General features: G+C 44.9%; 2 protein-coding genes across 5 annotated transcripts; both read right to left on the bottom strand.

The window, feature by feature from the left end:
• Window positions 1–93,618: 93,618 nt before the first annotated feature.
• On the bottom strand, window positions 93,619–337,315 carry OSGEPL1 (O-sialoglycoprotein endopeptidase like 1). Of its 4 annotated transcripts, none has more exons than XM_085648811.1 (10): window positions 337,217–337,315; window positions 262,222–262,289; window positions 257,440–257,509; window positions 238,624–238,863; window positions 198,810–199,197; window positions 146,666–146,870; window positions 130,116–130,264; window positions 108,218–108,348; window positions 107,361–107,432; window positions 93,619–94,103 (listed from the first exon to the last, which is right to left on the bottom strand). In XM_085648811.1, the coding sequence occupies exons 3-10, from the start codon at window positions 257,493–257,495 to the stop codon at window positions 94,025–94,027; spliced, it is 1,320 nt and encodes a 439-aa protein (XP_085504937.1). In that variant the 5' UTR covers window positions 257,496–257,509; window positions 262,222–262,289; window positions 337,217–337,315; the 3' UTR covers window positions 93,619–94,024. The 4 variants fall into 4 exon arrangements, with proteins under 4 accessions (XP_085504937.1, XP_085504939.1, XP_085504938.1 ...); XM_085648813.1 differs by having other exon boundaries at window positions 238,624–238,827; XM_085648812.1 differs by lacking the exon at window positions 337,217–337,315 and adding an exon at window positions 337,003–337,053.
• Window positions 337,316–472,572: 135,257 nt separating this feature from the next.
• Window positions 472,573–553,364, bottom strand: ORMDL1 (ORMDL sphingolipid biosynthesis regulator 1). Its single transcript, XM_085648810.1, has 4 exons — window positions 553,222–553,364; window positions 548,699–548,881; window positions 485,386–485,537; window positions 472,573–474,361 (listed from the first exon to the last, which is right to left on the bottom strand). Exons 2-4 carry the CDS (start codon window positions 548,870–548,872, stop codon window positions 474,226–474,228), a joined length of 462 nt encoding a protein of 153 aa, XP_085504936.1. The 5' UTR covers window positions 548,873–548,881; window positions 553,222–553,364; the 3' UTR covers window positions 472,573–474,225.
• Between the last annotated feature and the right edge of the window lie 23,352 nt (window positions 553,365–576,716).

Raw genomic sequence — 576,716 nt, 5'->3', positions numbered from 1 at the left:
GTCAGATTTCAAAACTACATAAACAGAGTGTTTTTAGAAACGTGTTTCAACTTTGTAGCTTCTTGCAGGCCTCTTCATTCTGCATATTGAAACTTAGTTAAACTTACCTTCACAGCAATAGGAATAAAAAATGGTATTAATTTTTTGCTGTTTTTTATTCAAATATAAATTGTTAAAAATTGCTTATTTTAAAATTTGGATATGTGAAAGAAAAAAAAGAATTATAACATATAATAATAAATTTTTTACAACACAACATAATTTCCACAAAGTAATTTGTTTGCCTTTTTTGCTGTTCTCAGAATATATTGAATTTCACTAGAAATAGTGATTTCAATGGTACTCATCACTTAACATCGGGCAAAAAAAAAGATTGTTAAAAAAAAAAACAACATACTATTCTCAGTAAAATACCAGAAAATACAAATCATACATATATGAAATGCTTACAGATTACCAAATTTTATAACTTTAACTTATAAAAACTGTAAATGTTGCCGCATTAAAATAATCACCGAATAAATGACCACCAAAAAGTCCATAATTCAAAAATATACCTTTCCTTGAGGCCAAATGGTATTTTTGCACTTCTTCTTTATGTAAATTGTCCAATGGTAGTCCTATTAAATTATAATAATAAATTCCTCAGAGAGTGAATTATCTTCCTAAAACTTTGGCTTTAAAAATATTAGGTAGGAATTTTGTAATTCCCCAGGCAAACGTTGTTTGAAAACCAACTGGGCATCATTACAAAGTGTCCAGCCTTTGTCACATTTTAGATAGGCAGTGTAATGTCCAGATGTGGTGGAAGGACCATCAAGGAAAATTATTGCAATTGCTACAAAAGTCCTTCCTGATATTGATACTTGTGTTGCTAAAAACTGCTTTATTGAAGTATCCAATTTTCTTCCATCAGCTGTACAACGTTGCATCATTAAAATTATGTATTTTCCATATTTTGTTAAGAATAATGTGGATAACATTTCTGATTTACATTGGCTACACTCCATGTTTTGAATTGCACCTTTCACTAATTTATTGAAAGACACTGATTTACAGTCTGGTAATGTTAAATGCAGAAATCTCTCAGTGTCTACATTGGTGCTACATGTATACATGCAATTTTCACAATAATGTTCCCATTTGTAAGAAAGGCCAAAAATATTTTCTATTTCTACACCATCATTTTCAAAAATTGTAAGCATATACATTAAAAATTCCTGAGCATCTTGTTGGATATTTTGTGTAAATTGTGTAGAACCAGAACACACATCCAAAAGATTACGAACATCTGAAACAGATTGTATTTTACTTCTATCTGTTGTCAATTTTTCATAAACAGAATGCAACAGAGAACAAAATCTTTTTTCCTGATTCTGCATAATTTGTGCTTGCAAACCTTCCAGATATAAAACAACATTGACCACTACATTAGCATAGCAGTTGACACCAGAACTATTTTCAAACTGATAACCAACAATCTCTTCAACAGTGTCCAATTTCTTTTTACCTGCAATCGCAACATTATCTTGTTCTTTTCCCTTCTTGACATCTTCAGTACAGATATTCTCTAACCTTCTTTTTCGACCAACCACACGCTTTTCAAATACAGAATATTGACCTAAATTTGGAGCATACACCCTTCTTAACCTATTATACTCTTTTACACAGTTTGCATCTGCAGTAAACTTTGTCTCATCAAAATCAATCAAAAACAAACCAGATAATGTTCGGACTCGCGACAAAGCAACATATGCCATACCCTCTTTAAATACAGTAGATCCAATGTTCACCAATGCACTGTCACTTAATCCTTGAGATTTATGAATAGTCACTGCATATGCCAGAGAAAATGGAAATTGTTTCCTACGGACATATAAATCTTTAACAAGCAAAAAACGAACTGAACGACAACCAATTTCTTTCACTTCATCAATCTGATCAAATTTAATTTTTAAAAATTCAATTCCTTATTTTTTCTGATAATTCACAAAATCCACCACTTTACCCATTGCACCATTAACTAAACCTTTCTCTACATCCAAATTACGCCTTAAAATTACCCGAAAGTTTACACACACATACAGTGTCTTTTCCAAACCAGCAGTTTTAGATATTTTTTTTTCTAAACAATCTAGTTTTGATCTCAACTTACCCGTCAAAATAATAGTGATTCCTTTATGTAGTATTTTATCGATGGCTTCCATTTTAACAATTTCTTCATTTTCCAATTTTAATAATTCTTCGTTGAATATTGAACACTCACGCAGTGTCGGCATTAAGCAAATCACGGACTTATTTTTAGCAATTTCCACGTACACTTTTGCAGCAACTGCATTTTCATTTGAAAAGACATTGCAAAGTAATCGACTCTCCAAAGCTTCTTTCCCTTTTTTTGAAAGAATTCCAATTCTTATATCTTGAAGAATACTTCCATATTCAGCATCATTTGCCTGTCGCATATTTGTTGTCAGTTCTTTGTATTCAAAATTACTCCAAATGTTCACATTACCAACACTGCCAAGAGACTTTCTGGTATCTTCATGGGCAAGTGTTTTAAATACTGGTTGTCCTTTTACCGGTGTCAGTTGCAGTAGATCTCCAAAAACTATGACGCGTTTTCCTCCAAATAACACGTCATACTCTGTTTTAAGAATTTGCTGCATTCTTAAATGCACAAAGGCAAGCATCAAGTTTGAAACCATGCTCACCTCATCAATAATGAGAAGTTTCATTTTCTTCAGCACTCTTGAAACTTCACAACAAGCTTCTCCAGATAGCTTGTGGTATTCCAATTTGTTCTCATGCTCTACTGGCAGCATTAGTAAACGATGTAAAGTAATTCCTTTAATGTTATGTGCTGCCAACCCAGTTGGAGCTGTGACAACACAAGACAAATTCGACTCAGTTGTTTTTTGCAGATAACTTGTAATTACTTTAATTAAGAAACTCTTTCCTGTTCCAGCTTGACCACTCACATACATTCGGATAGGTTGAAATGATGTACACGAGCACACTCTCTTTTCATGAAGTAATCCATGGTCAATCTGCTGTTTCACTTGCTGATATATTTGTTTCTGTTCAACATTTATTTGCTCTTCCAAGTTTCCTAACTGTATTGCATCTTCTTGTGCTTGATACATTGCTGTTTCCACCTCATTCATTGCAATCGCTGCTTCATTTTCAACAATTGGTTGTCCTAGTGGATCTTGACTCAGTGCAGCAGAACTTTGACTGTTATGAGAACTGTCTCTGGCACTCTCAGCTGCAATTGTAGCTTCTTGATCAATTTCATCATTCAACATTTTCACATAATTTGCGAAACACTGCATTGTATGCTGTCTTTACAAGCATTAAATGAATCTTTATAGCTGGGAAAATCTCCAAGTAATTCCAGTTCAGAACGCCAAGGTTTGAACATTTGCAAAAGGGCTAAATAGTAAAATTCCCTTTTGTCAGCAGTGTCGGAACTCAGTTTTCTGTGATTAATTACATTTCCTTTCCTTTGTTTCACCAGACATCCTTCAGAACCAATCACTCCATATTTTCCATCGTTGATGTTCTCTGTAATATTCTGTTTAAAAGTGTAGTTTTGCAGCACTTCATAGAGACACACGTTCTCAAGATGATGACTTCTCTTTGGATAGTATGTGTCCAACATATTGGTTTTCAAAATATCTGTACTTTCAGGGTCATTTTCTGCTAAATATTCAATTTCTTGAACAGATTTCAGTACCCGATTTCGCATTCCTGCAAGACCTAGACTAACCCAAATGATTCTTCTACTTTTGGAATATAGACTTGCATATGATAACCGATCTGAACATTCATATGCTCCAATTTCACGATGCGATTACATCTTCAAACTGAAACTGTATAATTTCTTACTTAGAGTCTTCTCGTGAGAAATCTCTTCCCATATTTCTTTCAATTCAGTCTTTTCTGATTTAGTAATGTAAGACGTTACATATCGAGCAACAGCAATGGAATTGTCCGCAGCATACTGAATATCCATGTTAGCATTCCACATGGATAAAATACATCGATTGTAGTCATTTATGTATTTTGATTCTTCGCTTCTTCTTAAGTTGTAGGTGTTTTTCGGAGACTTTCTTGTGATGGTATGTTGTACAGCTGACATAAAACTGTTCACTCTTCCTTTGGCTAATACAGGACGTGGAAATCCAAAACGACATTTGGTATAGAACTTATCCTTTGACTTGTACTTTCGTCGACAGTATTTTCCACACCTATGGCTTTGAAATCGTAAGACTTGTTGTTTTAAGTTTTTCTCTTCTCTGCTATTTGGAAGAGCACATGTAGCATAATCTTCAATGAAAGACAAAACAGTTTCATCTGTTCCAAATTTGGGGGCGTCCTTGACCCATAACAACATATGTATGTGAGGAGCACCTCTTGCTTGATACTCCTTTCTCCAAAAGAAATCCACAACTTCTCCAAGAGGAGGATTCTTTTTATTGCAGATGAAAGACATCATAGCTTCAAATATATGATTGAAATATCTGCATACATTGACAGGATCCAAAGAGCACAATTCTCCAGGTGTCTTGTATTCAATATTTTTTATATTGGAATTTGCCTCTCGAAGAAATTCAAGTAAATCATCCCAAGCATACTCAGCACAGCTTAGTGTAACAAACCATGTAGGAGTTCCCAAGTTCCGTAGCATGCATTTCAGTTCTCCAAGTCGACGGTACCAATATTCATTAGTCCCAGGCTGACATGCCATCAGATTATTCAACTGAGATTCTAAATGATCATCTCTATGATGCACTTTATCCATAAAATCATTTTGAAGATGCAAACCAGTTTTTAAAATGTTATTTACTGCATATGAAAGTCCAGACAAGTCACTTTCAAACAGAAGATGAAACATATAAGGGATACATTGTCGAAATCTTGGATCTTCTGCATATAATCTTGTTGTCCGATATTCAGATGCAGGAATCTGCACAGGACGTTCATCATATCGTCCACCTTTTCCTGTTGGAAACAACTGCGGGAAACAACGAGCTTCCAAGCTCTCTTCCCATACACTCATGGGACTTCCTGTTGCTTTTTTCATTTGAAAACAACTCAATTGTATTCCCCATCACCTCTTTGGAATGAAGTGGATGTACACTGTAATGTTCATAGATCTCTTCACATCTGGACATGTCCACTTTTTCAATTTGTCCACTTAATGCTTCACTATCTTCTGCTAAATCTATTTCTTCTTCTCCAACAAACACATTTCTATAGTACTCATTATTTTTTAAAAGATACAATGATGCCTTTTGCACTTTCCTAACATCCACTAACTCTTGCCAGATTGTCTTATTCTTAGTAGGAACACCATTAACTAGAATGACTAGTGGCTCATTTTCTGCATGATCTACACCAATAGTTTCAACATTTTTCCTTAAATCTAATGGTAAATACATAACTCTTCCTTTCAATCCTCTTTGCAACTCTGATGGAGGTAATCTACTTGTTTTGGGCTCCATACGAACAATAGCCTGAAACGGGTGAACACATTGTATCAGAATAGACTCATACGGTATTTAAATCAATCAGCTCTGGAGGAATAGCAACCAACTCTAGATTATTATGAACAGCTCTAGCAGGCATTTTATTCTCATCTAATTTATTATAACAATATTTGCAAATACGCTGCTCACATCCCAAATCAAAACAATCCTCTACCAACAAATAAGTTGCAAATTCCATCCACTTATCATTATCTTCTATTTCACTTTTTAAATACAGATTGACACCCCTAGTCTGATTTTTATAGTGACTTCGCCGACAACAAATGCAAAAAACATTTGGTCTTTCACCTGAAATTACCTTAAACTTTGTGATTTCATCCTCAAATTTTTCAGTAATTTCAGGTTCTACATTGTCTTCAACATTTTGTTCTACTAATGTGTCAGTTTCTTCACTCTCTTGCTGAGGCCCAAAGTAACAAAACTCAATATCCTCACAGACCTGCTTCACATCTGAAACTGACCCACGTAAAAGAGCACTGTTCAACTCACTTAACTTTAGTGCTGCACTTTTTGCATAATACAACCTTCTCACTAACTTCCGCATTGAGTATGATGTACTGCCAGCATTCTGAAATGGTGAAAAACACTTTCACAAACTTTCCTAGAAAGACAAGCCAGAGAATGACCTTGCAAACCAGTATGTTTTCTCACTCTGCAAGGGTCTAGTCCTTGCAACAGCTTAATCTTTTGTTTTACAATTTTTTTAGTATAGACTCGTAAAAAACGACATAATTTTTCAATAGATTCCTGTCGTACACTACAAACACTACTGCAATCCCAAGTGTACACAGGGTTTTTAGCACGTCTCCCTAAAACTTCATCAGCTATCACTTCTTCTGAATTTCTTTCAACCATTTTTTCTTTCTCCATTGGACAACCATCACTAACCTCATAACCTCTAACACTGGTGTCAACTGCATACAATAATTTTTCACTTAGTGAATAACTCTCTTCCTTAAAAAAAGGCTCTGAACTAGAACTGTGTTTCCATTCTCCCAAAAAAAATCACAATTTTTTTTTTATTCATAACTCTTTTCCTCCTACTTTTGGCCTTCATTACATATATTGGTTTATCTAGTGATCGAATTCTGTTTAACAGTAAAATAAACAGTTTCCTTTTTACTTCAAAAGCCTTTTCCACAATGCTTTCAATATGCTTCTTCTTTTTATAAAATAAAGCTCTCTTTTTATATTTCTTCACATCTTTCAGCAAATTATGCACTACTCTCTTCTAAAATATTTTTTTGCGTAATTCCTTATACTGATTTTGTCTTCTTTTACCATACTTTATCTCCTTTGACTGAACATTTGCTTTTTTACTTTTCCTCTTATTTTTTTTCTTACTTGAAAATGTTTCTGAAGTTGCAGCATTCTCTACATTCTGTTTCCTCCTACAAACATTTTTCATAAATTGCTTCGTGATCTTACCAGAATTTTTTTTCCTTTTAGCCACATTATCTTGTTCATTCAATACTTGTGGTTGATGTTTCTTCAAATAATCCTCCTGTCTCTGTTCTTTTCTTTTTCTTTTTTTTTCTGGCATAATTTCTCGATTTTAACATTAAAAAACAGTATCTGCAAAAAAGAATCACAAATAAATGTATATTAATAACTTTCAAATTTACAGTATTCCATTACTGTACAAAGACATTTTATATAAAACAGACTAAGAAACTATAGCCCTGAACCACAAGTGTGATGATGATTAAAACACTACATACATAGTGCATACTACTTTGAAGCAGTTCATGCCCTAAAGCCTACCTCACTAAAAGACTACATGCTAAGTGACTGAATGATTACACTACTAAAAGGAGACACACTGGGTGAGTACCAGGGTGTTTGCTAGAACTATATGAATACTAACTGGGGAATTCTCTAATCAGCTACACAACTGTGTAGCTGATTAGAGAACTGAATGCATACTGGATAGGCATTTAAAGCATCCATGTGCTAAGGCCCGGCTCACTGCATGAGTACTTGGGTACTGACTGAATGATTAGACTACAGCAAGGAGACTGCCTGGATGAATTTATAAGTGGTAGGCTTTTCGCACAGGGAAAGGATTAGTACTTGGTACTGAATGGGTCACTAGAAGCAGGGGCGTAACAAAGGCCCCCGCAGCCCCCGCAGTGCGGGGGGAGCCCCGCGCTCCAGGGGCCCCCTCGCAGTCACCTGGCAAGCCTCTTCATGAATTAAATGGCCGGCTAGCGGCCTCTTAATAAAATGGTGCGCACGCAAGCCTCGGTGGGCCCCGCACTCCAGGGGCCCCCTCACACTACTCAGCAAGCCACAGAGGGCTTGCGCTCTTAATTAATTAAATGGTTGTGCAGTTGTGCACGCAAGCGGGGGCCCCTGCCGGGCCTCTCAGCCTTTAGTGCCATAGCGACTTGTCCAGTGACTAAGGGTGGCGACAAGACAACCTGCAGTATAACCATGCCTTTCTTTTAATAATATTATATTGAAAAAAAGGTGTTTGTGTTACGCGCCAACTCTACACGCGTCATCCTGCGCGATGAGCAAATAGTGAACGGGCCGGGTAACGAAGTGATTTGCTCAAGGTCACACACATACACTAAATGGTGCGCGGGCCCCGGCCGGGCCTCTGACTGAGGATATTTATTAATTCATTAAATTGTGGTGGGTGGGGGGTGCGCATGCTCGCGTTGTCTGCGAGGTCTTCAGGGTGGGCCAGGGGCTGATGAGCAATGCCATTTGAATTTGTTGTCAGACATGCGCATTGCGGAGCGCCCGCTATTAAAAGTGCGCGTGAGACTTGTGAGCCTGAGGTGAGCGAGGCATCCAGGACCCAGCCATGCTATGCCTGACACCAGAGACTGAAAAGGATCGTCACCGGCCCATTATTTAAATTATTACTAGCCCCTGCTGCCTGGCTAGGTTCTTTGCCCTGCCTTTTGTGCTGCCCGCTCGCGCCTGCCTCTGAGTCTGAAGCTGCAGGCCAGCCCTCAGGTCAGGTGAGTGAGTCTGTCCGAGGCAGAAGAGGGGGCCCCCGCGCTCCAGGGGCCCCCTCACTCAGCAAGCCTCTTCTGCTCTTCATTATGAATTAAATGGTTATGGTGCGCACGCCCACCACCCGGCCTCCTATAAAAAATTAAATGGTGCGCACGCACGCACGGGCCCCGGCTGGGCCTTAGAGGCACTTCATAAATTAAATGGTGCGCACGCACGCACGCATGGAAGAGGCTGTTCGAGGACGGCCCCGGTTGTAGGCGCCTCCCAGCACTGCAACTGTGCCCTTGTGTACGTCGTGTGATCTAACGCGTTGGTAAATATCTAGAAATACATATTCCTGAAAAGCAATCGCCATATGTTTGCATGTAGATCTGTTTAAAACGTCGTTTGTTGGAATTAATTGGGACATAAATGTGAAAACAAATGTAGTTGTTTCAATGACTTAAGAAAGGAGGCAGTTTATTTTAGACATTTCTCACTGCCTACAGCTCGTAAAGAAACTATTGCATTAAACCAGTCACTAGTGTGTACAGAGGGACTACTGTGCACGTTACTCTGCACCACAGGCACAACTAGTGTCAAATTTTTTGGGGGGGGGGTGGGTAGCAGGGGCTCTAAGAAGAGGTTAAATACACAACAAAGCCTCATTAACAACTAAATGGTCTTTTAAAGACCTGTGAAGTACTCGGGTGCGGCTGTGCGTGTGCCCGGGAAGCTGTCTTAGCCGGGTGACACAGGACAGGGGGGCTGAAGCCCTTTGAGCCCAATGGGCATTGCGCGCCTGCTCTGCACTATGATAACATACATACAGGCTTCCTTGCCTGCTGAAGCGTTGCCTGTTTGCATTTCTGCTATTTTTTCAAGTGACAGAGACCGACTCAGTGGAGTGAAATCACGTGTTGTGAAGACCCCTGTGTAACACTTCGGCCTTGTCCCTGTGAAAGACCATTACTATAAGACTGGGACAGAGTCAGCTGTTCAGCCTGGCAAGTAAAATTCTCTGCGCACAACACCCATATCTGGCTATAGAAATCAAGCTAAGACAGCTTGTCTGGAGTCACAGTGCAGAGAATAATTCTGACAAATGGGTGCTAACATTTGAATTTGCAAAATAGGGTTTGCTGAGCCACTACACTTTGTTACTAAGATAACAAACATGGTTCCTTGCCTGATGAAGCGTAGCCCGTTTGCATTTCTGCCATTTTGTTCATGGCTCGGGCACATTATATGTTCATTTACTCGCCAAATGTCAGGCCTGTGATCAGCAGCTGCCTGCAGCCAGTGGGGTGCCAGTCTGGTCATGACGTGTTAAACTCACTCAGAAGTTCTGCATTGGCATGGCTGCAGGCGTGGCTGCCGGTAGAGGCCCAGGCTGTGACAAGCGTGTGTGTTTACATTCTGGCCTTAAGTTTGCGATTTGTTTCTCAAAAGTACATGGGGGTAATTTTAATAGGTTTCTGACAATTTCGGCTATGTTCTATGGGAGATTATTGCACCGGCCTCAGCCTGTGAGGATAATGGAAAATGGTGCTCAGCCTGTCTGCCTGCAAGTCAGCTGACTGACACTGTGTGACAGGCAGCTGAGATACCTGGATCCCTGTGTAACTTGTCTTGTTCATGTTGAAGGTTCACACATCCTTCCTGTTAGGCCGGGGGTCCCACGTTACATGGCCCTAGGGTCCTGATGTTCTCCTCATTGATTGCTGGCAGGTAGGGGACCATAGGCTGGCAATGATTTCTGGTGCTTTGCTGCAGTTTTAAAATTTTCTTGGATTTTCTTGTTGCTCAAATGGGTATAATTTCAGATATTTATATATTTCCCCCGTCTTCATTGCTTCATTTTGCTCGCGCAAAAGTGTCACTCATAGTCATTGAAATGTCACTCATAATTACACTGAAGTTATGAAAATGTCACACATAGCAATTTTAAACCTTGGCAGCTATGCGTAAGACATCACGTTGCATGCATGTCGCAGTAGAGGTACGCAGTAGGCAGTTGTATGTCCGATGGGAGCTATCGTTCTTTGAGTTAAAAGGCACACGGTTCGCTATGGTGGCTCCGATAGATATGGAGCTGAAAAAGGTAACATGCAACTATATAACTCTATATTTTAATTACAGATTTGAATGGCTGAAAGTACATTCAATCCTAAGTACCAAGACTGTAGCTTTGTTCCAGGCACAAGATCGCTTGTATGTACCTTCATACCGGAACCGAGAAGCGATGCCTGCATATTACAACCGATACTCCAGTTTGCCATACGTAAAAACCAGTGACGAAGGACACAGGCCATATTTTTCGCTAAGCCCCCCCATCATTCAATCAAGAAGCATCTCTTTGTGCCCCACGTGTCTGTATGTATATCCACCCCATGCCCCTCTATTCCCTGTTGTTGTGCCTGAAAGAAGGCACATGACCTAACACTGATGGAGCCATTCATCAGTGACACTCTCAGCTACTCACACTCACGCATGTTGGACAGTGTGGAACTACGCAGTTTTCAGCAGCTATGCCCCTCTGCCTTATAGCTGCGCTGTAACGCTTAAAGGATAGACATGCCTATTTCCTTGCATCTCTGCAACCAACTCTCTGCTTCGGAACAATCGGGGCGTGCAGGTATCCCAGACACACTTTACTTTATCTTTGCCCGAAGAGTAGCACTCTGGGACAAACGTGTCTCTGTTCCCATTCTTGAACAGGAGACCTATTTGGTAGAGTAATTTAACTGAGAAGGAGACCACGTTCCTCGGCTTACAAACAGAACATAATGGGGACTTATACTCAGGGGTTTAAGTGGGCCAGGTCTTGCCGGTGCATAGCACTTGCAGTTCTTATATGCAGGTGCCAAGTCGGGTCCCTAACGGGGTCTCCCTTTTTGCACTCACCATGAACAACATACATCTTATCTCTGCAGCAGTACCACCCTTTACTGCCTTTAATGTAACTTCACAGAGACTCGTTATAGTTCTTTCACAGTCCTACCATTTCAGAACTGAAGCATTCTGAATATGCTATACTACCAAGGCATGGTTGTTACTGATTTATCTTATGCAACTAACGACCATTGACAAAGCCAATAGTAAGTGTAATGTTACTTGCTGTATTATATATCTGGATGTAATGACAGAAGTAGCAAAAAAACAGTGGGGCGGCACGCTAAGCATAGATTTTCAGTTTATGTGCTTTTAAGTCCAGCCCTTAATTACATCAGCCACGACCCTTTCAGAGACCCTCCAGTTTTTTAATCCTACTTAAAGCCCTGCTTATATGAGACCCTTTACAGATGGGCCACACGCTGAATCAACGTATGTGCGCAGCCACCCTTTACCTCGCAACTACTTGCTACATGACCCAGCACTTACCTACCCAGACACTCAATGCGCGCTTCACCCAACACACCGACAACGCTGGTGCTGGTGGGGTAATCGCTACTGGATGCATGCCCGCACAGTTCTCTATGTAGCCTGTGCAAGAGCACTTTGAAATACTTGCCATGATTAGGCACATGTTGTTCCTTGCAATGTGCCCATAACCCCCAGGCTTCGCATGTTTTGATTTTTGAGCATCCGGGGATAAGTTATCTTCACCTTGAAATCGACGCTGTTTAGGCTCTGGGGCTTCAGGAGCTAACTGTACTTGACATAGTTCTCATTGTCTAACACTGTTTGCCTGAAAGCAACAGTGTGCACTGATGCATGAGATGACGAGCACTGTACATGCCTCTTCCCGATATCTCCACGCCTAGATAAATCTCAGTCTGGAGTTCCCACCATGCCATCCCACTTTTCCTGTGGCATTTGATCGTCCAGACAGAGTCGTGGATAGCACCACAGCAGCTATCACAGGCTGTTCGAAGGATATTTCAAAAATCAATGTCAGACTCACCGAATCCAACAGAAAAACACATGTAAATGATCAAACAAAATCTTTGTAATTCCCATACCGAGTACAAATCCATCAATCTATCTAACCTACCCTCCCTTTCAGACACATGACTAGTAGGATGACATCTATGATTATAATACCAATTATTTTCAAGGAGAAAAATGGAAGTACATCGAAGGCCAGGCATACACCCTCCCCATCCGCCAAAAAAATGAACGTAATGGGGAGCCACAGCCAAGGGCCTATAAGTCAAGGGAGCCGCTTGTCTAAAAAGTTTGGAAAACACTGCTTAAGATGTTCCTGGTGCCATCTGCGAATATGATGGCCCTAATTACCCCGTGGGCTGGCACATCTAGGTCCATGGAAAAGACATTTTGTGTATAAAGCTTAGCAAAAAAAAATTGTAGCAAAGGTGGAGAATGTTTAAATTCTGCATAAGTGTTTCTGTGGTGGTGCACAAACAAAAGGGGAATTAGTTTGACTAAATAGGTTTGATTTATGTATGCTGCTTGCTGTACTTGTTATTGTTTTACCAGTCACTTTGAAATATTTGCACCTTCATGCACAAACCAAAAGGTTATTGGTTGACTAAAGTGGTTTGATTTTTGTAAGCTGCTGTCTGCTGCACTTGTTACTGTTTTGCTAGTCACTTTGAAATATTTGAGCCTTCAAAAAGGGAATTGTTAGTTTAAACTGGTTTGTTTCTTGTATGGTTCTGTAGCAGTTGCTTTGAAATATATGTGCCTTTATGCACACACCAAACAGGGAATTGTGTGACTAACCTGGCTTAATTTTTGCATACTGCTGGACTTGTTTTTATCATGCACTTTGAAAGTATTTTCACGTTGATGCAAGAAGTTTATTTTTTTGCTAAACGTGCTTGATTTTTGTTCGCCAGACTGGTGATTGCTTTATTGTGCACTTTGAAAGTATTTGCACTTTTCTTTTGCTTTACCAACTACTGTTTGTATAGATTATCATTAGGTACTTGCTGATGTAGTTTGTTTTTATTCTACATGCAGTGTTATTTATGGTGTTGCTTGCACTTGTCTGTAATACGTGTGCCTTAAATCTTGTATTGACTGATACCGCTTGTGTCCTCCGTGTGTACTGACTGGCGCGCTCATGTAAAGCCAGTCGCGCTAATACTTCCGGGTCGCGTTCCCGCTATATAAACATTAACACTTTTTGAAGTGCAGAGTGACTACTTCTCTAGATTTTGTCTACAGAAAGTGAACAATACGTTAATCATAACATTTCTTCTTGAATGCTGCTAGTTTGTGACCGGTTTGGTTGTTTGCAGTCTAAATAAAAAAATCTGTGAGGTTCTCAGCATTGTATCTTGAAGTCTGTTACGAAGCTCTGTGGTTATACTGAATAAGCAGCAACCATGTTGTTGTTATATGACATCCCTTTATTAAAGTAATAACTGCACTTTCACAATTGCTCTATTAGCCTTCTTCCTTCTCAAATGTGCTTGAAAATGCACCATTTACCCATTCTTTTTTCAAAATTTTCTCCGGTGGAGACCCCCCCGAGCCCCCTTTAATTGCTCGGGCTCGCTCGCTACGCTCGCTCGCCACAGTGCTCTCCCATAGAACATTTACGCCTCACCACTTTCAAATGTCACCAGCCACCACTGATTGTCAGTTGAGTCATAGTTATTCTTCAGCCATAGGCTGTTCCTGAACAATAAGACTGCTCTTTGGCATTATTCTGATTGCTGCCGTTCCTGAGACAACAGGATCGCTACTTGGCGTTGTTCTGATCGCTGCCTCAGTTTTGACGTTATTGTTACAAATGGTGTAGCCCATATGTTTAGAGGGTTTCCCACTTTCGCATTAGAACTTTGAGAAAGACCATAAAGAGGCATTTCATTTCAATGTTGGAGGTTTCAAATCAAAATATGCCAGATTTTTGGGTGGTGGGGCAAAGTGGTAGGTGGTGGGCCGAGCCGCCAGGGGGCCCCCTCCATGTGTTTTGCAGGGGGGCCCCCTCAAGTTTCGTTACGCCACTGAGAAGAGTGCAAAGGGAGTGACAGGATGTTTGCTGGACTATATGGATACTGACTAGGGAATTGAAAGTGTAAAAGACAAGTCTGTAGGTGGTTAGAAGACTGCATGCATAGTGCATAGGGGTTTGAAGCAGTCCATGTGCTAAGGCCTGGCTCAGTGCATGAATACTTAGACAGTGACTGAATCATTAGAATACTGTAAAGAGAGTGTCTTAGTGAATTTATAAGTGTTTGGGTTTTGGCACAGTGAATGGATTACTACAAGGTGCTGAATGGGTCACTAGAAGACTGCAAAGGAACTGACAGGGTGTTTCCTAGAAGTGTATGGATACTGACTAGGGAATTGAAGGTGTGAAAACAACTGTGTAGGTGGTTAGAGAACTACATGCATACCGCATAGACATTTGAAGCAGTCTATTTGGTAATAAATGGTTCACAACATAAGTACATAGAAACTGACTAAATCATCAGACTACTTCTAGGACAGTGCCTGGGTAAAAAATTTAAATTTTCAGCTCTGGTGCAGTGAAGACAATACTACATGGTACTGCACTTTAGTGTCAAATCATGACTCATTTTATCAATGCCTAAGCAAACACTGGCTTCTAATGCTACTAAAACTTGACAACATGACAGGTTTTACAACAGTTATCTGTCAGCAAATACACGATGTTACCAAACGCTTCTCTCACAGTGGTTCCCAAATGCACACAGACTCACAGTGTGATTCTAGACAAGCACCATTATCCCTAGGAGTTTACCAAAACTCATTCACTACACTGGAAGTGGTAAGGGAACTGCACACAATCTACATATTTCACGACTACACTTTACTGTCAATACCTAACTCATTTAATGGAAGCATAAGCCATAACTGTCTTCTAATGCTACTAAAACTTCACAACATGACATGTTTTAAAACAGTTATCTGTCAGCAAATACACGATGTTACCAAACGCTCCTCTCACAGTGGTTCCCAAATGTACACAGACTCACAGTGTGATTCTAGACAAGCACCACTATCCCTAGGAGTTTACCAAAACTCATTCACTACAGTGAAAGAGGTAAGGGAACTGCACACAATCTACATATTTCACGACTGCACTTTAGTGTCAATGCCTGACTCATTTAATCAACACATAAGCAAAGACTGGCTTCTAATGCTACTAAAAGTTGACAACATGACAGGTTTTAAAACAGTTATCTGTCAGCAAATACACGATGTTACCAAACGCTTCTCTCACAGTGGTTCCCAAATGCACACAGACTCACAGTGTGATTCTAGACAAGCACCATTATCCCTAGGAGTTTACCAAAACTCTTTCACTACACTGGAAGTGGTAAGGGAACTGCACACAATCTACATATTTCGCGACTACACTTTACTGTCAATACCTGACTCATTTAATGAAAGCATAAGCCATAACTGTCTTCTAATGCTACTAAAACCTAACATGACAGGATTTAGTATAGTTATCTGTCAGCAAATAAACAATGTTACCATATGCTTCTCTCACATTGGTTCCCAAATGCACACAGACTCACAGTGTGATTCTAGACAACAACCACTATCCCTACGAGTTTACCAAACCTTATTTACTACTATGGAAGGGTAAGAGAACTGCACACAATGTGCATATTTCAAAAGTGCACTTTTATATCATTGCCTGACTCATTTAATCAACGCATTAGCAAACACTGGCTTCTCATGCTACTAAAACTTGACAACATGACATGTTTTAAAAGAGTTATCTGTCAGCAAATACAAGATATTACTAAATGCTTCTCTCACAGTGGTTCCCAAATGCACACAGGCTCTCTGTGTAATTCTAGACAAACAACACTATCCCTTGCACTATACCAAAACACATTTCTTCATCTACAAGGAGTAATACATTTTACTGCAGAAACATAACTCATTTCACAAATTCATAAACAATGACTGGTTTCTAATTCTACCAAAATATAAAAACTGCATAGTTATCTGTCTACAAACACATGAAAAGAACAAATCCTTATCACAAAATGGTTTCTACATGCACACACACTGTCAATAAGATTGTAGAGAAAAAAAGTACTCCCTACACTTTAGCAGAAGAAATACATTAGTCTGATTAAAATAAAAATAGTCTACATACATTCCCTCACAATTAAATAACTCACCTTTCAAGATGTTTTGTAGATTAAGAAGTATATCAGTCACACACCAGATATCAGTCACACACCAGATTTTCTTAGACAGAATCTCTGCACTGTGCACCTGTCAGCAGAACCAAAGAATGGCAAAGTTTCCCTCTCATTTTCCACACATATACATGTAAACATCAAATCACATTCCTTCCCACATAAATTCAAAAGCAAACACACATTTCTATTGGTTAAATATTTCAACCCTTTCCAAATGACAAACTTCAACCCTTCCCCCAATCTGTCTTCTGCCCGTTACCATAGAAACAGATCATGGAACACTGTACTGAGCGCACAGGTCACAAGTTCAGCACACACAATGTTGCTAATCAAAACAGCAAGTGTGCTTGACATCTCAACATATCAGCTTATCATATATAATGTTCCTTTCACGCACTTTTTGTTAACCAATAAGAATCATGCGTATAAAAAACAGAAACGTGCACCCTACCTTTCAGTGTAGAAGGTTGTTAAACAACCAATGATTTCTTGTCTTTTTTCAAAATTGCATCTTAGCCACCATTTTTGAAACATCTTACTTTCCAAACTGCCATTTCATTTACAGGGACCATCTGAGTGCATCCAGACCTCCTTACAAGATGCTTACAGTGTGGATTGTGGGACACAGCTACATTTTCTGGAGACAACGGTATGCAGAAAACAAAGGCATTCACAAAGACCTAGGTTTGCCAAATGTAGACATTAAATGGATTGGACAGAGAGGGTTAAAGTGGCACCAATTGATGCCATTGGTGAAATCCTTCATGCAAATCCAACACCCTGACCTCATAATAGTGCACTGTGGTGGCAATGACCTAGGCACTTTGACTGGGGTAGGTCTGGAAATGCTTATGAAGGACACCTTTACAGAACTGATTTCTCTTTTCCCTAAAACTGCCTTTGTGTACTCTAACATATGCCAAAGGCAGAAATGGAACTGGTCCGATCATTTTTGTCCACAGATTGAGAAAGCTAGGAAACATATGAATAAATCTGTTTCTGCTTTTCTCCGAGACTACAGAATGGGGTCCATTTACAATAACAATCTGCGCTTTCATATGCAAGAGATGTATAGGAGAGATGGAGTACACTTTACTGATGAAGGAAACAGAGTCTTCCTCAACAACTTTAGACTCTGTATAGGTACTTACTGATAAGTACCAAAAACTCTCAATGAACACAACAGCTCTTTTTAGAGCCACTCAAGAACAAAACACTTAAGCTTAATCTTTATCTCCCAACAATTTCATTTTTTTTCCCTTGGATCCGCGAACCCACCGCGAGAGGATCCGTGCATCCAACGCGATAGGGTGCGCACATGTTTTTTTTTTTTTTTAAAAAGGGGGGCCCCAGGGGGTTCTTCTGGGACCCCCTAAGCACCTCTAGAGGGTCAGAGTATTTCCACTCTGCCCCCTTTATATGTTTTACACACTTATTCCCCTTGCATCTTCAGCCTCGCTTCTACCGAGGCAGAAAATGGCCGCCAACAGTTTTCTGGTTTCAAATGTAGAGAGACACTCGACAACCAATTTGCATTCAGCGCGCGATCGGGAGGGTGCGCGCTCGGTTCGGGGAGGGTGCGCTTACGGTGCGGGTAGGGTCCGCGGATCCTCCCCGGCCATAGATATCACTAACATTTTTACCCTAATTTTCTCAGGAACTACTGAACAGATTCACACCATATATGCAAAGGGCACGAGTCCGAACTGAGGACTACCTCTTTGCCAAATTTGGTGTCGTTTCGTTCAGCGGTTCGGGCTGTAGCTGCGACAACAGATCCTATGGGAAATTGCAGTGGAAAAACGCGTTTTGGGACCCCCCTTTTTTCTCGACCCCGCTTGACGGATCACCGCAAAACTTTCAGGGTCGGAGCAGAGCTGGCCAAAAGTTTGGAAAATTTCGCGAGGATTCATCAACCGGCGTCAACGTTATTCCAAATAGAATGTTGCGGATTTCCTATGGAAAATAGGTCTTAACTATAACTATCTACTGGCGCACGTCAGTAGATAATATATATATATATATATATATATCCCGCTCAACTGCACCTGAGAAGCGCGGCACGCTAAAGGCGGGTGCTTCAAATGCGGAGGTGCCCCGCAATCTCTATTCACGCTCCATGACTCCTTCAGATTTACAAGAAAGGATCGAGCACTCACGGGTAAGTAGTGTGGCAGCTTCGTTTAATTCGGAGAAGTAAACAACAGACGCGTTTCGGAGCTAGTCCTTCCTCAGTGTTGTTACTAAGTTCATTACAAGCTACTTCTTATATACATCATTCAAAATTAAACATAGAAGAGGTCGGAGGGAACAGCGGTCCGGGATTCTTGGGCGCCATCTTTGAAGGGTCAACTTATAAATTAATTGTTCGAATACAAAGGTATATAAATGTATGATTACGGATTGACTGTGAAATTTAACAATTAATGTTTTTTCGAGGCACATCGACATTTCATCAGTTTAAGTGCAAAACAAAATTATCACATTGGATATATTTCACAGTACAATCTCTTAGTTATGAGGCCGTGGATCGGCAGTCCGCCTATATTAGGCGATTTGTGACCCCGCAAAAGGTGCCAACCAAAATTGTCCAATTGACCATAGTCATACACCTGTTTATATTTGCCGTGTATCGGCTTTTGATGCTGACTAATAAGTCATATGGTAAAGGGAAATCAATTTAAAGAAAGGAGGAAAGGTGCAAGGAAAGAAAGAAAGTAAGGGAAAGGGAAAATTAGGAACAGAAGAAAGATGATGTGACACATATTTCGAGAGTCAATGCTAGACAGCATATTCAAATGATACACAATGGGTCACAATCATAATTACAATTGATGTTTGATAGGTCAGGTATTTCAGAGTGGCAATGATTTCTGGAGTATCTACTATCTAGGTCCCTAGATGTACTATCAGCTCTTCTCCTGAATTCAACCCATATGGGGTCTTAGTTTGGAGATCGATTATATATCTTGACTCCAGTCGTCTCAATCTTGCTACTCTGTCACCTCCTCTGGCATGTGCAAAGACACAGTCAATCGCAAAAAACTGCAACAGATCCCTGTCGCTGTTATGTTTTATAGCGAAGTGTCTAGCTACGGGATAGGTAAAGTCTTTTTTCGCTATTGCCCGCATATGTTCCAGGATTCTGAATTTGACACTGTTCACTGTACTCCCCACATACATGAGTCCGCATGGGCATTTTAGACAATATACCACATATGGTGTTTGGCAGGTCAGAAATTTTGAAATGACTCTCCCTTTTGGTAAGCCCTTAACATTGTAGTTAAAAACTCTTTTGCTAAAGGCGCAGGCTTTACACTTCCCACAGGGAAAAAAGCCCTTCATTTCTTTTAAAGTGCCCTGTTTGCGGGGAATGGGGTCTAAATGGCTATGTACCAGGTTATCTTTCAAAGATCGAGCTTTTCTGTATGTGATTAGGGGGGTCATTGAAACATCAGACCCGATAATGGGATCATTTTTTATTACATGCCAGTGTTTTCTGAGGATAGACCTCAACCTGAATGTGTCGCTGGAGTAAGTTGTAATCAGCCGAAATTGGCCCTCCAAAGCTCTTTCAGATTGTTTTGGTTGTAAGATTTGTTCCCTTGGTATTTTTCTGACTCGTGCAAGAGTGTTCTCTAGAAGATTCGTGTTATAGCCTCTCATCTCGAATCGTCTGAGACTGCTCTCTGCTGCTAATTCAAAATCGCACTGTCTTGAGAAATTTCGTTTCAATCTAAGGAGCTCGCCATATGGAATGCTATTTTTTAATTTTTCAGGATGAGCACTAGAAGCATGGAGGATACTGTTCCCTGCTGTGGGTTTGCGATAAAGGTCAGTTGTTAGTTTCCCTTCTTTAACTTCCACCTTCAAATCTAGATAGTTTACTGCCACTAAACTAATCTCCCCTGAAAAGTGTAGATTTACGGTATTCTCGTTAGGATGTTGGATGAAATCTTTTGCTTTACCCGTGGAACCTCTCCAGATTATAAAAAGGTCATCGATGTATCGATGCCAGGATACTATCTCCTTTGTCCATTCCGAATTTTCCGCGCTCCAGACCACCTGCTCCTCCCACCAGCCTACGAACAGATTCGCATAGCTGGGGGCGAAGCAGGTGCCCATCGCGGTTCCGGAGATCTGTCTAAAATATTCTCCTTGAAAGAGAAAAATATTATTATAAAGACAGAATTCAATGAGTTCCAATAACATTTTGTTATGGGTTGCAAATTTCAAAGCTCTTTTCCTGAGAAAATGTTCAATAGCCTTTAGCCCTTGGTTATGATTAATACATGTATAAAGACTGGTGATGTCTAATACAATCATACAAAATGACGAGTCCCACTCGATTTTTGCAAGTTGGTGAATGAAATCAGTCGTGTCTTTTATATAGGATGGCAGTCTCAATACAAATTCGAAAAGAAAGTGATCCCGGACCGCTGTTCCCTCCGACCTCTTCTATGTTTAATTTTGAATGATGTATATAAGAAGTAGCTTGTAATGAACTTAGTAACAACACTGAGGAAGGACTAGCTCCCAAACGCGTCTGTTGTTTACTTCTCCGAATTAAACAAAGCTGCCACACTACTTACCCGTGAGTGCTCGATCCTTTCTTGTAAATCTGAAGGAGTCATGGAGCGTGACTATATATATATATATATATTACCTACTGGCGGTCGCCAGTAGGTAGTTATAGTTAGGACCCCTTTTCCATAGGAAATCCGCAACATTCTATTTTGAATAACTTTGGCGCCGGTCGACGAATCCTCGCGAATTTCTCAAAATAGGTGGGGCGCTACGCTCCGCTCCTACCCTGAAAGTCTCGGGGGGATTCGTCAAGCGGGGGCTGAGATAAAAGGGGGGTCCCAAAACGCGTTTTTCCCATGCATTTTTCCATAGGACCTTTAGACAGGGCTACAGCCCGAACGGCTGAACAGAATTACTAGAAATTTGGCAGAGAGGTAGTCCCTAGGTCAAGGAAGTGCCTTTGGTAGGTTTGGTGTAAATCTGTTCAGTAGATTCTGAGAAAATAGCCTTTAAATCAATATATATATCTGAGCCAGCTTACGGTACGCTTACCGTAAGCTTACCGTACGCGTACGGTGGCGTGCGCGAGCGCGATTCTGATTGGCTCTTAGATCTTAGTAAACATTCGAATCGGCCGAAACCAGGAAGCGGCGGCCGCCATTTTCTCTCTCGCACTGAGAGTTAGGTTGTTTAATTAAAACCAATACACATGTAAAGGAGCTGTTTTGACAGCTCACACACACATAGCCATGATGAGGGAGTCCCCCAAGACCCCCCAAGGCCAAAAAAGCCATTTTTATTTTTTCGCTAATTTCGCCGATTACGCTTACCGTACGCGTACGGTAAAAAATATTTTAAAAAAAACACTATCCACACTCTCCCCACCCCCTGTGCTTTTGGTGGCCCTAGGCCACCAAATGTGCAGGGCTTATCAGAGCTGTAAAAAACCACAATATTTTCAACAAAAATAATCAAAGAAAAAATTATCCACACTCTCTCCACCCCGTGTGCAAATGGTGCCCGAAGCGCACCATTTGTGCATGGCTTATAAGCACCGTAAGCACAGTAAGCACCGCGTGCTTACTGTGCACGCACGGTGCGCTAAGCGCACCGTGCGCGCACGGAACGAACTGCGTTAAGTGGGCGCGCACGCCACGAATGGCGTAAAGTAACTTAGCATTTAAAAAACCGTACAAATTCACAGAAAAAACCATAGGTTTCACACACGTTATAGTTAGGAATTAGCATTTAAAAAACCTTGCAAATTCACTGAAAAAACCATAGGTTTCACACATGTTATAGTTAGCGGAAATTTTACTGATAAAAAACCAGTGAAATTCCCCCGTTATAGTTAGTGCAGGCAACTATAACTCACGCGACCGCAATCTTCTGCTGATGACATATGTGTCTTTATGAAAAAAAAATATTTGTAATATATGTATAGCTAAAAATGTATGGAAGAAGACATGGGCAAATAAGTGTCTAAATACAGTATTAGCATCAGCAGAAGATTGCGGTCGCGTGAGTTATAGTTGCCTGCACTAACTATAACGGGGGAATTTCACTGGTTTTTTATCAGTAAAATTTCCGCTAACTATAACATGTGTGAAACCTATGGTTTTTTCAGTGAATATATATATATATATATATATATATATATATATATATATATATATATATATACACATATTCACTGAAAAAACAAAGGTTAAAGGGACATTATTGCAGGTGAAAAAGTGATTTAAAACTAAACAAAAGCACTACAGGTGCAAGTTATAGTTAATTTACGGCTCAAAGTACAGTTACTACTGCGGACTTTCAGTGGTCTTGCTAGTTTAATATGGTATATTTTAACTGACATAGTCACCATAATGTCCCTTTAACCTTTGTTTATCTAAGTGAATTTCTAATGTTTCTTTAATGCAACGTAAGATATTATTACCATATCTAACTATAAACTCACTTTAACTTGTTTTTTTTCAGTGAAATGTTTTTTTTAAACGTAAACTAATATTTTATTACCATACGTAACATCATCCCACACCGTGCACAGTCCAAGGATGTGTGTGGCAAGGGGTTGGCAACAGGGCCTGGCCTGTGGCCAAGCCTTGTGTCCATCCCCTCCCAGGCAGCCAACCCCACAGCATGCATGGCATTTGGCCGTGCGCAGTGTGGAGGTGGCTGCAGGGCCTGTCCTGTGGCTAGGCCCTGTATCCAACCTTTCGTGTCAGGCAAACCCATGTCTTTTGGCCATGCCTGGCATAGGGTTGGATGCAGGGCCCACGGCCAGGCCATGCATCTAACACCATACTGTACACAACCTGGATCATGCGTGGCATCAGGTTGGCTGCAGGCCAGGCCCTGTGCCCATCCCGCCTCTGCACCCAATCCATGGGCAGCATTTAGGGGCTGCGCCATGGGCCTAGGTGTCATACCTACTGACTTTATCAAAGGATCAGAACACTAAAATATAATTGGAGGGATCAGAATATTAACATATATAAAGCTCATATATTGTCTTTGTAAATAATTATGAATAATTAAAATGAAATGTATATTTCAACTATTTACACAGTGGAATGTTTAATAAAATTGATTGTCATAAAAAAAATGTCTGCGTTTTTTCCAACATTTTACAAGCTGAAACGTGCATCCAGCTACAGCTCGAAGTGCTTTTAAAAAATGTGTTAAGCTCTGCTGGAGTCATACATTTAATGACCCAGGAGACGTACTATTGCTAGGAGGCTGCTACACTCCCTGCTTCACCCCACAACATTAGACCAAATGATTGGTGCTGCCCCATCCCCTTATAGGAACATCACCAAGCTAAAAATAAAAGTTTAAAGAGCCCATCTTCAGGGAGCAATGAATAATAAATGAACGGCTCGTACCGCAGATTTCTTCTTTTTTCTTTTTAGTGCCCCGGGAGAACCAAATCCTTATTTTTTACTAGCGGTTGCGTGGGAAACCTAGGCTTGTGTGTGTCTCAGTGTGGGTAACTTTGTAGGAGTACTGAGCTGCAAGCTGTATGTGCAGCTCACGCGGTAATGATTTTTCTACTTGTAAAATTTCATAGTCAATACCTTTTAAGCTGCCCAATCACCTACTGCAGTTCTCGCTTTGCCCGCTCTCCAGTCCACCGTGGGATTATTCCAGATTAAGTGGAGAGAGCGAGCAACCTAATTGACTTCCCCCCCCACTTTTCAGTTCACGGAACTCTTGGGTTGGCGGGCTAGTCGTTTACAGTCTTACTAATTAAGACCATGCTCTGTGGAGCCACAGCGGACATTGAGACGAGTGGCATATTTCCTTACCTTCACTCTATATTTTATTCTTTTTTATATCTTGTTATGCTGTAATTCCAGTGTGTTTGTCTCAGTGTGGGTAACTTTGTAGGAGTAGTAAGCTGCAAGCTGTACACACAGCTCCCGCTGTAACGATACTTATAACATTTTATAGTCAATACCTTTTAATCTGCCCAATCGCCTACCACAGTTCTCCCTCTGCTCACTATTCAGTCAACTGCAGGATTTTTCCTGAATGTGTGAAGAGAGCAAGCAAGCTAATTGACTCCCCCCACTCACTTCCGGTTCACGGAACTCTTGGGTTGGCGCCAAATGCAAGCCAGTCTGCGCCTGTCCACACCCAGCCGTTGCCAGGATCCCTTCCCCTTGCAGTACCGACTTCTTACCTAGATATACTTTTTCTGCGGCTGAACTCAAACACATTTACCAGATGGCGAACACGGTAGGCGACTTAATTAGTTGTCACACAATCTTTCTCCCTCGCAACTTGATAGGGCCGTTTTCTTGAAAACATTTCCATTTCCAGTGTCTTAAAGAAAGACCAAGGGGGTGTGCAACATACTCCCCGAGGTCCTTTAGACAACTCTGAGCCTGAATTTATCTCCCCAGTGAATCCTGCTAGCCAGGCTCCATGTAGCTCTTCTAATAGTAGGATGGCCTTTTTAATAAATGTAAGATATTAGCCTAAATATGCCACTGAAATTTGGGATCTATGGAATTCACACTCCCCAGATGTAGGCTTTCTAACCAAAACATGGCCTAAACCCTTCTCTAGTCTGGACATCACTCTAGCGCTCCCAGAAAAGTATTGAATTCTAAATCTAAATAGGGATGATAAAGTAGGTGGAGATATTGCTATTGTTTATAAAGCATCCCTGAAAATTAAGGATACTCTCTCGGATGATACAATAGAGATCTGTTTTTTCAACATGGAAATTGCACCCCAGGATTCCTGGAAAGGTACCCTAGTATATCGTCATCTGGGGACTCTTAAGGACTTTTCTTTATGGAAACGATTGCTCCGCATGTCATCTCTACCAAACAATTTCTTTTATTAAGGGACTTTAACATCCATAGTGAAAGTAGTGAGAATGTGGATGCTGCCCAGTTTCTGGCAGACATGGCCTCCCTAGGTTTGGAAAAGATTAATACTGGGCCTACCCACTCTGCAGGTCATTCTCTAGATCTTATTCTTACTCACATATCCAATATACACTCTGACCCCTCCGCAGTGGTTTGGTCTGACCACTTTTTAATTAACTTTCAGATTAATAGAACCCAACTGATGGGCACTCCTATCCCTCCCATAGGGAATTGTAAGAGAAAATGATATAAGATTACAGAAGAGGCGTTAAAGGAGTTTATACCTCCTACTTTTGATAAACCCGGGGATATTAAATCAAAGCTTAACAAACTCCATCGAGCTATAATAGCAGCTATGGATAGTTTGGCTCCACTTAAGAAACCACAGTCCATTTCTCAAAGGAAACATGCAGCCTGGTTCACTCCAGAACTTCATAGATGAGAAATCTAATTGTAAAAAAGTGGAAAGGAGTTGGAGAAACACTCAATTGTGGACAGAGAAAGAAACATATAAAAGGCTGTAACCTCCTACCATAAAAACATTTAGATAGCTCATAAAAAGCATATCTCCTTGCTATTAAGCCAAGTGGGCAATTCTGCTAAGGAACTTTATAATATTGTTAAATCTTTTCCGTCCCTGATTCCCTGCACCAATCTGACCCCTGCCTCTCAAGCTTTATGTGACAATATTTCCAATTTCTTTGAAGACAAAATCAACAAAATATACAACAAATTGTCTAGAGACCCCGGTTCGCATGGACTCCTTCACCCCACTCTTTTCAGCTTCCAAAATGAAAGAAGCAGTCTTAGCAGACTTTCCACCTTTGCAGGTTTCCAAAGTGGAAGAGATGCTAAAAACAGCCAAGTCAGGTTCTCCTATTGACATTATGCCAGCTAGAATATTTGCCTTATTAGCAAAGCATCTTGCTCCTTCAGTTTGTGCTTTACTAAATCTATCTCTGAGTGAGGGGAATTTACCTCATGTATGAAAAGCAGCTCAAGTGCTTCAGATTTATATAAAAGCCAATGCACCTTCAGCAGAGCTATCCAACTATAGTCCCATTTCACTTCTTACGCTTTTGAGCAAACTCTTGAAGGATATATTTTAACTCGAAGCTTATAGAACATTTAGAATCCCAAGCCTGTCGCAACCCATCGCAGTCTGGATTTAGACCAAAATATTCCACCGAATCCACCCTCATTGGTGTCATGGACTTCATCAAACATTCTTTAGAAAATAACAAGGCAGTATCACTAGTGCTGTTGGACTTGTCAGCAGCCTTCAAAACTGTAGCCCACCATAAGCTACTTCAAAGACTCACTGAAATTGCTATTGAGAGGCCTGCCCTTCAATTGCTTTCAAGCTTTCTAGAGCGACGCACACAGACTGTTAATATAAATTTCGTTCTTGTGCTAAATCTCTTACCAGGGGGGTGCCTCAGGGCTCGTGTCTCAGCCCCACACAATGTAACGTGTACGTGGGCTCCCTCGTAAAAATTATTAGAGATCATGGATTCGTTCCCTTTTCATATGCGGACGATACCCAACTCCTTCTTTCGTTTGATAATAGATCAGTCGCGACAAAACATCTTTTTGCTGAAGGTATGCAAGTAATTTCTGAGAGATCATTGAGCAACTACCTCAGGCAACTGCTTTTATATGCTGAAGCTTTTATGAAGAGTGTTTCATCTTCTACCTTTATCAGTACGTAAGACCCTGATTCAAGCCCTGGTAGTGAGCCACCTCAACTGCTGTAATGCCCTTTTGAAAGCAGCAAACAACACTGTGCTGAACAGGTTGCAAGTGGTTCAGAATACAGCAGCGCATCAGGTTCTCAATATGCCCCCCAGAACTGCATCTCTCCCATTGTTAAGACGCCTCCACTGGCTCCCCATTCGTAAAAAGAATTAAGTTTAAAATCTGCAGCTTGGTCCACAAAACAATCAATAATAAGGGTCCTATGTACTTCGCGGAAAAACGTGTTTATTACCTAACACGCAGATCTCTGTGCTCTGGTGAGAAGGTTCTGCTTGTTATCCCTCGGTTTAACAAACTTCACTTGGGGGGCAAAACCTTTTCATACCTTACCCCTCAATACTGGAACTCGCTCCCTGTTCACCTACGTAAGTGCCTGAATTTTCTGAAGAACTCTTTAACAACTGATCGCCTGTTCCAGCCCTTATACCTCCATCTACAGTGTGTAGATACCACTTCGGGGGTGAGTACAGCGCTTTATAAATTTATCATTCATTCAAAGAGGAGGACCGAGGAACCCCTCCCCTTTATTTCACAATTGGGCCTATGGAATGGGGAGAAGGAAGCTCATTGCCCCCTCCACTATAACCTATATGTGCCACCCCTTGGGCCCTGGCCCACCCCAGGGTATTTATTTCAAGTGCGGAATCCCGGCTTTTCTTTTTTTTACACATTTTACAGCGGATTCAGTAATCCACAGAGAATTCACTGTAACATTTGAAAAAAAGTGTTATGGCCCGGCGGGACAGGGAGGTATCTTTTGGACATCCCTCCACCCACCAGGCCTTTTACAATCTTTCTAGGACTCGGAACTGTGTCCTAAGGAGGTAGCCAATCAAATCTCATCTTGAGACCTGTCAGCTCCTCAGATCCTTGCGGCATGAAATATCACAAAGCACGCTTTCTGGATCAAAATCTATCTTTCTGCCATATTTAATGTAAATATGTTCAGCAGTTTGGACTGTAACTGTGTCTAAATTGTGTATGAAAAAATGGTTGGAGAAAATGCATCTGAGACCCCCCCATCCTTTTTCTTGGCCCTCACTTGACAGATCTCCCAGAAACTATCCTGGAGGGAGCTGAAGTAGAATAACATTTTTTGGGGGGAAAGTTTTGTGAAGATTCGTTAAACAGCACCAAAATTATTAGGAAAACAAAAAATGTTTTACCTATGGAAACACAATCCTAGCTATAACTACCAGGTGGAGCCTATCAGAAAAGTAAGTGCTGGCCCCCAAAAATATGTGCTGGTGGCCACCACCGGCAACCACCAGCTAAGATTAAGCACTGTAGAAGCTTTCTAATCTTCCTATAATTCAATGCAATACAATAGGATGAAGCAATACACCAAACGCATCTAACAACTCATGTCCAAAACTAAGTTTTGCTGTTCTAAGACTCTAAAGGCTCCTTTCATGCTTATCATTCATGTGATAATCCACAGAAAGACTAAGGGGTATATTAATAAATAATAATAATAAAAGGGATCTTGTCATGCGCGAACATAGCCCAATGGGCGTCAAGGCGCCTAATTCCAAATCCAGCTCGTAACAAAGCTCCTGCAGCTCAACCTGTGTAAGCTCTGGAAAAGCACCAAGTTTTTAGGGCCTTTTTAAACAGCGCTAAAGAGGGCAGGGTCTTCAACTCTATCGGCAAGTTGTTCCAAAGTTGTGGAGCAACAACTGAAAAGGCCCTGGCTCCCCATCTGGTGAGCTTAAAGCGAGGAACAACAAGTTGAAACAACCCTGAAGAGCGCAGAGGCCTTGAGGGGCGGTAACGAGTAAGCAGAGAGCTGATAGCGCCTTTAGATTCATCCTCCAGTGCTCTATATGTCAAACACAGAATTTTAAAATAAATTCTGTGCTGAATAGGCAACCAGTGAAGGTCTCTCCTCGCAGCAGTAGCAGAAGAAGCCCTGGAAAGATCCAGGACAAAACGTGCGGCAGCGTTCTGCACGATTTGCAGTCGATGTATAAGGCCCTTGTTGGCTTCCATGTAAAGAGAGTTGCAATAATCCAACCTGGAACCAACAAGGGCGACTGCAATCTGCTTACGAGCTTGAGGTGACAAATAGCTGCGAATTCTATTGAGCGTCCTGATCACGCCCCAGCAGGTCGAAACAGTCCGATTCACCTGTAGGGACATAGAGAGTGAGGTGTCGAACATTACACCCAGATTTCTGGCAGATTGAGATGGGGTCGGGCAGATGCCAAGAGAGGGAGGCCACCACTCACTCGACCAAATCTCTTGGTCCTTCCCGAAGATCAAAACCTCAGTCTTGTCGCCATTTAGCTTCAAGGAGTTGGCAACCATCCAGTCTGCAACATGTTGCATGCAGGACCTGAAGCTAAAGGCAGATGTTATGACAGAGGATTGAGTCAGCGAGACCATAATCTGGGTGTCATCGGCGTATGATACCACCTCCATCCCCTGCGATCTTACTAGTCTAGCAAGGGGGGCCACGTAGATATTAAACAGGGTGGGACTTAATGCCGACCCCTGTGGCACCCCACATTGCAGAGACTTTGCAGGGGAGAGGTGGTTGCCGAGCATCACTCTCTGTTCCCTATCAAGGAGAAAGGAATTAAGGAGACTCAGTGCCGGACCAGTGACACCTGCCTCCCTAAGCCGAGATGTTAAAATGGCAGGAGACAGAGTGTCAAATGCGGCTGTGAGGTCCAATAGCACAAGAACAGTAGTTTGTCCAGCATCCACCTTGCGTCGGATGTTATCGACTACAGAGGTGAGAGCAGATTCTGTGCTGTGGTGTTTTCGAAAACCATGCTGGGTAATGTCAAGATACTCCGAGGCTTCAAGAAAAGAGGATAGATGGCAATTCAGGTGAGCTTCTAAAATTTTTGCAGGTGCAGGGAGCAGAGAAATAGGTCTGAAATTTTTCAGGAGGCCGGGATCAAGTGAAGGCTTCTTAAGGAGCGGCTTCACAATGGCCTTCTTCCATATTGATGGAAAAGTGCCTTGAGCAATTACCTTATTCATCACCTCAAGTAAGGGAGGGAGAAGACTGTTCCTACACTCTTTTAACTTTTTGAGCGGCAGTGGATCAAGAGGAGAAGAGGATTTGATCTTATCCAAAAGAACATTCAGACCCTCCAGAGACATTAAAGGAAATACAGAAAGGAGGCTAGGAGGGACTGAAGGGGGGCTGAGAGGGACTGACGGAAGATTTTCCGACAAGGAGAGACGTTGTGCTTCCAAGGAAGTATGAATATCTAAGATCTTAGTATAGAAAAAGTCTGCAATATCGTCACAGAGACGCTGAGAGCTGACTACGGGGTCTGGAAGTTGGAGGGAGCACAACGAGTCAGCAATTTTAAAAAGCTCCCTAGAGGAAGTGAGTGAGCTGGTAAGGTTGGAGAAGTATTCCTGCTTCTCCATTATCACTTTCTGCTTATACTCCCGTAGAGCAGACTTGTGGGCTTCCCTGTCCATGGGATCCCAAGATTTCCTCCATCTTCTCTCACTGCTTCTACAACCCTGTCGTAGTACTCTAAGATGGTCCGAGAACCATGGCGCTGATGGTTTACGCCGGGCTACGTATCGCAGGGATGCAGGAGCAAATTTTTCCACTGCATTAGCGATAGAATCCTGCAGATCATGTGCTGCCTCAGCCGCATCTTTTCGGGAAAGAGCCTCTGGTGTGGGAACAAAAGGGGCAAAAGCCTCATTCGTGAGATTTCTAAAGTTTCTTCTGGAGACAAAAGGGGTAGTCCCTTTCTTAATCCCATGAGAAGGAGAAAAGGCTAACTGCAGAGGGACAGCAAAGTGGTCTGTCCACACCAGCGGTAAGGGTATGCCGCTGGAAAGTCTTGTGTCATTGGAGAACACCCCGTCAAGGATATGGCCAGCTATGTGAGTAGCGTTGGTAACAAGCTGGGTAAGATCACAGGATGCAAGAGATTCAACCAGTGATGTAGTATCCTTAGAGTGAACCTCATCAAGATGGAAATTGAGGTCACCTAAAATAGTGAAGGAGGGCTTTCCAAAATATGGTTCAAGGATTCTCAATAAATCCGAAGCAAAGTTAGCTCTATAACCAGGCGGCCTATAGATCAGTATACCCGTAAAAGAAACTGAAGGGGCACAAGTAATACAAAAGTATAAAGCTTCAAAACATTTCACAAGAACATGTGCTAAACATCACCAAAAAATGTTAACTCAACTTTACACATCGCAGCCTATCGTGGGAAAATAACCCTGTGTCAATGTGGAATTCATAACAAGGCGGTACCATGCGATAGTCTGCCGAAACCGCGGACAATGTCCGCGATACAACCACCTCGATGGAGATAAAAACACAAACCACAACACAAAAAAACCTGCGATGGGCCAAAGCGCGATAAGAAAACAGTGACACCCAGCGCAAGGGCAGCAATACTCACGCGTAATGCGGGAAAAAGCACAAGAACAGCATACGGAAAATGCCACAGAAAAAAATACATCAACTGCAGAGTACCACGGATGCACCCTGACCGACTGCAGAGGACAACATGTACCCGACAACATCCAAGCACCGTGGAAGAACAGAACCGACAGGCACACCGCATGAAAGAGACCAGTGACAGACAAATCAGAGCCGTAGGAGCAACTCGCCCACCATGCAGCATACCCACCTAAGCATAAGTGCACCTCGACACAACATCCCGGTACAAACAGCAACACCTCCACAACAGAACACAGGACACAACTGTTTCTGCAAATGTGCACAACATGGCAAATCACATCTGAAACCGCAGGAAAGTGTAACACGACAATGTACAAGTAAAACCTGTAACCTGCAAATATGTTTTAATCACACATGCTGTGCAATTAGACATCTTGTATTGTCCCATGATTGCCAATGTGAAGTGCTCATGAGAAGTAAGTGTCAATGATGGAGTTCCTACAGGCCATTCCTGCCACAGCTGCAGTGGGATGTGGGCCACCTGCTCATCGTCACCATCATCGTCCGGTACCTCTGGAACTGGGATCCATGGGGCATTGGTGCGAACACAGATGTTGTGCAACACACAACATAGAACGATCATCTTGCACACGATGTCCGGGCTGTACAGGAGCTTTCCACCTGTGCTGTCCAGGCACCTGAAACGTGACTTCAACACGCCAAATGTGTGTTCAACGATGCCCCTGGTGCGTAAGTGGTCCGCATTGTACTGCCTCTGGGCGGGTGTGTCTGGGTCTCGGAGGGGTGTCATCATCCAATGGCAGAGTGCATATCCTTGATCACCTGTGACAGTGCAGGGAGAAAAGAGTCAATACTTGGTTCGGCAGGATGTGATGGCAGGCCCACTAATCCAGTGACGCCTGTGCTGGCTGTGTGTGGGGTGAGTGTAAGCCAGCCCTCAGGGAGTAGCTGGCGCTGGCAACAACTCCAACAGTCATCAGGCACTCAGAAATGCAAAGTCAGAACAACAAGGGGGAATGACTCGAGTAGCACAGGGCTAGTGGCCCCGGATGCACAGCGGCCAACACGGACCCACTGCCATGGGACACTGACCTGCGGGAGACTGGGGTAGGGTCATGAGGACAGAGCAGGGCCTCGCATGTGTCATAGGTGCCTTCCGCGGAGTGTCACGGGGGAGAATTGGTGGTCTACCCCAGGGCATGATGCAGCGGGCACATGCCAGCTGCATTAGGCAACATGGCGGATATGAATGCCACAGACCCACGCCAGACACCAAGTCCGTACCTGCCCGTTGCTGATGACAACCCCCAGGCCACAGGCTCAGACACCAACGATGTTCCGCCAGAGGATGACGGTCACTCATGGCGCACAGGGTTAGTGGCACCACGTGTCGCAGACCTGCGATATGGAATTATGCCTCACTGATCGAAGGGAGTCTGGTGATGTGGCCGCTGCCACGGACTTGGGGTCACTGCCATTCAGGACTTAGGACACTGTTCCACATGTGGGACATACTGGGCGGAAGAGGACGCCGGTGAAGCATGTTAATAAGTAAGGATAGATGTGAGCCAGCACCGGGGGGGGGGCAGCGATGGACTGCGGAGGCTGCAGAGGTCGCGGGACTGGGGCTTGGAGCTTGCACCGGCATGTGGTGGGTCCTCTTTGACACACGACTGTGTCGGCAGGTGAGCCCTGGTGCGCTGGGGCGGGCAGGCCTGGTCTGTGCATTAGCGTCCTGGGATGCAGCAGGCGCACAGGGTCGCAGGCCCCGCTGCACACGGCGTCGGCCTCTTGGCAGGCCGCGCGGCCCACACTGTCAGTGACGTTGGCCTTCCTGGGAGTGAACCACACTCTGCAACTGGGTTTTTGACCACACCCCTGCGCAGCCCTGGCGAACTCAGGGCCAACCCACTTCGCTCACGCTCACAGGGGGGACGTGGCATGCAACACTTCTGCTATCTGTCCAACGGCCTGGGGTGACATTGTTGCGTCCACTGCTCACTACTCTCCAGTCACCAGCAGTTGTGGTCTGCATGGACATGTCTGTGGTTTGCATACCCATGTCTGTCCTGCACATCCACACCTCACTTCTTGTTGTGTACATTCCCATTCACGGGTCACTTGCATCCTCGCACATGGCTGCATTCCGCATCTCCACGCGTTCAGCTATTGTGTGGCTGTGGTGCCATGATATGTCTGTATTGGGTGCAGGGGTAGCCCAGGATGACCATGGAGTGGTGTTGTTGTGTCTGGTAGGTGGTTATGTAGTTTGACATGTTGTATGTTGTTTGGTCACGTGTGCATTCCCACAGTTGTGCATTGTGTGGTGGTGAGTTTGGAGTGTGTGATGTGTTGATTTGGCACTTACCAACGAGCAGTCCAGTTCCATATGTGCTATCCTGGAAGCGCTGGTTGATGATGGACTGTCAGAAGATGAAGGAATCATGCACATGTGCATTTTCGGTAGGACCGCTGTCTTACTCTGCGCTACCTCTGTGGTGATCCAGGGGTGCGGGTCCGGGTCTTGGTGGTGATGGCGGTCCTGGGGGTGGTGGCGGTGGGTGTTGTGGCCCTGTTGGGGCTCCGAGCTGCATGATGAGTAGCTCCATTGCGTTATTTGTTCTTCGGGTGTGGCTGTGTGCGGGGCTCCGTTGCCTACTGCAGGTAGTCGTCCGTCTTTACACCTGCTTGAGGCAGGGGTTAAATACCTGCGGCTACCGCAGCTTATCGCCTGTTTTCGGGTCGCTTCGCGGATCTGGCAGTTCGTTGTGAAAGTGGTGTTTTGTTTTTTTCGGGTGTTTTTGCAATGCCTACTCTGCATATCATTAGGGTTAGTTGGTGGTGTCCACCGTGGAGATAAATTTTGGGGCAGTTATCGCGGGAATACTGACGATGTCTGCAGTTTGCACCAGCTTGTGAATGGGGTGTTAGGTCTATCTCCACCTATGATGCGTTAAGGTGGTGATAAATCTGAGAAGTCCTTTTGAATATGCCCCCAAGTCAAAAAAACATCTCCCCCCAATTACAGTTGAGGTAAAAATAAGCAGGATCACCACAGAGATAATTAATTCCTCTGAGAATTAGTTTGTCACCAGTCAGAAGCTTGTCATTAACTATGACTCACATTACACTCACTCTTACCAACACATTCTCCCAACTCATCACTATGAGATTTTCCATACACATTACTCCTTTCTTTTCTTCCTCCACTCTTAGTCTAGGATGCATTCTTGAATGTCCGAATTTTTCTTCAGGATCTTCTTGCAATTCAATCTCTTGTTTCTTCCCCCTTTATGCTAATTCTCACCTTTCTCTATCATACTCATTATTATTATTATTATTATGACTATTGAAAAGTTCTTATAGGGCACAGCTACCCAAAATGGGATTCCCAGCGCTTAATAAATGCACAACTTTGTTTTAACTTTAGTCAGATTTCAGATAAATAATAAACATCAATTGTGCAGCGCCAGATCTTAAATCTTCAGTTTCAGGAAGAGCTTCCACATAAATGTTGTAGTATGTAAGATAAGGTGCTAGAGATTCTTGATACAGGAAAACATTAATAAAGACACTGCAAGATAACAAATACGTCAAAGGAAGTTGTAGGTATGTCACGTCCTTTGACACAGAAGTTAGAAAGAATATGCAAATATAACATTAACGAACTCTCCTAATACTTACATACTCAGATAATAAATATTTTCCTTAAAATTACCCAATAAAATTTCTATTTGTTAATTTTGTCTCTGTTATTCCATTATGTGTAGTGGTTAACTCTGGTACTTAGAAAAATATATACCATAAAAGTGCTCTGAGAACCGGGTGAAGAATGGGACCTACCTGCTTGACGATTTGCTGAGGTGCATCGTCAATCTGACTTACTCTGCGGTAGCTCCCGCTACGCTCTTCTCTGCAGCAGCAGATCCTGTTCTGCAGCTCCTCTTTCTTAGGGTATCTGGCCTTCTGGAGACTCGTCGGCCATAGCCTGCAGTTCCGCCCGCAGGAGATTTTCAACTTCCAGAAAAGAGACTAAGTCTGAATGTAAAAACCTTCACCTCGATTTCATCCAGCAGCTCCCCAAAGAAGATGCCTCTTCTTCGGACACCGCCAGCTGCCTTGACCCGCTAAACTTTACCCACTGAACTTTACCTTCTCAAACATTTTTCTTCAAAAACTCTTCTAAATCCAAAGGTAAGCCGAGTGCGGGCCCAATCCCCTTTGTGTATTCAAATGGTGCTCCGTCGCAGTCAGCCATAACATTTGACTCTGTAGCAGTCTTGCCCGACTAGATGCTGCAGTTTGCGCTTGAATCTTTCAAGCACTATTTTTCACTAAAAAGGTTCAACATTCATCACTCCGGTTCTACCGTTTGGATTTTTGTAATTTTGCCTCAAATTAGTTATTAAAATGTTCTCTATTTTTCTAAATTGGTGTAATATTTTTTTGGTGCTGTGTTTTGACTTTAACACTGGTTGTATCCTGCATAAATACTTAAAACATTGCCTCTAGATTAAGCCTGACTGCTTTTGTGCCAAGCTACCAGAGGGTTAAGCACAGGATAATTGAGTTTATTTTTATGGTCCACTCTGACAGGGATTGTGGTTTATGCTTGAGAAGGGTTCACAGCCCCCTCAACCAAAAAACTATTTCGTACAACTATCATAAAACATGAGTAGCATCTTTGGTTGTTAACTGCCAAAGTCTTTCTAGAAAAATACCAAACAAAACAAGAATAAAAAGGTTACAAATCTGTCACTATTTTCAAGGTTCAAAATCAAGAACGTCAGGAAACATTTTTTTTTATTTTTTGAAGTTCAGTTAATTGACTCAGTCCATTTACTGTAAGTTCAAAGGAAACCCTCTCATTTTCAAATGTATACCTAAAGTAAAAAACAAAACTCTAACTAAGCATACTGTGCAAGCCAAAATTCTAAATCTCAAAAAAAGTCTGTGTAAAAAATTCCTTTTAAAAAGTTATTTTAGTTCACACAAAAATGAATTGGCAACCTGTCAGAACATGAACTCCCGAATCATCATCTTCTGATTCTGTATTTACAAAATAAGACTATTCAGGAGAAGCACACTTTCTATTTGGTACTCTCCCTCTTGTTGATCTCTTAACTGCTGGTTGTTCACTTTCACTGCAATTTGAGTCTTGTTTTTTATCAGGTTTTTTTCCAATTCTTTTCTATCTCTGTTTTCTTGTACTCTCTTTTTCTCCCTCATACAGATTCAGGCACTTGTCTCTTTGATGCACATTTTCATATTCAGATTAACTTATGACTAGGACTGCATCTTCACAGTCACTTGCCACTTGGATCTTATTACTGTCTCGAACAGTTTGATTATCTCACTCCACAGCAAACTGTTTTCCTTTAGGGTTCAAGAAAGTTGATTTTTCAGCTTCATCTCTTGCCTTTGAGTTTCTTGGCTTTCTGCTTGAGCTGGTTGTTCTTTATTTTCACCCCTCTCTAGATCCACGCAGTGTACTCAAGCTTGAGCACTCTGAATCGGTAGTTTGCACCCCTTGTTCATCTACAGTCTTCACTTCCTTTGTGTGGTATGCATGGCTCCACAGTGGCAAGCCTCCACATTTCACAGTATTATTTCTCACAAGAATGACTTGGAAAGGGCCCTTCCACCATTGCTCCTATAACATGCTTCTCCACCACCACCCAGTTGCCAGGCTGGAGGTTGTAGCACAGTTCTTCTTTTGGTGAAGGTGTTGGCAAGTTCACCTGATATGAGAGAGAGCATAAGACATCAGCTAGACCCTTGCAGTAATTCAGTACAATATCTTAACTTTAACACAAGTGAAGCTGAAGAGATGCAAGGCATTCTCATGGCCCTGCCCGAAAGAACCTTGTAATTCTCATCAACACAAGTGGAAGTGCATCTGGCCATTTCAATGATGTTGGGGCACACACCTTTGCCAATTCGGATTTCAGTGTGTCATTGACCTGGTCTACAACTCCTGATACTTCTGGTCTGTAACTACAATGGAACTTAAGCTCAATTCATAAGACTGCACACACAGCACAACAGCTTCATTTGACCACTGGCATGCTGTCACATCTCCTAGTTGGGCAGGCGTTCACCCACTAGGAAAAAAGGCATAAAATCACTAGACTGTACCCAAGTCTATTGTGAACAGGCATCTTTAAAAGGTCTAATTGTAGCCTAGTAAATGGACCTTTGGACTTGCCTGTGTGACTCATAGTCACATGGGTCTTTTTACCTGCATTGTTCTCTTGACAAGTAACGTTGCATTGACACAAACGTTCAGCTAGTGATCTAAAGTGTGGATTGTACCAATACTTATTGAAGATCCAACCATGGCATCTTAATCAATATGGGTTGGATCATGCATCAGCCTAGTCATCGCAGATTACATAATTTGGGCAAAAAATATTGTTTCTCAGTTGTTACTCACACATTATTATGGTCCTTTGGTCAACATGCAATTTTTCAGTTCTTTTTGTTCTCTTCTGGTGCCTAATATTGGAACTCCATTAGGTCACATTATTTTCCTACCTCATGAGCCTAAAGATTTCCCAATGCTACCATATCGTTTTGTGGGTAGCATTTTACCACAGAAATCTCTTTATGTTGCTGTAATGCTTCTAACAAATTAAAAATGTATGTTCCTTTGCGTATTCGGGTGTCCGAAAATGTCATAAACCTGTGTTACCAAAATTGTCTAAAATCGCGGAACACACCAATTGGCTGTCAGTGTAAATCATGCCACTCAGTCCGTCAGGTAAGCTGCATGCTCTTGTTAATGCATTCAACTTTGCTACGTGTGCTTCCATAGTCACAGATATGGTGCAGACTGCATATGCGACTCTCTACGTACCATGATACTGCTCTAGATGTATCATGGTGGTCTCCCAGACAAGAACCATCCACAAATAATGTGAATTCTGCCAGTTCAAGTGGTACATCTTGTATGTCTGCTTTGGCTTGGTGTATAGTTCTGTCACATCAATGCAATCATGACCACAGTCCTCCTCATGACTATCCCAGTATATATCCGTGGATCCACATATTTATGTATCTGCCAGCACATAACGCACGCGTGAGGTACAGTGGCCTCTGCGTGAACACATAATAATGTCCTGACATTAGTCAGCAGATGCGTGAAGACAGTCATGAATGCTTACTGAGTCATAAGTGGTTGACTATGGCTTCAAAAAATAGCTGGTATCCCATTGTGCAGTGCAATACCGCTTTCCTCTCTCCCCAATCCGTCGAGATAGCAAGGAGCACTCTGACTGGCGTCATCAGATACACCGGGCGCAACACCCGCACGTGCATGATGTGCTGGCAGATACATAAATATGCGGATCGAAAGATATGTACTTAGGGGCACATTGAAAGAGACATTGATTCAGAGTGGCCTAATGGGAAGATTGCTGAATAAAAGCCATGATTTATGGTGGAAATCCTTGCTAAGTTGAACTGTGGGAAAAGGACTGCCTTGAGATGTTACATCTTGAATTATGAGGCACAAGCCATTACAACTCGATGTGTTTGACAAACATGCGTTTTTGTGTCAACATGGAACCGAACACTATTAGTCCACAGAGCATACTTGACCCCGGCCAAAATAAGTAAATACTTTAATCGTACCAACGTCAGCTGCTCTCGCTGTGGTGAGCCAGGAGGGGATTTGCTACATGTATTATGGTCCTGTACTTCCATACAGTCTTATTGGGGAGCGGTCACCAGAAGTTTAGCATAGTGCACACACTTACCTGGTCATGGTAGGTGTGTATCTTGGGATTAATTCAAGAGGTCTAGTAAGCATAAAGTGACATCCTGCTACATTGACTTCAGGCTAACAGTAGCCAAGCGCCTACTTACGAAGCGGTGGAAATCCCCGGAGCCCCCCCCCCAGCGAAATCCTGGTACCAATCGCTACTTTGCTGGGCACAGGTGGAGAGCATAGCGCTGTGTCGAGAGGACGCAATAGGCATTAGGTAGCGGCCGAGGGTGGCGGAATGGGACGAAGTCCTTACGGACTTTTGCACCATGTGGCAGAATCCCTGCGAGGACTCATATAACACGTCTGAGTAATGGGCTGGCTAGCACCTGGTGTCCCGGACGAAGAACGCATGGCGATCTAGCACATGAGGTATAGACTAATCAACGCCCGCCGTGTCACAGAGCTGTGTATCCCCCTGCTGACATTCACGCAGGTCCAACAACACGACATAGGACAACCACTTATCATGTAGTGGGAAGCTTGGCAGAGGCTTGCACCCATAAAAACAGTACAGCTATGAACTATGCACATGTGCGTAGATCAACAAGACAGTCAGAGAAGAGTAGTTCAGAATGAGGCCCCACCATCAATACCTTAAGTTCTTTTTATGAAAGGAGAGAAATGTGTTATCCACCCTATTACATCAATGTTATGTTGCAAGCTGTTTTCAAAAAAAAAGAATTCATGGAAACATACTGTTATGTACAACCGCTCAGACTACTTATTGGTGTAAAAAAAAAAAAAAGGGAAAAGAAACCCTTGCATTGTTATGTAACTACTGACCAGATGCGTACCACAAAATGGGAAAAAGTAATGAACAAATTTAAACAAAAAATGAGCAGTAACACCATAAAAAATTAAAGATTCTATCCCCATTCCTCCTTTCAATTGCACTAGTAAAATCTGGATTGGATGAACAAAAAGATGTTTCACCATTGGACCCATTAACTTTGGAAATTTTAGAAATACTCCACCTGGACTCATTATTTAGAAGAACAGATGTTTGCCAACTTTTTGAATAATGCGGGAATCCGAAAACTTAGATTAACCTTTTTTAACTTGCATTGGTAATTTGATTTTGACATTGTCACCCACTTTCAACAAAGGTTGTTTAGTAGATACAACATTCCTGGCATTGTCACAATTATGGTTGGCTATACCATGGATCTTTTTCATATCCAAACTAGTTTCAGTAGATTTAAACTAAGCCAGGGATAATTCTTGTCTAGATTTTCTACCTTTGAGTAGAATAAAAGGTACGAATTTAGTAGTGCAATGTGGAGTGCAAAGATATGACCAAATTTGTTCTTCTAGGTGAGTTATAACATCAATGCAAACTTTAAGAGCTAACAGAATACCCTCAACTAGCGGTTTTCTTAAACCTTTCTACTAGTCCATTCATATTTGGTGAGTAAAGAGCAGTCCTTATGTGACTATATTGGCATTTTTAACAAACGTACTAAACACTTGAGAACTGAATTGAGACCTGTTATCAGATACAATAGTTGTTGGTGAACCTTCTTTCCTGAAAATCTCTTGCAGAAATTCAATAACAGCCATTGCATCAGTTTGAGTGACCCATTTAACTTCAACCCACTTTGAAAAATAGTATATGGCAATTAAAACGTACAGTTTTTTCCATTGAGATACCTTCATAAGGACCTAGAATATCAATAGCAATGTTTCCCATGGTTTTCCCATAGTTTGTCAGGTACCTGAATTTGTACAGAACTTGAGTGTTTTCATTTTAAAACTTTATCAGAATCGGCATATAGAGAACATTTCTTTTACAAAAATAACAATATAATTGTCAATATAGGGCCACCAAAACAAATCCCTGACTTTTTTGATTGTACTAGATTGTCCTAAATGCCCTAAATGAGCAATAGACATAAGTTTCTTCTTAATGTCCACAGGGGGTACAAATACGTCACCTTTCAAAATAAGACCATCATTGATTGACAATGTATCTCTGACTTTCTAGAACACAGCAAACTCTTTGGGGAAACTCTTTTCTGATGGCCAGCCTTCAATAATATATTTTTGTAAGATTTCTAAGTCTTTATCTTCAGTCATGGCTTCTACCCATTCTTCTTCAGAAATAACTTGAGAAACTGAAAGTACCATATCCTCAAAGGATGTCACCACACATTCTTCTTGAGAAACACTTTGGTCCATAGGTTGAGGACCAGATAACAATCTGGACAAACAATCCGTTCTCATATTTTGAGAGCCTGGGATGTAAATCACTTCAACATTATATTCATACAACTTGGCTAAAATACGAGCCAATCTGGATGATGCTTTTCCCACACCATTGTTGGATAATAAGGAAATTAATAGTTTATGATCAGTTTTAAGTTTAAAAGATTTGCCACACAAATACGTTTTAAATTGTTCAACTGCCCAAGAGCAACCCAGAGCTTCTCTTTCAATGGTAGAATACTTTGTTTCAGTCACAGTAAGTGGTCTTGATGCAAATGCATCAGTGACCTCATTACCACATTTAACTTGCCAGAACACTGCACCAAGACCAGTAGCATTGGCATCAACAGTAACAATATTTGTAGCAGATGAGGAAAAAAGAGACAAAGGTCTGCATCCAATAATTGCAGACTTAATGGCATTATCTGCCCACTAACGATCTATGGTCCAAACAAATGTACTTCCTTTTTAAGCGACCGTCTTAAATGGAGCACCATATCAGCTAAATTTGGGACAAATCTAGAATAATATTCACATAATCCCCAAAAGGACTTGAGTTGTTCTTTATCCTGAGGTTCTTTCATATTCTTTATAGAATTAAGAAGATCTCTGTTTGGCAAAATGCCATTACAATTGATTTGATGACCTAGATACTCCACCTCAGATAAAAAAAAAACGTACATTTGTCTAAACGAATGGTCAAACCTTTATCTTCTAGGAATGATAGAAATTGCTCTACTGTTTCACAATGTTTCTCAGAGGTATCAGAATATATTAGAATATCGCCCTGGAAATCCACAACCTCATCAGTGTTTCCAAACACACAAATCATCAGTGTCTAAAACACACATGCGGCCGATGACAGACCAAAAGGCATTCTAACATTCTTGAACGTCTCTCGAATCTTCTGTTAATTCAATCTGATTATACACTGATTTTAAATCAATAGTAGTTAAAAACTTAGCTCCAGCCAACTTAGATAACAAGTCTTGTACTTTGGTAACAGATGATATTCCATCACAATTTGTTTGTTTACTGACCTCAAATCAATACACATTCTGAGTTATCCATTCTGTTTTTTAACTAAAACAATTGGAGATATCCGTTCTGAGGCATTAACAAGTTTGATAACGCCATAAACACACATTTTTTTGATCATCTCTGCCAATTCATTTCTCACAGAAAGGGGTACATTACTCAATTTATGTTTAAAAGGAATGACATTTTTTTTAAACAATTTTATGTGTAAATACTTTAACTCTCACCAACTCCTTCTTGGACACATTCTAATGTTTGTGTAAAATATCCTGTGCTTTCTTCTTATTGTCCTTTTGACTATTATGTATTAAAGACAACTCCTCCACCATACATACTTGCATCTTGGCATTTGGACGCAAGGTGATATCAAATTTTCCTCGATGTTTCCACCCAAGAACTTGCAATCCATCAACGGCAACTTACACTTTCCCCAAAATAGTTTTGTGTTAAATATTGGTCACAAAATATCCCAACATTTTAATTTCCTTACCTCCAAACTTATCAACATGAATATCGTTTGGTTCTAAAGTGCTGTCCTTCCAACACTTGAAAATGGAATCTGATATAATGGTGAATGGGGAGCCAGAGTTTGCCATAACATTCTTACCTTCAACTGTAATTGTGAACATAGGAGGTACATACAGTTCATTATAAATATCACTTGCTGTATTGCATATAACTTGACCCAATGTCTCACTATTGACATCACCTTCTCTCACACACAAAATGGTAATTTCAACCACAGGCTCACTATTCAATTCATCCACCACCTATTCATCTGCAAGACAAGCAACTCTTTTGTTGCTGTGACACATAGCTCTAAAATGTCCTGCTTTCTTGTGCTTAAATCACTCTTTACACCTGGCTGGACAATGTTTAAATTGAAAAGAATGTGACCTAGAACCACAAGGGGTATACCATAGCTTACTAGAAAAGGTATTATGAGAATATTGCTTATTTATTGGGGCGTTTGATACGAATGGTTTGCTAATTTTCCCTTTCAAACTACTTGCCTTAATATTAGTATCTTTCACACTAAGAGCAGCTACCCCTCCAGATACGTTATCTACATTAACGGTATTAAATGAGGTAATAGATCATCCAACACTTTTAGCAATCTCAATAGCCTCCTGTAAAAATGGCTTGCATTGTCTTAATAGTTGTTCCTGAATTTTCTTGTTCGAACAACAAATTATTAATATATTTGTCTCCTAGTACCCCAAAATCACATTCCGCAGCTAAAACTCGTAAACAAGATACAGAAGCATCAACTGACTTATTTACAAACTAGTAAAGGGTGTAGAACTGATATCTCTCCATCACAATATGAGGTTGTTCTGTAAATCTTTTTTTAAGTATATCTACTGCTTCTGTAAAGCAGTCATAATCCTTACTTTCCATTCCTATAGGGATTGGGGAAGGAGGTAAATGTTCAAAAACATCTTCAGCATGTGTCCTCATCAAATTAATTAATAATGCTTTCTTCCTTTTTGCATTGAAACAATCCCCATTAATAACTAAAAGATAATTGTTAAAGTGCCTGAACCATTTTTCCCATGGTGGTGGAGGATTTCCACAAATACTACTCATTTTACAACAACGTAACTTAATTAAAATACCAACAAAAATTAGCTGAATAAAGTTAAACGAAAACTGTGCACCTATGCTTGAGGTTCTTTTCTTACACAAGGTATAATGAATCTCTTGTAAAAACACATAAATAAACAGATGTGCCTATTACTGAGACACACAGTATAAAACAATGGTATTACTATGCAGCACTTTTTTGTTGTTCACCAATAAAAACTTTTACCTTAATAAATTGGGATTAAAATATAAATAAGCATAAATTAATTGGTGCGCATGTCACCGAGATACACAGCGTTGAAAAGCAAGTTTGTAATTACTTCGATGTGCGCAGCATTGAAAGATGAGTCGATTCCCAATCCAAGATGGCAGATACATGTGCCGTGCTGATGTCAAGGCATTGCACGTGAATTCTCTGTTTCAGCGCGCACCACTCACGCAACAGGATGACTTCCTTGACTCGCACTGGCGCGAGCTTCGGTGTGAGCTCCAGAATTGTAATAATCCCCAAAAAGGTTATCAAAAGGGGTGGGACAGAGGAGCTGACTCCAAGACAGCAGAGAGTCTGAAGTGCTGTTACAGGATCCTCTCGAAAGGCTCTTGGTTGCCGGCTCAACTCCCAACACGACTCAACTCCCTCGTTCCTGATTGCCAGTCAGACACACCCTTTCGTTGCCGGTCTGATTCTTGCTCTCCTCCGACAGCGTTTGGAATCCTTTACCCTTCACTGCCAATACGATCATTTTTGTGTGACGGACAGCGACGTCCTGAATTAGACATATGGCCGGAAGACAATGGTGGCTCGAAGACAGCAGAATGTAGGAAAAAGAAAAATTCTGCGGGTAAGGAAATGGTGTGGCTGCTCCAAGTAGCGATATCCTTTAAATCCTTGTAGTCCTTAATCCCATAAATTGTCGCCAATATGTAGTAATGAGGAGTCTTCAAACAAGTAATTTGAAACGCAGTTTAATAGAGCAGCCAACATCTGGAAAGCAACAGTACAACTATACTGTAACTTCTTCCAGAACGTGGAACCACAATTGCATACTTAAAAGAATACAAGCAATATTGGAATGAAAACAGTAAACATGCTAGGTACATTCTATAACCACAAGTTTCCTAAGGAGAGAGCCCCAATGCTTCTTGGCTACCTTTCTACTGATGCAAGCTCTCTCGAAAGTAGCAAACCATTTTGTGATATCATCCCCATCTTTATATTTAAGGCCAATCTCTTTAGGGATTTTAGGGTCAAAGATTTCCTCCCTCTCCCTAGTTATAAAGTTGGAGCCGCCAGAGATGGGTTCTAGGCCCAACTCTTTTCTCTGTTTCTGAATGTCCAGAAGTTAAGCTTCTAAAGCTGCCCTCCTGGCCCATCTTTGTAGAACAAGCTTCTCCTCAGTCGGAGCTTCTTCTGAGACAGGGGTCTCTACTACCTCCTCATCATCATTCTCTCCTGTTTCATCCTGATGGGAATCATTTTCATCTACTGGATGATCTCACTCAAACTCTGCCCACAGCCTTCTGAGCTTTGTTATGGTAGCATGAGCACCAATGTTAATACCATACCCTTTACAGAGAGCCCTTAACCTGGAGTATGACATTTCCATGTAAAGGGTCAGGTCGAGCTCTGTAGCCTGCAACTGTGGTTTATCCATGACTGCACTAAATTTGGGACCATTTTGAAAAGTTAAAAGAGCCTTAACACTTTTTTTTCCTAACTAAAGTAAGTTTTTAAATTCTAACAACTGGTTTTAGGGAATTAACCCAGGCCCGAACAATTAATTTGAGAAATTTTGAAAAATAGACCAATCAGAAATATAACTAGCCAAAGGCAATTTGGGGATTTATTTGTGTGGTCACTTATTGGCAAAGTGGTATCAGCAAAAGCAAAGTCTTAGACCCCATCCCTGACTCAACAATGGAGGAAGCTGGCTCTCTATATAGTGTACTAAAATGAAGTAACCTGTCCAGTGGGAACTAGACTGGTATAGAGTGGCAAAAGTAAATACAAACGCTCTATTTGTGGTAGTGTGGGCGAGCGATTAGGCTTATCAGAAGGTAGTGCTAAGCATTTGTTGTACTCAAAGAGGCAATAAATGAGACACCCACGCAAGCATAAATCCAAGACCAATTTGCAAAAATAATACTTGATGTTTCTATAATTTTTAAGATCAAGACCTTTGTTCACAGGTAAGTACTTAATTTCTTACGAATTATTACATTTTGGAAAATAGTTCAATATTGTGTGCAATTGCACACAATAATTTCCTATTGGAGAAAATTCAAAAATGCATATAAAATAGTACAGTCGGTTCTAGGGGTTCACCTTCGAGGTTTAGGGTAGCAGCAGACCAAGGGCCAATGTTCCACCGGTGGATCGTCGAGAACATCTCAGATTTGGCCAGGAGCAGGGTGCTAAAGGCGTTGGTAGTTGGCACGCTACTAAGAAGGGGGGGGGGGGACACCTAAAAACAGGCTGCACAAAGGGACCTGTAAGTTTGAGGGTCACCAAACAAGAGATCAAGTCGCAAGGGCCTCAGGAGCACGGGAGCACAGCTGGTTCATCAGTACCCGGGTCGGCTGGGTGCAGAGCAGGTTGCTCAGCCAGGTTGTGTGCTTCAATATGGTTTTTGCGGTCACGGGCAAGCAGGTTGCAGGGACGATTTCCGGACAGCTGGGCCACTCACAAAATGGGTCTCAGAGGTTCCAATGCACCTTGATGGGTGCTTGCTTCCAGAGCAGTTGGAGTCCGAACTGGACTCTTTGGGTCGGTGTTGGTTGCAGGAGGTTCAATACCCCATGAATTAGCCCGGCACTGCTCCGGTAGGTCCTGGTGTCTTCACACTCAGTAGGGAGAGAAAGTTGACCTCCCATAGCTTGAGTACCTTCTCCTTGGTGGCTGCAGCGTTAGTCAATCTGGCTGGACACTGCAGGTTCGGTGCATCTCTACTCCAAGGGAGTTCTTGGGTGATTTTCGAAGTGCTGTAGGGCCTCCGGGGTTCTTAGAGTCCTTACAGCGGCAGGATGAGACAGCACACCATGATGCTTGAGCCTTTGCACCAGGCAAGGTTTCACGCCCAAAGTCCATTGCAGGCACTCAGGTTCAGCAGCATTCTTTGTCCGTTTTCTTCTTAGGTCAGTGAATATAGAGTTCAGGGTCTAGGGGTGCCAACTAAATACTAAATTTAGGGGTGTTAAAGGGAGAGAACGGTAGTAGCCAATGAGCTACCTACTTCTAGGGTGACTACACCTTCATATGACCACTTCTGTTGGTGAGTGGCATAACCCTGACCCTGGTTAGCTAATTTTCTTCAAGACAAAATAGAGGAATTGGAAAAGTGGGGTCAACATCACCTGCCCCACCGAAGGGGTGGTGCTGGTTGGATGTGGCACACATCCTAATCTAACTAATTTTCCCGCCTGTCCTCCTACCAAAAGTGTACCAGGATTGGGGACTTGGCATCCTCCACTAGATGGAGACGCCTGGGTTGTATTTCAAAGGCGGCATCGCCTTTGAAGCTTCCCACCTTGTAATTCCATTCCTGCCTGGAGGTGTGAAGCACCTCTGCCCTGAGCAGGCATTGTTCCCGGCCTCAAAGAGCAAAGGCTCTCACCCCAAGAGGTTAGAAACATGTCTAGTGGTGGCAGGCTGGCTAAGACTAGTCCAAGACCACACCAGTGTTTGGTAGGTTTTCATGGGGCACCTCTAAGGTGCGCTTTGTGTGCATTTATTAATAAATCCAACACTGGCATTAGTGTGATTTATTATGACCAGATGTTTGGTACCAAACATTCCTAGGTACAGTAAAACCATCATGGTACTAGGGTACCAGTAATGATGGGTGTCCAGCCCATGTACTCTATATGGCTTCCTTGCACCTAAAATATCCAAGTATGGACTTAAATATTGTAGGGCCCTATCTGTTCAGGCAGATATGACCACACATGTGATATAGTGCACCCTGCCTTAGGGTAAGGCCTGCAGTAAGGGTGACTTACCTATACCTCATGCAGTGTCTGTGGGCATGGCACACAGGGATTTGTGATGAAAAATGTCAATGTGCAGTTCCTAATTGTGAAGGAGTGCCCTCACACACCCTGGAGGATGTCATGCTTCATTATTGGGCCTGCTCCTCATCAGGCCGGCGCTGCAATGCCCGACGGGCACCCGCGAAGGGGCTCTTTAGCGGAGATCTTTTTTTGATGAAGCTGTTTTGTTCTAATCTATATGTGTGATTTTGCATATGGCTCAAACTACGGTTGAGGTGGCTACCACTTGTTTCTGCACGTGGGTTGGCCACGCATATATGGTAATCACTCTACATGTTACCCATAATACGTGTTGTATTGTCTGTGTTTGTCTATCACCACGATTTGACAGTGATATTGATTATATAAATTGAGAATACCTATAGCTTCCCAAAGAATTTAAAGCCATTGAAACAAGTGTTTTCTCCCCGTGTTTCTAAACACCGTGATTTTTATTACTGAGCACGTCTATGCCTCATATGGGCTCAGACCATAAAAAGATGGACTATATTGATTCTGTCTATCAGATAACATAGGATATATATAGAGGTAGTAGTGTCCCCAAATGGGGATGGACCGCACCTCAAAAGAGACCAAAGAATGTCAATACAAACAATGTAAGAAGCGTATATTATAGTCAATAATGATATTGTGTATAGGGGTGCTTAATAGGCCAAGACACTTACTACCAAAAAGTGCCGTAAGCAAATTGAGGATACAAGATGCCGGAAAATATATAAGAAAAAATGGCTTAAGTAGCACGTCCCAAAACTGTAAAAGTATATTGTAAATACTGGATAGATATTGTGTTCCAATGGTAATACAGTAATTCTTTTCGATAATATTCCTGAAATGTTGTCAAGATGTTCTAGCCGTTTCCAGATGATGAAATGAGAATCCACAAAGGTCTTAAGTATAGTGTTGATTGTGATATTCTTTAATACATGTAGAAGACGAATTGCAGCCAACACGTGTTTCGTCTGTACAAAATTAGTACCATGACTTTTTCAAGGCTGTCATGTGATAAAAAGAAAAGGAAATTATATCTTTTTGTATTATGAAAGAATAATGACAAAATTGAGTATTATGGTACAAGCACATGAACAAACAATTAGTGTACAATCCAAAAAGAAAAAGCATTACAAAAGACATTAAATATCCCCTACATTTGTATCAGGTATAAGGGTATTTGCTGATTGTTAATTTATGACCAAATGAATAGAACAAAAAATATGTGCATATATGCAGAGCATATAAAGTGGCTAAGAGGAAAAGTAGAAGAAAGGATAAAGATAAAGTAGAGTATGAATCATGTAGACAAGAAAAGTAAGAGAACAGCCCAATAGTAAAAAGCGGTTTCGAAAGTACAAAGGAACATCTAAAGCAATTAAGATGGAAGAAGAAAATCAATCAGACAGGAAAACAGAAACCATAGTGTAAAGAATTAGGTAATACTATGTAATAAAGTACCTAGATACCATAATATGGTATGAAAGCGAGTACTGCCCAAAAGGTGTGCACTGTAGCAAGGAAGAAGGAATAGAGTCGTGTAGAAGAATAAAGCTAAAAAAGTAGTAATGGAAATAAGAAAACAAATTAACAACATACCAAATGTCAAAATATGCTGCTCAGATAGTCAATAGCGTGCCTCAGTCAGGATTTCCACGAAATTGTGTCCAATAAATAAAGGGTCCCGAATGCAAGTAATCCGCGTCTGGTATACGGGTACAAAATAAAAAGTAAAATAGTGCTAGCGAAAATTGTGCATAGCAGTTAGCCATTAATGGAGGCTCAACAGAAAATTCAAATGACTGTATAGAAAGTTAACAAATCTATGAATAGAAAGCACACTGAAAGTGGGGTGCCAAGAGTGAAAAATGCAAGATATCAAAATGAAACTTTCAAATCTGAAAAAAACCCATAAATGCGTAGCGTTGCTGATGAGACCTAAGTAATACATGATGTATTACTATATCACAAGAGCTAATTTGCGCCAATGTATATTAAAGTTAAGGCAAAAGCACAAACACTCACCCCTTAGAGCCGAGTCAGCAGAAGCTCATATAAGGGAAAGGAGGCATAGCCTGAGCAGACTGAATCTAAAGAGTCAAAAGAAAAAGAAAAAATCACAGCAAGACCCTTGGTTAGTTAGGTATCACCCCAACAACCACGTAAATGCTAAATGATAGTAAAGAAAATGAGTAAGTGAGGCTGAGAGAATAGTACACCCACCATATATCCGAATCAAGATCAGGATAGAGCGGTAACGCGCATGATAACGCCAAACGTGAAATGTTTCTAAATTCTCAAATTTAAGCAGTGGAACGTCAATGGATACCTGTCTACGTCATGGCGTCACATGATCGGAAATCAGAGAGGCAGCCTATGGTTATTGAAAGTAAAGACGCCATATTGTAGCGGTAATCTGTTATAACAGATGCGATGATAGTGGTTGGAATTGGTATGCTGTAAGAAGTATATTATCAGTATAAAAGAAAATGATTATTGTAGTATCGACCCAAAGAAAGTAGAATCCTTAAATGCCCCAAAAGTCCCGTTATCGAAGACAAATAGAGCGGTCTTCAAATGTGTAGTATCGCAGACGCCATATTGTAACATGTTCGTATACCGATACAAGTAGAGAGAAGGAAATTTAGTAATATCAAAGCAAAGATTAACAGTAATGTTAAGCATTAAAAATACAGCAGTATGAGATAAGAATCCGTAAATAAGGAATCTATATAGTAAATGTGTGTCACGGCAATTCAAAAATGCTAAAAACTACGGCTACCAAATAAGGTCGCAAAAATGTAAGCAATATAGGCGGTATGGAAATGTGTAATAACACAAACGCCATATTGTAACATATTCATATACCGATGCCAAAAAAGAGAGAAAAGTACAATGTTGCTAGGCAAAGGTGTATATTGCCTGTTAAACCTTAAAAAAATTATTTTGTAACGATACGAAGTTGTTTATTTGAAATATAACTAGATGAATATCAAGTTAGATATCCAACAATATCAGTATATAGACGTAACAACTTAGTGAAGGCGGACTTATATGTGTATGTCAACCTTAAGGGCAACCCTGTAGGGGAATAAAAATATGAAAGTGGAAAATTAATTCCAATGTATACCAGGGAGTTCGAGGAAGAACAGAGAAGTAAAAAGGCAACATAGGATGTTATCCACTGCATGCAGTCGTTTTCTGGCTGCTCCTCCACAAGTACTTCTCATGGCAAGCTGAGGCACTTAACGAGGGATTAGTCCAGTCATCACTTTTACCTCTCACTAGGTCGGTGAGACCCATGTGGGCTTACCCAACATCACAACCACATTTAATTGTTTTTAACACTTTGCATCCTTACCACTATCATTTCTGGTCTCAGAACTCTAGGCCAAGAAACCTGGTGAAAAACAGCACCGTGACCTCCAGAACCAGCAATGCGGTAGTGTAAGAGTCGAGATCACCTTCGCCTTTTTACCACGGTACTGATGAATTGCCACGAGACCCGCTAGGGGCATTTTTAGGCAAGAAACATGTTGACCACTTGCACCAGATAGACCCTGCAGGATCATTGTTTCCAGGCAGGGCTCACAATTTTTAGTTGGGTTAGTGCACCCCCAGAATAATGACATGGGCAGTACTAGACCTATTTTAAACTAGACTGCACACCCACCATACTACCTTGTTCACATACCCTCACACACCCAAAAGCTTCATCAAAAAAAGATCTCTGCTAAAGAGCCCCATCACGGGTGCCTGTCGGGCATTGCAGCGCCGGCCCGATGAGAAGCAGGCCCAATGATGAAGCATGACATCCTCTGGGGTGTGTGAGTGAAGTACTGGGTATTTTAGACCCAGCGGTGCAGGGACACACACCCTATGACTTCTGCGTTCACCCTGTTCCAGACCTACAGAAACACAGAGTCTTCTAGGTGAAGTCAAAGATTCATTTATTGGCTGCAGACCAATTACAGGTATCCTAGAAGTACAACAGCGTGTATGTTCTCAGGAGACTGCTGAAAATCATAGAAACGGACTTCATCTTAAATACACTTTTTCCTGCCTCAAGCATACATTCCTAGGTTTTATGATACGGCAATATACAAGTGTACATTTCAAAGAAAAGAGCAGAGTCATGATGACCATCCCACATTCCAGTTTGGCCAGCCCACAATGATTTACACAGCAAGGTTCAGATCCCACATTAGATAATCGATAGGCCCCAAAAAACATGAGCATCTCCTGTTTTGGGAAACAAGCCATAAAGCAGGAACAAGCAGGTGCGAAAGTGATTAGCCAGAGGCTTGTGTGTGATGAAAGGACTTTATGGTGCGCTGAGCCCTGATGCTAATCACAGGTGGCCGGAGGAAGGGGAGCTCGTGAGACCAGTTTGACCTGGGGCAGCAGAGCCAAGCTGCCCAGGTCACAGAAGTCAAGGAAAGGCACATGCATTGCAAGGCCCGTAGTTGCTTCATTATAGCCTATGTGAGGGCAATCACAAGATGGCCACTGCCTCCAAAATGGAATCCGCGTAGTGAAGTAGAATAACGTGTACACAGTGCATTCATAGCTAGAACGATATATAAAGCACTCGTACATACCGCATTAACCATTTGCGGTTTGCTAATACCAGGATAGACAGGGGTGGGGCCCTGTCCCCTACGCGGTCACAGAGATTAAAGTACGACATGAGGGCACTCTATAACAGACCTGACCACTCCTTCACAATTAGGAACTGCAAATTGACATTTTTCAGATCTTATCTAGGAATATATGTGCAGGACCTGGATAAAAAAGCTCCTGGTTCCTTCTATTTAAGAAACACAGGGTTGTGTCCCATATCTACTCTTCACTTTTCTCTGCACCAAGACACGCAGCCTGCAGTGGAAGTTTACATGACCTTGGGAAGGGAATCCTAATATGGCACAAGTCGTGCTGCAGCCCTAGAAGAACCTCTTCGGTCCCAATGCCCTAGGTACCAGGGGTACCATTTACTAGGAACTTATATGGGTTGCTGAAGTTGTGCCAATAGTTGTACAGTTGTGGGAAAGCGCTCTGGCACTGGGAATCTGGTTAGCAGGGACCCAGTGCACTTTCGTGCGAAATCACATCATGTTCCAGGCAAAAAGTGAGGGCTAACCATGTCAAAAGACGTACTTTCCTACATACACTATGGTCAACATCATTCCATAATGATCTCCTGGTTAAGAGAAAATGTTCATGTGGAATGTGGCACATTGCAGATAAAATTAACGGCAAACAAGCAACCCGTTAGCACTGCCTGGAGAGCTGCACTATCTTAAGAATCACTAAAATAAAAAGGGGAGAAGTAAAGAAATTAAAGGAGAACTATAAAAACTGAAAAACGAAAACCAAAGGATAGCCCTACTAGCCCGGACATTGAAGTCTACTCATTTTTAGATGGATGTACACATGGTCAGAAAATACCATAATTCATAGGACAAAGAAAGCAGTTACTGATGAGGATTTAACCATTTCTCCATACAGTATGCTGCCATGGACGGAAACAGAGTAAATGACATTCAAACAGACCAATGCCAAAACAGAGTGGAAGAACAGTGTGTGGATATATATTTATATTTACAGATGTATGCATTATTCAATGATTTTCTTTGTTACAAGATCCTGGGAGACAGCTAAGAAAAGATTCTAGCAGAAATAATAGTGCATATGTATCCCCATAGGGTTTGTCGGAGGCAGTAAATAACACTAAATTCCTTCAATGTAGTTATTTTATTTATTTGGTGTTTTATATAGTGCGAACATGACCCTGAGTAGGGGATCAGAGCGCTTTACATTTACATATCAAGAAACAGTTATGTTACCAAGTCATCCGTATTTGTACATTGTTTTTGAGAAAAACATTCAAGTTTAATATACACATATACAAACCACAGCTGGGTTAATTTTCGATGAGAGCTAGCATGTGTATGATCATGGAGGATCGATGATAAGGGAGAGTCTGCTGAGATTATGGGAGATATTTACTCATATAGAAAGATTTGGCTTCATTTTTTAAAGAGACAGGCTTTCAGAGTGGCTGTTGAGATCTTGGGGAGACCAGCTAGAGTTGTGCAACCGTGCTCGATTCTTGATATGACTAGTGCCTGGACTGCTGTTTTAAGGCCTGACTTGTTTAAGAAATGTTTCAGTTTTCTGAGGTAGCTTAAATGGAACCCGGTGTTTTTTGCCATCATGTTAATGTGTGATAGCATGTTCAGGTTTTTGTCTAGTACGATTCCCAAGGATTTGGTAGAATCGACATTCCTCGGAGGACAGTTTAGTGCCGTGATCAGATTGGTCCATTCTAGGATGTTCGTAGCGCTTTTCTTGGGGGAAATCAGCAGGAATTCGGTTTTATGTGGGTTGAGCTTCAGGTGATTAATGGTTAGGTGATTAATGGTTAGCCAATGAATGGTTCTCTTTAGTGCCTGGTTCATGATACCTTGTAGTGTAGTTCCTATATCCCTGATAGACTCTGCGCATTGGAATAATATACACTATAGTTTTGACATCGGACTGAGGTCAGTATGTCTCTATCGAGTACATTAAACTTAATTACTTGTGTGTGCCAGCTAACTCAGAGGTCACTAGAAACTTCTCGAATAAACAAGAAGGGATTTGTTTCTGACATTCGTATAAACAGGACAACTTTATTTCCCTTAGAGTCGGAGCAATCTCAGAACCGTGGAAACAATAGATAACAGTTTCACTCAGTCAATCGTGCATGCTTAGTTTCTACAGAGTTGCATAGAAATAGAGAGACAGGCGTTTCAATAAAAAGGGTTTACTGAACAGTCTTATTTCTCGTGCAAGAGACATGAACTGCTACAATCGTAAGACAGGCTGCGAAGTACAATATGTAGAGTTAGCAGTAAGAAAAAATAATACTGCAATATCATGGTTTGTAGCTATGACATATATTAATTTAAATACGTACATAAATAACACAGGCTAAAATGTGAATACTCATCTGATGCTTCTAAATTTTTCTACCCCAGTGTACCTAACCTAAGTGCAGTACGAGGTAAGAAGTAGGTGCTATTTTCTAAAGTATAGCAAGCTATAGTTTTAGCTTTGCCAAGAGTTGCCAAAGGTTTCTCGAAGTTCTAGTCTGCTCCATACCTTAGAATGTGCGAGGTTGGAATCTCTTTTCGGGACTCGATATCTAACACCCCACAAGGGGAGTCAGAAACTCTGGAGCTGGATTCTCTGCGGAGGATGACAGCATCTGGTCAGTGCATCAGGCTGGAATTCGATCTCCTTCCGAACTTGCCGTGGCGAACAGCAAGTAGGCAGTCGAACTGGACCGAACCGGAACCGTGGTTTACCCGGGCAAGTGCAGGTATATTTATACCTTGACGGTGTTTAGGAATGCCTGTATTGACGTAAAAGTCGGGCATCTGAACGTCATGAATGAACCCCCAAGGAATAGATGTTCATGCATAATAATGAGTTCTTGGAGAAATCAATATCCAAGCAAGGGAAATTCCTAAAGGCTTAAGAGTCTGGTTTTCCAAGAACTTGTTGTGACGTGGATTGACGGATGTAGGAGACCATGCCTGTATTTGGGTAGCATGGACAATGCCTAAATAAGGGCTGGATTTTCTATGCCTAAATAAGGGCAATATGAATTGTACCTATATAAGGGCATAAATCGGGAAACCTATATATGGAATCTAAATCTATACACAACAACCTATCTCTTCTGATGATGTGATCTTGATGCAAAGCTGTGTGTCATCTGCGTACATGTGGAACGAGATGTTTGCTTGTTGTAAGGTTTCTGTGAGTGGCTCTACTTACAAATTGAATAACGCTGGGGATAGTGTTGAGCCCTGAGGAACTCCGATCGCATTACTGGATGAAGCTGATAATGTTTTGTTGACAATTAATTTTTGCGATCTGTTCTGGCTAAACCATTTTAGGACTGGACCCTCTAATCCCATCCTATTTTTCATGCGATCTAGTATTTTAGCATGGATTACCGTTTCGAATGCCGAAGAAAGGTCGAGCAGGATCAAGAGGCAGGTTTCGTTGCGGTCGAGGGCAAGTAGAGCGTCATCCACGATGTGCAGCATTGCTGTTTCAGTACTATGGTTTGATCTAAATCCTAATTGGAAGTCACTCAACAGATTGAATACAGAGATACGTTGACTCAATTGTTGTTGTACACATTTTTCCAGGACTTTGGCTAGCATGGGAATGTTTGTTACTGGACTGAAATTGTTAGGGTCAGAGGGGTTCTCTGTTGGTTTTTTCAAGATTGGAGTGACTTGCCCTCTTTTTAGGCAGTCCGGTATCGATCCTTGTGCCAGCGAAGCATTAATGATCTTTGTCCATGAGGGAATGAGCAAATGGTTTATCGTAGACCAACACTTTGCCAGTAGAGGATTGTTGTAGTGATTGTTTGGTTTAATGGTCGAGCTGATCTTTGCAATGTCTAGATCACTGATAGGCTTGAATTCTGACCATCTAGCCTGATTTTAGGCGTTTCCAGATCTGGTTGAGCTTGATGCTCATCTGGGGTGCTCTTAGTGATCCAAAGGCATTCAGCTGCTTTTTTGAGCTCCACTTCTATCGATTTGGCTTTGGTTGTGAAGGAGGAGAAATCTTCACTGCTTATATTCAATTTTGTATTAGTTGGTGCCGATTTGGCTTGTTTTATTGGATTGATCTTTTAGCAGATCGAATAGTTTCCTCGGTCTGTTTTTTATATTATCCATTTCTTTCCTGAAGAAGTCTTTTTTTGAGTTTAGAATGCTTTTATTGTAGGCTTTTCTGGCCTGTCTTAGTTGGATTAGATGGGGTGGGGAAGGGTGTTGTCGCCATTTCCGCTCTGTGAATCTGAGTGAATGTCTTTCTTCATTGAGGGCACCGTTAAACCAAGGGTTTTTATCTGTGTCAGGGATCCTTTTGAATTTTAACATTGTATTGTTGTAATATTCCATGAGGTCACTGACGTCAGCCATATTATTAGGAGATTGCAATTTTATCCATATTGAGACCACTAGTGTTACAAACGCATTTTCTAGGTTTTATTGGTTGTGAAGAGGTTTTTGTTTTCATGAAGGGTATTTGGAAGGTAATGATGTGATGATCAGACCAATCGCAGGGGATGATTTCAATTTCATCGATAGCTTTTTCTTTAGCTATGATCCAGTCTAAGGTAGAGCCTTTGGAGTGGGTTGGTAGATGATATTCTTGGACCAACAACTGATCTTTGAGGAAGGCTTTGAGTAAATTGATCAACTTGTCAGTATGATCCTCCCAATGAAAACTGAAGTCTCCTAAGAAAATATCATTGGAGTGAGGAGTAGAGTTTGCTGTGATGATTTCTATCAGCTGATCTATGAACCTGGTATTTTTGCCTGGGGGGTGGTAGAAAGTGTGAAGTTTGCAATTTTGATTGTCAGAGGTTCTTAAGGACATACAGAGATATTCACAAGACCCTAGGGGGTCAGATTGTATTTTCATAATGTCAATGTCAGATCTATGTATACAAACGATGCCTCCTCCCTTTTTGAATGGCCTGTCTAGTCTCAATACAAAGGTAAATCAAGACATTTCAATTAACAAAATACCGATCTATAGTCCTTAATACAGGGAAATAACAATATACCCTTAAAAGCCTATTGGCACTGTTAGGACGTAAAAGTCCTCTGCCTAGTAAGAACGGGTTATCCCTGTCCTGAGTGCCCAACTGTATGGCTGTCTGGATCCCTAATGCAGATTTTTTGTGATAGGTGAACACAAATCTTGAGTGTGTGCCATGACAAAGGCTTGTCTCACAGACTGCAGTCTTGTCGGACCTGGGCACCTTCATAGTGGTGGAAGGCTACCACCTTCACCAGGAGTTAGGCAGCACACGTATGGTGGTGGCAGCATACCATGGAGTGATCAGTAGTAGTGCGCAGGACCAGTTCTACTCTGTATCATCTCAGTGAGGCCTACAGCCTTACTAACCTTCTTTAAAATTTCCGCTACTGTGTGCTTAACCCACCCATCGCCTACACCAGGTAAATGTGGGGTGCTGTATAGTGCAGGAGCAGTGCGATTGTCGGTTTGGTCGGCTGTCTTGGATGGCCAAATCAACATGTGCACTTAGCAGCCTCCAACCAAAGCTGTGTTGCACAGCTGAGAGGAGAACAGGAACAGGATCCCAGTCCCTTAGTGAGGGTAAAACCAGGCCGCTCACATCAATTCCTGCACTTCTCTCATGCCGGGTAATAGAGCTACCAGCATGAGAGCAGCGTCAGAATTGACCTAGGGTAGTCAGGGCGCCTGTGCACCCCCATGATCTACCAGGACAGGAGAAGAGCATGGAGGCGGTGGCAGGCAAGTCATCTTTAGGTTTATTCATCTTCGTACTCACTAACACAATTTAGGCTGCTCACAGGTGTTCTCAAGGAAGGCGCACTCAAGAAGCAAGACTTGGCTCCATTACTGATCCATCACCATTATGAGTAATTATCATGCCTTATTTATGTCAGTTCGATGCAGCGTAAATAATTGGCACAATTAACACTACATCAATGTCGGCTACTCAAGCTACCAGCCTCAAAAGGCTTATAGACAGAGTCAGCCTTAGCACGATGCAAACTCGTGAAGTTTGTTAAGCGTTTTTGTCAGCAGCAAACATTCAGTTCAAACAGCCATCCTTCCCTCGATCAGAATAATCCTACCTAGTTATTGTTATGTACGTCAATAGTTGTGAACACGAATCACACTCCTTATGCGCACGGGCCGGCTATGACAAGTGCTGCGTGAGTAAAGTGCAGCATATCACACATGATAAACAGTGATATTGTAAGGGTGATATAAAACGGTCTGGCATAGAATGACAGAGCTCAGTTGCACTCACTGCTGCTGTCTCAAAGACACGAGATTTGTCCCAGGGCAGTGGCAAGGCCTAGCCCTGGCGACTTAACTATACAACAAAAATGCTACCCACAGAGTGCAAAGGAAAGAGCATTGTTATGGTGCTCGCTGCATGGTTCCCCAGCACGACATGGACACTGGGGCTTAGAACAATGAAAGTCCAAATTTTGAAAGGTGTGTTATCTCACGCAAATCCCTGGAACAGCAGCCCGGACGGTACATACCTCGCTTGTCTACCCAGCCCTGCACTGTTATAGGCGCTAACATGAAGTAACAGCGAGGGTTGGGGAAATTCTTCCAGTGTTAATATATACTTTACACTGATGCAGTGCCTGATGCTGTGTAAACTCAGGTCTGATCCGCTGTCAGCCATGCAACATAGGGTGGAGTGAAAACTCAAAACTGACACCATACTTCATAGTCTGGGGTGCAACCAGAACCAGCAGCAAATACTGTACCAAGGCAGGAACTTTCATCTATGTTCACCACTCTGCATCCCATGAGACACTTCGCTTTAACCCAAAGCCAGCAATATAGCTCAGTGAGCTAAACAGTTGACCCTGTCACAATGCAATTTATCGCCAATCATGAGTTCGAACCCCGGTGAGGCAAAATCAGCCTTCCATATTTCTGTAGGTCGTTACACTGAGTCAAGTAAATTAAGAAGCAATAACATCTGCGGATTACAGTGCCAAGAATGTAAAGACGTTTGGTATTTAGCACTACTTTGAAAAGAAGGTGTTATTAACATGCTTTATGGAGCATGTGATTCCGTGCTCCCATCACCATCTTGCATTTTACTTCTTGGTGTCCCATTGTTGGCAACATGTTTTGCACAGTGATCTTTGAACCAAAGAGCACCCCGGTGCCAGATCCTTGGCTGTAGAGCGCAGAGTTGGCAATGGTCACCAACTTGAATCAATAAGTGGGTGTCAGCAATACCTTGGCATTAATAATGCCTGACTTCAACTGGGATGGAAAGTAGGGACACGACATACATACTATTGGAAATCGCAAGAGAAAACAGCACGAATATTAAAACTTACAATGGCCAAATATGACAAAGTGCTAGGATGGGTGAATACGATGTCAATGAATGTCATATATGCAGGCACTACAATGACAATATCAGTAAATGCAATGTGAACGTAATCTATAGCTTGTGCCTGCACAATGCCCGCCGATGTAATGTGAACGTATACCGTAACTTGTACCCCCACAGCAGCGCCATCAGGAACAGTGATACCAATGTATGTAACAATCAATGCTCGCACGATAATGTGGTTGTTGCTAAAAAGACCACTGTCAATGTACGTGTAGACCAGAGCAAACTTAACCTCTTTAAAACCAGTAAGAATTATATAAATTCACAAGATGACCACTATAAACGTAATGTCGATAAAAAAGATACCAATGGCTGCCATTTTATATTTAGGAGTTCTGTTGAACTCGCATCATAACTATCGGATTCACCCAAGGTGACCTGTCCCTCCACCCCGAGTCAGACATACGTTGTCAGGCAGATTTTGCAACCCATGCTTATTTAGTAACCAGTCACAGGTGAGGTCTCCCATAAATAACAAGCAAACACGCACCTAGGGAAAACCTTGATCAATTCCACAGATAGATAGCTGCACCACAAACAAGTCTGAGATAATTGGCCAAAGGCTTGTGTTCCCCAGTCTCTCCCTGCCAAAGCGTTTAATTAAACCAACTTGTTCCTGTTTTGCCAAACACCTATTGTATTTTCATTTATTTAGGGTAAATTCATATCCGAGTAACAAAAGCAATGACCAGTTTTATGGATATTAATTAATAGCTATTTCATTTTCCTGGTATTTAATATGGGTATTTCCTTTACAGCCTTTTTAGCCCAGTGCCACTATTTACTTGTTTTCTCATTTGCTTAATGTACTCAAGGTTTCACTTTGATGTCTGCAAGGTACAAACAGGTGACACGAGTCCATGCATTCTGCAGCGCTGGAGCGTCAATAATGGCGGCACAGCCCTTTCCCACCGGAGGATTCAACACCAAATCACATGCAGCCAGCCCAGAGCCAATAATCAGAGGCGATGTGATCCCCTACTGCATCCAAACGATGTTGGGGCGCAGAGCAGAAAATATCACGGCAATAAAAAGGAATGTGCATGTGATATTTATAGCCACTTATGGACATTAAATAAAACCCAGCTAATTAACTAGACAAGTTTGCAGCAGAAGTTATTCTAATATTTGAATGCCAGATTACGTTTAATGACTTCAGTTCTTTTAAAAGATCTGGTCACCTTTGCAATTCTACACCGAGCGACTTATAACATGTTACTTTCAAATAATCTTGTTCTCTATATGGATTTGGAATAAAACAAATACTTAATATTGATGCGCACTTAAAAACGTCAGTTTTACATAATATTTGTGTCAACATCCAACAGAGATAATGCTAGTTGTTGACAGCCAACCCTCAAAGAGTGACTGACTGAGTGGCAAGTGTGAGTGATAAAATGAGTTACTCCTTAGGCGGGAGATCTGTGGTAAATAAAAATTCCTTTACCGGGACTGAATTTGATACAGAAACATTATAAAATAGCTCAGTAAAATGAGAGGCAGAATCCGTGATATTAGAGTTTCGGAATGGGCTTTATTCCAATGATCGATTATAATCGGATGCTCCAAGTTCCATCACCACGGGGGTTCAGGAAGTGAAGTACATACTTTATTGACAAGAAGTAACTTTTATAGTACATACTTTACAATGAAGTGAATACAGTAGGCGTAACAATTGATAAAGAAATTGACGTTTTGTCTGCGTAACCGAAAATGGGTGTAATAATGAGTAAAAAGGAACATGATTGGTTATGATGTCATACATAGGTGGATCTATAAGATAATACTTGGCCTAAATGCGCGCGCAGCAGTATGACGTGTAATTGACGTGTAACTAGGGGGTGACGGGGACTTGACATTTAGCTCTATATGTGGAGACGAGAAGTCTGGGGGTCAAGTCAACCTAATCCCAAATCATATCTAACATCCTATGTTTAAAGAACTATGTTATCCACAAAAGAAGGACTCTCGGATAGAATCTATTCTATACTGACTGTGCGTGCGTGTACAAGCGTCTAAGTGTCTACACTGAATGCGAGGGGGTAGGAATATTCCATGGTAACAGGGCTATGAATTACTTGCATGAGGACAGAGAAGCCGGGCCTTTTGCTTGGTAACTGGAAGAATGTTTACTTAGACTACTAGGCAGGAATGCATCGGCTGAGGGGGAAGCAGATAATTCGAAGGTGAAATACAGTTCTTGGCAGAGAATAGGCTCATGTCAGGCTTCGTGAGCCGCGCAGAGAATGAGACAAAGTTCATGGTCACAGATGCAGGCTCAGACTGGAGCTTTCAGAGGCAGAAGGCAAGAGGAGTTTTGATGACAGAATCAGGGCCTACTTGCCTGGACTGTAAAATGGCATAAGTGAACCATACAAAGCCGGTGGCCTTTCATATTTAGGAATGGAATATCCGGCCTATTCATGGCGGATCTGACAGAGGACATGTTGACGGTGGACGCACATGTGTTTGCGTCTTCATAACTGGAACTGGAGGGAACATACATGTACTTGTGACATGCTCATGTAACCGTTGGGGTCCAAGATAGGGGACATAACTGACCAGAAAAATCCATATTTCCACATTCCCTCCTTGCCCTTCAAGAGATATCAATCTTCATTAATCCATTGATCTGTTCATATAGCATCATTTGTTCTTCTTTCTTCTTCCGTGACGAATGAAATCTTGGTGGTGGAATACACGATGTGGCACACAGACCACAAATCGCTGGTCCACATTGTAGACATAGACAGCAACTGAATAGTATGAGAAGGCCAATACCTAGGAAGGATAAAACTCTCCATCCCCAGGCTGATACCACATTCCAAAACCAACTGGACCAAGTCCAAGTGCCTGGGTTCTGGTGTATCTGGCTTACAATCTTATGAAGGCGAGTGATGGCTTTATATACAGATGGCGAATTTTCTGGTATGAATACGCAGCAGCTTGATCCGATGACCCTACAAGCTCCGCCCCTATCAGCCAGGATGACGTCAAGGACAAGACGCTATTGAAGCACAACAATCCGCATAGCAGACTGCTCTTCCGTTAAATTGCCTAAGGCGGAAATAGTTTCATTCACCACTGCTTCAAGGGTTCTAGTTAATCTACGTATCAGCTTGCTATTAGTAACAGTACCTATATAGGGAAAGATGCCTTTATTAAAATCTACATACTTGTCCCATGCCGTTTCAGTGTAATCGACAATGGGGAGATCTCTCCGCTCTCTGTTGTGCACTAAATGAATATTTCTGTAATAATCAGGAGGAGCTAGGAAGACAGGTGGCAAAAGGAATGCAATGTAGCAGGTACCATCCCAATCTAGAGGTAGACGCATATATGCAGTCTGACCACATATAAAGTAGGAGTGGCGAGAAGCTCCAAAATGAAGATTTTCCTTGATCACTGAATTCTACTATAGTAGTGCATTTACTATGGCCCATATGTATGGAACCAACCTTTCTTACACACAATTCACCTTTCGCTGGGAATACTGACATGGTAGGTAAGACTAGTTCAATTTCAGATACGACATTTAGAATCATGAGATTAGGTGTAAAATTACCTAATCCATATACTTCATTTTCTAGATCAGTTCCTGTTCTTTTGGGGCGACCCTCCTTGTTAGGGTAGCAAACCTTGAGTAAAACTAGGTTCAGGTTTCCCCATATCCAATGGTCTTGGTAAACTGCTGTGTCTGAGTCTATGGAATTGATTAAACTAAACCATGCTCCACAGGAGCCATTATGTGTAAATGGATGTGGAAAGAAAGGCAGGACTCCTTCATAATTCTGATAGGGAGGGAGTCGGCCACACACCCAACAATTAGTGGCATTACTAGTCTGATGGGAATGATGTAACATACTAATGAAAGTGTTATTGCGCAGCGCAAGTCTATAAGACAATTCATGCGGAGGTAAGTCACTAAAAGAATGTTCAGCAGCAACATTATAAACATGTCTAGAAATAGGGTAATATATGTGCAACAACATACTTGTAATAATTATTATGAGACTCAATAAAAACAAAATTAATAATGTCACTATGCAGTGGCTACGCAGTGATTTACAATACGCCTGTCGTTTCAACATTTTTCGGGTATTTTCTCTACTCAGGTCCAAGGGATATATGTCAGAGACAATTCAACCGCTTCACCTTGGAGAGGACTTAAACAATCAAATTGCTCGACTTGTTGGGCCTAAGCTTTAGTTTGTAATTTTCAGAGTTGTTCGGTTCAACAAAAGGAAGTTTTGTATCAGTCTGTGAGGGAGTGCAGGGCACAATGTCTATATCCGAGGATAGTCCATGAAATTTCTTGATATGGCTTGAATGAATCCAGCCCTTGCGGCCCTCGATCTTCACGGCTGTCCTCGTGGTCAGCAGGACCAACTTGGGTGTCTTCCACCTGGGCTCCAGCTGAGTCTTTCGGTCGAAATTCCTCACAAAGACAAGATCACCCGGAACAACGTCATGGGGTTTCACCTCAGTGTTGTCGGGAAAGGCTGCAGCTACCTGTGAACGAGAAGATTGTAGTGCAGACATCAAGGAAGCCAAGTAATCTGTCAGCATATTACAGTCAATATCAGTTATTTTGCGTGGTATAGGCGTCCCCCACATATTCGGTGGTCTGCCGAAGATCAACTCATACGGGGATAGCCCTGTTCGAGAGTGTGCTACCATTCTCATGTAAAAGAGTGCAACTGGTAACGCTACTACCCAGTCGACACCTTTTTCTCTGCATATTTTGGACATTCTGATTTTCAGTATCTGGTTATGTCTTTCTACGAGACCTGCTGCCTCGGGGTGTCGGACACAGTGGAATTTCCACTGATATCCTAACAGAAGTGAAACGTGTTTCATTAATTCGGATGAGAACGGCTGGCCGTTATCTGAGTGAACAGCACGTGGTAAACCGTATCGTGGGAAGAATTCTCGAACCAACTGTTTGGCAGTAGTCGGGGCAGTGTAATCTGAAACCGGGTATGCCTCCGTCCAACGGGACAGAGCGCAGACAACTACGAGAACATATTTGAATCCTCGACATCGTTCCATCTGGATATAGTCCATCTGGAGTACTTCAAAAGGATGATTAGGAGTATGAAATCCACCCTGTTCTACGGGAACGCTTTTTCCTGGGTTGAACTGACAACAGATCATACAGGTACGGACCTTTTGTTTAGCTGCTGCTCGTAAATGTTTATTGAACCAAATGTGTTGAATGCTGTCTAGCATAGCTTTTTCTCCTAGATGTGCTGGACTATGTATAGTGTTAATTATAACTTGGACCATCGAATCAGGAAGGAACCATACAGACTTTTCCTTCATCATCCATCCTTGGTCCGTTTGGATCCCTCCTAATTCAGTCCATTTCTTTATTTCGTCTGGTGTAGCATGTGTCTGTATGTCAATTACGTCAAGAGTAGGATCTTTAACTGTCATACAATGTGTCGGTGTCGGGACTATTGTCTTTGTCATGTCGGGGGTTTGAGTTTGAGCAGTCAGTTTAGCTGTTCTGTCGGCTAGATCATTGCCTTGGGAAATGATATCAGTAACCTTCGTATGGGCCTTACATTTCATAATTGATATTTCAGTGGGTAGATGTATTGCATCTAATAATGCATGAATGAGGGGTCCGTGCTGAATGTGGGCACCGTGGGAAGTTAAATAACCTCTCTCTCGCCACAGCACGCCGAAGTCATGTACAACTCCGAATGCATAACGTGAGTCAGTGTATATGTTGACTTTTTTATTCGTGGCTTGAATACAGGCTTGTGTCAGAGCGATAAGCTCTGCGGCTTGAGCTGACAAAGTATTTATACGATTAGTTTCAATGACTTCAGTATCTGTTGTGACTGCGTAGGCGGCTACTAACTCTCCTGTACTTGTTCTCATGCATGAACCATCTACATACAAGGTCAGGTCTGGATCTGACAATGGGACATCGGTTAAGTCTTGTCTGGGTTTTGTTGTTATTGTAATAACTTCAATACAGTCATGGGCTAGTGGGTCTGTTCCGACTACTGGTAAAAGTGTGGCAGGATTCAATGTGTTACAGCGTCTGATTTCTATATGTGGCTGAAACAATGTAAGCTCGTATCCTGTAAGTCGCGCTATAGTCAAGTGTTGTGTTTGCGTTCTATTTACAAGAACCTCTACTGCGTGTGGTACTTGAACTGTCAATGGATGTCCTAACACTATGGCATCGCTTTGTCTGATTGCTAAAGCTGTCGCTGCTACTGATTTCAGGCACGCAGGCAAAGCCTGAGCTACGGGATCTAATGTACTAGAAAAATAAGCACATGGTTTGTGTGCTCCTGCTTGTTCCTGTGTGAGTACTGACAAGGCAGTACCTTCGCGTTCTGTAACAAAGAGTGTAAACTGTTTTCTGTAACATGGCGTTGCTAAAACGGGTGCTTGACATAAAGCTTTCTTTAAGCTTTCAAAAGCTTGTGTGTGTTCCTGAGTCCAAGGGAGAACAGTCGGTGTGGCTGCCTCCTGTGTGGTTAACTGAATTAGTGGTTTTGCTAGAAATGCATACTGAGGGATCCACTGCCTACAATATGAAGTGAGGCCTATGAAAGCTCGTACCTCCTTTTGTGTCTTGGGTATTGACATGTTAGCTATTAACTGAATGCGGTCGGGTGTAAGCTGCCTTCCCTCCTTGGACAGCGAGTGTCCAAGATAAACAACTCGCTGGACACAGAATTGCAGCTTAGAAGGGGACACCTTGTGCCCCTTTTCGGCTAGAAATTGTAAAACTGTCAGTGATGCTTTTTCACATTCCAGTTCGCTTCTCGCGGTGATCAGCAGATCATCGACGTATTGAAGCAAGGCGGTGTTAACTGGCATGTGGATACTGTCAAGTTCTCGTTTCAGTGCTTGGCTATAGATGCTGGGGCTTTCTGTAAATCCTTGAGGTGCGCGGGAGAATTTAAAGCTACGCCCATTTAAACTAAATCCGAACAAATATTGGCTTTCCGGATCTATTGGGACGCTGAAAAAGGCATTCTTGAGATCAATTACAGTAAAGAATGTTGCTTCGGAATCAATAGCTGTCAATAATGACGAGATATCTGGGACCACAGGAAATTGTGGCACAATGCATTTGTTTAACTCGCGCAGATCAATAACCAATCGATATACTGGCGGCGCTGTAGGATCTGTTCGTTTAAGAATCGGAATTATCGGTGAATTACATACATTGGAGTCTGTTTCTACAACTACTCCTTGGGCAATAAGCTCGTCAATGATTTGTAGTAAAGCCGCTACAGCATCTGGTGGTAACTTGTATTGTCGCATTCGTGGTAGCACCACTCCTGCCTTTAGTGTGACTCGATATGGTGTAATATTCATGCAACCAACATCAGTAGGGCCTTGTGCCCATAGATGTGTAGGTAAAGTCTGCAGTCGGGGATCCATGTCTCTAGACACATAGTGACCTTTAAAATCACGTAAAAACAACCTTACTCCTTCCGGAGAACAACATATTATGGCTCCTAGAGCTTTCAACGTTATTATTCCTAACAAGTTTTCTGGACATGATTTAGTAAGCAATAAATCTGTAGTTCGGGTCAGAGGTCCTATCGTGAGTGGAAGAGGCTGTGATACTTCATTAACAATAGGTTTTCCTGAAAAACCAAGGGAAATATTCTGAGAGCCTGAGAGGGGTGCCCCTGGAACTTCACTACGTTTTATAGTTGTTCGACTTGCCCCTGTATCGAGTAAAAATTTTCTATCTTGACCTAATAATTCACTATGTACATAAGGTCCTTCTTGATCTACAGGAATCTCGATAAGGGGTAAGTCAACTTCCCTCTCTAGGCTAGTTCATGCGTAACGCTGATACTCAGGATATTCATACTGTGCGGTCTGATACATTTGTCGTGTTGTGGTTTGTGTGGCAGCAGCAGGCAACGGTGGTGCAGCTGGCACAAACTGTATTGGCTGTTGTGCGGCTGGCATGGCCTGGGCATGCTGCATAGCTCCTTGTTCATTCTGATCTTGTCTGAGTGGCCGTGATCTTTCTTGTGTTTTACCTATGGCGATATTATGTTTTAAAACTGGACAATCGTGTACGTAATGACCTGGCTTTTTACAATAATTGCATGTCCCTTTTACAGGTCCTGCTGAATCGGAATGTGTTATACCCTTTTTATGTCCTTCAGCTGGCACTGTCTGGGAAACTAGCATTTTCATTTTCGTGTCTTTCATGCGTCTGTGTTCATGTTCTTGTTCCTCTCTAATTCTATTGTGGTGGTACTGTAACATTTGTAACATTTGTGTTGGAGTGTTACCTTGCCAGGTACTCTCGAATTTTAATACTCTATTCTTTACTGGGGGCAGGGCATTTTCCACTAATTTTGTTACAAACAGATGCGGGTATGATTCGCTACTTGCTTTTATGCCACTATTTATACCAAAACATTTCTCGAATCTGGCATAGTAATCACTAGTGTCTTCATCTTGCTTCTGTTTACAGGCTGAAATTGTACCCCAATCTTCCTTTTTCGTAGTTAATAAACGTGGCAGTACCTGTACTAGTAGACCTGGTAGTGCTTTAGTTTTGTCCCCAAGCCCCGAACCTGGACCTCGGGCCCTTTCTTCTGCTTCTAATGCTGACCATTCTATCTTTTGGTCTCCTACCTCCCACTCTTTTTCCTTGAGTTTCTCATAAATGCCAGCAGGCATCAACACCTTTAATATTGTCATAATGTCGGGGTAGGTATACTCTCCCATGAGTAACATGTCTTTAATTTCTCGGTGAAAACCCGCTGGGTCTTTGTCATGACTGGGTACCACTTTCTTCATTTCTAACAATTCTATTTTCGATATGGGCGTATATACAAATACACGTTTAAACTGATTGTCCTCGCCTTTTATTGGGTGTACTTCTCGTAAGGGATTCTGTCTATCCATGTGATACGTGGTTCTTTCCTTGACAGGCAATGAGACATGCTCTGAGCATACAAAAAGAATATACTGCTTTCTTGATACTAGAATTTCTTTAATTAATTTAGTACCTGGACCTCTCCATTTATTCATAAGCAATTCAGTCAATATGTCAGGTAAGGGACCAGGGTCCGAATGCTGACTCTGATATAGTATAATGAGTTGTTGAATCATATAAATCCCAGCTAACCTCTGCTCATCTGGGGTGAGATTCAAAAATGTGCGTACTACTGTCTCATCACTATATTTTCCGGGACTGTCCATCCAATGGACAGCTGCCCTTGCTAAATCTTGTTCATCCATAGAATCGAGAAAATGATAACCCCTTCGTTCTCGGAGTAGCTTGTCGGCGGTTTGGAACGAATGCTCGTTAGACCTTATATTAATTATAGGTATTTGGAAATTCCTGTCATTATCTGGACATATTGGACGTATTGAGTCAGTATGACATCTAGTCTGATTCCTATTACAAGATCTTCCTCTACCTACATAGGCTATGGTGTCCGACTGTCCTGCGGGCAGTCCTGACCCTTCTTCCTCGCTTTGTTCGAACTCGTCTGTCTCTAATCTCTCTTCGTGTAGGCGTTCTATTTCTTTACGGATCTTTCGGCACATGGCTATTATACAATTTTGCTTATCGTGTCTCCCTTCTGATATATTCTGGCTCCATCTTGTAAGAATTTGCATTGCTTCCGGGTCTACCCCCGGTCGGTCTTGATTTCTGATCACACAGTTTATGAGGAAACGTAACAGTTCCCCCTGTATCTCTACTTTCTGGTATTCCATAGCTCTGTTAATACATTCTGGATCTCGCCCTGTTTGGACAAAATGATATATTTTATCTAGATGCGCAGTCATTCCTGGTAGCTTCGCTAAATACCCTGCGGCTCGTCTGATACGTAATGATGCCAGGATCATTTCGTCCTCTTTACCGAGCACCGGGTCATATCTACAATCAATAAGAAGTTCCTTAAGCGTACGATCACTTATGAATTTGGGTGTACGTGAATGCGCTGACTCTTGAAAAATAAGTTTATTTATTCTAGGTGGCGTAGAAAAAATATTGGTAGCACCTCCCGTGGCCCCCTCTGGGGCGTCGGGTGTGAAAGGATTCGTCGAACGTGACACAGCAACTATAGGTGTGGACACAGCTATAGAAGTAGCTGTAGGAACGGATGCAGAAACAGATGTGCTTGCCGGAACTTGTGACTCGATTTGTTGCTGTAGGGATACGGGTGCAGGGTCTTGACGTTGGACCTCCCGGGTATGCGGTCTATGTGGGGCGGAATTAGCATACTCGGGAGCTGCGTCATCTAAATATGAGGAAAGAAAAACATCTTCTGCTGTTCTAGGATGCCCCTTAGGATGTACCTTGATTGGGAATAATGGGGGTGGCAAGTCTTTCGGTATCTCTGGAGTAGCCTTAGGTAATCCTTCGGCCAGAAGGGGATACATACCATTCATAAGGGCATTTCTTTGTCTGTCTACTTGTTCTGATTTCACTCGGATACCTTCCTCAATTAATAGATTGTCTTGAACTTTGCTTGAACTTTCTTTACTCTTCTCTTCCTGTCTACGTGCTTTTTCCGTACGTCTATGAGATTCTTTACGCCATAACTCAACGGCGTCTTTCTGTGACTGTCTGACTTTCCTTTTCCATAACTCTTCCTCGACTTTCATGATGCACTCTGCATCCCAGGTTCCCGCTGCGGGCCATCTCTGACTTTCTGGTAATCCCTTGGTGTAGTCTACCCATAAATCAAGAAATAATATAGCGTCTAAGCCATGTTTGTGATACATGAAGTGCCCTGGAGTATCCCTAGGAGGAATAGGGACGGCTTCTTCGAGTACCCCTTTTCTAGTAGTGATCTGTCTTAATTTCGAAAAGAGCGGCATATTGACAATCTGATCTGATACTTAATCTTGAACACTCTAAATACAAAAGCACAATAATGGACAACCATTCATACCACAATATGCAGGACGTTTAACACATTAAACATTAAAACATTAAACATTTTTAACTGAAACAACAATGATGATCGTCTGCATGACTAATCACCATGCTTAATTCTTGACACTAACTAGATACTTCGGAATACTTGATATACTGCTAAACAGTACAGATACACTGCTAAAACAGTGCAGACCGGATTTGTGTACCCAAACCCGTCTTGACCGGCACAACCTATGTGCACGTCAGAAATGCCTCCCCAGTAATGGTACTTACCGGGTAGCTTCGGAAACAGAAGGCCTCGGTAACTTGAACTTGAACCGGACTGGACTCGACTCGCCTCGTCGGAAACTGGGCTTGACTTCGAACTGGTGGGTCTCTGTATACCTCGGATCTTGCTCTCTCAGCTAGGCTCTGGTCGGGATACTTCGCACTTCTCACCGCCTCGTCTGGGTGTTGATCGCAGTCTCAGTCGCCCCCGCTTGACCGGAGGGAGATACAGGAAATCCTGCTGGTACGCGTTATTGTCCGTCCAGCTGTGGCAGGAGACCGGGCCTGCTACTCACCGCCGGCGCGTGAGATGAGAAAGTGTCCCTGTTCGGGCGCCATCATGTGGTAAATAAAAATTCCTTTACCGGGACTGAATTTGATACAGAAACATTATAAAATAGCTCAGTAAAATGAGAGGCAGAATCCGTGATATTAGAGTTTCGGAATGGGCTTTATTCCAATGATCGATTATAATCGGATGCTCCAAGTTCCATCACCACGGGGGTTCAGGAAGTGAAGTACATACTTTATTGACAAGAAGTAACTTTTATAGTACATACTTTACAATGAAGTGAATACAGTAGGCGTAACAATTGATAAAGAAATTGACGTTTTGTCTGCGTAACCGAAAATGGGTGTAATAATGAGTAAAAAGGAACATGATTGGTTATGATGTCATACATAGGTGGATCTATAAGATAATACTTGGCCTAAAGGCGCGCGCAGCAGTATGACGTGTAATTGACGTGTAACTAGGGGGTGACGGGGACTTGACATTTAGCTCTATATGTGGAGACGAGAAGTCTGGGGGTCAAGTCAACCTAATCCCAAATCATATCTAACATCCTATGTTTAAAGAACTATGTTATCCACAAAAGAAGGACTCTCGGATAGAATCTATTCTATACTGACTGTGCGTGCGTGTACAAGCGTCTAAGTGTCTACACTGAATGCGAGGGGGTAGGAATATTCCATGGTAACAGGGCTATGAATTACTTGCATGAGGACAGAGAAGCCGGGCCTTTTGCTTGGTAACTGGAAGAATGTTTACTTAGACTACTAGGCAGGAATGCATCGGCTGAGGGGGAAGCAGATAATTCGAAGGTGAAATACAGTTCTTGGCAGAGAATAGGCTGATGTCAGGCTTCGTGAGCCGCGCAGAGAATGAGACAAAGTTCATGGTCACAGATGCAGGCTCAGACTGGAGCTTTCAGAGGCAGAAGGCAAGAGGAGTTTTGATGACAGAATCAGGGCCTACTTGCCTGGACTGTAAAATGGCATAAGTGAACCATACAAAGCCGGTGGCCTTTCATATTTAGGAATGGAATATCCGGCCTATTCATGGCGGATCTGACAGAGGACATGTTGACGGTGGACGCACATGTGTTTGCGTCTTCATAACTGGAACTGGAGGGAACATACATGTACTTGTGACATGCTCATGTAACCGTTGGGGTCCAAGATAGGGGACATAACTGACCAGAAAAATCCATATTTCCACAGATCGACTCTTGTTATGAGTGAGTGAATAAGAGAGTGAATGTGCAAGTTAATCTTTATTCGAGTAAAAGAGTAGCTGAATGGGCGAGTATGGTAGGTGAGTGAGTTATCAGTGCGTGGCTAGGTAGATGAGCAACTGGATCAATAAGTGATTGCGTGAGTGGGCCGAAGGATGGAATGATGCCTGAGAGAGTGAGTGACTGGGAATCTTTTATGAAAGAGAGAGAAAAAGTGTGAGAGAGAGTCTGTGTTGATTATTATCATAAATCCCTTTTTGTAGACCATACAAGCAGCAGTAGGTAATCAGTGCTGGTTGTAGAAGTATTGTATTGTACTTTACTGAAACATTTATATAGTGCTTACTACCCATGTGTGTGGCACGGATACTGCCTAAGCTGCACTTAAGGGATGTGGAGGTTGTAGGATGTAGGAAGCTGGCACACTATAGTGTACCAAAATGAAGTACATTGTACGGAGAGTCCAGTGGATCCCTTAATGGTATAAAGAGCAGCCGCGGCCAGTCCATTGGGGCTGTGGGGCCATTCACCCCCACATTTTGCCCCTCATGAACAGTGTCTGTTAGGCTGAACAAAGGCTAGCCTGACAGACACTTTATTTTCAGGCCAGGCAGCCAGGAGCAAGACATGTGCAGGCTCCTGACTGCCTGAGCTGAAATTTACTGGGCTGAGGAAGTCACAGCTCCTGTGGGCGTGACCTCCTCAGCTCAGCAAAGGTCCCCGATGCACTCCCCTCAGTGGCGAGGGGTAGCGTCACTGATTGCTTTGCACATGTGTGCTTCAGTTTTAAGTCCTGAAGCACCCAGGGTTGAATGTCAATCAGTGACTCTTCATCACAGAGTGGGGTGGGTGGAGTCAGCAGTCTCAATGATCCCATCCCACTCTGTGGGTCTCAGGTCAGCCAATGAGAAAAGGCAGCAGTCCCAAGCCTCCTGGGACCTCCGAGGCAGAGCTGCAGGTAAGTGTGTGTTTTGTTTTTTAATTAATGTTCGGTGTATGCGTGTATGTATGACTGTTTGATAATGAGTGTTGCAAATGGACGTGTGTGTGTATCTGTGCGCGCATGTGTGTGAATGCATGGATGTGAGTGTGTATGTGTGCGTGTGGGTGTATGTACTTCCTCCTAAACTTACCGACCGCCACTGACACAGAGGTTAAAGTAGATAATACTAATTCTCTTTTTGTGGAAGTGTGGGCGAGCAGTTAGGCTTATCAAAGAGTAGTGCTAAGAATTTGTTGTACACACAGAGGCAATATGTGAGACACACACTCAATAATAAATCTGAGACCAATTTATAAAAATAATATTGATTTCCATGTGTATTTTAAGTCCAAGAACTTTGATCTACAGTAAGTACTTTAGAAGTTACGATTTTTAAGAGCCTGGAAAATATATCACTTTTGTGCGCAATTACGCACCATTGAAGTCAATGGAGAAAAGAAGAACAAGCATTTGCACTGCAATTGGTCTTGCCTTTGGGACCTTATATGTATTTTGCAATGCAGCACATTATCTCACATTACTGCAACATAGTTTAATCACAGAATCTTCTCATTATGACACCTTTTTCTGGATGTCGCCCCCCCCTTTTACATCTGTTCTTAGAGTAAAGATGGTATCACCATACAGTCAGCAATATGCTTGGCTATAGAATTCATCATGGAACAGAATCCTAGCAGCACGTGGATTTGATAGATAGAAGATTAAATTATGATGCAAAACCAGCAGCCAAGAATCTAAAGATCAGGGATTGTGTACATTGTATGTCTAACTGGATTGAAGAAATGGCACATTACTGGGAGAATTAAGTGCCAACATCCTGGCTCTCCTCTATGACATGTCAGGGAGGCCACTATGACTGGCCAAAAACAAGTTCCCCACTGAACATACAGTAAACTTATTAGTATTTATAACTTTCTTTTGAACAGCACATCATGGCCAATCCTACGAGTTGCACTATAAGAAAAATAGTGAAGAGCCATAGTTGTTACCTTTCCTGTTACTTATTCCTTGTCTGCAGTTGAGCGGCCTGTGTGCATTTAACCAAAAAATGCAAAATCCGCAAAAACCTTGCTTTCACCGATGTTTCTAAACCCTTGTTAAAGCACATTGCTTAAAACCTTCGACTAAACTAATGCTCCCTAAAGTGCCATTGGAAGGTAAAGCCTCAGTCAATGCTGTTTGCTAAATATGGGGAAGCCAATAGTACCTACTGTACGAAGGTCACAAGAGCGCCCATTCCCACGCAAGAACCCCTCGTTGCATCAGCGCAACAATAGGAATTTGGTGATTGATAGTGAATAGGTTTCTTTGCAATAAGACTTGATTTGCAACTTCGAACGGGCAATAAGCATCATGGAGGATGCAAAGTATCTTTACCTAGAAATGCTCCTCCCAACATGCAACATACTACTACTTTTAAAGCACTGAAAACACTGAATGGAAACAAACCAGCTCTAAGTAGCCTGGGGTTAAGTGGAGCAATTGGACCCATAGAAAGATTTTTGTCAGCCAGGTTTAAAAATATTGTATCATCCAGAAAAGGGCAGATAGTGTAAACTTAATTGCACATCAACTTAGCAGGAAGATAGCTGGAGCTGCCTGTCTGCAACCTTAACAAAGAATAATACAAGCTGAAAAAGGGAAGGGAGTGTGGGGTTAGGGGAAAACATGGCGGCCGCTTAGTACGCGGTCGCAGAGGCTCCCGATAAAGGAGATTAGTATGTTAACGGTACGCTAAAATAGAACGCCCGTAATGCTTGTAAACAGAAATGGAGAATTAACTGCTAATACAATGCTGCAATACCTGTAAGGGGTGAAAAAAATGATTCAAGAGTGATTACCGGAGGATCTGTGCTACGGTGCCTGTGGCGATGTTTCGGCGGATCTTCGGCTCTTCGGCGTCCCGACTCACGGCAACAGAAATAGACGCGCTTGCTGGCGAATGTGAAGGTGGGAGCCCTGGGTGCCGTGGACGGTTTGCAGATATCAGTGGAGATTGCAGGGTCTGCGATTCAAGACCCCTACTGGGCCTGAGTTGCACAAGAGATCGGCAGGGGCCGGACGGCGTTAGCTCTGCGATCCAGTTACGGAGACCTGTGCAGAGCAAACACAAGTACGGCAGGCACCAAGGGGGAAGATGACCAAGTTGCTTGCAAACGGAGAGATAACGTGTTCTGGGCTAATATGGAGGCTAAAGGAGTCCCCTCGAAGGCGAGCTGTACAGGTCAGTGCAATAGTGGAAGGGAAGGGGAACACTGGTAAAAATCTAACAATCATTGGGGTTAAAAATACTGGCCATTCAAATATCTTGAAGAAGAAATTGTGCGCACTCCCAGAAAATAAAAGAGAAGAGTGTTTAAACATAGAGGGGACTCAGCTTGTAGAAAAGGTGGAAGGGGCAGTGGTTGAGAAGTCCCAGCAAAATAGATACCAACTAAGAAGTGGAAGTGGAAAGGGGAAAAGTTGCATGAAGGGGGCACAAAACAAGCTGCAAATAAATAGCAAAACTAAAGAATCTCCCCCTGCGAAGCAAGTGGATACGGCTATAGGAGAGTGGGTAACCCCTAAAAAGAGAAGATCCAAGGCGAAGAGAGGAGAGATACAAGCACAAAATCTTAAGATTACCCCCTCATTGAGGACTTTTTTTAAGGTAGTTCCTAAAACGTTGTTGTTAAAAAACCCTGCCGTAGTAACTCCCGGGACTGGCTCATTAAGGGGGCAGGATACAGTAAATGCCAACAAATTTCAGGTTCTGCCATAAATTTCTGAACCCTAGGAAGGTGTATTTATAGAGAGAGAGTGGGGCCAAGCTGGGACAGAGGCACGTTCCATCCCAGAAACAATGGAGTCATTCCCTATGCAGCCTCAGCCACAGATTCAGCCTCAGAGACAATCACAGTAAACCCCCCCCTGAAGACCTGATCGCAACTGCTAATGATGGGGGAGAGTCGTGCTTATTAGAAACAACTCGATCAGGAAATCAACCACAACCTCAGCCCCAATCCCAAGTACAGCCACAATGTCGCTGAGCTGATCCAACTATTAACAACTGAAGTAATGTGTAGGTTCGAAACATCTGAGTTGAACCAGAAAGAGATCAGATCTGCATGTGAGAGTCTGGAAAAAAAGTTGGACGACATAGCAGCTAGAACTTCACAGTTGGAAGTTGAAATGAAAGACCTAAAACTTCAAACAGAGGTTAATACAAAAGAGATCAGTGACCTCAGGGGTAACGAGAGGTTACTGAAAGAAAAAATAGAATCATTGGAAAACAATCAAAGAAGATGTAACCTTCGTATTTTAAAGATCCCAGAGGGAGCAGAGGGGGAAGACATTAAGGCGTTCATGGTACATCTGATCAAGGAAGGGCGGCAAGTAAAATGGACAGAAGGAGAATTAATTAAAGACATACAGAGGGTCCATAGAGATCCGTATAGAAGAAATGTAAACAAAACCAAACTGAGGAAAATTTTGGTAAATTTTCATACTTATAACTTAAAAGAAGAAATTCTTCTTAAAGCGTTGAAACAAAAATCACTGACAGTGGATGATATTAACTTTGAAATTAGATCAGATATCTCCCAACTCACGGCAAGTAAGCAATGGGAATTTGGAAATATGATCGAGCCCTTTAAGAATCTGGGTGCGACTGCACAGTTAAAATTTCCTGCCAGCTTACGTGTAATGCATAACAACAGGATGCAGACCTTCCGCAGGGTGGAGGAAGCGGAGGAATTTCTTAAATTAATATCAGGAGCTGGTACAGGATAGGTGGGACAAAACTTATTTCTGTTATTTTCCTTAGCATGCTATGTCGAGAAAACGATCTTCGCGGTATATCATAAATTGTATGGGTGGGATATGCATTTGGAATAGATTTCCGGAATCAGGGCCTCCCTAGGCCTTGGCCATTAAGAAAGTAGAGGAGGGTTTTCCAAGGGGAAGGGAACACGAGTATCTTTTAGTGCACGGGTGAGGGAGCATAGGGGAAAAAAACAAAAAAATGTAGTCCTCTATATATATATCAAAACTCAGGTTGTAACAGAGCCACAAAAATAAAAAGAATTTCTATCGTGGAATTTCTATCGTGGAATGTAAATGGCCTTAGGGTGAGTCATAGGCTTGAGAGGATCCTGCAGTATCTAAAAGATGCTCCAGCTCAAATTATATTACTTCAAGAGACCCATCTAACCAGTAAGGAAATGAGAGAGCTGTTTAAAAATAGAAAATGGGTACAGAATATGATATGCAATGAGCAGCAACTCACTATAAGAGGGGCGGCGATTCTGATAAAAGTAAACCCTCAGATCCTAGTTGTGGAAAGTAGGGTGGATAAGGCTGGTAGGTGGGTGATCGAGAAGATGAGATGTTATGAACAACTATGTACAGTAGTCGGATACTATGGACCTAACCTTGATGACCCTACCCCATTTGGCAATTTACTTTCTGAATTGTTGGATTTCCCCGACCCAATCATAATGGCAGGGGATTTTAATGTGGTTATGGATGGTAGTCTAGACCGTTCTACTAAAAGCAGAAGTATAATACATAACAAATCAAGATCACTGATAATAAATTCGACAAAGAATTTAGGATGGTGTGATATATGGAGAGAAAAGATGGGATCTATAAAGAGTTTCACCTTTAATAACAAAAAATATGAACATCAATCCAGAATAGATCTGTTTTTTTTAGTTAAACAAAATATAAAAAATCAGGTTAGAGACGTAAATCATGTGGAAGCACGTATGTCTGATCCTTCTGCTATAACGTTGCTCTTGGTTCCCCCGAGCTCCACAACACAACGGAGATGGACTATGGATCGTACCATATTGTCTGATGAAGACATGATAGACAAACTAGGGTTGGAGTCTCAGGAATCTTTTGATATTAATTTGGACAGTGCTCCTATTGGGATAGTCTGGGATACTTATAAGGCCTTTTTAAGGGGCAAAATCACATCACTTCAGGCATATAAAAATAAACAGAGAAAGGCAGTGATACCAAATATAGAAAACAAAATTCAAAGATTGGAACAAAGGCTACAATGTAATGAGATTGAATATGAGGTGGGACAATTATCCATTCAGACCCTTAAAATGAACCTTCTGGAGGTAGTGGAAAGACGGCTACAAGAAAGATGGCAAGCAAGTAAAATGGCTCACTTTAATTACGGGGAGGGGTGTGGCAAGTTACTTGCATGGAAGATAAAAAGTGATCAGGCAAAAAGTTTTATAAAAGAACTAAATTATGGAAATGCAGGGTGTCCTACTAGGGTGGGAGACAGTACAGAGGCTACTCTAATAAAATATTTTGGAGAAGTGTATACAGAGGACCTAAGTACGACAAGAAGGGAGGTACAAAACTGGTTAGACCAAGAACTCCCCCGTAAGGTATCCGAGCTTGAAAAAGATGCTATCAACGGCGCGATAGCTGAGGAAGAAATAAGAAATGCCATCAAAGCAGGGAAATCGAGTAGGGCAGCAGGTCCTGATGGTCTTCCAATGGCGGTATATAAAAAGTTAGGAAAATATCTAATGCCGGTTTTTGGTAGGCTGCTTTCAGCGGTGTTTAAAATGGTGAAGAGATTCCCCCCTCATGGAATGAAGCCACTGTTACCCTGATACTTAAACCAGATAAATCACCAGATTGCTGTGAATCTTACAGGCCTATCTCGCTGTTAAACTTCGATTACAAATTCGAAAATACTAGCAGATAGATTGAATGGGGTAGTGGGAGTACTCCTTCATGAAGATCAGAAAGGTTTTGTGCGAGGTAGCAGTATCAAAGATCTAACCTACAGTCTTATTGGTGCCATAGACTTAGCTTCCACAGATAAACAGCCATTAGCAGTCATTACAGTGGGCGCGACAAAGGCGTGTGATCGCGTAAACTGGATTTATTTGCAGGAGGTTTTGAGATTGTCCAACCTGGGGGAAAAATTTTGTAGGGCATTAAACCAGTTATATAAAGACCCCACAGCCAAAATATTAGTAAGCGGGAATCTATCTAAGACCTTTAACATCTTCAGGGGGACAAGACAGGGGTGCCCACTATTCCCACTACTTTTTAGTCTTTATATTGAACCCTTAGCGGAAAAAATCAGAAAACATGAGAGTATAATTCCCTTCCAATCTAGAGGCTGGCAAAAGAAAGTGGGATTATATGCGGATGATTTGATGGTATACACATCAATTCTCAATCTTGCACTACCAGTAGTTTATGATCTGGCTGCGTGTTTTGGGAGGATCTCAGGCTATGAGATAAATCAAGGCAAAACGGTCATAATGGTATGGAATATCACTACACAAGCGAGTTGTGTCAAACAGGAAATGAGATATCAGGGCATCAGAATTGTTCAGAAAGTAGAACAAATACCGGAAACCAACTTTCAGAAAGTTAATAAGGAATTTGGGAAACTTTTACTGGGGTTGGTCTCATCTGCCATTATCCATCTATGGAAGAGTTAATCTTGTTAAGATGACAATCCTCCCAAAGATTACTTTCCTATTTCAGAACATCCCAATGGCCTTCAAGGAAGAGTGGCTTAAAAAGTCCCAGTCAAAAATCACCAGTTTTATTTGGGCCTCTAAAGGAGTGCAAATCTCATGTAAAAAATTAAGACGACAATATGAGAAAGGGGGCTTGAGGTTGCCAGATTTATCTTACTATGCCTGGATCTTCCTATTAAAAGGAGGGAAAGGTCTATTTAAGGGACCAGATTGTTCGGAAGTCGGAAAGATGTTTACTGCAATGCTAAGAGAGGTAAAAGGGGGAGAATACGGTTTTATCCATAAATACGGCGACCTGCGCTATTTCAAAAAGATACGTCTGAAAACCCAACAGGGCTACGCAATAACTTGGTATAAAGTCAGGAGAGAACTAAAAATCAATTATTATGGTGGGATGGCTCCTATTGTTGACTCTCCGGGATCTCCAGAGTGGCCTAAGGTCTGTTTGGCCTGTCCACTAAAAGATGCAGGAAACCACCTGGAGCCAATTGATGAAGAATGGAGTTTTAATATCTTGGGAAGAGGGTCAAGAATTAGTTAATGGTCGATTATCAAGATTTAAGTATCTTCAAATAATGAGTTGGAGTCTCAAGGATGGGCTTGGAGTGGGACTGTCTAATAAATTGGAAACAAGCTTGGCAAGTGGTGTAACTCAGAAAAAAGAGGTTGCGAACTGGTATTGGTCTGTTAATGGAGATAGCAGATGGCGATTTCAACTTGCCAACGGTGCTGTGGGAGAAGAACTTGCCAGGAGAACTGATCGATGACAAGTATCTTGTGACATGTTATACTCCACAGTACGGCCCGCAAATTTAAGGCAGAACCACCTCTTTTGTCTCCACAGTGTCTATTGGACGCCGTATAAACTATCTAAACTAGGGAATGGAGCTGTGTCAAGATGCCCCAAATGTTGTAAAGAGAAAGGTGATGACATCCATATGTTTGTAGAATGCCCAGTGATTCAAGGTTTCTGGCTGGATGTGAGTAACACAATTCTTTTAATACTTGGAGAAAGGCTCCTGGTAAGTAAATCTTTGGTTTTCTTTGGGCTTCCTGATAATTATGAATCTTTGATAAAAAAAAAAATACCAAAAAACTGATATTTTATCAAATATTACTCGCTTGTAGGGAAATATGCAAAAATTGGGTCAAAGCAACTCCTCCTAATAAAACAGAATGGTGGGCGTCAATAAAATACATCAATAGGCTAGATAGAGTACGTAAATGTAAGCAGAATGATTTTTGGCTCCCTTATGAGAACTGGGAACAATCATTTATACAATAGTCCAATGATTAGGCCTCTATACCATATTGCTTAAATACTCTGGAGGTGGCTTACAGATGACAGGGGGAAGCAGTCACCTATGGTTGAGTATAGAAGGCAAGGTATAGAGTGATCCATCCCAGTAAATAAAAGATTACTGGTTGCTGCCATCTTGGAGATGATCAAGGAGTATAACTCTTGTATACCTGGGTAATGAGGAATAAACATTTTTTTTTAAAAAGCTGAAAAAGGGAGAAAAACACATTGCCCCATCAAACCTCAATGTTTGCTCATGAAACGTGAAGGGGTATGTCCTGGCAAACTGATGATGGAAATATCCACACTGGCACTGACCATGTCTGGGTGATTAAAGATGAATTCTACATTGTAGGCACAACTAGGCTTTATCGCTCTCAGAACGTGTTACGCAGGTGTGCCCCTGGTACTTCTTGAATACTGAAAACTGTATTGAATCCATGTGACACTTGGCACTACAGGAGGAAGATCCCTTCACCTCCAGTACAATTTGAATTCCTGGCTAGCCCGGGCGAGCTCATTGACAAAATAAGCTGTCCATTCAATTGAGCTTCCTGCGTCACTTCAGAAGGGCATACACAACTGTTTCTTTGTCGTGAAGAAGACCCCACAGTGATGTAATTGATACACACACGTAAGTTGGGGTCAAAACATCAACATTAATGATCTAGCATTGTTGCCCAACAAGACCCGTACAATAAAGGAGGTCCTACTAGGGTGTTTTGTTGCTAGGAATACAACGCTATTGTAAAGATTAATTGAGGTTTCATGTTTTCCGGGTAAATTTTGTAGTGTTGTAATGTGTCTAGTCACAATCAATCGCTTGTGTATGTCACTATTGTAGATAATCACCTATGTTTGTTGTGTATGTTGGATATGTGTCTTGTCAAGTTGTTTCCTTAAAAACATGATTTTTTCAATACATCTATATATTTTTCCAAATTGATTGTCTTCCTGTTTCAGTGTTATGCTCATATATCATTTGTTGAGAGTCCCACCCCTAGCGGGACCAAAAAAGACAAAAAATTGTTTAAGGTGACAGAACCACTGTTCATATACTGTTCTTATCACAAGGTTCTGTGCATTACTGGGTTACCCCATTGAGATTATCAACCAGTTCCAAAGTAGGCAGCTCTGCCCGTATCGCCACTTCCTTGGAAGTTGGAAGTCTGCAAACAATTGCGTACTGATCCAGCCAGCGTCCTCCTGCTGGACAACTAAAACAAACCATTAGTGAAATCGCCATGGGAGGAACAAGCCACACAAAGGAGGGACAATTGAAGTGTTTGACCAATGAAAAGGAAGCATTTCAAAATGCCATAGAAAACAACCCATGGCAATCGATGGGCGTATCAAAAACCCACAGAAGAGATATACCATGTCTTGCAGACAGCGCATGCAGGGGTCTTGATGTCCCTTGACGGCTTCAGGAAAACCCGGGACACCACGATAGTCTGAGTCCCAGAGGCAGCAGACAGGATTTGGCATAAATTTTCATCTGCAGCAGGTCTTCAGTTCTCTGGCACCAAGTCTTCATTGTCGTGGTCTTCTTGCCCGTCGAATCTAGGTTTCATGTCTAGGGATGCCACCCAAATACTGAATTTAGGGGCATTACAGGGAGAGACAGGTAGTAGCCAATGTGCTACCTACCTTTAGGGTGCCTACACCCTGTAAGTAACCACTTCCTGTGGGAAGCGGCACTACCCTAACCCTGATAGGGGATTTCTCCACCATCTCAAGGTGGTTGATTTTCAGGAGAGAAGTTCACACTGCTTGCCCCACCCTAGGGTGGGTACTGGCTGAATGTGGACACCCCTCCTCATCTAACTGGTTTTCCCATCTGTCCTCCCACCAAATGTGGAGCAGGATCAGGGTTGGCATCCTCCCTCCACTATCTGGGGAAGCCTGGGCTGAACATTAAAGGCAGCAGTGCCTTTGAAGCTTCCCGCTCTGGAAGGCTATTCAGGCATGGAGGAGGTGTGAAGCACCTCTGCCCATGTGGTCAGAAGCATGTCTGGTTGTGGCAGACGGCTATGACTAGTCAGAGACCACACCAGTGCTTGGTAAGTTTTCAGGGGACCCTCTAAAGGGTCTCCTGTGTGAATTTATTTATAACTCCCTAACTGGCACCAGTGACTCGGTTTTACCTGCACCAAGACACGTAGCCTGCAATGGCAGTTTGCATTGTCTTTGTGAGGGGTCTCTGGGGTGGCACAATTTGTGTTGCAGCCCTAGGCACCATGGATATCATTTACTAGGGACTTAATGGGTAGCTTAAGTTGTGCCAATCGTGGTACAGTTTTGGGAAAGAGATCTGGCCCTGGGAACCTGGTTAGCAGGGATTCAGTGCACTTACAGTTCATAATCACATCAGGCATCAAGTATAACATGGTGGCTAACCATGTCAAAAGAGGCATTTTCCTACAGCAGTCATTAGCTGAGCAACTTCTGCCAATCTTTTTTCATTTTTTTCTTGGGAGGAGGACCCAACCTGGACCCCACGTTTGTCAATGAAGCATGCTCGCTTCACTCGCTACATAAAAGAAATTCCCAACTTTTAAAGCCTCACCAATTTCAGATTTTACCAGCCACCACTGTGTGGTTTGTGTGAAGTACAATACATCAAGAGTGAAGAGCTGTGCAGCGCACACATAGTGAGTGTGTTTGCTGGCAGTGCGTGCATTTTGAAATAACACACCCTGGTTAAAGATTGATAAGTGTTAATGCTGAACTTTATGCACTGACTGTGTGTGCTGAATGCATGTAAGGGTACAATGCATAGCGGCATTAGTGTTGTACAGAAAGTGTACTATGAGTGAATGTGCCTGCAATTGTACATTTTATGGATGACCCTGGATTCCATTTTGGAATTTCAGGCATGCCTGGTAAAGACATGAGGAGGAAAGGAACCCCCCAGATAGATTTGTGTATTTCTCATCCCTGTGAGCTTGTTGGGACACACTGAAGGGAAGGAAAATTTTCCATTTCCATCTTAAAAGACTGCTCTTTGATTCAGTGATAGATCACAAGGAAGGGTCCTGAACACATTCAGAAGGGAGATGGGGCAGATACGAGAATTGTGAAAAGTAGGTATAGGAGTCTGGGTTTAATTCTTTGATGCACATATCACTGTGGCTGACATCCAAGTGTAAACTCGGCTCACTCCCATGAATTATGTGGATGACAATAAGCTTCGGAGTTGTGCCTGCTGTGTCAGACCTTTTTCATGAAGGAAGATGAAAAAAAAGAGTTGTATCCACTTCTAAAGAAGCATAGCCTCTACATAAAACTTCAAAGACCCTCACCCTGAATTAACTCATGTCTGGAAAAACACTATAAGAATGGAACGTTGAGTCCCCAAAAATGTGTCGTTTGCCAAGCAGACAGACAGCTGTGTGAGAAGGGGAAGCTCTGCAAGACTTCTGCCTGCGAACAGGACTAGGGACATCACCTGCCCTCGAGCATCATCGCCTGACTGCTTGCCAAGCCCAGTGTGCCCTCTGAAGGAGAGGAGAGAGTTGGAGGGAGCAAGGTCCAGTGAGAAGCCCTGCATAAGGATTCTCTGAGTGAGGTATGAGGCTGTGCACCGATCGGATCATTGCCTGTGCGCAGTATCGACTCCGAGTACCTCATATGCCAGGAGAGGGCAACATTGTCCTGAGATGCTGGGGGCGCTAGAGGGTGCATGGCAAGATGGCCGCTCTGTAGAGAAGCTCTGCCGGCAGAGCCAACAATCCGCTCACGATCATTGCCTTCCTGCCTATGTTGGATGCCCTGACTACAAGAAAAGAATAGCGGAGTGCTGTGGGCGGCTTTTATCGAGCTGAGCTGGTTGCTGCATGGTCAATCGGGCGATCAGGAGACTGGTGATTCTTCGGGCCCGCGATGACAACATGGCGGCCCGGGACGTGCTCTGAGCGCGAATCTGCGGCGGGCTCCGAGCTTGTGTTGGCTGCGGCTTTCGGACGGCAGAGGAGGATCGCACTGCCCAGCTGGTGGCCAGTGTGCTGTGTGGGTCAGACCGGGAGCGACGGGCACCCCAGTGCTAGATATATCAGCACCAGGGGAGCGGGCTGGCTTTTGACCGCGGCCTGGGCAGTTTACCGGTTACTGGCTACCGGAGGCGGGGTAGACAAACCTGCTGTTCTGGGCTGCCTGCCTGGCCTGCAGTGGGGGTGCTGTGGACCCAACGACCAGGTGAGTGCAGCGGTGTGCCTGAGCCTATTGCTGCCCTCCATTGGGCATCCCCTTGCTGCAACTAGGAGGCTTTCCCTGGTATTTGATCTGTGGCCTGAAGGGGGACCGCCTTGCAGAAGAATCGCCGTGTGCACTGAGGACTGGCGGCGCCTGTGATCCAGAGCGACTGATCTGCGGGTGTTGCCTACCCGACGGCTGTCCATCGTTGGGCCTGCTCCTGCAGCAACCGGGAGGCCGTTTGATCATGTTTCCTGCGTGGCCGGGTGGGGCGGCGCTCTCAGATAGGCATCTACGTGTCCCGGGGGTGTATGGGACTGCTACGGGATGGTGCCCCCCCCGGTGGACCCCCTTTGCTACTTACCTGAGCTACTGCTGGCCGCGACTGCCTATGCCGCAGTTCTTGCTCACTGTGCCCTGTAAAGCTGCATGGCGGAGTGCGGCCCCGTTTGAACAAAGATATATTTCGTCTTCACCTTTTCTCTGTGGGGGCGCTACTGTACTGGGGTGCTGAACACGCACGACCCAATGGCGCTCGGCGGAGCCTACTATCGCCCATCTCATTATTGGGCCTGGACTTTCCTGCGATCCGAGTGTTGGATCCGAGGCAGAGAAGCTGTTTCCGTGCGGGCCCGTGCACTTTCAGCGGCGCTGACAGCAGTTGCTGGACGTCACAGGCTCATGCTGCAGATTATGAGACGCTATAGGGCCCGCAGGCAACTCCACAGGTACTATCCATGTGCACACCTCTGCCATACCTTCACTACCTCACCCTCCCTCAATTGCTCGTCATCTCACCATACTGTGCCACAGAGCTATGATGGGATGTGCGCCATTGCTGTTCACATTGTGATTTTCTCCTGAACTCTTACCCCTACACGGGATTGTTGGACATTGTGCAGCAGGCGGACCTTTGCTTGTAACATCCTCACCATTCTTTTACACTCCAGTCCAGTGGTATCTCCATGGGGAAGACTGAGCGCAGCCAACCACGCCTCACTTTTGAGCCCCGTAAATCAGGCAAAGCGGCTCAGCATGCTACCTCTGACTCGGAGGCTGATGCACCCAGCGATCATTTAACTAATATTGATAAAACTCTTCTTGCAGTTCAAGCAAGCTTGCAATCCATCCATGGGAAAATCGATAATCTGAATCTGCGCATGGATCATATGTCCACGAAGCTGGATAAACATGCGCTGCTCTGGGGAGGCAGAAACGCGTATTTCAGGTGCTGAAGATGGCTTGCAACAAGTGACCACTAGAGCGACGTCTATGGAGAAAGTGCTGGCTGTCATACAAGCCCGTAATGAGGATTTGGAAGCCAGATCAAGACGTAACAATGTGCACATAACTGGCCTGCCAGAGTCTACAAACACTGGCCATCTTGAGACCTATGTGGAGAAACTCCTTCAAGAGATCTTCGGTGCGGAACAATTGTCTCAGGTCTTAATTGTAGAACAGGCCCATCCTTCCCTGGCCGCTCGTCCCCCCCGGGGGCGCTGCCGCATCCCATCATCGCCTGTTTGTTGAATTATAGAGATCGGGACGCTGTCCTTTGCATAGCTTGAGAGAAAGGTACCGTCACTCAAGAAGGGAACACTCTTGCCTTCTATCCCGATTTTACCGCAGCTGTGCAGGAGGCCCGGAGAGAATATCAGCCTGTTAAAAAACTTCTCATTTTGGCACGGATTCCCTATGCCATGCTCTATCCTGCGCGGCTGCGCATCAAAGTAAATGGCAAGCCCAAAATCTTCACCGACCCGAAATCGGCAATGGACTTTGCTAAAACTCAACGATGCAGCCGGACCCCCACCACCGCGGCTAATGACGACGGCGGGGGCTCCAGTGAGATGGCAGATGAAAAATGAAATAGCCAGGTCACGTGAGTTGTGGATTGTTATGCACCCCTGTTTTGCTTTGCTCTCGGGGTGACTCCTATCAGTTTATCTGCCATGGTGGGCTTTGGCACGTGGGTTACGGACTTTACACAAGGAACTGAATCTTATTTCCCCCACTGCTCGAACTCCTACTCTGGGTAGTCTTCGTATTGTTGTATGATGTTGCAATACAGGGGCCAGGAAATGTTAACACTTTCGCTCGGCCAACCCCCAGTGCATCGGGAGGGGCATTGTGCTCCAGCGCTCCCTCATGGGTGTTCCCCATAGTTGTCTATTCCCTTGGTGTTGCACTGGGGGATTGTTGTGGGAGTTCGGGATGGCTTTGGCACATTAGAGACGCTAAAGTGGGTGGGGGTGCTGGTGGGTGGGTGGGATTTGAAGGGCTAGTTTATGTAGCTGATTACATTCTTGACGCTGTGAGAATTGCATGTGTTCCTTCATGCACTACAGTTGTATCATGCTCGATGTATAACATGTTAAAGCTCTGCATCCAGATCACACATTAATTACCTGTTTAACATGGAATGTGCGGAGACTTAACTCACCTAAAAAGATCTGCCAGGTCTTAGCGTATCCGGATCATCATGAGGTTCAAGTCGCCCTTTTGTAGGAAACACACTTAACTCAGCGGTCTGAAGTACACGTTGGGGCACAGTGGTCTGGGTATCGTTTGTCCTCTTTCTACTCCTCCTGTTCCAGAGGAGTGATCACGCTTATTAAGAAAAATCTTCCATTCACCATGATTAAAACCTGAGTTGATGATGCAGGACGATATGCCATAGTACACGGGAAGCTGGCGGGCAGTTTAATTACTAATGAAAACACCTACGGCCCGAATATAAATGATCCTGCCCTATTTGAGCACATCATTTCCACCCTGCGGGAATGGCCCGAAACTGTGATATTGTGGCAGGGTCCTCAATACACATTTAGACCCTAGAAGAGACAAGTCGAACGGCAATGGTGGTCAGTGCCCCGGGGCGGCCCAGGTCATTAACGAGGGAATGGCTGAACTGGGATTGACAGATGTATGGCGTCAGCACAATGTAGAGAAGCGGAGGGCACAAACGTTTCAACTGCGCATGGTAGTTGGTCTCGGCTAGATTACTGGCTGTTGAGCGAGGCAGCGGGGGGCTGGGTGTCCAGGATAGAGGGGTTACCTCGTACATTGTCTGATCATAACTCAGTCCGCATCAACCTGCACATTCCATGCACTGTTCACCGATCATCCACCTGGTGCTTTCGCCCTGAGGCTCAGATGGACACCCTATATGTTACAACTGTTCGCAAGGCCATCGTGCAATACTTTGACCACAACAAGGGTTCGGTCGACAGAGCTATGACCCTTTGGGAAGCATTTAAGGCCACTGTTCGAGGCACCTGTATTGGCACGTCAGCTGGCATTTTGCAGGACTTACGTGGACAGCTCGCCAAATTAGAAACCACTTTACAGCATCTTGAGCGTGATTATGAGAGTTCACCCCCCGCTCAGACGCTGGCGACAATTAAAGAGTCCATACTGGTATATAATGAGTTGGTAGAGAGGGAGGCCAGGTACATATCTAGACACCATGTAGCTCGTGCTCATGGGGAGGGCAGACGACCAGGACGCCATCTAGCTGGCAAGATTAAAGCTCATATTGATCGACACACTATTACTAAGGTTACTGACATAGCTGGCCAGGATTACTACACTACTCAGGAGAGTCTGACACGGTTTAGAAAAACATAAGCCAACTTATGTACCACACAGGGAGCGACTGATGGTGATGAGTTAGATGCATACTTATTGGATATAGCCATTGCGTGGCTCTCGGATGGGCAGAGGGAGTTTCTTAGCCAACCAATTACGGAACAAGATATCCGAGCAGCGATTAAAACCCTTCCGAACAAGAAGGCCCCTGGGCCCTGATGGGTTTCCCAGCAAGTTTTATAAGGAATATGCAGAAGAATTAAACCCACCATCTCTTGGAAATGTACTCCGAGGCTTACAATACTGGCAAACTGCCGCCAACCATTTGGGAAGCTCTGATCATTACTTTACTCAAAAAAGATAAAACGCTGTCTCGTCCGACTCCTATCGGCCTCTGTCGCTTATCAACACTGATGCCAAAATACTGGCCAAAATCCTGGCCACCAGACTACAGCTGCTCATGCAGGGCCTGGTCCTTCGTGAACAGCCGGCTTCATTCCCACTAGGTCTACCTCTCATAATCTACGCACACTCTTTGCTATGTTCCATATTCTTGATCCAGGGCTCCAGGCAGCGGCTGTGATGTTGGACGACACCAAGGCCTTCGATTCCGTAGAATGAGGTTACCTTTTTTATTTTCTGCGTCGAATGGGATTTCCTCCTGTCAATTGGATACGTCTGCTGTACTCTGACCCTGTGGCGAGGATCCGTGTGGAAGGTAGTACGTCAGACCCTATATGCATCACCAGGGGGACACGACAGGTGTGCCCCCTCTTGCCCGTCTTTTTGCATTAACGGTAATACCCCTCGCCTGCGTTATTAGACAGCGGCATCGAATCTCGGCCCTCCAATTTGTCCACCGCCCATCAGTATTTCACTTTATGCGGATGACATGCTGCTTTTTATATGGGAACCGCGCACTTAGATGTCACCGGTTTTACGGGAGTACATTCGATTTGGATTATTCTCAGGCTTACGTATTAACTGGGCGAAATCGGTGGTGGTGCCACTAACTGAAAACACCCTGCCTCATGAGCTTGAGATTCCGCTTGTGTGGTCCACGGACCCTGTAAAGTATTTGGGGATGTGGGTTCATAGGGACCCAGACACGGTTATCCACGAGAATTACGGCACTGCGTATACGAAGATGGAACAACAGGTGGACAGATGGGTAATGCTCCCGCTATCACAGGCCGACCGTATAGCGCTTATTAAGATGGTCGTGCTGCCTCAATTTTTATACCTTTTTAGCAATATACCGATTCCACTCATCCAACAATTTTTCAAAACTGTGTGCTCTCTGCTCCTCAGGTTAATTTGGGGAGGTAAACAGGCTTGTGTGAACTGGGAGACATTCACTTTGGACTGTAGACATGGGGGCTTTAGTGTGCCTGACCTTTATTCGTATCATTTATGCGCTCACGCACAACATGCACACTACTTGTTTGGCTTTCATGACTTCATCCCACATGTAGCAGTAGTGGATGGAGACGCACATCCTATTCCTTTACGCTCCATTTTGACTCATTAGTCGACAGACACCCCGCTCTGAGATCAACACTGATGATACCACTATAGCAGCCTGGCAGGCACTAGGCCCTATGGCAGGTAAGTTGCCGTTGTATTCCCCCCTTGCGTTCCATTCGAACCCGTCAGTGACACATGAGGTAGGAGCTATGCATACTCTGAAATTGGCAGGAATAGATAGAATGCTGGATCTATATCCCAACTGTGCTTTTCTGACAGACGATGATCTTCGTTATGTGCAGAAAAAGACACTGTCATTTATACTCCTTACACAGGTTAAAAAAGGCAGTGCAGGCACATTATCTTACTTTCCCCGCGGAGCCCCCAATATTATAGACCTTACACACTATGCTTATCAGTCCAACACGACGTAAACTTCTTACCAAACTCTACCGATCCGCCAGAGCGGAGAAGCCCTTGCCACACAACAAAAGTTTGGAGAATGGAATACATATTTGATTCCGCCACTAACACTGCAAGAATGGGAGCATTGCTGTCAGCTTACTGGTGCCCTAACTTCCAATGGCAACCTCCGAATAATTAATTTAAAATACATTCACCAGGCTTTTCATACCCCACTCAAATTGTTCAAGTATGGTCTCAGAGATACCAATGCATGTAAGCGATGTGGAACCATGGATGCTGACTTCTGGCATCTAGCCTGGGTATGCAGTAGGGTGGCGGTGTTCTGGAATGATGTGGTCAGTATACTGTCTATTATGGTTAATGTTGAATTGCAGTGTTCTCCGCTTGTATGCTTGCTGGGCCTGGTGCTGTCCCTGAAGGGAGCAACGAGTAAACTTGTGAGAGTGGCTTTACTCATGGCCAAGAGACACGTGGCAATGACATGGGAGTGCACAGCTGGGCCTCCGACTACACAATGGCTCAAGGATCTGGTATATTGCCGGGACAATCTAGTGTTGTATGTGGAGGAACTCCCTACCTCCTTCAGGCCTAATGACATTTGTGAGTACCTGCGAACTGCTGAACATGTTGAGTACCCCGACAAAGCGGAATGCTGAGTGTATTATTCTTTCGCTTACATGTATGATACTTTACCATGCTACACAGATCACATCTCTGTTGCAGATGCTGGATATATGCACAACTGCCACGGGTTGGTATGTTTATTTCTTATTTACATGTACTTTTTGATGCTATCTCTGTACACTGCATATGGTTCAATAAAATAAAAAAACATTGTCCTGAGTTGTATGGGAAGCACTGGGCAGGAAGCATCAAGCTGTGCCGCCATGCCACTGCACCCCGGTGATGTGGTATACCAGAGGGCGTCACCGGTGAACTGAGTTTGGGCCATGAGTGCAGGACCTGTGACTGCCGAGATCAGCAAACCTGTATGCCAGTAGGTGCTGCCGTAGTGAGTACGATCGCATATGGAGAGTCTGCACCCAGATAGTGATTACCGCTGCACCCCCAAATGCCAGGAGGGACTGTCAGTACCACTTTGCCTCTTTGGCTAAAAGTTAGGGCTGATGCGTGGACCGAAGAAGAACTGCTGTGACCAGAGGGTCAAGCCCGCAAGTCATGATCTGCACCTGACAAAGTCCCTGAGGTTCATTGAGACACCACGCACCTTCGGAGTTCCGGTCGGGAGCCAGAGGGACTCACCAGAACTCCCCTACTCCTCTTGCTCTGCTAGGGAGAGAAGAGCCACTTAACTTTTGAGTCCACTGAGCAGCAGCAGCAGCTAACTGGTAACAGACTGGCAGCTCTGCTCAACAGGATCAGTCTGCACCCAACTTGGCCATACAGGATCCAGTCTGAAGATCACCAGAGGAGAGGGCACTCTGGAATCCTTACTGTAGAATTAAAGTTCATTAAAACACATATCTTGTTTTGTTAGAGCTCTGAAGTTCCATCCATTTTGTAAATTCCTCCCAATCCTTGAGATCTTGTATTCTGTTAGATTGGTATCTTATGTATTCCTGCAATTGGTAGAGTGCTCCAGGGGTCTAGTTTGCGCAACAAAGACATAATACATTGATAACGTCTACAGTACAGTGGTGTTAAAACTAAAAGAATGTAAAATCTGCATATTTAACGGATCTAGATTATGCTTTGAGAACACTTGATCCCACCAACAAACATTTCACAATTGGAGCTATACGAGGAAACTTATGAGATGCCTCTAGTGTTAGCATGTAAGCAGAGAAAACATATTTCCAGACCCCGGCTCCTTACTATACATAGGCTAAACAGCTGCCTTGTGGACCTCTTGATTGGGGATGTGACCAGCAAAAACAACATTTATCCCAGAGTTAGTGAGTGCTTTTTTGAGGAGGTGAAAAAAACACGTGATTGATGACCACTTACCTTTAGACAGTTTTATCCAGATCCTTTAAACGTGAAATGGGTAGGATGCCACAGAAAGACAGATGATGGCAAGTGTGAGAGAAATTATTGACAAAATAGAACCAAGAGACTAAGCATTTCCAAGTTAGGAGAACATATTTAATGAAACACAGAAGCTGCATTAATTGTGAGTTAATAATATATTGTGACAATAAACATAAATACCAGGAGATCGAAAAAGAGAATACCTTTAACAAGCTTATGAAAAATGGAGCAATGCACCAAGTTTGTCAGTACTGTGTGTGCTCAGACAAGACACTCCTCTAGTGGCTTGCTGCCGCTTTACAGTATTAGGCATGTTCTTGGTATGTGATCCAAAAGTGAGAGGCAGGCCTGGTGTGAGGAATTGTGTAGCCAATTTTCAGTTGAAGGAACAGGAAAGTGGAGATGTGTGGAGCTGCAGTTCTCATCTCCAATATCTGTACAAACCAACTGCAGTGGACTGCCTCCTTCCATGTTGCATTCACCCAGCCCTGCGGCATATCAGATCTTCAGTTTCAGACGTGGCACCTGGATAGCTGCTTTTCTAACTTCCTCTGATATGTCAGTTCCTAGAGGAGCTCTAGATCACACAAATACATTGAATTATAAATGTACAGTTGCCTTGGGAAGTCAATACTTGGCTCATAAAAAGCAGTAAACAATCTATATTCCATTATGTTTTTGTGGGCAGCACTTTCACACTCTTAATTAACAACTGTTCTCATGGCAAATTATGACAAAGCTAAAGTACTACCAAGACCACAGACCTGTTTGTGATACTGCTTGGATCCAAAACATATCAAACCCCATTTTTTCCTTGACTATTAGTTAACTAGAGGCCTGCTTATGCCACATTCCAGAATATCTTTTATTCTAACACAAACAGTATTAGCACATTGGAATGTTGAGAGCTTCTTTGAAAACAATGGGGCAACATTGGCCTATATAAAGTGGCATAGGCCCTCTGCTCTCAACATTACAAGGTCCTAATACACAGACTCTGCCTCTCACTTGCCTGCCTCTCCAAACTATATGGATTGGGAAGGGGAAAACGGAAGGGAGAGCTTGTGCAGCATAGCACACAGGAGCCTCCCCTCTCCCTCTTCTCGTAGCTCAGAGTGTCAAGAGTTTCAGAAGAAGGGAGGAGGAATGCTGCTCAGCTCCTGGGTCTCCCTGGCTCGGCTGAATAGCAGTTTAGCCAGAGTCTAGGGAGAACCATGGGCTAACTTCAGCCTCCTTTCATATGCTTTACAGTGACACTGTAGATAAATGAAGGTTCACAATACTGATACCAAATTGTATAATTTGTATCACGACCAAAAAGGAAACAAGTTAATGAGCCACTAGTAAGGGGTCTCTGGAATTAGCTCACAACAAAATATAAAAGAAGGTCTAGTGGGAGCTCATAACCCAACCTATAGTGTACCACTCCCTAACCAATATGAACCACAAAAATGTATGCCTGGTAAAAAAGAAGAAAGACAGAAAGATGTGTTTATGTATGTGAAAAAATGATTTATTTAAGCCGAGAACCCTCACTCACTTGATGGTGGCATGCTTCATCATAGGGCCCCCTCCTCAGACCAAGACCAAAGGTACCTGGTGTCGGCTACAACTCCTCAAAGGAGAGTAGCTCTTGAGGTGTTTTCAGCCTACATGAAAACTGGGTATGGGTGGGAGAAACAGAGTGCTAATTTAGTGTGTGTAAGGTGAATTAAAACTGTCTCCTGGTAGGCAACATTTCAATGTTATTCTGGTGTCTCCAAGGGATAGAAGTAAAAGCAGTGAAGGGAAGTCAGAGGTAGTATCTCCCTGGAAGGTCATCATATTTCTGCCCTATCTTTCTGCAATATCTTTGACCTAATTCACAGGTTACGGGGCCTACTTCAGTACCAATAATCAAAGTCACTCTGTGATATAGAAAATAAGAAAAAAAATACAAACTGGGGCCCTATTATGTATAGGGCGCACTTTCCTTGTTTGCACCTTGGTGCACCTTAAAACAGGTGTGCCGAGCGCAAACACTTTGCGCCCTGGAGGCAGCGCATTTATGTGAAAAACAGTGCAGATGCTTTACAGCTTCTCCGTGTTCTTACAGTTCAGGTTGCACCTGCCTGCACTTTTAAAGGGGATTAGAGATTCCCTTGCAAACAGGTGCAGTCAGTGACTGAACCCACCTACAAGGGGATGTCTGGGGGGGGTCCATGGGACCCCCTCCAGAGGGCTGCTCTCAAGGGGCGCACTGCCTCCTGATAGCTTTTTTACCTCTGCCCCCGCATCTGTAATATGGCGCTGGTGCAGAGGCAAAGGGATTCCCTCATTTGCATGGGGTGCGCCCCATGCAAATGAGGAAACGCCCCCTAAAGATAGAGCTGGCGCTTTATGTGCGCCAGCACTATCGGCATTAATGAAGGCGCATAACAAACATCTGTGGCCCCTTCTATAATATCAAAAGTGCCCTGGTGGCGCACAATGCGGGCAGAAACGCCTGTTGCGCCCCCGGGGTACTTTCGTAACATGGCCCCTGGTATTAAATAATGGCGGAAATCCACCTGATACAGAGGTGGGCCACAACATACTGTTTGTGGAAATTCATTGTTGTTCAAACGTAGGAGCAGACAAAAGTAGAAAATGAATATTTCACATACCTAGATCACGAGGTCCAAATCCATTCAATATGGACAAACAAGGGTTAATGGGCCCAAAATCAGATTGAATATTAGTCAAATTGGTGTGAAAATTACAGGAATGACCGTTACCTTATGTAAATGGGATGTTTACCTCCTTCTGAACCCTAAATAAAGACCGTCTAGACTGCAGAGCTATATATCACAACAGGGCAACAAAAAACAGATGAGAAGTTGTAAAAGTAGGTACAAATCTACAAAACCTTTAAATAAATAAATAAATAAATAAATGCTTCACCCAAAAGTAAATGTTTGCATGCCGTTATGTAACAAAAGGAGCACCAGTAATTGTCTTTAAAAGTAAATTCAAGGCAAATTCAACTTTGGTGGTATGAACACTCTAAAAGTTATAACCTACCTTATTGTTACATATTAGTCACCCCTAAGGTCTCCCCTAGATGTCTTGGGGTGGGGTGCTATGGTAACTATAAGCAGGGACCTTGTATAAGATGTTTTATAAGCCCTGGCGAGGGAAAAACTGCCAATCCTGTTTTTCCCCCATTGTAGAGTATTAGCTCCACAAGCTAACATGAGAATATGTTATTAAATTATTGCTAGGAAGGGGCTAAAATGTGATTCAAATATTTAAAAGATGGGTAATGTTAAATTCAACAACTTACAACTGTTGAATTTATCATAACTAGTACACAAAAGAAGTTTTAAAACTTTCTTTTTGGAAGCCAAAATCCAGACTTCTAGCAGTCTCCCCTGATTGTCAGCTCTAACAGACTTAGCCAGGCTACTTTGATTAGGTGATAAGTGAGTGGCAGGAGCAGGGTTTTCTCATGGTGGGAGATCTGCAACTGTAAAGACCAGGCCAGGCAGGGAAATGGGTAATAAAACCTGAGCTTCAAAGAGAGCAAAACATTAAGGAATGCCATCCAGGCCCACTCCCTCTTCCTGCCAGATGGCAGGGTCAAAAATTTAATTTGCAGTAGTCTGGAAGAGGGAGGGTTTAGGTAAATGAGCCACACCAGTAGGTTGGTTTAGTCAACTCTTACTCCACTGGAGAGAAATCATCCATGTTGGATTTTGGAAGTGCAGCGCTTTGTGTGACAAGAAGATGCACACTGTGGAGGAAGATGCACCTTGCACCTCACTGGGCAGGGGTGTCCCACTGCTTGTCACCCCAGAACACTGTATAAATATGTTAAAGCTGCATAGTCTCTCAGACCTCCTGCCTGCAACTAAAAGAAGAAGAAGGACTGCCCTGCAACCAAAGGCCTACACTCTGACTGACTGTGCCTGATGCTCAATCTGGTACTACAGCCCTGGGGACTGTACCTTGCTTCAAGAAGGATTAAGGAGTGAACTCCCTGCAAGCTACAGGTTAACAGAGCCCACATGTATCATCTCCACCAAGAGTCCCCATCCTGGAGTGCGTCCAGTGAACTTTAAAGGATTTGGCCAGATACATTGTGGAAATTCTAGTCCAGACATCCCAGAGACCATCTAGAAGATTCCTGGCCTTTGGAGTGGTGTTTTGAACACTTTGAACCTACAAGGAGTCCTTCAGGAAACACCTCCTGAGTTTGGAGAACTTATGTGAAATAGCTCCATAAGGTGACCGATCCAACGTCGAAAGTCAAGCAGACTACCTGCATCCGCGACCCGGCCAGGACTTCAGGTTCGTCCCGCTGAAAGCTATGGAGCCTCTGACTTCTAGGATTTCACCGGGGCATCACAGAAAGTCAAACTGGCAAACCGTCACCGAATCCGGTCTACTGTGGAGGTCAGATCGACGTCTAGTGAAAATCCTCCAGACAAGTTTCTAAGTGGGAAGGTAAACTTTTGACTGAGGCCTCCCGCTTAGTGTATCTGACCAGGGCTCCATCGCGGTCAGCCTCAAACTTTGACTTTGTCCCGGTCAGGCGCAACCAAAGTGTCCCAAAGTGACACTAGATGCTTTTAAGCACTAGAAAGAGTTAAATCTTTAAAAAGTCATATCTCTGGTTCCATACATTAGATTTTTGTTGTCTGATGTCTATTCATAAATATCTAATCTATTTTCATAAATTGTGTTGGATTTTTATTGTGTTTGGTGTCTTTCTTATTTGATGTATTGGTGTTTTTAAATGCTTTACACTTCTGTCTTCTACGTTAGGCCTGACTGCTCGCTGCCACCTACCAAGGGTTAAACAAGGGACTAATTCATTGAGACCTTTACTGGACCTTACAGTGTGTTAGTGGCCTTATTCCTAGTGATAGGTGCATACTTACGCCTACCAATACCCTACTTTCCAACTACACATAATATTCACTAACATGACATCTATAAAAAAAAAAAAAAAAAAATAAAGACAGAAGGCACCCCATCGTCACTAAGCCTCTGGACTTCAATTTACATGAGAAGGCTGTTAGGCAACTCTGATGGATACCACTAACTATTATCAGGGGTTGACGGCCAGGGTTACTCTCTAGAGACTATGGAGTGGGGAGGCCAACAGAGAACCTTCACTTTTTGAGCTCATCAAAACGGTGACCCTGAGGAGCACCAGTCTGCAGTTTGAGTGCAAGTACCGGGGGAATTTCAGGGAGAAATGACAGGGATTGCACAACTGTACAATGTGTTAGGAATTTTTGTCTTTACTGCCTTCTAAGTGTGTAGATTGCCTGTATGCACTTATGTATGTGATAGTTAAATAAAGCAAAACTAGCCAAAAGGTGTACAGGATCAAAGCCCATCATACAGTTAATATGTGATTAGAAAGATAGCTGGGTTATGGAAGAAGACGTGTGCAGCTGCTGCATCATGATGAAGTGCTCTTTATAGAGGTGCATCTTCAACTCTTTCCTAAATTGGGGAAATAATAGACGAAGGAGACTGGGATTATAGCTGCACCCAATTAAAATTACTTACATCAAACTGCAATCTGCGCATAATACACTTTAAGTGATTACACTAAACATACTACACCCAGGTCAAATTGCATAAATATGGCCTTAGAGCAGACGACAAATGTGTGCACTGCACTGCACCAATGGCCGACTTCTTGCACATGGCGTGAGCATGCCCCCAGCTTCAGAAGTACTGGCACGATATTACTGATGCGTTAGACTATGCTAGCTGAACAAATTCAAAATACGCCAATAGTCTGTCTGCTGGGAGTCCGTAAATTCAAATTAGCCAAAGACGGAATTTTTTGGCTGTAGCACTCTTACTTGCTAAACGACGTATAGCTATGAGGTGGGGTAGAAAAGACCCCCCAGATTCAAAGATTGTCTCACCGACATGACCTATTGCAGAGAGACACTAGAGGCATATGCAGAGGACATACCACAGGCTTCTAGACCTCGAGATTTCTGGCAACCACTAGTGGAATATCTGCAAGCAATGCAAGAAGAACCTTGAACTTACAGTAAGAGATTTCAGGATACGTAAAGGGTAGAGATATTCGATGGGAAGATAAAACGACTGGACAAAAATCGACACTCCACCAATTAAGTATATCAGGTCAAGGACATTTGCACAGTACTCTGAATGATGTTCATGAGATTATTGAATTATTCTTAGGCTTTTGTACTGTATAACCGATGTCTGTATTAACACAAACTATTGTGAAGTGAGACAATGTAAACAATTTGTGAGAAGACATTATATGTATGACATATACTGTTGCTGTTTGGTGGAAAAATAAAATAATTTTACAAAAGATTTAAAAAAACACTCTTTCCTAAATTGGAGCAGTGTTGGGCCGGTCCTGGTGGATAAGACAATGTTGTTCCAGATCCTGAGAGCATGGATGGAAAATGCCTGCTACCTTGCTTTTTCTTATTGGTTTTTTTTTTACACGTATTAGTCTACAGTCTGATGGTGTTCTAGCTGCAAGCATGTGGAAAAACCACAAGAGATGGCACGTTGGTGTGTAAGATAAGAGAAGATGCAGTTGTAATGGCTAGTTTTGAAGATGGGGTGGGCCAACAAAAGGGAGCCAGTAGAGTTTTATCAGGATAGGCAAATATGGCTTTATATATTAAATTTTCAGAAACCATGAGGTGGCCATGATAGGATTGACGAATTATGAATCTCTTCCTCAACTCCATAGGGTTAAAGATATGTTCATAACATGAATTATCCTGATGACAGGTTGAGGGAGAAGCATTGAACACATGGACCAAAACACCGTAACATACCCGGAGGACAGGAAAAAAGAGGCGATAAAAAGCAGGCGTTAAGAGGAGGGGGTGCACAGATAGTGCTAGGAGCAAAACAATTAGATCCAGACAGTAAATTGTGAGACTATATAGCAGACACCGAATGACTGGCCCGCTTCCGCGGTCGTACCCAGACACCACACATTATAGAAAAGCAACTAGGAGCATACAGGCGGAGACATGATAGTCACAAAGTTTAAGTTAAAAAGTTAGTTTTTAGTGTATAATAGGCTTTCATTCAAACTGGAAATACAGGAACACGACTGCGAAACTAATGTGAAAAACGGAGTTCCAAGATACTACCCAGAAAGAAGAAAACATCCCCAGAGAACATAGGACTGTAATGTAGAAAGATGTCAAATGAGTGAAGCTGAGTTACAATAATGTAGAACTCTATATCACTATTGTGAAATTCTGATTGAGATCTAACATGTATAAAAATGTCGTTGAAATGTTGAGAATGTATTTCATATATTCTGTTAAATGTCAGACAATCAGATTGGAAGTGCCAATAAACAAATGTTTTTAAAAAAACATCAAGTATCCTGATCTAAGAAAAAAATGATTTATAGACAAGTAAATACATTGTCCCTTTATAGTCCTTAGGCGCTCAGCTTCTTAAGAAGCAGCCCCTAATGCACTCTGACAACCTCGCAAACTATTAAAGTAACAAACATTTCAGCTTTTTGGAGTTAAAAACAAGTTTGTAGATATTTACACTAAAGACATCCAGTGAGGAGTTGATGGTGTGTTCATGTGTGAAGGCGCTAAAGAGACTGGCCAATTTCAGTAAACATTTAATAGTGATTCCCAGTCACTTGCACTTGTACATCAAGTATTGCTTGCCTAAAAGATGCCTTTTTTTGTGCTATCATTTGACAATATTAACATCTCAAGATATGTTTGCCTCTGCTGGATTGAAGCTAGCCTGGCTGATATGGGGTGATACCCTGAAACGGGTCCATGGATGCTTGTTTCTGGTCAAGGGAGGACCTGGCCTGGCAGTTCAGGTTGGACTGCTCCCATGAGGGGCAGGGTCAAGACGGATTTGTAAATGGCTGGGTCCAAACTGGGGTGGCATAGTGAGCAAAAGAACGATGGATTAAACCCAGAACTCTTGGCTGGGGGTGGGTGGTTGAAATGTTTCAGCACTCCGTCTATCATCTTGTTGTGTTAGCTACGTTCTCACTAAGTGGCCAATGGTATGCCAGACGTGGGTCCTTTGCTCACTGTGCTACTGGATGTAAGCTAGCCTGGATGACGAGGGGTGATACCACAAAACTAGTCTCAGGATGCTTGCTCCCGGTCCAGGGAAGACTTGGCCTGGTTGTTTGGGCTGGACTGTTCCCATGAGGGGCAGGGTCAAGACTGATTTGTATTTGGCTGGATTCAAACTGGGGGGGGCATAGTGAGCAAAAGAATGATAAATTAAACCCAGATCTCTTGACTGGTGGGGAGTGTTTGAAAACTTTGAGCACTCTGTCCCTCATCTATACAAAACAGCTGCATATGCACTCATTATTTCTATAATCAACACAGGTAATGCCATCCATGTTAGCCTTCCAGCCTAATTTCTGTCACCACTAACAGCATTTCTTCATTCCACTGGACAATTTGACAAGGAAAGATAACAGTCTACCCACATCACACTGATTTTAGTGGCTCCCATTAGAAGCTCGGATACAGTTCAAGCTTAGTTGCCTCACGTTTAAAGCCCTTTGGTCATGCAAACCAAGGCATTTATTTGACATTCTGACAATTCCTGAGGCCTCTAGAACATCCCAAGGCAAGGACTCTCTCTCTCGAATGCCTTTCATTCAGCCCTGTGCTAGCCTGATACACCTTCCCTGGTTTTGCACCCACCTTATGGAATGCTCTGCAGGCCAAGGTAAGCTTGGCTCCGAACAAACCTGTCATTCCAAAAAGGAATTAAGTTCAGAAGACATCAATGCAACAATCTGATACTGCTCCTCTTAGAGATGTCTGACTTTAATGTTTTTATCATATGATGTCTAACAATGTATTTAACTCCTTTTTTTCCTTGCCCCAATCTCCTCTGTAAATATTATGTTCTTCCTATTGTCTTTCCCCCTCCCTTTCTATTCTTCTTATTGATCAACCCCAAGATTGCAGTTACTTGAAGGTGTACACATAGACATTTTGCTATGTGCACTATAGCAGTTTAGTAATCTTTGTTTATTTTATCAGCTGTCTCCACTTATCATTAGCTACCCATTTCTTCACACCCTTCAGATTAGTACAAGCCTCCTTGTGTAGGTCTATCCTCCTTTACACTATAAAGATTCCTGAGTCAGTGAGCAGTTTTTCAAACAATCTGTTTAAATCTTAGTCACATGAGTTCCCTGCATCAAGCTTACATTAGTCTTAGTATCATTCAGGTAGGAGAATATTATGCCACACATTTTATTGTTAGCCAGCCCATTAACCTTTAGTGAAAAAATGCTTACATTTTAATCAGTCAATCTTGAACAACACTTCTGGTACTACTCGTATAATATACTGTCTATATGCCTATTTCAATGTTTCACCCTTGTTCCTTTCCTCCACACTCCAGCCCCTTCCCAGTCACCAATTCTCTGGCCGTAGCCCTCCAACTCCTCCACAATCCCGTCACCCAATGCAGTCTCCAAATAAGCATCAACCCAGGAGGCAATGGATCTACTGCTCTGTCCATGTTCCCAACAAAGGTCCTGGGGTGCATTAAATAGCAAAATTCACTCTAGCAATGTCAAACTGGGATGGCTAAAGTTGGATAAAAGACGTCTAAAGTCCTAGTTAATACTACAGAAAACCTCTCCGAACTACTTTTCTTAGCATCTTATCTTCTCATCAAGCTCTCCATATCTCAACAAACACCAGTTTCTAGTGTACGTTTTATAAAAAATTTAAAAAAGGTTTTATCCTTCTTAGGTTCATCTAGCACCAACACATTTCCTTTGCACTGTACAAATACCTAGGGCAGTTTAACTAGTTGGGTCTAAGCTCTGAGCTTTCTAAAGGAATCGACTGGTGCATTATCTTCAATTGGTTGATTTTGTGATTCAGGTCCGGAAGAATAAACAACTGATTTCTGTAATATTAATTATTTGCTATATTGAGCCTTCAATTTCGAATGAAACCTACAAGCATTCTGCCACTCGGCCATCAACCTGAAATTAGATGTCCATGAACAATTTGATAAATCCTCTGTTTTTTTAATGATCTTTCTTTAGTGGCTTAATGGAAACTGCTCTTTGTGACTTTCTTTTAGTTGCAGAACTTCACTTTGCCACTGTATAAATTATACAGTAAAATAGGTCATTATTTCATCACAGGCATCAATTTGTAGGCTTATCCTGCAGGATCTGGTGTTTATGTTGCATTTGCCTCTTGCAAAATGTTAAGGATGGCAATGAACATCTGAGTTATTGTTGTTACGTCTTCGCCTCAGGGATTATTTGCGTATTCAGCCCAACCATCATGAAAACTGGGCCTCAGACAATACATAGTCTGCTCAGCCACATTTACATCACTCAGTACTCCTAATGCTGATCCTTCACACTTAGATGATAGATTCCTCTGAGTTATATTTTAGCCCAAGCATCCTTTATAGTTGTGACATTCATTCAGTCATCTTTCCAGTCGCATTCTCTCATTAATATAAGGGGCACACAACTGTCCTAGACTGATTTCACATTTTCTGGCATATGTCTGACATGTTGTTCATTTATTTATGAATCACTTTAATGCCAGGTGTGTTGCCTTGCAGCCATATGAAGAGTACTTGTTACACATAAAAGCACATTGGATTAATAGATACAGGAGAGTGGCGGTAGATATAATGCTCAAATGTTTGGTCACAAGGCCAAAGGGTGGGCAGTGCATTGGAAAGAAACACCATAGGCACGCTTTGTACTCTGTCTTACTAAGGTGGTATGTCTGGGATTCTGATTGCCATCTGAATGCTTGTTAAAGCAACTGGACTTTCAGGACGTTCCTGAGAATTAGATGGTTAGATACTGTTCTCATGGATGGATGGAACAGATCTAAAGACTATAAGATCCAACGCCATTTTGAGAATGCCAAGATTTCATTTTTCTCAAATGTATGCAGAAATATCAACATCTCTGCTGTGGCACAGGTGTCATCTATCCTTATCCTTCCAAGAGCCCGTGAAAGTGTCAAGTCACTCAGGCAATGACATTGATAAGACACCTGATGCAACATCAGTCTGGAACAAGTGCATAGTTATATCTATTTAAAGATCAGAAAAGAATAAAAAAAACAGTGTAGTTTAAATTGTCATATTTTTACCTTATTTGTTTATAAGAATACATCTTAGACTAGCATCTTGATGCACATTGGCTGTGCCAGACATTAATAAGGTAATATCAGAATTTTCCATCTTAGATAAGATATGATATAAAAGGCTTGACACTTGACCACTTGTTAGGAGAGGTCATTGCCCTAGATTATCGCACAAGATACTGCAGGTGACTAACTTAACTGCCTAAGATACTGCTGCGCCACACCCTTTCTACATGAAGCAGATATCGAGCATAGGCCCAGGAACAAAGGAGCTGATGCTATGTGTGTTTGCCTTTCGCAAGGAACACGACCTCCCCGAATTTTGAAAACACCGCTTTGCTGTCAACAGGTAAGCAGTGCGTTGATTCGCCTTATGAAACTCTGCATGCAAGTTATACTACACTATGCTCTCCTAGAGTAGCGCATAGAAGTAGGTTTTAGGATGTTAGGTTTTTAGATTACATTTTAACTATAGTAGGAATTTTATTTTTATTCTCGTTATCCGCAACAATCACATGTGCTCTTTTTATGATATTGTGTGTGGTTATTTTAGATGTGCTAAGCAATAGGCTGAGACTGTTGGAAAAAAAAAACATTTTTTAGTTAAGGTGTTTTTTTTCTTAGTGCAGTTTGTGCGTGATATTAGAGAAATAAGGTTGTTTACAATCACCATGGCGTGCCTGGATCTATTTTAGGGACTGTAAGTAACCCAAAAGCATTGATACCACGTCAACTATGTATTGGGTGGGGTTCTGCAGGGCTACAATAACCTGTATTTCGCATTCCAGCATTGGTGCAGTGAACTAAGTTCACTTGTGGGTGTGAACACAAACCTTGTAAAGCTGAGCCAAAGCCTCAGTTTATGCAACAGAACTGGGGCCCAGTAACTCTCTAACGTGAGATTTAGTTGCCACATTCACAAGGAATTGTTCGAGTTGGGGAGGATTTTTTTTTGTACATTTAGGGTTGTAACATGTTGCTCTTGCCCACTGAACCAAGGTGTGGGCAGTAGGTTAGATCTAACTGAAAGATAACAGTCAAATGCATTACTTCTCGATAAGAGATTAAATGCCATAGGTACGATGTCTAATCAATTAAAAGCCTTTTTTGGCTCCCAGATTTGTTTTTTAGAGCAAGGTGCACTTGGTATCACTGGCTTACATCTGGAATTGCAGAATGTGCTGCTCAATTATCTGTGAGAAGGGATAATTCTAAATAATGAACAAGAGTAACCATGAAGATCTCCATGGCCTGCCACATGTTTCTCTTTCTTGGAAGATAATTTTATGAACATGAAATATGGAAAGTCAGTGTTTTTTTCTTCTGGTTTAGGGTACCCGTTGACTTTAATATTCATGGCCCCAATAAATGATCAGTTGGAAATTACATGTGTTGTTGCTATCGTAACATATCAACTTCTAACACCCTCATTACATGTGATAATTTTCACACTCAATAAAGCCTGACACGGGCATTTGCCCCAATAAATATTGGCAGGTCTGTCCTGCTGTAATTTATCTGGGGAATGGGATTTCTAACACAAACCTCATAATTCCAATATGCGTGATAATATGAGCTTACTGCACTAATTGGAAGTTATCAGCCCATTCATAATGGGGGCCTAAGTCTAAAAAAGAATAACCTGTGAAGGTACACTATGACCTTAGTGCATGAGAGAGTGGTTAGATTGAGCTATCCTTATAACCTTGTAGGCAATCTAAGCTTCTTAAAAGGTGCAACACTGTTGACATCTACCATCTGCTTTTCAGTATCAAAGGCCCACATTTGGAGCACCAAAGTGCTTGTAAAAGATTTAAAACACTTTTTTGCTTCCTGTCATATGTTCCACACTTAAAAATGTAGTGTGTTGTCCTAATGAAACTGCCATTGTAGCTCTACAATGTGCTTAGTTCATGATTCAGGAAGAACCTGAAAACTCTCCTTTTCTACTAATACTTGTCACTTTATTCAGGAATGAGACTGGACTATATGACAAGCTGGCAGTGCCCCAAAGGTCTAGTCTGACAGGCCAGTGTATCGGCTAATTTAATTTTTGGGCTGTTTGTGGTCCTGGTTTATCATCTGTTGGGTCAATTTGTACTGTTGATTTCTTTGTTATTACCACAAACATTGCCTGAAGCATGCACAAATGTATGGAGTCTCCCATATAATGCAAAACACCTACAGCGTGTCTTTACAAATTCAAAACTGACTAGATTTGCAAATGTGGGCCAATTTGTTTTATCTATCGGATTCGTTAATGGGGTACCACTTTGATATGGTGCCCACGGCTAATTCTGTTGCAGTTCTTCCTTGATTTTATTAGCTTTCCTATTCTCTGTTCTCCCTTTTTGTGTCCCATGATTCACCCTCACCCACACTCCCTTCCATACTAGTTTATTGCAAAGGAGCTCTTGTTTACCTAACTTTGTTTCATTTAAAGCACACCGACACCTGCAGCGATACAAGCCACACCACATGCTACTTGTAAATAAATACATTGTAAGATGATTTATAATTCACAATGTGTACTCCACAAAATCCACCGCTTCCTTCGATATTTCTTTTAGTTCCGTGTCCTTTGTGAAAGCATGTTCTCTGGCAGTAAACACTCTTTAAAGGAAGCAGAAAAAAACACAGGCATTCACAGTGATAAGATTTACTTTTCAAAGATAATGTGTACTTACTTTGACTCGTAGCGTATGCCCTCAGTGCTGTGCAACACACCAAGTTGTGCACGCAACCTTTCAATCCCATTCCTGAAAGAAGGAATCAATACCAACAGATAAAAATGACAGATATCAACCAGGAAAAGGAGGCAGTTTACAGAGATTCATATAGTCTTTTCCAAAGTTCCATGACTATGTTGGTGTTTTCTTTCCCCTTCCACTGTGAAAGAAGCCACAGCTTAACCCCGATTGCCTGTCTGTCCATTGGCAGTAACCCTTTTTTCTTCCAGATCAGAGCGACCGCGTCAAAGTTAGAGTGTAAAGAAATGTAGAAAGACATGAAATCAGATCACTGAATGTCTCACAAGAATGACCATGGGCCACAGCTGCTTCAGGTGGCTGAGTGTGATCTCTCGCTTACACAGCACACTAGTGATATTGGAACATTTTGATATTGTGTAACACCATTCCAAGTGCAGTTGGGGAGGACATAAGAAACAGGCAAAGAGCATACAAAGGGCACCACCCTGCTTTTCTAGTGCTTGGCTTAGGTTACGACACATCATTCAATAGTGAGGAATAACCTTGGTCTGGTCACCCACTAAAATAGGCACTACTATATGGATATGCTCACATTTCAACTCCTACACTGAGTGTTATTTTCTTCATGATATCATAGGAAATTACTTTCTGCTCAATCAATGCAAGAAAAGAAGCATACATTTACATTTTGAATGCCAGCAGGATTTGTAATGTTAAAGAAATGGCAAGTAAAGCATATTGGATACTTTCAATAAGGACAAACAAAGGCCCATCCTAAGGCATCCAATGTAGTACCACTCTCCACCATACCTTGAGTAAATCCAAAATCTTACCAGGCAATCATAATCCCATTGTCGGTGCAGAGTCGGGGAGGAGGGCAGCACAGAGTAAGGCCTGTTGCCTCGGATAAAATCTGCAAGACCTTTCGGATATATTGATTACTCGCAACTCCTCCTGACACAACCTGGAAGGCAGTCCAATGTAAAGCAATGAAAACGATGGTTTACTCCACTTGTTAAGAGGTCATTTGAATGTGTTAAAAATGATTGTGATAACATAGCATACTAAGTGCAGCAGACTTATTTATGTTACAACTTTCTCCAATGTTTTAGGTGCAAAAACAGAGGAAAAGCTGCAATGCTTGCAGCTTTCCCTTGAAGGTAAAGAAAAGTTCCTCCTCCACTATCCAGTGCTGTGTCTTAGTGCACTTACCATAGGGGTGGTGGCTGGCATTGTCTCAGCAAGAAAAACAGCATCATTGAGTGGATCCTCTAAAATATTAAGGAAACAGATGAACAACAATGGTGGTATTGTGAAACTGGTGCTGAGTGGAATCTGAATCAGAGAAAAATGGGTCAAGGGTTGTGGATGGACTAGTGGGCAATACGGAACACTTTAAAGGACACCCCTTTAACAACAGGTAACCACAACACAGCTTTTCAGGATTTGAACTTGTATGTGGTCTATTCTGGCGCTTAGTAAATCCCACTTTGAGTCCATTGTCACAGTCTAGAGCTGAAAACACTAGGGCTGGCTCTTTGAGGCAGCCTAGGTATGGGAAAATCAGTCAATTTTGTCCTGATGTTTAACGTGCTTTATCATGTTTTGATGTTAAGATCTCAGTTTTAAAGGTGGTTAGTGTTGGACTTGGCCCTTTTTGCAGGGTCATCCCAGAACTTTTTGCCTTCCTCCTGTATTTTTTTCTGACCTGTTGTTGGGGGTTTTATGACTCTGGGAGCTCATTCACTGCTGATCGATGCTAAAGTGCATGTGGTCTCTCTTGTAAACTTGCTAAGATTGTACTACACCTGTTTGGCATATTTAATTTACCTCTAAGTCCCTTGTACAGCAGTATCCCATATACCCAGGGCCTGCAAATTAAATGCTACTAGTGGGCTTGCAGCGCTGCTTGCGCCACCCACCAAAGTAGCCTTTAAAACCTGTCTTAGGTCTCTGCCACTGCAGGGCCTGCACGCACAGTTTACTGCCGCCATGATGTGGCATATAAAGTGGTTGCCACGTCTGCAACTCTCCTTTTACTACATATAACACCCCTAAGGTAGGCCCTAGCTGGCCTCATTGGTAGGATGCAGTGTAGAAATAAGGTTGGACATGTGCCTTAACTGAGTGGCATGTCCTGGTAGTGATAAACAGCCTATTTTGGTTTCTTACTGATGTGAGGTTGCCCTCTCATTTTTGGCATTGGGGATTCCCTGATATGTACTTCAGTGGTAATTTCTGATCTGAGAGGGGTAGCGTGACCATGATTGGTATGTTTTGAATAGTAGTGATAAATCCTGCTTATTGATGAAAGCAGATTTATTATTACTATTTTAGAAATGCCACTTTTAGAAGTGGGCATTTCTGTGTGCTTATGTGTCTTTGTGCCTCTGCTGGTTTGTGAATTGACTGTCCGATTTTGGAGTGACAGAGACAGGGGATGTGAATTCTCTTCAGACAACCACTGAGGGGAGGGGGTGTTGAGGTGTGACCGACCTTTCCTGGATGAGACAGGGCTGAGCTGAATAGACCTGGGCTGCATTTAGAGTAGTGGGAAGAGATTTATCTGCACCTGAATAGGCCTGGTTTGCCCTGAACAATGCTGTCTCCACTTCCTGCCAGGAAAATACACCAGTGAGGACAGAAATGGTTTAGACTAGGCTCAGAGCCCTCTGACACCAGAGAACAAAGACTTTGGGACTTTAAGTAACGGGGCAGTGAACCATGTCAAAAAGAAGACACTGCGTTGACTGGCAACCAGATGCTGCTTGTTCCATATACCGCCACAGAGGATTGCTGGGCTACCAGGGAACAGCCATATGGACTTTGTCTTTGTGGGCCGGCCTGAGCCTGCCTCCTGCATGGGGCCAGAGTTACCTCCCAGGGCTTTTTTGCGTGCCCTGGCTGCTGGCCTGTTGCTTCCTTTTGCTTTTGGGAAAACTGTGTGTGGGAGCGCTTTGTGGCCTGCGAGTTCTGGAGCTTTTCTGAGAATCGCCGAGGGCTTTATCCACTGGAAAGCCCTTGCATTCGCTTGTACCCTGCTGGAACTGGCGCACTGCCATGGGTCCCATGGCAATGCAGGAGCCGCAACCCGTATCCCCGGCCAGGGAACAAAACTGGAAGGAAGACTACATGCCGCAGCCACACCCCTCTGCAAAAGCCTGCTCCACTGAGCAAAGGCTGCGCCCGGTCTTAGAGGCCGTTTGAGATCTGGAGAGGATCGGGGAGTCCAGCCCCACTTCCCCGACCGAAGTAGGGGCATTGCAGGAAAGCTATAGAAGGGAGCGCTGCTTCTGTCCTTGAGCCTGCAGCAGTGGTGGGCAGAGTGTGGGAACCTGGCGAGGACTTCCCTGCAACCCAGAGGTGGTTGCCCTTCGTCCTCCAAACAGCGGCCCGCGGGACACGCAGAGAGGTCAGAGTCGCCGACTAGCTGGTTGCAACAGCACCAGGCGTTTATTGGCAGCTGCCCTTTTTGGCGTTGGGAGACTCAGTGAGGGTTTCCCACCTAGAAGTACCAGTGTGTGTGCCCCACCCCCTTGATGCCTGCATATCGGGGGGGGCATGAGATCGTGTTGAAGTGAATGGGGTGAGACCTCGACAGAGGCCCCCGCTTTTCAGACAAAAGAAGGAGTAGTATTAGAGGCTACTGAGGAGGGAACCATCCAGAATTGTCGCATTCCCCTGTTTGCGGGCACATGGCCTACAAGCCTACGGGGAGGACACCATGACACCAGGTACCCTCATAGGGCTTACGAGGGGGAACTGCGCTTACTCTGGTTCTCACATATGTTAGTGTGTACACGGGCAATGTGCATGTGCTGTGCCCTGCTGTAAGCTTGCATACTGCTGATTAGGTTCAGTGCTGGTCTTTATGCATTAGGTTTCTATGCTATTTTATAATGTGTGCACTGTAAGAGCGTGTTTCACTATAGTGCACTGCTGAGGTTGTTTATGCCAGTGTTATACTAGGTGCGATCCTACCGGTAGTTACTGGTTATCCTGACATATGTTATGAACATGGCCTGATTGGCACAGTGATTTATGTGATTCTGTGTGATGTCATGACAAGTGCCTAGTGCCACAGTGATATATGTGATTGTGATCTAATGTGTTTTTATGAATAATACAAAGAATATTTGTATATAACCTTGTGTGGAGTCTCTTTTGTGGTGTGCCTTGGGTGTCACTGTTGTGTGAGTGTGTTGCGCAAACGCTTTACACATTGAATCTGGGATAAACCTGACTGCTCTGCCAGGCTACCAAAGGGGTGAGCAGAGGTTATCTTCAGTGTGTAACTCCCTTGCCCCGACTAGAGTGGTGGGTTCTGCCTGGCTTAGGTGCATACCTTAGCCAACCAGAAACCCCATTTCTAACAGTTAGTTTTAGATGGCTTTGTAGCAACCATTTTATTAACTGCTTGTAGGTAAGTCCTGATATCCCAAGGTCAGAAGGGCTTTCCAGTTTATAAATAATGTGTGTGTCATCAACGTAGTTGTAACAGGTGAGTTTGAGGGCTATAAACTGAGGGAGTTGTGCGAAGTTTGAATAAAAGAACTGGAATTGAAATCTTGGGAACACCTCCCTTCTATTGGATTGGTGGCAATAGGTATAGAGACAGGGACACAATTTCAGCTCTGACTGTGAGGTATGAAAGAATCCTCACTAGAGGTGTACTGGGTATCCTTTCTACTTGTATCATTTACTCTTCTGAATAGGGGCTAGCTGTGCACAGTGTCAACAGCTGCTGAGAGGACCGGTAAGTTGAGGGTGGCCACTGCGATGGAGTCCATACAGTCTTGAGGTCATCTCAGATTTCGAGCCTCTACCAGATCATAAACCTGTTTGTTGGTAACCAAAGAAGGAGTCTGATATCTGAATGAATACTGCTTTTTCTAGTAGTTCACCCAGAAAAATAAAGTTGATTCTTTTAAGTCAGGAGAGGTTGAATCTATGCATCATTCTTTCGATACAGGCCTACAATGGGTTGGGTCATTGGGGGCTATTTCTTGCTTCTTCAGGATTGGCATACAATGTTTGAATACCACTGAGGAATTCTCTGAGTGATGGGGATGTGTTGATTACTGCTCTGTCAAAAATCAACAATGTGCTATGGCTCAGATGTGGCCTCTGGAATGTTCTTGAATATTTGAAGGGGACCAAGAACGAGAAGTGATCCAGCAATGTTAATTGTCATCATTAGCATCATTGCTTGTTTACAGATCAAATGTTTGTTAAGTATATTTGAGGATGTGACTCCCAGCTTCTAACAGCATTGAAAGATACACCACAGAACACAGTTTACTTTATCTGTCCATAAATAAGCTGAAGTGTTGAATTCAATACAACGTAGACCCCAGAGATACTGAGTGTATTGGTCTGTACAGTTCCGGTCACTGAGACAAGCTGATTCTTTTATATCAGGAGAGGTGGATTCTATGTCTCATTAATTCAGGTGTTTATTATGATAGGCCCTTCCATGGATGCCTGTGCAGCACAACAAGACCTCAAGGAGCAGATGATTAATGGAGGAGGAATTGCTGTCTTAAATCCCCCCAGGATACTGGAGGTGTAGGAAAGAACAGACAATGTTTGTCCACACACTGTGAGCGGAAACCCAACTGGCCACAGGCGTGGCCCGATGAAGAGTCACAGGAGCTCAGATTACCATGAGCAAACCTCATGGGATGACATTCTCTGCCACAAGTCACAAATCCTCCAGTGGAAGTCTGTGCAAGTGCCTATAAACTGAGAATGCATAGAAGAAACAAATCAGTGGCAATCGTTAAGTTTGAGATGGAGTCCTGTCATAGAAGGGATACAACACACAGTAAATAAAGATGCTGTGTCACAGACTGCAAACTGCTGTATGACACACAACAGCAATTTGTTCTTGTGTGCGACTTATTTGAGGAAAAAATGGAGAAGAAATATGCCATAGGCCAGCTGCACATGTATGCTGTAGGCCACATGTATTTTCTGCCTTTGCTTAGCCTCCGCCAAATCTTTGCAGCTCCATATGCCACCCCTATGCTCTCAGTAATGAGAAAAGGATAGACAAAGTGGATTCCAGATATCAATCTCAAATCTTCCACCAATGACTACACTTGTATAGTGGTGATGCACTATGTTGGCACCTCATATGGGTAAAAAATGGGAAAAAGGTAACAGTGTACAAGTTAGCTTTTGATTGGTGAGGATTCTTTATGCGGACAGTCCCTTTTGTTAGGTTCTCAAAATCAAGGTAATACTGAATGAGGAAACGTCATGGAAACACAAATCAAATATATAATAATTAACCACTCCAGCCACCAAGGTTTTATTTTGATACAACAAATAGAGATAGCGAGTACATAGGTATGGCATACAGTTCATAAAGTCTCTCTAGAAACAGCGTAACCCTACAGAAACACAGCAGTAACATAACAGTAAATGTAACTCAACGAGTGAGCGAGCACAGCAATCAGACAGTCCTACAATAGATCTAACATTGCCAGCGACCTGTGTCTCCTCCTCACTTGTACTCTTATATAGAAGGTCTAAAAGACTTCAAAGTCTTGCCACTCTCTTAGTGCCCAAGCTACTAAAGCCCTGAAAATCCCTAGCACAATCTTGCTCTAATTATGTCCCCTCCGCTAAGGGCCAGTAATCTTCTGATTGTACCCCAGCCACTAAGGTCTAGTAACACTACTGCGGCCCTATGCATTCCTTTACACGCCATTCCCCAAGCTACAATCTTCCATTGGCGCCATGTTAGTCGGGGAGTAGGAAGAATGCCAGCCAGGTATTTTCTGACTTGCCAGCAGATAAGTGAAATCAGTCTTACCTACCAAATTTAATCTTTGAAGGTTTGGCAAATAAACAATACCCAGCCAGCTTAAAGCCCTGGCTGCAGCTGCTGCACATATCTTAATTTTAGGGTGAAAATTAAAGAGTTACAAGAGGAAACTGTATCACTGACCATAGATCATTTTTTTAAATTTTTTTTATAATTCTTTTTATTGAAAAAGGCATGTAAACAATCGAAGCACCACAATGTTCAAAAGGTCTGTGAAGCACATTAATACAGCAGCAATATCTCATGGCACAGTACATTACAAATATCGTCAAAAGTCACAAATTATACCATTACAGCAGCACCCTCCTCCCCGCTCCCAGGTGGTTCACATATATCCCCCCGAAAAGTGTTCCATGACCCCCATATTTGTGACCATTTTGTCGGGCACCCCCTAGAGACATAGATAGGCATCTCCGACACCATACACCAGTCCATGAATTTGTCCCAGTCGCCAATTTTGGGTGGGTTCGGGGCCCTCCAAAGACATGCAATATTACGCTTGGCCACCATGAAGCCCAGAGCCACCCAAATTCTCTTTAGCACTGAGGTCCGTGGAGTCCTAGATGTTCAACAATATCAGTTTGATGTTACATGGTATCTGCTGTCCCAGGGGAGACGACTTTTGGGATAGCTGCGAGCAAAGCATGTCTGATTTGGAGATACCTAAACTGTTCGAAATCTGCCATTTCATATTCTTGCTGCAAGTGGGAGAATGGTATGACCTCGCCCGATTTCCATAGATCCCCAATTCTGGAGATGCCAATGGTTTCCCATTTGTCGAATCCCCGGGACTGCGATAATCGACCCAACCGGTCACAGTGCCAGAGCGGTGAGGCCCTGGTGAGTTTACCCTCCCAACCCAGACTCCTGGTGGCGTCTTTCCACACGTGCACGGCATGTTTAGTAGGGCCGGACAGGACGGATATTGGAGATTTACTATACGCCGCCCCCTCAAAGCCGCCACCTGGGAGGAGCCAACGGTCCATCCGGAAGGCCGGGTCATCGTGACGCCTGTACCGGCATTGATTGATGGCAACCAGCTGTGAAGCCCAGTAGTATCGTTTCATATCAGGAAGGCCAATACTGCCGTCGAACCACCCCAACGTGAGTTTCCGCGTGGCAATGCGGGGGGGGGGGTTTCCCCTCCCAAAGCAATTCCCACACCAAAGACTCTATTGCCTTGAAATACGATGCTGCTACCGGAATTGGCGTATTTTGTAGCGCATATAAAAGTCGGGGAAGGGACATCATCTTAAATAGTGCTGCACGCCCCAGGAGCGTTGGAGGGAGTGATTTCCAGTGCTGGACATCTGATTTAAGGCGCGTGAGAGGAGGCCGGAGGTTTGTCTCATGGAATCGAAACAGGTCTTTGGATACCCAGATATTTGAACCCCACCACGGCCTCGGTCAATTGACAGTCCCGGGGAAGTCGGGGCTTTTTATCCATGGAGGACGTAGAGCACAGATTTGGACCAGTTGATCCTGTATCCTGCGAATCTACCAAAGATAAGAAATATGTCCATCACCACAGCGATTTCGTCGGGGAGGCAAGATAAAGCAGGATGTCATCCGCATACAAGGATATACGGTCCTCCAAGCCGTGAGCCCATCGCAGGCTCCTGATAGTCGGGTCCCAACGGATCCACGCCGCCAGGGGCTCCAAGGCCAAAGCAAAGAGGAGCAGCGATAGGGAACATCCCTGCCTGGTGCCCCGTCCCAAAGGAAAAACAGGGGACTAACGATTATTGACGACCACCTGCGCCAACGGTTGGCAATATAGAAGGCGCACCCAATTAATACATTCCGAGTCAAAGCCTAGTTTACAGAGCACTGCGAACATGTAGGGCCATTCTATGGTATCGAAGGCTGATGCAGCATCAAGGGATACCACCACGTCGTCCTCTCTGAGAGTATCCGCTCTACAAAGTACTCCATATAGTCAGCGGAGATTAAGAGATGTGTTTCTTGCCGGCATAAACCCGGACTGATCCGGGTGGATCAGGGTGGGAAGGACCTGCAACAGACGAGTGACGAGGACTTTCACAAGGATTTTAGCCTAGCAATTTAGTAACGAGGCCTGTACGAAGAACACTGATCTGCAGGTTTGCCCGGTTTGTGAATGACGATGACGGTGGCCAGTCTATGGTCTTCAGGAAGGATTCCAATCTCTTTACTCTCCCGAAACATTTCAGTGAGATAAGGGGCATTGATATTCGCCGTCAGCTTAAATAGTTCTATGGGGATCCCGTTGGGACCCGATGCTTTCCCTCCCCGCAAGTCATGGATGGCCTGTTGCACTTTGGACACAGTTAGGTCACGCTCCAGATCGGAGCTGTCCTCCGCAGTAAGAGTCGGCATGTCAACGTCGCGGAGTAGAGATAAAGCATCCTCCTCCGATTAGATCGTGCTGGAAGTATATAAGGAGCGGTAGTGTTGCCCAAATGCGTCCACAATGTCTTGTGGTGCGGTAATTCGCGAATGTTGGTCGGTGTCAATCTTCACCACCACTCGCCTCACCCCCTCTCTACGATCCAACCAATGCCAGCAATTTGCCTGCTTTATCGCCTACATCATAGATCCTGCTGAGGGTCGCCCTGTATTGAGCCCTAGCCGCGTCATTGGCCAGGTCAGAAGATTCTTTCACCTTAGTTCGGAGCCTATGACATGATTCTTCCGAATCCTGCGTTTGAACTTCACATTCCAAAGCCAGGATCTCCCCCTCTAAGCGCACTATGTCCGCATCTTTTTCCTTGCGCTGCCCAGCGCTACCCCCGAATGACGGTTTTGTAGGCTTCCCAAAGGGAAACGGACGAGCTGACGGAACCCTGATTCGTCTGATAGTAGAGGTCAGTTTCGCCCAATATTTTGTCCCTAACTGAGGGAATAATGAGATACCAGGGGTTGAGCTGTGCCACTCGGCCAACCGTGGGCTCCCCCACTTCCACCCTGCACAGCACAGGTGAATGATCCGAAATTCCCCTAGCCTAGTGTTGAATCTCTTTGACATTATGGATCTGATTCGTAAGTGTGAGTACATTGTCGATTCATGACATGCTACCATGGGGCCCCGAGAGATGCTTGTACTGAAGCTCGCTAGGATGTAGGTACCGCCAAAGATCCACCAGGCCCATAGCCCCCAGAAAGCTATGTATGCGTTTGCGTGATGTCTGCAGGTCTTTCCGGGTCCAGCGATCCAGGGAATCAGAAACAATAGAGTTAAAGTCTCCCCCAACCAACAATCTCCAGTCCGGTAGGTTCAGGAGAAGATCACCCAGGTCAATAAATGCCCGTGTGTGTAGGCCCGGCGGGACATACACCGATACCAGATTGAGGGTAGCCCCCTCCCATACCCCGGACACTGCCACGAACCTGCCCAGGGGGTCCGTGTGGACCTTGTTAACAGTCAAGGGGAAGGACTTGCGAACTAAGATGCCCACCCCACGAGAACCAGAACCAAAGGCAGAATGAGCAGCCATCTGGAATCCCCACAGAGACAGGACCTTACAACCGTTACCCAGCAGATGGGTATCCTGTATAAGGAGGACATCAGGTAAATGCCGCTTCAGGAACTGGAGAACCACCCCTCTTTTGATTTTATCGCCCAGCCCTTTCACATTCCAGGATAACAGGGTGAGTTTCTGTCTATTCATGATGCCCGGTGTCGTAGATATAGGGTACCCCCCTGAAGAGCACATCAAGGGGGAGAAAGGGGAGGATGTCCTTGCAATCATGAATACTAATGCCAATGAGACCGCCAAAAGTGCCTTGGCAGCCGAGTCTTTCTCACTAGACCACTCAAAAGTGACATGCCAAAACAGAAGAAACACAAAAAACAACCCCCAACACCGGTCCCTTCCCACCCGCCCAACTACCCCAATATGCACCCCTTCATCCCCCCCACCCTGCCTCCCTGCTCGGCGGTAACAAAACCTCCCGCCTCCCAAACTAGCAGAGTGCCTATCGCCCACCCTTCCAAAAACTTACGGGTTCGTGTAGCCGAACCAAGCTCTCGTCACTGAACAATTTGCTTCACTGTGAGGCCTACCATGTCTACGCTAAGAGCCTCAGCGAGGGCCCAAGATAATCCCCATACTGCCCAATGAATGGGCAGGGGAACACGCAAGGTTAAGGAAAGAGAGTCGACAAAGTCATACCCGACATTCAAACCCCGGGCAACAAAAGTCTATCGTAGTTGATGGGAGCAGCAGCCTCCCCACAATCCCCCGTCCATCCGAACACATTTCACTTCTCCCAAGAAAAGGGATACTGGTCGTTCATTCAACACACATTCAGCCGGGCTGAGCCCACCATTTTAGGAAAGGGTTGCAATCTCAACAATCACAATAATTGCCTATCGCAATTACACCAAAAAACAGCAACCACGGCACAGGATACAGTCTACAACCCCCAATAGTCCAAGCGGGGAACAGCAAAATTTGGGGAGGTCAATCCGGTCTAACCATACATGGCAACAAAGGAACAAAGACTGGCCTTTATAACAGAGTAACATCTATCCCCACCACCCACCAGCCAAACGGACCGATCCTGCACCCCCAGGGAAAAACATACAGACCAGTCATACGGCACCGCCCGCTGCTTCACTCAAGTCCTGCGGCGGTGAGCCACCACCTGAAGCTTGGGCGTCGCTGTCCATCCTCACACCACGGCCCTGGTTGTTACGGCGGCCCACCGTGCGCCATCGCTCGAGCCAATACCAGGTCTCCTCCGGGGTGGTGAAAAACCATTTTTTTCTACCCTCCGATTCCACTCTCAACTTGGCCGGGAACATCATCGCATATTTCAAGTCTTTGTCACGGAGTGCCTTTTTAACTTCCAAGAAGCTCCGCAGCTGCCTTTGTACCTTGAGGGTGAAGTCCGCGAAGAAAGTGATGCGACTATTTTGGAATTCCACTGGTGGGGTGGATCGAGCACACTGCAGGATAACATCTCTGTCACGGAAATTGAAGATCCGGGCAAGGAGCGGACGCGGGGGGGCCCCAGGTCTCGGCCGCCCACCCGGCACTCAGTGTGCCTATTCCACCGAGAAGAATTTGGAGAGTCCCCGCGGCTTGAGATGAGTAGTGATCAGCTCTTCCATGAAGAGATGCGCCGAAGGCCCCTCCGCTCGTTCCGGAACCCCAATTATGCGGACATTATTAAGCCTAGAGCGCCCTTCGTTGTCATCCAACTGCGCTTTGAGCTTCGCAGCGTGCGTCTGCAGGGCGTCCACCTTCCTTTGCAACTCTGACGTGTCATCCACCAGGGAGGTCACCTTAATTTCTACATCTTTGAGGTGCAAATTCATTGATCGCATGTCTTCTCTGATGAGGGACACTTCAGTGGACACCGTGTCAATGCGCGATTACAAGGACGTGCGAACGGTAGTGATGGCTTCCAGAATGTCCTGCCGTGTTTGTTCCTTTTGTTTCCCCCCGGACTCAGACTTGTCAGACACAGCCGCTCCTCCCCTGGGACTCGCACCCAGTCTCCCGTCCCAGGCGTATTTTGTTAGCGTGGCCTGAAGCGCTACCTTTGAACTGCGACTTCTTGCCATAATAGCAGCGAAACCCTCCGATGGAACTCACTGGTGGACCAGACCGTCTACCATACGTGGCAGGTGCAATTAGTGCACCAACGGCTACCTCGTGGCAAGAAGCGCCACAGGCTACCTTTGCGTGGAATCCACCAACGATTAATTAGCGCCAAGTGCGTGTTAGGGCCAGTCGGAAGATACTCCTCAGCTGCGCATAATAGTCCACAGTAGGGGAAAGAGGATCTGCACCACAGGAGCCGGACAGCAAGGGTCAATACTCTTCCTGGCAACAACCCCGAGGCCAGCAACACAGGCCACGAGTTGATAGTACTGGGCAGCCACAGGGGGCTTGTGCAGCCTCAGAGCCAGAAGATATGTATGTTGTGGGTTCAAAGCACTAATGGGTATTTCAAACCCTTACCTCCTTTGTGTAGTGCACTCTGGAACAGACGCATTATTACAGGACTCCTTTGGAGGAGTCGTAGCATTATGGCAGCTGTTCGGTACCTCCCTGGTACTTGGAGCCTCAAGATGCTGCCCAGACTGCACAGCGATCAGCCCGACCGCAAACACTGACTTTGACCGTCACAGGGCCACTCCCGCACTACGCTCTCCCCTCCTGTGCGGCGGGCAGCAACGGGCGCTGGAGCCAGATTCAGAGGCCGCCGGGCTCACCACCGGCGCGGCACACAGCACGTCCTCGCGCCGGGGACCGATGACACGCCCCCAGCGACCTGCGGTCTGCAGACGGCGACAGAAGCCGCCTACGGACCACCGCCGAAACCAGCCAGGATAAAACCCGCACGTTTTCTACAGTTCTGGGGCAGGAGGCAGTCTCTGCTAAGGTCGCGCGCGGGTCAGAGCAGTGCCAGCCGCCGGACCGTGCGGCCGCTCCGCGGCTCCGATGGCGTTGGTCTCGCTGCATGCGTTCCACGCCACCCCTCCAGTCACGGAAGGTAGCAATCGGCACCTCTTCCCTTCCGGTTGCAGTTACATCAAGGTAATCCCCAATTTGAGCTGAAAGTATGCGGATAGTCGACGGATTAATGGCTCGGTCGGCAGAGCCGACAAATCAGGCGACCATCTTGATGCTCGGCTTGGCCACGCCCTCGATCATAGATCATTTCTATTGTACTGTGCATTATTGCAGGGTTGTGAAGATTTCTCACCGCAAACTTCGTGATTTGTATAGGTTGTGAAATTTTATTTGCAACAATGAAATTCAGCTAATGAATCAATTTTAGCAGGTGAATTCTGTCACAAAATTGCTGCTGTGTGAAACTGTATAGCAGGACTTTTCTCATGCAGACGAAGTACTGGGAAAACTTAAAACATTCAATCAATGCAAAGTGTAAACCATGTCACTTTAGCAAAACATCATAGAGAAATTTTAAATTCCCAAACCCCTAAAATGTTGTGACTTATTTTATTTTACTTTCCTTCACATTAATAAAGTTTGGTACTGATCATACCGCAGCTTTCAAGCAGCCAATGCCATAACACTGAAAAGTCTAAGCATGTAGAGAAGTGAGCATTCCTATTGAAAGTTCTGAAAGTCTAAAAGGCCATTGCACAAAAAGCCGGGGGCGTTACTGCCAATGGTGATTTGATTTGAGATTTACAAAGCGCAGCAGTCACCCAAAGGCATCAAGGCACTAGAGACCAGCCGTCCATACCCAGGAAAATAGAAAGAGACAGAAACTCCAGCTAGATGCCTGACCGTGAAAAGCCAGGTTTTCAGAGCTTTTCTGAAGGGGAGAAGAAGGGGGATAGATCCGAGAGCAAGGGGTAGGGAATTCCAGAGCTTGCTTGCTGCCACCGCGAATGCTTTATCCCCCCAATTCTTCTTCTTGGTTCGTGGTAAAACCAGTTGCATTTGGAGTGAAGAACGCAAGGGTCTGCTGGGAGAGTGCCAATTGAACATAGTCTTCAACCTTGACGGGTAGGAAGCATGCAGCGATTTATGAACCATACAAAGTGATTTGAAGCTAATGAATTGTTCAATTGGGAGTCAATGCAGGAACTGCAGTCCCTTCCTGACAGATTGTTTCCTGGGAATGTCCAGAATGAGTCTTGCCAATGCGTTCTGCAGTACCAGGAGTTTGGACTGCATACTCTTATTGGCGGCCAAGTATAATGCATTACAGTTATTAAGTCTGGACATTACCAAGGCCAGTGCTACCTGTATCCGAGCTGGTCGTTGGATAAAAGGGAAGATTTTCTTTAACATCCTTATGAGCCAGGAGCATGTCGAGATGGTATGGTTCATTTGGATATTAAAGTGATGTTCAATATCCATCAGGACTTCAAGGTTCTTAAGCCTTTTTGCTCGGGGTAGGACAGCATTCCAAGGATTTAGGACAGCAGCTACTATCCCACTTGGTGGAACTGGTGGCACTGTAGTGTGAGGCGCCCTCTGCATCTTAAGTATATCAGTTTACCTGCTCAACAGGGGCATAGCGGAACACTTATCATTGCTTACATTGAGGCACTTGCGACTGATATGTTCTCTAGATTTCGTTTAATATTCTAGACCCCTTGTCAGTCAATGTGCCAACTCAAGACAGAAATTCACTTGTACTACAACCACACCACAACCCATTGAGCAATATTTGAGTGGGATATGTTGGAACCCCAAAACATTCTTTCATTAAGGATTAACATACCCATGATAATGAGGGATATATTTTAAAGATTTATTTAAATTCAAAATCCTGTTCTAGTGCATATAACGTTGAGTGGTGTCCCCCTTATAGCACAGCCCGTGTGGGCAACAATGTTGCAAAATTTTGATCAACGTCGAAGTCGTCGTTTGATACTGAAATGTTTATTGATGATTATTCATCTGTGTTTAAATCTTCATTTTAATCATGAGATTCTTGATTTGCAAAAGTAAAAATAATTCAATAGAACCAAGAGTATATGATGTAATCCTCAATGCATTTCGGGTATAATTTTACCCTTCATCAGGAGGAATCCTGTAAAGACATGATAAATATGAGAGATGTAGCGACGTATTCAACTAAATAATAATCACAAAAACTTAGTGAAAATATAGGTGCCTAAAACACCTGAAACCAGAAACAACGAATGTGAAAAGCAGTGACCAGAAGAATCATGCGACGTAGCGACGTATTCAACTAAATGATAATCACAAAAAATTTGTGAAAATATCGGTGCCTAAAACACCTGAACCCAGAAAACAACGAATGTGAAAAGCAGTGATCAGAAGAATCATGCAAACCATGATAGCGCAAGGGTGTGAGGCGGTCAAATGAAAAGATTGTGTGTTAAGCGCCGATTGTATGAAACAACATCCCAAAGAAAATGTGTAAACTCGCCATAAGGAACGTGCCGGGATTACATAGTGCACGAGATAACAGGAAAGGTGTGCGAAGTTAAAGACTCAGTGACTAACAATAAATCCCCGTATATAATTATATGCCCTTGGGGCAATGTGAGTAGAAATATAGTCCTGACAACCCGTGATACGACGTACCTTGGTGAAAAGTTAACAAAAAAATCAGCGTTTCCCCGCGAGCAGGAACACTCAACGTGTCTTCGTGAAACGAACCTCAGAAGGCGTGATTAGTTGTGGTGATCGAAAGTTAAAAGGGAATTACTAATATAGACGACCGACATGGCGGCCATGTTGGACTGGGAAAGTAGTGTCAATAAAAAGCATTCAACAAATTATGAGCGATGGTGTAAAAAATCACGAATAATGGAGACAACCAGTGTATGTGTTTACATGCGTTAAGCAAAACATAAAATGAGACTCAGGTCAAAACATAGAGATAAGAATGAGATGTGGAAAAAGAAATAAGACTGAAGTTGAAATGAAATGTGGGAACTATGAATAAACTAAGACAGAAGTTAAGGTAGGAACTGAGAATAAAGCGTGATAAAGGTCAAAACTGTGTTAAAAAGATAAATGAGAAGGAAGGAGTAATGTAAGAAGAATGAGCAGGATTAGAAAATAGAATGTAAGTGAATGTAAGGGAAACAGGAGCAAGGCACAAAGAACATTGATTACAAAAATTACAAAAAGCAGCTGAGTTCAACGCGGTCATTGAGTCCATGTGGCACCAACGAGTTCATTTTATAAATCCATGCTGTCTCTCTCTGGAGTAGAAATTTTCGATTGTCTCTGCCATCTTTTATTGGTACGATTTCACATATCAAAAATCTCAATTGGCTGATGTTATGGTTCTTGTCTTGAAAATGTGCTGCTACTGTGGATTTCAAATTCTTATTACGAATATTGCTCTTATGTTCGTTTAAACTAACCTTGATTTTCCTCTCTGTTTTGCCAATGTAGGCAAGGCCACACGGGCACATGAGCATGTATACCAGATTTTTGGAATCGCAGGTAGCAGTGACATGTAGTTTGATTTTGAACCCATGTGTGGGATGTTGAGTGAAGTTTCCTTTAATGATATTGTTGCAATTGCCACAATTGTGGCAGGGTACAGTACCTTTGTATGGTGAAACAGAATCAAAAGTGCAGCTAGACCTCAAAAATTCCATTAAGTTCTTGCTTCTTTCATACGCAAAAAGTGGTCTGTCCACAAAAACATCTTTAAAATCAGGTTCAACCTGTAACATGGGCCAGTGTTTCAAGACGGCCTTCTTGATGCTAAAGCTTTCAGTGGAGAATTTGGTGACCATGACAGATCTGGATGATGATTTACTGCTGTTTATGGTGTTCAACAATTGTGATCTGGATTTGACAGAAGCTCGTTTAATGGAAGTTACCAGTGTATCTTTTGGACATCCACGGTCAATAAAATGGTTCTCCATAATGGAAATTTGTTGCTCCAATTGAGAGGGTTCTGAAATGATTCTCTTGATTCTTAGGAATTGTGAGTACGGTAGATGATTTTTGAGAGATGGTTGATGGAAGCTAGAGAAATGTAGTAAATTGTTTCTGTCTGTGTCTTTCCTGTATAAATTCGTTTCAATCCGATCATCCTTGATATACAACAATACATCCAAGTAGTTGATTTCAGTTTTGCAAATGTTGAAGGTGAACTTCAAACATTCATCAATTTTGTTGAGTAGGTCGATTGCATCAATTAGCAGTTGTTCAGAACCTTTCCAAATCAAAAAAATGTCATCAATGTAACGTAAAAATAACAGTGAGTGTGATTTCCATGGATCCGTATTAATGATGTGATCAAGTTCAAACTTGAGCATGAACAATTGTGCGTAGCTGGGAGCTGCACAATTGCCCATAGATGTACCGTTAAGTTGCAAGTAGAATTGGTTGTTATAGCAATAGTAACTGTGATACAAAGTAAAATAAAGTAATTCAAGTAACAGTATTTTGTGATCTTCAGGTGTTGGTGACTGTAAAAGAAAAAATTCAATGGCTTCCATGCCGAGATTGTGTGGAATGGAGGTATACAACGATGTCACATCGATGGTATAAAAATAAAAATCTGTATCCCATTCATGAATAATGTTCAAAAAGTGAGTGGTGTCCCTGATGTAGGTGGACATTTTCTGTACCAATGGTTGGAGATGTCTGTCAAGGTATTTACCTACGGGTTCATGGAGAGAACCCCGGGTGGAAACAATCGGTCTCATGGGTGGATCAGTGAGATTTTTGTGAATCTTCGGCAGCATTCTTAAAGTGGGACAGATCGGAAAATTTTGGGTAAAAAATCTTTGTTCTTTCCTCCCAATGGTGCCCAAACGGACAGCTTTGTCCACGATGTTGTGTAGTGTCAATTGTATTTGAGATGTGGGATCTGAATCGAGTAAGGAATAGGTTGTAAGATCTTGCACATGTTCACCCAATTTCAATTTGTAAAGAGACGAGTCCATTATAACCAGGGCGCCCCCTTTGTCAGCGTTAAGAAATACGATATCTGAATTGTCTGCCAGCTTTTTTAGTAGTGCTTTATCTTTGATTGTCAAGTTCCGTTGAGATATTTTGTGTTGTTTAAAGATCCTCTGTAAGTCGCGTTTGACCAGTGTTTCAAAGGTGTCAAGAACTTTGTGGCTAACGGAAGCCATGTAGGTACTTTTAGATTTCAAACCTGCCAAGCTGTTTTCAGGTTGCTGATAAGGTTCAGACAGTCCTGGTTTAGAGGACGTCTCCTCTTCAGCACGCCTCAATTTTTCAAATCATCCAAGTAACTTTTGGTGTGCGTGGTTTCACACATAGTTCTAGTGCATATAACTACATATAACTACAATAAAGACGAAAGACAACAAAATGGCAGCAATGTTTTCCAAAAGCGTAAATAAAAGGAAGAACTCCAACATAATTTGTGTTATATACTTATAGCAATTCTACCCACATTCTGCTACTACTAAGTGCTAAGTGGTTCGCACTATATATCTGTTTGAACTATGCAACGTGTGTTGAATAAAAAACCAAGGCCTGCTATTCTCGTCGTGCGAGGTCAGCTGCAATGATAAATTCTGAGAGTGGAGGCTATATGCCTCCCTTCCCGGTAGCCTTCAGTTAAAACTGGTGATATGATTCTGCATGCCCTGTCCTATTGTTGGCTGGTGTGAAGGTGCCCTCTAGCCCCTCGCTGTTTGTGCTCAGCTTTTGTAAAATTATTTCACTGTTAAGGAAACTCTTAAAATAAGCAATTAGCAAAGAGTGGCATGATGACCTTATACTTATTTTCATTCTGCAAGACTGTTCTTTTGAATAACAATAAATGAGGCACGTAGTTATCAACCTTCTAGAAACTTTCAATAACAATTTACGTAAAACAGAATAGCTAGCTGTTAGATAAAATACTGTGAATACATCAAAAAGTAGAGAAATAACAAACTATATGTTCTATATTAATAACATGTATTCACTTTTGATTGATTATTACATGTAACTCAAAAAGGGGAATATCTAAAAGAGAAAAATCGTAAGAATCATGTCAAAATCCTTGCTATGCCACTGCTATAAGACAAATCACCTTCTGTCAGATCTCAAATTTGAAACCAAGTTCCCATCCTGGTGCTTACAAAGTCCGTTACTGTCCCATTCTAAGATTTTAGTCTTCATATCGTCAATCAAGTAAGCCAACAGCAGAACCAAAGGATGAGAACTGGCTGCGTAAAGCTGAATACTTTAAAAGTAAAGCTCCAAAATACAATGAGCAAAAAAGGTTAATTTTACTACATCATTAATTATGAACCTGGAGCTAGCTGTATGCAGCCGCTAAATACCTGATTTAAAATGTAACTTGGTAGTTGGTACTGAATAACAACACGGGTTTAGGAAGGTATAAGGAATCACACTTTTGAAGGGAGGTGTTCAGGGCTTCTCTTCCAAATTACTGTTTGCAGTGGTCTGTATCACCGGTTTGAAACTGCAATTTTGGTCACAATCCATTGATAGGTTACCTCCGTATTTTGAGGAGTTGGTAACCTATTTGCACTGGGGAAGGGATCCACTTGGCACCCCTTTCCATTTGTGAATGTTATTAAAAAAGAGTTTGTTTAGGAGTGGGGCAGGGCCAATTCTAACTTTTTGTGACCCACTCTGAACTGTGAATGTGAAAACTGACGTAATAGTACATACCTCGGTTTGCAAAATCTCACTGGATTTGCAAAAAGTCAAGGTGCAATTTGTGAACGCCTTTTACAAATGCATTTTACGCACATCTGGCACCTAATTTTGAGAAGAATATTTCGTAGAACATACAACAGAAAGTTATGTTGGCTAATTGTCGAACTTAGCAAGATGGTACCAACAAAAGGACTTTATTCTACAACTTGCTGAGTAATATTATCAGATGATAGACAATGACCCTGTTGCTACTGTTGTTGATTAGTTCATCTCCAGGGAACTTATTGTAATGTCAAAACACCGGCTGTGAAACAACATTGCTCAAAATGTACATTGGAAAAGGACACACACTCTAATTTAGCATTTGTAAATTCAAGACTCAAAGGAGTTTTCTAAAACCATGCTGCTACCATAGAGCACGTTTCAATAGCAGAAATGAATGTTGGATTTAAGGCAATCACATATGGGATGAAGTACTCTCTGCTGTACATCTAGAATACTGCATTACGATTGTGTTCTGTGACCATACAGTGTAACTAGGGAGAAGTACCTTAATAACGTCATGGAACTCCGAGGTAACTTCAAATATTCTTTCAAAAGTACAACAGAATGTTTTGTGGGCCAGATGCATGAAGCATTTTGGCCCAAGTTTGCTATTGCCAAAATGCGTTTTGTGATATACAAACCTCAAATTGAGATTAGGTAAGTTACAAGTTACTTAATCACAATTTTGGTTTGAGACCCGTTACCAATATGGCATTTGGAAGAGACATGTTTAGGGCGTTCCTTCCAAATAGTAGTAGTATGTATTCATGTTTAGCAACCGAATTCCGGTTGCAAAACATTAATCTTTTATCAACTCCTCAAAGGAGGTGGTAAGCCATTTGCAGACCGGAAGGGGTCTCCAAGGGACCCTTTCGTATGTTGACCAAAATATTTTGTAAGAACCGACAAAGAAAGGTCTATAGGACCACTGCCTGCACATAAAAAATTAAACTTACACTTTATTTTTTTTTAAATGCATCCCATTTTCCGTAAATGGATTGCATTTAAAAAAAAAAAAGATTGCTTTATTTAAAAGCAATCACAGACATGGTGGTCTGCTGACCTCAATAGGCCACCATCCCTGTTACGGCTGTCATTTCTAATCTAATGGGTCTCACGTTGCAACCTACCTCATTATTAGTCATGAGGTAGGTCGATTTCCGATCCACTAGGAATCGCTAATTTAAAAATAAAAGTTGCATACATTAAGAATAGCGATTACCAAAGAGCAATTCGGAAAAACATCACTATTTGGAAATACCTATTTTACATGTTCGTACATCTAGCTATCTTTCCTTATAATACATCTTAATATTAGTAAATGTAGCATAACACTAAAAGTCTGCTTAAGTGGCAGTAATGCAGAACTAACAGGTCACTTTTTAAAATGTATGTATATTGTTAAAATGGAGTTGTCTTCTGTTTCTTCTTGAAAAGATTATTGGGCTTGACTTTTAGCTGCTTGAAAATGTTTACCTTTCTGGTTATTTTTTAATGAGTGTAGTGATTCCTAATGATTTTAATTGTAATTAATTGTGCAATAAATGTATCTATCAACAATACAGGGTATGTCATTCGTTATAATAATTAGTCGCACCATTATCCTTCCCCCAAAAATCCAAAATCCATGGCCTCTAGCTATTTCATAAAAACAAGAACAGAACAAGAAGGGAGAAATTAAACACACCAATATATAATTAGTAATGTATTCCAAAACCATTATATGCAATTTAATGTAAGTCACTTCCACAAACTAGCTATCATTCACAATGTGTGAGAACATGCAGACAGACTCCTTCTCTTGGATAATGACGTACTGCTGCGTGAAAAAGAAATATACTGCCACAAATAGCTCCTTACCGCTAATTACTGTTAATTCAAGGGAATACAGTTCAGAAGAGCTGAAAAGTTAATCCTTGTTTTGACACTCTAAATGGTAGCTGTAAATCTGTTCAGTGACTTGGCTTTCACGCTGATTGTTAGGCATGGTAGCAGGAACTGTGATGTTAATTTTCGCTTAAAATAACTTATTACAGCTGAGCCACGATTTCAGTTTCTTAATAAAGCCACTAGTGAGGTAACACCTAGACTGTAATAAGTAAATTAGAAACCGGTTTTAATACAAGAATTCCAAGCCGAAACCGGTTTTAATACAAGAATTCCAAGCCGACATTTATTATACTTTGTGGTAATAATTTTCAAGAATTTTCATTAAAGCTTTAATACAACATTTAATACAATGTTCAGGCTGTGCTTGCTTTAAAGCTTGTTTAGAAAAAGAAATTTTTCTTGGCAGTGACTGGTTGCGCTCAAGAACTCCGAGCCACGTGAAGCAACAATGCTAGGCCAGCCAATCAGAATAAGACTCGAACAGCTTTTGAAGGTACACATATGTGGAGTTAATAGTAAATCTAAAATTACCTTAATGTACTTACCTGCTCGATATTTTGGTTTTCAAAATGTTGGCCTCGATATTTTGCTAACATGATTATTCTGTAGTTGATATTTCGACATACAACCAAAAGAATTAAAGAAAGTTGTATGGGGTGTTTCGCCCTCATTTCATTATGTCGCCTAGCCTTGGGCTCAGTGACCAAAACTTGGATGTCGGGCATGGACCTCAGCAGGGTTTACTAATGTGACACCACAGCTGCAGCACTATAAATTGGCAGGACTCGTCTTTAAGGCTAGAGGTCAGAATACCATATAGTTGAGTAAGACTGATTTCCAAACATCGAATTTGTAATGTAATTATGTTGGGCAAAAATCACAAAACTAACTTACCAAGAAAGCGTCTCTTTGAGGTAGAAAGCCTTCCCGCTGGCAGAAGAGGATAGCCCGGTGGGTGCGTTTAAATATGTGCAGTGCTACTGTGTGCTGGACCGCAGCAGCAATGTCGGCTGCACAGGAGACAATCTGCCCCTCCTTCAGGCCTGCGGAGACAAGGATAACTTTCTTCGTTATCCACTGGAACACAGTTTAACAGCACGTATAATAACAAGCATTTGCAATGCAATAGGTCTCGCATTTGCGAGAGTTAGAGCTATTAGCGCTGTAAATGGCAATGTCGTTGACCCATGTGTATTTGTTTTGAGTGTTGTGGCTGGATTTGGTGAACTATAATTGTAATTGCATTTATATGTATCACTAACAAGATGAGCCTGCAGTGTGCTTAGAAAAGAAGGAAACAGGATGTGTTTGTTATTTTAAAGGGTGGAAGTGACACTGGCCAGACGGAGAAAAATCACTTGCCAAAAAGCTAAACATTCTGAAAACAAAAACAATTACAACAGCTTTTAAAATAAATCCACTTACTACCAGAGTGTTTTTAAAACAGCTGGTGGGGGGGGGCGATGCAGAGTTCTCCATCAATGTCAAGCTATGCTAATGATACTGGCAGGTATCCGATGCAGGGAACCGGTACAGCTGCAGTCAGCGGTGGCACATGGGGGAGCTGACGTAAACTCGCCGCGCCGGACAGGAGATGTGCACGCGTATGGTGCGAGCAGGAATTGTGCTAACGCCGCGAGCCGTACGCGTGCACATCTCCTGTCTTCCACACACGTGCACCCTCTCACAGCTGCCATCAAAGCAAGCACCCTCTAACGGCTGCCCATCCAAGCAAGCACCCTCTCACGGCTGCCAATCTGAGCATGCACCCTTTCACGGCTGCCCTTCCAAGCAAGCACCTTCTCACAGCTGCCCTTCCAAGTAAGCACCCTCTCACGGCTGTCCATCCAAGCAAGCACCCCCTCACGGCTGCCCTTTCAAGCAAGCACCCTCTCTCGGCTGGTCTTCCAAGCAAGCACCCTCTCACGGCTGTCCATCTGAGCATGCACCCTCTTGCAGCTGCCCATCCAAGCAAGCACCCTCTCACATCTGTCCATACAAGCATGCACCCTCTTATGGCTGTCCAGCCGAGCATGCTGTCCGGCACACACAAGAGGTACGAACCACTCGACAAATGCAATTACACTTATAATAAAGGCCAGAGCCATGGGAGACAAGCGTTGGCATAGCCAATAGGTCTCGCCTTTGGGACCTTATAAGTGTTTAGCCATGCAACAGTTGATGTTGTTGAACTAAGGATATTGTGTTGCATAACTAAATACTTATAAGGTCCCAAAAGTGAGACCTATTGGCTATGCCAATGCTTGTTTATAGGTACAGTCGAGGTACAGCTTTGAATATATCGTAAGACTCGTGAAATAACAAGCATTGGCAAAGACAATTGATCTAGCCATGGCAAATTGATGTAAAGGTTAATTTATTATATTTTTTATTGCAAGTATATGAAACTAAAAAAAAAATATGCCACCACTTAAATGTGGCTCCCATTCTTAGGCAATGCAAATTTAAAATGTAAAAACATTCACAGATCTGGCTATTTTACTATTGATTTGTTTTTAAATACCAGTCCTTTGGGTTGAGCCATGCATTGTATTATTATTATTTGTGAAGGAGGCAAGGATAAATCATCATCGCAGGCAGCCACAATGTTATAGTGTCACTTTATAACACCTACTTTAACAAGGACTGTCAATGCTACCCTGCTGAACATTCAGGTGTTCGTTGATTTTGCTTTCTATCGTTGTCTATGATGATTGAATGCCAGCAAATGTTGGAAAGGAATTTCTACAAAAGGAAACTCATTCCAAGATGGCCACTTTATAAGGATGAACTGGGCCGAACAACTGCCCTATGATGTAAGCTTTGGAGCACTAAATAAAATGTGAATGACATAACAACACACCAATGGATGAAGATGGCTGGCTGAATGCCCCAGAGGCAAGAATACTATATACATATAATTCAGTAAAAGCAGTTAAATCAAAAGGTCCTGGCTAACGCCAAACCTAAATAGGAAATGTCAAGCATGCATCTTCTGGGCAACGCATTGAGAGTCTTCTAGGTTCGTAGAAATGGTCACGTATCTCCAGAGGCAGTTCCATATGCCAGATTGTACAGGTAGTCTAGACATTCTACAGCAAATTATGCAGACAGAGGGAGAAAAAAATGGAGATCATATAAAACTCTTCTAGTGGACCAGGCCAAGCACCAGGGCAAATAGAAGAAATTGAACAGAGCACGGAAAGTCCACAAAGTCCATTGAGCGAGTAACGATACAGTAGCAATGGAGACGCAGCAAGACATCACAATGGGCCTCCTTGTATAGTGCATAAAGAGGGACATTATATAATTTTAAAAAGTGTTTCAGCCATCTTGGATTGGGAAGAGAATGTAACAAAATAGTTTACAGGTGCAGTTTTGAATTCATTTGTAGCTCCATGGAAATTATTTAATTGATTCAGGAAATTGGAGCTACTGCAGTCAGTTGAAATAATCTGGCAAATTTTTGGCACAAAGCTGCCCTGCATGTGCTGTTATTCTGAAGCCGACTTATCAAGGGAATCACCCAATATTCCCCCATTCGGTCGGGAAAACCATCATCACTGTGTTGTTAAAACGAATTAATAATTAGGGGAACAAATTGAACCAGGGCAAAGAAATAACCTCATAACCTCGGCTGGGAGATTGGTAAGTGTTAGAGCGGCGAAAGAAATGTTAGCTTGACCGCAGCTGTTAGAAAGGTCTTTGCTCTGGCCTGTCAGTTTAAAAAAGGCACAGAGCGAACGAGGAGCACAGGCAGAATAAGGAGAACGCCAGCCACCCGAAGAGGATACAGTGGCAACTGAAGTTGTATGGTGCTAAGGCGCTAAACTGCAGTCTCTTTCAAAGGCGTATCAGCTCACGGAGCAGCATACGTGGGATGGGCCAAGAAGCCGGTATTTATGGAATCGAAGTGGCGCGCAAAAACAGGCATTCAAAATGCACGAAGAAAGACTTAGTTGGCATCGGGCCAACTGAATGTGCAATCTATTGAAGCATTGGCTCACGGAGAACATCAAAAAAGTGATCGCGATCAAACATCAATGCGGCCGAAAGTGAAAGTAATTGCGGTAAAGCGCAGCGCGCGCGCGCCTGCGCACATGCACTGTAGCTCTAGGCTGGCCTGGTAGCACTTTTTGGAGCCCTCTCAAAAAGTCTCGCCAGACCAGCGCATGCGCTGGATCAGGCGAGACCTAAAAAAAACACCAGACAGCCCACAGCACTATAGGCCACGCCAGTCACTGGGAAATTAATGTTGTACGAGTATTGGTAAAAGGCAGGGCTTTAAGTGGGCTGGGTCCTGTTGGTGCTCAGCACCGACAGTTCTAGAAAGCAGATGCTGGGACAGGTCCCTATTGGGCTCTCCATTTTGGCCTGATCGTCAGGGAAAAGGAAAATCTTAACTGCTGTAGTACCACGCTTCACTGCCTTTGATGTAATTTCAAAGGGACTTGCTATAGTACTTTCAGTCTCATCATTTTTATTTCAGAATGGAAGCATTTTCAACATGCTATACAACAAAGCCATAGTTGTTGCTTATTTATCTTATGCAACTTACAAACATTGACAAAGCTAATAGTCCTGACTTGTTGTACGTGTAATGTTACTTTTTTGTAATATATATATCTGGATGCAATGACAGAAGTGGCAAAATATACCAGTTCGGGGGGAGTAGGGGTTGGGGGGGGGAGGCACACTAAGCTAAGCACAGATTTTCAGTTAGCGTGCTTTAAGCCACGCCAATTACATCGGCCACGACCCCCACTTAAAGCACTGGTAGGTATGCCAGCCCAGTCCTGAAGGTTTCAAGCCAGTGGACTAGTATTTGCTTCTCGAATACAGTACAGAGACTTCACCGCGGATATTGCAAAAAGGATAACACTCCCGCAGAGAACAAGTGGGATTATCAAAAAATGGGAAGAAACGAAGGAGGGAGAGGCGGAAATGATGACACGCATACCAGAGACTGCTGGGCGGTGATAACAGAGTGACAGACTTTACTGAAACAACATCCAGTATCCATGCCACCGATGGATATTTTTGGAAATTCTTTTAAATACATGAAGAGAAAGAGTGACTGTCAGTACCTTGCAGCATCGAGAGGGCTGCAGAGAGGAGAGGCGTGTCCCCTCCTCCCAGAGTTCTGCACTCCGTCCGTCAGTCTGTCCTGGCGAACAAGAGACCTTGAACGCTTTCACACCTCCATAAAGGAATGTCGCTTGCAGGTACAGACGAGATCCAACTATTCATAATGTGAGGGCTGAGCCAGGCACCGCCAGAACACAATGCTTCCCTTGACAAGGGGAGGCTCGGGGGAGGAGTGCATATTAAAAACCATACACCTGCAGGGCACCTGGACAGGCGACAGAAAGTCCTGCCCCGGAACACAACAGGTGCGACATCTTCGGGGCTATCACGGCACCGGGAGAGCTGCAGTCAGCGGTGGCACATGGGGGAGCTGACGTAAGCGCGCCGCACAGGGGTATGGTGCGAGCAGTAAATGTGCTAACGCCGCAAGCCGTACGCGTGCACATCTCCTGTCTTCCACACGTGTGCACATGTCCTGTTCCCCTTCGGCCACTAAACCGACAACAATAGGTCTCGCCAAGGCATGCAACGCATGCGCTGCGTCGCTAGGCGAGACCTAAAAATGTGACTGTTTTAAAATAATTGAAAACAAATTTGTCATGAATGAAAACAAAATCGACCTTTTCTACACATTGCTCACAACATGCATACAACTGTAAAGGATACACAACACTTGAATACTCGAAGCTGGCAAGATAGATTGCAAAAAGAGGAAAATAAAATGTTACTTTTCTTTACCATTATAGAAAATGTCTGGAGTACTCTTCATAAGAACTGGTGCCAAATTTAAGCTAATAACTTTCACACCTTCTAGGTACTGAATAAATTGCCACTGGAATAGGGGAATCCAGGAAACAATGCCTGGTGCCGGTGCCACCAGGTCCTTCCTACGGTGTGCATTCCGATGCAAACTGTCTCACCGAAGGTTACAATAATTTTGTACTCGCACACTAACTTCTTTTGAAAAGTTTATTTTCGCATTCCTTTATTCAAAATGTTTGAGGTTTGTTGAAATCCTGTTTACTATTCTCATTTTTACTTTTAGGAAACTCCAGCCAATACATGTTTTGGGCCAAAAAACGTTTTCATATAGTGATGACAAGAGTAGTGGTGAGTGAAACTTGCAGTTTTAGTCTGGGGAGTTCTAAGGATTTACCCAAAAACTCAGCGAGAGTCCGCAGAGTTCTGCGAGTGGCGGAGTTGTGGCACATTGTGCTACCTCGCGTTGAGTTTTAGCACTGGCAGCTTGTCCTGTGCTGTAAAATCCTAACTGATGACACCACGGGGTTCGCCTGAGGGCACTACTTCTTTCTGCCACTCGAGTAGATTTTCTACTCGAACAGCAGCTTTCTCAACGCAAGCAGCAACTTTCTTATTACGAGTGGTAGCGATCTGCTGCGACCTTCTGCATTGAGAAGTCTTGCCGGGAGGCAGTTTAGCACTTGATTTTCTCACTCGCCAACTTACCACTGGTGTGCCAAATGCGAAAAAAAACCTCTGCTAGTCGATGGTTGGTGGAGTTTTTCAGAAACTCCACGCTCCAAACGGAGCACGGAGTGGGCAAAACTCCATGAACTCCGCCGGAGGAGCGGAGTTTACCGCCCACCCCAAACAAGAGTTCAAATGCCAAATATATTTAAACCTTTGCCAACCAATCCTAATTCCCACACATAAATTGTTATCAGGAATCTATGAGTTTCCCCGTGCACGACCCTAGTAATCCACAACCAGGTGGGACTCTGGGTGCTGATTAATACTTCAGCAGCACTCAGAACAACCTGGTGTAGCCTTATGGAATTATTAGAATACAAGAACGTCAAACACACATTCTTTTTGACAGAGTTGGGAATCATCTGCATATGGTGCTTTCTAAGGCTCAGCAGGCCAATCAGCTCGCACCACCTGTTACCAAACAAGCATGACATAACATGGTCTTTAAGAGGATGAACTGCTGGCTAAACATTTTGGAGAAAAGTGTAACATAGATGGCTGCTTGGGTGTATGGCATCAAAACCCTTCATTGAAGGAAGTCTCAGGTAGAACGAGATAGCTTAGCCTAAGTGATAGGTTTGTTATCTGTTGATGGTGACTGAGGTTCCAAAAGACATAACACTTACTGATTGGAAGCATACTCTAGGTTGTGGCCTGCACACACATTCTACATCTAAGACACGACGAAAGAACCAGCACGTCATCCAGGACACTGAAAGAGTAGCAAACAGCTACAGAAATCCAGACCACCTTACACTGCAATAGCCTAACAACACATGATAACTTATTACCAGTGCAATACCCTATGGCCACTGAAAGGGTATCTCCCATGAGGTACAACGTTTAAGGGGCTTATTTAAAGCTTAGCAGGCTGTACTCTTTGCTCCAGGTCAGAAGAGGGAAGTACTCCACTGTCCTGGTTGAGTACAGTCACCTTATTTAGAGATCTGTGCCAGCCAGGCATGTCTTTGCTCTGCGCTTTCTGCAAAGCCGCTCACTACCAAGGCAGCTTTGCTGAAGGCATTGATACTTTGCTGTGTGGGTGCCATGTTCAATGGGCCAGCAGAGCAAAGTGATTTATTTTTCAAAACAAACTCCATGATAGGGAGTTTGTTCAAAAATATGAATGGTTCTGAAGCACTGAGAGTTTTTTCTTAGCACGTCGGGCCATTGATCCTATTTCTTGTTCAGGACCACTAGGCTTTGGTGGTTGTCCTGAAAAGGAAAAAAATTATACTAGAATGTCTGCCCTCAAAAAGGAGTATCGTCAGACGTTCATTAACTGACGCTCAATGTTTGTCGGTAAGCGGGTTTCCACTGGCAAACACACAGTCGGAAACATGGCAGTTCCCCCAACTCTAGAGAGAGCGGGGGATTCACAAGTTTGGAGGAGTATTCTCCTCCAAACTCTAAATAAGGCCTTAATAGTTTTTGTTTAAATTTCTTTCATTGAGTTTTTACATGTATTTCAACGGTTTCCAATAATAAACATATGCATATATACTTTTCAAGAATAAACCATACATCAATCAATATGTGTCAGTTTAACATATTGGGCAATACTTAGCGTGGTGCATGTGAGATGTCAAGAATATCAGCGTGTTAATTCTGGGAGAAGAACACTAAATAAGCTCTTAATTTGCTTTCTTATACCGCAACTCACAACAATCTAGAAAACCATTTGAGAGTTTGTTTTCTTCAGTGTAGATCTACAAGCCACACAGCATGGCACTTAGGGCAGGAATTTAAAAAATGCATCTGCGCAATAGCCCCCATCAGGCCATTTGTGATCTTGCAGATGCACTCTTGTATGTAGGGATTAACACAGACGATTTAGCTCTTTAGCTCTGTAAAATATTACTCAATATACATGTAATCAATGTGTCAGTCTCTGAAGAAAAGAAGACTGACCAGGCCTTGTCAGGATTTAATAACATGACATATAGATCACACAGATGTCAGTTTCAATCACAGATCTAAGTGACTGGCCTTGCTACCTGCCCCTTTATATGAGACAGAATGCACTCTCTTGTAGCTAGGGCGCTTTTACAAGAGGATGTTCCTTCATTTAAATGAGGTAGTCATCGTTGTGTGCGTGCCTCCTTAGTGTGTATTGCTTCCCAGCTGTCATAGAAAGAACATCCCATAATAAAGAAAAATCTTGGACAGGAACAATATGGAAGATGGGAGAAGGACCCTTTGATGACCCGACAGCATTAGCAAAATTAAGCTGTATCCTTATTGAAGAGTGTTATGAAACACAGTAACTTGTACGTGGTGAACATAAAAGGCAAAACAGAAAAATATTGCACAGTAGATACTTGTAACATTGGGCCCCTGTTATTTTGAATTTTTAAGAAAGCTTACATGTGTGTATGTCTGCTTTCCAGATATAAACAAAAACCTGTAGATCCAACATATTATCACATCAAAGTAAAATAAATAAATATGCTATGGCAATTACTGAATAGCGCTGTGTCTTTATGATGTACTAGGGCATTAAAATAGCAGACTTCCCCCAAAAAACAATCAAGTCGCAGTCAAAAAGTTGTTGAATGAGCAAAATAAATACTACAAATAACACACACATTGGGTTTTAATTACAAGCAACATGTCACATTACATCTACAATCAAACCGAAGCATTGGCAATGCCAATAGGTCTGGCTTTAAAGTAATGGTGTATGGCAATATGAAGAACTGCAAGTAGATTGCATGGGAACTGGTATGTATTTGTGCAGCAGCAAAAAACTGGGCATAATATTGGTGTAGGTTAAATGGTCAGGTGACTTTTGCACTGTCAAACTTGACCTACAAATCGATATAGGTTAATCATTGCCCTCCTCCCATCTGTGCTGCTGCCAGCGGCAAATATAATTGATTATCTAGTTATCTAAGACACTTTAATACCTTTACAATATCAGGTGTGTGCCTCTGAAAGTTCAAGCTCAGGCAGCTGGATAAATAAAATGATCACAGCTGTGTGGATGAAAAGCAATTTATTGAGGAAGTATACAACTTCTGCCCAATCAAAACTAAGAGTCTTATTAGGACTTTTGCGGTCTTGGAGCGACCCCCAAATTTTATTGTCTATCGAGACCATCAAATTTGAAGCCCAATTGCCAATATATATTAGGACTACAAATGTAATTATCCACAAAATGCCATGTCATTGATGGGCAGCCCATCCAGGCAATGGCAAACTATGACAAGCATTGGCAAAGCCAAATAGGTTTAGTCTTTGGGACCTTCTAAGTGTTTACCCATGCAACAGTTGATGTTGTTGCACCAATGATATTGTTCTGCATAACTAAATACTTAAAATGTCCCAAAGGCGAGACCTATTGGCTATATCTAATGCTTGTTTACACAAGACCTGGAGCTGGGCGGTGCTGCGACCCTTCTGGGACGAGGTCTTAGCACAGATAAACACAGCTGTGGGGCGCGTACTGGAGGCCACGATAGAAGTTTGACTGTTGAGACTGTTTCCCAGGCCCCCCAAGAGAAAGCTTGGCGACAGATTTATTGATCTGGCCTTAATATCGGCCAAAAAGTCGATAGCCATATCCTGGAAATAAGCCCAGAGGCCATTGGAAGGACTTTGGAGACGAGATATCACACACTGCGCAGTGGCAGAGAGCAGAGCTTTAATTAGAGAAGAGCCCAGAATTGCAAAACGTCATTCTCTGGCGGGCAGTGTAGAGGTATGATGACTAATTGGGAGCTCTCAGGGCAGGTGTCGGGTGATGATACAGATGGGGCTGTCCATGAGGACGAACCCCAAGAAAATGGGGCTGATAGGATGTAGTGAGCTTACCCCCCTCCCAGCCTCCATCACTCAAGCATCAAAACACCACATGGGGCTAGGGTGAATTAAGCTTAAGCATGTGGTTTTGTTTGGGAACGGCTAATGAAGCCTTGGGACGCCCTCATCCCCCCCCCCCCCCCCCGATACACAACTCATAGATATCTTTAGAATGTTAATTGGTATAGCAACACTGCCTGCCTTCGCGCACTAATCCCACAGTTGTTTTGTATTTGGTTTTGGTTAGTTAGAAGAAAACAACAAACAGATACTAGCATTGACGACTTCCCAACTTCTGGGTTAGATAAAAAATGCAAATATTAAGGCATATAGGCCACTGAAAGTTAAACGGGTGGCAGCCCTGAGAGATAAGAGAAATGTAATCAGGGTTGTAAGCGAGGCATGTTACAGGGGAGGCAGAAATAAAATTAATATGTGAACGGACACATTCATATGTCACTGCTTTTGATATATGGTATGCCATGATATGATATAAGCACATATTTGTAATTGTCAATGAAAATGTCAATATTTGTGAAATGCCAATAAAAATATGTTTGGGGGAAAAAAATACAATACAGCACTTTCTACTATGGGACAAAATAACTAGTCGCTCCAAATGTTTGCTATAGCCTTATGTCTTAGGTCAGGCACCCACACAGCAGCACCAACTTCCAAAACCATACTCTGAGAAATCATCCGCAAAATACTAGCCACTCATCAATTTAAACCCGCACTACAATTGATGATACTGTCTGATGAGCGATATGGCACAGACCAGACAACTAACTTTACTACTACAGATCATTTAAACAAGGTTGGTATTTGTCAAAATAACTTACTGTGGTTTGATTTACAACCCACAGCAAGTATTCACCAAATACACAATGACCACAAACTGAAACTAAAGATTGGAAAGCTCAGATTAAACCAAATTTCAAGAGAAGAGAGTATATGGAAACTGACAAGAGAGAAGCAGGGCCCACATAAATGATGATAGAAATCAGTTTAACGAGTAGGTTTCACAGTCCAAAGTTAGATGAAGTGTGACAGCGCCCAAAAAAACCGCCAACATTATTTATAATCATACACTGATTTAGAATTTATGAGCCACTACACTACACATCATTTATTACAATGTATGAAAAGCAGACAGAACGTGCAGGCATAGCATTATTGTTCACTTGTAATTTTGTCTGTCTATGCCTTGCACTATACACTTAATGAATGAAATGCTACATAGCAAACGATATAGTAGTTTACCATATATGAAAGAGGTGTTCAATATGGTACACACTACTAACTGAACAACCTACTGCCTCTATCTATTTTGGCAATAAGGTACCTCAACACAATATAGGGTAATGTACTCCAGGATCACACAATTTATTCTGGGAGGTAAACAGGGTTCTAGGCCTTCTGGGTCTCTAGTTCGTAAAATAGCCACAGCTCGCTGTAAATCCAGTACACCAGTGCACAATGCGTTGAGCATTTTTGTCTTTCAATAACTTTTTTAATAGAGCTGTTATTGTAATTTTTAGAAACTACATATGCAGATGCGTTTCAAGGGCATGGGCTTTTTAAAGAAAAAGAACATATTTAATTTGCAGATATGGATTATTGAGCGGTTTAGTTACAATTTACCTCCACAGCTAATACAGACAAAACTCATATATGCTGAAATTAGTTATGCGAGCCCCTAACTATACAAGTATTAGTTAATTTAAAGCTGAACAACACGCCATTAAATCTTTAACTTCTACACATCTATAAATGCAAACCTAACCTAAAGAACACTAAGCCAGAGATGGGGTAGATCTTCGATGTTCAGCTTTCCCATTTATAATTACTTTTGTTTTTCCAAAGCGAACTGTCTACAATATAATCTTGGTGATATAATATTATAACGTTATTTACTCTACCAGCTAGATGAACGTGAAGCTTTTAGACCTGTAGATCACAGCATCGGTACCTGGCAGGTACTCTTTCTATTCTATTCTATTGTTTTGGTAGAGCGCAACAGCTGCCCCAGCAATGAGGCGTCCCGGCGCTCTTGAGTAAATGAGACACACTTTACATTTGACATGTTCTTCTACACCTCCTCGTACGGAAAAGCACCAGGGCTTAGTATGTCTCTATATTATACATAGAAAACTAAATCTTTTAAAGAAAAAATAAGATTTAATCCTGTGCAAATACCAGAAAGAGTAAAGGGGGGCCAAATAGGTCTCTGCATACAGCCAAAAGAGACAAACACGAAGAAACCTTAAAAGACTAAAAGGCCACATGGAAGCGCTATATATAAACACTAATGATACTTGACAAATACCTTTATGGGATCTGGCTCCTTATACACGTATTTTACCTCTGAATCTGCTTCCCCATGTATCGTGAAAAGCTGACACGCGGGCGAAAGTAGCTATGTAGGTGCTATGCAAAGCACATAAGTTAAAAGGAAATGGCGCGCGTTGGGGCCGAACGGTATTCCGATAAGGTTCCTCAAATCCATGGCAGGGAAAATAGCCCCCTTTCTCAACCTTATGTACTTGGAAAGCCTCGAGAGGGGTAGACTGCCACCAGATCAAAGACTAGCGTCTATAGTAGTGATACGAAAGCCCGGGGAAGGCGGCAGATTGTTGTGGATTGTATAGACCGATCTCCTTAATACCTTAAAAAAAAAACTACTAGCCTCCCGCCTACACGCTGTTCTGCCCTCCCCTTTCCATGCAGATCAATCTGGTTTCGTGCCTGGACGAAACACAGCGTTAAATATTTGTCGGGTGAACAATGTACTAGCGAGGCAACCCTGGGTGGAGGAAGATGCAGTAATTATGTCCTTAGATGCCTCCATGGCATTTGACTCTATAGAATGGCCGTACCTTTAAGTACTTGCACGTTTTGGCTTTGGCCCCAAGTTTATAGCCTGGGTTTGCTTGCTTTATACTGACTTCAGCGGACAGGTGCAGGTGAATAATCATACTTCCAGGGAGATCAAGTTACGCAGGGGAACTAGACAGAGCTGCCCCCTATCCCCTCTGCTCTTTGCGCTTGTTCTTGAGCCGCTGGTGAGATGTAACTTTGAGAGGCCTACAATGGGACGAAGACACTGAGGATAGAATATCACTATGCGCGGATGATATCTTCTTAATATTTTTACCAACTTTGGGAAATACTCTGGGTATGCCATCAATTGGGCAAAGTCAATACTTTTTGTTCTTCATGGCCCCACGCCCAGACTAGCCAAAGGATGTAATGTGGAGGTGACCAGAGAAGTCTTTAGACACCTAGGGATCTTCATCACTCCAGACCCCAAAACCTTCTATGACAAAAACCTTATCGCCCCATTGCAAAGATTTAAAGAAGACGTCAGACATTGGAGATCGCTACCATTATCGTTATTAGGTCGAGCGGCCCTGTTTAAAATGCTGCCACTACCATGGTTCCTCTATTCACTCCAAAATTGCCCATCCCTATCCCCGATTCGTATTTTGTCAGTGTGGAAGCGGAGGTTCGGACACTATTGTGGGATGGAGGGATACCACGTATTGCCCTAGGGAAATTGACTAAGAGCTGGTACGATGGAGGCATTGCACTTCCAGACCTACACCTTTATTATTGGGCATCACAGTTAGTGGCAAATACCCACTGGTTGTACAGCCCCACGTCTACCCGTTGTACCGGCTGGAGAGATATCAGACTGGACGTGAGGGATACCTAGGAGCCTTATACACCAAACCCCGCAAGGGGAGATACCTGGGTCCAATGGCTCACACGACCTCCATCTGGCACTTGGTTAACAAACACTTGGGTTGGCAGGGGAAGTTGACAAAGGCTACACCTCTATGGTCATCTCAACAGCTGGGATTATTATGCTATCAAGCAGGATTTGACAGGTGGGACACGATAGGGATCTCCACTGTTAGGGACCTTCTACAGAACAGGAAATTACTCACATTTAAAGAATTACAAGTGAAACATGAACTGGCACCCAAAGAGACTTTCCGGTATTTACAAATCCGACACACGCTTAATACAGCCCTAACAGATCTGACGAATATCCCAGACACGTCCCCTCTGGAAGATCGACTTCTGTCTGAACCCCTCCTGACTAAGGCAATTTCCCTTACATATCGTAAGCTGTGTAATAACCTACCAGACCCCTTTCTTACACTCAGGGACAGATGGCAATTAGATCTAGGACAGCTCGATGACGAGGACTGGCAGATGGCCTTGATGTCCCCTAGAGTGGTTTCCATTAACCAACACTTTCGACTGATTCAACTGAAGATACTCCATAGGACATACCTCACTGGGGTGACGTTGGCAAAGATAGAGACTCGACAGGATGAGCTTTGCTTGCGTGAATGTAACCAAGTGGCAACCTTTTATCACATACTATGGGATTGTCCCCACATACGGCACATTTGGGAGCGAGATACAAACAAGATGCAAGAGGCTCTAGGGAAACCACTCGTCCGGACACCCCCACTGGGAATCCTGAACATTTGGGAGGCAAATGATCTTACAGAAATAGAACAACAATTCAGCACCCTGGGGTGCACCCTGGTTAAGAGAGCCATTGCTATGAAATGGGGGGCCGCTGATAAGCCGTTGTTAATTGGATGGGTGGCGGACATGGACAGATGTATGGTAGCCGAAAAAGACATCTACAAAACTCGAAGATGCCCTAAGAAGTGGGGTAAAAAGTGGGGGGCCTGGAGCGCCTAACTATGCATTTCACCAACCGTAGAACTTGAAATGTCACAAAGACGAATCACCAAAATATAATGCCGGATTGTGTTGTTGCATATGTTATAACATGCTTCTCTTTCATACTACAAAATGTGTATCACAATGATCTGTAAGTGACGATTGTTATAGTATCAATAAAACTGTTAATATAAAAAAAAAAAGGAAATGGGCCTCAAAGTTCAATGCATAAAAATCATACTGCTTCAGATTATTAAATTCAACACCTGATGAGTCCATCAAAGAGCGTGGAGATTCGTCTTTAGACCTAGGGAAGGCTATAAGGTCAGTGCGCGTGTAGGTAATGATGACATCCTGACTAGGTCAGGATGCAGCTAGCAATCCAAGTGCGGGGTTGCATAAGACTCCCAACGGGTGTGAAAGAGGAGAATGTGTGGGGCACGGCAATGGGTAGTACTTTGGAAAGGAACATCTCACCTTAGACATACTATCCATGAGGAGGGTCAGGTTCAGTTCCCCGGGTGGCTCCACAGGGGAATCCAGGGTGCTGCCACCCGCGGGGCTGAGCAGGGCGGCCGAAGTTAGCTCTGCGGGATCTTCCATGCCCTGGGGCTGCCAGCTGTCAACGCTCTCAGGAGTCTGAACTTCGCCTCCAGCTCAGCTTTCACTTCAATTACACGTCAACATTACACGACACTTCCATGACCCCGGCGCGTCACAGGCATGCCGGTGCCAAGGGGAGAGCAGCGAGTCACACACCGGTAAGAATATGAAGCACTAGGGAGCCACGTACCGGTCACAGAAATAGGACTGTCACTGTAAATAAACCAAACGAACAGGAGCAAAGTCAGTACAGCTCAATTGTCTTGGAACGCGGTCACCGTGTAACAGCACCTTGCCTGTCTAACGTCCAGGTTATTTGAGGTCCTCTAGTAATTACTCGCACCACATCTCAATGCAAGATGGCCGCCACGTTATTTGTTACCCCCTTGTCCATTCCAGGAACTGTCACCATAGAGCCATCCCATGATGGTGCGGTCACATTTGAAGGGATGGTGTCTCTCACAACGAACGATCGCAAAAGCTATTATCTTTTTTTTGCTTAAAAACATAAACCACCGCTATCTAGAATGATGTAAGTGCCCAAAAAGTAGCGATATTGCAAACACGCACACAATAGCGTTTAACCCACAAATGTAAACATAATGTTGCTGTACATAGGTTTTTGTGACCCCAGGGCACAAACCGTAGTACCTACATTTTTTTTTACAATAAACATTATATCAATCAGAGTTTCTTATAAAGAAGTGCTTAATAGGGTACCAAGCCTATCTAACTCGAAAAGCACCAGTACAACTTAAAAAAACAAACAAGCGCGCGCACCTCGCGCTGAAAGTAAAAACAAAAATAAAAGTTTGACAAGGAGAGTAGGAGGCAGCAGGGGGAGGGGAGAGAGGAGGGAGCCTGAGCCTGTTTCCCTTGCGGGAGCGAGCAGGAACCAACTGTTAATTACAAACAGATGGTTTCTAAGCTCGCTCCCGCAAGGGAATCGCCAAACGTGCACGCGTTGCCATTCAAAGCAATGCAACGCGAGTCGATTACAAGAGGTCCCCTCCTATGCAGCGCATGCGCGCTGCGTAGGAGGGGACCTAAAACCCCACACATGAAAGCCAAAAGCTAAAGGGGGCAAAAATGGGCAGACCCAAAGCCCACTGTTTCTTTTTTTGCCAAGAACTATTAACATGAGGCATTCAATAACATTAAAACTGTCAGCAGCCAGACCTAGAAATTATGCTATAATTGTGAAAAATATTTTTTATCTCACTCCGTTTTAGAAGGCTAAGTAGTTCATTGATATTTTTTTTAACAATCACAACACAAATACCTAGTATGCGAACAGTCATCAATGAAAATGAAGGAGAAATATACTGTCAGAAACTTTTACTTAAACATTTTCATGAATCCCTTCAACCTTGCCCAAAGCTCAGAAAATAGCTTCTCTTTTTGTTCTTGGAGTGAAAGTTTCTTATATACTCGACAGTTTACACAAATCTATAGAAAAAGGCAAGAGTCTCAGCTTCAATATGAAATTAAAATACCCTGTCCATTAACATTGCTAATCCGCATCACTAATTGCTAAACAGCTAAACACTGCAACAATTAAGACAATACACAGCTGCTTTCGATGGAACCTCAAGACATGGCTCTTCCAGATGAAACAGGCATGATCTCCTCCTCCCCCCTCAGTCCTACCCTACTCAGCGCTTGGATACCCTCACGGCAGATACGCCTTGCACTACAAATTCACATAACATAACTTTCATCCAACATTTATGTCCATCATGAATTACCTTCTTCCTCCTTCTTTTGGGCTATAATTCTATCTGCATGACTTCTTAGTCCAGCAAAGGAAAAGTTGCAGTCTGGGCTCCGAGCTAGGGGAAGAGTCAGTGTAAACTTCTGCCATTCTCCCTGCTGAGCCAGGTGCTCAAGCGCTTGTCCTCCACTCATGGCTGAGCATTCTGCATGGTTTCTTAAGGAAAGATGCCTTGCAACCTGTAAAACACAAAGTAAAAAAAATCATGAAACTATTCTGAATCGTACTTAGTAAACATTGTTTACACCAAGAACCTACCTTGGACTGTAATATCAGAACAAGAATCTCTTTCGTGAGTAACTCGTACATCGAGTGTCCCTTTCTCCAATCCTTCAAAATCCTTGGAAGAAGACCAATAAAGGCAGCCATTGTTGCCAGATACCTAAGCTGGAATGCCACGAACTCCTTCCAAGGATTTACTCAGGTAAAAGTGTAATCAACAGATGCCTGTTTCCAGCCTATCCGCTTGTAATTATTCATTGATGCCCCAAGCAGCCCACCACGGGTTCCTTTCACAGTGACTGATTCCGTAAAGGCATGCTCAATAGACAACATTCTAAACCCATTAATCTAATACGTCAAATCATTCCTCCATTAACCAGATCCTATGTGTAATGAAATAGTTAGGGGCAATTTATTTATTTGAGGAGTTTTATATAGTGCAAACATGACCTGTCCAGGTATCAGAGAGCTGTACATATACAAATCACAACATACATACCAGGCAAAGAAAAAAGCAAAGAACAGTGAAATCAGGGAGCAAAGCAAATACGGTATATCATTCATAGTGGCAGATCCCAGGTCCACCAGACAATAAACAGCTGAGAAGGTTCTGGACTCCTGATGAAGGAATTTGTGGAAGGAGGTAGACGAGGGGTTTGTCCTGGTTTCAGGAGGTAATGCGTCCCTACCCTATGCAATCCTGTCCTGAGGATGGTCTCATTTATTCAATATGACAGAGACGAAGCATCAACCGTTATTCAATTTTTTGTCATAATTAACGCAACATCGAAACAGCATCCATAAGCGACATGCTCTTTACAATAGACTATTAATACTTGTCAACAGGATCCATCCATATGTTTTCTCTTCATATATGACAAGTATATGATGTTTGTTAGCAAGTGTACCCCTTACTCATGTGTAGGTTTTTTGATGTAATTATGCAGTTTATGAATCACATTTCTTTTCATTTGTAAGCATATTGTTCTACTTTCTTATATCTCAATAGAGGTTGATTTATTAATTCTGCATATCTCATATAAAGTTATATGATAACCACATCTCTTAGTCTGATGCTTATATGAATTCATTTGTGTATAATTTATTAAATGATCCCCTTGTTTGATGTAACACAACAGACAGTTAGTATTTATAGCCCAATAATACACATTACATGTAGCACAAAGTGCAATCGGTAGCAGAGGTACAGTTTATGCAACTGCTTTTATCGAGGGTATTATACACGGTTATTACACAACAGGCCTCTTATACACCGGAAGTAAGCAGGTACGGATTTTCTGAATGCCTTTCATTAAACCTTAGCATCAGCATCACAAGTCTTTGGATTTTTACATCAACAATTTTCCCGGATCAGGCACAAACATTTTAATTATAAAGCTTTTCTTTAGAAAAGGATTCTGGGATTATAAAGAAGAATGTGTTTCAATGCTGACCCAATAATGTGCGTAGAGTGTGTATGAAGGGATGCTATGAATATAGTAAGTTGAAAGTGAATACCAGCAGAAGTCAGTCAGTGAACACAGACACTATTATGCACAGGAGCATTCCCACTGAGTGTTCCAAGTAAACATAACTTGGTGCTCAGTGATGCACAGAAGAGCAGCACCAAGCAGAATCACTGATCTCAAGCAATGGGTGACTTACAGTTCCAGCGCCCAGATACATTAAGAGAAAAGTCAAGTGCATACATTTTTGATTATATATATATTACCTACTGGCGGTCGCCAGTAGGTAGTAATACTTAGGACCTATTATTTATAGGAAAATCGTAACATTCTTTTCCCAATAAATTTGGCGTGGGTTGACGAATCTTCGCGAAATTTTCAAAACTCGTGGGGCGCTCCGGTCGGCTCCTATTTTAAATGTTTCGGGGTAGATCGGCAAGCGGGGGCCGAGAAAAAAGGGGGGTCCCAAAACGTGTTTTCTCCATATTAATTTCCCTAGGAAACTTTAGACACGGCTACAGCCCGAACTGCTGAACGGAATTACACCAAATTTGGTGAAAAGGAAGCCCTTGGTTCAGAAAGATCCCGTTCAGTAGTTCATGAGAAATTAGAAATAGAAAAAGTTTCAATATCTGGGCAGAGCCTAACGACACATCTCATTGTGAGATCTGATTGGCTGTCAGCACTTCATCCTGGAATTGCTGGCAGTCATCTTGAGACTAATATACATGATAGTACCCCATTGAAATGCATTGTAGTGAATTGAAGATTTTGAGGGTTACCAAAAGGAGAACTATAAAGGGTGATAACAGACTTTAGTTAAATTAGAATTAATTTGTTGATGGTACCATACTAATTTCAGGAATTGTGGTGTGTTCTAAGGTGATTTTACCCTGTGAAAAACCTTCTGCTGGGATATCATGAATCATGTTTGAGAGAAAACTGAAGCTAAAATGACAGCATATTTTCTGTAAATTCACATTATCTTTCTCAGTCATGTGTGAATGAAGTCTGTCATTCTCAGTAAATTATGTACATCCAACAAGGGCAGAGACTGGCAGTTGATTCCTTTGTGTTCTACTGCAGCTTCCGGGGTTCATTTTGTCATAAAAATTATGGTTAGTGCTGTAGAAAGAAAAATTAGGACATGTTTCAAGTGTGATCTCAAATATCTTCCTGTTAAATTTCAACAGGGGCAGCCTGTCACTTGATGCCTTTGTGTTCTACTGCAGCTTCCCAGAGTGTTCTAAGGAACAACTAGAGCACTAACAGTCTTACTTATGACAAAATTATGGCACACCTGAAGCCATCTTGATTGGAATAGACTGGTGACACTTAAAACATTTAATTTAAAAAGGAACAAAATGAGAGTTCATTTTGCCATAGAAATGATGGTTAGTGCTGCAGAAAGAAAATTTAGGGCATGTTTTAAGTGAGATCTCAAATCCTCTTCTATTTTATTAAAAATTCTGACATGCAGACTGAAACAATCACTTTCAATACCAGCAGTAGACTTCCAGTTAACTCCCTGGGGAGCAGTAGCTTTACTACAGTGATCTAATGAACAACTAGAGTGCTAACATTCTGAATTTATTGCAAATGTGTGACACATCTGAATGCCTTCTTGATGGAATCAAAGAAAAAAATTGAAAGCATTTCCTACTGAGGAGACTCCAGTAAATGAGGAAATTAGGAAACTTCATAACAAATAAGCCTCCCAAGATGGCCACCAAAGAAAAAAGAGCCCAAATGTAGCACACATATCACCCGGATGTAGCCCACATATAGCCCAATGACAGAAGTGTGCAAAACACTTTTTATTTTTAGTTTTTCTGCAGTTTTATATAGTGCAGACTGGTCAGGTATTGGAGCGTTACATCTTACTTGGACCCCTTATTGCGTATTTTGCACGAAGTACATGAGAATGATCTTGCGAAACATTGAACTTTACGATTCTGTTAACCTGAAGTTGCTCTGAACCGGGCTTTGTAACACCCATTTTTACCTACTGGTTTTAATTAATTCTCACTGTATTGTATTAGGAAAGAGGATTTACTGTTTTTATGTACACTTTTATGATCTATGTTTCTAAATCAGATTGAATAAAGTTTAATTAATTCTATGGCAGGACGGAGGTGAGGATTATGCATATCTTTCCTCACTTTATTTGCATAGCAGTTCAAAGAAAACATAACACAACAATCATTAAACAAAAGACTACACAACCCATGAACCATTAGGGGGGTAGTCTCCAAGGCAACTATAGTCCAATCATATCACAGTCCATCGTATATAATATTGTGACGTCCCTTCCGCTTCCTCTTTCTTCACTGCTTGTCAGTTAAGTGCATTCCTTACATTCTTGGCTTAATCTGACGTTGTTGCTCTTTGTAGAGCGGTTGCTTGTGCACGTTATTAGCATTATTGCCTTGGTATTGTTTCATATTCCCTGCGCAGCAGGCTCTTGCCCGAGAGCGTTCTCCCCCTCGCAGTTTCTCCCGCTGTGCGCTCTACGTGCGGTGAGATCCTGTCAGGCGCATCTGGTCCGAGCGAGGCAGCTCCGTCGAGCACTCCCGCTGGTCTTTATGTGCGTTTGGGGATCCGGTCACTCCTTTTGTGTCCGCTTGATTCCCGACCAACCCTCGCCCAATGTTTACACCGCTATGCGGTGATTTCCCCACACGGCCACGTTAGTGACCAGCGCCGCCTGGTGGTGGTAATTGGTATTGCGCGTCAGTCTATTCTTATAACAGCTTCGGGGAAAGCCCAGCTGTTGGAGCACCGGCGAGGGGGCTGCCTTAAGGATTTTAAGGGCATTTGTTCTGTGCTCACACCCTCTGCTATCATGTCTTCTCCAGAAGACCATTTTTACTCCTCTTACCAGGAAGTGGAGGAGGAATGCCCCCCCACAACTTCTCCCTCCAGCAGTGGACCAAGCCCTCTATCTGGCTATTTCTAGGGTGCTGGCTCCTCTTAGGGATCAGGTTGATAAGCTGGTGAAAAGCATCCCTGGTGTGTTCAGTGACCCAGATCTGATGGTGGCCCATCTCAAGAATGCGCAAACGCTAAAACATGCACCCTGCCGGGAGGAGGAGGAGTCCGGTGAAAATTGCGACGCTGTCACCACTATTGTAAACCCCGATGGCGGGTTTCCCTTAGAAGGAGAGGGTGTATCGGAGGAGGATTTCTCCTCCGATGAGGATAAGGACTCGGGGTGTCCCTGGCATCCAGAGTCCCACTCCGCTCAGTCCCGGGTTGGGGACGGGGTCCACTCGGACATGTTCGAGCCTACCCAAATTTACCATCTTGGTCGGCGGATTGGAACCCTAACACCAAAGTGGCAGAGTATGTGGTGGAGAAAATCCATCAACCCCTTGAAAGGAAGGTCAGAAATAGGATGAGGGGAGAATGCCCCAGGCCCTCACTGAAGGGGAAGGTGGCACACCCACCTGAAATTGATGAGAAACTATCTACCTTTATCTCCAAGTATATGAGGGATCCAAAGAAAGGAATTGATAGGTCTTGGACGTGGTAGGGCCCTTGAACCAAATTATTCAATTGGCGGAGCATTCAAAAGAGTCAGGATCCCCTTTGTCCACGGATATTGTGGCTGGTTCGGCGCACTACCCTAAACCCTAAAACACTACCCCCTCCACTACCCAAACACCACTGCACTACCTTAAACCCTAAAACACTACCCCCAGCACGACCCCCTTCACTACCTAAACACAACTGCACGACCCTAAACCCTAAAACACAACCCCCTACACTACACAAACACCACTGCACTACCCTAAACACTAGAACCCAGCATGACCCCCTACAGTACACAAACACCACTGCACTACCCTAAACCCTAAAACACTTCCCCTTACACTTCACAAACACCACTGCACTACCCTAAACCCTAAAACACTACCCCTGCACTACCCCCTACACTACACAAACACCATTGCACTACCCTAAACCCTAAAACACTACCCCAGCACTACCCCTACACTACCCAAACACCACTGCATTACCATAAACCCTAAAACACTACCCCCAGCACAAACCCCTACACTATCCAAACACCACTGCACTACCCTAAACCCTAAATCTACCCCAGCGCGACCCCCTACACTACCCAAACACCACTGCACTACCCTAAACCATAAAACACTACCCCCAGCACGACCCCCTACACTACACAAACACCACTGCACTACCCTAAACCCTAAAACACTACCACCAGCATGACCCCCTACACTACCCAAACATCACTGCATTACCCTAAACTCTGGAGGGAAAAAAACACCCCATGCCCAATCCCTCTTACCTCTCACTCCTCGTGGTTCCTCTCGCCTCGTGGTTCCTGCTTCACGTCGTCTATGAGGGGCGGTGCACGTCGTTGTGAGGAAACGGAACAGCCTCTGTTTCCTTACAACAACGTGGATCGTCTACATGTTTTTTAGAATGCATGGTCATTTACCATACATACCTTTACACCAAAATTTGTTGTAAAGGCATGAGTGGTAAATGACCATGCGTTCTAAAAAAATGTGTAGTAATGACTTCGCGATGTACAACGCATGCGTGGTAATGCATGCGTTGTAATGGTATCACGAAGTAAAAAAGTCGTTGTAACGGCAGTTTACCGATCGAAGCTTGCCCCTGTTCTTCAGTGAGATGTTTATTTGATTAATTAGGAGGAAGGAATTTGGTTTTTTTACCGAAAAGTGTATTCACAGTTGTTGTACTGTGAAAGTGTCCACGTGGCCTGGTTTCACTTCCGGTGAGAAAGTGAAGGAGTCTGTTTGGATCTAAAGGAGTTCTGTTGTTGGACAGGGCCGGTGCGACACGTCATAAGAAAACATAGCTAATGGAAAGCATCCTCCCTGAAGTGTGGAACAGTGCCATGAGAGGTCAACATGCGTCCCACCGAAGTATGACCGTACCGCGTGACCCATGTGCCGCCTCCAGGCTACGGGAGGCAGAAGCGGCATCGTAGGTCCTCTTGGAAGACCGTTGTAGCACTAATTCCACATTTTGGTACTAGGTCATTTTAACTTTGTTGTTCCTGCCAGATACAAAGAGAAGATCCTGTGTTATTCAGTGCCCTCGTTACCTTTTTTGTGGGTTGTGGTGCTTGTCACTTCGCTGCCCCGCCGGTGAACATGACTGGGCACCCCACCTCGTGTGCCATCTGCAGGGCCTCTGCTCTCGGATCACTGGTTTCGGTTTCTGGAGTGGCAACTTAACAGTTGCTCCCAAAGGACTAGCCTGAACACTTAGGTGAATATCCCCTGCACCAGCATTCCACAGAAATTCTTTCCTAGCTCTCCCATGTCGACGAGGACGTCATAATAGCACGGCTCCACTCGCGACACCGTATGACGTCATCGGAGCCATAAGAGGACCTCGCCGGCGTGCTGACGTCAGTTCCACCCATTTTTTCTGTGCCACCGAGGCAAACAGGCAGACCGAGACATTTTCACATGTATACATAGTATAATAAATATATATATATATATTCACTGAAAAAAACCATAGCTTTCAGGCACGTTATAGTTAGAAATTAGCATTTAAAAAACCTTAGAAATTCACTGTAAAAACCATAGGTTTCAGGGGTGTTATAGTTAGTTGGACATTTCACTTGTACAAAACCATACAAATCCCCCCGTTATAGTTAGTTCAGCTAACTATAACTTGTGCGCCCGCAATGCACTGCTGATGACGTCACATATTACATCACTCATGACATGGTCAGTGACATCACTCATCCAGTGAATGTGTGTTTTTCTGAAAATTAAATATGTTTTATATATGTATATCTCAAGATCGATGGAAGAATAAATGGGTATATAAGTGTCTAAATGGATGATTTTTATTTGTAAAATTGATTGTATAACTGACTGATTAAGAGTATCTTAGTAAATACATTTGTTAGTGAGTAATGTTTAAATATGTAAATATCTGTATCAGTCTCTCACTTTGTGTATAAGTGGCTGCATGGGTTGGTGAGTACCTACATGAGTGTCTATATGGGTTTTAGTTGGTTTTTTGAGTATCAGTAGGAGGGTCTGAGTGTCTGTATGGTTTGGTGGGGGTATTACTTAGTGCATGGATGCATGAATGAGTGACTCACTGTTTGTATGTGTTGAAGACAGAATTTGTGCAGGACTGTATAGGTGGATGAGTGTGTGTATGGGTGTGTTAGTGAGTGTGTGTATGGGTGTGTTAGTGAGTGAATGACTGTCTCAATAGTGTCTTTATGAGTAATTACATATGTTTTAAACTAGTATATGTGAGTATTGGTGTATATAAGTGAGTATATGTGAGAGTGAGATATTGGAAGAGTTCCTGTACACATAAGTAGGTGTTTCTATAAGTGATTGTTTAAGAGAGTAAGTAAGTGTAAGTGTCTGTAGAAGTAAGTGTGGTAGTGTGTGTATAAATGTATATGCAAGTAAATGGATGTTTGATACTTTGTTTGCATGTGTGACTATGTGTGTGAGTAACTCTATGGATGAGTGGCGGTGTGTAACAGGATGTATAGGTGTATGTATGTATAGGTGTATAAGTACATATGATGAGTAAGTACATGTATGAGTGACTGTATAGGGACTGTTGGTGAATGAGTGGATGTGTGTGTAGATCTTGGAATTACTGAATAGGTGTGTTGTAACTGGTATTGGTATGTCCATTGTTTTGAAAATGTTAGTTTGTATTTTTGAGTGTGTGTATCAAAGGTTATATTAGGGTGAGAGGAGGTCGGCTACTCTATCACAAGGATGATGTCATCAGTGATGTCATTTGAGATGTCATCAGTGATGTCATGAGTGATGTAATATATGACAGTGCATTGCGGGCGCGCGAGTTATAGTTAGCTGAACTAACTATAACGGGGGAATTTCTATGGTTTTGTACGAGTGAAATCTCCAACTAACTACAACGCCCCTGAAACCTATGGTTTTTTCAGTGAAAATATATAAATATATATTACCTACTGGCGGTCGCCAGTAGGTAGTTATAGTTAGGACCAAATCTCTATAGGAAGAGCATTTTTTGTTTTGCTTATAACTTTGGCGTAGTTTGAGGAATCTTCATGATATTTTCCAAACTAATTCTTTGTTCATATCAGCTCCTATGTGGGAAGCTTGGGGGTGATACGTCAAGGGGGGGCTGATAAAAAAGGGGGGGCCCAAAACGTGTTTTCTCCATGTTAATTTCCATAGGAAACTTTAGACAAGGCTACAGGTCGAACGGGTGAACGGAATTACCCCAAATTTGGCAGGGAGAAGGGTCTTGGTCTAGAAAGCACGCTTTTGTTTATTTGGTGTGAATCCGTTCAGTAGTTTTGGAGAAATATCGAAATTTACAGATATCGATATTTGGGAATTCTGCCATCTGATTGGCTGCGGCGTTACGAGCACGAGCTTGCTGCTTATTGGTTGAGAGCGCTGCGAGCGGTTGCAACTAGGTACTGTTGGCCGCCATTTTGTGATTCTGTCGAAGCAAGTAAAGGGAAAAAAGGGCAAAAAAAGTAGGAAATAGGACGGTAGGAGCACTGTAACCTTTGTGGGGATGTTTAGGATGTGCTATAGAGGGGGTGGTGCGAAGCGAACTACTCATAGCTACCGGTCTGAAACTGCTGGGTACGGAAATTAAGTGAGGTATTGCATAGAGTCTGATGCTGCTAAGGTGAGCTAGTGCAGGAGTCGGGGATGAAAGCGTGAGCCTAAACTGTGTCTTATGGTGTGATGTGCTCTGGCCGCTGTGCCACACCTGTCTAAGTAGTGTCAGTAATATTTTATAAGTAGTAGGAGGAAGTTTTGTTTGGAACACGGTAATTTGTATACGGTGCTTAAGTGGTGTTATACAGGGAGTGCGAAGGTAAATCAATACGGTATTTGTAAAGTGCAAACTACACAGAAAACGATAATTGATTGGAAGATAAGAAGCATTGGGTACTAAAAACTAGGGTGCATATTAGTTGTGTGAAAAAGCAGGTTTATCATTGGTTAATAAAGAGCAGTCTAAACGTGGAGTACATACGATAGGATGAAATGTGCAAAGCTCAACCAGACGTGCTACTTGCATTTGGAAGGTACATTTGTAACTTAAAACAATGGTGAACTTTTAACCCGCAGGTGGTGTTAAATGTTCGAGAATATGCTGAAAAAGAAAAGGTTACGTTTAAAAAAATCATGGACTTTTAACCTGCAGGTGTCGTAGAATGATCCAGAAAGTGTGGTGATAAAATAGGTTGAACTTTTTACCTGTGTGTGGCGTGGAATATTAAGTAGCTTTTCAGATGCAAAATTAAAAAATAACCAATGGAGAGAAGTTTTGGAATGTCGATGAAGGAATGAAGTATTCCGATTTGTTGTTTACATGTATTTATATGTGGAGCGACAGAGAAATTGTGCTATTACTGGTTTCATTCTTGATGAAAGCGGTGCATCACATGTACTGTGTGAGAAAGAAAGAATTGCATGCGTGTGTGACATTTGAAATCTGCATACCAACTACAAAGGTGAGATAGAAATGAACAAGGTGTGTTATGTGTTCTGTAGTAGTGATTAAGTATTTGAGGTGATATTTTTAAGTTTGAAAGTATTTTTTATTTCAAAATAATATCCTGTTAGTAAAGTGTGGTGTTTCATATTGGTTATAAAATATGCATAAAGTTTGACCTGTTGTTATATAAGTACTTTATATATGTTAAGGAATTTTTCACAAAGAAGAAATGTAGTTTGTCATCTTTAAAGGACTGTATGGTTTTGAAAATGAGGTACAGCATTAATTTGGGTTTGTTAATGTACTCAGGCGAGATAAACAAAATGCCCCACGTTTGCAAATTATACTTTTTGTGGAAGTAGTGGGGAAGGGGGGGTAGGAGATGTATGTGTTATTAAGTTAAAAGTGAGAAAACCAAACCCAGAAATGTTATGTGGACAGGTTGTGGTCTCATTTTTGACAGTGAGAGGTAGATTTGAATACAAGTCTGGGAAGGTTGTTGTACTGTGAGGCCGTCTACAGTGTTTGGAGATTACATGGAGAGGAGATGGAGATAGTAAAAGTGATACGTTCCTTTTATATGTGGCATAGTTTGAATCAATTGAATATAGGTTGAGATATAATATGAACATGGTTTCTGGTTTGCATTTGGGTATAGTTAATAGTTTTAGTAGTTTGTGACTAGTTCATAATAAAAAGGAAGATATATTAAAATATATGGTAGTAAACGTATTAATTATTGTCTGTTCTTATGAAATAGAAGTGGTTGGGGAGTGTTTCTTTAGAAGAGATGTTTCATAAATGTGTGAGAAATAAAAAAGAAATGAAAATGTTCTGTATATTTTCTGTATGACTTTCTTGACATTAGTAAAGTACATGTCATTACAAGTGATAGTAATTGTCAGGCTGTGTTCCTGTGCTGCATATAGTAGGTGTTTAAGTGGTCCGGGTTTTACCGGTGCTCAACTTCACTATCTCTTTTGACACACTCGTCAATTTTTTCATTCAATTTAATGTCCTTAATATACATACAGTAAAGGGACGTTATATCAAAAGTTTGGGAATTACAACTTTGTTTACTCTCCCCATCCTCTGCTATACACTCTACAGAGTGTTTAAACGACTTTATTAACATACAGATGTATAGCTAGCAAAGGTGGTGTAGTGCCACTGGGCCCATTTATAAACTGTGCTATGGGATGGTTTATGTTTTACCCGCCAATTTGCATGTTTGAATACTTTTGGATGATAAGCGTTACGGAAGACACCTTTAAAAATTAAGCCTGAGTATGGGTATAGTGGCGCTATTAGGAATGGTGGCGGTTTCTCTTTGATTTCGTACGGTTAAGCAATGGCGGGGGTGGGGGAGGTGGGTATGTTGGTGATTAAAACACAGACTTTAGTAACGTGCAGATGTCTAGCTACTAAAGGTGATGTAGTACCACTGGGACCATTTATAAAGCGCCCTATGGCATGGTATATGTTTTACCCGCAAATTTGCATGTTTTAGTACGTTTTGCTGATGAGTGTTTCGGGAGATATCTGTTGAAATTAAGCCTCTGTACGGCTATAGTGGCGCTTCCAGGTTTGCTGGGGCTCTTTGTTTTATTGTGTATAGTTAAGCAAGGGCGGGTGTGGAGGTGGTGTAGTGGTACTGGGACTATTTTTAAACCGCCTTATGGTATGGTGTATGTTTTACTTGGAAAATTGCAGGATTCAATACCTTTTTCTGATGAGCGTTCCGGCAGACACCTGTTGAAATTAAGGCTATGTATGGCTATAGTAGCGCTAACTGGATTGCTAGGGCTTGTTGTTTTGATTTCGTAAGGTTAAGCAAGGGAAGGGGTGGGGGTGGGAGAGGTGGGTATGTTGCTGATTATAACACGGACATTTGTAATGTGCATATGTGTAGCTAGTAAAGGTGATGTAGTGCCACTGGGTCAATGTATAAAGCGCTGTATGGCAGGGTATTTGCTTTATCCGGAAATGTGCATGTTTTAATACCTTTTGTTGCTGGGCGTTCCGGCAGAGACTTGTTCAAATTAAGTTCCTGTATTGCTATAGTGGCTCTACCAGGTTTGCTGGGGTCCTTCTTTGATTTTGTAAGGTTAAGCAAGAATGGGGATGAGGGTGGTGTAGTGGCACTGGGCCCATTTATGAAGCGGTTTATGGTATGGTATACGTCTTTCTCCCAAATTTGCATGTTTTAATACCTTTTGGTGATGAGTGTTCCAGCAGACAGCTACGCAAATCACACAACATTTCAGTGGATAAAAAATCTTCGTGCTGATAGACACTCTTGCACTGTGGTAGAAGGCTGCCAGCATTGATGGCAAATTATGAAACTTGGTGCCATTGTACATTTAAATGGAAGCTTGGACCATTTCTTTGTTACTATGGTGCAGTGAGGGCTTTAAGTGGGAATTAAACTGGGGGTGCTCTAAAAGGGGCAGGGCAAACCTGTTAAAGGGGTGTGGGCTATCCAAGTAGAGGAATGGTCTACATGAAGATAACTAGCAGTGTGTGCTTAAGAAAATCCCCTCGAATTATCCTACGTTTTGGGAAACACGCTCTTTAAAGGATTTCCCTTCCTCCTACAATGTGGCTCACGTAGCATGATGTCTCCACTTCTCAGTAGTAAGCAAAATGAGCATGCGCATATCGATGTGCATGCTCTGACTGCAATCCAATAAAAAAAAGAAAAAAAAGAAAACTTGGCTACCTTTGCAAGGGCCGAAAATAGAGCCCGATAGAGACCCGTTTCGAGTTTTTCTGAAAATAACTGCCGGTGCTCAGAGCCGGCCCACTTAAAGTCCTGCATCCATTCATCCTAAGCACTGCGCCATCCAACCATCTTTCAATTCATTCAGACATTCCTACCTACATACATATCTACATCTGTCCCTGTAGTTATTCTAAGTATCTATCAGCCCACTCGCCTATGGTAAGCACTGTGCCATCCATCCAGTTTTACGCCCATATATTCATACATACATCTGTCCCAGAACCAATCCTACGCATCTATCAGCCCACCCGTGTATCCTATGTACTGGTCCATGCATCCATTTATCCTTCCATTCATCCATATATCCATACATCAATCCATTTAGCTATCCATTCATCCATCTGGCCATCCATCCAGTCGCCCTTTATTCAACTATCCGTCCTTATTTTCGTGCACTCTCCGCCGCCCATCCTAAATACTGTGTATTATACTCATCCACCCAGCCTCTTAAGGGGCCGAAAAGGCTGGCGATAATCATTGAGAGGCAGATGAAGTTTCTGATAAAGAACAAGAAAGCTTTGAGTTGCTCTTTGTGGATCAGAGTTCACCACCCTTCTCTGGTGGTGTTTTAAACAAAGGTTGATGTAGGGAAAGAAATGTAAAGCAGCTTTTCAGTGTAAGACGTTAATTTAGAAAGATAACGGGGCATATTATCAAGAACGGCATTAAAATTATTACCGGTTTAGCGGCAGGAAACTGCCGCTAAAGCGGCGATAATGGGCTTGATAATATACCCTTGTCAATTCCCATAGCCGGCCAGGTTGTGGTGTGAGGCTGGGCTTCTATGGGAATTCACAAGGGCATATTATCAAGCTCATTATCGCCGCTTTAGCAGCAGTTTCCTGCCGCTAAAGCGGCAATAATTTTAACGCCATTCTTGATAATATGCCCCTAAGTGAGCCAGGCAAAGCGTGTGTTTTCATAGCACTACAACAACACCCTAAAACACTACCCCTGCACTACCCCCTACACTACACAAACACCATTGCACTACCCTAAACCCTAAAACACTACCCCAGCACTACCCCTACACTACCCAAACACCACTGCATTACCATAAACTCTAAAACACTACCCCCAGCACAAACCCCTACACTACCCAAACACCACTGCACTACCCTAAACCCTAAATCTACCCCAGCGCGACCCCCTACACTACCCAAACACCACTGCACTACCCTAAACCATAAAACACTACCCCCAGCACGACCCCCTACACTACACAAACACCACTGCACTACCCTAAACCCTAAAACACTACCACCAGCATGACCCCCTACACTACCCAAACATCACTGCATTACCCTAAACTCTGGAGGGAAAAAAACACCCCATGCCCAATCCCTCTTACCTCTCACTCCTCGTGGTTCCTCTCGCCTCGTGGTTCCTGCTTCACGTCGTCTATGAGGGGCGGTGCACGTCGTTGTGAGGAAACGGAACAGCCTCTGTTTCCTTACAACAACGTGGATCGTCTACATGTTTTTTAGAATGCATGGTCATTTACCATACATACCTTTACACCAAAATTTGTTGTAAAGGCATGAGTGGTAAATGACCATGCGTTCTAAAAAAATGTGTAGTAATGACTTCGCGATGTACAACGCATGCGTGGTAATGCATGCGTTGTAATGGTATCACGAAGTAAAAAAGTCGTTGTAACGGCAGTTTACCGATCGAAGCTGGCCCCTGTTCTTCAGTGAGATGTTTATTTGATTAATTAGGAGGAAGGAATTTGGTTTTTTTACCGAAAAGTGTATTCACAGTTGTTGTACTGTGAAAGTGTCCACGTGGCCTGGTTTCACTTCCGGTGAGAAAGTGAAGGAGTCTGTTTGGATCTAAAGGAGTTCTGTTGTTGGACAGGGCCGGTGCGACACGTCATAAGAAAACATAGCTAATGGAAAGCATCCTCCCTGAAGTGTGGAACAGTGCCATGAGAGGTCAACGTGCGTCCCACCGAAGTATGACCGTACCGCGTGACCCATGTGCCGCCTCCAGGCTACGGGAGGCAGAAGCGGCATCGTAGGTCCTCTTGGAAGACCGTTGTAGCACTAATTCCACATTTTGGTACTAGGTCATTTTAACTTTGTTGTTCCTGCCAGATACAAAGAGAAGATCCTGTGTTATTCAGTGCCCTCGTTACCTTTTTTGTGGGTTGTGGTGCTTGTCACTTCGCTGCCCCGCCGGTGAACATGACTGGGCACCCCACCTCGTGTGCCATCTGCAGGGCCTCTGCTCTCGGATCACTGGTTTCGGTTTCTGGAGTGGCAACTTAACAGTTGCTCCCAAAGGACTAGCCTGAACACTTAGGTGAATATCCCCTGCACCAGCATTCCACAGAAATTCTTTCCTAGCTCTCCCATGTCGACGAGGACGTCATAATAGCACGGCTCCACTCGCGACACCGTATGACGTCATCGGAGCCATAAGAGGACCTCGCCGGCGTGCTGACGTCAGTTCCACCCATTTTTTCTGTGCCACCGAGGCAAACAGGCAGACCGAGACATTTTCACATGTATACATAGTATAATAAATATATATATATATATATTCACTGAAAAAAACCATAGCTTTCAGGCACGTTATAGTTAGAAATTAGCATTTAAAAAACCTTAGAAATTCACTGTAAAAACCATAGGTTTCAGGGGTGTTATAGTTAGTTGGACATTTCACTTGTAAAAAACCATACAAATCCCCCGTTATAGTTAGTTCAGCTAACTATAACTCGTGCGCCCGCAATGCACTGCTGATGACGTCACATATTACATCACTCATGACATGGTCAGTGACATCACTCATCCAGTGAATGTGTGTTTTTCTGAAAATTAAATATGTTTTATATATGTATATCTCAAGATCGATGGAAGAATAAATGGGTATATAAGTGTCTAAATGGATGATTTTTATTTGTAAAATTGATTGTATAACTGACTGATTAAGAGTATCTTAGTAAATACATTTGTTAGTGAGTAATGTTTAAATATGTAAATATCTGTATCAGTCTCTCACTTTGTGTATAAGTGGCTGCATGGGTTGGTGAGTACCTACATGAGTGTCTATATGGGTTTTAGTTGGTTTTTTGAGTATCAGTAGGAGGGTCTGAGTGTCTGTATGGTTTGGTGGGGGTATTACTTAGTGCATGGATGCATGAATGAGTGACTCACTGTTTGTATGTGTTGAAGACAGAATTTGTGCAGGACTGTATAGGTGGATGAGTGTGTGTATGGGTGTGTTAGTGAGTGTGTGTATGGGTGTGTTAGTGAGTGAATGACTGTCTCAATAGTGTCTTTATGAGTAATTACATATGTTTTAAACTAGTATATGTGAGTATTGGTGTATATAAGTGAGTATATGTGAGAGTGAGATATTGGAAGAGTTCCTGTACACATAAGTAGGTGTTTCTATAAGTGATTGTTTAAGAGAGTAAGTAAGTGTAAGTGTCTGTAGAAGTAAGTGTGGTAGTGTGTGTATAAATGTATATGCAAGTAAATGGATGTTTGATACTTTGTTTGCATGTGTGACTATGTGTGTGAGTAACTCTATGGATGAGTGGCGGTGTGTAACAGGATGTATAGGTGTATGTATGTATAGGTGTATAAGTACATATGATGAGTAAGTACATGTATGAGTGACTGTATAGGGACTGTTGGTGAATGAGTGGATGTGTGTGTAGATCTTGGAATTACTGAATAGGTGTGTTGTAACTGGTATTGGTATGTCCATTGTTTTGAAAATGTTAGTTTGTATTTTTGAGTGTGTGTATCAAAGGTTATATTAGGGTGAGAGGAGGTCGGCTACTCTATCACAAGGATGATGTCATCAGTGATGTCATTTGAGATGTCATCAGTGATGTCATGAGTGATGTAATATATGACAGTGCATTGCGGGCGCGCGAGTTATAGTTAGCTGAACTAACTATAACGGGGGAATTTCTATGGTTTTGTACGAGTGAAATCTCCAACTAACTACAACGCCCCTGAAACCTATGGTTTTTTCAGTGAAAATATATAAATATATATTACCTACTGGCGGTCGCCAGTAGGTAGTTATAGTTAGGACCAAATCTCTATAGGAAGAGCATTTTTTGTTTTGCTTATAACTTTGGCGTAGTTTGAGGAATCTTCATGATATTTTCCAAACTAATTCTTTGTTCATATCAGCTCCTATGTGGGAAGCTTGGGGGTGATACGTCAAGGGGGGGCTGATAAAAAAGGGGGGGCCCAAAACGTGTTTTCTCCATGTTAATTTCCATAGGAAACTTTAGACAAGGCTACAGGTCGAACGGGTGAACGGAATTACCCCAAATTTGGCAGGGAGAAGGGTCTTGGTCTAGAAAGCACGCTTTTGTTTATTTGGTGTGAATCCGTTCAGTAGTTTTGGAGAAATATCGAAATTTACAGATATCGATATTTGGGAATTCTGCCATCTGATTGGCTGCGGCGTTACGAGCACGAGCTTGCTGCTTATTGGTTGAGAGCGCTGCGAGCGGTTGCAACTAGGTACTGTTGGCCGCCATTTTGTGATTCTGTCGAAGCAAGTAAAGGGAAAAAAGGGCAAAAAAAGTAGGAAATAGGACGGTAGGAGCACTGTAACCTTTGTGGGGATGTTTAGGATGTGCTATAGAGGGGGTGGTGCGAAGCGAACTACTCATAGCTACCGGTCTGAAACTGCTGGGTACGGAAATTAAGTGAGGTATTGCATAGAGTCTGATGCTGCTAAGGTGAGCTAGTGCAGGAGTCGGGGATGAAAGCGTGAGCCTAAACTGTGTCTTATGGTGTGATGTGCTCTGGCCGCTGTGCCACACCTGTCTAAGTAGTGTCAGTAATATTTTATAAGTAGTAGGAGGAAGTTTTGTTTGGAACACGGTAATTTGTATACGGTGCTTAAGTGGTGTTATACAGGGAGTGCGAAGGTAAATCAATACGGTATTTGTAAAGTGCAAACTACACAGAAAACGATAATTGATTGGAAGATAAGAAGCATTGGGTACTAAAAACTAGGGTGCATATTAGTTGTGTGAAAAAGCAGGTTTATCATTGGTTAATAAAGAGCAGTCTAAACGTGGAGTACATACGATAGGATGAAATGTGCAAAGCTCAACCAGACGTGCTACTTGCATTTGGAAGGTACATTTGTAACTTAAAACAATGGTGAACTTTTAACCCGCAGGTGGTGTTAAATGTTCGAGAATATGCTGAAAAAGAAAAGGTTACGTTTAAAAAAATCATGGACTTTTAACCTGCAGGTGTCGTAGAATGATCCAGAAAGTGTGGTGATAAAATAGGTTGAACTTTTTACCTGTGTGTGGCGTGGAATATTAAGTAGCTTTTCAGATGCAAAATTAAAAAATAACCAATGGAGAGAAGTTTTAGAATGTCGATGAAGGAATGAAGTATTCCGATTTGTTGTTTACATGTATTTATATGTGGAGCGACAGAGAAATTGTGCTATTACTGGTTTCATTCTTGATGAAAGCGGTGCATCACATGTACTGTGTGAGAAAGAAAGAATTGCATGCGTGTGTGACATTTGAAATCTGCATACCAACTACAAAGGTGAGATAGAAATGAACAAGGTGTGTTATGTGTTCTGTAGTCGTGATTAAGTATTTGAGGTGATATTTTTAAGTTTGAAAGTATTTTTTATTTCAAAATAATATCCTGTTAGTAAAGTGTGGTGTTTCATATTGGTTATAAAATATGCATAAAGTTTGACCTGTTGTTATATAAGTACTTTATATATGTTAAGGAATTTTTCACAAAGAAGAAATGTAGTTTGTCATCTTTAAAGGACTGTATGGTTTTGAAAATGAGGTACAGCATTAATTTGGGTTTGTTAATGTACTCAGGCGAGATAAACAAAATGCCCCACGTTTGCAAATTATACTTTTTGTGGAAGTAGTGGGGAAGGGGGGGTAGGAGATGTATGTGTTATTAAGTTAAAAGTGAGAAAACCAAACCCAGAAATGTTATGTGGACAGGTTGTGGTCTCATTTTTGACAGTGAGAGGTAGATTTGAATACAAGTCTAGGAAGGTTGTTGTACTGTGAGGCCGTCTACAGTGTTTGGAGATTACATGGAGAGGAGATGGAGATAGTAAAAGTGATACGTTCCTTTTTTATGTGGCATAGTTTGAATCAATTGAATATAGGTTGAGATATAATATGAACATGGTTTCTGGTTTGCATTTGGGTATAGTTAATAGTTTTAGTAGTTTGTGACTAGTTCATAATAAAAAGGAAGATATATTAAAATATATGGTAGTAAACGTATTAATTATTGTCTGTTCTTATGAAATAGAAGTGGTTGGGGAGTGTTTCTTTAGAAGAGATGTTTCATAAATGTGTGAGAAATAAAAAAGAAATGAAAATGTTCTGTATATTTTCTGTATGACTTTCTTGACATTAGTAAAGTACATGTCATTACAAGTGATAGTAATTGTCAGGCTGTGTTCCTGTGCTGCATATAGTAGGTGTTTAAGTGGTCCGGGTTTTACCGGTGCTCAACTTCACTATCTCTTTTGACACACTCGTCAATTTTTTCATTCAATTTAATGTCCTTAATATACATACAGTAAAGGGACGTTATATCAAAAGTTTGGGAATTACAACTTTGTTTACTCTCCCCATCCTCTGCTATACACTCTACAGAGTGTTTAAACGACTTTATTAACATACAGATGTATAGCTAGCAAAGGTGGTGTAGTGCCACTGGGCCCATTTATAAACTGTGCTATGGGATGGTTTATGTTTTACCCGCCAATTTGCATGTTTGAATACTTTTGGATGATAAGCGTTACGGAAGACACCTTTAAAAATTAAGCCTGAGTATGGGTATAGTGGCGCTATTAGGAATGGTGGCGGTTTCTCTTTGATTTCGTACGGTTAAGCAATGGCGGGGGTGGGGGAGGTGGGTATGTTGGTGATTAAAACACAGACTTTAGTAACGTGCAGATGTCTAGCTACTAAAGGTGATGTAGTACCACTGGGACCATTTATAAAGCGCCCTATGGCATGGTATATGTTTTACCCGCAAATTTGCATGTTTTAGTACGTTTTGCTGATGAGTGTTTCGGGAGATATCTGTTGAAATTAAGCCTCTGTACGGCTATAGTGGCGCTTCCAGGTTTGCTGGGGCTCTTTGTTTTATTGTGTATAGTTAAGCAAGGGCGGGTGTGGAGGTGGTGTAGTGGTACTGGGACTATTTTTAAACCGCCTTATGGTATGGTGTATGTTTTACTTGGAAAATTGCAGGATTCAATACCTTTTTCTGATGAGCGTTCCGGCAGACACCTGTTGAAATTAAGGCTATGTATGGCTATAGTAGCGCTAACTGGATTGCTAGGGCTTGTTGTTTTGATTTCGTAAGGTTAAGCAAGGGAAGGGGTGGGAGAGGTGGGTATGTTGCTGATTATAACACGGACATTTGTAATGTGCATATGTGTAGCTAGTAAAGGTGATGTAGTGCCACTGGGTCAATGTATAAAGCGCTGTATGGCAGGGTATTTGCTTTATCCGGAAATGTGCATGTTTTAATACCTTTTGTTGCTGGGCGTTCCGGCAGAGACTTGTTCAAATTAAGTTCCTGTATTGCTATAGTGGCTCTACCAGGTTTGCTGGGGTCCTTCTTTGATTTTGTAAGGTTAAGCAAGAATGGGGATGAGGGTGGTGTAGTGGCACTGGGCCCATTTATGAAGCGGTTTATGGTATGGTATACGTCTTTCTCCCAAATTTGCATGTTTTAATACCTTTTGGTGATGAGTGTTCCAGCAGACAGCTACGCAAATCACACAACATTTCAGTGGATAAAAAATCTTCGTGCTGATAGACACTCTTGCACTGTGGTAGAAGGCTGCCAGCATTGATGGCAAATTATGAAACTTGGTGCCATTGTACATTTAAATGGAAGCTTGGACCATTTCTTTGTTACTATGGTGCAGTGAGGGCTTTAAGTGGGAATTAAACTGGGGGTGCTCTAAAAGGGGCAGGGCAAACCTGTTAAAGGGGTGTGGGCTATCCAAGTAGAGGAATGGTCTACATGAAGATAACTAGCAGTGTGTGCTTAAGAAAATCCCCTCGAATTATCCTACGTTTTGGGAAACACGCTCTTTAAAGGATTTCCCTTCCTCCTACAATGTGGCTCACGTAGCATGATGTCTCCACTTCTCAGTAGTAAGCAAAATGAGCATGCGCATATCGATGTGCATGCTCTGACTGCAATCCAATAAAAAAAAGAAAAAAAAGAAAACTTGGCTACCTTTGCAAGGGCCGAAAATAGAGCCCGATAGAGACCCGTTTCGAGTTTTTCTGAAAATAACTGCCGGTGCTCAGAGCCGGCCCACTTAAAGTCCTGCATCCATTCATCCTAAGCACTGCGCCATCCAACCATCTTTCAATTCATTCAGACATTCCTACCTACATACATATCTACATCTGTCCCTGTAGTTATTCTAAGTATCTATCAGCCCACTCGCCTATGGTAAGCACTGTGCCATCCATCCAGTTTTACGCCCATATATTCATACATACATCTGTCCCAGAACCAATCCTACGCATCTATCAGCCCACCCGTGTATCCTATGTACTGGTCCATGCATCCATTTATCCTTCCATTCATCCATATATCCATACATCAATCCATTTAGCTATCCATTCATCCATCTGGCCATCCATCCAGTCGCCCTTTATTCAACTATCCGTCCTTATTTTCGTGCACTCTCCGCCGCCCATCCTAAATACTGTGTATTATACTCATCCACCCAGCCTCTTAAGGGGCCGAAAAGGCTGGCGATAATCATTGAGAGGCAGATGAAGTTTCTGATAAAGAACAAGAAAGCTTTGAGTTGCTCTTTGTGGATCAGAGTTCACCACCCTTCTCTGGTGGTGTTTTAAACAAAGGTTGATGTAGGGAAAGAAATGTAAAGCAGCTTTTCAGTGTAAGACGTTAATTTAGAAAGATAACGGGGCATATTATCAAGAACGGCATTAAAATTATTACCGGTTTAGCGGCAGGAAACTGCCGCTAAAGCGGCGATAATGGGCTTGATAATATACCCTTGTCAATTCCCATAGCCGGCCAGGTTGTGGTGTGAGGCTGGGCTTCTATGGGAATTCACAAGGGCATATTATCAAGCTCATTATCGCCGCTTTAGCAGCAGTTTCCTGCCGCTAAAGCGGCAATAATTTTAACGCCATTCTTGATAATATGCCCCTAAGTGAGCCAGGCAAAGCGTGTGTTTTCATAGCACTACAACAACACCCTAAAACACTACCCCTGCACTACCCCCTACACTACTCCAATTAAAGCTTTGGGTGCAGTGTTATGTTTGCGAAGTTGTAGATAAAATTGTTAGGCTAATAATGGTAATTTTTCTGGGTGCCGTTTGGTTGATAATATCATCCTAAGTATATAGATTACAATTTAAAAAAATATTATCTATAAAGTCGTGTGCGGTGGGTTGCAGAGGGAGTGTGTGGGGTGGCGGGGTGCAGTGGAGAGGTGAAAAGTACGAGGTAGTGCAGTTACATGTAAATTGTAAAGGTGTATGTAAATAATTAAATAAATACTTGCTGTATGTTCTATGGCACTACCCGTCATCCTACTGCTCCCCTGCCGTGCTCCATCACGTTGCAGCACTGCCTCTGGAAGCTGTCAGTAGAATTGATGTAATTGTATGTTATTATTGTAATATATTGAACTGATGTAAAAAATAATTGAATCTATTTTTTTTTTCAGAAAATTATTTCGTTGGATAAAAATTTGAAAATGCCTAGAAGAACTGAGAAAAAAAGACAAGAAAAGAAGCATTTATATTTGCAGAAAAGAAAAGATTTTCAATTACAAAAAAATGAGAGCACTACACAAACAGTTTCTTGTGGTAAAAACACTAGACAATTTCTGAAAAAAATATTACGAACATTTAATGAAAATAACATCACACAAAGGAAAAAGAAGAATTTTTCAAGTAAGCAGAAGGAGACTTCAATTTCAAATACAAGGAAAAGAACACATGATAAAGAAACAGTATCTGTTACCCGGAGACAAAAACAATTTCAAGAAATTCGTCAGAGACTTTTTCGAACTAGAGTGATTCAGAATTTAATGAGAACATGCTGCAAATATAAAAAGAAAGTGCTGCAATTCAAACAGAAGCAGCGTATCGAAAGTATAGTGGATACTGCTTTTACTTTAAAACAGAAGTTATTCATTGTGATTTTGAAGAGGATCAAAGTACTAGATAAAGTAATCAAAGTGTTGAAAGAGAAAAGTAGAAGAAAAAGACTTGTGAACAGAACCAACTTTTGCAAAATCTTTAGTGGACATTGGAAACATAGTAGTAGTGAGCCTTTTTTTAATGAGGAAAGTTACTTCCAGGAAAATAGTTTACCATTTGCAGTTGATACTGGAGGTCGTTGCTACGAAGTTCAGGATGGCTGTCCCCTTCCAAAAGAGGAATTGGTTGGTAAAAGTGCAGAAGAGTTAATAGTTGAAGAAGTGCAAGGGAAACGTACACAATCTCCTATGTATAAGTGGGGTTGTAGCAGTATTTGTAGAATTCAACAGAAATTTATTGATATAATGCGAAATTTGCTACGAGAATATACACAGAAAAGTATTAAACAGAAGAGTAAGTTGTTGCAAGGACTAGATCCATGTAATGTAAGAGAAACATGGGCATTCTCTGGCTTGTCTTTCAAGAAAAGTGTGTAAAAGTGTTTTTCATCACTTGAGGATGTTAGCGGTACACAATTCAGAAATGCGGAAGTTTGTAAGGAAACTGTACTATGTAAAACGTCCTGCATTATGTTTAAGTGAACTGAATACAGCTCTTTTATATGGTTCTTTATTAGATGTTCAAAAAAAGTGTGATGATATTGAAATGCAATATTTTGGTTCAGAAGAGCAGTCAATAGAAAGTGAAAGTTTGACAATTACAGATGTTGAAGGAGATGGGAAAGTGATTAGCACTGATCAGATTGAAGAAGAAATTGGAAGGTTTAATGTAGTGTGCTCTGAAATACCAAACTATGTTTGTGTTTGTTGTCGACATACTCATAAAAATCAAACTAGGAATGTTGATTTGTATTTCAAAAGTGAAAAGGAGAACAATAGTAAGTGGGAAGAATTTGCAACTTACTTGTTGGTGGAAGGTCGATTTGAGTTAGGTAGTGATCAACGTATATGTAAATATTGTTACAACAAATTAGAAGAGAACAAAATGCCTGCTAGAGCAGTACATAATAACTTAGAATTAGTAGCTATTCCGGAGGAACTGGCAGAATTGAATACATATGAGTCGGTTCTAATTCAATCTGTTCATCCTTTTCAAACTAAAATTCGGATGGAGCCTAAAACAGGTAAACTGCCACCAACAGACTTAAAAAGAGGGCTGAAAGGAAGAGTGGTGTACTTACCTTTGGAGTTTAAGAAAAATATTGAAACTATTGCTGGAGAGAAAAAGGAAAATGAGGCAGTAGTCATTCTAGTAAATGGTGTACCAACAAAGAGTCGGAAAATATGGCAAGAATTTGTGGATGTTAATAAAGTTGAAAAGGCTACCTTATATCTTATAGAGAACAATATTTATTACAAAACTGTAAATGTGGATGAACAGGTAATAAGTTTAGAAGATGAATGTAAAATATCAAGTGGTCAAATAGAGAAAGTGGACAAGTCAAGGACTAAAGAGATTTATGAACATTACACAATATGTCCTTTGCATTCAAAAGAAGTAATAGGAAGCAGCATTGAGTTATTTCAAATGAAAAAAGCACAGGGAACTCCAATGAGTGTATTGAGAGAAGAACTTGGAAGCTGGTTGTTTTCCACAGCTGTTTCCTACTGGAGAAGGTGGACGATATGATGACCGACCTGTATGTATTCCAGCTTCAGAATATCAGTCAACAAGATTATATTCTGAAGATCCTAGATTTCGACAGTGTATTCCATACATATTTCATCTTTTGTTTGAAATTGATTTATCTTCTCTGTCATATGCAGTGAACCACATACTTAAAACTGGAGTTCTCAATCACTTCTGTCTGCGAAAGAATTTGTGGAGAAAGTTGAAAAAACAGATGAAAATTTAGAAGCACAGTTAATCAATTGGATGGCATGTCAACGTAGAACAAATGAGTATTGGTATCGTCGTCATGGAGAACTCAAGTGTATGTTACGCAACTTAGGTACACCAACATGGTTTGTCACACTTAGCTGTGCAGAGTATGCATGGGAAGATTTGCTTGAATTTCTAAGAGAAGTGAATTCCAATATTAGAAATGTTGAAATAAAGACTCCCGGTGAACTGTGTTCATTGGATCCTGTAAATGTGAGCAGATATTTTAATCAGAGGTTTCAAGCTATGATGTCTTATCTGCAATAAAAAGAATCCACCTCTTGGGGAAGTTACCGATTTCTTTTGGAGAAAGGAGTACCAAGAAAGAAGTGCACCTAATATACATATGCTACTATGGGTCAAGGATGCACCTAAATTTGGAACGGATTCTGATGAAACAGTATTGTCTTTCATCGAACAGTATGTGACATGTGAGATTCTGAGAGAAGAAGGAGATAGAAGCTTGAGACAGCAACTTGTACGCTTCCAAAGTCACCATTGTAGAAAGTACTGCAGAAGAAAATACAAGTCTAAAGGAAAATTTTACACCAAATGTCGCTTTGGTTTTCCACGTTCAGTCATTTGTAAATGAAGAGTAAATTCTTTTTTTTCTTCTGTAAGAAACACAATAACTCAGAAATCTCCAAAGAATACCTACAACTTAAAAAGAACAGAAGTGTCAAAGTATATCAATGACTACAATTCAGTCATTTTAAAAATGTGGAATGCGAACATGGACATCCAGTATGTTGAAGATAACTCAATTGCTGTTGCCCGTTATGTTACATCGTACATAACAAAATCAGAAAAAACAGAGATGAAACAAATGTGGGAAGAAATTGCCCAAGAGAAAAGCGTTAGCTAAATATTGTACAGCTTTACTTTGAAAATGCTTTCCCACCAAGAAATTGGATCCTATGAATGTTCAGACCGCTTGAGCTCTTCAAGTTTATATTCAAAGTCTCGAGGAATCATTTGGGTAAATGAACCAGACAGTACAGACATTCTTAAAACTAATATGTTGGACACATACTATCCGAAAAGGAGTCGACATCTGGAACAGCTATGTCTGTATGAAGTGCTTCAACATTACAGCTTCAAAAGAAAAGTTAAACAGAATTTAAAAGAAGGAAAATATGCAGTAGTTCGATTTCATGGTTGTTTAGTAAAACATGCAAAGGGTAATCTTATAAACCACAAGAAACTCAGTTGTGAAACTCCAGATAAGCGAGAATTTTACTATTTAGCACTTCTCCAACTCTTTAAACCATGGCGTAGTGAAAGTGAATTACTTGGAGACTTTGACTGCTATGAAGATTCTTTTAATGCATGTAAAGATAGCATTGCATGTAAAATTTTCAATACATATTTAAAAATGTTGAATGATGAAGTTGAACAGGAAAAGACTATTACAGCTGAAATAGCTAATGAAATTTCTCAAGATAGTCAAAGTAGTGGTCAATTTAGTCAAGATCCTCTTGGACAACCAATACTGGAAAATGAAGCAGCGATTGCTATGCATGAAGTCGAAATTGCAATGCAACAAGCACACGAGGAGGATATTACACTGGAAATGTTAGAAGAACAACGAAATGTTGAATAGAAAGAAATATATGTAGAAGTGAGAGAACAGATAGAACATGGTTTGTTGGATGAAAAAAATAATGCGTGTGTTCATCTTTTAAACCTCTTCTGATGTACATCAGTGGTCAAGCTGGGACAGGTAAAAGTTTTCCAATTAAAGTTTTGACCAGTTATCTTAAAAAAACTACTGGTTCACATTTATCTTCTGTGGTAACAGCTCCACCTGGATTAGCAGCACACAATGTTAAAGGAGTTACTTTGCATAGATTACTGATGTTACCAGTTGAGTGTGATAGTAAATTACAATATCAGAAGTTGTCTGGAGAAGCTTCTCATGAAGTGTCAAGAGTGCTGAAGAAAATGAAACTATTAATTATTGATGAGGTGAGCATGGTCTCAAACTTAATGCTTGCGTGTGTACACTTAATATTGCAACAGGTATTAAAAACAGATTAGGACGTTCTCTTTGGAGGAAAACATTCAATTGTATTTGGTGATCCGTTACAACTAACACCTATAAAAGGAGAACCAGTGTTTAACACTCTTCTACATGAACACACAAAGAAATCTCTGGGAAGTATTGGAAATGTGAATCTGTGGTTACATTTTGAATATAAAGAACTCACTCAGAATATGCGACAAGCAAGAGATGAAGATTATGGAAACTTTCTAAAAGATGTAAGAATTGGTGTTCTAAGCAAACATGGTAAAGAAGCTTTTCAAAGTCGTCTACTAAAGAACTTGTTTACAAATGAAAACACACCAGCAAAAGTAATGTACAAGAAAATGAAAGAAAAAAAGTCTATAGTTTGCTTAATGCCTACAGTGGAAGAGTGTTATACATTTAATAGAGAGCTTATGAAATTGGAAAATCAAGAAATAGTTCACATTGAAGCTATTGATAAAATCGAGCATCAAGGAATAACAATTCTTCTTTCAGAATAACTACAGACTAAATTGGATTCTTTGGAAAAGTCTGTATCAAAAACTGCAGGCTTAGAAAAAAATGTAGATGTAATTTTGAGGCGTGATCTGAATGTAGAAAAATGTAGAAAGTTGTTGATTTTGTGAAATCTCAAAATAGAAATGGAATTGAATTCTTGAAAGTTAAATTTGATCAGATTACAGAGGTAAAACAGATTGCGCGTTATGCTGTACGTTTTCTGCTTGTAAAAGACTTGTATGTTCGTAGAAAACAGTTTCCCTTCTGTTTAGCATATCCAATAACTATTCATAAATCTCAAGGTTTAAGTGTAGATAATGCTTTGATAAATGTAGGAAGAACTGTATTTAAAGAGGGAATGGGATATGTTGCATTATCTCGAGTTAGAATGTTGTCTGGTTTGTATTTAATTGATTTTGATGAGAACAAGGTTAGTGCTGATGTTAATTGTGAAAGAGAATATAATCGTTTGAGAAGGCTTTATGCTCCAAGTTTAGGTGAACATCCTATTTATGAGAAACGTGTTGTGTGTTCGAAACGCAAACATGGTGAAGAATCAACTATGGTTGGAAAGCAGAAACAAAATCAAGAGAAAAGAAAAGATGTAAAGAAGCAGAAAATACAAACAAGTGAAGATGTTGTCGGATTCCAATTAGAAAATGCTTCTGGGGTCAACTGCTATGGTAATGTTATTCTAAATGTTATATTTTATCTTGAAGATGTTTATGGTGAAATTATGGAAAGGCAAGAAAAAAGATTATGTTTGGCACTTTATACTTTATTTCAAGAATTGAGAACTGATAGAAGTAAGATCCATTCTGCTTCTGGTATTCGCCAACTGTTGGATACATGTATTGGATCTTTAACGTTCAGTGCTAATATACAACAAGATGCACAAGAATTTTTGGTAGTTATGCTTGAAGTACTAGAAGATGAAGGAATTCAGATTGAGAGTTTATTTGGATTTAGTTATAAATGGGAACATAAATGTGAACAGTGTTTGTTAACTTCAAGCACTATAGTTGACAGAGAACGATTTCTATATTTGACAATACCTGACTGCAAATCTGTACCATTTTCCAAATTACTAAAAGAAGCAGATCACAAGATGATCTGTTCACGTTGTAAATCAACAATGCTATCTACATTATGCCTACAAAGATATGAAAAATATTTGATTATAATGCTACAACACTGTAGACCAAATGGAAGAAAAGTGGAAACCAAAATTAAAAATGTTGTTGCTAGTCAAGTATCTATTTCTGGAAGAACTTTTGCAACAGTTGCTTTTGTTTTCCATGCTGGAAGTACTATCACAAGTGGACATTATACAGCTTATTTAAAGTGTAATAATGGTTGGAGTCACTGCAACGATACACACTTGGAAATGAAACTGAGATTGCCTTATGAATTACCCAACTCATACTTGATATTTCTGAAACAAAGATTTTAGATGCACCATTCGGCTTTGTGGGAAGGTGTAAAGTTACTTTAAGGAATTCATACTGGAGGCTTTCAAAGCGAAATTTGTGATACATTATTTGGTGTATTGGGAAAATGTTCACAGAAACTACGAAGTAAAGGTAAGATTTGAAGATTGGAAATAGTATTGGATGTGTTATTTGTGTTGATTTTGTATTATATTTGTTACAATTAGGGGTCTGTTTTATTTTAACAATCTAGTTGATTGTTTTTTTCCCCTGCTGTTTATGATGAAACTACTCTGACATCACTGTGAATAGTGAAGTTAAGTAGTAGCTGATGACTGCAAAAAAAGGGAGAAAAATTGTTTTCTGAATGTTAAATTATTTTGTATTATTTAAAAACTCACTGTAATGTGTGAAATATATTACATTACATAGTAGTTTTGCAGTTTATTTTATGTAGTTGAAAAGTAAAACAGTAGTAATGACAAATAGCACAATAGTAGTTTGATATTTAAAAAACCTTTCAAATTCACAGAAAAAACCATCGGTTTTACAGACGTTATAGTTAGAAATTTGCATTTAAAAAACCTTAGAAATTCACTGAAAAAACCATAGGTTTCAGAGACGTTCTAGTTAGTTGGACATTTGACTCATATAAAACCAGAGAAATTCGCCTGTTCTAGTTAGTTGAGCTAACTATAACTCGCGCGCTTGCAATGCACTGCTGATGACGTCACATATTACATCACTCATGACATCACTGATGACATCTCAAATGACATCACTAATGACATCTTTCAGTGAATGTGTTTTTCTGTAAACTGTAAATATTTTTCTTATATATCTATGCCAAGGGCTATTGAAGAATGAGTTGATGTATAAGTGCCTGAAAAGATTATTTAGTAGATGCATGACTGACTTTATAAGTCACTGATTGAACATATGTTACTGAATGCATGGATTAGTGATAAACTGTGTGAATGTCTCTATTATAACGTCCCTGAAACCTATGTTTTTTTCAGTGAGTGTATATATATAGATCGGTGAAAATTAACTATACCACTGTCAAGCATACCTCTGCATATTACACAGGGGCAATGAATTGTCTTGTGACAATTAGTGCACAACACATGTGTGAGCTTTTTTGTATGCTCTGATAATGTGACACAGACCTTGATGTGTGGTAAAATAATCCATGTTGGTGGATTTAATGCATTTGAGTGTTTGATCAATTTAGTAACACTGTGCCGAGTCTGGATTTTTAGTTCTCTATTTACTCTGGTTTTTAGTTTCAATTAGATGCAAGGTAGCAGAGTTTTTATGTGCTAATTTGTCAGATGTCTTCTGTGGCTCACGTTAGCCAGAGAAGGATTTTCCTTTCAAAACTGCAATGTTGGTTAAAGGTCCGCTTGCAGGTATGACCTTGTGCGAGCACCATGCTGCCGAATTGAAAAGATAGAACCGTGCCTTCGACAGCTTCCTAATAAACTAAAAGAAGATTTGATTACAGTCCTGTGCTGAGTGCAGGATTTGAGCATTGTGAGCCCCCCTTGCTTCATAGATTTTTTTATGGCACAATGGTATGAAAACCCTAGTCATTAGGTCGGGGCAACCAGTTCAAGCCATTCCAGGGAGAGATTTATGACTTTGCATATTTGCAGGCGGTCTTAATTGCTCAGCAAACCTCTGTGAAATGTATCCTAACATAAAGCAGTTAAGGATTTTAGATTAATAGCTTAGCAATGCGTCATGAGCAACGTTTATACTGTATTTTAGTAATGTTTGCACACGTGGTATTTGAACAGCACAACTTCTTAAAACTCAGGCTGAAATATACACAATAAACACAGTTTCTTTCAGTCTGAGCAGTTGTGCTACAGGAACGACTGAGAAAGATAGCTGTCTATGAGGAATAGTGGCATGGTCTTTTTTTTCTCCGGAAGTACAATTTGGCCACAGGTTCCTTAAAACAAAACTCTCAATGAGACATGTTGTCTAAGACACCCTGCGGTTCCTTCCGCTTGCAGGGAATAAACACCTTATGGTTTAACTGGTTTATTTCGTTAGTCCTTTATGTAGCTGATTATCAGGTTGCCTGGGATCCTCTCCTACTGCCTCGTACAAGAACGGAGTAATCTATAATTTAAGGAAGAAAGGTAAGAGGGTTTAACCAAGAGTCTTGAGAGATATTCAGAGTTGATCTATGTGGGACCAAATTCACCACCTTGCTGGAGTTGGTACTTTGGGCTAGCCTCAATCCCCCTTCTCCAGCACATCGTTTGTCAGTGAGTTTCCTCTTCCCCGGTCTTAGAACGATAGAGTAAAATGGACCTACTCTTTTGTGTACTTGGATTGTGCATTGTACAGGTCTCCTCGGGGTGGATTCCTGAGCTGGTAGCCTTTTCTTTGATTACAGCCATCCCTTAAGAAGGAGGTGACTATCAGTGATATCTGTATTCTGATAGGAAACTAGAATAAAAACAGAATTTGATCCCGCCTCATGATGCCAGAATCTTCATAGGTTTGAGCAATTCTCGTTTCCTGTTTATGTTGCAAAGAGAGCACAGACAATGACATCCTCCAAAGGTTCCCTGATATGCAGGTTACCAGTACATTTATTATTCTTGGTAATATTCTACTTCTTTTTGTTCTCTGTTGTCTTTGATAAATTTTTCTTTGCATACATGGTCCTTTTGGGATTACATATAGGGCCAGCCAACATATTAAACCGTTTCTTCCCAGGGTTTTCCGTTTAAGTTTACCAATTAGTCAAATAAAAGTTATCAAATGTAGGAGTGTTGATTTTTGACACTAGGCTACCAGAGCATTTAACTTTTCTTTGCACTCATTAAATAATGAAAGAGTAACGAATACCACCCAAAACTCTACAGTTTATAAGCTGGAAAGGGCATCCAGTTGAGGTGGGGTACAGTTAACGTTTCTCTAAGGAGACAAAAGTAGCTCCACCATCAGTAGACCATGGTGCAAGTCAATTGAGGGTCCCGGGATGTGAAAAAGTATTCACTAACTGGTTGGGCTCTAGAGCCATCCTTGGGAGATCTGTCTGAACCTCTTAAAAGATAGGGCTCTGCCAACTGGTTCCAGTTATGTATGCGCTGTAACTGCATCCTGGACTTCCTTCAGATTGCAACTGGGATAAGCCTTGAGCTTCAAAGATTTCTGGCACCACCATAAACAATTGTGGCACAATAGAGGATCTAACTTATTAAACTGAAAATATGCTTCTTTGAGCTCTGTCGTACCCAGCAAATCCCCCACTTGGAATGGGACAGAGCCATTATCTTGACTGACTGACTGACTGACTGGGTAAGAATAGACAGGAGAAGCGGAGATCCAGGATGGTCCACAGACCAGCATTTGTCTTGTTCAGACAATCAATCAATCATCTGTAAAGCGCACTACATACCCGCGAGGGTCTCAAGGCGCGGGGGGGGGGGGGGCGCCACTGATCGAACAGCCAGGTCTTGAGTGTCCTCCTGTAGGTCAGCAGGTCTTGGCTCTCTCGTAGGCTCAGTGGGAGGGTGTTCCATGTCTTGGCGGCGAGGTGGGAGAAGGATCGCCCGCCGGTGGTTTTTCTTCAGATGCGCGGGATGGTGGCGAGTGAGAGGTCGGCGGAGCGTAGCTGGCAGTTGGAGATGTAGAAGGAGAGCCGGTTGTTGAGGTAGGCTGGGACGGTCTTGTGGAGTGCTTTGTGTGCGTGGATGAGGAGCTTGAAGGATATCCTCTTGTTGACGGTAAGCCAGTGCAGGTTTCTCAAGTGGGGGGTGATGTGGCCGTGTCGTGGTACGTCGAGGATCAGTCGTGCCGAGGCGTTTTGGATGCGTTGTAGTCGTTTGATGAGCTTGGTCGGGGCTCCCGCATAGAGGGTGTTTCCGTAGTCGAGTCTGCTGCTGACGAGGGCCTGGGTGACTGTCTTTCTTGTATCTGTCGGGATCCATCTGTAGATCTTGCGGAGCATGCGGAGGGTGTTGAAGCAGGAGGAGGAGACGGCGTTGCCTTGCTTGGTCATTGAGAGCGTGGAGACCAGGATGATTCCCAGGTTGCGTGCATGGTCGGTGGGTGTCGGGGCTGCCCCCAGTGAGGTATGCCACCAGGAGTCGTCCCAGGCTGAGGGGTTGGAGCTGAGGATGAGGATCTCCGTCTTGTCCGAGTTCAGCTTCAGGCGGCTGATCTTCATCCAGTCGGCGACAGCCTTCATTCCTTCGTGGAGGTTGGCTTTGGCAGTGATGGGGTCCTTGGTGAGGGAGAGGATCAGTTGAGTGTCTGCATAGGAGATTATGTTGAGGTTGTGCTGTCGGGCAACGTGTGCGAGCGGGGCCATGTAAATGTTGAACAGTGTCGGGCTGAGGGAGGATCCCTGGGGTACACCGCAGATGATCTCGGAGGCTTTGGAATGGAATGGGGGGAGGCAGACGCTCTGGGTTCTGCCGGAGAGGAAGGAGGTGGTCCATTCCAGAGCCTTGTCTCGGATCCCTGCGGCGTGGAGGCGTGCGCGTAGTGTGCAGTGGCAGTCGGTGTCAAAGGCGGCGGAGAGGTCTTGTAGTATGAGTGCTGCGGTCTCACCGTTGTCCAGCAGGGCCCTGATATCGTCGGTGGCAGCGATGGGGGCAGTCTCGGTGCTGTGGTTGCTGCGGAACCCTGACTGGGAAGGGTCCAGGATTCTGTTTTCTTCGAGGTATCGGGTTAGCTGTCTGTTGACGATTTTCTCGATGACCTTGGCCAGGAAGGGGAGCAGAGAGATGGGCCGGAAGTTCTTGAGGTCTCTTGGGTCTGCCTTAGGTTTTTTGAGTAGGGCATTTATCTCGGCGTGTTTCCAGCTCTCTGGGAAGGTCGCGGTCTCGAGGGAGAGGTTGATGACGTTGCGCAGGTGGGGTGCGATGGAGCTGCTTGCTTTGTTGAAGACGTGGTGCGGGAATGGGTCTGACGGAGAGCCGGAGTGGATTGTGCTCATGGTCTTGATGGTGTCATCGATGCTCACCCTGGACCAGACTAGCAGGGGTTCGTGGTCGATGGTGTGCGGAGGGTCTGTTGTGTTGCTGTCTGTTGGGGCAGCCTGGGTGTTGAAGCTGTCATGGATGTCTGCTATCTTGCGGTGGAAGAAGGTGGTGAGGGAGTCGCACAGGGCTTGCGACGGCAGGATGTCGTTGGTGTTGGAGCTGGGGTTGGAGATTTCCTTCAAGATGTTGAAGAGCTCCTTGCTATTGTGTGCGTTGTTGTCGTGGCGGTCTTTGAAGGAGGTCCTCTTGGCCGCCCTGATGAGGTGGTGGTGGTTGCGGATGGCGTCCTTGTGTGCTGCGTGGATGTCCGGAGTTTGTTCACTGTGCCATTCCATCTCTAGTTTCCGGCAGGCTTGCTTGTTGGAGGCAAGGAGTTCTGGGGTGAACCAGCTGGCCCTCTTGCTAGTGGTTCTGTGGGGGGGTTTCTTCAGCGGGGCGAGGGTGTTGGCGCAGTCCTCGATCCATCGTCTGAGGCTGTGGACAGCGTCGGCAGCGGTGGAGGGTTCGGAGGGTGGACTGAGAGCGATGTTTGCATGTAGTTGGTCTTCGGTGATTTTGCTCCAGCAGCGGTGGGGGATCTGTTGGGTGCGGTGGTGTGTGGTGGGTTTCTGGAAGGCGAAGTGGATGTAGCAGTGGTCGGTCCAGAGGAGTTCGGTGGTGTGGCTGACGGAGACGTGCGGGCTTGAGGAGAAGACTGGGTCGAGCGTGTGGCCGGCAGAGTGGGTGGGCTTTGTGATGAGTTGCTTCAGTCCGAGGTTGGCGAGGTTATCGATCAGGGTTGTGGAGTTGTTGTCCTTGTTGTTCTCAAGGTGAAAATTCAGGTCTCCGAGGAGGATGTAGTCGGTGGAGGTCAGGGCGTGCGTACTGATGAAGTCGGCGATGGAGTCGCTGAACTGGGGACAGGGTCCGGGGGGTCGGTAGACGAGGGTGTCTCTGAGGGTGGAGTTAGGGTCTGTGTGGATCTGGAAGTGCATGTGTTCGGCGGTGCGGAGCGTGTCGTCGGTGCTAGTCAAGACCCTGATGCTGTTCTTGTGGACGATGGCGATTCCTCCTCCGACTCCGTTGGTGCGGTCTCTGTGGGTGATCTTGTAGCCGTCTGGGATGGCTATAGCGATGTCGGGTGTGGAGGAATCGTACAGCCAGGTCTCTGTCAGGAAGGCGATGTCCGGGGATGTTGTGTTGAGCAGGTCCCAGAGCTCGATGGCGTGTTTGCGTGCAGAGCGGGTGTTCAGTAGTATTCATCGGAGGTGGTTGGCGTCTTTCTTGGCGGGTGGTTCTTCGGCTCCGAGGCTGGTGTAGCTGCAGTTCCGGCAGGTGAAGGGACCATGTGTGCGTTTCCGGGCGGCCTTGAAGCAGGTGTGGGTCCGTCCGGAGTTGAGAGCGTGCAGAGTGCTGGCGTCGTAGTGACGGCGGTCGTCATGGCGGGTGCGGGGGCCAGGGGTTCTGGCGCTGGGCGCTGTCCAGGTGCAGACGGGCTTGCCTTAGGTGCGCCTTCGGCGCGCCAGCGGCCGGCATATATGGGGAGGTGGGAGGCAGGAGCAGGTGGGAGGCAGGAGCAGGTGGGAGGCAGGAGCAGCTGGGAGGCAGGAGCAGCTGGGAGGCAGGAGGCAGCGGCGGAGTGGTGAGGGACGATGAAGGGAACAGAAGGCAAAAGGGCACAAAAAAAAGGGAAAACGAGTGTCACAGAGAGCAAGAGGGCACAGAAATACAGGGAAAAACGAGTGGCACAGAAGGCAAAAAGGGCACAGAAATACAGGAAAGACGAGTGTCACAAATACAGGCAATACAATAAAACAATAGAGCGGCCTACCACTGGCCACCAAGGATGAGGCGCAGGTGGTAGCCTGTGGGTGGTGGAAGACCTTGAACTTCCTCAGCAGCAGCAGCAGCTGGGGCAGGGACACACAGGCAGTGCTGTGCGGAGGGGGAGCGACCTACCTGGTGGGGTCATGGGTCGCTCTCCTCACCGCGCAGCGGCCGGCATATATTGGGAGGTGGGAGGGAGGAGCAGCTGTGAGGCAGGAGGCGGGGGCAGCGGGCAGTCAGGGGGGCGGGGCCGCAGGGGACACAGCGGCAGGGGCGGTGAGGGACGATGAAGGGAGCATAAGGCAAAAGGGCACAAAAAACGAGGGAAAACTAGTGTCACAGAGGGCAACAGGGCACAGAAATACAGGGAAAAACGAGTGGCACAGAAGGCAAAAAGGGCAGAGAAATACAGGAAAAACGAGTGTCACAGAAGGCAAACAGGGCACAAGAATACAGGGGCAGCTGAGAAACAGAAGGCAAAAACGGGCGGAGAGGCACGGGGGCAGCGAGAGGTACAGAAGGAAAAACCGGGAAGAGACACGGGGGCAGCAAGGGGTACATAAGGAAAAACCGGGCTGAGAGACACGGGGACAGCGAGGGGAACAGAGGGAGGAAAACGGGCACAGACCACGAACAGGCAGCGGGGGAAGACAGAACAACAGCAGTCACAGACACAACAATGAAATACAGGCAATACAATAAAACAATAGAGGGGAAGATGAACAAACCTACGGCCTACCACTGGCCACCAGGGATGAGGCGCAGGTGGTAGCCTGTGGGTGGTGGAGGGCCTTGAACTTCCTCAGCAGCAGCAGCAGCTGGGGCAGGGACACACAGGCGGTGCTGTGCGGAGGGGGAGCGACCTACCTGGTGGGGTCAAGGGTTGCTCTTCTCACCACGCAGCGGCTGGCATATATTGGGAGGTGGGAGGGAGGAGGAGCTGTGAGGCGGGAGCAGCGAGTGGGCAGTCAGGGGGCGGGGCCGCAGGGGACACAGCGGCGGGGGCGGTGCGGGACGATGAAGGGAACAGAAGGCAAAAGAGCACAAAAAACGAGGGAAAACGAGTGTCACAGAGGGCAAGAGGGCACAGAAATACAGGGAAAAAACGAGTGGCACAGAAGGCAAAAATGGCACAGAAATACAGGAAAAACGAGTGTCACAGAAGGCAAGAGGGCACAGAAATACAGGGAAAAAACGAGTGGCACAGATGCATAAAGGGCAGAGAAATACAGGAAAAACGAGTGTCACAGAAGACAAGAGGGCACAGAAATACAGGAAAAACAAGTGTCACAGAAGCCAAACAGGGCACAAGAATACAGGGGCAGCTGAGAAACAGAAGGCAAAAACAGGCGGAGAGGCACGGGGGCAGCAAGAGGTACAGAAGGAAAAACTGGGCAGAGACACAGGGGCAGCGAGGGGTACAGAAGGAAAAACCGGGCTGAGAGACACGGGGACAGCGAGGGGAACAGAGGGAGGAAAACAGGCACGGATCACGAACAGGCAGCGGGGGAAGACAGAACAACAGCAGTCACAGACACAACAATGAAATACAGGCAATACAAACAATAAAATAATAGAGCGGAAGATGAACAAACCTACGGCCTACCACTGGCCACCAGGGATGAGGCGCAGGTGGTAGCCTGCGGGTGGTGGAGGGCCTCGAACTTCCTCAGCAGCAGTGGCAGCTGGGGCAGGGACACACAGGCGGTGCTGTGCGGAGGGGGAGTGACCTACCTGGTGGGGTCAAGGGTCGCTCCCCCTCAGCAGTTAAATGTGAATGGAAAACTAGATTCTCTTCATATATAAGGAACTGGCTTCTATTACACCCAACAACATCACCTACTAGGTTTACAAGAAAGTCAGGACAAGTAGGGGATTGTCTTGATTCGTGGCAAAAAATTCCAATCACACGGTTGCTTGGAAAAGTTTTTATCTGACTCTTATTCACATCTTTGCCCCTTACATGGCCGTCCGGCCTGGCCTGGGGCTTCCTCGGGGCTGATGCTGATTGAAACGAAGGACTTGTGCAAGGCAATACTCCACTTCTTAGAGCACGGACTGATGAGTGTGCTGTATGGGACTACTTAAGGTCCTGACCTTTCCTACAACGCCCTGAGGAAGCCCCAGGCCGGACGGCCATGTAAGGGGCAAAACACGTGTTGGCTGTCACCTGTCTCGATTTTGACTCTGAAAATTCGAATAAGAGTCATACCAGATAAAAACTTTTCCAAGCAACCTTATTATTGGATTTTTTTGCCATGAATTAAGACAATCCCCTACTTGTCCTCACTTTCTTCTAAACCTTATGTCTCAAATGGGGAGGGGGGTCTCCCATTGTCCAACAGCCCCCTCTTACCTTGAACATCACCCACTAAACGTCCACCAAGCTAGAAGGTGATGGGGAGAGTGCTGATGTGACTGAGCACCAAAAGTGTCCCTGGCTCCTGTGAATGATGTTCAGGCCTAAGGAAGGAGCACAAATCTCTCCACCATCAATACTTTATGGCTCCAACATGGGTCACATGTAAGTGCCAGAAGAGAAGAAAAGTTCAAATGCCTTCTTCTGCATCGTCCTCTACCGACCGAGGAACCTGTACTTCAGCTTAAATTCATTAGGGATATTGCACGATACATGGTCGGCAGTGTCAATAGTAACAAATAATTCATTTACATCATAGTTCTTTGATGCTAGTATGAGACTCTCATCCTCTATCCTGGAGGAGACCATTAATACATTTAAAAAGGACAATCTACAATTTACTCTTGCACTCAGTCGCTATGGGTTCTCTACTGCCCTTGCAAAGGTGAAAAGATAACTTTTACTGACCAGTGATGTCAATGAATTTAGTATCCTTGTCCACACGATCAGAGGGCAAAGCGACTGGTTTCTAGTCATAATGTAAAGCAGCTGATTCCGAAATTTAGGCTTGTGGATGTGATGGGCTACCCATATATAGCACCACCTTATGTTTCACGTCTATATACTGCTTTTGAGCTGTTCCAATCGCTGGTAAAGAGTTCTGTGTCAGGCCAGTCACAGTAGAAAAGGCTGCTGTGCTTTGACCAACTGTCTCTGAAACAGGCTAATGCCGCTGGTACAGACAAAGACCTTGAACCAAACTAAGTCTCCTCTGACATTTTGGTACTGACTACCTGTGTTTCTTAATAATGAAGTGTAAACAATTGAGAGAAGATAATAAAATAAAGAAAATGGAAGGAAAATAACAAACGTATCAGAAACTCTAGGAAAGTGAGAGGGATAGATTTCAAAGAGTAAATGTATAGAAATTTAATACAATGAAAAGGGATGAGCTGAAATGGAAGGTTTTCATAAGGATGGTGATTCAGCGACACAGTTTCAGTGAGTGTTAAGTAGTCTTGCTTTATTTAGCTTGGGAGTATCTGACTAGGCACTAAAAAGTTTGTTCCACAAGTTCCACAGTGTAGCTTTTTCATTGATTAAATGAAGTACAAAGTGGTGCAGAGCAGCTTCAGACGCAGTATCAACTGCTAGGATTAGGCTCTGTGTAGGTCAGCCTCTCTTTGTTGCATAGACAAGCTTCCAAGTTGGGTTTGGAAGCCTTGGCAGCTCTTTAGGCATGGACAGTGGCACAAGAGACTGAGCTGACCAAGACTTGGAATTTCATGGCTTTCTTGACTTCGAAAAACCACTGAAATACCCGAGTGCCCCTAACTGAAGTCCTTGACAGAGTTATTGGAGTGCTACTGGCAGAACTACCCTGGACACTTTAGGATGGGATCTTCAAGGATTAGGCCTGAGAGGCACTTTGGACCAAGCCCCAAATCAGACAGGTGTGAGAGGCACCCTGATGGGACTTGTATATGGATTGAGGCCTTGAGGTACTTTTGGGCCCTCTCTGGATTTGGGCCTAGAAGACACCTCCAAGCAAATTCAGGGTCCATTATACTATGACAATACCTAAGAATAAGGATCTGCTATGAGGTGATTGGTCTAGCCAAGGCTGCTACAGGTGGTCTTAGAGCTGGTGTTAGCCCTGGCATCTTTTGGCGAGTTTCCCCTGTCTTTCTGACCTCCTGGTTTTGACTTTGTTTTTGCTGGTTTAGTGTCTCTGCACACTTTATTTCTACTGCTGTTTCGTGTTAAAGTGCAAGCGCTCCCATTGTAAATTGTATTATGGATTGATGTTTCCATGATTGGCATTTTTGATTAACTGACAAGTCCCTAGTAAAGCACACTGACAGTGCCAGGGCCTGTAAATCAAATGCTGCTAGGGGGCCTGCAGCATTGGTTGTGCCACCCACAGGAGCAGCCTTTCAAAGAGTTCTCAAACTTGCCACGGCAGTGTCTGCGTGGAGTTTTTACTGCCATGTTGACTTGGCAAATGCACCCACTTGCCAAGCCATAACCTTCCCTTTTATTACATGTGGGTCACCCCTAATGTATGCTCAAGGTACCCTTATGGGCCAGGTGCGGTGTATTTGAAAGATATGATATGTCCTGGTATGTGACGTACTGATTGTGAAACACAGGACTATTGAAAGGCTCTTTGTCCTATAGGATAGAATGGGAAGTACTGGGTAGCAGTTTACAAGTATATCTTCCCATTGGGACATTGGGATGCCCAAACTCACAATGTTGAAATGCATCTTTTGGTAAAGCTGATTTTTATGTTCTGTGTTTGAAAATATCACTTTTTAGAAAGTAGGTATTGTTTGCTTAGCCATCCTGGGTGCATCTGCTGGGTTGTGGATTGACTGTCTGGCTTAGGAGTGACAGTGGATAGGGATGTGCAGTCTCTTTAGACAGCCACTGTGGGGGTTGAGGTGTGTCCTGCCTTTCCTGGATGAGTCAGGGCTGAGCAGAATAGAGGCGGGATGCATTTAGAGTAGTGGGATGAGGGGGGCGTGGCTTGGCTGCAGAGCGGAATGACTGCCTGAAACCGCAGCTCCGCCGATCGAGCACATTAATCCGGCAATTATCGGCAAACCAGGTGTCTGGACTCGGACCACTCGACCCCAGTAGTGTGTACAGCAACTGCGCCCTGCCTGACAAAACTCCTGGACCTGTGGTTGGAGCCGCTGCGAAGATCGGGCAGACGAGCAGTGCGCAGCGAGGCGGCCTGGAGTACTCGTGGTGGCCGGGGACTTGCGTGAGGCTGAACCCGGGAGCGTGCTGTGCTGCCGGGCGACGATCTGCTGCTTTGCCTGGCCCTGTGACCACGGCCTGACCGGTGGACACCCCCGCCGGGGGAGACCTCGTAAAGTGGCAGCGGGATCGGTGCCGCGGACAGTTGCCGACCCATGTGGGGACGGAGTGCGAGGAAGACTCTATGCTACGCCGCGCACCGAGGCATTGGACGATCTCCAGGAGGTGAGCCGTGGCCGGTGAGTGCTGTTGATCCTGTGACCTGCGAGAGCGCAGCGCCCGAACTCCCTGGGGACACTACAGCTCCATCCCGGCGGGATATACACAGCCCCAATGTGACAACGCCGCTTGGGCCAGGCCTAGCGGAAACAGACGGAGGGCGGCCATATTGTCCGGAGCGGTGGGGATACTGCAGGCTGCACCCAGGAGCCCCGCGGCGGCAGGTTGGGCGGACGAGATAGCTGCTGCAGCGGATTGCCGCCCTGGGGTTGTGGCAGAGACGCCGCGCGGCCGTGCTCGGGCCCCTCGCGAGGAGAAGATTTTGCTTGCGGTAGCGAGTCTCGGCCGCTTAAGGCACCTGGGTCGCGGGGCGCGCACCACCATCTTGCCTTTCACCTGATCCGGTGCTAGAGTGCCCTGGGGCCGTGCGCACTGTCGTGGGCAAGCTGTGGAGCGACGGGGCAGACGTGGAGCTGCTGCGCGGAGGGTGGCCGTTGCCCAGGAGTCCACGCTGCAGCTGACTCGTGCTGTTGGGAATAGCCTGGTGTCACGCAGCCCTGCCCAGGTAAAGGTGTGCTAGGGCCACTGGCCGATTGGGACGACTGCCCTTATTGCTGCCTGCTGTGGGCCCCCGGAGTGGGGAGACTAGCGACCCGAGGGGTCCCTTGAGATACTGTTGCCCTTCTCGGACGTCTGTACAGGGAGACAGCAATGGGCAAACCGGACACGAGGCAGCCGAGGCTCACCTTTGACAAATCTAAACAGAAAACGGCGGAACCGGAACACCGGGATGCTGACACTGCGGGGGTGGAACAGGGAGGCTCTCAAGAAGCGGACATTAAATCGATGTTCCAAGAACTAAAAGCGAGCTTGAAGGGCATCGACACCAAAATGGACGCACTGGCAGCACGCATGGACAACATCACGACACGAATGGCTAAACAAGAGGGTAGAGTAGATGCGCTGGAAACGCGAGTGACCGACGCAGAAGACTGTCACACGGACCTCGACAAAAAAATGCGCGGCATGGACAAGGTTCTGGCGCTAATTCAACAAAAGAATGAGGACCTGGAAGCGCGCTCGAGGCGCAACAACGTCCGCGTCACGGGTGTGGCGGAAACAAGGACATTACAAACATGGAGCAATATGTTGAGCAGATGCTGAGGGACCTCTTTGGGTCAGGTCTGTCACAGATGTTCCTCGTTGAAAGGGCGCATAGGTCACTGGGGCCAAAGCCTAAGCCGGGAGCACCGCCTAGGCCCATTCTTGCGCGCGTCTTAAATTACAGAGACCGGGACACGATATTGCGCATGGCAAGAGACATGCAGGATGTGCAATATAAAGGCAACCATATCGCCATATACCCGGACTTTACCATGCAGGTACAGGCTGCTCGCAGAGAGTTCCTGCCAGCGAAAAAACTCTTCCAACAAACGGGTACGAAGTATTCCCTAATATACCCTGCGAAGCTCAGAGTGCAGGGACAGGGAAACCATCTTTCTTTCTAGATGCAAAGGCGGCTCTGCAGTATGCGAAACAACTGGCGAGAGATCAAAAGAACCAACCGCATTCAGAGGGACCGGAACTGCGGGACAGGCTAAGTGATGTAGAGTGATTGCAGGTGTTAAGTACTTGACATTGCACTATGGAATACCTGTCTTGACCGGGTCAGGGCCGACTGCCTGCTCGGAACATTGGGGGCTAACTGACTGTGGCGGGAGAGTTCAGTGACCATGCGGGATTCGGGGTGCGGGTGGTCCTTGAGCTGACACGCTGGGCCAGCGCTCGATCACCCTGTCAAGTGTACGGGAATAGTAGGTGGCTAACTTGCGTACTCCAGGGGATGATTCCCAATCGTTGGTTACCGTTCCTGACTTTCGCTAAAGTTCCTTTGGTGGGGAGGGTGACCTGGGGGGATATTGCACAACCTAATTGGGGGGTTGGAGCGGGTGGGGATTACACTTCACGTTTGGGGGGTTTTGTTGTTGACCGTTTGGCTGGTGGCGAGAGGCTGGATGAAGCGAGAACTTGCGTTGAACCAAATACTGCACATTATGTAACACCCCGTCGACAACGACATTGCTCACGATGCTATGGCCGCTTCTCTACACGGTGGCCCGCTGGGCTGGTTCGGAATGTAGTGCTGAGTGCACGGGGGTGGATGCGCGGTGTGTTGCGCGGCGCTGGCGTGCTGTTTGAACTAGGGCTTTTACTTCCGCAGCGGCCGTGAAGCAAATTAAATGTCTTACCTGGAATGTGCGGGGCATGAATGACAGACGAAAAGCCAGGCTGGTGCAGGCTTTCCTACACAGAAAAGAAATAGACATCTGTCTCCTGCAGGAGACCCATTTGACTGCAAATGCCGTACAACTGCTCCGACATAATAGATGGGGCGAGATAGTACATGCTTCTTACTCTAACTACTCCAGAGGGGTTGCGGTTCTGATTAGAAGGGGTCTCCAATGGAAAACGCATGAGGAAATTAGGGACACTGCAGGCAGATACATAATGCTAGTGGGGACGCCTGCGGCCCGGCTGCGATTATGTGGGGGGGAGATTACAATGTCGTACTTTCAAACACTATAGATAGGCAGGGCACAGCCAGAGAACATCACCCCAGGGCGTCGGAAGCGCTAGGCGTTATCATGCAAGAGGCGGAACTGGTGGATTCCTGGAGGAAGCTGCACCCCGAGCTTCGCGCGGGTACCTGCCTCACAATGCATAGGGCTACTTGGTCCAGACTGGACTACTGGTTGCTATCTAGAGACCTACACGCGTTGGTGTTGGAGGTGACACACTTGCCGAGGTCATTGTCTGATCACGCCCCGGTATGCTTGACACTGTCCACACCGTCACAGTACATTCAGCCGTTTAGTTGGAGGTTCCCCTCCCGGGCGCTACGCGACCAGGTATTTCAGCAGGAACTGCGCGACAAGCTGGAGGAGTACTTCGAGATTAATGAAGGCACGGTAGACTCGCCAGGCACGCTCTGGGAGGCTTGTAAGGTGGTAACTAGGGGCTACTGCATGTCGCTCAAAACAGGAGTGCTAAGATCCATAAGAGATTCATTGCGCAAACTAGAAACAGAACTTTCTAACATTGAGTCTGCATTGCTAAGCGCGCCAACAGACAAACTACGCGCGGACTTTAGGTCGAACCTTACTCAGTATCAGGAGGAGGCGGACAGAGAAGTGGCATATTTGTCTAAAGATAGTCAGGCCAGAAGATACGGAGAGGGAGACTGCGCTGGACGCACGCTGGCGGCCATGCTGCGAGCTCCACGAGGGACGGATTATATTCTGGAGTTGAGGGGTGTGGGGGGTGGAATGGTAAGGGAGCCAGGAGCCATACTTGCAACTATGACAGACTACTATAGCGAATTATATACATCCAGGGTGACACCGGAAGACCAGGTGCTAACCGAATACCTGGACACAATAGCTTTAGCGTGGTTCAATAATAGTGCCAGACAGTATATGGACTTACCGATTACGCAAGAAGACATAAGAGCCACAATAGCTAGTCTGCCACTTGGCAAAGCACCGGGCCCTGATGGCCTGACGGCGGCCTTCTACAAAGAATATGCAGATATTCTGGTCCCGAGACTACACAGGGTGTTCGAGGAGGCAGTAGAAAACGGCGTACTCCCACAATCGATGCGTGAAGCTATGATAATTACCCTGCTTAAACCTGGAAAAGACCCCACTAGCCCAGACTCCTATCGTCCACTTTCACTAATAAACCTCGATGCCAAAATATATGCAAAGTTGTTAGCGGACCGCTTAAAATACATGATGCCACAAATTGCGCTATCTGACCAGTCGGGTTTTGTGATGGGGAGGTCCACTTCGCATAACTTAAGAGTGCTGTTTGGGCTCCTGCACTACCTAGACCCCAAGGTACAGGCTGCAGCTGCATTGTTGGATGTGACCAAGGCATTCGATTCCCTGGAGTGGAAATTCCTACTGACACTCTTCACCCGAATGGGATTTAGCCAGCTCTTTGCGAGGAGCATTGGCATACTTTATAACAATCCGTCTGCCAGGGTACGGGTGAATGGACAGACGTCTGCTCCTATATCCATCACAAGAGGGACCAGGCAGGGATGCCCACTGTCACCGTTACTATTAGCTATCGCGACGGAACCACTAGCGGGTCGCATGAGGCAACACCATGCTCAGCGTAGCATTGGTTTCACGTCGCGCGGGCTGCTCATATCTATGTATGCCGACGACATCACCATATACATGATGAACCCATCGGAGAATTTTGACCCACTGATGAGAGAAATGGTGCGCTACAGCGGCCTCACTGGCATAGACATAAACTGGTCAAAGTCGGTCATGCTGCCACTGACGGATGGCACGACTCCATGCCGCACTGAATTCCCAATAGATTGGGTTACGGACGAGGTCAAGTATTTAGGTATAGCCATAAGCCGCACTACTCACGAGATAGGACTGGCTAATTTTGGTGTTGCCATGAAATGGTTAGAAAGCAAAGTGAAGAGATGGAAAACGCTGCCATTGTCGTTGACAGGCCGTATAGCTATTGTAAAAATGGTCGTGGTGCCTAAGTTTCTTTATCTGTTCGTGAACGTCCCCTTGCCGTTAACAATGGCGTTCTTTCGCCGACTTCGCTCTGCCGTGATTGAACTGGTGTGGGCGGGCAGGCAGCCCAGGGTGGCCTGGAGCCTCCTTACACTTCCCTTCCATCAAGGGGGCCTAGCAGCCCCGGACTTTGAGCTGTATGCATATAGTGCACAGGCCCAATACCTACACTACTGGCAACATCTGATCCCCTACCAGCCCCACGTGGCAATAGAGACAGACGTGGCGGCACCTTGCCCCCTCAAGACGGCGGTGTACCAGAAATATAAACGGTCCCAGGAAGACATTGACACCGTGGAGATGGTACGTTGGGCATGGTCGAATCTTGCGAGGCGAGCGGGCATGTCTGCCCTATACGCCCCGAGTATGCCGTTGGGGGGCAATCCGCTGCTGGGACCGCTGACAGATGCGGCGGTGGTGCAACGGGCGCGTGACTGCGGCCTGAAGGTAGCAGGTGACTTATATCCAGACGATACCTTTCTCACAGTGCAGAATATGGCCGCAGCGTCTGCACCGACGGCATCGGAACTCCTACTATACTATCAGCTGAGGGCGGCTTGTAAACACAGATATCCTATGTTCCCACAGGCTCCACCGACGTTGGCAGCTCTGGAAGACATACTCTCGAACAGCTCCTCGCGCAAACTGATAACGCGCATATATAGGGCTACACAAACCGCAACACCTGTTGCGCATGTGGATTCAAGGTCGCTGTGGGAGGTGGAGGCAGGCATTCATATCACAGAGAAACAGTGGAAGTTTTGCTGCACCCAACTAGAAAACTTGTCTCCTAATTACAGACTGAGGCTGATACACTTTAATTATTTACACAGGACATATCGTACACCCATACAACTCTTTAAAATGGGTTTACAGGCCGATGCGAATTGATGGAGATGTGGCGAGAGAGAGGCTATGTTCTACCACCTTGCATGGGTGTGTGGACCGGTATATGGCTTTTGGGAAATAGTCTTCACTACCATAGGGAAGATAGTGGGCACGGCTATCGACCCGGACCCGCTTGTGGCCCTCCTGGGATTTGTGATGAATGTACCTAGTGCATCGTGTACGCTAGTGGCCCTTCTATTATTGCTCGCTAAGCGACAAATAGCGATACACTGGAAGAAAAAAGCTCCGCCGAAAGCATCGGGCTGGGTGGGATCAGCAGTGTACTGTAAGGAGCAATTGACTGCCTACTGGGATCAGATGCCGCAGCGTTCGAGGCCTGCAGACATATGGCAGCCGCTGGTGGATTGGCTGGCAGAGGCAGCAGTGAATGATAGTGACTGAGGAGGACTGTTGGATGTGTGGTGTTGTAGCGCGGCTGGAGTGGGGCTGCGACGTGGGGCTGGTGCGAGGGGAGGGCACTATTGCCCCCCGTGCGACGTAGCCCGGGCAGGACGGCGGGGTGGGGGGGAAATGACGTGAGTGTCCCGACGGTTGGAATGTGATTTGTGAGTGCGGGAGATCTCGTGACCGCGCAGACATGGTAATATATTGTCGCTGGGTGACAACTGCAAGAGTCCGTGTTCAGAACATTGGTCGCTCTTCTCCGAATCTCGCTTACAGCTGTTATTGTTGATTGTTCAGTTTTTAAAGCATGCTGTTTGAACTTTGCTCATGTGTATACAATTGATCCGTACTAGCGGCGGAACGCTGCGACAACAAGCTGTCTGCCTCCGGGTTGTTGGCTGAATAGCAGTGTACACTTTGATGGTACAATAAAGGTTTTGGAAAACAAAAAAAAAACAAAAAAAAAAGAGTAGTGGGATGAGATTTCCTTGCACCTGAATGGGCCTGGTCTGCCTTGGACAATGCTGTCTCCACCTCCTGCCAGGAAGCTGGGCTAGAGAGGACCAAACTGGTTTGGACTGACCCCAGACACTCTACCCAAGAGAACAAAGAGAAACTGAGCATTAACATTGGGGCGCAGACCCCAGAACTTTATAACTCGTTTGGATCAAGGAACCTGCCAAGAAGAAGAGCTGGGAGAACTGCCATGAGGAGTACTGCCCCTTTGGTGTGTTGTCGCGTTGCTGGGTGTTAGACCTGGCACCTTGGCGGGAGTCTCCCTTCCACTTTTTGTCGCTGTGCCTCATGTGTTTTTATGGTGTTGGCCGCTCAGAGCACTGTGCCACTGCCAACCAGTGCCACAGTGCAAGTGCTCCCTAGGTAAAATGTATATGCTGGTTGGATTCCATGATTGGCCTATTTGGTTTACTATCAGACCCCACTAAAGTGCACCAGGAGTGCCAGGGCGTGTAAATACAAATGCCGCTGGTGGGCTTGCAGCACTGGTTGTGCCACCCACAGAAGCGGCCTGGTAAAATGTGTCTAGGTCTGCCATTGCAGAACCTGCGTGCAGTCTGGTACTGACTGGCAAGTGCACCCACTTGCCAGTCCCTAAACCTTCCCTTAACTTCATGTTAGTCACCTCTCTGGTAGGCCCAAGGGCAGGGTGCATTGTAAGCATAAGGTAGGACAAGCCCTGATGTGTGTGGCATGTCCTAATTGTGAATGACAGCCATTTTCGTTTTTCATTATTGTAAGGCTATCTTGTTCTCATAGGCCAGAATGGGCTGTTAGAATTGTTACATCCTATGATCCTAACAGGCCCAGGGAACATGGTAGAAAATAGAGTTTAGTATGCCTGAACTCAGAATAACAAGGTACATCTTTTAGTAAGGTTCATTTTAATATTCTGCGTTTGCAAATGCCACTTTTAGAAAGTTGGCATTTGCTTGCCTAACCATTTCAGCCCGCCTCTGCGTGATGTGTATCTGCTGTCTGGCTTGTGTGAGTGACAGGGCTGTGGAAACCCAGATGGGCAGGGCTAGGTAGCCTGGTGGTGAATAGAAAGATTGACCTATAGATGGGTGGGCGGAGTACACCTGGACTCTGAATAGGGCTGTGCTCTGCCACCACAATGCTGGCTCTGCCCCCTGTGGAGCGTCTGATGGCTCTGCCCTGCTCCGTGAAAGAAGAAGCCTGCATCCCATCAACAAAGTGCTCCAGAACTGGACTGAACTAGGCAAGGGCCCCCCTGGCCTGAGAGAACAAAAGATTTGTGGTATAAATGTAGGAGCCCTGCTCCTAAGAAATTAGATCCTGTCCTGCCAAGAAGAAACCTCTGTCCGACGAGGAGGAACCGGGAAAGCTGCATGGAGGAGTACTGTCCCTGACCTGGGGGATTGGCCTGCAGTGGTTGCCTTGCTACTGAAGAAGGGGAAAAGACCAAAGGAACTTTTATTTGACTTGTGCTAAAGATCTCCAAGGGCTTGTGAACGAGCTTGCCCCCTGAACGAAGTCCCAGGACCAGTGGACTTCACCGCCGTGAGAGAGCGCTGGAAAACGGACCGTTTTCCTTGTAAGCTTGAAGAGAACTGCTGTGTGCGCTTCCCGATCGAAGCGTACCCCCTGATGATTGTACCTGCTGTCCGGCCCGAACAAAGTGACTGAGGCCCCTCTATGAGCCGTAGCTTGCACCACAAAAGAAGGTTTCATCCGGCCTGAGCAACGCGACTATCTGGCCCCTACGAGCCGTAGCTCGCACCGTAACGGAAGGACTGTGATCCGTACTTGCTTCTACCCCCCTACGAACAGTACTGCCAGCGTACGCTCCTTTCCCCTGCTTTTGGGAAAGCTGCGGCGCGTGTGGTGGTCGTGTACGTCTCCCCTGTGCGGAGCGTACTGTTGTTGTATCCAACGTTTCGACCCAAGATTTCCGATCTCACGGTACGGCGCAAACGCCGCAACGAGCTGTAAAGTGCCGTGCCTACGCACCGTCGTCTGAGCCTGCACACCCAAGGTCCAACGTACCGTAGTATGCAACGCCAGGAAGACACCGCACCGGACACCGCGCCTGATGCCCGTGCAGCCTTCGCGACGAACTCCCCCAAGATAAAGGTACTGTGCCAGATCGCACCGTAGGGTGTACGCTCCTTGCCTGGAGCACCTACAGTGCGTGCAAGACCCGTTCCCTGAGCCTCTGTTTAACGCGTCTGAAGCGGACTGAAGGGAACGACGTGCATGGAACCGTAGCATTACGCTAAAGTGAAGAACTCTTTTGCTACTAAGTATTGTGGGCCATCTAACAGCTATCTGGTCTTGTGCTAAATCCTATATCTCTATATAAAATACTATTTTTGCATATATCCCAGTGTGGAGTCCATTTGTGGGGTTGTCACTGACTTACTGTGTGTGTGTTCACAAATGCTCAACCATTATGCCTGAGATAACACGTTGTCTGCTCACGCCAAGCTACCTAGAGGGGGAGCAGGGGTTATTGTTAGAGTGTATCCCCTTACCCTGACTAGAATAAAGGATCCCTGCTTGACACAAGTACCTACCTGTGCCAACCAGAGAACCCGGACTGCACTAAGCAGTGAAAGGACTGGACTGAACTTTCTTCCTTGTTGCTGAGTATCTTGAAGGGCTTGAAATGGAGCTTGCCTCCTGTTCACAAAGTCTCAGAGACAGCAAAGACTTCACTTACCTCTGGGTACCACCTCTGAAACCGTGGGTTTCAGTTGCCACAGTGAGGGAAAGCAGCTGACACTGTCATCGAACCGCTGCTGGCTCCATGTCCTGAAGGCACCGCAAAAGGCACCACCGCACTTCACACTACAACCCTGGTCTCACTGACGACAACGACTGCCACCGAGCTGCTGCTTGCACTGCGACCTGTTGGCACCGCACTCCGCAGCGCTTCGCTCCACTTCGCTGCTCTGGTCTCACCGACTACAACACTGCACGCTGACCTCGACACCCATGGTGTGGTGGCACTGCCCGTAAGTCCCACTTGCACCACCCCGTCCCACACCGGGCCTTGGTCGACGAACACCAGCACTTGTCAGCCCCGTAACAAGCACTGTTCCCCTTCGCACCGCAGCCCCGGTCTCACCGATGCCGCTGGACAACCGTCACCAAGCTGCTGCCTGCACCACGACTTGAGGGCCGCACACGCCACACCACTACGCTTCACATCACATCTGCAACGGTTGCCGCGACCGGCCCGCACCAATGCGGTTGGCTGAAACCAAAGGTACTGTTTACGAGTCTGCTCACACTAATGCCAGTCCACACAGACACAGTCGGCCGAAACTGTTGGATTCTGTTGTTTTCAGCACCTCTGTAGCCCCGGACAGAGCTACCAGCTTTAAGGAACTGCATTTTGAAGTCATTTTTGCAAAGTGCATATTTTTGATTACTGAATGCTAGACTTTTATCGTTTTGGTCTTGCTGGCACAGATAAATATGGTTTATTTTTCTAAGCCTGGTGTACTGTTCTTTTGTAGGGTGTTCACTGTATTACTGTGTGTTATGTGCAAATGCTTTACACATTGCCTCTGAGATAAGCCTGACTGCTCGTGCCAAGCAACCAAGGGGGTGAGCTGGGGTTAGTTCAGTAGTGTATCTCCCTTTATCCTGACTAGGAAGAAGGGTCCCAACTTGGACAGGGTAACAACTTGCCAACTAGAGACTCCCATTTCTAACAGCTGCAGCTGGCATTTCAAATATTCGATTTTAAGGGATTAGATCACCCAACAGAAGCATGAGGACTAGGATGAAAATTAGGTTACACTCACCAGTATCCTCGAGGGGCAACTCTGCTTTCATGCTACAAACTCTTCTAACATCCACAGGACAGAACACCTGAAGGTCAATGGTCTACAAGGAAGCCTACTTTCCAAACGAAGAGAAAGAGTTAGAGAGAATTTCTTCAGACAAGGGGTGCCTCAGTGGAGGCACTTTAATCACAAAGTGGGGCCATTTAGAAGAAATGGGACTGGCACAAGCATCATACTTGGAATATGAGTTTATCAGGTATTTGTGGTGCAAGGAACCAAGTTCAGACACATGTGATATACTGAGTTAAGATACCAAATGAAACAGGAGGGCAGAACAACTGTGTGCTGTACACAAACACCATCTGAATTCTAGAATAAGAAAAGAGCTAATATGTGGGGAACCTGTGGCTCCCCAAAAGGTGGGGTCAATGGGGCCGAGTGCTTCTTCTGAAATGTTTACCTTTTGCTACACAAGAGATGTTCTGATATCCCACGATTTACAGCCAAAACATCATATAAATTTGAATTGAGAACCAGATGTCACAATATCAATATTTTTATTGTACAGGACCAAAACATTGTACTAAGATTAAATATGTGTTTCTTGATACACAATGGTGAGTGAATGTTGTCTTTTCAATCTGCACTAGAATGTTTCTCCTGATATATGCATTACCTAAAAAAAAGAAAATTCAAAGCTTCTCATGCAAATATTGTTTTAAATTACCTTGTCAAATGTCTCTCCTGGAGCTTCATCTGAAGACTGCCCAAGAAGCAAAAAGTCCGACACTCCTCGAGCAATGGCCAGAAGACAGTGACCACCAGAGATTAAAAGCACCAAGAAGGGAAACTGCACAGGCTCCATCAGTCTGGCAGTAAGGGCATGGGCCTCCATATGATGAATAGGGATGAATGGTTTCTTATACTGGTCCACCAGCTTCAAACTGTATTCAAGGCCTATTCCCAGGCTTAGAGAAAGTCCAGGCTTGACAGTGGTTGCAATGGCAGAGAGTTCATGTGGAGTGACACCACTGGCACACATCGCCTTATTTACAACATGTTCAATATTTTCTCTGTGGAGGCGCTGCGCAATTGGAGGAATGATTCCACCTGTTCTAAAAGAAGAAAATAGAACCATGAACATAGTTTTTATTTACAATATTTAAATATTATGTAAAGGTTGAATGCACCAAACAAAGCAGATGTTTATCTATTTTTAAACAGTGGCAAATAAAATAACCACAAACACAATTCTCCAAATCACTCAATAAAAGTAACACATTTTAGAACAATTATAATACGTCAATGCAATGTCTCGACTGTAGTTTGCTACGCATCTATTTTGAAGCATATTCAAACATGTGAAGGAACATGTATATCAACATTAAAATTTAAAGATTAGAAAGTGGGGATTTCTGACAGATATCCCAACATAAGAATGTCCTTTCATTTTGCACTGGTTACTAAGCTCAGAAAGCCATGACACCTCTGGCAAAATGGGCACCAGAGCAGTGGCATCAGTTGGCGGTCTTTGGGGAGTGTAACCACCACCTCTAAGACCCTCCTTGCAACCTCCATGTGACCTCTTATTGCGAGAAGACACCACAAAGCACAGTGAACCATGCCCCACCCCTTAGGAATTAAAACAGACCCTCCCTAAGCCCCTCAGCAGCCAGTAATTGTGAGTAGAAGGCTTGAGAAGGACATGGGGCAGAAAATATCTTCCCTGCTGCTAGATCAAAGATGTGCATCAGCAACAAATGATGGACTGATGGCTAATGAATCAAACATTCACACCCAGTCAAGGGAGCTGGGCTAAATCCATCGTTCTTTTGCTCACTACGCCACCTCAGTTTGGGCCCAGCCATATACAAATCTGTCTTGTTTAGCACAATATGCACGAATATACTGTTTTAATGCGTGTATTTGTCAAAATAGATCAAGTGACTATTTCAAACGATGATAAGGTCCTACTGATAGAGCAGTGCAAGTGAAAAGTAGGTGAAAAGAGTGCAGCAATATATACAATGCGCCTAACATTATAAAAAGGTCTCAACCGGCAGGACCCTTCCAGTACAAGAAATCTAGGTATTCTCCTTCCATAAATGAATCAGTGGTCAAAGCATAACATTCGACATTTTGACCCCATAGCATAAATTTAACAGGGTCTTCTTCAAAACTGATGTAGCAACCTGACCAAGGGGGAAACAGAAAGTTCTCTTAGGTAGACATCAAATGTCCAAAATAGAATTCCCGGAAAAAAAAGGTAAAGGCTTCAAATAAATTGGAAACACGCTGGATATAATCTTAAACGTACATCCGCTCAAAAAGGTCACAGCCCCGAGTTCTGTAAAACCGCTTCAGCAGTGCTTCCGAAAGAAACTGCGGCGGTCCAAGTGAAAAAAAAGGCACAGCTCCTTGCTCTGTAAAACCAGCTTTATTTTTCCCACACTGTCCATTGTGCTTGTCGGAGGGCGGACCACCAGTTTCCCCGCCCGCCCAGTCACAATGACCCTTCCTGCCAACGTGACTGTGGTGGTAAAACCTCCACACCTGAGTTGGTGGAAAGGGTTGTCCATAAGGCAGAAACTCACCTGTACTCAGCTTCACATGTTCTGTGCCACCATGGAGCCAATTGTACACATCCTGCTGCTGCTGCTTAATGACGTCCAAAACCCACACCATCGTGGACGAAACCGACGGTAAGCCACAATCTTACCTGTTTCCTTTGACCCCTCAGTTAACAGATGCACAGGCAGGAACCTCTAACGGTGATTGGGGTCCCTGGGTCAAACCTATTTTTTGGGTTCTTGTTCAGAACAACTTTTAATGTATGATCTAAATTTAGCTATTTGATGCCCTCTTTGCCCAAGTCACTGACACTGTACAGGCACACTCTTCCAAATTCGAAATATATTCACATCTAAAGTATTCATGGATAGTGATGTGTGTTTTTAATATTGTTACACAACAGCAGCTCCTCACTTACATTACAGCAGATAGTCTATGTGGCATCCTCCCATTTTTCACATGCTAGGTCCTGTTTTGATATGAAAGAAACTTAAGTATGGAGGTTTCATGAAACAGAAGCACACCTTCTCTGCAAAATATCTGTAATAGACTCTCACACATCACCCACATTAAAAAGCAGTTTTGGAAAATGTCAATACAAACAATCTGTTCAAGAAGTATTTCAAGGTCATTATGGATAGGCTCACTGTAGAATAGGGTTGGCTCAATCAGCTGGCACCCTGAAAGTCTGGCTGCCTGGGCCAGAGCCTGCTTTCCCCATGCCTCTAAACGGCTCTGTGCACAGGCTCCCTGACTTTAAGTATTTCAAGGACAACCAATAGAATCATCAAGTGTCACACATATGTCGATAATTTTTAAGTGCAAGATATTGAAACATACACATCAGTAACAGCATTCTTCTCATATAACTGTAGTGGGTGTAAGATACCGACAACATAAAGGACACAAATCCAAAAACATACGACAAAAAGGTATGACCACTAACCAACCTCCAGGTGAGGCTAAACAAATAAAAGGTGTCACAGATTAAACACATACATCATAGAAAGAAGTACAAGAAAAATGATGTAGACATTACTCAAGACAAGCTGAAATGTTTGCCATTGAAATACTATATCGAATTCAATATTTGACCCAATTTGGATTCATCCCACATATCCAATAATGGAACATTTCCCCTTGTCAGCTGTAATATGTGAGAATGGGCAAAATCATAATTTCATCTTGTTTTGAGTTACAGAAATACGGCCTCGTGGTAGTTGTAGTCATTTCAATCTGTACTTGTCAGCACTTGCAAAATGGTTAGTGTAACATACCTGTTGACAAAATGCAGTTGGGATGGACCATGCATTTATACAGTAATACATATCATGTGTCCTGGAATGACATTTTATAGAAATACACTTACATACACTATTACAACAAGTGGCATGTAATGGAGATTGATACATGTGATCTTATATGCAACAATAAACAATAACACAGACAATCCCACATATCTGATACTTTGAGTATTGAATGTTGGGAAACTAGGTAAACAAAACAATGGCAAAAGCCTGTTGAGAGCAAACAGGACATTGAGGTATTGTGACAGTTAGTGTAACTTATCAGACTCCACTCTCCCAGGTATTTCTGTAAAGCCTTCAGGATATTGGATCTGCAAGACCACCTGCTCCCAGGGAAATATTTAGATTGGAGCACTGGGGGGGCCACCACCAGTCCTCTGGGACTCCTGGTGTTGCTTGGAGGCCAGGAAATGCACCTTCCCCCTCTCTCGTTGTTTCACCTTTTCCTAATTTCCACATGTCTGCACAGGGTGGTATCTACAGCATTCAGTCTGTCTACTATTCTGAAAAAGATGTCTCTTTTCTGACTGATAGTAGAATGTTGGACTTGGGCTCTAAACAAGGGTGACTCTACTCTTATGATTTCATCCACCATGCCGCTAAAAAATGTGGACTTTTTTTTTGCCTGGCCATATCCCCAAATTAAATTCACCAAGGGATGAAAAGAAAATGTGCCACAAAAGTGTGTGGAGAGTGCTAAAAGAGATGGGGGAAAAATGTCTGCCTTCTCTCACCAATATGTTGCTTCAGAATTCCTGTGCTGCAGTTGAGTGGCAAAGGATCATGGCCTGAAATGAGCTGTGTATTGTAGTGTGATTTGCAGGTGTATCCAATTGGCCAATAGCCATCAGGTGCTTGCATTAGTATCCACGCATTGGCCACGGTAATGGTGCTTTCCTGAGAGTGTACCACAATGGACTACCGCCGTCGGGTAACCCCTGCAAGGGGACCGCCAGTACAACTGTGTTTTTGTAATCTGCTCTGCGGAAGACCTGATGGCGATGGAGTACGAATCACCAGCATTGCTGTCTGCCGCATCACAGGCGGGACGCACTACGTTGACTTGGTCGGCGGTTCAGGCTGCACGCATCGAAAAAGGGCAGGCGGAAGACCACCAACTCCAGGGTGTACTTGAGACCACTGCAGCGGCAGTATGGTAGCAAGACCGCCAAACTTGTAATCGGACCCTTAGCATTATATTAACGTGCCACAAGAGAACTGGTATTTTCATCACAGAACTGCTTATCCAAATGACATTTTCTGATATACTCATGAGTGTTTTTTAATTTGCTTGATTTATTTTAGGTGGAGCAGGTGGTTCTATACAATGTTTAGATTGTTGCTAAATTGACTGTGGTACAGAGATTTTGGTTTACTTCATAATTAGAGTAATATTGTGTTTTCCAAAGATAATTTCTAATTAGCACATCATAAATGTCTTTATTATGAATTTTATGGTCTTCGCTGTAGCATGTTACTTTAATGGTTCCTGTCTGGTCTACAAACGCTAGATCATACAGTACTTTATTGTGTTGTTTAGTATTTTTATAGTACGTGTGCAGGTCTTTATTTCGATATCGTCTTCATCTGAACTATAAAAATATGTTTCTTGAGGGTACATGTTGATTGTCATTTGTGTGAATATTTTGTTTTGTTCTGTGGATATACGAGGAAGCATTGTCTGCTAATGTATATTGTTCTCATGTTTTTTGTTGTCTGCTGTATTTCTGCACTTAAAACATTATTTATTATCTGGTGGATCAGGCAAGGAATGGATGGTTTCCAAATCTCTCATGCAATTGCTCATTTTTCTGGTGGATTCATACAGATAAAAACAAATGTTCTGGAACATTTTTATAAACGTATTTGTAGAATGAGATAAACAGCTTCTTGTGCACTGATTTCAGAGATGTTTAGAATGTTGTTTTCCAATTTCTATTCTGTTAGTAATCTTAGACATGTAGTATATTGTTCTTCGGTTAGTTCTGTTGTATTCAAGAATTCCTGATAAGATAAAGTGTTAAAGTTTGGATTAGTAATAGCATCATTGATTTTGAGACCATGGTCTGGTAAATCGTGTTTTATTTCATTTTGGTAATGGTTTAACTATCATAGCATGGGGATTTTTGGAAGCAAGTATTTTTCCATTATTACAATGTTTACATAATGAAATATACATTTTGTATTTGATGTGTTTAATGTGCGCTTTTTTTAGCTTAAAGCAAATGTTAGTAAAAGAGTCTACAACTATATCACAGCTTCATAATTCCCATTAACATATTGTGCTGTGATATACAGGTGTATGCCCGTCTTTATTATTAGCTCTTCATTCTCCATAGAATATTGCTGTAAAAGGTAGAAATTCAGAATCTTTGTCTTCATATAAATCTCTGGGTGTTTTAGGTTTTACATGATCTAACTATACTATACTGTACTATCAGTGGTAATTGTTTGATTTGTTAACATTGAGTCAAGAATTTCAGCGGCTATATTTTTCTTAAGTATCAGAATTCCCTTTTAGTGATATTTCATTATTATCTGGTAATTGCTGTGGCATATAAATCCAATTTGGATAACAAATATTCCATATTCTTGAATAGTTTAATACTTGCCATTGTGCAACATGTTTCTCTTTATTTAGTCTAATATTGTGGAAGTGTGTAAAATAGGTATATGCCACTTCCTTCTTTAATTTAATAACAATTGTCACTTTATTTATTATTTGGGTAAAATTGTAAGAGCTGTCATGACATCTGCTAGTATCCTTACTACTGCAGAAGAAAATGAAAACTGAAAACCTTGTGGCAATGTTTTAATTTATATAAATGGTGTTCTTCGATTAATTAATATTCTAAATCTTTGAAAGTAGCTGTGGTGTAATGCGTGGAAATTTAATTTAATTTACCAAATAAAAGGGTGGTACTTTAATTTTAATTATGTATGCATGGCAAGTAATATATATATATATATTTTGTATTTGGTGTAAAATTACATTTTATAAGCATCACACTTGTTTTAATTGATGCTAGATGTCTAAAGGATTGTTTATGCTGCAGTTGATTTCAAACAGTACAAATGCACTGGGGTCCATGTAATATTTATGAAAATATGTATTTATATGATTTGTTTTAGTGTTTGCATTTGTGCTTGTTTTATAAATAGTGATGTTAATGTCAAAAACTGTATTAGTGATAGTGGCTTCATAGTGATTGTTTGTGTTAAGGTACTATTATTTTCTCTTTAAGAGTATTACTTGTATACAGTGTTTCTGAGTATGTGTGTTATTTGTATGACTTTATTTTGTTCTATAGGTTGTAAATGCTGTTTGTGATGTATTTGAAATCTTTTCTATATTGAGGGGTAAAGTTGAAAGGGAAATTTACAGTGTATTTTGAGTTGGTATTAAGGTGTAAATATCTTTACATCTTTATTAAGTGTATTGAGTGTTTCCTATACCAATAACGTGTTTATTGTAGTAGTAGTTAAGTGTCTTTTGTATGTTAGCATAGCGACTTGCCTCTTTTTTCTTATTTTTAATTGACTTCAATTCATAAGAAACACAATGTTCATTAGAAACTTTAATACTAATTGCTGAATATAGTTAATTAGTGACTCAAAAGAAGATATTACAAATAAAATACAGGTTGTATTTGATCTTGACTATGTGAATCAAAAATATAGAAAATCAAAAATATAGAAAGCATGATTATTTCTAAAAACTTAAAATTGTATATACTTTCATTAATAGTATTATCCCTCTATGAATATTTACTGTTATGTTTAAGGCAGTGTTAATGTCTGGCTATAGTGGGCCAACAGATTGTAAGATGTCGCCATAATAAGTTTTCATATGTATTAGAAAAATATATTTTATTGTGTTGTATAAAAACAGTACATCAGCTAGATGCAGATAAATATATTTAAGAGACTTTAAATATTAATGTAAGTGATCTCCTACATCTATAATAATATGCACATCTTCTTTCTCCAAAGTATTAGCTGGCTTATAGTAGCTATGCAAGACAGCAGAAGTACTATTTAGGAGGCTTTTATTCCCTGAAAAGTTTTCATGTGTTTGATGATAGCTTCTATACTGGTCATACTTCTTTGTATAAATGTCATTAACCAGTAACATGTTTTAAGATATCTATGTTACAGACTTACCTTAATTTTCTAGTGAGTTGCATAATTTTCTTTTCAAAGTAACAAATATGAAAATAATTTATATAATGTATACTCTTTTTACAGGAACTTGAGATAATTCTGTTTTGAAAATGGGAATGTGTCAACAAATTATACATACTTGTTCAACTTGTAGAATTTAGTGAGAAATGAAAAGGTGAGGTGGAGAATGTTTAGTTGCCTACTTAAGGTATTGTATTAACTGCTTATATAGATTAAAAGATAGGATGGTAGCGTTTCTGAAATTATAGTTTTCAAGTCAATAAAAGAGTACTATCATGAAGAAATAATATATATTCGATTTAAAGAAAAAACACACTTGGAAATGAGGTACTAAAAAGGGACAGAAATGGACACATGGCTTTCTGTTGCACTGCCATCATTGGTAAATTCATGTAAAATAAAAATGTATCCACAGACAGACATTAATATAGAGTGTGATAAACTGATGGAAGAGGAATAGGAGATTTCTGCTGAGCTTGAAAACAAGTGTTGCTTGAAAGGTCAAGTAGAGGATGATTTAAAACATTGACTGGTGAAGCAGTAGAAGCGCAGAGAGAGGCTTTAATTGAGAAGTAGTTCCTTATGCACTTTAACATAAGCACTCAAGCATGCATAACAATACATGCAACCAGGCTAGTATGCTACATTGGGCTGCACTAGGATATATTTGACAAAGTCTCAAGGTATTGCTCAAAGAAGGTTGCTAAAGAAAGGCAAAGGTTGATGGGCAACTCTATGAATATTGGTAACAATAGATATGTTTGATAGCTGAGCTGTCAAAAGCAGTCTATGTATATTGTCAGTAATAAAGCTGTGTGGCATGGCAGGGATCATTCAAAGTTAGGTAATATAAATACCCTTATAAAGGTGTATTGCTAAAAGGTAAGGCAGCAAAGAGAAAGATGAAGAAAGCACTGACAAAGGCAATAGATCTCTATCAAATGTACATGGGCATGCAGTGTCTACACACTGAAGTGTGACACCTTCCTAAATCGAAAGCCATATTTAAATATGATGGTTAGCAGATGTTTTTTTAAAGTTACACATGAAAGACAGATATTGATTAAAGAGTATAAAGTAGGCTTCTTTTGTACGTTATTGTACATATGTACATGTATGCTGATGGGATGACACCACTTACAAAATGGATGTTGCTTCTCAGTAATTTTAAAGATGTTCCCAAATAAACATTAAGCAGGACAGCATACAGAGTTTCAGATGAGGAACCTTGTGCATAGAAGTAAGATTTCAACATTATTCCAGCTAGCAAATGTGAGAATTATAGTTGTGAAAAGTTTATTTTTAATAATTAAATTGATTTGCAATTTAAATTGAAACAGATGCTGAAAGTGCTTTTAGGGTACAAATTAAGCATAAAATGGCAGAAAATTTAAATTTAAATTAAACAAGTGTGAAAAGTGTGAAAGGTGTTCACTTTAAAAGCACCTTGTAATTTACATTTTAGTACACAAAGTCAAATCAATCAAATTAAATATATCTTTTTTTGGCATATTTCTGTGGCACAAAATAATAAACACAATAAAATCAAACAAAATAAATCTAAAAACTGTAAAAATACAGTTACTTACAGAGTAAAAAAATTACAATATTGCACATTCCCTAATTTTTATAATATGCCAGATAAAAGAGGTCACTGAGCAGCAAATCAGAGAGGTATATAACTGCTGTAAAAATAACAAAGCTGGTCTACATTGATTAAATTTAAAATCTTTAAAAATGTGCTTCTTTCTAGACAATATATAAAAAGAGAAAAAGAACAGAATAACAAAGCTGTCTAATAAATGTAATTACACCTTGCCCCACACCTAACTCAGTCATAATGGAACATAATTTCAAGTGTGAAACACAGTTAATCGCTGCTGTAAGGTCAATAAAGGACAATTATGCAATTCCCTTCTTAGCTACTGCATACTTGACAATAACTGAAATCCGGTTTAGGTATTGATCTACAGTGCCCAGGCCTTTCCTGAAACCATATTGGGTGTTCGTTAGGATGTCGTTCTTGGACGCCCAGTCCTCGATCCTATGTAGTAAAATACAGTCCATCACTTTTACAGTAGAATCTAATAAAGATATGGGCCTATCATTTTTTGGCTGAGCTTTATCCCCTTTTTAAAGATGGGTATAATTACTGACCAATTCCATGTCTTAGGAGGGCCTACCTTAGCTATGGTGTTGGTCAGTAAAGAGGCCCATAAGTCCGGCCTATCAGAGAAAATATCTAGTGGAACCCCAACCGGGCCTGGGGGCTTCCCTTTCTTACTTTCATCCTACAGATCTCATTAAACTCAAAGACCAAACGAGGATTAATGCGTTCTAAAGATTCCCTTTGCGCATCTTCTACTTGATCCTCCAGGGAATCCTGGGTGGTATAGATGTTAGAAAAATAATCTACCCACTGATGTTGCGGAATATGCGCGTCAGTGAAGGGACCTGATGGGTCAGTAAAGTAGGAGGCATTAACCACCAACCAAAAAGGGTTACTTCTTTTGTGTATACTAGAATGCAGGGAATTCCAGCATCCTCCTTTATCTGCTTTTTTCCTGTTTGCCAAAGCTGACTGATGAAGTGTACGTGCATTCCTAATGGTCACCACATTTCGGGGTCTCCTTTGTGAAGCAGTATGAAGAGCCATGTGGGCTTTGGTGCAGAAACTGTCACACCACCCATAGGACTTGCAGAGAGCAGGTTTTCTTGAGGTTATTAAGGATTTATATTTTGACAAAATTTCAACAAATGCTGGCCTAACCTCTTTAGCCTCCGCATCTGTATTAAGGCAGGTAGCTTCCTCTACATGGTTCTGTTTGATAAAGGAGGTCCTTTTTAAGGTAAAACTGTTTTTACGCTGCAGGACGGGATTATAATAACTTTAGACTGTGTTCTGTGGAAAGCTCCAATACCCACCCTTAAGGTTAGAGCCACATGGTTGCTGTGACATGTAAACACATAATCAAAGTCACTGACACTGTTACTCCAAATTTCAGAGACCAAAATAAAATCAATAGTTGATGTACACTGGTTGCTTGATAACTAAATGTGGGAAAACTCTGTGCAGATCGTTGGTCACAATCAGGTTATACTTGGCTAAAAAGTTATTCAGTGTGTTCCCATAAGAGTCAAGAACAAAGTGCGTCAAGTCCTCCCCATTTGAATCTATGATGCCACACACTGACTGAGCTGGCAGTTTACAGTGGTGGACATTAACCCCTTCGATGCTCATGACGGAATGGCTCCGTCATGAGCATCAGTGCCCCTGTGCTCATGACGGAACCATTCCGTCATGAGGACAGGGGCTGGAAATCCCTCTGCTGCAAACAGTAGAGGGATTTCCTTCTCTCCCCCAAAGCCTCGGGAGCTAGGGAAGAGCTTCCCTAGCTCCCGAGGCCCCCTCCCTGGTTTCTGTGCAATGACGATCAGCGCGCACGTCGTCATTGCACAGAAATCGAAACTGAAATGAGCCTTTAGACTCATTACAGTTTCACTTTCTATGTGCTCAGGGGGCTATCTCAGCCCCCCGGGGCACGTAGGAGGACGGGAGAGGTATCATTGGAAAGGGGAGAATCCCCCTTTTTCAATGGTACCCCTCCCCAGGGATCCATCCACTAGGCACCAGGGAGGGGGGAGCGGCCCCTTGGGCAAGGGCCTTTGCTCCACCCATATTAAAAAGCATTTGCAATGCAATAGGTCTTGCATTAACGTGAGTTTAAGCTATTGGCATTGTCAATGACAATGCCTTTTATTTATGTTTTAAAAACAAAAAAACAAAATAAAAGGCATTGTTATTTGCAATACCAATAGCTCAAACTTGCATAAATGCGAGACCTATTGCAGGGTAAGCTAGTTAAGACTCTTTTTGGAGCCCTTAATCCATTGAGTACCCATTCAGAGCAGGCTATTTGGTGGCTATTCAGTCATTCTGCATAGTATCAACCCAATAAGGCAGGGGTTGCTAACGTAGTACCAGGAAGACTTCCCTGTAACAGGTTTTCTAGATTTAGACACGACAAAGGTATATACATTTAATCTAAATAAAACTAGTTTAAATATTCACTGGGTAACCAGAAAGTTTTGCAGGTGTGGCTTTCTGTCGTACACACGACACCCGTGAGATAAGGTATCCACGTACATTTTCCCTAACTACCTAACAGATGGCAATGAAGAACTAAGTAGCTTACACTGTAGAGTACCATACCTCGCCTCCCTCACTGCTATAGTGGAGATGAATGCATCGCACACGGTGTCCCTCACTGCACTGCACCTTGCCTCCCTTTCTGCTGCAGTGAGGCTACTGCACTGCGCACTGGTACCCACACTGTACTGCACCCATCCCTTGCCTCTCTCACTGCTGCAGTGAATGCTCATCACTGTACAGGGGGCTTCCTCATATGGCAGCAGAGGGGGTGTCACTGCACTCGCGGACTACAAAACTGACAGAGCAGTGGGACGCCCATGTGCGTTTTATTTGAAACTGCCTAGGCCCTCACAGTGCAGCAGTGACAAACGGTGACTGAACCATACCTTGCCCCCACAACACTACACCAGAGACAAGGTGCCACTGAACATGTACCTGCATTGCTCACACTACAACAGCAGCAATCAAAGTGAAGTGAGGGGAGAGGCAGGGTAGGAGAGACGGGGTAGAAGAGTCACTGCACACCTAACCGAGCAGCGCTCACCAAAAAGCAGTGATGTTGTGTCTATATTCCCATCGAGCCTCCCTCACGCTGCAGCAGGGGCCAGAAGTTACTGCATTCATACCTCGACTCTGATACTAGCAGTGGCAGGCTGTCCTCATACGTCGAGCTCTCGCACTGCAGCAGTGACCAGATGTTACTGCATTCACTGCTCAGCTCTGACTCTGCAGCACTGATTAGCTGCCCTCGCACACACGGATCCCTTGAGTCATAGGGCAGCAGTGGGCAGTTGTTACTGCATTCATATTTCGGCTCAGTAGCATAGATTGACCCACCCGGTACATTCTTCAGGCTCTTGGGCTGTACCAGTGACCGGTGGTACTGCACTCACTGCATCAGCTCCCCGTTACTGTAGCACCGAGGCTTTCCCCGTACGCTTTAAGTGATTTGCCCAGAATCACAGGATGTTGAGCCGACGCTTCGGTAGCTCTGGTTGTTACATCATATCTCCACTTTTTTTTACCTCAAACCAACATTTGCGTTAAGTAAACCTCAATATAATGCTTAATTAATATAAATACAGCAGAGAAAACACATCAACAACTTGGCAGTTGGGATCAACATTTGCGCTGCATGGAAAAGTGTTGAACAGAGGAGATTACTGGATCAATCCATTCACTCCTTCTCAACAATGCATGCGTGTGGGTTAATAAGAATCGTTCTAAGCTCCCTTTATGTCGGGCTGAAGCAAGCACAAGGCACTACAAAACTAAAGTGATAATGTTTTGGAAAGCGCACTGCAGAAGCGGAGGGGCTCTGGGCCAGGGCCGGTTCTAGAACGGTTCAGTGGCCCAGCGCCGATATTACCCGATGAATGTGCTGTATAGAAAATATACCTGCAGGTCTGCGGGCTGTGAGGGTCAGTGAGAAGTAGGGGGGAGCAGCGCACTGAGTACGGGAGTCACCAGTAGCGCCTGGCCTGTGACAGGGGGAAGGTATCATCGCAGCACACCCTGACTCCCGTTCAGCGCAGGCTTTCTTCTCAGGGCTTTATAGTTTAATTTGGCATCAGTATAGCGTTGTCCGCGGCCCACGACCCCAAAGCGCTTGTATATGCCGCAATCCTGAGAGAGAGCCCTTGTTGTGCTGCAGAGCCGAGCGACCTCGGCCGCGCTCACTGAAGCCTGCAACGCTGTCCACGCTCATTTCACAGAGGGGAGAGTCTTTCCTCTGCAGCCCGAGTCCCGCACCAGGACTCTGACCCCGCGTTTAGCTCGAGTTTAGCAAGGGTCTTCCTGAAACGGCTCGGAAGTGTGCTTTTAAGGGACGCTGGCACCTATGTGCCCGTCCTCGCCACTTCTGATTACGTGAACGATTCAGCGGCCCAGCGCCGATATTACCCGATGAGCGAATGGGCCAAACATGATTTTTATTCAGTAATCATTTTAATTGCCAAGAAAGGGCTCTCCTTAAATTATTTGTAAATGCTTCCACCGTCCCTCTAAAATCATCTTGTTAAGCATTCTTCTGTCGGAGCAGCTGCGACTTGCGGGAGGTGGTGGGGGATGCCCCGGGGAAATTGGGTGATTTATGGCAAACATAAAGCGCGGCCGCCCGGCACAATTCTATCATCCAATGCTGCTGCTGTAGTTACAGAGGCTGATTCCACAAAGGAGCGTCTCCAGTTACAGACGCAGGGGGCGATCTCCAAAATAAATAAACAACACTGCACGCAATTAAAACAAGTGCGAGCAGAGCGGATGAGAACTGTAGTTAGGCGCCGCTGCTTCGGGACTACAGGGAAGTCAGCATAGGATCAAGAGCAAACCGAAAGCTAGATAACAACAGCAATGATACAGGTAAACCAATCACAAGAGGAAAAACAAATGACATGGAGTTTGAGCCAACATACAAATTACTTTAGGTCTCGCTGAGACAGCGCATGCGCTGCCAAGGCGAGACCTAAAAAGGGCAAATATAGTCTTTCTGCCCCCCCCGGGAGGCAGATGGGGCAGTAGCCCCCAATCTGCCCCCCCGGGGGGGCAGAAAGCCCACTAGATACCAGGGATTTTTCTTTCATAATAATTAGGGGAGGTGGCTGCCCAATATGGGCATGCCAATGCCCCCACCCCCCTGGCCACAAATTAACGGCCTTTCTGCCCCCCAGGGGGCAAAAAGTCCACTAGACGCCAGGGATTTTTTTGGGGCAAATTTCAATTAGGGTGGGGGCTCCCAAAACGGGCATGCCCAAGCCCCCACCCCCTCCCCCACAAAAAGTACAGACTTTCTGCCCCCCGGGGTGCAGATGGGGCAGTAGCCCCCAATCTGCCCCCACTGTGGGGTAAAAAGTCCACTAGATGCCAGGTATTTTTTTGGGCAAATTTTAATCAGTGGTGGGGGCTGCCCAAAACGGGCATGTCAATGCCCCCACCCCCCACCCACAGCAATTACAGTCTTTCTGCCCCCCCGGGGGAAGATGGGGGCAGTAGCCCCCCAATCTGCCCCCCGGGGTGGCAAAAAAGCCCACTAGACGCCAACGATTACGCTGGCTTTTGTTATGCGTGGGGGTGGGGGCTGCCCAGAATGGGCACAACAATGCCCCCACCCCCTAAAAAATTTCGCCACAGTGTTTCTGCCCCCCTTGGGGGCATGTCGGGGCAAGCCCCCCTGATATTCTCGACCCAGGGCAGCAGAAAGCCGACTAGGCACGGAGTTGTTTTTAGCAACATGCCTACCTGTGGATTTTGGGCCCTAGCGCAGCCGGCACATATGGAAACCTAGCAAACCTGTACATTTTTTTAAACTAGACACCCAGGGGAATCTAGGATGGGGTGACTTGACTGGCTCTCACCAGGTTCTGTTACCCACAATCCCTTGCAAACCTAAGAATTTGTATAAAAAACAAACAAACATTTTCCTCACATTTCTGTGGTGGAAAGTTCTGGAATCTGCGAGGATCCATAAAATTCCACCCACCCCGCGTTCTCCAAAGTCTTCCGAGAAAAATGGTGCCTCACTTGCGTGGGTCGTGGGTAGGCCTACTGCCCGCGACAAGAAACTGCCCAAAACGCAACGTGGACACACCATATTTTCACAGTGAAAATTGACCATTTTTTTGCAAAGTGCCTAGCTGTAGATTTTGAACCCTAGCTGTGCCGGCACGTAGGGAAACCTAGCGATTCTATACATTTTTTAAAACTAGACACCCAGGGGAATCCAGGATGGGGTGATGACTGGCTCTCACCAGGTTCTGTTACCCAGAATCCTTTGCAAACCTAAAACTTTGTCAAATAAAACACATTTTCCTCACATTTCTGTGGTGGAAAGTTCTGGAATCTGCGTGGGTCCACAAAATTCTACCCACCCCGCATTCCCCAAAGTCTTCCGAGAAAAATGGTACCTCACTTGCGTGGGTAGGCCTAGTGCCCGCCACAGGCAAGGGCCCAAAACCTATTGAGGCGACATCAAAATTAACTATCACAAAACAACCTGGTTTTGCAAGGGGGGTCCCATGAGTTTTGGCCCCGGGCTTGGCGGCCATCTAGGGAAACCTACCAAACCCACTCATTTCGGAAAACTAGACACCCGGGGGAGTCCAGCGAGGTATGGCTTGCGTGGGTCCCCAACGTTTTCCTACCCAGAATCCCATGCAAACCTCAAATTTAGCTGAAAAAAATCAATTTTTTCTCAAATTTCTGTGTGGGAAAGTTTTGGAATCTACGTGAATCTACAAATTTCCTCACACCCAGCGTTCCCCCAGGTCTCCCGATAAAAATGATACCTCATCCGCGTGGGTGGGTCAAGTACCCGCGACAGGCAAGGGCCCAAAACCTATTGAGGCGACATCAAAATGACCTATCACAAGACAACCTGTGTTTGCAAGGGGGGGTCACCTGGCTTTTTGTCCACAGGCTCGGCGGCCATCTTGGAAAACTACCAAACCCAAACATTTCTGAAAACTAGACACTCGGGGGAGTCCAGCGAGGTATGGCTTGCGTGGGTCCCCCAACGTTTTCCTACCCAGAATCCCCTGAAACCTCAAATTTAGCTGAAAAAAACCACTTTTTCAATACATTTTTACGTGGGATCACCGTGCCGGCACAAATGTCCTACCACTCAGCGTTCCGCTTGTTCTCCTGAGTAAAATGATACCTCACTTGCGCTACATTTTTTTGCAAAATACGTTTTTAGCCAATTCTGCTTTGGACACCCACACAAGTGAGGTATCATTTTACTCGGGAGAACAAGGGCAACGCTGGGTGGTAGGACATTTGTGCCAGCATGGTGATTCCATGCAAAAATATGTGGAAAATGTGTTTTTGTCAGCCAAATTTGAGGTTTGCAGGGGATTCTGGGTAGGGAATCTTTGGGGATCCACGCAAGCCATACCTCATTGGACTCCCCAGGGTGTCTAGTTTTCAGAAATGTGTGGATTTGGTAAGTTTCCCTAGATGGCGGCGAGCCCGGGGCCCAAAAACCAGGTGCTCCCCCCCCCCCCCCCCCCACAAAACCAGGTAGTTTTGTTATAGGTAATTTTGAAGTCTCCACAATACGATTTGGGCCATATCCTGTTTCAGCCACTTTGTCTATCCACACAAGTGAGGTACCATTTTTAATCGGGAAACCAGGGGGGACGCTGGGTGGAAGAAAATTTGTGGATCCATGGAGATTCCAGAACTTTCCCACACAGAAATTTGAGACAAAAAAATGATTTTTTCAGCTAAATTTGAGGTTTGCATGGGATTGTTGGTAGGAAAACGTTAGGGACCCACGCAAGTCATACCTCGCTGGACTCCCCCGGGTGTCTAGTTTCCAGAAATGTGTGGGTGTGGTAGGTTTCCCTAAATGGTCGCCGAGCCCAGGGCCAAAAACTCATGGGACCCCCCTTGCAAAACCAGGTTGGTTTGTGATAGGTAATTTTGACATCGCCTCAATAGGTTTTGGGCCCTTGCCTGTCACGGGTCCTTGACCCACCCATACAAGTGACGTACCATTTTTCTCAGAAGACTATGGGGAACGCGGGTGAGGTGAAATTTGTGGATACACGCAGATTCCAGAACTTTCCATCACAGACGTGTTTTTCTTGACAATTTTTAGGTTTGCAAGGGATTCTGGGTAATAGAACCTGGTGAGAGGTATTCAAGTCACCCCATCCTGTATTCCCCTGGGTGTCTAGTTTTCATAAATCTATAGGTTTGCTAGGATTCCCTAGGTGCCGGCAGAGCTAGGGTTAAAAAACTACAGCTAGGCACTTTGTCAAAAAAGGGTAATTTTTCACTGTGAAATTGTGGTGTGTTCAGGTTGCGTTTTGCGCCGTTTCCTGTTGCTGACACTAGGCCTACCCACACAAGTGAGGTACCATTTTTCTCCGAAGACTTTGGGGAAAGCGAGGTGAGTGGAAATTTGTGGATACACGCAGATTCCAGAACTTTCCACCACAAAAATGTGAGGTAAATGTGGTTTTTTTTTACACTTTTTTAGGTTTGCAAGGGATTCTGGGTAACAGAACCTGGTGAGAGGCATTCAAGTCACCCAATCCTGTATTCCCCTGGGTGTCTAGTTTTTAAAAAAATGTATAGGTTTGCTAGGTTTCCCTAGGTGCCGGCAGAGCTAGGGTTAAAAAACTACAGCTAGGCACTTTGCCAAAAAAGGGTAATTTTTCACTGTGAAATTGTGATGTGTCCACGTTGCGTTTTGCGCCGTTTCCTGTCGCAGGCACTAGGCCTACCCACACAAGTGAGGTACCATTTTTCCCAGAAGACTTTGGGAAACGCAGGGTGGGTGGAAATTTGTGGATCCACGCAGATTCCAGAACTTTCCACCACAGAAATGTGAGGTAAATGTGTTTTTTTTTACACTTTTTTAGGTTTGCAAGGGATTCTGGGTAACAGAACCTGGTGAGAGGCAGTCAAGTCACCCCATCCTGTATTCCCCTGGGTGTCTAGTTTAAAAAAATGTATAGGTTTGTTAGGTTTCCCGAGGTGCCGGCAGAGCTAGGGTTAAAAAACTACAGCTGGGCACTTTGCCAAAAAAGGGTCATTTCTCACTGTGAAATTGTGGTGTGTCCACATTGCATTTTGCGCCGTGTCCTGTCGCGGGCACTAGGCCTACCCACACAAGCGAGGTGCCATTTTTCTCGGGAGACTTAGCGTAATTCAGATTTGTAAAGCAACTGTTATTACCTATTGACTTTGGATGCATTTCTGCCTTCCAAATGAAAGAATGTGTAAAAAAGAAGTAATTTTGAAAAATGATGGATAATTCTCGTGCTAGTATGAGTATTCCCAATTTCGGAAATGTGCAAATATCTACTGTTTCTAAATTCTATATGTTGTTCCCATTTCAGAAATACATAGGTGTCTTTCATACCGATTTTTCCCAGAATAATTGCTATATACCTGGTACATAATAAAAAACCATTGCAAGTCGCTGCTCAGTTTTTGGCTCTGGGTTCGTCGGATTCTTAGTGAACCTACAAGTCCTATATAGCTCCACAACCAGTAAAGTACAGCGGATGTAACGGTAGATTGCTTTCAAAGAGTTGTCATAATTAGAAGAAGTTACATGTGAAAACGTTGACACAAAAGGCTGTTTTTTTCAACTAATTTTCAATTTTTCCTATATTTAACAGTTAGTTTCTATAAAGAAACCTTGAAGGATCTACACAAATGACCCCTTGCTGAATTCAGAATTTTGTCTATGTTTTCAAAATGTATTTCTGTTCTGGATCTATTGATACTTTCATACCCATTTCAACAATTAACTGGAAGGAGGTTGAAAGCACAAAAATAGCAAAAATAGGCAATGTCCCCACAAAATGCCAAAACTGTGCAAAACATTTTGGTTTTCTGACAAAAGTCTGCTTGTCCCTGAAAGCTGGGAAAATGGTGATTTCAGCACCACAACCCCTTTTTTGATACCATTTGCAGGGAAAAAACCAGACGCTTTCATCTGTAGCCCTTTTTTCGCATTTTTCCCCAACAAAACAAAATGTTGCTGTATTTTGGCTAATTTCTGGATCCCCTCAAGGGGAATCACAAACCCTGGGTACCTTTAGAATCTCCATTATGTTGGATAAAAAGGAAGCAAATTTGGCGTTGATACCTTATTTGATCAAAAAGTTACACGAGGCCTAAGCGCGAACTACCCCAAATAGCCAAAAAAAAGTCTTAGCACAGGGGGGGAAAAGGCCTAGCAGCGAAGGGGTTAAAACAGCATACAAAGACTACTTGAAGATGCTTAGCGTGCTCATTGATAATCCCTTGAAGAGACTTGTCCAAATTGATAATTATCCGACTACTTATGGAGTCAAAACAGTTGTTATAGAAATTAACTATAATCATATCCCACTTTCTCTGCAACTCAAACACACAAGTGAATGAAAAAACTTGAAATCATTACAGAAGTTTATCATCTTCCCTGGGAAAGTGTTTGTGATGTATGTTACGAGACCTCCCTTACCTCTTTCAGAACGAGAGGGCTGGGCCGGTGTGGAATACACTTCACAACCATCAACGAACCCTCCCTGCCTCACTCATGTGTCTTGGAAACACAGGATATGAATTTGTGGATGTATTCCCTCCAGCCAGCAAGGTTCAACTTTTTCTTTAACCCTGCTATATTTCATGATAGGAGCCCCACCATAGAAAAATCATTCACAGCTCTATGATTTATATCAGTGTCGGATGCACTAGGTTACGATAGGAGCATGAGATGGTGGCAGGCTAGATAGGTCACGCTGTTCACAATACAGGATTAGAGCACGGGGATTCACATATGCGCTGTGACCTAAGTGAAGGGAGTCAATCTTGGCCATTAAGATCACTAAAACATCCAAACCTTTGTGGACCGAAAAGTCATTTAGATGTCTCTTCTGAACATGATTAATAAGCCCTCCACGGGCCAGGTCCTCGGCTTTGAAACAAGTTGAACCCAAACTTTGGGAGGTTTAGAGGGCTGCGCCTTATCTGAAAGACCCAAAGATCCTGCACTAGTCTCTAGTTTGACAGATTTAACCGAGGACAGTCTCGCAAATATGGAGGTCAAATGGGATGTAATGTGCTGCTCCACTGCTACAATCAGAGCCTTACAATGATTAACCACCGCATTTTGGAGAGTCTGTAGGTCAGGGTTAGGCAAAATCTGAGCTAGCACTTCCAACTGTGAAAGAGTGAACCCGTGGCTTCAATCTCTTTTTAGGAGGGCCTGGGACCTGCCTTGGGGGACAGCGAATAGTGGAGTCTGTGCATACCTCTGCTCGGCCAGTGGCAATATCCCCTCCATGAACATTCAGAGAGTTTGCAACATTAGCTCTCGAATCCGAGGTAATGGGGGGCTCATTCTAGTGTTCAACCAACAACAAAACTGATTTAATGGTTGCCTCAAGTTTGGCCTCGGCATTACAGATCTCTTTATTCCGGACTCCCTAGTACCTGATAAGAATGTTCCCAATGTCCCAGCACTACCAGTAGTGGTTGTATTGTGCTTCCTCTTAACCATATTATACAGGAGGGATCAGCCAACCAATAATCAGCAACAAACTAAGGCAAAGAACTTAAGCCACCCAGTCTTAGGCTCCTCTTGCAGGGTGCAGAAAAAAACATCTTACTCAAGGCTCTCAGCAGGAAACAGAAATCAGACTGCCCGAGGCTGATGGGAAAGAGGGGAAAACCTGGCGTAAAACCACCAGCAGTGGCCCAACACAGCCATTGGCAGGTGCAGACGGCCAGTTCTTGTCCCGGTCTTCACCTAAGAACATCCTGCACTCTGGGGGCCAGGCACAGTCTTATAAAGCACCCACCTGGCGCTAAAACTGCTGGGAATGTGATTTCCTGCTGCTTCAGACTGTTCCCCCAGGGCCTTCGCCCTGAAAAAGACTAACGCTGCAGGGGACTGGCGAAGACTTATAAAGCACCAATGTGGCGCTAAAACTTCTGGAATTAGGCTTTTGCCACTTCAGGCTGTTCCCCCGGGACCTCGGCTCCATAAAAGTCTCTCCCGCGCAAAGTCGTTTTTATGATAGATAGATAGATAGATAGATAGATAGATAGATAGATAGATAGATAGATAGATAGATAGATAGATAGATAGATAGATAGATAGATAGATAGATAGATAGATAGATAGATAGATAGATAGATAGATGTTAATGAAACATGGACTGAAAAAGTGTCATTAAAGCTGTAGCCATTAGATCGCAACACATATCCACAAAATTGCAAAGTGGGTGTATGATGAGGGGCTTTGTTGCGGTCTGGCATGTGCCAGTAAATAATTGCACAACAAAAAATAAAGCAAATGGAGATAGTGAGTATGAGAGAGAGAGTTTTTGTATGCATCACACACATCTCTCTCTCTTAAGGTACCTAGTTAAAGACAGAGAAATGTGTGTGTTTTGTGTGCAAAAGAGAGAGACAAGTAGAGTGTTATAAACATGAGATGTTCAGAGAGCAAAAGACAGGTAAGGGAGAAGATAAGTATATGCTTAAGTCTGCGTATGGTGCTCAAGTACAGAGTATGGTAACTTGATGGAATTTTGACCAAAGTAGATTTATAGTTCATTTAGGGCCAGATGTACAAACATTCACATTTGCGAGTCGCAAATTTGCCCAAATTGCGACTCGCAAAAGTGAATGTACAATAGTGTCTCAGACACTGTTTGCGATTCCCAATGGAGTCGCAAATTGCATGCCTCAATAATATTCATGAGGCAGTTTTTTCTAAAAAAGAAAAATGAAACTTTTCAGTTTCATTTTTTAAGTGGAGGCAGTGGTCCCTGGGACCACTGCCTGCTCCTAAAAAACACTTTCGCACTAATTCCCAAATGGGAAGGTGTCCCCTGAGGACCCCTTCTCGTTTGCGGGTGGCTTACTACCCTTTCGAAAAGGGTGCCAAACTGTGAGTGTTTTGCGACCGCAAATGCTGAGTGAGATACAACACAGATGTTTGCAAGCAGGATGTACGCTGGTATGGCGAGGTTTATGATTTGCAGTATGCGTGTGTGTTTTTCTTATCAAGACATCTTGCTTATGTGTCATTTATGATGATTTTTAATGGAAGCTTTGTCACTTATTTTTGGGGTGCAGGGGTTGGGGAGGGAGTGTCGGGAGTGGGGAATCTATGAGGATGCACAATTTACTGATGCAGTGTATACACGGGGGAGGGTTGTTTCAATTGCTCATTTTATGTTTGTTATAGGCAGCAATGGTGAAGGAACGCCGGATACACAGTGGGAGGGCAGTAACAGACTATGAGAAATGGGGCGGTTTAAATATATAACGTGGAATGTGATGGGGATTAACTCATTCGTACAAACATACTTACGACGGCAGGGCACCCAAGTGGCAATGCTGCAAGAGATACACCTCTTAGACCCCGAAATCCAGAAGCTTCACAAGATATGGAGAGGGCAATTGTTTGCATCCATCTACTCCACATATGTTAGGGGTGTGGCAATCTGGGTGGCCACACAGGTCTCATTCCAATTGGGTGGATATGAGGCAGATGTTGAAGGCAGATATCTGGTTATGCATGTCGTGTTGGACGGCATGGAGGTGTGCATGGTGAATATCTATGCCCCAAATATAGATGATGGGGAGTTTTTCCGGGACTTAGAGAAACTACTCTTCCCTTACATTGGGATGCTGTTAATATGGGCAGGGGATTTTAATTGCATATATGGCGGCGATTTAGACAGGCACACCCTGAAACTGCACACTAAACCTCACATGTCAGCAGCCCTAAGAGAGGTGATGAGCCGCCTACTCTGCGTCGACATTTAGCACGCAACACACGCTGGTGTTTCCCAGGAGGCTTGCAAAGCTGCGACACAGAACAAATTGCTGGGACACGTCCTATCAGACCATGGCCCGGTACTGTTGGAGTGGGGACCTGAACGAAGTAGACCGAGGGTTCCGCTTGCAAACGGAGTCATTACGCAACGGGGTATTCCGGTAAGAGCTCAGAGAAGCCATTGCAGGTTTCTTGGACACGAACTGGTCAACCACAAATAATAGAGGTGTGGAATGGGATACACTTAAGGTAGTCACCCACGGAGAATGCTTGTCCTGAATAGGGGGTACAAGGAAATGTTTAGAACGAGGCTTGACCACTGCTGAAGACAGGCTGACCAAATTGCCACACGAGAGGCAGGCATTAGAACCAGAATGCGATTCTATTTAACAGGCACATCGACGAATCAGGGAGATGTGGGACAGACTCCATTGCTTTGTTAGGCAAGCGTATTGCCAGTTCCTCCACAAAGAGGGCGACAGGTCCGGGAGGTTACTAGCGTGGTTACTGAAGCAGGAGTGTCCCTCTCCACTTATACTGACACTTAAACATCCAGATGGAACTAAGGCTACCACACGGGCAGAAGTCAATTCTGTGCTGTTTAGCCATTTAGCCGGGATATACTGAGACCCTGGTGCCCACACCACCTGAGCGTGGGGAGTTCCTGGCTGATGTGCCCCTCCCCCACGTCACTGACGAACAGATGGCAGACCTATATGCAGCGCTCCAATTGGAGGAACTGCGGGAGGCTTTACAAAGCATGGCTCATTGTAAATCTCCGGGCCGAGATGGAATCCCTGTGGAATTCTATCACACATATGCTGATTTACTACTCCCACAGAGTAAGAGGAACACACATGAATATAGGACGTTTGTCGCATGTCAACCACTCAGTAGCCGACAGTGAATTCTGAGCGGCAGTAGTCGCCCTAGATATCAAGAAAGCATTCGACATGCTGCAATTGGAGCATTTATGGGAAGTTCCGAGGAGAATGGGATTAGGCAAACAATACATGACCTAGGTTAGACTACTTTACCATCAGCCAAGAGCTTGAGTGCGGAATGGAGGCCTGATATCAGAGGCGATGAATATTGAAAGGGGCTCATGACAGGGGTGCCCCCAACTCCACTCCTTTTTGCCCTTGCGAGGGTACCACAAGCAATCCAGCTGAGGAGGGACATGGCTCAGTGGGGCAACGTCGTTGATGGCCTTACCCATGTACTTTCCTTGTATGCAGATGATGCACTCCTGTACATTTGCCAGCCGGAAGAGGCAATCACAGCACTTTTAGAGATACTGACCTCCCTCAGATCAGCGTCAGGCAAACACATTAACCATCAGAAATCAGTTATTTTTACATTGGCGGCCCTTGTGTGAGGAGATACACTGGACTTTTCTGAGGTGGGGTTCAACTGGGAAAGTGCCCATTTCCGATATTTGGGTATACAGGTAACCCATCAGCCAGAAGCTCAATATGCATTGGATATTAGGGTCATAACGGGTCTGAAAGAGTTGATTAAATTCTGGAATAAGCTCCCCCTCTCGGTAATTGGAAGGGTGGCCGTGGTGAGAATGGTGACGCTTCCTCGCTGTCTGTATAAACTACAGAACTCCTTCTGCAGCAACCCGAAGTTCACATTTGATACTCTGAACAGTCTCCTAATCTCATTGGTGTGGGAGGGGACGCAATAAAGTAAAACTCGAGATACTTAAATTAGACATGGACTCGGGGGATTGGAGCTCCCAGTTTTCAGACGTCTTAACTATATAGTTGGATTATTACAATATGCAGCACAGTGGTGCATGGACAATCGCACTGTGGAGAAAGAGTTACTGGGGAAATGGAGCAGCGGGATAAAACTGCAGAGATACCTCATGATGGGCTCACTGGGCAAGGACTGCCCACACATAATACGGCGGGTGGCAGAGGCGTGGGAGCAGACAGTTAACCTGGTCTTTCGCAGAGCTCCCTATGCCAGGGCGCTCCAACTCAAATGGCTACAAGGTTTTAATTGAATTCAGTCAGTCATGGACATCCCAAAGTGGTATTAAGGGGAATGCACGACGGCCGGGGACATGTATTTGAATGGGACCTTCTTAACATTTGACGAGGCAAGGGAATGTTTCCATGTCCCAGACAGTCATCTTTACATTATGCGAAAATCTCGTGCACGGTCCACGAAATATGGACCTCATTCCCGGACGAGTCACACACGTTAGAATTGCTACTGGGCCCAGGCTCCAGCAGTGGGCTCATTTCACACATATACAAAGCCCTGATCAACCTGTCCATAACTGGAGACAGATGGAAGGTGGACTTATCATCCTCACTCACTGAAGGGGAGTGGGCGAGGGCATTAGCACAGGTACGTGAGGTAGCTAGCAATGCTATGTTCAAACTCACTCAGTTCTACTATCTGCACCGCACATATCTGACTCCACAGCGTCTTGCACATTTCACTCCAGGGCAATCCTCAGCATGCCCAAGATGTGGTACAGACTACACAACATTTATCAATATGTCCTGGAGTTGCATGTGCCTACAAACATACTGGCATCAAGTGACCCAGACGCTCCGTATTACAATGACTGTGTGAGTGGAAGCCTCTATTAAACAGTGCCTACTGGGTGTCCTTGCGACACCAAAAAAGGGGGCCCAAATACGACACAAGTTTGCACTCTTGGGCCTGGTTCCAGCTAAGCTTCGAATCCCAATACACTGGACCCGCACTGCCCCCTCCCCACCCTAGCTAAATGGAGGACAGGCATGCGAGAGTGGGGCATGGGGAATGGTATTAACTAAGGGCAGTGTGAGTAGATGGGAATGCAGAGGGAGACCAAATAGAGTGGGGACACATGCTGGAGGGAATGTTGCCAGTGTTAGATCAGAATGAAAGTGAGGTGGAGTATACGCAAATGCAGAACCACACTGTGTCTAGCTCAGGGAATGAGAATAGCCGTCTCACCCAAGTGTAAAGCACAACATATCAGACTCCTCGAAGGCCATGCCCTTGACGATTTATATACCTCATTCATGGGTCGTGCTCCGCCACCAGTCGCTGCCAAGGTTTCTCTGTTTGGTTGCTGTTCTTTTTATCATTTGTCTTTTATATTTTTCTTGTTAATAACTCTAAAGAGTTTTGCTACACACATTGATCTGCTGGGTAAGAGGAGGGGTTGTCGAACACCGTAAATATTCATGATGTGCTTTACGACAGTACAATTGAATGGGACATGCGGATAGATTAATGGATTGGCAAGTAACAATTTGTTCACAATTGTCAATCAACGACACACTGTAACATGTATATGGTGGACACGCAAAAATTATTTTTACAACAGAAGGGACTGTTGGGGCATCAGAACGAATTGCCAGATTGTCCATGTGTATGCAAGATTTCAAACATAAAGTAGTATATTTACCTGGAAAGGCCAACGTTTTGACTGATTGTCTTTCCAGGTTACCCACAAAACTGGAGGAGTGTGAAGATGATGCATGGAACAATTTTTGATTTGCTTTTGTTGATAGTAATGGTGATCATGCTGTGAGCAAAGAGCAGTGTTTAGCTGAGTGTGTAAAAGATGAAGTGTTGAAACAACTTAAGGAGTGTATTCAATGTAATTGGACTAGCAATAAAAAAATGTAGCTTTGATCTCAGAACTTTTTGGGAGGTTAGGTTACAATTGACTGTGAATAATGACACTATCCTAAGAGGAGAAAGAATTGTTCTCCTTCTGGGTTTACGCAAGTCTATCATCCAAATATGTCATGAAGGCCATTTTGGAATTGTTAGACCAAAGGATGTGGTGAGAGATTTGTTTTGGTGACCAGGAGTGGATGCTGAGGTTGAGCGGTATGTAAGGAATTGAGAAAGTTGTGTTTAGGCGGATAAATCTTTACTAACCTTGCAGCCGCCTATGTCGGAGGTTTGCCCTCCTAAATATCCATGGGATGCTGTCGCCATTTACCTTTTTGGTCCAGTTGATGTGGATCAAAAGTATGTGGTAGTGCTTTTGGATTAGTTTTGAAGGCGGTCTGTGGTAAAGGTGGTTGAGAAGATTGACACAGCTACAGTGTTGGAATTTATGAATGAAGTTTTTGTCTCGGAGGGTTTACCAATCTCTCTGAAAGTGACAATGGTGTACAATTTATGTTGAATACAAGCTAAGGATTATTTGAAGAAGGTAGTAATGGTACATAAAACCACTTCTTTGTATAATCCTAGTGGAAATGGTGCAGTTCAGAAATTCAACCGTAATGTCAAAGGTGTCATTCAATCTGCCTTTGTAAATAGAGTGGATTGGAAGATACAATTGCATAAAGCAGTTATCTCATCCTCCTTGCCAAGTTTGTAGTGTACAAACTACAGGACATCAATAAAAGTACACAGGCTTATTGTTTGGAGCCGCGCAGCATATCACATCTCTCCTTACCCAGCTCTCATCTCCCAACCCGTGGCTACATTCCAGCACTGAAATGTAGCCTCACACTGTCCTAGCACTTCACAACAAGGAAAGAACATAACAAAGAGCACACTAAACTTCAAATAATGTGTGAAAAAAAAGGTCAGAATACTACTTACAAAAATATGTTTGTAAACACACACAACCACGTAGTAAATACTTAGTGTGCCAATGATATGAAGGCACAACAATAACAGTAAAATAATGCGTGTGCATAGGAAATGTTTACGAATGCTTTGTAAACAAAGAATGAGCATGGTATGCGTGGGGTAAATGGACAAAAGCAGTACGGAACACGGGTTGGAAATTGGCAAGTGGGAGCAAGGGAGCAACACACACTAGGTAAAGCTGATACACATGCACTCTTTGTGGAGTGCTTACCCAAAAGAAACAAGCATTGGCAAGGCCAATAGGTCTGGCATTGGTCTCAGTCTTCTGGCAATTATTTTGTTTTGTCATGGCATTTGCTAAACTTTATTGTTTGGAATATGCAATTACCCCTTACTGCATGCTGAAGTGGGTGAAGAAAAATGTGAATGGCACCAACGCACTAATGGATGAACTCTGGCTCATGAACTCTGACTGAAACCCCAATTAGTAACTATGGTAAACACATAATGTTAGTAAAATCAAAAGGCCTTGGCTAACACAGAGCTAAATAAGACAATCAGTCTGGCATTGGCTGCAAACCTCTTGCCTTTCAAAAGGAAAGAAAGAAGGAAGGAAATAAGGAAAGGAAAGAAAGGAGGAAAAGAAGGGATGAAACGAGGCAATAATGAAAAAGGTAAGCGAGAAAAAAGAAAAGAGTTGTAATGAAAAAGCAAGAGATGAAAAGAGAAGGGAAAAATAATTAAATAAGGCAAGAATGAAATAAAGACCCAAAGAAAGAAGAAAAGAGAAAGAAAGAATAAAAGAGATAAAGTGAGAAGGAAATAAATTAGGAAAAAAAGGGAAAAAGGAAAGAAAGAAACAAGGAGAGAAAGAAAAAAAAACATAAGTGAATATCTTAATATAGAACAGTTTCAAATGGACACAATCTGGTATGCTTTGAATTAGCAGCGGCCAGAAAAGTCAAACACTTCATAAGGAATTTACAACAGCATTGACAGGGGATGGGATTTGACAAAGATGGAGTGCCCATCAGAAGCATCCGGTTAACACATCAGACTCTAAACACAAAGGCAACACTAAAGTAATTATAAAGTAAAAAACAAAAACACCGACATTGAAGGGAACCAGCTTGTGTGAGGATGTGCTCCTTATGAGAGAGCAAAATACAGTCACTCAAACTGAAGCTAACCAGTGGCTTAAGTAGGCTAACCAACAACCTCATGCTATATGCTGTAGTGGGCAGAAGCAAAATGTGAATGCCACTACATTAAAGCAATTGATGAAAAGAGGTGGTTGAAAGCCCCTATATGCAAGTATATTATACATATTATATTAAAATCAAAAGGTCTTGTATAACACCAGACCTAAAAAGTAGCTCTCTAAAATTAAGTAAAGAAAGGACACAAATAAATAAACTATACTCCAGGGTAGGATCAAACACAGAGTAGGAAAGAAAGCCTACACAATCGAACAAATAAAAACAAGCCAATGAGAATGACAGTAAAACCAAGAAAGGGTAAGCAACTGGAGGGCTCGAAGCCCATCGTAAGGTGACATTAGGTCTCTATCAACCAGGTGAAACCTATAAAGCGGGTACAAATATACCAAAAAGAAAAATTGGGGCTTTTGATATTTAACGAATTCCAGATGAACCAACTCAACACCCTTTTTTACCATATAAAACAATACTTAATCCCATGTATACAACAAAGGAAAACATCATCATGTGCAGAAAAAACAAATCCTACCAGAGCCATTTTTAGGTCTAAACTGTTTGACACATACACGGCAAATGATTAGGTTTAACTTAAAGGTGCCTACACCTTTGTGGCAAATTACTACCACAAGGATTAGATGATTAGTATACAAAAGTGCTTTAAGATTGAAAGAGACAAAGAAGAATGTCAAACTTAATGGATCGTGAATGGAGTTCACTTTTCTTGCACGCTATTACAATTTATGCTGTTTCGATTGGTGACCCACTAGTGCTGGGACAAAGTAGCATCTGCGCAAACAGTGCTTTCAGGCAGATAAATGTTGTTATAACTCTGTGATCCATATAAAAGCATGGTAGGCTGATGGCAATGCATTCTTGTTTTGAAGCAGGGCTATCTGTCATAAACCACACTTCGCATTTAAGAGATTTGTATAAAGTAGTTGTCAGTAAGTGGAATAAAAAGATGTTTGTTGTCAAATTGCACTAACATTTAATTTATGTGGTTGCAGGAACACACAAATAAGACATCACAAATACCATACAAAGGAAAATACGTGTGTCTTTTCTTTTATTCATTTGGTGAAATACCAAAACAGATTTAAATACTCTGAAAGCAAGCGTAAGGAAATAAGTAAACATATAGCTAGCTTGCTCCATGTGCACCTAGCAACACGGTTTTCTGTGAATTATAGTCTTCATTTACTTCAATTAACCAATGGGTCCGATAACAGTGATTTATAAAAAGAAGGTACAGGACTGGACAGGCAATGTTTGGTGTATTTATTTGTTTTTTTTATTTGCAAACTTTTATATAGCGCTGGCTAGACTTGGAGGTATCAGAGCGCTTTACATGAGGGTCAGCAAGTTACAGGTTACATAATTACATAAATTACAGGAGCCAAGTATAGACATAACAGAAAAACACGAGATTACACAATAATATGAGTTGTTAGCTCGTAGCATAGCCAAGACACATGTTTTATGGGGAATGAAAGGTAGAGGGGGAAAGGTAAACAGGGGTAAGGAATGCAGATAGAGTCAGGCAGACCGTCAAGGAGGGAAAGTACTTCAGGGGGAACAAAGCAGTCAAAGTGCAAGAAAGACAGAACCGACCTGAGTATCAGTGAAAGTATATGAAGGGAGGGGTGAGGGAGACCATAGGGGGGCGGGGGTTGACTTGAAGAAAGGTCAATCAGATGAACAAGGAGCAGACCAATAGCAAAGAAGATAGGTCGAAGCCGCCATGAAGGTGGACCCAACAGAAGCCAATAGCATTATCCCAAAAAGGTGGGATATACAAGATCAAATAGAAAACAATAAAGGTAGCTGACTACACGGTTCCACACAGGACTGGGGAAGGGGAGCCAGCCAAAGAATCATGGAGGGAGGAGGCAGGGGAGGGAAGGAAACAACGGGGAGATGAGGAGAACAATGTCCAATGTCCGGCTGGGTAGGTGACGGCCAAGTGAGTGAACCAGAGCCAGACTCCTCTATAGCTGTATGAGACAGCGCCACTGGGCATCGGCTAAGGCTGCTTGGGCTCTTCGGTAAGTACAGACAGTTATGGTTTCCACCCAGAGGGCATCGACAAAGTTCCATCGAAAGCACCGGTCCCGGCGTTACTGGGAAGCGCTGTCCGCCTCGTCCTCCAGCTCGCCCCCAGGTCAAGAGTGGTAAGAGGAGAGGTGGAAGGGACAGTTTCAAAGTCTGCAGATGCATCATGGGAGGCCTCCATATTGTTAATAGCATTCACGTGCACCACATGTGCAGCACCCGCCCCAGACTCACCCCGGGAAGCACCCGTGTTGCTGGTGGCTGACGCCTCACCTCTGTTCCTCACGAGAGGGCCGGTGCTGAACGGGCTCCAGACGCAGGGGGGCTGCCCCACTCCAGGCCCCAAGACCGCACGTTTGGAAGGGGCACCCCCGGGCCACAGAGGAGGGGACGAGAATCACTCACTGCCTCCCAGCGTCTCTCTGCTGGTTCACTCATTGCGTGGGTCGCCGCCGGCTGTGCTGTGCAGACAGGCTGCCGGATTGCGGTCCTGTTGTAACTCAGCCTGGGCTCATTACACACCTAAAATGGCGGCCTTCCGGTGGTCTACAGCTGGTCATCCGAGAGCCAATTCAATCTCCACTCTCCCACCGATGGCGCCGTCGCGATGGAGCTCAGACATGGTGTTCCTCTTTTTCGGGCCGATTTTCGATCTTTTTTTCGAATCATGCGGGTGTACTCAGAATGATCTTGTAATCTTATGTAAACTTATGTATGTCATATGTTTGAATTAAATACATGAAGACAAAGAATTGCAGTGCCACATATGCATGATTACAGTAAACGTTCAAGAATGGAATAACCATGCTTAGATATTTGCAAAGGCGGTAATGATTCATTGTACACGTAGACTGAGGAATTCAATCACCAAATATAAGTGAATAGAAGGACTGATTATGCATGAACACCAATTTTCCTCCAGCTGAAATCTGATTTATTCAGTAAAAGTTTCTAGAGATAAAATGGGTGTGAGATGTGTAATTATACAGCCATAGCTCCATTTTACTGTTCTTTGGCTTCTTTTCCAATTCTTTCTTTGTGCTTTATTGCTACCTGACTGTATCTGTATGTCATACCAGGCTTTCTGACTAATTTTGTAGCTGTCCTGCAGGGAGCACAGGCTCTAGAGAGAACAAACTTGGGCTGTGCTAACGTTTGAAGAAGCATTATGCTTCCGGGTCACAATACTCCCGGATATTGCAGCACTATCTATATAAACAATGGGCACAGCAAGTTTAATGCGGGTCTTTGAGCCCCTTCAATGTGATTTGTGGCTTTCACATGTCACTTTCATGTCCAATTTTTTAGTTCCCTCAAGATACCAGTGGACCTTCATTCTATGACTCGAAACATTGTAGCTTATTGCTGCTGGTGTATACTGCACCCAGTAATTGGGTGGCTGTCAGTGCCTGAGAGTGCCTGAATATCCCTTGTTAAGTAGCTCATGGAAGCACGTTTATGTGTGATATATTTCTGCTTGTTTCTTGAATTCTAAATAAATTTGCATTGTGCATTTTATAGTGTGAGGGCACATTTGAGTAATTAATAACTTTCACATGAGAATGTAATGTGAATTTACTTAACCATTGGATGCATGCAAAAGTAGATAATTTTCAGAGTGCGTGTGCACATGTGAGTAACCCCTACACGTTTGCATTAAAGTGTTGGAGTGAACACTCTGAACCATTTGAGTCCCTCTGATACGAACAGAGGAGTGCAAAATTGTTTCTTGCTTCTTTGCCATTCTTTTGTTTTCTCACTGCTCTGCTGTGTAAGTCAACAGTTTTTCCCTTCAATTTTTGGTTAGATTGCAAGAGTTAGTCTCTCTTCTACCTTCTGTCTGAAGAAAAGTCAGTGATGGTCACTAAGTTCAATCCTAGAAAACTCTACCCAGTTATTCAAAATTAACGCAAGAGTATTCATGCCGGAGAATAGAGGATATACTAATCAAAGTATTCCATATGAAAGGATCTAACAGTATCATAAATGAATGTTCCCTACATTTATAGCCAAGAATGCTTATGACTATTCTTCCATGGTAAACTGTGACTGAAATAAGGGCAGGTTTGACATTGACAGAGGAGGGAAGACAACTAATTTCTAAGGAAGAGAAGGGAGGCAGAGAAGAACTTCTGAAATTTCTTGAATTATGAAAGTTAAGGGGATTCACGTTCTTGTCTTACAGCTTACTCACCCAAATATCATATTCTTAAGAGGAGAACTGAGTTAAGAAGAAGGAAAGTCTTATTGCGAGTAACCTAATTGTGTCTCTCTGAATTGTCCCGTTTCCCTTTCTCTCCGCTTGAGTGGAAGCAGGCACTCTGGGTTTAGTGGCTGTTTCTTAGAAGGGATGCAACGGTATTTTTATGGCATATTTCTCAGACCTCTTCAGAGAACATTCAGGTCAGTGTTCTCAGTTTCCGATATCGTTAATCACACTGTGTCGTGCAGGGCGGTATGTTTGTTGTCTGTGTGGTTATGGACAGAGTAACCAGGCCCTCCCAGGCCTGCTCTGGTAGCTCTCCAACAGTATACAATTTATAACTTTCCATTGGCCCACATTTTCGCATAATGTTTGCCTTCTGACTTACTGTAAACCTCCTGCCCTCTTTTGCACCCTCCTTCCCTCTACTGCAGCTTATTTTATTTTCCTTTCCTACTTCCTCTTGTAACAAGACACCCAAGGTTTGGTATCAACGGCCTTTGTGTGTAGGGACAACACAGCTATGTCACTATCAGCATATGTGCATTTTTAGTCATCAATTTCATTATGTATGTCGATGTTGTGTGTCTGTGTGCATGCACTATACGAAAGCCCACACCAAAGGCTTTGTCAATGCTTGTTTTATTTTGAGCATGTTTTTCATTTTGTAAAAAACATTATCCTTCCCATTGTGTTAGTGTGATTATTTCAAAGTTGAACCATGGAAGAGAGAAACTGCAGAAAGTCCAGAATGCAGCTATTAGAAGCATTTCTCATCTTAGGAAATGTGATCATGTCTCTCCAATAAGAAGACATCTTCACTGGCTTACAAGTGAACAAAGGATACAATTTAAACACTTTGTTTAATGAACAGAGCCTTCGACCACATCAAACATTATCTCTCTCAGATGTTTCATAAATATCTACTCTCTTATACCAGAATCACAGCTTCTGGTGCATACTTCCAGAATCATCCAAATTTCTGCAAGGGACTCATTCCTTCATGGTTCTTGGGGGTAAGCTCTGGAACCAACTTCCTCTACAGTTAAGATAAATTAAATGCTTTCCACTCTTTAGGAAGGGTATTAAAATGCATCTTTTCTGTAAGGCACTGGTAACATGCTGTTGAATTAGGCATCAAGAAGCCATGTTTGGTTTGCAGACAATTGGATGCTGATTTTGCACACATGGTGTGGCACTGCCCCAAACTGCGACCTTATTGAGAGGGAATACTTGCAGCACTGAAGACCACGCTCGGACGTCCTCCCTTATTCCCTAGAGGTGTATGTTCTAGGGATAATCCAGAGGCCGACCCTGTGAATAGTTGGCACACGGTTTATAGATTTGGCACTAGTGTTAGCTAAAAGGCGAATAGATATGACCTGGAACTCGGCAGTGGGTCCCAGGGTCCAGACTTGGAGGGAGGATGTCACCCAGTGGGCGAGGGCTGAGGAGAGGGCATTGGTCAGAGAAGAGGCCGGAGGGGTACGGGCTTGCCCTTTTGCCGACTTATGGACCGAGGTGCTAGTAACATGGGATCACCGGGATAGTGGCCCCAGAGAGGAAAAGAGGGAGAGCAATGACCCATTAGAGGACGAGGTGGTTGGATCACCATGGGACCAAAAAGACGAGACGGCTTCAAGATGACCTGGGAAACACCACTGGACTTACTGCCCAGAAGAGGTGACGAGAGAAGATTATACCCCCTTACCTTGCATGCAAAACAAAGGGTACGACGTAGGCTGCAAGGGGTGTCTGTAATAACACTAGGAGGGAATCTCCCAATCCTTATCCCACACACCTATACTCCTGATAATTGGATGCTGCTCCCCACCAATATTGAGGGGTGGCTACTTGAAGCTGAATGGCTCACGTCCACATGCAAGGTCAACCTGTTTATTTGTATTCCCTTTGGTTGTTTATTACAATCTTTTTAATTCCCTGTTATTTGATTGGCACTTCAATTTCTCTCGAACACTGATCCATTTTACTGCTGCAGTGTCCACATGCCCCCTACGTAAAAGCAAGAGGTTATTTTATGAGACCAATAATGGTATAAAATGATAGTAACATTCAGAGTTGATCAGACTAGAGTGATAGATGTCAATAATGAGAATCTGCAATGATTTCATACTATGCGATACACCACTGTAACATGTTAAAATGGAAAATGCCAATTAAAAAAATTTAAAGAAAAGAAATCGATTGATTGATTGATTGGCTTTATTTCGATACATAAAATATCTTGAAAGCAGTTCAACACTTAAGGAAAACAACAAATAAAACACATTCCCAGAAAAAAAGAAAATAAAAAACAATAACTTAGTAAATACAATTAATACAGTTAAAATCAGGATTAAATTGATACGGAAAGCCTTTTTGCACGAATCAACCAAGTCCACTTTAAAAATTTAGAGACACCACAAACCACCAAAGTGGATGTGTCGGACAATAAAATGCGTAGGGCCACAGTGTGATAGCGAGTTCCCAACTGTCTACAAAGTGGTTTGAGCCAGCGCCTCCTAGGAGAGCAATAGTCAGGGCATTCAAAAAGAATATGTGCCACCGTCTCGACCCGCGTGGAACAGAGGGCACAGAAGGGGGAGGGCTGGGGGGACAATTTCCACCGGGATATCAGGTCACCTACAGGTAGAATCCCTACTCTAAATTTAAAATATAGAGCCCTATCAAATGGAATGGAAATCATATCGAGATAGGGTTCGTAAGCTACCACGTCTTTAATCCTCAAAAAGGCTACAGTTGACTTACATAGGCGTGGATCGACAGTAAGTTTGGACGAAACCCAATCCCAATACAATTTCTTTAAAATGGCTTTAGGAGGGGCAGATCGAGTAACCCAAGCTTCACCTAAGCCCAACTCCCCTAGAAGATGTTTAACATCCCTCAACCATTTAATCCTATACCAGCCCCCCATTGCCATCACCTCGGACAGTCCCTCCACATAGGAGGCTAATTCGGGCACCCTCCACAAGCGGGCCCACAGTAGCAAGGGACAAAGTCGAGCTTGGTCCGCAATTGATCTGCAACCTAGATCCAGCAACACTGGAACTGTGGGTGTGCTCAAAGGGAGAGCCATCACCTCTTTCAAGAATTTGCTCTCCGATTTTGCAAGTACATCGAGATTACTTGTACCCCACAACTCCGCCCCATACAAGGCAGCACTAACCCCTCTAGCTTTATAAATCTCCACAGCTGGGGCAATAAATTGTTTTGTGGAAGAACGATGTTCCCTAAGCAACACACCACCCACCCTTTTGTGGTTAAGGAGCATCTTGTGAATGTGCGGAGTCCAACTCATAGAGTCGCTAAGGCGGATTCCCAGGTAGTCGAACTCTGATACCCTCTCCAGGTAAACCGAGTTCAAGACCGGAAGGCGCCCCAGTTTCCTAGGAGGATTCATGATCAAATATTTGGTCTTGTCAACATTGATCACCAATCCCCTAAGGGAACAGAACTCCTGGAAGCGGTTAAGAAGTTTTTGGAGGCCCTGGGGGGTCTTTGCAATGAGGAGGGTATCATCTGCAAAGAGCAGTGTGGGGATCCGAGTGCCCGCCAGGGAGGGTGCATCAGCAGGTTCTTGTAGCAGATACTCAACCACACCATTCACATAGAGAGAGAATAGGGTGGGAGCTAACACACATCCCTGGCGGACGCCCCTGCTCACTGGAATTCTATCAGTTTTCTCCCCATTCTTACCCCACCGCACCTGCGCATAATTGCCTGTGTGTAGTTTTATCAGGAGTGATAGGATATAAGAAGGCACCCCCAAACCCTGCAAGACCCTCCACAGTTCCTCCCTAGGTACCAGGTCAAAGGCAGTCTTGAGGTCGATAAAGGCCAGATAAAGACTGCCCTTGCCCAGCACCACCACCTTCCAATGCAGGAGCGCCAGTCTAAAGGCTTGCTCGATGGTCCCGGTTCCAGAGCGAAAGCCAGCCTGGAAATCCGACAGGATCTTGTTATCATCCACCCATTGAAGGATCCTCCCCAGAATCACCTTCCCTGCCACCTTTTGGGATGAATCAATAAGGCTTATGGGCCTATAGTTAGCGGGGTTATCCCGACATCCCTTCTTGAATATCGGGACAACCTCCGCCCCTTTCCAGGATTCAGGTACAGGTGCTCCCCCCATAATAGCATTCAGTAGAGTGGAAACCAACTTCCCCCATTGCTTAGGATTGGCACGTAACAAGTCACCGGGTATCCCGTCAGGCCCAGCAGCTTTTAGGGGGACCAGGGACTTGATTACGACCTCCACTTCTCTGTCAGTAAAGGCATTGGCCTCAGTGTCCCCTGCCTCAACCACCAGAGCAAAGGAGTCATTAAGGACCCCCTCGGCAGGGGTATAAAGGGACAAGAAGTGGCTAAACCAATTCTGAGCTGGGATATTACATGTAAGCAATGTGCCAACAGGTCTATCCCTGGTTCTTACCAAACTCCAAAATCCCCTAGCATTCCTGTCCAAGCTTGCAGCCAAGAGGTCCGCCCAGAACTTCTCCTCTCCCTCTCTTTTTGCTACCTTTAAGGTCTGGGAGTAATCTTTCCTTGCAAGCCTAATTGCAACCTGGGATTTAGATTTGACAGCCCCTACCAGCATTTTTTCTTGACTCTGCATTTTTTTGTAAACCAACCCTGCGTTTTGGGCAGCAACTTCCTGTTGTTAGCACGAGGAGCCATACTAGGGAAAATAAACAGGTTGCTCAGCGCCCTGGTTAAGTCGCAAAAGGTCAGCGTGACCTCCTCTGGCGATTGGGTCAGCGACTCCAATTTGCACTGTGCTGCAGCCAGGACTGGTAACATGCTGTTGAATTAGGCATCAAGAAGCCATGTTTGGTTTGCAGACAATTGGATACTGATTTTGCACACATGGTGTGGCACTGCCCCAAACTGCGACCTTATTGAGAGGGAATACTTGCGGCACTGAAGACCACGCTCGGACGTCCTCCCTTATTCCCTAGAGGTGTATGTTCTAGGGATAATCCAGAGGCCGACCCTGTGAATAGTTGGCACACGGTTTATAGATTTGGCACTAGTGTTAGCTAAAAGGCAAATAGATATGACCTGGAACTCGGCAGTGGGTCCCAGGGTCCAGACTTGGAGGGAGGATGTCACCCAGTGGGCGAGGGCAGAGGAGAGGGCATTGGTCAGAGAAGAGGCCGGAGGGGTACGGGCTTGCCCTTTTGCCGACTTATGGACCGAGGTGCTGGTAACATGGGATCACCGGGATAGTGGCCCCAGAGAGGAAAAGAGGGAGAGCAATGACCCATTAGAGGAAGAGGTGGTTGGATCACCATGGGACCAAAAAGACGAGACGGCTTCAAGATGACCTGGGAAACACCACTGGACTTACTGCCCAGAAGAGGTGACGAGAGAAGATTATACCCCCTTACCTTGCATGCAAAACAAAGGGTACGACGTAGGCTGCAAGGGGTGTCTGTAATAACACTAGGAGGGAATCTCCCAATCCTTATCCCACACACCTATACCCCTGATAATTGGATGCTGCTCCCCACCAATATTGAGTGGTGGCTACTTGAAGCTGAATGGCTCACGACCACATGCAAGGTCAACCTGTTTATTTGTATTCCCTTTGGTTGTTTATTACAATCTTTTTAATTCCCTGTTATTTGATTGGCACTTCAATTTCTCTCGAACATTGATCCATTTTACTGCTGCAGTGTCCACATGCCCCCTACGTAAAAGCAAGAGGTTATTTTATGAGACCAATAATGGTATAAAATGATAGTAACATTCAGAGTTGATCAGACTAGAGTGATAGATGTCAATAATGAGAATCTGCAATGATTTCATGCTATGCGATACACCACTGTAACATGTTAAAATGCCAATTAAAAAAACTTTAAAGACAAGAAATCATGATTGGTATTAATCTGCTTTTTATGTTTCAGAACCTAATCAAAGCACACATTTTGGCACCCTTCTTTACATGAGATAATTTAAGGGTTGATCTACTGATTAAAAACATGTGATATCAACCATGAGTGAATCTAAGCTTGGATCAGATCCCCAGACTTACACTTACTTATTTACATATTTTGGTATCTAAAATAGCACAGAGCTAGCTACAATAAAAAAACAGAAGAGTGAATTACAAAGAACATTTTTAGTGCAGCAGGAGTATCTATAGCATGAGGTGCTAAACGAAGAGCAGGATGGTATGGGCAGTTTCATTAGAGTTTAATTAAAGGTACTTTGGGCCCAATTACGATTCTGGCGTTCTGAAGACCGCCAGACTGTGGCAGTCTTGCACATAACTAACCTAGAGGTCGTGCCACCCAGGGACAGCTGACTCCGCCAGGAAACTGCGGTTCCCTGGCAGTAGCGAGGCGGTCCAGAGGTCTCTATATGCTTGGCGGAGGCGCGGCGGTCCCGCCAAGCATATAACGACTTTCATCACCGCCACTGATTTCATGGAGGTCTTTACTCCATGAATACAGGGGCAGTGAGGAAAGGAAGGGAACCCTGCAGGGCCCCATTGTGTCTCACGCCTTGTGGATGCACACAACATGTGCCCCCCTGTGTGCATGCACAGAAGTTTCAGCATGGCATGGACTTTTAAGTCCATGCCGTGCTGGAACTTCTTTTGAAGTTCCCCTTTGCGGTGCCTAGCAGCGCCGTGGGACCAGCAAAGGAAATGCCCGCCAATGACAAAAAAATTATAGGGCGGGCAGTCCTCACGCGGGTTTGGCAGACACCGTTAAACTCGTAATCGGGGCCTAAGTTCTGATGGGGAGAAGGTCAGGGGGCATATAACTAAGGCAGAACTAAAAAGCAAACAACAGGTATAGTTTTTACCTTTTTACATTACACATATTTATAATGTGAGGTTTTATTATCAAAACCAACATTTGCACCTCGCAAACTGACCGATACCAATAATCATAGCATTGTCTACACCTTCATCGTATTAGAAAGTAATAGAAGAATAGGACCAACTTACTTTAAATGAACTTCCATTTGCGAATGTAGAGCTTCTCCCAAGATTTTGCCAGTTTCATCCACGACCGCAGCCCCCGTGTCATCGCAACTAGTTTCAATACCCAGGACTAGTTTTGGAGACGACTGCTTAGAATGATATGACGGCTTTCCAAGGGCGGCCATGTGTGATTTCCAACTTATGTATTTCAAAAAGCACCGATCACCTCTGCCATAGGATGGAAACCACCAAACAAATTTTACCCTTCAAAGAAATGTATACAGATTAAGAAAGGCACCTCTAGCTAATCAAGTAATGCAGTTTACCAAAGATTCCCACATTAAGTAACATAATAGAACAATTGAACCCTATAAGAGATAAGAATAGCTAAATTGCTGTCCATAGTTTGGGACTTGGACTTTGAGAGAGGAGAAATAAACAAGCATTGGCATAGCCAATAGGTCTCGCCTTTGGGAAGTATTCAGTTATGCAGCACAATATTTTTGGTACAACAGCATCAACTGTTGCATGGCTAAACACTTATAAGGTCCCAAAGGCGAGACCTATTGGCTATGCCAATGTTTGTTTTGTTATAGGGGCATAAATAACAGGAGGGTGAAGGTCAGTTAGTCAGTTAGTCAGTTAGTGAGTGAGTGAGAGAGAGAGTCAGTCAGTGAGAGTGAGTTAGTCAGTGAGAGAGTCAGTCAGTCAGTGAGAGAGTGAGAGCCAGTCAGTGAGAGTCAGTGAGAGTCAGTGAGAGAGTGAGAGTCAGTGAGAGAGTCAGTCAGGGAGAGTGAGTCAGTGAGAGAGTCAGTCAGTGAGAGTGAGAGTCAGTTAGTGAGAGTGAATGAGTGAGAGAGTGAGTCAGATAGTCAGTGAGTGAAAGAGAGTGAGTCAGTGGGATAGTCAGTCAGTGAGAGTGAGTCAGTCTTTTAGCGAGAGTCGGTCAGTCTTTTAGCGAGTCAGTCAGTCTTTTAGCGAGTCAGTCAGTCTTTAAGGGAGAGAGAGTCAGTCAATGAGAGAGAGTCAGTCAGTGAGAGAGTCAGTGAGAGTCAGTGAGAGGGAGTCAGTCAGTGAGAGTCAGTCAGTGAGAGCGAGTCAGTGAGAGCGAGTCAGTGAGAGTGAGTCAGTCAGTCAAAGAGAGAGAGTCAGTCAGTGAGAATCTGTCAGTCAGAGTCTGTAAGTGAGAGTGAGTCAGTGAGAGAGTGTCAGTGAGAGAGTGTCAGTGAGAGAGTGTCAGTGAGAGAGTGTCAGTCAGAGTGAGTCAGTCAGAGTGAGTCAGTCAGAGTGAGTCAGTCAGAGTGAGTCAGTCAAAGTGAGTCAGTCAGAGTGAGTCAGTCAGAGTGAGTCAGTCAGAGTGAGTCAGTGAGAGTGAGTCAGTGAGAGAGTCTGTCAGTGAGAGTGAGTCAGTGAGATTGAGTCAGTCAGAGTGAGTCAGTCAGAGTGAGTCAGTCAGTCAGTGAGAGAGTCAGTCAGTGGGACAGAATGGGAGAGTCTATCAGTGAGAGTCTGTCAGTAAGAGTCTGTCAGTGAGAGTGAGTGAGTCAGTCAGTCAGTGAGAGAGAGTGGGAGAGTCAGTCAGTGAGAATGAGTCAGTCAGTCAGTGAGAGAGAGTGGGTGAGTCAGTCAGCGAGAAAGACTGGGAGACTCTGTCAGTGAGAGTGAGCCAGTCAGTGAGAGTGAGTGAGTCAGTGATTGAGAGTCTGTCAGTAAGAGTGAGTCAGTCAGTCAGTGGGAGAGTGGGAGAGTCAGTCAGTGAGAGAGTCTGTCAGTGAGAGTGAATCTGTCAGTGAGAGTGAGTCTGTCAGTGAGAGTGAGTCTGTCAGTCAGTGAGTCAGAGTGAGTCAATCAGTAAGAGTGAGTCTGTCAGTCAGTGAGAGTGAGTTTGTCAGTCAGTGAGAGTGAGTGTCAGTCAGTGAGAGTGAGTGTCAGTCAGTGAGAGTGAGTCTGTCAGTCAGTGAGAGTGAGTCTGTCAGTCAGTGAGAGTGAGTCTGTCAGTCAGTGAGAGTGAGTCTGTCAGTCAGTGAGAGTGAGTCTGTCAGTCAGTGAGAGTGAGTCTGTCAGTCAGTGAGAGTGAGTCTGTCAGTCAGTGAGAGTGAGTCTGTCAGTCGGTGAGAGTGAGTGTCAGTCGGTGAGAGTGAGTCTGTCAGTCAGTGAGAGTGAGTCTGTCAGTCAGTGAGAGTGAGTCTGTCAGTGAGTGAGAGAGAGTGGGTCAGTCAGTGGGAGAGAGTGAGTTTGTCAGTGAGAGTTTGTCAGTGAGAGTGAGTGAGACAGTGAGAGTGAGTCAGTGAGAGTGAGTCAGTCAGTGAGTGAGAGTGTCGATCAGTGAGAGTGAGTCTGTCAGTCAGTGAGAGTGAGTCTGTCAGTCAGTGAGAGTGAGTCTGTCAGTCAGTGAGAGTGAGTCTGTCAGTCAGTGAGAGTGCGTCTGTCAGTGAGAGTGAGTCTGTCAGTGAGTGAGACAGAGTGGGAGAGTGTCAGTGAGAGTCTGTCAGTGAGAGTGAGTCACTCAGTCAGTGAGAGAGAGTGGGTCAGTCAGTGAGAGAGAGTGAGAGTTTGTCAGTGAGAGTTTGTCAGTGAGAGTGAGTGAGTCACTCAGTCAGTGAGAGAGAGTGGGTCAGTCAGTGAGAGAGAGTGAGAGTTTGTCAGTGAGAGTTTGTCAGTGAGAGTTTGTCAGTGAGAGTGAGTGAGACAGTGAGAGTAAGTCAGTGAGAGTGAGTCAGTCAGTGAGTGAGAGAGAGTGTCGATCAGTGAGAGTGAGTCTGTCAGTTAGTGAGAGAGAGTGGGAGAGTCTGTCAGGGAGAGTGTGTCAGTCAGGGAGAGTCTGTCAGTGAGAGTGAGTCAGCCAGTGAGTCTGTCAGTGAAAGTGAGTGAGTCAATCAGTCAGTGAGAGAGTCAGTCAGTGATAGTAAGTCAGTCAGTGAGTCTGTCAGAAAGAGTGAGTGAGTCAGTGAGAGAGTGAGAGTGAGTCAGTGAGAGTGAGTCAGTCAGTCAGTGAGAGAGTGGGAGAGTGAGTCTGTCAGTTAGTGAGAGTGAGTCTCAGTCAGTGAGAGAGTCAGTCAGTGAGAGTGAGTCAGTCAGTGAGTCTGTCAGAAAGAGTGAGTGAGTCAGTGAGTGAGTCAGTGAGAGAGTGAGAGTGAGTCAGTGAGGGTGAGTCAGTCAGTCAGTGAGTGAGAGTGAGTCAATCAGTAAGAGTGAGTCTGTCAGTCAGTGAGTGAGTCTGTCAGTCAGTGAAAGTGAGTCTGTCAGTCAGTGAGAGTGAGTCTGTCAGTCAGTGAGAGTGTCTGTCAGTCAGTGAGAGTGTCTGTCAGTCAGTGAGAGTGTCTGTCAGTCAGTGAGAGTGTCTGTCAGTCAGTGAGAGTGTCTGTCAGTCAGTGAGAGTGAGTCAGTCAACAGTGAGAGTGAGTCTATCAGTCAGTGAGAGTGAGTGATTCTGTCAGTGAGAGTTTTTCAGTCAGTGAGTGAGTCAGTGAGAGGGAGTGAGTCAGTCAGTGAGAGAGATTCTGTCAGTCAGTGAGAGAGATTCTGTCAGTCAGTGAAAGAGAGTCTGTCAGTCAGTGAGAGTGAGTCGGTCAGTCAGTGAGAGTGAGTCGGTCAGTCAGTGAGAGTGAGTCGGTCAGTCAGTGAGAGAGTGGGAGAGTGAGTCTGTCAGTTAGTGAGAGTGAGTCTCAGTCAGTGAGAGAGTCAGTCAGTGAGAGTGAGTCAGTCAGTGAGTCTGTCAGAAAGAGTGAGTGAGTCAGTGAGTGAGTCAGTGAGAGAGTGAGAGTGAGTCAGTGAGGGTGAGTCAGTCAGTCAGTGAGTGAGAGTGAGTCAATCAGTAAGAGTGAGTCTGTCAGTCAGTGAGTGAGTCTGTCAGTCAGTGAAAGTGAGTCTGTCAGTCAGTGAGAGTGAGTCTGTCAGTCAGTGAGAGTGTCTGTCAGTCAGTGAGAGTGTCTGTCAGTCAGTGAGAGTGTCTGTCAGTCAGTGAGAGTGTCTGTCAGTCAGTGAGAGTGTCTGTCAGTCAGTGAGAGTGTCTGTCAGTCAGTGAGAGTGAGTCTGTCAGTCAGTGAGAGTGAGTCTGTCAGTCAGTGAGAGTGAGTGGGAGAGTCTGTCAGTGAGAGTTTTTCAGTCATTGAGTGAGTCAGTGAGAGGGAGTGAGTCAGTCAGTGAGAGAGATTCTGTCAGTCAGTGAGAGAGATTCTGTCAGTCAGTGAAAGAGAGTCTCAGTCAGTGAAAGAGAGTCTCAGTCAGTGAAAGAGAGTCTGTCAGTCAGTGAGAGTGAGTCGGTCAGTCAGTGAGAGTGAGTCGGTCAGTCAGTGAGAGAGTGGGAGAGTGAGTCTGTCAGTCAGTGAGAGTGAGTCTGTCAGTGAGAGTGAGTGAGTCAGTCAGTGAGATTGAGTGAGTCAGTCAGTGAGAGAGAGTGGGAGAGTCTGTCAGTCAATCAGATTCTGTCAGTGAGAGTGAGTGAGTGAGTCAGTGACAGAGAGGGTCAGTCAGTCAGTGAGATAGTCAGTGAGAGTTTGTCAGTGAGAGTGGGTCAGTCAGTGAGAGTGAGAGAGTTAGTGAGAGTTTGTCAGTGAGAGTGAGTCAGTGAGAATGAGTCAGTCAGTCAGTGAGAATGAGTCAGTCAGTCAGTGAGAGTGAGTCTTTCGGTCAGTGAGAGTGAGTCTGTCGGTTAGTAAGAGTGAGTGTCAGTCAGTGAGAGTGAATCAGTCAGTGAGAGAGAGTGGGAGAGTCAGTGAGAGAGAGTGGGAGAGTCTGTCAGTGAGAGTGTGTCAGTCAGTGAGAGTCTTTCAGTGAGAGTGAGTCAGCCAGTGAGAGTCTGTCAGTGAGAGTGGTGAGTCAGTCAGTGAGAGTGAGTGAGTCAGTCAGTCAGTGAGACAGTCAGTGAGAGAGGGGGAGAGTCAGTGAGAGAGTGAGAGAGTCTGTCAGTGAAAGTGAGTCAGTGAGAGTGAGTCAGTCAGTGAGTGAGAGCGAGTGGGAGAGTCAGTGAGTGAGAGTGAGTGGGAGAGTCAGTCAGTGAGAGTGAGTAGGAGTCTGTCAGTGAGTCTTTCAGTGAGAGTGAGTCGGTGAGAGAGAGTGGGTTAGTCAGTGAGAGAGTGACAGTCAGTGAGAGAGTGACAGTCAGTGAGAGTGTCAGTGAGAGTGAGTCAGTGAGCGTGAGTCAGTCAATGGGTGACAGTGAGTCTGTCAGTCAGTGAGAGTGAGTCTGTCAGTCAGTGAGAGTGAATCTGTCAGTCAGTGAGAGAGAGTGGGAGAGTCTGTCAGTGAGAGTTTTTCAGTCAGTGAGTGAGTCAGTGAGAGGGAGTGAGTCAGTCAGTGAGGGAGATTCTGTCAGTCAGTGAGAGAGATTCTGTCAGTCAGTGAAAGAGAGTCAGTCAGTGAGATTGAGTGAGTCAGTGAGTGAGAGAGAGTGGGAGAGTCTGTCAGTGAGAGTGAGTGAGTCAGTCAGTGAGAGAGAGTGGGTCAGTCGGAGGGTGAGAGTTAGTGAGAGTTTGTCAGTGAGAGTGAGTCAGTGAGAATGAGTCAGTCAGTCAGTGAGAATGAGTCAGTCAGTCAGTGAGAGTGAGTCTTTCGGTCAGTGAGAGTGAGTCTGTCGGTTAGTAAGAGTGAGTGTCAGTCAGTGAGAGTGAATCAGTCAGTGAGAGAGAGTGGGAGAGTCAGTGAGAGTGAGTAGAAGTGTCTGTCAGTGAGTCTTTCAGTGAGAGTGAGTCAGTCAGTGAGAGAGAGTGGGTTAGTCAGTGAGAGATTGACAGTCAGTGAGAGTGTCAGTGAGAGTGAGTCAGTGAGCGTGAGTCAGTCAATGGGTGACAGTGAGTCTGTCAGTCAGTGAGAGTGAGTCTGTCAGTCGGTGAGAGAGAGTGGGAGAGTCTGTCAGTGAGAGTTTTTCAGTCAGTGAGTGAGTCAGTGAGAGGGAGTGAGTCAGTCAGTGAGAGAGAGTCTGTCAGTCAGTGAGAGAGATTCTGTCAGTCAGTGAGAGAGAGTCGGTCAGTCAGTGGGAGAGTGAGTCTGTCAGTCAGTGAGAGTGAGTGAGTCAGTCAGTGAGATTGAGTGAGTCAGTGAGTGAGAGAGAGTGGGAGAGTCTGTCAGTCAGTCAGAGTCTGTCAGTGAGAGTGAGTGAGTCAGTCAGTGAGAGAGAGTGGGTCAGTCGGAGGGTGAGAGTTAGTGAGAGTTTGTCAGTGAGAGTGAGTGAGTCAGTGAGAGTGAGTCAGTCAGTGAGAATGAGTCAGTGAGTGAGAGTGAGTCTGTCGATCAGTGAGAGTGAGTCTGTCAGTCAGTGAGAGTGAGTGAGTCAGTCAGTGAGAGAGTGGGAGAGTCAGTCAGTGAGAGAATCTGTCAGTGAGAGTGAGTCAGTCAGTGAGTCTGTCAGTGAGAGTGAGTGAGTCAGTCAGTGAGAGAGTGGGAGAGTCAGTGAGAGAGTGAGAGTGGGAGAGTCAGTCGGTGAGAATCTGTCAGTCAGAGTCTGTCAGTGAGAGTGAGTCGGTGAGAAAGTGTCAGTCAGAGTGAATCGGTGAGAGTCAGAGAGAGTCTGTCAGTGAGAGTCTGTCAGTGAGAGTCTATCAGTGATATTGAGTCAGTGAGAGTGAGTCAGTGAGAGTGAGTCAGTCAGTGAGAGAGTCAGTCAGTGAGAGAGTCAGTCAGTGAGAGAGTCAGTCAGTGAGAGAGTCAGTCAGTGAGAGAGTCAGTCAGTGAGAGAGTCAGTCAGTGGGAGAGAATGGGAGAGAGAGTGAGTCAGAGAGAGTGAGTCAGAGAGAGGCTGTCAGTGAGAGTGAGTGAGTGAGTCAGTAAGAGAGAGTGGGAGAGTCAGTCAGTGAGAATGAGTCAGTCAGTCAGTGAGAGAGAGTGGGTGAGTCAGTTAGTGAGAAAGACTGGGAGAGTCTGTCAGTGAGAGTTTGTCAGTCAGTGAGAGTGGGTGAGTCAGTCAGTGAGAAAGACTGGGAGAGTCTGTCAGTGAGAGTTTGTCAGTCAGCGAGAGTGAGTGAGTCGGTGATTGAGAGTCTGTCAGTGAGAGTGAGTCAGTCAGTCAATGGGAGAGTCAGTCAGTGAGAGTGAGTCAGTCAGTCAGTGAGAGTGAGTGTCAGTCAGTGAGAGTGAGTCTGTCAGTCAGTGAGAGTGAGTCTGTCAGTCAGTGAGAGTGAGTCTGTCAGTCAGTGAGAGTGAGTCTGTCAGTCAGTGAGAGTGAGTCTGTCAGTCAGAGTGAGCGAGTCTATCAGTCAGAGTGAGTGAGTCTGTCAGTCAGAGTGAGTGAGTCTGTCAGTCAGAGTGAGTGAGTGAGTCAGAGTGAGTGAGTCAGTCAGTCAGTCAGTGAGTGAGCCTGTCAGTCAGTGAGAGTGAGCCTGTCAGTGAGAGTGAGTCAGTCAGTGAGAGTGAGTCAGTCAGTGAGTGAGAGAGAGTGGGAGAGTGTCAGTGAGAGTCTGTCAGTGAGAGTCTGTCAGTGAGAGTGAGTGACTCAGTCAAGTCAGTGAGAGAGAGTGGGTCAGTCAGTGAGAGAGAGTGAGAGAGTCAGTGAGAGTTTGTCAGTGAGAGTGAGTCAGTGAGTGAGAGAGAGTCTGTCGGTTAGTGAGAGTGAGTGAGTCAGTCAGTGAGAGAGAGTGGGAGAGTCTGTCAGTGAGAGTGTGTCAGTCAGTGAGAGTCAGCCAGTGAGAGTCTGTCAGTGAAAGTGAGTCAATCAGTCAGTGAGAGAGTGGGAGAGTCAGTCAGTGAGAGTGAGTCAGTCAGTGAGTCTCTCAGTAAGCGTGAGTGAGTCAGTGAGAGAGTCTGTCAATGAGAGTGAGTCAGTCAGTGAGAGTCAGTCAGTGAGAGTGAGTCAGTGAGTGAGAGTGAGTGGGAGAGTCAGTCAGTCAGTGGGAGTGAGTAGGAGAGTCTGTCAATGATAGTCTGTCAGTGAGAGTCTGTCAGTGAGAATGAGTGAGTCAGTCAGTGAGAGAGAGTCAGTCAGTGAGAGTGAGTCAGTCAGTGAGAGTGAGTCAGTCAGCGAGAGTGAGTCAGTCAGTGAGAGTCAGTCAGTGAGAGAGAGTGGGTCAGTCAGTGAGAGTGAGTCAGTCAGTGAGAGAGTCAGTCAGTGAGAGAGTCAGTCAGTGAGAGAGTCAGTCAGTGAGAGAGTCAGTCAGTGAGAGAGAGTGGGTCAGTCAGTGAGAGTGAGTCAGTCAGTGAGAGAGTCAGTCAGTGAGAGAGTCAGTCAGTGAGAGAGTCAGTCAGTGAGAGTGAGTCAGTCAGTGAGAGTGAGTCAGTCAGTGAGAGTGAGTCAGTCAGTGAGAGTGAGTCAGTCAGTGAGAGTCAGTCAGTGAGAGAGAGTGGGTCAGTCAGTGAGAGTGAGTCAGTCAGTGAGAGTTTGTCAGTGAGAGTGAGTGAGACAGTGAGAGTGAGTCAGTCAGTGAGAATGAGTCAGTCAGTGAGTGAGAGTGAGTGTCGGTCAGTGAGAGTGAGTCAGTCAGAGAGAGAGAGTGGGAGAGTCTGTCAGTGAGAGTGTGTCAGTCAGTGAGAGTGAGTCAGCCAGTGAGTCTGTCAGTGAGAGTGAGTCAGTCAGTGAGTCTCTCAGTAAGCGTGAGTGAGTCAGTGAGAGAGTCTGTCAATGAGAGTGAGTCAGTCAGTGAGAGTCAGTCAGTGAGAGTGAGTCAGTGAGTGAGAGTGAGTGGGAGAGTCAGTCAGTCAGTGGGAGTGAGTAGGAGAGTCTGTCAATGATAGTCTGTCAGTGAGAGTCTGTCACTGAGAATGAGTGAGTCAGTCAGTGAGAGAGAGTCAGTCAGTGAGAGTGAGTCAGTCAGTGAGAGTGAGTCAGTCAGCGAGAGTGAGTCAGTCAGCGAGAGTGAGTCAGTCAGTGAGAGTCAGTCAGTGAGAGAGAGTGGGTCAGTCAGTGAGAGTGAGTCAGTCAGTGAGAGAGTCAGTCAGTGAGAGAGTCAGTCAGTGAGAGAGTCAGTCAGTGAGAGTGAGTCAGTCAGTGAGAGTGAGTCAGTCAGTGAGAGTGAGTCAGTCAGTGAGAGTGAGTCAGTCAGTGAGAGTGAGTCAGTCAGCGAGAGTGAGTCAGTCAGCGAGAGTGAGTCAGTCAGTGAGAGTCAGTCAGTGAGAGAGAGTGGGTCAGTCAGTGAGAGTGAGTCAGTCAGTGAGAGAGTCAGTCAGTGAGAGAGTCAGTCAGTGAGAGAGTCAGTCAGTGAGAGTGAGTCAGTCAGTGAGAGTGAGTCAGTCAGTGAGAGTGAGTCAGTCAGTGAGAGTGAGTCAGTCAGTGAGAGTCAGTCAGTGAGAGAGAGTGGGTCAGTCAGTGAGAGTGAGTCAGTCAGTGAGAGTTTGTCAGTGAGAGTGAGTGAGACAGTGAGAGTGAGTCAGTCAGTGAGAATGAGTCAGTCAGTGAGTGAGAGTGAGTGTCGGTCAGTGAGAGTGAGTCAGTCAGAGAGAGAGAGTGGGAGAGTCTGTCAGTGAGAGTGTGTCAGTCAGTGAGAGTGAGTCAGCCAGTGAGTCTGTCAGTGAGAGTGAGTCAGTCAGTGAGAGTGAGTCAGTCAGTGAGAGAGTCAGTCAGTGAGAGAGTCAGTCAGTGAGAGAGTCAGTCAGTGAGAGTGAGTCAGTCAGTCAGTGAGAGTCAGTCAGTCAGTGAGAGTCAGTCAGTCAGTGAGAGAGTGGGAGAGTCAGTGAGAGGGAGTGAGTCAGTCAGTGAGAGAGATTCTGTCAGTCAGTGAGAGAGTCTGTCAGTCAGTGAGAGTGAGTCAGTCAGTCAGGGAGAGAGAGTGGGTGAGTCTGTCAGTGAGAGTGAGTCGGTCAGTCAGTGAGAGAGTCAGTCAGTGAGAAAGTCTGTCAGTGAGAGTGAGTGAGTCAGTGAGTGAGAGAGAGTGGGAGAGCCTGTCAGTGAGAGTCTGTCAGTCAGTGTGAGTCTGTCAGTCATTGAGAGTCTGTCAGTGAGAGTGAGTCAGGCAGTGAGAGTCTGTCAGTGAGAGTGGGTGAATCAGTCAGTCAGTGAGAGAGTGGGAGAGTCAGTCAGTGAGAGAGTGTCAGTGAGAGTGAGTGAGTGAGTGAGAGTGAGTCAGTCAGTGAGTGAGAGAGAGTGGGAGAGTCTGTCAGTCAGTGAGAGTGAGTCAGTCAGCCAGTGAGAGAGAGTGGGTCAATCTGTCAGTGAGATAGTGAGAGTGAGTGAGTCAGTGAGTGAGAGTGAGTCAGTCAGTCAGTGAGTCTGTCAGTGAGTGAGAGTGAGTGTCAGTCAGTGAGAGTGAGTCAGTCAGTGAGAGTGAGTCAGTCAGTGAGTGAGAGTGGGAGAGAGTGTCAGTGATAGTCTGTCAGAGTGAGTCAGCCAGTAATAGTCTGTCAGTGAGAGTGAGTCAGTCAGTCAGTGAGAGAGTGGGAGAGTCAGTGAGAGAGTGAGAGTGTTTGTCAGTGAGAGTGAGTCAGTGAGAGTGTCAGTGAGTGAGAGTGAGTGGGAGAGTCAGTCAGTGAGTGAGAGTGAGTGAGTCAGTCAGTGAGAGTGAGTGGGAGAGTCAGTCAGTGAGTGAGAGTGAGTGGGAGAGTCTATCAGTGAGAGCCTGTCAGTGAGAGTGAGTAAGTCAGTCAGTGAGAGAGAGTTTTGAGAGTCAGTTAGTGAGAGATTGGGAGAGTCAGTCAGTGCGAGTCTGTCAGTGAAAGTGAGTCAGTCAGTGAGTGTCAGTGAGAGTGAGTCAGTGAGAGACTGTCAGTGAGAGTGAGTGAGTCAGTCTGTCAGTGAGAGTCTGTCAGTGAGAGAGAGTGAGTGAGTGGTAAGGTAAGGTAATACTTTATTGTACAGTTAATAAAAACCATTACAAACCAACGTCAATAAAAACGGTTTTGTGTGTCTGTAGCAGCATAGAAGATTATATTAATACTGTGGTAAGATATAAAAGGCTAAAATTAAAAAACAATTACTAAGTCTAAAACTATAAAACCATAGCGGGAAGGGAGATTAGCCCACTGCTAGATCAGTTCTATCTTTACCATTGAGGAGCTTTACATAATTGAGCTGGCCTGCTTTCCTCTTCAAGATGCATTTAGTTGTTGCAGTTCGTAGTCCGGATGGGTAGCAAGACATTCTCATCCCCATATGCTTATTCTTTGTGGCATTAAGTTCCAGTGGGCTCCTAGATGCCAATTGTGCCCCCATTATTATCCGAGTATTTTAGCTCTAAGGATGCAAGTGATGCACTGGGTTCCATTAATTTAGCTGTTTCGGTTTATTCTTTCTTTTTATTAAGGCGGACTTCTGCAGCTTCAATATATTTTACTAATCGGCAGCTCAGTTGAACTTCGTCACCCGAAAAGCATGCCAGGACAGCTTGCCTGCATGACCTAATTCGTTTTTTGTTCCGGCGGTCTTGCAACAGCTCCTTACAGATGGTAATAAGGTGTATGATGATATCTTCGTCATTCCCACAAAGACGGCACTTTGCTAGCATTGAGGGACGTAGCCAAGGGGCCATATGGTCTGCAGAAGGCAATAGTCCTAGGCGATATTTCAGAAATTTCTCTTTTGTTTTTTTGGCAAAGCTAGTCTGAAGATATAATTGTGGCCTAAGCTTGGAGTAAGATTGTATGGTTAGCCACCCATGCGCTCGCTCCGTCAATAAAGCTTTGTCCTGCAGGAGAGATTCTTTTCTAACGCTGTTGTTTACTGCTTTTTTAAAACCCGCCAGAGGCCCTTGTAGATCCCACAGTTGACGCATCCCCCAGATGTTTTATTGCGTCCTCCAAGAAGAGCCTTGTGGGGCAATTTTCTTTGGTTTGCAGTTCCTTCCAAAGGAGAGCGTTGAGTGTGTTTGCTTCCCCCCTGCTTATTTTGTACCAGCTTTTTAAGTATACACCTTTACGTGCCAGCTCTTCCTTTACCAGCCCAAATTCAAGTCTAATCTGCGCAGGTGAAGTGTACCTTGGCAAGCCAAAGATCATGCGCATGGCTCTTGTTACTGTTCCGTCTGCCGTTTTAGCGTCCCTTCCTCTCATTGCTTTGCTTCCATAGGTGATTGATGGGATCAGTTTTGCCTGTATCACCTTTATTAAAGGAACGAGGTTTGGTCCCGTGATCTTATTTTTTAAGTTTCTTAGGGATACCGCTGTCATTAATCCTCTCTTTTTTATCTCCTCGCATTGTGGCTTGAAGCTGCCGCTGGGGTCTAAGATGACCCCCAGGTATCTATATTTTCTTGTAACGTCCAGCTTCCTTGAGTCCAGAAACCAACTAGTTGATAATTTCTTTTTGCTATAAGTTATGCACATGACTTTGGTTTTTTCTTGATTGATACTGAGTTTGTTTGTTTTAGAGTATTGCGAGGTGATATCTAACAGTCGCTCTAAGCCTATCGGGGTCCGGCTAATCAGTACCAAGTCATCCGCGTAGAATAAATTAGACAGCTGAGTGCCGCCTAACTTGGGTGCATGAGAGTTGCTTTCGTTCAGCAGGATTGCCAGTTCAGCCATAAAGAGATTGAATAGTGTTGGTGCGAGCACACATCCTTGTTTTACCCCTGTGCTTGTGGGGATCTTCTTGGATAAGAATTCCCCTGCACCTAGTTTGACCTGAACCCAGGTATTGCTGTGCAGGAGAATTAGTTGGTTCAACAGCAATGATGGAATGTTCATTTTCTTTAATTTTTGCCACAACATGTTTCTATTAACATGGTCAAAGGCGGAGCTGTAGTCAATATAGCACAGGTATAAAGGTTGTTTTGCCGCAAGAGCTGAATCAATCAAAAGCGATAGGGCTAGAATGTTAGTAGCCGTCCCCATATTTTTGCGGAATCCAGTTTGATTGTAAGGAATTGCTGTTGTATCTTCGTGAGAGTGGGAGAGTCTGTGAGTGAGAGTCAGTGTGAGTGAGTCAATGAGTCAATGAGAGTGAAAGAGTCAGTGTGAGTGAGTGTCAGTCAGTGAGAGTGTCAGTGAGAGTGTGAGAGTCTGTGAGTGTCAGTGAGAGTGTGAGAGAGAGAGAGTCTGAGAGTGTCAGAGTGTGATAGTCAGTGAGGGTGAGTCAGCCATTAGTGCAAGGCATTTTCAGTTAGGGTGAGTACTCTAAAGCTCAACTTTCATTGTGACAATGGTTCGAATATAAAACCTGTACATGTTTGCAGAGTTTAACGATTTGTGGCTATTCCGAATGCTCTGAGGATACTACATTATTATATGCAAATAAATACATGCAGAACAAATACAAGAAACAATTATAGTGAAGACTTGAATCCGCATGTTCGGAAAACCTGTAATTTCCCATCTTTCAAAAGAGCACAAGCAGCAGCTGTTTTAAAGCACTCGTGCTCGTCATTGCTAATTTATATTAATCGATTTCACTTTAAAGTAATTCAATTAAGATAGAGAGACAGCACATCTGGTAAGGATTACAACGCACCTGAGAAAACACATTAAACTCTTATCTTCTCAAGCTCGGGAGTGGTGCGTGCGTGCACGCGCATGCGCGCAGTCTTCACTTTTTCAAGCACTGTACTCTTGCTTGTGCCGCGCCGCTGCGTGCTCCCGCAAGGTGGATGCCACCACAAACACGAGTGCAGTGCTTGAAAAAGTGAAGAACGACAGCTAACCTCCTATGCAGCGCTTGCGCACTGCGTAGGCGAGACATGAAAAAGGAAACTAGCGGCATGCTAATTAAAAATGTACTAGGTCCACCATCTCCCACAAATTAGAGAATGCTGTACCTATGAGAGGGGTCGTTTTATGTGTTAAAAAAAAATTCGCTCTCCATTGCTACAAGTGCACAATCCAGCAATGCTACAAAGGAAGTGCAGTCCTAGGCTAGGCAGGCTTGTGTGGGTGCTTGGCTTAGACTCACTGTAAACTAGTGAGTGTCCACAGATCCAGCTAATGTAGATGACTCCTTACTAAAGACAAGAAAGGTCCGCTACGGGCTTGGAATCATAACAGGCATGAAAAGGGCAAGGTCTGACTCAGTAGGATGCCTAATAGAGGACCTGTGCACGACCTAACAAGTATTCACCATTCATTTAAGAAAATAGGATGCTTTGATGAACTTGTATGAAATGAAAAATGTGCTGAGGCGTGTCCTTGGAATGTGGCCTGCAGCTCTTTTGAAGCCTGTTTTGAAATTGTTACATAATGGCAGATAAGAGGACAAAGTCATAGGAAAAAAATTATTATCCCAACATCACACAATTTGGTCAAGTTAGAAACTTCAAAGCAGATCGCTTGTTTCAAGGCCTATAACTTTCCCACTATACCACATTTTATTGAGTTGATGGCAAGACTGGGCGAGACTCGGCTCTGTGTTCCCTAGTGTGATATTCAATGTATAATACGTTTCTGTTCACTTTTCTCATCGAACATTTACTGCTAGCTTTTAGCCTACCTAAAAATACTTTGAAAGAAGTAGAACTTGAATGTATTCAAAATATGATTGAACAAGAGTAACAATTTAGTGGCTTGCATTCGTTAGCACACTAAAGCCAAACCTACTAGCTTTGCCAAAGCTTGCCAGTTTTGTTCAGTTGAGTCTTTGATTCCAGTCACCTCCAGAAGAGTTTAAGCACCAATTGTTCAAGCTAGCAAATGAGGAGTTGGGGTACCACAAGGATATTTTGATTCACATCAATTTCCAATTTACTGCACAAGAGTTTTCGTAAGCTCTGGAAAATTGCCTTTACTACCAAGCCGTAAACAATCACACTCTTTCTGACCTTGCATGCTAGTTATCTAATAACAAGGGTAAGGAGAAGGTGGAGACAGAATAAATTAAATAGAAAGGGAGGCGTAAGAGGGTGCAGAGAGAAAGAGGGAGTGAGTGAGTCAAGGTATGTAAGATTGATAGGGAAAGGGGAAAAGCGGGTGGTAAAGCGAGGGAGAGAGTAAGGGACACAGAGGAAGAAAGGCCAGAGAGAAGAATAAATATATGGCCCCGGGGATGACCACCTCTCCAGGGTCAGCCCAAGCTATTTAAGGGAGGGGGACAGCGCAATCCTCACCTCCCAGGGACGGCTCCTGGTATGTCCCGGGGTGCCAACCCCGAGGACATACTTGTTTGCTTGTGCTAAGTGGATCTGTGACAGCTCCCGCCAAGCAAGAGCAAACATAATTCTGCTCCCAGCAAACAGGAGCTGTCAAAGTGCTCCCACTTGCTGGAAGCCTGTGTTTTCATCTGTTCCTGAAGCAGATGAAAGTTTGCTCTCGCGCAGAGGAAGCTGCATTTCTAGCATGATGCCGGCTCCCACAGAAGGCGGGGAGTCGGTTGGGCCGCGGTGGCCTTGAGGTTCTCCCCGCGATCTCCAACATACACACTAGGTGCCCTGGGTGGGCTCCAGGGCACCCAGTGAGACATGGGCCCAGGGTGATGGGGTCCCTGGGGCCGAAATTGCCTCATGGAGCGCCCCTCCACCTTTTCTATTGAATTATGGGCGGGCCTCGGGCATTGGGTTCCTGGGGCCAAAATCAGCCCAGGGAGGGGGGCCTCGAGGCCCCTCTCCCCATTAAGTTTTGGCAGGCCATTTTGGCCCTATGCTCATTTCACAGAAATTAAACCTCAAAGGGAGGCACTTGCAAATATAAACATAGCAGGTGCCCCTGTTGAAGGTTTACTTCTGTAAAGGACAAATGATGCAAACTCCATGGCTTGGCGAAGGCAAAGTGAGTGTGTTTTCTCAGCAATTCCATATTGAAAATCGATCTGAAATGCTTTGTGGAGGTAAATGCATCATTGATCTACTGCAGCGCAATCTGTATGTGACTGTGACGTGCGGGTTCTTTGTTATCATGGCAAAAGCAGACTCCATGGTTCTTGTTTTTAACTACTAAGAGTATAAACAATTTTAAATCACTTTGAAGCTTTGCCCGTTTAGCCCTTCCCACCTTAGTAGCATGCAAAGGTCTTCCTGCCTTTTGCCTCGATAATGGACAGCTTAACCAGCAGCCCCTTAGCGCGTTTCCCACCGATTTTGTTAAAGAGTACTTGATGCCAAGGAATATAAGGACATCTCCACCAAACAGAGAAGCACTTACTTCATATAGTTAAGAGGAAAGACCCTTGTTTGATGGAGATTTACCTCTTTGTAGTCTTGTTGTCTTCTCTATAGGAGGATTCATGTTATAGCCTATTTCTGGATAAAGACGTACCAGGAACAATCAGATTGTCAAAACGTGCACAAGGTCACTGATGACTTTTCCTTGTGCTTCATTATGCAGCTGTAGTGCATAATACGTACTGGACCTTTACCCAAGGAGGTAGCACTTAGTAATTAACCCGTAGAAAGTACTACACTTGGGTAGATATTTTGTGCAAAACTGAGGACTTGGATTAAAGGGCAGGTGCGGTTCCTTTGTGGCAGAGTTCCTCACATAGCTACTGACACACCCACACAGGCACTTAGACACCAACTCACACACTCAGGCATCATACACCCACTCAGACACTGATACACCCACTCAAAGACCCATTCAGACATTCACACACCTACTCACAGACACAGACATTCATGCACACAACCACTCACAGACCCATTCAGACACTCGTGCACCCACACATAGACCCATACAGCCACTCATACAGCCACTCACACACCCACTCAGAGACTAATGCACCCACTCACAGACCCACTCAGACACTAATGCACTCACTCACAGTCTGACTCAGACACTCATGGAGGCACTTGCAAATCCACTCAGACCCACTGAGACCTTCATTCAGACACGTATGCAACCACTCCCAGACCCCCACAGTCACTCACATACACACTCAACACTCAACACCCATTGAGAAACTCACTCACACATCCACTGAGACACTCATGCAATCATTCACACACTCACTCTCAAAGGGTACAGGTTACATTTAGGAGATAACATGTAAAAAAAAAAACATTTACTGCAAAAACTATAGGTTGCAGGGACGTTATAGTTAGGAAATAGAATAAACAAAATTTAAAAACTTAGAAATTCACTGAAAAAACAAAGGTTATACAAATGTTAGTTTGGATCTAATTTTACACGTACAAAACCAGTGAAATTTAGCTGTTTTAGTTAGCTGGCCAACTATAACTTACGCCGCGCAAATCACTGCTTTTGACCTCACAAATTACATCACTGATGACATGGTCAATGAAATCACTGACAAGATCACTGATGACACGTAGTTTTAAGTACCTGGGCATACGGGTAGTTTTGCACCCCAAACTCACCTGGGCCCTTAACCTTCAGCCCCTAGTTCGGAAAGCCATTTCAGATCTCATTAGATGGCGTACCCTCTCACTCAATGTCCTGGGGCGCATCACCCTTTACACAATGATGATTCGTCTTCAATTCCTCTGTCTTTCAAAAAGTACCACTTCATTTACCCCGGGCAAGGTTCTCTGCGCTTGACAGTTCAGCTAAAACATTCCTCTGAAGAGCCTTACGGCCACGCAATGCATTTACATACTGTCAATAAGGCCCCTTTGATGGAGACTTGGGCATGACCAACCTCTATCTCTATTATCTGTCTTCCCACCTCCTTGTCCCCAAGTGCGAAATTACCAAAACGAGGCAATTATGCCAGGTTGAGTAATTGAGAGTATTCAGGGGGGGAAATCCTATTGCAGGCGTACAGGACAACAAACTAGGAGAGAACACGCAATTGGTGGCTACTGCTGTCTGTGTCCTGTAGCATTTATTGCTACTTTGTTAGAACAAAATGCATCCTCTGTCCATTTTGGACACAAAGGTGCAGTTTGTACTAAGAAAATAGCGCTAAATCTTGGTTACACTTCTCACATAATTAAGTATACTTGCGAGTAATTTTGCAGTAATTACGCTACAGAGAATAATGCCAGTTACATTTATCCCTACACAGAAGCTCGTGAAGGAGAGAACAACATTGAACGCAGGATTAGAAGCACAGGAGAAAAAAGAGCAGCACAAGAGGAAGAGAGATATAGGGGAGCAGAGTATAGCCACAAAAGGGAGAGATTAACACAGAGCGCGGGAGTGGGGAAATTTGGGAGTAGAAGCACACAAGAAAAAGAACAAGACGGAGCATGGGCAGAGCGAGCACAGAAGAGAGAGAGCTGGAAAAGACCTGCACTCGCATGGACTGCTTGGCCAAAAAGAAAGAAGTAGTTCTCTAAAAGTGAGCAGTGGAGGAATAGAAGTCAACCTATCAAAAGGACAGCAAAGTGGCTATGGTCTACTGGAGAGACAAACGCAAGAAGAGGAAGGCCAGCCATTGCATTAGAAGCAAGTAAATGAGTGAAAATAAACCCAATCAACAGTAAGCAATCCGAGGACTGCAAGTTCATAATAAGACTTTTGAAATCAGATAGACTAAGTGGTCTGGTCGACAAAACCTACGAAACACGCTAAGAACTAGGTTTATCACCAAAGAAAAGGGAATGTTTTTAAATTGGATGGGAATAACTTGCATAGGCTTTGTACATTCACTCAAAGTGAAGCCAGCTAATGTGTTAATTGGACTGCCTCATTGCCCCAAGCTCCATTATGGAGTAAGAGAAAGCAAAATGTGAATGGAAGAAGCCCAGACCAAATGTCCCTCTATGTGCATAGTATGTATGAATGTTTTGAAAAACCAATAGTCTGGAGAGACAGCTAAAACGGTTCTTAAAAGTCCAGATCTAAAATGAAATATGAATAATCGGGGAAGAGCAAGGATAATATTTGTGACTACGTATAACTAGGGTGTCGTGGAGAAACAGGAAGAGACAGGAAATTGAAGACTGTGTTGTGTTTATTGACCTACAACATGCGAGTCCTGCCCTCTCTATGGGCAAATTGTAGAAGGAAGGCACAATACATGTACAAAGATAACAAATACTGTTAGAGAACATCGGTTATATAGTGTTCACCAAGACAAAGAGTGCATCATTTTTTTTTTCTTTTCCGGAGAAGAACAAATTAAACATTTCATTAATAAAACATTTTTGAGAATACCTGCTTTGGAAACATGTCTTGAACAATGAAAAGCCTGACATTCCTAGACTGGCCATTATATCTTCAGATCCTGTGGACAAGTCAAAATGTGTCATTTAAACAGTGCAATCGTTATAGGTAAATTGGAAACAGTCGCTTACATAATCTGCTGTGTTAAATATGCATTCCACAGGTAGGTAGAAAATACGTTTATTTTAGACAACTTTCTATAAAACATTCTAAAAAGCACAATAAACAATTAAAATCAATAACAAGGTCCAGTCTTACTACCCGACAACCTCCTCATATTATGATTCATCATCAAATTCTATTCAACTGACCATAAAAACTAAGCAATTCCAACTGCCACATCTAAATAGCGCATTTCTGATAACAACTCCATAGCTTTTCCCCTATGGAGAGTACCATACAAGCAGAGGTCTTAAAAACGTAATTCAATTTGCAAAGTAAAAAACACAGTCCATTAATATATGCGGCAAGGAAAAATTTACATTCAAGGGGCAGAGGCCACTATTGTCCTGGACCCAGGCCTGGTTTGGGCGGGATGAGTAAATTGGATTGCATCCCACCCTGACCCTTACTATTAAATTTCGCAGCCCTAGATCTCGAAACTGCAACAAATAGGGAAAGACAGTGTCCTTACCTAGAGTTGAGAGTGAAAAGCTAATAGATTGTTTCTTGCTCAGGTAAGATAAGTCGTGGGATTCGGACACCAAAGCAACAGACTCTTTTAATACCTGCTTGCCTGGGAAGGGGTACCAGGATGTAATTGTACCACTATCAGTATGAAGGTTCCTAAGGGCGATTTATCTAGTTCTTGCATCCTTTGCCTGCCTTCTTTCGCTACCTTAGATCTCTACCCATAACAATTTAGAAACATTGGACACTTCATCATCATCAGAGTGTGTGTTAAAATAACGTAGAGCATGAGTGAATACCATCAGGTTCCAGGAAGCCAACATACACTCTCTCCTTACAGCTTGTACCATGGTGCCCTGGGGGAGAGATAAAAGCCTTCTAAGCACTGCCCCTTCTATTCTATCCCATTTATATGCCGGATCAAGGGAAAAGACCTCTACCAATACAGACCCAACGGGGGAATCTACCCTTCATAAGCCTTTAATAGTGGAATATGAGAAAGCTCCCCCAAAAACTACTATTCAGTCTTGATAGGCAACTAGCTTGTAATAGGGCCTTCTCCTTAATATCATCCTGATGCGTGTCTCAGTTCAGGTTCCTTCTAAAAGTCAGACCAAAATATTTATATTGATCAACTTGCTCCACATCCCGTGTTATCTAAGTGCGAACTGAATTACTTTACTTTTTACCAAAAAAACTAAATTGTGGTCTTTTTCTGGTTGATGCGAAGCTAGTTCTGCTTACTATAAGTTGCTAAAGCATCTCATTTCCTCTGCAGACCCACTGGGGTACAGTCCAGTAATACCAAATCGTCTGTGTACAGCAGGAAATCAATCTGATGTTTCCCAACTTTGGGGGAAAAGGACTTTGATTGGGAGATAAAGGCAGGAAGGTCAGCTAAAAAAAACGAAAAAGCAGGGGTGCTATAACACACCCTTGCTGAAGGCCATTCTCGAAGGAGATTCTTTGGGATAATCGACCTGACTTGTCTAGCTCCACCTGAGTCCAATTACCAGAATGCAAGGATTGGAGTACTCAGGAGGTTTAACAGAAGCTCCCAGGTAATAAGTTTCCCCCAAAGGATATCCCTATCCACTGAGTCAGAAGTTGTCCTGAAGTCTACAAAACAACAGCACAGCCTTTGATTTACCTCCAGTGACTTTCAGATAATGACCCATAATGCAAAACAGTGATCTATAGTAGAGTGACCCTCCTGAAAACCGCCCTGTTCTATTGGTATTCTATTAGATTCAAGTGCCCAGTCTTCTAGTTTGGATAATAATCTTAGAGAAGATCTTTAGTGAGATATCCAGGAGGCTAATAAGCCTATAATGTTTGGGGTCTGTACCACTCCCATTTTTTAACAAACCTTGGCATAGCCAATAGGTCTCGCCTTTGGGACCTTATAAGTGTTTAGCCATGCAACAGTTGCATAACTAAATACTTATAAGGTCCCAAAAGCGAGACCTATTGGCTATGCCAAGTGGGCGGGCAGCCGCGAAACTGAAAGTGATCGCAATCGCGATCAAACATCAAAGCGGCCGTGCGGCCGCGAAAGTGAAAGTAATCGTGGTAAAGCGCGCGCCCGCGCACATGCACTGGAGCTCTAGGCTGGCCTGGTAGCACTTTTTGGAGCCCTCTCAATAAGTCTCGCCGGACCAGCGCATGCGCTGGGTCAGGCGAGACCTAAAAATAGGTTTTACTATAGACCTGTTTCAAGAAAAAGGGAATAAGCCGGAAGTAGCAACCCATCCACACAGGGAGGAATAAACCGTGGCCCACCAAACACTATTCATCTTAATTATTACTTCCAGGATATTATCAGGGCCAGCAGCACGAGAGAGCTTTACTCTCTCAATGACAACATTTACTTCCTTAACTGAAAACCAAGTGACGGGGAGGTTTTGCCTAGGAAATCTCTGGGATCTATCTGAAACAGAAGAACCCCTATACAGGTCTATTAAATAAATAGCCCACTGCTCTTCCAGGATCACACAAACAAGGTTACCCCTATTTGAAGTACTAAACTCGTTAACTTCAGTCTAAAATGTTTGCTGATCGTTGGAGAGGATAATTCCCTGAATATCCTCCCACTTATTGTGGTAGAAGGTGTTTTTTTTCGCTTGCACAAGAGATTTATTTTGGAGTTTAAACTTCACCATCTCCTGGGAGGCTAGAGAGCCTGGCTCTCTGTCTTACCAATGGCTTCAGTTCTTGGCAGGCAGAATCAAACCAACAACCTCTAATGTGACGAGGGTCTGCGTGCATACCCTTCTCACTTATGTTTACTGTGATACAACCCAAAACTTGGCATACAAATGTATTGTTCCACACAATGATATCATCAACTAAGTTGGGGAGGATATCAATCTTCTCCTTTAATTGGAGGGCAGGTAACTGTTGGAGATCGATTGAGTCCAAGCGTGTTAAAAGTAGGCCTGGGCTAAAATTTCGTTCCGTTCGCGGAAATTGCGATAATTTGACATTTTCGCGTTCCGCGGAGAGCGCGAAAATGTCAAAATTTCCGCTTTCCGCAGCTTGGCGATAATTTGTTTCTTGCTCAAGCTGTAAAATAATACATTCTCACGCGCGCGCGATCGCCTTACCTGAATCCCTGCGTTCGCCGACAAGTTTTCTTGATCCGGTCGCGTTCTCCATGAGATGTTGTATTGTTTTTAGCCATTTGCGCTGTCTCGCGACAGTTCGCGCCCACAGTGACGTCATGCGTCGCGCGATCACGTCTTTCTTCTCGCGATCATGCACCGCGAGACAACTCAAAACAAGATGGCCGCGCCCGCGAGCAACCAGATGGGTAAGTTGGCGACCCGCAACCATGCAGAAAATCTCGCGAACATGCGGGAAAAAAACTTCCGCATCTTCGCGATATTTCCGCTTGTTTGCGATAATTTTAAACATTTTCGCGATAATTTGCGAAAGTGGATTTCGCAAATTCCGCCCACCCCTAGTTAAAAGCCTACTTGGGTAGGACATTCCTTAAGGCAATACCCTGTCAGCGGACCCTGGCTAGCACAAGTCAAGAACTGCAGTAATTGCCCAATGATCACTACCATCATTCTTTGCCACCTCAAAAATCTGAAAAAGCTTGAATTGCCAAAAGGACGTAAATATATAGTCAATGGGACCTGAGTACTGGCCCTGCCGGAAAGTTGCTGCTGCTGGTGAATCATTTTTTAATCGTCCGTTTAAATAAATGAGACCATGATTCGCCAACCATGGACTCAGAACTTTGGCCTCCTTTTTGATGACACCAGGAGGAAACTGCTCTGGGGAAATGTTATAAGATTCCAAAACTTCCTCTAGCTGCAGGTCCAACTGTTCGGGGAAAAGACGAGCATTGACATCTCCGGCCATTATTATGACTGCTTCCGGGTATTTTGCTAAGAGGTGCCGGAAAGGAGATTCAAATAGTTCTAGCCACTCTTTCATTTGTCGATGATCTTCTTTATGGATATAGACATCTATAAGAAGGAAGTATCTAAGAATGTTATTGTTTAAGCTCAATTCAACCACTGAAAATTGCATACCACCTGACACATTTATAACCTCCACTGATCTCTTAATCACCTTAGTAGAAACCAGTGTCAGGACACCGGCAGATGCTCTTCCCTTACCCCGGCATTGACCTTTGCTATTCAGTACCCTAAAACCTTCTACTGTTTGGTCCTCTCTCAGCCAAGACTCCAGAAGGATCATCAGATCGTAGGGTTTCAGATTTTCTTCTAATTCACCACTGTTCCTCAAACGTTCAAACCCATGGATATTCCAGCTCAGGATTCTCAGATTTAGAGAGCACCCCTCATTCTACAAGGAATTGGGCCTAATGCTCCAGTCACAGTCCTCTGCGAGATGCTGTAGGGGGAGAACCTATTACTCTTACCCCATACTAATTGCTCATGCTGCTTGGGTGGTATATCATTTACTATAACCACCCTTAGATCATTTGGGGACTGGTTACTTTGCTAAGTAAAGGCAGGTCTTACGGACAGTTTACCAGAAATAGACTGCTCCAATTGGGTGGCTGTTAATCCGCCATGTATTGCTAAGATGGAAGGGGGAGGTTTGTTTTTTTCTACAGAGAAGAACAAATGAAACATTTCATTAATAAAACATTTTTGAGTATACCTGCTTTGGAAACGTCCTGAACAATGACAAATCTGACATTCCTAGACTGGCCATTATATCTTCAGATCCTGTGGACAAGTCAAAATGTGACATTTAAACAGTGCAATAGTTATAGGTAAATTGAAAACATTCGCTTACATAATCTGCTGTCTTAAATATGAATTCCACAGGGCACTTGATATTTTCATACAATTACAACATGTTGAAGTAGTTAAGATTAGCAATGGTAGTTTTAATGTAGCATGAAGATGCATGTGCATTTTTCAAAGATGCTCGTCACTGAGAACCATCAAGCTCTATTTTTCCACATACCAGAACATAGTTATGAACCAATACATACACCAAGGTAATTAAATGTAATGTCATGCAACATACAACCAGTTAACTTTGTAGGACAGATTAAGAAACAAGCACTATTTGCACACATGTAAAACTGAAAAGAGATACAAGTGTTAATTAAACCTAGGATCAACCGACAATGATTGCCTAGGGACCGTGACATGAGCCAGTTTTTGCACCCCAGTAACTTAGTATTTCAAAAGAGACTGCAAATATTTGTGTGGCTCCTTCTATGATGCCAATTGTACTAAGGCAGCATTAAAGCTCTCACATTAATATATCCAAAATGTAAAATCTACCCCACAAATGTGACAGAAGGTTTGGATTCTATTAAAGATTAGAACTTCACTATTTTACTGTCAAACTATAGCAGAAAAGAAAAACATTATTTAAAAAAATTTAAGATTTATTTTGTTTTTGTTTTTTAACATGGATACCTATACAAACCCTTCCTAACCAGTCAAAGTATGCAGGCCAGTCCTCCAGTGTCCATGTCGTCACAATGAATGTACATGATATCACAGCCAATCACATAAATCACCCAGAAGCTGAGGGCACAGCCTCTTTGATTGCATGAAGCAGAGGAAACAGTCTTAGAAAGAAACCCAAGGAGCTCGTTGAGCAAAACAAACAGTTCAATCAAGTCGAGGATCCTTCAATTGAGAAAAACGAGCATATCAGAGGAAAGTCCAACCACAGATTCATAAAATGCAGCAGACGACGGGGCCATCAGAGTAAACACAGAAAAATACATAAATTAAGGGGGTGCCACCTAAATACTCTACTTAGGGGCATTATGGGGAGTGAACGATGATAGCCAATAACCTACCAACCTTTAGGGTGTTTACACCCTCTATATGACCACTTCCTGCAGGAAGTGGGTATAACCCTGTCCCAGAGCACCTAATTCCACCTAAACTAAGAGGGAGGAATTCTTAAAGTCGTAACCACTTCAAGTAGCCCACCTTAGATATGGTGATAATAGCCTGCGAGGGCAACACAAACCTCCTGACTAGCTAATTTTCCCACCTGTCCCGGTGCCAAATGGGCCTGGGGGTGGCATTTCCCCTATCTGAGGAACCCTTGGGTCGAACATTAAAGGTGGCAGAGGATTCTGAAGCCTCTTGCCTTGATATGCTGATTATTTAGCCATCTTGCTTGGAAAAAGTGACAACACCTCTGGCCGGAGCAGGCATGGTTTCTGCCCTCCAAGAGCGTGGACTCTCACCTGCAGGGGGTCAGAAACCTGTCAGTGGTGGCAGGCTGGTCTGCATCATTCAGCCAGGACACAGTTAGTCGGTAGGTTTTTAGAAGGCACCTCTAAGGTGCCCTCTGGGTGCATGTATTAATACATCCATCAATTTAAACCAAGCATCTCTGGTTTCGGTGAAGCCATCATGTAGCCGGGGAACTCAAACACCAGTCCCAGCTCATGTACTCGTAGTCATTTAAAGGGAGAACCATGGACTCTGTTCTCACCAGGTAAGGACAAGAAAGAACCCACTCGTCACAGTCACTACACATTGTGCTTCAATAGATTAGCAATGCATTCACCTCCACAAAGTATTTCAGATGGTCTTTCTGAAACACACTTGCTTTGTCTTTGTCAAGCCCAGGAGGTCAGGATCATTTGTCCTTTACAGAAGTGGAGCTTCAATTGGGGCACCTGCTATGTCTATATATGTAACTATTTCCTGTTGAGGTTTAATTTCTGTAAAAATTAAGCAGGTCCTCGTGCCAGCTCCCCCTGCCACAGTTCTCCTGCCCAGCTTGCCCACAGTCTGCTACCCTCTGCTGCCTCTCTAACTTCTGCCCTCGGTTTGTGCCTCCTATGCTCATTCCTTACTCTGCTTTGCATTTCTGCTCTTTTTGCCTTTTCTGTACTCTGATTTGCCTTTTGATGCTTGTTTTTCTGTCCTCGATTTTGCCTCTTACTTTCTGTTTTGCCTTTACAGCTCGTTTTTCTGCCCTCCATTTTGCCTTTTCTGCTTTGCCCTCTTCTACTCTGCTTAGCCTATGCTACTTGCTTTTCTGCCTTCAGTTTTGCCTTTTTCTGCCCTCTGTTTTCCCTTTTCTGCTTGTTTTTCTGCTCTCCATTTGTTATTTTCTGCTACTTTGCTTTGCCCTCTGTTTTACCATTTACTGCTTGTTTTTCTGCCCTCCGTTTTGCCTTTCCTGTTCGTTTTTCTGCCCTGTTTTGCCCTCTTCTGGAATGGAGGAGGGGGGCTGAGCGCCCCCTCCCCAATTTCGGCCCCATGGATCCCATACCCCAGGGCCCAGCCTACCTGGGTGCTTTGGCCCCACACAGGGCAACCAATGTGTATCGTTGGGGGCTGCATCGTTTGGGGCTGCGGGGGAGCCTCAAGGCCCTTGTGGTTCCAGCTGGCTCCCCCCCACCTGCAGGAGCCGGCATTGCTCCTGCACACAGGGAGCTGCTAAATATGCAGCTTCCTGCATGCAGGAGCAATCTTTCATCTGTTTCCCTGCCCACATGACAGAGGGCAGAGAAACAGATGAAAACTCCGCTCCCAGTAAATGGTAGCAGCGCTTGCTCCCGCTTGGTGGGCACCCTGGGACATAGAAAGCCGGGCCTGGGAGGTGGGGGTCCCAAGGGCCATTAATGGCTCCGGGAGGGTGGCTGCACGCCCCCCTTCCTTCTGTTTCCACAGGCTGGCCCTGGGGAGGGGTGGTCCCAGGGGGCGTATATGGTCCGGGAGGGGGGCTGTGCGCCCCCTTTCAGTTTGGCCATGCCCAGAGAAGATGGTGGTACCCAGGGCCAAATATGGCCCGGGAAGGAGGAGGTTGCATGCCCCTCTCCCTTTTCTATGTTGTTTGGCGCCCTGGGAAGGTGGCGGTCCCCGAGAAATTCCAGTGTAAGAGGGGGGTCCGTACGGCTCCCCTCTTTTTAATTCAAAAGCCCCAAGGAGTTGGTGGTCCTCTGGCCTTTAAAGGCCTGAGGAGGGGGGGGGCACGAACCTCCTTCCTATTATAAATATTACCCCCAGGGAGGTGGCGGTCCCCGGGGTAAAAGCTCCTCATGCGGAAGGGGTCCTCCAATTTTGTCATGTGTCCCAGTAAGGCCTAGTTGGAAACTTTGCCATTTCTACATGTACACGGAACTCCTTCACTTTCTCACATCGACTTTTGACACACATTTGCATTTGCGACACTTGGTTTTGTTACACCAACCTTGCTTACATGAATAAACTTTGCAAGAACACGATCATACAGCCTTGGCATTATATACAAGGCCTATACATACGTTGTGCAAATGTGTTTTTTATTTACGTCCAAATGGCAACACAGCTATCTGCAGAATACAAAAAATGCCATCCTGCTTACAACTGTGCCCCAGGGTAAAGGATGCCTTTTTCTATATATAAACATCTGAATCTGGGAATAGTCAGAGGAGGCACTTCCGCTGACTTCGGGAGGTCCCTACATGATGAAACTTCGCCCAGCAGCTGACTGACAAATCCATGAGGAGTGTCCAGTTTGTGACCAAGGCGCGGTCCTACATTCGAACCTACCAGGTAATGGGGTTGGATCATCCAGTAAGGGGGATTCTTGGCAGAACATATACATACACCCTAGACACGTAGGTTAGGGTTTTGCATAATAGGAGTACACCAGATTGTTATTATATTATTTCATATGCTTGCATATATACATTGTTTCAGCAGGATGGTGGAACTCTTCATTCTGTTCACTGTCCTGAAGCGTATTATAACTTTCAACTGCTTATATCACTTGATCATTGCAGCACATATTTTCAATACAAGAATCACTTTGGTTCAATTAACATTGAAAACATCTCTGTGTATATTCTCTAAGCAAACAAGAGCACAAGTGTATGAGCGAAAGGTTCTAGGTCTGTAACCATGAGTTGTCATGTTCAGTGGCTGCCAGAACTGTTCAATCCCTGTCTTGGTTAGGGAGGCTTATGGTGGCACTGTGAACTAGCTGGTCCAAGGGACAACCTACTCTGCGGGGGTGCAAGGAATCAGTCTGGCACCATCCCAAAATGTATACTGTCCACAAATGCACAGTTCCTACTGATTAGTGGAAACTACATGACAATTTGAAATGTAATAACCAAGCCCCAGGGATTAGGCCCACCCAGGGCTCATACAAAACAAGCTCGGGAACCCGTGCTTGTGTTTTTTTCCCGGGATCCACATGTGATTCCTGCCCAAAAAAACAAAATGCTGTTTTGCCCTTGTCCAGGACCAGGGCTAGAGATTCAGGGTATTCCTCCACTGCCCCCTTTTCTTTTAACGTTTTGTTGGAGACTCGACTGAAGCGGAGTCCAAAGATGGCTGCAAGCATTTCTTGGTTGAAGTGTTGGCAGCCAATAGGATATTAGCATGGGGACTGTCAGATTCCCGAAGGATCCACGTCTCTGGATAACCAAATTTAGATTTCAGTTAATATCTCAAAAATTACTGAATGGATTTACACCAAATAACTAAAATGGTGCATCCTGAACGAAGACCTACCTTTCTGCCAAATTTAGTGCTATTCAGGTCTATGAGAATTAACTTTGCAAACATCTCCTCCCCCCCCCCCATTTTTCTCAGTCCCCGCTTGGCTGATCACGCCAAAACTGTCCATCATGCTCAACTAGAATCACGGCATATATATATTTATATATGGTAAAAAAAACATTACCAATTAAGAAAAGGGCACAGGGTAGAAACACCCTGACCCCCTAGGCCTGCTCAAGGGGGTCCCACAGGCCCAAAAAAGCTTTTTTGTTTTTAAATTTCAGCGCGATTCACAAATCCGGCTGAAAATGAAAAAAAGTAAAAGCGCGAGCACCCCCGCTTCATTTCCTTGAAACCCCCGGGTGGGCCAGGTCCTGGGGGCAATTTTAAAATCAGATGCGGCCCCCCAGCCCTGGGGATCGCCACCTCCCTAGGGCTTTATTTTTAAAATAAATGCGCAGGAGGGGTCCCCACCTCCCCGGGGCTAATTATGTTAAAGGCTATTGCATTGCAGGAGCACTGCTCCCGCCATGCCATAACAAACTCTGCTTCGCTTCAAGGAAGCGAGAGCATTGAAAATACTCTCGCTTCCATGAAGAGAAGCAGAATTGCTTTTGGGCAGAGGGAGCAGGAGGTTTGCAGCTCTCTCTGCCCAAAAGCAATGCAGGAGACGGGGAGACGGCAGGGACCCCGGGGGCCTTGAGTCTCCTCCCGTGATCCCCAAGGACGTGGCCATGCCCCAGGGGAAGGGGTCCCCAGGGCTGAAAATGGCCCCGGTAGGGGGTTCACGCGGGCCCAACTACCCATTATTTTAATTTTTAAAAGACAGGATGTGGCCATGGCCAAGGGGGATGGGGTCCCCGGGGCAATGTCGGCCTCAGGTGGGGGGCCGTATTGACCCACTCCAAAAATTTAAGAAATGTATAAATAGAGGTCAGGCCCCATGGGGCGGGCCCAGGGCAGGGGGCCATGCGGCCTCCCATCCTTAAAAAAAAAAAAAAGGAAAAACAATCGGGCCCCGGAGGATGGGGTCCCTGGGGCAGAAATCAGCCATGGGTGAGGGGCCGCGCGGCACCCTCTCCCGTTTTATTACAAAAAAACAAGCATTTGCAATTCAACAGGTCTCGCATTTGCCAGAGTTTGAGCTATTAGCATTCATTTCATTTCATTTCATAAGGCTTTATTCGAACATTGAGTAAGTTCATAAAAGCACACAATACAACAAAAATTTGTTATAAATACAGAGGCAGAAAAATTCATCAAGATAAAAAACATTTAAAAAAGCATACTTTCCCTAGCATTAATGGATTTAAGAAGAAAAGTAGCCGTATAAAAACATACTACCGGATGATGCAAGTTAAAAAGTAAACACATACAGTCCCGTATAGTTCTGACTTCAAATTTTAAAAACAGGGGTTTCAGATAAGCTATCCGGAAGTGTTTATACAATTGACAAAGCAGAAGAAAGTGCACAGTGCTTTGGGAAGTGGAGTTATCACATGGACATGGACCAACAGGATGTCAATTCATAATCGGGAAGGCAACAAGGTTGTGGACAACTCCCATTCTAAATCTGGTCAACACAAACCGATGTGCCTTCCAAGTTATTTGAGACAGATAGGGTTGAAAGCCCACAACTTCATTTAAATCATGATAAGAAGTGTAAGATGAAAGATTGGAGCTGTTCTGATCTCTCTTGATAGCAGCCTGTTGTAAAAAACACTGCTTGAGATCAGTTTTAGACAACATTTCTGCCCCGTGATGATCCGCTAGGATGTCGATGTTAAAGACCACCCGAAAGCTATCAATAGCGTACTTCAACCACGGAATCCTTGTAAAATGGTCCAAAGTAAGACAGTCAGAAATGATAGCTCTACACAAGGAAGTCTCTTCTTTAATCCAAATGGAGCGCCATAGGAGCAAAGGTCTAAGGGGGGTCAAATCGGAGAGATGGCAAATACCCAATTCGTTATGCACTAAGGTGTTCGAGACAGAGCTTGGCAGACACAAAAGTTTTTTCAAAAATACGTTCTCTTCAACCTGAAGGGAACCTGCCGGGGCATAGCCCCATATGCCTGCTCCGTACAAAGCAATTGAGACACACCGTGACTGATAAATTTTCAGCATGTCGCTTATCCGCCTCTCTCCTAATTTGGTAGCCATAGTAAAAATACCAAAGGCACTCCTGGCCATTTTAGACCGTACATTCTTGAGTTCAATTGCCCAGGTGTTTTTATTTGAAAAAGTAACCCCCAAATATGAAAAGTTATCAACAACCTGGACCTTTTGACCCTCTATGAAAAAAGAGGGTTGTTTCTTTCCAGTCCTATGGCCACATTCCATAACATAGGTTTTGGATTTGTTTAAAACTAGCTTTCTGCTTTTGATGAATTGCATGAAACCATCCAACAACAGTTGAAGACCGTATGGTGTACGTGAAATTAAAACCACGTCATCCGCGTAGAGTAACACGGGAACATATTCATTATTAATTTTGGGAGCATCCACTGCCAGAGATTTAAGGAAGGATTCAATTTCATTGATGAAAGAAGCAATGGGGCTAGCACACAACCCTGACGAATTCCACGCCAAATCTTAAACATGGGTGTACATTCGCCTTGTGACCCAAAACGGACACAGGCTCTTAATTTAGAATATAGGCGTGCAAGAAAGAAGATAATACCCTCTGGGGCCCCCATTTCTAACAGCTTTTCCCAGAGAATGCCGTGGTCCACCAGATCAAAGGCACTACTGAGATCCGCAAAGCAAAGGTAAATAGTGCCAGTCTTTGCCAAGGTATATTTACCAACGAGCAGTTCTAAATTTAAACATTGCTCTATCGTTCCGCGACCCTTCCTAAAGCCAAACCGGCTCTCGGCTAAGATGCCATTTTCTTCAGCCCATTCCTCCAATCTCACCATGAGCACTCGACTCATGACTTTAACAGAAGAGTCCAACAGGGAGATTGGTCGGTAATTCTTGGCTTCCCCACGATTGCCTTTCTTGAATATTGGAATTAAAATGGATTCTTCCCATGTCGGGGGCATCTTATTTCTGACAGCTGCGTTAAAAATATTAGTAAGCAGAGGCCCCCAAATTTCTGGGACCAATTTATACACATCAATTGGAACCCCGTCTGGGCCTTGTGCTTTCCCCCCCTTACTGTCCCGTATACTGTCTAAAACCTCTTGAACCGTAAAATTTCATGGGATATGCGGCCATTGTTTCCCAGAAACTTGCGCTCCACCATCAGGCTGGAAAATTTTAGAAAAATGCGTAATCCAATCTGCCTGCATGACATAGGAGGTTAGTTCTGGAATTTTATCATCTTTGAGAAATGGGGAGTTGACAGTTTTCCAGAATAGGGAACAATTATTCAATTCAGCTGCCATGGACAAATTTTCCCAGGCCTCTTGCCGAAGTTCCACTTTCCTATTTTTTAGGGTTTCGTTGTATCTGGCTCTTAGATCTATGACCAGTCCCTTATCTCTGGGTTTGACAGATAGAGCAGATTTCAGCTCCCTCAGGGCCGAGGTGCAAGCTGAATTAAACCAGCCCCGCGGTTGGTCCTCTTTATGTTTACGGGTACCTGTGAGTTTTAGGTTAATGGCCGCATTAATACTAATAAAATGTTCAATTGAGGAAGAAGTACATAAATTATCTTCGAGAATTGCGGTAATATGTACCAGGGAACTGGTTATGATGGAATCAGACGTAATGTCTGCCTTATCCCCCTTCCACCTGAGTCTTGTACCATTAGGGCGCTCGGCCTCTATACTATTAATAGTACGGCCGGGGATACTAACATCATCCTTTTCCCACAACTTAGCCTTTACTACCAGGCAGTTGTGGTCACTTAATTGAATATCTATTACTTTTGGGGCCGTAAGCAAAACCTCCAGGCCCGTGGAAATGCAGATAAAATCTATTACAGAGTTCATACCCCGGCCTGAAAAGGTGGGACAAGTATCCCCTTGTGCATTTTTCTCGTTATCCATAATGTACATATTATATGAAGCGAGGAAATTATTTAGGGCATCTCCATAATAATTGTGTTTAAAAAGGAGAATCCCATCCTCGTGAGCGTCCACTAATCCGCAAACATTAGCCTCAGAGAAAGGGCAGGTGGTAATATTAAAATCCCCTGCCAGGAGCAAATCAAAGACTTCATTAGAGTCCTTAAACAATTCTTCTAGTGCTTTGGAAAGATCTTTGACCGGCTGATCCCTGGAGTCATTAAAACAATTATTATAAAAATTGATTAAAAGAATGTTCCTACCTCCTTTTATATGCAGCCATAAAATCTGGGAATAAACCCCAACTTGTACATATTTGATAACTGATAAAGGGGCTTTAACTGAAATCAAAACAAGTAGACCTCCCTTGGCTCTACCTGAAACCGAGCCAATAGCAGGAAGCTGGTATGAGTTAAAACCACTATAGCCTTTAAAATCAGTACACCATGTTTCCTGAAAACAAATAATGTCAAAGAGATCCAAGAATTCCATGCACCCCAGACTATCTGTTTTTGATCGGATCCCAGCAATATTCCAACTTACAATGTAACAATCAAATGAGGTGTGGGTACCTGTCCCCAAATTTATACCAATGCTATCCTGTTGAGAAGGGGCAACATTTGAATTCTCGTCTTCTGACACAGGGTTACCCGGTATATTTCCCATTACGGCTGGGGGCAGACAGACTACAGGGATTTCCGCCACCAACCCTGATAAACAAATTTTCGGGCCACTTGTCAACAAGCCTAGATTCCCTGGAGGTTCCGTGCAAGCGACGGGAGAACCCGTCCTAACCATTAATATGGGATCTTCTGTAGGACCTGAGGCGGCACCCTTCTCCTGTCAATCATTTTGGTCCAATCCACTCAGGCATTGATAAAGGTTAGCAGTAGCTACCTCGGTGTTTATCAGACTAAGGCCCTCGTCTCCCCTCATTATCCCTCCCCTCCGCTGCAATGGGAGGTGCTCAATATGTTGCCTATAGAAAAAGCCAAGGGGACGGAGTACGATACCCTGGTCAGTGCTGGGACGGGACGTAGCGCGAATCAGAGCTGTCGTTGCTAGGTGAGGGTTACTAAAATTTATGATAACACAATCACCAGGAATGTTTTTGGGGGACATTCCAATCCAATTTGTTCTGGTGGTAACCAGAATCTGATCCGCCATAGCCACAGGAAAACCGCATTCACGGTTGAGCCAAGCCACAGTTTTATTCTTAAGGGAATCTTGGGATTCCACAGTACGATTAGGCCCGTCCTGTCTAATAGCTGGCACGTTGGTCAAAACTGCCACATAAGGTGCGCAGTCGGGTGGCAGATTAGGTTGGGGGAGGCGACTATCATTAAACCTCCCTCTTCTTAAAGTCCTATTCGTGTTCCCCGTATCATGAGTAATTATATTAGTCGGGGCACCTTTAGCTGGAGTAGCACTAGATGTATCCCCGGGGGCGCATTGTGTGGCGTTACCAGCAAACCCCCGCCGATCATTACTAGGAATAATCCCTTTAGTTGACTGTGTGGGAGAAATAGAGCCCATGCATGTTTGTCCGGTACTTATTAAGGTTTTAGATTGTTGCACATGTTGGCCCATTAAATCCCCGGTCTCCCCCACCACAACGATCGATGGGGAGCTATTATGGGATTTAAATCCCTGTTGCACCAGTTCACCCAATCTGTTCACTTCCCTGGATACAGCCTCGAGTTTATCTAAGAGCGGTATGATAATTTTGTCTAGCTTGCTATCAATCATACCGATTAACATGTCGAGCTGAGCTGGTGCTAGTATCATTTTGGTAGGGTTATCTCCATTGTCTAGACAGGTATGCTCAGGGGAGCCAGCATTAGCGGCCGTGTTCTTTTTGCTTTTGCGGCCCCCCTTTTTGGGTTGAACATATCTGTTAACGTGTAAACCTGATCTTAGCACTCTATGTGTTTTAGGGAGTACAGGGGTTGAAACTACAGTGACATTAGGAGACTTGCTAATATCAGAAACCATGGGCAAATCGATATCAGGCAAGGGAACCGGAGTAGACTCTGTTACACAAACACCCACCCTCGATGGGGAAACTGTAGGTGCCAATGCTTGGCTGTCATCAAATGAATGGATCTCGACCGAAACTAATTGGCTTGTAGTCTCAGGACCACAATTGCTGGTCAGACCTAGGGATAGTCTGCGTTCCTTGTTGATTTTGTCTACAACTTTGACTAAATAATTATCAAGTGTAGACACAGTTGTACGAGGGGTCCCAGTTGTTTTAGACATGCTGCTCATAGATAAAAATCAAAATAATAAAATAAACTTGATAAAACGATAACTACCGTTTAAAATAGCACTTACTATGAAATGACACCACCAATGTAGACATTGGATACAGATTAAAAATTGTTATATACCGTGGTAAAAAAGCGCCTTAGTATTAAATACTTGTAAGCTGATACTAAATTCCTAAGACCTTTATGTGCAGGGTACAAAGGCCAACTACACACCACAGGAACACGTATATAACAGACCTGATTAGCGTAACACAACACCTCAAGATCCACCGCCTATAGCAAGGTGTCGTTGAGCCACAGAAATTGAGGTGCCCTGATTACTTTAATGTTTGTTACGATGTCCAGATGTTGACAATTTAGGGGGGTAGCCCTGCCCGGCCTCCTCCGGCCCCTGACGGCCACAGACGGTCCCGCCCTTGTCCCGGGCTTCTCCCGGCGCCGCCCGCGCGCGTCCCGTGACGCGGAGGGAGCCTCTCGATTTTATGCGCCTCCGGGCGCGCTGGTAGGCGGAAGCAGGAAGTGCCTCCAAGGACTCTGGGGGCTGTAGTCCCCCCTCACAGCGGCCAGCGTGGTAATGGCGGCGGAGGAGACCACAGCGTCCGCAACCCTAGAGAAGAAGATGCCAGGAGGTGAAGAGAGCGTCAGGTAAGGATCACCGATTTCTGCCAAATGCCCCCGCTCCACCGAGGGAGCCTCTCGATTTTATGCGCCTCCGGGCGCGCTGGTAGGCGGAAGCAGGAAGTGCCTCCAAGGACTCTGGGGGCTGTAGTCCCCCCTCACAGCGGCCAGCGTGGTAATGGCGGCGGAGGAGACCACAGCGTCCGCAACCCAGAGAAGAAGATGCCAGGAGGTGAAGAGAGCGTCAGGGCGTCAGGTAAGGATCACCGATTTCTGCCAAATGCCCCCGCTCCACCGAGGGAGCCTCTCGATTTTATGCGCCTCCGGGAGCGCTGGTAGGCGGAAGCAGGAAGTGCCTCCAAGGACTCTGGGGGCTGTAGTCCCCCCTCACAGCGGCCAGCATGGTAATGGCGGCGGAGGAGACCACAGCGTCCGCAACCCAGAGAAGAAGATGCCAGGAGGTGAAGAGAGCGTCAGGGCGTCAGGTAAGGATCACCGATTTCTGCCAAATGCCCCCGCTCCACCGAGGGAGCCTCTCGATTTTATGCGCCTCCGGGCGTGCTGGTAGGCGGAAGCAGGAAGTGCCTCCAAGGACTCTGGGGGCTGTAGTCCCCCCTCACAGCGGCCAGCATGGTAATGGCGGCGGAGGAGACCACAGCGTCCGCAACCCAGAGAAGAAGATGCCAGGAGGTGAAGAGAGCGTCAGGGCGTCAGGTAAGGATCACCGATTTCTGCCAAATGCCCCCGCTCCACCGAGGGAGCCTCTCGATTTTATGCGCCTCCGGGCGCGCTGGTAGGCGGAAGCAGGAAGTGCCTCCAAGGACTCTGGGGGCTGTAGTCCCCCCTCACAGCGGCCAGCGTGGTAATGGCGGCGGAGGAGACCACCGCGTCCGTAACCCAGAGAAGAAGATGCCAGGAGGTGAAGAGAGCGTCAGGGCGTCAGGTAAGGATCACCGATCTTCTGCCAAATGCCCCCCAGGAAGGTGTCTCATCCCGGGCTGCCACACAAGACGGGGGGGGGGGCAGGGAGGGGGCTGAAGCCCTGTGAGTCCAATGGGTGTTGCGCGCCTGATTCCGAACCACAGTGGACAGTGAGTGCAGTGCAAAGGTTTTGCTGCCAAGTGCAGACCAAACGCGCAAGGCCGTGCCCTGAAAATTAATTTGTTCACTGTAGACCGCAGCGCACACTGCAATGTTCTGCATATACTACAGTTGGCCGTGTAGCAGTTAGCGCGAGAACATATGTTCCCACAGATTCCAGCGTGCAGTGCTGTGGCCACTGCCTGTCACGGGTGTGTATTCCGAACCACAGTGGACAGTGAGTGCAGTGCAAAGGTTTCGCTGCCAAATGCAGACCAAACGCACAAGGTCGTGCCCTGAAAATTAATTTGTTCACTGTAGATCGCAGCGCACACTGCAATGTTCTGCGTATACTGCAGTTGGCAGTGCAGCAGTTAGCGCGAGAACATATGTTCCCACAGATTCAGCGTGCAGTGCTGAGGACAGTAAGCAGAGGCCAGTCAGTGCAGCGCTCATCGTTCTGAGGATTGCAGTAGTTCGCGCAGAGCCCAGTGGCGATGGTAGAGCGCAGCGGGCCTTGAAGACCCCCAGAGGTTGAGTAGAGTACACCAGAGCACGCAGACAAAGCCGAGAGAACTGGAAAGTGCAGAGCCAGCGACGGATGCAGTGTTCATTGGCGTGATCCAGCCCAGAGAACTCCAGTCCAGGAGCATTCTAAATGACTATGCCTTTTATTTATGTGCACAACTTACAGGTTTTTACAACACATAAATAAAGGCATTGTTATTTACAATGCCAATAGCTCAAACTCTCGCAAATATGAGACCTATTGCATTGCCCTGATAAAGTAGATACCTTATATACATTAAAACTTATTGTAAAAATGAATGTTATAAGATACAAGAGACAGAGAGAATGTTCGAAAACAAATTTATTTTATTTATTTGATAACTTTATTTCGGTCAGAAGACCATAAAAGCGTACAAACATACATCCTCAAATACATATACACAATAAAACAATAAATAACATTTCAAAGTTAAAAATCCTGTTTTTTTTTTTTTTTTTTTTAAAAGAGATTAAACTTAAAGTCATCAATATGAAAGTAGTTAGGTTAAGAACGTTAGTCTCCTTCGCCACATGCTGTAGAGATAGCGGGATACAGCGAAAACATTTTTGGGTCGGTGTCATAAACTAGAATCCTGTAGGCCTGCTTAAAATGGCGAAAACCCAGGTTCCTACAAATGGGGATCAGCCAACTTTTCCTGATTAAGTAATACGCGGGGCAAAATAGCAGAGCGTGTAAAACAGACTCAGATTTATGGTTACAAGCAGGACAGCTTTCCAAGTTTTGTGCCTGCCACTTAGAGGTAAAAGACCTAACCGGTAGGGTACCATACCTTAGCTGGATGTACAATTTGCGTGCCAGTGGGGGTTCTATTTGGTCCATGAATTCCTCGAGTTTGGAGTCTTGTTTAACCAGGAGGAATTCCAAGGTCAGCCTACCCGTAGTTGAAGAACTCTGGTGTGAAGAAGAGTTTTCCAAGGACACCAAAGAAAGAATTTCGTTCTTTGATATCGCAGGGCAACTTTCCTCCGGATTCGCCCACATTTCCAGAAGTCCTAATGAATTACAAGCTTTATTAATATACAAAAGCCAAGGGATCTTTTTTGGTTTAAGTGCAGGCCAGATCTCAGCAAACTCTAATTTAAATGAGGTCAGTTTGGGCACAGACCAAAGCCTTTTCCAGTAGAGGATAGGTTTTGCACTGATGATCTCCTCTATGGGGACCAACCCAAGATCAAGCCTAAGAGGGATCAACGGTGTGCTGGAAGGAAGCCCCAAGAGAGATCTTAAAAAGGATTGCTCAGCCCTTGAAAGAGACACTGACTGCTTGTGTCCCCAAAGTTCGGCCCCGTATATTGCGGCCACTCTAGCCTGTCTACAATAAATTTCAAGGGCAGGAGAGACTGGCTTAAAACTCGATCTTTTAAAAACTTTATTCAAGCCCCCTGTCAGTTGAGCGAGCTTGAGTGTTGACTTAACAATCTGGGATTTCCAAGAAAATTTCTCAGTTAAAGTCACACCCAAATATACGAAAGTTTTAACTCTCTCGAGGGGAATACCAAATAAAACTGGGTTGGGACGCACCCGCACAGGGGGGTTAAAGATCATATATTTGGTTTTTTCCAAATTTATTTCGAGTCCTCTTATTTCACAGAATTTGGCGAAACCATTCAGCGTGTTTTGTATGCCCGTCGACGTTCTAGATAATAACAAAGTATCGTCCGCGAACATCAATGCGGGCACACGTCCTGAAGCTAGTCTGGGAGTGTCAGTATTTTTTATAGAATTTAAATGGTCAATGAGGCCATTGATATAAAGGCTGAACAGTGTAGGGGCCAGTACGCACCCTTGGCGAACTCCTTTTGAAACAGGAAAGCGATCGGTGAGTTCACCATATTTACCACATCTTACTTGGGCATAATTATTGGCATGAAGCCTAACTAAGACAGCCAATAAGTAAGATGGAAGGCCCAGGTCTGCCAAGACTTGCCATAATTTGGCACGAGGGACCAGATCAAAAGCAGCACGCAGGTCCACAAACACCAGGTAGAGGCTGCCACCCTCAACCAAGGCAGTTTTCCAGTACAGGACCTGCAGGCGAAAGATCTGGTCTAAGGTGGAAGTACCAGCCCTGAAGCCTCCCTGAAAGGTAGTCAGGATTTCATTCTCCTCAATCCAGCCAAGGACCCTGTCCAAAAGGACTCTCCCCATTAGTTTTTGTGAGGTGTCTATTAAACTAATAGGCCTATAGTTGGAGGGAGTCAATGGGCAACCCTTTTTAAAAACAGGTACAATTTCTGCCCCAAGCCAAGTATAGGGCACTTCACCCCCCTGTAGAATGCTATTAAATAAGACAACCAGGTAGGGTGCCCAGATCTTTGGTTGGAACTTAAATAGATCTCCGGGCAATTTGTCAAGACCTGGAGCTTTATTTGAGAGCATTTTCCCAATTGCAGATTCCACCTCGGCCAAAGTAAAAAATTCAATAGAGGCAAGATCCACTTGGACAAGAGAGAAATCAAAGGTATCTGCAGAAGTTCTATCAAGGTCATGTGTTCCATACAAATCACAAAAGTGTTTTTCCCAAATTGAGGCAGCTATATTTGGGGCAGGTGCAGAAGAATACCCATTTACTCCAGTTGCAACAATGGACCAAAATGAAACAAAGAAACAGCATTTTGTTTTTATGTGCAATTTCTTTTGTTCTGATAACCGGTAAGATTTTGAAGGGACCGCTGCAATAAAATCACCATGCAGAGGTATACCACTTTTCAATTATGGCTAGAAAGTCATAAGGCCTCCTTGCATGGCCTATTTAGTTTTCCCCTTTACATAAGTTACACAAGCTAACAAATCCATTTAAAACCAGCTCATGTTCCATCTTCAGGAGGGTATACTGACGGGGATTTTTTCTCTCTCCCTTTTGGTAAACATATATAGTGCTCTCTAGCACTCCATGATACTAGAACAGTGTGCCCCCTTTTTAGGTCTCGCGTGACCCAGCGCATGCGCTGGTCTGGCGAGACTTATTGAGAGGGCTCCAAAAAGTGCTACCAGGCCAGCCTAGAGCTACAGTGTATGTGCGCGGGCGCGCGCGCCGCGATTACTTTCACTTTCGCGGCCACACGGCCGCTTTGATGTTTGATCGCGATCACTTTCACGGCCGCTTGGCATAGTCAATAGGTCTCGCTTTTGGGACCTTATAAGTATTTAGTTATGCAACTGTTGCATGGCTAAACACTTATAAGGTCCCAAAGGCGAGACCTATTGGCTATGCCAGTGCTTGTTGCCTTGCAACTTGTCTCTATTTATGTAGTGTGGGAGTACCGCTAAAAGTTAGGTCTCGTGTGATCATACCGTGGAATGGTCATTGGGCATATTGTGTTTTGCTGTAAGAGGCCAGCGGTAGATACTGATGTTTAATGCAAACATAAGTCCAACACAGGGACAAACACTCAGGACGGCTCCCCGAACCCATGGGTTCCTCATCTGCTCTGGACGTTGTGCCTCGGGTGACTGCTCAGCTAATCGATGGCGGCGGCCACAAAGAACAGCTCTGCCCAAGCCTTCTGCTTCGGCTTTCGGGTGACTGCTGTGCCCGTTGATGGCATGGGCCGAGGAGAGCAGCTCCGCCCGAGCCTCCTGCTTCCGTTGCTGCTTTCAGGGCTAAAGCGTCATCGCCGAACGGAGCACATTAACAGCGAGCAGAAGCTAAGGGCTACAATGGGACCCTGATGTATGTCGCGCTGCAGCACCGGGGCCTCAGTAAAACAGGCGCCGTGGTTATATATAAATAAAATATATAGTACATGTATTGAAGAAAGCAGGGCGAGCCTTCTGCCTCTGTTGCTGGTTTCTGTGCTAAAGCACCATTGGCAGAATGGAGCAGATCAACAGAGGGAAGTAGCTACGGGCTACACTGGGCCCCTTATGTATGTCGTGCTGCGGCACCAGGGCCTCAGTAAAACGGGCGCCATGGTTATATAAATAGGAAATTGTACATATTGAAGAAAGTAGGGGCGAGTCTTCTGCCTCTGTTGCTGCTTTCGGATGACTGCTGTGCGCGTCGATGGATGGGGCCGAGGAGAGCAGCTCCGCCCGAACCTCCTTTGGTTGCTGCTTTCAGGGCCAAAGCACCATGGCAGAACGGCGCAGATCAATGGCGAGAAGAAGCTATGGCCTACACTGGGCCCCTGATGCATGTCGCGGGACCTACTGGGCGATAACGAGCGCCAAGGTTCTAATTTCAACCCCCAAAAATTATAAGAGCAGGGAGTGCACTAAAATATAAAGCACGGTGTCCGTGCATGTTTCGTCTATGTGCATGGCGGCCCATGAAGCAGGCACCATGGTGAAAAAAAAAGATGAAACCAGGCGCCATGCTAGGCATTGTGTTGATACAATATCATTATAAAATACACCTCTCAGCAATCCAGCGTTGTTACTAGAGGTAACAGTAGGGCTAAAGATTTAAGCAAACCTTAGGCACACACTATACACAAATGATCTATGGTAAATTATTCCCGTTCAGTAGTCATTCAGATTAACCATTGAAGAAAATACATGTTCCACATGAAAAATATAGTCATCCAAATCTTTGGTTTCAGAGATCTTTTTATTCGCAGATCATTTTCAATTTTCATGTAGCCAATACATGTTTCGTCGTTTTAGCGACTTCATCAGGGCTACGACAATTAAAACAAATAATAATCAGGGATTACAGGCTCCCAACGTCTGCCAAACACAATAGTCAAGTCCATCACCACCACCAACTAGCGTGAGGTAGTGGTTATCACATGCATATTTGTGATATGTACATATTTTGTGTATGTGAGCAAAGGTGAAACATAACCCTATTATCATGTGACATTTAGGAAAACAATCGAATTGCTTATATTTGTCATCCGCATAATGTCGTCAGACTGTGCTTCACAGGTGACAAAGGCTTTGTGCACTGGAACAGTGTGTAGTACTGGACTAAGACGTATATATATTTTTTTCATAAAATTGGTGCAGGTCAAAGTGAACTGGTTCATGGGGATTAAGAAGTAAGTAAGTGACAAAGTAAAAGTATTAAAGTAACAGAACAGCACACCAAGCAAGGTCACGGATATTACAAATGGCAGGATTAGCGGGTTTACTGTGAAAAAACCTTATAACCCCAATCGTGTGACAGCTAATCACATACCTGTTTATAATAAAACAGGATCAGAGGGTAAGCACAGCGGTACTCGAAGGTCAGTGTGCCACCCAATGTATTTTCTTGCCGTGCTGCTTGGATCAGTTAATGTTCAAAATCAATTGGCAAAGACTGTAGAGAGCCCAGATAAGTAATGTCAAAAATGTGCGTATAAGTTGGCATTCAAACATACAACCTATTGGTCTGCTACGCTGTGCTGCAATGGTAGCAAGAGGTTATTTACTTGATTTATCCAATATATGCTAATAGTCATGCTCGCAATACGTAGGGTAGTCCAAGAGTTTCCAAGGATAATAAGTAGTAAATATGGTAAAGAACGCAAAGAGAACCCAAATGAAACAATCAATGGTTGCGTATTATGCAGCAGCCATAAATAAAGCCTGTATATCCGTTATGCAAAGTATAGCCTGTCTATCTGTTACACTGTATTTCAATGGTAGAAAAGGGTAATTTACTTGACTCACCCAAAATATAGTATTATTAATGCTCCCTAGTATGTAAAGTAGTCCAGGAGTTGCCAAATGATCGAAGGTGGTGAAATAGTAAAAGTTTGTTGATAAAAACCAAAATGAAAAGCCAAAAGTCAGTGGTTGCATATTAGACAGCAACCGTATCTATAGCCTATATACATGTTACGCGATAATACAGACTAAATGAAAAGGTAATTAACTTGACTCACCTAAAATAATTATTAATAGGGATCCCAGTATATGGCGTATCCAGAAGTGTCCAAAGAGGACTTAAAGGTCTGAGTACAATCCCTGGAATTAAAGAGTAAAGTTTAACCATCTAGACGTGATCTTTAAAGCAAATAGAAAGAAAACTTCCCAGCATTGGTGTGCTTACCTCTATCAGTCTTCACGTGGCTTGACCATTGGCATGCTGCATACGCGCCATGTCGGGTCATGAATATAAAGGACAAAACAAAAGAAAAAAGAGAAAACAGACTACCGCTGTAGAAGCTCGGAGCTAGAGCTAGTTTTAGGAATTTGACGCCTTATTGTAGTGGGTAATAGTATCCAATCCTCCTGTAGTTGTAAGTCGCAAACAGTGAATTCTCGACAATTTGACAGAGTTAGGTTTACAAGGTAGGTGTATTGACCCATATATGTATATAGAATATATCAAATAATTGCGACACATAGAGTAAAAATTCCATGGGTGTAGGAGCTCAAAAGAGGACGGACTACCGCTGTGTTAGATAAAGCTTAGCAATAGCTATAAGCGCTGTTTTCATTGATGATAGTATTCGATTCTCAAATAGATCTAGGTCGTATTTAAAAAAATGACATAATTTCTCATCTACTTGACAAAAAGTAGTTCTCTGAGTAAAGTAATCAGAATGACCTTTATATACATATACGACGGATGCTATATACAAGCAACTCTGAAATTGCTATACAGTAAAATGACAGATGTACGTAACTCATAAGCAAGGGCAGGTCCAAAAAGGATTGGACTTGAGATAAAGTGACCAGTACAACAAAGTAACCGTAATCTCAAAGCCTCATAAAGGCTGGAAATATTAATGCACCAAACTATTGGTGAAGTATGCTCCTCCTGCCAGCAGCAATGCTTGCTAAGTCAGTGAATACGGTTGGATTCTCGAAACTTTAAAAGGAATTGTAATTGCTAATAGATCAAGATGATAGTTCACAGGAAGTTGCTCCCTCCTCCAGTATTAATCCCTATATCAAAAACCTTTCTGGCTATCCACCATGAGGGGAGATACCAGCAGAGTATATATGTTAGGTCAGAAGTAGATAGTGCATATAGTAGTATGGCTTTAGAGTAAAGGTAAAGTTGGACAAGGGAACAAAGAGATTCTATGGTAAGAGGTCTGGGTTAAAGGGCATAGTAGCTATGAATGGAGTGGTAATTGGGCATATTCACCGTACATGTATAACCTAACAACTAGTGACCTTGCATAGGTAACCCATTCCTACTACTTATAGATATATTATTGGTCTTTAAGGCATATAATGGAGGTAACAGTTATTATCACAGATAACTTATAGCAGTCCAGAACCCACATATCCACAAGTATAGATATATCAAATTTCAACAGACATTGTAGTTTTGTGTGGCAGAGAAGGTCACATACATTATACACCGACATATCAATCGCCTAGAAAATATTGGAGTTCATGGTCGATATTCAGCCCAATTTCTACGGACCTTAATCTTAATATCCACATTGCCTGTCTGCATCGCAAAAAGAGTTCCCTATTTCCCCTCGTGGACCCTTAGTCACGTGATCAATGCCACAGAATTTGAAGCTCCTATATGAAGCTCCTATATGCCTGTTGTGCCGGACATTCCACTGCATGGGTGGCAATAGGGTATCGTGCATCATTGGACTGGACTGCTCTCATATGTTCCCCCACCCTTTCTGTAAGGCATCTAATTGTGCTGCCCACAAATGTTTGTTCACATTTGCAAAAAATGAGGTACACCACGTATTTGGTGTTACATGTGATGTTATGTGTGATGTCAAAGTTCACCACATCCTTAACAGTAAAGTGCTTAGTTTTGTGCATTGCATGTCTGCACATTCCGCAACGTCCACATTTGTAGAAACCAGGCATGTGTATTGTAAGCCAGTTCTCTTTTACCTTTTGTTTGCGGTAGCTCGGGTTGAGGAGATCTCTAAGTGTCCTCCCCCTCCGAAACGTAATATTTGGTCTCTCAGAGATATGGGCTTAAAGGAGCCGGTCCGTCATGAGTAAGTGCCTATATTTTTGTAGATACTTCCTAAATTGAAAGGAGAGTCTACTGTAGTCCTTAATAAGTCTGACCTTATTACGTCCTGCATGTTCTCGCCGTTTAGTGGAAAGTGTCCCTGATCCGCTCGTCTTGGCGATACGCCTTCTTGAGGCACTCGCCACCTGATGATTATATCCTGTACGGAGGAACGTCATTTCAATATCATTAAGTGCTGTCTCACATTCCTTGTCATCACTGCAGTTGCGTCTAGCACTAATAATCTCCCCGAAGGGGATAGCATTTGGCATCTTGCATGTGCACTCGAGGCGTGTAGTATTGAGTTGCAAAATGTTGGTTTGCAATAGTCTATTCTTTATTTGGTTATTGTCAATGTACAATTCAACATCAAGGAAGATAATACTGTCCCTGTTGTACGGATGTCTAAAGCTGATATTGTACGTATTACTGTTGAGGTATGTGCAAAAGTCCTTCAATCGTTCCACACTACCAGTCCAGATTATTAAACAGTCATCTATATAGCGACCCCAATAGAAGACGTTATTATTCCAAGGTGCGCCCATAGGGCCCCAGATCAGCTCTCTCTCCAGCCACCCCACGAAGAGGCAGTCATACGAGGGAGCAAATCTTGAGCCCATCACAGTCCCCTTCAGTTGTCGGTACGACACATCTTTGAACAGAAACACTTTGTTTTTAAGAATGAGCTCTGTCATTTGTAATAACATGTCCGATTGTTCCCAAAGACTAGCTGATCTTTGATTAAGAGTCTGTCTCAAGTTTAAAGTTTCGAGAAACCAACCGTATGCACTGATTTTCTTTTGCAGAGGGTGAACCATGGAGATAACTGACATAGCAAGCAAAGGCAGGTCCCAAAAGGATTGGACTTGAGATAAAGTTACCAGTACGACAAAGTAACCGTAATCTCAAAGCCTCATGATGACCTTTGACTACCAATATTTTAATTGACTTTAGTGTTAGTTTATCCTAGCCTGAATGTACGATGTCCTGCATATGCCTTGCTTTTCTTAAAAGTTTCTTTCTTGTAACCTTGCAGTCTTTCTGTGGGAGCTATCACGGAGTAGGACAGCCTTGCCAAGAACAGAACGTGTGGGATGTGCATTTGAAAGAATGAGAGGGAGTGAGAGGTGTGGAATGTACTTTTTGGTCTCAAAGGGCAGTGTTGGGAGCAGTGTGTGCACAAATGTGCTCAGTGTTGTACATTGAGAGATAAAGTATGTGATGCTATAGGACATTGAGAGATGGAGTATGTGAATCTATGAGCAGTTGTGCACAATTGTGCATTGTGTTGTACATTGAAAAGTATTATGGAGTTCTTACTATTGGCTTCGACGTGGCCTCATGTCATCCTGAATTCTGACGTTGCCTTGCTCGAGATTTTCTGCGTGCACAGCAGCGCTTGCAAGTTGTTTGGGTTAATCACGTTCAGGGATTGTTTTTGTGAGAAATTGTTTAATGTACCCGGAAGGCTTTGAGAGCTTTGTCAAGATAAAGGCTGGAACATGCGAGATTGGAGAAGGGTACGTGGGAACTCCTTCCAGGCAGGGAATACTTGCTTGGAACCTGGATAGTTCTGGTAACATTCCTCTGGCGCGGGGGGAGGTCTCTCACGAACCTTCTAGTGTGTTTTCAGATTATAATGCTGAGGGTTGTTGACTTAGAAACCGGGAGTTTGGAATCCGAACGGGGACGGATGCGTCTACTTTGTAGCGTGGAACCCTGGTTGCTGAGGCTCTGAACCCAGGCTGTTTAATTCCCCCAGTCAGGATTGGGCTAAGATGCAGTGTTAGCACCAGGTGAAGTATTGAGTTTTGCCTTGTGCCATTGTGATGCGTTGTTCCAGTAGCTGTGGTCATTTGAGGTGCTTGAGCTTTCATTATTACCATTGAGATGTTTGGCTAGTGGCTTTGATCATTTGAGGTATTTTCTTTGTGATGTGTGAGTGAGTTGAGGTGCACATCCAAAGTAATCATTTGATGTATATATCTATCTTTCTGATCCCTTGCAGGATGTCCAGCATATTATATTTTCTTGAGTGTTATCCCATATTATTTGCTGCTTCTTCATGCTTATTCATGGTATTATTCATGCATTTAGCAGTTATATTTACCAAGTGTGTTATTAATGCTTGCATAGAAACATATATAAATATCTCTTTGTGTATTTGAATTTTGTGCATTTGGCATCTGAGAAAGCCTTTCTGTTGGAGAGCATTGTGTAAAATAAAACCCCAAGCCTTATTCTAAAAGAGAGTCCTTGCATTTAGTAAATTAAAACCCTGTTCTAAAGGTGTTGTTTGTATTGTGTTATGTCTCCTGCTTTGCCGAGTGTTGAGCCACCGTGTGGAAGACTCTGTATTATCTGATAGGCGAAAGCAAGACAGAGTGTAGGGTAAACATTCCTCCCTTGTGTGAACCACTCTAGGAATTTCTCAATTTTAAATACTGTGTCTTACTGTCAGGTGAGCGTCAACTCGAGATCTTTAATTCACCCACGCAATTGCTTTAACAGTAGGGCTAGTTGGCCACTAGAGACCCTTAGGCGGCAAGGGGACTTCATCCCCCATCCAAGAGCGCACCAGGAGGCATGTTAGCAGAGTGGTGAAAAAAGAGGGCGTGGCCTGCAACCACCTCTCAGCAATCGCACTGTGTGGGGCTTACTGGAAGTAACAGGTAGGCTAGTTGGCCCCTAAAGACTCCCAGCAGTGAAGGGGACTTCAGCTTCCAACCAAGAGCGTGCTAGGAGGTATGTTTGCAGACTGGTAGAGAAAGGGGGCATGGCCTGCTATCAGAATTCAGCAATCCTGCTGTGTGGGACTTACTGGCGGTAGCAGTAAGGGTAGTTTGCCCACAGGACGTCCTTGGGGTCAACTACCCCTCTTGCTACCTCCAGTAAGTCCGACACAGCAGGATTGTTAAGAGGTCTTCGGAGCCACGCCCCCCTTTCTCCATCACTCTGAAAACACGTCTCCTGGTGCACTAATGGTTGGGGAATGAAGTCCACTTAACCTCCGAAGGACCTTGGGGGCCAAGAAGCACTCCTGGTACCTCTTGTAAGTCCTACGCAATGGAATTCCTGAGAGCTAGTCGGAGGCCCAGCCCCCTTTCTCCACCACTCTGCAAATGCGACTACTACTTAAAATAACTAAGAAATTCACAGAAAAAAAAACAAAGGTTACAGGGACGTTATAGTTAGGAATTAGCATTCAAAAAACCTTAGAAATTCATTGAAAAAAAACACGTTTCAGGGACGTTATAGTTAGGCTGACATTTCACTCGAACAAAACCAGAGAAATTCAGCCGTTATAGTTATCTAAGCAAACTATAACTTGTGCCCCCGCAATGCACTGCTTATGACCTCACATATTACATCACTCATGACATGGGGGCCAAGCAGAGGCCAGAAGGCAGCATCTTGAATTGATACTACTTTCACCCCATGAAAACTTGAGGCACTATCTATGAGGAGGCTTAACCAGAACCGACAGAAATGCATCCTTTACATCCACCTTCAACAGTCAATCTTCTTGCTGAAGAGAATCTAGCAGACAATGAACACCCTCCATTTTGAAATGCCTGTGCATAACAAAACCGTTCAACAGTTTTTTATTTATCACAGGATAAGCTCTTGTGCCCTTTTTTTAATAAAACAAAAAAAGGTAGCAGAGAAAACCTTGGACCTGTTCCAGAAAATGTCACCTCCTCTTTTCCCAAACCTTTCTCTACTTTGGAAATATAAAACTGGCCAATGAGGAACTATCTGAACTGGGGGAAGTGTAAAACACTACTTTGAAACGATAAATAGTCTCTAGAACCAAGCAGTCTGAGGTTAGCGACTGCCACTGATTGAGCGAGTCTGCTACACAGCTTACTCTGAGGAAAAAAAGGTTAAACTGTTAGTCTGGTGTAAACGTCCTCTGCCTCTTTGGCCTCTTCCATGCCACAGATGCCATTACTAGGGGTTGATGGGTGCTAAAACTGGAGGTAGATGTGTGCCCACCTCTACAGGCATAAAAGGAAGGCTTAAACAAACTCTGTAGCTGTTGGCCAGAAAAGCTAGCTCTGCCTCGGCTGGCCTTTCTAAAATATGAGAGCTAACACTTTCTTTAAGATTTGCTGAGCCTTCTTAAGGGAAATGAAGGTCTGAACAAACCTCTCTCCAGATAGATGAACTCCTTTCTGTATCAGCTACGAGTTCTTTGACATTTATGCCAGCTTGGGATCCATTCGATCAAAAGCAACTGTTGGCGCTGTGCTGAAAGAGAACCATTACCATTCCCTAGTAAGAAGAAATCACTCTGAATCCAATCTCTTAGAATCATCAGATGTAGTGGTGTCCCAGAAGCAGCGCCATCCTCCACAATTTAAATTATTTGGAGTCAGGGCTCTAATATGTCAAACAACTTATCTAGACAACTCCGTAGAGCTTCAGAAATAAGTTTTTCAGGGTCTTTACCCTTTTTCAAAAGAAAGCATATCCTATCAGGATCAATGTTCGGAGGTAAGAAAAGTTTGCGTGGTAAGGTAGGTCTCGGACACTCAGACGGGAGCTGGTTCCAGTTCAATCAATCAATCAGGGGTTTATAAAGCGCACTACTCACCCGTGAGGGTCTCAAGGCGCAGGGGTGCAGCTCCGGATCAGTCGAAGAGTCAGGTGTTCAGAGTGTGGGAGTTTCGGATGTTGACTGGGAGCTCGTTCCAGGTCTTTGCTGCGATGTAAGAGAACGCTCTTCCGCCTGCTCTGGTTCTACAGATGCGTGGGGTCTCTGCCAGGGCGAGGTCAGTGGAGCGGAGGTTCCTTTTGGGTACGTGGAAGGAGACTCTTTCGTTGAGGTATTTGGGTCCGATGTTGTGAGGGATTTGTAGGAGTGGGTGAGTAGCTTGAAGGTTACTCTCTTCTCGATGGGGAGCCAGTGGAGGTCTTGTAGGTGCTGGGTCATGTGCTTGTGTCGTGGGCTTCCGAGGACGAGTCTGGCTGCGGTGTTCTGGATGGTTTGCAGCTTGTGTAGCAGGGTTTTGTTGATTTTGTTGTATTTATCCACAGGAGACCTACTCCAATAAGCACAATTCTGCCCAACGAAGTCCATTCCCCAAACCCAGGTTATTACACTAGGGTCAAAATATGGTGTGCCCAACTCATCCTAAATAAAACACTCAAAACCTGCATTGTTAGCTGAAGTGTAAACAGGATGCAGATGCGCATGAGGGTCATCACCTGTGCCATTTACTTGATCGAGAATAATGCCCTCCCTACCTCCCCCGCGACACCAGCCAAAGAGAGAACACCTCCTCCATACCTGCAAAGGAAAGGGTCACCAAAAAGATCTGTCATCCTAGCGTTTTCAGAAAGAATGCTCACTTTTAGAAACTCTCGTGCGGAGTCCAAGGCCACCCTAAGTGCTTTTCACATCTGAGATGGCTCAGACATATGACTCCTTTTCTAGGAGCATTTTTCCCATAGTTGCTCCACCTCCAAGGGCCAGCTTGAGTAATGGGCTGAATGTGCCTCCTCTCGAGGACATAAAGGTATTTAGACAATTCTCAAAGGAGGCAGTGATTACATTTCTAATTACCTCATGCATTGACGTCATGTTGGTAGTTAGTGCAGAGGCGGTACGGAGGTTCGCGTGTATTAAAACGAGAAGTACAAATTGTACATTAAACGTCAGCATTAAACATCACATTAAAGTGCAAAGAGCATTACATTCAACTCAGCCTCTGATGACTAAAATGAAACCACCGATTGGGTGCACTGTGCAAAGTCGGCTGCATCTTCTGCGAAGAAAGGAAATGCACTCACAAAAAGCCATGCATGCCACGCAGACGGATAGAAAAAAATACCGCCTACAGTGGAGAGAGAGGTGGAGGGGAGAAAAAAGAAGCATTACCAATAATGGCCTGTATAGAGAGACATCAGACAGCTGCTTGAGCTGACCACCATCAGTCGAATACTGAAACTAACAAAATGAATAACAAAGTAAAAAACAACATACATTTAGTTATTTTTAACAGTAAAAACAAAAAAATAAAAGCAATGCACGCCCGACTGGCTGAGAAGGGGTTTTTAGGCATCCATGTTAAAAAAAAATATTTATCTATTATAATGTTTATCTTTAATGCTAAAGTTTAACGGTAAAGTAGTGTAACCACAATGGAGCCTCTGTCTTACAAGGGAATCCTAAGTGGACAGCCCTCATTTTCCCAAGGGGTGGGCCCAATGGGCTTGGGGAAATTACTTCTCTCATTCCTCTGTACCAAATTACAGTTGCATTGGCAAAAAGTCCCGGAGGGTGAGCTTGTTGTGCACCACTCGTGAGATAGTACACTCCGACAGGGAATATTAAGTACCCCATGGACCTTTCAGAGGTTCCCCACAGCGGTAGCAATGGGCTGAGCCTACTGTGACTTTCCTAGACCTCAACCCAAAGGGAGACCAGGTGCGCACCTACACAAACTCTGCAAGTGCCTACAGATACATCCTGCACTCCATCCTCCCTCATGGAGGCCTTGAGTTCCCACTCAACAATCTGATGGCCGCCTGTGCTGAAACATGATTCAGCGAGCCGCCTGCTGATCTTGGTTTCAGCAGGCCACACAACTGGCTGTATGAACAATAGTGCAATCAGTGCTTAATTTGTAAAATATTAAGTGCCAGGGCTCTGACCAGGAGGCCACTGTAGCTTGCATCACCCATCACCCTTGTCATTGCTGCCAAAACAACTACTAACCATCTCTTTCACATGTAAATGCAACAATTCAGATTATTCCAGGTCGCCAAAGCTAAAGGAATGGCTGGGGAGGCAGGTATTAGCATTTTTTTAATGCATATTGTTTTCCTAAACAACTTATACTGCTCATCTTTAAAATACATGAGCAGCGCCACCTTGTGGCAGACTGCCCTAAGTGTGGTGTTGACAATTCGGTGCAGGTGCTGAGCACCGGAAACCAATTAAGTGCCGGTGCTCAGCACCGGAAAGCACCGGCTCAAATTAGGCAATGAGTGCAATTCAGGGCCATGTACCACATTTCATAATCCCTGTGTGAGATGCAAACTGTTCCTCTTTTTTGGAAAATAGCACCATTCAATTTTGTAATGTTTAGACTGAATTCTTCAATTTCGACTAGGCTTAAAAGATGGTGATATACTAATAATGACACAAATGGCGCTAACAGCACCCTTTGACAAGACTTCAAATAAGGCTGTCTGTTTTAGTTATGTTTGTCCTGCTAATATAGTCGAATGGACATATGCTTGATGTGAAAAATTGCACTTTCATCTGTTTGTATTGATGCCTTGAGAGACTGTCAGTAAAAATATATTATATAAAAATGTCTACCCTGCTAAATGGCAATAATCAGGATCTAAGAGAGGTTAGGTTTATTCCACTGTGGTTTGGAAACATGCTTAAAGGAGAGCGAGGAAGTGGGGATAAACCTTTGCTACTCGTTCTGAATCTCGTGGAGTCATTGATGTTACAAACAGAAAGAAGGAAAAGTGTGTTTAGCATCATGTACAAAAATCAATAAACCTGAACTAGAAGTAAATTCATTGTAACAGCTGGCTTTCGTTTTACCAGAATGAAATTGAGGTTGGTTGGTTTACATTGATCTGGATTACAAAAACAAGGAGAGGGGCAGCTATAGATAGTGTTATATGCTAATTCAAGGTACCTGGTATCACTATTTCAGAATATTTCATTAAGATTCAAACATCAGAACTTAAATGGTCACAAGATGGCCCCAGTGCAATGCTTGGATGACTCACCATAGATCTTTAGTACTCAGATTCTCCTTTCCCCATCCACAATTATTTGATGTGTCCACACCAGCAGAGACGTATGACCTTACATAGTTCCAATCATTTAAGATGATAAAAGAAGCACTCTTCCATTACCATCTCCTACCAGGGAAGGGGCCATAAAGAGAGCTACTACCCCAATTTCTACAGCCTACCAAACATAGGATATCTGAATCAAGTCTGAAGAACTTCCACGAAAGATGGAGGGTTGTGAGGTCTAGGACATGGAAAGAAAACTCAGAGTAATATAGGTTGTTGATAGGTTTTAAAGCATTGTGCCCTCCGGAACTTCCTTACATCCGTCGCTACTTCCTTGACCATATATCAAGGCAGCATGTCTTCATCTCGATCACCCTAATAAAATAAAAACTTGATAACATTCCAGGAGCATGTTTCAACCACTGAGTCTGCTCTCTCCTCTATCTAGAGTACGATGAAAAGCTGGAGAAATCGCCTGCAAGCCTTCAGCTTGTGGAAGAGGCTACTCAGCACAAGAAATGTCTTGTTGTTTACCAATAATCTTCATTACCCCGATTAGGGTCCTCCTCGTCCCAGTCCTTACAAAGTGAGGCAGTCCTACTTCCAACCAGCCAATCAAAATGCCAGAAACCAAAAGTCAAAGGTCATATAAACCCCTCCCACTCACCGCCATGCCTGTTATCAACAAGTCCTAGACCCAAACACAGCGGAACGGAGGGAGGGAAGAGGACTGGGATGAGGACCCTAATCGGGGTAATGAAGATTACCGGTAACTAACAAGACATTACCCCCTCTTGGGTCCTTCTCGTCCCAGTCCTTACAAAGTGAGGAACTCCCAAGCAGAGAACCAGGAAGAAGAAAAAAATGCAGGACACAAGGGATCCATGCAGAAAATCCAAAAGTGTAATCAAACAAATGATCAACGAACAGCAGCATTCAGAACGCCAACAAAAAAAATGGTCAATAGTTGCATGTGAAACATCAAGACTACAATGCTGAACAAACATGTGACAGGACCGCTAAGAGGCCGCACAAAAAAAACTCCAGGACAGAGACCCCCTCCACCTAAGCCCAGGAAGCGGACACAAAACGTGTTGACGACCCGGCACCAGAGACGGAGGAGGCAGACCCACAAGAGAGGCAGACCACCAAGCGCACAGAGCGAGTGAAGGTGGAAGGAGAAATCAAAGCAAAACCAAAGGGGATGATGGACGGAGTGTTGAACATTGCAAGCACTCACCCCCCCAGTCAACTGATCTGGGTTTAATCCATCATCATTCTTTAGCTCAATCCGCCACCCCAGTTCAGACATGGCCATATGCAAATCAGTCTGACCCTGTGCCTCATGGGAACTGTCCCTTGCTCACTTTGCCACTGGATTAAAGATAGCCTGGCTGATGAGGGTTATGAACCAGAAACCGGTCCCAGGATGCTTGTTTCATGTCCAGGGAAGACATGGCTTGGCAGTTCGGGCTGGACCTACTCTAGAGTGTGACGACAAGAGCACAGCCCCACTAAGGTCCCGGGTTCAGAAAAGTACTCGTGAACTCTTGTGAGTAAAGTTGAGCCACAAGAATATTGGCTCAGGTTTGAGATGTGCTTTCTCTAGGGATATGGTTACCGGGACCACTCTCTTGATAACATAATAATAACACAGTGTGGCAGACTTCTGTTGGAATAAGATTTAGATCATAATACATTGAATATATGAGCGGATTAGAGGCTCGTTTTTAAACTCACTTTAATCGGGGGTGTCTGTGTTCTTACGAGGTGTGGTGATTTCCAACAAGACGAAGTATGTATGTGTGTGTGTATAAAAAACTGGGCTGCTATGAGAAAATGCATGTGTTTTAGTGGTAAAATGGAGGAAGATAAAAACTTAAATGTACAAAGAGGAATATAAAAAAGTTGGTGAGCACGATAATTATAGGTTCTGCTTTTTTCCTTTTTGTTCATTCTATCAGAAATAGGATTCCTCTTGGAAATTTCCAGAGATAGTGACAATTGGACATTGTCTAACGCACTAAGTAAAAAGGTAAAAACACCCAAATAGGGGTGAAGACCAAAAACTAGGGACCAACACCCTGACGAATGCCAGAGCGACCCGGTTAGGCGCAAAAAAAGCTGGCAGAAACATGTTGGTATTTGCAGTGGAGATAGAAGGGTCGTTACCTTCCCTGAATACTCCAGATCTTAGATTTTAATCCTACCAGGGGTTAACAAAAATAAAAAATTGAGTGTTGACCACTAGGTCGTTTTAATTATATGTGTCTGCACTCTTTTGGTCCCGTCTCTAAGGGAAATATATGTTTTTCCTTTTAGTTGTCCTACGCCTTTGCGTTTTGTTTTGTGTCTCTTCACATTTACTCTACCCTCACCACTACTCTTCATATTTAAAAAAACTAGGGCTCCATCCAGTGTGTTGGTCTGCACCTGGATGTATGATGCGGCCCTATGATGAAGCATGACACTGTTAAGTGTGTGAGGGCAGTATTAAGAAATTTTTTGTCTTCCCTTGTCTTGTGTTTGGTAGGGTTGTACGTGAGACATACCATCCCACAGTGGGTAGGTGGAGAATGTTGTGTATCTCCCTGTCCCTCAATCTGGGGAACGGAACAATCAGTTTTTTAGCTCTTCTCTGTTGTGTGAGACTTCGATATTGTTAAGGGAGTCAGAGAAGGCTCAGTCCCTTGTCTCTTCCGTTTTGTGATACTTAATGGAATTGAGGTTGCCTGGTAGGTATTCTGCTTTGACAAGGATCTTGTTGAGGAGGCAGAACTCCCATAGACTTGGTGCCACCAAGATGGTTGATGTAGCGCACCGCAGAAACATTGTCCATGCGGTGAAGGATAGAGCAACAAACCTTGTTTTTTGGCGAGTTTTCTGATCTGAAAGGAGCCTGCAAGCATCTCTAAACAATTTATGTGCAATCTCGACTCCTCTAGAGACCATGTACCTCCAGTCGATATCGTGCCACACCGGGCGCCCCAACCTGTCAAGCTTGCATCGGACTCTAACACAAGATCTTGGACTGAGGCGGAAATGGTTCTGCCGTTCCAGGCATCTAAATGGTCTATCCACCATTGAAGTTCCGAACGGGATTCTTGATCTAAAGAAATGAGGTCGAAATACGCCAGGTCTCGACGCAGATGTCAAATTTTTAAGCGCTGAAGGGCCCGATAGTGGAGAGGAACAGGAAAGATAGCCTGGATAGAAGCGGAGAGCAGGCCCACGACTCTTGCAAGAGATCTGAGAGAAATGGAGTTGTTTCGGAGTACTTGGGAAATCTCTGACTTTATGGTGGAAACCTTTGTTTGGGGAAGATGAAGGGAAGCGGTGGAAGAGTTCACCAGAAAACCTAGGAAATCGATTTTTTGGGAAGGAACCAGCATAGACTTTTCGGGGTTTAGAAGGAAACCCAAACTGGAAAAAAGAGACTGAGTAATGCTTAAGTGTGATAGCAGAGTTAGTCTGTCCGGATGCATCAATAGGATGTCGTCGAGATAGATGATCAAACGGATCTCCAGGGACCTCAAGTAAGTCACTACCGTTTTCATGATCTTGGTGAAAGACAGCCCGAAGGGGAGAGAACAAAAATGGTAAGACACTCCTAACCATTGAAATTGAAGAAATTTCCTGTGAGAATGGTGAATAGGAACTGTGAGATAGGCGTCCTGTAGATCTATTCTGACCATCCAGACATTCAATCGAAGAGAATCTCTGAGATGAATGATGGTCTCCATTTTGAAGTGGAGATAGACCACAAACTGGTTGAACCATTTGAGGTTTATGACCGGACACATCTTTTTGTTTTTCTTTTGAACTAGAAAGATGGAGCTTAGGAAACCTGAAGGATCCTTGAGGTGCCACCTGAATGGCGTGCTTATGGAGTAAAGACTGAACCTCTAAAGAGATGAGAGTTGTCATTTCGTTTGAGAAGGCGAGAGGAGGAGGGAAAACTGTCTGGAAAGGAGGAGCGTAGAACTCTATAAGATAGCCTTGGATGGAATTGAGGACCCAAGGGTCTGCAGTCAGGGACGGCCATTTTGTAAGAAAAAAACCTTAGACGACCCCCCCACAGGAGGAAATGGAAGGCTTACCTTGTTGGTAATTGTTTCTGAAGTTCTTCTGGCCACAGCCACGGAAACGTCTGCCCCGTTGTGGGTAGAACTGTGTCTTGAATTCTTGGTAGTTGTTGTTGGAATTGAAGGAACCCCTGGAGCATTGATTGTGGGAGGAACAGCCGGCAAAGCGATTTCTGCCGGCGCTTCCAAAAACACGTGGAGAAAATACCTTCTTGATCGACTGCTGGGCCTTGTCGATGGATGCAAACATAGAAACAAATTTACTTAGATCCTTGACAAGAGAATCTCTGAACAGGAGACCATCGGCTTTGAGGTCCAATTTGATCAATAGTCCTTTACGACGTTCATGTGTGATGGTCAAATTGGCATTGCCCAAAAGACAAAAAGCCTGCTGTACCCATAGAGAAACGTCCTGCGGGTCAAGGTCTATGCCGTCCAAACGGGCAGACTCAGCCAGGTCAAAAATACGGGCCAGAGGACCGACCACTTCTAACAATTTGTCTTGGCAAGTGGACCAAGCATTATCCTTACCCTTTTGTTGATCTTTTCCGAACTTGCAAAAGAAAGTCAGTAGAGGCTGGTCAATAGTAGGAGTAGTGGAAACGTTAGAAGGAAGAGAAGGTTTGGGACACTCAGATTTTAGTTTAGATCGAACCGACTTATCTAAAGGCAGACGCATCCTGGCGGAAATATACTCGCCAACATGGGAAAGAGGAAACCATTCGGTGGAATTAGGATGGCGGATAGTTGCGGGATCAAACATAGGGGTACCATCTGAATCCAGAATAGGGTCAAAGGTAAAAGGATCAGTCTTTGATTTTTTAGGAGGAGGACTAGGGTCATTGGCATCAAGATCATCAAAATTGTCATCAGCGTCACCCAAATCGTCGTCAGTGTCCAAAATATGAGAAATTACCAATTTCTCAGGTACCTCAGCATGTTTTTATTTTTATTTTCGCTTGGAAAAAGAGATAGATAACCCCTCCTTGACAGGAGGCCTGGGAGGCACTAAGTCCTCAACCTTGCGAGAGGAAACCTCTTCCAAAACACGTGACTCAGTAACAGAAAAGTTTTTATTGCTGGAAGGTACTGGTTTTCTTTTTCTGCTATCCCCGCAGACTGGGCCAACGTTTTGGACATTAATGACAGTAAGGAGTTTTCCATATCTTTAGAAAAACGCTTCACAGAAGCCTCAACTGCATGCTCCACAGAATTATTAATGAAAGAATTCAAATCCTTCTTGAATGCCTCCCCTTCCTCATTGTTAAATTCGGGGCTCTGAGAGCTATCAAGCTCCATGTTCAGAACACTGAACAAACCAGACAACAAGGGGTTAAAATAAGAAAAAGAGAAGCCCTTCCCTGTGGACGTGTACAGACAACAGGAAAAACCTGACCGGGAGCCAAGAAAAACCCCTCCCAGGGGCTGGAACCAAGTTGCAGGCGCTGAGGAGATGAGAGCGGAGCGGCCAACGGGAACAGCGCACTACGAAAAGCGCTAGAAATGGCCGCAGCGCATCGCGAGGCACAGCGGACGTGCAATAAGGCAAACGGGAGCGGAGAGGGCGGGAGAAGAAAGACACTCGACAGAGCTACCAGGGTAACAAAAAGCGCAGCACGCTAACACATTTCAACAATAATACCGTAATAACGCTTGAACCAACAAACTTATCAGTATCAAATAAGCAATAATACAAGGAGCTAATGAAAGGGTACTTATCTTGACTGCGAGCAGCAAGAAAAGAGGACTGTTCGCAGTCTCACCCTTCATTATATCCTAGACTGCCAGTTCATTGGTTGACACTGTTGATTCTTTTGTTTCCCATTGGCTAGTTTCTCCCTTGGCCTGTTGGGAACTGTAGTTTGTATTCGTTATCTTGGCTGCTATTCATATAAAGCAAGATTGGAAAGGCATAATATGAGCCTCCGGTCTTGCCATAAAATTCACCATACTTAGCCACTTAAAATACAGAAATTCTTTTTTATTAGGTTCACCTTAGAATCTTATTCAGAGAATTCGGTGCATTCAGGACTTTGCTGCTCAGCTTACAATAGGAGCTTCCATTCTTTTATCCACCTCGACCTGTCTCAATTCTCTAAATTGGTTACCCATCTCTAAAAGGATTCTTTTTAAGCGTGTATGTATCATGTTTAAAGCGTGCCATCATTTAGGACCAGCCTACTTATTTAATGCTGCTACTGATCCATTATGTTTCTGGCCCTTCTATCAGATCACCTAATGCCCACTTGCTATTACATCCTTAGTTTAAACCATTCTCTGACAGGCGGTCGGCCGTTCCAGGGATTGGTTGCATAACATTGGAATCAGCTTCCTGCACAGTTGAGAGCCCATAACCAGATTCTTCATTTTGTTATATCCTTGAAGACTGGCTTTGCAATTCTTAATTTGATGTATTTGTCTCTTATAGAGGGAGAGGACTCCTTCTAGGCAATCACACACTCTAAAAATCTCAAAAATAATTAATGTTTTTAGGAATGCCATCCATAGTCAAGTTTCTACTTCTCTCTCATTTAATCAAGTTTTAAGGATCATGCCAATGGCAACTTTGTGAACTCCTCAGCTCCTAATTTGCAAATTTTTAAATGCAAACTCAAATTCTTCTAATTAAGGTTAATGTCCTTCATTTAAATGGAGTGTGGTGCCCTGCTGTGATTCCCTCTGCATTGCACTTTACCTATTGCAGATATCTGATATGTGTGTACTTGTGAGGTGTTGACCCTTCTGACCACTTAGTGCAACCTCACACTCATAATTGGGCATGTCTTGCACTTTAAACTCTGCCAAAATTACACCTTGCACAAGGCAAGAAGTTAAAGGTGGTGAGGAAGTGTAATGGGGTGGATCCCGAGGAGCCCTTTTAGATATTTTTGGGCTTTCACTATAAACCAACTCCAACGCCAGGTGGTTCAAATAATGCCTTGACTCTCCTGACCACTTTTTGCTACCTCATAGACAAATGCCTGCATGTTTTCAGTTTAGTTTAAACCCTGCCCAAAGCCTACTCCAACACATGTTGGGAAGCTAAGGTGGTAAAGACTTGTAAAGATGCAGGTAGCAAGGAATCCAGTGTATGAATTGATGGGCTTTCACTAAAAGACAAGCCCCACACTAAATTGGTGTGAATGCCGATTTGACTGTCCTGACCACTTTGGGCTATTGCACACACACACAACAAAAAGTTTTTGAGTTTAGTTTAAACCCTGCCCAAAGCCTACTCCAGCACACTGTGGAAAGCTGGGGTGGTGGGGATTCGTAAAAATGTATGAGCCAGGGAATCCTTTGAATACATTGATGGGCTTTCATTGTAAGACCAACCCAACACCAGAATGGCCCGAACGCTGCTTTGACTGCCCTGATCTCTTAGAACTACTTCAGATAAAGGCACCTGTATGACTTGCACCGTCATTTAAATTACGCAAAAGGAGAGCTCTCAGCACAAGGAAGAAAGCAAGGGCGTTGAAGAGTCATAAAAGGGAGATTGGACCAGGGTTCCGGTCTAGATATTGGTTGGGCTTCCCTGTAAAACCAGCCCCCATGGTGGAGCAGTGTGGAGGCTCTTGCACTCAAGAGATGAAGACTTGGAAAACGGAAGCGTCTGAAGAGTACTTTTACTATAAAACCAGACCCCATGCATGAACGGCGCCAACGCTACTGTGACTGCCTTGACTGTTTTGCGTTACCTCACACACATGAACATGCATGTTTTAAACTTTAGTTTAAACTCTCACAAAGGTTTACTCCAAGAACACAGCGGCAAGCCAGGGTGGTGAGGAGTCATAAAAGAGGTGGAGTCATATAAATCATTTGTAGACATTGGTGGGCTTTCACTATACTAACACCTATACCACAACAGTATAAAGGCTGCTTTGACTACCCTAACCACTTTGCACTAGCAGCAGTTCAAATGACTTGCAGTAGATAAATATTTATTATGCCAATCCTGCCGCATAATTTCAGGAATTGCATGCCGCAATACAGCCATTGCTATGGAATGGGAAGGCTGTGCAAACTCACCTGGGGGTCTATACGATGGGGGCAGTGCCCTTTCAGACAACAAAAAATACTATTGGGATGCTCAACTGACAGTTATCGCTGATTGGGTGTTCGCACCATAGGACGAACTGGCAATTATATTGGATAGACACACAATGGGGAAAAGGGAATACCCCGCAGCACTCTATAGGGGCAGGCCTCGCAGGACCCTATCAACTCACACTCATGCAGTGACAGCAGTGTGGTGGGAAGCCATTAGGTTTATGGAATGGGAGTGGATTCTAACAAAAGACACTCCTTTGTGGAACAGTGATTTATTACCAGAGTTAGGGGCCCTCAAGGGGTTGGACATAATAAGCATAAGTAAATTAGGGGATATATGATTGAGAGGCAAGATAGTTCCCTTCAAAACCCTTCAGAAGGATTTTCAGATGCCGGACAGTGAATACTATAAGTACTTGAAGGTTAGACACTCACTAGGATTCCATATCAATAGGGGTAATCGACTAGCTGAATCCTCCCCTTTGGAGGACAGGATACTGAGCAATCCCTTACATAAACAAGCATTTGCAATGCAATAGGTCTCGCATTTACTCAAGTTTAAGCTATTGGCATTGTAAATGGCAATTCCTATTTTTGTTTTTTAAAACATAAATAAAAGGCATTCTCATTTACAATGCCAATGGCTTAAACTCGTATAAATGCGAGACCTATTGCATTGCAAATGCTTGTTATGTTGGCAGTGAACATTTGCAGACCTCTTCGAGAGAAAACTGATCCTATAACTGTTAATTTTGAGTTTTGCTTGCACGTTTAGTGCATAAATGTGTGTCATACACAACATGCCGCCATCTCTGTGCGAATGTGCCACATACCCCTTAACATTCTTGAAAGAAAGATCCAAGCCGTGTATGTTGTTTGGCTGATGGCCGAGGGGTCAGTAGACATGCACCGGAAATGGGAGAGTCAAATACCAACAACTGGGACAACATGAAAGAAAATGTACCCTGCTCCTTCCGATCCTAATTTGAGGGTAAATTTCATAGCAGCTGCGAATGTGAGTGGGAGGAGGAAAAGCAGCTTCTATCTAACCAACGTGGTACAGAAGACTTCCATTCCAAGTTTTGCACCGCTTCAAGAGAAAACCTGAAAGTGTCAGACACATGTGGGTAATCCAGCCTAGCCCACCTGCATTTATCTCTGACATTGCAGCATCTGACTACAAACTCTACGTTGGCTTTGGTGGAGGGGGTCCAGGCATCAGATGGAGGTTAGGCTCCAAGATGGGTAGTATGCGGATGATATTTGTTACCTATCTCACAGTAGATGTCTCAGCAACTACTCGGCTGGCATCACTATCTCCAAAACTAACAAACAGGTTGTCACTAGAAAGCAGAGGTCTTGTTCGGTCAAGTAACAAGTATCTCACAACCAGCATCTTTAAATCTCCCTATACCTTGAAGACATAACGGTGAGGTTTTATGAATCAACATGTCTAGGAGAGAAATTGGGACACAGGAAGCTGTGTAATCCGATAGAGGAACCATATGCAGTAGACTCATCAGGGGCAGTATTATGAACTCTACACCACGGTGCACACTTAAGTCTGTGCTCCAGATGCAGCCTGAGACAGTGGGTCATATCACAATAAATGTGTTGTCCCACTGATGGCGCACACCTGTGTCTAAATTAGAAACACTACACTAGTGAAAGAAGGACCAACTGTTTGAAGCTGTCCATCCACCTTTCACGGGTCAAGCAGCAATACGGCCTTCATTCGAATGAGGGGCAGATATGCCCCTGTAGGTAGGTGCAATGAGTGACTGAACACGCTGGTGGGGAGCAGGATGGGGGGGGGGAGGGGGGGAAGTCTATGGGATATCCATTCTTCCCTTTAAAGTGGCACCCTTGGGAGTGGGTAGGGGACCACTGACCGTGCACCATCTCAATGTGGCACAAAGTCAGTGTGCCCACAGATGGCTCCTTGGCTTCTGCACCTGCGTCAGTAATACAGAGTGGGGAGAAGTGTTTCATTATTTGCATGGGGCCCACAAATGAGGGAATGCCCCCTTGACATTGCACAGGCACACATATAGTGCCAGCATGATTTGCATTCTAGTAGGTGCAGTGCAAGCATCTGCAGCCCCTTCTGTAATACACAAGTGGAACATAAAGCAGGTGCACTTTATATATTATGGCTTGTGACAACAATCTCCTTGGCCTTCAGGGAGGATTTCCTAGGTGTGTGCTAGTACAGTCCAAGAGCAGCAAGTTTAAGTCTCGCTGAAGTTCAATGCACGTCTGTCTCACCAGGTGATGGGAGACAAAAGTCATTCACATGCAGGGTACCTACTGTCCAGCGATCGAATATCACTTTCTTTTTTTTTTTTTTAAACAATTTTTATTAGCACAAAAAAAAAAAAAAAGTCCACCTTTCGTCATTACATAGCGTATACGTGCAGTACCTCTACTGGCATATTGGCAATTCCTGACATTTATTAAGACTGTCATTCATGCACACCCCAGCCTCTATATCCACCACCCGCCGCCCCCAGCACGCACACCCACCCTTCATCGAGTCGCACCCCAAGTGAAGAGGATGGCTCAGCTTCAGTCGCTCAGCTCAGACTCTGAGTCCGTTACCGGGGGTTCACAGATATTGCCTCTAAATGCGTTCCTCTTTCCCCAGATTCTTTGCCATCTCCTGGGGCAGCCTCTGTTCGCGCACACCACCCTCTCCGCCGTCATGGCACTATCCATTTCCCGGCCCCACCTCCCGTGGGAGGGGGCTGCCTGTGCCCCCCAGTATTGCGCAATGGACCTCTTTGCTAATGCTAGTCCGACGGTCACCCAAGTTTGATCAGCCTGGTTAAGATCAGTAGTATCCCACACATTCAGTAAACACATTCGGGGTTCGAGTGGGACAACATGACCGGTAACCCGTGAGATCGTTGCCATGACCTCCCCCCAATATGCGGCTATGTCAGGGCATTCTCATATAGTGTGGAAGAAGATGCCCCGTAGTCCACACCCCCGCAGACATAGCGGGTTAAGTTCCCTCCCCATTTTATGGAGTGTATCTCTAGTGTAGTATATCCGGTGCAGTATTTTAAGCTGCACCAGTTTTATTTTGGATGGGATGGCCAACTCTTGGGGAGACGCCAGCGCTTCAAACCATTCTAGTTCGTCCATGGGCCCCACTGCTGCCTCCCATTTTCTTTTGAGGATCTCCGTGGGGTCTTTTTGATGATTCACCAGTTTACGGTAGGTCAATGAGATAGCTTTCTTGGTGAGGTGGTCTGTGAGCAGACTGTCCTCCAGCGGGGAAGACTCTGGTAGGGTTGTCCCCCCTGGGTATAGCTTTCTGTAGTGCATGCTGTATTTGTAAGAATTTAAAGTGCTCGGTCCGGCTCATCTGATAGTCTGCTTGCAGCTTCTCAAACGGTATCACCCTACCCTTCCTCCAGAGGTCGCCGACCTTGGATATGCCTATGAGATCCCACCCCTCAAATTCTTTACACAGATGACCTATACCAATCTTAGGGGAGATCCAGAGCGGCGTCTGCTGCGTAATCACCCCCTCCCATCCCAACCTGCGCTGTGCCATGCGCCATATCTGTACTGTGCGCGCTGTGGGGCCTTGTAGCCTATTCGTCCCTGATTTAACATACAGGGCTTGGAGGACTCCGTGTAGTCCCAGCATCGCCCTGTCCATTCGCAAAGCGGGTTCATCTTGCGCTGCATGTATCCATTGATTGACTATTATAAGTTGGGATGCCCAATAATATAAACGTATGTTGGGCAGTGCGATACCCCCATCATACCAACTCCGCATAAGTTTGCAGAGAGCTATTCTATGAGGTTTACCCTCCCACAGCAGAGAACCCACCTCTGCGTTGATCGATTGAAAGTAGGAGTCTGGGACTGGAGCAGGCGCATTCTGCAGCGCGTAGAGGAAGCGAGGGAGAGCCATCATTTTGAATAGCGCCGCTCTCCCCAGCAAAGTCAGTTGCAGGGAGTGCCAATATTTGCCATCACTTTTTAGTCGTTTGAGGGGTGGAAGCAAGTTACGTTCCAGGAAAAGCGCTGGGTCCGGCGCGATGTGTATACCCAGATATTTGAAACCATCCTCTGCCCTTGGTATTAATACTCCTTCGGGGAGTTGTGGCGGAGGCCCCTGTAGGACGTAGAGCACTGACTTCGTCCAGTTAATCGAATAGCCAGAGAATCGACCATAGGAGTTACATATATCCAGTAATGCAGCTATGGACCGCTTTGGTTGTGTCAGATAGACCAAGATATCGTCTGCATAGAGGGAGATACGATCATCCCAACTCTCTTTGAGGGGTGGAAGCAAGTTGCGTTCCAGGAAAAGCGCTGGGTCTGGCGCGATGTGTATACCCAGATATTTGAAACCATCCTCCGCCCTTGGTATTAATACTCTTTCGGGGAGTTGTGGCGGAGGCCCCTGTAGGACGTAGAGCACTGACTTCGTCCAGTTAATCCAATAGCCAGAGATTCGACCATAGGAGTCACAGATATCCAGCAATGCAGCTATGGACCGCTTCGGTTGTGTCAGATAGACCAAGATATCGTCTGCATAGAGGGAGATACCATCATCCCAACTCTCTGTCCATCTGAGCCCGGATATAACTGGATCCTGCCGTATCCAGGCCGCTAAGGGCTCTAAAACCAGGGCAAATAGTAGAGGGGAGAGAGGACACCCTTGCCTAGTGCCTCGTCCCAGCGCGAAGTCTCTCGACAACCGGCCATTCACCGCCACCTGCGCCAGAGGTTCTGTATAGAGTAGCCGTACCCATGCGCAGAACTTGGGCCCAAAACCAAAATGCACCAGCACCGCAAACAGAAAGGGCCACTCCACGCGGTCGAAAGCCATAATCGCGTCCAGCGAGAGTATAACTGCATCCTCCTGGATGTGGGGCCCACTGGCCATTATGCCGTGTAGCCGTCTAATGTTCATTGCAGTGTTACGTGCAGGCATAAAGCCGGACTGGTCTGGATGGATAAGTGTCTGCAAATGAGGCTGGATACGGGTCGCTAATAGCTTTGCCAATATCTTGGCTTCCACATTCAGGAGTGAGATAGGCCTGTAGGAGGTGCACTCGGTGGGGGGCTTCCCAGGCTTCAATATTGCGGCCAATGTCGCAACTCTGACATCTTGTGGAAGCATACCCTCCTCCAGACTGGCCTCATACAATTGCAGCAAGTGCGGCACTATCGTATTCGCCTCACGTTTGAACAATTCCACTGGGATCCCATTTGGTCCCTGCGCCTTTCCCGACTGAAGGCCGCGAATAGCGAGGGCGACCTCCTCCGCTGAGAGACTCTTTTCTAACGCAAGCGCGTCATCCGGGGCCAGTTTCGGAAGTCGTATGTCTGCGAGGAATTTTAGATTATCCTCTATGGTGGTTGTCACCGCAGAGGTGTAGACCTGCTCATAGTGGTTAGCGAAGGCCATCGCTATGTCGTCCGGGTTTGTCACTTCCTCCCCTGATGTTAATCGCAGCCGCGCCACCCAACAGTTGGCCTTCTCTTTTTTGTCAAGCCACGCTAGCAGTCGACCCGCCTTATCCCCTAGCTCGTATATTGTATGCTGCGTTTTCGCTAGGCGCAACCGGGCCGCCTCCCACAGATGGTCTCTATACGCTTGTTTCGCAAGGTTAAGTGTGTGAGTGTTCGTATCAGTGGGGTCTTTGGTGTGCTCCTCTTCCGCCACTGTCACTGATACCTCCAGGGTAGCCACCTGTCGTGACGCTTCTCGATTATGACCTGTAATTACTACAATGGCCTGCCCACGCAGCACTGTTTTGTAGGCCTCCCAGAGGACAATAGGCGAGGAGACCGAGTGCAAGTTTTCTGGAAAGTAATGTTTTGTAGTTTTATGCAACGTCTTCCGCACGCCCGGGACCTTAATGTAACCAGGATGTATCGGGAAAGTGCGCCTTCTACCTGAGAGGCCTGATGAATATGTTAGCAGCACCGGCGAATGATCGGAGATGCCCCTGGGGAGGTGCTTAACCTCTTGTATGCGGGCTATACATGTAGGAGAGGTGAGGAGGTAGTCAATACGTGAGAGACTGTTGTGCGCGCTAGCGTGAGGCGTAAATTGACGGTCAGTGGGATGTCGCATGCGCCAACAGTCAAGCAGCCCCATGGCGTCCAGGAAGCCCCGTAGGGGTGTAGGGGTCGTGCTTGGCCCTCTCGGGGGGTGTTTATCCCAGTCCGCATCCACTATGGCGTTAAAGTCGCCCCCTACAATTAGTTCTCCCTGGGGTAGGCCCAGCAGGAACTTTCCAAGGGCCGGAAAAGCTAGTGAGTGAAGTGCAGGGGGGAGGTATACCGTGACAAAATTAAAGCTGCAGCCCTCCCATTGTCCCGATATCGCAGCAAATCGCCCCTGGTCATCTGCCCATGTCCCGGTCACCACCAAGGGACAGCTTTTTCGGAGGAGGATCCCCACTCCTCTGGATCCAGAGGGGAACTCGGAGTGTGCAACCATTTTGAACCCTCATCTATCTAGTGCCTTCACGGCCGTGCCGGCCAAATGGGTCTCCTGTAGGAGAGCCACCGATGGTGTGTGCCTCTTAATATGTTGCAGCACCAGCCCCCTCTTAATCTTATTGCCCAGGCCATTCACATTCCAGGACATCACTGTCAGCGGGGCGCCCGGGCCCTGACGATCACTCATTGGTACATTCGCCATTATCTCGATTCGGTGTGCGCCATGGGTGTGTGCAGACGTGCGGCATGAGCAAACCCTGCGATAGACTCTGGATCACCAATACACTGTTGGTACGCAAACGTGTTTCGTGTGGGTGTACCCTCATTTCAAACGTCAGGTGCATAAGAAAAAGTAACAAAGTAGGGAGCAATACAAAAGCCCCACAAACCACTAACAAAAAACAACCCCCAATCACCACCCCCCTCCCTGCTTCCCTGCCGGACGGGTCCCCAACTACCCACCTCCCCAACATAGCAGAGTGCTTTGATCCCATAAAAAGTACCTGCGTGCCGGGGGATAGGAGTCCGAGAATCAGTACTGTAGTCCCCCAACCTCCAAGACATCCGTTCAGCCAGTCTGCGCCATTGAGAAGCCCAGTTGAGCCTGTAAGGCAGACCCCTCGTCTACAGCACAGGTAAGGGCGGGCCAGGACGTTCACATTTTTGTCCCCTTTTTTCAGCCCACGGTCGCGAGAGGCTCTCCCCGTCACCACGCCGCCAGTCCATCTGCTACTCGTAGCCGTGTCATTCCTCAGTGTCTGCATTCGCGGAGGGCGATGCCTGCCGCCCCAGCGCGGAGACCGCGATGTCCTTTTGTGCTGCTTGATCTTGTCGGCGACGCCGTCTTGAGTTCTCATCACCCTCTGCCCGTTGCCATCAAAGAAGCGCGTCTTACCATCCGCCACCACCCGCAGCTTCGCCGGAAAGAGCATTGCGTATGGGAGCTCCCGTTTACGAAGTTCTTTTTTTACCTCCAGAAAGCTTCTTCGGCGCTGAGCAACCGCCGCCGTGTAGTCCGGAAAGAAGGAGATCTGGGAATTTTGGATTCGCACCGGCGGTGCCACTCTCGCCGCCTGGAGGATAACATCGCGATCCCGAAAGTTAAAGATGCGGGCCAGGATAGGTCTTGGGGGCGCCCCGGGTTTGGGCTTACCGCCCGGCACTCGGTGCGCTCTCTCCACTGCAAAGAGGGCGGATAGTCCCCGAGGTTGAAGCTTTGACTGTATGAGGTCTTCTATGTATAGATCCATGGCATGGGTCCCCTCGCCTTCCGGGACCCCCGTAATTCTAACATTGTTCCTCCGAGAGCACCCCTCCTGATCATCGAGCTTGGCCGCCATGATTTTGTTGTCAGTCTCCAGCTGACCAACTCTTTGAATCAGCGAAGCGGTGTCTTTTGTAAGGGATTTCGCCACCTGCTCCACCTCCGTCACTCTGGCGTTCATTTTTTGGAAATCCGCTCGGAGGAAGGAAACATCAGCAGAGATCGAACCCACCGTGGATTGTACGCTAGCAAGATCCGCCATAATATCTTCCAAAGTCACCTTGGCCACTCCCCCGGAGTCTGGGGCCCCCGCCGAGAGTTCTCTGCGCTCTGCTGGGCTTTTGGAGTCTTTAGCAAAAGCATATTTATCGAGTTTGGCCTGTGCGGACCCGCGTTGGCCCTTTCCCCCCATCTCCACCTTGGTCGGCCAGTTGTAACAGGTAATCCCCGCCGCCTGCCGCTAGTCTCGCCCACCAGCGCGGCCTGTCGGCTTTCCCTGGTCCAGGAGCGGTGGTTGAAATAGGGGTGTCTGGGTCCTCGCCCGTACCAGCACGGATGTCTTTGAGCGCGTGAGATGCTTTCACCACCGTGCCGGGGGGTTTCGATTGTCGCAGCGCATCCACTGGCTCTGTACGTCCCGCACTCCCGGATCTGCCCTCCACTTTCTGGGCCCGACTCCGGCCCGCCTCAGACCCGAGGTGACACCGAGCACTGGTGCGGCCCTACCACTTCTTGCTGCGAGTGTTGTGAGCAGGCTTTGTTTTCCCAACGTCAGTAAATCTGGCCATGAGCCGGCAGATGGTTCCAGTGGGGGCAGGGCCCCGCCTCCTCTCGGCGGCCTCGACCGATGGAGCGTCTTCTTTGCCCTGCTAGGCCGTATTGCCTGGCCCTCGTCCCGCGCCCGTAACGCCTTTCGCCTTGCTGTCGAGTATGCCCGCTCCCGATGCGATCTCCGCCGCCAGGAGGGACGCGCCGCACCCCGGCTCTCACTTCCGGCACTTCCCTTTGATCTCTTCTGGCCCCACTGGTTACCCGCTGGGCCCCGCTCTCGTTCTCAGGGTCCTTCGGAAATCCGGACCCCGGCTGCTAGCGTGGGACAAGGCCGCAGGGTCCCTCGCGCCCTCCACCACCAGTACCTCAGTTGTTAGTGCCGCTGGGCTGATTAGGTCACTGTGTGCTCTGACGGCTCTGGGGGCCTGCTGCTCGCACCCTTCCACCGCACTGCCGGATCCGTGGCAGCTCCCGACGGAGCTGGCTCCGCTTACGCTCACCGCGAGGGCACCACGTCTCTCCCCTCACACTCATGCCGCTGAGCCGCCGTAGATGTCACGCTGGCCGTGCCCCCTTCAGACGTTCCGTGCCGCCGCCACCTCTCTCCGCACGGTAGCGGGTGTGCGCACGCCTCCCTGCCGGCCCCTCCTGCATGCTCCAAGGTCGTCGGCTGGGACCGGAAAATTTAGTCCCCAGCTGCCGGCGTCGAGCAAGGCCTTCGCTCACCGTACGGCCTCTGCTGCCTCCCGGGCCCCCCCGCAGATCAGGGCCAGCTCGATCGGTGCCTCTCGCCTTCCTGTCTCGATTGCTGTCTTGGGGGCAGGATATGTGATCGGATAGAGTGCCGGATTGTCTGGGGAAACTACGTCGCTCTCAGAGCCTCGCTAGCGCGCGGCCATCGCTGTCGGCTGCAGGCCACGCCCCGAATATCACTTTCTTGCTTAAGGAGTTCATCGTGGTCACCAGGACATGCGGGCTCTCTGAGGAGAGGTAGATGTTCAATGGTTAGCTCCTCAAGAACCATGAGCTCAAGCTAAGAAATGGTAGCAATGCGTATACTGTTCTCCCTCCTAAATGAGCAGGACACAATACCTTGGAGAAAGCAGATGTGGTCGTCCTGAAGCAACTAGAGCAGCTATGAGTACAGAAGAGCCATCAGGATGACTGAGCACTCAGGGACTTATTTGACCTTCTAAAGAAATCTCTCATTAAAAAAAGTTGGTGAAAATGCAAATATGAAAGCCAAAGGAGCCAAACTGATTGCATTTGGTGTTCGGATGAGCGACAAAGGAGAGTATAAATAGATTAATCCAGGCCTCCACAATGGGATTGAATACTTCCGAGAGATATTACCACTAATGTGCAGAGCGCCAAAGCCTTTCTGGACTGTCCATTACACTTTGTATGTCCCAGCAATGCCAGAGACTATAAGGAACATGCCCTATTGTATGGCCCATTCAAACAGAGCCACCACCAGCCAGCAGAGCAGTAGTGAGAGGAGGACTACTTGAATCCTCACATAGAAAGGGACTGAGGGATTGCCCATGTAGACCATCTATACTGTGGATGTCACTACGGGGAGGAAGGTTTTCAACATAAGAAAGATGGCTTTATGAGTGTGATGTGTCTGATTTGACCCAGAAAAAAGGTACTCCACTTAGGTAACACTATTTCTGGTGGACACAAAATCTTCATGCAGATTCCTAACCTTATCAATATCCTCGAGGTGCCAAACCGGATCTGCATGCTCTTTTCCAGCAATACTTCTCCAGAATAATCAGGTGGCACCATGTGTTCTCAGTTGTGACTTGTGCTGGCAAAAATGTGATTACATCTGAGTATTTAAGGCTCACGTGAAGGGACCTGAAGACACTATGTCTAAATCATCTAGAGTCGATCAGACTATCCTCCAACATCATGAAACCATTGGTCCGGGCCAATCAATTGCTTCTGATTAAGGCGGGGATACAACCTTATTTATTATTTACCCATGGTAATTATGATAAGTTACTACTGACACGCTTACGCCTAGGCAATTTTCATAATCTAGTTACCTTTCCCCAGCCAAATGATTGGTCACGTTCTCTTTGCCCATGCCCTTGTGATGACACTGCAGCTCAGTCAACAAGCCACATCATATTTTTCTGTAAATTTTATACCTTACTCAGAAAAAGGTGGATTTTGCCTCATTTGAAACTGCAAAGCTTGAGACTCTGCCGACCTGCTTTCATTAAGTTGTTGTTTCTGACTGATGAAGTTGCTACTGACCACATTGCTAAATATCTGAAAGGGGTGGTCAGAACCAGGAAAACAATGCAAGGCCCAACTTAATTTTAACTGATTACTAGCTTACTCGTGCTAGGGTGGCACATTGATGTGAGGCTAAGGTATTGATTCTTACATTTTAATCTATGCTACTCCAATCGACCAGATCATAACGTTTAATCGGCTGTTATTGTATATTAAAGTTTTACACTGATGTATGTATGATGTCTTCTTTCTTTGATGTGTTTTGTGCTTTTATGATTATATATATTTTTATCGAATAAAGCGTATCTTGACTTGGCTTGAATATAAAAGGCAACAACCAGTGCTTTCGTGCCAACCTGTGGTATTTTTCCTGTGCTGCATTAGGGGGTGTCAAGAGGAACCAATAGTGTATTAATAACAATGGCATGTTGGGATCCTATCAAAGGTAGCACTAATTCACTGGAGAGGAGAGTGGGCAGTGAGGAATCTGCTGGAAGATATGTGTCCACCAAGAAAAAGTTCATTTTTTTCTTCTGATAGATACATCTTTCCACTGATACCATATGAGTCCCAGAGCAATACCCTCCTGGAGGTGAGACTTGGAAGTGCTGGTGAACCAAGAAAACCATGCAGCACAGTTCAGGCAATGTACCCGTCATTGCATGCTTGTGGGCTCTGAGACAGTAATGTTTAGCAAACGTATACAGGGCTGACATCAACTCCCATGTGCATAGGGGAGTAGGCATAAACACCACCAGCCAGATGGTCTTTCTAGGCCAAGGCTTTGCAGGTCTTCATACGGCGGTACCCTAAAACAAAATGGTGTATTTGAAAAAGATAACTATCCACTCTGTCCTGTCAAGTAGAGTCAATGAAAGCAGTTGCCGATATACACCACATTTGGCGGAAGACTAAATGTTTATGTGTAGAGATGGGGGGTGGGATACGTATGATGCACACATGCATGTACACCATCAACCTCTTAATGCCTATTTTCCCAACACTACGCACATATACTAGGTGCACTGCATGCACACTGTTAGGAAAGTTGTGGAACAGAACTATTTGTAACACTGCCTTTTTTAGTTTAATATGAAGTTTTTTTCAGAAAATGTCTCCCCCCTCCATACAGTGTGAAAACTGCAGAAATTGGTGCACTTTGCAGATGTTTTCCAACAGTAGTGCTTAGTTCAGATAGTGGATGTTAACAATGAAGGGTGAGAAGAGATGCAGGGAAATGCATAGGAACACCAAGGGTTGCGACTTGGAGGGTAGTCACAATCGTTAGGGAAATTAGCACATTTATCTATACATTTAGATCTGCGTGATATCTGCTTAAACTAAGTACACATAGCAGGGTACGAGCTTCCGTGACTTATGATATCGTTTATGCGAATTACTCATTACTGTGAACTGCTACATTACAACTCATTCCACATTAAGATCCACTTAGTGAGGTGAATCTACACCACTTTTTGTGCGCATTTCCATGTCACATTTCCCATTAGGGGCTGACGTTTACGAGAGTAGGGAGGAATTGAGGAAGATTTGTTAAAAAAAATATATATCAGAAAGATTTAACCAATCTCAGTCGTTACATCAAAAATGATGAAAACTTGCTACTTACGCAGGTTTGAAGAGTGGCTTGTCCGCTGCAACCCTCTGTTCTGTTTAACGGCACAGGTAGCTGCGGCAAGTCAATGCATGCTGTCCACAGTAATCTCTAGAAATCATCCAGAAATGAGGAAAGGCCCTGGAGTGTTCCGAGTCACCAGTGACAGCTCGGTGTACACAATGCCATGGTTCATTTTAATTTGAACCTCTTTCTAACTGCCACAGTTTGCTGTCCACTCCGTGCACGCTTTTTATCATCGTACAGGTAGCAAAAACGCGTATCTTAACAATATCGGTGGCTGCACCACTGGACAAACACGCCATTTAGACATGAATTAGCACTCATTTATACGTTAAAAGGTGCTGTTCTCTAAATGAAAACGGAGTTGTATTATACAAGAAAAGCAATGCTGCTTGAAGTGTAACCCGTTCAATGTTTTTGAATTCCAAATAAAACAAGCATTGGCCACGATTTCGTAAGACGCGCTTTGTGGAGGGTGAGGGGTGAGCAAGACAGGGAGGCAGAGCGAGGCGCGCGGGAGAGCGAGAGGAAAGCCATATGGTGCCTCTGCTCGAAAGCGCGCGCCCGCGCACATGCACGCAAGCTGTAGGCCGGCCATGGTACCATTTTTTGAAGCCCTTACTAAAAGTCTCACCAGACCAGCACATGCGCTGGGCCACGCGAGACCTAAAAAGCAGTATCTTTACCATATAAAAATAGGGGAATGGAAAGAGGCCGTAGGCCCTGCTAGAAAGGTGGCAATACCGTCTGTCTTCCAACAAATTCAGCTGTGCATATTGCCTAGGTTATATTATTCCAGAACTAAGTAGCTGAAAATGGGAAGAAATAGCAGTGAAAATTACCTTAGGGGAATGTGCACAACAGGGTACCTTCTTTCACACTCTGTGGTCTTACCTAAAGGTGCTTCCCTTTTAGAAAGGAATAAAGGATTGTATGGGTTGGGAATTGGGTTGTCCAGTCGACTCTTCTGCCAAAAGATGCATATAAAACATATGGGGAGACAATGGAACTCCCAAAGTAAAAGAGGGTCTGAACTTGGGATGGGTGGTGGCAAAGCAGAACATTACCAGAATTTGGGGAGCACAGAGGAAATCAGACCAAACAAGCTGGAAAGATGACATGGACTAGTGCATGTTGGCGTAAAAAGAAACATATGACAGCAAAGGATGTCCCAAGAAATTGATTAAGATTTGTGATGTGTGCCAAACTTATTCAGGACTGAATGTATTGTAACAAGCAGGTTTAGAAATGTGATTTAGTTTCTGGCAAAACACTTTATTTCTGCTGAGAAATAACCCTAATGTAATGCAGAGTAGTGCTTATGCTGCTTTGGGTCAAGATGGCATCCCATGGGTGGCAAAAGGACGTTACCATTGAGACCACTCACGGCTTTTGACACAATGCCCCATCTATTAACAATGGTAGTCAGAAACTTATGCCAAAATATAATCCCAGGTCAGACGTTAAAAAGGAGAAATATTTTTATTTCTCCAAACTTTTCCCACATTGCATGTGTCTTGCACTGTATAGCACACACATAATGAGAGAAAGGTTTTTAAGTACGCCTCAACAAAGCGTTTTGGACTAGGAGGGTAACCTATAGAGATTTGCTGTATGGTGCAATGATGTGTTCTTGGTGCTAGGTTGACAGTTTGTGAACTACTGCTCCGAAAAGAGCAAGAGTGTCATATCTCTGTAGATATGGTGCTGTCCTACTCTCTCTTCCTTTCATGCAGCGCAGTGCAGCAACTTTGGTTGTTGCGGTGCATGAAAAATCTGCCCCCAAATCTTTTTACTCACTTTGTAGCAGTCTATCTTATATTGTGTGCAATACAATTCTAAAACACTGTCTTGCATATTTACAGTGCTTTCTATCACAAGCTGGGACATCATAGCACTAAAAATGCACTGCACTATTCCGCAGTGGACAAACCAGGATTAAGTTCTGTGACACACACAGACCTTCTCAATGATCGCAATAACCAACATAGATGTCATAATATAAAATAATGCATTTCCTACCCATTACATTAAATGTGTTATATTTTATATGTATTTATCTGAACATGAAAGGCCAACAAAATAGGTTTTTTTTTTGCACTTTTGATATAATGCGATCTTGGCCAAGTGCATTAAAGCAAACATATAAGCAGCATGAGAACCAGATTGAGTTCTTCAGTTCCAAACTCCACGGTTCTGGCCTTAGGCGACATCTCCAAGTAGCAGAATGTGTTCTTCTTTTACAGCGATTTTATGGCCTCTGTCCCATTGTGCTCAGGATCCCAGTTGGAATATTACAAGAGGTGGTCAAGCCACTGAAAGCTGGAGCCAGGTACTCAGCTCAAGATGCTGTTGCAACTTCAAGCCATAGCAAGCTGAGCTTTCATGTGGCTTCTGTCTGCCTGCCTCCAGATACCCATGATGTGGCATTACAGCCAGAACTGCCGAGCAGGTTCGAGTCTTGGTTTTGGGTCAACATCTAGTGCTTCTGGGTAAATCATTTAATCTACCCCTGACTATAAACAATGAATGTGATCTTATGAATCAATCAATCAAAAAACATTTATAGAGTGCAGAGGTGCCAACAGGCGCCCCGGCTCTAAAGCACAAAACTAGACCCAAAAACAAATATGGAAATTAGTCCCCTCTCAAAAAGCCAGATCTTCAATTGTGACCGGAACAGCTTTTCATTCTCCGGGCACCGCAGTACCACAGGTAGCTCATTCCAGGTTTTAAAAGCTAAAACTGTAAAAGAACAGTTGCCTCTGATTTTCATTCGAAACCGAGGACATTTTAAAAGTAAAGTATGTTCTAATCTTAAAGTACGGGCCAGGAAGTATTTCATAGGTTTATTGCATAGATAATTTGGAGCCTATAGATAACAAGCATTGGTATAGCCAATAGGTCTCGTATGACCTTATAAGTGTTTAGCCATGCAGCAGTTAATGTTGCTGCACCAAGGATATTGTGCTGCATAACTAAATACTTATAAGGTCCCAAAGGCGAGACCTATTGGCTATGCCAATGCTTGTCTGTGTTGGCAACAGGCCCTATAAGAACACTTCGCAGGAGGTCCCGCTGTCTTAGGCAATTGACCCTATTTCCGATGACAACTACGGCGTCCAGCATTTGAGTCAGAGGATACTGGTGTAACTAATCTCCAGTATCCCAAAGGATAGACAGCCCAGATGGTTAGTTTATCCCTTTTGAGACGCCATTTAAAAAGAAAAACAGGAACACTTCATAGGCAGACAGTCCAGTGGAGATGGGTCCCTTAGTGACAGTGGTATATCAAGACAGAATAAGCCACAGGAGGCATTCGCCCATTAGCAGTCAGTGTGAGCTCATGGAACAGTGGCTGAGTATCTGCCCACATTGCCTCACAACTCATCCTCTGGCCTCGCTGTCCTTCCCGACCTCTGGTGTAGGTCTCTTTCGGTCCTTGTTCACGCTCCAGCACCTGTACCTACCCCTAGAGCTTCTTCTCGCACCCCCAGGATGAACAAATAAACCTGTCTCAACAATTCGTTTACAGAAAGCTTGATGCTTTTTAGGCACCTTCCAAACGCCGTGCAACTCCCAGTAAAGATCTCTCCATTTTATCTGGACAACGTAGTATTTCAACGATCTTGGTTACCTTTGAGTAATGTGTACACATTTAGTTTAGCTGTGATTTATTGAATTCAACATGCGATTTGCATTCTAACCAACAAACAGTTTACAAAAAAAAAAATCGATGTTTTCATTGAAGGCAAATGCAGGGTTGGCCGGCACGGCTCACAAGTGGAGGGCGGGCGCGGGCGACTTAAAAAAATTTAATAACAAGCATTTGCAATGCAATAGGTCTCGCATTTATAAGAGTTTCAGCTATTGGCATTGTAAAATTACAGTGCCTTTTATTTATGTTTTGGTTTTAAAACAAATAAAAGGCATTGTCATTTACAATGTCAGTAGCATAAACTCGCATAAAAGCAGTGTGTGGAGTGCAGCAGTGTGCGGCGTGCAGCAGATAAAATGAGATAGGGGGAATACAAGCATTGTGAATAGAGCGAGTTAAGAAGAAATCCACGCCAAGCAATCAACACCATGAAAAGAGACAATAGGAGAGCGACAGAAGCAGGGTGGGAGACAAATGGACGTGAAAGGGAGACAATAGACAGGAAGAGCAGAAGAGCGCATGGAGGGAGGCAGTGACAGGAAAGGAGACAGATGGATAGTGGCAGGCAGAGACAGGGGGACAAGTAAAGCAGCAGGCTGTGTGTGCCGTACAAAGAGACAACAGACAGCAGGAACAGTCAACAGCCAGGTAAAGACAAGATAGCGGCAAGGAGACAGACAGGGAAAAGGATCACCAGGGACAGGGAAAAGACAGACCAGAAGATGGACAGGAAAACATACGGAAAGGGCAGAAGTGGAGCATGACTGATACCGAAAAGGCATGCAATGCAGACGGGGAGAAAGCACAGAGGAAGGCAGGGCGTGGGGCAAGAGGAGAACCCAAAAGATAGGCATAGGAACCAAAAAGGGTAAGAGGCATAAGGAGTAGCCGACGGAGACCACCAAAGACAGGCGGGGACAAGCGGCAGTCAGGGACAAGGGCGAGTGCACGTAGAGAGGGTTTTAGGCCAGTGAGTGTTAGAGAGTCATATAAAGAGGCAGATACGGGAAAAGGTAGATCGATAACAAGCGGAAGGCACACAGGATGACAGCAGTCACACAGACCAGTAGAGGGAGTGGCAGGAAAAGCATCAGGCAGAGTGTCTAACAAAGAGACATAGGCCAGCAGGCACAAGTGGGGTGATACAAAGACGCGGGGAGCAGCCAGACACAGGGAAACGCGTATGCAGACCGGAAGAGAAGCAGGAAAATTAGGCGGCCAGATCAGGAGCACGACTGATATTCACCACGAGGCAGAATAAAGGGAGAGGGGAAAAACAGACAAGGGTAAGAGGAGGGCAAGGAGACTGGAAGAAAGGCAGAGTGACGCGATAACAAAAAGTCAGTCCAATCATGGAAAGGCAGATAGAGTAGAAGACCGAAGCTATACGTAACAAGGTGACTTCACAGACACAAGGAGCTTGGCAAGTGGAGCAACAGGGAGAAAAATGGCAGGCAGAGATTGATTGAATGTCAGAGTATGTGACAGAGAGGGGCAGACAAACAAAAGAGGCAGAAGAAAAGCATGGAAAGCTGCAGGCAGGTCCATCGGAGATGTGAGAAAAAGAAGATGGCGGATTGATTCCGCCTTTGAGGACGCCTCCTCCCCCTCTCCCCTGATGGCTCCCGCTGAGTCCCTGCTATTCCCTTCCCAATGACCAGCCGAGATTGAAATGTCGAAAGATAGGGAGTAGGGAGCTTAGCCGCTGGAACGGGTTAATTTAAGAAGCTGGTTGCTGCTTCGTATCCCTACCTGCTGTTGCTGCCGCCGATGTGCCGAGTAACGGAACTCAGCTGCGCGGTGTTTGGAGTCCGCGCGGCGAGCTGGCTTACGTTTGGAGCGCTTTCAGTAACGCCGCGGACACCTTTTCCTCGGCGTTTTTCCTGTGGGCTTGGAGGATGTGCAAGTAGCCGGGAAAAGCTGGGCTGTTCCTGTTGGAGTCTACGCGGCTGCCGTGAAGGGGTGTGCATGCACTCAAGAGCAGTGGCTCCTTCAAGGACAGTGGCTCCTTCGTGGACGGGCGGGTGCCCTAATGACGGCAGCAGCGAATGCTATCGGCTTCACAGGCGGTAAGGTCACGGACAGTGCAGGTGGGTTAGTGCTTCCACCAGCGACTGACTGTGGGGTTGTGCCTGAAGAGTTCTCTGAAAGTAATGGAGCGCCAAGAGATGTTTCACTTACCAACCCTCAGGTGGGCAAGCCTATGTTGAAACTTTGCGTTCCGGCAAAGTTACTGCGTTGCTTCGCTCTTGCAGCTCAGAGCCTGCGATTCCGACTGCTCAAATGGCTGATGTCTTAAATGCCGCAGTTAACGAGGGTTGGGGTGAACTGGTGGACTCTGCAATAACACCTACCGTCCTCTCTGAAGAGAACTCTAATAATAGTAATTCGAAATTGGGAATTTTTGCTGTGGCTGATGCAAGTATGGTTATTCCTACCCCAAAGGCAAATACGGAAATGGATATATCTACGTCTCCTTCCAACGTAGTTGCGGGAGACATGTCGATTACATCAGCACCTTTCAAATTTGATCTTACTCAGCAACTGTCGGAATCAAATAATGAGGGCTCTACGGCGCTACTGAATAGCCCTTTGCACAGTATTACTGCGAACAGCCTGGGTGGCATTGAAAGTGATGGGACCAATATCGATATAGTCAGTGGAAAGGAGGGGGCTACTGGTAATCTTGAGTTTGATCTGGAGTCTGCTTCTCATGGTACTGTCCACCTCCCAGTCTCTCCGAGTATTAGTCGTCATTCAGATAATTGGGGGGACTACGCACAGTTTTATAAACAACACCCCGGAGAGCTGGAAGACTCAGAAGGGAAAAGGCCCAAAACAAGGCAGGACTGGGAAAGGCGGTAGAGGCCGTTGGGGTGGGGGTGGGGCCAGTACCAAGGCTCATATATCCGAGGCAGTGGAACGAATGAAGGGGGCAGCGAGTACTTCGAAAGTGAGTTTGGAGTTGAGCCCCCTTTGGAAATGGGTCTCTTCAAAGGGGAGAGTGAGATCAATCGTTTCCAGATTATCCAATTCAGGAACATTTGGTTCTACCGCAAATACAACGACCGTGACTCAGAATAGTCAGCTAGTTCTTGCTGCTGTCACCTCGCCTGCTAATCCCTCTGAGTCCTCGCAGGTTGCTGAAACCGTTAATGCACACACACATTGGTGGAGTGCCGGCCCCAGACAATTCTCTGAATGGGTCTCAGAATCTACCTCAGGAAATGGGTTTGGAGTACACTCACAAGGAAGGGCCTGTTTCCAATATAATAAGTAGCCAACCTACGATTTCTGATCCTCCACTTCCAGCTATTGATTTATTGTGCAGAGAAGCTTTAGGGGGAGAGAGCAATCCTGATATGAGCTTTCAGGATGAAGTGCAGGATGATGAGCCATCTCTGTTCAGAATTATGCAGGCACTTAAGATCCAGAGAGCAGAGGCACAATTGCACTACACCCAAGCCAGGGCTGATAGTATTGAAATCAAAAAATCATTGTTTTAGGTTACCATTAAGGTGACCCACCTCATCTCTGAGGTCTCTGATCTCCAAAACAGGGTGACAGTAGTAGAGGAGGGTAATGCCTTAACTATGAAACAGGTTAGCTCACAAGAGTCACAATTAGCTATGGTTCAATCAAAGATTGAGGACCTTGAAAATCGACAGAGGCGTTTGAATTTGAACATTTTTGGAATCCCGGAAGGTAGGGAAGGATCAGATCCCCGGGCATTTATTGTCGGCCTGTTTCAAAAGGCATTTCCGGATTTGGATGACTGGGACATGGACACTCAAGTTCAGAGGGCGCATAGATTACCGCTGTATCTCTCACATGATATTCAGTCTAAAAGAAACTTCGCTAGGCCCATTTTGGTTTTTTTGGGCAATTTTCTGCTGCGTCAGGCTATTTTTTTTAAGGCACGCCCCACAGCTCCTGTCAAAGTGGATTCGTTTTAAATTTTTGTGCGGTCCGATCTTTCAAAACTACTATGGAAAAGCGGTGGCTTCTCCGTCAACTTATGGACCCTCTCAAAGCAGTGTGTTCACAGGTTTTGTTACAGGAGCCCGCTCGCTTGAAGGTTGTTAAAGATGGTCGTTCATATTTTTTCTTTAATGAGCAGGAAGCAAGAAAAGCTCTTAGTAAATGGCAATCCTCTGCAAAAGACTGATTTGTTTTTACAATATGCCATGAATATCGTTTTGATTTAGTCATTGTGGTAGTACATAGAATTTGTGGGTTCTATTAATATAATTGGGGGGGGGTTCTTTGCCTTGTACAAAATGGTCTCCCTTTGGTAAAACATTTTTTGCAGGTCGGTTCGGGTGGAAGGGGGGTGGCGAGTGCAGTGGGTCTCAGTGGGGGAGTGGGGTGGGGTGTTCTCCTAATGCTGTCATCTTAGGACAGCCTAGTAGGGGGTTGATTCCTTTTCCAAGGATACTGGGTGGGGGGTTGGTTATGGCAGGGGTGGGAAGAGTTGGGAGGTTCGGTAGTGTTAGGTGGGGGTTAAATGGCCATGTCACAGTTGGAATTGCACAGAATTGGTATTTGCAAGTTTGTTATTATAGTTTGTTTACAGATGGAATTGGAATTCGATAACATTATTTTATGCCGAATATTAAATTTATGAGTTGGAATGTATGTGGGCTGAACCAAGCCAATAAAAGACAGTTGGTTGCGGAAGAGCTGAAGGTTTTCAAGCCTGATATAGTGGGATTAGTGGAAACCCATGTGGCCTTTAAAGATAGAGATTATCTGAAACAGTTAGGTTACGAATTGATTGTCTGTACTTCTCAGTCAGTACCCATTCGGGGGTCGCATTGTTGAAGACTAAACAATCCGAGGTTAAGACTTTACGTACACTGGCTAACTCTAAGGGAAGATGGGTGATTGCTCAGCTTACTGTCTGTGGCCAAAAAATGATAATATGTACAATTTATGGCCCTAACAATGATTATCCCGATTTGTTTTCCTATCTTAGTTCTGAATTGTTAGAATGGACTGGGGATCTTATGTGATGGGCGATTTTAACTGTATATTAGATAAGAAAATCGATACCACAAATGTAAAAGCAAGAACTAGAATGGTTCAGGTGAGGGCAGCTATACAAGATTTGCTTCATCTTCATCAATTGGAGGATGCTTGGAGAATGCTATTCCCCTCAATGCCAGGTTTCACTTTATTTTCATATCCGCATAAACAATACTCTCGCATTGATCTGATTTTTACTAAATATGTTTTGTTGGAGAAATCCACTATGATGGTATGTCCTAAGATCACTTCGGACCATAACCCCATTATGCTTACTATATTTATGGGTTCTGATGTAGCTATACAAACCAGGGATTTCTCGTTTCCGAGGCATCTTCTTAAGAATCTGGACTATATTACACACATGCTAGAGGTCCTCAGGGAATATTTAGTAAATAATCTACATTCTACATCTCTTGCCCTGGTTTGGGATTGTTTAAAGGCATATGTGAGGAGGGTCACATTCTAGTATATTGTTAAACAAAATCGGTCTTATCTTAATCAGCTCGATAGCGAACATAGGATATACATGAACTTAGAGCAGCAACATGCACAATTAATTGCTCTGAAGGACACTGAGGAACAACAAATGTATTTGCAGATCATTGATATAAGAGCGAAGCTTGGTAGAAGGCTTAAAGATAAAGCAGCTAGTAATTATCTTAAGTTTAGAACTAGGCAGTACGAGTACGGAGAGCGGGTCGGACGAGTTTTGGCCTATCAACTAGCTGATCGAAGAGCTAAGGTTTACATTAAGAAAATAAATGGGTCAAATGGTGTTGTTTTTTCGAAACCGCAAGAAATTGTGGAGCAATTTAGGATATTTTATGCGGATCTGTATAATGAGGCAAGTAGTTTTAATTCTCAATCGGCTATAGCTTATTTACAAGAAAGTGGGCTACTTCTGCTAGATCCTTCTCAAACCTAGATTCTGGAGGGAAATGCTGATCTAGCAGAGCTTAATCTTGCAATGGGGGCTTTACCCACTGGTAAAGCAGTGGGTGAAGATACCATTCCACTTGAGTTTTATAAAAACATTTAGGGATGTTTTGACTCCAGTCTTTCTTGAACTGGTTAATGAGATACTTGATGGAGGTGACTCCCCTCCCTCGTGGAACAAAACTAATATCATTGTTTTTCCTAAAAAAGGTAAACCACCCGATAATTTGAGCTCATATAGACCAATATCCCTTATTAATTCAGATGCCAAAATTTTTTCAAAGCTTTTGGCATCCTGCTTAGCTCCTCTGATTCATTTGTTAGTTTCAGAGGAACAGCATGGCTTCATTCCTGGTAGGGATACTGCTGCACATATAAATACTGCTATAGCCGCGTTTGATATTGCCAACCATTTGGATCAGCGAATTGGTATGCTGATGTTAGACGCCGAGAAAGCCTTCGATCGGGTGGCCTGGGGTTCTTTGTGGTGTACAATGGTTTCTTTTGGTCTCGGTCGGAGGTTTGTCTCGGCGGTTCAGAAACTTTATTGCAAACCTACCTCCGTAATTAAGTATAGCGGTTTTGCTTCATCTTCTTTTAGTATTTCTCGGGGTACGCGGCAAGGTTGCCCGCTTTCTCCTTTATTATTTGCGTTGTATATTGAGCCCTTTATTAGACACCTTCTTCACAATAAGCTTATTTCACAGGTTTTTTTTTAATGGTATCTCTCTAAAAGTCCCTGCTTATGCACACGACATCGCTGTCTTTTCCACAAGGCCAGCAGAAGCTATTATAGTGATAACCCAAGAGGCGCAACAGTTTGGGTCTTTCTCTGGATACAAACTTAATTTAAATAAGACACAGTCAATTCTTAACTTTACACCGATAGAAGCCCCATCTTCGTTAGGTATTACAGCATCGGCTATGTATTTAGGTGTGTGTCTCAGTTCTCGTACTGATGACCTCTTCGAATTAAATTATATACCGCTGTTGAAAAAGGTTACTATCGACTTTCGTAGGTGGCATAGGCTACCACTGACCATTATCGGGAGGTGTAATATAGTTGCCACAACAAATCTAACAGAATTAAAGACAGCTACTGGGCCCTGTTACAGGCAGAACTTGATCTCTTCTGAAACCTTCAATAAGGCTGTTTCGTACTATGATTTGAACAGAAACCAGACGGCAGTGGATGGAGTACGTTATTTGCTGCAAAGTGTGAGTTTATTTGGCGGTTAACCAATTTCTCTATATGGTCTGGGACTACCGAACTTCCTCCTCCCACCCTGCGCATAACCACATTTCTAATGATGGACATGAGAAGGGAGTTTCTTTTGAGGCGGGGGTCGTAAAACCCCCGGCCGTATTTATTAAAATATGAAAACAAAATTAAAATGGAAATAAACATTATTTACACAATCATACGCAGAAACATAACACGACATTTGATTACAATTCATATACACAGATATCAGATGGCTAACCTTAACATATTTCTAATACATAGTTTTTCCTATCCGAATCTAACATCTGGATCATAATCATACATTAATTACTTTCTGCGTATCCTATTTGGGCCTACGGCAAGGTCGCTAACCGGTGTCAGATCCTTATCAATTAGCCACGCTCTCCCGTAGGAGTTGCGCATGCGCAGAGGGCCCGCTTACGGAGAGGGTACTTCCCCCCCCCGGTTACCCCCATACATTCCCTAAACTCCATTAAAATTTGGGGCTCTTGCACTCTGCGCCATTTAGTGACGTCCATGCCAGTGCTGGGTGGCCAACCATCCTAAAGAAAGCGTGACTCCCCCCTTTCCCCGCACCCATCCAGCCAACCGGATGTACCGCCCCTGGAGTTCTAGGAGAGACCCCTTGTCCCTCCCCCTGGGGGACCCCATCCGAGAATGGCGCCGCCCCCTAAGGACCTTAAATTTACTGCTCACCAGTCATGACCTTACCGCCTGACCAAGGAATAGCAATAAATACGACGATTGATGACCTGTAAACGGGAAAACGCCTAAGGAACAAAACCATACCGTCAACTTCATTGCCAATGACCATATTGCTACAGGGGATGCGTGCAGTATGCCTGAGAGCGCGGGACAAAGAGTCCGAGTCCCGCGCTCCCCGGCCTTTTATTATTCCAACTGGGGGCAGGCCAGTTCTAACTGGCCTGCCCCCTGCCCTCCCTCGATCCGGAAGCGCCTTAAATCGCTTCCGGGCCGAGGGATCACCCCCACCAGCCAATCCCCGCCGCGGCGCGCCCACCGCGTCATACCGACGCGGTGGAACGCGCCGGGCCGGGCGAGCAGGCAAGGGGGGAGGGGGGGAGGAGGGGGTCGGTGCCCCGCCATATCTGCGGCAGGGCCGATAGCGGCCCTGCCTTTCCCGCACCTTAGCCGCTGCCTGCTGTAGAAGGATGGCCTGAAGAAAATCCAACTTGGTCGGATCAGCAGTTGTTTTCAGTTACCAACTGAACCAGAGGCAAGCAAAGAATTTAAACAAGCATTGGTAAATGCATTAGGTTTCTCCTATCTGATTAGCAATATTTTTTTTAAGTTTTAGCTTGGTATGCAGTTGTGCAATATAATTTAATGGAACTTTGTAAAAGTGTTATGACTTGTTTGAGAAAGGCAAATAATCAAAAGGTAACATTGTGTGCATTGCTATGCAAGGAAGAACACTAGTTATCAATGGTGTAAGTAACAAAGAAGAGAACATGAGCAGAAGAATGTGAAACTATTAAGTGGCTGCAGGTTTTTTGTGACATAATTCATTTCAGGCAGGCTTCACTTTCCCTGATCGTTGCAAGTGCACCATGGCGCTGTGGGGACTGTACGGATCTGACTTGAATGCACTTTCTTTTCTTAAGTCACAAATGTATAAAGCAGTTAAAAGTCTGGAAACCACTATACAGCCCAGCAACCAGTTCACTCGCAATAATAATAACAATAATCTTTATTCGGCATAAAAAGAAATATGACCATAAAAAAGACAATTTAAAATACACATACATTAGATGTGAACATTATCTGGAAAGCCGCCAGATGTACAGGATGAGAAAACATGGAGTCCCTAATGTATTGTATTTCCCGCAGGTGTCTTAAATTCATAACTCTTCCAACAACCCATTCTTAAATTAAGTTTAAAAAGTAGTCAATAAAATTCGGATTTAACATTTAAATAACGTAAAAGAGCTGCACATAAAAAAAAACGCAAGGATATGTTATTTAATGAGTCTCAAGCAGAATCTAGCTTGGCAACGCCTCGGAGTGAAGCTTCGGCCGTCGTTAATGAGATAACCGGGGGCATAAGAGAGAGTAATAATTTAGTAACTCCACCTCGTGTCAGATTAGAGCGGAAAGACAGTACTCGGCTCATATCGTCTGAGGGGGAAAAAATGACTGAAACGATAATTCCAGCTGCTTCCTCTGAACTTGAGTCCGGGGATTTTTACTCGGTTTCAGAGAACTCAATTTCCTCCTCTGAGGAATTGGCCACGCAGTACTCAAAACAAATGACCTTTGAACGCGAATTTGAGTCTGATGAGGACGAAGTGAATGTCAGTGGCGAGTATGAGGAGGAGGATACCCCAATTACGGTTAGAGGCGCCACTGAAGTATCTATGACAGAGGGAGTTACTGATGCTCAAAATGCTCAAGATGTACAAGCCGGAGATATTACACTTGCTACAATCTATCAGACTATTCTGAGTCATATGGATAAAACGGCATTAGAAAGCCAAAAAATTCAAAACTCCTGTCGTAAATTACAAGGATCGATAAGAAGGCTGGTGAAAGCACAGTCAGATTTCGGAGAACGCTTCACGGAAGCTGAAACCAGGATTTCCAATATTGAGGATGAACTGATTAAACAAAAATCGGTCACTGAGACTTTGAACAGTAATAAAGAGAATGTATTGTGGAAACTGGCCGATATGGAAAATCGCTCTCGTCGGAATAATTTGAGATTAATGCAAATTCCTGAGGGTAATGAAGGGCAAGATCCACGGAAATTTGTAGTAGATCTTTTTCAGAAGGCGTTCCCAAAATTGAATAAATGGGATTGGGAGCGGGAAATTGAAAGGGCTCAGATTCCCGTTTAATATTCAATCCCGCCCTGGTCAGAACCCCCCTAGACCCAGACCACTTCTTGTTGCTTTTCTGCAAACTCGGCCAAATACTCAATCTATGGCTGATGGATTTACTTTTTTTTCTACACCGGATTACTCAAAGCATACAATGGACGTTCGGTGGCAGCTGCGACAGTTAGTGGACTTATTTAAAAAAAAGGGCACCCAGGCGTATGTTATGAATCCCGCTAAACTTAAAGTGATATATAAGGATAAATCAAGATTCTTTACCAATGTAATCTCAGCTAAGGAATATTTACAACTACTGAAGGATTCTTAATTCTTTATAGAATTATTGCGAATTATTTTGCAACTCCTGCTGAATCGAATGCCTAATATTAGGGTAATTGTACTAAATCATTATTATTTATTTATGTATGATCTGTCTAGGATCATAGATTATTGATTAGATTAGATAACTATAGGGTCCACAAGGCAGGAAGGGTTTCTGTATTGTTTTTCTGGTTTGCCGTGGGGATCAGCAGCGAAGGGATCACGCTCATCTCCATCTATAGGACTGTGTCCTAAAGCCCGAATCAAGGGAAGGGAGGGTGGGCTCTTGCAGAGGCCGGGGGGAGGTCAGGGGTTCGGGAGGGGCAAGAGCTATTGGGTAGGGTGTAGGGATTGGGATGGGTGGGGGAGTAACGCAAAAAAAAAATTCCATGATAGTTACACGGGAGAGGGATGGCGATGAAAAGGTTATTTTTGTTTCATTTGTTGATATTCAGTTTGTAAATCTGTTCAACTATTGGATAAGCAGTGTTAATGATTATTTTTGGACTTTGAGAAAAAGCGTGTATGATACGTAGTATTAAGATCTGTTCATTCAATGTTTCGGGACTTAATTGTAGTAATAAAAGGCGGAGAATAGCTGCAGAAATACGATATATTCGACCTGATATTTTATGTCTACAAGAGACTCACTTACCTTGGGATAAAAGGACACTTATAGCAGACCTGGGCTATATGCTGATTGTTGCCTCTCAACAAACTAACAATACTAGAGGTGTTATGATCCTTTCTAGAACTGGATACTGCACGGTGGGCCGTAAACTAGCTGATAAATGGGGTAGGTGGGCTATATCAGAAATTACAGTATCTGGAATGGCTCTCACCATTTGTACAATATATGGTTCCAATTTAGATGAGGCCGAAGTCTTGCAGCAATTAAATATTGAACTTGCCAACTGGAGAACTCCGCTAATTCTATGTGGAGATCTCAATATTAATTTGAATACCCGAGAGTTAATGGCTGGTTTAGAACATTATAATGGACGTAAACCACGAGTATTTAAGGCCTTATATAATTTAGTAATTGATCACGGTTTGATTGATATATGGAGTAAATGGTATTCTACTCTTCCGGGATATACTTTTTATTCTGCACCCCATAAGAAACTTGTCCGGCTAGATTATTTTTTTACGTCTTCAATTATACAACATCAGACTAAGATACAAACCTTCCCCAGAGTTACCTCGGATCACTCTCCTATATTACTTGAATGTTTTATTTTAAGGGACTCTAGAAACATAAGGAGCTTTTCATTTGATAGGAAGCTGTGCTTTGACGAACAATATAGAATTCACATGATGGAGTGGATGACAGAGTACTTTAAAATTAATTTAGGCACTGTTAACATCTCAATACTTTGGGATACTTTCAAGGCCTGTTTTAGAGGAGAAGCAATACATTTTGGTTTATATAATCAAAATAAATTACGGTCTCAAATGGGGGAGCTTTATGAATTACTAAAGGCCGCAGAAGTAGATCTTGCTAAACCAATAAAGATATTGGACAATCTATCACAGATCACTGTAATAGAAGCAAAAATCGCACAATGTAAGGCGACTATAACCGGGGTCTGGGCGGAAGAGATTGCTCGGAAATATTTAGTAAACAAAAGACATATTCATGAATATGGTGAATCCATAGGTCGCTCTTTAGCGTTAAGATTAAAAATGAAAGCGACTTCGCGACTGATCTCTAAATTACAGGATCAAACTGGGACAGTACGTGAATCACCAACGGCTATATTAGATATTTTTCATCAATTTTATTCTGAACTTTATACTCAGCAGTCAGAGCCTACTTTAGTTCAGATTCCGGATGCCTGTATATTAATCAACTAACTAAAATAGAGGCAGAAGTTCTGGATAGCCCCTTCACTATGGCAGAACTAGAGATTGCTGTTACGAGCATTCCGAATGGCAAAGCTGCCGGCCCCGATTTCATTCCGGGGGAAGTTTATAAATGCTTCTTTAAGTCATTGAGGTTTGTGATGCTAGAAACGTTTAGGATGGCACAAACTGGAATTGCCCCAAACACATGGAATGAAGCATCAATAGTCGTGTTCAGTAAAAAGGGGAATCACCAGAGCTACCTGGCTCTTACCGACCAATATCCTTGCTTAATTGTGACAGTAAGCTTTATTCTAAAATGATCTCGAATCGCTTATCCAAGGTCATCTCGTCATTAGTTACAACTACTCAGCACGGTTTTATACCTAAAAGAGGAACGGTCTGTCATATTAATAAGGTTATAACCCTATTTGATATTGCAGAAGTGGAAAAGAGGGACTTGGCATTGATACTGCTCGACGCGGAAAAAGCTTTTGACCGTGTAGAGTGGGGCTATTTATGGGAAGTGATGAGAAGGATCAGATTTCTTAACTGCAATTCAAGTTCTATATAAAACTCCTAATGTGAGAATCACTGCTATGGGCCTTAAATCTGATAAGATTAACATTACTAGAGGGACACGACAAGGGTGCCCTTGTTCACCTCTGCTTTTTGCGCTGTATATTCATCCTTTTATTATTAGTTTACAGAATTCGCTCTATATTAAACCTTTTGTGGCTTCAGGTGTCTCCCATTCTGTATTTGCATATGCAGATGACATCGCTATAACGACAACTGATCCTAGGGAGGAAATAGTAGAGATCGAATCATTAGCTAGAACTTTTGGAGCTATATCAGGGTATAAATTAAATTCTGCAAAAACCCAAATTCTATGTACAAAAAGCATACAGTTTAACGATTCTCGCGTAACAGAAGAGGTTACGTATCTAGGCATTAAAATTAGAACTCAAATGTCAGAGATAGTTGATAGTAATTGGAAAGAGATCATACTTCAAATCAGGCAATCGTTAGATAGATGGAGTAGACTTCAACTATCAATAATAGGTAGAGGAAATATCATCAAGATGAGTGTCCTCGCCAAGATTCTATATCTATTTCGTAGCATTCCACTTGAATTTTCTCACAAATAATTACAGCAATTACAAATTATTTGTGGAAAATTCTTCTGGGCTCCGGGTAAAGTTCGAAGAGGTATGAAATGGCTAACATTACCAGAAGAAAGAGGAGGACGAAGCTTGCCTGATTTTTTAAGTTATTATTATGTTTGTTTTTTGCAGAAAATGAGTTATATTTTGACAGGTGACCCGCCGAAAAATGATGCTGAAGCTCCATCTATTTTTTTTTTAATGCTGGGAGAGCATGCTAAAGGGTGTTTATTAAAGGAATTGGAGGGTCACTATTACAAGCACACTCGCTTTAAGGTACTGTCTTCAGCGTTTAGAGTATGGAGAAACATTAAGAAATTGATCAATTTTGGTAGAATCTCATATTACACACCCTTCGATGCGGATAAAGTACTCCCCTCTGTTTTTTGGGATAATAACGCAAAAATTTGGGTCAAAAAAGGGATTTCCAAAATTGGGGATTTATATGATATTAAAGCAATATTTTTAACATATGCTGAATAGGTAGAGAAATATCAGCTATCTCAATCCTCATTCTTTAAGTATCTTCAAGTTCGAGATTTTTGTTTTAAAAATCAGATTGCGGCATCTTCTAATAACTTATTAGAAGGGATTCGTCTTCAAAAAAGGATTGCTCCACTTTATCAGGTTTTGATGGAATATAGACATGATGATATTCAAAAATATAATCAGTATTGGATAAAACAGTTGGGAGACCCCCAAATTGATATATCTGAATCTTTAATATTGTCAAAAGAGATTTGTCTTGCCGCTAACTTAAAAGCTCAAGTCTACAAGACGCTTTTTAGGCTATATTATACTCCTAAACGTATGGTAAATTGGGGAAACAAATATGATGGGAAATGTTTTCGATGTGGGGATTCAGAAGCTGATATGGCGCATATTTTTTTTTATTGTATAAAACTTTCTCATTTTTGTAAGAGAATTGAATCATTTGTGTCGCTGGTACTGGCATGCCCTTTCAAAATTTCGCCTACACTTATGCTACTGGGAATAGGTCAAAAAACAGATAGACACTTAGTAGACCATAAGTATTTTTTATTTCTTGCAATGACTGTGGCACGATTATGTATTGCTTCAGAATGGCTATCACCTGATGCTCCTACTTTTGAAATTTGGAGATCCAAGCTGTATCGTATTTATGAAATTGAGTGGAATTTGTATGCATTGAGGGGGGCCCGGAAAAAACGTATTGGTCTATTAATTTGGGGAGCATTAACAAATTTCTTAGAGAATGGTTGAATTTGGAAAAAGGGGATATATTCAGTAATTAAGTTTTGTATGCTTTTAATCAATGTTACTTTTCACTGCCAAAATGTTTATGTGATGTATCAATTAAAGGAACTGTCATGGACAATAAAAAAAAAAAAAAAGAAGAGCTGCACATAATCCCAAAAAGTAACCCACAATTCAAGACATTTATAGCAGCCAACCACAATGCAAGATTTGTGAATGCTCTTGTGACCCTCAATCACCTCTAGTGGTTCTTATCCTCAAAGCCGATCTTAAAAAATTAGAAACACAGACGAGTGTAAAAGCATCAGCTGAGAGCTGCAAACACAGTAAGGCAACACGTGCCTGCCTAAATCTAAGCTTTTTTTAAAAACCCCTTGAGGAACACTCGGCTAGGATATAAATAATATATGTGCAGAGAAGGACAGTTCATTCACAGAGAAACTACACTGACCAGCATGCCCTATTGGTGCCTGTGCACTGAAGGGCCTGTGGATGCTTGCCACGTCTGCTGTCGAGTCTGGAAACCACTATACAGTCCAGCAACATGGTCACTCACAAAGTAACTACACTAACTGATGTTTCCTTGAGGTGCCTGTGCACTAAAGGGCCTGTGGATGCTTGCCACGTCTGCTGTCGAGTCTGGAAACCACTATACAGCCCAGCAACACGTTCACTCACAAAGACACTACACTAAACAATATTTCCTTGAGGTACCTGGGCACCGAAGGGCCTGAGGATGCTTTCCACATCTGCTGTAAAACAAGAAAAGCAAAGGGTTTAAACTCAAGAGTCCAAGTATCCAATAAATGCCAAGAGGTTCAGTCAGAAAACAGTATTCCCTGAATGAACTAGACCTCCCTTTTCTCGCAATGTTACGTGCCCTGAAGATTTTCTGAAGTGAGACGTTTTGCACCGGATGGCCGCAAATAGAGACTCTGCGGGAGATTCTAAATCTTTTGTAAAAATGCTGTTCTAATTTGAGCTCACACCATAGGGACTTGGAAACTGTGACTACAGTTTGCGGAATGTGCGGACCAGTATTTGCCCTGAAGAAGCCCGCATGGGTGATACGCGTTGGCTGTTGTATGTAAAGAATAAAAGGATTAACAAACTTCAAAAGCGAAAGACTCAATATTTCTGTCATCGTTTTGTGAATCATTTGTGGGATTTGTACCCTATGAATTTATTTTCTTGTTTTAATGCCTCTCCCACCTTTCTTTATTGCTATGTTGTGTTTGAAACCATAATTGGTGGCTGTTTTCAGGTGGTGGGCATTGTCTTCTGGATATAATATAGAATAACACGTGTACTTTGTGCAGCAAGATATACCCTGCCGCCGTATGAAGTAAAGTGGCGGTGTATGGTGCTTTAAAATAGCAAGTGCTCCCTGTTCTATTTTGGCACAAGTTCCTCTAAAAGCAGTGACAGAATCATTTGTCACATAGCCATACTTAAGTATTGAATTGCTGTACTGCGGAATCTGCCTGTTTGTTATCTTAGGTTACTACATTGCTATAGGAGCCGGTATCTGGCATGTTCAGGGCACTCCATCAACACACATTCCAAAACACGTAGCCATCCTGCCCACTCACTAATCCTGCTGGAGCAGGGGGTGTGTTGCAAATTAACAAACAAATGAAGGAAATAGAGTGCCTATTTTCAAAGGGGTAGATTATGATATAGTGGAACTTTACAGATTCTTAACTATAAACACCAGAAATTAATATATTAAATGTTACTTTAAACAAAATAATATGTGAATTGTTCGTACTACAGAAAGTAGGTTCTTTTTTTACAGTGATAAAAATAAAATAGCGTTTGTAAGCTTGAAACATAACACTGATGTAAGCCCTCATGCTTTGAGGAAATCATAGTTTTGCTTTTCGTCTAATTAAGCCTCCGAACAGAAACGCACCACAGATGCATGCAGCCAGGGAAAGTAAACGGTATGCAGCGTTAACCAAAAGAAAAAGTTTGAACCACCAACGCAGGTGGAATGAGCAGTTAGGCCACTGGAAACTGATAAGAACGACAGAGAAGGGAGAACAGGCTACAACCAATAGAAACTAAGGTAAGCAAACTGGCAAGCATATGGACCAATGAGAACTGAAGATTAAAAGTCCGTCTTAAGATATATTAAAAACAATAGATTTCACAAGCACTGTGCAGGCGAAACCTAAAAATGGTTGAGCAGAGCGTTCATCAGTTCAATAGCATGCGCAAGAACGTGAGGAAGGAAGAGATCAAACGGGAATCCGATTTCCACTGAAGAATTGCCATCCGAGATTCATCAAGTGAAATCAGGTCAAATCTAAGTAAGGTGCTTGTAGAGTTGCACCTTAGGTCCTTGCAAGGAAGATGCCACCTCGAAATTGGCAAAAGAGCCCCGATGTTCTCCATTTTCTCCATAAAAAAACGTGACTATATAATTCATTAGTAGCATAAATCTAAGTACGACAGACTTTGGGATGAAGAAAATGATTTATAATTTTAAAAGTTTCATGGTTTGAATTATAAGCCTGTCTGATTCTGTGTGCAAAACAATTATGCTTGAGTAGCTTAATGGGCGCCTGATGCCAACACAACTCCATTCTCACCCAAGATCAGGGCTTTAAATGGGCCGGTACTCACCGGTACTGAGTACCGGCACTTTTTCATTTTCTCCCCTTGAGTACCGGCTCTTTCCTAGAACGAAGAGAGTACCGGTACTCATGGGACCTGACTTCAACCCAGGCAGTGCTTCCTTAATCCCTCCACTGATACCTCTGCAGCACCTTTAACAAGCACTGCACGGAATTAATCACGGGAGCTCTTGTCACCAGGAACCAGCGTGAGCTGCTTTGGAAGTTTGGAAGTCATCATAGAGGGGGTGGGGGTCTGAAGAGTGGTTATCTTATCCATTGTGAGACATTTTAAGGGTAACCAGTTCCTCTCTTATAGTACATGTGGCATATACGTGCAAGATATCACTGCATGCCTGACACTCTATGTCCCTGGGAGATCTGAAATTAAGATCTCCCAGCGACATAGAGTGTCAGGCATGCAGTGATATCTTGCACGTATATGCCACATGTACTATAAGAGAGGAACTGGTTACCCTTAAAATGTCTCACATATACTTATTGAGGAGCATGGGTACAGGACCTCTATAAAAATTAGCTCTTCTTTTTCCCCCCTTGATTAAATATCTTATCCATTGTTCTTTTCACTGTGGGGCTGAGAGGGGGCTGTAAAATCAAATGGGTGGCGGTGGGACATACTGTTCAGGATTGAATATTCCAGCAGCGTTTCATTTAAAAGTGGGTTTATGGCTGTGGGAGTGATGTTCACTGAGTGTAATCAAACAGCGGCCCATTAAGTGCACCTGACAGGCGCCAGCTGGCATGTCCGTCTCGGCCTCGGACCCCTCCCGGGTACAGGCCTCGCTGGCCTGCCCTGGGTGTATGATCCACCGGAGGGCACCGTTCTTCAGCTCTTATTAAGCAAGTGCTTCACTGGCTACCATTACAACTTGATCTATATTTCCAGAGTCCCTCTTCATTCTAAAACTTTATCTTATTTTGAAATGTGTTCTTTCTGTAAAGTATAATAATGACTCATACGAGTAACAGTAACTCCTTCCAGAATGAGTACGCTAATGTAGAGGGAGGACGAGGCAAGACTTTCAAAACTATGAAACGTGTTTCTTTATATCAGATAAGTGCCAAGTGTTTGTGTATGTGGTTGAGAAAACAAGTAGGTGCTGGAGGAAGGCACAGAACTCTGGCTGCTGTTTCAGAATGAGTCACAGAAATAAACACAGCTCACTCGAAAGAACACACTCTTCGGATACTCTTCAATTTTACTAAAAATTTTTTGAAAACAAATGTTCATGAAATGCTCGATTTCACTGTTGCACAAATAAAACACACACTCCACAAATAGACACGCACCGTAGGCAAACACAGTAGTGATGCACACAACACAGTAACGGATACATGCACACAAACCATAATGCACAGACATGGATGAGTACATACTGAACAGATGTACATGCACCAAAGATTCATGCCCAAGCACGAACACGCAAACACTTGCGAAAACCACAAGCACGGACACAAAGCACACACATTCCATCGGTAGACACACACACACACAACATGCACATATACAATTAAACACATACCAAATGCACACTAACTCAAAAAAAACTATGGAGCTTCCACTGGTCACCTTACATTATCTTCCTGCGCCTTTCTTCACAGCATGACATTTGATGACGAGCAAAAGACACACAATTGATGGACAGAATGCAGAACAAATCAAAACATTACTGTTTTTGTTGCATAGAGCCTTGTGTTACCTACAGGTCAAAAGTTAAGATCCTTGTAATATAGCTTAGTGAGTTATGACCCTGCATCAAGGACCTGCCTGCAAACAAGAAGGCATATATTTAGAACCTCGCTGTTATTTCCTCAATCTTTTCTTATTTTAAGGATGCTAAAAAAGGCTACTTTGGGTAGTAATAAACACTTATCAGTAAGTGCCATATATATAGTTATTAGTGAGATAACTAATGGACAGATACATCCGACATTCTAACAATGCATGCAGATTTTGTGCATACAACCTTGGCAAAGTCCAAAAGCTAACCCCGCCCCTTGTCCCACCTTAGCACCTCCCTAAACTCCGCCCACTGCTCCTTTTGGGGAGTACCTGCACTTATTTTTTTCCATTTAAAGCACTGCCCAAGATGCTGCAGTTTTAGATTCATAGGCAAACGCGGCATATGACTAGGGCTTTAAGTGGGATGAAAAAACTGGGAGGGGTCTCTCAAAGGGGTGTGGCCTATGTACTTATGGGCGTGGCTTAAAACACCTAAGCTAAAAACCTGTGCTTGGTATAGTGAGCTGTCCGACTGGTATGTTGCTGTTTCTGTCATTGCATCCAGATATATAATACAGCAAGTACCATTTGTCCGTAAATTTGGGGATGGCAGCAAGCTGTGCTGTTCCCCTGGAGAAGCCCTAATTAGAGTTTAAATGTTATCGCTATCTGGGTCAGCTCCCACTTCTCTATTAAACAGTAGAGGCTGCGGCAGCCCCTCCCCGACTTCACACAGACTGAGTAATGGCACATTATCATTCTGATTTCGGCTGATGGTCACATACAGAATGCCAATGGTTCCTTGGGTAGTTACAGCAGAGATTGTGACTACTCCAGCATCTGCCTAGGGCATGGCATTCTGTTTTTGTCGAGGAGCTGTGCTGGAAGCAAAAACAAAAATCCGAATTAATGTAGGCCAATCTTTTCATGAACTCGTGAGAATTATAAGGTGAATATATTTGATTAATCTAGATGTTTACATTCCATTAGAGTTCTACATAGTACCGTGTAAAACACGTTTCATATTATTAGTTATACAAAAGTATAACCCGGCCACTACTCCGTTCAATAGAAAAAAATCCCTTCTAGATGTGCGCTATACAGCCGACTCTTCCTTCCGAGTGATCTGGGGGAAAGGGTTCAAAACCCAACTATAAGATGTAGTTGGATTCTGGCATTTGTAGGGTAATCTACGTCAAAATAAAAGTGTTTTCAGCAGTCATTGGCGGTATATTCAACATGTCATCTGTACAGTTCAGAACACAGAACACCACATGATGACAAACTCAGCTGAAGGTCACAGGGTTGACCCACAGCTGCATAGGTACAAACTCAGCTGAAGGTCACAGGGTTGACCCACAGCTGCATACGTACATTCACTGATATATTAGCTATGCAGGTTTTACCGGCATTCTCCACCATTTCCAATGTTAGGTGGATTGAAGCACTTGTATTTCACACACCTAGAAATCTTCCTGATCTTGGTATGTGTTCACTTAGACAAGTTTTGCAATGTACTCTGGGCGTGCATTTGCTGTCTAAAATATCTGAGTCGTGCAGTGAAAGGCATGGGAGGACAGCTATAGAAATTGGGAAAATCTGCTAGTAGCTGTGACTCAATGTTCTAGGTCCTGTGTAAGAAATTGGATTGTAAACTGATGGGCAAGCTGAGCTTAATCTTTGTACTGAATTTTGACCCTTTGTCCTGAATTTTTACTCTCTGTGTCCTGAATGTGCACCCATGCCAGTTGGTCACCCTAGTTGCATAAGATAAAAAAACAACGACTATGGCTTCGTTGTTTAAAATATTGAAAATGCTTCACTTCTAAAATGATGAGACTGTGAAACAACTATAACTCGCCTCTTTGAATTTACATCAGTCAGTGAAGGGTGGTACTGCTGCGGAGTTAAGTTTTTTAATTTCACCCGGAGGGTGGGGGCAGAAATGGAGAGCCGATAGAGACCCGTCTCAGCACCTGACTTCTTTAGAAATGCCAATGCTGAGCACCTGTAAGACCCGCCCCACGCTTAAAACCCTGCGTATGACAATATGAAAGAAGCATGTGAGCAAATACTATACCTCCGTAGAAAGTATGCATGTTTAACTGCTAATAAATACAAATCATAATTTTTTCCCGGGTGCTCACATCAAACAAAATTAATTCATGCCCTGAATCTCTGCTTTAAAACAGACTTCTCAATGAAACACTATGGCCGCAGATCATACTTTCTGTCACCAATCTGAGCTCACGTCCACAAATGCTGCAATCCTATCAGCAGCCCGCCACACGTTAAACCACTTTCTTAATAATCCTCCCTGCCAAGAAGCTACTTAGGGTTTCTCTTAAGCAGTGGACGCACAGGTTGTTGTTGGTTATTCGGGAGGTAAGCGCAGCTGACTTAGGGCTTGACACCATCTACGCTGGAGGGCCTTTTTCCTGTTGCCACAGTAAAACTATCATTTCACCCAACAAGCCAATTGCGCCCGAACCGCAGAGGAGGAAATCGGATAATCAACAGCACTTCCCAGTAGACGGCCTCGTGGTGCCCTTGGCTTACCGGACGACGTACGGTTCTCATTAGTGTGCAAACTCGCACATAAAAACCTGCAACGAGCAATTCTGTTGAGATAACACAAAAACCCATTCTAGAAATATTCTCACTCCTGACGAACTCATTACATTGGTAGTGGAACTATTTATAAGATTAATTTAAAAAAGAAGGCCGTGGAACACCACTTCCTTTAAGAGCGGGCTACGATGGGTATAAATACCTCTACAGCAATGCAGCGTTCCATGCTCTTACGGATAAGGAAAATGACTCTGCCGTCACTGACCCGGAAACGGAACTTCCCTTTCGCCTCTCACCAGCGGAAAAAAACAAAGGAATAACATTGGTAATATCGTGGCTTAATAAATGAAGAGAATTTTAACAGAGAAATGAGTCCCAAACAATTAAAGTACGTCTTTGGACAGATGCTGTAAATAAAAGATGAATTTTATAGATAGAGCTTTATTTTCGATATATATTGCAAATTGCATGGCATTTTTGAAGCATTCTTTCCAGATTCTTAAATCGCTTCATGCAGGATAAAAGCGACCACTACATTTGCTTCGACGCCTAAAATGTAGGTGGACCCGCTACAAATGGAGAAATTATGCAGCTCCGTCTAGAGGGGACGGCAGGTTGGACTTTATTTTGTAGTGCATTTAAGCGTTCGCATATTTATCGGTGTCAAACATACAGTATTGAATGATATACATTCACAGTCCTCTATTTGTACCTTATATGTTTTTATGAAGGTTAATTTAAATATAGAGGGCAGGGCCTCTGACCTCCTGGTCAGTGACCCAGCTCTCCGCCCGTGCCGCTGCCCTTTTCACCTCGCTCTAGGTAGGGATTTGAGCCTGTTGCTTGAGTTATTAGCCTTATTTGTATTTTGCCTTATTTTGCTCTAGGTCAGGGGTCTCCAACCTTTTCTGTAGCAAGAGCTCCTTGAGTTCAAAGGAAATCTCTTTGAGCTAATAATATTATTAGAGATACAGTGGTAATTACATTTGACATGATTATATTAGTGGCCACCATATGCAAGATTTTGTGCAGTGATCACCTCTGTGGTTTAGGGATGGTTGCCAGCAGTAATGTAAAAAAATGTTTTGTAGATGTGGGATGCCGCTACACCCATGGCAAAGTGTGGCTAGCAGCACATTAATAATATTAGTAACAGTCTCCCCAACATTGTTTGATATTTACCAGCTTTAATTATATCTTGGAAATTCAGCCGGCTTTTTACAAACATCAGTTTATGAATTATGAACATGCACTAATTTTTGTTTCAAATGCTCGCTTTTCAATTTTTGCAAACATATATTTCATTCAACCAAACAAAAGCTTCTAATTTATTTAATTGTGGTGAACACAGGAGAGCTACTTACAGGTAGCTGGAGAGCTACCGGTAACTCACAAGCTACTCGTTGGAGAAGCCTGCTCTAGGTTTTAGGTCTCGCCTACGCAGTGTGCATGCGCTCACGAGCTACTCGTTGGAGAAGCCTGCTCTAGGTTTTAGGTCTCGCCTACGCAGTGTGCATGCGCTGCATAGGAGACCTTTAGCCGTCGCTCTGCTCTTTTTTGAAGTACATACTCATGCTTGTGGCGGCATACACCTTGCAGGAGCGCGCCACAAGCACGAGTATGTGCTTCGAAACAGAGTAGACTGCGCGGCACGCACACGCACGCACCACTCCGAGGCCTGCAAACACATGATTGCAGTGCCGTGCACGGCTCTCTCTTGTTTGTCTTCCTTTTTCCTCTTTGTGAGGCGGACAATGTAGTCACCACAGCGTGTCAACGCCTCACTCACTCTCCACTGACAGCTCTCAGCATCTTTACATACTATTGACATAATATTACAGTAAGGGAGAATTGGCAGCACAAGATTCAAAGATGTCGGCCACTTTCCACCAAACGTGGTTTAATCGATTGTAGAACTGCCTGTCCATTTTCGTTTTCCATCATACTGCAGACATCATGTTTTCCCAAGGTAAAGTGGTGTTGAGAAGTGTCGTTATGGAACAGGACACTGAGGTTGGTAATTAAGAAGATTTATTGGAGAAAAGGCACCTGGCATCCGACACCCTCGACGGTCAAGCAGCAACTCGCCTCCGATCGAGTGTCATCCACCTTACATTCTAAGAATCCAGAACTACCATAGTTCCAATGCGAGGTAAGAGAGAATGTTAAAGACCTCACAGGTAAGTAAACACATTTTAACAAACTTTACATCATAACACATCCTCCTTCTTTAAATAACACCAAAACAACAGTGAAAAGAAAGCAACTGAAAAGACCAAAGAAAAACAAAGTAAATGGAAAGCAAAGTACCCGGATTATATTGGGTACATACAGTAACATCAAAGACTTAAATATCACACCGTAACATAATCCTTCAAATAAGAAGGAGGATTCCGGACTCTGGGGCCAAGACAATCAGAAGATCCCGCATTTCCAGCATCATCCCGAATACTATTGTATTCACCAGCAAGCCCCTGAGAGAGACTACGTTCCACAACAACCTGACTCATCTTCTCTGTTTCAGAATCAGGATGACGATCTGGCATGAACATCGCACCCGAACACTCATCGTTCTCACCGATTGCTTGACTACAGATCCCCTTCTTTGGTAAAGTGCAACTCTACGCAAAATCCATTTCTGCCCCCCTTCAACAACAACAAAATAGTTGGAAACACTGATGATCCGAAAGGGACTTGAGAATTTGCTAAGACCACTTTTTATTCGTCCACACTTCAACTTCACCCAATCACCGACCCTATATTTAGAAACAGAAAAATCTTCAGGAGACCCTCCATCAGTCGACACCCAATCCTTAAGCCATGCTGGAACTAATCTAGACCCTGGTAATCGCCCTCTCATACCTTCAAAGGGAGACACATGAGAGACACTATGTTCTGTTGAACGATAAGCCCAAAGCATTTCCTCAATTAAACGTCTTGGAGGCTGACCATTTGCTAACGCCAACTGCAAAGTGCCCTTCACAAGTCTATTGGCTCTTTCCACCATACCATTCCCCATTGGATTATAGAGAGATGTACGTATTATATACGTAGTACGCTGTGCGTTCCAGCCACAGAGTATGCGTTCCACAAGGTTGATGACGCATACACGGCTGTGACCGTTGTAAGCACGCGCGACTTACTTTGGCAAAACGAGAAACTCTGGCTGAAATCTCTGGCACGAACAGGAGAAAACGCGCCTTCCAAAATTCCAGCGATTAATCAAAGGCTATGAATCGACAGCAGACCGCTCAGCAGAAACCAGGCAAAAAAACGACCTTCAATGGATCACCAGGAACCCTTTCCGTGCGTCGAGGGCAGACATCAATCGTCGCCAAAATTGTTGAGAAGTGTCGTTATGGAACAGGACACTGAGGTTGGTAATTAAGAAGATTTATTGGAGAAAAGGCACCTGGCATCCGACACCCTCGACGGTCAAGCAGCAACTCGCCTCCGATCGAGTGTCATCCACCTTACATTCTAAGAATACAGAACTACCATAGTTCCAATGCGAGGTAAGAGAGAATGTTAAAGACCTCACAGGTAAGTAAAACACATTGTAACAAACTTTACATCATAACAAGTGGCTTGAGAGCTCCACCTGAGGTTTTATCAATCAGTGTGTTGTGTTTACTTTGGGCAATCGCCCCCAATCGCTTGTTCTTTCCAACATCTCTTCCGCTACCTCTCTCCCCCCCATCATCTTGCTCCCTCTTTATCTGCCAATGTTCTCTCCTTCTTTTCTTCCCTTCTGTCTCCAACCCGGCTAGGTAGGATTCATCAGCAGCCTAGCTCTACAAACTAACATGTTCGTAAATAGGTTCTTTGTTGTTTCAAAAACATGTAATCTTTATTGCTGTCAGTGCTATATAATTTTACTACAACTGCACACTAACTCTGTTATAGCATTCTTTATAGAGTTTGGATTACATTCATTATTTTGAGCAGTCTCTGGAGACACTTTAGTATATTATTCCTTTGGGCTGTGGCGTGTTCATAATGTCTAGGTTCTACATTCCAAACTATTTTTGAGTCGGTTTCTGGGGCTGGTGTTGGGACAGATGCAGATGGTCCCTTTATTTGTGCAATTTCATTACCAATTTTGTCCCCAAATCATGGTTTATTTTACTTCACTTTTCATTCTTTTAAAAGAAGGGCCCACTTCAATGGACCAGTAAGTATGACAATTATTTGTAAAGAAGCACCTTCGGAACAACTTTATGGTTATATTTTAAGTTAGGCAGGCTTCTGTGTTTAGTTTGCTCTCTGTCCTGCTGCTATCCATACCCTACCGGCCGGGAGGAATCTTAAACTCTATACGAAGTACAGGACCATCAGTGCACCCTCATACTCAATGTTTGTTTCTCTAGCTTGCTCTGTTTTTATCTCCCCTTCTGATTCAATACTGCCCACTCTTGTTTTCCTCGTGCTTCTCCCCCCATCATTCTCACTCCCTTTCCCTTCGTTTTCTACTTTTTAATTTCATTGCTCACCCCCTCTATTTCCATTTCTCACCTTCTCTTTTGCTTTACCACATTTTCCTCTCTCTTCCTAAATTTCATCCCTCCTGGTACATCTCCTTCCCCCTCTTTATCTCTTTCGTCCTCTTCTCCTTATTTCTTTGCTTATTATTTTGGTCTCTGCCTCCCTTCCCTTTCTCTAACTTGCTTTTTCACTTACTGTGCTAGCTCCCTCTGCTCCATCCCCGTAATCCTCTCAAGCTTTTTTTATTCCTACTTCACTAGCTAACTCTTTCAAAGCCGCCTTTCTCTCTGTCTCATTGAATCTCCCAACTGCTCGTGCCTACCTCCATTCCCTGTTTGCTTACTAAAACTCTTTTGTTTCATCATTATCACATATAAAATCACTTCTAGATATGTGAGTTCCGACTACCAGTTGTACAAAAAAAAACACTTTAAGTAAGAACTTCTCAATGCAGTGCAATAATATGCCTACCAGTGTCAAAGCTTCCCCATTAAAGAACAGCAGATGTTATAGCAATCAAGATAATATGCTGCATGGCTAACTACCTATAAGGTCCCAAAGGCAAGACCTATTGGCTATGCCAATGCTTGTTAATCTTATCTCTTGCTGCCCCCTGTTTTCACTTCTGCCTTGTTCCTGCCCTCCGTGCCCGTCTTTTTGCCGCTGCTGCCCCTACGGCCCCTCCCCCCTGCCGGTTTCCCGCTCCCGCTTCCCAGCTGAACTTCCCTCCCCCCCCCCCCTTCCCCTATTTAATGGTGGTCGCTGCATGGATGTCTGAGCAGGACCTCTGACCTCCTAATCAGTGATCCAGCTGTTGTGATTTGCTCTAGTGTCCACTCTCAGACACCGTACCACAGCTCTTCCTGTCACCAGCTGTCAACATTGGAATGTTGACAGCTTGTGACCTTCGGAGCGGAGGCGTCTGTTGCGCTCCACATACCACGGAGCCTCTGTTGGTGCATGTAATAAAGGATTTACTTGTTTAACTGCAACTACTTCTCGGAGGAATTCTTTACGAATTATGGCGACGAGCACCAACACGTGAACCTACGGAAGGAAAAAAAGAAAATATTTGGAGTGCAAACAATTCAGGTGATTTCAAGCACAATCTAGTACCTCATTCGTGTGTATGGGCGTACTATGAGAAAGGCACAAGAAAGCTAGGAAGATTCATTCCTAAGAAGAAAACAGCAGGAAAAGATACAAGACCAAAAGGTCAGTTCACGCGTAAGGTGTGCTTTACATCTAAAGGAGTCCGCCTCTATTTATAGTGAGCTGTGTGTGACTGTTAAAAAAAAAAAGTTGGCTGAGTGCTCGAGAATTTGCTTTGACCAACGCATTAATCCATGTGGCAAAAGCGTAAAAAGCATGAAGTTTTCCATGCGCAACCTGCTGGATAAACCTGCCAGGTTTAATTGCCTTGTATTAAAAAAGTCGGTCTCCTCTAAAGATTTCCTGCAACAAAAATTCCAGCCAGACTTCGTTTGCCTCTGCTCCACTTCAGTGTTTACCGTTAAAGCAGTTCAACAAACTTCCAACGCATTCGCCCAACTGTCAACCGCTTTGGGGATGAAGACGTCATTGTCCAGCTGATGTGAGCCAACTCAGCTGATTTCAACGCACGCACAAGAACGCGATCGTGATGCTGATGTCCAGGGCGGCCATCTTGAGTGTGATAAAAGTCAGTGTTATAGTTTTTATTCATCCTGTGACGCGTTTCGCTCCCTGCATGACGCCATCTTTGAAACTGAAGAATCTCCTGGAGCAATTTATACGGAGATCGCATTCGGCGTTTGTGGGCAACACGGACAAAAGGAGAATTACTCGCACATCAAGTTCTTCAAGACTAGTGCAGGTACTGTTACAGGCAAAATAGTACGTTTCCACAGTGCTAGTCTTTCACCTCACTGCTGTACTTCAACATTTAAGTTATGTACAAGCAGTAGCAGCAGTGATAGGCATTATGTGCTTTTCAACGCTGATGTGCACAGCTTGACATTTACAGATTCATGGTCGCCTACACACATATTACAGTGCAAAAGCAATTCTGACTGCATGTGTTTATATGTATGAAGTGCCTTTAAGATTACAAAGTATAGTACTTTCTTCAACCTCATAAGACAGCAGTTCTTTGCCCCTCCTACTTTTACACCCGGTAAGCGCGCTTTCCCTTACCAGTTATGGTGTCTGGGTACCTGTGGAATCTGTCCCCACCCCAATCATTCCTTCCAGGAAAAGGTGAGCCCGTTCTCAAGTGGAAGAATGGAGGGAATATTTCATGAATTACATATCCAGGTTCGACGATGATGAGGACTTTATGGCAGATAAAAAGTACAACATATTGTTACATTGTTTGGGTGCCGGAGGTATAAAGGTTTACAACAGCATAAATAAGAAAACAAGGGGAGAAGGTGACGAATATGTTTTTGAAAACGCAATTGATGACCTTAATACCTATTACAAGTCCACCATCTGTGTGGGAGTGGATGGATACAAATTCTTCCACAGAAAACAGGGTAAGGAGGAATCCATAGACGATTACGTGTCAGCGCTGAAAAGTTTAGCCCTAAATTGTCACTTTGGGGATTTACATGACGAATGTATAAGAGACCAGATTGTCATGCAAGGGTCTAACACTAACGTTCAAGACAGTCTATGGGCAAAAGGCGAATACCCACTCCAAAACTTCATAAACATCGCAAGGAAAGCAGAAATTACTGGTCGCTGTGCAAAAGCAGTTTTATCTGAAAAAAAGAAAAAAAGAGGAAGGTACTGTAAGTAGAGTGTTTGATTCTAAACACATAACAAAACAGAACAGGAACAACAGGAACTACAAACCCGCTTTCAGCAAAACACAATACAGTAACAAGCGGTGTTGCTACAGGTGCGGTAGCTCATCTCACATGGCTGATGATAAGAAGTGTCCTGCTCGAAATGTGAAATGCTCATTTTGTGGTGTAATTGGACATTTTCAAAAAGTGTGTCACAGGAAAAATGCAGGCTCAGTCAAATTAGTTGAAGGTGATGAGGTAACTAATCCTGACACGTCCGACGAGGATGACGTAAACAAGTTCGTCCTAAACATAGATGACAAGTGCGTCTCCAAAGTCAATGAGACGAACACCACTAGGACCAAGAAGCCTGTTTGTGAAATGACAATTGGGGGGGTCTAGATTAGTATTGTGGCAGACTCTGGTTCCCCATACACCATAGTAAATAATAAAGTCTGGGAGGAGAAATTTGTTTCGCAGCTAGGAAAACAGCTGGGTAAAGCAGACATCTCAATCAAAACATTTACGGGGGACCCTATTGAGGTATGCAGTTTTAGAAAACAAAATTTTGCCTTCAAGGGTAGAGAGTCAGTTGGCAAACTCTACGTATCTGCTTTAGGCCCCTCAGTGTTAGGATGGATGGATCAAGGAAACCTAGGAATCATACTTGACCCCAGTAAGTCTGACCCTGTCTTGGTTATACATAACAACGAGGATTACAGCAAGGCCTTGTTAAACAGATTTCCCAGAGTCTTCAGTGGTGAAATTGGTGCATTGAAGGAGTACAAGCACAGAATACAGGTCAAGACAAATGCCATTGCAGCGGTACATAAAGTAAGAAACCTACCCTTTTCAGTGAAAGATGAAGGGAAAGCTCAGCTAGATAAGCTTCTCCAAGACGGCATCATAGAACATGTAGAAGCCTCTGAGTGGGTTGCACCATTGGTCGTAGTCAAATGGCAAAACGGAAGCTTAAGACTATGCATTGACTTATGCGATCTTAACCACAACATTGTGGTTGAGCAATTCCCTCTCCCAAAAATCACTGAAATGTTGGCAAAAACCAAAGGCGTGAAATGGTTTTCAACAATAAACGTGAAATCCGCGTACCACCAGTTTCCACTACATCATGACAGCAAGAAGCTAACCACGTTCGTAATCCCATTTGGGTGTTATTGATTTAACAGAGTGCCTTTCGGGTTGGCCTCAGCTGCCGCGATGTTTCAGAGGTTGATGCAAAACATTTCCGTGCGTGTCTCTGACATATTAATGTTCCAGGATGACATCCTCATCATTGGAAGAACAAGGGAGGAGCACGACATGAAAGTAAACCAAGTACTAGGCATTCTTGATGTCAAAAGTTTGACAGCTGAACATAAGAAATGCAAATTTGCTTGCAATAAGGTAAACTACCTGGGACATGAAATCACGGGAGAAGGGATCAGTCTAAAGAAATAACTGTTAGAGGCCATCAATGATGCCCCTGTTCCAAGCAACAAAGACGAGTTACGATCCTTCTTAGGACTGGTAGAGTTTTATGCAAAATTCATAAAGAACCTTTCTTGCCAAACATATTCTCTAAGACAATTGCTAAAGTTAAAAAACAAGTTTGTGTGGGATGAGGATTGTCAAAACTCTTTCAATTCCTTAAAAAGTGAAAAGTTTTCCACAGTGCCATTGCAAGGATTTGACCCCCCTACATGAAAACATTATTACTACAGATGCCAGTTGCAAGGGTCTGGGGGCCATCCTTATCCAAAGGGACGCCACAGGTAATGAGTGTACCATAGCTTTTGCTTCTCGCTCCTTCACTCTGAGTGAAGAAAAATTCATAGTCATAGAGCGAGAAGCACGAATGTGTGTCTGGGGCCTTGAACATTTCAGACAGTTTGTCTGGGGTAACAAGGTTACTCTACGCAGTGACCATAAGCTGCTTACAAAAGATTTTACCACAAAGGGCGTATATGCCGCGTCGGCCAGGCTTGCACGGTTATCTGTATGATTAGTTGATTACAATTATGTTGTGGAGTATGTTCCAGGCGTAAAAAATGTGGTGGCGGACTTTCCTGAGCAGCATGCCTGCAAATGCTTCAGACCATGAGAAACATGTCTAGGGAGAAGACCTATGTATTGCAAGTATACACGAGGAATTACATGGAATCTCTTTAGATTAATGGATTTCGGAACAAGCTAATGATTCCACCTTAGGTGAAGTGATAGAAATGGTAACTAAGGGATGGAAATGTAAAAACACATTGCCCGACACATGACGAAATTTTTGGGAAGTAAAACATGAGCTGTCACATGAAAATGGATTGCTGTTAAGAGGGGGGAAGGTTGTCCCACGTAGCACACTTAGAAAGAAAATACTTGAGATTTGCCATGAAGGGCATCTGGGCATTGGAAAGACCAAGAACAGAGTGAAAAACAGTTACTGGTGGCCCAGAGTCAGCCTAGCAGTTGAAAGAGTAGTCAGGGATTGCACTTTATGCCTTAATTCCGACAAAACCCAAGTCACCTTCAGATCATCATTGCAGCCCATTCCTTGCCCATCCATGCCTTGGGAGAAAATAAGGGGGGACATTATGGGTCCCATTACTCGAACAAGGGGAGCAGGTGTATATAATTGTCCTAATCGACCATTTCTCTAAATGGCCAGAGATTAAGTTTGTCAACCAACCTGGTTCCTTAAGTGTTGTCAGATTTTTGGACAAGGTTTGTACACGTGAGGGACTTCCCAAACACATAAGTAGGGATAATGGGCCTCAATTCACGTCCGACACTTTCAGGACCTACATTCAAAGAAACCAAATTAGTCACAAAACCACCTCGTTTCCCATCCCGCAGGTAATGGTGCTGTTGAACATTTCAACAGGGTCATCAAGGGCATTGTCCAACGAGCCAACAGTAATAATCGGGGTTGGAACCAGGAAATTCTTAAAACCCTTTGGGCCTATCGCATCATACCATGCATCACTACAGGCTACAGCCCTTTTGAACTCATGCGAGGAAGAACTCCTTTGTCGAAGGACAATGTGGGTTGGGTTAAGTCTGCCAAAAGAGTCCATTGTTCGGCTGACCGTGTGAAGGGGCAGTTGATGGAGGCACAAACCAGTTGCAAGGACAGGTTTGATCAGAAAAACGGGTGCAAACCTGTTAAGCTTGAAATTGGGGACACTGTCAAGGTTAAGAGAAGTGGTCACATAAGCAAGGGCAAGGACACGTTCTCGCAGCCCCTATCTGCACGCAAAGTGTTCTGCAACTCTGCTCTCCTCAGTGATGGTAAGGTGTGGCATTTCTCTGCCCTCTGTGCAAACATACCCCTGTTGGCCATGACATCAATGCCCAACCTTACACTCCTGCCCATGGCAGTACATTTACTGGGTGAGATGAGGAAACGGACTACGAACCTCACCCCTCTATAACGGCTGCATACACCGCACCATTGCAAGCTAATGCCACTCCCATACACAGAAGACCTTACCCAACAAGCACTGGTAGAGCAGAAAGAATTTTACCTCCCACTCCCATGCTTGATGCTGCCCCCACCCTTGGCACAAGTAGGGCAGGGAGAAGGTTATTGCCACCTGTGAAACTCTCAGATTATGTTTGTGAGTAGTATTCCTGCAATGCCCAATTGTCATGCTCACTGTAGGAAATGGGTTATTGTTTAAATCATTTTCTCACTCTCTTTCTCTCTAGCTCTAGTGTCCACTCTCGGACACCGTACCGCAGCTCTTCCTTTCACCAGCTGTCAGCATTTCCCCGCCCGTGCAGCTCCGCTGACTGTGCCTCCTCTGCTGCCCCTTCCACCTCTCTCTAGTTAGGGGTTCGAGCTTGTTGCATGAGTTTTTTACCTTAGTTTTATTTTGCCTTATTTTTCTTTAGTTTTTAATTGTATCTCTTTCTGCCCCTTGTTTTCAATTCAGCCGCCTTCCTGTTCCCACACTACGTGCCTGTTTTTTTGCCGCTGCAATCCCCGCAGCCCCTCCCTCCTGCCGGTTCCCCACTCCCGCTTCCCAGCTGCACTTCCATCCCACTACCCCTATTTAATAGGGGCTGCGCAGCGGACGTGCGCAGCTGGCGCGCCAAAGGTACGCCAAAGACAAGCTGGTCTGCGCCCATCCGTGACCCGACCAGCGCCAGGGACCCTGGCTCTCCGGCCACCCGTCGCTACGACTCAGCTGTCCTCCTCGCACTCAACCTCAGAAGGATCAACAACTGCCATCTGTCAACACCGAACACCACTCATGGCCAGTTCTCCTGCTGTTACTGCCGTTGAAGCTTTACCACCCTCCGCACCACCACGGCCACCGCCGCCACGCCAGCCGCCAACACCACTGAAGCCGTGAAGTGCATCCTCATCAACGTGCGCTCCCTGCACAGACATGCCGTAGAGATCAGGGACCTCCTCAAAACCCTCTCGTCAGACATCGCCTCCACCTCCAGCAAGAGCGACCCCCTCTTCAACACCGAACACCTCAACTTCCAGATCCAGATCAGCCCCAGAACCACACTTCGTGGCACCCTTGCATACAGACCCCCCCGGGCCTCGCGCTTCTTTCACCACTACCATTGTGGACCTCATCGCACCCCACGCCATTGCCTCCACGGACTACATACTCATTGGAGACCTGAACTTCCACCTCCACACAAACTCCACCGCTCTCATAGAAGCAGCTTGTCACCACCCCCACACACAAGGCAGGAGACACCCTCGACCCCATCTTCACAGGGGGGAACAACATCCGGTTCAGCCATACCTCACATCCCCTCTGGACAGACCACCACTGCGTACACTTCTCTGTCAACACCACCACTGCTCCCAAGCCCATGCCGCGCCCACCACAAAGGAATTGGAGCAAGGTCACAGTGACGCCAACTCTGCAGCCAAGGAACTACACCTCTGGATCACCAGCTGTGCAGACCAGCTCGCACCCCTCTGCAACTCTGACAGACAGCGTCTCTTGAAGGCCACTTGGTTCACCACCAACCTCCAAGAAGCCAGACGCTCCTGCATATGCCTTGAAAAACAATGGAGAAACAGCAAAACCACCAAAGACCAGACCGCCTACAAGAACGCCATGACAGAATACCACCAACTCATAAGATCTACCAAGAGGACCTCCAGCAACTTGAAGGAACTTTTCAACATAATCCAGCAATTCACCAAACCCCCGCAAAGCCACGGATGTAACACCCTCCCAGGACCTCTGCAACAAGCTCGGCTTCTACTTCCACCTGAAAATCAACACCCTCTATGACAAATTCAGCTAACAGATTCCAGAAACCACCATCCCCTACAGCGATGACAGCCAGCCCACCATCACCACCTGGACCCCGGTCGCAACAGAAGATACCACCACGACCATGAAGAGCACCCACTCAGGAGCCCCCAAGGACCCCTGCTCGCCTCATATCTTCCACAGAGCTGCCGCCGCTATAGCACCCAAGCTACGCCGCACCATCAACACCACTATTGAATCCAGCATTTTCCCCGACGGAGCAGGCAGAGGTCGAGCCCCTCCTCAAGAAACCCTCTGATGACGCTACGGACCTGAAGAACTACCATCCCATCTCTCTCCTTCCCTTCGCAGCCAAGGTCACCGAGAAAATCGTCAATGCCCAGCTAACCACATTCATCGAAGAGAACGCCATCGAGAACGCAATCCTCTACTCTTCCCAGTCCGGATTCCGCAGCAACCACAGCCCCGAGACCGCCCTCCTTGTGCCACAGACGACATCCGCACGCTCCTCACTCAGGGCCACACCGCGGCCCTCATCCTGCTAGCCCTCTCTGCAGCCTTCAACACCGTCTCCCACCGCACTCTCATAGCCAGACTCCACTACGCAGGCATGCGGGTAAACGCCCTCGACTGGATCTGCTCCTTTCTCACCGTCAGAACCCAAAGGATGAGACTCCTACCCTTCCTCTCCGAACCCACAGAAATCAACTGTGGAGTACCCCAAGGATCATCGCTCAGCCCCACGCTCTTCAACATCTACATAGCCCCCTCGCCGCCATCGTCAGACAGCATGTACTCAGCATAGTATCCAACGCTGACGATTCCCAGCTCATCCTCTCCCTCATGAAGAACTCCGATGACACATAACTCAGCTTCCAGGAAGAAATTAAAGATGTCGCAGCCTTAATGAGTTGCAGCTGCCTAAAGCTCAACTCAGAAAAGAATGAGGTCCTTATCCTTGGACCCTCCCCCACCAGTTGAGACAACACCTGGTGGCCCCCGCGCTCGGAAAACCAGTTACCCCTTTTGACCACGCCCAGAACCTCGGCATCATCCTCCTCCCTCACCATGACTCACCAGATCTATGCCATTGCCTTCACCTGCTTTAACTCCCTCCACAAGACCTTCAAGTGGATCCCACCTGAAGCCAGAAAGACCGTCACCCCTGCACTCATAACCAGCAGACTCAGCTACGGAAACACCCTCCAGTCTGGAAGCAACAAATCCCTGCTACACATCTCCAGACCATCCAGAACAGCTCGGCCAGACTCGTCCTCTGCACCCCACGACATGAGCACCTGACCCAACACCTGCAAGACCTTCACTGACTCCCCGTCGAGAAGAGAGTAGCTTTCAAGCTACTCACCCATGCCTACAAATCACTCCACAACCTCGGACTCAAATACCTCAACGAAAGAGTCTTTTTCCACGTACCCAAAAGAAACCTCAGCTCTGCCGACCTCACCCTAGCAGAAACCCATTGCAGCTGCAGAACCAGAGCAGGTGGAACAGCTTTCTCCTACATCGCTGCCAAGGCCTGGAATGAGCTCCCAGTCAACATCAGACGCTCCCCTACTCTGCATACCTTCAGGAAGAGCCTCAAGAACTAGCAGGTGGAAGAGCTTTCTCCTACATCGCTGCCAAGGCCTGGAATGAGCTCCCAGTCAACATCAGACGCTCCCCTACTCTGCATACCTTCAGGAAGAGCCTCAAGACCTAGCTTTTCGGATAACTCAGAGCTGCACCGCATTCCCCCTCCAGCGCCTTGAGACCCTCACAGGTGAGTAGCGCGCTTTAAAATTCTCTGATTGATTGATTAATTCCCTGTGAGGCTACCGTAATTAGACATATTGCACAATGTACCTCATCAATCACAACTTATGATTACATGTAACCTGTTCCACTATTGCTCTTTTGATATCTTTGGGTCAACACTGAGTGACACCACCCTTATTGGGGAAGCTGCCTGATGAATCCTATACTGTTCTAGATTATGATCACTGTTCATTTGTTTATGTTTTTGTCATGCCTTTTCAAATTGTCTTAACACTGAGATGATACCACCCTCAGCTGAGGTGTTGCCTCAGACTGTACTGTTGACACCAATTTTACTACCTGCTTATTATGGTATTGTCTTGTTTAATCTATTTGTCATAACACTGAAAGATCACCACCCTCTTCTTGGGGTGTTGCTGTATCTTGTATTGCTCTAATGTTTCATTGCATAACTATATCTTCTCTAAAAATTATAAAGGGCTCTGATACCCGTGAGGTTCATGTTCGCGCTATATAAAACTCTTCAAATTAAACTATATTCTCCTTTCTTAGTATAACACCATAATATGTAATAGAAAGTTCTTAACAAACATTTTTGAATTCCTATTATTCAACATCATCTGTAAGAGGTCAAGAATGCTTCCTCTTTGATTGTACTGTAATGATTTCCTTGAGCTTAAGCATGTATTTGTGAGTATTAGTAGCTGCCAGTATCTGTTCACTTGACTTTACTATGAAATTGATGTAGGCCTCAGCCACTTTGGATGTTGTGCTATGATGCTGTGGTGGCACTTGTGAGAAGTAGTCAGCAGGGTTTTGATCTTTACTCGGTGTGTGCACAATAATGTAATCATATTCTTGCAGACTCAACCCCCACCTCTCAATGTGAGGGGGCATCTTGGGTTTCAGATTTCTGAAAATGGTGAGCAATGCTTGATGATCCGTGACAATGGTGAAATGCTTTCTGTACAGCAACACATGGAAGTGTTCACACACCCTGTAGGAAAGTGGGCTTCTATTACAGTAACCCCCTCCCTTTTTGCCAGGTTTCTGATGCCCTTTCACTTGATGTGCCCTGGGTCCCTGCCAATCAGGTTCCCAGGGCCTGTGTTCCCTCCCCAAAACTGTATCTTTATAACCAAAATTGTCAGATCTCTGGCCATAGGTAAGCCCCTTGTAAAAGGAACCATGGGTACCAAAGGCACTGTGTCACGGAAGGCCTCTGAGGGCTGCAGGACCTATTGTGCCACCCTTAGGGACCCTGCACCCTAACACACACACACTGCCATTGTAAGCTGCGTGTTTTGTTGCATAGAAAAGTAAAGAGTCGACATGGCACACATCCTTGTGTGCCATGCCTGCAACCCACTGCCTAGGGCCTAGGTAGGTCACCCCTCTAGCAGGGTACACTAGCTCCCTGGTGAGGGTACTGTTCCATGAGCAGTGCACCCCTACAGTGTCTAAGTTCATACTTAGACGTTGTAAGTGCAGTAAAGCCATATTGAGTATTTGTCTGGGGGTTGGTCTTTACAAACTCTACAGCTCCATAATGGATTTACTTAAAACTGGGACGTTTGGTAGCAAATTTCTCAGTACATTAAATCCACACTAATGCCAGTGTGGGATTTAATGTAAAATTCTCTCAAAGGGCATCTTAGAGATGCCTCATGAAATACAACCAGCCCTGATGTGGTTCCTGAATGGCTGCCCACAATTTGCCACCACCAAACAGGTTTCTGGATCTTTGGGGAAAGGGCCTCCACTTTCTGGGTCCAGGATCAAAAGCCCATCCTGTGCAGAGGTGTCATGCCTCCTCCCCCAGGATGAACTGGGTCCATAAAAGGGAAGCTTCAAAGGCCTACCACCTTTGTAAGCTATCCGTGCCTTTTGCTGCCCATAGCTGACCCCCACTTTGGGTGGGAGAATCGGCTGGAAAACCAAGTGAGGAGGAGAGGTGTGCCCACCTATGCCAACCCCACCCCTCAGGTGGGAGAGGTGAGGTGAAGCACACATGCCAGTCCCCTCCATCTTGAAGATGAGAGGACCCAGCCAATTAGAGAGAGGATCATGTCACTGGATGGTGGCATAATAGGGGGTGTACTCACCCCAAGGAAGGGCCCTGCAAACCCCTGTAACACCCCTGGTGGTATAGACTTGGTGCTGACCTGGGTCCCCCTTTGCCATGACCTTAACCATAGAAGCTTGGCTCCCGAGACCTATTGGCCTGCCTGTGAACAGCCCCCAACCGAGGTGCCCCTTAGGTCCATTGGCTAACATTGGCATCTTGCACTCTGCACCTGATCACCCTAGTACTGCTGGCGGTGCAATTTGATTGTCTACCTGAACCTTATGGAACCTTGGTTCTAAACCCCAATAGCGATTCTTGCAGGATATCTTCCTACCTGCAAACCGATAACCTTCTTTATCTAATATGAACCAATGTTAGTAGTTTTGTTCCTTAAAATGTTGTTGAACTGTTGTTTTGTATGAAAAAAAAGTAACTATGCTTTAACTTAAGAATTAATCACAGTTATGTTTTCTCAGTACACTCGAATTTCTTCAGATAATACCAAGTTTTCTTTTCTTCGTGGTGTGCTACTCCATCTGTTGCACTGTGTCTGGCAGTGCCTTGAAACATATAAAACTACATGGGACTGGTGAGCCAATCCCATAGATGTCTGCACTTTTCATAAAACAATGCGTTTCTTATCTTCGTTCCACTCTTTTCAAACAATTCAAATACTTAATGGTTTTGAATTACTCCATGAATTTATTCATTCATCTTCCAGGTATAATTTATTGTTGCATGAATTAATCATTTATGACAAGTCACCCAATGCATTTCGGGTCCCACACAGACCCTTCCTCAGGGGTCTACAAGAAAAAATACAATAAATCCAGATCAGACTCATGATTACTTTCATCAAAAACAACAGTATAGTACATCGACAGCCATTCAAATGTACCCAAAACGGTAAATATATATGCATCTAATACCTCTTTCTCAAATACGTGAAAACAAGTATATTGCTTGAGATGAACGCTGTTGTTATGTTTTAGTGAGCAACTTAAAACCCACGACATTCCCACTTCGTGATAAACGATAAGCGTTCTGATATCTTTCACAGTGCGCTAAAACTGACTGCTGAACATGTTATAACATAACGGTGACTGGCCCCCCTATTCTTCGTCCTCCCCCGTGTCTCCCCTGACTACCCTTGTCACTTATTTCAAAAGCGTAATTCTGAGCGCCGGTCAAGCCTGGCGTAGTGTCAATTAAGCCTTCCTTCCGTGAACGCTATTTCAAAGCCCAACATAAGCCAATCGTAACTCTCCCTCTCACATTCACTCAACACGTGATGTGAGAGAGCGGTTACAACATCCACCTTACTCACGTGATTGTCTCATCCAGTCATCGTGTGTGAAGCGTTTACTCCCTCTGCATGTGATGCAGAGTCATCTCGAACTGTATCCTAGCAACATCGTAATGCTCACAACACATAGCGCGTCACCCCGCGCTCTCTTCGTACAAGATTATACAATATAAATATATTGCTGTATCTGAACCATACTGAGTGAGATAAACTATCAATTTGTTCATCTGTTCGCATTATTAGATGAGGTCAACATTGTCAACAGTAATACTTGTACATTATGATGCATCAAAATACAAATGTTATGCAGTTTCCAATAAAGCAAGAAACATCAAAAACACACAAAAACCATATACATATGGTGACCTCCTTCATAAAAAACATGCCAATTCAACACGATCATTCATGCCATGCGGTTGCATGGAATGGAATTTTCTGATCCAAAAAAATTCGGCTCTCAATAGTTGTTTATGTGGGTCCATATCACAACGTTGCTTGATGGCTTCCAGAATCGTAAATCTTACTTGCGCAATTTGATGACCAGCTTCCTGCCAATGCATAGCTACTGTTGACTTCACGTTCCTCATTCTGATGTTACTTTTATGTTCCGTCATTCTAATTGTTACTTTTCGTTCTGTCTGCCCTATATAAAGTTTACCACAAGGGCATTTATTGGGGGTATACGACGTTCTCAGTGTCACATGTACTAGAATGCAATAACTGAATCTTGGTGCCTTTCGTGGGATGCGCGATTTCATTGCCTATCATTATGTTGTTGCAATGGATGCAGTTCTCACATTTCCGCATACCTTTAAACACGTTTCTCCCTCTTTTTATTGTTACATAAATATTCTTTATTGTTCTTTGATCTTTGGAAAGCAAACGTGATTTTCTCGTCGAACAAAGGTTTCAAATCTGGTTCCAATTGAATTAATGCCCACTGTTTCTTAATGATATTTTTGATTCTGTTGGCTTGTGTGGAATATTTCAAAACACAGACAGTTGGTGTCTTTTCACTTGTGAGTAAAGTTTCTCTATTCAAATTTCTCACTTTTGTAATGGATTCAACAATGAAGCTCCTCGGGTATCCCCTCTTTGAGTATCGCATGGCCTGATTATTGATCGTTGTTAATGAATCTGTGGGATTAGAAGTGATGCACTTCAATCTAATGAACTGTGACAACGGCAAATGCTTTTTTAGGGATTCTTGGTGAAAGCTTTTAAAATGCAAACAATTGTTACAATCCGTCGCTTTAGTGTTCACATTGGTTTTTATTGTGTTGTTGTCAACTGATACTAAAACGTCCAAGAATGCTATTTGACATTTATCCATTTGATAGGTAAACTTAATCTGTTCATGGCGTGTATTGAGACGTGTGATATTGTTTTGTTGTACATTCTGCTCTCCTTTCCAGATAATGAATATATCATCAATATATATTTCTTGAATAATAACAGTCCTTCACTCCATTCTGGATTCTGTAAAATATATTCAGATTCGAATTAAAACATAAAAATATTCACGTAGGATGGTGCCCCCGCGAATCCCATGGATGTCCCATTACATTGCCCAAAAACATGTTTTGCCATTTAAAATAGCTGTGATATAATGCAAAGTGCATAAGTTCTAGCAAAAAAACTGTATTCGCATCATCCATATCATTCCTTAGCAAGCACAATTCCAGAGCTTCTAAACCTTCATTATGAGGAATCAAGGTGTACAGAGCAGTGACATCTACTGTACACAGCCACCAATCTTCTGCGTTCTCTGTGTCCACCATTTTTAACATGTTTAAGAAGGCGGTAGTATCTTTGATATGTGTTTCCCATTTTTGTACCAATGGTTGCAAGAACCAATCTAGATATTTACCAATGGGTTCAGATATAGAGCCACATGCTGAAACTATAGGCCTGAATGGTGGTATCTTTGCATTTTTATGCACCTTGGGGAGCATAAAAAATTGTGGTCGTCGAGGATATTTGATGTCCAGATACTTGTATGTTTTTTCGGTGATCCACTTCATTTTTAAAGCATGATCTAAAATGTTCTTAAGTATCATTTGAAAGGCATTCGTGGGATCTTGTTCCAATTTCATGTATATCCCTTCATCTTGTAAGTGATTTATAACACTAGTCTCATAGAACTCCGTGTCCATCACGATAAGGGCTCCTCCCATGTCAGCTTTTTGAAAAGCCAGGTCTGGGTCATCCAACAATCATTGTAGAGTTCTCCATTCTTTTTTTGAGAAGTTGCAATGAGTCCCACTAGTGAAATTAATTTAGTTTATTTCAGTTTGAATCACTCTTTCAAACACATTTATAGTTTTATGGGACAATGGAGCACAAAATGTGCTTTTAGCTCTGAATTATTTGACTCCTCTTGGTCCTTCTTCATCTGTTACCGGTTGTATAACACTGAAAAAGTATTTCAATCTGAGAGATCGTAAAAATTTGAAAATGGCTACTTCTGTTTCCTGTGGATTTCTCTTGTACACTGGGACAAACAAGGTGCCTTTTTTCAACAATGTCATTTGTGCACTAGTGAGTTGTTTGCTGGAAATGTTCAGCACTAAACTGTCTTGGTTTTGCTCCTCGTCATGCGTGTTTCTCTTTTTTCTTCTATTTCCATGTCCCCTCCTTGTTTTTCTTGTTGTGGTGCATTGTTTGCCGCCGGGCTTATGGATAAAAAAGCCACTTTTTGTGTTTTGCTGACTGGAACACTTCTGGTTTGTTCATTTGAAGTGCTTGCCACAGGTGCTCTATTATGTGCTACATCCGAATCTGAGACCACGCTTTCCTTCGAAGAATTATTATTGGTTCTTGGTTGTTGCCATTTCCTCTGATTATATACTTCCACCCACGAATACACCACTTCCAACTTATAATCAATAGTGTCTCGACGATATTTTTTGATTTTACGTTCGTGAACCTCTTTTGCATACATTTCAAGTTTCAGATTGATGTCATCCAGTGTCTCTTTCAAATCTTCATGTTTTTTAAAAAAAATATTTTTATTGAGTATCACATTGAAATTACATGCACATAATGCAATTGGTAATCTTGCTGGAGACATTACTAGATGTTCAGTGTTACGATATCACGTTCCCTGATTATAGCCCCACATTCAGAGAATAACAGCAGTTCCCAGCGATTGCAATATTTTTACATCAGAGGTAACCAAACCGGTACCCCAGGCAGTTAATGACTATTTTGATAAATGCAGTTTAGTGCAACACCCATTTCAACCCCCTCCCACAACAACCCTCCCTCCACCATACCCTAACAAAACAAAGTACCTAAATGCCGCTGAGTGGCAGAAACACCCCGCCGATGTACCTGCGTCAGGTGCGCGCCAAGCGGAGGGGGTAAGCGGAAGGGAGGAGGGGGGAAACGGAGGGAGGGGGGGCTAAAAGGGGGTAGAGGGGGGGAAGAAAGGAAACAAACAAGGAGGGGGGAAACAAGCAAAATAAAGAATCATAGGAGGTAGAGAGGAAGGAAAAGAATATAAGTCCCAGCCAGGAAAAGGGGGAGTACAAGGAAGGCACACACACAGGGCACCGACTAACATACATCCACCCGCTGTTATATGTCTGCCCCACTCTCTCGCAGGCCATATTGCGATATCTCGGGGTCCAAGACTTCTATTGCCTTGAATTGTTCCACTATTTGAGCCCAATCCAGTGACATCGGTCGTTTCCTCAGACCCCTATACTCCTCCTGGTATAAGGCTTCCCTCACCGCCACCGCCCATCTGCCCACCTCCTCACGCCAGGCGTCAATTTGCGGTGCCCGGGTAGCCTTCCAGCGTTTCGTTATCATGCGCTTCGCCAATATCAGGGCCAGCCCAGCAAATCTGCGTTGCAGTTTTGCTTTTTTAGGGAGGGGGAGCAGCCCCAGCAGACAGGCCTCAATGGTGTCCCAAGGAGTACGCCCCGTCACCACCGCAAGCCCACGAGTTACCTCTGACCAAAACCCCTGCAGCTTTGGACAATTTCATATCATATGTATGAAATCAGCGTCTGGTGCCTGGCATCTCGGACACGCCGCAGATGCCGTGGGGTACATCCTCCGTATCGTTGCTGGGGCAAGATACGCTGCATGGAGGATAAACAACTGTATCGTTTTTAAACGGCAATTCCGGGAAACGCTTCGGGGATGCTCCAGCGCCTGTGTCCATTCCCTATCGTCTAAATTCCGTCCCAAGAGAACGTCCCACTTCTGTCTAAGATGCAGCAATGGAACAGACAAATGCTCTCTCAAGCCAAGATAGAGCCAGCGCACCAAGTATCGGCCATGACCCATAATGTGTAAGGACCTCAGTAATTGGAAAGTCGGGGGCTCCACGCGATCCGTGTACCAGTAAGTTCGAATGAAATGTACTATGGTCGCATGCGTGAGGAATAAGGTGCCAGGCACCAAATTGGCATGCGTGAACTCGTCATGCTGCATCAGCTGGCCCTCGAGAAAGAAATCCCCGACTGACTCCACTCCCTCCCGAGTCCATCCCCGCAGTTGATTCCGAGTCAAGACCCCTCTCCTAGTCGGTAGCCCACATAAGGGGACATTCGGGGCATACGGAGACGGTGACTTCGCCATCTTCTTTGCCTGTGTCCAATACTGTAATGCAACTCTCAACAGGTAAGGAGGATCGCGCAACTTCCGTGCACCTGGACACAATTGCGACTGAATTTTGAATAAGTTCTTACCTGCCAACCAATACGCCAGCCATTGTAACTGCCCCGCTACACAATATGACCTAATATCCGGCGCCCCCATGCCTCCCACAGAGGTGGGCAGTTGTAGCTTAGCCAGCGCCAATCGACGCCTGCCCGCCTCCCACACCAATGATATTAATAATGTATCAAGCAATTTAAAAATCCAGGCCGGCAGTACCACTGGTATATTCACAAAGTAATAAAGGAGGCGGGGTAGCATGACCATTTTTGACACTGCCACGCGGTCCGCTACCATCAATGGAAATGAAGTCCAGAAGACGATCTGGGAGCGCAACGAGTTAACGGTGCGAACTACATTACCATCTATTGTGTCAGCGTCCGATCTATATATATGAATCCCCAGGTATTTAAAAGTGATAGGCTCAATCCTAAACTGCAGGTCACCAAATTGTAGGGTAGGGGCCACCGGAGTATTATAAAAGGCGAAGGCCACTGATTTTGTAGCATTAAGACCCAGGCCCGATATGTCCCCAAACCTGAAGAAAGCAGCAGCTAGTAGGTGTTTATCGGCCCCCAGGTCGCGAAAATACAACAACATGTCATCCGCGTATAAAGATACAGAATGCACCTCCCCATGGAGCGGAATGCCATAAGGGGCCATAATCTGTCGCAGATGCTCTGCTAACTGCTCAAGGGCCAGCACAAATGACATGGGGGATAAGGGGCAACCCTGACGAGTGCCCAGGGATATCGAATACAAGGGGGAGATAGCCTTACCCGTCTTAGCACGCGCCGTGGGCCCAGTATACAACAGTTTAATCCATGCACAATAGGGCTGGGGCAGGCCAAATTTAGATAACACCGCCAACATGTATTCCCAGCTTAGGGTATCAAAAGCTTGGAGCACGTCTAAGGACAAGCAGCCAGCAAGCGGGAAGGAGGCCGATACCGCATGCATCAGAGCATGCAGCCGGCGAATATTCAAGGTGCCGCGGTGGGGTATGAATCCACATTGGTCAATGTGGATTAAGCGGGGCAGGCGGGGCAGACAGGGCAGTAGCCGCGATGCCAAGACCTTACGTACTGAGTATCTTATAGTCGGTGTTCAGAATAGAAAGGGGTCTGTAGGACAGAAGATCAGTCGGTACCTTGTCCGGTTTCAATAAGGTCGTAACAATTGCCTCCTTGGTAGTAGGTGGCAGAATCCCAGTTTCCAGAGAGGTATTATAGAGTTGTAACAATCGCGGGACCAATTTATCCACAAAAATGGAGTAAAACTCCACAGGAAGGCCATCTGAACCCGGAGTCTTGTTGCGGGCCAGTGCTTTTATTGCCATCCGGATTTCCGTTGCTGTGATTGGAGCAGCCATCTCTTCGGCCACTGTATCCGTGACCTTAGGAAGCTGAACCTCAGCCAGAAAGGCATGCGTGGGAGCTAGGCTATCCACAGTAGGGGCCGTATATAAGCAAGCATAATGTTCCTGAAATGCCATATTAATCTCCCCCTGGGATGTAACCAAAACATTGTTAACCGTGTTCACTGCCAGAACCGGAGTAGGACTCAACATCGGCTGAATCAACCGTGCTCATAGGGTGCATGCCCTGTCCGCCTTAGAGTGCGTACGCTGTGTATAAGAAGCAAAGTCCAACAGACGTAGGCACTCTAACAACTCTGCATGTTTAATCCTAGCAGACTGTAATGGCTCCGCACCAGCTATGCCTCCCTGGGCCACAACTTCTAGAGCCTGCAGTCTCTCCTCCAGGTCAGTAAGGTCCCGGAGCGCCTCCCTCCGTGACCCCGCCAGTGTCCCCATAGCAACCCCACGGATCGTCACCTTGAAGGCTTCCCATTCAAGAGCTCTAGAAGAGGCTGAGCCGTCATTTTCCACAAAAAATGTGTCCACAGCTGTAGACAATGCCGCCCGATATACCTGGTCCTCGAGTTGTAGCGGCTGCATCCTCCATGCTGGAATTGGAGTCAGGGAAGGGCCCCAGGACAATCGCATCTCAATAGGATTGTGGTCAGATATTGTCTTGCCCCGAAACTCGCAATGCGTTACCGCAGTGGAGAGCTACGGAGAGCAAAGAAAATGATCCAACCGCGTGTGTAGTTTATGGGGGTAAGAATAAAAGGAATATTCCCTCATATTCACATGTAGTGCCCTCCAGATATCTATGGGACCCCAACCCTGCGCCCAGCGGGTTAAGGCTACCGCCTGCGCCCTCGCTGCCGTGTTGAGTAAGGGAGGATGGGAGCAATCCAAGCCGGTGTCAAATACTGCATTTAAATCACCACCCAGAAGCCACGGGACATGGGACCAGCCCGCAAGCGCCCGGGATACCCGCGCTAAGAACAGTTCTTGGTCCGTGTTTGGGGCATAGAGGAACCCCAGCACTACCTGTCTCCCGTCCAATGTACCCAATATAAGGACAAACCGGCCCTGGTCGTCTATTCTACTTTCAGTAAGAGAAAAGGGGATACCCGCCCTAATCCAAATGGCTGCCTCTCGGGAAAAGGCGGAGTACGCCGTCGCGTACAATTGACCACGCCATCTCCATTGCAGCTTCGCGGTTTCAGTGGGAAGCAAATGTGTCTCTTGAAAGCAAATGATTTGGGCTTTACAGCTATGCAGTTGCGCAGCTATTCTATGACGCTTAGATATAGCACCCATGCCTCGCACATTCCACTAAACCATGGTATAAGAATTAACAGTAGCCATCATCAAATAAGGACAAAAGGGGGGGACCCCCCCGGATCCCAGCCCAACCCACCCATCCCCACCCGCATCCCCGGGAACTTCAGACTATGCGGCATAGATACAACAAATTTAACTAACTCCCAATACTGGGTCCAACGCACAAACATCGTTCGACCAAACCATGCAAACAAAATAAGCATTCCACTCATCCAACCAATGCTACCGCCTTTGGGCGAAGGTCGCTAACTCCATTAACAGTCGTGTATAAGCAATAAGGCACACACGTAAGAGCCCATTACAGAGCCTGGGCCAGGGACTTAATCATCTATTCCCTTCTGTCATAACGGCGGTCATGATCTATAATGCGTTATTTAACAGGTTAGGCGTGTGTAACGCGCCATGACTCTTTAGTCCAGACAGGATAATAACAGTAGGTGAAGCATATCCCATGAGCTCGAGGACTTGCAATTATGAGCCTGTTGAGGCTAGAGGATCATTGCTAAGCCGCAAGGCTGCCGAAGGAAACAATGCAATGCTACCCTCAGAGTCAGTGTCTGAATGCACACCCTCAGATTGACTAGTGCTGATGTCTGGACGGGAGGCGCGCAATGTAGAGGCAGCGCGGAGGGCCCCCCGCCTGCCCTCCATAACCTGCTGGCGGTCCCGAGTGTCAGAGGTCGAACTCTGTGTGAGAAGGCCTTTCTTACGCCTGTGAGGGGGACCCTGCGATTTGGGCAATGAGGAGTCCATACGTCTCATGGGGTGCACCTCGGGGAATACCTTGTCTAGCCACTCCCACGCACTGTCAGGGGTATCAAAAAACAGGGATCGATGTTCATAGAGGATTTTCAATTTTGCAGGAAACAATAAGGCAAATGATAGGCCCGCCGCTCGAGCCCATGCCTTCACTTCCATGAAGGAAAACCTTTTGCGTTGCACTGCTAAAGTGTAATCCGGAAATATTGATACCCTGGCATTAGCAATCAGCAGAGGGCCCTGGTTCCGCGCTGCCTGCAGTATATGGTCTCGATCCCTATAGTTTAAAATTCTGGCCAGGATAGGGCGAGGGTTTGCTCCTGGTACTGGGCGACGTGCAGGGACCCGATGCGCCCTTTCAACCGTGAAATTTGCCGATAGTCCGGTAGGGGCCACAGTCGACTTTAACCAGTCCTCTATGTATTCCGTGGGCGTAGATCCCTCCGTCCCCTCCGGCATCCCCACTATGCGGAGGTTGTTCCGACGCGCCCGCACTTCCGCATCATCAGCCCGTGCCTGAAGGGAGTCAATCTGCTGGCACATATGTTGGATCTGCTCGTCGTGGGCCTGCACCTGGGGCACCATGGTATCCACCTTTTGGTCAGTCGTACGGGGCCTCTCGGCCAGTTTCTTATGATCATCCTTCAACAAGTTGAGCTCCACCGAGACGATGCCCAGCTGAGCCTCCAACACAGAACGGGAATCACGAATCTCCCGCAGTATCATGTCCAGCTTGTCCCCTGGCGTGTCTGTTTCCGCTGCTCCCTCCGCCTGATGGGACAGGGCAGATGAGTGCCCCGACGCTGGGAAGAGGGACCCTGTCCCCTCGGATCGCGGCGGTATCCTAGGTCTTCCCTTCCCCATAGTCTGCAGTGTATTGGGGTCCAGTGCCAGATATCCTGTGGCAGCGGCAGAGCAGTGGCTACTGCACGGCCTGCGATGCGTTGCTCCAAACGTGTATGTGGTCCCTACGGAGCCACTATCCCAGGCAATGGCACTGAAGCCCCCAGAACGAGCCCAGGGGCCACCCCAGCGTCTCGACTATGGCAGCCGCGCTCCAGCAGAACAGTGAGCCACTATGAATACCCCAGTCCCGAAACAGCGTCAAAGGCCTCCATTGAAAGCTCGGGGCACTCCCACAGGACCCAGGGTGCCCAGCTCAATACAGTCCTCACACAGCCAGTGCTCGGCAATTTATGCCCCAGTCACCGGTGCACACCAGCCGCGATGTACCTCCAAGGGCCTCTCCTCTGCAGACTCCACCAGGACAGGCAGGGCATCCCCCCAGCAACGAGGACCAGCAGGGGGAGCCGACTGGCAGCGACTCGCCACCTGTCGAGTACTGTCGATCCCCGCCCTCCAGACGGGCACCACACCATGCAGGGGGGAAGGGGGGAGGGGAGGTAAGGGCACCCCAATGCAGCACTCACCGCACGCCCCCGATCCGACACCGCCAAGGAGCACCCCCGGGATCACCGCCGCTCCACCGTGCAGGCCAGTCTCTTGTGCAGGGGGGCCACCCGAAGAGCTTCTCCCCACATCAGCCACCACAACGCCAAGTCATACCTGCTGCGCCCCCCCTGGGCAAATCGCAGCCGGAGTCCTCCTCGTACCAAGTCCCCCGGGGAGAGCGCCACTCTGCGGCGGCGTCCAGGTCCGGGGTCCCGCGCGGGCTCCGTCCGGATGAAGCAGCCTCCACAGCTCCACTAGATCACCCGAAAGTCTGGCGATCCCAGCCCCCAGCAGATCACATCCGGAGCCTCCACGTCTCTGCCACACCCGGGAAGGGCACCACGCCGGGGGAGATCGCGATTATATCCCCGAACAGGCCCAGCGCCGGGGGCCTCACGTGGGCGCCGCCCAAGGGAATCAGCGTCTCTGACCCCGCCGGACCTCAGGAAAGCCCGCTGCTCATACCTCCGCTCAGGCTCCGAGGAGGCCAGGAATCAACTCCGGCACAGGGAACGTCCTCCGGAGGTCCAGATCGCTGGAACACTCCGACGGAGCTGCCCCACCGCTTGAGCTCGCCAGCCGCTCTCCGACCGCCGTCTGATCAGGTAGGGAGATTCAGATATCCTGCCGGATTGTGTGCCCCGGCCCGGAGCTCGTCGCTTAAGCGACCGCCATCGTGGGCTGCAGACCACGCCCCCCCCTCAAATCTTCATGTTTATCAAGTTCTTTCTTAATTCCTGACAATTCTTCCTCTAAGGTTTTAAAAATATTCAATAGTTCTTCCACAATCAATAAGATAAGATCCAGTGAGCATTTGTTTAAAATTTGATACCGTTTTTCAAAAAATGCTTTATTGTTTCTACATAACATAGGTTTCAATGCGATTGTAATGGGACATCCATGGGATTCGCGGGGGCACCATCCTACGCGAATATTTTTATGTCTAAATTCGAATCTGAATATATTTTACAGAATCCGGAATGGAGTAAAGGATTGATATTATTCAAGAGATATATTGATGATATATTCATTATCTGGAAAGGAGAGCAGAATGTACTACAAAACAATATCACATGTCTCAATACACGCCATGAACGGATTAAGTTTAGCTATCAAATGGATAAACGTCAAATAGCATTCTTGGATGTTTTAGTATCAGTTGACAACAACACAATAAAAACCAATATGTACACTAAAGCGACGGATTGTAACAATTGTTTGCATTTTAAAAGCTTTCACCAAGAATCCCTAAAAAAGCATTTGCCGTTGTCACAGTTCATCAGATTGAAGCGCATCACTTCTGATCCCACAGATGCATTAACAACGATCAATAATCAGGCCATGAGATACACAAAGAGGGGAATCCCGAGGAGTATCATTGATTAATCCATTACAAAAGTGAGAAATTTGAATAGAGAAACTTTACGCCCAGCTAAAGCACCTAGTGAAAAGACACCAACTGTCTGTGTTTTTTAATACTCCACACAAGCCAACAGAATCAAAAATATCATTAGGAAACAGTGGGCATTAATTTAATTGGAACCAGATATGAAACCTTTGTTCGATGAGAAAATCACGTTTGCTTTCCAAAGATCAAAGACCATTAAAGAATATTTATGTAACAATAAAAAGAGGGAGAAACGTGTTTAAAGGTATGCGGAAATGTGAGAACTGCATCCATTTCAACAACATAATGATAAGCAATGAAATCGCGCATCCCACGAAAGGCACCAAGATTCCGTTATTGCATTCTAGTACATGTGACACTAAGAACGTCGTATACGCCATCAAATGCCCTTGTGGTAAACTTTATGTAGGGCAGACAGAACGAAAAGTAACAATTAGAATGACGGAACATAAAAGTAACATCAGAATGAGGAACGTGAAGTCAACAGTAGCTATGCATTGGCAGGAAGCTGGTCATCAAATTGCGCAAGTAAGATTTACGATTCTGGAAGCCATCAAGCAACGTTGTGATATGGACCCACATAAACAACTATTGAGAGCCGAATTTTTTTGGATCAGAAAATTCCATTCCATGCAACCGCATGGCATGAATGATCATGTTGAATTGGCATGTTTTTTATGAAGGAGGTCACCATATGTATATTTTTTTGTGTGTTTTTGATGTTTCTTGCTTTTTTGGAAACTGCATAACATTTGTATTTTGATGCATCATAATGTACAAGTATTACCGTTGACAATGTGGACATCATCTAATAATGCGAACAGATGAACAGTTTGATAGTTTATCTCAGTATGCTTCAGGTACAGCAATATGTTTATATTGTTTAATCTTGTATGAAGAGAGCGCGGGGTGATGCGCGATGCGTAGTGAGCATAACGATGTTGCTAGGATACAGTTCGTGATGACTGCGTCACATGCAGAGGGAGTAAACGCTTCACGCATGATGACTGGATGAGACAATCATGTGAGTAAGGTAGATGTTGTAACCGCTGTCTCACATCACGTGTTGAGTGAATGTGAGAGGGAGAGTTACGATTGGCTTATGTTGGGCTTTGAAATAGCGTTCACGGAAGGAAGGCTTAATTGACAACGCCAGGCTCGACCAGCGCTCAGAATTACGCTTTTGACGTAAGTGACAAGGGTAGTCAGGGGAGACACCGGGGAGGACGAAGAATAGCAGGGCCACTCACCTTCAGCAGTCAGTTGAAAGATATCAGAACGCTTATCGTTTATCACGAAGTGGGAATGTCGTGAGTTTTAAGTTGCTCACTAAAACATAACAACAGCGTTCATCTCAAGCAATACACTTGTTTTCACGTATTCGAGAAAGAGGTTTTAGATGCATATGTATTTACCGTTTTGGGTACATTTGAATGGCTGTCGATGTACTATACTGTTGTTTTTGATGAAAGTAATCATGAGTCTGATCTGGTTTCATTGTATTTTTTCTTGTAGACCCCCGAGAAAGGGTCTGTGGGGGACCCTAAATGCATTGGGTGTTATAAAAAAGCATTTCTGACTTGTCATAAATAATTAATTCACACAACAATTAATTATACCTGGAAGATGAATGAATAAATTCATGGAGTAATCCAAAACCATTAAGTATTTGAATTGTTTTAAAAGAGTGGAATGAAGATAAGAAACACATTGTTTTATGAAAAGTGCACAGATCTAAGGGACTGGCTCACCAGTCCCATGTAGTTTTAACTTAAGAATTGTCATACTTACCTATAAGTGACAAGGTCTACTGTATGATATCTCGGCATATAACCTCACGTACTCATAGTAACTGAAAAGTAATCCAAGAGCAATAAAAAGTAATCTTTCTGTATTTTGAACTGTTTTAAAAGTAATACAAACCTGTAAATAATTCCAATATAATCCACAATTGCAGTACTGTGTACAGCCTTGCATTTGAAAGTATCTCTTACTTTCGCTGTGCCAAGTCCTGCTTGGTTCTACAAAATAAAACCTAAGTATACAACAGCCACGTAAATAAAATAATAACAAGAACATTCAAACAGGTGCTGGGTTTACCAAAATCCTCATCTCCCGCCCAAATACGTCTCGAGTTTAGTCTTCAAGACCATCAAGCAGTAGGGCGTGGAGCGTATATCAGGCTGTGCAATAAGTTGCGTACCTCCGGAGAAGGAACCCTGGAGGCTCTTTTGTGGGTGGAAATCTCAGCCGGCAAACTTGGCAGTTCATTCCGGCGCTAACTGCAAGATTCTTTAAAACTCTTCGACATATGGGGGAGGAGCCTAGCGCTTGACCAAGATGGCCGCGTGAGCTCTGAGCTCCTGAGACCCTCGCGCCCTCCGTCGACTATCCTGTCTTTAATCCTGTCGGTATGCATGGCATCGTGTGGATGACCTGTCAGGGAGGCGATTGATGCTATCCGCGGTCGGATCGCCCACCGGGAACCGGACTTATGCCTGGCGGAAGTTTGCGGCCTACCTCCGAGGGATGCCAGGAGCTAGAGTTGGCAGGATGCCCGACTTCTAGTTGAACAACAACGGCCAGGCGAGGTGTGAACTGTCGGACGGAGGTCCCCGTCCTTTCACTTTCGCTTTCTCTCCCTTTGTCAGCCCAGCCCCTGGAGAGCTCTTGGTGGCTTTACTACCCTATGTACGCTCTGCAGGCTACTCTGGTGGCCCACGGCAGAACTGACCACCCCTGATTCCTTCCATTGAGAGGGACCCGTCTTATCTGAACCGACCTGCCTGGTACCAACCATGTCGGGCAAAGCAGAGGTGGATCGGCTGAAGCCTAAGTCTACCAGGCGGGGCGCCTATACCCAAGTCAATAGTATGGACCGCTATGCTCTGCAGAAGGGATCACCGAGTGGGTCGAGCCAGTCGCCGGATACCCAGAAGGAGGCCTCGCCTTTGGCCCCGGAGCTCTCACTACAGGATGTCATGGGCGCGCTCGAAGGGATGCATACCTCGATTGGGAGACAGTTTGATGCCCTGGCGCATAAGGTGGATGCCATCTTGGTGGATGTTAACCTGATCCGTGCGGACTTGGGCAAAACGAATGAACGGGTTAGGACTCTGGACCTCAAGACCGTGGGCCTCACCGATGATGTCACGGAACTGCAGATCGAGGTTCGTAAGCTAAGGACCGAGAGTGATCTCGCCGCCCGCCGGCTGGAGGATTTTGAGAGCCGGGCCAGGCGCAACAACGTGCGCGTCATCGGGGTCCCGGAGTCCCCGGATGAGGCTTCGGTTGACCTGCTTGTCGAGGACTTGGTGCTTAATCATCTGAAGCCCAAGGGTCTTGGAAAGTTCTTTGCGGTTGAACGGGCCCATAGAGTGCCGGGTGGGAGGCCCAAGGTGGGTGCCCCACCGAGGCCGATCGTCGCTCGGCTCTTTCATTTTCGAGATCGGGACGCTATCCTGCAAGCATCGAGGGTGACGGGCCCGGTCCCCTTCCAGAACGCGTCGGTGAATTTCTACCCGGACTTCACCCAGCAGGTGCAGAGGCAGAGACAGGGCTTTCTGGGGGTGAAGAGGCGGCTTCGGGAGAGGGATCTGAAGTATGCCATGCTCTTCCCTGCCAGACTACGTGTGGTGCACGAAGATCGGACATTTTTCTTTGACTCTCCTGTTATGGCCGATGAATGGCTGGACGCTTTGCCCCGACGACGGACGGGGGAGGACATTGCCGAGGATGGGGACAGTGGCCGGGATGGGCAGGGCTGATTTTTCGGAGACGGTCTGATTCGATTTGGCTATATTTGAAGACTTGAATAGAGTGCAGTCAATGCGGAGGGCGGCGGGAGGACGAGGGGTGCTCTTTTCCTCCCTTAGGGTACTTTTTGTAGATTTTTGGGGTTTTTGTAGGGCGACAGGCACACTGCAAGTTGGGGGGGCTTTGTAAGCTGCCGCAGGGGTGCAGGGTGGGGGGGATTTCTGGGATTTTGGGTTTGTTGTTGGGGGGTTTATTTCTGCAAGGCATGATGATTCTTTCCAGGACTGTTCCACGGTGGCTCTTCGGGAGTGGGGTGGGCCTCTTTACGTTTGAGGATGGGGGGTAGGGGTTTAAGTGTTATAAGCTGGAATGTTAATGGTTTGGGGGATCGCATTAAGCGTGGGATTGTTTTGCAATTCTTGAAACGGTCAATGCCGGATGTTGCCTTGCTGCAGGAGACGCACCTTATTGGTAATACGTGCTATGCTCTGAACAGGAAGGGGTATAAATTCATAGCACATTCGGGATTCTCCTCTGGGTCCAGGGGTGTGGGCATCCTAGTCAGAGCCTCGCTACCATTTGAGGTGGAATCCACCATTGTTGATGATAGGGGGAGGTTTGTGGCGGTGGCGGGGCGGTGGGAAGGAAGAACTTTGGTTTTAGTTTCGGTTTATGTCCCGCCGGCCCTGCAGGCCTCCACGTTCACAGATCTGGGTAGGGCCCTGCTGGATCTCCCGGGGGGTATGCTTGTGGTGGGAGGTGATTTCAACGCTGTTGGCTCTGGCCTGCTGGATAGATACCCGCCCAGAGACACAGGGGGGGCTCAGAGGTGGCTCCCAGACTTCCTAAACACGCTTGGCCTGATAGACTGCTGGAGGCTCCGGCACCCAACACAGAGCCAATACACGTTCCATTCCGGGGCACATGGTAGTCTCTCCAGGATTGATTACCTACTCACTCTGGCTGCGCATGCCTCATTGGTCTCCGAGGCGAGGCACATGGCGCGTGGTATATCTGACCACTCGCCAGTTTGTATCCGGCTGGATCTGGGTCACGAGGGAGGCGGAAGGGTGGCCCCTATCAACCCGTGGTATTTCCGAGACCCCAAGATGCGCAGCGCGTTGGTAAAGAAAGTAGATAATTTTTTCAAGGATAATCAGGGATCCGTGGACTCGGCAGTGTCGCTGTGGGAAGCATTTAAGACCGTGCTCCGAGGGGAAGCCCTCTCCCTAGTAGTAGCTGCCAAGCGGCGGAGAGATGGCGAGGTTCTGCAGGTTGAGGAGGAGATCGCGGCTCTGGAGGGAGCGCTGGAGGAGGAGGTTACAGAGTCCTCACTGCATGAGCTTTGCTTGAAGCAAGCTGAGTATAAGGATCTGGTGACGAACACCGCTAAGACCCTCAGTAGGGAGCAGCAGGGCCGATTGTATGATGTGGGTGACAAGGCAGGGAAACTCCTGGCTTGGCTGGACAAAAGAGAACGGGTCAATAGAGTTGTGCCAGAGTTGACGGGAGAGAGGGGAGAGGCGATTGTGGAACCTGAGAGGATTGTACAGTGTTTCTCGGAATATTTCTGTAGGGTCTATGCCTCAGTGTCGGTGAGGCCGCCCGAGGACTCGTCTGACCTCCTCCGTGATATCGAGTTGCCCTGTCTCTCCGACATAGATAGGGAAGATCTAGATGGTGACATAACGGTTGACGAGGTGGCGGGGGCTATCCGCGCGTTAAACTCGGGTAAGGCCTCGGGACCGAACGGTTTGCCGGTCGATTTGTACAAGTTATTTCCGGATAGGGTCGCCCCTCACCTGCGCGCCATGTTTATGGAGGCGCGGGGGAGTGGGACCCTCCCGTTGGACCAGCGACTGGCGACGATCGTGGTTATACTCAAAGAGGGCAAACCCCGAGATAAGTGCGCCTCATATAGGCCTATCTCACTTCTTAACGCAGAGCCGAAAATTCTGGCTAAAATCCTGGCGACCCGATTAATTAGGGTGCTCGGTGACTTGGTCCACCCGGATCAATCAGGCTTCATCCCGCACCGAAACACAGCGTTAAATCTTCGGCGCCTTCATGGCGTAATCGCCAGGGCGGACACACTGCGTGAACCGGCTATTGTGGCGTCTCTTGACGCCACGATGGCATTCGACACGGTGGAATGGGCATATTTGTGGGCCGTACTGACCAAGTTCGGCTTTGGCCACGGTTTTGTGAGTTGGGTGAGGTTGCTGTATGAGGGGCCACTTGCGAGTGTGGTGGTGAATGGTCGTGCGTCGACTCCGTTTCAGCTTGGGAGGGGTACCAGGCAGGGTTGTCCCCTGTCGCCTTTGTTGTTCGCCCTCGCCCTTGAACCGCTGGCTGCGTGGATACGTTGGCATCCGGATATACGGGGCCTTAGATGGTCGCCTGAACACGAGGACCGTATTTCGCTCTATGCCGATGATATCCTGATGTATCTTGCCTCACCCAAGAAATCACTTATAGTGGTCTGTGACGTACTCACATCTTTTGGTAGGAACTCGGGTCTTGTTATCAACTGGAGTAAATCATATTTGTATGTTCTTAGCGGCGAGGTTCCCCCGATCCCTAGAACATGTTCGATACAGGTCGCTCAGCAGGGCTTCGTGTATTTGGGGATCTTTATCTCCATGGACTCTGCGGTGCGATATGAGAAGAACCTGCTCCCCCCCCTGGCACGCCTGAGGCGGGATGTTGCAGGCTGGCGGAGGCTGCCGCTCTCCCTCGTCGGGCGTGGGGCCCTGTTCAAAATGATGTCGCTTCCCCACTTCCTCTACGCACTGCAGAATACTTTGGACTGGGTTCCGGCCAAATACTTTCGGGAGGTCAAAGCCCTCCAACGAACGTTGCTTTGGGATGGGCGGCCGCGAATAGCTATTGCAAAGTTGACGCTTCCATGGTACGACGGGGGCATTGCGCTCCCAGACATCCGACGGTACTATTGGGCCACCCAGCTGAGTGCGATTAACCATGGGTTTTATGGCCCTGCCCTCAGCCCTGGGTATGCCATGGACAGGTGGTTGCTGCGTGGTGGTAACTATTACAGGGCGTTGTATTCGCGGTCCTTGGACTCGTCCCTCACGGGGCCCACTGCTGTGGCGGTGCGAGTGTGGAAGATGGCAACTGACTCGCTGGGCTGGAAGGATAGGCTCACCCTTGCTACCCCGCTATTTGAATCTGAGAGAATGGGTAGGCTTTGGCACACAAAAGGCTTTGACAAATGGGACTTGATCGGCATCTCCAGGGTCGGAGATGTCCTGATTAAGGGGAGGGTGAAGTCCTTTGAAGAGTTGCAGAAGGAGTATGAGCTGGGGCCATCTGAGTTTTTCCGCTATATTCAGGTGCGTCACGCCCTCCGATCAGTCCTCATAGAGGGTGAGAAGGTGCCTGAGTCCTCTCCTTTGGAGGACCGGGTCCTTGATGGCCATATGCCCGAGAGCACGATCTCGCTCATCTATAAGAAACTGATCAACGTCCGGGCGGATATGCTTCTGGGGTTGAGGGACCAGTGGGCTAGGGATGGCCTTGAGTTGGATGACGAGGATTGGCAGTCTGCTGTTTCATCTCCTAAGGAGGTAGCGATCCCGTCGCGTCTGAGGCTGGTGCAGCTTAAAATACTGCATCGAGTGTATGTGACGGGGCCAAGGCTGGTTCACATGGGATTCTCGGAGGACGGCCTATGCAGGAGGGGTTGTGGTATGGTGGGTACTTTCCTGCATATCATTTGGGAATGTGGTGTCATCACGGAATTTTGGAGGAGAGTCCATGCAGTGATGGAGGAGGTGACGGGCATTGCTATGCAGCCGGAAGCGCGGTGTTGTCTACTGAATGTCTGGGGGCCCACTGATCATAATGCGGCGCAGACCCAATGGGTGACTCTGGGCATCATGGTTGCTAAGAGAGATATCGCGCGAATGTGGGGCTCTGCGGGGCCCCCCACATTGACCGCGTGGAAAGAAAATATGGACTGGAGTATGTTAAGGGAAAAGACGGTCTATTGCGCTAGAGGCCGCCCCCGGAAGTGGCACGCCATATGGGGGCGGTGGAATCAATACAGGGGGGGAATATGTCTTGCCCCGGATCTGGATCCTCCCGAGGAACAGCTTTCCTCCTAACCTTCTTTCCAGCCCAGTATGGTTTATGGACTTTTTGGCCTCTACAGTCCCTCTTCTTCCTCTTTACTTTGTACTGTAACTGTTAGATGAGTGGGGTCCGACCTCCCCTGGGGGGCTCATCATGGGCTTTCAGTGTTCTTGCCTTGCTGGGGTTTGTTGTGCGTTTTTGTGTTTAATTAAAATTGAACCTTTGCACTTCTCCTTTCATGGTACTGGGGCCGCATCTCTGTTTCTATATATCGATGCTGCCGAACCTCCGGGTTGTCGGCTGAATAGCTGTGTCCTGACTTTTGAAAATAAAGGTTTTAAAAAAAAAAAAAAAAAACTCTTCGACATAGAAGAAATCTGGTCCTCTAATCCATTGCAGCAGGCTCTTAAAATTCACATCAAAAGAAACGTCTGCCTTTGGTCCTTTCATTCGGATAGAGCCCAACTGGTGCAACGTAAGCACGCCTGGTCAATTGTATCAGGATTCAAGCCAGGGATTATGGCACCCCACCTGTCATGTACCTACTCAGTGCTTTTGGCCCTCAGAATGGTTGAATGGCCATTCCTGTACCATCTGCCAGTATGGCGTTGTGCAAATCCCAACGCAACGTGCAGGGGGTGTGGGAGTAGCCCAGAAACAATCGAGCACGTGGTATGTCTATGTCCTGCAGTCCATGACGATCGAAATACCTTGTTAAAGAGCAAACGGAATAAACTTGGCATTCGTACGTGCCGGCAAGCCATCCTTGCATCAATGAATCCGGATAATCCACAGCTCAATATCCGGTTCACCAAGTTCATCACAGGAACAGCAAGAACATGTATACACAGTGAGCGCCAGCACGCCATTAACGGTTAATTATTAAAGGACAGATTAAGCCCTACACTGTTTCACTTGATTTGCACACTCGTCCGCACCACCCAAGAACAGTAGAACACGGCCTTCGGCGTACGGTCCATCTTGCTTTCCCGTGTAATCTTGGAACCTCCAAACATTGTACACAGGGACTTCACAATATAAACGGACTCGCACCACTAGGGCCTTTACCACAAACACGGACTAATATTACAGTGTTATTAATTATTGTCTTTTAATAACTAATGTCTGCCTGCGGCCCTAGTAGATGATAAAATTAGAATGGACGATTATGGCCCTTAACTGTTCTTTAATCACTCTTTTTAAAAAAGGGTCGTACCGTTTAGATGAGTTAATACTTTTGATCATTATACAAAAAAAAGGTTTCTAGGATCTTAAATTATTTTATGATGAATTCATACTTGTTGTGATGGTACAAATGTAAATATTTTAATAACTATTCTTGATACACGTTTATATTATGGTAGCATGTTCATCATTGTAATTATTTTTATTAATCAAACAATAAAGTATTCTTCTTCCTAAGTATATCTTTTATACTTACCTAATTGGTCGGGATTCTGTCTCTGTGTGTGTGCCATCAGCCTTGATTGAGTGAATACAATAAATGCTAAATCCACCCTCATGATAAGCCTAACTGCTCGCCCACACTACCACAAAGAGAGATGTTAGTACTTGTCTAATTTAGCCTCTGCCATACCTCCGGGGACTCCCTGGACTCTGTGCACATTATACCTTACTTTGGTACAGTATATATAGAGGCAGCTTCCTACACGCCCATACTACAGCCAAGCTTTCTTTCTCCGGTTGAGAATAAGCACATTCAGTGTGAAATAGACTCCGGCTAGCATAGGCCACAATGTTTGATTTGATTTGAAGAGTTTTATATATCGCGAACATAACTCTCGTGGGTATCAGAGCACTTTACAATTGTTAGAGAGGATATAGTTATGCAATGAAACATGTAACAAAAATGAATAATTGGAGCAATACAAGATGCAGCAACACCCCAAGAAGAGGGTGGTGATCTTTCAATGTTATGACAAATAGATTAAACAAGGCAATGCCATAATGAGGAAGTAGTAAAATTGGTGTCAACAGTACAGTGTCTCTGAGCATTGGGTTGTCCATTATGATGGGCATGCATCTCTCCCAACCCCACCAGGCTTGCATTCACCAAAATTTCTGTATGGAAGTTTGGATCAAACTAAGCCATTTTAGTTGCATTTTCAATTACGTGCTTTATTTTCTTGTAACTTCTGCAACATTCAGATGACCATTCAAAGTACTATTTTGCTTTGTTAGTTCTCTTAAAGGGGCATTTAGAGTGGCAAAGTCACAAATATACCTGGAGCATTAGCTGGCCGTGCCTAAGAAGGATCGTAGCATGGTCAGATCTTCTGGAGGGCAAGTAGCTGACAATGTTTGTACCTTTGCAGGGTCAGGAGTAATCCCCCTTTCAGTGATAATATGCCCAAAGACTATTTCTGTTTTTGAGAAATTCATACTTTTGAGCATTTAGTGCGAGATCTGCATCAGCAAGCAGATGGCATACATGTGTGAATGCTTTGTCATGTTCCTTTCATGTTGTACAAAACAGCAGTATATCATCATCTTGAAAGATTTCCGAAGCTGCCAACACACCAAAACTGAGTCTTTAGATCTGAACACACCAGTATTTGCTGAAAAAGTAGGAATGTACCTACAGTTTTCTATTAATTCAAGGTAACCTTTGTTCAGATCAAGGCAGGAGAAGACTTTTGCACCATTCAGCTGTGTGATCATGTCCACAATGTATGGACCTGGATGTCTGTCTCTTTTGATTGCTTTGTTGGCCTGTCGCATATAACCACAAATGCCACTGAACCTCCACTTTCCTTTTGGGCACTACCACAATTGGTGAAACCCACGGTGTGGGACCAGTAGAGCGCTCAATAATGTCATGGTTTAACAGTGTTTCTTGTTCTTTTTTCAACAGCTTCCTGTAGGTGAGAAGCAATTTGGCTGTGTCGCTGGGCAACAGAGCAAACATCTTCATTAATGTGAAGCTGCACCTTCATTGTCTGAAGTTTCCCAAGTCCATGAAACAATGTTGGGAATTGACTCAATATTTCAGAATGGTTCAAGCTGTAGTTTATAGAAATCAGTCCCATGTCAGACGTAGTGTTGAAACTTAATAAGCATGGACTCGTCAAAATACCTGGGAGTACATGAATCGGCACTTGCACTGTTGTAGAAGCTGCCCAGATGTACACCTTTGCTTTTGACGGTGTGAGATGCTTGTTTCCTGTCCAGTGAAGACCTGGCTTGGCAGTTCAGGCTGGACTGTTCCCATGAGGAACAGGGTCTAGACTGATTTGCATATGGATGGGTCTGAACTGGGGTGACCAAGTGAGCTAAAGAATGATGATGGATTCAACCCAGATCTATGACTAAGGGTGAGTGTCTGAAAAGTTCAGAATGATCCTCTCAACAGAGCTTCGGGAGCTTACTTGTCCCAAATATTTATGTCTACTCCGTCTGATGGACATTACCCCACCCCCTGCAATGCAGAGAGATTCCAGTTAACCACAATTATGTAGAAGGTCGTGGTATCAAGCCTATTATTATTCATTACATGAGTACCTGGGGAGGGTTGGGGGTGGAAAGGGTTCCTGTTGGATTGGGGATTTCAGTTTTTTCCTGTTGATGAAAACAATGCAATCTACTACATGTGCAGAGCACTGCGATGCTCAAAAAGTTGTTTTCTTCATATGGAAATGCCAATAAATAGATCTGATCCATATAATAAAAGTTGTAGGGCAGACATTCACATTGAACGTGATTTTAGGACAATGTCCAGAGGAACTCTATTGCTTCATGTAGGGTTTCTTTTTAGATTTGTGTTTTTCTTACAAGCGTCCAATCGTGTATGCGCACGTCGATTTGTGACTGACATCACTATCGCACATCCATTTTCCTCATTGTCACTCGATGATGACGTCAATGAGCCATTGGACAATGAATTTGATAACGATCAACTTTGTTTGGTCTCCACTTGCCTTAGTTGATGTTGCTGTTTGTCCTTGTGCAAGTGGCTAGAGTTCTTCTGGAACGTTCTAGTTCCATCTTCGCGTCTCTTCGTGAGACACTTAGTCTCTCTTTCGCTTTGTAAAGCGTTATGAAATGGTTTTCCTTCCCGCAGCCTTTAAATATTTGTCCAATAGCAGGACATTTACCTTCATGTGGAAAGGAGAATCAACAGTGGAAACACATTTTCTTTTTCTTCTGAGTCACCACTCAGTGGGCCTCTGCGTTGTACTTCTGCTTACTTTTCATGCTTAGTGCTGATTTGTTTTGGGTTGTTCCAGCTTCCGTATCAGCAGATTGTTGATTCCTTCGCTCTTGCATCCATGAGCACTTTCTCCAAACTGAACGTTTCTCTCAGCGTGCCTCGCTGGAATGAGTCGGAAAGGGAACCATCAATGACTCTAAGATGCTTGGCCTCTTAATTTTAGAATTAATTGAAGTTGCAGTGTTTTAGAATTGTATCAAGTCACCCAACAAACTCATCCTTCATCTCACCAGGCTGCTGTTTTGCTTGGTTGAAAGTGTACCTTTCAAATCGACATTCGACACTGCATTGAACTTGGCCTCTTGATTTGACAGTATGATATTTCACCAGTTTGTGATATCTTCTTTATCACCTCTTTTACTCCATCACCTGCAAGGTTCTTTAAATATTTGATGATCTTTTTATCATCTGCTTCTTCTATAGCATCAATGAAGTCATAACTTTTCAATCCAGGCAGTCCATCTGGCACCAATATGCTGCCTTTTAGCAGTATCGAATGGAGGTGGTGGTTTTAGGAATATAGCGGCATTGTATTCTGTGTGGTTTCCTACTGACGTTGAGGGTATGTGCTGTTCAAGCAGTGTTTGATCTTCAGTGTCTCTATGTCCGGTGGCACCTCTGCAAGCATCAGCCTGCTCACAGGTGCTCTGGTCGTCACGCCTGAGCTGAGGTCGGCGGGCACCATCTTTTTTCTTAATTGTTATTAATGATTTCGATTCTTGCATGTGTTCTTCACCGCTCTAGACTTTATACATTATACTTGGCTGTCGCTGCCTTTATCGCTTCTTTGTACCTGGTTGTCACTGTCTTTAGCGTGTCTGCTTTGTCTTGATGCTGACTCTGTGCTATGCTGTGGCGTAGTATCTCTTCTTTCAGCCTTACGAGTAGATTTTTTTTTGCAGGCTTACTGAAATGGGATAAATACGTAGTAAAAACCTAGTTTCCTGTTGCAACGGATCCTATTTTGCGAATCACAGCAATTGCACCCGCAAAATAGGTAAATACATCAGGCCCTAACTTTCATTAGGCAGGTCGAATTTTGTGACATTTTACCATTGACTGTAGTCATAAGGATCGTGGCTGCTGGGGTCAGCAAATCACTATGTGACCTTGTATGAATAATGAAAACCTTTTGTTTTTAAACAAGAAAATTTTCCTTAAAGTAAAAAGTTTTGGAAAAATGTTTTACTGATTGTTGTCAGTGGTTCTGTGAACCACTGCCTGCTCCTCTCTGAAACATGTTCAATATTTACAAAGGGGATAGAGTCTAAAGAGGACCTCTTCCCCTCTATCAATCACTTACCACCCCAACTTGAGAGACAGTAATTGATCTATGGTTTACGACTGAAATTACGATTGCAAACCATTGATACATCAGAGTACAAATTGCAATTTTGAAGAGATGCCCAGAACACACGCCTTTCCAAATAGCAATTTGTAATCCATTTCTAAACCCATTTATCGATTCATAAACAATTTTCTGAATCATTAAATGTGTTTAATAAATACAAAAATGCTTTTTAACAATGGCAAACCCTTTGATTTAGAGAATCATAAGCTTTGTGTTAAAAAATGTTGTACATCAAGCCCCAAAACCTAAAACAGGCTAGATATAAATAAATCACTTCAAAAGTGTTTGAAAGCTGCATAAATAATATCTAAATGATTATTTAGACAAACAGGGATAATTTTCTTGGTACAAAACAATAATGTGAATTTTTCAGAAATTATTTTAATTTATCAGCACTTTGGGCCATATGTAGGTAGCCTAATACCGGTCGGTAACGGCCGATTTTCGGTAAATATCCCGTTACCGACCGGTATTTAAGCTTGTGCTATGTAGGGGGAACATTTCAGGATTCGGTAATTTACCGAATCGGTAATTTTACCGATTCGGTAAATACCGAATCCTGAAATGAGATGTAGGTGACACTCAAATGAGTGATGTGTAGGGAAAATAATTCGGTATTTAGCACCAAATATATGTTGATGCTAAATACCGAATTCATTGCAAAAAGCAATATTTTGCTGAACTAACAGTGCCATGTGGCAGACATACATGCCCTTAGGGCATGTATGTGCGCCACATGTGCACACATGCAGGAATCAGGGGTGCAACAGGGTGTCAATGTGACACCCTGCCACCCTTGAATGTGCTCCCCCCATTACCGAATCGGTATTTACCGATTCGGTAATGAGGCATACCTTCCCATTGATTCCTATCATTACCGAATCGGTAAATACCGATTCGGTAATTACCGAATTTCTCCGATTCGGTAATATTTACCGAATGATTACCTACATACAAGTTACCACTTCTTAAATACCGAATCGGTAAAGTTCGGTATTTAAGAAGTGGTAACTTGTATGCTACCTACATATGGCCCTTTGTCACCATTACAGCAGAACGTAAAGAAATGTCCGGTATGGTTCTTTTTTCTGAGAGAGGTGGCGACCCTGTCCTGAATCTCATCCTGATGCAGATCTGTTAACCTGAAAATCATTTTCACCCTGTTGTGAGGGAGGGCGGGTCTTGGAAAGGAGCATGGCTTTTAACTCTCACTTCCTAAAAAACCCTGAAAGGTCAACTTAAAGGGAGGAACAATGGAGAGGATTAGAGCCTATTGCTTCCTAAAAAATCTCCCATGCTGCTTTCAAATTACAAAAACAAATGCTTCTGAGCCCACCTCCGGTATTTTCAGGAGAATGCAAAACATTGGATGGACTCCAACGGTTCATAGCGTATAACAACATGAGCTGGAAACCTACTCAGTAGCAGATTTTTCTGCTTACCCTATGCTCACCATGTGATGTCAGCTTATTTTCAGGTGACCATTTGAAGAAAATTGATATAGTGTAACTCATGGTACCACCATGTGAGCTGGCATGTTGGCTGACGTATAACACTTCATAAACTGTTGCTTTCACCCCAGTCGGCTTGGAATTTTGACTTAGAGAGAGAGAGAGAGTGAGAGAGAAGGAGAGAGAGAGGAATGTAATGATTAGTAATGAAATTACAGGTAAGTAATTTAATAATGACCTCTTTGTCCCCTTTCCTTTTCTTCTCAATCTATCATTAAGAAGTGCCCACACTAGAAGTCCAGACAGAGAAAATTAAAATACAGCACACAAATATAATTGAAGCACACCAAAAGTGTTTGAAAGTTTTTTCACAAACCAAAAGTTCATCCACCTCAGGTCCCTCCTGGGAAGTTTCGGGTGAACCATCAAGTAGAGGGTCCCAAAGCACAAGTTCCTGTGCCATTTTCCATAGGAGAATTGAATAGCGATTCAGCGAAAACAGCTGAACACAATTACCATAAATTCGGCAGAAAGGTAGAGATGTTGGTCCAGAAAGTGTGTGTTAGACCTGGGATCTTTTGGCGTGTTTCCCCAGTCTTTTTGCTTTCTGATCTCCTGGTTTTAACTCTGTTTTTGCTAGTTTAGTGTCTCCACGCACTTTCTCACTGCTGTTCAGTGTTAAAGTGCAAGTCCTTCTATTGTAAATTATATTATGGATTGGTGTTTCCATGATTGGCATATTTAATTGATTTACAGGTAAGTCCCTAGTAAGGTGCACTGAGTGTGCCAGGGCCTGTAAATCAAATGTTGCTAGTGGGCCTGCAGCACTAATTGTGTCACCCACACAAGTAGCCTTTCAAAGGGTTCTCAGACCTGACCTGCCACTGCAGTGTCTGCGTGCAGTTGTTACTGCCATGTCAAATTGGCAAGTGCACCCCCTTTCAAAGCCCTAACCTTACTTTGTATTGCATGCAAGTCACCCCTAAGGTAGGCCCAAAGTACCCCTATGAGCAGCGTGCAGTGTATGTGAAAAGTAGGACATGTCCTGGTGTGTGTGGAATGTCTTTATAGGGAAATACAGTGTATTTAGTTTTTCACTATTGAAATGCTATCTGCCCCATAGGATAGAGCGGGAGTTTAGCTATAACATTTTATAAGCTTAAATTCCCATTTGGACAAGATAGGAAGATGGAGTTTAGTATGCCTGACCTCAGACTCTAAAAATGCATCTTTTAGTAAAGATGATTTTTATATTGTGTGTTTGAAAATACCACTTTTAGAAAGTAGGTATTTTTGTGCCTAGCCATCCTGTGTGCCTCAGCTGGTTTGTGGATTGACTGTCTGGCTTTGGAGTGACAGGGGCTGGGGATGTGCATTCTCTTCAGACAGCCATTGGGGGTAGGTCGAGGTGTGTCGTGCCTCTCCTGGATGAGTCAGGGCTGGGCTGAATAGACTTTGGCTGCATTTAGAGTAGTGGGAGTAGATTCCCGTGCACCTGAATGGGCCTGGTCTGCAGTGGACAATGCTGACTCCACCTCATGCAGGGAAGCTGGGCCAGGGAGGACCAAACTGGTTTGGACTAAGCACAGACACTCTCTGCCTGAGAGAACAAAGAGAAATGCAGTATAAATATTGGTGCTAGGAGGAGTACTGCCCCGCTGCTGTATTGTTGCTTTGTTGGGTTGTCCTGCTGTTGCTGCTTCTGCCTTGGGCAGTGAAAGACTGGATTGAACTTTGTTTACTTCTGCTGAGTATCTCCAAGGGCTTGGAATAGAGCTTTTCTCCTGTTCACAAACTCTCAGGGACAGCAAAGACTTCACCTACCTCTGGGTACCGCCTCTGGAACCGCAGTTTCAGTTGTCACAGAAGGGGAAAACCGCCGACTCCGTCGACAGCTCCCAGCAACCAGCACTGCCGCCTGCACCATGACCTGTCAGCACTGCAACGAGCACCGCTTCAATCCGTACTGCAGCCCTGGTCTCACCAATGCCGCTGGACGACCATCACCATGTCTCTGCCTGCATCGCGCCTTGAGGGCACTGCACGCAGCACCGCTATGCTTCACATCGCATCTGCGTCGGTTGCCACGACTGGACAGCACCAACGTTATTGGCCGCAACAAAAAGGTACTGTTTACGAGTCCGCCGACACCACGACCGACGCAGTCGGATGGAACTGTTGGATTCTGTTCTTTTCAGCACTGCGGTAGCAGCGGACTGAGCTACCGACTTCAAGGAACTGCATTTTTAAGGTTAATCTTGCAAAGTGCATATTTTAAAATACTGTTTGTTGGATTTTGCATTGTTTTGATCTTGTTTTGAATATATAAAGTATTGGATATTTTTCTCAACTGGTGTGGTGTCCTTTTGTAGTGTTTTCACTGTGTTACTGTTGGTTATGTGCAAATGCTTTACACACTGCCTCTGAGATAAGACTGACTGCTTGTGCCAGGCTACCAAGGGGTTGAGCAGGGGTTATTTCAATGTGTATCCGCCTGATCCTGACTAGGAAGAAGGGTCCCCGCTTGGACGAAGGTGCAAACCATTGCCAACTAGAGACCCCCATTTCTAACATTGGTGTCAGCAGTGAGGATAAGATTTGCGTTTGCACTTGACCTACAGTGATTAGTGTGCACTACTACCATATCGCAGACCATTACATACCACATACTGTTTTGTTTGATCTATTTTTGTGATCCCATCGTTTTGGAACTTGAACTTGCTACTGCATCAATCCTGGTACAGCAGCATCATCAATTGCATCCCTAGGAGGAGGAGGAATGGTTGGAAACCTACATCAAGGAGTTGAAGGCAATTTGTAAAAACCTAAAGGTCCGAGTCAGAGGCCTTTCCAGGAAGGAGGAGCTACAAAAGGCGCTGAGGGCCTGGGTAGCAGCCAGACATGCTAGTGGGCAGTCTGGAGATCTTAGTATGGAGGCGGAGGTGTCTATTCCTAGGGTGGATGTGCTTTTGGGAGAGAGGGGTCCCTCCAGGCCAGGCAGCAGTGGTTTGTCCCCAGAGGAGCTGGAGGACATTAGGGAAACTAGGAGGCATCAGATAAAGCTTGAGAGGCTCAGGATGGAATCACAAAAGATGGTTTTAGACTATGAGCGTGGGCTCAAGGAGCTGGAGTTAAAGAGTAAATCCAGCACAGATGATGGCAGCAATTCCACAGTGCACTCATACAGGATTGTACACATTCCCAAGAATGTAGGCAAGGAATTTAAAAAGGGTGATGACATACAAAGGTGGTTTCTAGGCTATGAGGCAGCTATACACATGAATGGGGTCCCTGAAAAGCATTGGGGTCAGGATTGTGACATCATTTCTCAGAAGAGGAGAGGGACACTTTGTTGGCTTTGGGTAATGGGTACAACCTCACCTACACTGACATGAAGGAGGCCCTTCTCACTAGATATGGTCTCACACCTGATAGATATCGGAATAAGTTTAGGTCTAGTAAGAAAACTGATTCCCAGACATGGTTGGAATGTGTAGATTCCTTCTGCAGGGCACTGGATGGTTGGGTGAAGGGCAGCAATGTAACAGATTTTCAGGAGCTGTACAATTTGATTGTGTGGGAGCACTTGTCTAGTCTATGTTTTGCAGAGCTGCACCAGCACTTAACTGATAGTAAGCTGACTGACCCCGGGAAGCTTGCTATGGAGGTGGGCCGCTGGGTGAGTTCCAGGGTCCACAAGAAGGTGTGTGTGGGGGACTCAGCCAAAGGTGTGCAGGGTCCCCAGCAGAAGAGTGGAGGGGACAAGGGAAAAGCACAGGAGTTTTCTAAAGGGCCCCAAACCAGTACCCAGGGTAAAGGTTCCCATCCCCCAAGAGATAAGAAACAAGGAGTCTCTTCAGGAAAGCCTGCAGAGACCGGCCCCCGCAAGTGCTATGCCTGTGAGCTGGTGGGTCACTTGAAAGGGGACCCCAAGTGTCCCAAAAAGGCACAGCCACCCACCTGTGAGCAGACCAAGGTGTTGTCTTGTGTAGTTCTTGGTGGGCAGGCCAAGGTGTTGGTTAGTGTAGCGCTTGCGGAGGAGGGGTACCCACAGGAGGGTGGGGATCCCGCAGAAATGACCCTCGTTTTACTATGGGACAGTGAGATGTTCCTAGGAAACCAGATGCCTGCTAACACAAAAAACTACAGCGTCTTGGTGACCATCAATGGGAGAAGGGTAGAGGCTCTCAGAGATACTGGAGCCAGTGTGACCTCAGTCCGGTGTCACCTGGTCTCTGAGGAGCAAGTAGTCCCCGGGGCATTCCACCAAGTAGTTGCTGTGGACAACAGGTGCCTATTTAAAGCACCTGTGTAGTGTAGCGCAGGTTCCCTTTGAATAGGGGGTCTCAGGTCCCTTGAGGGTGGTTGTGAGTCCTACCATGCCTGTAGATTATCTGCTAGGTAACGACTTGGAGCAGTCCTTGTGGAAGGATGTTGAGCTCAGGTCTCACTTGGAGATGCGTGGGTTGCCAGAGTGGGCATGTGTGACTACTCAGTCGATGGCAGCTGTAAAGGGTGATCAGAAGGACCTGGAGCCTGAAACAGTGGCCCGAGTTTCTGCCAAGAGAAAGGGCAGGGGGCACAGGAAACCTGCTTCTGAGGTCCCCAAGGTCCGGGAGGATGCTGACCTTGAGTGGGACACCCCGGTATCTACAGGGGAGCTGGTAGCTGAACTGGGGGACTTATCTGAGCTGACTCATAGGCAGCAAAAAGGTGGCCCCACCAGGGAAGAATTTTGTAGGGAGCAGAAGGAATGCCCTTTTCTGGAGGGATTGCGGCAGCAGGCTGCAAAGCAGGTAGCTGGTGATCAGTCTGGATCACACTGGATTCACTGGGAGAATCGTCTCCTCTACAGTGAGCCTAAGGTCGCTGAGCCTGGGTCAGCCCGTGTGCTGGTGGTACCACAGCGTATCAGGACCTTCCTACTGGGTCTGACTCACGACATGCCTTTGGCAGGACATTTGAGGCAGGACAAGGCCTTTGACAGGATTGTCACCCACTTCTTTTGGCCCCAAGTGCGAAGGCAGTCAGATGCACATTGTAGGTCTTGTCAGACTTGCCAGGCAAGTGGTAAGATTGGAAGGAAGTGTAAGGGTCCTCTAACATTTTCCAGTTGTAGGAACCCCTTTTGAAAGGGTCGGGTGGATAATGTGGGACCACTGGATCCCAAGACAGCCATGGACAACAGGTACATCCTGGTCTTGGCGGACCATGCTACCCGGTACCCCGAGGCTATCCCTCTCAGGACAACGATGGCACCTCAACAGCTAGGGGGTTAAAGACAACACTGCCCTCATGGATCAAAATACATGTGAAAAGGACATATATATTATTGTAGCTTGACAGGAATCGTGAAAAAGTTTGCATCAATGTTAAAAGGGTTCTTCCTTGTAGAATGCTTCTTGAGAGGGTGGGGAAGGAGTCTAAGAAAGCTACAACAGGAACCAGGTAGTTAGAGAGACCTGTGTGGTGGTCAGCATTGAGAATCCAGACAGTGATTCCCTTGGCGCATACTAATAGATAGGCCAGTGGGGAGCCTACTTCTCTGATCGGCCCTCATGTGAGGACTGGCGAGAAAGCAGGCTGTTCCGAAGTGGAGGTGGTCCACGAGGTAAAGGTGATCACCAAGTACCACATCCAGTTTCAGAAGACTCATGTACCTCCTCTGGCCATCTTCCTCCTTTCCACGAACACTGTCATCCGCTCAAAAATGTCATTTACTCCTAGTAATTTTTGTCAATGTGGGCACTACTTTGTGTAGTGTGATTCGCAAAGGCATACCATGCAGCCGCTGAAAACCTTTTCGAATATCTTCTTCCTAAGGATAGGTCGTTTTTACAAAGATAGAAAGCACGCTGGCATTTGAAGAGCATATAAAAGTGCAACAAAATAAAAATAAGTTGGCATGTATGTTATTTTTGTTTTTAATGAAGGTGCTTCTTCAGTGACTGATGATTTTGGATGTGTGGACTGTGAATGGGTGAATGTGAGAATGAGTCAAAGTGTTGATAGATGGATGAGTGAGCAAATTCATGGCTATGTAAGTGTATGGATGGATTGGGAGATTTACTGTGCGGTGGACGATTCAGTGAATGGGTGGATGAAAACCTGATTGAGGGACTGCTTGGATGGATGTATGGGTAAAAAAAGAGAGTGTATGGATGGACCAGGGCAGGGCACTGGGAGTGACCACAGTCCTGTTAGTGGCAGGAGGCTGCTCTTTCCTGCTGCTGCTCACTCACAGAGCCATCCATATGCAAAGTAATGTATCCATCCAGTGACCCATTCTGGTATTTACCCACTCACTCATCTCCCCATATAAACTTGCTGATTAATGGAGGCACACTTTTAAACAATCCTAGTGGCTTTGTCAATATTGATGATAAAATCCGCCTCTTGTCAGCCTGAATAGTGGGTTACTTCTCAAGCCTCTTGCAAGTAACAACAGCTTGTTTTACATTTCATTTAACTCCTGACCCATCTTGTCAGTTCCGTGCGTAGTGAGCCTGCTGAGAAGGGTAAATTGAGTGGAGAATGTATGGATTTTAGTTATTTCATTTATATATACATACGTATGAACAGCCATGGGTTTTTATCCTGGATACAGAAGCTCTATCTGGCGAGATGTCTGTTTTAGGCCAATGATTGAGCATGCCCAGAGAAAAAACTATCATAATGATTAGTGGTACATCAGGCCATACCGACTTCTGAGTCAGTGACTGACCCTGTTAAGCTTCATAGGCAGAGATTGGACTGGTTTCTTGGTCCTCCAACCTTTACCCCCTCGCCCACCCCACACTTGAGGTTCAACAGCAAGCTATCTGGTGATAGAATGGGCTGATGCCAGGCAAACTGCAACTCCTTGAGGGCCCGGGGTTTTGCACAAGCACTGGACTGAGGGGTGAGCATGACCTGCACTCAGCAAATTGCACACACGATGGTGATGAGAGTATAACCCACGTGGCTCTTGGTTGCTACATTCACGCTGCATGTACAGGGATTTTGGCGTGTCTCCGGTTTCCTGGATCCCTGCTCAACGGCTTCACGAATTTATAGAGGGCTAGTGTGCAATGGGCCATGCAGCTGTCCAAGGATGGACTCCTTTGCATGTGTAGGGGCTGAGGGTTTGTCTTGGTGTCAGGCCCCTTGCCAGTGCTGGCCTCTCACAGCAATTCTACAGAGAGCCAGTGTGCAGAGGCCATCAAAGAGTATTTTGCCTCTCCGTGGGAGCTCCTCCTTATGCAGACTCCTACAGTAAAGTGGACAATCTCCACATGCAATGACCCACAGAACACAGCGCATCTTTAACCCGTCCAAAGCAGTGGATGAACGGTCACATCCGCTGTGTTAGTGCAGTGGGCGTAAATGGTTCGTTCGCAAGATGGGTGAGAAAATCCTTCTGGCGCAAGTATAAGAAGGATTTTTTCAACAATAAAGTTAGGACACGAGGGAAGAGCTTCACTTTTGTCCCGAGCTTTTTTTAAATTCATTTATGTATTTTAATTTCAGAGTTTAACATCTGTTAGGCACTGACCGGTTTAACCTTTAGACGGTGATGGGGGGACAAACTATGTTTGCGGAGCACCGATCAAGACAAGAGAGGTAGCGCTTGAAAGGGAATAAAGTCCCCTTCCCACCTTTATTTCTCTCAAGTGGATCTCTGCTTGGGAATCCCCTCAGGGCTGGGATACCCAAGTAGGTATCCACCCACTATACACAAGGGTACAGGTTTGTTTTTAGGGGGGTGGGGGAGAGGCTCATTGGCATGGACCAATACTCTGAAAATGGTCTATACATACTTCCAGGTTTGATCTGTTCCTGTTGCCGGCAGTAGGCTCAGCCACACAAGTTCCATGCCTTTTTTATTAGTTAGATTGTTGGAACCCTTCGTGGTAGGAATTCTGTGGCTCTCTCTGGATATTAGTAAAGAAACATAAGAGGGCCCCTGAAGCAGATTAATAGGGAGAGCAGGGGAAATACATACAATACTAACAACAAGAACAGTCTCCCTAGTTATGACTTTCAAAAGGGTAGTATATCCATAGATTCACATGTCCCATACACAAGTAGTTTTTTTATATAAAGTTTATTACATTTTCTAATACATGTAAAACATTAATATAACTAACACGTAAACATCACATAGAATGAAACTATCATAAAAGCCACAGTAGTGGACATCAATTATTATGGAGCCCCATAATCATGATCAGTAGACCAATGGACAGTGTGCAATTACAAACTTCAAAACAATACACAAACATGAAACAGCAAGTCAAGTACATACAAAAACAACAAAGCAAAAGTATGATAGACAAAATATACAATACAAGTGATTACAAATACACAGGAAATGCGCCGACATGCGTTTCGGAGGTGAGATTTATTTTTAGCCAATTCCTTCATCAGGGCGCTGAGAAATCAAGTAGGGTGGTGGCCAACAGCCATCCTTTATATAAGCACTACTCCTCAATGTTCAATAAGAGGGGCTCAATAAGAATACATATTACATACATTTAATGGCAGTGATGTAGTCCGGTAACCAAATAGATGAAGCTGTTACTAGCCAGTGACGATGGAACCTCTCCCCAAGTAATGGAGTACTCAAAGTAGCTATGCTGCCTTAAAAAAGAAGAAGCGGACCACTTGGATAAGGATCCACGGCTAGAGGAACCAATTAATGAAGCCAGAATAGAATGAAATTAGTAGGGCGCAGTGCGAACTACACCGCGGGGAGGGCTAGGCACCAATTGAAAATTAGACAACTCATCTGTCCTGGAATAAGAAGCTGCTCAACATACAATGGGGAGCTCAATGAAGTTTGCTCCTCCTCCCAACGGATAGAACTTGGCTGTGGACAATGCTGTCTTCACGGCAGACTCTCTGGATATTCCCCCTCAAAGAACTGTGAGGAAAATGTGTGATTTTAGCCAAACTTTGAGGCTTGTAGACCATTCTGGATAAGAAAACATAGTGAGATCCATGCAAGTAAAACCACCCTAGACTGTGTGTCTAGTTTACAGAAATGTCTACGTTTAATAGGTTTCCAAGGGTGTCAGCTGCATCCGTGCTCAAATACTGCTGCTACCCACATCACTAAAATGGGTCAGCTTTGATTGTGAAAATGTTATGTTTCTACATTGCCTTTTGGGGCTCTTCTGTCAAGGGCGCTAGGCACATCCACACAAGGAGAGTACCAGTTTAGTTAGGAGATGTTTGGGAATACAGAATAAAAGAGCATTTGTTATTGTGAATTGAAATTCTCTCCATGATTGTGTGACAAATGTAAGGCAGTGTCCAAGAAAGAACGCATTTTGCAAAATGCGTGATGAAACACATTATAGTTTGGGTAACCATAGAGTTGTACAAATTACCATCATTCCTAAATCAGTATTTTAAGCACAACTAAAAAAAAAATTAAAAAAAATCACACCCACTTTCTATTCATTACACTTTACCATATGAGTTGACGCACAGTCAGTTGTTGGCTCTGGGTATATTACTTATGTAAATGGGCCATTGGGCCAAAAAAATACAGATTAAAACTTCACCTAGTTCTATTTTTGTAACCATTTTTTTTCTTCAATGATCTGTTTCTTTGGGAAACCAGGAGCGATTTACACAAATGGTCTATTTTTTAATGTGGAATTGTGTCTATTTTTGAGAAATGAATAGCTTTTAAGGTTTGCTTTTGGGTTTCACAACTGTTTCTGCCTCAAAGTGCAAGGAGGTTGAAACCACAAAAAATAGGAAAAATTAACGACCACATAGAAAAATGCAAATACTGCTGTATTTCTTTTTAACAAACCTGCCTCTTTCTGGAATCTGGGAATATGGTGATGTTTGGACAGCAAACCATTTGTTGAAGCCATTTTTAGATAAAAATATGTTTTCTTTCAAAACACTTTTTTCTCAATTTAAAAAATGTTTTTATATTTTGGCTATTGTCTCTGTTAACTCCAGGGAAATCCACATCACCTTGTGCACCTTTAGAAACCCCAAGATTTAAGGAATAAAGGACACAAATGTGGCCTGGGTGTATTTTGAAGAAAAATAAATCTTTGAAGGCTTAAGCGTCAAGCGTTCCAAACAATAAAAAAATCACGGCTGAGCATTGGGTGTGGAAAACCTTCAGCAGGAATGGGGTTAATGTGGACTGATCTAAACCCCCTTATTGATTTATTGAGATGTGGCAGAAAGTTGTCTCTGCAAGACCAAAACAAAATAGAAAATAAGCATCAGCAAAGCCAACAGGCCTGCCACCCTACTGGATGGATGGATGGATATATATATATCCAGTAGGGTGGCAGGCCTGTTGGCTTTGCTGATGCGCTTATATATATATATATATATATATATATATATATATATATATATATATATAACCTACTGGCGGTCGCCAGTAGGTAGTTATAGTTAGGACCCTGTTTCCATAGGAAATCCACAACATTCTATTTTGAATAACTTTGGCGCCGGTCGACGAATCCTCGCGAATTTCTCAAAATAGGTGGGGCACTACGCTCCGCTCCTACCCTGAAAGTCTCGGGGGGATTCGTCAAGCGGGGGCTGAGATAAAAGGGGGGTCCCAAAACGCGTTTTTCCCATGCATTTTTCCATAGGACCTTTAGACAGGGCTACAGCCCGAACGGCTGAACAGAATTACTAGAAATTTGGCAGAGAGGTAGTCCTCAGGTCAAGGAAGTGCCTTTTGTAGGTTTGGTGTAAATCTGTTCAGTAGATTCTGAGAAAATAGCCTTTAAATCAATATATATATCTGAGCCAGCTTACGGTACGCTTACCGTAAGCTTACCGTACGCGTACGGTGGCGTGCGCGAGCGCGATTCTGATTGGCTGTTACATCTAAGTAAACATTCGAATCGGTCGAAACCAGGAAGCGGCGGCCGCCATTTTCTCTCTCGCACTCTGAGGGGGGGGGCTGTAAACAAAGGCAAAAAACATATAAAGGGGCTGTTTAGACAGCGCCCATGCACATAGCCATGTTAGTTGAGTCCTCAAAGACCCCCCAAGGCCAAAAACGGTAAATTTATTTTTTTGGGAAAATTTCGCCGATTACGCTTACCGTACGCGTACGGTGCGCTTACGCTAAAAATTTTAATAAAAAAAAAAAAACACTCTCTGTGCATGGCATATTATTGTCATCACTTACAAATTAAATTTAACAGATTACCTATCACAAGGAAGCGCATAATATGTCCTCCATGTGCGCACGGTGCGTAACGTGGGCACGCGGTGCGCGTAGCGCACTGCGTGCCCACCTTGCGTGTACGGCACTAACTGCGTAAAGTGGGCGCGCGGTGCGCGAAGCGCACCGCGTGCTCACTGTGCGCGCACGGTGCGCAAAGCGCACCGTGCGCGCACGGAACGAACTGCGTTAAGTGGGCGTGCACGCCACGAATGGCGTAAAGTAACTTAGCATTTAAAAAACCGTACAAATTCACTGAAAAAACCATAGGTTTCACACACGTTATAGTTAGGAATTAGCATTTAAAAAACCTTGCAAATTCACTGAAAAAACCATAGGTTTCAGACATGTTATAGTTAGCGGAAATTTTACTGATAAAAAACCAATGAAATTCCCCCGTTATAGTTAGTGCAGGTAACTATAACTCACGCGACCGCAATCTTCTGCTGATGACATATGTGTCTTTATGAAAAAAAAATATTTGTAATATATGTATAGCTAAAAATTTATGGAAGAAGACATGGGCAAATAAGTGTCTAAATACAGTATTAGCATCAGCAGAGGATTGCGGTCGCGTGAGTTATAGTTACCGGCACTAACTATAACGGGGGAATTTCATTGGTTTTTTATCAGTAAAATTTCCGCTAACTATAACATGTCTGAAACCTATGGTTTTTTCAGTGAATATATATATATATATATATATATATATATATATACACATTTCACTAATACAAAACCAGAGATATTTGCCTGTTATAGTTAGCTGAGCTAACTATAACTCGCGCCTCCGCAATGCACTGCTGGTACGTCACATATTACATCACTCATGACATGGTCAGTAACATCACTCATGATATCTCAAATGACATCATCCACTTAATATCTGATGCACCTCTTCACACCCTAATTAAACCTTTGATACACCCACTCTAAAATATAGACTACCATTCTCGAAACCATAGACCCACCAATACCAGTTAGTACATACCCACTCACTGATTCATAGGTGTACACACATCCACTCACTCACCCATACAGTCACTCATCTATACACTATCTACTCATCTATACAGCCACTGATATATGCAATCATATACCCATACACTTATAAACTGCTACTCACCTATAGAGTTACTCATACACCTAGCTGTCACGCAAAGAATCAATCACATTGCCATGTACTCACCTATACAGTTATACACACACCACCTCACTTATTCATACAGATACTAACACATCCTTACTCTCTTATACAATCACTGACACAAGCGCACACACACACACACACACACACACACACACATACACATACAGTCACTTATATTTTCCAACACTCACATATACTGCCTTTCACATATGCAGTTACTCACCCATATACCACTGAGACATCCGTACACCCACCAACAAAGCCATACCCACGCTCACTCAACCATACCGTCCCTCGCAGATGTACTAATGAACCCATACACCCAGTGATTCACCCACTCATACATCCATGCAGGGAGTCACACCGCCCCTCACCCACCCACACAGACACTAAGGCACACATACAGGTACTCAGACAACTAATAACTAACCCATATACACACTCATACCTACTCACCAACCCATGCAGCCACTTACACACCAACTCACAGACTGTAACACACATTTACAGACATCAGTCACTCACCCATACATTGATTGAGACACGTTTAATCACTCACTCATAGTCAGTCAGGCACCCAACAAATCATCCACACAGACACTTATACACCCAGTCATTCTTTGAATACACCTTGGCATATATATAACATTCTTTGACTTGTTAGAAACACTCACAGTCACTGGATAATGTCATGAGTGATGTCATTTGAGATGTCATCAGTGATGTCACTGACAATGTCATGAGTGATGTGATATGTGACGTCATCAGCACTGCATTGCAGGGTCGCGAGTTATAGTTAGCTCAGCTAATTATAACAGCCGAATTTCTCTAGTTGTGTATGAGTGAAATGTCAGCCTAACTATAACGCCCCTGAAACCTGTGGCTTTTTTCAGTTAATTTCTAAGGTTTTTTAAATGCTAATTCCTAACTATAATGTGTCTGAAACCTCTTTTTTTGCAGTGAATTTCTAAGGTTTTTTAAATGCTACTTCCTAACTATAACGTCCCTGAAACATCTGTTTTTTCAGTGAATTTCTAAGGTTTTTTAAAGGCTGATGTCTAACTATGCCTACATAGGTAGGACATGTGCAGACAGAGGACGAAAGGTGCAGAAAGAAGCAAGAGAAATGCAGAAGGAGGCAACAGAAGTCAAGAAAGAGGAAGAAATGTGCAGAAAGAAGCAAGAGATGTGCAGAAAGAACCAACAGAGGTGCAGAAAGAGGCCTACTTTGACTGTACCTTACAACAGACTCATACAAAGTAGCCTGATCACTAATCCTTCTCCCAAGATGTCTTACACCTCACTTTTCTCTTGAAGGTTCACTATTAATCGATTGCTCAGAATGTTGGGCCTACCAAATATAAAACAGCAATCCTAGGCATATCATTGTTGTAAGTCTGACCAGCTTTGTGAAGGTATGCATGTGTGTCTCTGCTTTTCCCTAGTGACATGTTACATAAAAATAAACATAATAATACTTGAATACCTGTGTTTCAAACAGCATACTCTGTAGTTTTGTGTAAAAAAGGGTGCATGCATTTCTTTCTGCTCATAATACAGGGCACATGGGTATTCAAAAGTAAATTTGAGGGGCTCTATAACAGATATATATGTGAGACATGTCTGCCTGTGCAACCGAATGACTGAGCAGAACTGAGTAGATTTGACCACCTATAGGAGAAGTTACCTGCTTTTTAAGCTACCATCTTCAGATGCATAACACATCTAAGAATACATGTACAAGTAGACATATACCTTGGTCACAAGAGCATGCAGATCTTTAAACTTGACATCTTGCACTTCCCATTTGAGTACAGAAAGAGGTGAGAGAAGTTTAGAAAGAAGCAAGAAAATTTCAGAAACCGCCAAAAGAGGTGCAAAAAGAAGCAAGAGCAGTGCAGAAAGAACCAACATAGGTGCAGAAGGAGGCAAGGGGGGTACAGAAAGAGGCAAGAGGGGTGCACAAATTATCAAGAGACGCACAGAAAGAAGCAAGAGCAGTAAAGAAAGATCCAACAAAGGTGCAGAAACAGACAAGAGGGATGCAGAAAGAGGCAAGAGAAGTGCAGAAAGAAGCAACAGAGGTGCAGAAAGAGGCAAGCGAACTGCAGAAAGAGGCAAGCGAACTGCAGAAAGAGGCAAGCGAACTGCAGAAAGAGGCAAAAGAGGTGCAGAAACAGGCAATAGAGGTGAAGAAAGGGGGAACGGGTGCAGAAAAGGCAAGTGAGGTGCAGAAAGAAGGAAAAGGGTGCAAAACAAGGCAAGAGGGGTGCAGAAAGAAGCAACAGAGGTGCAGAAAGAAGCAAGTGAAGCTCAGAAAGAGGCAAAAGATGCTCAGAAAAAAGCAAAAGACGTGCAGAAAAAGGCAAGTGAAGGGCAGAAAGAGGCAAGCGAAGTTCAGAAAGAGGCAAGAGAGGGAGGTGCAGAAAGAAGCAAGAGAAGTACAGAAAGGAGCAAGAGAAGTGCGGAAAGAGGCAAGAGAAATGCAGACCGAGGTAAAAGAGGTACAGAAAGAGGCAAGAGAGGTACAGAAAGAAGAGTGTGAGGTGCAGAAAGAGGCAAGAGAGGTGCAGAAAGAGGCAAGAGGGTTACAGATATAAGAGACTACGGTACAGAAAGGGGCAAGAGAAGTGCAGAAACAGGCAAGTGAGGTGCAGAAAGAGACAATTTATGTACAGAAAGAGCCAAGAGAAGTGCAGAAAGAGGCATGTGAGTTATAGAATGAGGCAAGAGAGGTACAGAAGCAGGCAAGAGAAGTGTAGAAAGAGGCATGAGAGGTGCAGAATGAAGAGAAAGAGGGGCAGAAAGATGCAAGAGAGGTACAGAAAGAGGCACGAGAAGTGCAGAAAGAGGAAAGAGATGTGCAAAAAGAGGCAAGAGAGGTGCAGAAAGAGGGAAGAGGGTGCTGAAAGAGGCAAGATAAGTGCAGAAAGAAGCAACAGAGGTGCAGAAAGAAGGGAGGTGCAGAAAGCAAAATAGATGTGCAGAAAGAGGCAAGAGAAGTGCCGAAAAATTAAGAAAGGTGCAGAAAGAAGCAAGAGAAATGCAGAAAGAGGCAAGAGAGAGAGTCACAGAAACAAGCAAGAGTGGTTTGCACACCATTAGTACCAATTTAACACCCAGATTTTGCAATAAGTAAGAGGTGACCATTCTAGGTTTGCAAAGGGCATTTCACCACACTAGAACACTTGTTGCTGTGTTTTTGGTAACGTTTGAGTAGTATGAGCTAGAAACAAGTTTTTTTTCGTTCAAATCTGCAGATTATGCAGCAGATGATGGATTATGTGGCAAATGCGTAAAATGTATAATTGTGCGAAAGTCTGTGCAGCCAAACAGTCGCATAATTCCAGTGACCCTGCTCATATCTGCGACTAGGTCCAGAAGTGCTCCTCAGTGGTTCCTTCTTTTTTCTTGTCTCATTGACTTTTAAAAGTTTAGCTTCTATGGAAACGAGGAAGACTAAACCTGAGGTTGCCACTCCATAACACAGACTACCATACCACATAATTAATCTCCATAACACATAATCCCACTCTATATAATTCCTATACACTAAATGCCACATACTTTTTATCCACATATTTTCACTGCACAACATACCACACAATTTCACTACACACAACTTACATCCACTCCAGTCCAAAAAACATTAGTAAAAATCTTTTACATTTACAACGGCAATAGCTCTAATTCTCGCAAATGCGTGACCTCTTACAATGCAAATGCTTCTTTTAAAAAACGAGTAGTCGCATTTGCAGAGTGGTGGAGAAAGGGGGCTGGGCCTCCGACCAGCGCTCAGGAATTCTGCTACGTAGGACTTACAGGAGGTACCAGGAGGGCTTCTTGGCCCCCAAAGTCCCTAAGGAGTAAAGTGGACTTCATACCCCAACCAGTAGTGTGCCAGGAAGCGTTTTTGCAGAGTGGTGGAGAAAGGGGGGCGTGGCCTCCAAAGACCTCTTAGCAATCCCACTGTGTGAGACTTCCTGGAGGTAACAGGAGGCCTTCTATTACCTCCAGTAAGTCCCAAACAGTAGGATTGCTAAATTCTTATAGCAGACCACACCCCCTTTGCCCACCACTCTGCAAACAAGCTCCCTGACGTGCTCTTGGATGGGGATTGAAGTCCCATTCGCTCCTGGGGTTCCTTAGGGGCCAACTAGCCTATCCGTTACCTCCAGTAAGTCCCAGATAGTGGGATTGCTGAGACGTGGACACAGCCCACGCCCCCTTTCTCCACCACTCTGCAAACGTGCCTCCTGGTGCACTCTTAGTTGGGGGATGAAGTCCCCTTGCCTCCTGAGGGTCCCTGGAGGTCAACAAGCCCTCCTGTTGTCTCTAGCAAGCCCCACACAGCTGGATTGCTGATAGTGGTCCGAGGCCACGCTCCCCTTTTACACCACTCTGCAAATGCACCTCCTGGCGCACTGCTGCTTGGGGGATGAAGTCCACTTTAGTCCTGAAGTTCTTAGGACACAAGGGGACCTCATCGCCCCACCAGCAGTGCACCAAGAGTGGTGTAAAAAGGGGCACGGCCTCGGACCACCTCTCAACAATCCCACTGTGTGAGGCTTACGGGAGGTACCTGGTGGGTTAGCTGACCCCTAAGGACTCTTAGGATTCAAGGGAACTTAATCCCCCAACCCAGAACGCGCTAGGAGGCGCATTTGCAGAGTGGTGCAGGGAGGGGGCGAAGACTCCGGCGAGATGCCAGCAACTCTTTTAAAAATATATTTTTAGAAGGGGGGCTGTGTGGCCTCTCTTTTAATATTTTTGGGGCCCTGGGGACCCCCATCCCCCAGGTCCTGAGACTTTTTTTTTTAAACGGCAAGGGGGCCACGCGGACCCCATCTTGAGGCCGATTTTGGCCCCGGGGACACCATCCCCTGGGGCATGTCCACTTAAAAAAAACTTAATTCCCATATATAGGAGGGGGGCCGTGCGCCCTCCATTTAAAAAAAAAAAAGTAAAAATATTTTATGGGGGGGGGGCCGCCTGGCCCCCCTTTCCTGGCTCACTTTTGGCCCCAGGGACCCCATCCCCCGGGGCATGGCCTTTGTGTTGGGGACCGCGGGGGAGCCCCAATGCCCCCATGGTCCCAGCTGGCTCCCTGCCTTCTTCTGTTTCCTGCTCTCACTTACATGAAGCAAAGCAGTATTTTCTATGGCAGGGCGGGAGCTGTGCTACCGCCCTGCCATAGCAAACTGCAATGTCCCAGGGGTGGCCACCCTGGGACACTGCTGGAGCCGGCCCCAGGGGGTGGCGGTCCCTAGGACCAAGTAGGGCTCCACGAGGAGGGCCGCAAAGCCCCCCTCCAACATATGTTTACAGCCCCGGGAAGGTGGTGGTCCCCACACCTTTTTAAATTTAAACAAAGCCTCAGGGAGGTGTACACATCATGGTGGGTGCGCGGATTCTAGCCGCCATTTTAGAAACGTCGTGAAGGATCTGCGTACGGTGTGCAGCGGCTGCGTGTTTTTCAGTTCCATCATATACATTTAATATTACGGTACGCGACGCTTGCGCGCTGGCGGGTCTTGCGTGATGTCATATACGTGCTGGGGCGCGCTGGGTGCGCGAATCCGACTAATTTTTTTTATGTTCTAAAATTATATGTATGTGTGTTTAATATACATATTAGGGCAAGAGACTAAGATATTCATAAAAATAATATATTTGTACTTATAATAAACATATTATTTTTAAATATATTTTTGCGAAGTCACGTCGGGTGCGTGCTTCGTGAGCACAGAGTGCGCGGATCCCATGTGACCTAAAAAAAAAAAAGATTTCATTGGTTCATAACATTTCCCATTGTAACTATTGAAGGACCCCACCCATTTTAATCATTCTTGTTGGAGCATCTTTAGAGAGACATCTCTTTTCCTACAATAACCCTTTTTGCTTGATTTTTTGGTGTTTTTCAAAAAATATCAAACAAAATGGCATCTGGACAGCAGCAGCAGCAGGAGGAAGTATCTTCTGAAGAAGAATTCTTGCAGGAGCCACCACGTCCACAGAGGTCAGAATTTGTCGGGTGGAAATTCTTCACTTTTCCACCTGGAGAGAAGAAAATAAATGCGAGAAAGGTGACGTGCAAAATTTGTGACTGAGTCCTGTCAAGAGGCAGTGAAAAAAAATACTCTTGTGGCACTGCTTCTATGTACAAGCATCTCCGGACCACACATCCTCTCAATCTTGCTCGGGAGGAAATGAGGCGAGCTGCTTTTAACCCCTCACCTGCTGTGGCAAGTACATCTGGAGCATCCTCAGGAACACCTGCAATGGACATTAGGCCAGAATTCGCCTTCCTCGAGCAACACTGCGTGAAGTGTAAGAAACTTATATGCTTCGGTGGATGCAGTTTGTGCTGCGCAATGCAACCATCGTTGTTAATTTTTTTGTTTTTTTGTTCTTAGAATGATAAGTAATTCCAAATGTTTCCTGTTTTATTCGTTCTTTTTTTTTGTTCATTTTTGGAAAAAACACAAAAAAAAATACAAAATTGTTCAGAAAAATACAAAAGAAAAAAGAAGAAAAAAAAAGTTCTTATCAGAACTACCTTATCTGGTTAAAGAAAGAACTATAATTGCAAGGTAATGTGTGAAAGTTTGGTTGAATATATGTATACAGCATGATTGACTGAAAGAATACATTAGTAGTGTATGGTGAATTTATAGGTGAAGATTTATGAGGAAGTACTGCAGCGTGACAATGCAAGCTCTTTAGCTGCACTGCACTGTGGCACTTCCGAAGCACAGGGATGTGACATATGTACATGAATATGTTGCAACTCTGTGCTTCCCTCTGCACTGCTGCACAAACTGCAGCCATGCGGTGACACAGGCACCCTAGCACCATGGTGCAAGGATGTCTGTGTTGTGTGGAGATTGTTTTTGTGCAGGAAGGGATACCTTCCTGCACAAAAACAATCAGTAAAGGCATTTTCCTCTTTCAATGTATGCTGTGGAATGCAGCATGCGTTGAAAGAGGAAATTAGGAATTAGGAGAAATGAAAACAATTCTCCGTATTGCGCCTTGCTACACCAACTCTAGGATGGCGTAGCATTCACACACATCTCCAGATTTACGATTTCTCATAAATCTGGAGATGTGTCTTGTTCTATGGGTGTTGCGTGGGAACACCCACAGCAACACCTATGGGACACCCCTTCAACGCAAAGTTCTGTGTATGAAGGGGTCATATTTATAAGGAGAAGAAATACCACGCAGGGTGGCTTTTCCCCTCCTTGTAAATATAAAGGAGTGCCTGGCGCCATCACTACGTTACAAAAAGTGACATACTGGTGGCGCAGGGTGCTTGTAAATCTTCCCCATAAGTGCTTAGGTATTGGCAGACTGATACAATAAGAAGATAGTGCTGGATGGATGATTGAAGAATTGCATGAGACTGACAGGAGGTATCCTACGCTGCATGGGTACTACTTCAGAATTTAATGGAGTGGACCAATAGTATGTAACTGCTTAGAGATTTGTAGGGATTATGCACAGAATATTTTATGTGTACTTGTGTTGGTGCCTCCTGTCCTCCATGGTCAATTTTACTGCCACACCCTTCTGCCCTCCTGGTCTGTTGTGCTGCAACTGCTCCTCCTGCCTGCTCCGCGTGGTCTGTTGTGAGGCCCCTTCCCCTGAACTCTCTTGTCTGTGCCCAGGTCCTGACCCTCCCTTCTATCCTCCATGGTCTTTTGTGCATGCCCCTGCACCCTCCTTCTTGCCCATCATAGCCATTGTGCTGCCACTAACCCTCCCGCTTGCCATGTATGGTCTTTTTTTTTTTTTTTAAACAAAAACAACCTTTATTGAGATATAGTAAATAGACATAGCAGACTGCCGTAGGCTCCTTATACAATGGGTTGCTCCAGTGAGCACGTCCGTTACGGTCCTGCATCTCTCACACAGCCATTTAGCCGACATCCCGGAGGACCGGCGGCATTGCGGTTCTACATAAAACAGTCCGGGTTGAATCACTTCCAACTCGTGCAATACGTATTCACCCCCAACCTGCACTGTGGTGTAATCGTCCCACTTGTCCAACCCGCCAACAGTCCGCTCAATCCCCTATAATTTCGTAAACCATATCTCAACACCCAACCCCCCACCCCGTTCGCCACCATGCCTCTGCCTCCTCCTGTTTTGTGTCTGCTTGTGCACGCTGTCTCAAACCAAGGCGCCGAACTCCGACCAGACACCTCACCCCAAGCCTCCAGATCAGACCTACCCTGCGGTTCTAGTTTCCGCCTCGCAAGCACACTGCTAAGAAGCACACGCAGTATACAGGGGACACCCCGATCCTCCCTCTTCAAACCGGCCACTCTCCCAAACGTTTCACTAACAACATAGCCCATCTCACCACTATTGGGTCCCAATCCGGTGTCACACCCTCCGCCGCCCCACTGCACACCCCAGGGGCTTCATGTTGTGTCTCCCCCTGACCAACCTCCTCAGAGTCTCCAGCTGACATGTAAGTTCTATAGAGCGCCCAGAAGTTCTTGGGGCGACTCCTAGGGGGTAACAGTTCGCTATACGTTTCCGCCTGCGTGCTACAGTACAGCATATCCCTGACCCACCGTTTCTTAGTGGGAAGAGGCCCTCTCATCCAGCAGGCCGCCACAACGCGTCTCGCGATCAGCAACGCCACGTCCGTCAGTCGCCTCAGCGCTCGCGGAAGAGGCCTGGAGTAGCCCAACAACGCCAGGGCCGGATCAGGGGGGATCTCTTTTTCCAAGATCTGGCTCAACTCACGGAACACCGCCGTCCAAAACCGGGCCACACCTGGGCAGAGCCAGGCCATGTGTAGAAAGTCAGCCACGAGGGTATGGCAACGCTCGCACTCCGCCGTAGGGCGCAACCCGTACCTATGTAGTCTTTCAGGGGTGTAGTAGACCCGCTGCAAGAACTTAAAGTGTATCAATCGGTGTCAACCATTCAAAGAGACCTTTTTAGTACTGGAGCAGCAGTACCTCCACATCTCATCTGAAATGTCCATTTCAAGATCCGTCTGCCAGGCTCGCCACGCTGCAGAGCACTGGTTCTCCCTGTGTTGATCCCCAAGCTTTTTGAGTATCGAGATCATTTTGGATGGCGCCGTAGTTTTAATGACATAGGAAAGCTCTGGGATCTCGGGAGGCTCCGCCCCAGACGACCCCAAAAGAGACATCAGCGCGCCTCGAACCCTGTGGAATTGAAAGCGCTGGAGCAACGTACTCCCCGGCTGCGTCGACACGACGCTCTCCAGCGTCTTGGCCACTCCGTCTTGGAACAGGTCCGCCATCCTAACTATTCCCAAAGCGCCTAATGCTCGTGTCACCCCCGCTTCCCGCAGAGGAGGGAGCCAAACCGCCCACTCCACCCGCATCAGCGGGGAGTATAAGAGGTCACGGTCTTGCCGTCTCATAATCGCGTGCCACGCATGGTTGGTAGTTCCGAGCGAGTCCAGCAGCCCCACCCTCCGATCCGCGGGCAGAAAGATCGTCGCCGGAAGTGGAACCGGATCCGCAAACAAGCGCTCCAGCAGCACATGCGGGACGTCTGGTTCGGCGTGTATCCACGCATGCAAATGGGACGCCTGCGCCACTCTGTAGTAGCTCTCCAGATCCGGAGCTCCAAGTCCCCCCATCTCGTATGGCAACGTCAGCACTTTCCACTGGACTCTAGGTTGTCTACCACCCCAGGCCAGTCGGATCAGGGTCTGAGTCAGCTGTGCAAAGAAAGACCTGGGTAGCACTATAGGGATGTTGGTGAAGAGGAACAGAAATCGCGGTAGGATGATCATTTTCATGATGGCTATCCTGCCCATCAGCGACAGAGGTAGCCTGTTCCACTCTTCTACCTCGTCCACGAGTTTGGAATAAGCCACCCCATAGTTTTCCCTCAGCAAGACCTCCGGGTCCCTGTGCAGCCGGATTCCCAGGTAGCGGATTGAGTCCGTTGTCCACTGCAAAGGATATTCCATAGGGAACGGCAGTGTAGCCGGGGTCAGCGGAAATGCCAGCGATTTGTTCCAGTTGACCCTGAGGCCCGACAGCGCCCCAAACCGGACCACCTCCCGCAAGATAGAAGCAAGATTCTCCTCCGGGTCTCTGATGTACAGCAGCGTGTCGTCCGCGTAGGTGGAAATACCAATCTTATAAGAGGGAAAGTGATTCCCTCGAATCTGTGGTATTCTCTTATTGCGCACGCTAGAGGTTCCGCCACCAGCGCGTAGAGAAGTGGGGAGAGAGGACAACCCTGTCTGGTCCCTCTAGTGATTGCAAACGGCTCCGTGACACGATCTCCGAGGCGCAGCTGGGCAGTGGGTCTAAAGTACAAAGCCCCAATCATCTGCAAAAAAGGCTCTCCCAGCCCAAGCTTCCTCAACACCCGCACCATAAACGGCCATTCCACTGAGTCAAACGCTTTCTCCATATCCAGGAAGAGCGCTATGGCCTTACTCTCTGGGCGCACATGTTGCATGACTCCAAGGACCGTGCGGATATTGTACGTGAGATTCCTGGATGGAACAAAGCCTGCCTGCTCTGGCGCCACGAGCTCCGGCACCAGAAGCGCCAAACGCGTGGCCAGCACTTTGGCATATATCTTGGCATCGACATTGATCAGCGAGAGTGGCCTATAGGAGCCGCACTGGTTGGGAGGCTTCCCAGGTTTTAAGATTGTAACAAGCAGGGCCTCTCGCATCGTGTCAGGCATACTGCCTTCAAGACATATGTCGTCGAAAAGGGCCATAAGGTGCGGGAGGAGCTGGTCCTGGAAGGCCTTATAAAAGGCCACCGTCAGCCCGTCCGCTCCCGGGGCAGTGCCCGCCCGCATACTTCCCAAAGCCTCCAAGATCTCGTCTTTTTGTATGGGCAGCGCCAAGAATTCCCGCCGCGAGTTGGACAAAAACGGCATTTTAAGATAACTGAGATAGTCGTCTATCTCCTCTTCCATGTGAGAGGACTGAGATTTATACAGTCCAGCATAATAGGCCCTGAATTCTTCTATGATCCCCGTCTCATCAGTAATCACATCGCCCGAAGCAGTGACGAGCTCGTCAATGACCAGGGGCCGCCTAGAGTTACGCAGTATCCCCGCTAGTAAGGATCCCGGGCGCTCACCCTCCCCGTAGGTGCGGGCTGTGGCGTACTTCCCCATATGTTGCACCTCTCGGTCCGCTTCACTGTTGAATTCAGTGACCAGGTGCTGCAGCCTCGTGACCACCTCAGGGTCCGCCGAAGCCCCCTGAGTCTCCTCCAGTTGAGCTATCTGCGTCTCCAGGACTCCAAGCCGCCGCCGGATGGATTTAAGCACTCCCGAATGCTTAGTCATTGCTACACCACGAATATAAGCCTTGAACGGAGCCCAGACCGTTTGGAAACTCTGGACCGAGCCTGCGTTTATCTCGAAGAACGAGTCTATTTCGTCTGCCAGTTCCCCCCGGAACACATCGTCCAACAGTGAATACGGCGGTAGCCGCCACGTGAACGGCGGTACTCGCCGGTGCGGGGTTGTCAGGGTTAGCAGGAGAGGGGAGTGGTCCGACAAGGTGCGCGGCAAAACCTCGCAGCCCTTAACGCACGCAAGCAGTGACCGGGACACCAACCAATAGTCTATTCTGGTATGCACGTCGTGGAATGCCGAGTAATGCGTGTAGCCCCCTTTACCCGGGTGGCAATGCCGCCAGACGTCTAGCATGTCGAGCCTGATCAACTCCGCCTGCATATGTAGGGCGGCGGTCGCCGGGCGGCGGGCTGGCCCCGAGGAGCGGTCTAACTCCGGGTTGAATGTGAAGTTAAAGTCACCACCCCATACCATGCCAGTGGGCACGTGCAGCCTACATTGTGCCGCCAGTGCATCAAAGAACTCAGGGGAGTCATAATTAGGGCCGTACACATTGACCACTATCAAGTCGTGGCCCTTACCCACGCACCTCGCTATTAAGTAGCGCCCATCCGGGTCGGAGGTCAGCGACGTCAGCCGCAGGTTCGATCGTGGGTTTACCCAAGTAACCACCCCTCTGGAGTGTGACGTAAAGCCTGCCGCCGCGCGGGTGCCCACTAGTCCCTTCGCCGCTAACAGTTTACTTGTAAGAGGGAGGTGAGTCTCCTGAAGCAGCGCCAGATCAATGTGATGCCGGTGGAGATAATTTAAGACTTTCCTGAGTTTGCGATAATCGTTCAGCCCCCGGACATTCCACGTCAGCGCTCTAAGAGCCTCCCCACCAGTGTCACCCATCCGTTCACCCTTTCCAGTCATCCCGGCAGGACATACAACAACCGCCTCTGCACATAGGCCAGATGGGAGTCCCCGCCCACCACTCAGGTCCAGACAGTCTGAAACAGCCATACACCTGTAAGTCAAATAGCTTGCCACTCAAGAGACAGTGCGGATCACAGATACCTTTGGCAAAACGTCCCCCTAACTTCCCAACCCACCACCCACAGCCGACCGCCCCCAACCTGGCCAGACAGATCCCCCGTCCCCCCCCCCCTCCCTACCCCACAACAAACATACAAAACCATCCCGGAACCAGCCCCCGGAGGGGCCATGAGAGCTATCAGCACTGGGGCAGAGGCCTCCGATGAGCAGCTACTCTAAACTCTCAAGAGTCCACCATATGGCCGTGCTCCCACCGCTAAACCCCCAGTCTCAGTGCAGCTCGAGCTGATATCGCCTCCCCTCCATTAGGTACAGGGGGTACCCCTACATTCCCATCAGTGGCGAGCCCCCCCGCTTATCTGTACTTGCACGGCACCCTCCAAACGCCCCCAGTAAGACATCCAGGCCATAGCCCATTTATCTCTCTAATCAGCCCGTGCGGTGAGCTCCAGGCGCCACACAAACCAGAGTCTAGTCCTGCTCCCCCAGGTCGGAGACCTCCGCTCGGGCAGCCGCGTCGTCCTGCGGCCCACGCCGCTGCTCCCTCGACCACTCTTTCAGGGATCGCTGCAGCTCCCTCGGGTCCGTGAAGAAGTGCGATTGCCCCTGCCTGTTGATTCGGAGCCGCGCCGGGTATAACATTGCATAGTCCAGGCCCAAGTCGCGGAGTTGTTTTTTGTAGGGTGCAAACTGCCTGCGCTCCTCCTGAACCTTCGCCGTGAAGTCGGGATAGATGGATATATTCATATTGCAGCTTCCCCTTTTCCATTGCCACGCGCAGGGCCGTGTCTCTGTCTCTATAATTCAGTAGTTTTGCTATTATAGGTCTTGCAGGCGCCCCAGGCTTGGGGCGAGGGCCCAGCGAACGATGGGCTCTCTCGACAACAAACATTGGGGAGAACACGTCCTCTCCATGCAGTGCCCGAAGCAGTTTTTCCACGAAGAGTTCCATTCGACCGGTGTGCGTCGATTCCGCCACACCAGTGATGCGGACATTCGATCACCCCGTGTCATAGCCCTGCTCTCCGGCTCCTCCCCGGGCACAGCCGCCGGCCCGGTCGCGGAGTGGAAGGGCAGCACGCGCCGCTTCCAGTGACCGGTCGCCGCTTTAGGGCCGAATGTAAGCGGGGCGCTCCCCGCCCGTGTCCGTTATTCCACGCTCCTCCACATATGTCGTTGCTATCCAGGACAGGGGGGATACCCCCGGGGCCGCAGCCGGAGCACGCCAGCAACAACGGCCGCACCTCAAAGAACCGCGGCAGCCGGCCGCCCCCACCCCCCCCCCCCCCCCCGCGCGCGACAGCCCCAGCGGCCCCTCCAGCACTCTCGGCCAAGTCACAGCGCCAGTTACGCAGTTCAGCACTCCAGGCCGCCGCCGTCTCTCACCGGACCATCCACTGCACAGGCGTCGGGTTTCCGCCAAACAGAGGGTATCAAGGGAGGGCGCCACCTCACCAGTACGCCGTCCAAATCAAAGATGCCTCGGGGGGGCCTCCGGGCCCGCACTCCAGGGGTGCCTGAGGTCCAACGCGGCGTGGGCAGCCGCTCCCGCCAGAGGGCCCACTCAGCAAGTCTGCCAGGGGAGAAGGGGGGAGGGGGGTGACACCACAACTGCCCCTCCGTGCCCCATGCAGGTCAGCGACCCTCCGCTCAAGTGTCCGGAGCGCCGGACTCCGCCTCTCCGCTGTTTCCCGGGGCCTCGGCAGTTGGACCAGGACGGTCGGGTCCGACCCCCGCTAGTCAGCCGCACGTCGACTGACGCACGGCGGGGAGGACCACAGGACAGCCCGGGGATCGCGGCCCAGACCGCCCTCTCGCTCCACACTCGCCAGTATCAGCACACCAGGTCTCGATCGCCGCCGCCGGGCCCCCGGGGTGACCCAGCCCATTTCCGGAGGGGACCCCCACGTCAGCTCACGGTTCAATGCCGCTGTTCAGGATCCTGTGTTCGGATATTTAGGGGCTTAGAGCGGGAGCTCCGCGTTTACTCGTCCGCCATAGCCGCCGGCTAGCCTGCCATGCATGGTCTTCTGTGCTGCCACGGCCCCTCCCACCTTCCCTGTGTGGTCAGCTAGCTGCCCCTGACCCCCTCCCACCTTCCCTCCATGGTCTGTGTGTATGCCATCATAGTCTCACATTTGCTCTCTATGGTGTGCCTTGCTTCTAGTTCCCATCCTGCCTGACCCCCATGGTCATCTTGCTGCGCCTGCCCTGACCCCTTGCCCCCAGCCCTCTGTTTCCATGTGCAGACCCCTATTCCCTCCCTCCTGGTTTGTCTGTTCCATTGTAATGCCCCTGATCCGTCCGTCTTGCCCTTTATGGTCTGTTATGCTGCAGCTTTCTCTCCTGTCTGTCCATTATGGTCAGCTAGCTACCATTGGCTCTTTCCCCTCTGTTCTCTGTTGTCCATGTGCATGGTCCTGTCCCCTCCCTATTGCTTTCTATGGATTGTTGTGCTGCACTCCTGTCCCGCATGCCCTGTGTGGTGTATTGTGCTGCTGCAAACCCTGATGCCTGCCCTGTAGGGTCAGTTTGGTGCACCTCTTCATGTCCCTCCTGTCCTCTGTTATCCGACTCAATGTCCCTACCCCAATTCGTCCTGCCTTCCATGATCCAATGTACCATACTTGTTAACATTTTGAACTTGGTAAGAGGGAGATTTTGAAAACAAAAATGGGGTATTGATTTTCCACTTTGACTTACATTGAAAAAGAGGAGATTGTAGACTGGAGACAGATCAAATGAAGCCCATTTGGGCTTAAAAACATTGGACGTTTCCTGGCTGAATGGGGTCTGTTGGCATGTATGGTTGTACTACCACTGCCTCTTCCTTCTGCCCACAATAGTCTATTATATTGCCACAGCCTCTCTTGCCAGTCCTGTATTGTTGGTTTGTTGCACCTGCCCCCCTTTCCACTGCCTTCCATAATCTGTTGTGCTGCCACTGCCCTTCCTGCCTGCCCAGTGTGGTCAAATTGTTGCCTCTTCACCCTCCTACCTGCCTTCAATTTTCAGAGTCCGTGCCCCTGGCCTCTGCCTCTCAACAGTATCCTAATAAACAACTAGATTGCTAACATTCTATATTTATTAAAAAAGTGTGGAACGCCTGACGTCATCTTGATGTAATGAAAACTGTAATACCTAGAGCATTTCCTTTAGAAATTACATATATGAGAGGGTCTTATTTGCATCAAAAATATGGTTAGTGCTCTAAAAAACAAAAATGAGGACATATTTTCTGAGTTTTCAAATAGCGACAAAGCACTTTTTAAATTATTTGTTATCTTTATGTTTTTTTATCCAGTTGACCACTTGATTAAATGTTGCACTTAGGGGAGAGGATGTGGTGTTACTTCCAGAGCTGCAGACTTTGCAACTGGGGAACCAGGTTAGAGTTTCTGCTTCAGCTCGACATTCTGTGATTCTGGTCAAATCACTTAGTCTCCCCATGTCTACAACCAAAATGAATGTGTTCTTGTGTGATGTAACCAATGCTCATGTAAAGCACTCCAATACCTGACAAGTCTGCACTATATAAAACTGCAAAAACACAAAAAATAAAAAGTGTTTTGCACACTTCTGTCATTGGGCTACATCTGGGTGATATTTGTGCTACATTTGGGCTCTTTTGTCTCTGGTGGCCATCTTGGGAGACTTATATGTTATGAAGTGTCCTAATTTCCTCATTTACTGCAGTATCCTCAGTAGGAAATACTTTCAGTTTTTTACTTTGGTTCCATCAAGAAGGCATTCAGATGTGTCACACATTTGCCATAAATTCTGAATGTTAGCACTCTAGTTGCTCATTAGATCACTGTAGTAAAGCTACTGCTCACCAGGGAAGTCTGCCGCTGGTATTCAAAGTGCATGTTTCAGTCTGCATGTTAGAATTCTTTAATCAGACCCCCCAGGATATAGCGGCATGGATTCGCAAATTTAGCGGCACAAATATGGAAATTTAGCGGCACAAATATGGAAATTTAGCGGCATTTTTGCGGCACTTTATTTTACTCATAATCATTCATTTTCAGCCTTAAATCAATGGAAACTCTTTTAGCAGAGTATTCCACTTTGAATAGGCAACCTGGAATATGGAACAGAGGAAGCAGCTCACAGGTGAAGGCTGTTATCCTTTGGAAATGCAATTCTCCATCCCTGGTCCCATCAGCCCCTCGGACAGACTCCCATCTAATCCCTGCGCTGCACTCATGTTATGAGAGCAGCGTGGAGATTAGCCTGAGCGTTCCCCAATGGCTTTACAAGACTTGGCCACCTTTCCGACTACCCCTTGCACTTAGCGCATGGCTGCTTGCATTCATCGGCTGTCTTGCCGAGTTTCTCACAGTGCGACAAGATACATTGAAGGGTTGTATCCAGAGTAGGAGGTATTGTATTATGGGCGTCTTGGGGAGTGATAGTCGAGATGCCAATCAACTGCTCTGTTGGTGAATAATCCCACTTCAGATCTTTTCCCCTGGCTGCATTTTGTCATCCTCGTTTACTAGTCACTTTGCGCGCTGTGATGGCTGAATCAACACCACTTATATCAGGCATACTGTTGTTTTGACTAGATTCCGTGAGTGAGCCTGACCCGTCTGCTAACCATGTCTCATCGGACAGCGAAAAGTAACAGTCATTAGTCTCAAGATTGTAGTCAATTGTCTCATGCTCCATCCTCGAGGCTTGCGCCAGTGACTGTCGAACTTTTCTAGACCTCCGTTGTGGTTTAGTAATATTTTGGGGGCATCTATACCTTTACTCCACCACCATACTTGGACCCATTACTTAATTATCCAACAAACCCCCTCCAGATCTGCAGTAGCCTCAGAAGTTTGGGGTCAGGCTGTATCATTTTAGCTGTCACATATATTAGTCAGGCAAAGGTGAACAAGTTATGGCATTTATCTTATGCATGACAGGCGGCACACTCAGCTGCTTTCCGGGCTTTATCTCCCTTCCCTCAGGCTTCGGTACATCTTCCGCTAAAGTGGGAATTTCTCTGACCTGGTGAAGAGCCTCACCAATGCCAGTATCCCCAGTAACCCCTCTCGGCGGCTGAAAACCTCCAGTCCAACGGCTGATCCCCGCAGAAGCTCCAGCACAGATGAACTGACAGGACGTTGCTGGGGCATAGCCCAACCTTTCCCCTTCCTTTCACCCGTAATCTCCGTCCAGGTAGCTGGTGGTTGTCTTGAGCGCTCTGCTGTACCGATGCTGTAGATGCGAGCGCCACTCCGGAGCTCGAGCTTTTGTAAAAATTGCGGCATTTTTACAAAAGTGCCGATTTCGCGGGCACTTTTGTAAAAATCGCGGCATTTTTACAAAAGTGCCGATTTCGCGGGAAGCCGCGAAATCGCGAAATCCTGGAGGGTCTGTTTAATGAAATAGAAGAGGATTTGAGAAGTCAAAATGTGCCCTAATTTTTCTTTCTGCAGCACTAATCATAATTTCTGTGGCAAAATGAACCCCCTCATTTTGTTCCTTTGCACATTAAGGGCCTCATGTAGGTAAATAAATTTTACCGTTTCTTAAATACCGAGCCGTACCGAATCGGTAAATTAGAATCGGTAAGTTATATGTAGTTAAAAATTCGGTAACAGTTACCGATTCGGTAACATTCGGTAATCACGAATCGGAATTCACCGAATCGGTAAATACCGAGGTGGTATTTACCGAATCGGAAAATACCGAGGTGGTAATTACCGAATCGGAAAATACCGAATCGGTATGTACGGAATCGGTAAATAAAATCACATGACTTGACGAAACAGCTAATCCCGTGCAACCACAGCCCACCCAACCAGGAAGTGGCCACACCCAGGCAGGTGTACATAATTAGCCGACCCTGGAGAGGCTTGGAGTGCAGAGGAGAGGCAGGGAGCCGGTGCCTGTGCGAGCGGGAAAACGAACATCATGTCCAGCCAGAGAACACAGAGAGACGGAGGGGAAAGGAGGAGGAAGCTGAAATTTAGCCCCAAGGAACTCCAGGTGCTGGTGGAGGAGGTGGTGAAGCAGCACCAGAAGCTGTTTGGAAGGCAATCCCTGCAAGTGCCTGAGGCTGAAAAGCGCAACATATGGCTGGCCATCCAGGCCCAGGTGAATGCTGTGGGAGTGACCCACAGGGACATAGAGGTCCTAAAGAAGCGCTGGTATGACCTGAGGATTGTAACCAAGAGGAAGATGGGCGACATCCAGAAGGAAGCCAGCCAGACTGGAGGTGGAACCAACAGGGCACCTGCCCTCACCGAACTGGAGGAGCTGGTGGGGGCCACAATCGAGCAAGAGAGCGTCGTGGGTCTTGGGGACGCCGACAGCTCTGCCAGAGCCGCCACACAACAAGGTAAGACGAAAGCACAGCAATGTAGCACCCCCTATCCCTATCCCACATCCCCCATTGTGAAACGAGAATCACACTGCAGTCCACACGTGTCAGTGCAGACAGGCAATGCATTCCGGGAGATGTAGTCAGGGAAACACCAACCATGACGTAGATGTTACAGGGCAACAAGGCATGTCACGCACTCGAGGCACAAGGAGACAGAGGACATTTTGGAATGTGAAATGATTTATTGTGACGCTTTCAATGCAGCCCTTCGGGGACACTGAGCCAATGTTGTATTTCTGTCCACAGATGTGACATCATGCAGGACAGGGCATGCTGCAGGAGAGACGGCACACCGGCCACAAATATCACCTCTAGCCAGCACAAGTTCAGACCAGGGAGCAGGCCCACTGGCAGCCGCACCACCAACACAGGCAGCCTCGCCGCAGCCAGAGCCAGCATCACCTCACCCAGAGCCAGCATCACCTCACCCAGAGCCAGCATCGCCACTCATGTTTGAATCACCGGCCACATCTCCGCTTGCAGGTGTGGGAATGAGGAGGCGTCCAGCAGCCAGGCTACGAGCCTTAGACACCTCGTCAGACGACAGCATGGGCCCTGAAGAACTCACCAGGCCCCAGGAAGGGAGCCATGCCACTGTGCCCCACACCTCACAGGCAGCACAGACGGGAGCAAGAGGGCGCCGCAGGTCGCGTGTCCAGAGTCCACCAGCACCCATTGACGGCCATGGTGTCTTCTTGGGTCTCGAGGGCCAAATGTTGAAACAACAGCGCCTGCAAACAAAGGCAGTCATGTCAGTCCAGAGGCACATGCGGGTGATGAAAACTACATTAGTCAACATGGACAATAACATCAGCGGCATGGCTGCGGGCATTCGGGACATGTCCCAGTCAATCCAGCAGTTGTGCAGCAAATTAGATGCTGACATCGAAGCACGGCGCCGGGAACGGCAGAGAAGGGACACTGCCAACAGGGCACTCAACCGTCTGGCAACTGCGACTTCTCTACTGTGCCGGCGCTCTGTGACGATGCAGGAGGGCCTAACACACTGCTGCAGCGACCTGTCTCGGGGGATGGTGCAGGTGACAAGTGCACTAGGGGTGCTATTAACTAGTCAGGCGTCGACAACTGCTGCAGGGGATGCTGCGGAGAGCATCGACACCAGCAGCAGGAGCAGCATCACACCCCCCGTCCCAGAAGGACGCAGGAGCAGCAGGCGGCTTGGGGTTGGCTCTAGTGAGGATGCACAGGCCGTGCCTTCCACCACTGCAGCGCGTATGCGCAAACATTGATGTGGCCCTGCTTAGCCATTTCCCAATGGGTGACGTAACCCTGGACATACTCCTTGTATAGATGGTATATTGCCAGATTGGCTTGTTCATGTGTTCATGGCGTGGTGCCACATTAAAACTACGTCATGACTAATCACAACTGGCTGTGTCCCCTTACTTACTCAGAAATAGTTGCATGTGATCTCTGTCCGTCTCTCTCTCCCATCGATTGCAGTTGGCACTCTAGCTGCGTTGCCCTGTGGCTGGCCTGACTCATCCTCGTTGTCCTCAAAATATGTTAGTTCCACATCTGTACCTTTTTTCGTGGCAAGGTTGTGCAGCATTGCACAAGTGGCAATAATCTTGCAGCAGGTGATGGGTGTGTACTGGCGTGCGCCTCCGCTCTTGTGGAGGCAGCGGAACCTGCTCTTCAGTAGTCCAAACGTGCGCTCCACCACATTGCGTGTTGTTTTGTGTGCCACGTTGTATCGTCTCTCACTCTGTGTTGCTGGGTGTAGGTAGGGAGTGAGGATGAATGACCGGCATGCATATGCACTGTCGCCTAGATGAGTAAAAGGGAAACATCAGTCACATGCCTCTTTACACTATGATTTGCAGGTTGCAAGGGGCGTCACTGTTACTCACCTAGCAGGTATCCCTCTCCAAATTCTCCGGCACTCAGTCGTGTGTAGATCCCACTATTCTGGAAGATGTACGAGTCGTGGGTGCTCCCAGGAAACTTTGCAACAATATCTGTGATGATGTTCCCTGCATCACAGATCACCTGCACATTGATGGAGTGGGTGGACTTCCTGTTCCTGTAGATGTGCTCTGTGTCAGCTGGTGGACAGATTGGGATGTGTGTACCATCAATACAGCCGATGACATGGGGGAACTGTGCCATGTGATAAAAGTCTGTTTTTGTTTTCTGCAGTGCAGCCTGTGTGTTGGGGAAGCTGATGTAGTGGTGCATTCTCTGCATCATGGCATCCAGGAACTTCCTGAGGAAACGTGACAGGCAACTCTGGGATACACCACCCACCGCAGCTATCACCACCTGATAACTGCCGGATGCCAGCAGATGTAGGCTGCAGGGCACCTGCACATGTGGGGGTATGGCGTGCGCCCTTCTTCTTGGCTGGTCCAGGAGTGGGTGAAGGTCCCTGATTAAGTCCATGATGGTTTCGGGGTGTAGCCTGTACCTCTCATGTATCTCTGCATCAGTCAGCTGGAATAGTGTGATGCGCTGTCTGTAGATGCGTTCCTCCCGTCGCCAAGCCCTCAGTCCTGCTGCCTGTAGACGTAGGCGCCTTGCAATGACATACATAGCGGCCATGTTGTCCACGCTGTTGCATTTTGGGATTGCTTATATGCACTGTTGATGGTTACCACCTGCTTTCAATCCGTGTTAATTACCGACTCTTATTTACCGATTTTCTTGGATTTCTTAATTACCGAGTGCTCCTACATGTCATTTTAATTTTTACCACTTCATATTTACCACTTCATATTTACCGATTCGTTAAGTATGTATTCGGTAAATCTGATTCGGTATTTTAGAATTCGGTAAATATGATTCGGTATTTACCGCCTCATATTTACCGAAAAGTCGTTTTTGGACTCCTACATCTCACTTGTCTGAATACCGGTCGGTAACGGCATATTTACCGAAAATCGGCCGTTACCGACCGGTATTTGGCTACCTACATGAGGCCCTAAATGTTTTAAGTGTTACCACTTTATTCCAATCAAGATGGCTTCAGGTGTGCCATACTTTTGTCATAAGTAAGACTGTTAGCGCTCTAGTTGTTCTTTAGAACACTCTGGGACATCCTGTCATTCGGCCTTACTTGGGCTACATCTGGGTGATATTTGTGCTACATTTGGGCTCTTTTGTCTCTGGTGGCCATCTTGGGAGACCTATTTGTTATGAAGTTTCCTAATTTCCTCATTTACTACAGTCTCCTCAGTAGGAAATACTTTCAGTTTTTTACTTTTGATTCCATCAAAAAGGCATTCAGATGTGTCACACATTTGCCATAAATTCAGAATGTTAGCACTCTAGTTGCACATTAGATCACTGTAGTTAAGCTACTGCTCACCAGGGAAGTCTGCTGCTGGTATTGAAAATGCATGTTTCAGTCTGCATGTCAGAATTTGTTAATGAAATAGAAGAGGATTTGAGAAGTCACTCAAAATGTGCCCTAATTTTTCTTTCTGCAGCACTAATCATACTTTCTATGACAAAATGAACCCCCTCATTTTGTTCCTTTTTAAATTAAATGTTTTAAGAGTTACCACTTTATTCCAATCAAGATGGCTTCAGGTGTGCAATACATTTGTCATAAGTAGGACTGTTAGCCCTCTAGTTGTTCTTTAGAACACTCTGGGAAGCTGCAGTAGAACACAAAGGAATCAACTGACAGTCTCTGCCCTTGTTGGATGTACATGTTTTACTGAGAATGTCAGACTTCATTCTCACATGACTGAGAAAGATAATGTGGATTTACAGAAAATATGCTCTCAGTTTAGCTTATAGATCACGTTCCAAACCTCTGTGGGAAAATCATGAGAAAATAGTTTTCTCTCAAACATGATTCATGATATCCCAGCAGAAGGCTTTTTCACATGGTAAAATCACCTTAGAACACACCACAATTCCTAAAGTAAGTATGGTACCATCAACAAATGATTTATAATGTAATTAAAGTCTTAAAACCTACTATTAACTGCAATGCTTTTTAATGAGGTGCTATCATGTATATTGATCCCAAGATGGCTGCCAACACTTCTTGGATGAAGTGCTGACAGCCAATCAGATCTTACGATGAGATGTGTGGTTAGGCTCCGCCTATATATATGTAATTCTTTTTCTATTAATATTTTAAAAACTACTGAACGGATTTACACCATTTAACTAAAAGGCACGACTCTGAACCAAGGGCTACCTTTTTGCCAAATTTGGTGTAATTCCGTTCAGCAGTTCGGGCTGTAGCTGCGACTAAAGGTTCCTATGGAAAATTGCATGGGGAAAACACGTTTTAGGATCCCCCTTTTTTCTCAGCCCCCGCTTGCCAAATCACCCCGAAACTTTCAAGATAGGAGCAGACCGGAGCGCCCCACGAGTTTTGAAAATTTTGCGAAGATTCGTCACTCGGCGCCAAAGTTATTGGGAATAGAATGGTCCTAACTACCGACTGCCAGTAGGTAATATATATATATATATTTCTGATCTCTTGCAGGACGTCCAGTGTGTCTTATCTTATATCTTGTTTATTATTAAGGCTCCCTGTTTTCTGTTTTTACTGATTTTACAGATAAATACAGAAAACCATTTATTTTCCTGTCTATATTTATTTTTACATGTGGATAAAATCGGAAATTAGGTGCTTTTGAGTGCTTTTAAATACACATTGCCATGACTGCCAGGCCAATAACTGTGTGGATTGATAGGTAAGGGGTTACTAAAAAAAAAGGAATTTTAGTAAAGAGGCTTAAATAGCAGTAGATATGCACAATGCTGATACTGAAATGTGCATCTTTTCCTATAAGTGCATTGATTTATCTTCTGCTGGTGTTCATATCACTGAAACCAGGCAGTCTTTTAAGCATGAGTGCTTATTTATTAGTTAAATAAATGTGGAAATATATCAGTTTCAGCTTTATTTTTCTCACAAAACCCATAATAAATTTGGATAAATACAGAAAAAGTTGACAAAAAATAAATATGGATAAATACAGACGGAAATGTAAAAAAAAAAAATACCATTAAAAAGGGAGCCCTATTTATTATTCAATATTATTCATACATTTGATGAGTATTAATCATTATTATTCATGCATTTTGATTATAGTTTGCTACATATATTTGAATCGTGGGCATTTGGCATCTGAGACAGCCTTTGTTTAGAGAGCATTGTGTAATAAACCCCAAGCCTTATTCTAAAAGAGAGAGTCCCTACATTTTATTTTACTTGTTCATTTAGAAGTGTTTGATACCTAATGAATCTGCATTTACTGATATATTTGGCCTACCGTTCATTAATAAACTTCTATGTGTTATTTCAAAGCACCTGAATTTGTCTTTTGTCTCCAAAGTGGGAGTGCTGTGCAAAGTGTGTGATTTGAAAGGTGCAGTGGTGAATTAGCCTCCCAGGTGGGAGTGCAGAGTTTGGGTGCGTCCTTTTTGTGAAAAGCAGAGACATTACATCTTGGCGTCATTCTCACAGGATTCGAACGTTGATTTAAAAAGGGGAAGAAACATGTTTTTTAGAAATTGAGGGCAGATTCACAGATACTAATTAAAATATGTGGGTGGGAGGTAGTCCCATATGGTGATCTAGCTCATGAGTGGGCTAATATTGCTTGATTAAGTGAGAATTGGAGTGTGTGTTTAGCTGACAATGAGCAAGCATAATTGGTTGCGTGTTTGCAAAAAGTGCCTGTAAATAAAGGAAAGGAACTTGCTACATTAGGCAGAAGGGGCTGGCTCCCCTTAAGTGTTTATTATAAAATGCACACAAAATATGTTCAGCTGCAGCGTGGATTTGAAACATAAGAGAAATAATTTGTTGAAGCCAAAAATACCTCTAAAATGTTAACTTGTCAGAATAAGGTATTGCAAGAAAAGTTGGAAACCTACCAGACTGTGGCAGAAAAGGCTGCAGTTCGTATTATGAGAAAAGTACGTTTAGCTATTGCAAAGGTAGGAATTGACTGGGACCCTGAAACGTGGGATGGAAATATTTGGGATTCCTCTGAGTTTTCAGACTCCGGAGAAAAGTGTGTTCAAGCTGGCAGACAGGGGGTTGCGATGGACAGTATGGAGGATTTTACTCAGCAGGAGATTAATTACATTTCAGACAGAGACAGCGGTGTCATTTTGAATGTTTTATTTAGCATGTATCAAAAGTTTGAACATAAAGAAAAAGAATGTAGTGAGCTGAAAAGAGAGTTGGCTGTTGTTCAATTTGAAAATACGTCTTTGAAAACAGAATTGAACATGTACCAGGCTCTGAAGCCGTTTGCTTAGACCAGCGATGAGTCATGTGTGGAGAATGTGAACTTAGAGAATGTGCCAGTTAATCTGCAGGCTTCACAGGTGGTCTTAATGAATTCTTTTGAGGATGTTGCTCAGCCAGAAAGGAATGTGCAGGGAGATAAACAGACCAGTTTTTTAGACTTAACGATCGTTGGTTGCAAGTATAATTCAGACATGACAATGAACGATAAATCTTGCTTTACATGGGAAAAAGCTATTTTTAAAGAAGAAATGCAGCAATGTATGTTTGAATTTGCACAGCCGACTGTGCAGAATATTTGAAACATGTGGTCAATTCAGAAATGTGGCAGTGTATCTTGTGTGCCAGTTCAGGAGCAGTGTGATATTTTCAGTTATTGTGAAGAACGGGAAAAAGAAGACAATTAGACAAAATGTGATTTGCCAATGGGACAAAGCAGACGTGATTAAGTGGTATATACAGACAGAGACTGCAGTGTTGCATAAACAGTTTGTGCAGGTCTCAATAGAAAGTCCAGGGTTGGAGTTTGAAACACAGAATTCCCCAGTGAAGTGGCAGATTGTACTGCAAAGCGCAGCTATAGCTACTGTTCATGATAGAACATTTAATTTCCTTACAGATGAAAAGGCTAAAATCTTGGAGACAGAGGTGGTGACACACGATTCAGATTTGGTGTGCATAACTAAATACGAGCATCTAGGAGATAAAGACCATACAAACAGGTGGGCAGACAATGAAGTGATGAATATCCCCCTAGATTTTCTCAGATTTGTGATTCTTATGTGTCAGAATGCACAAGTGCAGACTCAGTTAGATAGGATTGTGGAGCATTTGCAGAGCAAGGGATGGGAGGTAAATCCCGCCAAATTACAAGGACCCTCTCAAAGTGTAAAGTTTTTGGGTATTCAGTGGCAGAAGCAGGGAAGGAAAAAAGTACCTTTAGGGTTTTGGGCAAAGAAACTGCCAGATGCTGGAGAGCGGTACACCCTCTTAGAAAAACAGTTGCTTTTATGCTATTGGGCTCTAATGGATACTGAGCAATTGACCCTAGGGCACGATGTGATTTTGAGACCTGAGATTCCTATAATGCAGTGGGTGATGAGTGCCCCCAAAACTCACAGAATTGGACATGCGCAGGAAGCCAGCATAATCAAATGGAAGTGATATATACAGGATAGGGCCCGAGTAGGTCCCAAAGGCACCGTGGTGTTGCATGAGCAGGTGGCGCAGGTGCCAATGGAAGAGACAAAGGTGTTGCATGATGTACCTGAAATACAGGAGACTCCTGTAAAGTGTGGTGAGCCATTTAGCGAATTGTCTGTAGAGGACAAGAAGCATGTGTGGTTAACTGATGGTGCAGCCAGGTATGTAGGGGCTAAGAGGCACTGGAAGGTGGTGTCATACAATTCTGTGACCCAGAAATTGTTGAATACTACTGGAGAAGGAAAGAGTAGTCAGTTTGCAGAACTATATGCTGTGTATCAAGCTTTGAAACAAGAATTGCCAAGAACATGTCATATTTACACTGATTCATGGTCCACCACCAATGGGTTAGCAACTTGGCGTCCCAGATGGCATGCTCATAGTTGGACGATAAATGCATAGGAAGGGTGGGCAAGGAATTGTGGGAAGAGATTTGGACCATGTTGACACAAAGTACAGTTACTGTGTATCATGTACCTGCTCATTGCTCCACTGTCTCACTTGACCTCTGGTTTAATTCCCTCACAGATGAAAAAGATAAGATTTCAAAGGCTGAGGTGACAACGCAGGATTCTGACTTGGTTGGGATTGCAAAGTGGGCACATCAGAAGTGCGGACACTTTGGAGAACAGATTACTAGCAGGTGGGCAGAGAATCGAGAGATACACATTCCCCTAGACTTGATTAAAACCGTGATTTTGCAGTGTCTTGTTTGTCAGCAAGCCCAACATAGATCAGCCCCACAGAAGGTGTAGGGCGAGTTGAAGAAAGGAAAATTACCAGAGCAGACCGAGCAGATGGAGTGCCTTGGGCTTCTGCCAATTGATAAAGGGAGCACGTACCCAGCAGTGAGTGGAGAAATAGTCAGGAAGGAGACAGTCCCAGCCCTCTTGCTGTGCAGGTAAAGAGAGAGTTTCACTCCAATACCAAGAATTCAGAGGCTAAAGCGTAGGTAGAATTCTCAGACAATTACCCAGAGCCAGCAGTGAACCGTGCAGACAGGAATGCTAATGTTGTACTTTCAGAAATGCAAAACAGGGACAGGAAAAACGTGCGCTTTTTGAAAAATGTTGTTTGCAAGAAGAGTGATGCTTGTTTCTTTTTCAGGTCATCATACTGCAACGTGTTGATTTGCTTGATGCCCCTGTCCCCATATGGGTGGGACTCTCCCTCCCCTTCCCCGCCTCTTCCCCTCCTCTCCCGTTCCCTCCCCTCCCCTCCCCTTTTCCCCCTTCCCTCTCCTCAAGCCTGGATTGATCACCAGACAGTGCAAGTTGACGTCCTGTGGCTGAACGAACCAGATGGGGACCTACTTTGCCAAAACCGGACAGACCAATGAACTGTTTAGTGGAGATGAAGTTAAATGTGAGAAGGCTGTGTGCCTTTCACACAGAAGGACTGTTTGTTTAACTAGAAGAACAACGATAATGTGTTGCTATTGAAGAAGATGTTTTCTGAGTTAGAGACAAAAAAAAAAGAAACTGTTGACGTTTTTATTTTTTGCAACAAAATATATACGTTTGGCTGCTTCAATAGTAGAAGTTCCCGTATTAGCCATTGGAGACATTAGGAGCATTACTGAGCTCATATGATTGCATCATTTATCTTGTGTTATTCTCGCTGAGTATCCAGATATGCATATTTCACAGTTTAAGTTGTGTTTCTTCTGTTCAGAAATGCAGTGCTTCAATCATAGTTGCGTTTTTCAGCTATGAACTGCAGTCTTTCAATCATGGCTATGTTTTCAGTTAAGACTTGCTATCACATTCTTTTAATTATTCATTTTAATATTTGTGTCTTTCAGTTATGAAATGAGGTTTTTCATTTGTGGTTGTGTTTTCAATTAGGAAATGAAGTTTTTCACTAGTAGTGGTGTCTTTAGTTAAGAGGTTCAGTTTTTGATATATGTGAATGGTGATAGGCGAGGGTCAGGGGGTGGAATGTAGTAAAAGAGGCGATCTTGTGATTTGGCACCCTATGATGACCCTCAACTACCACCATTTTAACTGAATTTAGTGTGTTATTTTACCCTAGCCAGGATATATGAGACGGTCCTGCATATGCCTTCTTCTCTTCTTTCTTGTAATCTTGCTGTCTTTTAGTGAGAGCTGTCATGGAGTAGAATAGTCTTACCAGGAATGGAAGGTGTGGGATGTGCATTTGAAAGCGTGAGAGGGAGAGAGAGGTGTGGAATGTACTCTTTGGTCTTGAAGTGCAGTGATGCACACATGTGCTTTGTGTTGTACATTGGTGAGAATTATGAGCTCTTACTATTGGCTTTGACATGGCCTAATGTCATTCTTGTTTTTTTACTTTGCTTGTTAATTATGAGTTCTTACTATTGGCTTTGAGAAGGCCTCATATCTGACTTTGCCTTATTTCTGCATGCACAGCAGTGCTTGCAAGTTGTTTGGGTTATTCACATTCAGGGTCTTCGTTTTTCTGAGCGATTGTTTTTGTTTAATGTACTCTGGAAGGCCTTGTGGGAGCTTCGTCAAGATAGAGGCTGGAAGATGTCAGAATGGAGGAAGGTACGTGAGAGCTCCTTACTGCCATGGGGATGCTTGCTTGGAACTTGGCCAGTTCTGGTAAAATTCCTCTGGCGCTGGGAGGGGGTCTTTCGCGAATCTTCTAGTGTGTTTAAAGCTGAGGGTTGCAGACTGAGAAACTGGGAGTTTAGAATCCGAGCGAAGGCAGACGTTTCTATCTCGGAGTATGGACCCTGGTTACTGAGCTCTGAACCCCGGCTGTGAACTCCCCCGGTCAGAAGTGGGCTAAGATGCAGATGCAGTGTTTGCACCAAATGTGTGGAGTTTTGGTTATTGCCACTATGATGTTTAGCCAGTGGCTGTGATCATTTGAGGTGTTTTATTTGTGGTGTGGGAGATACACATCCAGAGTAATCCTCTGCTGTATGTATGTAGGTATATATATATATATATATATATTGACTTTAAAAAACCATAGGTTTCACACATGTTATAGTTAGCTGGACATTTCCCTCGTAAAAAACCAATGAAATTCCCCCGTTATGGTTAGTGCAGGCAACTATAACTCACGCGACCGCAATCCTCTGCTGATGACGTCAGATATTACATCACTGTATTTAGACACCTATTTACCCATGTCTTCTTCCATTAATCTTTAGCTATACATATATTACAAATATTTATTTTTCAGAAAGACACATATTTAATCAGTGATGTAATATCTGACGTCATCAGCAGAGGATTGCGGTCGCGTGAGTTATAGTTGCCTGCACTAACTATAACTGGGGAATTTCATTGTTTTTTTACAAGGGAAATGTCCAGCTAACTATAACATGTGTGAAACCTATGGTTTTTTAAGTGAATTTGTACGTTTTTTTAAATGCTAAGTTATGTATTTATTAATATTTATTTTTTCAGGTTCTTCACCGTGCGCGCACCATGCGCGCACCGTACGCGCAAGGTGCACTACGCGCACCGTGCGCGTGCAGTGGGTGCTCGGTGCGCACCGAGCACCCACGATGAGTTGTGCTTGCCGTGCGTGCACAGTGCACGCACCCCGCGCTTTTTCGAAAAAAAAAGATTATTTTTTTCATCCTTGGGGGTCCTTCAGTGACCCCCTGACAAAGGCTAGGGGGTCAGGAACTGTCCACCCTGCCCCCTTTTCACATTCTCCACCTTTGTTTTTAACTGCCTCACGCTGCGAGAGAAAAAATGGCGGCCGACACTTCCTGATTTCGACCGACTGGAATGTTTACTGTCATGTAACCACCAATCAGAATTACGCTCGCGCACGGCAGCGTGCGCGTACGGTATGCTTACCGTACGCGCACGGTGCGAGCTTATAGATATATATGTACTTTTTTTTTTTTTTTAAACGTTTTTATTGTTTTTGCAACAAAGACAATCAACAGAAATAGAATCAGGCCGTATATATAGTACATTAGGAAATCACCGTGCACAGTCAAAATTATTTCAAATAGGCCCAGGTTGGATATCCGACAATCACCCGTACCGCCCACCCTCCCCTCCACCCCCAAGGCCTCCCTAGCCATCCGAATCAGAGGAGTCCTCATCAGAAAGAGGTGGTGGATCACATATGTTACCTCTATACTTGTTCCATGCTCCCCACACTCTGGCCCACTTACGAGGACAACCCCGCCTGACAAAAACGGAGCGCTCAGCAAACATAGCCCTATCCATCTCGCCCTTCCACGTTGATAGCAACGGCGTCTCCACCGCTCCCCATTTTTGGGCTATGTTCCGTTTGGCCGTCATGTTCCCAAGCGTCACCCAGCCCTGCGCCTGACGATTGAGATCTGTGGGCTCCCACACATTCAAGAGGCAACGCCTGGGCTCTGGCAGCAATGACACCCCGCACACCTGTGACATCGTGCGCAGCACTCGCCTCCAGAATAACTGGAGAACGGGACAGTCCCAGATCAGGTGATAGAAGGTGCCCTCCTCCCCACAACCCCGCAGGCAGAAGGGGTGCGGCGCTCTACCCAGTTTATGTAGCAAGCTCCTGGTGTAATATGAGCGGTGCAAAATACGAAGTTGCACCAACCGCAGCCTCGAGGGTATACCCGCCTCACGCGGTGAGGCCAGCGCCTCCCGCCAGTCTGGGTCATCAAATTCGCCGACCTCGCCTGCCCACCTCTCCCTCAATAGTCCCATAGAGTCAGGCAAATTGTTGACCAATTTACGGTACGTAAAGGATGTGGCTCTCTTAGGCATGTATTCGGTCAATAACCTGTCCTCCAGTGGGGAGGCCTCCGGAATCGGCACACCTGGGGTTAACTGCGTCGTCAGGGCATGTTTCATCTGTAGATAGCGGAACCATTCCGAGGGAGCTAGCTCGTATTGCTGCTGTAGGCGATTGAATTGAACCACCTCCCCTTTCTGCACCACATCGCCTACCACCGAGATCCCGATGGCATCCCAAGCATCGAAGCCCTTGCTGTCCCTCAGCCGCCCCAGTCGTTTTGTATCCCAGAGAGGCGTTAGTTTCGTCAGAACTCCCCGCCAACCCAGCCTGGCCTGCGCCGCAAGCCAGAGAGACACAGTCTGTCGCAGGGGACCGATCAGCTTCGGGGCCAACCGGGCATCATATAGTGGAGTCAGCAGACCCCTTTCACCCAGTATGTCCCTATCTGCCTTAAACGCGGGATCCGACTGGGGCGCATGGAGCCACTGGTTGATCACCTTAAGCTGCGCCGCCCAGTAATTATATATGTACTTTTAACTGAGATATTCTAAGGAACTACTGAACAGATTGACCCCAGATATTCAAAAGGCACATCCCTGACCTGAAGACTACCTCTCTGCCAAATTTCAAGTAATTCTGTTCAGCCGTTCGGGCTGTACCTTGGACTAAAGGTCCCTATGGAAAAATGCATGGGGAAAATGCGTTTTGAGACCCCCCTTTTTTCTCGGCCCCCGCTTGACTAATCACCCCGAGACTTTCAGGGTAGGAGCGGCTCGGAGCGCCCCACCTATTTTGAAAAATTCGCGAGGATTCGTCAACCGGCGCCAAAGTTATTCAAAATAGAATTTTCAGATTTCCTATGGAAACAAGGTCCTAACTATAACTGCCTTACGCAGGTTCAACGCTGGATGAACAGTTCAGCCTTAAAACTGAACGGAGCAAAGACTGACGTTCTCCTCCTTGGCCAGAAAGGACCCACTCTCTCCCCGAACATCTGGCCAGGATGTCTGGGTCCCCCACCTGACCCTAAACAAGAAGTAAAAAGCTTAGGCGTGTGGCTCGATACAGACCTTTCGTTCACCACGCAAGCAAAAAAAGTAGCCGGGACGTGCTTCGGGCTCTTGAAATCACTGAGGAAGATCCTGCCCCTCTTGCCCCCCAACTCGCAAAAATTGCTAATTCAAGGCCTGATTCTCCCTAGGCTTGATTATAGCAATGTGATCTACTTGGGCGCCCCTGAAGCAACAATGAACAAGCTTCAGAGAATTCAGAATGTCGCCGCAAGGATTCTCACTAATACTCCTGCCAGAGCCTCGGCCAAACCAGCACTAAAACTCCTTCACTGGCTCCCAATTAGGGAGCGGGTCAAATTTAAGGCCCTGTGCCTAGCCCACAAACTGCTACAAAATCAAGGCCCGCCTATTCTCAGAAAATTTATCAAACCTTATAAATCCTCTAGATCCCTCCGTTCTGACAAGGAGAATCTCATCATCACTCCCAGATTTAAGAAGGCACGATCAGGCGGAAGACGTTTCTCAGTCCACACCGCCCGCCTCTGGAATGCACTCCCCCGCGACCTGAGAATTGAACCACACTACCTACGCTTCAGGAAGCGGTTGAAAACCCACCTTTTTCCCTAAAAGCAACTTGCTCTTCCGGAACCCCGATCTCCTACCCCCCCCCCCCTCCCCTCCCTTACCCCCCTCCTTTCCCGGCCCTCTGACCTGTAGAGGTAGGGTTCTTAGTGCTGGGATACCTCCGGGTGACTACGCGCTTTATAAAAATTTTTAATAATAATAATAATAATCTACTGGCGACCGCCAGTAGATAATATATATATATATATATATATATATATATATATATATATATATATATATAGATCACCAGTTCCGGTAAAAGATCGGTCTGTCAGCGGGCGGTCCGAGCAGGGAAACCGGAATTCCTAATTAACACGCTCCACACAATCTCGTCGTGACGGGAAAGAAGCTCGGACTCCAAAATTGTATGCAGTTACGTTTATTCGCACAAGTGCAAAACGACGCGTTTCGCCATTACGGCTTGGTCACGCTCGAATACACAGGAAATCATTATGGTACATATACAAATTCATTAAAAGACGGACTACCACAACAGAAGGAACTTGATTTAACAGTCGCGGCCATCTTGTAACGATGTAGTAAGTGAAATACATTAGTGTAGAACCAGTGCCGATATCTACAGTGCAGTAAGTCAATGATAATAACAGTGCAAAAAAATGACATCATGTTGGTGCACGTTAATAATCATGAACAAATAAAATTCATGTAATTAAATCAGTCAATAAATACAACTTAGAACTGGTGTCTCGCAGGTGAAATTATCGCTTGCCCAAGTGGGCCCTACCACAGAGTGGAAACCACCGTGTATTTTGTAAATTCAATAAAGTGAGAATTGTGAGATGCAACACTTTCAAGATGAAACAAAGGTACGCATGGTGGTAATAGATTCTGTGGATTTGGGGATAAGAGGGGGCAACAGAGAATTGTCATTAAGAAAACTAGAATCCCGTTACATTGTGGATTTTGAAAGCCTCGCCCCAAAAGGGCTTAACATGAGCGAGGAATTAGCTATTCATTTACAAGAATAATGTAAGAATATTGTCCAGTCAGTTAATTTCAAGGTTTTTATGAATTTTATATCTGTTTGTATTTCAGACGGTGTCACAACTTTATTCAACATGAACATTTTGTTTGAAGGATGATGCATTCATTACAGGGAATTCTATACTCAACAAAGTACTTAGCTGGATTTGTTTATCGAGGCTGTCATACGTGTTTTGAACCACTAATGGGTTGTTGACCCTCAGAAGTTTATCAGTAAGCTCGTAAGCCCACTTGGGCGGTATTGTGAGATGCAACTTTATTGAATTTACAAAATACACGGTGGTTTCCACTCTGTGGTAGGGCCCACTTGGGCAAGCGATAATTTCACCTGCGAGACACCAGTTCTAAGTTGTATTTATTGACTGATTTAATTACATGAATTTTATTTGTTCATGATTATTAACGTGCACCAACATGATGTCATTTTTTTGCACTGTTATTATCATTGACTTACTGCACTGTAGATATCGGCACTGGTTCTACACTAATGTATTTCACTTACTACATCGTTACAAGATGGCCGCGACTGTTAAATCAAGTTCCTTCTGTTGTGGTAGTCCGTCTTTTAATGAATTTGTATATGTACCATAATGATTTCCTGTGTATTCGAGCGTGACCAAGCCGTAATGGCGAAACGCGTCGTTTTGCACTTGTGCGAATAAACGTAACTGCATACAATTTTGGAGTCCGAGCTTCTTTCCCGTCACGACGAGATTGTGTGGAGCGTATATATATATATATATATATATATATATATATATATATATATATATATATATAGCTACGATTGCCCCTGCCCTGTTGACATTTGGATGATGAGGTAGGAGCGTAATGGGGACCCGAGGAAGCCGTTGGACCCTGGACTCACCTTCAACAACTTAAAAACCTCCCTTTTGCCAAATATTTCAGCGCTCATTGAGCACGGACTCCGCCAAAAGGAGGGTGTCAGTGATTTTCCAATGAGAAGGGCGTCTGATGAAGGCACACCCCACGCCGAAATGCATTATGCCCTGATGGTCCAATAAAGAGCTTCTCAAGGATTTCCCTGTGTGGCCTCTGCTTCTTCTGCTTGGAGGAGTTTCGTTTGGATATTTTGCACGTCAGCCAGAGACACTGGACCTGCTTTTGTAGCTGTTGTTTCTTTTCTGAGGTATCGGATTGGTTCAGGTCCGCCTCGAAAGCCAAACTACACAAGGGCGGCTGCCTTGCAGTTTGTGATTGCACGAAGGACTTTGGCACATTGCTACTATTGCCCCTGCCCTGTTGACATTTGGATGATGAGGTTGGAGCGTAATGGGGACCCGAGGAAGCCGTTGGACCCTGGACTCACCTTCAACAACTTAAAAACCTCCCTTTTGCCCGATATTTCAGCGCTCATTGAGCACGGACTCCGCCACTGGTACTCACCACCAAGATGCATTCTGGGGGCTGCAGTCTTCAGACATCGGACTGCAGCTGTGAGCAATCTGTAAGGAGGAGCCAGCTGACTTCCCCACCCAGGGGGAGGATCGCAGGAGTTCAAATGGAGGGTGCCCGTGAATTTCCAATGAGAAGGGCGTCTGATGAAGGCACACCCCACGCCTAACGAATATGCTACTTACCAGTATGCATCTGTTCTTGGCATGTAGGGCTGCTGACATTCATATCCGTGCATAGATCGCCGCCTAGTGTTGGGTCCGGATGATTGCACATTGTTGTCCTGGAAGAGTCTTCGAAGTATCACGAGATAGGTGGCTCCTCCCCTGGACTACAGTGCGCATGGGCATCCTCTCCATCCTCAGATTGTTTTTCGCCATTGTGGCAGTGATGGAGTAGATACAGTAAGTGATGACCATGCTATACAGAAATTCTGAGTGCTGCAGCCGCTACAGGCGCCGGGGAGGAGGGTGGGCGATATGAATGTCAGCAGCCCTACATGCATACAGGTAAGTAGCATATTCGGTTCGAGGCATGTGGGCTGCTGAATTCATATCCGTGCATAGATTATATAGCAGTCCCTCCATTAGCGGCGGCTGCCCGTGTCAGCTGCAGCAGTCTGAAAAAGGGTCTTGAGAACAGCCTGTCCTACAGCTGCCTGCTGTTTTGAATGTACATCTACACAGTAGCGTTTAGTAAATGTATGTATAGTGGACCATGTGGCTGCTCTACATATTTCCTCTAAAGGAATGTTACCTAGGAAAGCCATGGACGCCCCTAACTTTCGTGTTGAGTGGGCTCTTGGGGGAATCGTTAATGTGCGTTTAGCCTTCTCATAGCAAATTTGAATACATTTAACGATCCATCTGGCTATCCCTGCTTTGGAAATGGCGTTGCCCTTGTGTTGTGGAGAAAAGGCAACAAACAGTTGTTTTGTTTCCCTAAAATCCTTTGTCCTGTCTATATAGTACATGAGGGCCCTCTTTACATCTAGTGTATGGAGTATTCTCTCTGCGACATTTTCTGGATTTGGAAAGAAAACCGGCAGTTCAATAGTCTGATTCATGTGGAACTGCGATACCACTTTAGGCATGAATGTGGGGTTGGTACGTAGTACAACTCTATTTGCGTGAACCTGTATGAATGGCTCTTGAATGGTTAGTGCCTGGAGTTCACTAACTCTTCTCAACGAAGTGATCGCCACTAAGAAAGCTACTTTCCAGGTGAGGAATTGAATCTCACATGAATGTAGAGGTTCAAAAGGTGGACCCATCAATCTGGTGAGGACCACGTTCAGGTTCCACACCGGTGCTGGTGGGTGTGTCGGAGAAATCACTCTTTTGAGTCCCTCTAAGAAGGCTTTGATGGCAGGCACTCTGAATAAAGAGAGGTGCTGCCTGTTCTGAAGATAGGCTGCTATTGCGGTTAGGTGTATACGGAGGGAGCTGTATGCCAGATTGCATCGGTATAAGTGTAACAGGTAACAGATGATGTACTGAATGGATGCATCCAGTGGGTTAATGTCATTGTTTTTGCAGTAAATGACAAACCTTTTCCATTTAGCCGCATAGCAAGCTCTGGTCGTGGGTCTCCTGGCCTCCTTGATGATATTCATACATTCTGGAGGCAGGTTCAGGTAGCCAAACTCTAAGACTTCAGGAGCCAGATCGCCAGGTTCAGCTGTTGCGGATCTGGGTGCTGAATTTCGCCATGGTTCTGTGTTAAAAGTTTGGGCGTTAGCCGTAGTCTTTGATGCGGTACCACAGAAAGTTCTAGAAACGTGGTGTACCATGGCTGGCGTGCCCATGTTGGAGCAACCAGGATGAGTGTAATCGAGTGTTGCCTTAGTTTGCGTGCCACTAGCGGTATTAACGGCGCTGGGGGAAAAGCGTACGCAAATCTGCCTGACCAGTTCATCCATATCGCATTGCCCTGCGACTGTGGATGGGGGAACCTGGCGGCAAAGCTTTGGCATTTTGCGTTCTCCCTTGTGGCGAATAGGTCTATCTCTGGATGACCCCACTGCTGGAAGTACGGTTGGAGTACTGACGGATGTAGCTCCCACTCGTGCATTTGGTGGCTGTGTCTGCTGAGCAGATCCGCCATCTGGTTGTCCTTGCCCGGGAGGTGTTCCGCCATGACGAATATGTTCCTCTGAATGGCCCACTTCCACATGCTCTGAGCCAGATGAGACAACTGTGGAGAGTGTGTTCCTCCCTGCTTCTGTATGTAGTACATGGCAGTCATGTTGTCCGTGCGGATCAACACGACTTTGTTGCACAAGTGTAGTTTGAATGCCTTAATTGCCTGGAAGATTGCCATCAGTTCCAGAAGGTTGATGTGCATCTTCTTTTGCTGTGTTGTCCATAGTCCCTGCACTGTGTAATTGAATACATGAGCTCCCCATCCCTGTAGAGACGCGTCCACTGTCAGTATTATTTGTGGAACAGGCTCTTGGAACGGTCGGCCCTTGCAAAGGTTTTGTGGATTCCACCAATGCAGAGAGTTGTATGCCCGACCGCTCACCAACACTAGGTCTTTTAACTGTCCTTGAGTCTGATTCCATTGACGTGCCAAGCACTCCTGAAGCGGGCGCATATGTAGTCTCGCGTGCAGGACTATGAAAATGCAGGAGGCCATCATGCCTATCAACTGCATGAACACTCGCGCTGGAAGGGAGTGTTGAGGTTTGAACTTTTTTATCAGCAGTTGCAGGCTGTTGATCCTCACCAAGTTTGGCTGAGCTTTGGCTGCCAGAGTGTCTATGGTCGCGCCCAGGTACTACTGCCGTACGTGGGCGGGTTGAAGGTGTGACTTTGGATAATTTAGTGAGAATCCCAGACTGTGAAGAAGGTGAATGGTGTGGGAGACGTGGCTGGCACACTGCTGGGCTGACTTTGCCTGAACAAGCCAGTCGTCCAGGTAAGGAAAGACGTGAATGTGCTGTCTTCTTAAGTGTGCAGCCACTGTCGCTAGGCATTTGGTAAAGACTCTGGGCGCCGTCGTTACTCCGAAAGGGAGTACTTTGAACTGATAATGCTGATCCTGAAGAGTGAACCTGAGATATTTTTTTGTGTGATGGGTGTATAGGTATGTGGAAATACGCATCCTTCAAATCCAGTGTTGCTAGGAAGTCTCCCTGACTGAGTAACGGTAGAACCTCCTTTCTGCAGCATACTTAGTACTTCCTGCTGCAATAATGCCAAGTGCTCTGCGGACATAGGACGGTGTCGTGGCGGTATGTTGGGTGGATTGGATGTTAATTCTAGACAATAACCCCACTGGACAATTTCTCTGACCCACCTGTCTGTGGTGATGGATCTCCAGACTGGCAGGAACCGTTGGAGTCTGCCCCTGACCGGTGTTATGTGGTCGGGAGGCAGTGACAAGACGTCACTGTTTGTTATTGGCGGAGGACCTGGTGTTTTTGTGTCCTCGTCCTCTGCCTTTAGTGCTGGATCCTTGATATCCACCCCTATTGTTTTTATTATAGGTACTCTGGGTACCTCCTTTATTGTACTGCTGCTGGGACCCCTGACCTCTAGCTGCTCCTCTATTCCCGGGGCGACGAAAGGAGCCACTCCGAAACTGCTGCGACTGTAGAGCCCCCATAGATTTCGCAGTTTCAGTGTCCTTTTTAATCTTTTCTAGGGTAGTGTCAACCTCGGGGCCAAATAAGAAGTCTGGGTTAACTGGTTGATTTAAGATATTGCTTTGAATTTCAGGTTTGAAACCTGATATTCTCAACCATGCGTGCCTCCGCAACATCACACTAGTGTTGATTGCCCTTGCTGTAGTGTCCGCTGCATCTAGTGCGCATTTGATGGACGCATTTGTAATGAGTTGTCCCTCTCTGATGAGGAGCTCTGCTCCATCTTTGTATTCATCTGGTAGGTGTTCTAGCAGTGTTTCTTGGGTATCGTAGTTTGACCTGTCATATCTGGCCAGGAGTGCCTGAGTGTTGGCAATGCGCCAGATGTTTGCTGCTTGTGCCGCTATCCTTTTCCCCGATGTTTCTAACACTTTGGACTCCTTGTCCGGAGGAGGAGCATCCCCGGTAGTTTGTGAGTTAGCTCTCTTGCGAGCATTGGAAACTACCATGGAGTCCAACGGCAATTGACCCTTAATGTACATGGGGTCTCCTGGTGCAGGTTTGTATTTTTTCTCTATTCTCGGGTTCAATACCCGTGCTCTGATTGTCTCCTTAAAGATGTCCTTAGCATGTTTAATCACCCCTTTTAACATTGGTAGAGTCTTGACCGTTCTTTCTGATGTGGAGAACGTGTCCACCAAGAAATCCTCCTCCACAGAGTCACAATGAAGTTCCACTCTGTGATTGGCAGCCGCTCTTTCAATGAGCGCGTTAAAAGCAGCAGTATCTTCAGTGGGAGATGGTTTGACATTATAAAGATGAGTGTCAGGAGCCTGTTGCGGGTCTCCTGGGTCATTAGGGTCTCCCCATGCCTGATCCTGGTCTAGCTGTTGGTCATCAGGGTCAGTATCCACAGGATAAGTGGAATCTTCAGTATAACCCTCTCCTGCATCCGCCTCCGAGTGTGTGGGAGAAAAGGATGGTGGGTCCCGATCATATGTGTGGTAATGTTCTACCAGCACTGGTGTCGAACCTGAAGCCAGTTTCCGTTTGAGTGGAATTTTGTATGAGTCCAAAGGCTTTTCTGTTATAATTCTACGCTTGAGGAACGACAGTCTACCAGTGTCGACGTCGATAAACTGTTCCTGAGAGTCTTCGACATCAGTTCTGTCCATGGACACTGTTCGTGGTGTGTCGATACTTTTCCGAAGTTCGAACATCTTAGGTGCCCCCGGTGGTGGCAATCCAAACCTGATCGGTGCCGGCGCCGAGTGAGTCTTGGCGGCCTGGTTCGGTTCGGGACCCGTTTTCGGTTGGAGAGTGACCCGGTCCCTGATGCGCTTCAGGGACTCCGACACCTGTTGTACCGTGAATGCCGACGGTGCTTTTGATCCGACGGGCTCTTTGGACGCGGTCTCCGGTGTCTTGCCAGTCTTCGGTCCGAAGTTTTGGATCGACGCCCTGCCGATCCGGAATTTTGGCAGTCTCAGCACTCCTCGGTGTTGACTTAGTCGGACCGACCGCCTTGACCTTGGTTGGTGGTGCTCCAACCTTCGGTGCCATAGGCCTCTGCGTCTTCTCGGGACCGAGGGCCTTCTTCTGGTTCTCGGTGCCGAGGTCCTTTTTTGGTTTCTCGGTACCGAAGTCCTTCTTCGTTTGTTCGGTTCCGATGTCCTTCTTCTGTGTCGACGGATCGGAAGGTTTCGACGCCTTCGATCCGACCTGAACCAGTTGCACTTTCGGTTTTGATTTGACCAGTGCAGGTTTTGGTTTCGATTTCACGGAATCGAAACCAGTCTTTTTTGATAATTCTGGCTCTCTTGAAATGTTCGAAGCCGGGCCTTTAGGCGGGGCTGTAGAACGATCCGACCGATCTTGGGTAAGGCCCGCAGGCAATCCCTCGACCTGAGCCTTATTAAGACCATCTGTCACGGCCTCCGCCTCGACGGGTTGGCCTAGCTCCTCGCCTGAGCTATCTTCCTCGGCCCCAAGGGCCTTAACGTCGTCTCCTACCTCGTCGACGACGTCTTCGTATTCGAGGATCTCCTCACCATCGTCGTCGTATTGGGATTCCTGCTCTGAAGCAGGGCCCGAGTCTACCTCTTCGACGCTCTCGTCTTCTTCATCCTCGGTGCCGAATATGTTAACCGGGGTAGGTGCCGATTGTTTGGCCTCCAATCTAGCCGCTCGTCTAGTCCGAAGGGTCTTCTTCGACCGGAACCGGGCGCAGGCCATACACCTGGACTCATCATGATCCAGTGATAAACATTTGTTGCACACCGGATGGACATCGATGTGTGGATATTTAGCGTGACATAGAGGACATCTCTTGAAGGAGTCCTCGATTCCATCTTCGAACGTCGATCGCTGGTCGGACCGAAACTCGGTCCGAGAAGGGTGAATAAGTTTAAGTAACAAGTCTAAGAAGGTATCGATACCGAACGCAAACAATACCGTCGATACCTAAAGGCTGTCGGCCTTAAATAAAGTTTTCCTAACTTGAGCTAAGATAAGCACATCCGAACCCAATGGTGGAAAAAAACTATCTGAGGATGGAGAGGATGCCCATGCGCACTGTAGTCCAGGGGAGGAGCCACCTATCTCGTGATACTTCGAAGACTCTTCCAGGACAACAATGTGCAATCATCCGGACCCAACACTAGGCGGCGATCTATGCACAGATATGAATTCAGCAGCCCACATGCCTCGAACATGCATTATGCCCTGATGCTCCAGTAAAAAGCTTCTCAAGGACTCCCCTGTGTGGCCTCTGCTTCTTCTGCTTGGAGGAGTTTCGCTTGGATATATATATATATATATATATTTGAAGGCTGAAACGCGTCTCTCCTGATGCTCTGGATTGAGGGCGACTGCAATGAAATAAAGTGATGCCGAATCCTGAACCACTTGTGTCCTTGCTTCCTTCCATGGTTTCGCCGTGGGAGGGAGATTGTTTTGTTGATTCATATATATATGTATATAAATATTTCTAATCTCTTGCAGGACGTCCCATGTGTCTTTATCTTACATCTTGTTTATTAATCAGTATTATTCATACATTTGATGAGTATTTTTTTGATAATCAAGTTTATTGTATTAAAGGACAACAATAAATTCATTGGCAACAAATCAGACACAATAGACACGCACATTGCAGTTCTTAAGAGTGACAGATATCTATAAAAACAGTCTTGTGGTAGGGAGACCACCAGCCTATCTATGGCCACATACAAGAGAGACATGGCAACCTCAGGCCAGCAACAAATGAAACCATTTGCCCCAGATTCTGCCGATGAGTTCAGGGCAACCCCTAGCTTCGAAAAGGGGCTCCTCTTGGGTACCGCACCAGTCCACCCCCCTTCTCCATCTCCAAACTGTAGGGGGTTTAGCTTGGGACCAGAGTGCCACGATGTCTCGTTTTGCCACCGCCAATGCCGTTCCCAAAAAACGCTTATCAGCCCGGGAACCGTCAAGACCATCAAACGCCCCCAGGAGCAAGCACAGCGGGTTATGGGGTATCTCCCACCCAAGGGCCTGCGTGAGCTCGAGCTCCAAAAGGACGCAAGGGCCGGACATTGCCATACCATGTGATAGAAATCAGCCGGGGCCTGTTGGCAGCGCGCCCAGGATGGGGAGGGCCGCAAGCGAGCTCTATACAAGCGCGCGGTGGTGAGGTACGCCGCATGGAGATAAAAGAGCTGGACTAGCCGCAGCTTGGAAGAGGTCGTCAGCAGCTAAGGGGCCATAAGGGCGTCCCTCCAATCGACCCAGCCACCCCTCCCAGCGAGCGCGAAGGAGGTTGAGGGTCACGGGCCGTTGTTGACTAGGGAGCGATAAATCCGCGACACCCCCCCCCTCTACCCAGGTTTCCCATCATCACTTGGGCCTCTAGGGGGCTGAATTCAGGGAAGGATGTGGAGGAAGGGATATGGACCTGGAGGGCATGTCGGAGTTGTAAATACTTACAGAATTGGGAGGAGTGAAGGGAATGCCGGTGCTGTAGGTCTGCAAATGATCTGACATGGTCCCCCACCCAAACGTCTCCCAGGAGCGAAATCCCTATGAGGTCCCACCTGCAAAAGTCCTGGAGAGAGGAGACCTCCGCCAGCCATGTCCCATTCCACAGGGGCGTCTGTCTGGTCAGTTTCTGGTTCCTCCCTACATGTCTCAGCGCGGCACGCCAGGCCACAAACACCGCCCTGGTGACAGGGGGAAGATCCTGCGGCACTGGGCTCCCATACAGGTAGGCTTGGAGCTGTGGAAACTCCAATGCCTGGAGTTCCACTCTGTACGCCGGGTCGGACCAGCTGCCCGCGAACCAGTCGTGGATCACAATGAGCCGTGTGGCCAGGTAGTAGAGGTGAAGACTAGTCAACCCCATGCCCCCATCGTACGGTGGTATGCGGCAGTGCGCCAGAGATATTCGCGGCCTCTTCCCTCCCCATAAGAAGCGGGTAAGGACCCCATCCAGCTCCCGGAACCAGCTCCCTGGGAGATACAAGGTAACATTCTGCAATATGTATAAGAAGCTGGGGAGGACCATCATTTAAAAGGGCACTTCTGCCAAGAGGGTTGAGAGGAAGAGATTGCCACTTCCTGAGGTCCGCCTTTGCCCTAGTAACTAAAGGTGACATTTGATGAGTATTAATCAGTATTATTCATGCATTTAGATTATAGTTTGCTACATATATTTGAATCTTGTGCATTTGGCATCTGAGACAGCATTTGTTTAGAGAGCATTGTGTAATAAACCCCAAGCGTTATTCTAAAAGAGATTCCCTACATTTTATTTTACTTGTTCATTTAGAAGTGTTTGATACCTAATGAATCTGCATTTACTGATATATTTGGCCTACCGTTCATTAATAAACTTGTATGTGTTATTTCAAAGAACCTGAATTGGTCTTTTGCCTCCAAAGTGGGAGTGCTGTGCAAAGTGTGTGATTTGAAAGGTGCAGTGGTGAATTAGCCTCCCAGGTAGGAGCGCAGGGTTTGGATGCGTCCTTTTTGTGAAAAGCAGATTCATTACAGTTGATAAGCCAGATTTATGGAGGGTTAACTGGAAGGGTTGCTGAAGCGGCTCTAAGAAGCGGACATCTTCCTCCGTGGTTGGCCACGCCCCATTATGACAACTGTTGGCCTTGGTGCCACTGTACCTGCTGCACTATTGCAATCATGACCCTATTGCCTGCAAGATAACTGCACTTGTGACTCCCTGTGTAGTAGTAATATATAGCAATTTTAGGTGTTTAGTAGTGTGCCTACATGTTTTGGTCTTGGTGTAACTACAACTGCTGCACCATTATAATCATGACCCTAGTGCCTGCTAGATAACTGCACTTGTAACTGTCTGCTTAGTAGTAACATCTAGCAGTAATCTGTTTTTAGTGAGTTCCTTAGAGCTTTTGACTGCGGTGCCACTGCATCTGTTGCACCATTCAAATCATGCCCCTTTTAACTACAAGGTAACTGTACTTGTGACTGCCTCTTTAGTAGTTAAATATGAATATACCGCTTTTTTACGCAATCTTTTTCCCCGCGAGGAATTACAATGCATCCCATTACCCCGCAAGTCGTAACAATGACTTGCGGGGGGTCTAGGGGGCGCTGGATGTTGGAATAGTATAATTTACTATTCCAACTCCAGTCTGTGCAGACAGTAGGGAAGGTGTTGGATTTCAAATCCAACACCTTCTGCCCCTTCCACAAGTCGTTGTTCCAACTTGCGGAGTAATGGTATGCATGGTTACAACAATGCGGTCGTTGTAACGACTGCGTTGTAATTCCCTGCGGGGAAAACCTTTTGTGGTAAACTATGTTTACCGTTAAATACAGCAATATTTGGTGTTTAGAGGAGTTCTGACATCTTTTGGGCCCAGTGCCACTGCACCTGCTGCACCATTTAAATCAAGCCCCTCTTAACTCAAGGTATCTGCCTGTTTAGCAGCAAAATATATAGCAATGTTAGGTGTTTAGAGGGAAAGATAAAATGTAAACAGTAAACGGTGTGCAGCGTTAACCAAAAGAAAATTTTTTCGAACAACCAACGCGGAAGGGAATGAGTAATTAGGCCACGGGAAACTGATAAGAGAGGCACAGAAGGGAGAACAGGTTACAACCAACAGAAACAGAGGAAGGGAAACTGGCATCCATACAGATCAATAAAAAGTGAAGGCGGGACGCAAGTCCCTTTTAAATATATTAAATACAATAGATTTCACTGTGCTGTGCAGGCGAAACCTAAAAATAAAGGAGGGTGGGTGCACAGGGCTTCCCTTCTAGGGCTCTTTTTAGCCCCGGGGGACAACCATCTTTATGGGGCTTTTTAAGAATAGTGGAGGGTGGGGGTCGCACGGACCCCCATACAGAGGCTTTAATATGGAGTTTGCAGCAGTTTTAAGATATTCTTAGAGTTTCTCAGGCTCAAATGGGTGTCATTTCTGATATCTATATGCTTCCCTCATCTTCAATGCTTAATTTTGTTTGCGAGTAAGTGTCACTCATAGTAGCTGAATGTCACTAATAAATACACTGAAATTATGCTAGAAGTCACACATATGCAATCTGAAACCTTGGCAGCTATGTACACGCACACTTCCTGGTCCTTTCCGCAGCTGTAGTGTAGAATATGCACCAGACATGTACCCAACGAGGAAACACTTACTAATTAACCAAATGAAAGTACTCCAGTTGGGTAGAAGTTATCAGTAAAACTGGGGACTCTTCTTGGAAATGAAACCTCAACGGGAAGCATTTACAAATATAAACCAAGCAGGTGCCCCAGTTGACGCTCCACTTCAGTAAAGCACAAACGATTCTATGTTCTTACGCTTGGCAAAAGCAAAACAAGTGTGTTTCCTATAGTATTCCACATTGTAAACTGATATCAAATCCTTAATGGAGATGAATTCATCGTTGACATATTGGAGCACAATCTGATGTGCAGTGACTGTGATGAATGGTTTCTTTATTGCCATCTCCTGGTGAGAGCAGAGTCCATGATTCTCCCTTTTAAATACCCTAACGATGCAAATGCCCAAAATCTATAGCAACACTCACAGGAACACACACACCAACTTACAGGCACTGAAAGACCCACTCATGCAGACACTCATACAGTCACTTAGACACTCACAGACCCACACAGCCAGTCACACACCCACTCTCAAAGGTGACAAGTTACAGTTAGGGATTAGGAAGAAAAGGTTAACAAACTATAGAAAGTCACTGGGAAAAAAACAAAGGTTACATGGACATTATAGTTAGAAAATAGAATAAATAAAAAAACCTTAGAAATTCATTCAAAAAACTAAAAACCTTAGGTTACAGGAATGGTATATCTTAAAGTCTAAGAAACATTTATAAAACACCGTCACTCACTGAAAGATGTCATCAGTGATGTCATAAATACGCTGAAAAAACCAAAGGTTACAGGGACGTTCTAGTTTGGCTCAGATTTCACTCATACAAAACCAGTGCCTGAGCCAACTATATCTTTCACCCCCACAATGCATTGCTTATGACCTCACATATTACATCATTCATGACATTGTCAATGACAGCATTCATGACATCACTGACCACATCTCAAATGACATCACTGATGACATCATCCACAGAACCTCTCACACACCCATTCCCCTCAAACATCCACTCACATACCCATTTGATGACTTACACACACCCACTCACTCAGACACTAACACAGCCAAATCCCCCGCCTATACAGCCACTCACACACCCACTCACTCAGTGAGCCATACAGCCACTCACACTTGCATTCACTCACTCCAAGCCACTCACTAATACAGCCTCACTCACCCACAAAACCACTCACACTAGCACTCACTCACCCATACAGCTACTCACACATCCATTCACTAAGCCAGCTAACAACGTACTTGCTCACCTATTCAGCAAGTCACACAGACACTGTGCAAAACAGCCACTCGTACACACTAACTTACCCATACATCCATTTAAACTGCCACTAACACACCCACTCATCCACCCAGAGCCACTCACACAACCAGTGACCAAAACAGCCATGCACACACTCCCCCACCCAAATAGCTAATAGGGTAGCCACTCAATCACCAATACAGCCACTCGCACACCTATGCAGCTACTCACACACCCTTATTCACCTATACATCAACTCACACACAGCACTATGACACCCACTCCCACATTGGTACAGTCACACACCCACTCAGATGACATGTTAGAAACAGTATCACTCGTTACTAGTTTAGAAAGAATATTAATTTAATTTATGCATAGCTTATTATATAACTAAGTCTCAAAAACATTTAAGAAACGCTATTCCTCACTTTATGTCATCAGTGACATCAGTGATGTCATATATTCACTGAAAAAAATAAAGGGTACAGGGATGTTTTAGTTAGGCTCAGATTTCACTTGTACAAAATCAGTGAAGTTCAGCAGTCGTTATCTTGGCTAACTATAACTTACACTCCAGCAATCACTGATGACATCATCCAGGGGGAGGGTTTCATAAACATTTCCGAGTCAAAGATATATATTAAGCTACTGCATAAGTTCAATTGTATACTTTGTGTACTACTGAGTAATACTAATTGTAATATATATGAGTGTGTGTGCATGTATTTGTGTGTGAGTGACTGGTTGTGAATACGTGGGTGTGTGAGTAGCTGTATGGGTGATTGGCTATGTGGGTAGCTGTATTGGTGAGTGAATGGCATGGGAGAGGCTGTATGGGTGAATAACTCTCTGTATGGGTGAGTGACTGGGTGTCTGGTTGTATGGGTGAGTGAGTGGCTCTTAGTGTTTGAGTGGGTGTGGGATTAGCTGTATTGGAGAGTGACTGTATGAGTGGCTGTATGGGCGAGTGAGTAGACGTGTGAGAGCTTGTATGGATGTGTGAATGGGTAAGTGGTTGTGTTGGTGGCTCTGTTGAGAGGCTGTATGGGTAGCTTGGTGTGTGAGTTGCTATATTTGCGAGTGATTGTATGGGTGAGTGAATGGCTATGTGAATGTGTATGGGGAAGTGAGTGGCTGTGAGTGAGTGGGTGTCTGGATGAGTGAGTGGTTGCATGGGTGTCAGTAGGTGTATGAGAGGTTGTGTGGGGGAGTGAGTGGTTCTGTGGATGATGTCATCAGTGATGTCACTGACCATGTCATGAGTGAAGTAATATGTGAGGTCATGAGCAGCGTCTTCCGAGGGCATAAGTTATAGTTAGCTCAGGTAACTAGAACTGCTGAATTTAACTGGTTTTGTACGAGTGAAGTCTGAGCCCAACTACAACGTCCCTGTAACCTTTGTTTTTTCAGTGAATATATATATATGCACATATACTGTAAAAATTAAACTGTCTTCACTAAAGGTAGACATAAAAAAATGGAGGGCTACCAAAGGTGGGAGACATCGCTGAATAGGCAGAATCAATTTAAAACCAGCATTGGCAAAGCCCATAGTTCTTGCTTATGGTAGAGATATTGGATTTGTCAATTTCTTATAGCCAGGTTGTCGAGCAGCCAAACTGAAGGACATAAAACAACCAACGGTCACCTCATAACATTTGTGTCCTGCCTCAAGACAAAGCTCTTACCTAGCATCCTTTCCTACGCAGGACCTTTACCACGTAGTCTTTTCCACGCAGGTTAGAGTTCATTTTTTTACACAACATACATTTTATTTTAGGGCTTAAGGATATATCCAATTAAAGGGAGGTGAGAGGGATTTGAGAGTTCTGGGGCAGGCACAAGTAAAGAAGGTGAGGGTGACTTGAAGGTTCAGGAGTGGATAGAGGTAAAGGGAGGCGAGAGTGACTTGAGGGTTCAGGGGTGGGTAAAAGATAAGGAGAAGTAGGGGTGACTTGAAGACTATAGGGTAGGTAGAAGGAAAGTGAGGTGAGCATGACTTGAGGGCTCAGGAGTGGGTAAATATCAGGGATGTGAGAGTGACTTAAGCTTTGAGTGGGTAGAGGTAAAAGGAGAGGAAGGTGACAAGGGTTGAGGAGCAGGTAGAGATAAAGGGAGGTGAGCATAACTTGAGGGCTCAGGGGTGCGTTGAGGTAAAGGGAGGTGAGGTGATGGTGACTTGAGGGATGAGGGAGGAGGAAGAGGCAAAGGGAGGAGAGGGTGACTTGATAGTTGAATGGTGAGTAAAGGTAATGGGAGGTGAGGGTGATTTTATTGGATAGTATATGATACAGCCTGTCATTGTACGGTATGGTATGGGTTGTTATTGTATGGCCTGTTATTGAATAATATGGTATGATATGGTATGGATTGTCATTGTATTCTATGGTATGGTACTGTATAGTAAGGTATGACACGGTTTATTATTCTATAAATGGTATGTTATGGTCTGTTAATGTACGGTATATCATTGCCTGTTATTGTATAGTATACTATGGTATGAGCATAGTCTGGAGTGTTATTGAGGCGTACAACTTATGAACTGCTAACAGCACGCATACACATGCATTTAGGCAAGTGCTGATAGCAACAGTTGGTACAATTTACAAACATGTAACATATTGGCTTTCCCAAATTGGGAGGGAAGGCGGTATTACAAGAAATTCAAACAAAATGAGGACAAGTCATAAAAAAAGCACCCTTAGTGAATGCTGCAACATGTAACTTTATCAAAATTTAATAAGGAATATGCTACTTACCAGAATGCATCTGTTCTTGGCATGTAGAGCTGCAGAGCCACACACTTAGGATAGTAGATCGCCATCTGGTGTTGGGCTCGGATGCTTGCAGGTTGTTGTTGTCTTCGGAAGAAGTCTTTGGTCACGAGATAGGTGACTCCTCCCTTGGACTACAGTGCGCATGGGCATCCACTCCATCCTCAGATTGTTTTTCGCCATGATGGGAAATGATGGAGTTTGTAAAAAGAGAGAGAGATGTCCATGTGTAATGTCCAAGTAAGACTATGCTGGAACAGATACAGGTCCCGGGGAGGTGGGTGGGTGTGTGTGGCTCTGCAGCTCTACATGCCAAGAACAGATGCATACTGGTAAGTAGCATATTCCGTTCGAGGCATATGAGCTGCAGATCACACACTAGGATAGACTATAAAGCAGTGTCTCCCCTAGCGGTGGTCACCTGTATCAGTTGCAGCAGTTTGGAATAAAGTTTTAAGGACAGCCTGACCTACAGAAGCTTGTTGTTTTGCTTGCACGTCAACACAGTAATGTTTAGTGAAGGTGTGTGTTGTAGACCATGTGGCTGCCTTACAAAAATCTTCTAAGGGAATGTTTCCTAAGAATGCCACGGAAGCCCCTATTTTGCGTGTGGAATGCGCTCTAGGGGGGACTGTTAGTGTGCGTTTAGCCTTGTGGTAGCATATTTGGATACATTTAACTATCCACCTGGCTATCCCGGATTTGGAAATGGGGTTGCCTTTATGTGGTGGCGAGAAAGCAACAAACAATTGTTTGGTTTTGCGGAATGATTTGGTTCTGTCAATGTAGTAAAGCAGGGCTCTTTTAACGTCTAAGGTATGAAGAGCTCTTTCAGCTACCGAGTCCGGATTTGGGAAGAACACTGGTAGCTCAACTGATTGGTTAAGATGGAACGGAGATATGACTTTTGGCAGGAATTTTGGATTTGTCCTAAGAACCACTTTGCTGCGGTGTAATTGTAGGAATGGTTCTTGTATGGTTAAAGCCTGGATTTCACTTACCCTTCTAAGGGATGTGATAGCAATAAGGAAAGCCACTTCCCAGGTGAGGAACTGCAGTTCGCATTTATGCATAGGTTCAAATGGGGGTCCCATGAGCCTTGTAAGAACAATGTTTAGATTCCACACTGGGGAAGGTGGTAATCTGGGCGGAATAATTCTCTTAAGACCTTCCATGAAGGCTTTGATCGCAGGTACTCTAAATATTTTGTAAGTAGGCTGCTAATGTTGCTAGGTGGAGACGTATGGATGAGTACGCTAACTTACATCTTTGCAAGTGTAGTAAGTAGCAAATGATGTTCTGGATGGATGCATCCAGTGGGCGTATATCATTGTTAGTGCAGTAAATGGTAAATCGTTTCCATTTTGCAGCGTAGCAGGCTCTAGTGGTAGGTCTTCTGGCCTCTTTTATAATATTCATGCAGTCTGGTGGTAGGTTGAGGTAACCGAACTCTAGGACTTCAGGAGCCAGATCGCTAGATTCAGTTGACCTGGATCTGGGTGTCTGATTTCTCCATGGTTCTGGGTTAATAAGGACGGGGAGAGGCGCAGTTTTTGGTGTGGAACTAGAGAGAGTTCCAGTCGCGTGTCATGAACCAGGGTTGGCGTGCCCATGTGGGAGCTACTAGGATCAGTTTGAGAGACTGTTGCCGGAGCTTGCGTACCACGAATGGAATGAGTGGGAGAGGCAGAAAAGCGTACGCAAATCTGCCTGACCAGTTCATCCATATTGCATTGCCCTTCGACTGTGGGTGGGGAAACCTGGCGGCGAAGGTTGGGCATTTTGCGTTTTCGTGTGTGGCGAACAGATCTATGTCTGGTTGGCCCCATTGTTGGAAAAAGGGGAGTAGGACTTGTGGGTGTAATTCCCATTCGTGGATCTGTTGAGTCTGTCGACTTAACAGGTCAGCAATCTGATTGTGAACCCCCGGGAAGGTGTTCTGCAAGTAGGTATATGGTCTGGGGAACGGCCCATCTCCAAATGTTCTGTGCAAGCTGGGACAGCTGGAGAGAATGTGTGCCTCCTTGTTTTTGTATATAATACATGGCTGTCATGTTGTCTGTACGGATGAGGACAGTCTTGTTCTGGAGATGTATTTGGAATGATTTTAGTGCTAGGAATATTGCCAGTAGTTCCAGGTAATTGATATGGAGCAGTTTCTGTTGAGTGGTCCATTTGCCCTGAGTGGTGTGTCCTAGGAGATGGGCTTCCCATCCCGTGAGTGATGCGTCCGTTGTTAGCAGTATTTGTGGAAGAGGCTCGAGGAACGGCCGCCCTTTGGACAGGTTTATAGTGTTCCACCATTTTAGAGAGCGATGTGAGCGGCTGTCCACCAACACCAGATCTGTTAGTTGTCCGTGAGCCTGATTACACTGTTGTGCTAGACACTCTTGCAAGGGACGCATTTGTAGTCTTGCATAAGGCACAATGAAGATGCATGACGCCATCATGCCTAGGAGTTGCATGAACACTCTTTCTGGAAGAGAGTGTTGGGTTTGAAATTTCACGATTAGAGCTTGTATGTTGGCTATCCTGGTTGGGCTGGGATATGCGAAGGCTTTGGAGGTATTTATGGTGGCTCCCAGATATTGATGTATGTGGGAGGGTTGGAGATGAGATTTGTGATAGTTTATCGTGAATCCCAAGCTGTGTAAGAGTTGAATAGTTTGGTGAGTGTGTAGAACGCATTTGTTGAATGAGTTGGCGTTTATTAGCCAGTCATCTAGGTACGGGAAGACATGAATTTGTTATCTTCTGAGATGCGCTGCTACAACTGCTAGACATTTGGTGAATACTCTGGGCGCAGTTGTCACCCCGAATGGAAGGACTGTAAACTGATAGTGTTGTCCGTCCACCACAAACCTTAGGTACTTCCTGTGAGCAGGATGTATGGGAATGTGAAAATAAGCGTCCTTGAGATCTAGCGTGGCGAGGAAATCGCCTTGTTGTAGTAGTGGGAGCACTTGTTGAAGAGTGATCATATGGAAATGATCTGAGTTTATATACAGATTTAAGGGCCTGAGGTCGAGTATTGGTCTTAGAGTCCCGTCCTTTTTGGGGATTAGAAAGTATAGTGAGTATACCCCTGTACCCCGATGTTGTAAGGGTACTGGTTCTATTGCGTGTTTTTGAAGCAATGAGAGAACCTCTTGTTTGAGGAGCGTAAGATGGTCTGGTGACATGGAACGCTGCTTGGGTGGTATGTGTGTGGGGGGTGGGGGGGGTAGTGGTGAGTTCCAGGCAGTAACCATACTGGATAATTTGTCTTACCCACTTGTCTGTTGTGATGGAGTTCCAGACAGGTAGGAACTGTTTTAGTCTTCCCCCGACTGGAGTGGAATGGTCTGGGGGGAGTGGAGGAAAGTCACTGTTTTGTGGCGGGGGAGGTACGAGTGTTGGTATTACCTCGACCTCGTCCCTTGGTGTTGTTTCCTCTATATCCTCCTCTAAAATATCCTCTACTGGGGGATGTTTGTTGAGAGGTTTTGAAGGTAGAGGAGGTGTCTGCTCCCATATTCTTGGAGGCTCCTCTGTAGAAGGAGCGCCGAAAGGAGCCGCGTGGTTGTGGAGACTGCAATGCTCCCATGGACTTTGCAGTCTCGGTGTCTTTTTTCATTTTTTCGAGTGCAGTGTCTACTGCCGGCCCAAATAGTTGCTCTTGGTTAAATGGTTGGCCAAGTATGGTACTTTGTACTTCTGGCTTAAAGCCTGAAATGCGTAGGCATGGCGTCTGAGGAGTACACTTGTGTTTATTGCTCTAGAGGCAGTGTCTGCGGCGTCAAGTGCGCATTTGATGGACGCATTTGAGATAAGTTTTCCCTCTTGTATAAGATCATTTGCCTGGGTCTTGTATTGGTCTGGCAAGTGTTGTAGCAGATTTTCCAACTGATCGTAGTGAGCCCTATCATAGCGTGCTAGTAGGGCTTGGGTGTTGGCAATACGCCAATGATTAGCAGCTTGTGCTGCTACTCGTTTGCCCGAGGCTTCTAATAGTTTAGATTCTTTGTCAGGGGGTGGTGTATCTCCCGTGGTTTGGGAGTTGGTGAGTTTTCTTGCGTTGGAAACGACCAAAGAATCAAGAGGGAGCTGTCCTTTGATGTAACTAGGATCTTCTGGGGAAGGTCTATATTTTTTCTCAATTCTTGGGTTAAGTACCCTGGCACGGACGGGGTCTTTAAATACTTTTGTGGCGTGTTTTGTGACACCTTTAATCATAGGTAGAATTTGTACTGTTTTCTGAGACTGTTCAAATGTGTCTAAGAGGAAATCTTCCTCGGGTGCATCGGAGTGCATGATGACGCCATGGTAAAGTGCTGCCCTGTTTACTAGTTGTCCAAACCCCAGGTGATCATCTGGAGGTGATGGTTTGGAGGGATATGGTGCAGGGTCAGGCATATCTGGTAGAGGGTATGGCCAATCGTCTAATGGTGCGGTATCTGGATCCGTGAACGGATCATTAGGATCACCCGGATCACCCCCTCCCCCTAGGTCATCATCATCATCATCATCATCATCATCTTGTGGAGGTGGTGTATGTGATGGAGATGGTAAAGGTAAGGGTGGTGTAGGCAGAGGGGGTGGGGTAGAAGGTCGTATGGGAGAGTAAGGGGGAATAGGTGATGTTGCCGAGTCCTTTGTTATAGGAACTGGGGCAGGTGTTGTGTACAGTTTCCGTTTCTTACATGGCACTGCAGTGACATGTCCAGTCTTTGGGTTAATATAGATCCTTTTTTGTGTTGGATCTGGATGGAAACTATCTTGTTCTTCAGGAACAGATTTTGGTGCCGATTTTTTTCGGTTCCAATCGAGGTTTTGGTTGATCGGTCGAGTCTTTGGCTTTAGGAGGTGTATTATAGTCCTTAGCAGGTGGTTTTGGTGCCGATGAAGTTTTCGGTGCAGATGAGGGTTTTGGGCCAATGAGGGTTTCGGTGCCGAAGTTTTGGTTTGGGAAGCTTCGGTGCCGATTTATCTATGGACCTCGATGTTTTCGGTGCCGAGGGTGTCGGATCCGATTTCGGTGCCGAGGGGTCTTTTGTCTTCGGTGCCGAAGGTACAATTACATGCGGCTTACACGGGCCCGAGCCACCGGAAGGCTTATGTTTCTTCGGAGCCGAGCCCGGAGGTGGGGCTTCTGAAGGGTGTTGTCGGTCTCGACTGAGGCCAGCTGGCGAAGTCTTAACCAATGCCTTTGGTTTTGGAGGGGTTGGGGCAGGGGCAGGGGCAGTGGTACTCACGCATTGCCCAGGAGTAATGGGGTCGTCTGAGTCGTCTGCTTCTGAGATTATTTGAAGTTCCTCTGAATCTTCTTCCGGGACATCGGGACCCTCATCAAAGATGTTTTCTGGTTCCGGGGCTGTTTTGTGTGCCACGATATGGCGTCGAGCTCTTCGATCCCGAATGCTCTTTTTGGATCGAAATGCTGCGCAGGCTGGACAGCTGACTTCGTCGTGTTCCGGTGATAGGCACAGGTTGCAGACTTTGTGATGGTCACTGTGCGGAAATTTTGCTCCACACTGGGGGCATTTTTTAATCTGCGTCCTTCCCATGAGCCGTAGGCCTCAAGGCGTGGATAGGCCCAACCGCCTGCGTCGACGTCCGGAATCGATCCGATGAATTTAATGTCGAGTGAAGATGCTTCGATGTAGTTGTTAGAAGTTTTTTCGCTTCGAAAAGCTTGTATTTGAGATTTTCAACCGGAGTGGAAAAGTTACATCCGAACCCAATGGCGGAAAAAAAAATCTGAGGATGGAGTGGATGCCCATGCGCACTGTAGTCCAAGAGAGGAGTCACCCATCTCGTGACCAAAGACTTCTTCCGAAGACAACAACCTGCAAGCACCCGAGCCCAACACCAGATGGCGATCTACTATCCTAAGTGTGTGATCTGTAGCTCATATGCCTCGAACACAGTGTTTTGTTATTTGGCTTGGACAAGACTAGCTGGTGAAAAGTGGCTTACTGTAAAATAATGCCTCAAAAAATCTGAAAAGCAAACAAAGTGAGGGGAGCAGTGAGTCCTAGATGAAGATGCAAAAACGGCGTTCTTTTAAGGATAATACAAAAATTCCATTCATCTTGACATACATGTAAAAAAGTTATCTGGATGAGATGTATAAGTGTATTTCAGGATTCCACACTTGGAGCAGAGTTTTTCATTGCTTAGGACAATGAAGAAAAAAAAATTGGTCCCATAATTTTAAACTGCCTTTGTTTGATCTTTCTCCTTATATATTAAGTCCTTACATTTTTCGTCCAGTTACATGCCTGATCCAATACCAGAGCATTATTATATTATTACATCTAAATAAAATTTTTGGAGAAAAAAAATCCAGCACATTTTTTTCAAATTACATACATATTAGAAATATTTAATTTTAAAAATGACTGTTTTAAATAATGATTATGCCTGGCTATCGGCAGATATTTTAATGCCGCATTATAGGAATCTAAATATGCAGTGGTGGCATAGTTTGTAAAGATTTGTTGTGCCCATGGCTTGTGGGGTTGCTGCTACTGGGGGATGTTATGTCAATCTGTATAGCACACTAATCACCTGTGAGGGTTTCCAGGCAAATGAAAAGGGTGTGGAGGTGTGTAGTCCCCACCAAGGTATTCAAAGAGCCAGGTTGTTAGTTCTTGCAGAATGCAAAGTGGCATCTGATGTGTTGTTGGAGGTCGTTCCAATGCCTTGGGTGCGATATATGAGAACGAGCGACCTCGACCTCCTGCTCCGTTTATGTGAATGTGAGCAGGGTGAGTGCAATGCTGAGTGGAGGTGCCCGACGCCCTGGTGAAAGCGTAGGCTGCTGTTCAGGAAGACTGTTCCAGTGTTGTATGTGAAGGGGGAGCCAGTGGTGTTCTCTGAGGTGGGGTGAGATGTGGGTGCTGCGTGGGAGGTCGAGTACGAGTCTTGTGGTGATGTTGTGGATTTTCTGAAGTTTGTGTAGGAGCTCCACTCTACACTGTAGTTTCCAGCGTAGAGTGAGTTTCCATAATGGTGCCAGTTTGTGATGAGTGCTTGCCACACAGTTGAACTGGTGTGGTAAGGCAGCCATTTGAAGATATTTCGTAGCACACAAAGTACGTGGAAGCTGTTGACTTGTGGCATCATGTCCAACTTGTCGTCCAGGATGATCCACAGATTTCTGGTGTGGTCGGTGGATGTTGGTTCTACGACTATCGGCCACCAGGTGACGTCCCATGGGGTGGTCTTGTTTTCGAAGACCACTACTTCCATCTTGTCGTTTAGTTTCAAGCAATTGGTTCTCACCCACTCTCCTACCATGTTCATGCAGTTGGTGAAGTGATTCCGATGCTGGTTGTCTTGTCTGTCAGGGAGAGGATGAATTGAGTGTTGTTGATGGAGATTATGATGGTGTAGCACTGGGATCGGATGGTGTTGGCAAGTAGTGTCAGGAAGATGTTGAAGAGGGTCAGGCTTAAAAACAACCCCAGGGGGACTCTCTATCTCAGGCAACTGGTCACCGATGTGAAGAGTGGCAGTCTAACACTTTGGGATCTACATGTGAGGAATCCAGTTGAGTGTGGGTCCTTGGATTTCAATCTAATGGAGTCTTCTGATGAGGGTGTTGTGGGAGAGTGTTAAATGCCATAGGGAGGCCAAGGAGGATGAGGGCTGCTTTTCCCTCTCAGTCTAGGATGGTCCGTATGTCGTTGGTGGCTGCGATGAGTGCGGTTTCAGTGCTACGTTTTTTTCTGAATCCTGACAGTGTTGTCCAGTAGGTGGTGTAGTTTGAGGTGGATTGTGGGTTGATGGCCTTCTCAATCACTTTGGCTGGGTACTGGAGCAGAGAGATCAAACACAATTTACTCATTGGCCCGGGTCAGCTGACTGGTTCTTGAGGATGGCTTTGAATCCTGCATGCTTGCTGTCTTCTGGGAATATGGCGGATGTGATGGAGAGGTTATTGGCGAGGGCAGTGCTGATGGGTAATGTCCCGAGGTTGTAGACTTGATGGGGCATGGGTCTGTTGGCAACCCGGAGCGGATGGATTGCACGATCGTCGCCTTCTTTGGTTATAGTATTCCATTTGGTCAGGTGTCTTGGTTGGTGGTGTGCAGGTTGGGGATGAGATAACTAGGGTCTGGTTGGAATGTGAAGTTGTAGATGTTAGCGATTTTGCTGTGGAAAATGTTTGATAGGTTGTCGCAGAGTTCTTGGGATGGTGATGCTACTGACAGAGGCAGAGGGTGCAGTGAATGAATTGACAATTCAGAAGATCATCTTGAAGCTATTGGAGCTCCTTTCATTGCATTCACCAAGCAGTCTTTTCTTCCTTTCTCTCAGCTGCTGGTGGTAGCGTCTGAATGAAGCCTTGTATGCGGTTCTATTGGCGGTTTTGTGGCTAGCTCTTCGTTTTCTTTCTAGCTGTTTCCAGTGTCATTTGGAATCTCTAAGGTCTTCTGTGTACCAGCTGGCCTGCTTGATAGTTTTGGGTTTGAAGGGCGCAAGGTAGTTTGCACAGTTCTTGATGTCCTTGTAGAGGTTATTCGTGGGGTTAGATTGGTCCGTGCTGAGGGCAGAGTTAGCTTGCTTCTGAGATTTCGCCCCAGCCGGGGCAGGGTGGCTGATGGTGGACGCGTTGACTTGCGGTACTTTGATTTGGAAGTGGATGATGAAGTGGTTGGTCCAGGTGATTGGCGAATTGTATTTGATGCTGTCGCTGGTGTTGAAGATGGGTCCAGCAGTGTGAAGCCTGCAATGTGTGTTGTTTCTGTGATGAGTTGGGGTAGTCGGATGTTGTTTAGGCTTTGGAGGATTTCTGTGGAGCAAGGGTTGGTTCTGTCGTCTAGCTTGAAGTTGAGGCCGCTGAGGAGTATGAATGGCTCTGGAGTCGATGGTGAGAGGGGCGATGAAGTCAGTGATAGCGCTAGTGAAGGCAGCTCATGGTCCGAGCGGTCGGTAGATGAGGGTTTCTTTTAGGGGGAAGTTGTCTGAGATTTGCAGCCTTAAGTGCAGGTGTTTCATGAATGGGGTGTCGCTCTCGGAGGAGGTTGAGCATTTAATGGAGTCCTTGTAGATGACAGAGTCCTCTACTTGGCTGGTGAGGGCAGTCCTGTCTTGCTGTCTTGTAGGCCACTGGGATTGCCGCGATGAATTCGGGTGCCGATGCGTAGTTGAGACAGGTTTCCATGAGGAAGAGGAGGTCCGGTGTGTCGCTACTAAGCAGGTCCCAGATTTTGGTCTTGTGTTGGCAGAGAGATCGTGTGTTGAGTAGTATGCATGCAAGATGAGTGATAGGTGGGGTATTTTTTTTTTTTTAACATACTTTATTGGGTTTTAAAGACATTCAATAAGGCACATCAATTTTACAAATTACGTTCATTCAGGTGTATTCGTCCATGAACTTCAGTTACTTTTCAAGATGGTCTGGAGGGCCGTGCCAGTTGCCCAGGGCCTCTCCGCCCGCCTACCCACTTAATAAAGATAGTACAGTGTACAACCCAGGTAGTCCATCAAGGATGAGTGTTAGGTGGGGTGTTGATGGTTTTCCTGGAGCTTGAGTGCGGTGTGTGGGTAAGCTGCTGCAGGTGAACCAGCAGTGGGTGCAGGTGAATGCTCCTACCTGGTGTGTTTCCCAGCAAGACAGCAGCAGGAGGAATGGTGTCCCGGATCGGGTGATCAAAGGAGCACAGTTGTATGATCCAAGGGTGGATCAGACCATGGTTCAAGGTGCTGGGCGCAGTCCAGAAGCTGACGGACTGGCACCCGGCCTGTTAGTGCGCCAGCAGCACGGACGCACAGTGACCACAATTTAGTAGGTCCTCGGATGGGAAGTAATGCGGGGGAAGTCGTGCTGCTGAGACGCAGGAGCAAGAGCAGGTAAGGAGCAGGGGGAAGTGAGAAAAGACCTGGGAGTGGATTGGGGACCTGCATGGTAAAGCAGAGGCAACAAAACAGGTGAAGAGCAAAAGGCACTAAGGGGTGAAAGAAAAACTAGCACAAGTGTGGGTAAATGAGAGTGAAACAGACATAGAAAACTGGTGAAGAGCAAAAGGGTGAAAGATGCCAAGCACAAAAAATGGGTGGGGTGCCAAAAGGCAAGAAGGATGAGAGAGCTTGGCAGAAGCCAAGGAGCGGGTGAAAGAGAAAAAAGGCAGAAAAGAGCTGAGCAAAAGGGGAAAACAGAACAGACAGCAGAAGGAGAGAGGCAGAAGCCGGGTTCAAAAGGGGCTGACTGAGCAGAGGACCGATCACAGGAGAGTGGAGGTTGGGCCTAGACACCTGTTCAAAGGGGCCTCGCAGCAGCCGCCATTAGGTAGGACCTGGGTGGGATAAGGAGAGTGAGGGGGAGCACAAATGGGTATGGTGGGCAGGGCTGCAGAGATACAGGAAGAAAACGAGGGAAAGAGATGCAGCAGGAAGAGCCAATGTGCAGGAGAAGGAAAGAAAAGGTGCTGGAGGCCACGGGAAAAGGTGCGGGGTGCTGCCAGGAGCACAACAGATAGGGTGGTAGCCTCAAACAGATTGAAAAGGGCACAAAAGATGGGTGGACAGTAAAAGGCACTAAGGGGTGAAAGAGAAATACAGGCACAAAAATGGATGAAAATAGGCACAAGCACAAAAAAACAAGACAAAACAGGCCCAGAAAATGTGTGGAGTTAACGGCACTAAGGGGTGAAAGAGAAGACAGGCACAAAAAATTGGGTGAGGAGCAATAAGACAGAAGGGTGAGACAGCTTTACAGAAGCCTAGGATTGAGTGAAAAAAAGGAGATACAAAGGGGCTGGTCGAAAAGAGGACAACAGAAGAGAGAGCAGAAAGAGCAAGAAGATTGCCTCGAGGTAAGGGACCCGGGTTCGAAAGGGCTGGGCCTACACACCTGCTCCTTAGCAGCACAGACCATCCTGCTGTGGCTCTACTACCTGGCCTTGTGGAGTGCTGTAGCGCTCAGTTCATTATTGCAGTAAAGTCTTCTGGTGGGTGTATCCTTGGCTTCTCTGTTATGTGCAGTGCTGGCTTCTGCATTCTGGTGGAGCGGCATTCTCATGTAATGGAGCCTCAGTGAAACTTGGATTGGGCATCATTCTCCATCCTCAAGGGTTTTAACACCTTTGCTGTCTTGGTAGAAGTGCAGGGCATGTGTTGGCGCTATGTACAAGTGCTATACATACAACTCCATGGTTAAAAGTGTTTTCTTCCAAGTGCACTTCACCTCATTCCAGATAAAACACCCATTTCAAGATGGCCACCATTAAGTTAAAGTTGAAGACACCAGACCAAGTCAAATTGGCTACCTTGCTTCCTGTTGCACGTTTCCACTTTCCCTCACACACAATAAAAAGAGACAGTCAAATCATCAAGTCACTACATTTTAACACTGATTAAGTCCTATTTTTTGAGCGCTACATCGATCCTTTCAGTCTTTGACTCCTTTTACCCCTCTTTTATTATCTTCTCTTACCCCTCTGTTCCAGTGGGTGATTTTCAAGCTTGGCATGCTTTTATGCAGAGCTGGTCTGTGCCTGCCTCATCTTCATTCTTCAATTTTACGTGTTGTTCTGAACTCCTGAAGTTCTTGGTTTAATCACCATCTTGCAACTGAGAACATTAGTATTCCTTTTGGGCTTTTCCCTCCAGTTTCTGTGACTCTTCTCTGCAGACACCCACTCTGAATAGATTATATACGAAAAGGACTTGCTCCTACGTTGGGCAAGGTAATTCAAGGAGCAAACAGAACGTCAAGCTATTGACTATAACGGTCATTTCAAAATGAAAGTACAGGCTAACATAACACATCCCACCCCACTTCTCTCAGGCACAGCTTTTATAGCTTGAGCATGAGTTGCATCACTCATTCTTGAGCCATACGTGGCAAATTTTTGTAGCCGAGATAATTCCAATATAAAATAGTTCCAAGTCCTGAATTATTAACTGTTTTGACCAGGGCAATATAAGAACAATTTTTGTCGTCTGATCATTAGCTTCTATTCACAAACTTAAAGGTACAGGTTATCCAATACTGGAACACACAATTTAATTGTGTACCTTTGCACAGTGGTACACACTTCAAGGAGGCTTCACTGCAAGTGAGACATTGGCTGTGATTATAATTCGTATGTTTAACCATACATCACTAAAGTCCAATTGGTAAAGACTATTGTGCAAGTCCTGCTAGTTTACTTTACACATTTAGCTTTTTTGTAATCTACTCTTGCAACAAGACCACACATAATATCCAAGGAGAGGAATTTAATAATGATGGATACAATAATCTTCAAATGTATTTATTGTTGGCTCAAGTCCCAAAAGCAACTGGAATGCTTTGAGCAGGTTTCAGTTGTATTAGAGAACAGTAAAAAATGATTTCCATTTACGGTCTAAGTACACCACTTCAATATCTGTCCCTACTTAGAGAACATATAGAAAATATACATATTTACTTTGAAGGCCTGTAGCCTGTCCCAAGTAATCCAGTCTCTTGATCTCCTTACTGGAGATAAATGGTAACAAAGTGATTATTTAGCATAACCTCTATTTAAAATAAAATTTTACTTCACAGAGCATCGTTTTTAAGTGGTGAGGCAGCTGTCCAGTAGCATGACGAGTATTAAAGTGGTTAATAGCAGCACAGATTAGAAGCTTCCAATAGGCATTAATTAACAATTTATGTCGAGCTGTCATGAAATTACTGTTTATCGTTCTTTTAACAAAAACAAGAGTATGGGTATTCTGATAAATTCAAAAACTCGCCTTGTTTTTAAAAATACTTAACTGCTTTTTCATAGCATGAGAGTTATTAGACATAAAGCCTTTTAAATTTTACTATTTTAATACACGAGGTGTTATTTGAGAACCAGCCAATAATATTTAACAACAAGCATTTGCAATGCAATAGGTCTCGCATTTAGGCACGCTTAAGCTATTGGCTTTGTAAATGATAATGCCTTTTATTTACATTTTAAAAACCAAAACATAAATAAAAGTCATTGCCATTTACAATGCCAATAGCTAAAACTCACTTAAATGCGAGACCTATTGCATTTCTGTGTGCCGTAATCCAGGGGTCCTGGCTGCTTCTTTCTTCTACAACACTTGGCAGTCAGAGTGAAACAATTTTAGTAATTACTCTCTTTGAAAACACAATAGTTGAAGGGCATACTTAATAACTAAGTAGCTGTAACGCCCTGAACGTCTCAGGATCGTTTAACAGACACGATAATGAGGACGCAACCACTTGTGAAGGGTTAGTTATTTTAATGAAGGCAAAAACAATACAACGAATAAACAAAAGTTATAGTCACTGGAATCCTCCAGGCTAAGTACGTTACCAGCCCACAGCACGGATGGTCCTAACCGTCCTCTGCATATACGCCGATCCCGGCGTATGCCAACAGAGGGCAGAAATGAAATGGCCGACAATGCCAATCGGTAGGCTGTGAGGGGCACGACGAGTGTTGGGGAGAATCGAGGAGTCAGGGAAACACCCAGCCGGGGTCTCTACCTGAAGGGAGCAGCCGCTCAACCTCTTCCTCACACTACACCGGGACGCGGAGTCACCTCCTGGTGATGCGTCACCGATACCCCAATCAAAAGCAAGAAGACTGAACCGAGAGCAGCCGCTCGATCGATCGATCCTGTGGACTTCCGAGTCTGTAACGCGGCAAACACCTCCTGGTGTGCGTTACAGCTGGCAGTCCCTGTATCTCTGGTCGGGCTGGGAGTTACGACTCCAACCAGCAAAAGCGCCACTGCGCTTTGACTCAGCCGAGTCAAAAAGCGAAGCTCAATGGTTGACCGGTAGAGCTTCCGGGTCCTTCACAGGTGACGATGGGGCAAGACACGGCCCAGGGAGTAACGACTCGACCTACCTCCGTTCTTGCCTTACTGGAGCACCACTCCGGAACACTGCTCTTCACGAAGCAGGTACGTCGGTGTAAACACAATATCCGACAGCCTTGTACCTCCCGGTTCCTCCCTTTATAGGGCGTGTTTTCCTTGAGTTATGTAACAGCTCTCCTGTTTACATAAGGGCGTGTTTTCCCTTGAGTTATGTAACAGCTCTCCTGTTTACATAAGGGCGTGTTTTCCCTTGAGTTATGTAACAGCTCTCCTGTTTACATAAGGGCGTGTTTTCCTTGAGTTATGTAACAGCTCTCCTGTTTACATAACCTCTCAACCGCTAAGCATCCTGGGAGATGTAGTCCGTTTACGCTGGTTACCGTTTTCCTCCCCTCGCATGACAGGAATTCTTGACAGTACATCCTCCCTCTCAGCGGCTCCCCACGGGTCCAGCGCTGGTAGGAAAACGCCGATGGAACAAGGAAACCAAGCGCGGAGCATGAACCCCTTCAGCCGGTTCCCATGATTGCTCCTCCGGGCCATAGCCTTTCCACGCAACCAGGTACCACAGCTTCCCCCTGCGCCATTTGGACGCCCGTATGCCCGACACTTCATACTCCACCTCCGACTCCACGCATACCGGCCTAGGTGTCCCAGACGGCTTGGAGGGTGCTGGTTTGAGCAATGATAGATGAAAGACAGGGTGTATCCGCAATGACTGGGGCAAGCACACCTTCACGTTCACGGGACCCATACACTTGGTAATGCGATAGGGGCCCATGTACTTGGGATGGAACACACTGTTCTTTCGAAACCTCATGTTTCTTGTGGATATCCAGACGTAGTCTCCAGTGCGGTACAGTGGCCCGGGCCTTCTCTTCCTGTCGGTCGCAGCCTTGTATCGTCTCTTGGCCTCTATTAGGACAGCCCTTGAGCGCATCAACGTGTCTTTTATGTGTGCCACCCTGTCCGCTGTGGCGGGAATCCTGTCCTCTCTGAACGGATGTAGAAATGGCAAGAACCTGGGATGTTGGCCATAGTTGCTAGAGAACGGAGATGACTGTGTGGAGCTGTGAGTGGCGTTGTTATAGGCTATCTCTGCAACCCATAGCAAGTCGACCCATTCTTCCCTGCCCTGGTCCACAAAACATCGCAGATACTGTTTGAGCGTTTGGTTCAGGCGCTCGGTTTGGCCGTCCGTTTGAGGGTGGTAGCTGGTGGACAGGGCGGTCTTAACATGCAGCGCAGTGCACCAAGTCTTCCAGAATTGCGCAGTAAACTGCGACCCCCGGTCCGACACGATCACCCCAGGTAATCCATGCAGTCGTACCACATTCTTTAGGAGTAGTGACGCCAATTCCCCGGCCGTAGGGACTCTCTTGCAGGGGATGAAGTGCCCCATTTTCGTCAAGTAATCCACCACCACCAGTATTGCCGCCATCCCCTGGTCTACCGGTAGGCCCACCACGAAGTCCAGTGATATGCTATCCCATGGTCTATCCGGGGTCGGAAGTGGATGTAAGAGCCCTTGGGTTCGGCCATGGTCGGCCTTCATGGTAGCACACGTAGGACACTCCTGTCCCCACCTCCTGACATCCACTCTCATGGTTGGCCACCAGAAATGCCGTCCCATGCTAGCCACCGTTTTTTCAAAGCCCAAATGACCTGCGCATGGAGAGTCATGGCACCAGATGAATGCTTGTTTCCATAGCCTAGGCGTGGGTATCAACAGGCACCTGCCCTTCAGGGGTATCCCGTCCTTCAGCTGCCATTCTCTGTGACTGAGGAGCCACCTCCGCCATGCGAATGACCTGATCCCTCTCTTTATTCCCCTCAGGAAAGTATCCGGTTGGATAACCCCCAATACCATCCTCGGGGAAATGATGGAACGCTCGGTCGCAGGCAATGGTTCCTTAACTGCAGATTGACGGGACAGGGCGTCCGCCTTCCGGTTTTCCGTCCCCGGCCGATATGTGATGCGGAAGTTGAACCCCGCAAAGAAGATCATCCACCGCAGCTGCCTGGGAGAAAGGTGTCTTGTGGCCGTCATGAACTGTAGATTCCGATGGTCCGTGTACACCGATACCACATGTCTTGCCCCCATCAACCAATGCCTCCATTCGGTGAAGGCGTCCTTGATTGCGAGAAGCTCCTTCTCCGCAATATGGTAGTTGCGTTCGGCGTCGTTGAGTTTGCGGGACATGTACGCAACGGGATGAAGCACCCCTGTGTCGTGGTTGCGTTGGGACAAGATAGCCCCCAGCGCCACATCCGAAGCGTCCGCTTCCACCACGTAGGGGAGATCCGGATCGGGGTGAGCCAACACCGGCGCCTTACCAAAGGCGCTTTTCAGGGCCTCAAAGGCTGTGTTCGCTTCAGGGGACCAGACAAACTCCTTGGACTTCCTCAGTAGCTGTGTGATTGGGGCCACCAATCCTGAAAATCCATCTATAAACCGCCTGTAAAAGTTGGCGAAGCCAATGAAACTTTGGACGTCCTTCACGCTTTGGGGCACCGGCCATTCTTTCACCGCCTTGATCTTTCGTTCTGCCATCTCCTGTCCCTCTGGACTCAGCATCACTCCGAGGAATTCCACGGACGTGACGTGGAAGTCACACTTGCTGAGTTTACAAAACAGCTTGTTTTCCCTCAGCTTTTGGAACACAGCTTTGACGTGGTGTACGTGCTCCTCCACACTGGACGAGTAGATGAGGATGTCGTCGATATATACGACCACGTAGATATCCAACTCCTCTCTGAATACCTCATTCAAAAAGTACTGAAAGGCTGCCGGGGCGTTGCACAGACCGAACGGCATGACGAGGTACTCAAAAAGGCCGAACCTGGTCTTGAAGGCGGTCTTCCACTCGTCTCCGTCCCTCATGCGCACCAGATGGTATGCCCCTTTCAAATCCAACTTGGTGTAGATACGAGCTTTCTTGACCTGTTCCAGCAGTACACTGATGAGAGGCAAGGGGTACCGATTCTTTATGGTTATCGCATTCAATGCCCTAAAGTCCACACAGGCTCTCAGCTCCCCATTAGCTTTCGGGATGAAGAAGAGTGGCGAGGCGGCCGGAGACTTGGACGGGCGGATGAATCCTAGCTTGAGGAGTTTATCCAGGTACCCCCGGAGATGCACGTTTTCAGGCTCCGTCAGGGCATACAGCCTGCCGCTGGGAACGCTGGCCCCTGGCACCAGGTCGATCTGGCAGTCAAACTGTCTATGTGGTGGTAGCACTTCCGCCTTCACCTCATCAAATACATCCTCAAAACTGTGATAAGCCTGGGGGAGAGCCACATCTTTTTCTGCCGCTGTAGCCACCGTCTGACTCCCGCTCTCATCTGCGTCAAGGGATTCCGTTCTTTTTCCACAATGCAGGATGCAATACGGTGACGTCATTTCGACGCGATGTGTTGGCCAATCCACAGAGGGGTTGTGTTTCTGTAGCCACGGCAATCCCAATATGACGCCATATTGGGGCGCTCGGATGATGTTAAAATCGATTTGTTCCAAATGGTTCCTCCCATATCTCATCGGAAGGACCCCCGTGTGCTGCCCGATGGGCCCCGTCACCAATCGCCTTCCGTCTACAGCATAGACGTCTTCGGGTACAGCTTTGGGAAGAAGCACTAGCCCTAGCCTGCATGCCTCGTTGTGGTCCATAAACATGCCAGTGGCCCCTGAATCCACCATGGCCACAACGGGTATCCACTGGTCATGCACTCCCACGTGCACCGTGAGAAACAGGTGTCGGTGTCCCTTAGTGACCAAGTTGGAGAGTGAAGGGATGGATGAGTGACTCCGAGATGCCCCTTCTTTGGTCTGGGAGTCCTCTAGTTTTCCGCCGGTATGTCCACCACGGCTGTTACCGACCGGTTGGCCCGATAACGTGACGTCTTCGGTTTGGCAGGGCATTCACGTACGTAGTGGCCTTTTTTGCCACAATATAGGCACAATCCTTGTTTACGGCGTGACTCTTTCTCCGTGGCTGTGAGGCTCGCTCGTATTGCGCCGATGTCCATGGGTTCTCCCTTGGATGCGGTGGAAGTTTCAGGACTTCCCACCGTCACATAGGATGGAAGGGATTTTCCTTTTCTCCCATGATCCCCTTTTCTTTCACTCAGCCTATGTTCCAGCCGTAATACCAGGTTGATAAGGCCCTCACATGTCTTGGGTTGAGGGTCAATATGAGCCACGGCGTCTTTGAGCTCATCGCACAGCCCGTGATGGAAGAGCGCCGTCTGTTTAGCAACAGGCCACTTGGTTTCCGCAACTAGCCGTCGGAACGCGTTGAGATACTGCACCAGGTCGTTGGATCCCTGTCTCAACTCAAGCATTTCACGGTCCGCCGTGTACGAGTCAGCCCTTCTGTCGAATACCTTCAGGAATTCCTCGCGAAAAGCACCCCAATCACATAAGATGGGGTCGTCCCTGCTCACCAGAGGTACGGCCCATTGTGCCGCGTTTCCAGCCAAATAGGAAATAAGGAAAGCCACACGAGCCTGACTCGTGGGGAACGCCTTTGGTTTGCACGATAAATGTAGCGCCACTTGTGTGAGGAATACCTGCACTGTGTTAGGATCCCCACTGTACCTCTCTGGTGTTGCCAAGGGGATGGCTACCGGCATTTCCACTAATACCGCAGGGGTCTGGTTCGTGAGGGAGGTGCTGGGCGTGAGCGGGTCCAATTGGATAGCATCCAGTCTGGCTTTTACATCGGCTGTTTCTTGCCTAGAGGCAGCCACTTCAACTTGCACGGTCGCTAAAGCAGCCAGCACATCATCAAGTGTTGCCATGTCTGTTATCGACCGGGAGACAGTTAGTGTTATTACGGTCGGATATTTTGTAACGCCCTGAACGTCTCAGGATCGTTTAACAGACACGATAATGAGGACGCAACCACTTGTGAAGGGTTAGTTATTTTAATGAAGGCAAAAACAATACAACGAATAAACAAAAGTTATAGTCACTGGAATCCTCCAGGCTAAGTACGTTACCAGCCCACAGCACGGATGGTCCTAACCGTCCTCTGCATATACGCCGATCCCGGCGTATGCCAACAGAGGGCAGAAATGAAATGGCAGACAATGCCAATCGGTAGGCTGTGAGGGGCACGACGAGTGTTGGGGAGAATCGAGGAGTCAGGGAAACACCCAGCCGGGGTCTCTACCTGAAGGGAGCAGCCGCTCAACCTCTTCCTCACACTACACCGGGACGCGGAGTCACCTCCTGGTGATGCGTCACCGATACCCCAATCAAAAGCAAGAAGACTGAACCGAGAGCAGCCGCTCGATCGATCGATCCTGTGGACTTCCGAGTCTGTAACGCGGCAAACACCTCCTGGTGTGCGTTACAGCTGGCAGTCCCTGTATCTCTGGTCGGGCTGGGAGTTACGACTCCAACCAGCAAAAGCGCCACTGCGCTTTGACTCAGCCGAGTCAAAAAGCGAAGCTCAATGGTTGACCGGTAGAGCTTACGGGTCCTTCACAGGTGACGATGGGGCAAGACACGGCCCAGGGAGTAACGACTCGACCTACCTCCGTTCTTGCCTTACTGGAGCACCACTCCGGAACACTGCTCTTCACGAAGCAGGTACGTCGGTGTAAACACAATATCCGACAGCCTTGTACCTCCCGGTTCCTCCCTTTATAGGGCGTGTTTTCCTTGAGTTATGTAACAGCTCTCCTGTTTACATAAGGGCGTGTTTTCCCTTGAGTTATGTAACAGCTCTCCTGTTTACATAAGGGCGTGTTTTCCCTTGAGTTATCTAACAGCTCTCCAGTTTACATAAGGGCGTGTTTTCCTTGAGTTATGTAACAGCTCTCCTGTTTACATAACCTCTCAACCGCTAAGCATTCTGGGAGATGTAGTCCGTTTACGCTGGTTACCGTTTTCCTCCCCTCGCATGACAGGAATTCTTGACAGTAGCACAGCAAGACAATTTGCCTCAAATCCAAACTTTCCCACTTTGATGTCCACTTATCTACTGTTAGCTGATGTTTTCGGTTCGGTTCCATATCCTTGTAGGAATTGGTGTGCTTAATCCTGAAAGCATCATTACGAGGTGTGCATGGTGCTCTACTCTAACCTGCTGGTAGCAGGTATGGATTGTTCTGCCCCTGTCGCCTGATTCAAGGCTCTACTCTGTCCTAGCAGAAGCAAGTTGCCATAGTGCTTTGATCTAGTCTGTAAGCAACCAACACGTTCCATGTTGTACTTTATCCTGAAAGTAGAAAACATGCTAATGCTATGGAGAAACTCCATTCTATGGCAGTCCACGGAGGCGAGGATTATGCTTCTCTTTGCTTTACTGCAAAACACAGCAGCCAATAAAAAACAACTTTAAACTCCAGCATACCCCGGAAGTACAACCCCCTCCAGTAGTATGCCCCAATCACTGTCAGCACTTTAGTATATAAAGTCCGAATCACGACATCACTTCCTCTTTCTTTGCTGCAGCAGCAGCAGATAAGTGTTTTTTCCTGACCTTTTATCGTTCTGGTAGATTGTGGGGAAATATTTGTTTGAATGATATTCGTCGCTAATGGCTTATATTGCAGGCTTGTACTGACGGTGTGATAGCTTGTAGCGTGATCGGCGGATCGGTCCCGAAGCGTTTGTTCTCGGCTCCGGTCCCGCTGAGGACGTTGTGTCTCGCAGCGCGCGCGCGCGCGCGTCGCTGACTAGTTGCGAGCGTTAGGGGGCGGTGGAGAAGGAGGAGGCAGACACGACGCGCTCGTGCGCAGAGAGCGGTCGCGTCGTTACCCGGACGCTGTGCCTGTGCGCGAGAACTCGTTTTCATCTCTTTGAATTAACGGCTCCTCGCGCACAGAACACAAAGACTGCACCCATCTCTGGCCTCATATTTTGAACGCTTACCGGAGCGTGTGACCGGAATAGAGCCTTGCTCTAGGGGAGTGTACTGGGGTTTCTCCTTCCACCTTGACTTTGACTCAGAACCTTTAGTATAGGTTGCTTTTCGTTGGTGCTCTTGTTAGTGACCAGGTTCTGACAGACCCCTGGGCTGCTCCCCCCCGTGAATCTCCTCCACCCCTCTCTGCTTCAGGCAATGGCGTACTACGCCGAAGAGGAGGATCAGTGGGTAGAGTGTGATAATTATGAGGACTATGAGGAACCTGAAAACTTGGAGGAGAATTTGGTGGAAGCCCTGGATACCCACGTCCAGGGTTCGGTTAACAAGGCGTTGATAAAAGCCCTCAAACCTTTTACTAAACCCCTCCTTAAGTATGGCAAGAAGAAAATGAAGACTCAGCATAGTGACGCAGGCACTTCGCAGTCTTCGGCCAAAGTATTGGCGCGTATGGCAAAAAATGTTATGAAAGACCATGGATCCATGGCTGCTTATACCACGGATGAATCATTGCCATCTACTACTAACACCTCTGACTCGGAGGAGGAGTCGGTGAGGCCCAAAAAGAAAACAAAAAAGGTGAAACATACAGCTTATAAGGCGGATGACAGCCAGGCCCCTAAAAGTCTATTATTCGACCCTCAGAGTCTTATTCATCCGCGTTCCTCGGAGTGGGTTCCCTGTCCTGAAGTGGCCCACTATGTGGGGGTAAACTTACGGCAGGGGTTCGAGAAGGAGGTGCGCGCCACATTAAGATCGGAATGTCCCAGGCCATCGCTGACTGGCAAAGTGGCGGACACGCCAGAGTTAGACCCTAATATGGCTACGTTTATGCGAAAATTCGCAAAAGACCCGAAAAAGGGTTTGGATAGAGCCTGGCGGGGGTGCCAGGATAAATTGCTGGATGTTTCGGGGCCCCTTACTAAAATATTAGACGCGGCGGTTAACGCTAAAAACCAGAATGTTCCATTGGACACCTCTGATATTATGGAGTGGGCTCAGCGGGCCCTGTGCTTTTTAGGTAATGCCAATGTGGCGCTGTCAACAGAAAGGAGGCGTTCCTTCTTAATGAGAATAGACTCTTAATTAGCGGAGATGGCCACGACCGAACCGGGTTCCTTGGCCAATGGCATGCTGTTCGGCGACAAATTGGTCAAAGAGATGGGCAAATTCATGGCCACTTTCTCAGCCCTAGACAAGGCGCAGGCTAATATCAAGAAGGTGTTCCACACTGGTGTTTTTGATAGGGCCGGACGCGCGAGAGGTCGAGGGCCCGGCTGAGGTTATAACCAGACCTCCCGAGGTGCGGAACAAAGAGGCAGAGGTGGTCAGAAGTCGCAGTTTTACCCCTCCCGCAATAGGGGTGGACGAGGTCGAGGCCACAGAGGAGCCTACAGAGGACAACAAAATTCCGGAGATAGCTCCTATTCAGGTAACGATTTTGAATACCACAGAATGCATGGTGGCAGGTCGTATTGTGTTGTTCCTTCACAGGTGGCAAGAGATTATGGTCGATCACTGGGTGTTACAAACAGTGCAGGGCTTCCACATAGAGTTCTACGCCACTCCGACTTAGAGTCAGGTGCCCGGCTCCCTACATTTTTCCCTACAAGAACAGTTTCATCGACAGGGAAGTGGACGCACTACTCCAAAAGGGTGCGATAGTGAGGTCTATCCCCCATCCTCGGGGCTTTGTAAGCACGATTTTCTTGGTCCCCAAGAAGGACAAAGGGTTTCGCTCAGTGTTGAATCTCAGGGAGTTCAACGCTTGGGTGGTGTATCGCCACTTCAAGATGGAGGGCATCCATTAACTGAGGGACATCCTCCTAGAACAGGATTGGCTCGTTCGCTTAGATCTGAAGGACGCCTATCTGGCGGTTCCTATTTTCCCGCCACACAGAAGGTTTCTCCAGTTTCTCTGGCGCGACCAGTGGTTCGAGTTTTCCGTGATGCCCTTTGGTCTGTCTTCCGCCCCTTGGTGTTTCACCAAACTCATGAGACCGGTGGTCCAATGGTTGAGAGAACGAGGGGTACGTCTGATAATTTACCTCGACGACATTCTAATTATGGCACAGTCGAGAGAACTCTTGATGACTCACCTGTCTTGGACGCTCCGACTGTTGCAGGAACTGGGTTTCCTTTTGAATCTGGAGAAGTCGGTCCTGACTCCATCGCAATCGATGGATTTTTTGGGCTTTCAGAGCAATTCTCTCACGTGCCAGTTACTTCTTCCCTTGAGGAAGAGAGTGGCTATCAGAAAGGAATTGAGGAGAGCGCTTGCCTCTCCGACAATATCATTACGGACACTGGCTCGCCTCGTAGGCCTGTTGGCGGCGTCCATTCAGGCGATATTCCCGGGTCCCTTGCATTACAGGGCCCTTCAGAGATTGAAAATTTTGCATTAACGCAAGGGTCTCTCGTATGCGCAACAGATAGCCCTTTCAGCGGAGGCTCGTACGGAGATCAATTGGTGGTTAGACCATATGGATGCCTGGAACGGCAGAGCCATTTTCTCCTCCAGCCCGGATGTAGTGATAGGGTCAGATGCGAGTCGCTGGGGATGGGGTGCACGGTGCGGGACCATGGAGACAGGGGGTCGTTGGTCTCAGGAGTAGCTGAAATTGCATATCAACTGCTTGGAGCTTCTGGCGGGAGCGTTTGCGATTCGAACTCTGGCCCCGCAGAAGATGTCTTGTTGCATTCTACTACGCATGGACAATGTGTCCGCGGTGAGATACATAAATCGACTCGGAGGGACCCGATCTCGTCTCTTGGCGGAGATAGCCAAGGACTTCTGGCATTATTGCCTGGACCATCGTCTGGTGGTGACGGCGGAATATATTCCCGGGTCATCCAACGTGATTGCCGATTGGAATTCACGACATTTGCGGGACAGCAGCGATTGGAAGCTGCATCCCAGCAGTTTCGAAGCGTTGAATCTCAAGTGGGGACCCTGTGTGTTGGACCTGTTTGCGTCCAGACTCAACAGTCAGCTTCCATGGTTCTACAGTTGGCGGCCGGATCCTCTAGCGGTCGGCTCGGACGCCTTTCTTCACTCATGGACGACGGGCATTCTATATGCCTTTCCACCATTTGCCATGATCCCGAGAGTGTTGGGTCACACTCGCAGACAGAAAGCGGAACTAGTCCTGGTTACGCCTTGTTGGAAAGCGCAAGCATGGTTTCCAACCGCCTTGACCTTGGTCTGTGCGCCTCGGGTGCGTCTTCGGTCGTTTACGGACATTCTCACGGATCCTCAGGGGCTGCGCCACCCGTTAGTGTTGCAGAACCAGCTGGTTCTCATGGCCTGGAGACTTTCAGGCGTCGCTGGCAGGTGCCGGGAGTTTCGCAAGACACTCTTTTTCTTATCCCAGGCTTGGGCACCCTCCACACACAAGCGATATGACTCGGCTTGGAAGCGATGGGTTAGTTGGTGTGGTGAGCGACAGAGTGATCCCGTGGGATCCGATATTCATCTAATCGTGAATTTTTTGTCGGAATTAGCCAAATCCGGTTTGGCATACCGGACGGTGAATAACTTTAGATCGGCTATTTCAGCGGGCCATCCGCATGTGGAGGGCAGACCGGTGGGGGAACACCCTTTGGTTTGCAAGGTGGTGCGAGGGATTCGGTTAGTGAACCCTCCTCAAACTAGGTACACCGTACTTTGGGATGCATCGGTGGTTTTGCGTTTTTTGAGGAACTGGCCGAATAATGAAGCCCTGTCTAGGAAACAATTATCGGCAAAATTGACAGTCCTACTGTGTCTAATTTCATGTAGACGAGTGTCGGATGTGCGAGCATTGGATTTGGCAGGTAGAGTATTTACTCCCTCTGGAGTTTCCTTTACGATTTCCAGACGTACCAAGACGCATTCTCAGTGTATTACATACCCTGCATTTCCTCATCACAGCAAATTGTGTGTGGTCAAGTGTTTGAAGGTTTATGAAGATTGTACTAGGGAATTTAGATCTGATGAATTTAGATCTGATGTTTCAGGACATTGTTAATTGCTCTTCAGCGACCTTTTCGCCCGGTCACATCTGCAACCCTGGCCGAGTGGGTCACTTGGTTACTGGGTCTTGCGGGGGTGGATGTTTCCATTTTTGGAGCTCATTCCGTTAGGGGAGCTATGGCCTCTAAGTCTTTTGGGGCGGGTTCCCGGTTGCAAGACATCATGACTGTGGCGGACTGGTCGGCTGATTCCACATTCAAAACGTTTTATCATAAACCTATTGTGGATGTAGCTTCGGTGGTGGTGAATCAACTTTAAACTAGCATAATCGGAGCCTCCGTCGACTGCCATAGAATGAAAAATTGTCTAGCAAGCGCGACAAAGAATTTTTAATTCTATTAAGGACACGGAGGCGAGGATTATCCCACCCAAGCAGTGGGAATGATGGTACTATTGTGTATTTGCTATAATGTTGTACCCACCCGATAATCCTATACATTGCCTTCAACGTCTTTTTGTATGGACGTTACGATGTCAGTTTCCGTTTCAGGAGAACAGACCAAGCAACCTTGAGGTTCTGGAGTTTTGGCATCGGAGAGGTTGATACGGCTCATCAGGGAGACAACTCATCTTGGCAGAGGACAGATGACAGCGTTTCCGCAGAGGAAATTCGAAGTTCAAGTTTGGACGCACGTCGATGGGGAAATCGGTGGTCCAGTGTTCAACGGTCAAGTTGGTGGACTGTGTTAAAGAGTTTTTCATGCAAAGAAAGAGGAAGTGATGTCGTGATTCGGACTTTATATACTAAAGTGCTGACAGTGATTGGGGCATACTACTGGAGGGGGTTGTACTTCCGGGGTATGCTGGAGTTTAAAGTTGTTTTTTATTGGCTGCTGTGTTTTGCAGTAAAGCAAAGAGAAGCATAATCCTCGCCTCCGTGTCCTTAATAGAATTGAAAATTCTTTGTCGCGCTTGCTAGACAATTTTTCATTCTACATGTGTATGATTATCACTGGTCGGGGTGTTTCAATACACCACTTACTATGTGCTTTTACATTATACAGTTTGATCATGGAAAACTCCTGAAACACACATTCTTACAATTGTGGACTAAAGCCTATCACTGAAGAGAGACTTTCTCCCGTAACATAAACTAGCCCTGAAGGAGTTCCATTATAGAAAAGGAATGATATGTATTGGCGGCTTTCATTTCAAAATGGATTGAGCATACACCATGGGATTAGACAATGTCATGTGCTGTCCCATACTGTTACCCAAAGCGACCCTCACTCGTGTGCCATTTCAACAGGTTCACTAGCACTCCAGAGAAATGAGAGGGTGTGCAAATGGCAGATACACAAGCCCAAGTCTCCTTCCACTTTTGGGCTGTGAAGGTAAATAAATATATGGACTGGGGGAGGGAGCAGGAATGACCATGTCCGTTTATCAAGAGTACTAAGCACACTCCAAAACTGGAACAGAGAAAGCATGGACACAAAGAAAGAATACCCACGAATACACAGACGTGCACACTGTAACCAAATAATAAGACCAACAGTGGAGCCCTTTCCATGCGAAACCCAAAACAAACAGTATACTAGTTTAACACTCAGCTGCACCGATAGGCCATGTAAATAAAAAGAACACACTGTATAAAAAAGATGTAAACATAAACCCCAGGTTCATGGCTTGGGTATATGGCAGAAACTGAATGATGAGTTAAGTCCTAAAAGTGCCATAAATTACAAGTTTGGGGAATGTGAAACCTGAATGCCCATCAGCTGTACATTAGCAACATTTTTGTGCAACCACACATTGATCGCCCACTGCACATGCCAAATGTATTATGTTTGATAATATGTTGTATTCAACTCAACATGTAAAAAAAATTTTTTTTAAAAGAATGACAAAGTGGCCAATAAATAGGCTGTGTTACTTTAAAAGACTTGAAGGGGAAAGGCGGGGTGGGCAGTAGTCCGATGAGCATTAAAGAATTCCTACAGAAAAACACGTTTTAATGATCCAAATACTGTTATATCTCCGTAACGAAAACGGGGTTACTTACATAATGAGCTTTTGCATGTGGGTCACACTTCACCAAGGCTGAAATCAAACTAAAACATGTTTCAATCCTTGCGGATTTACAAAAATAAATAGTCAAAAGGGACTTATTCCAACAGGCCAAACACTTGAAAAGCACTCGCAAAGCTACCAGACCCTCGTCAAGGATAAAAACAAAACATTGGCTAAATGCAAAAATATTTTTGGGGGTCTAAAAAAGTACAAAATGTCATGGTATTCTCCGATACTTTGTTTTCGATTTGCTCCTTGCAAATGGGAAGAATACCATCTATTTATTACCCATATATTATCCACTGGCTGAGATGGGCTCGCGCATTGCCCCGTGTTGTATGCTGCAGTGGTCAAAAGAAACGTGGATGACACAATAACAAACCAACGGGGCTGGCTAAAAGTAAATATAAGTATACAATACATTCAATATTTGTACACTTAAAAGGTCTTGGCTAATGGAGGGCTAGGAAAAGGTTACATTGTAAGCCATAACCACAAAGGTGCTTAAGTAAGCTACTGTATCAGAGAGAGTGTGGTGATGCTAAAGTTAGTCACTTGCAAGTGTTGAATTGTTGAAACAAGTGGCCATCTCTGCTCCTGGGCAGATCGAGAATGGCGACTTCCTGAAGAGGTGAAGATTAGACTGTGGGAATAGAAAGGAGGATACTGCTAAACTTGACAAATCTGGATTTCACGAATTCACAAAACAAATACGCAACTCCACGCAAAGCACAAACACATTTTCTATTAGCGCAGAGGGTGGGCGGCAAAGAAGCCACACGTTTCCAACAGTGAAATTCGGTCTACATCTGCCATCAAGTAAGCAGACCAGGCAGCGGTATAAGACATGTGATGTATACAGTATATTGAAAGCACGCCGGACCCTAGGCACTTGTGTTACTTTGAAGCTCAGGTGTTGAGGGTCGTGAATTAAACTGACTGGACACTTCACATTTTCATTGAGAGGAGTACTACTGTGACATTCACGGGTTGCCCCTGACCCAAACCTGCTCTCCAGAATGAGGTGTCTAACACCGTCATCCTCCGCCTTGCAGTGTGACGTGCGGGAGTTAGCAGTCTAAAGCTGCCGTGCCAATGTGCCAATTGGGGTGGCAGGGTCTCATACAGTACCCTCCAGATTTATGGATCTGGTTCTCTCGGCCTGTATCCCCAAGTCTTGTATGCCCACCTGCAACCCAACAGTCTGCTACCAGGGTGTCTGACCCCACCTTTGATGTGTCCTCCACTGTAATGTCCAGGAACTCACACCCCCTGTCACTTGGTCTTCGATCTTTTGATCCCAGCCCGCAAGAAAGGATTCTAGAGTATGCTGCATCTAACACCCTTCCTTCGTGCCACTGACAGATGTACCGAACGCACATATCTCTACATTTAAAAACAGACTCCTCCATTCCTGTCTCCCACGATGATGTGCCGTATACCCCCCAGCCGCCTTCTCCTTATGGTTAACCACCCCAGCCCTACAGTCCTAGGTTGCAGTCCTCTGACTACGATAGCAGGGTAGTACTGCTTGCTACCTCCCCCTTTGTGGTGTTGATATGTACACTTGGGCCTCTTTCCCGGCGTGCCTGATACCCTCAAGGAAGGCGGGCCGTCTCACCCAGAGGGAGTGGGAGCTACTAACTCTCCCTCCCAGCCCCCCCCTCAGTGTACGGCGATCTACCGCACTCATCGTAGTGTGTCTGAGCCGCGGCTGTAGCACGGGGTCTCTCTGCACGGGCTACCAGGACCCCGGCGGCAGAGATAGGGCTGCCAGCGGCGGCGCCTGATTCAGAGATGCACAAAGGAGGGGGCACAGAGGGGGTCACGGAAGGGGGAGGGGGGGGTCAGATAAATCGAAGGGGAAGAGTATCGGATTGAAGGTTAGACACATAAAATGAAAGGGGAGAGGGGAACGGGGGTAACTAACAATGGGCTATTAACGGGATAGGGGTCCCAAAGGAGGTAGTGTGGGGAGGGGTATGGGAGGAACTTCTGACAAGAAAGGGTGTCGAAGCAACACTGGTGGTTCGGGCTTGAACACCTTGTTACAGACACAATCGATTTCATGGTAGGGGTGGGGGAGTTGAGGTTTAAGAGCAGAAAAAGACGGCGCAGATTCAAAACCAGGATGCATGTTGAACAAGCGCTCGGTATTCCCGCTGGTTATTTTTTGCATCGCGCTTTCACTTTAAAGTGAAAGCGCGATGCAAAAATAAACATGCGGCACCCTGTCTCCTTTTGGGACGGCCCATCCGGACTGGATCTCACAGCTTGTTTATACAACACACCTCTTGAGATAAGAAATTGCTTCACGACAGCCGTGAAGCAGGCGATCCAGTCCGGATGGGCCAGACCAAAAGGCGAAAGGGAGGCAACACAAACAGCTCATTTCCAATTGCAGGCCACCGTTTCGCATAAACGGTGACACCAGCCAATGGAAATGAAGGGCGGGGCTTCAAGCCCTCTTCAGAAAGTTCCTTGTTAGCAATAAATCTCGCCGAGCGAGCAGCGCAAGCGTGCGCTGCAACGCTAGGTGAGACCTAAAAATGACAACGTGTTTCTGGCAAAGAACCTATATCACATGTTTGTATAAACAGCATCAAGCAAGAGCCTAGTAAGACCAACGTGTATCCATGCCATGACAGAAGGTAGGTAACCCATGTACTTTTGTAGTATGGTACGACATAAAAGTGTCTTAGAACTGCTTCTCAGAAGTAAATGATCTTGGGAGAAAAGGCTTTCCTAAAGGTACTTGTGCTTTAAAAGAGGCATTCTGCAGGTGATCAAGGGTAAATCAATAAATACTACATTTCTTCCTATTGGATTAACTACTTCTCTAGCACAAAGGCCAACTACATTAAATACTACGGAGTAGTAGCATGCTGATAAGTACTCATTTGGGAACAATGAAAGTTTGGCTCATCTGTTGCTGAGAAAACGTCTGTCTCCAATGCTTACATTGCAGCACAAGCAAAAACCTCTCTTTTTTAGAGTCTTAATTCTACATAGCTTCTTTTGAATTTCCCATTGCTTTATTTGTTCAGTTACTAGTTTCAGATGCAGTGGAGAATGTGGTTGATAGTTAGAAATTTTGCGAAGTGGGCAAGAGTCATGAAATAACCATATTGAGTGTTCAAAAACTAACTTGAAACCATCTTCTTTCCAAGAAAAGTGGTTTGCAGACGTTTCTCAAAAAAATAAATGAATAAAAGAAGAGCTAAACTTACACTTGCCCCTGTACTGTTTTATGCTCAGTACTTTGTCCTCCTGATTTTCTTTTAACAAGAACCAAGGATACAGTGTGCAGCATACCACTTCTGAAAAGATCCATAAAGTAAGGACACTTCGTTGTTAAAATAATTACAATTACAGTGCTTTTATTATATTTTTATTTTGTTTTATACATATTTACAAAACAAAATCTACGAAGAGCACAACTCGGGTTAGAAAAATAGTAAGAAATATGCATAATTTTCACACTTTGAAAATTAGCGAAACTTTAAGGTAACAAAATAGCAAGAGTAATCTAAACTACTTTCAGAAGTTCGCACTATTTTAAAACGTTAAACTGTAAGCACTTACAGAACGTATTCTTAAAGTCATTACAAAAGGGAGTGTACGATGTTGTGTTTGGGTACATGCAGCATACTTTGTATTTTTTACATTTTATATAGGATGGATTTCACTCCCACGCACTCCACTCTTGGAATAAAATAAAGACACACTCTGTTTTGGGGCACATTAATTTATTTTGTAAATCGAACATTTCACTGGGAAAAATTTATTTAAGCTGAATTGGCAACAGAAAAATCTGACAAAATTCACACTGGTTAAATTGAACAATTATTGAAATTATGCAAAAAAACTTCCTGTCCCGGTTCTAAGCATGTGAAATTCACAATGTTTGAAACAATAATTTCTGTGCCAATGCCACCCTTGTCACGGAAAGAAAGCTACTTGATTTTAATGCTACTTACTGATCAAATAATCTGGTATGCCAAGTTCTACATTGTCACTGGAACGTTGCCCCATCACTAGCTTTTCCAAAGCTGCTGTGATTTTACATGTGTAATAATCTTTTTTCTTTCTAGAAAAACTCAAGCGGAGCCTGTCAAATCAGAAAGGTTTACTCAAAACGCAGCTAAAACTTCTAAAAGAACGTTTCACTAAGTCTTATGTCCATAACCCCCTAACGCCACTTCAACAACCGCTTATAAAAACCCAAATCTGGATGGAAAAAATGTTCACCCTAAAACTAGAGAACTGTTTATTACTTCGTCTCTGCATGTGGTATAACATGACTTCATGCCCTGTGTGCTGACAGACGTGGCAAAAGGATAGCCAACGCTCCTTCATGAGCTCATCATTAAGAAAACATTGGCTGCCAATTAACGTCTGTCCAATCCCTTTCCATTTAATCAGCCACAACTTTTTTCTGGTTGTTGAAGCTGCCTATTATATTTTCATGCCAGGAATTGAATTCTTCCTCCCCTCCACCCGCCAAATAACAGGCCAACTTTGTTCCCTTAAACAAAAGACGACTAATCAACAACTGGAAACAGCTCATAGTTTTTTTCATAATGCCAGCGTACAGGATGATGTTCCCATTACAACTTTTGAAGGATCTTAATGGATTCTCAAAATTACAGTTGCAATTTTACAACCAAAAAACAATAAAAACTACAAAAAATAGCACAATTAAATTAAGAGCCATCAGCACATGATATTCATGGAACATACTTACTTGCTCTAAAGACCACTTTTCCACATATGTATGGATTTAGAAGGTCTTTCGCATTTAATCACTGCTGATGGAGCATTCCATTTTAGTCCGTGCAAATGACTGGCTAACAGAGAGAATGACAGAGCCGACAATATTTTGCAGGTAGAAAGTCTTTGAACCAGCAAAAGAACATACTTCTAAAATAAAATATTATCTGGCTAGTGCACATAATCGGTGCATGCTGCACACTACCAGACTTCTACAGAAATCGAAAGGCTATTTATTCTAGTCACACAACGTGTATGCTTTTGTCACAGATTTATTTTTTCTAGCCGACACAGATTAACCAAGCTTTCCTTGTCTGGCTGCCTTGTCAAATCTGGCGTTCGTGCCGTTTGTCTGAAATCAGAGCTGGGCCTGCCCAGTTACTCAACACAACCACTCCTCACAAATCTGCCACTCTTTGTATTCGGAAGCCATCGTCTTTTAAAAGTCTGTGTGTTTTCCAACAGCATACAAAGACTAAGCACTCAGATCTTTACTGTAAAAAGGTCACTGTCATCAATAGGTAAACATCACAGTAGGCTACCTATTCTTCTGGTGCGGAAAAGCCCAGAGCCGAAGTACATACTTGGTCAAAACACTTCAGTTTTCCATGTTCAATATTTGTTAATGCCAAAAATTCGGACACCGTGTAGTTGTGGTAGCTTGGGGATCAGCACACTGAAGAGGGAAGCAGTGTTTATGAAGCAGTGAGTTGGGTCATACTTCGTGTAGAAGCTTGCCAAAAAATATCTGAGGAATAAAACAAATAGATTAATTTGTTTCTAAACATGAGTGAAACTGTCTATAGATAAAATATGTACAGGTCTGCTATACTAATACAAGATAAAAGATTATAGAACAGACTATTTTAACGAATTTAGTTCTAAATCACAGTGACTGTGTTCCTCATAGAGGTATACAATATCCCAGGTTGTTTGACGTATGCCAGATTTTCAGGATAACAATAGACTATGTAAATTAAATCTATGAATAACTCACTGGATTACTAGTTGGGGTAGATGGTAGTCCACCACAAATAAAAATGGAACTATTCTGGTTAGGTCCAATAAAGGTTTCAGTAATATAAACAGGAGCAGAACCCCTGGTAGCTATGACCCAGAGCAAACAGGCTTAACTTAACTAAGTGTGTAGGAGTACCAAAACAGTTAAAGTTGAATACACAACACAATAAAAATCGCACTCGGATTTGGAGAAATCGAGAATATTTTAATGAACAAAATGACACCAAAACAACAAAACTCTAATATGGGGGAACAGGAGATATGAATTTTTAAGGTTTTAAATAAAATAGGGCCAAAAAGAACAAAGCGCCAACTGTGGAAACTGGTCGCACTAGACAGGGACAATGGTTTGTTTTTAGGTAGCACGTAATAGATTGCGGGTCAGATAAAAGGGCCTGGGTGGTCTGGTCAAAGAGTTACTTTTGGACTTAGACATTTTCTTAAATGTAGGAGACGCTCTGAGAAGGAAAAGTCTAGAATTTATTCCCAGGAAGCGATTGATCGGATGTTGTTTGGCATCACACCCAGTTAAAATTTCTACCTTCCGACTTAGACTCTTTTCTGTAGGTCTGAGTTCCTCGGTGGGGTAAGGCTGCAGGCTGAAAGATCAACGGTTTTGAATGCCTCTCCCAGTCGGGCCTACTGAAAAGAATGGTGTGCTGCTACAGAGAAGAATGCAGCAGGAGCTACTACAGTCAGCCCACTTGCAGTGCACCCTCAGCAGATCAGGTTGGTCCAAGCCGGTTGGCCCTAGTCTTTCAGCTTTGCAGGAAAAAAGACTTCAAAAACTTTATAAGACTCAGCTTTTAAGTTTGGGCAGGAAGAGTATACTCAGACACCAGCCAAAGGTTCCAGGGCCTCAGAAACAGCACTTGGTGGATTAGAACTCCCTCCAACAGATGGTCCAGTGCAGGTTCAGTTGAAACTGGTCAGCTGGGCTCTTCAGTTAAGGTTGTTTCTTGCAGCTTTGGTGTTTCAATAGGTTAGCAGGTGGTCAGCCAATTGACACGGAGTCCACCTGTTTGTCCTAGGTACCAGTGGGAGATGGTCCAGCCTTTGGCTTTTCCTCACAGGTATTAACAGAAAGGGCAATTTTTATTTTGTCTTCCAAAGGTCCAGCAGTGTCATGAAAGAGGTACCCAGGGGTGCCATATTTATCCCTAAGGGAGTCTCCTGGCCCCCTCCTAACAAACAAGGAAAAAGTTTGCAAGGGTAACCCAACCCATCGTTGCAGCATTTCCTGTGTGCCCAACTGCAAACAATATAAAAGTGCCCTTCTCTACCTAAATCTAACATTGCAGAATCGTCCCTCCCTTTGTGCATAGATCCTATGCCCATCTGAGAGGTATGGCCAGGAAAATGAGCAACCTCTATTCTGTGGTCACTCAAAACAGGTTCTGGGGGCAGCTCATATGCCAGCACAAGATTGGCTGGCTTGGAAGACAAAAGGGAGGCAGGCTCAGGTGAACGCTGCATCTGCCAGTGACAGGATAGGTGTCCTTTGAATAAAGCTCCTGAGCACTCTGGGAGCCAGTTCACACTTCATTATCTGGAAGCTCATGCATATAGGCTTGTAGAGGCTTTAGGAAGGTAAAAGTTGACTTTTTAAAAGTATCTTTTGTAACATATTTAGCACAAATCTGACAACCAATGAATTGGACTTGTGATAAATATTTTGAAGAGTCCAAGAATGAACTTTTTATCTGGTAAAACCAGATTCGATTATTTAAACCTGCTATCACGCATTACTCACTCCCTGTTGAATTTGCAGTTTAAACCTGTACAGCCAGGCCTGAAGTCCTGTTTTTCATGGACACTTTAGTAGTAGCAAAATGTGTTCTTGGGTATACTTTGTACCATTCATTAAGGATTTATATATGCAAGTTAAATATGCCAACCAGGAGTATAGCCAATTTCAAAATGTTTTATGGGTCACAACACATGCACTGGGGCCTGGTCAGCAGAGACCCAGTGCACAGAATCAAAAAACAGAGCAGCATCAGTCCAATAAAATGGGGGTGATCATGCAAAAGAGGCTTTTACTACAAAACCCATCCAGATTTTATGCATTTGCATTTATCATATTTGGATATCATAATAATATGTAATGACTCATATCCACCTGAAGTATTAAGACAGACAACTGCAGAAAAATTACCTTCCAATGACTAAGAGAATGGGAGATATGACAATAAGGAACGGCCAGGTTCGAAATTACCACTCACCCTACTTACCTTAATTTGCAACAGAGTGAAAGGGCAGTCAGAGAAAAAAATAATACAGTGTTATTTTATCTAATGTGATGTAACATAAAACTACAGAGACAAACATTCAAGTGAGGAGTAAAACAAGACTGGCTGCTCTGAGGTCACAGTCCTTATTCTGCTCACCAACTCTGAAGAAACATATGAGGGGAGGGGGCTCTCCATTATAACATTGTTCTGGGTCTTTTAACCTAGGTCATGGTTGGTCAGTTCACACTCGCATAATCTGCTAATAAGATACATGGGTTTCTAAAACCAATGCATTAGCCCACTGAACTCTCACATTTCCCTGAAACAGTCAAGAAATCTGCTTAGGAACCATAAACGCAGCATGCACTTGTCTAGTGTCTAGCAAGAATGACCGCGGAACAATGAACATTGGCTTGAAACCTGTATCCCTTAGGGTAAGGAGTTCCAAAACACTTGAGGCCCTTCTAGAGAAACCTACTATACACTCTCTGTGAGAAACGGTGATTTCAACGGAAGAGGCAGATTACGCTTCAAACCAAACTTTAAATCTATGTAATGCTTCTAACTCTCGAAAGAAGGCCTTGGTTGTTCCATGATTGGAAAAGGCTACAGCTGATGCCTCTGCGCTAACTAATTTCTGCGTGCGCTCTCTAAATCCTCTCCCTTCTAAACTCTTAGAAAAAGATATGAATGGTTAACTAACCTATTTTGAATCCTACTTCTATCTTGATACTATAAGATCTAGTTCAGTCTGTACCATTGACCACTGTAGAAAAACTGAGGATGAAATGGGATCAAGGTGATCGTTCTGCCACTAGCGGCTTGTTTGTTAGAGCGTGTGAACTGCGCCCATCCCACCAGCAAGCCCTTTTTAACATTTTCTTTTCATCTTTTTTAACACATTCTGTAATACATTATTACCTTGCTGCTTGATCTTCCGTCCGATTGACGCAGCAGAAACTAACAACGCAAAGCGTTTGCAAAAGTGCTCCTGAAAGAACTAGAGGCCTGGACAAATAAAAATCATATAATACCTCAATACCAGACAGGATTCCGGCCCAAATCATCCACGATGTACAACACCATCGCCCTGTCATGCCTAGCAACACGAGCCACAGAGGTCGCCTCCCCACCAATCTACGCCTGCTTTGTTGATTACAGTGCAGCCTTTGATGGCATTGACCGCACCATTCTCTGGGCCAAACTTGCAAAGTGGGGCATTCCGAGGAAGCTTTTGGCAGACATTGTGACGCACCATGCTCTTGCAGACTCATGTGACGGCCAAGATCTATGCCAACACAGGGCTAAAACAGGGCTGTGTGATTGCTCCTCCCTTGTTCAACCTCTATACACTGCGGACATGGGTGAGGAGCTATTAACGGTCAACATCTTTCCACCCAAATTAGGCCATCTTAGACTCCCCATCACACAATACGCGGACGACCTGGTACTACTGGTTCACACCAGAATTGGCATGAAAAGGGCACTGGAGGCATTACATCTATGCAACATGTAAACTCTGCGCCAATGCCACAAAAACGAATTTCCTGGTCTTCGGTCACAAACCTAAGAAGAACCTGCTGGAATGGTACCTCGGACCGCTAAGGATTACCACTACCAACAAATATAATTACTTGGGAATACAATTCATCGACAACGGGAGACCGAATTTGCAGGCCAAGACACTCGAAGCAAAGGCGGCCACATACAGGTTATGCCATTAAATCACAAGCTCCAAAGTCATTCTGCAGAGGGTATACGACGGGTCATGCAAACAAAACTGATTCCCACACTGAGTTACGGCCACCTTGTCTTCTCAGGTCAACTCACTGAAAAACTGGAGCGACTGCACATAATGGCCTACAGAAAAGTATTTAATCTTGCCTACTCAACTAGGCGCACACGGATTCGGTTGGAGTATAACATTTCAACAATGGACATCGATTGTAAAAAAGAGATCATCAAACTATACTACAGGGTGACCAAGGTGGGTACTGACACCATCAGGTGAAGCATTAGAAGCAGTTTTTCAGGACAACAACTGTCTTTGGGTTAGGTTCCTCTTAAAGGCAAATGAGACTATAATCGACACCTTAAACAATAGTTAGCCTGAAAAGCCTGGTAAAGAAACAGGGCAAACCCACCTCAAGATTACAGGACCTCAAACGAATGAGGCATAACCCTGGCATAGAGGGACTTGCCTACTCACACTAAACTACAGTAAGCCAACCATATCTGGAGCAGGGTTGGTTGGGACAGCCCTACAGTACATACTGAGAACTAGGCTCCTTACACTGCCAATTTGGGACTACAGGACCCACTGGAAACACAGATTGCCCAGAAATCAGGGATGTCGCCTGTGTCAATATCACACAGAATCAGCCGAGCATATCATCTGGTGCTGCCCAGGTCTGCTGGGACAAAGGCGACTATAAGAACCCTGCTTTTGCAAATTGGCATGAGAACATGCAAAGAGGCCCAAACGCTTATTTTCACCATCATGGAACCAAATGGCCTCACAGGAATCGCCAAATTCCACTCTGAAGCAGCAAGGATTTTAAAACCAACCCAAGTAACGGAGACAAATGTCTGCAACATACAAGCCGCTTGTCACCAAGAGCCGCAGCAACAACGACTGGAGGAGCTTCTCATATGAACTGGCCACAATGATCTCACTCATGCACAGAGCACCTTTGCTTTTCAAGGCGCGCACTAGTACGCATGAAGGACGCACCATTCTAGGGGACCGCACACGGTTCCGACTCTCCATCCAGCACTCTATCTCTGGCATAATCCCTTGGCGGGTCCCTTCTGCATCTCCATCCGCCATATAGACCTACATCTCACACAGCATGCAATCGGCGACTCTAATATCAGACTTTAATTGGTCAGGTCAGAGTATCAACTTCTATCTGTAGCATCAATCTTGACACCCGGCATACATACGTTAACCCCATGCATGCTGGCACACCACAACATTGCATGTCCGCACACTTCATAGCCTTGGCCTTGTGTAGTGTTCCACCCCGTACTCGCAATATTAAACAATCTTGACCCCTCAGTCGGCGGGTCCTAACCTCGCTTGGCAAACGTTACAACACCTTAAACCTTTATATGGCATTATTTTACAGCACAATTTATATTATCTTTTATATTTTTATATTTAGTGTCTTTTATATGCTATCGATGTTGCAAAAGATTTTAAGTAATCATACAATAAAGATAATCATGGCACTAACAACGCAATGTTGCACACGTATGTACATAATAAATATCTTTGACAGGGTAACTTCATTATGCACGTCTTATTTCTTTTTAGCCCTTGCTTCGCATAAAGTGAGTGCATTAGTGGTGAATGGAGCCAAAAACGAGGTTTGGCTGGGAGTGGTACATAGAAGCCCTGTGTGCTCTACCATACTTCAGCACTGGGCAAGCACTTCAGCTTTTTCAAGCTTGACACAGTAAAAGATTGCCCCTTCATACTGTATGTCGATTTTCATTGTTTTACAGTAAACTGTTTCACTGTCTTTTGCCATGCTGCGCCTAATTGCTGATGAGTGCCTTTCAGTTCACCAAAGCCAACTAACTGTACAGAGGAGAAGAGTGACTTGCGATGCAACTACATACTGAAGACAAAATATGAGCGGCGTACTGGGAACCAGCTGTTCATTTGGTGCACAGAGAAATGAAGTCTGATTAGGGGATGTCTTTTTTTTTTTTTTCATATACAGAGTTTTATATAGCGCGAACTTGACCCGAATTGGGTATCAGAGTGCTTTACAGGGCACCAGTTGCATTACATGAGGACACATTCATTTTTGTTAGGCACGGGGATTTGCCCAGAATCACAGGATGTTCAGCGTCATTGCCGAGACTCGAACCCAGTTCCCCAGATTCGAGGCTGACCGCCCTAGCTGTGGCCTCTATGTGGTAAGCTACCCAGGCTTATTCACTTCTGCTGTTTATTTATCATAACACTCTTTAAAGGGTTTTGCTGCTGCAGCATGTTTATGTTCTGTAAGCCGCTGGAAGGGCTCCACACACACTCCTCGTATCCTCTTCACATGCATTCCACACTAACGGTCTATGTGACCTGAGGGCAAGGTAGAAACACGACATTTATTGACTGTCTGTGAAGCTTTTTTTTAACCACACTGTAGCTTTTATCTGCTTTTAAGCGTTTGAAGGCCTGTGCTGTTTGAGTTCCATTTGATCTAACCTCAAGATGTTGAGAAATGAAACATTGTTTAAATTAACGTAGGCTTGTCAGAAAAACAGTGTTTCAATCACCATGCCTTCACAACCATTATGTGTACTCTTCGCGAGGCAAGTTTAAAAAAATAAGTATAGATGTAGATCTCCTCATAGAGATATTGATCTATCTTCAGCTGTGAGATAGGAACCAGCACTGCAAGCTCCAAAAAAACACAGAATAATGGATTCAGAAATGGTTAACAGAACTCTTATTAACCTCTTCAACAGATACTTGAACGATATTGAAAAACAAATGCTATTCTTGGGTTTGTCCTTTTGCCCATCTACCCCCTTTGACTACGCAGAAACTAGAATAGATCCGTAAAAATTCATTAGGAAACTGAAGCTCAAAAAATGGCACACCCTCAAAACAACAGGACAGAGCAGTCCAAAAAAACCATACCTAACCTTACTGAAATTGATCTCAACATTGGGGATATCAATACCCTCATGACTACATTAATTACAACAAAGCCTAGACAATGAGAGGGCCACTAACACTGTGGAGTCAGTCCTCAATGAACTTGGCATCACATACAATGCCGCTGCCAGAAACAGTTTACAACTAAAGTCCACCTTCTATCCCATGCTTACACGTGACTATATAGACGCGTTCAATGACACTGTTACCAAGTCACTCATGGACTATCGACACAGAACCCGCTACATAACTGAGCACCCTCCAATGTCACCTTTACACAAAGACAGGCGTCATTTCCCTTGCAGATGACAAGGAGATTGTTATACGTCCAGCTGACAAGAGCAGTAACGTGGTTCTGCTCAATAGGGATATGTATAAAGCTGAGGCCCACAGACAACTCAAAGACACGAGATTTTATATTTCAATTCCTAGAGAGACATACACCAATGGTATTACCATGATTTGGAACAAAGTGAACGAGTGAAAGGACAGGGGCATTTTGGAATGGGAAGAGTTCTGCTTTTTAAAAAGGTATTTTCCCAAACTCCCAGTTCTTTACTTACTTCTCAAAGTGCACAAACATCCTCTCAACCCGCCAGGTCACCCCATAGTATCTTCCAGGGGCAGTCTCCTTGAGAACGTGTCCAAATACGTTGACCACTTTCTCAGAGACCCTGTGATATAACTTACCACGTACGGCAGGGACACAAAGGATTTTCTGGGGCACCACATTTGCCATCTACATCATTGAGTGTCTCTGCAAAATGTGGTACATAGGAGTACCACTTTGATGGTCGAGAAAAGGATACTGGAACACATGAGGGCCATTAACAACAAAGATCCTCGTTATCCAGTTACCCACCACTTTCAAGTCAAACATTTTTCAGACTCCTTATATCTCACCTATTTTGCCATTGAACAGATCACGAGCAAATTGAGGGGAGGGGACAGAGTTCTCAAACTCAGAAAAAAGGAATCGAAATACATTGATTTCCAAACCAAAACACCAAGAGGATTGAGCCAGGATGAGGAATTGGCAATCCACTTAAGGGAAGACCATGCACCTGGGCCCTCTTCCCTCCCTCCCCACCACTCCCTTTTCCTCCTCTGTCCAGAAACGTTTCCACCCAGAGTATAGGAAACATATACTTAGAACATGTATTACTACACGATCAACGTGCGTCATTTGTATGTATCACATTGTTTTTACAATCTTTTAGTTATTCTTTTCTTCATTTGTTTCCTTTGCAGGAGGAAAGGAAGGGACCCATCCTCACGTCTCTCACATGCCTACCCTTTTCTTCGGAGCCACTCCTGGGATCTCATCACAGATAAGACCTCTTCTGCATGGTTTTCTTTCCCTTCCCTAGTTTTGACATTTGGCACTGGCCCAGTACTGTTAGACACCTATGCAGTTTGCATTAGGTGGTATTCTGTGTCGGATGTGTCCTGCCGTACGGGCAGCGGACAGGCTACTGTGCTACACGCTTAGAGTAAACAGACTAGGTCAGGCACTAAGTCAGTACTCTTATATGTCTTGTTAACTCTTTTATGTACTAGGTGTTTACATAGTGACACTCTTAGTTACATTACTTTCCAACCTGTGACTAGCCGTCTGACATTGGCTTACATAATAACTATGTATACTCTGACCTTTCATGGATTCATATATTCTTTGTAGGAATTTCAAGTATCATGGTGCATTATTCAACTGTGACTACAACAGTGCATTTTAATATGCATGAATGTCGGCATATACCAATATGGCTGATTCTTTTGCCGTTTCCAATTGTCCTTTCTCACTGTTGCCATGCATTTTAAAGGCACTGAAATGGTTGTTACTTCACATGTGATCAAGGCTGTTTGTCAGCCAAAACGCGTAATGTAATTAAACAGATTCTTGCAACTAACTTGGATTCTTTGTACTTGACCCTGAGAGCACGTATATGTGCAATATATATATATATATATATATATATATATATATATATATATATATATCTCCCCCTCTTTGGCTGCGTAATTTTCTTGATCTTAAATTCAAATTCATCTGTTTTAACATATTCATTCTAGCCCAAGATGTGCTTCTCTGCTTTATGGATTGTGTGCTCTTTTTGTATTAGAGGTTAATGCATGCTGAGCAGTTTAATACATATTATACAACAGTGACAGTTTAGTATATGACACAAAGTGTGCAGATAAAGAACATGAAAGGAGGAAGCAATCGTGTAAATCTTTGGACTGGGTTACAATAAGATAGTTTTCTTCCACAAAAATACTGATCTATTAAACTATGTGCAGGCCACAGGTTCAAATGTCGAGATTGTAATCTTTGAGACTCTAGCCTACCATTCATAGGAGCAACAACAGGATCTGTCCTAGGTCCCAGATTATTTAATTTCCATATTTACCAAAACGATTTAAGTTATGCTTCTCATTCGCAAATGCGGGTGAAAATTGGCATGTGGATGTATTTGGTTTGACTGTAGATCCATTTGTATATGTGTGCTTATTCACTGGTGACTTGGATCACCCTCCGGTACATTAAATATTACTACTATTGTTGGGTGCATGCTAGTTGGTCTTCATGCAGTAATGCACCATTTATGACATTCTGGGAATGCTTTGGAACATTCTGGGAAGCTTGAGAAAATAACGGCAGATTACAGACATATTGTATGAAGTTCTCCTGACATAATTAGGGGGGCATTAGTGACACACTGTGTGCATCCCATGGGACATGCTGGCTACCCCTAACATAATAATCACTGTTAGTGTTGCCCGACAGTTTTTGCAGTGCAGCAGATGGCCAGCAGGTAGGAGGCAGCTGTGGGCCAGCAGTGAAAGAGAGCTTTACCTTTTGCCCAAACTTATAAGCTGGCCTGGGACCGCCCACAGCTGCCTCTGTCTAGCACAAACTCCCACCATCTGGTCACTACTAACGCCAGAAACAGCCAACAAAGGAATGCATGCCCTTCCTGCTAGTGGCAAGTATTGGTGTATGGCAGCAGCCGCCAGGCCCGCTCCAAATTTCACCATCCTTCCTCTATTCGGCTGCACCTTTGTACAGTCAGACTATTTAGTTCCTAATAGCGGCCCATTTCTGCCAATCTGCAGTAATTCCAAACAAAATACAGGCTGTTCCAAACTTAGACATGGCCCATTCTTGAATTACTGACTCCATTCTTGGCTCATATTTTGGTAATCTCATGCATAAGGATGGTGAAACAATTTGCATCGCAAAAAGGAAGAAGGGGGACTAGGAGCTGATAAAGGTCTAGTGCCCATGCTCCAAAAGACAATATGTTTCCAAAATGGGGGTTACTGTTCCTAATATGGCACTAGGAGTGTCGAGACAAAAGGGCATGGAAGGGCATGGAACTGCTAGATGCTGAACCAATTTATAAGGGATGGTGAACAAGAGTGGCTCTTGTTGCCCTCACACATCCCTGAGGATGTCATGCTTTATCATCAAGCAGATGCTCCTCGTTGGGCCGGTGCTGCAATGCCCTACGGGTCCCCGGAAGGGTCACTTTAGCAGAGATGGTGAAACAATTTACCATGATAGATCTGCTATTTGTTCATGAATGGGCAGTTAAAGCTTGCTATTCAGACTTTGACAAAGGAAGAAAGATTTTTCTCACACACTTTTGAAAAAGCCTTCGGTTTGGAAACAAACTGTAAAAGGGGAAAAGGGCGCATAAAAATAGGTAACTTCATGGTAGAATGGAGATTCCACCCACATGCAGCAAGACAAAAAATTTGCATCCATAAACCAATATGACAAACTGATTTAGCAGACCAAACTCCAAGCAAACACATGCCTGTTAGTTAATCACTTACAATATTATTGGGGAGATTGTAAAGAATTTTCTTGAAGATGTGAACTGCACTCCATAGTCTAGTTGCTCCCAGTGAGTCAGCAGCCTGGCTTTACCTTGATCTGGTGTTTCAAATGGTGTTCCTTTTACTGCGTGTAAAAAAACATACATTCCCTGCAACCAAAGGGGAAAGAAGATGTTTGATGAATTAGTAAACAGGTTTCTTGGCAAACCCAATTTACAATAAAGAAAGCACTGCATTTTATTGTAACACAAGCGTTTAACGTAAGAGTAGATTTTAAATAGGAACACAAAAAAATCTCCTGCCATTTAAACACTTACAATAGTCAACTAAACTCTCTTGACATCCACTCCTGATAAAGTAGAACATTTATACTAGTTCTCATCATCATCAAAATTACTTTATTCGGTCATTACGACCATAAAAAGCGCAAGTTCAACGATACCGAAATTCCTTGATGCCAATGGATCAACAGTACAATGTATAAACAAAGTTGGCAATCATTATAAAAACATGATCTTACTTAGCAATTAAAACAGTATCACACTTGATAAAGGAGAGGCACAGAGAAAAGAGGGACTAGGTACTGTTGGAATGAAGCTCTTATCTGATTACATGAGACTTCAAAAGCCAGTAGTGGAAGAATGCAATAAAACAATTTTATCAGTAGTTTGTTAAGAACTTTACAATATATTGGCCATTCAAATGATCCATCTTCCTAAAAAGCTATAAATACTTAAAACAAAAGATAAAAAGTATAAAATATGATTAAAAACAAGTTAAGAGGACCATTGTAATTCCAGGGAGAACCCTTATGGCTTCTATAGTACATGGCGCCTGATGATCCATATTTGCCCAAGGAATTTTGCCACTGCGCAAACCATCAAGGGCCTGGTGTCTGTTTTTAAGATACAAAATGCTTTGTGGTGGCACCGAGTACCCATCAGCCTACATGCAGGGGATAGCCATTTAGATCTCAGGAATAAGTACAGTGGACATGAAGAACCGGGACCTTATGGGCCTGGCGGCGCAGGGTACGCCTTAATCTCCTGAGTTCACCTGCTTTGTCGAACAGAGACACGGGACACTCCGTTAGGCGTAGAAGGTTTGGTTTATTAGCTGCAGCTAAGTACAGTTGTCCCAGAGGACACTCGGTATGTTCTTAGGAGACTGCCACTTTACTTCGTGGCGCACAATCTTTTATAACACACATATTCACAAAGAACACTCCCAATGCATACAGGGGTAACCAATGAGAAGAATGTGAAAACAAGATTAAGTAACTCAAATAAGCCTCTCTTCCAACTGTGTTTGTCACCCTTCCCCACAAGTTAATCAATGGTAGTGTTTATAATTCGACTTGCAGGTGGCAGGACACATTTGTATGCCCCGGAGGACAGTTGTGAAATGAGAGAATACGAGTAAAGAATAGCGAAGGCCAGAGGATAAGATAAAGTCAGGTAAGAATGGTGCAAACCAACAGATAGTCGAGACAGGGATCAGTCAAACCAGACGAGGATTAGTGGAGTCGGTCAGACCCTGACACCAGCTTTAAACAGAGGCAGGAGGTTATTTGACACTTTGCAGTAGGAAGAGGGAAAACAACACCTAGTTCACCGTGCTGCCTGAGTGAGGGCAACACAAAATGGCGGCGGGACACAAAATGGTGGCTAAATACGAACGGGATCGGAAAACTGAATTACCTCAGACATGCGAAGAGGATGTGTTTGATCGTTTCCATTGTCCCATGGCAGCCTGGGCAATACTGCGCTACTAGAAAGCAGGTAGTAGAACACGCACTACTAGGTGAACCAAGTAGCTAGGTTGTTGCGTGCCTCTGAGGTATCACTCTGGTCGGTGAGTGTGACATATCATAAAAATGTACCGTCTCCTGAGTTAGGAGACGTTCCCCTGAGCACTGCTGAAAGACCGTGTAACTGGATATGTCAAATCTGTTATAATTTACACAGGAATGTAAACTGGAGTACATGTGAAACACAATGACCTGTGCATTGTTGACTTTCAAAAGCGAAGAGTATGCTATCGTGATCAATAATCAATAGATCAAAGTGCATTCATGCTACTATCGTACAGTGTGCTCCAAAGCTGGAGGATACATCGCAAAGGAACAGACATTAAAAAAACGTAAAAAGGAAAGCAAGAGTGTGCAGAAGTGATGTACACATGCACGATGTAAAGCGGGAGCGTCTTGGACGGGTCATTATTCATATGTATGGTGTCTGAAATATAGCGAAAATTGTTGGTGACTGTGTGACGATTACGGAGAACAATCCATGCAATGTAATGGTCGCGTGTGCAGCGATTTAAAACGTAGAAAGAGGTAACATAAGAATTCCATACGGCCATTAAGACCATGAGATTCTAAAGAGTCCAGAAATGTAATCCAATAGTTCTCTCTTTGAAGGAGACGGTTGTTGTTGTCTCTGCCTTCATGTTTTTCCACAACTTCCAAGATTAAGAACTTCAGTTGGCTTATGTTGTGGTGGTTTTCAACGAAAGGGGCGGCCACAACTGATTTCAAGTTTTTTGTACAAATGCTGCTCTTGTGTTCATGTATGCGGGTCTTTATTTTTCTTTCTGTCTTGCCCACATATACTAGGCCGCATGGGCACTTTAGCAGGTAAATGACGTTGGTGGTGTCACAGTTTGCAGTCACTTGTAGATAAATTCTTGTGCCTTTCATGGGATGGGTTATTACAGAACCTTTGATCATGTTATTGCAGTTATTACAATTGTAACACGGTGATGATCCTTTGTGTGTTTGAAGGAAAGCTCTAGGTGGTTAAGTGATCAATTCTGTGATATTCTTGCCTGGGTTATATGCAAAAATGCCCTTGAAATCTGGTTCTAAAGCCACAATGGACCAGTGTTAGTTGATAGATTTCTTAAATCGGTGGCTGATGGTGGAAAATTTCGATACTACTATCATACGTGTTTGTTCTTTCTTCTGGACTTGGGTCATGAGGTCTGGTCTGGAAATGGTCGTGCTTCTTGATCTAGCTTGTTCCAAGATATTGTGTGGATAGCCTCGCTGGCTAAATCTTTTTAACATGTCAGTTTGTTCCTTCAGATTGATGGGGTCAGATACTATTCTTTTCGCCCGGAGAAGTTGCGAGCATGGTAGGTGATTTTTGAGAGTTTTGATGAAAGCTGTTATAATGCAGCATGTTGTTCCTGTCGGTTGTCTTTCTGAAAACATTGGTCTCCAATCTGTAGTTGGCTCTGCTGATTTGTACATCTAGGATTGCTATACTGTTTTGTTTCACTTCGTGGGTGAATTGAAATCGGTCGTTGATTTCATTGAGCGCATCGAATGCTGTCAATAGGGTGCTATGTGACACCTTCCATAAAATGAAAATGCCGTCAATGTATCTCTGGAAAACTGAGGCGTTTTCTTTCCAAGCATCCAATCCCAACACGTTTCTTTCTTCAAATTTATTCATGAAGATGTTAGCATAGGCTGGAGCTGGGCAGTTGCCCATGGGAGTACCAGTGAGTTGTGAAAGCCACTGGTCTTCCCATTTGAAAGAACTCTGGTAAAGAGTAAAATGTAGTATTTCCATGAGGAACATTTGAAAACTTTGGTCCAGGTTAGAGTTCAATAAAGTTTCTTCGATGGCTTCAAGGCCTAGATTATGGGAAATTGAGGTTTAGAGGGATTTAACGTCCAAAGTACACAGCCACATTTCATCATCTGGCGTGAATGTTAATTGATTGATTTTGTTGAGAAAATCAGTGGTGTCTCTGATGAAGGTGCGCATACTTATAACAAATGGTTGCAAGTGTTTGTCTAGAAATGTGCCCACTGGTTCATGTAAGCTCCCTTTTGTAGAGACAATGGGTCAGGATGGAGGGTGGTGTCAGTCCTTATGTATTTTTGGAAGCATGTATATTGTCGGTGTTTTGGGATTGGTTTGCATGAGGTATCGACTCACTTTATCATTGATGGTACCATCCTCAATGGCTCTCTTCAACAAGTTTTTTAGGATGTTGGATAATTGGTCAGTGGGATTGTAATCCAGTGAGCAATAAGTTTTGGTTTAATTACATGACTCTGGACTTGTGTTCTGTAGAAGCTTGTGTCCATTATTACCAATGCCCCTCCTTTGTCAGCATTTTGGCATGTGGTAGGTTTGCTGGCTAGACAGGTGTGTGAGGGCAACAAGATCTGAAATGTAATTTCCCTCCCTGATCAGATTTAACAGCTGGCTAATAGCGATCCCTACTAACCTGGCCATTAAGAGGAACTGTTCTCACCTGTTTTTTCCTACGTATACCCCAGGGAGCATCAGAACAGGACCTCTTTAAATAACCAGCTCTCCTGTCACCCCTCCTGATTATACGTAGACGTTTAAATGCATCCTGTTCTTTCATGGTGAGGTTGTGAAGTTTTGATCTCCGTTAAATTAAATTTGCGTATATCATTTTTAACTAGATTTTCAAAAATGTCTAGACTTTTGTGGCTGACAGGAGCCATGAATGTGCTTTTGGTTCTGAGACCCTGAAAAAGGTCTTCATCCTTACTGTCTCGTTGAACAGCTATGTTTTCAAAGAAGTTTCTTAGACGTAAATTACGCATAAGTTTGAATAGGCTGATCTCTAGCTCTAGACTGTGGGTGTAGCAGGTGGGTACAAATGAAGCCCCTTTTTGAAGAGTTTTTGTTTCCACAGAATTTAGTCGGTAATAGGAAATGTTAATGACTAGGTTGTTGTATTCTGAGCCTTCTTCCCTTTGAGTCTCTTGCTCGTCACTGGTAGGATCTTTGCATCCGAATTGTCTTTTTCTGGTTCTCTTTCTTTTGCCCTACCTGAGTCGTCCTTGTCTTTTGGGTCTTCCTCCAAAAAAAGGAACACCAGTAGTTTGTTGTTGTTCTGTGCTGGTTGAGGTAGAGGGTTGTTCGATAACTATTCTGTGAGGTTTTGGTCTGGTGTCACTGTCAGATGACGATGTTTCTGTTTCTGTGTTTTGACTGTAAGGCTTATTTTGTCGATGTCTTGCGCAGACTTCTGCCCAGGAGTATACTTCTCCCAGTTTGGAGTAGATAGTATCTAGTTTATATTTGCAGATTTTCCTTTAATTGATTTCTTATGTGTATTTACACGTGAATATCTTCTAATGTTTTTGTCGAATCTTCAGTTTCCAATATGTTCTCCAACTCTGATTTGGTGTGAGCAATTTCTTTTGACAAATCTTCTTGAATTTTACATAGCTCTTCGATAATCAAAAGGATTAGGTCAAGGGAACACTTGTTGAGTATAGCATACCACAAATCTGGGACAGTTCTTACTTAATAGAGATTTGAGCTGGATCCGTAGACTTCTCGGAATGCGTTGTGCGCTATGATATTTAATGAGTGGTAGCGTGTAGTCGCTGGTTCATTTATCTTTTTGTAAGGTACAACAGTTGTCTGATATTGCTCTCTTTGTTTCGAACGTTAGCTATGGGCGTGATTTCCTCATGTATCAGTGCGTGTATCTTGGTAGCATCTTCCTCAGCAAAAGCAAATGTGTCTGCCCGTAGCTTGGAGATATTAGAAATGTCCTCACATATCATGGTGGACGGTTTGGTCTGGTGTGCCGTGTTGTATGATCAGAAGAAGTGATTAGAAAGCAGGTAGCAGAACACGCACTACTAGCTGAACGAAGAAGCTAGATTGTTGCGTGCCTCAGAGGTATCGCTCTCTGATCGGGAAGTGTGACAAATATCATAAAAAGGAAGGGTCTCCCGAGTTAGAAGACGTCCCCCTGAGCACTGCTAAAAGATCGCGTAGCGGGATATGTAAAATCTGTTATAATTTACACAGGGTTGTAAACTGGAGTACTCATATGAGTTTGTGAAGCTTTTATTCGCGAGACGATATTCAACTTTTCATATGTAAACTCGATGACATATCCCGCTACACAGTCTTTCAGCAGTGCTCAGGGGTACGTCTCCTAACTCAGGAGATGCTACCTTTTTACAATACTGCGCTACCTCAGGAGATTCCTGCCATGTAGCTGTGAAAGAATTCACAGGAAGGCAGCTGAATCTGAATTGGATGTAGAGTTTCCTATCTTGCAGGGATGAAATTACATCCAAGTACTGTTCGTATGCACCTAGCCACTTAGACTGTATAAACTCTAAAGTTAAGCGTCCAGCTGATGAGTGGGAAACTGTAGTCTGCGCCACCCAATTCCAATAGTGAGTCTTAATAACTTCTCTGCTATGCAATAGGCTAGGATCGGAGACATCCCACAAGGATCCCAAGCCTATGGCAGAGAGAAGTCACTGGGTTTTGGTGAACCACCCTATTTTATATACAGTATAGTGATTGAGCTCAGGTGTTAGTTTGAGGCACAACCAGAAAAGAAGGGGGCGAAGCCTTGCTTTATCTAATATAGTTGTTCTACCCATGTCTAATCTTAGAGGGATGAGCGGGGTACTCTGGGACGAGAGCAGAGAGTTCTTAAGAACTGGTTTTCTGTATGTAAAAGACCCTCTAAATTGTCGAATGCCCAGATTTCCGCCCCATATAGGGCAGAACCTACCACCTTCTGATCGTAAATCTGAAGTGGGGTGGCTATCGGTCTGGTTTGGGAGGCCCTATGCTCCTTAATTAGTGTTCCAGAGGTTTTCTTCTGCTGTAGGTTCCTCTTAGTAATGTGGTGCTTCCATGTCATTGACTCTGAGAGGGTCACACCCAGATAGTCGAAGGTGGACACTCTCTCCAGAGGAATCCCATCCAGCGTCAGTTTACCTTTGAAGGATTTGTGGGGGTTCATCATCAGAAGCTTGGTTTTGGAGGTATTAACCTCCAGACCTCTCTGTTTACAGAAGACCACAAAGCGATCAAGAAGGAGTTGATGACCACTAGGGGTCTTGGAGACTACTAATGTGTCATCCGCAAATAGTAGGGTTGTTACTTTAGCAACCCCCAATGAGGGGGCATGTGCAGGGACTTCCTCCACATATTTCACCACCCCATTAATGAAAAGTGTCTGATCTGATCTGATCCCATCTACTTTGATAGGATCAGTCAACTGCCCTTAGTCCCCCCAGCGAATCCTTGCATAGGTATCCTCGTGCAGCCAAACAACCAGCTCGAGAAGCTCTAGTGGAAACCCCAGATCCAGCAATACCGGCCATACGTTAGACCAAGGAATGAGGTCAAAAGCCGACCTTAGATCGATAAAAGCAATATAGAGACAAGCGTGTTCGATAGTCACTGTTTTCCAGGCCAGCAGGGTAAATCTAAAGACTTGATCGATGGCGCTAACTTTCCTCCTAAAGCCGGCTTGGAATGGGGACAGGATGTTATTCCATCCATTCTGAGATCTTAGTCAGAAGAGCACGGGTTAAGACCATCTGTACACCATTGATTAAACAAATCGGCCTGTAGTTGGAAGGCAGTGAGCGGTCGCCCTTTTTAAAAACCGGGATTACTTCTGCTCCCTTCCATGACGGGGGAACTCAGAGCCCCAGCAGCGATTCCATTTGCAATTTCCCAGATGTACTTGGTCCAATTATTAATGTCATTAAGAAAGACGTCTCCAGGTATGCCATCCGGACCTGGGGCTTTGTTCTTAGCTGTGGTGTTTATACTTAGATTGTTATCAGCAATAGAAAATAGCTCTCTTGATCGGGTACCAGTGTGTTCATATGTACGCCCTTCTTTCTCTGGTTCTTTAGAACCAGTGTACACAGCAGAGAAGTGGTTAACCCAGTCGGCTATAGAGATGTTGGTCAGTGCCCTAGGTCTGTCGGCATCTCCCCTCGTGACCAGCAATCAGAATTGTCACGATGCTTTCTTTTGGCAGGCATCACGGATCTGCATCCATCGATTTTCTGACCATTCTGTTTTGCTTTTCTCTGGGCTGTCTTGTAGGTCTTCCTAGCCCCTCTTATATCTTCCACATTGTTAGACCTAATCGCGGCCACCAAGGCTGCCCGGAAATTCTTACAGTCTTGGTTAAACCAAAAGCATAGTACGCTGGCAGGCGTCTGTTTATGATAGGGCTAGCTTGGCATTATGTAAAAGGAGGCTAGCTGTTCAAAAAGAGCTGTATGGATGGCTGTGATCATAGGAAGCTCCTACTGTCGCTCACACAGGTTGTGAAGTTTCCCAAGATTTTCTAAGAGTAATCGCTTCATACCGTCACACTTAATAGTATACTTAGCTACATGTGCCCATTTCAGGCGCCTATTATCATTTGTTGGACACATCACCTTAGTTGTGAGTTTACTGCCAGTATGGCTATTATATTTGATCCAGGGTGATGACATGATGACCTCAAGCGGGTTGTGGTCACTATCTGTGGTCGTCCCGACTACCATATCCAACACTCCAGGCCATAAATTTAGATCTATCAGTATGTAATCGATGCGTCTCATATTTGCGGTTCTGTTGAAGGTGTTTGCTCCTGATTTGTCAGATTTGGTGCGTCTATTAGCTGCCCTTAGCCCATACTCAAGGGTTATGGCTTGGAGTTGCAAAGCTGGTCGCATTCTAATAAACTGTTAGATCCAGAAAAACAAAGATAGCAATGCACCTCTCCGTTACTCAAATTGTGTAAAGTGCATACCAGTTTGCATAGTTTCTACATTTTATTGTTTTGTTGGCACAGACAGAAGACATCAAAAGCAAAATACAGTAGTGTATGATGAGGAAGGCAGAGGCTGACTAGAGTGGCAAGATGATTTACTATACCACTTCCTAGTCACCTCCACCTCTTCTGCACAAAAGGACTGCTACTATATGTAACTTTTTATTTTGCACATTATATATTATCATCTTGAAATTAGATACTGTTAGAAATGGGGGTCTCTAGTTGGCAGAGGTAGGTACCTTTTGTCCAAATAGGGACCCTTGCTTCTAGTCAGGGTAAGGGGGATACACTCCTAAAATAACCCCTGCTCACCCCCTTGGTAGCTTGGCTCGAGCTGACAGACGTATCTCAGAGCCAGTGTGTAACCATTTGTAAACACATACAGTAATACAGTGAAAACACTACAAATGGACACCACACCAGTTTAGAAAAATAAGTAATCTTTATCTAAACCAAAACAAGACTAAACGCCAAAAATCCATAATACAGCAATACAAATATGACTTTCAGATGGTAGAAATAGTTTAGTTTAAAGCAAATAGCAGATGCAACACTTTTCACACAAAGTACCTGGGATGTGTCGCGCAAATAAACAAAACGGGCCGCAGGGAAGGTGATGGGTCGATTCATTGCACTCAGGGAAGGTGATGCATCGGTTCCTTGCTCCGGGGGAGGAGACGAGTCAGTTCCTTACTGCTGTGAAGGGAAGGTGATGCGTCAGTTCCTTGCCAGAGAAGAGGTGATGCGTTGGTTTCTTACTGCGTGGGGAGGGGATGCGTTGGGTTTTTACTGCGTCCACCAACGATGCGACAAACTTGGCGCCTCGATGCGACGATCTGGGACAATGCGTGAATTCTTGCAGCTCCCAGCAGAAAACAGTCTCTAGAGGTCCAAAACAACAGCAGGCACCTCTTTGCAGGTCAGAACTACCAGCAAGGGAGTTCAGGGGAGCTGGTGGTTAGGTCTTTTTGTCCCTGAGACTTCAGAACAGAAGGCAAACTCAGTTTCAAGCCCTTGTAGATCTTCTTCAAGCAGGAGGCAAAATCCAGACAGCAAACAGCACAGGGGCAGTATTCCTTCTCAGTTTCTCTGGTTCTTCTCCGTGGCAAAGGTTCCTCTTGATTTAGCAGAATTGATCTAAATGTCTGGGATATGGGCCAGTCTTTTTATACAAAAAAATCCTTTGTTCGCTGAAGGCAGAGAGTGTCTGTACCCAGCCAAAACCAGTTCGGTGGGGCACATTGCAAGTGCACAACCTCCTTCATTGTCAGTGTGAGCCCTGGCTCCAGACACCATAGGGGGCGGAACCATCATTGTGGAAGGCAGACAGCCCTATTCAGGTGCAGGTGCTACTCTTACTCCTCCCACCACTCCAAATGCAGAGAAGGCCTATTCAGCCCAGCCCTGATTCATCAGGTTCTCTGGAGCCACTGCTCCTCCCCAGCCCCTGACACTTCAAAGCCAGACATCCAATACACAAACCTAGCAGAGGCATACTGGATGGCTAAGCAAGAAAATTCCTACTTTGTAAAAGTGGTATTTTAAAACACAGAATGTAAAAAATCGCCCTCACCAAAAGATGCATTTTAACATTGAGTTCAGGCATATCAAACTTTATTTTCCAACCTTGTTCCAAGGGGTAGTTATGTTTATAAGATGTTAAAAGCAAACTCCCCATTCTGTCCTATGGGAACAAGTAGCAATGCAATAGTGAAAAACGAAATTGGCAGTAATTCACTATCACGACATGCCACACACACCAGGGCATGTCCTAGCTTTCACATACACTGCACCCTGCCCACAGGGGTACCGTGGGCTTACCTTGGGGGTGACTGATATGTAAGGGAAGGTTATGACCTGGCAAGTGGGTGCACTTGCCAAGTCGACATTGCAGTACTAGACTGCACACAGGCTCTGCAATGGCAGGCCAGAGTTACATTTTATAGGCTGCTTCTGTGGGTGGCAGAATAAGTGCTGCAAGTCCAGTAGCAGCATTTGATTTGCAGGCCCTGGGCGCACACAGTCTGACTGGTAAATCAAATAGCCAAACATGGAAACACAAATCCATAACAACAATTTACAGGGAAAGCATATGCACTATAGCACTGATCAGCAGTGATAAAGTGCGCAGTCAAACTCACCACCAACAGGTTAGAAAAAATACAGGAGGAAGGCAAAATTTCCTGGGATGACCCTGCAAAAAGGGCCAAGTCCAACAGATACATTGCACTTGTGGGAATTATTTTCCGATGATTACATGTGCATATAAATATGAATTCAATGCAACTGGAATGGAACCGACATTTAGAAATTCATTTTCATACCATGCGCTCAACTAGGCCTCGACTCCATCTTGGAAAAGATGGCAGCTGCGGGCTTATAATAATCGTCATAGGTTTATATTCTCATTTGACAACACACGTAGCATAATATGCACTGTTTGTCTTGTAAAGCAAGGAATATGCTACTTACCAGTATGCATCTGTTCTTGGCATGTAGAGCTGCAGAGCCACACACTTAGGATAAGATCGCCATCTGGTGTTGGGCTCGGATGATTGCAGGTTGTTGTTGTCTTCGGAAGAAGCCTTTGGTCACAAGATAGGTGACTCCTCCTCTGGACAACAGTGCGCATCCTCAGATTGTTTTTCGCCATGATGAGAAATGATGGGAGTGTATAAGAAATAAAGAGAAAGGATGTCCATGTGTAGTGTCTAATTAAGACAATTCTGGAACAGATACAGGTCCCGGGGAGGCGGGTGGGCGTGTGTGGCTCTGCAGCTCTACATGCCAAGAACAGATGCATACTGGTAAGTAGCATATTCCGTTCGAGGCATATGAGCTGCAGACCACACACTTAGGATAGACTATATAGCAGTGTCTCCCCTAGCGGTGGTCACCTGTATCCGTTGCAGCAGTTTGGAATAGAGTTTTTAGGACAGCTTGGCCTACTGAAGCTTGTTGTTTGGATTGCACATCAACAGTAATGTTTAGTGAAGGTGTGTGTGGTAGACCATGTGGCTGCTTTGCAAATATCTTCTAAGGGAATGTTCCCTAAGAATGCCATGGAAGCCCCTATTTTACGCGTGGAGTGCGCTCTAGGGGGAACTGTAAGAGTGCGTTTAGCTTTTTGGTAACATATTTGGATACATTTATCTATCCACCTGGCTATACCTGATTTGGAAATGGGGTTGCCTTTATGTGGTGGAGCGAAAGCAACAAACAGCTGTTTGGTTTTGCGAAAAGGTTTGGTTCTGTCGATGTAATAAAGCAAGGCTCTTTTAACATCTAAGGTATGAAGGGCTCTCTCGGCTACTGAGTCTGGATTAGGGAAGAAGACTGGTAGCTCGACTGATTGGTTAAGATGGAAAGGGGAAATGACTTTAGGGAGGAATTTCGGGTTTGTCCTAAGAACCACTTTGTTACGATGTAGTTGTAAGAATGGTTCTTCAAGAGTTAAGGTTTGTATCTCACTTACTCTCCGTAGGGATGTGATTGCGATAAGGAAAGCCACTTTCCATGTTAGGAACTGCAGTTCGCATTTATGCATAGGTTCAAATAGAGGACCCATGAGCCTTGTGAGAACAATATTTAGATTCCACACTGGGGAAGGTGGCAATCTTGGAGGAATAATCCTTTTAAGACCTTCCATAAATGCTTTGATGGCTGGTACCTTAAAGAGGGACAGGTGTTGTCTATTTTGCAAGTAGGCTGCTAAGGCCGCTAGGTGTAGACGTATGGAGGAATACGCTAAATTGCATCTTTGCAAGTGTAGTAAATAGCAAATAATGTTTTGGATGGAAGCATCTAGTGGACGTATGTCATTGTTAGCGCAGTAAATGGCAAATCTTTTCCATTTTGCTGCATAACACGCCGTAGTAGGTCTTCTAGCCTCTTTTATGATATTCATACAGTCCGGTGGGAGGTTGAGGTAACCGAACTCTAAGACTTCAGGAGCCAGATTGCCAAGTTCAGTGTCTGAGGATCTGGGTGTCTGATTTCTCCATGGCTCTGGGTTAATAAAGCCGGGGAGAGGCGCAATTTTTGATGTGGAACTAGCGATGGTTCTAGAAGTGTGGTGAACCAGGGTTGACGTGCCCAAGTGGGAGCTACTAGGATCAGTTTTAGCGACTGTTTCAGCTTGCGTACCACAAATGGAATGAGTGGGAGAGGCGGAAAAGCGTATGCAAATCTGCCTGACCAGTTCATCCATATTGCATTGCCCTTGGACTGTGGGTGTGGAAACCTGGCGGCGAAGGTTGGGCATTTTGTGTTTTCGTGAGTGGCGAACAGATCTATGTCTGGTTGGCCCCATTTTTGGAAGAATGGGAATAGGACTTTGGGGTGTAATTCCCATTCGTGGATTTGCTGTGTCTGGCGACTTAGGAGGTCGGCGACCTGGTTGTGAACGCCTGGAAGGTGTTGCGCTAGCAGGTAGATGTTTTGGGGATTTGCCCATCTCCAGATTTGCTGTGCAAGTCGGGACAGTTGGAGAGAATGTGTCCCCCCCTGTTTCTGTATGTAATATATTGTCGTCATATTGTCTGAGCGGATGAGGACAGTTTTGTTCTTTAGATGTACTTGAAAGGATTTCAGTGCTAGGAACACCGCTAGAAGTTCGAGGTGATTGATATGGAGCAGTTTGTGTTGAGTGGTCCATCTGCCCTGAGTGGTGTATTGAAGGAGGTGGGCTCCCCACCCCGTGAGAGATGCGTCGGTGGTCAGCACTACCTGTGGAAGAGGCTCTAAGAACGGCCGCCCTTTGGACAGGTTGATGGTGTTCCACCATTTTAGTGAACGAAGTGAGCGACTGTCCACCAACACCAGATCGGTAAGTTGTCCGTGAGCCTGGTTCCACTGTTGTGCTAGACACTCTTGCAAGGGCCGCATTTGAAGTCGTGCGTGGGGTACGATGGAGATGCATGACGCCATCATACCTAACAGTTGCATAAACACTCTTGCTGGAAGAGAGTGTTGCGTTTGAAATTTTGAGATGAGATTTTGTATGTTGGCTATCCTGGCTGTGCTGGGATAAGCTGTGGCCTTGGATGTATTTATGGTGGCTCCCAGATATTGATGTATGTGGGAGGGTTGCAGTTGAGATTTGGGATAGTTGATGGTAAATCCCAAGACGTGTAGGGTTTGAATAGTGCGGTGAGTGTGGAGAACGCATTTGTCGAGAGTATTGGCTTTTATGAGCCAATCGTCGAGATACGGGAAGACATGGATTTGTTGTCTCCTGAGATGCGCTGCCACAACTGCTAAGCATTTGGTGAATACCCTGGGTGCGGTTGTTACTCCCGAGTGGGAGAACTGTGAACTGCTAGTGTTGCCCGTCTACCACAAATCGTAGATATTTCCTGTGAGCGGGATGCATAGGGATGTGAAAGTATGCGTCCTTGAGGTCCAATGTGGCAAGGAAGTCGCCCTGTTGAAGTAGTGGGAGGACTTGTTGGAGAGTGATCATATGGAAGTGATCTGATTGTATGTATTGGTTTAGTAGCTTGAGGTCCAGTATGGGTCTTAAGGTCCCGTCCTTTTTGGGAATGAGGAAATATAGAGAATACACTCCTGTACCCGGATGTTGGAGTGGAACTGGTTCTATTGCGTGTTTTTGAAGTAAAGACCGAATTTCCTGTTTGAGGAGCGTGAGATGGTGTGGTGACATTGGACGATGTTTGGGTGGTATGTTTGGGGGGGTGTTTGTGAGTTCGAGGCAGTAGACAAACTGGATAATTTGTCTTACCCACTTGTCTGTTGTGATGGAATCCCAGACAGGTAAGAACTGTTGGAGTCTTCCCCCGACCGGAGTGGAATGGTCTGGGGGGAGTGGAGACAAGTCACTGTTTAGTGGCTGGAGAGGTGCGGGTGTTGGTGTTGCCCCGTCCTCGGCCCTTGGTATTGTTTCCCCTATATCCTCCTCTAAAATATCCTCTGTTAGGGGATGTTTGTCCGGTGGTTTTGAAAGTGGAAGAGGTGTCTGTTCCCACATTTTTGGAGGCTCCCCTGTAAAAGGAGCGTCGAAAGGAGCCTCGGGGTTGTGTAGACTGTAATGCTCCCATGGATTTGGCAGTCTCATTATCTTTCTTCATCTTTTCTAGTGCAGTGTCAACTGCGGGTCCAAATAATTGCTCCTGATAAAAGGATTGAGCAAGAATGGTTGATTGTACTTCCGGCTTAAAGCCGGAAATACGTAGCCATGCGTGGCGTCTAAGTAACACGCTCGTGTTGACTGCCCTAGAGGCGGTGTCAGCTGCGTCTAGTGCACATTTGATTGAGGCATTTGATATTAGCTTTCCCTCTTGAATGAGGTCATTGGTCTGGGATTTGTACTGATCAGGCAGGTGTTGCAAAAGATCCTCTAGCTGGTCATAATGAGCCCTATCATATCGAGCCAATAAGGCTTGTGTGTTGGCAATACGCCAGTGGTTAGCAGCTTGTGCGGCAACCCTTTTTCCCGAGGCCTCTAAGAGCTTAGACTCTTTGTCTGGGGGCGGTGTGTCTCCTGTTATTTGGGAGTTAGCCCGCTTCCTTGCATTTGACACGACTAAAGAGTCTAGAGGGAGCTGCGCTTTGATGTAAGCGGGATCCTGTGGGGCCGGTCTATATTTTCTTTCTATTTGGGGGGTTAAGAACCCTAGCTCTAACAGGGTCCTTAAAAACCTCAGTGGCGTGCTTTATCACTCCCTTAATCATGGGCAAGATTTGAACAGATTTTTGCGACTGCTCAAATGTGTCGAGGAGAAAGTCCTCTTCAGGTGTATCTGTGTGCATGGTAACGCCATGGAACAGTGCCGCCCTGTTTATGAGTTGTCCAAACCCTAAATGGTCATCAGGAGGGGAGGGTTTGGAAGGGTATGTAGTGGGATCAGGAAGGTCAGGTAAAGGGAAAGCCCAGTCGTCTAAGGGTGCCGTGTCCGGGAGTGTAAATGGATCATGAGGATCAGTAGGATCATCTGGGTCTCCCCCTCCCCCTAAATCATCATCATCATCATCCTGTGGAGGTGGTGTATGTGAAGGAGATGGTAGAGGGGAAGGAGGTGGGGGCAGGGGGGTGGGATGAGAGGTAAAATAGGAGAGGAAGGACGAATGGGTGAGGTGGCAAAGTCCTTCTTCTTTACGGGAGCTGGAGGAGGTGTTGTGCCCAGCTTCCGATTCTTGTATGGCACAGCTGTGACATGTCCGGTTTTTGGATTGATATAAATCCTTTTTTATGTGGGATCCGGGCGAAAAAGTTCCTCATTGTCCGAAAGTGGCTTTGGCGACGACTTTTTCGGCTCCGATCTGTGAGATCGGTAGAGTCTTTGTGGACTTTTTTCGGTACCGAGGATGATTTTGGTGCCGAAGAACTTTTCGGTGCCAGCGGAGATTTAGGCGCCGAGGAACCTTTCGGTGCCGGTGGTGACTTCGGTGCCGAAGAACGTTTTGGTGCCTTTGGAGATTTCGGCCTCGGAGCCTGCTTCGGTGCTGACAGGGGAGTCTTCGGTGCCGAAGGTATTGTGGGCACAGTAATATGAGGTGTACTCGAGCCCGAGCCACCTGCAGGCTTATATTTCTTCGGAGCCAGGCCCGAGGGCGGGGCCTCTGAAGATGATTTTCGTTCGTGACTGGGGCCAGCTGGCAGAGTCTTGACCAATGTCTTTTTTGGTGTGGTTGCGGTAGGGGCACTGGTACTCACACGCTGCCCCGGAGTGATGAGGTCATCAGAATCGTCAGCCTCGGATATGATTTGGAGGTCTTCGGAGTCGTCGTCAGGGACATCCTGGGCAAAGATGTCGTCTGGTTCTGGAGCTGGCCTGGCCATGATATGGCGTTGAGCTCTTCGGTCCCGGATGGTTTTCTTCGAACGGAATGCGGCGCAGGCTGGACAGCTGGATTCGTTGTGGTCCGGCGAGAGGCACAGGTTACAGACCTCGTGGTGGTCACTGTGGGGGAACTTTGCTCCACATTGGGGGCATTTTTTAAATGGTGTCCTTTCCATGAGCCGCGTCCGGAACCGGTCCGAGTGTATTTCGACGTCGAGTTGTAAAATTTTCAAAGGTTGTTTGATTGTTAGAAGTGGAGTGGATGCCCATGCGCACTGTTGTCCAGAGGAGGAGTCACCTATCTCGTGACCAGTGGCTTCTTCCGAAGACAACAACAACCTGCAATCATCCGAGCCCAACACCAGATGGCGATCTTATCCTAAGTGTGTGGTCTGCAGCTCATATGCCTCTAACATTCTGGTCTCAAAGAAATCTAGAGTAGTAGTAGTAAATATCTTTATTCGATTTTGCATTAAAACCATAAAAGCACATCTCATATACAATTCATAAAAGAGAAGAGAAAAACATTTTGAGAAGAACAATTGTTTGAGGAAACCAAGACTATCTGTCTTAAAGATCTGGGTTAAGTTGCTGAAATACAGGTGGTGACTAGCAGCTTAGTCCTGGATGTAAATCACGGGGGGGGGGGGGGGGGGTGGAGGGAGGGCATCGCCAAGCATCTGTTTTTTAATATAAACCAGGACTATTTAATTTCACTCGGATGACAAATATATATATATATAACCTACTGGCGGTCGCCAGTAGGTAGTTATAGTTAGGACCACGTTTCCATAGGAAATCCGCAACATTCTATTTTGAATAACTTTGGCGCCGGTCGACGAATCCTCGCGAATTTTTCAAAATAGGTGGGGCGCTACGCTCCGCTCCTACCCTGAAAGTCTCGGGGGGATTCGTCAAGCGGGGGCTGAGATAAAAGGGGGGTCCCAAAACGCGTTTTTCCCATGCATTTTTCCATAGGACCTTTAGACAGGGCTACAGCCCGAACGGCTGAACAGAATTTAATGAAATTTGGCAGAGAGGTAGTCCCCAGGTCAAGGAAGTGCCTTTTGTAGGTTTGGTGTAAATCTGTTCAGTAGATTCTGAGAAAATAGCCTTTAAATCAATATATATATCTGAGCCAGCTTACGGTGCGCGATTCTGATTGGCCCTTGGATCTTAGTAAACATTCGAATCGGTCGAAACCAGGAAGCGGCGGCCGCCATTTTCTCTCTCGCACTCTGACAGGGGGTTTGATCAACCAAGTCCAAAAACACGTAAGGGGGCTGTTTACACAGCTCCCAAGCACCTTGCCATGTCGAGGGAGTCCCCAACGACCCCCCCAAGTGAAAAAAGGCAATTTTTATTTTTTCGAAAATTTCGCCGATTACGCTTACCGTACGGTAAGAAATTATAAAAAAAAAAAAAATATCCACATTCTCCCCACCCCGTGTGCCAAAGGTGCGCGAAGGGCACCTTTTGTGCATGGCTGAATAAAGCTAAACAAAACATATATTTTACCTCTCACAACGATGCTCATCATATGTCCTCCATGTGCGCACGGTGCGCGAAGCGCATCGTGCGTTCATGGCCCATCTAGCGTAATGTGGGCACGCGGTGCGCGAAGCATGGAACGAACTGCGTTAAGTGGGCGCGCACGCCACAAATGGCGTAAAGTAACTTAGCATTTAAAAAAACCGTACAAATTCACTGAAAAAACCATAGGTTTCACACATGTTATAGTTAGCTGGACATTTTACTGATAAAAAACCAATGAAATTCCCCCGTTATAGTTACTGTAGGCAACTATAACTCACGCGACCGTAATCCTCTGCTGATGACATATGTGTCTTTATGAAAAAAAAATATTTGTAATATATGTATAGCTAAAATTTAATGGAAGAAGACGTGGGCAAATAAGTGTCTAAATACAGTATTAGCATCAGCAGAGGATTGCGGTCGCGTGAGTTATAGTTGCCTACAGTAACTATAACGGGGGAATTTCATTGGTTTTTTTATCAGTAAAATGTCCAGCTAACTATAACATGTGTGAAACCTATGGTTTTTTCAGTGAATATATATATATATATATATATATATATATATATATATATATATATATATATATATATTCACTGAAAAAACCATAGGTTTCACACATGTTATAGTTAGCGGAAATTTTACTGATAAAAAACCAATGAAATTGCCCCGTTATAGTTAGTGCTGGCAACTATAACTCACGCGACCGCAATCCTCTGCTGATGCTAATACTGTATTTAGACACTTATTTGCCCATGTCTTCTTCCATACATTTTTAGCTATACATATATTACAAATATTTTTTTTTCATAAAGACACATATGTCATCAGCAGAAGATTGCGGTCGCGTGAGTTATAGTTGCCAGCACTAACTATAACGGGGCAATTTCATTGGTTTTTTATCAGTAAAATTTCCGCTAACTATAACATGTGTGAAACCTATGGTTTTTTCAGTGAATTTGCAAGGTTTTTTAAATGCTAATTCCTAACTATAACGTGTGTGAAACCTATGGTTTTTTCAGTGAATTTGTACGGTTTTTTAAATGCTAAGTGACTTTACGCCATTCGTGGCGTGCGCGCCCACTTAACGCAGTTCGTTCCGTGCGCGCACGGTGCGCTTCGCGCACCGTGCGCGCACAGTGAGCACGCGGTGCGCTTCGCGCACCGCGCACCCACTTTACGCAGTTAGTGCCGTGCCCACGTTACGCTAGATGGGCCATGTACGCACGATGCGCTTCGCGCACCGTGCGCACATGGAGGACATATTATGCGCTTCCTTGTGATAGGTAATCTGTTGAAATTTTTTGGGAAAATTTTCTGTGCTCTGATAAGCCATGCACAAATGGTGGCCTTCGGGCACCATTTGCACAAGGGGTGGAGAAAGTGTGGATAGTGTTTTTTTTATTTTTATTTTTTTACCGTACGCTTACGGTAAGCGTACGGTAAGCGTACCCCGCGAAATTGCCGAAAAAAAAATAATGCCGTTTTTGCTCTTGGGGGATGTTTGGGGACTCCCTCAACATGACTATGTGAGAGGGAGTTGTCAAAACATCCCCGTAACATGTTTTTGGCCATCATGTTTGATACATAACACTCAGTGCGGTAGACAAAATGGCGGACGCCGCTTCCTGGTTTCTGCCGATTCGAATGTTTACTAAGATCTAAGAGCCAATCAGAATCGCGCTCGCGCACGCCACCGTACGCTTACCGTAAGCGTACGGTAAGCGTACCGTAAGCGGGCTCAGATATATATATTGATTTAAAGGCTATTTTCTCAGAATCTACTGAACAGATTTACACCAAACCTACAAAAGGCACTTCCTTGACCTAGGGACTACCTCTCTGCCAAATTTCTAGTAATTCTGTTCAGCCGTTCGGGCTGTAGCTCGTTCTAAAGGTCCTATGGAAAAATGCATGGGAAAAACGCGTTTTGGGACCCCCCTTTTATCTCAGCCCCCGCTTGACGAATCCCCCCGAGACTTTCAGGGTAGGAGCGGAGCGTAGCGCCCCACCTATTTTGAGAAATTCGCGAGGATTCGTCGACCGGCGCCAAAGTTATTCAAAATAGAATGTTGAGGTTTTCCTATGGAAACGTGGTCCTAACTATAACTACCTACTGGCGACCGCCAGTAGGTAATATATATATATATATATATATATATATATATATATATATATATATATATATATTCTGCTCCACTGCACCTTGGGCCAGCGCACTCTCGGACGGGTGCTGTAACGCGGAGATGCAACCGCGTACAATATACGCTCCTTCCTTCTTCCCTTTATCGATCAAGAAAAGCACTCGCAGGGGTCTTTCTGGTTTTAGCAAAGTTTTTAATTCATGCAATCCATAAATAACATGACGCGTTTCGGCTACTGCCTTTTTCCAATGTTACAAAATTACGCGCCAAGTAACGGCGTTTTAAAAGAAATCATCAGTATCCGGTCACATGATGCGAGTCAAAGCACAATCAAAATTGACATAGGACCACACTCATTCCATTCTAATACAGGCGCCATCTTGGAACGTCTAACAAGTGGTTGAATCTAAATGTCATACGCTAAATAAGCCTACTAAAGTAAGTACTATATAATACTTACAGTGATTATCATTAGACACATGGTTCAATGAAATCAAGACATTCTCGTGATTCAAAACAAGTTGCGGTTAATAATTTAGCCGTGTATCGGCATCCTTACGCAAACCACCTATGACCTCAAGATCAGGGCATAACCATGGTACAATCATGCCGTGCATCGGCAAAGTCCTTCCTGTGCTTGATAAATTGCATGCATCACAAAGACCGTCACATCAATAAATCACAAGGCATGTATATAGGTCTAAACTGCACAAATTGATTCACAGATTAAAATTCAAATTACAATTAAAGACAACTTTCTTGCAAATCCTGCCCAGAAAACCTTACAATTGCTGATAACATACAGGTCTCAATTTCAGTCACCCAAATGTACAGCTAATTCTTCCCCTATATTCATTCCTTTGGGGGTCTTGGTTCCTAGGTCAATAATATATCTGGATTCAAGTCTACGCAACTTTCTGATCCTGTCCCCACCTCTAATACTAGCGGCAATCATGTCCAAACCATAATAACACAACAGATCCCTGTCGCTGTTATGTTTTTCTGCATAGTGCCTTGCGACTGGATAGGTTTCATCTTTTTTGGCTATCGCCCTCATATGTTCTAATACCCGTATCTTTATAGGGTGTATGGTGCTGCCAATGTATTTCAATCCACAAGGACATTCCAAGCAGTATACTACATAAGTAGTGTTACATGTGATGAATTTATTTATGGTTCTAGTTGTTTTTAAATCAGTTACTTCATATGTGAGCGTTCTTCTACTTCCTGTACAGGCCTTACATCTGCCACAAGGGAAAAAACCCCTAAGCTCCCTTAGGGTCCCACCAGTACTAGGTCTAGTATAGAAGTGGCTTTGGACTAGACTATCCCTCAGTGATCTAGCCTTTCTAAATGTTATTAGAGGGGCAACTGGAATGTCTGAGCCTATCACACTATCCGTTTTGAGTATATGCCACTTTTTTCTCATGATTTGTCTTAAGTCATTGGCTTCATTAGAAAAAGTGGTTATCATCCTGAACTTGTTGTCTCCTGTCATAGTTTTATTATCCTTTTTTTCATTTGACAGGAGTGTTTCTCTCGATATACTGTTAACCCTATTGAGAGTTACTTCTAGAAAATCTCTATTGTAACCTCTAATGACAAATCTATTCAGGATGGCCTTGGCTGCTAATTCAAAATCCGAATTTCTTGTGCTATTGCGCTTTAGCCTTAAGAATTCACCATACGGGATGCTCCTAACCAACCTTGATGGATGATTGCTAGCAGCGTGTAATAAGGAATTCCCAGCTGTGGGTTTTCGGTATAGTGACACATTCGGTTTGTTATCTATGATGGTTATCTTTAGATCTAAGAAGTTTACCGTATTGGGACTAACCTCTCCACTGAACTCCAAATTTACTACATTGTGATTCAAATTGGCAATGAGTTCATTTGCTGACTCCATTGAACCATTCCACACAATGCACAGATCATCGATATAACGGTACCAGGAAACCACCCTACTCATATCGATGGTTCCCTGTGTTCTGGACACCTGCTCCTCCCACCAGCCTACGAACAAGTTCGCACAGCTGGGGGCAAAGCAGGTGCCCATCGCAGTACCGGAGATCTGTTGATAATACTCATCACCAAATACGAAGATATTGTTTATCAAACAAAATTCCGTAAATTGTAAAATCATTTTGTTATGTTCTGTGAACTTCAAAGATTTTTTATTTAAGAAATAGGCCACCGCTTCCAGACCATGCTCATGATTTATACGGGTATAGAGACTTGTGATGTCCAGGACAATTAATTTGAACTCAGGTGGCCTATTTCTTAAATAAAAAATCTTTGAAGTTCACAGAACATAACAAAATGATTTTACAATTTACGGAATTTTGTTTGACAAACAATATCTTCGTATTTGGTGATGAGTATTACCAACAGATCTCCGGTTCTGTTATTAGGCCCTAAGGACACCAAGAAGTTGGCAACAATGGTGTAAATGTTCGACAGGGACTCAGCATTGTTCTTTATTTGTGGCCATTTAATCGTTTTTTTGTTGTTGCTAGTAACAATATAATTTGGGGGATTTGGCTCCCCAGATGGACAACGGGAGCCAAATACCTCTTAATCCTAGAGAGAGGGCATTGTGGTCACCATCATCCCTCTCTAGAACCTGCATATCAAAAGGGCATGGCCATAATTGTATGTCCATCAGGAAGTAATCTATTTTTGTTTTGGAATTCGCCCGCCTGTAAGTATGGTGTAGACCGAGATCTGAGATTGAGCAGCCATTCACAGCTCGTAACCCATGTTTGTAGAAAAGGTAAGCGACTTGGAGACCCACTTCAACGTTCTTAGCTAGCTTCTCGTGGCCCAAGGATGGAATAACCAGTTCCAGGTCTTCTTCATCAGTGCTGTTTTTGGTAACTTCTAAGGGCTCGAATGTTACCTTAAAGTCCCCTGCTATTACTATATGATGGATTGCCCTTTCTTTCTCAATTATTTTATCTAGGTGAGCAATAGTTGGAGAATCTTGATGTTGTGAGGAGAACCTATTGTAGATATTCATCAGTAGAAAGGACCTCTTCGAGCAGGTATCTTTCAGGACCAGGGTCATTAAGTTAGAATGATCAAAATCAAGCTTGCTGATATGAATCCCCAAATCAATTTTAATCCAAATTATTAGACCACCCACTGGACGGCCCTTTTTTGATAGAATGGCTTCTACACTAATTGGTGAATCCTACTCTGAAATTTGTCGACTGCCCATGTCTCCTGGAAGAGGCAGATATCATAGCTGTCTATCAGCCTCCCCCAGTCGTCACAGGCAATCTTCGACCTTAATCCTGCTAGGTTCCATGACAACAACCTAAGTTCCCCACCATTCTCTTTGATTGATTGCTGAAGCCTTATCTCTTTAAATGCCAGTTGGTTTGTTAAATGGGGTTGTATAGTTAATTAATTCAGGGACTGTCTCCCCTCAACGCTAGCCGTATTGACCCCTGATGGTTTGTTCGGGATAGAGTGGAAATTATGATGCGTAGTTGAGATAGCGCTGTGTAGAAACAATCCCTTAACCTGTCAGATGGGCCTGTTCACACGGGCTATGTTGGTAATGGCTTGGGCATTGCTGTTGGTGATGTTAGTTAATGAGTGCATCTGACTTTAGCCAATGCCAGGAACCTTTCTTGGGGATGAGAACCTGATCTGGATTTGTGATTTGGTTAAAGGCAGGGAGCGTTACTCCAGATTAACCAATCCCATGACCAGGTCGTTAGAGACCAGCTCCAATTCAATGTGGTCAAAATCTTGGTTTGTGGGATAGCGCTTGACATTCTGAATATCGGATCTTATGATAGAGCGACAATGCCTCACCTGCCTAAACCCAAGACGGCCCTTGACTCTCTCTGGTCATTGGTCAATGTTGGTACATTCGTCAGGTACACTCTACTACAAGCCTCCTTAGGGGCACTTTTAAGAGATCCACCTCCCGTGTCCCATCCCTCACCTTCTCTGCGTGAATAGTTTGGGACACGATCCCTTGGCCCGATGTTACCAAATAAAGAAACTCTTGAGTTGGTCAATTCTTCAGAAGTGCCTACCATGGGGCCCACTTTGCCTCTAGTCCCTCCCAGTCCATAGTAGCAACCCGCGATGGTTAAGTTGTAATACATTTTTGAATAATCTAAGATATTTCCTTGGGTGGGCAACAAGGACATGGGTGCTTGTTGGTGTGTTTGGAGGTTGGAATTTATAGTCATGTGATGCTGACAATTCGGGGCTCTAGAATGCGAAATGTGTCCCCTGCTCTTGCTTCTACTTCATGCACGACGGGTCTCCCCGTTATTGCTATGATGAGGCATACATCTGTACTCAACACCCTCACCTACCCCTTGAGTTGTGCTGGGGGGGTGGGGGGGGGGTCGTACTTGAATGGATTGTGCTGGGGTGCGCGCTGTTAAGATGATCTATCAGGCCCCTTATGATTCCCCTAAGTACAGACACTTCAGATGTTAAGTTCTTGACATTTATCTTGAGCTCATGTATTTCGGAACGTAGGACTTCAATGCCTCCATTCAGCTGGACTTCCACTCCTCCTCCAACAGACCTAACCGCAGTACAATCCAAGCGGGGACTGGTGACCTTTTTATTGTTGATGTCAATAGAATCTATGTCTTTAGTGTTCAGGGGGTCAAAGCGGTTAGAGCACGCAATATTTAAAGTCACTATTTCCTCCGCCATATTCTTGGGAGGAGCGGCAGATGGAGACTGGGTCACTCGACTTTCTTCCTGGTGCTCTTGGTTGTTTGTGTCGCTGGTCGGTGCTTGGCATAATACAATATCCTTTGGTAATGGACCAGAATGTGTGACTTTCCTCAAAGAATTCTTATGTGAAAAGATAGATGCAATTTTAGGGCCCGCTTGCAGATTCTTGTTTTGGCCACTTAACAGTCTCTCTACTTCCTCAATTAACGAGTCTCTATCGTCTACTACACAGTTAGCAGCAGCGCTTACTGGTGGTCACTTAGCCTGCTTTATTGCTCCATTTGGACTTCCTTTGTGCCTTACTTTTCCCACATCCTGCCGTGCTCTCCCCACTTATCGGTTCATACACTTCCAGTTCATTAACAGAAAGAATAATAAGACCGGGTATCAGGATGGTGTTACACTGCTCGTTTTCCTTGGTCCAACTTGTGAACGACACCTGCCCTGCCTCTTCCTGCCTTTGATGGGCGTGGACTAGCCCGCCCTTGGCCCGGGCGGTGCGGGACTCCTGGCGAATATTTATGCGCCTCCTGTTGCGCTGTGTTGGTGGACGGCGGGACTGCCGCGATGGACCCTGGGGGTTGTGGTCCCCCCTGCAGCAGACTCGGTAAGGTTCTTCCGCACTGCGGGACTCCTGGCAAATATGTATGCGCCTACTGGCGCGCTGTATTGGTGGGCAGCGGCAGGACTGCCGCGATGGACCCTGGGGGTTGTGGTCACCCCTGCAGCAGACTCTGTAAGGTTCTCTCGCGCTGCGGGACTCCAGGCGAATATTTATGCACCTCCTGGCGCGGTGTTGGTGGGCGGCGGCGCGGCTGCCGCGATGGATCCTGGGGGTTGTGGTCCCCCCTGCAGCAGACTTGGTAAGGTTCTCTATAGGTTCTCTACAGTAAGCCTTTGCTACATTCAAGGCTCTTCCTGCTTCCATGATGTAGGCAGAACATCTACGAGTCTTTCCACTGTTCACTGTAACACATTTGGCTTACCACCTCAGATGACATTAGGTCAAAAGGGGTGAATCAATATTCATGTGGTGGGCCAGCGTTAACATAGTGGCTTTATACGAGATTTTATATTTCTGAGTTGTGATTTGCTAACGAAAGGATACATTTGCTAATCCGATGCTTGACTGTAGTTCTTCATTACATTCTATGGTAAAATTCATTATAGACCCCCGGATTTGGGGGGAGAGATATCTTTTTGGTCTCTAGGTATGCTGCCCAAATATGTCATTTGGCTGCATATTTTGGACTTCATATGTTTCTTGATTTTGCTCATTATTGAATTAATTTGAATTACTGACAGCCTTTATGGCAATTGATTTCATATGTTCTACGATTGATTTATTGAACTGAGCTATATTTTGCATTCTGTATCAATGATTTTAATAAATCTTCATGATTTTCTCTAAATTACTTATCTTAAACTCCCTTTTAGAGCCAACCTTTTCTTTCTCTCTTTTGACTGTATTTTTGCAAAGTGTTTGGGAATCTTATCCTTAGGGACACCTTACCTCATCTATTATGGTGGTCAATGCGTCCCTAACCCTGCACTTTGGGTGCCTACGTATGTAGGTGTGCTGGTCAGCGCACCCACAGACCCCTCCTGTTCCCTCCGAGGACCCCACCACCAGGCTGCAAATGTGTGCACTGTGAGGGGTTGATGCTTTAGAGACCCTCCATTGGCTAAACGATGTAGAGAGCTAACCTCCCTCACATCGAGTGCATGTCTGAGCACCACATCTATGCAGGCGGCTGGCTTTGGTCCCAGTGTAGAGACTAGTCCACAGGATAATATGCAACCATCTCTGTAAGTCCATAACATTGCAGATGCACGCTATGTGAATTCACATAATTGGGAAGACAATGAATTCATAACCTTGTGGAAATCTCTCTTCGATTAGTGCAGGATATTTGCTAAATCCAAGCATGGGAATGTTGCCCATGAATATACTGCAGACATGGAAATGTCGTGCATCAACTTATTTGGGACACTGGAATATCACATATCGGTATTCTGCACTAGAACAGATCATGACTAAAAAGGTAAAAGTATATTCACCTTCGGTGCGCACTGCAAGCAAATCCTCCTCTCTCATCCTTGTCTTTAAATTTATGCTGCAGCAAGTCTGTCATAATCGCTTAAGCTATGTTGTTGTTGTACCTTACTGCCAGTGTAATTGAATCTGGTAGCAGTAGAGAGAGATTGAGCACTGGCTCTCCTCTTTAATTTTGCTTGGCCTAGCACAATATATTGCTGCTTTACTGTGCAACAAGACATACCTATTGAACGAGAAGCTTGCAAGTCTTCATTGGCTGCTGCACCTCAAACAGCTTTAGGGCAGTTTGGGGGTGAGTGGGAAGAAAGGTGGGGCTCATGTGACAATTACAGAGATGCTTAGGTTTTACTGACTGACTGCCTGCCACTGCTATTATAGAAAGTCAGCACTCAGTCCTGCAGCGGAAGGAAGGTCTCGGTAACCCATGTGATGGGATCAGTGCTGGTAAGAAAATTCTTTCCCAAGAATGACTCATCCTGACAGGACTCCATCCTTCACCTTCCCACCTCATTTCCCCTTTACTGCTGGAGGGCTCCGTTTGGCCTCTGCAGCTCTCACCAGGACCTTTTCCTTCTCAGGTTAAACTGCTGCGAGTACAACTCTCAACTGCAGAGGGGCTTACCATCACAGGAAATCTTCTGACTTAGCTATAACTATCCGCACAAGGGTGAAGCTTGCACATCTACTGTCTGCACTATACTGTTTGGGAGGAGGAGGATAGTTGTTCATGTGTTAAAACTTATAATGATCATGCTGTACCTGTTCTGCGTGTGTTAAGGTCGCTTGCACTCCTGATGCACATGTGGGCACACACTGTGCATTACTGAAACTTGTTTTTTATACACAAGAGCAAAAACGAATTTTACGAAATTCTGGCTGTATTTTTTAGTACTAAAACTCAACACAATGTGATAGTTTAACTGACAACTGATTTGTTGTACAAAATATAGACAGTAAAACTAGTTTCCACTTAACAATACACCAATACTTACCAGGGAAAATACAATGGAACAATGACAAAACACTCACCAGCTATTTAGCCGTGCTTCAAAAGCCTTGCCCAGCACCAGAGACACAACCTCTATTAAAGCCTGGTCGTATTCTTCCTTGTACAGTGGACAACCCAACATTACAAAGCATACAGCTGGCAAGGAGTTGATCCACCACAGACAGAACATTCACTTGTCTGTAAACCCCACCACAACTGCTGATAATAATTAAATTTTGTCCATCCTGTACGTCCTAAATTTTGAAGCAGGTTCTCATTATTAAGATACACAGTCCCGAGTACGCCAATAAATAGTTAAATGTGGCCCACGTATCTAGATGATTCCTCTAATCACACCATGCAGGATACTGGCCAAAATCACCTCGCTCACATCGGATATCGTCCTGCTTAAAAGAACTATACTGAAAGCTCCCACAGAACCTAATGGAACAGATATTCAGTTTAAGAGACATGTCTTTAAACTTATACACGCAGGAGAAAGTCTCGGCTTTTCAAGCTCCTGAGAAAAGTCTGTAAAGACTAGAGGTACCAAGCGGTAGGTAACATTCCAACGTTTATTTCGAGGCACAGTACAATTTCACCATGCAAGGCAAAAGGTAGTAACTGAAAACTAAGGCTCTGGAACATGGAACTAAAGTTGTGCAGCGCAGGCACCAGGTTCTAAGCACAGGGAAAAGGCACGAGGGGAAAGGAAAAGAAAAGAGAGAATGCAACACATCTCACCCCTAATACAAAGGAAGGAAAGCAGGAAAGAAGTGAAAGAAAAACAAAGTCAAGCTAAGTATCTGGCAGGTAAAAGTCTGGGTCTGACATTCCCCTCGACTCTGGATGCCACAGATTCGTTGGGATGAGAAGAGTTACCATTGGAATCAAAGGAGTCATGTGAAACCTCATCACCTTCCACAGCAAGTCCTAAAGACTTGCATTTCGCAACCCTCCTTACATTCCATACCCTACCATCCTGAGTAACAACTCTGTTCTTGCAAACTTTTACGATCTTAATGGGATGACTAAACTTGGAAACCCCTTTCACCAAGAAGCCAGTTTTTTTTTATTCTAACCCAGTCTTACAGCAAAGGGAACTTTAACATTCATTTGAGAATCAAACAAAATTTTCATCTCGTCTTGCTTGCCTTCCACACGCTTAGCAACAAGATTCACATCAACACTGTCCTCAACTTTATTAGCTCTTTTGATCCACCATGGACAAATTTCTGAAGTGGGTTTTCTGCCCTTCAAAAGCCTGAAAGGACTTACTCCGGTCACAGAGTGGGGGGTGATGCGGTACATCCACAATCTCTTTCTTACCACATCCTTCCAAGGCTCATTGGACATGCCAGCTTATTGAATGCCGTCCTTAAGAACCCGGTTAAACAGTTCCACTTGGCCATTCTCCCTCGGTTCATACAGGGATGAGGTCACATGCTTGATATTACACATAAGGAGAAAACTTTCCATCTCCTGTGACGTTTGTTGCACCCCATTGTCTGTCAAAGGAACCTCAGGGGACCCCTCATGCGCAAAAATCTCTTTGAAGAAAGTAATGATGACCTGAGTAGAGGCACTGGCCACAAACTTAACCTCCGGCCACTTAGAGTGGTAACGCACCATGACAAGAGCAAAACGAGCATTAGAGGGTAAGTGTTTAAAGGGACCTGAAATATCCAAGGCCACCTTTTGCCAAGGACACACAGGCCAAGAAACAGGTTGAAGGGGGGCAGAGGAGACTTGGGAGCATTTTGTCACTGTTGATGCATTCGGAACACTCTCTAACAGCTCTATCGACCATTTTGTCAAGCCCAGGCCACCAAAAATTGGCCCTGATGAGGCGTTTCATAAAGGACATACCCAAATGTCCTTGGTGGGCAAGTAATAAAATCTTGTTCTGCATAGAAGCAGGAGGGATGATCTTTCCCCCTTTGAAAAGCAAACCACCCACCTCTTCAATACCGAGACATGACAAAAAGGGGCAACCTCTGCAGTGGCGGACCTTTCCTTGACCCAGCCTTTCTTTAAATTTTCGAAAACCTGCTGACACATCATTATTCATTTCTGTCGTCCACTCAATCTCAGACAAACACAAAAACTCAGACAAAATCCTCGATTGTGGCAAGCACATCCACTTTTTGTTCATCAAGAAAGTCAGCAGTGATATTACTCCTGCCGGGGACATAAACAACCTCAAAATCGTATTCCTGTAATCTAGATGAGAGGCGGGCAATGCGAGCAGTAGAGTTTCACCCTCCCCCTGGAGATAAGATGCCAATGAGGGGCTTATGATCAGTCCTAAGGGTAAATCTGTTTCCCCACACAGTTACGAAAATCACACCATTCCTTCTTTCCTGAGCACTGGCTAAGTACTCCCCCCCCAGACCATAAAGGCTGGCATCCACAGTGATAATGCATCTCTTATTGAGGCAGAAAGACTAAAGGGTGGGAGCATTCACAATTTTGTTTTTGATTTGTCTGAAGGCTGTCTCTTGTTTTTCCGACCAGCAAAACTCAGCAGACTTCCTGGTCAACCCTCTGAGAGGCTCCATCTTTGGTGGCAAAGTTCTATATAAATTTACTATAGTATTCACACAGGCCCGCAAAAGAGAGGAGTTTCTCTCTATTGTCATGAGCAGGTGCATTGATGATGGCATCCACGAAAGACTTTTTGGGGACCACACCATCACCTGAGAGAGTATGACCAAGATATTCCACCAATCTGCAGAAAAATTTACATTTACCAGCTTTAAGCGTCAAACCACACTTTCCTAACCTCTGGCAAACCTCCTTAACATGACGGGAGTGGTCCTCCTCGTTCTTAGAAAAGATAAGAATATCACCCTGAAATCATTTAACAAAATTGCTGACATCCTTAAAAATGTGGTACATGGCTCTCTGGAATACAGATGCGGTCGAGGCCAGGCGGAAAGGCGTCCTTTTGATTTGAAAAAGGCTGTGGGGTGTGATAAAAGCAGTAAAGTGTTTGGAATCTCCAGTGAGTTCAATTTGGTGGTAAGCAGACTGAAGGTCAAAGGTGGAACAAATACAGGCACCATCCAACATGCACACCATCTCGTTAATATTCGGAAGAGGGTGGCAATCAGCGCCCAAACTGGCACTTAATGCCCTCCTATCGACACACAGCATAATATTTTTATCAGTTTTTTGGGGTAAAAAAATGGGGAAACCCACTCGGACGATTCAAGTTCTTCAATAATGCCACCCTCAACCAGGTCATCTAACATCTTCTTCAACCCAGCCCTAATGCGGATGGGAACCCCTCTTAATATTTGCTTAACAGGAATAGCTTCCTCTCTAACTTTGATCCTATGACTGAAACCAATAAGTTTGCCAAGTTTTTCAGAGAATACATCAGGGTACTCTTTTGTGAAATCGGTACTGGTAGAAGTTAACGCAAGTACAGAAACAGGTTCTTTGTTCCTGGGGTTCAACACAATCCCCAGCTTGGCCTGGTCACGCCACCCCAAAACATTAACACCTTTAAAAGCTACATACAACTTGATTGCGGCAGAATTTCCATTGAATTCAATAAACACTTCCTTGAAACCCATAAAATCAATGTTGAAGCCATCAAAATTCTGCGCCACAATATCAGGTTTGTGTAAAGAATTTAAATCAACTAATTCTCCCAAGGATTCAGAGCAGTAATCCTTTGTGATTATAGTCCAAGGCGACCCAGAGTCTGCCATTAACTTCAATTCTCTTCCAAGAAAGTACACTCTACATTTAGGGGAACAAATTATATCTAATTGGGCGATGTCAAAGGAATCTTGGATAGAAACCACAATGCCAGAGTCTAAATTACTCAGGGCATAATCACAAGATGGAAGGTCGCAAGATACACAAGAGATTTTCCCTTTGGAGAAATTAGAAGAGGATGACATGGGCTTCTTTGAGTCCGGGACACTCTTTAAGGTATTCTTACACATTTTGGAGAAATGTCCCAAACATCCACATTTACTACATTCCTTACCAATAGCAGGACAACGTGCGAAAGACGCTACATGGTCAGGATTTCCACACCTGTAACAGTAAAACTGTTTGGAACCAGAATTATTTTTGTAGATTGAGCACGTTTTTGAAGAGCCAGGGTTGATAGTGTTAACTTCACTGGAAGTGGGAGACTTAGTCTCCTTGTTGAGTGACTTCATCCACTTCTCAGATTGTTCTAAGGCTTTAGCAGTGCTTATGGCAGCTTCTAAATTAGGATCACCCATTAGCCACAGCTGCTCTTGCATCTTTTTACTTTTTACATGAACAATGATTTGGTCCCTGATCATTTCATCAGTTATCAAACCAAAATTGCAATGTAAAGACAAAGCACGGAGGGCAGTGAGGAAATCATCAAAACTCTCTCCCTCTTATTGGGCTCTAGTGTAAAACTTAAATCTAATAAGAGCAACACTTGTTGTAGGCTTAAATCGATTTTCTATGCGTAAAATGGCTTCATCATACACATTGTGATCACCTCCAGACCTGACGGGAGGAAGAGTCCTATTAACTACCTGTCCTTCAGAACCCTATTTTCTTTTTCCTCTCGGCCGACATGCGTTCTCCATCAATGGCCTTAAGGTAGTTGATGAATTCCTCTTTCCATCTTGTCCACGGTATGGGTGGTTCTCCCTTGGTTTGTAAGAATTTGGAGGGTGGATCAAACTGCGTAGTAATGACACAGCAATAACACAGTAGCAATAATGGTATGCAAAATTCTGAGAAAATAACAGCGAATACACAGGAAGTAAGTATTATAGTAATAATAATGGTCACCAATATAGGAAGTATAAGAAACTGCAGTTACAGTGGACAGGCTGGAAGAACCGAATATGGTTAGTAAAAGTGTGCCTGTCACTGCTGTGAAATAGTCAATAAGTAAGGATGTGCCTGTCACCGCAAGTAAACAGGCTGTGGAATGTAATGTATAAAAGAGAAAGGTGTGCCGGTCACCGAAAGGAACAGGCTTTCCTACCTGTATGAGCAGCAATGGTGTGCTCGTCACCGTGATCAGGAATACAGGAGAGCATTAAACAGGATGTGCTCATCACCGTGTGGGAGTTGCAGTTAACAGGATCCTCCGACAAGAGAATAAGAGGAGCGATCTCCAAAAGCTCAGTTAGTTCTGTAGGCAAAGGTATTTGAAGCTCCGTGTAGTGAGTTGCACTTGGATATTCCTGATCCAAAATGGCCGGGGGCGTGACGACGCACAACATGGCCGTAGTGAGGAGCAGAACGTGGGGTCACGTAGAGTAGAGGAGACGTCAGCAAGAATAACTAGGCAACAGTGAGAGGAAGAGTCGCCTACATCACAATGGGTATCCAAGCAACGGTTGTCACAAAAGGACAACGAAGAATGAAGATGGCCGTTTGTAACTGTAAACTTGCCAAAATGGAGAAAAAGCAGCAAAGGGACACCAAAGGAACGAGGAATCTGTGGTTTCCAGATAAAAGCATGGAAGGAACGGAGAAGCTTTAGAAGACGGAAATAGCAGTCCGGAAAAGGAAATGGATCTGAAAGACGACGCAGCACCTGTGCCTCCGAGAAGAGTGTAGCCAGCGATGTCTTCGTAGGATCGTCGCTACTTGTAAAGACGAGAGGTACCAAGCGGTAAGTAAAAATCCAAAGTTTATTTGATGGAGGCACAGTACAAATTCACCATGCAAGGCAAAGGCAGTAACTGAAAACTAAGGCTCTGGAACATGGAACTAAAGTTGTGCAGCGCAGGCACCAGGTTCCAAGTTCCAAGCACGGGAAAAAGACACGAGGGGAAAAGAAAAGAGAGAATGCAACAAAGTCACATAGTATAGCCAAGGAAGGACTATATTTTAAAATTTTATAAAAGTTTTATCATGACCTGTGAGGGTATCAGCGCTTTACAAATGATTGGAAAATAAGTAAACACGAAGGCAAACAACAACATAATCATGAGAGATACAAACTGTGAATGCAAATAGGAAGGTAATTTCTCTAAGACAAGTTAATAGGACAATAGGCATGGTCTGACAGTCAAGTAATGATCCTTGGAGTAGATCATGAATCAAATGATTGGAAATAAGAAAACAATCAAGTAAACAACAACGTAATCAAGAGTAGTAAAAGAAATAGAAAACTGTGCAAGTTCACAACTTGAAGAAGGTAATATTTCTGGGACATGTCTACAGGGCAACAGGCAAGTACCGACAGTCTAGTAATAATCATGGATGTAGATCAGGAGTCAAAATGAAGGACTTAGGGCAGAAATGTGTTCATAAGTAGCAATTTAAACTTATTTTTTGAAAGATGAAGTTGAGCGAATCAGTCTGATTTCGTGTGGCAGGAAATTTCAAATTCTCAGGGGAAAACCAGAGAAGGCTCTGTTGCAAGTTTTCTTTTTATGGAATTTCTGTGGTTTTAGTACCAAGGTGTTGGTGCTTCTAGAGATCTGATACCACAAGATAATTCCAGCTTTTGTGTCAAGTACCTATGGGTGCTGTAATGTAGTGATTTATAGGTTAAGCAAGCAACTGTATCCTTGCTTCATATAGGAGCTATTTTAAGGCTTTTAGATCAGGGTGATGCATTTGTTTTATTTTGTTCCTGTGCTAAGTCTGGCAGCAGCATTGAGAGATCCCGTAGAGGTGCCAACTTGATGAGTTGCACTTCCATAGTTGAACCAGGGGATGACTAATGCTCGGAACGCTGATTTGAAGTAGTCATGAGGGAGGAAGGTTTTTAATTTCATTAAAATGTTCATTAGGTAATTTTCTCCTTTGATGGTGGTACTGATGTGCTCCTGCATGTTCGGGTACTTCTTAAGGGTTATTCCCAGAGATCTTATGGAGTCAATAATGCATGGAGAGCAGTTAACAGTGGTTAGATGATTCATCCGAAGAGCTATCTTGGGCAAGTAGTTGGATAGGAGGATTAGGAGGAATTCTGTTTTGATGGCATAGAGTTTGAGGTGGGTGAGGGCTGGCCAATTTTTTTTTTTTTTAGCAGAGTTCTGTTGAGAGACCTAATATATTCTGGAGAAGAGATTGGGCGTCATCAGAATACATATGGTAATGAGTAGTTGAGGGTTTCAAAATTACAGCTAGAGGCTCCATGAAAAGATTGAAGAGGGTGTGTGATAGAGGGACCCCTAGCGTGATCGTTGTTGGATTGGAAAGGGACTGACTAACCTTTATTCTTTGGAGTCGGTTGTGGAGAAACGAGATGAACCAATTTAGTACAGACCCTGAAAGCCCCATCCTCTGTTCAAGTAAGTCTAGGAGACTGTCATGTTTAACTGTATTGAAGGCGGATGATAAGTCTAGGAGGATTAGAAGCCAGGATTCAACATTTCTAGCAAGTCGTCCACTATGTGCGTGAGAGCTGATTCAGTGCTGTGGCCTTGACGGAAGCCGTATTGGATTTGGTCAAGAAGTTGGAAATGTTATATATGGTTGCAAAGTTGGACCTGAATGCATTTTCCAATGAGTTTATTTAAGGATGCAATGTTGGAAATAGGGCAGAAGTTGTAGGGTCCGCGAGATCTGCAGTAGTTTTTTTTTTTTAAATAGGGGTTACCTGTCTTACTTTTAGGCAGTCTGGAATAGTGTCTTGATGAAGTGAAGCGTTTACTATCTTGGTCCTAAGTGGGAGTAAAGAGGATTTGATCTCCGTGAAGATATTTGATTGTAACAGGTCGTTGAAGTGGTTTGAGAGTTTAAGCGCTGTAAGAATGTTGTGAATGTCGTTGTCAACGAAGGTTTTGAAAGTATTCCAGGCGGAGTTGTTTTGGGGAATTTGCCCAGAGATACAAGGCGGATCAGCTATTCGTGAGAAGGGAGGCTGACAGTCTGAAGGAGTTCTCTTACTGTAATGGTCCTTTTCAATTGTTTCTGTCTTTCCCAGGAAGGTGGAAGCAAATTCTTCACAGTTTGGCAGCATATTTGACCCATTTATTGCTGTCTTAGGTTGATTATTCGACTGTTATTTGACTGGTTCAAAGAGTTTTTTTAGATCGGTTTTTGGCAAAGCCTAGTTGGGTTCTAAAGAAATTCACTTTCAAACTTCTTATGTGTTTATTATACGTGTCCCTCACCGATCTTAACCGTTTAAGAGTATTTCCATGCTCGTTCAGCTAGTTTTAGATTGCATCTCACTGCGTTCAGGCTGTCATTGTATCATGGTTTTGAATCTTTTGTGCCTATTCTTTTTAGTTGTAAGAAAGCAATCGAGTCAAGAACGTTCAGTATGGAAGTACTGTAGTGATCTGTAAGGACTTGAACATCTATCATGTCTACATAGGGTAGCAGGGAATTGTTGAGGGAAGTCAGATCATTTAGATTTAAATTCCGTAAGCTTTTTTTTTTCCTCCATATTTGAGTTTCTTTAGTTGAGTCTTTTTTGTGCTAACATCATTTGTGATGAGGAAGGTGATCTGATGGTGATCTGTCCAGTCACAAGGGACAATAGTTGGATGTTATCCACCATCGTGAGAAGGTCCAAGGTTGCAGAATTGGGTCAGGTCGAGGTCAGCAAGAAAGGTTTTAAAGCTGTTCACTGCTGAGTCATTCAGGTCATTCCAGTGTAGGGTAAAGTCTCCAAGGAAGATCTGGGGAGCTTGATGTCCAGAGTGGGTTGTGATGGTGTCCATGATTTGCTCAATTAATGGTATGGTGTCTCCTGGTGGGTGGTAGATCGCATGAAGTTTGCATGAGTGTCTGTTGTTACTTGCAACGTCAATGCATAAGTATTTACAAGAGGATACAGTTTTTGACTGTTTTATTAAAAGATTGTTTTGGTAGATTCAGACAATTGCTCCCATCACCAGGTCTGTTGGCTCTATTAAGTATAATGATATTGTAAGTAGGAGGAACTGATGAACCCATACCTAGCGCGAAAGTGGTCCTGGGTTTCTTGTGTGTTCCGGTTCATGGAGAACCTGGCAAGGCAGTTCAGGCTGGGCTGTTCCTATTGGAGTAGGGTCAAGAATGATTTGCATATAGCTGGGTCCAAACTGAGGTGCCATGGTCTGCTAAATAACGAGGGAATATGATGCGGCCCGAGTGATTAACAGTGCCTGAGATTAATTCAAGCATTCCACCCATCACTATTTTGTATACTTGTAGTAATTTATAGAGCAATATGTGGGAAATGGAAGCTTGGATTACGTCAACAGTGATGTAATTTGAAATGTTATCAGTGATGACCTAAATGATGTCATAGAACATGTCATGAGTGATGTCATGTGAGGTCATTAGCAGTGAGTGGCGAGGGCGCAAGTTCTAGTTAGTGCTGCTAACTAGAACTGCCGTATTTCCAGTCTTTTTTTTTTGTTCAAAACGTTAATGTGGTAAATTAACCCAACTATAACGTTACTTAAACCTTTTTTTTTTAGCTTCATGACAGGTGACTAAGTCCCTAAGTCCCCAAGTCCTGTAATGGCTGCCAGCAACATTTTTCTCATGTTGCTAGCAGTCAAAGTGCTCGCTGGAGTAGGACTCCGCAAGAGCGAGATGGCCCTAGGGAAATAAAACTTCCTGGGCCAATCATAACACTTTATGTTTAAATTGGTGCTACCGTGAGTCGCTAGAGACTATCGCGGACCCAACTGCCAAAATATACAATTATTCACACCTTAAATTTCTCAAAAACTACTGAACAGATTTACACCATACATGAATCCCTTCCCTCCGCAGGTACGCTGCCACTGCTGCCAGGCATTTTGTGAAGACCCTTGGTGCAGACTTTAGCACGAATGCCAAGGTTGTGAATTGGTAGTGTTCCTTGCCAATGGCGAACCTTAACAGACCTTTGTGCTGCCTGTTCATTGGGATGTGCAGGTAGGCATCTTTGAGATCCACGGTGGACATGAAGTCTCCGTCTCTCATTTGCGGGAGTACCTCTTGTAGGGACGTCATTTTGAACTTTTGCGTCCTTACGTACTTGTTTAGGAACCATAGATCCAGGATGAGCCTTAGTGTTCCGTCCACCTTTGGTACGAGGAAGTAGTTTGAGTACACTCCCTTGTTCCTTTCTTTGAAAGGTACTGGCTCTATGGCATCCTTTAGGAGTAGTTCTTGGGCTTCTTCTACGAGTTGCACTAGCTCCTGTCCTGAGTGCTCCCTCCTCTTTGCTTTTCTGTTCGGTGGTTTCCTTTCCAACTCTATACAGTATCCGAACTGTATGATGTTCAGTATCCATTTGTCTGTTGTTATCTTTTTCCATTCTTGAAGGAAACGTCTCAGTCTGCCGCCTACTGGTGTTGCATGTTCGTTGGCGTTTGGTCTCTGTAACCCTCTCGTCTTTGATCTTTTGTGCTCCACCCTCGGAGGGTTTTTGTGGGTGAGCACTCTTTCCCGTGTGAAGTCACTTTGAGGTGGGTTGGTCTCCCCCTCTGAGTCTCTGGCCTCGTCTGTTCCCACTGCTCTGAAAGGACTGGCCCCGAGGCTGGTATTGCCAGTGTTGTTTCTGCTGGGCCTGCTGCCCGTGATTGTCGCCCTGATGGGCCTGCTGGAATGTTTGGTGTGACGTTCCCGGCTGGTTTCCTCCGCTTCCGTAAGGTCTCCGTGTCGGGGTACCTCTTCTCATTCCTCTGAATTGCAGGGCCCCCATGGACCTTGCTGTTTCGTTCTCCTTTTTGAGCTGGGTGAGTTTTTCATCCACCGGTGCCCCGAACAGCGTCTCTCCGTTGAAAGGGGTGTTCAGGATGTAGTTCTGAACTTCTCGCTTGAAGCCTGAAATCCTGAGCCAGGCTTGCCTTCTTTCTGTTATTCCAATTGCCATCAGCCTGCTTGATGTTTCTGCTCCATCCAACGCTGTTTTAAGGCAAGAGTTTGCTATATTCTTCCCTTCCTCCACTAGGTGCGCAGCTCTTTGTTGGTATTGCTCGGGGAGGTGCTTCATCAGTTCCCCCATTTCTTCCCATTGTTGGTACTGGTGCCTGTTCAGTAGGGCATTGGAGTTCGCCATGCGCCAGTGCATTGCCGCGTTTCTCTCTACTTTTCTCCCGGTCAGGTCCATCCTCCTGCTTTCCTTGCCTGGAGGTGGTCCAGAGGTTGCTGGGACATATGCCCTCTTCCTGGCAGTAGATGCAATGATTGAATCTGCTGTGACGGATCCTTTTATGTATGGAGGGTCCTGGGAGGAGTGTTTATATTTTTTCTCCGTCCTAGGTGTGATGGACCTACATGTTGCTGGGTCCTTGAATACCTCGTTCATGACACTCTGGAGCATGGGGAGGAACTGGCTCCTAGTTTGGATAGGGAACAGGGTCTCCAGTAAAAAGTCTGCTTTAGGCTTTTCTTCCTCCAATTTAACACCAAAAGCTGCAGCCGCGCTTTTGACTACCATGTTGTAGGCCCCTATGTCATCTGGCAGCAAAGGCCTCGAAGGGTTAGTCTCCACAGGCTCTTCTGAATTTTCGGCGTCAAGGTCCTGCCACTACAGGTCCTGCGTCGTCGACGGCGCCGAGCCGTAGTTCGATTGTTGTTCCTCATAATCTTCACCCTCATAGTAAAGGTCTTCTTCTTCCTCTCCGTGAGTATTCGACAGTTCTTCTGCATCGAACTCCTCCTGTTCCTCGACCTCGACTATGGTTTCGCTGGGATAGTGAATTTTTTCATCTTCTCGTCGAACTCCCTTTTCCTTTGAAGGATGCTCTCCATCTCTGCTTCGAGCCTCCTTTTTCTTCTCCATTTCGGAGGCGTGTTCGACGTCGAGCGCCGGTCTTTTCGACGGAGCTTGTGTCGACGCGACTTTATCTTTCGAAGTCGAACGCCCACTTTCTTGGCCTTGCTTCGACGACCTTTGCCTTTCGGCGGTCTTCGGCACCTGGGAGTCCTTCTCAAAGGATCTGCCTGTCCTTTCGTCCTTGGATCCACTCGCGGTCGTCAAACTTTTCGGCGCCGGTGTTCCTTTCGAGGACTTTGACTCGGTTTTTCGAGAGTCTGACTCTGTTTTTTGGGGCCCTGTCGAGGGTTTAGTACTCAACGACTCTCCTACCTTGTCAGATGTTTTCTTATCGGTCTCTGCGACCGTGAAGTCATCAGGTCCTTCGGTGACGTTGTCTTCGTCGTCGGTGGAGAGGCCCAGTTCGTACAGTGTTGGGGCCTTCCCCTTGCCCTCCATGTTGTAGTTGGCTCTCCTCTGTCTCTCTCTCACCCGGAGCGTCTTCGGTGTGAAGGCCGAACAGGCGTTGCAGTCCTTGCTCTCGTGGTCAACTGGCAGGCAAAGGTTGCAGACCGGATGTTGGTCCTTCTGCGCGTATTTGTGGTGGCAGTTACGGCAGAATTTAAAAGGTGTTTTGTTCATTCCTGCGCTCAGTGTCCCCGAGTGCGCATTCTCCGTTGGACGTCGAAGATCTCGAGGTTCTCCTCCTTCGTCATCCCGGCTTGTTGCTCTTCCTTTCTGTAGTCTTCCTCAACTTCCTCTTCGATGAAACTCGTGCTTTTTTTTTTCTTTCTTCGCCAAAAAACTCTGGAGCTTCACGGTGACGATCCAGACCCAACGGCGGAAAAAAGAATCTGAAGATGGCGCCCCGAGGTGGGACTTCCGCGAGAAGCAGGACGACGTCACGAGAGGTGCACCAAATGGTGGGACGTCGACGCCCACCTGGGCTACAAAAAACAAAAAAAAAAAAGAAAGACTACGAATCCGGACCCGACCACCAGACCGCGGAATAATGCACAGCATAGTGAATCCAGAAAGATTCACGCTGCAAAATATACAATTATTCACACCTTAAATTTCTCAAAAACTACTGAACAGATTTACACCAAGATCTAGCTTCCTGCCAAATTTAGTGTAATTCCGTGAAGCAGTTTTTGCTTTAGCCTTGTCTAAATAAGTCTGTGAAAAATGTATGGGGATTTTAAGTTTTGGGGCCCCCTTTTTTCTCGGCCCCTGCTTGACGGGTCATTCCAAAACTTTTAAGGAAGGAACGGAGGTGAATGAACTTTTTTGGGAAGGTTATGTGAAGATTCATCAAACGAGGCCAAAGTTATTAGCACATGAAAACATGCTCCTATAGAAAAGCATGCCTAACTATAGTTACATAGTGGTGACTGCCACTAGGTAATAAACAAACACACACACACTTACACAGAATGAATAATAAGTTTAACTTTGGCAATTTAAGCTTCAATTCCACCTCTAAAACAGCCTTTTGTCTACCCAAAACATGACTGTCATTCACGTCACATATATTAATCACACTGATGCTCAGTAAACAATATCTCCATTTAATGAATAACAATCAGATCAACTACTCAACATAACACTTGAGGGTCATTGAGTAACAAACTTCTTTGCTTCAAAACCAATTATACTGCTTCAGTGGTTCAAGTATTGTATTTTTCTGGTTCCATCTTGTTTGTTGCAAGAATACGTGATGTGTCAGATTATAGTGGTATGAATCAGTTAAGCTGTTGAAGAATAGAGAAGTGGTTATATGAATGTTTGAAATGGAAAGTAAAAGCTGTGCGAATGGAGAGCACATAGTATAAATCAAATGGTACTCCATAGTTTGTTTGGACAGTTTGCAAGGGGTTGATATATGCAACTGATTGGAGTTGCCATGCACCAAGTCGAAAAATATGTAAGGTTCTAAAAAAGCTATTTTCACCAGCATGTGCCTGCATTATCCTTACAGTGTTTTATACAATATTTTAGATGAATACTTGTTTTAAACTCAATGATGGGCTTGGTCATGGTTTTAGAGGCTGTGGAAACATATGTAATCCATTTTGTGTTACAAGGAAAGCGAGGTTCAAAATGCTGAATGAGAAAAAATGTGCGGCAAATCTTTATCATGGGAAATATGGACAGAACAGGGCTTAATTGCAAACAAGTTACACAATGGAAATACCTTTCCAAAATTTAAGCAAAGAGAAAATTGTGAAATCTTTAATGTTTTGCTAAAATGTTTAACCCCTTCAGTGCCCCCCCTTTCCCCCTCCTGTGCCGGGCGTTACATTAGCGGGCGGGGTTCATGACGAGATAGTCTCGTCATGGGCACAGAAGAGGTTAAATTTAAGATTGGTGGAGCTATAAGACAGCAAAATACTGAAAGGCCTTTGTTTATTCTCTTGTCTATTCAGGGGAATAAAAGGAATCTAGATCCCTTCCTTAACACGCTATGCACAGGATCTCTGGGCTTTTTATGGTGCACTGAAGTTTTGTAATTCAATATTAACTGATTTCTGAAATCACTGTCCCTTTTTATTCTTCTCCACATGTTGCAATAGTGAATGTGATGACAAGCTCAACATACATAATCTCGACAGCGTGCCTCAAGAGGTTAAACGTGTTAATGTTTCATTCTTTGATGACATGTGCTGGTCTCAACAATGAATTCAAAGTCTTTCTTGAGATAAAATGTGTCATTTTTACCATGACTAAAAGCACACTAGTATCACAATCGGAACTTTTTCAACCTTTTCCCGATATCTCCTCGTGAAAGTCTAGGCGAGAGTGACTGCACTGAGTGAAGGCAGTAGTTCCCTTACGTTTTATTTAAACTGAGATACACCAGCACAAAACTCTGAAAAGTGTTGTGCATTTCCTTTTCACACACATTCCCTCCCAATTCTTTAATATCCTATGCATGTTCAATAAATGGGTACACCGCCACAGTACAACTAGCAGGAAGTTTGAAGATGCATACTGCATGAGGTTCTTTCCCAGATTTCTTCTTGATGCAACACGTGCAGCACCAATGAAGGATTGGTGGTTGTAAAAAATAAATCTCAAATACAGCAAGCATCCGTACAAAAAATACTAAGAGCCAAGACACTAAAAGATTTGGAATGGTGTCCTAGACACAATAGGACTGGATCCTAAATGTATATAGCATGAAAATGAAACCTTAGTAAACTTGTAGGTTTGTGCTGTAGCAAGGCCAATCTGGAGCCTTATCGCACAATGCAGTTTTTCTTCCAGGATATCCGCCTACCTTTTCATTTCTTTCCATTAAAAAGCAACATTAGCGAGATTTAGAGGATCTCTACGCAGCCATCTTTTAAATATATAGATAGTTATAGTTAGGACCGTGTTTCCATAGGAAATCTGAAAATTCTATTTTGAATAACTTTGGCGCCGGTTGACGAATCCTCGCGAATTTTTCAAAATAGGTGGGGCGCTCCGCTCCTACCCTGAAAGTCTCGGGGTGATTAGTCAAGCGGGGGGCGAGAAAAAAGGGGGGTCCCAAAACGCGTTTTCCCCATGCATTTTTACATAGGACCTTTAGTCGAAGGTACAGCCCGAACGGCTGAACAGAATTACATGAAATTTGGCAGAGAGGTAGCCATAAGGTCAAGGAAGTGCCTTTTGAAGGTCTCGTGTAAATCTGTTCAGTATTTCCTGAGAAAATAGCATTTAAAACCATGTCAATATCTATATGCGCGCACCGGGCACGCACTGTGCGCGCACCCTGCCGTGCGCGAGCGCAATTCTGATTGGTTGTTAGATGTCAGTAAACATTCGAATCGGTCTAAATCAGGAAGTGGCGGCCGCCATTTTGTCTCTCGCAGTCTGAGGCAGTGAAAAACAAAGGTGTAGAACGTGAAAAGGGGGCAGGGTGGACAGTTCCTGACCCCCTAGCCTTTGTCAGGGGGTCACTGAAAGACCCCCAAGGGTGAAAAAAACATTTATTTTTTGTCGATAATGCGCGGGGTGCGCGCACGGAGCGCGCACGGCACGCACAACGCATCGTGGGCGCTTGGTGCTCGAAGCGCACCGAGTGCCCACAGCGCGCGCACGGTGAAAAACCTGAATTTTTTTTTTTATATTAATAGATACATAACTTAGCATTTAAAAAAACGTACAAATTCACTTAAAAAACCATAGGTTTCACACATGTTATAGTTAGCTGGACATTTCCCTCGTAAAAAACCAATGAAATTCCCCCGTTATAGTTAGTGCAGTCAACTATAACTCACGCGACCGCAATCCTCTGCTGATGACGTCAGATATTACATCACTGATTACATATGTGTCTTTCTGAAAAATAAATATTTGTAATATATGTATAGCTGAAGATTAATGGAAGACGACATGGGTAAATAGGTGTCTAAATACAGTGATGTAATATCTGACATCAGCAGAGGATTGCGGTCGCGTGAGTTATAATTGCCTGCACTAACTATAACGGGGGAATTTCATTGTTTTTTTTACGAGGGAAATGTCCAGCTAACTATAACGTGTGAAACCTATTGTATTTTAAGTGAATATACATATATATATATACACACACACACACACAAGTGTACATATATATTCTCGTTTCATTTGCTCCTTTGTGGAAAAACGGGCACGGACCACAACGCTGTGCAAACAAGTTGTGATTTATTGCTCCAGGACCTCTACAGCCATGACGCGTTTCAGCCCTCCTTTGGGCCTTGGTCACGACACACACACATATTATTATATATATATATATATATATATATATATATATATATACATACATACATACATATGTATGTATATATATATATATACACACACACACACACACATATATACACACACACACATACATATATACACACACACACACACACACACATATACACACACACACATATATATATATATATACACACACATATATACACACACACACACACACACATATATACACACACACACACACACATATATATATATATACACACACACACACACATATATATATATATACACACACACACACACACACACACACACACACACACACACACACACACTTACTGTAGGTAGATATAGTTAGGACCTATTTTCCATAGGAAATCCGCAACATTCGATTTGGAATAACGTTGGCGCCGATTGACGAATCTTCACGAAATTTTCCAAACTTTTGGCCAGCTCCGGTCCGCTCCTATCCTGAAACTTTCACGGCGATTCGTCAAGCGGGGGCCGAGAAAAGGGGGGTCCCAAAACGTGTTTTCCCCATGCATTTTCTCATAGGACCTGCTGACGCAGCTACAGCCCGAACAGCTGAACGGAATTACACCAAATTTGGCAAAGAGGTAGTCCTCAGTTCAGACTCGTGTCTTTTGCTTAAATGGTGTACATCCGTTCAGTAGTTCCTGAGAAAATTAGAGTTAAAAAGATAGATATATCTATGGCCTCGGAGGATCCGCGTACCCTCCCCGCACCCAGCCGTGCACGAGCTGTATTCTAATTGGCTGTCAACACTCCAGATCAGGAAGTGTTGGCAGCCATCTTGTGCCTCGGTAGAACCGAGGCACAAGAAACCTAAAAAACAAATGCGAAAAACGCGACAAGGGGGCAGGGTAGAAACACCTCGACCCCCTAGGCCGGCTCAGGGGGTCCCACAAGGACCCCCAGGGCCAAAACAAGTATTACAAAAAATAATAATAATAAATAAAAATAAATCCGCGAGATTCGCGCACCCAGCACGAATTTCGTCCGAAAAAAAAAAAAAAAAAAAAAAATCAGCGCGGGCTCCCGAGCTGAATATTCTATTTTGCCCCCGGGGGCCAAATCCCGGGGGCATAATTAAAGAAGTGTGGGGGGTCTCAATCCCCCCCCACACTGCCCCGGGGACCGCCACCCCCGGGGCTCCAAGATTGTATATGCGGGGGGGCTCACGGCTCCCCCGGAGTCCGCCACCCACCGGGGCTTCGTTACCATAGGTGGGGGGGCTCACAGCGCCCCAGCCCCGGGGACCGCCACCCCCCCCCGGGCTTAAAACGATTTGATGTGGGGGGGCTCTCAGGCCCCCCCAGCCCCGGGGACCGCCACCCCCCGGGGCAACTTGTACACGTGCGGCCCCCCTTCTGGAGCCTTGTATTGGCCCTGGGGACCGCCACCCCCCAGGGCCGGCTCCTGCAGTGTCCCGGGTGCCCACCCTGCTGTTTGCAATGGCAGGGCGGGAGCCTCGTGGCTCCCACCCTGCCATTACAAACTGCTTTGCTTCATTGAAACAAACTGCTTTGCTTCATTGAAGCGAGAGCAGGGAAACCTGCTCTCGCTTCAATGAAGCAAAGCAGATTGCTTTTCCACATGGGGAGCAGCATGTTAGCTGCTCCCCGTGTGGAAAAGTAATGCCGGCTCCCGCAGGAGGCGGGGAGCCGGCTGGGACTGTGGGGGGGGATTGGGGACCCCCCCACGGTCTCCAACGAGAGGCCAGGCCCCGGGGATGGGGTCCCCGGGGCTTGAAGTGGCCCGGGAGGGGGGCCACGCGGCCCCCCTCCCCCATTAAATAAAAAAAATAATTAAAAAACAATGGCCGGCCCCGGGGGATGGGGTACCCGGGGCCTTAAAGTGGCCAGAGGAGGGGGGCTACGCAGCCCCCCTTCATAATTGTTTTTTTTTTTTTTTTTTTAAAAAGGCCCATGCCCCGGGGATGGGGTCCCCGGGGCAAATTATGGCCTCGGGAGGGGAGCCACGCGGCCCCCTTCCTGATTTTTCTTTCTTTCAAATATGAAAAATTGGGGTCAGGCCCTGGGGGATGGGGTCCCCAGGGACAAAAATAAATAGAAAAAGGGGGGCTACACAGCCCCCCTTCTAAAAAAAAGTAACCAAAAAAAAAACGGGATCGGGCCGGAGGTCACGCCCCCTCCTTACACCACTCTACAAACGCACCCCCTGGCGCCTTTGCAGAGGGGGAACTAATTCCCCTTCAAATACCGGGGGTCACTGGGGGCCAACTAGCCCACCAGAAACCTCCAGTATGCGCCAGGGGGCTGTGTTGCAGAGAGGTGTAATGAGGTCACGCCCCTTTTTACACCTCTCTGCAATGCAGCTCCGTGGCGCTTACTGGAGGTACCTGGTGGGCAAGTTGGCCGCCAAGGGACCTCAGGATTCAAGGGGACTTAATCCCCCAACTTAAAACCCGCCACGGGCGCGTTTGCACAGTGGTGAAGGTAGGGGGCGGGGCCTGAGGTGATGTGTGCTAACACGCCCTGTGGCGCGTTTTAAGTTGGGGAATTAATTACTCTTCAATCCAGAGGCCGCCTAGGGGCCAACTAGCCCACCAGGTACCTCCAGGAAGCACCACGGAGCTGCGTTGCAGAGTGTTCTAAAAAGGGGCGTGGCCTCTGAACACCTCTCTGCAACGCAGCTCCCTGACGCATACTGGAGGTACCTGGTGGGCTAGTTGGCCCCCAGGGGACCACAGGATTGAAGAGGAATTAATTACCCAACTTAAAACGCACCACAGGGCGTGTTTGCACACGTCACCTCAGGCCCCGCCCCCTTCCTTTACCATTGTACAAATATTCCTCTAAAATCAGCTGAACTATGAATTCCGATTTACTCGCCTGTTATCAGGAGAGTACCCAGGGCTGCATCTTTTAGACCAGCACTGACCGTGAAAAGTAATTCTAAGCGTACTTATCAGTAACTTGTATTTCTTTCCATAGGAATCCATTGTGTGGTTTTCAGCAGAAAAGTTTGTGTCCATTTTTGAAACGTACAAATATTCCTCTAAAATCAGCCGAACTACGAATTCCAATGTACTCACCTGTTATCAGGAGAGAACCCAGGGCTGCATCTTTTAGACCAGCACTGACCCTGAAAAGTAATTCTAAGCGTACTTACCAGTAACTTGTATTTCCTTCCATAGGAATCCATTGTGTGGTTTTAAGTAGAAAAGTTTCTAAGTGTCTATTTTCACAAACTAAAAATATTCATAAAAAATCGTCTGTATGACAAACACATTCTTTCAACTGTTTACAGGAGATTCACCTGTGCTGGATCCAGGATCCACCACTGAGTAAGAAAAAGTAATGATAACAGTACTTACCTGCTAAGTGAATTTTCTGCCAAAGGATAACATTGGTGATTCTATGTGAAAAATGTTCTAAGTGTCAACTTTTAAAATACAATAATAATCCTTAAAAATCACTACGGTAACCAAAACGCTTTTACTCAACTGTTTACAGGAGATGTCCAAGGACTGAATCTAGCATCCAGTCCTGTGGTTAGAAAAGTAATCCATAAAGTAACTAATTGCATTTGACTAGAAATTCACATTGAGCTCAATGTTGCTTTGTGTTTGAAATTATGTTGCCCATTGCAACAACTGTAACTACTGTACTTAAAAGTCTATTGCCTATTTGCAAAGTATTTAAACTAAAGTAATTCATTCTGAGAAAGTATATTTTGTATTGTAATGAATAATGTAATAAAAAAAAATATCTAAAAATAAACAGTTTAAACAATGTAGTAAATCAGTATCAAAAAAACAGTATAGCAATTAATACATTAAAAATTGTCATTTACAAAACCTTTGAAATTCACTGAAAAAACCATAGGTTTCAGGCCTGATATAGTTAGGAATTAGCATTTAAAAAACCTTTCAAATTCACTAAAAGAAAAACATAGGTTTCAGGCCTGATATAGTTAGGAATTAGCATTTAAAAACCTTAGAAATTCACTGAAAAAACAATAGGTTTTAGGGGTGTTATAGTTAGCTGGACATTTCACTCGAACAAAACCATTGAAATTCCTCCGATATAGTTAGTTGTACTAACTACATCTCGCGCGCCCGCAATCCACTGCTGATGATGTTGCATATTACATCATTCATGACATGGTCAGTGACATCACTGATGACATCTCAAATGACATCACTGATGACATCATCCACGTGACAATCAGATACACCTCATCATACACTAGTATAACCTTTCATCACTCACAGTAAAATAGCGTGCCAGATTTAAAACCATTGACACACCAATACAAGTTTCTAAACACCCACTCAGTGATTCCTAGATCTATACACACATCTAATCACTTACCTACAGATTCACTCATACATGCTGTCAATGATCAATATAACACTATCAAATATACATATACACCTATATCGACATTACACACCAGCACACATCCTAATCACTTATGAAGTCATCCTACTCACTTATGCAAACAATGGTTCATACTTACTTTTACTTCGCTATACACTTATAAAAACACCACTTCATCTATTCATATAGATATTAGCTCATACTTAGTGTGTTTTAAAATCTCTATTACAACTATACAGTTATCCATACAGTCACTCATACAATCACTGTGTCTTATGTATACTTATTTATATACAACAACTGACACATACACTGGCTTTTATTTTTCTAGTTTGTTGGACATGTACCATTGAGACATATATTTGCTCATCGCCACACCCATAAAGATATTCACTCACCCAAACAACTGTTATAACATGTAGTTTGAACTTCATATACCTACTGAATCAACTATTCACACATCTTTGGGCAGTCACACTCCCCCACCGAACCACACACACATTCACTCTCCCATACAAATCGTCAGTTAACTAATCAATAAATAATATAGACTTTCACGTAGCTAGTAACCAACTAGTGCAGCAGTTTACACAAGAACTGACAAAGTGATACAGATATTCACACAGTTTAGTCACTATCCAATATATTTAGTGAGACACTATAAATTATTCAAGTAAACAGTCCATCACACTGCTACTAGATCCTCCATCCAGATATTTATATATCCACTCATTCTTCAATGCAAATTGCTATATATATAATACATATTTAAATAACGAACCAAACCACATTCTCTGGATGATGTCATCAGTGATGTCACTGACCAGGTCATGAATGATGTAATATGTGACATCATCAGCAGTGGATTGCGGGCGCGCGAGATGTAGTTAGTACAACTAACTATATCGGAGGAATTTCAATGGTTTTGTTCGAGTGAAATGTCCAGCTAACTATAACACCCCTAAAACCTATTGTTTTTTCAGTGAATTTCTAAGGTTTTTTAAATGCTACTTACTAACTATATCAGGCCTGAAACCTATGTTTTTTTTCAGTGAATATATATATATATATATATATATACACACACACATTATATATATATATATATATATATATAACACACACACACACACACACATACATACACACAAAGTGTCTCCACGCAGCAGGAGAGTTCACGGCACAACAACAGAAAGTAATTTTTAAAAGAGGGTTTATTTAGCACACCATAGTGCAATTCAAACGGTTAAGGGCGGTCTGTGCGTTTCGGCTCCCAGCCTTCTACTGGACCATAGAGTCCTCTCGTCTAGAACGTCTCTTAAAGTGCTCAAGTGCTTGATCCCCCATTACTTTTTACTGCTATTCAGTGACTAGACAGTTAATCCTCATATACAAACAGTGGTAAATTTAATCAGCCATTTTACCATATCACTTGTAAAGTACATTCAGTTGCTATATATGACAGAAAGTGCAGGTGTGAACATTTTTTTCTTAACAGGAAATACTTTCTAATTAATGCAATGGGGTGATTTTCTTGGAGTCTCTTTTTACACAATTGTGGACATTACCTCAATCTGGGTTATTTTCCAACAAGGAGGGATTTAATCCAGTTTGTATATACACGTGTCAATTCATGGAGAGACTACCAAACAATAAGGAGACTTGTGCGTTTGTACATGATGGGTAAAAGTTCTCATTCTGTTCAAAGTAAAGTACATTTTGAATTAAAACCCAATGAGTGTAAACATCTGTCATTTCATAAAAGTTTTCCATAAAACACAAGTAGAATGTGTATACATACAATTAGGTATAGGTGATATTTACTATTTGTATCTATGTGCAAAGAAGAGAGGTGCATCAATCTGTATAAATTCCTATTAATTTAGGAACTATTGGGCTCGGTTCCATCTGTTAATTCATGGGAGAATTTATATAAGGTGACATGTGGGTTTATATGCTATACTAAAAGATAGAGAAACTATTCTCATTTCGTTTTAATTACAATTCAATTACAGTTTGATTGGGGCTCAATTGATATCTGTGTGTCAGCCCATAAGGGGGTTTCCCATCCTAAAGCGTCATATGCATTTTAGTTTTTAAAGGTAAAAAACGAGTTAGAGTGTTCCCATGTCCTTTCAATTACAGTTAAGTACTCGTCCAATAAACTTCAAGTCATCGGTCTAATTTTAAAATTTCTCATGATAAAAGTGATGTAACAGTATATTTATTCCTGATAAAACTAGGTGGACGCTCTCCTCTTGTAGTTATATATATATATATATATATATACACACACACACACACACACACACACACACATACTGTAAGCATCTGTTCGTAGCAAGTAGTGATGTAGATTAACATGCTGTACAAACTCATGCTATCAAGTGCTGGGCTTGGATGTGTGCAACTTGTTTTTCTTCAAAGAAGTCCTTGAGTCAGGAGGCATAGTGACTCCACCCATTGCTGGTAATGCGCATGGGCATCGGCTTCATTGTTATATTGTTTATCTGCACGGCAAGTGAGGATGGAAATGGAGTGTAGAGATGCAGAAGATAATGACCATGCAAAGAATGAAGAAACTAAAAAGCATCTACAACAACCAAAGGCTTACAGAGAGGCGAGTGGGCGCATGTGAATCTACATCACACTGCATGCCATAGACAGATGTTTACAGGGTAAAAAACATTTCCCATTCATGGCATGTGTAGCTGTAGATACACATGCTGTGCATAGACTCTAAAGCAGTTCTCCCTTAAGCGGTGGCTAGCTGGAGGATATTGCACAGGACTGTAAAATTGTACTGAGTACAGCCTGGCCAACGTTAGTTTGTTGGTGTGCTAAGACATCCACACAGTGATAGTGTGTGGAGTAGACCAGGTAGCTGCCTTACAGTTAACAACTACAGGGGTGTTACCTAAGTAGGCCATAGAGGCCCCTTTTTGTGGGTAGAGTGGGATCTGTTAGAGACAGGCAAATGTCTCTTGGCTTTGGCATAACCGGTCTCAATACATCTGACCAACCATCATGCTATGCCCACTTTAGAAAGAGCATGGCCACTGCAGAAAGTTATAAGTGTGGCCCTAGATCAACACTGGTTGCTTCTAATGACCCTGCACGTCTGACCACTGTGGAGATAGGCCCTTCTGCAATGGGCGCATGTGTAACCTGGCATGGGGAACTATGGCAATATAGGAGGCCATCATGCTGAGGAGGCGTATAACTGTCCTGGTCTTTACTTGCGATCTGGCTGAAAAAGAGAGAGAGCAACGATTGGAAATCCTAAACCCGTGCCAGGTTGGGATAGGCTTTCCTGGGGACAGAGTTTAGTACCGCCCGCAAGAAGGGTTGAACCTGAAGATGTTTATGGTGGAACTTTGTTGTACTGATGGTAAACCCTAGACCATATAGCAGGTCTATGGTGGCCTGTGTGTGTGTCAAGCACTGCTGTTCAGTTGCATTCTTGATCAGCCAGTCCTCCAAGTAAAGAAAGACCTGGATGCCATTCCTTCTAAGGTGAGCGCCTACCCCATAGTGACTCTCTGTGAGCACCCTTGGGGCGGTGGTGACCCTAAAGGGCAGAACTTTGAACTATAATGCTAGCCATTTACCACAAACCGTAGGTACCAACGATGTGCAGGGTAGATCGTGATGTTAAAGCAAGTGTCCTTTAGGTCAAATGTGGTCATGAAGTTGTCTTGCTCTAGTAGAGGGATGACCTCCTGGAGTGCCAAACTCATAAAAGTTTATAGGAGGAATGCTTGCTATTTGTCTAACCCATGGGTACTCAAACATATTCCTGAGGGCAACAGAGTGTGGTCTGTGATGTGATTGAGGGCAGCATTGATGCCAGCAGGGTGGTGATCGGGGGGGGGAGGGGGGGTAAGGTGGGTATAGGAGAAGAGAAGTATATACATCTAGTAGCTGAATTGCTCAATGTGAAACCAGAAAACCGGACATTAATCCCAACATCCCCACTTTACCAAATTGTGTGATCCTAGGCAATTATTTTATTACACTTTCACTCCTTTTTCTTCCATTATCGCATATGAAGGCCTTGAGATGCATGACTTCAGAATGTGCGCAGTACAAAACCTTCTCCTAAGTTTAATTTATTAAACTATAATGTTATTCATGTATTATAGGAACCTAGCCTATCCTTAGAATGCACATAACTGACTTGCCTCTTAGCTCACTATTGGCATTGTTGTCAGTGTGTGAGAAAGAATGAATGGTTTTAGGCTCATATTTGAAAACAATCACTTAAAAAAATACTTCTCAATGCACTGATATAATCTGACATACTAAGGTGAAATGGTTCTGCATGTTAATTATATTTTTACACTTTTGCTGCAAGATGGCTTTTAAAGTGATGGGGTTCCTTAAGTTAATTAGTGCATGGCAACCTAGTTACTTCTTTAACTTCCATTAACCTTTAAATATTGGCTTGCCTGTATATTTAACATCTTTTCAATGCTAGTGCTGAGTCGAGTCAATTGCAGCCAGTGGTGCTGCGGATCAGGGGGCTGCATGTAAAGGTTAGGAGGGTCGCATGCGGCCCCAGGTCCGTTCTTTGAGTATCACTGGCCTAACCACTGGCAATCGCTCAGAGAAGCATCCCAAACCATTGTTCTTTAACTCACCAGGTCACCTCAGTCTGGATGCAGCCATATGCAAATCAGTCTTGACCCTACTCCTGATGGGAGCAGTCCAGCTCGAACTGCCAGGCCAGGTCCTCTCCGAACTGGAACACTAGCATCCAAGGATCGATTTCGCCCAAATAAGAGCTCATCGGCCAGGTATAGCTTGGTTCCAATGACCAGGGGATCCACGTCTGGGTACACCCTTGCCACTTAGGGCACTACAACAAACAAACCGGGAATGTGTCACTATGTGGTAGTGTTCTGACAGGAATTTATTTACAGAGGGGCCTAAAGTTGAGGATGGACTTGAAGACCCATCCTTTTTGGGAATGAGAAAGTACAAGGACTACACTTCGCCATGGTGGTAGAAGAGCACAAGCTTTATGGCCCCCTGAAGGAGGCACTGATGTTCTGGGGAAAGGGTGTGTTTATAGGGAGAGATGTTTGGTTGTGTGTTTGCGAACTCCGAACAGTAACCCTTGCCTATAATGTCTAGGACCCAAAGGTCTCAAGCGATTTCTGCCTACCTTGGCAAAAACCCTGCAGTCTTCCCTAGACAGGTGTAATGTGATCGGGGGAAAGTGTGAGCACGGCATTGCTTGGTGGGGACAGCCCCTTGGTGGCACTGCTTTTGCCTATGTCCCTGGAGTTATTCCCCTAGTAGCACTCTCTGAAGTAGCCCCATGGAAGGGTCTGCTGGTTTGTTGCCTCTGAAAGGAAGTTGAGGCCTCAGGAGAGGTTGTTTTATATCCACCACAGTTCTGGGACTAGCAAAAGGAACAGCGGGTAGGTGATTAGAGTGCCCTCATGGCCTGAGCGGTCCAAAGAGGTGCTCCCCATTAAAGGGCAGATTGAGCAGATACTGCTGTACCTCTTGCTTGAAGTCGGAAACATGCAGACAGGCGTGGGGGTGAATAAGGACACATTGAAACTACATGACGCATGTCACCAGCAACGAGGACACACCTAATAGTAGAGTTTGATTCTAGCTTCCCCTTTGCAATGAGGTCTTGGACTCGTTTTTTGTCCTGGTTGGCAAGATGTTGGAGGAGCTCCTCTATCTCGTCCCAATGCTCCCAGTCGTACCTGGAGATCAGACCACCAGAGTTACCAATGTGCAAGTGTGTCGCAGGTTAAGCAGAGACTCACTTATCTACCGCCTTTTGCTCTCCTTGTCCGGTGGCTTGTATTCCAGGTGCGTTGGGCATTAGCACACTTATAGGCATTATGGACAACTTGGAAGTCAGGAGGGAGTTGGCCACTGATGTATGCAGGGTCCGTAGGTGATGCCTTATATATTTTATCCACTCTGGGGGGAATAATCCTACTGTTAACTGCCTCTTTGAAATTGTCAGTAGCAAGATTTAACATCCATCTTAACATTGCGATGTTTGGCATGGATTGATAAGTGGAGGAGAGCGCCTCCAATAAGAATACTTCTCCCTCCTGTTCCATATGCATTTCTACTTTCTGGCAAGTGGCTGCCCTTTGGAGCATCTCGCGGTAGAAGGTGCTGTCGTCTGATGGGGATGGTTTTGCGGAACCAAGATCCAGGTCAGTTTCCCCAGGAGGGTCTATAGCATAAGCGTCCCACAGGTCTTCAAGGTGTTACGGGTGAAAGGGTGCATAAGGATCGTGAGAGGATCCTGGACTGTCCTGCCCAAGGCCAGAGTGTGGAGATTCAAGTGGGAGGGCTGAAGTGGGGCAGAAAGGAGGATTGGAGGAAGGCAGAGGAGAAGGAGGTAAGAGAAGAGGCGGTGGTGAACAAGGCAGAGGTGGCAGGGGACTGGTGCCTCCGTCTTGGCACCTCTAACTGGCATGTCAACGACTTGCTCGAAATTCAGTTTCCTCTTCGGAGGAAGGGAGTTCTTTGGCTTCAGTGTCAGCTGCATGGAGAAGCTGACCAGTTTTGGGGTGGATCAAGATGAGCTTTTGCAACGCATCAAGTTCATCATGGAGCCGTTAGAGAAGCAGTTGTTCCAGTTCCTCAGAGTCAACAAAGGATGGAGCAATGGGTGCTTAGGCGATGTAGGTTGTTTCTGTGTCACTCGTGCCAAGGTAGTTTTCGGGGCTGAAGGTGGTCATTGTGCGTGGTTGCCGAAATGTATTTCGGCACCAAAGATGGCCTTGACGGCATCCTCTATGCCAGCGCCAAAGATACTGTCAGCGCCGAGAGGTGTGGCTTTAGGATCTGCTATGGTGCCTGGAGTTCGCTGGGTACCAGGTCTGAAGTGTGTTTTCAGTGCCGACAATTACCTTCATGCAGTGGCTGACCGGAAGCATTATGTCTGGCTCCTGGGCGACACCCCTTGAAGGTGGTGCTCGGCCTCTGTTTGTAGCTGGGAAGATGGAGGTCGTACTCACAGCAGCCATCTTCCGCATCTGTTCCTGGACTGGTAGGGGGTAGTCAGAAGCTGTCCTAAGGGAAGACTCACTTATCGGTCACATTTTGCTCTCTTCAGACCCACCTCCCTGCTCCCCTTCCCAGCCAAGGTCACAGAGAAGGCCATCAACGTCCAACTCTCCACGTTCATCGAAGCCAACCATGTCCTGGACACCTCTCAATCCGGCTTCCGAAGCAACCACAGTACCGAGACCGCCCTCCTCACCACCTCAGACAACATCCGCTCCCTCCTAGACTGGGGCCGAACAGCAGCCCTTGTCCTTCTGGACCTCACGGCCGCCTTTGACACCGTCTCCCACCGCATCCTAATCACCAGACTCCACGTAGCTGGCGTCCACGACAAGGCCCTGGACTCACTTCTTCCACACTGGTCGAACAGAGCGAGTCAGACTACCACTGTTCCTCTCAGAACAACAGAGATCTGCTGCGGGGTGGCCATGGGCTCCCTAAGCCCCACCCTCTTCAACTTCTACATGGCCCCACTCGCAGCCATCGCCAGGAACCACAGACTCAAAATAGTCTCCTACGCTGAGAATACCCAGCTGATCTCCTCACCAACGAATCCACAGCCGCCAGAAACAACTTGCACAACAGGATGAAGGACGTCACCATATGAAACAAAGACAGTTGCCTCAAACCCGACTCGGATAAGAACAAAGTCCTCATCCTGGGACCCACCTCCTCAGTTTGCCATGACTCCCGATGGCCCGTGCACTAGGAGCCCCCCACTCACGGATCACGCATAAAACCTCAGCATCATACTGGACTCCTCGCTCACAATGAACCGCCAGATCAATGTAGTATCCTCAACAAGCTTCCACACGCTTCGCCTGCTTCGAAAGACATTCAGATGGATCCCCACCGAATCCAGAAAGACGATCACCCACACGCTCATCAGCAGCAGACTAGACTACGGCAATGCACTCTACGCCGGCATCACCCAGAAGCTCCTCAGGAGACTACAGAACATTCAATACGCCGCGGCCAGACTGGTCCTCAACATTCCTTGTCGCAGCCACATCACCGAACACATTTGAGAACTTCACTGGCTCCCAGTCAACAAAAGAATCACTTTCAAGCACCTCACACATTCTACATAGCTCTCCATGGTGCAGGACCAGCATACCTGAACCACCATCTCCGATTCCACGTACCCACCAGACACCTCTGCTCTGTCCATCTGGACCTTGCCACAGTACCACAGATCCTCAAGACCAAAACTGGAGGAAGATCCTTCTCCTACCTTGCTGCCAAAACCTGGAACACACTTCCCCTCCACCTCAGGCAATCCCGGCTCTTCGACTGAACCCCAGTGCCCAGACGGATCAGTAGCCTCCTCTTACTCCATCCCCTCAGCGCCTTGAGACCCGCACGGATGAGTAGCCACGCTTTACAAACCCTGATTGATTGATTGACTGACTGATTGAGGGGAGGGGGCCTGAGCTTCAGCAGCTGAAGTGCGCGGATGGGCTCGATCTCAACATCCCAGTTGTTGCAAATGTTGGGGGTGTTGTCACCCTTCTGCTGCATCATGGGAGTGGGAAGCGAGGTGGTAAGTGTTTTTTGTATGATTTATTTATTTATTTATTTAGAGCAGAAGGCGAGTCAGGCAGACCAAGAGGCCTTGGAATGCTCTAGGGACAGACCGAGGTTACACACCTGACGGAGGTCTGCCCAGGGACATTTGACGCGACACTGAAGACTGAGGATGGGGTGATTTGCATAACGGATGGGACATTCTCGGTCGCTGAAACTTGGAGTAGACCCCAAAGGGGCAAGTCCCAGAGCAGGGAGTCCAAAAAGTCTCAGTCTTCAAAACGGACAAGGACGCGCGATGAGTCAAAATGATAGGAGATGAGGCAATTGTTATACTGACTGGTAGAGGGGATCCAAACGGGCCCGAAGACAACACAATGAGGCGTCGACCTGAAGCTCGGGAAGAACACATCTGAGCCGGTCTGTGAAAAATAAAGCAATCTAACAATGGAGCTGATGTCCATGCATATTACTAGTAATAGGTGGAGTCACTATACCTCGTGCCTTCTTTGGACAAAAACAAGTTGCACATGTCCGGGTCCAACACTACATGGCAGGAGTATGCACAGCAGTTGTATCTACAGCTACACATGCTACAAACATATATATGAGTTACATGCACATATCCAATAAACACTTAAGACAGATTTGAATCCTTTCTAAAGAGTTTCCATCCCAGAATCCAGGCATGTTCAATAGAGGTGGTATTCAGAAGCACCCACCGTTTCGCAACATTAGTTGAAGATAAAAAGAGAGCATTCTTTCATAAACTATAACTGCTGCGTGAAAAAGGCTGGATTACGAAGTGGCATTTGGTTTCTGCCAAGATTTTAAAATTATAGACCATTTTTTTAAACAGATTTTATTTGTCAAATTATACATATATTGCAGGGCTCTGCACCCCAGAGACATCTGCACAATCAGAGCATATTATATTGACTTTGACATTTGCAATTTAAAATACAGGAAATAGAAAAGCAATACAAATAAAATCTAACTCCTCCCCCGATCACACCATACACCCACAGTCAACCCGAATCATTTGGATAGAACAAAAGGTCTGCCCATCAGAATATCCCACTGCACGGTACCCCCCGTTCCCATCATTAAAATAAGGATCGCATCAGAGGGGTGTCCCCTGCCACCGGGACCGGCTCTAACAGCAGTCCTCGATAGTCCGCTCACTGTTTCCAAATTTTGAAGTGTTTGTACGGGCACCCCCTGGCAATGAAGATGGATTTCTCGAGACCCATACAGAAGTCTAGGCCATTCTTCCACGCAGTTACTGAAGGGGCCCTCGGTGCCTTCCACGCCCTAGCTGTGTCCCTTTTCGCCAGGGTAAACCCCAATTGCATTAGGTGTTGTCTATAGATGTTACCTCCTATCCCCTCCATGATGTGTAGCAGAGCAAGCCTCGGCGAGCGGGGGAGATCCCAACCCAAGACCTCCAATAGACAGGTGAAAACCGCCCTCCAGAAACGATCTAAGGAGAGACAGAGCTAGACAGTGTGCACGAGTGTACCCTCCTCCCGAATGCATCGAAGGCACACAGGCGAAGCAATCAGCTCCGCCCTCCACAAACGCACCCGTGTAAAGTAGGCTCTATGTAGATACTTAAACTGGACGAGACGAAGTCGTACTGCTATGGCCGTCCCCCACAGAGCAGCTAAGGCCTCAGTCCAGTCTTCTTCATCCAACAGACCCACATCGCCCTCCCAATCCCCCCTGAGTTTCTGTAGAGTGGGGGAGCAATGGGTAACTAGGGATTGATAGATCTTGGAGATTTTGCGTTCCTGGAGATCTCCCATAAAAACCTTCGCCTCCAGCGTGCTGAACTCCGGCAAAGACTCTAATCCCTCTAGGCTAGGGGACAGAGCGTGCCGAAATTGAAGGTACTGATAGAATTGGGACTGCGCATCTGAAATTCTTTCTGAAGGTCCTGAAAGGATTTGAGTGCCAGTCCCCTCATAACATTACCCAAGACCGTAATGCCTATGTCATCCCACCCCCGGAAACCCTGCAGGACCGCCAGATGCGGCAAATGCCTGTTATTCCAGAGGGGAGTTTCCAGAGTCAGTGTATTCCACCACCCCATCCTTCGCAGCGCCTGCCTCCAGACCTGAAACACAATCCTTGTTGCCGACAGCAGCGAGCCCTGCAGCGGCGCTGAATACAGGATCGAGTGTAGCGAGTAGTCTCCCATAAGTCGCCGCTCGACCGCGTATGCAGGATCTTCCCTATTGCCATAAGGCCCTTCCTAAAGGTCAGCAAATTAGAAGTGCTACGTAGAGCCAATGGCAAAGCATTCCAAAGCTGCGATGCCTTCAGCTTGAAGGAGCGGCCACCTACGCGGGCCCTCTTTACTCGAGGGACCACCGCAAGGAAGAGAGATTCGGATCGCAGAGATCGGGCCGGGCGATAAAAGGTAAGCCTCCGTTGCAGATATTTCGCGCCCGAGGCATAAAGAGCCTTATGAGCCAGCGTCAACGCCTTGAAGACTATCCGCTTCCGGATAGGCAGCCATTGAAGCGACTGCAAAAGGCCAGACACTCTGGCTCGCCTATGAAGGCCGAAGATAGCCCGAGCGGCCGAATTCTGCACCACCTGAAGGCGCTGTAGTAGATACTCCAGTAGGCCCAGATATAGGACGTTAGAATAGTCCAATCTGGAGCCAATTAAGGCCTGCACAGTGATCCTCCTGTGCTCTTCTGAAAGCAAAGGAAGAAACTTCCGGAGCATCTTCAGGAGGCCGAAACATGTTCCCATAAGACCGAGGATCTGAGATCTCAACGTCAGAACATTGTCGATCTTAATTCCCAGATGTTTTGCCTGCTGGGAGGAAACATATTAATCGGCCACCATTCCTGCCAATCAGGATCAGAGGTACAACCGAAGAAGAGTACCTCAGACTTATCTGAGTTGCATTTGAGGCTGTTCAGCTGGAACCATTTGAAAACAGCCCCAAGGCACTCACGAATACTCTCTCCATCATACTCCTCTCCTTTCCCACACGTAAAGAGGAGCTGGGTATCATCGGCATAGGATACGATCTGGGCCCCCAAGGACTCCGCCAGTGCGGCCAATGGAGTCATAAAGATGTTAAAAAGAGTCGGACTCAGCACCGAGCCTTGCGGGACTCCGACTACCAAAGGCGGCATCACGGCAGAGCTTGAGGAGGCCCAGACCGTTTGTCGGCGGCCCGCTAAGAATGATCTAAACCAGCTGAGCACCGTCCCCCTCAGACCGATCTCGAAGTCTGACGAGGAGACCCTCGTGGGGGACAGGGGATGATGCGTGTTGATCCGGGGGCCTGCCCGGCTTGTGTAAGACAAGCACTTCCGCATGTCCCCAATCTGAAGGAAGAGAGCGCTCTCTCGCGCCTCCTCCACCACCGAGCTGTATTGAGGGCCCAACTGCAAGAACTAGCGTTTAAAAATTTTTTGCTGGGGAACCCATTGCGCCCCGGCACCTTCCCGGAGTTAAGCTCTCCCAGTGCGGTGCCTAACTCTTCGTTCGTCAGGGGCAGCTCCAATTGTGTCCATCCCTCATCCGACAGAGCCTTAGGTGGAAGATCATCTAGGAACCTATCTATTGTGGCGGCTGGCAAACATTCTCTAGGGGCGTTCAGATCTGCATTATATGTGGCAAAGCTCTCAGCTAGGGCCAGTGGGTCTGTGAGCGGTTCGCCTGTCGAGCCCAAGATGCCCGGGAGGGCCGGAATATGAAACATTCCGTGACAGAGTCGATGCAGCATCTTGCTGGATTTATCCCCCCACTGATACACCATACTACGCATCGCCAAACAGGCTTGGCAGGCCTCATCCTTCAGGAGTGCGGCATAATTCTGTTGAGCCATCAGCAATTGCCTTCTGATCTGGCCGCCTCCCGCCTCCTACGTTCAAGATCCTCTATGCCCACCTCCACCTGCAGCAGCTCTTTCCAATGCGCCCTACGCGCCGCTGCACACCAGGAAATGTCCGCCCCTCTCAGTGTAGGTTTCATCGCCTCTCATAGTAACTCGGCCCTGGGAACAGACCCCACATTAACTGTCCAGTATTGATCGATAGCGCAACTTATGTGTTCTCTATAATCATCATTTTGCAGATGCCATACCGAGAGACGTCACCGAAATGGTGGCTTCATTCGCCCTATTTGTAGAGTGAGGGCCACCGGGGAGTGGTCTGACAGGCCCGAGGAAGAATCTCCACCACCCTACCCACCGCCACTCGGGGAACAAAGAGGTAATCAATTCTGGAATAGGAGTCGTGAACCGCAGAGAGATACGTGAATTCCCGACCATCTCTGTGGAGGCGACGCCATACGTCTACCCAAATCAAGCCATGTCACAAGAAATGCAACTTCGTGGTGCGACTACCCTCAGGACAGCCCCCAGCCCTCCAGCGATCCCGGCCATATCCATCACATCGTTCCAGTCCCCGCCGACTACGGATAAACCATCTGGTACCTCCGCCCAAAGGGTCATAAGACGCTCCACTAGATTCCACTGCAGCGGGGGGGGGAGGGGGGGGGGGAGAGCATATACACTACCCAGCACCAAAGGATCCTCCCCGACCTTGCCCTGGAGGAATAAGTATCGCCCCCGAGTGTTCGTCCACTGCATGGTGTGTGTATATACGACTCTGCTGTGTATCAAAATTGCCACCCCCTGTGATCCCCTCACAAAACCGGAAAGGAACACATGCTGATACCCGGATCGTTGAAAACAGAGGGCCTTCGTTCCCATGAGATGCACTTCTTGCAGCATAAGGACACCTGCACCTGCCCGTTTAGCCTGCTGGCGTATGGCCCCTCGTTTAAACTTATCTAGGGCACCTCGCACGTTCCAGCTAATGATACGAAGAGTACCTGGAGACAACTGCTCCCTAGTGGATATACCGTCCATCTGAGGCTATGTCAGCAAATGCAGGAAGAGGGAGCACTATGTGGTGTACGTGCGAATAACTACAGTCCGTGAGCGAAAGCGCGATCAGAGAACAGAAACAACCCCCACCCAACAAACCCCCCACCCTATACCTCAAAAACACAGGACTGGGAGCGGTGCCTGGACCGCAATCTAATGGTCTGGGGCCCCCTTCGGGCTGCCTCGCTGTATGAGGAATCGGACTCCCTTCCAGGCGGCGTATGAGCTCGCACACGCACAGTTTCATCAGTCCATTTAAAGACCTCCTCTGGTGAGTCAAAGAAATGGGTGCGGGAGCGGTATACCACTCACAGGCGGGTAGGCAGGATATAGTAGAGAATATGGAAGCTTAAGGTCTCTCAGACAGGCCTTTGCCGCTAGGAACGACTACCGCTGTTGCTGGACCAGCCGTGTGTAATCAGGGAAGATGAGGATGCGAGCATTGTCATAGACCCCCCCCGCTGGGTGCCGAAGATCGATCACGACCGCAGCCAAAGAGCACCGTGACGGCCCAGGAGCAGATGATTCCCCCTCCCAAGCTCCGATACAGAGCCCTACACACCGCGCCAACCACAGGGCTGATGCTCGCCAGGGTGTTTGGGGGGCCGGGGGGGGATAGGGATGTCCGCTTACCGGGAATCCCGGGCCCCGAAGACCGCAGCCGCAACCAGGCCCCTCTGCAGCAAAGGGCTCATGCAGGCACTCTGCCGCTGGCGTTACACAGTCCCGGAGGCCTCGCGACCGGTGCTCGCTGCCCTGCCGGCAGGGTCCCGCCTCCGCTCCACACGCTCGTCAGGCCGCCGTCTCCACCGCTTGCAAACTGCCTCCAGGCATAGAATAAGGCCTCAAGGATGGCCCCACTCGCGCTCCTTTCCAGATGCAATTGGGGTGTCGAATAGGACCGGAGAGGCAGGATAAATCAAGAATAAATGCTTAGGCTGAGCAGAGTTCGCCTAGCACACGTCCGCCATCATGGCTAGCCAGGCCATGCCCCTTTATAGACCATTTTTTAAACTTTAATTGGAGTAAAAAATCCGCTCAAGTATAAAATGGGTTCACAATAGGTATGTTTATATGTGGGAGACAGTAAAATAGTGACATGTAAAGACTATCAAAATGTAAGAAAGTAAGTGGCCTAGAACCATTCGACATCTACTGCACTACAGGCCAGGTACTCACCAGATTGTGAATCACATTCGTTAAAGTCCATGCAACAGGAACGCTGAAGAATGGAATGCTGAGCAGGACAATGTGAAGCATTCCCACTCCAAGAGCATAGGTCAACCACATTCCTCTACTGTTCATTACCCGTGTGTTGGGATTAACCTCGCTGTGTGCGACCCCCACGTTCATTTTTTCAGCCTACAGGAAAGAAAGCCTATTGTAAATACACTATATTCAGAACTACGCATGTGATGAAGATATTTCAAATAAGATAAAAGCTGCTAAAAGGCCTGCAGTTTTAAACTTTTCAAAACTTACCAAGAGCTACATTTTTTTTACGTCATCTATAACAAGGAGTCTGGCAAACCAATGTTTCGGCTGGTGGGAGTCTAACACGAACCATCAAATACTTCCGATAGTAAAGTAACCTGGCACTATTGTAGACAAACATAAGCAGGTCCATTTGACGGCTGCCAAGGGCTGAAAACGCAGAGACCAGCGCTAGAGGGAGAAGTGTTCAACACTTTGGACATCGATCCAAAATTGGACTTAACCTAATAAACTGCCCCTCCTGCCTCGAAGCTCTGCTCTGACGAGATCCAAGAAGATCTTGATAGGGTTTTTAAAAACAAACTATCACAACAGTAGCAGTTGAGACAACATGCCTGCCCAATCCCCCCCCCCCCCCCCTTCCCGGAAATGAGGTCAGTATTTAATGCGGCAGTTAGGAATGTTACTGCAACAGACTACACTTACGCCATCACAGAACGTCAATATGGAAACTGCTTACAGCAATCTCAATATGAGAAAACTGATTTGTCTGGAGCATCCAAAATACAACGCATTCCAAGAAGATTCTGACAGTAGTAAATTGTATTCAAGTACAGAATAAAAGCGACCAGAAAACATATACATATATGACATATTATTTAAAATACAAGAATTATAACACAAGAATTCCAATCAGTACAAAGATCTTCCTAAGTCTTTCAGTACGTATTTTACTTGATCAGAAATTAGATATTGGCATCAAGAAAATCATCCATATATGAGAGACAGTACTGAATATATTTGGGTTGTACACAGAAAAACTGAACACTGACTTGTGTCAGTTGAAATACTTGTGTTCTAATTCTGGTTGTATTCTTAAATAATAGGCCGTGTATGCATAGGTTTTTCTAGTCCACTCTATTCGATAAATTAATAAATGTTACTCCCGTGAGAACTTTCTTAGAAAAGGTTGTATTTTTGGTACTCCTGACAAATCAGTTTTCTCTTGATTTTTTTTAAATGTGCAGGACAAAATAATGTTTGTGTTCGGATACGTCTTGAAAGAATCCTAGATATCTGAGGCAGCAACAACTTTAGCACCCATCAATATGCCACCAATAAAATGCAAATTCAATTGTTCACTTGCTTCCGAAGTACGTCAAATTACACCTATGTGCAGACCTGGGAAATGTTCTTGCAAAAAAGTGCCCCAACACAGTGGAACAGGCAACTATGTCCATGTGCCAGGATTCAAAATGACAGATCGAAGCTAAAGCTGCTCTCCTTAAAATGCCACACTCAGATGGAAGTAAGAAGTGGTGGGGAGCGACGGAGAAATCTGCATCTGGAGTCCAGCTGTACTTCCGTTTCTTACGGAATTAGCAGGGAGGATCATAGGCGAAAAACCTGCACTCAGACAGCCCGCCCCTCAACACAACCTCTTCTCGGATGTATCAGCACAGTTATGTTGGTAAAAAGGAGAGAAAGTCACAGCAAGCTCTGCGAATCTGTCTGGCTTCTCCAAAGGATAAGATGACTCTAAAGAAAAGGTCTTCAAACTTTTTGATGCCGAGATCCCCTGTCAAAAACCTTTAGGCGTAAGGCCCCCCTCCTGACAAAAATTTCTAGAACATGGACCTTCTCATCTTTGCTAACTATCGACAGCCATAAATGCCCCCAATTACCACAGAAAATCATTTATACATTGGGAAATAAATTAAAGTGTTTAGCAAACCAAAGGTCAGTGGTTGGGGGCGTGGTCAAAGGTGTGGCTAAAAACAAAGGGCCTCATGTATGAGGCATTGATGTAGGGCAGCGCAGCGAGTCATCTTGCTGCGCTGCCCTACGTCAATGTTGAAAGGGGAAAAATGCACCTTATTTATGAAATATGGTGCATTCTCATTCTTTTCCCCCTATGTTGCCATACAAATTGCTGCCTAGCGCTAACATAGGCAGGATGGTTTTTGTGCAGGAAGGGGCACCTGAGAATGTAGCACACATGGAAAGAGGAAAAAATTAGGAGAAATTAAAACATTTCTCCTTGTTACGCCTGCTGTGGAGAGGCATATGGTTCTGGCACTGCCCCAGGTTTACATGGTTTTGTAAATCTGGGGCAGCGTCAAAATCCATAGGCGTTGTGTGGGAACATCCACCGCAAGGCCTATGGAACGCCATCTTGACATATAGTAAGGCAACGCAGCAACTTGCGCTGCTTTGTCTGATTCCATATCTATGAGGCCATGCAAAGCCACGCAGGGTGACTTTGTCTCGCCTCATAGATATGATTGAGATGCTTGTGCCGCCGAAGCTTCAAAAAAACTAATGGGAAGCAAGGAATTAAAAATATATATCTGCAGAACTGTTCCATTGAATTCTGTGTTAGGGTACCAAATACCCACCAACAATTACTTAGCACTACCGAGCCCCTACTAAACCTGTGTTTCACAAACAACTCCATCTTCACAGCTGTGACTTTGAAACCAGCTTCCCACCATTACCCACCCAGGACAGCAAGTCGGTTTGACATGCTCACTGCTGTTTCTGTCACAGCAGACATCTGTCTTTCGAATGGCCCACTGGCCTTGCCATACTGTTTGCTAGCAAACATTATCTATGCTGCAGCTTAGTTCAAATATCATTATGATCAGTGACAATTCTGCTACCTAATACTGTAGTATTTCCTCCTTACCAGTCCTCCCCCCCCCCCATCCCCAACAGTTCGTTTTCTCACTACCACGCCAGGACACAAGTGTGTTTACAAGTTTCTGTAGCAATACGTGTAGAAAAAAAAAATTGTATCTTAAGAGTACCCTTCATTTATTGGCAACTGATATTGTTGTGCTAGTCTGCATTGCTCATTTACATTGTTTTGTGCTGTGATGAGTGGGGTGCTCATTTACAGTGTTTTGTGCTGTGATGAGTGGAGGGCTCAGTTACAGTGTTTTGAGCTGTGATGAGTGGAGGGTCAAATATATTTTGTAATCATGCGTTATCCATTGTCAGAGTCCTATATGTGTTGTCCGCCATACTCCAATTATATGAGAAAGTCACAGGTCACAGTTTAGGCTGGGGGACCATCTCCAAGAAGGTCCTTTAAACATTAGCCCACCTCACACTGTCAGATCACCTAAATTGGTCCAGACCCCCTAAGAAAGGATAAAGTGGTGTCATATTTCAGGGTCTTGAATATCCTAACACGGGCAAGTCTTGTTTTTCTTATAAAACGTACAAATGCAACATTCGTTGAAATTTCATACCAATGCCTTGCTTATTAGCCAATTCTAGGTTGTGTGAAGTCTGCAAGAGTACAGGGCAACGAAAGACCTGTGACAACTGAAGAACTAAGCTCCAAGAAACCTTGACATTTGGACTTGGATTCCACCTTTTAGGAGCTCGTTCGGCAAGCGGAGTTATGACCTCCATAAACATGGGAAAAGGCGGTTTAATAAAGGTTATTTTCTAAAGGTATCAGATTGGACACAGATTTGCATTTTCAAACTACTATTCTTGCTCTTAATGGCAGCACAGCGTGTCATTTGACCAATACAATACACGTGGTCATTGTTTTCCTAACCACAACGAACGTACATTGGCTGCTCATGTCAGTATCTCACATTCGAGTCTTCATTAATCTTAGGTCTTGTCTGTTCAAATCTAATTATGGTGGCTACGGGCATCCTATACGCTTACGTTACAAATCAGAATGCAGTCGGGATATTCAGATGCCTTGTTGGAAGCGATTGTTTGGCATAATAGGAGCGGAAAGACACGTGCAAAGCCTTGTGAAAAATGAAGAACGCGTATTCTGGGAATTATAATGCTGAGAAAATTAAAATTAAGTCAAGAGTAAAATATTTGGTTCCTTCCCCGTCTTTGGAAAATTAAAATTTTCTGTCAGAGAATCTCAGAAAATCTGCTTTTCACATAACCACATATTCAGATAAGATTCAATGACTATGTTGTATTAGATTTAGGGCAGCAGCAAGAGGGTCGCTAACAGCAAAAATACAAGATAAGTCAAAGATGAAAAAAAATCTACGATAGGACATTTTATTGTTTAACAGTGCGACAAGTACAGGGTTTCCTATAAACATCGAAAAAGGGACGTTGTTCAACAAAGGACAAGATAACACCACTACATCGATAAAAACTAGTGCTATGATGCACATTCATTGGAAATCTCGTGTTGCCACCTCACTCAAATGGTGAACAGGACATGAACGCAAACGATACCGCTAACCTACGGTGACAACCTGTCCGCTACTTACACGGACCGTCGGTAAATTTCCGCTTTATGTCCGTCATCCGTAGTTGAGCTTCCAACGGAAATCATTTACCCATAATTTTAGCACTTCCGGGTTACACCACAACCAACCAAAGGGGTGCGCATATTCTGGAAGTCGTTTTGTAGTGGGCGTTACCGCTAATTTCTAAGGTGAGCTAGGATTGGAGCATTGAGACACATCTGCCAATCACATGCATCATAAGAATTGCGAAGTGTTGATTGGGTGTGGAGTTTGCACCCGGGTTTGTTTGCTCGCAGAGGTATCCTTGTTGTTAAGTGTCGCAGGTGTCTACTGGACTGGTGCTGCCCATGGAAGCGAGATTGGGGTTTAGTGGGACTGGGGCTGTGGTAGGTTAGTCTGGTGTTGCAGTTTGTCGTTTTGAATAGGGAGTTGTAGCATGACGCAGGATCATGGCCCCAGGTGATGCGAGCGAACTGTAGCTGTACCCTATCACGGGCTTTTCAAAACGTTTTCTAGGGTTCAGCCAGACGTGGCGCAATTTGATACGGGGCCAGAGGCGATCCTCAACATTTTATACAATTGATGCCCCGAGGATTGCACATGATCTTCAACATTTTATACAATTGATGCCCCGAGGATTGCACAGTGTCTGATGCAAGCGCATTCCAAACCTTTTCGAAGAGCTTGGCCCTTAACATAACAGAAGTATTTGTAAAGCTCACCCGGAGGCATCTTGGCGCTGAATAACAGATGTTTATTGTTATCCAACTGACTGGTACTCATTTTGTCGACCTCAGGTGGATGAAAGGCAGAGTGGACCCACCAGGATTTGAACCTGTGACCATGAGGTTAAACACAGGCCCCTGCAATGCACACATTAGTTCGCTAGACACTTGTTCCTGATTAAAGGAAAAGGTACGCAGCAAACCTACCAAGGTTGAAAAACATAATATGTGGAGGGGCCTAGTGCTTATAACAACGTAGAGGTGGCTGAGAGTGAGACAACAAATTAACGGAGAGCTGACCCAAGGATCGGATCAGGGCTGTAAGAGCCCTTGCATTAGCCGAGCGTCAAAAATATTTTCCATGTAAATCATGCAACAAAGAGCGTGTTGGGATATGATAAGTTGCCAAACATTGTATACAATAACACAGGGAAGCTTTTCGCCTTAGCAAATCAGATTATATAATTTAATTGTGAAGTTTTTATTAAAAGTGGACGTTTTTAAACATTAATTGAGAAACATTCATGCCCCCGCCCTAATGATAATGCGGTTAGGGAACTTAGCGGCAAGTTAGGGTTCATGTGTAACACGCATGGGCTAGATTCTTATTTTACATGAAGCAAAAGTAGTCTAACAAAGGAAATGTTTTTGTAAAGCACCCATCCTGAACTCTTGCATTTGATGGTGCTCTCGTGGTAATGAAACAAGCATTGGCATAGCCAATACGTCTCGCCTTTGGGACCTTATAAGTATTTAGTTATGCAGCACAATATCCTTGGTGCAACAACATCAACTGTTGCATGGCTAAACACTTATAAGGTCCCAAATGCGAGACCTATTGGCTATGCCAATGATTTTTTTTCTTCAATGCAGACGCCTTTTAAACAATATTTTAGTCTTGACGCAAAATGCTTTGCCAGTGTTTGGTGCTGAACTCACCCTATTGCACCTAGAGCACCAACCGCATACAAAGTGACTACTGCCTACACCCATAACAAAAACAGATAAAGGATGCTTTACTTTGTTATCTTTCTTCGCTGGAGGTTTTGTCGTTTGACATGTCGCTGGGGCTAATGGAGCAGTAGACGGTCGGCCCGGGGCAGAGTCAGTGGAATGCCAGGCTTCGGTGGAGGCGGGTGTTGTGCCATGTTATGGTTTCCTTTATAGGCATGTCAGCACTGCTCACAAGACGTATTGTTGGGCGGCCTGAGCTCTCACTGGTGGTCCATCGATCAAGCAGTGGTCTCAGACAGCGCCGGGGTGCCCCCCTCCCCAGAGCACGGGTTATCCATCTATGGCGCCCCGCTTTTCATGGACGGCGGACAAAGGCGGTGGGTTCATATTGAGACGGCAGCAGCTGCCTGGGCTGCCTCAGTCACGAGCACAATGAGCCCGGCAAGGCAGAGGGGCTGAGGGGTCACAGCACCGCAAGGGAAGACCCTTCCCTGCAGGAGAGGGGGTCCAGCGAGAACACTGCATTGTGAGGGCGACACTACAGGTGGCAGGGGTCCCTCTCAACATTCACAGGCACACTGCAAATTCAAGAGGCGACGTGACGTCATGGCGTATCCCGCGATATCCCCGTCAGGGGGAGATCTACACTGCATCCCAGTATCCAAGTAACAACGTCATAGTGTAAAGATACTGCACAATGGTTTTGACAGTGTCACCATATAACCGCACAGCAACCGCATAAATATACTGCACGTCACAATAGTATCACTATAGAACTATACAGTAACTGTATACATACACTGGATCAAATGTCTGTGTTAGTTTATAAATATACCGTAAATGCCTGTCACAGAAACAGCATCATTATATACATAAACTGCACTATGGTATGAAATGGAAATCATCACCTATAAGTATTATTCACCGTAGCATTTAAGCAACAACAGAACTGTATAAATACACTGCTCCACAGTATTGACGCAACAGCATCCCATTATAAATATAACGGGCCTGCTTGTCAAATCAACAGCATCATCAAATAAATGAACTGCACTATGGTATGAAGTAGGCCGCATCACCGTGCAAATATACTGCCATAGTATCAAATTGACAGCATTACCGTATAAATATACTCGGCCATAGCATTAAATCACCAACAGAACAGTATAGAGATACTGCACTATACTGCCTAATCCACAGTGACACCTTATAAATACTGCACACTCGTGCCAAAGCAACAGCCTCAGCATATAAATAAACTGCACCATAGTATCAAATCAACAGCATTACTATATAAATATACGTTACCATGGCATTCAATTAGCAATAGAACTGTATAAATATACTGCAGCATAGTTTCCAATCAACAGCATCACCTCATAAGCATACTGTGTACACTTGTCAAATGGACAGCATCGGCTATAGATATACTGCACCCTAGGGTCAAATCAACAGCACCACCATGTAAATATACTGCACTATACAATCAGAATCACCATATGAGTGTACAGTGCCATAATGTTAAATAGATGGCATTATCACGGTCATATACCATGATATGGTGCCAACCCCACAGCACCATCCAAGGAATATACTGCACTATAATGTGAACAATTCACGGCTGCATCGCTGTGTAAATATACTGCACCGTGACGTGTGAGATCAACAGCACCAGCGTAGCACTATGTAAACACTACACACTGCATTGAAGAGTGACAAATGAACAGCGACTACATATTGAAAAAACAGCACCAAATGCACCACTCAACTTATACAATATAATTTAAATGAGTCCATATCCTTAGAATTTTTTCTTTTCAAAGTTTTCTTCTTTATTGTTCAGTTTGTCATGTAAATATTAAAACAGCCAAAGCAGCCGACGCGTTTCGTCCACCTCTGGACTTCTTCAGGGCTGTAACGAATTTATACAAAAGGAAAATACAATATAAATGACACACATAAGGACTAAGCACAAACAATTATAACAACACATTAAAGGACATTATATACATTACAGACATAACCAAATACAATTGGACTCAATTACCAAAACGTTTACATATAACATCAAAAGACAATTATAAGACTACATGGAGTGTACAAGAATGATACATTTTTTTCTCGTAAAATAACTATTCTTTATTTGCAACATCGTATCTCTTTCGTACTTTCTTCTCCCTCACTACTAAGTAGTGAGGGAGAAGAAAGTACGAAAGAACATAAAGATTGTGACATCCTTTTGTTGGTGGGTATACATCTTCCTTGTTTTCTTAGCACTTAAACCTCTTCTGGCGCCCCCCGTTCCATGCTAGATTGAGATTGGGGAAAATTATTATTGTTGCCCCTACTAAGTAAGGGACTTCGCTTACCCGTTTGCGATTCACTTCTAACTCCTTCCATATCTGACTTCAGAATAGGCTTTTTTAGTCTGCCACCTATTGCCTAATATTGGAATTTTATCCTTGACCGATTAGTCATACTAGTTCTTACAATGTGACATATTGAGAGGAGTGTCCATATACACATCTCACACTTATCTGTCATTTTAACTGGTTAATATGTCGCGGATACGATGTTGCAAATAAAGAATAGTTATTTTACGAGAAAAAAATGTATCATTCTTGTACACTCCATGTAGACTTATAATTGTCTTTTGATGTTATATGTAAACGTTTTGGTAATTGAGTCCAATTGTATTTGGTTATGTCTGTAATGTATATAATGTCCTTTAATGTGTTGTTATAATTGTTTGTGCTTAGTCCTTATGTGTGTCATTTATATTGTATTTTCCTTTTGTATAAATTCGTTGCAGCCCTGAAGAAGTCCAGAGGTGGACGAAACGCGTCGGCTGCTTTGGCTGTTTTGGATGTTTTAATATTTACATGACAAACTGAACAAAAAAGAAGAAAACTTTGAAAAGAAAAAATTCTAAGGATATGGACTCATTTAAATTATATTGTATAAGTTGAGTGGTGCATTTGGTGCTGTTTTTTCATGTACACTCCAGTAACTGGAACGGCATTGTGCTGGCGGGTGCTAACCAAGATTGCACACTTGTGGTGAATGGAACATATCACCAATAGACACGTTGGGTTACTGTTAAATCCAGTGCTGCCCTAGAGGGATACCGCTAGCTTTGTGTGTTTTTCAGCGACTACATAATGCCCTGTAAATAAAATGCATTATAGCATGCCAAATCACAAGATCGTGTAAATATACTGCACTGTATCGGTACAATTCATAACATCGTGTAAATACGCTGCACTGTATCAGTGCAGATCACAACATCGTGTAAATGTACTGCACTGTATCAGTGCAAATCACAACATCGTGTAAATACACTGCACTGTATCACTGCAGACCGACAGCAAGACCGCAATACGAGTAAATACACTGCCCTGTAGCATGCCTAATCGACAAGACCACAATACTGTAAATACACTGCACTCTACCGTGCACACAAAGTGTGAATACACTGTACTGCAGCATGCCAAATCGACAACTATGCGACGCCACGTAAAATACACTGCACTGCAGCAAAACTGACAGCCACACAACAGCATATACTTTTTCCCAACAGTTGTGTGCCAAGTAGACAGCAACACTACAACACCTCGTAGATAGACTTCACTGTAGAATGACAAATCAACAGCAAATCATGTTAATGTACTGCACTATCGCGAGCCACATCTGGAGCATCGCCATGTGAATATACAGCAGGATGGAGCACCATGGAGGAGGAGCATCAAGCTTCCAAACAAACAATGGAGGTAGGTGTAGGTGATACAATAGGGAGCAAACATATGACAAGGGACGGGGCTTCAGGTGGGATGCTATGCAGTGCTTCTCTGCAGGACGAGGGCTGAGTTTAAAACGTTAACAGGTGTGGATCCCTCATAGGGTGCTTACAACACAAAAACGCTAATGTAAGTGGGGGTCACATGAGGTGGTGGTATCGCGCACACCCTTCTTAAAAGTGCTCATAGGGTACAACTGCCCCCACCCCTCGCAGCACTGACAGGAGCAGAGGGATCGATAACAGACACGTATTGGCTCACACAGCACGTACCAGTATCGTGCAGGCAACTCTGCCGCAGACCAGACTTTCACTTCTCCTCTCGCTCTTCAGAAAAAAAAACCTCACGTTTCTCCCTGGGATCGAAAAGAAGAAACCTCCTACTTGCACCAAAAGCCTCCCCCCCCAAAAAACAAGCGCGCGCGCCTCGTGCGGCAGCAGGGAGAGAGGAGGGGGCCTGCGCAATTCCCTTGCGAGAGCGAGCGGCAAGGCGCGATAATTGATACCATATGGCGCTGCAGCTCACTCCCGCAAGGGAATCGCCACAAGTGCATGCGTTGCCATTGAAGGCAATGTTTTTGGGCGAAAAAGGGAACCGACGGCTAAAAGTCTCCTCCTATGCAGCGCATGCGCACTGCGTAGGCGAGACCTAAAAATGGAGGTTCGTGAAATAAGGGGTTTACCCAGAATCACACAGTTTGGTCAATCAGGCATGGAACTCACATTTTTCAGTTTGATACTGTGCAATTAAGCCATTAAATGGGTATGTCTTTCTGACTAATGCATTGTCCTTAATTCTTTGGACGATGACAATGATATTACAGCGTGGGTATGGGCATAATCCATGTTTTATTTTTGGCAGTTATACGTAGCACCCAGGACAAACACATGTATCACAACAGACACAGACTAGCTACATGTTTGATTCTTTGGCACTGGGAGATTTGTCCAGATTCACAGTATGCAGGGCGACGGCGCGGATTAGAAAATTAGACGGCAGCTGTAGTCGTTAGGCAAAATCGCCTTCGTGAGAGCTGGTCTCATTTTGGGCTTGTGGTTCCAAAAGGATTTTGAACTTACAGTGGTTCACTCTCCTGTATAACTACATAAAGGCACTCCTGCCCCACCCCCATACCCCTCCTCCACAAAAAACCCCACAAAAACTGCCATGTCCCGAGGTGTTTTCGCACCGACCTGGCGGTTCATCTTCCCCAGCTCCAACTGAAAGCCCATTTTGACACTGCCACAGTGTGATAGCGACTTCTCACCAGGTGTTTTTTGAGGGCAGCTGATGTTGTGTGACACATGGTGGCACAGTGTAAGTTGCCAGGTCTGACTTAGACTGTTGCTGGGCTGCTCCAAATAACAATGGGTTACTTCTCAGTACATGGAAAACCAAAGAGTCAACACAATCAGCAAGTTTCCTAGTGACATCAGCAGGACTCAAGATGCAGACCTGGAATATCACTTAAGTGTCAATACTCGCATATTTACTCACTCATCCACCTATACATTCCTCTCAGTGAGATATGCATCAGCTCCAGAGATCTGCGTGTTACCTAAATGTTACTCATGACTTAGCAGAACATGTTCTGTGAGTGATGAAAGGTTTTATTAGCCTGTCCAGCTGAATCTTTACGGCAGGAAATGGAAGATTGTGCTTGCTGTCTTTTATGAGAGAGGGAAGATTTATTTGCTGCTTGAGTGCTGTACCTGTTTTGAGAGAATGCAAAGGTTGTACTGCTGCTGCATGATTTGCGTGGGTCCTGTGATGGAGACAGCATGCCATTACGGCAATGGCTGTACCTGTCCCTGGAAGGATGAAGGGGTGTTTCCACTGTTGATGCCTTAGCTTATGAAACAAGACCTTTTCATTAAAGCTTCTTGCTGCTAAAAAGAGGGCTATTTCTGCTATTTATCTCTGCATGCACTTTGCTTGGTTTTATTCACAAGAAAGTGTCACTCTGTCACACATTTGGTCTGTCAATGTCACTCGTAAGTAAACTGAAAGCATGGAAATGTCACACATATGCAATCTGAAAACTTGGCAGCTATGGGATAGCATTAGCACAGTTACAGTATACACTGGGGCAGGCAGCCTAAAATAAACCTGGAGATTGATGAATATCTGGTGTGCCCACCCATTGTGCAATTTTCAGCACCTCTACGAAGTAGGTGTGATCAGACTCTCACAGGAACATCCAACAGGTCTCCTTTCAGGTACCAGACAGCAGTTAAAGAAGAGTCACTGGTTTGGGCTTGTGGGTAGGCCAAACGGGTCACAAAACCATCCTCAGGGCCCATTCAGTGTCAAGGAAGATGACAGTGGATTAGAAAGAGTGGGAAAAACTAAACAAGATCAATGACAGGTGAATGAGGTTAGGGCTAACATCCGGAGCAGTCTAAGGTTTGTTCATCAGTTCTAGATGGCGATCTATGCCACCATCATCACTGTTAAGGAGATTTTCTCCGAACTCATGCCATCAGATCCTCTAAACTACAAATACAATGCAAGAACACCCACACTGCACAAGTTGCAAAAACAATTGGGCAGGTATAAGTGTATGGCTACAATCACGATGTAAAGGCTGAAGAAATAACCCCGGGAAGTTGTGCTATAAATGGAGGTCCACCACTTGTGGAATGTACATGTTCTATGGGAAGCAGGCGCAGTAATAATAATAAGCAAATTTAGAAAGCGCCTGGTTACACTAGGCTAGTGTGTCCCCGCGCTGCGGTACAGGCCTAAAGCACCCTCGCAGTAATACAGACCCTACCCGTATGAGACCCCCACTACTCTACTCTGAGGGGAAGAGATAGGTTTTCAGCTCCTTACAGAAGGTCATCTCTGAAGCCTCCGTCCTGAGCCCCCACAGGAGTTTGTTCCATTGTTGTGCCGCCACAAAGCGAAAGGAGCGACCGTCCATCCTTGCTCTCTTGATGGTAGGTATGCTGACCTGCCCCTTCCCGCTAGATCCTAACTGACGGGTAGGGGCGTAGGGAGTTAGGAGGTTGTGGAGGTAGGTGGGCCCCTTCCTCTGTAAAATCTGATGGCTCACACAGAGCGCTTTGAACAGAATTCGCTCCATAATCGGAAGCAAATGCAGGGTGGCCAGAGCCCTCTTGGAAGGGGCTCTCTTGGGCAGCATCAGAACCAGGCGAGCTGCCACGTTCTGGATGCGTTGTAGCCTCTGAATGCAATTAATATTAGCTCCCAGGTAAAGGACATTCCCGTAGTCCAGCCTCGATGTCACCAAGGCATGGACCATGGTTTTCCTGGCTGTGGTAGGTAGCAGGTCCAACGTCTTCCTGAGTCCCCGCAGGACTCCAAAGCAGGTGCCTGCCACCCGTCTTGTATGGTGTTCAAACGAAAGCTTAGTGTCAAGCCACACCCCTAAATTCCTAACCTGTTCGCTAGGCGTGGGTGTGGGGCCCAATGTCTGTGACCACCATGCCAACGTCCACACCGATGGTGCCTTGCCTATGACCAGCACCTCCGTTTTGTTTCCGTTCAATTTGAGGCAGTTGCTAGCCATCCAAGACGCCAGCTCCTGCAGACATGTTGTAAAATTACTGGCTGCCATCTCCTCTGGTTGTGTATGAGACATAACCAGTTCCGTGTCGTCAGCTTAAGACACGACCTTGACCCCAAATTTTTCCATAATCTCTGCCACCAGCGTGACATAGAGATTAAATAGGATCGGACTGAGGGTAGACCCCTGTGGGACCCTCTGTTTCAACTTGATATGTTTTGACCGGTGGAGTCCCTGTGCTACCAGGAAACTGCGGTCTTGCAGAAAAGATTCCATCCATTCCCAGGCTTTACCAACCCTCCAGAAGGATAAAAATCATTTGTTCTGTTTATTCGCACCATGTAAAGTTAGCACAATGTATCTATAATGGTAATTCTGCTCACATAAACACCTATATGAAATGTTCTAGAAGAAGCGTTTTCTTTCGCTTCTTACTGCACGACAAAAAGGGCCGAAAACCATACTGTAGCCATCTTGGTTTGTGATAGACCACGTGTCAGATCACATGGTTTCCTTCGCCCACCATCTTCATGCATTTAGTTCATACCAGCCCAGAGACAGGTTAGTTGTATTTACGGCCGAGGCCCAAGGTCACATCTGCTGTAGGGAGTATCAAGGAGGTCATAGGATGGTCTGTAGTCCAGTCCGTGGTCACACCTGTCTGACTGCCTCTTGCCAGTCTTCTTTTGGAGGACTGCTCGTTGTGATTCTGTCGGTTCGGTATTTTGAATAATTCTCCACGAACGGGAGTCGACGGGCTCGGTTCGTTTGTTTGGATGCATCAAGTTTGAATAAGTAGGTTGAGTTTGAACTGCAGAAAACGTTATATAAGAACCATCAATATGTGTTATATGTGATACAAGAATCTGTTTGTATATTGTTGGTGTTTGTCTGCTAACTAACATGCCGTGCTTCAGTAAATTGAATTGTTTTGGTTGCTGTTGTCGGACTAGTGGCTCTCGTCTGGCCGAAAGCCAGCCTGCTCCACCGGAAGGCAGTCCTAGCCATTATATGTACATAAAACATGGAATAGCTACTTTATTGTTTAATACTTTGTGGCATAAGTATACCAGAGGTAATGAAGAATTGCAATGGCCTAAAATGGGTTCTTTTGATGAAAAGAAAATTGCTTTCTTACAGGATCAGTTATTTTCTAGACGCAGTAGGCAGTCTATGTTTGAAGCGTTAAACACCTGGCAGAAGGAATCGAAGCGAAGGCGAATGAGAGAAGAGAAACTAGCTAGAGTCAAAGCAGGGCAAACCATTACCCAGAAGGCTGTTGCCTATGACAAAGCCCGAACGGAAGAAGGGATCGAATGTGTAAATCGTGAGTTTAGATTACAGGTCGATAAAAGCTATGTGGCTCGGCCTGATGCTGAAGATGAAATAGGAGATCTATTAGATATGCGTCCACCCCCCCCCATATGCTCCGCAACGGTTATACCCGGCAGCACCAGTTGGCCCGGTATCAGCCGCTGCGGGGCCAGCCGTTCCTGCGAAAGTTTCGGCTGTGTCAGTAGTAGCCCTTACTGTGTCAGCGCCTCCAGCCCCTCCCCTCCTTGCGCCTCAAAGCAATTTGTCCCGGTTGTCCTCGTCTGTTTCAGAGATTATGACTTTATTGCCCAATTTGTTGTCATCTGCGGCAGCTGAAACTCTTCAGCTGTCACCCGGGTCAACCCATTCTCCCCATGTGTTGACCTCTTCCTCAGCGAGTGCGACTCCTTTACCAGCTGTTTCCACTCCGGTACATCCGCCCGGTTTCCTTGAGGGCAAGAAACTGTTTACCCGGTCAGCCTTAGGATTAGAGGAAAAGGAGGTCATTGCGCAACAAGCATCACAATGGATGCGACAGCCTATTTATACTTTATCCGACATATGGAGCACTATGAAGGACTATGAGCCCGTGATGCAACAGCATGCGTTAGACCATATGGCTGCACGCCTGATATCATTATGGGAACGGGTTCATGCAGGGGGGAAGGCTCCAGCAATATTGTATGATATTCATGACCAAGCGCATAAATTTCACTTAAGCCCGGAGGAGGTGTACAGAAATATTGGAACAATGGTTAGTTATAGAACTCGACTTCACTCTGCTGTTCCTGCGGGCTCCACACATTTCCCAATGCGTGAAGTCCACCCTATTTATCATCCAGAAATCACTAAAATAGTAGATGCAACAGGGGTGGTTACCCGCCCGCAAGTAGATGCTCGTTTTCAGGAGCAGTGGGTGTACACCCCGTGGAAATGTAGTGAAGTACTGTCATTAAAGGCTCATTTACCCGATCCTAGGAAAAATCCTACAGCATATTATAAAGAACTTACTGAAGCCGCCTCATCAGCGGTAATGACGTTGGCCGATATAGAATTATTCTTTGCTTTATTAGTACCAGTGGATCTATGGCGTCAGGTACACGACCGAGATCATGTGACTGAATTTGGGGGAACATGGGATCAATTGAAAGATTGGGATAGAAATCGAAAACCAGGAGACAAGCCCAGGGCTGAAATATTAACGTTACTTGACAACATTATTACATACATGCATTCGTTAATCCCTCCTAGAAAAGTTGATTGGGATAAATTGACAGCGTGCCGACAAAAGAAAGATGAGAGTGTGTCAGATTTTTTCACCAGATTCAAAGGTGTTTTTATTGACTTCAGTGGCCAAGATTTATCCAAGGAGGGCGGTATACGCTTGTTTGTCAATAGGTTTGTAACTAATTTACTCCCTGAAATTTCTGCTCGACTCCAGGCAGCTGAAAGTACATGGACGACGTCTACTCCTTCGATTATATTAAGCATGGCTCAATACTATGAGCACCGAGAGAATGAAAGTGAGGATAAAACGGAAAAGAAAGCAAAGGATTTAAAAACGCGGGTCCTGTTACAGCAGGTTGAGAGAGGCCGTGGAAGGGGTCGGGGAGTGCCGACCTCTGCTCCACGAGGGGCGGGCCAAGTACCGGGTGGAGGAAGAACTGATTTAGGAATAAACCAATGCGCATTCTGTAAACAGGAAGGACATTGGCGCTCCCAGTGTCCGTTGTTATATGCGCAACACAGCGCTACGCGAGGCCAAGGGAGAGGACGCGGTGGTGGTTGTCGGGGTGGACATACAAGGCAGGACGAGTCTGGACAAGGTGGGAATAGTCAAAACTATTTTGATCATGGTCAGGGAAAACAGTACTTCAACGAAGAATGTGCCAGCGATGCATCGGCAGGCTATCCCCATGCATAGGATAGCCGAAGGCAGAGTGGGGGACGTGTGTCAATTCCTATAGATCAAAACGGACCTTATGTTAATGCACATTTAATGGGCGCATCGGGTAAGTTTCTAGTTGACACGGGAGCTATGAACAGTTCTGTTTCACATGCCCTTGTCCCTGGGGCTTCTCTGTCTGGCCAGAATAATGTGTCCGTAGGTTTCTCTGGAACTCCGGTGGTGAGCCCCATTTCCCAACCTCTTCCTTTCACTATCGGCCCTATTTCTATCGATTCACCATTTCTTCTAACCTCGCAGTGTGGTGAGATATTATTGGGTATAGACTTATTGAAACGATTAAATGCTCGTATAAATTGTTCCCCGGATGGTGTCTATTTGACTATTAAACACCCTTTTTCCCCTTCGGTGCAATGCTTTTCCAAAACGGACACCTTACCTCCTGAATTTGCGAAAATTCCAAAACGACTTTGGGCTACGGTGGACACAGATGTGGGGTTGTTGAGAATACCTCCAATTTCGATTACCTTGAAACAAAATGCTCGTCTACCGAGGATACCGCAATACAAAATTGCACCTGCGGGTGAACGAGCCTTGTTGTCCATTATTCACGATTTGATTCGCACTGAAGTAGTGAAGGAAACAGCCTCCAATCTGTGTAACAGTCCCATTCTTCCTATTCTTAAAAGAGCTCCCATAGATCACAATCCTGATTATGCTGATACGTATCGTTTTGTGATTGACTTGCGGGAAATTAACAAGATTGTGGTCCCTCAGTATCCCGTGGTGCCTGATATAACCACCATTTTAACTATGATTCCTCCCACAGCGAAATTTTTCTCTGGGATTGATTTAAAGAATGCTTTCTTCAGTATTCCCATTCATCCTGATAGTCGATATCTTTTCGGCTTCTCATTAGCAGGCCAAAGCTTCAGATTTTGCCGCACTCCCCAGGGCTATACAGAGAGCCCTAGTATTTATAGTCAAGCGCTGATAGCCCTATTAGATACTCTGATTTTGCCTGCTGGTAATGTCCTATTACAGTACGTGGATGATCTACTGGTGGCTTTGGATACTGAACATGGTTGCCGGGATGCTACAGTTAAACTGTTGCAGCATTTGGCCAAACAGGCTAACAAGGTCTCCTTGTCTAAATTTCAATATTGTCGACCGGAGGTGACTTATTTAGGTCATCTCCTGTCGAAGGAGGGTAGGCGACTAACTCCTGATCGTATAACAACTATAGTTAACATGTATGTGACCTTGAACGCAACGTGATGTCCGCGCTTTTCTTGGCATAACCTCTTACTGTCGCCAGTGGATCCCTAATTTTTCCCTTCTGACTAAACCCCTTCTATATTTAACGACTAAGGATGTGCATGAACCTTTACCTTGGACTGTTGAATGTCAGGATGCTTTTGTTTCTCTAAAAACTGCTCTGTGTTCTGCTCCTGTGCTTGGCACTCCTGACTACCGGAAGCCTTTTACACTTTACGTGCATGAGGTGGACGGTTGCTCGCTTTCTGTGTTAACACAGGGTTTTGGTGGTAAGCAAAAACCATGTGCATATTTTTCGGCGGTATTGGACAATGTCGCCAGAGCACTTCCCAGTTGTCTAAGGGCCACGGCCGCTGTGGCGGTGGCAATTCGGCAATCAGAAGGGCTCGTCCTGAATACTGATCTCACAGTGATGGTGCCTCACGCTGTGGATGTATTGTTAAACAGGACCAAGACTCAGCACTTAACCAGTGCGCGTCTTACAGGGTATGAACTGACCCTGTTTGCACCCCACATCACTATCAAAAGATGTGCCACTCTGAATCCTGCCACGTTACTACCCCTCCCTTCGGAAGAGCAAAATCAGGACATACATGACTGTATATTTCGGACAGAGGAAGAAACGAAGGGACGGATAGACCTGACAGACACTCCCTTATCTGACCCACAAGGAGAGTTATATGTCGATGGCTCATGTTTTAAGTTACCGAATGGCACTACCACATCCGCCTATGCGATCACCACTCTCCAAACTGTAGTTGAAACAGCTAAAGTATCTTATCAATCTGCCCAGGCTGCCGAATTAGTGGCCTTGCTTCGAGCTTGTGAGTTAAGTGAAGGTTTGAGAGTAAATGTCTATACCGATAGCCAATACGCTTTCGGTGTAGCACATAGCTTTGGTAGGTTATGGGCAGAAAGAGGTTTCCTTACTTCGCATGGTCAGAAAATAAGGAATGGCCCGTTAGTCCTGAGATTGTTGACTGCTCTGACCTTACCAAAAGAAATTGCTGTTGTTAAATGTAGCGCCCATAAAGCTGTAATCGATGCTGTAGGCAAAGGAAATTCATTTGCTGACAGAATCGCTAAAGAAACTGCCCAGTCAAACACCACCTCTATGTTTGTAACCAGTTCATCGAGAGGAATGGTAGAAACAGAAATATTCAATAGCACTATGGATAGTGTTAGAGAAATACAACAAGAAGCGACCCCTGAAGAACTAGAACATTGGCAAGAGCAGATAGGGAAACTAGACGAAAATGGATGTTGGATTGACCTGTCAGGCAAATGCAGGTGGTTACTGCCAAATGCATTTGTGAATGTAATAGTATCCATGGCACATGGCCCTGCGCATATAGGTGTTAAAGGAATTTGTGCAGTACTAGATCCTGTGTGGTATAACACCAATATCAATAAGACCGCAACACATTTGGTCCAGAACTGTATGATCTGTTTACAGCATAATCCAGGGGGTAGTGTCCCTGTTCTGAAAGGTAATTTTGCGCCTCCTACCTTACCCTTTGAAGTGTTACAAATGGATTTCATTCAATTAGAGCGGGTAAATAATCTCAAATATGTTCTAGTAGTGGTTTGTGCGTTCAGTAAATGGGTGGAAGCATACCCCACCAAGGAGAATACCGCTCTAGCCACAGCCAAAGCTTTAGTGAAGGAATTTTTCCCTCGCTATGGTTTGCCACGCGTAATTTGGAGTGACAATGGAAAGCATTTTAATGCCAACCTTATTGAGCACATTTGTAACGGTTTGTCCATTAAGCAGAAATTCCACGCTGCCCGCCACCCTCAATCAGCGGGGTTGGTAGAAAAGTATAATGGGATTCTAAAGTTGAAATTGGCTAAATTACAAGACACCACAGGGTTGAAATGGCCTGATCTCTTACCCCTAGCCTTGTTGTCTGTGAGAACCACTCCTCACTCTCGTTCTGGAATATCACCATATGAGGTGATATTTGGTAGGCCCGCTAATATCTGGGGTGTACCAAGACCGAAATCCTTTAGAGACATTGAGTACCCGATGTTGACAGATTATCTTTACGCATTAACTAAAGATCTTCGTTCCATTCATCAACAGATATCAGCAGTATTGCAGCCCCTGCCGGAGGGTCCTGGACTTCGTCTTGAACCTGGACAGTGGCTTTTGATCCGGAACTACCAGCGGAAATCCAGTTTGGATCCACGATGGACCAAACCACATCAGATACTCCTTTCTACAAGAACGGCTGTTAAGGTTAAAGGGAAGCGACACTGGATCCACGTGTCACACTTGAAAAGAGTTCCTCTCCCATTGCCGGACGACCAGCAGGATCAGAGTGAAGGGTTAGTGCATGACGGTGAGCAGCTCATTGAAGATTTATCTCCCTCTGAAGCCCGAGGAGAAGCGAACGGGCGAGAGGGAGACGCTGTAAGTTCAGAAACGCCTACGGCAGCTGGCTCAACTGTCAGCTCTGCTCCCGGTAATGCTGCATCTGATCAGAAAGATCACCCATCCAGTATTTTTTTTGATCCTACTGTGCCCATTCTTTTTCCGGATCCCAGAACACCTGGTCATGTTCTCTATAACCTGCGGCCCGACAAGAAGTAAAGATACCAGGTTCAGTCTAGAGAAAGAAAAGAGAGACTTGAGTAAATCCTGGTATAAATCAAAGAACGCTGGACTGAACCAGTTGGGAGCTCGGAACTTTCAGTAAAGCTCTGTTCAGAAAGAAAATAGAGACATTGATTGGTTAGTGGGGCCCAGGTGGAGTCTTTCAGTAAGAGTTGATTCAAAGTACAGCTCCAACGCGAGAAGTTTTTGCATTTTTTCCTTTTTGTGTTTTCTTTTTATGAACAATAGGAGTCTGCCTGTGAGGCTCTGAAACGGACACAGGAAAGAAGCACCCTCTGGCAGGTCGGACTGCAAGTAGACTTATTCCCCTTAGATTATATTTGAACTTTTAGTAAGAATGTATCCTTTTGCTCGCTTTGTTCCCGAAGAGGAGCGACCTATAGCACCACGTCCTTCGCACCCATATATGCCTCTGTTTTCTACTTGGAGTTTGCGGATCAAGATAGTATTCATAACTATAATAACTATATCACTAGTGACATGTCTAGGTGTGTTCATTTATTTAGAATGTCATCACCCTGTGCGCACCCTTGTAACTCCTACTTCTGCTCCTGAAGAGCATCATTTCCATACTTTCGCCCCGCATAAGGAAAGACATCATCAGACATATGTAAAGAATGCCTTTATTGAAATGTTGCACCAGACCCATAGCTCGACTAACGCTACAAATTGCTGGGTCTGTGGCCTCCTCCCCTCGGTTATGCACAAACATGACCTTTTTATTTCAATGCCCTTGTCATATCTAGGTAGTTGTGAAGCCTGGTTTAAGTTACTGTCAATGATATATACGCACTATTGATGAGCACCGATTTTCAGAAAAGGATTATGAAATGATTCTAGCATATATAGAAGTACATCAGGGATTCACTCCGAATGAAGATGGTACAGATGGTACTCTAGACCCAACTGCTTGCATGAATGAGTATACTGAATATGCAAATGACACTTGGTTAAGGGATGAAGTATTGGATTTTATGTCTTTCAATTTCACTGAGTATTTTAAATATTTTCAGGAACGAAATGTATCAGATGATAAGGTCATTCCAGTCCCTGTATTGAATGCGTCATCTTCATTTTGTATACATGGTACAGGTCACCTATCAGTTGGGTTTAGTAAATGTAATTATACGTACAGATTACGAACATTCAGCAGCCCACCAATGCTTACTCCTCCGAATATGTATTTCGTATGCGGGGAAAATGCCTACACATGGCTCCCCAGAGGAAGGTCAAGTAGATGCTATCTGTCTTTCTTCTACCCACCAGTCTATATAGCCCCTTCTGACTATCATAAAACCCATTCACTGAACCGGCGGAGTTTAGGAAAACGAGCTACTACGGGGGATGCTACTGACCAGACTGATACCCCTGAACAACACTTTGTGGACATAATGAAAGGAGTCCTGCCCATATGGGGACCCCTTTTGACCAGTAAAGAAATCAGAAGATTATCGAGAGTAGTAGAGGGAGTAGTGAATATCACTGCAGGAATACTAACTAACATAATTGTTGAGCATCAAGCGACCAGGCTTGTGACGCTTCAAAACCGTATGGTTTTAGACGTTATCTTAGCTGATCGTGGAGGAGCATGCAGAGTGATTGGCAGTTCTTGTTGTGTGTATATACCTGACTCCGCCCCCTCTGTGCATTTAGCCATTCAAAAACTGCACCGCTTAGCATCTGAAATTCATACAGATACCGGTACCTGGTCTCTTTCTAGCTGGTTCTGGGGTCTCTTTACCACTTGGGGATGGAAATTACTCATGATCCTTTTGGGTATAGCAGGTTTCCTCTTCACCTGTTGTGTCTGCATACAATGTGGACCTGCCTGTTGTTCTTATTGCACTAATCGACTTCTTCTCGCCCTTCCCGAACCTAAACCAAACCCAGCAAAGACAGGCACTCAATTAGTACAGAAGGAAATACACGACATGATGCAGATAGATGAGGGCATCTTTGAAGATTAAGTTGGTATGTTAGCTACATAATGCTAAAACGGCCGTTCTGAAGGATAAAAATCATTTGTTCTGTTTATTCGCACCATGTAAAGTTAGCACAATGCATCTATAACGGTAATTCTGATCACATAAACACCTATATGATATGTTCTAGAAGAAGCGTTTTCTTTCGCTTCTTACTGCACGACAAAAATGGCCGAAAACCATACTGTAGCCATCTTGGTTTGTGATAGACCACGTGTCAGATCACATGGTTTCCTTTTTTTTTTTTTTTGTTGTTTATTGGCATTTGTAATTGTATACAAACAGAACAAAAGGAAAAAACAAACATAACAATGCGGTCACTTCACAACAGCATCCTTCATCCAATTTTGTCTGTACATTTCCTAATCAGGAGTCTCCCATACCCACCATCATTTATCTCATGTGCGAGTCATTTATTAAGCCTGCTGCTGCGATTGCAAATATTGGGTTAAATACACCCAGTAGTCTCTGGGTTGCGATCCGGCTGGAAGTTCTTCTTCATAGGTCTTCAGGGTATCCCTACAATATGTTAAGTCCGTGAGCCAGTCCGTGGGCTTCGGGCTGCGCCTGCCATTCCAACATATCGAGACCCTCCTTTTAGCTATTAGTAGCGCAATCATACAGAACCTGCGTTTCAGGGCTCGGAAGTCAGGCAGTATTCCCAGCAAACAGGTTTTGACCTCGCATCGCACTTCCCCGCCTACCATAGCCTCAATCTTCTGCGTCACCTGCACCCAGTATTCTCCGACTGCCTCACATGACCAGGCTAGGTGTATGAAATCTGCCCCGTCTGCACCACAGCGCTCACATCTAGAGTCCTCCCGCAGCCCATAGCGATGCAGCCTGGCCGGTGTGTAGTATGTCTGGTGTAAGTATTTGAAATGCAGAATGCGGAGATTGCCGTTAGGTGTCAGCATGCCCGTCAGAGTACAGGCGGTAGTCCATTCATCCTCCGTTAGCGGAGTGTCAAGACAGCCATTCCACTTCTCCATGGAAGCAGTCGTGGTTGCCGCTATGTCCTCCTGCATCTTCGTGTACAGTGTGGATACCACATGTTTTCTCGCAGGTGTGGTGATCAGCCACTGCAGTGCGGTTAGCCCCGGGGGTTCCAACGGGTACGTTGGGTATAGCTGTTTCATAGCCCTCTGCAGTCTGTGATAATTGAAGCGAAATAGTGCAGTCATGTTACTAATGAATGTCAAGTTTTCTAGCGTTTTAAAGGTCCCATCTTCGTACAGGTCCCCCATGGTGTCGATGCCCACCTGGCGCAGCAGCTCTAGTCCTACTTTTTCCTGCGTGACCGATATCGCCGGGTGCCACTGAAGCCGGAGTGCCGGGGCATACAGCGGCAATTTATTAGCTTTTCTGCCCATCGCATGCCACGCCTTGTTTGTAGCATCAATAGTGTTTATGTCGTTCATGTGCAAAGGGGGCCTGCGATGGGTGATAATCGCCTCCAGTGGAACCGGCATAGCATCCCCCTCCTCAATCGCAGTGTGGGTAAGAAATGGGATCTTGTGGTACCAAAAATGTGCATATTGTGCTTGTGCGCAGAGATAGTATAGACAGAAGTCAGGCACCCCGTACCCCCCCTACTGTAAGGCAGTGTCAATGTCCGCATCTCTACCCTGGCCGTCTTTCCCGCCCAGATAAGGCGAAGGACCAGCGAGTTGATCCGTCGGAACACCTCCGCTGGAGGGTGAATTGGGATGTTAGTGAAGAGGTAGAGCAGCTTTGGCAGCACCACCATTTTAACAATAGCAATTCGGTCAGCCATCGACAGTGGCAGCTGGATCCACCTCCCCACCTTCGCGTCTAGTGCGTCTACCACCGTCCCGTAGTTGGTCCGGATCACGACCTCCGGGTCCCTATGGTACCACACGCCCAAATATTTTATCGGGTCCATCTTCCATTCCAGAGGGTAGTCCATTGGGTGTGGTTGCGTGCTGTCGGTCAGTGGAATGATCATGGACTTGGCCCAATTTATAATGACCCCGGATTGTCGCGCGAATTTGATATATTCCCTCAATAGCCGATTCAGATTGGCCTGTGGGTCCCTCACGAAGAGTAGCATATCGTCTGCATACAGTGATATGTGTAGTGGCCGCTGCGGAAACTGCAGGGCCGAGTAATGGTGCCCTTGTCGTATTTTGCACGCAAGTGGTTCCAGCGCAAGCGCGAACAGGAGGGGGGACAGGGGGCAGCCCTGCCTCGTCCCTCTCCGAATGTCAATTGGGCTTGAGATATATTTATTCACCTTAACCCGCGCCACAGGTGCGTCATATAGTAAGTTAATCCATTGGAGGAACATGGGCGGGAAGCCCATCCTCCTCAGCACCTTGCTCATATAAGTCCATTCCAGAGAGTCAAAGGCTTTGGCCGCGTCCAAAAAGACCGCCGCCGCCTTCGTCTCAGGTGTTAGATAGTGCGCGAGTGCAAACAGTGTTCGCGTGTTGTGTGCCGTGGAGCGTTCCGGTATGAATCCAGCCTGGTCAGGCAGGACCAATCTAGGCATGAGCGGATTAAGCCTGGTCGCAAGTAGTTTTGCCAGTATCTTGTTGTCTACATTTATAAGGGACAGTGGTCTGTAAGAGTCGCAAAGTTCCGGGTCCTTTTGTGGCTTGGGTAACGCCAACAGCAGCGCCTCTCGCAAGGTTGGCGGTAAATGTTGTTGCTCGTGAGCATTGCCATACATTTCCACCAAATGTGGGGCTAGTTGGTCAGCGAACGCCTTATAAAATTCGCCAGTGAAGCCATCTGGGCCCGGCGTCTTGCCATTCGGCAGCGACTTAATTACCTCGGTGACCTCCTCGACCGTGATAGGCTGGGAGAGGTATTCGCGGTGTGAATCTGACAGCCACGCTATTGCCACGTCTTCGAGGTAGTCCGCGATTTCGGTCTCATTGGCTGTTGGCCTGGATGCATACAGTTCACCGTAGGCAGCCACAAATTCACCCAATATTGCTTGTTCACCATAGTGTCGCTCCCCCTGACGCCCACGAATCACCTGTATGTTTTGCGGGGCCCGGCCCTCGCAGATGGCAGTCGCTAGGCGCCTGCCCGGTCTGCCGCCCTCCTCATATGCCCTCGCCACTTGTCTTTTAGTTGTGTATTTAATTTCGTCGTCCGCTAGGCTCTGGAATTCGGACAGTGTTTTCCTAATGTCCCTCAGTACCTGCGCATTCTGCGTGCTCTCATATTCCCGTTCGAGAAGTCTCAACTTGTCTTCCCTGGCTCGTATCTGCTGTCGGATGTCCTTTAGAATACCTGCGTTAGTACTGATGCAGACCCCCCGTATGGTGGCCTTGCAAGCCTCCCATAGTACTCCCGAGTCGGTCGTAGGAGTCGCATTGTTGTCGAAAAAATCCTGTATCGCACTCCCAATGGTATCTGCATAGACAGGGTCCATCAGGGCTTTGGCATTAAATCTCCAACTGAATGGAGGCGGCGTGTAGTTTGGGAGCTCCAGAGAAAGGAGCACCGGGCTGTGATCCGAGAGTGTTCTGGGTAAGTGCCTAACCTCCCGTGTCCACAGTGCTATATCCCCCGACACCAGCCAGTAATCTATGCGGGACCAACTGCCGTGTGATGTAGCTACGTGTGTGGCCTCCAACTCTCCCGGGTGTCTACTTCTCCAGATGTCAGTGAGTGCTCTATCAACCATTATGTCATGTAGGACACGTGATGCTCGCCTATGTGGCTCCGTCGTCGTTCCGGATCTATCGACATCGTCCGAGAGCGCAAGGTTAAAGTCACCACCCCAAATCACGTGAGGCGCCTGCAATTCACGCAGTTTACCCCACAGTAAATGATAGAACTGTGGGTCATCCACGTTAGGCCCATACACATTCACTACAGTTAATCTCTGTCCTCGCAGGGCCCCAGACAGTAGGACAAATCTCCCCATTGCATCCGTCTCCACCTTATCTATCATATAGTTCAGTCCCTTCCTGATCAGCACTAATACCCCCCGTGCGTAGGAAGAGTAGGATGAGTAGTGTACTGATTCAGCCCATCTACGTCCCACAGTTAATCGGCGCGACGGTGCGCAGTGCGTTTCTTGTATTAGTGCAATGTCTATGTGTTGCCTGTCTAAGTAAGCTAGTGTTTGCCGTATTTTCTTGGGGTTGCCTAGCCCCCGCACATTCCACGTTAGCAGTCGATGATACCCGTCACCTATCCTGTTCTCAGCCATCAAGGCGTATCAGTATGTGTGTACCAGTCGCCCCCACTGTCAATGAACGCTCCCAGCAGCTGTCGCAGTGGGCAAGGGCCCCATGAGTCCCCCGCAATGGCGCTTGGAGTTCAGCGATGCGTCTCATGCGCAGTGACCAACAGTTCAACATCTCAACCACAACCCATGTCCCCCCACCCACTTTAGCACCCCAACCATGCCAAAGACACACCCCAAATCGAACATCAAACATCAAAGTAACTTAGTTCGGGGATCACCCTATACGGGGGGACCGCCTAGAGCGCACCATTCCATCCAACTTAATGGATGGGGACGGGATTATATGATAGTCCGGAGCTCAGCAGCTCCCATGTTAGTGTAGGCATCTCAACGTCCCTTTCCCTTACCCAGTGCAACAGCCCTTATGGATCATCGCCCCCACTGTGCATCAGCATTGTCCTGCCACCCAGTGGGCAGTGCACGGTCTGTCTCCTGTTACCCCTCCCATGACTGACCCTCAGAGCCCCGCCCCGGCCCAGACCGACAGGGGCCATTGCTCTTGTTACCCAGTTATCTGTGCCCCTCCCAGGCCAGCGATGTGTATGGCAATGCAGCACACAGTGGTCAAGTTCATCAGTATTTGGGCTCTATCACTGTATGGCATCGACACACCAGAGTCCCACAGATAGGAGCCAGCGCTCACCCCCGCGGAGCTGTAGGAGCAGCAAAGGCGACAAGCACCATTGTGGCACAGACCCAGTTATCCTCGCTCGCAGCGGGCGCACTCACCGTCCCCAACAGTTCGCGTATCTCAGTTTTGTTCTTGCCAGACCCCGCATACCTCGACAGGGTCATAGTTTCACCATGTTGTGTGGAGTGTCCTCACCAGTCTTCTTGCGGTTCAGCTTATAGCACGTCAGTCCGAGTCTGCACCCTTATCAACCCTGTGTTTCTCCTTGCGCTTGGTTCCAAGTTGTTTGAGGAGATCATTCGCCTCGCGAGGCGAGTGGCACAGCGCCACCCGCCCTCCATGTGTTATGCGCAGCCGGGCTGGATAGAGCATGGCATAATCAATCCCCAGGTCACGCAGTTTCTTTTTGACCGGATTAAATTCCTTCCTCGCCTGTTGGACTGCGACCGTGAAGTCCGGGTAAAAGGCCAGTGTATTGCCTTGGTGCGTGACCTTTTGTTTCTGTCTCACTATGCGGAGGATTGTATCCCGGTCCCTGTAGTT

This window comes from Triturus cristatus, chromosome 3_2 (genome assembly GCF_964204655.1).
Source record: "Triturus cristatus chromosome 3_2, aTriCri1.1, whole genome shotgun sequence".
Lineage (NCBI taxonomy): Eukaryota > Metazoa > Chordata > Amphibia > Caudata > Salamandridae > Triturus > Triturus cristatus.
This window is presented reverse-complemented; position numbering and strand designations above follow the sequence as displayed.

Coding starts and splice junctions, on each gene's coding strand:
- OSGEPL1 (XM_085648811.1), bottom strand. CDS start 257,495: ATGGCCAGTCTAGGAATGTCAGGCTTTTCATTGTTCAAGACATGTTTC. Junction 238,864..257,439: donor AAGACATGTTTCCAAAGCAG/GTATTCTCAAAA, acceptor ATTTCTTTGAAG/GGTAAAATTTGTTTGGTGGT. Junction 94,104..107,360: donor GGCATACGCTACGAGTCAAA/GTAAGTACACAT, acceptor TGTGTGATCTAG/AGCTCCTCTAGGAACTGACA.
- ORMDL1 (XM_085648810.1), bottom strand. CDS start 548,872: ATGAACGTGGGGGTCGCACACAGCGAGGTTAATCCCAACACACGGGTA. Junction 485,538..548,698: donor CGAATGTGATTCACAATCTG/GTGAGTACCTGG, acceptor CTTTGGTTGCAG/GGAATGTATGTTTTTTTACA. Junction 474,362..485,385: donor ACAATCTCCCCAATAATATT/GTAAGTGATTAA, acceptor TTTATTCCTCAG/ATATTTTTTGGCAAGCTTCT.